Source organism: Phyllobates terribilis, unplaced genomic scaffold (genome assembly GCF_046119375.1).
Source record: "Phyllobates terribilis strain yellow unplaced genomic scaffold, ASM4611937v1 Scaffold_3__8_contigs__length_932513732, whole genome shotgun sequence".
Taxonomy (NCBI): domain Eukaryota; kingdom Metazoa; phylum Chordata; class Amphibia; order Anura; family Dendrobatidae; genus Phyllobates; species Phyllobates terribilis.
In genome coordinates this window covers 402,212,402-402,789,117 of record NW_027362763.1, presented here as the reverse complement: position 1 = coordinate 402,789,117, position 576,716 = coordinate 402,212,402, and the positions used below count along the sequence as shown (strand labels likewise).

General features: G+C 43.9%; 2 protein-coding genes and 1 long non-coding RNA gene across 3 annotated transcripts; 1 reads left to right on the top strand and 2 right to left on the bottom strand.

Moving 5' to 3' along the window:
- Positions 1–130,078: 130,078 nt before the first annotated feature.
- LOC141259484 (CD109 antigen-like) lies at positions 130,079–459,129 on the bottom strand. The gene is made up of 33 exons (XM_073675569.1): positions 458,922–459,129; positions 430,525–430,685; positions 408,299–408,327; positions 399,960–400,190; positions 395,159–395,284; positions 353,518–353,557; positions 353,339–353,423; positions 348,876–348,972; positions 348,178–348,313; positions 302,998–303,107; positions 293,971–294,198; positions 292,166–292,267; positions 291,805–291,867; positions 269,555–269,731; positions 268,909–269,061; positions 267,438–267,509; positions 261,305–261,365; positions 252,361–252,481; positions 252,122–252,239; positions 225,722–225,835; positions 224,970–225,182; positions 223,310–223,454; positions 221,917–222,090; positions 206,066–206,147; positions 204,057–204,285; positions 168,774–168,939; positions 167,104–167,294; positions 164,781–164,933; positions 164,543–164,608; positions 164,003–164,145; positions 162,779–162,935; positions 162,540–162,642; positions 130,079–131,093 (listed from the first exon to the last, which is right to left on the bottom strand). The coding sequence occupies exons 1-33, from the start codon at positions 458,987–458,989 to the stop codon at positions 130,927–130,929; spliced, it is 4,281 nt and encodes a 1,426-aa protein (XP_073531670.1). The 5' UTR covers positions 458,990–459,129; the 3' UTR covers positions 130,079–130,926.
- LOC141259485 (uncharacterized) lies at positions 380,779–400,571 on the top strand. Its single transcript, XR_012318426.1, has 3 exons — positions 380,779–381,074; positions 382,262–382,374; positions 398,636–400,571. It is a non-coding gene; the product is annotated as an uncharacterized lncRNA (long non-coding RNA).
- A 21,340-nt stretch (positions 459,130–480,469) lies between the features above and the next one.
- LOC141258554 (CD109 antigen-like) lies at positions 480,470–523,155 on the bottom strand. Its single transcript, XM_073673533.1, has 35 exons — positions 523,082–523,155; positions 521,755–521,915; positions 521,638–521,666; positions 520,083–520,313; positions 519,296–519,421; positions 517,015–517,054; positions 516,694–516,781; positions 516,052–516,148; positions 514,735–514,837; positions 511,387–511,496; positions 508,236–508,427; positions 508,033–508,128; positions 507,889–507,972; positions 507,533–507,595; positions 506,704–506,886; positions 504,107–504,259; positions 503,019–503,048; positions 501,556–501,601; positions 500,093–500,189; positions 499,299–499,416; positions 498,733–498,846; positions 497,487–497,708; positions 497,123–497,273; positions 494,360–494,536; positions 494,090–494,171; positions 492,773–493,004; positions 488,389–488,560; positions 487,354–487,544; positions 486,115–486,270; positions 484,854–484,919; positions 483,233–483,366; positions 482,960–483,110; positions 482,359–482,461; positions 480,634–480,755; positions 480,470–480,550 (listed from the first exon to the last, which is right to left on the bottom strand). The coding sequence occupies exons 1-35, from the start codon at positions 523,153–523,155 to the stop codon at positions 480,470–480,472; spliced, it is 4,275 nt and encodes a 1,424-aa protein (XP_073529634.1).
- Positions 523,156–576,716: the final 53,561 nt, after the last annotated feature.

Sequence of the window (576,716 nt, the reverse complement as noted above, 5' to 3'; positions counted from 1 at the left end):
GCCCCAGCCAAGCGGCAACAGGCTGTGCTGAAGCTAATATGATTAGGTGACAAACCGCACAATGCTGAAGAGTTGTAGACAGCTCTGAAAGAGAATGCAGATCTGTGGCTGACACCGCTGAACCTACAGCCAGGCATGGTCATGTGTGACAATGGCCAGAACATGGAGGCGGCTCTGAGGTGAGGCAAGCTCACACATGTACCATGCCTGGCCCATGTACTTAACCTCGTTGTTCAGTGGTTTCTCAAAACCTACCCGGAGCTGCCAGATCTGCTTGTCAAAGTACATTGCGTTTTTAGAAAATCAGCTACAGCTTCCACCGCCCTTGTCATACTTCAGCAGCGTTTGAGGCTTCCGGCTCACTGACTGGTGTGTGGTATCCTCACGCGTTGAAACTCTACACTGCAGATGTTGGGAAGGATTTGTGAGCAGAAGAGGGCAATTGTTGACGACCAGCATCAACAAGGCCATCAATATTCAGTTCAGACTCCACACATAAGACCTCAGGAGTGGACATGGACGTCAGATATACAGTACAGACCAAAAGTTTGGACACACCTTCTCATTTAAAGATTTTTCTGTATTTTCATGAATATGAAAATTGTACATTCACACTGAAGGCATCAAAACTATGAATTAACACATGTGGAATTATATACTTAAAAAAGTGTGAAACAACTGAAAATATGTCTTATATTCTAGGTTCTTCAAAGTAGCCACCTTTTGCTTTGATGGCTGCTTTGCACACTCTTGGCATTCTCTTGATGAGCTTCAAGAGGTAGTCACCGGAAATGGTTTTCACTTCACAGGTGTGCCCTGTCAGGTTTAATAAGTGGTATTTCTTGCCTTATAAATGGGGTTGGGACCATCAGTTGTGTTGTGCAGAAGTCAGGTAGATTCACAGCTGATAGTCCTACTGAATAGACGGTTAGAATTTGTATTATGGCAAGAAAAAAGCAGCTAAGTAAAGAAAAACGAGTAGCCATCATTACTTTAAGAAATGCCGGTCAGTCAGTCCGAAAAATAGGGCAAACTTTGAATGTGTCCCCAAGTGCAGTTGCAAAAACCATCAAGAACTACAAGAAACTGGCTCACATGAGGACCGCCCCAAGAAAGGATGACCAAGAGTCACCATTGCTTCTGAGGATAAGTTTATCCGAGTCACCAGCCTCAGAAATTGCAGGTTAACAGCAGCTCAGATTAGAGACCAGGTCAATGCCACACAGAGTTCTAGCAGCAGACACATCTCTACAACAACTGTTAAGAGGAGACTTTGTGCAGCAGGCCTTCATGGTAAAATAGCAGCTAGGAAACCACTGCTAAGGACAGGCAACAAGCAGAAGAGACTTGTTTGGGCTAAAGAACACAAGAAATGGACATTAGACCAGTGGATATCTGTGCTTTGGTCTGATGAGTCCAAATTTGAGATCTTTGGTTCCAACCACCGTGTCTTTGTGCGACGCAGAAAAGGTGAACGGATAGACTCTACATGCCTGGTTCCCACCGTGAAGCATGGAGCAGGAGGTGTGATGGTGTGGGGGTGCTTTGCTGGTGACACTGTTGGGGATTTATTCAAAATTGAAGGCATACTGAACCAGCATGGCTACCACAGCATCTTGCAGCGGCATGCTATTCCATCCGGTTTGCGTTTAGTTGAACCATCATTTATTTTTCAACAGGACAATGACCCCAAACACACCTCCAGGCTGTGTAAGGCTATTTGACCAAGAAGGAGAGTGATGGGGTGCTACGCCAGATGACCTGGCCTCCACAGTCACCAGACCTGAACCCAATCGAGATGGTTTGGGATGAGCTGGACCGCAGAGTGAAGGCAAAAGGGCCAACAAGTGCTAAGCATCTCTGGGAACTCCTTCAAGATTGTTGGAAGACCATTTCCGGTGAGTACCTCTTGAAGCTCATCAAGAGAATGTCAAGAGTTTGCAAATCAGTCATCAAAGCAAAAGGTGGCTACTTTGAGGAACCTAGAATATAAGACATATTTTCAGTTGTTTCACACTTTTTTGTTAAGTATATAATTCCACATGTGTTAATTCATAGTTTTGATGCCTTCGGTGTAAATGTACAATTTTCAAAGTCATGAAAATACAGAAAAATCTTTACATGAGAAAGCGTGTCCAAACTTTTCGTCTGTACTGTATGTACCATCCCACAAAATTTTGAGGACTCCACCAAGATGGTGAGCTGTGATGATGCCATAATTAGCATCACCATCCCGCTTTTCTGTCTTCTGAAACACTCTCTGCTCACAATCAAAGAGGATGCATTGCAGGCAGAGCATGGGGAGATGGAGCAAGAAACCATTCTGGGTGTTTACACACAGCCCAGCCTCATCCCATCCCAACGTGGATTGGGTGACAATGAGGAAGAGGAGGAGGATGAAGAGGTGTTAGTTTCATGCGCTATAGATGGTACTACCTGGACAACTGTCATACCATCTGTTCAGCGTGGATGGCCTGAGGACAGTGAGAAGAAAGAGGAGGAGGAGAGCATGGTCAGTCGTTCTCTTGGTCAGGACATGGAAGTCTTGCCTGTTAGCAGTCTGGCACGCATGGCTGAGTTTATGCTACACTGCCTTTTCGGTGACCCTCGCATTCTCAAAATTTTGGGTGACAGTCATTACTGGTTGGTGACACTTCTAGACCCACACAAGTAGAACTTTATATCTCTTATTTCTGGCACAGATAGGTCTACAAAAATGGGGCAGTACCAGAAGGTCCTGGTTGCGGAACTATTTAAAAAATTCCCATTTGAAAATGCTGGCGGCAGAGGTTACAGTTCACTGGACAACCAAGGAGTACAGGCGCGAGAGAGACAACTCTAGTTCAGCAGAGGCAGGGGAACACTGTCTAAGTTCTGGGAGAGTTTTCTCAGCCCCTCCCATTGCACAGGCCCTGAGGCGTGGGGTACTCTCACAATGAGTGCAAAGTTTGGGAAGATGCTGAGGGAGTATCTTGCTGACCATACCAACGCCATCTGTGATTCCTCTGTGCCTTATAATTATTGGGTATCCAAGCTGGACACGAGGAATGAACTGACTCTCTACGCCTTGGTGGTCCTGACCTGCCCTGCCGCTGGCGTTTTATCAGAGCGTTTTTTTAGTGCCGCTGGTGGAATTATAACTGATAAGCACATCTGCCTGTCAACTGAAAATGCTGACAGGCTGACTCTTATAAAAATGAACAAGGGCTGGATTGGGCCAGACTTCTCAACACCACCGAATTATAGCAGGGTAACATAAACTCAAATCCAGTGTCTTTTTTTGGGAGGTGTATTTACATGCACCTTTTCACACCCACACATGGGTATACGCTTCCTGATTTTGGCTATTTGCTCTTGTCCTCCTCCTTCTCCTCCTCCTCCACCACCATATCACCAGGGTGACCGTGGTCCATGATGCAACACCCACATAATTTTTTTAAAGGGTGTTTATGATGCCAGTAAAAAAAAAAAAAATTATACAGTATGTTCATGTACACCCCTCCCCCCCCAGGGGTAAATGTTTGTCAGCCCATACACTTAGTGCATGGGCATTACAAGTATAGGAGACCCGCTCCTTTTTAATGGGAACATTTTTTTAGGAGGCCGTCTGACTTCCACGTCTCTTCCAAGAGGCATTGGAGTGCCTCCAAATTTTTGGCAGCCCCTTGCATTTACTGCATAGGCCAACACTATGAGAGACCCACTTCTTAATAAATGGAACATTGTTTTCAGAAGGCCCTCTTCTAAGTCTCTTCAAAGGGGTATTGGGATTCGTCCACATTTTTTAAAGTGGTATTGAGATGCGTCCAAATTTTGGGCAGCCCTGCCACTCACTGCATACTCAATAATAGAATAGGAGACCCACTCTTTAATAATGGGAACAACAAAGCATAGCCGGCTGATGACTCTTCAAGAATAATGAGGGCCGACTGCTGGCCCTTTAAGAATAGTAAAGGCCGCCTGATGGCCCTATAGAAATACGCTTTGTTTCATAAATGAAACAGGATGTGTCTGATCATGTCTCACACACCACATGACCAGATAAGGTTGTAAAATGTTAAAATGACATTTCCCAGTGAATGCATTTGTCACGCTTGAAAGCAATGCAAAAGTGCAAAAACGCTTTGTGTGAACATAGCCTATGGTGTGGTTGAGTATTTCTGTTTTTGGTTATTTATTTTGCCTTATATACAAGTCATTACCCTGGAAAGGATGTTCCTTAACATATTTCCCAGGAAAATCCATTTTGGTTTTGTTTTTGTATGTTTTATTGTGAGTCTGTAAAAGTGGCGTAACACCACTGACAACATTGTTCACAGCAGTGACCTGTGAGTCAGAAATGCTTCCAGGGGTCTTCCCCATGCTGTTCTCATGTCAATTGAGCACTGTTCCCATCGATTTGGGCAATTTTTAGGCCCTCTGCAGACTGCCGGGGAAAGCCGCCTGAAAAATGCTCGAGTTTCTCATAGACTTACATTGGGCTCGTTGCTCGGGTCGAGCACCCGAATATTCCAGTGTGTTCAACCCGAGCAACGAGCACCCGAGCATTTCAGTACATATAGGGTATAAATAAAAAACAATAAATTCAAGGGTACTTTTTTTCTTATTAGCTATAGTAAAAATATATATTTTTAAACTAAATTTCTTATTAGTAGAGTAAATATATATTTTTATTTTATACCCCCCAATGGTAAATAAATCAATGACACACCTGTGACACACCGCATTCTGTTTCAACAAGTTGGTGTTATTTGTGCATGTAATCATTCTATGCACTACCAGTTAGACTCTTCCATCAGTAATACCTCTGTGTAGTGAATTTTGTAGCCTGGTAGTCTACTTAGTTCCTTTTCATCTATTAATTAATATTGATGGGTCAGCAAAGAGAACCTGTCTCTCTGCCAGCAGCTATAAAATTATCAGTTTGTCAAGAATGCCAGTGCCAGTGTATTTGTGCTAATAGTTTTTCATGGTGTACACAAACTATTCTTGCTAAATTTGTAATTGATAAGCCAAATAGCATTCCCCCCCCCTCCAACCCTTGTTGTGTGCCCAAACAGTAGTTTCTTACCACATATTGGATATTTACACATTCCAGATAAATAGTTTTTTTAAATTGTGGGGTCCATTTTCTCTTATTAGTCAAAAATTTGGTGCTAAAGCATCATTTTTGCAGAAAATAAAACTTGTTTTTTTTGTTTCCATATTTCATCATAATAAAATTCTGTGAAGCACCTGATGCTCAGTATTGTGCGTGGCCTCCACGTGCCTGTATGACCTCCCTACAACGCCTGGGCATGCTCCTGATGAGGTTGCGGATGGTCTCTTGTGGGATCTCCTCCCAGACCTGGACTAAAGGATCCGCCAACTCCTGGACAGTCTGTGATGCAACGTGACATTGGTGGATGGAGCGAAACATGATGTCCCAGATGTGCTCAGTCGGATTCAGGTCTGGGGAATGGGTGGGCCAGTCCATAGCTTCAATGCCTTCATCTTGCAGGAACTGCTGACACACTCCAGCCACATGAGGTCTGGCATTGTTCTGCATTAGGAGGAACCCAGGGCCAACCGCACCAGCATATGGTCTCACAAGGGGTCTAAGGATCTCATCTCGGTACCTAATGACAGTCAGGCTACCTCTTGCGAGCACATGGAGGGCTGTGCAGCCCTCCAAAGAAATGCCACCCCATACCATTACTGACCCACTGCCAAACCGGTCATGCTGAAGGATGTTGCAGGCAGCAGATCACTCTCCATAGCGTCTCCAGACTCTGTCACGTCTGTCACATGTGCTCAGTGTGAACCTGCTTTCATCTGTGTAGAGCACAGGGCGCCAGTGGTGACTTTGCCAATCCTGGTGTTCTGTGGCAAATGCCAAGCGTACTCCACGGCATTGGGCTGTGAGCATAATCCCCATCTGTGGACGTCGGGCCCTCATACCACCCTCATAGAGTCGGTTTCTAACCGTTTGTGCAGACACATGCACATTTGTGGCCTGCTGGAGGTCATTTTGCAGGGCTCTGGTAGTGCTCCTCCTGTTCCTCCTTGCACAAAGGCGGAGGTTGCGGTCCTGCTGCTGGGTTGTTGCCCTCCTACGGCCCCCTCCACGTCTCCTGGTGTACTGGCCTGTCTCCTGGTAGCACCTCCAGCCTCTGGACACTGTGCTGACAGACACAGCAAACCTTCTTGCCACAGCTCGCATTGATGTGCCATCCTGGATGACATACACTACCTGAGCAACTTCTTTGGGTTGTAGAGTCCGTCTCATGCTACTACGAGTGTGAAAGCACAACCAACATTCAAAAGTGACCAAAACATCAGCCAGAAAGCATTGCTACTGAGATGTGGTCTGTTGTCCCCACCTGCAGAACCACTCCTTTATTGAAGGTGTCTTGATAATTGCCAATAATTTCCATCTATTGTCTATTCCATTTGCACAACAGCATGTGAAATTGATTGTCAATCAGTGTTGCTTCCTAAGTGGACAGTTTGATTAAACAGAAGTTTGATTTACTCGGAGTTATATTCTGTTGTTTAAGTGTTCCTTTTATTTTTTTGAGCAGTGTAGTACACCTTCCTTTCCATCTCATGTGGCATGCTCAAACAGTAGATTCCATCCACACATGGAGTATTGTACAGTAGTAGAAATTGAGCAACAAAATTTGGGGTCTACTTTGTACTAATATTTCTTGAGGAAATTAAATAGTTCTGGATCAATCAACATTTTTGTGGAAAAAAACATAGTTTTTAAATTTAACATCCCAAATTATAAACCTTTGTGAAGAATATGTGGGTCTAAAATCATCACTACATGCCTAAATAAGTTGCTTAAGAGATGTGGTTTCCAAAATGTGGTCACTTGTCGGAAGATTCTGCTGTTTCAGTCATGCAAGGGCCCTTAAAATTTAACATGAAGTCTACAGTTTATTTCTTCCAAATTTGCTCTCAAAAACTCAAATAGCCCACGTTCCCCTCTGTATCATTCCATGTGTCCAAATAGTTTACTATAATCACATGTGGGGTATCACTGGGTTTAGGAGTAATTGTGGAACTAATTTTTGAGCTGACATTCTCTCTTTACCCCTTGTGAAAATGGAAACATTTGAGGCTATAACAACATTTAAGTTGGAAGAATGCAATTTTTCCAAATTTTCATTCCACTTTTTATTAAAGATGTTGTCCATTACTTTTTCATAGATCATCAATGTCTGATCGGCCGTCAGCCGGAAATTCTCACTTGGGGAGCTGACCATTTTCTGATAGTGGCCGTGGTCGAGTACTTCATGCCTACCTCCTATTGTTTTCAGTAGGAGGCGGATGTGCAGTAACCACCGGCAGCCACTGTCAGAAGATGTCCAGCTCCGTCATCACCAATAACGGCTGATGGGAAGGTGTGCCGGGTGTCGACGATCAGACATTGATGACCTATCTTCAAAGTCAATTCAAATCTGAATAGGTCTGTAAAAAAATAGATCATGTAAATTTTGTTTAAAAAATGAAAAATTGCATCAAAAATTGTAATTCCTTTAACCCCTTTATCTCTGAGGGTGGTTTGCACGTTAATGACCACGCCAATTTTTACAATTCTGACCACTGTCACTTTGAGGTAATAACTCTGAACGCTTCAACGCATCCCACTGATTCTGAGAATGTTTTTTCGTGACATATTGTACTTCATGATAGTGTGAAATTTCTTCGATATGTCTTGCGTTTATTTGTGAAAAAATTGGAAATTTTACGAAGATTTTGAAAATATTGCAATTTTTAAAACTTGAATTTTCATGCCCTTAAATCAGAGAGATATGTCACACACAATAGTTAGTAAATAACATTTCCCACATTTCTACTTTACATCAGCACAATTTTGTAACCAAATTTTTTTTTTGTTAGAAAGTTATAAGGGTTAAAATTGACCAGCGATTTCTTATTTTTCCAACAAAATTTACCAAACCATTTTTTAGGGATCACATCACATTTGAAGTGACTTTGAGGGGCCATTATGACAGAAAATACCCAAAAGTGACACCATTCTAAAAACTGCACCCCTCAAGGTGCTCAAAACCACATTCAAGAAGTTTATTAACCCTTCAGTTGCTTCACAGGAATTTTTAGAATGTGGAAGAAAAAAATTAACATTTAACTTTTTTCACAAAAATGTTACTTTAGACCCCAATTTTTTTTATTTTCACAAGGGTATCAGGAAAAAATGGACCCCAAAATCTGTTGTCAAATTCCTCCTGAGCACGTCAATACCCCATATGTGGGGAAAAACCACTGTTAGGGCACATGGCAGGGTTGGGAAGGGATGTTGCATTTGGGGAGCCCCTGATGTGCCTAAACAGTGGAAACCTCCCACAATTGACACCATTTTGGAAACTAGATCCCTCAGGGAACTTATCTAGATGTGTGGTGAGCACCTTGAACCCCCAGGTGCTTCACAGAAGTTTATAATATTGAGCTGTAAAAATAAGATTTTCACATTTTTACAACAAAAATATTTTTCAGCCTCCAATTTTGCATTTTCATAAGGGTAACTGTAGAAATTGCACCATGCAATTTATTGTGCAATTTTTCCTGAGTAAGCTGATATCCCATATGTGGGGGAAAACCACTGTTTGGGTGTACGGCAGGGTTCGGAAGGGAAGGAGCGCCATTTGTCCTTTTGAATGTAAAATTTGCTTGAATAATTAGTGGATGCCATGTTGCGCTTGGGGAGGCCCTGATGTGCCTAAACAGTGGAAACCTCCCACAAGTGACCCCATTTTGGAAACTACACCCCTAAAGGATTTTTTCAAGTGGTATAGTGAACATTTTGAACCCAGAGGTATGACACAGAATTTGATAACATTAGGTCATCATATTGAATAAGTTGACATTAGTCTTGAGCGCAAGTGCTCGCTACTTTAGCGTGCATCGGGTACTTGGGTATGCACCAAATATCGCGGGTGCTCGAGTGACATGCTCAAGTCCTCTCCCCGCATGTTTCACGGTTATTAGACACCCAACAAAAACATGTGGGGATCGCTCGTGCATGGCAGGCAATCCACGCAAAGTTTTTTTGCCTGTATAACAGCTGCAAAATATATGGGGCATGTCACTTGAGCACCCGTGATACTCGGTGCATACCCGAGCACCCGATGCAAACTCAAGTAGCGAGCACTTGTGCTCAACACTAGTCGCCATATTGTTATTATTTTTTTTTCTTTACTTTTGAAAAATTCCCAACCCTAACACAACCTCAACTCTAGCACAACCCTAACATTAGCACAATCCTAACCCTAGCACAACCCTAACACTGACACAACCCTAACCCTGACACAATCCTAACCCTAACACAACTCTAATCCTAACACAACTAACCTAACCATAACTAACCTAACCCTACCGCTAGCCCAACCCTAACCCTAGCCCACCCCTAACCCAACCCTAACCCTAACCCTAGCACAACCCTAACCCTAGCACAACCCTAACCCTTGAGTTTATTTTTTGCTTCTTTCCTTTTGCGGTATGAGTCATTAGATGACTTTATTCTTTGGGTTGGTGCAATACCAGATTCATATCAGGTTTTATGATTGACAGCTGTCACACACTTAAAAAATATTTTTTTTGCAAAGACTATTTTTTACATTGCCATATTTTGAGAGCTATAATTTTTCCATATTTCGGCTTACAGAGTCATGTGACAGCTTGTTTTTTGCGGGACAAGTTGATGTTTTTATTGGTACCATTTTCGGGCTCGTGACATTTTTGGATCACTTTCTATTCCGAATTTTGGGAAGCAGAATAAAGAAAAACCAGCAATTCCGGAATTGTTTTTTCTTTTTCTTTTTTTTCCGCTTGTGGTAAAATTGATAAGACAACTTTATTCTTTGGGTCAGTATATTTACAGCGGTACCACATTTATATTTTTTTTATGTTTTGGCGCTTTTACACAATAAAAACTATTTTATAGAAAAAATATTTTTTTTGTATAGCTTTATTCTGAGAGCTATAACTTTTTTCTTTTTCAGCTGATGGAGCTGTATGGTGGCTTGTTTTTTGTGGGACAAGATGATGTTTTCAGCGGTACCATTTTTATTTAAGTTCGTCATTTTGATCAAGTTTTATTCCATTTTTTGCTTGGCGGTATGATGTTTAAGCATTGTTTTTTTGCTTTGTTTTTTATTTATTTTTTTTACCGTGTTCACTAAAGAAGTTAACCAGTGGACAGTTTTATTGGTCAGGTCGTTCTGGACGCTGCAATACCAAATATATATACTTTTATTGCTTTGTTGTTTTTTTTTCATAATAATATTTATTTATGGGTATAGTATATTTTTATCTTTTTGGATTATTTTTTCTTTTTATTTTAATATTTTAACTTTTTTTTTCACTTCCTGAATCTTTTTTTTACTTTTAGGGTATGTGCACACGATGCAGAAATGAAGCAGAAAATTTCTGCATCATTTTTGCATCTCCCTGGCAGAAAAAACGCATGCAGATTGTGCATGCATTTTTCCTGCAGAATACATGCGGATCCACATGCGGATTCACATGCGTTTCCGCATGCAGATTGACAAGCGCTTTCCAGGCGATTTGAGCATCACCTGGAAAGTGCTTGACAACTAGGTCACACTATATAAATCCATGCAAACAGCATGGATTTATATAGTGTGACCCGAGAGTGTATATACTTACCTCCGATGGCCCGCGCTGTCCTGCTTTACACTCTGTTCTCCCGGCTGCCGGCAACTTTGAATTGAAAGACCTGCCAACGTCAGCGTCACGTGACCCGTCACATGACTCTGACGTCAGCGCAGGTCCTTCAACTCACTGCAAGTGCCAGGAACCAAGCAGGAGCGGAGCGCGGGCCGACAGATGGTAAGTATATATATATTTTTTATTTTATTCTTGTTTTACAGCTTTTTTAATGGTACCTGGGTGTGGATGAGACTCTCCTCTCCTCCACACCCGGGTACCATCCGCACATTAGAACGCGCCAATAACGCAAGTACAGATGCAGTTTTGCGGAATTGGCGCGTTCTAATGCAAGTCAATGGCGGCGAAAATGCCGCGTTTACGCAAAATTAATTGACATGCTGCGGATTTTTGAGCGCGTTTACGCTGCGGAAAAATCCGCATCATGGGCACAGCACATGCGAATTTCAATTGGGGAACATTGCTGCCCTTCTACCATGCGTTTTTCATGCGTTTCCGCGGCGTTTACGCAACTGCAAAAACGCAGCGGAAACGCATTAAATACGCATCGTGTGAACTCAGCCTTACACTTTGTCCCACTATGGGACTTTAATTTTTTTCTCCTAGATCGCTTGCATAGCATAGAGATGCTGCAGCAGCATCTCTATGCTATACAGGTTGCAGCCCTGCACACACAAGTTAGTTAGACCGTGCACTGAGCATTATCTACCTAACTTCCTGCTGTCTGGTGACCCAGATGTTGTCATGACGACATCGGGTCACCATGACAACCACCGGGACCTCGCACAGACAGTGCAGGATGCCGGAGAAAAGGTAAGTATGCAGCGCTTACCTCCCCTTACCACCGGAATGCTGCGATCGAGTTTGATAGCAGCATTTCGTGGGTTAATGTGCTGGGAGCTGTGCAGGACCGCTCCTGGCACATAGTACTGGGTGTCAGCTGTGTGCGGGCGCGATCACATTCTGAGTAATAGTACCTCCCTGGCCCAATAGGCCCAGGGCACAAGGATGTATTATTACCACAAATGTCAGAAAGGGGTTAATATCCATTCTGTTTGGAAATTTTATTTATTAACTATTTTGTTTCTTATGACTAGTTGTTATAATAAGGGCATAAAAATACATTTTTTAGAACATTTTGCCAATTTCGGACATTTTTACAAATCTTGCAAAATTATAAATATCAGATTTGAAAAATGCCGTACTATTAGGAAGTTAAAAACTAGCTTTGGCTGTAAGGGGTTAAATTGATAAAATTGTAATTTAATAATATATTTTCTCTAATAAAAATTGCTTTCCAATGCTGGGTCCTGGGTTCAAACCCCACCAAGAACAACATCTGCAAGGAGTTTGTATGTTCTCCTCGTGTTTGTGTGTGTTTCCTCCGGGTCCTCCGGTTTCCTCCCACACTCCAAAGAGATACTGATAGGGAATGTAGATTGTGAGTCCCAATGGGAACAGTGATAATAATGATTGTAAAGCACTGCGGAATATGATGGCGCTATAAAAGCATAGTATAATAATAATAAAAATATTATTAATAATAATAGTAACAACAACAATAATAATAATGATATAAATAATAATAATAATAAAAAAGTAGCTAGTAGAAAATACAATTACTAGACATGGGAGGATCTGTGCATTTGGCAAATTAAGGAGACTTTACAGAGAAATTAGATTTACAGGGAAGTTGTTTATTGCAAATTGAAAGTTATACTTAGTTGTTATGTTCTGGGGTGTGTCCAGATCCCAAAGCATAATAAATGTAGGAAAAAAAATTAATACTCTCCTCGGCAATGACCTGTTCCCACCTCTCACCTGTCCCGCTGTACCCGCATCCCACCGTCCAGTTCTCTGTGCATCTTCTGTTTCCCTTCCTGTGTCCTGCTCATTGTTTTGGCTGCTTCACTCCAGGCCCTGGTTTCTGGTGTGTTTTGGCTTGCAGACATCACTGCGTGACATATCATCACTCGGGCATTGTGCATCATAATGTCATTGCGTCGCGACGTGCAGTATGATGACACAACATGCTGGGACGTCAGGGGACTAGTTATGTTGGATGTCCTGATCTGGACTGAAGAGACCAAAGAGGATGCGTGCAACAGGGGAGGGGAAAAGAGAGAGCACTTAGGACTGGTCGGTGGGCTACAGGGGCAGTCGGACATTTGAATAGAGTATTTTTTTTTTTTTTTTTTTATCGTTTTGCCCTGCTATATTTGCTTCATAAAAAAGCAGCTGTAGTTGGCCTCCATTTTGTTCAATTAGCAAATTACAAATATTCTGCCGAATATACCTGTACTTTATTGTAAAATTCGAGGAGAATTCAATTCCACATGAATAAATTTGTGCACCTCTAGCAGTTTTACCTATTGTCTCCCTCCAAACCCTGTTTTTTCCTACCGCATGTACTACGTATATTCCATAGCCATGTGGTCTAGTGTAGAGTTTGCTATTAGTTCCATTAGGTAATGTGGAAATTACTTTTCTACACAAAGAGATTTCAAAGGTCACTTAAAACAGTTCTGAGGAAACTTTGTGGGTTTGACATGACACAGAGAAAAGGTTCGGATTTAGTCATTTCATTAATGGGAACCTTCTACATAATGCTTTTTCACAAACACATCAATTAATTAATTCAGTAATACTAACACATTCTTTCAACAAGAAAAAAAAATACTTTGCTGGATTTCACACAATGTTGGAGAGAGTTTACATACTGTTTGTATTAATTTGAATGTCAAATGAAACACAAAGACAGATGGACTAAACCTTTTCTGAAGTCTCATCTGGATTGTGTAAGATTCGACAGGATGACTCACAGTATAACAAAAACATAGTGTAAAGTCAAATGTATCGTCGTACTAATATATATGTATATATACATACAGTATATATATATATTGATATTGATATATATATATATATACACGTATATTTATATTAAATATGGGATATTTTATATTGGGGAAAATGGTTCTTTTTTACTCTGTGTATAAAGAATGTGGTAGCAACATGAGAGAAGATATCTTTAAAAAGACATGTACAAATATCTTAGACTGCCAAGAGATTCGTATCCCAAATACAAAGGAAAGAAAGCGTTAACCTGCCTGCTAGGTGATGAGATCACTGTTGCAAACTTCTCAACAGTGTAGTATTATTGATTTTACTATCAATTAGAATACCAGAATGTTAGAATGTTAGGCTATGTGCACACGTTGAGTATTTGGATGCAGAAATTTACGCACCATTTCTGCATCTCTTGGCAGGAAAAACGCAGCAGCAAAACATGTGTTTTTGCCACGTTTTTGCTGCAGTTTTCATCTGCATTTTTCTAGTGTTTTTGGACAGCAATGAATGCTATACAGATAAATAATAGAGATAGATAATAGATATGATATAGACCGACATATAGACAAAAAGACATATAGACAGACAAACAAATAGACATATAATTTCACACACCCCCAACATATTATAAAATTGCATAATAAGTTCACTAAAAATGAGAAAGCTGAGACCAAAAGAAGTTTGGAAAAATGAAAGCCCAACAATTTCTTTTAATAACAACTTTTGCCCTTGCGCCCATCTGGTAAAACCACGTGCAGCGTTCTATGGTAAATTTCACCTGACTCCCAAAAAATTAATAAATATTTAAGCAAGAATTGAGATTTTTGTTTCAAGAAAATTGCACAAGTGGAATGCCACTATTTTTATTTGCCGAATTAGTTTTTGTCTTTATTGCCTATCACCCTTAGTGCCCAATCCTGTGCAGTCACTCAGTTCCGTGCAGCGTTCTATTGAGCAACTTCTCCCGACCCAAAAAAAGCATTAAAAATTGAGTACCACTGCCGCTGCTGCTCTCTTGTATGGTGGCCTACATTTTTTACATACTCCCAGAACTGAGAACTGACCAGGTGGAGGTGTTTGTCTGTTCCTTTCAATAAAATGTTCCTTTCAGGTTATTCCACCAGTATCCTCACTTATCTTCTCTTCTTTTGAGGTCCACACTGTCTTTTTTGGCCCTTCTCCCTCCAAGTGGTGGCTGTGTATCACCCTTTGGGCCTCTCCTGTCAGTTTCTGGATCATTTTGCCACCTGGTTTCCTCACTCTCTCTCCTGTGACACTTGAAGATGGGAATACACTGGACTTGATCTTCTTCCAGCTCTGCTCAGTGCTCAACTTTCCTCTCCCACTCTCTGGCCACAACACTCGCATGACTCTTGTCCTACTTTTCAGGAAGAACATCAGAGCGATTTTATTTACCCTTATGAGTGAGGGCCCTAAGGAGGGAAATTGTGACTTGCGCTTGGTAATACTACTTCCAGGACGGTTTGTGCCAGCTGTGCCAGTAATGCTGCTTCTGTTATTGGCTCAAAAAATTTGAAACTTTTTTAAACACTCACAGTGAGGTAGACCATTGCATTTACATTTCTGAAATGTTGGGAATTTCTTTTGATTTAAAAAAAAAATTCTCTTCACAAAATGAAATGCAAAAATATGTTGCTTATGGCTTGTTTGTCAAAAATCCAGGAAGCACAGTTTCTCAGAGAAACTTTGGCTGCAGTATTTTTCTTTAGTAGGAAAATTCGAGCTGAGGGGACTTTAACTGCCCTTATTATTTGTAGTGCGTCTAGAATAATAAAAATGGTGTCAAGGTGCTGTGCTGCAATTTATTACAGATCACTTAATTCACAGTCACACAGACTCTGCGGGTCTTGTGCCTCCTTATCACTTTAATTGGTGTATTACTGTGCACAGACTGAAACTTCCACTCCAATTTACTATGTTTTTCAGTGCTGCAGTAGTACCCCACACTCTGATTTAAGCATTTCAATCCCTAATTGTAATAATGACCTGTGTGCCCTGACATGCTATTGACGCGCCCCCTGGGCCGTGGGGATACCCGGAGCCGGGCCTAGTAGATGCTGGGGGTTGTAGTCACCGTGGCGGTGACCCGGTCCGTGACCCAGGGCGGTCAAACCAGGGTAGTTTATGTGAATCTGTTTGTATAGTCCGACTACGCCATCTGTGGAATACGGTTATTGGGAACCGCCGCTGCGGGGCAGTCCGCTGAAGCTGGTGGTATGTGCAGCAAGGTGATGTAACTCCCCACAGGTAGAGTGCAGCTTCAGGGAAGCATGGATGGATGATGGTGGTGATGGTGCAATGTGTCGCGGTGCAAGAATGATCACAGAGTCCAGATGCAGCTGTCCCAGATCCTTTACTCACGGTTTAAACAGTTCCACTTACAGGGCCAGTGTAAGAGCCCACGGCGTCCTGTGCTCACGCAGTAAGGGGCTCGGTCGACCCTCAGGTAACTCCATCTGTGTGTCCTCTCTGGCCTCTCTCCTTGTACCTCACACCTAGCGGCACCTCTGCCAGTGTCCTCGGGCCTTGGGGGGCGACGTGTGTTCCGTCCCCTGGCCCTATGCGGCTACTTTCCTAGTGGCTGGTGTGGACGGCCTGCTGTACTTGAAGTGCCACAGCCTCCGGTTCCCAGTTGAGTCCTGTAGTCTTTGCTGGCTGGGGGACCTGGTTCCCCTTCTTGGCCTGACTCCCCTACCTCCTGGCAGCGGCGGGTATAAGGGTGGATTGCTGCACGGCCCATACCCCTAGTGTCCCTTCGGTTCCTGTCCTGGAGCCTTCCTGCTCCCTCTTTCCCCTCTTCTCTCCTTTCAGGCTCAGGCCTCTTGACTAGGCCTGCCTGTGAAGCAGAGCTCGTACAGAGCCCCTGCTCCTGACACTGACTCCTCTGACTGACAACACTAAACTAAGATGGTTCCCATACTTATACTCCTACTCCAGTGCTCCCAGGATCTACGTCCTCCACCCATCCACTACTTAGTTCCCCCTCTCTAGGTGGTTCCTCCCCACTCCAGCCATGGATCAGGGACTGTGCAATCTTGCCCTGTCCCCCGGAAATGTGGTGCAGTGGATGTAGTGTTAGGGTCCTGAGCCATACTCCTTCCTTACCTGAGAGTGAGATACCACACCTCTGGATGAGATGCAATAACTCTGTGGCGACCGAACCCTCAGGGGCGCCGCACACCCCCCTGGTAAAACACAGCATGTCCGCGGGCTGGAACAGGGCAAAAGACAGATTTTTAAAGACATGCAAAAACTTTTAGGATGCATCCACATATAAGATTGTAAACAACACATCTTCCCTTTATGGGAGGCATACTTCTTTTAACGTTACTGGTTACGTTTCATTTACCAAAACATTATAAAAACTTTCTCCACATGTTATAAAACATTTCTTCACATATATAAGACATTATAAACATTTCTTTTGCGTATAAAACATTTCCGTCATAAACATTCTTCATATTTTGGCAATTTGTCATATCAAAAACAATTTTCACATAAACTTTTCAAGTAAACTTTTGGTCAACCGGTCACAGCGATGTCTGCAAGCAGGTGTCCACCTTTTTCAATAAAGTGAAAACTTTGCAAACACAAATATGAGGGACCCGTCCCAAACCCTCAACGGAGGCCCTGGGGTGGCTGCAGGGCTTAGATGATCCAGATGCTGGACCTCGTCTTTGGCCACCTTCAATGGGTTTTTGTTCTGAGGTACTCATTGTAGTTCTTATAAAACCAATAAGGGGCACCTTAAGAGGTGCAACTATTTACAAGAATCGCTACTCCCAGTACTCAGCCGGTTAGTCTTTGGACCCGTTCCGGGTAACTAATGAACACTCACAAGTTTTCAATGTAGAACTGCATCCTTTCGGGCAACCTGGTAAACAACAAACTTTTTGCAGTGTTCCTGCATACCCTGACAGGTAACTTATTTACATCCTAAATGCTCAGTTCCTCTTACAGTACTTAGTAAGGGTGCTCCCTGCGGGGAGGCCCTGGTCCATCACGGGCTGACCCAGCTGGGTCTTCAGCATGGTGGAACTCTGTCTCCACCCGGTGGACATGTAGGGCATACCAGCTCCTGACTGGTGTAGGACATGGTGTCCCCGGGATACAGGTCCCGATCTGGGTGTCCCTCTGGCAGGCGGGATTCCACATCTCTCCTATTTACAAAGAGATCCGTGTCTGTCGGCGGGTCCCAGATGAACCCCCATCCCGCGTCCAGGTCGAACTTCACCACAGTCCCGGTAATTCTGGGACCACGAGCCGCTCGCTTGTCATGGTGGGTCCGGGCCTTTTCCTTCATATTCCTGGCCTCGAGTTGCTCCCACCGCTCACGCCGCTGTTTCCGCTCTTTCTCGAACTTGATCAGCTGTTGGTAGCAGAACTCCTTGTGGCATGCTGCGGCTGCCCTAGTCTCCTGGGAGAACCCCATTAAGTCCTCCCCGAGTGATCTCACTCAAGTTGGGCCTCATCCTCCGGTACCTGTGAAGCGGCGGCCTGTGGAGAGGGCAGGAGTGAAGGCCGCTGGTCTTCCACCTCCGCGGACCAGTCCCTGGGGAAGCGCCCATACACCCATTCGGGTGTCGGAGGGGGTGGCTCCTGCAGGGGGCCTAGGAGCTGGCTGGCATCGTTGGCGTCTGGAGCTGGTTCCAGGGTCTGGAGGGCACTTGGAACTGGCGCGCCCTGGTATAGGCATGGGAGGCACGTTGCGGTCTCACCCTGGTTTAAAGGGCCTGGCTCTGGTGTCGGGAATGGGGCAGCTTTGATGACGCCCGGGATCTGCGACTCCACCAGGGGGCCCAGGGGCAGGTCGACGCTTACAGCGTTCGGCACAGGAGAACTTCTCCTACCTGCTCCTGCGGCCGCTCCTGCGTCAGACACGGTCTCCTGATCTCGATTCCGGTCCTCGGAGGCTGGGGCGCTGCCGGTGCGGGGCAGCATTGCTGGTTGCCGGGCCGCCATCCTTCGCTCCATCTCCCTTTTCCAGTCCGCGATGGCGTCTCGCTGTGCCCTGGCCAACCTCCGGCCTAGATCTTCCAAGCCGGCGCGGAGGAACTCGGTATCCTCCCGGGGGAGCTTGGCCACCAGCTCCTCCAGGGTATATGGCGCTTCAGCCAGCAGCATGTCGCTGGCAGGGTCTCCGGAGCTGCCACGGTCCATCTCCTTTCCCGGGTGCGGCCTGCCTGGACTGGTCCAGACCACACCCTGTCTCTCAGTTTTCTTGCCTCCCCTCCCCTTTCAGGGGCGGTTCCAGGGCAGTCTGCTTTTGGTCACCTCCATGGGCAGCTCCCCCACGTCGATGGACACATCCACATACATGATCACTGCTGGTTGGGGCGGGCTCCACTTTTGGCGCCATTCTGGAACCTTGCCCACGATGGGAGGTGGTTTCTTGTTGCCTTTTGACTCACACATAATGGCGTCCGTTCTTCAGGGGTGGACGCCACATTCAGTACAGTGAAACCGTCTTTAGGCACACATTACCAGATGATAACGGGCAGGTCACGTATACTGCTGACTACGCCAAAGCTGGCATGCCCCCTGGGCCGCGGGGATACCCGGAGCCGGGCCTAGTAGATGCTGGGGGTTGTAGTCACCGTGGCGGTGACCCGGTCCGTGACCCAGGGCGGTCAAACCAGGGTAGTTTATGTGAATCTGTTTGTATAGTCCATCTACGCCACCTGTGGAATGCGGTTTTTGGGAACCGCCGCTGCGGGGCAGTCCGCTGAAGCTGGTGGTATGTGCAGCAAGGTGACGTAACTCCCCACAGGTAGAGTGTAGCTTCAGGGCAGCATGGATGGATGATGGTGGTGATGGTGCAATGTGTCGCGGTGCAAGAATGATCACAGAGTCCAGATGATGGACTCCCAGATCCTTTACTCACGGTTTAAACAATTCCACTTACAGGGCCAGTGTAAGAGCCCATGGCATCCTGTGCTCACACAGTAAGGGGCTCGGTCGACCCTCAGATAACTCTGGAGTATTTTTCAGGACCCCCTTCTGTGTCCTCTCTGGCCTCTCTCCTTGTACCTCACACCTAGCAGCACCTCTGTCCAGTGTCCTCGGGCCTTGGCGGGCGACGTGTATTCCGTCCCCTGGCCCTATGCGGCTACTTTCCTAGTGGCTGGTGTGGACAGCCTGCTGTACTTGAAGTGCGCAGCCTCCGGTTCCCAGTTGAGTCCTGTAGTCTCTGCTGGCTGGGGGACCCGGTTCCCCTTCTTGGCCTGACCCCCCTACCTCCTGGCAGCGGCGGGCGTACAGGTGGCTTGCTGCACGAACCGTACCCCTAGGGTCCCTTCGGTTCCTGTCCTGGTGCCTTCCTGCTCCCTCTATCCCCTCTTCTCTCCTTTCAGGCTCAGGCCTCTTGACTAGGCCTGCCTCTGGAGCAGAGCTCGTACAGAGCCCCTGCTCCTGACACTGACTCCTCTGACTGACCACACTAAACTAAGATGGTTCCCATACTTATACTCCTACTGCAGTGCTCCCAGGATCTACATCCTCCACCCATCCACTACTTAGTTCCCCCTCTGTAGGTGGTTCCTCCCCACTCCAGCCAAGGATCAGGGACTGTGCTCTCCCGTAGGAGCAATCTCGCCCTGTCCCCCGGAAATGTGGTGCAGTGGATGTAGTGTTAGGGTCCGGAGCCATACTCCTTCCTTACCTGAGAGTGAGATACCACACCTCTGGATGAGATGCAATAACTCTGTGGCAACCGAACCCTCAGGGGCGCCACACTATACCTTTGCTTTCCCTGATCTCATCACTTATAGTGCCTGTGTTACTCCGACATGTGATGTGATAGGTGTAAGGCATTATGTGGAAGCACAGGACTGACATCAAGGAGATCCACTCGAATCAAATCACAAATGGTCACAATTTGGTAGGACCTGCAAATTTTATGAAATTTAATTTGAGTTTGATTCACCAATAGATTGAATCGATCATCTCTAAACTACATGCAAACTGCATACTGAGAAAAAGGAGCTTCCATCTGAAGCACAGAAAAACATTATTCAGACGGGACCACCAATGGAGTCAATGAGTGTAATGACACTATACTATTGTGTTGAATATGAAAAAAAGGACACTGATTACACTCAATGGCTCCATTGGGGCTTCATCTGAATCCTATTTTGTTGATCTTCAGACTGAAGCACCTAACTGAGAAAAATAGAATCAGAAAAATGATGTGAAAGTAGCCTCAATCAACTTCAGTATTCTAAATAACTGAAAAAGGGTGTGTTGACACATATCAAAAATGGACATTATTTTGTCGTCCTGGTGATTGGGGCCTTGTGGTTTGTGAGTGCAGGGGGCATACAGAAAAGTCAACCTTACAATAATCCAATGTGATAGCAGTTCTGGCTAAACAAGAACATAAAACATATTTTTACATGTACTTTTGATATGTTATTTTTTTTTTTTTTCAGAAACGCTGTGACTGTGCTGAATTGATACCATTCTGCATGGAAATATCCTTAGCTTTTAGGATATTCGCAGGTACACCAATAATGACATAAGTGTGTAACCAATTACACACTTAATCAATAACACGTGGTTGCCTTGGAAGACATCCTCTGTGAAGGGAAAAAAAATTGATCCCACAATGGTAGTCACTTTGTACCACTATGATAAAAAGGAAAAAATATTTTTTATGAAACTACATGTTATCAATTATCAATTCAACATCAAAACGCGCTATTTAGAGGTATTTAATATCGTCAAACAAATGTTTATACAATTCCTATCAAATCTAACCAACGTATTCAACACTAATGTAAATATGACAAATAATTGACACATTAATATGAACAAATCAGTACTTGTTTGTGAAAAGCAGTTAATGAATATAAGATGTGGCACAAAATAGAATAGTATCCATCTACAATTATATTATATAGAAAACATCTGAATCAAATCACAGTATTCATTTATTAAGGTTGCTATAATTTAAATTGAAATGTAGGCCACCCAACCTCCCCAAATAAATAATTTGATAAATGAGTTGTCATATTAAGAACACATTTCATGCAGGTTTCTGCAAAAAATGTTGTTTAAAATTTATAAGGCTAAGTTTACATCACATTGAAGAGATACATTCTCTCAAAAATATTTTGGATTCCGATGACGAATGGATCACCAATCGGGAATATTGATAATTTTTCCCCTATTCCTTGAGCCCCGATCTAGCCTTACTATTGATCTGAAGAGATCAGAGAACCACTGTTACTATGTTACAGATGCTGGACCTCGTCTTTGGCCACCTTCAATGGGTTTTTGTTCTGAGGTACTCATTGTAGTTCTTATAAAACCAATAAGGGGCACCTTAAGAGGTGCAACTATTTACAAGAATCGCTACTCCCAGTACTCAGCCGGTTAGTCTTTGGACCCGTTCCGGGTAACTAATGAACACTCACAAGTTTTCAATGTAGAACTGCATCCTTTCGGGCAACCTGGTAAACAACAAACTTTTTGCAGTGTTCCTGCATACCCTGACAGGTAACTTATTTACATCCTAAATGCTCAGTTCCTCTTACAGTACTTAGTAAGGGTGCTCCCTGCGGGGAGGCCCTGGTCCATCACGGGCTGACCCAGCTGGGTCTTCAGCATGGTGGAACTCTGTCTCCACCCGGTGGACATGTAGGGCATACCAGCTCCTGACTGGTGTAGGACATGGTGTCCCCGGGATACAGGTCCCGATCTGGGTGTCCCTCTGGCAGGCGGGATTCCACATCTCTCCTATTTACAAAGAGATCCGTGTCTGTCGGCGGGTCCCAGATGAACCCCCATCCCGCGTCCAGGTCGAACTTCACCACAGTCCCGGTAATTCTGGGACCACGAGCCGCTCGCTTGTCATGGTGGGTCCGGGCCTTTTCCTTCATATTCCTGGCCTCGAGTTGCTCCCACCGCTCACGCCGCTGTTTCCGCTCTTTCTCGAACTTGATCAGCTGTTGGTAGCAGAACTCCTTGTGGCATGCTGCGGCTGCCCTAGTCTCCTGGGAGAACCCCATTAAGTCCTCCCCAAGTGATCTCACTCAAGTTGGGCCTCATCCTCCGGTACCTGTGAAGCGGCGGCCTGTGGAGAGGGCAGGAGTGAAGGCCGCTGGTCTTCCACCTCCGCGGACCAGTCCCTGGGGAAGCGCCCATACACCCATTCGGGTGTCGGAGGGGGTGGCTCCTGCAGGGGGCCTAGGAGCTGGCTGGCATCGTTGGCGTCTGGAGCTGGTTCCAGGGTCTGGAGGGCACTTGGAACTGGCGCGCCCTGGTATAGGCATGGGAGGCACGTTGCGGTCTCACCCTGGTTTAAAGGGCCTGGCTCTGGTGTCGGGAATGGGGCAGCTTTGATGACGCCCGGGATCTGCGACTCCACCAGGGGGCCCAGGGGCAGGTCGACGCTTACAGCGTTCGGCACAGGAGAACTTCTCCTACCTGCTCCTGCGGCCGCTCCTGCGTCAGACACGGTCTCCTGATCTCGATTCCGGTCCTCGGAGGCTGGGGCGCTGCCGGTGCGGGGCAGCATTGCTGGTTGCCGGGCCGCCATCCTTCGCTCCATCTCCCTTTTCCAGTCCGCGATGGCGTCTCGCTGTGCCCTGGCCAACCTCCGGCCTAGATCTTCCAAGCCGGCGCGGAGGAACTCGGTATCCTCCCGGGGGAGCTTGGCCACCAGCTCCTCCAGGGTATATGGCGCTTCAGCCAGCAGCATGTCGCTGGCAGGGTCTCCGGAGCTGCCACGGTCCATCTCCTTTCCCGGGTGCGGCCTGCCTGGACTGGTCCAGACCACACCCTGTCTCTCAGTTTTCTTGCCTCCCCTCCCCTTTCAGGGGCGGTTCCAGGGCAGTCTGCTGTTGGTCACCTCCATGGGCAGCTCCCCCACGTCGATGGACACATCCACATACATGATCACTGCTGGTTGGGGCGGGCTCCACTTTTGGCGCCATTCTGGAACCTTGCCCACGATGGGAGGTGGTTTCTTGTTGCCTTTTGACTCACACATAATGGCGTCCGTTCTTCAGGGGTGGACGCCACATTCAGTACAGTGAAACCGTCTTTAGGCACACATTACCAGATGATAACGGGCAGGTCACGTATACTGCTGACTACGCCAAAGCTGGCATGCCCCCTGGGCCGCGGGGATACCCGGAGCCGGGCCTAGTAGATGCTGGGGGTTGTAGTCACCGTGGCGGTGACCCGGTCCGTGACCCAGGGCGGTCAAACCAGGGTAGTTTATGTGAATCTGTTTGTATAGTCCATCTACGCCACCTGTGGAATGCGGTTTTTGGGAACCGCCGCTGCGGGGCAGTCCGCTGAAGCTGGTGGTATGTGCAGCAAGGTGACGTAACTCCCCACAGGTAGAGTGTAGCTTCAGGGCAGCATGGATGGATGATGGTGGTGATGGTGCAATGTGTCGCGGTGCAAGAATGATCACAGAGTCCAGATGATGGACTCCCAGATCCTTTACTCACGGTTTAAACAATTCCACTTACAGGGCCAGTGTAAGAGCCCATGGCATCCTGTGCTCACACAGTAAGGGGCTCGGTCGACCCTCAGATAACTCTGGAGTATTTTTCAGGACCCCCTTCTGTGTCCTCTCTGGCCTCTCTCCTTGTACCTCACACCTAGCAGCACCTCTGTCCAGTGTCCTCGGGCCTTGGCGGGCGACGTGTATTCCGTCCCCTGGCCCTATGCGGCTACTTTCCTAGTGGCTGGTGTGGACAGCCTGCTGTACTTGAAGTGCGCAGCCTCCGGTTCCCAGTTGAGTCCTGTAGTCTCTGCTGGCTGGGGGACCCGGTTCCCCTTCTTGGCCTGACCCCCCTACCTCCTGGCAGCGGCGGGCGTACAGGTGGCTTGCTGCACGAACCGTACCCCTAGGGTCCCTTCGGTTCCTGTCCTGGTGCCTTCCTGCTCCCTCTATCCCCTCTTCTCTCCTTTCAGGCTCAGGCCTCTTGACTAGGCCTGCCTCTGGAGCAGAGCTCGTACAGAGCCCCTGCTCCTGACACTGACTCCTCTGACTGACCACACTAAACTAAGATGGTTCCCATACTTATACTCCTACTGCAGTGCTCCCAGGATCTACATCCTCCACCCATCCACTACTTAGTTCCCCCTCTGTAGGTGGTTCCTCCCCACTCCAGCCAAGGATCAGGGACTGTGCTCTCCCGTAGGAGCAATCTCGCCCTGTCCCCCGGAAATGTGGTGCAGTGGATGTAGTGTTAGGGTCCGGAGCCATACTCCTTCCTTACCTGAGAGTGAGATACCACACCTCTGGATGAGATGCAATAACTCTGTGGCAACCGAACCCTCAGGGGCGCCACACTATACCTTTGCTTTCCCTGATCTCATCACTTATAGTGCCTGTGTTACTCCGACATGTGATGTGATAGGTGTAAGGCATTATGTGGAAGCACAGGACTGACATCAAGGAGATCCACTCGAATCAAATCACAAATGGTCACAATTTGGTAGGACCTGCAAATTTTATGAAATTTAATTTGAGTTTGATTCACCAATAGATTGAATCGATCATCTCTAAACTACATGCAAACTGCATACTGAGAAAAAGGAGCTTCCATCTGAAGCACAGAAAAACATTATTCAGACGGGACCACCAATGGAGTCAATGAGTGTAATGACACTATACTATTGTGTTGAATATGAAAAAAAGGACACTGATTACACTCAATGGCTCCATTGGGGCTTCATCTGAATCCTATTTTGTTGATCTTCAGACTGAAGCACCTAACTGAGAAAAATAGAATCAGAAAAATGATGTGAAAGTAGCCTCAATCAACTTCAGTATTCTAAATAACTGAAAAAGGGTGTGTTGACACATATCAAAAATGGACATTATTTTGTCGTCCTGGTGATTGGGGCCTTGTGGTTTGTGAGTGCAGGGGGCATACAGAAAAGTCAACCTTACAATAATCCAATGTGATAGCAGTTCTGGCTAAACAAGAACATAAAACATATTTTTACATGTACTTTTGATATGTTATTTTTTTTTTTTTTCAGAAACGCTGTGACTGTGCTGAATTGATACCATTCTGCATGGAAATATCCTTAGCTTTTAGGATATTCGCAGGTACACCAATAATGACATAAGTGTGTAACCAATTACACACTTAATCAATAACACGTGGTTGCCTTGGAAGACATCCTCTGTGAAGGGAAAAAAAATTGATCCCACAATGGTAGTCACTTTGTACCACTATGATAAAAAGGAAAAAATATTTTTTATGAAACTACATGTTATCAATTATCAATTCAACATCAAAACGCGCTATTTAGAGGTATTTAATATCGTCAAACAAATGTTTATACAATTCCTATCAAATCTAACCAACGTATTCAACACTAATGTAAATATGACAAATAATTGACACATTAATATGAACAAATCAGTACTTGTTTGTGAAAAGCAGTTAATGAATATAAGATGTGGCACAAAATAGAATAGTATCCATCTACAATTATATTATATAGAAAACATCTGAATCAAATCACAGTATTCATTTATTAAGGTTGCTATAATTTAAATTGAAATGTAGGCCACCCAACCTCCCCAAATAAATAATTTGATAAATGAGTTGTCATATTAAGAACACATTTCATGCAGGTTTCTGCAAAAAATGTTGTTTAAAATTTATAAGGCTAAGTTTACATCACATTGAAGAGATACATTCTCTCAAAAATATTTTGGATTCCGATGACGAATGGATCACCAATCGGGAATATTGATAATTTTTCCCCTATTCCTTGAGCCCCGATCTAGCCTTACTATTGATCTGAAGAGATCAGAGAACCACTGTTACTATGTTAGGCCCTGAAATTGGTGCAAGATGGGAATACTAAGGAATTGGAGTAAAATAAAATTTACAAACCTCTGTATAATAATAATAATAATGTTTTTATTTATATAGCGCCAATATATTCTGCAGTGCTTTACAATTCAGACAATTTACAGACATTATCATCACTGTCCCCATTGGCGCTCACAATCTACATCCTCTATCAGTATGTCTTTGGAGTGTGGGAGGAAACCGGAGAACCAAGAGGAAACCCACACAAACATGGGGAGAACATACAAACTCCTAATAGGCTTAATTACAGTAGGGTCCCACTGATTCTCTTTATGAGGAATATGGCTCTTTACAAAATTGAGTATATAAATATAGTATTATTCTCGTATACATTGAATATTGGTACATTTAAAATTTTACTCAAGAAGGCGAGCTACAAATGATCATATCAGAAGGTTTTTATCAATTTTGAATCAGAGGTGAAAAAGTCACAGCCAATGGCAAGTGGATAGGAGAAAGAAATAATAATAAAAGTATCAAACCTGATAAAGATACAGAACACAGATTTAATTTTCTTAAAGAGGACCTGTCAAAAGTAGCCAGTTTTTGCACTTATTTTGTTCCCACTTCTTCCCTGTGTTACAACTTTTTTTTTTTAAAAACTCCATCATACGGTTCCAGAGATATAGTATAGGCCTTTTTGTTTAGTGCTTTTTTTAATGGTTTTTATAAGAAGCCGGTGCTTATAGGGTAATTATTCAGAGCAGCCTAAAGACATTCCACCCAAGAATCTTGTGAGCAACACATCCTTGGTAAAGACCATATAAAGAAAAAGACCACATCTCTGGAACCTAGGGGCATACCATCCATAGCACCAGACCATCTGGCAGATATGGGGCCCTAGAGTAAGGGCAGGCAGGTACCAAACAGCCCAATGCACCCTCCCACTAGATCACTCAATGATATCCGTGTTCAGAGAATGCAGATACAGTTAAATATAATGGTGGAGTAGAGAGCCTGCTCATCTAAGGCTTGACGCAGCAGGCACAATGATGTCACTAGATCATGCCTGCTATGCAAAGCCCAAGGCCATATATTGCACAGGGAGGAGTAACACATCAGGGGAGTGTGGCTAGGTGAGTAGTTCTTTTTTTAATATTTTGTCAGACAGTACTTGGGTAGATTGTGGGGGCCTCTTAATGTATATACAGTGCATTGTGAAAGTATTTGGCCCCCTTGAACTTTTCTACCTTTTGCCACATTTCTGGCTCCAAACATAAAGATATAAAATTCTAATTTTTGGGGGAAGAATCAACAACAAGTGGGACATAATCGTGACGTGGAACGAAATGTATTGGATATTTTAAACTTTTTTACCAAATTAAAAACTGAAAAGTGGGGCATGCAATATTATTCGGCCCCTTTACTTTCAGTGCAGCAAACTCACTCCCGAAGTTCAGTGAGGATCTCTGAATGATTCAATGTTGTACTAAATGACTGGTAATGATAAATAGAATCCACCTGTGTGTAATCAAGTCTCCGTATAAATGCACCTGCTCCGTGATAGTCTCATGGTTCTATTTCAAGTGCAGAGAGCATCATAAAGACCAAGGAACACACCAGGCAGGTCCAAGATACTGTTGTGGCGAAGTTTAAAGCCGGATTTGGATACAAAAAGATTTCCCAAGTTTTAAACATCTCAAGGAGCACTGTGCAAGTGATCATATTGAAATGGAAGGAGTATCAGACCACTGCAAATCTACCAAGACCCGGCCTTCCCTCTAAACTTTCATCTCGAAGAAGGAGAAGACTGATCAGAGATGCAGCCAAAAGGCCCATGATCACTCTGGATGAACTGCAGAGATCTACAGCTGAGGTGGGAGAGTCTGTCCATAGGACAACAATCAGTCGTACACTCCACAAATCTGGCCTTTATGGAAGAGTGGCAAGAAGAAAGCCATTTCTCAAAGATATCCATAAAAAGTCTTGTTTGAAGCTTGCCACAAGCCACCTGGGAGACACACCAAACATGTGGAATAAGGTGCTCTGGTCAGATGAAACCAAAATTGAACTTTTTGGCCACAATGCAAAACTATATGTTTCGCGTAAAAGCAACACAGCTCATCACCCTCAAAACACCATCCCCACTGTCAAACATGGTGGTGGCAGCATCATGGTTTGGGCCTGCTTTTCTTCAGCAGGGACAGGGAAGATGGTTAAAATTGAAGGGAAGATGGACGGAGCCAAATACAGGACCATTCTGGAAGAAAACCTGTTGGAGTCTGCAAAAGACCTGAGACTGGGACGGAGATTTATCTTCAAACATAAAGCAAAATCTACAATGGAATGGTTCAAAAATAAACTTATCCAGGTGTTAGAATGGCCATGTCAAAGTCCAGACCTGAATCCAATCGAGAATCTATGGAAAGAGCTGAAAACTGCTGTTCACAAACGCCCTCCATCCAACCTCAATGCGCTCGAGCTGTTTTGCAAGGAAGAATGGGCAAGAATTTCAGCCTCTCGATGTGCAAAACTGATAGAGACATACCCCAAGCGACTTGCAGCTGTAATCGCAGCAAAAGGTGGCGCTACAAAGTATTATCTCAAGGGGGCCGAATAATATTGCACTCCCCACTTTTCAGTTTTTAATTTGTTAAAAAAGTTTAAAATATCCAATAAATTTTGTTCTACTTCACGATTGTGTCCCACTTGTTGTTGATTCTTCCCCCCAAAAATTTAATTTTCTATCTTTATGTTTGAAGCCAGAAATGTGGCAAAAGGTAGAAAAGTTCCAGGGGGTCAAATACTTTCACAATGCACTGTAGAGGGTCTGGGAATCTGTCATACTGTGTAGAGGGTGGTTATGGTGTCATAATACTGTGTATAGGAAGGGGGGCTGTGGGACCATTATTTTGTATGTAGAGTGGTTGTGGAGACTTACTATTGTGTATAGGGTTTGCTGTGGGGCCAAAATACTGTGCAGGTGTGGATACTGAGTCCAAAGGACCCTATGGGAGAATGATGTGTTAGCCTCCTCTTAAAAAGTGGTTTTCCATTTTAACTTTTTTATGCATATAAGCTTGCACTAAGTAAAATAAATAGAATTGGAGCTGCTCATCTTCCAAAGTCAAGCAATCCCTCTCTGATACTGCTCCAGTTTATATTTTCAGGATGCAGGGGTAATGTCAGAACTACAACACATAGCCGCTGCAGCCTGTAAATAAGACCAGACCTGAAAGGCATGTAAATGTGGCACCCCAGAGGGTATTGTTGCCACAGTGGTAGTAATACCATGTCTGGGAGCAAAACAGGGGTTTCCTGGTCAGGGACACACAACATGCAACACCTCCTGCTCCAGACCAGAAAGGGGAGGATCCTGCCCTTTATAACTTGGTCTGGAGGCGGGGTTAGTGAGTCAAGTCAAGTCTGAGTCTAGTTAGTGTCAGGAGTCAAGCAGGACACAAAGGAGCAAGGAGCTGAGGACTGGAGCTGGCAGAGCTCGTCCTAGCCAGAGCACACACCGAGAACCGGACACCGGAGTCCGAGGATGTGGGACCCTTCAAGCCCAGCAGCAGAAACCGCACGGCAGGAGATTATAGGTCTCCTGGCCAACAGAAGCCCGGAGGCTCAGCCACACGAAAGGACCAGTACCGCCACAGAGGAGCGAGGAATACACGGGATCCGAGTCGCCAGCCATACGAGTGAGCAACATGTTACACTCAGGGACGTGGGCTACAACACGACTATAAGCGGGATAGCCAAAAGAGTAGTCAGAACGGCAGGCCTACAACTCCACCTGGCCAGGGGAATTCTAGGATTGCTCCCAGACTGACCAGGCCCTCATCCCTAGCAAGTACTCCCGTTGGGCCTATATAATTACCACCAGTAAAGACCCTAGGACTGCACTGCAAAGACTCCGTGTTATTATTACTGATCCAGGCACCATCACCCCCATCATCCATACACGCTGCCCTGAATCTCCACTCTTCCTGTGGGGAGTCACCTCACCTTGCTGCACATACCACCAGCTTCAGCGGACTGCTCCGCAGCGGCGGTTCCCAATAACCGCATTCCACAGGTGGCGTAGTCGGACTATACAAACAGATTCACATAAACTACCCTGGTTTGACCGCCCTGGGTCATGGACCGGGTCACCGCCACGGTGACTACAACCCCCAGCATCTACAAGGCCCGGCTCTGGGTATCCCCATGGCCCAGGGGGCACGTCATAAACAAAGACCAAACATCAGACACATCATGCAAACCCAGCTTACAGCAGAAATATCACACAAGTACTGCGTACACATCACACAAACACAGAACACACATCAAACACATCACACTAGTATAGCAAATACATCAGACATGCTACAAAATTACAGCTCATAAATCAAGACCCACTGAATGTATACATCAGACAAGAACAATCACACACTGTAGCATTGACGTCTCTGCCCCCTGCCAGGCAGAGACGCTGTTCCCCTTACCGCCGCGGTCCTGCTCCAGCATCTTCCGGCCTCCCTGCAGCTGCTGCTGGTGCACGCAGCTTCCCTGGCTCTGTGCTTAGGGCACGCGCGCGCTCTCTTCCTCTTAAAAAGGCCGCGCGCACCGTCCTAAAAAGTCCCCAGCCAATCACCGGAGGGCTTTCCTTATAGGAGGCGCCTCCTCCAATATGGAGGTGCCCGTGCAAGGTTGTTGCTTTCTGATTCTCACTTTGCTTCAGCCCCCAGTTGCTCTGCAAGTCAGTCCTGTTCGCCAGTCTGATCTTCTGCTCAGTCCACTAGCCTGACTTCTCTTCTGCCCGACAGTTTGTCTACAGTCCAGTCAGCCAGTCTGTCTATGGACTCTGCCCGCCTGCTTACCTGGAAGCACCTGCCTGTTATCTGCCGTACCTGCCAACCCGCTTACCTGGAAGCACCTGCCTGTTACCTGCCGTGCCTGCCCGCTTACCTGGAAGCACCCGCCTGTTACCTGCCGTGCTTGCCAGCCCGCTTACCTGGAAGCAACAGCCAGCTACCTGTTGTGCCGCCAGCTTGCCTACCTGGAACACTTGCCTGACTATCTGCCTAATCAGCCTGATTGTCTAGCTGGACCACCCGTCAGCCTGCCAGCGGAAGCTCATCCGCTGTACTGGTCAGTTCCTGCCTTCTGACCCGTGGGAGTCACCTGCTCTCATACAAGGTCGGTCCCAGAGTGGCACCTGGTCCCTCTGCTCGGTTCCTCCCTGGTTCACGGAGTCGACTGAGCCGCCGTGCGATCTTGGTCGGACCGAGTTGATACTTAGTCACACCCGTCTGGCCCCTCCTTGCACCGCAGCACAGAGGTTCCACCACCCGGATCCGTAACACACACTGCTTAAGCACAATTATTACAGCACAAATCATATCATAAACCAGTTAGCCACACATGCTTTACATTTCTATGGCTTATCTCCTACAGGCTCAATTAAGGAGTTACAAAGCTTCGGCTGACAGTTACACTTCTCCCAGTGGTGGTGCTAAGTCATGCCCACCAGCGCCCCTAAACCTCAAGCTTCTGTTTGCTTTCCAGGGCCATAAACATATACGTTATGTGGTACACAGTTCAGGGCTTTCTTCAATGTATGAAGGGGCCCCACTCCCCACTGTGCTTCTATACAGTACCAACTGCACAGGTTATATGTACACCCCTGATACTGTGTATAGGCAGAGTGGAATCATTGTAATGCATATAGTGGGGCTATCATGCTGTGTATAGGGAAGCTGTGGTGGCATTATACTGTGAGAGGCAGGTGGTTGTGGGAGTGTCATACTGAGCATACTGTTGAGGGGGCTGTAGGAGACATATAACTGAGTAGGGGATTGTGTAGAATATCCTATTGTGTATAGGGATGACTAGGGACATCATTCTGTGGGGGGCTCACTGTGAGAACATCTTACTGTGGGGGTGAAATGTGGGGACATAATACTGTGTTGGGTCTTCATTATTTGCTGCGGTTACTCTGGGGCCATCATATTTTGCTAGTGGGGGGTACTGTGGGGGATATTGTGTGGGGGACTTAGTGTGGGGAGATAATACTGTACATTTTGGGAGACATCATACTCTCTCCTTGACAGGTGTGTGGGATGGATGAACACACTAAGGGGCACAATTACTGTATACCTGCAACAATAAACGTCCATTTCCCTCTCTGTAAAGGTAAAGGAGGCATACTATTTTGTGACTCTGCCTACTCCACTAAATAGTTTTGATTTTTAACAGCGGGAGTTCCAATTATGACTTTTTCAATGGGCCTCCATGCTTTTTATGTACACTTCTTCTGGTATCATATTTAGGATTTACAAAAAAAAATGACATACTCAAGACAGTAGCGGGGATAAAATAAGAGCAGAAACTGACCAATTTTAACCTTGTAACATTTCCTCTTTAGATGTGGACTATGCGACAAATCACCATTTTCTCCTTTTTATTTTGTGATTTCACGAATGAGGAGATTGACAACACTCCAACAATATGAATACAAGCAATAGATGTTTATTTATATTTTGTATCTAGAGGCTGAAATGTAACACAAGGGAATATTATCAGCTTTTACTCCAGTATTGGTGTCTATGTTATTGTGCTTTTTGTTTTGTTTTTTTTTAAAAACTATCAGATAAATACATTTTGTACACTTTATTTAATTTTTGTTACATTTACATTATGTTTAACTATTATTTTATATAAAAAATATTACCTTTTGTGAAAACTTTGCTATGCACATAACTTACAAAGAGTCTGTCACTATCAGAAATGGCTGTACACAGCTTTAAAGTGAGGCTATATATTCATTACTATATACATTAGTATTTATAATTTACTTTAACTCCCCTGCAGTAAGCTTTTAGTGCTTCTGTAATCTTGTAATGCATCTCCCAGACTCCTGAGCTCAGATAACGTTCATCATACTCCTAGATGCCTTATTAGCAGAAGGAGAATGGACCCATAAAGGATTTTTCTTATTGCGATGCTTGAGTAACTTACAACTCCCCTGCCTCCTGCTTGACGGGCATCAGTGTGCTCCTGCTTGATTGACAATTCAGACTGATGGCCGGAACTGTGCACTCTTTGATGCCACAAGCTGAGGCAGCAATGATTCTGCAGCATCATTGTAGTGCAGTGGCACTGAAGCTGTCTAGATCTTGTGATCCGGCCAGCTTCAAAGCAGCACTTACAAGTGCTATTAGAAAGAGCTTGCAAACACTGCTTCCTTGCCTAGAAGACCATGAACTAGTCAACAAACAGTACACAATTAAATAAAAAAATCCTTACATTCTTGAGAACAGATAAGATTTTTAATAAAAAGTAAATTGTAAAGCTGATTAGTTGCATATTTTTAAAAACCCTTTTCCATTTGCCTTTAGTGAAAGCAGACAGGCAGTCTACGACCTGATGACGAACAGAACTGTAACATATTTTCTTCTATACAAGAGTGTATACATGCTGAAGTCACTGTTAGGTCAGGTGCATTCCACCGTATTTTTCAATCAAGTGTGATCTGGCAAAACAGTTGATCTCACTCGGCCCAATATTACTCTATTCTAGTAGTCACATATTCGATTTTTTCCTCAGACTGGGACAGTCCCAGGCAAAAATTACAGCAAGTCCAAGTTTGATCCAATTATCGGATCGCCGACAGTCATGCGCTCAGATGACATCTGAGTGCAGTCCGATATTCTTGCACTGACTCAATGAAGATGATGGAGGAATTTTGTTCTCCATCTTCTCGCAGTGTGCTCAGATTCTCTCATCCGAGAGAATCGGTTCACACTATGCTGATACTTGGATCAAACTCTGATCAAAGTTTGATCAAAGTGTCATTTGCATAATCAACCTGATTCTCTTAGATGAAAGAATCACCGGCCATCTGACCCTAGCCTTTAGTGCCATTTACAAAGAGACTGCACACACTATGAAGTGTTGGGAGATCCCTACTACAAATATGGAGTATGGATTTATGTTCTTGTTAAAACACACTTTAGTACTTATTATCTGCATGAAGACAGCCAAATAGGGTAATTAATAGAGATCATCAAATCTTTTTACACTTGAATCAGGTATGGTGAAGTTTTGCAAAAAATTAGCTGTACCTGATGTCCTGGCAGCCTTCTATGGCTGATACAATCTTCTGCAATGTGTAAAAAGGTGGGCAGCATTTTTTAACAATTTGCACAAATGGAATTCCAAATTGTTCAAATTCACAAGGATTCACAAATTTAATAAAATTCAACTCAAATTTAGTTCGCATCAAATTAATCCGATCATCTCTATTATGTATCCCTATTACAAAAAGTATCCAAAACACATTTCTAGTTTAAAAATGGAAAAAATAAAAAGCTTAGTTGCTCTTTAATAAATGCCAGCAAGTCTGATGGAAGATTAAATGAGCCTCACCATTCGTATTTCTTTTATGATAATCGTCTGCCAGAATTGAATTGATTGTATGATGTCATTCTGTTTAATTATTGCTGGATTGTAATACACGTATGAGACCAGGCTTGAATACACAAAAGAAAGGCTTGTAAATGAAAGACAAATGTGCCTGGAATGAGTGTTCCCTATTTACAACACATGTACAGATGGTGACGTCTGGAATCAGAACTAGTCATTTTCTTTCTTTCCTTTCACACTATTCAATGGAAATGTTCATATACAGCTTTTGGAATACTTTGACAAAAGTGAATAAAATGCACAGTGGTGCCTGATATTTAATAGTCAGTGGAATTTTTGTCTGATTTATTAATGCTGTTGTTCTTCCTGTCCCAATTTCTAGGAAAGAACGTCAGAAAAATGCAAACATAATGCTTGATATGATTATGCTTGCTCCAAATTGGCTTTTCTTATCTCTACTAATTATGATTGTGTTCGTGGCTCGGTTTCTTTGCATTTTAATGTGATAATCTCATCTAGTGTGTACTGTTTTCTTTTCTTGCCTTTTTAAGCATCTGTTTTTGATGATGACAACGTATATTTCCAGTAGCTGAATTGTGACATGGAGTTACAAATTATATTTGCTTTAATGCACGCAGCTGGAGATGAGCAGATCGATTTGTGTAAGCCTTTATGGTCAGCAGGGTCTTCTCTTCCACCTGTAGAGTATAAGCGCTTATGGTCAGCAGGGTTCGCTCTTTGTCCTGTAGAGTATAAGCGCTTATGGTCAGCAGGGTTCGCTCTTTCTCCTGTAGAGTATAAGCGCTTATAGTCAGCAGGGTTCGCTCTTTCTCCTGTAGAGTATAAGCGCTTATGGTCAGCAGGGTTCGCTCTTTCTCCTGTAGAGTATAAGCGCTTATGGTCAGCAGGGTTCGCTCTTTCTCCTGTAGAGTATAAGCGCTTATGGTCATCAGGGTTCGCTCTTTCTCCTGTAGAGTATAAGTGCTTATGGTCAGCAGGGTTCGCTCTTTCTCCTGTAGAGTATAAGCACTTTTGGTCAGCAGGGTTCTCTCTTCCACCTGTAGAGTATAAGCCCTTATCGTCAGCAAGGTTCTCTCTTCCACCTGTAGAATATAAGCGCTTATGGTCAGCAAGGTTCTCTCTTCCACCTGTAGAGTATAAGCGCTTATGGTCAGCAGGGTACTCTCTTCCACCTGTAGAGTATAAGCGCTTATGATCAGCAGGGTTCTCTCTTCCACCTGTAGAGTATAAGTGCTTATGGTCAGCAGGGTCCCCTCTTTCTCCTGTAGAGTATAAGCTCATATCGTCAGTGGGGTTATCTCTCTCTACTCTTGCCTATGTGTATCTTACGAGCAATTACAAGCTATTCAGTATTAAAATTTGCCGCAAAATCGAATTTTTTGGAAAAATTTGACAAAGTCAGTGAATTTGAATTTCAAAAGATCCGCTCATATCTACACTTAGCCATATACTATAACAGCTCAGTTTTCTGTGGTGTGTAAGGGTGTTATATGCCTCTCCCTCTTCAAAAATAGTGTTTAAGCAAAATAATTCTGATATGTGATTTCATTACATTTTCGTGACTGTATTAATATGTGGAACGGCATAGAGTTCCAAAAGCACTAATATGTGCGGTTAATATATAGTACTGTGATTAATGTATAATGTAATTTATGTGTAGCATAGGGAAAATACAGGGTAAAGTATAGGACATAGGAATAGCATAGGATTTTGGGATTAAGGTAGGAATTGAAAGGTTCAATTGTGGGCACATTAGATACAGGAAATGGGATTACTGGTTAATACACAGTTAAAATGACTGGGACTATCCCAGCAAGGGAGGGGCAGGGTCATATAAAAAGCAGAGCACTTCCTGGTTAGAGAGAGTTGGAGATTAGATCTGAGATAGATCAAGTGTTAGCTGGAATTCAAGGCCAGAGGGCTGGAGGGTACGAGAGGTACGGACTGTTTGGCAGTATGAGGACATCAGGAATTGTCTTCAGCGGACATTCCTGTAATGCCTGGAGCCTACGGCCCGAACTAGGCACTGAACAGCGGGCTTTAATCTCTTTCCACAAGGAAAATCTTGATGGGGAAACACGTGAGGGAGACAGGACGGGTCTTATGGAAACTGCAAAGCCGGATGAAGTATCCCTGGAGCCATCAAGCGGAGGGATAGCTCAGGTTGCACAAGCAGAGAACGTGGAAAATTACTGTGCTGTAACATCAATGGAACTCAAGATGCTAAGTAAAGTTAAACTGTTTGTTAAGAAGCGAGTGTCCCCTGATTTGTGTGCGGATGTTCCTGGATCTGGAATTGTGGAGACGGAGGAGGCCTGTGGCCGAAACGTGAGTGTTCTGCACCACACACACAGCACAGGGGAATGGGGAAACTGTTTATTTGTAGGGTGCCAGGGTGTGGGAACACAGCAGCCCCTCGTCCATGACTACTGCCCTATTCACCTTACAGGTGTGCATGCAGAAAGACATAGCATTTTAAAGATCAATCAGCCCATAACTCTCTTAAAGGAAATTTGACACCCCAAAGCTGGATTTAAACTGATAGTATATTCCTAAAGGGGACTTACCCCTATAAAAATCACACCTGCAGTATACATTTAATTTCTTTCATTTTTTAGAAAAACATTATATTTCATATTCAAATTGAAGGCTTTTCTGTGCACTTTTGACGTGACCAAGGGCTCAGTGCATTGTTCCACCCCTTCAATTAGTATGCTGCGTACCTCTGCTTATGATGACAGCACTCGCATGCCCAGAGTGAGCGCTACTTGAATCGAATGACCAGCCCTGCACGTCCACACTGACAAAGCAGGAGCCCAACGAGTGCATGCACACAGTGTCAGTTCAGATACCCTTTCATCCCTCTTTACTGTGCCCACTCACTGCACACAGGAGTGCACAGCCACTTGCTATTTTGTGATCCTGTGTTCAGCAAATAAGGCCATGTTCACATGTTCAGTGTTTCAGTGGCTTACAAATACTGTTGTAAAATACTGATCAAATAATGAATGTGTGAATGTGGTTTAAGCCTCTCAGACAGGAGAGAGGTGTGTGAGCAGAGTCACTGAACTCCTGTAGTGTCAGTGCACACTTGCAGGGCCAGCGGTTCTATTCATGCAGCTCTCGCTCTGGACAAGTAAGCACTGTCAATCAAGGTATGCGGAGGTACATAATATGCTGATTGATTCTATCAGTGATGGACAGCTATCTCTGTATACACTCATACAAAAAAAGCTATCAGTCACTGATAAGACTGCCCACTGGATTTAAAATCCCAGGTTAATATAATTAAAAACACAGATTATACTGAATCTTTTCTCACAGAACTATTTATCAATCTACTCAGCTCTCCCTGTTCTATAACATGATGCCTGCAGATTGAACTGCATTTTCATGGTGACAAATTCACAGGGGGCATTATTACTGCATGGGAGCACAAAAGGGGCAATATTACTGCTTTGGGGAACTGAAAAGATAAAATAGATTGTCAGATAGATAGGGGCACTATCTGACCGACACTCTTGTTTTCAGGGGCATTAACTGTCTGGCACTTTTTTTGGGGGTGGAAGGGGGAACAACTTTTCAAGTATTGTGATCAATTTGCTGTAGAGTAAATGCATAGATGTTAGCAAATGGAGTCACCAAAAGCAGGATGAGGAGTTTCTGTGGTTTGGGAAAAGGTAAAGAGGATATGTGAGAAATTAAATGTGCTTTGATCTACACATACCAGTCATGGCTGAAAGGTCTTTATGGTGGTCAGGGCCAGATGGAAAAGTGAACCACTCCAGTCAGAAGAATGTCATATGGAAGTCACCGAATTTCACTGTAAGTGTAAACTTTTATATAGTCTGAAAAATCGTCATTCACCACTTTATGGTCACTTTATAGTGTTTTTTTGTACTTAGTTTGGCAGTAGTTCAGCTACTATGTAGTGGTAGGTGTTATTGGTAATACTAGCCTTTGTACAATGTGTTTAATTCAGAAGAAATATTGTAACATTACTTATTCACTATGCAGTGATAATAGTAGTAATCATGGTGTGGCCTTCACCTACACCATTGATAATAATGCTCTTTGCATTGTGTGTTTTGTTTGCAACAGTATGAAAGTAATATATAGTCCTCGTATAGCAACAACAGTTTTATCTGATTTGAGATATATATATTTATGACAGGGATGGCATACGCTGAGACATATCCCTTCAAAGAAACCTGTCATGTCCCCAAAAGCTATTTATCTTCAGATATGGGACTAGGGACTAATCTGCAGGTTAATAGTGTTTTACAAAGCTGTCCGGCCACTGCACTGAAAGCCCGGATATTGGGAGAAAACAAAATGTATTCCTTTCAGGCCCTGCTGGCTTTTATTCATGGATGTGTGCCCAGAGGAGCTTTAGTCATTGCTCAGTACACAGTGGGTGGCAGCAATAAGCACACCCCGGCACTATGATTGACAAGTTGCTCTACAGCACAACCTGTAAAAGTGTTGGGTCGAGCTTATAGCTGCCACTTTCTCCGGGTAGCCTCACAGCTTTGTAAGGCTATTAACCTGAAGATTAACCCTATATCTGACAGGTTCCCTCTAAGGCTTGTGCCCCAAATATTTAAAACACCCCTGGCAGCATTAATGCCTATTTATAGCGCCATCATATTCCATCACACTTTACAGACATTATTATCCCTGTGGTGCTCACATTTTGGAGTGTGGGAGGAAACCCATACAAACACTTGGGGAATTTACAAACTCCTTGCAGATGTTGTCCTTGGTGGAACTTTAAATCGTGAAGGGCTGCAAAAGCAACGGTGCTAACCACTGAGCCACCAAGCTAAGGGTTTCATCACACAGCATGGTTTTGCACTAAGCATGTCCACCATGGATTTTGCTATCTATTGGCAAGCAGATCCCTGTCAGTTAGCTGTATAGTAATTTATTGTATTCAATTCATGGCTGTTTAGAGTGGGAACTGCAGACATAATGAATATCCATATCTATCTCATGACAGAATCCACAACATGTGAACATGAGCTAAAAGTGGATGAGTAGTTAACAAATACATCTGGGAAGGATTAAAACATCTCACCGATATTTGAAAGCTTCATTCAATAGCAATAGAGTAATAGTAATTGTAGTTAAAGTGTAAGTGCTGCAGCCCAGGATGAATATCTGCCAAGACCAAGAGCTTCTCAGTAGTCTTGTGACTTTTTTTAAGGAATCCCTTGTGTCTAAGATTTTCCAATATGATACATGTTTCTCTCTTGACAGCTATATATTAGAACTGTGTCCTCAATGGAACAAAGATGACATATATACAGTACAACCTCTATAACAGGATTAGTGTGCAGAGATCCTTATGAGGCTTAGGTACATAAAGTTAAAGTTTATTCTGACATTTGTCAACTGATCAAATGTCTTTAAAAATGCACCAACATTTTAGGAATCGCCATTAATGCAGTCACAATTTGGTTCTCAAAGTGGCCATGGCACTTAATATAGAGTAAGGTGTAGGTCAAAGGAAATAATGTGTAAAATCAATGCTAGAAAGGTTGTGTCTACACATCCAGTTTTAGAATAACAATAGTTGTAGTTACACTATGTAGGAATACAGTTTATACGGGAGGAAGGACAGTTTTGCAACAGATCTTGATAGATCCTATTGATATAGCGGATCTAACAATGGCGATAAATAGCTTGTCGTGACTGTACTATGGCAATGAAGGGAATCTAAGACATTAAACCAACAATTTCACAATCCCAACCAACACCATAATACCTGATAATGTGTTTCCTTCTGAAATTACTATATACTATCATAAACTGTGTCTATATTCTGTTGACTAGGAGTACAATTGTTACTGTTCATAAAATAGGATTTTTTTTATTACATACATACAGAGAGAAACCCTTAGCTTGGTGGCTCAGTGGTTAGCACCGTTGCTTTTGCAGCCCTTCACGATTTCAAGTTCCACCAAGGACAACATCTGCAAGGAGTTTGTAGAGAGATCTGCTAAACCAAGAACTGCATAGTATATAAGTATATTTCCCCCAATGCTTTAAAGAATGCTTATTGTAACAAAACAAAAATCAACCCGAGGCCCTGCCAGTCAGGGATGTGGGTGGGTATACACATTTAAGGCCACATTCTCACGTTCAGAATTTGGTGAGTTTCTTACCTCAGTATTTGTAAGCCAAAACCAGGAGTGGGTGATAAATACAGAAGTGGTGACGTGTTTCTATTATACTTTCCTCTGATTGTTCCTCTCCTGGTTTTGGCTTAAAAATACTGAGGTAAAATACTGACCAAATACTGAACATGTGAATGTGGCTAAGGCTATGTGCCCACGATGCAGAAATGCTCCGGATTTTTCATGAGCGTTTCTGCATCTCCCTGGCAGAAAAAAATGCATGCGGATTGTACATGCGGATTGTACATGCGGATTGTACATGCAGATTGTACATGCGGATTGTACATGCGGATTGTACATGTGGATTGTACATGCGTTTTTCCTTCCAGGGACATGCGGATGTGAAGCGTTCTTCACTTGCATTTCCGCATGCGGGTGTCAAGCGCTTTCCAAGCGATTTTAGCATCACTTGGAAAGTGCTTGTCAACTTGGTCACACTATATAAATCCATGCAAACGGCATGGATTTATATAGTGTGACCCGATAGAATGTCAAAAAATAAAAAAATAAATATATACTTACCCTCCGATGGCCCCCGCAGTTTTGCTTCACCGTCCCGGCTGCCGGCAGCAGTACACTGAAGGACCTGCTGACGTCAGCGTCGCGTGACCCGTCACATGACTCTGACGTCAGCGCAGGTCCTTTATTCCATCGCAAACTGCCAGCAAGCAAGGAGGAGCGTACTGCGGGTCGCCAGAAGGTAAGTATATATTTATTTTTTAGTTTATTCTTTTTTTACAGTTTTCTATGGTACCCAGGTCCGGAGGAGAGTCTCCTCTTCTCTAGACCTGGGTACCATCCGCACATTAAAACGCATGGAATGCGCATCTACATATGCAGTGATGCATAATCCATGCGTTCTAATGCAAGTCAATGGCGGCAAAAACGCAGCACTTCCGCAAAATAATTGGTAGAGATGCGTTTTTTTCCGCAATGATAATCCGCAGCGGAAATTTCCGCAGCATGTGGATTATCATTGGGGAACATGGCAGGCCTTCTACCATGCGTTTTTTAAGCGTTTCTGCAGCGGAATTGCCGCTGCGGAAACGCTTAAAAAACGCATCGAGAGCACACAGCCTAAGTGTTACATCCCTGGAATCAGGCTTTCTTACCCTATGCTACTATCAGATTGTTTATCAAAAACCAGCTGACAGATTCCTTTTAACCTCTTAACGACATATGGTGTACAGGGTATGTCTTCCTGACTCTGATGCAAGCCGAGCCCACATCTCTGCTGATAGATGTTGGCTGATTGACTCTAATCTGCCTCTAACAGTCACAAACATAGTGGAGCTTTGCCTATGGCTGTTAACCTATCAAATACCACTGTTAATCTGTGATTCAGAACATGCATTAAGAATGCGCCTGCAGGGAGGAGCACTGATCTATGTGTCCATCGGCGTGCCTGTGATCTGTCTCAGGGCGTCGATGGGTTGTAATGGTTGCCGGGGGTCTACTGAAGAACCATGTGCCTGTCATGATGGTTTTTCTATGAAAACCAGCTCGTGGCTGGCGTTCATAGTAAACTGTGATTTTTATTATATACAGCAATGCTGTGGCATTGCTGTATATAGCACAGGCAATCAGACAATCACAGGTTCAAGTCCCCTAAGGCGACTAATAAATACAGTGACAAGAAAAAACAAAAAAAACATTAAGTACAAATCACTTTTTTCCCCATTAAAATTAACAAATAAAAGAAATAAAGAAAATACACTTATTTGGTATCTCTGCATTTGTAAAAGCCAAATATATTAAAATATAAAATAAATAAATCCAATTGGTAAATGGCGTAATGAGAAACAAAATGAAAATCCCAGAATTGCATTTTTTTGGGCACTGCAACAACACAAAAACAATACAAAAAAATTGAATAAGAGACTATCAAAAGATTGTATCCACCCAAAAATGATATCAATAAAAACATTGACTGGGGGCGCATATAACAAGTCCTCACACAGGTCCCTATCCCAAAAATGTGAAACGATACAGCTCTTGGAAAATGGCGTCACATGACATTTTTTTTTTACAAATTTCTGAATTTTTTTCACCATTTAAATAAAGAAAAAAATATGCATGTTTGGTAACTCTTTACCGTAAAATAAACACTGTAAATAAAAAAAAAACAAGAAACAATTGCGGAATTGTGCTTTTTTTCTGCTATTTCACCACACTTGTAATTTTTTTTCCTTCTTTCCAGTAATTTATATGATAAAATGGATGTTGTCATTCAAAAGCACAACTCGCCCTGCAAAAAGCAATCCTTTGCTATGTCGACAAAAAAATAAATAATGATGGCTCTTGGAATAAGGGGAGAAAAAGCAAAAGAGCAAAAATGAAAATTCGTCCGGTCCTTAAGGGGTTAAGCTTCAGTACATGTGTGCTAAATTAAATATAATGAGAAATGCATATAACCTGCAGATGCTAAAGAAAGGAAACTGTAACATGGCCTGTTTCTTCCCCATGCCTGACAATTGCTATTTTATATTAGATTTTTGGGGAATGACTAATAACATTTTCAGAGAGATTATAACCACGTAAAGATGAACTACGGTCTGCAGGACGGCACGATAGATGACACATGTGCCACAATAAAGTCTACTAGTAGGTTTTACAATATCACATGTACTACTTATCTATAAAAAGTGCTGACAATAATAATGAAAGAAACACCATGGGTGAAACATAAAAACTTTTCTCATAATGTAGGCACCAGCTTTACCCAGTGGCAGTATCGTAGCCAAGGATATTAACCCAAGGCCCAATATTGCTGATTGAATGCTAAATATGTCCATACCTTTGACTACTGTACAATTATGTATGCAACGTCCACTAAATACTAAGTTGAAAAAGTTATGTTAGAATAAATTATAACAAATGAAGAAGCAGACATTTCCATGTATCAGAAGAGATTATTCCATTAGTAAGGTAAAAAGGACTGCAGTGGAAAAAATACAGCAACACATCATATAATATATAGATTAAATGTTCCAGTCCAAGTTATGACCTACTTTAAAAAGGTTTGCACAATATCATCTAAAGTGTCTTCATTTTTTGTGAAAAGAGGTTAGTCTAAGGTTAAATATGGTAGTGGAAAAATTAGTGTGTTGCAATAGCTGTAGACTTGGAAAGTTGAAGGAGAGGAATTTGACAAAAAGTAGGGAGTTTGTTGGCAGTGTTAGTGACTGAAGACAGCTCACAGGAAATATCCTTTTCTTAAAAGTAACCCAAGGCTCTCCTGCAACGGTTTCACACTGACATCTACTGGATAAATGTTATGTTGTCTTAAGCAACTTAAAGTTTTATTTCAATTATAAAGTGTGTCAAAGTTTCAATATATAATAATATGCAAATTGCCTCTTCAGAGAAAAAGAGGACATGTAATCTATAGCGCCACCTAGAGTACAAGTCCTCTTTTTCTCTGAAGAGGCAATTTGCATATTAAATTTCCCAGAGGAGCATTGCATGGCGAACAAGCCTCCTTACCTTGACATGCCAGAGCTGGTGTGTCACTCTCCATAAGGAGAAACGTTACCCCTTAGACCTCAGTCCAGAGCCTCTCACCAAGCCAAATCAGTTCTCATACTCTGCACTGATCAGGGCCAACAGCCCGAAACACTGTGTCTGTAAATTGAGATTCTGATTTGGCTTTTATCCTAAGTCATATTGCACAACTCGTTAAAGGGTTGATTGTGACTTGTAGGATTGCTGCTTCCAATAGGTGGCGCTATAGAGTACAAGTCCTCTTTTTCTCTGAAGAGGCAATTTGCATATTAAATTTCCCAGAGGAGCATTGCTTGGTGAATAAGCCTCCTTACCTTGACGTGCCAAAGCTGATGTGTCACTCTCCATAAGGAGAAATGTTACCCCTTAGACCTCAATACATAATAAAACACTTAACAAGAAAATGTTGAAAATCATTTTAGACAAATTTATTATGGCAATACACCCAAAATAATGGTATTTGTGCCTTTCTCAGTTTTTCAACCTATAATATGTGCATGACAATCAGCAGTGTATTTTTGCAACACACTTACATAAGGATTAGGGCTCGCTTACACTGGCGTATAATGGGGAGGGAGGCAATGCAAGAAAATCTTGCATTGCAGTCAGACCAGTGTTATTCAATGAGGCAGAGCAGATCTGCGATTTTTTTTTTCATGCCGTTTATGCATGAGAAAAAAATTACAGCATGCTGCAACTGGCAGCGTATCTTGCATGGCGCGCACCCATTCAAGTCAATGGGTGCATGCAAAACATCAGACTGCACTCGGATGTCATCTGAGTGCAGTCCTAAATACGTCAAGACAGGCAATGAAAAAGATGGAGAGATTAATCTATCAAGATCTATCTAGAACTGTTGCAAAACGGTCCTTCTTCCCTTCATGAACTGAACATAGCCACAATTATTGGTATTCCAAAACTTCTTCTCCGCACCTGTGATCTGATTCTCACATGCAAGAGGATCGGATCACTGCAAAATGACTCTCGCATCGGTTGCTATACACTAATGTGACCCCTGCATTAGTCTTTTTTTTTTGGTGCAAATTTGTGTGACAAAATATACCAACTTGAAGTTGGACTAAATTGAACAAACAGCTAAAAGTGCTTTTGAGCATCTTTTGTTAAATTAATTATTCTATTAAATCAAGTTTGCTTATGAATAATTGTATATTTCACTAATATTAAAATGTTCATTTGAATTGTTTTTGCATAAATCAATAGTATAAGGAAATTTAAGAAATGTAATATATTAGAGAAATATGCTTCTTTCTCTTCCTATGAGCTACTTCTCCCCTTCCTGCCCTATTTGTGTTGTAGCACAGTAAGAAAACAGGCTGGAGGTTTTGCAAATATTTTCTGTCACTTATGTGATGGAATCTCAGGTACACAGCACATGCTGTATAATGTCTTCTATACTGCTGTTGTGTTTAAACATGTGATAAACAGAAAAAGAAGAGCAGGGCTTTGTGTCTCTGTTGACTTTTATGGGATCGGAGATAGTGGGTAATCTGCGTTGCTGGTGTAGAACCAAACAAGGAGTCAGAATCAAACAAAGATATTTGTCAGTGCGGTTTATTCTCAACGCGTTTCAAAGTATTTCAACTTCTTCAGGAGAACCACAAAGATCTTTGCTGTTTTCCTGATGAAAAAGCTGTAATACTTCGAAACCTGCTGAGAATAAATTGCATATATGATGCAAAACTCGTCACTCAAGGTAAATTTTCAAAAATGTAATTAGCCAGTGAATTAAGAGTGTTTTAACAGCAACGTTTAAGTCATATAGACCTTCATCAGTACACTCTACAATAATAAAATCAAAAGAAAACAAATAAATAAAAATATAAAAAATTACATTACAGTCATGCAAATTTTTTTGATACAGCAAAAAATTATATTTAAGAGGTTGAAATACATAGAATAAACATAAGTTAGATTCTTGGAGGTCAAAGTAACAAAGCTGTAGTTAGCTCCCATATTAATACTTTTCATGGCAAAAGAAAGGAGAAGAAGGAGGGACAAAAAGAAAAAAGGAGATACAGGAGATATAGGAGTAGGAGGATCATACCTGTATGGCTGCGTGGTGAGAGGGATAGATGTGTGACTCAGTGCCTCACAAAAAAGAAGTAATTCTGCAAGATAAGGTGATTTGAGGTAAGTATCCACGGTGTTATAGACAGCCCCATTAGATATTAGATTATTAGATATCCGGCGTCCTAAAGCGGTATCCACCGCTTGTTAGCCTGTGGCGCCATCAGTGAGGAGCACCCGGAAGTCCTAAAAGCAGGTCAAAGAGTGGGCATGCGCTGATCGCGGCAATCGTGAAATTGGAGCCCGCGGCGGAAGTGACACAGTTAGTTGCTGGGTGAATTGATTTCCGGTCAGGTGATCGCTGTGCTGCGTTCCACGCATGCCGAAGTCTGCGCTCCAAGTCTGTATGCGTACCACCGATGTAAGAGCCTGCATTCCAAGGTGGATTCCAGTGTTTTTGCAGTATTTTTCACCCATTCAAATGATCAAAAAAAAGGCATAAAAAATGCATGCAACAAAAGGTTTGTGCTCAATATTTTTTCTTGCTAGAGAAACATTTTTGGAGCAGAAATATCTGTGAAAAATACTTAACCTGTACACACACCGTTAGCCTCCACCTACTAAGTCAGACACAATTGAGAATTAGATAGCATGAAGAGGGTAAAACTTGTGACTCATGCAGCATACAAGTGAAATAATGGCCAGAAATAGTGTTATTCTTCATGTATAAAGAGGAGCGAACCTTTAAATGGTGGGTCCATCCCAGCTTGGTGAACTTACTAAAGTCGTCGAATGGTTTGACGAACCCCATTGGATTCAATGGGAGGCAAAACCAAACGCATGCACAACACCTTCAAACGGTCCCAAAATTTGCCGAAACAGCTCAAATTAGGGGTAGACAGAGACAACAGGAAAAGTGGCATCAATTGACCCACAGTACAAATTTTATAATGGCACAGCAGCAGTCAGCCATGGACCATTCATGAGGTGTCAGGGTCTGGACCAGAATTTACAGCTTTGAATTGAATTTCAAATTAAGACGAGGTGGGAGAGGGATCGGTGTAGGCCTGCTGTGCTGGGAGCCGTGATACCACATGCAACAGCTTAAGCTGCTTTTATGCTCAGCCACACTCAGATGGCAGAAAAATCAGTTTCATAGAGTAGTATTGGTACAAAAATATAAGGATAGTAACACGGGCAGTTGACTGAATGTAAGTGGAGGCCTGCCGACTTTGGAGGCCTACTCCTACAGGCAACACACATGAAGGAGACCCAATCAGGAGTCTCCTCATTTCCCAAAATTAGGGGCTGACACTACCAAAGTGGCATCAATTTCACCAGAGCAGAAATAGTATAATAAGGACCGACACCTCTTCCACTACAGACAACCCAGCAGATGGAGACCCAACCAGGAATCTTCACATTTCCAAAAATTAGGGTCAGACACCATCAATGTGGCATCAATTTCAGTAGCGTAGAACTAGTATAATGGGAACGGACACCTTTTCCACTACAGCCAAGCCAGCAGATGGAGACCCAATCAGGAGTCTTCAAATTTAAAAAAAATAGTGGCAGACATCTGACAGACAATCATTCTGGATCTGGCTGTAGAAGACCACTGCGCTTGGCCTTGGAGACACCTTCTTGATCCTTTCACCATCCTTCCCTCTTTAGGACCCAGCGGTGAGCTCCACTTTCTGCGGCTAATTAACACACCCTTGCTGAACCTTTAAATAACACCCGTTCTCTCCAGAGAATCGCTGGTGGTAGAATTATATTCCTCTGTTCAGGCTTGGAGTTCTAGCAGTTGGCTAGTTTCTTCTTGGAGTACCTTTGCAATCATTGGAGTACCTTTGCAATCATTGCTCTGGTGCCTTCTCAAAGTTAAGTGTATCCCCTTGTCTGTTTACCTTGTTTGTCTTTAGTTGCAGTGGGGCTTACTAGTGCTCACCCTTCACCCTCCCTACCTAAGGCCTAGCTCCAGGGTCAGCCAGGGCTAAGGTATCCTGCTCGGTGATAGGTGAGGAACCTGTTTAGGAACGATAGGGGAGCCAGGGTGTTGTAAGATCTACCTAGGGGTCTCCACTCTCCCTTTCTCTAGTTGCTGGGCTTCCCCTCCTTTTCCCCTTGTCATATGCTGGGTCCTTCCCATACCTAGCATGACATTATCACCAACAGTATAAAAAAAACAACTGACATTTGTTTTTTTTTTGTGTGTTTATTTTGTGTTGTTGTTTCTGGGTTTATGGATCCCGTTTCGGTGCTGGCAGAGCAGCTTCAGAGGTTGTCTCTAGAAGTGACTGACCTTCGATTAGAGGATCAGCAGCAACGGCAGCGGCCGCAGACTCCTAATGTTGGGGACTATGCGGGTTTTTTGTCTTTAAAGAAGCTTGTAAGTTATATTTTAAACTTCGACCTTACTCCTCTGGAGATGAGCAGCAGTGAGTTGGGATTATGATCTCACTGTTGCAAGGAAATCCTCAATCCTGGCCGTTCTCTTTGCCACAGGGTCCTGTCTGTCTCTAGTTGGTTAAGGGATTTTTCGGGGCTCTGGCCCTCATCTATGATGATCAAAACGAATCTCCTTGGCTGAATTTACGCTGCGTCGCCTTCAGCAGGGGAATCGGTCAGTGGAGACTTATAGTTCTGAATTACGTAGATGGACAACCGATACCAAATGGAATGATCCGGCTCTTAGAAGCCAATTTTGTCAGGGCCTTTCAGAAAGGTTGAAGGATGCCTTGGCAGTTTACAAAACCCCGGGGTCCTTGGAGACTGCCATGTCATTGGCTATACACGTGGATAGATGCCTTCGGTATAGGTGGGTGGGACCACCTTCTTCTGAGCCCTCTTTTCAGGGCAACGACCCTTTGCCAGAAGGGCGGTCTAGGGGTGAACCTGTGTCTAGGGAGTTGGAGAAAACCATGCAGTTAGGGGGAGCTACTGCGTCGCATATTTCCCCTGAAATCCGCAAGAGAAAGGGAGTGTATTTTGTTGTGGTAACGAGGGACATTTTATTGGAGTCTGCCCCTCGATTCCTAAGCAAAAAGAAACTTGATTAACCCTTGGTAGTGTGAAGTTGGATAAACAGGGTGTGTTTGTCTTCAATATGCAGTTCTCAGCTTGTTCTGATGGCAGAGGTTGTGCTATAGAGCAGGACTGAGAAAATTTCTGTGTTTGTAGACAGTGGAGCTGGAGTCAGCATGGTTGATGCTGGGTTTGAGAGAACTCATGGACTTGCTAGCTTTACATTAACTAAACCCATTCCTATTTATGCCATTGACTCAGCGCCATTTGCACAGAGAGCTCTGACTCAGATTATACATAATATAAGACTGAGGGTGGGGTCTTTTCATTAGGAGGTAATACCTTGTTATGTTCTGGAGGGACTTCCCACTCCGATTATACTTGGTCTACCCTGGTTGGTGAAATATAATCCGATAGTGAATTAGCAATCCAGGGAAAATGTTAAATGGGGAGATTACTGTCATGAGAACTGCTTAAACATTTCCCTTTCTGCACTCTCTACGGAGACCTTGCCTTCATTTCTGTCTGATTTTGAGGACATATTTTCTGAGAAGGGGTGTCAGGATTTGCCTCCTCATCATGCATATGACTGTCCTATTAACCTGACTCACGAAGCTAAGCTACCCAAGTCCAGACTGTATAATCTTTCTGGCCCTGAGAGATGAGCCATGAAGGATTTCATGGCTGAGAGGCTGGAGAAGGAACATATCAGACCCTCATCTTCGCCTGTGGCAGCAGGGTTCTTCTTCGTTAAGAAGAAAGATGGGGGTCTCCGTTCCTGTTTAGATTTCCGGGAATTTAATTAAATTACCATCCGAGATCCATACCCTCTTCCTTTGATTGCAGATTTATTCAACCAGGTTGAGGGAGCTAAGATGCCATTCAGGATGTGCAGTTTTTGGGGTACCTGTTGTCATCATTGGATTTTTGGAAGGATCCGGAGAAGATCCTTGCTGTACTTGATTGGAACAGTCCCAAGAACCTGACGGTTATTCATTAGATTGTGAATCTTCACGGGGTTCCTTCCGATGTGGTGTCAGATCGGGGAACCCAATTTGTTTCTAAATTCTGGAAAGCTTTCTGCACTCGACTGGGGGTGCAGTTGTATTTTTCTTCTGCCTTCCATCCTCAGTTGAATGATTAGACCGAGTACATTAATCAGAATTTGGAGACTTACCTCAGGTGTTTTGTCTCCGAAAACCAGGAGGATTGGGCATTTTAGTTACCGTTGGCCGAATTTGCAGTTAATAATCATCGCCAAGAGTCTACTGGCAGGTCACTTTTCTTTGGTGCATACGGTTTTCATCCACAGTTTGGCACCTCTAGTGGGGGAGGGACTTCGGGAGTTCCTGAGGAGGAATGTTTTGCTTTGTCACTCTCTTCTGTGTGGCCCCCCGTTCAGAGTAATTTGAAGATCATGGGAGACAGATACAAATGCATGGCTGACAGGAAACACTTGCCAGGTCTGGACCTAAGTGTGAATGACATTGTGTGGTTGTCTACCAGGAATATCCTGGAAGTTGGGACCTAGATTTATTGGCCCCTATAAAATAACCGCCATCATTAACCCAGCAGCGTTTCGTCTTGAGTAGTGATGAGCGAGCCTGCTCGCCACTACTCGGTACTTGCCCGAGCATCACTGTGCTCGACATGCTCGGCAATCGGCGAGTATTTCCAGGTTGCTCGGGCAGGAGATTGGGTCCCCATCCTGCATGTTTAGCGCTCTTTAGAGAGCCAATGAACATGCAGAGATTATCTGCCACGTACTGTAATGTTGTAGCCATGTTGGTTGTGGCATTACAGTGTTTGACTGGCCGCATAGCATCATTGGGTCTATATAAGACCTGGTGCCCCTATGCTCGTCACAGTCTAACCCGGAAACAAGCAGAGTAGGGAGAGCTGCTGCTGAGTCAGGGAGAGATGACTAATCCAGCTGCATATATTCAGTGGTGATAGCAGGAATTAGGCAGGCAGGCAAGGTTTGTGGCAGTGTATACAGCACAAGAGGGTCCATTGCGTGTTCTGTCTGCTGCTGCTGTTACAGATATCCATAGACATAGCCCCAGATATCAGGGACTAGGGCTATTTTTTTTTTTAGCTTAATCCTGATTATTTGCTTAAAAAGTAATCCAGAGTACACCATTTTAGTGCTCCATTTGGTTGTTAGCATTGGAGAATACAGCCAGATATTTTCCATTATCAGAGGTGATCCCATATAACTGCGGTTCAAATCCAAACATTTGTAGTGAACGTGGAAAATATTGTCCTCCATTTAGAGTTTTGCATCAGTGTGTCAGTGAAGCTATTCACAAGTGATCGCTATGAAGAATAATAAACTACAGGGCCGTTATTTAAAACCGTGGGTGTCCGTCAAACGTTTAACATATAACTGGCATTTATAATGAACATGGAAAATATTGTCCTCCATTTAAAATGGGCAAGGCGCATGGCAAGGGACGGGGAAGTGGATGTGATGGTGATGATGCATGCAGAGGCCGAGGCCGTGGGCAAGCTGAAATTGTGCCACAACAAACACCCACATCTTGTCGCTCGACCTTCCTGTCCCAATTGCTAGGGGACCGCAGCACACCACTATTGAACCCAGAGCAATGTCAAAAGGTTGGATAGAAGATAATGCTTCCAGTCACCACCACCCTGTCTTCCACACGGTCAAGTCTCAGGAGCCGTGAGACTGGACCGCATATTCCTCACCCTGATCCTTCTTCCTCCCACCATGCTGAGTGCCCAGAGACAACTGATCCCACATTTGGACACTCCGAAGAGCTGTTGACTTTTCATTTTATAAATTCGGGCCTCTTGCCTAGCCAGCTTCAAGCGAGTCAAGAGGAGAACACGTGTAGCGATGCCCAAATATATGAGTAGCCACGGTCACATGAAGGCAAGGGTGGGAAAGTGCAATTACTGTAGCAAGAGGTGGATGATGATGAGACACAATTGCCAGAAAGTCAGGACTAGGACCAGGGAGCGGAAGTGGAAGATGAGGTGGTGGACGATATAGTCACTGACCCAACCTTGCAAGGGGAACATGAAGAGCAAGGACGGCAGCACACAGGGGGAGGGAGGCATAGCACCACAACAGGCAGGAAGAAGCAGTGTGGTGGCCACAGAGACAAGGCGGACAACCGTGGAACACCAACACTACGGAAGTTGTAAACCCAAAAAGGCCATTTGCACCATCTGCCAGGCTAGCATCAGCAGTGGTAGCAAAACTAGCAGCCTGACCACCACCAGCATGATCAGGCATATGACAGCAAAGCACCCGACTAGGTGGGCCGAAAGCCAGGGTCCAGAAACAGTGTCTGCGGGTGACACCACTGCTTCTTCCACTGTTGTGCATGCACGCCAATCCCCTGTCCATGGCGCATGCGAAGATGCCTCCCGCCCTGTACCTGTCATTGCACACTCTTAACTAGCACCATCAGCAACCACGTCCACATCCTTGTCCCAGTGCAATGTTCAGTTGACCCTACCCCAGTCCTTGAAACGCAAGCGCAAATACGCAGCCAACGCCCCACAGTCCATTCTACTAAATTCACACATTTCGCAAATGCTTGTGCTCAAAATGTTGCCTTTTAGGCTCGTGGAGACAGAAGCTTTCCGCAACCTGATGGCGGTGGCTGTCCCTCGGGACTCAGTTCCAGCCACCACTATTTCTCCCGGTGTGCCGTCCCTGCATTACACAAGCACGTGTCCCACAACATTAGCCATGACCTCAACAATGCAGTTACTTGGAAAGTACACCTAACCACGGACATGTGGACAAGTGCTTGTGGGCAAGGATGGTACATCTCGCTGACAGCACACTGCGTTAAAATAGTGGAAACCGGGAGCCAGTCGGACCTTAGGACGGAACACGTCCTCCTCCTGACGCCGAGGATTGTGGGCCCTAAATCAATCAGGGTTGTCCCCACAATCTACAGCTCCTGTACCTCCTCCTCTTCCTCTTCAACCTCCATCTCCAAAATGACCACATCAGTCAGAAACTGGAAGCACTGCAGCACTGCCTTGGCCATGCGGCAACAGGCTGTGCTGAAGCTAATATGCTTAGGTGATAAACCGCACATCGCTGAAGAGTTGTGGATAGCTCTGAAAGAACCTACAGCCAGGAATGGTCATGTGCAACAATGGCTGAAACCTGGTGGCGGCTCTGAAATGAGGCCAGCTCACACAGGTACCATGCCTGGCCCATGTGCTTAACCTCGTGGTTCAGCGGTTTCTCAAAACCTATCCAGATCTGCTGGATCTGCTTGTCAAAGTATGCCGCGTTTGTGGCCATTTTAGAAAGTCAGCTACAGCTTCCCTTGCCTTGCTTCAGCAGCATTTGCAGCTTCCAGCTCACTGACTGGTGTGTGATGTGCCCACGTGTTGGAACTCTATGTTGCAGATGTTGGGAAGGATTTTTGAACAGCAGAGGGAAGTTGGTGACTACCAGCATCAACACGGCTGTCGGTATTCAGGTCAGACTCCACACATAAGAGCTAAGGAGTGGGCATGGATGTCAGACATCTGTGCCATCCTCCAAAACTTTGAGGACTCGACCAAGATGGTGAGAGTCAATGACGGCATAGCGTCACCATCCCGCTTCTCTGTCTTCTGAAACACTCGCTGCTCACAATTAAAGAAGAGGCATTGCAGGTGGAGCAAGGAACCATACAGAGTGATTCCATACAGCACAGCCTCATCTCATCCCAATGTGGATTGGGTGACAATGAGGAAGAGGAGGAAGAACAGGAGCTTGACGGCATTACCCGCACAACTGTCATACTGTCTTTTCAGCATGGATGGCCTGAGGAGAGGGAGGAGGAGAAGGAGAGCATGGTCAGTCGTCCTCATGGTGAGGACACGGAAGTCTTGCCTCTTTGCAGTCTGGCACACATGGCTGAGTTTGTTACGCTGCCTTTCGCGTGACCCTCGCATTCTCCAAATTTTGAGTGACAGTCATTACTGGTTGGTGACACTTCTAGACCCATGCTACAAGGAGAACTTTTTATCTCTTATTCCCGAGGCGGACAGGCCTAATAAATTGGGGCAGTACCAGAAGGCTCTTGTTGTGGAATTGTTAAAAAAAATCCCATCTGAAAACACTGGCGGCAGAGGTCACAGTTCGTTGGACAATCAAGGAGTACAGGCGAGAGATACACAAATGCAATCCAGCAGAGGCAGGGGAACACTGTCAAAGTTCTGGGACAGTTTTCTCAGACCCTCCCATCGAACAGGCCCTGATGCGCGGGGTACTCTAACAAGGAGGGAAAAGCTTGGGAAGATGCTGAGGGAGTACCTTGCTGACCGTACCAATGTCCTCCATGATTCCTCTGTGCCTTATAATTATTGGGTATCCAAGCTGGACACGTGGCATGAATTGGCTCTCTACGCCTTGAAGATCCTGGCCTGCCTAGCCGCTAGCGTTTTGTCAGAGTGGGTTTTTAGTGCCACCGGGGGGATAGGCACATCTGCCTGTCAACTGAAAATGTTGACAGGCTGACTCTTATAAAAATGAACAAGGGCTGGATTGGGCCTGACTTCTCAACACCACCGAATGATAGCAGCGTAACATAAACTCAACTACAGTGTCTTTTTTTTGGGAGGTCTAACTCTATTCCCATGCACCTCTGACTTCACACCCAGACATGGGTATACACTTCCTGATTTTGTCTATTTGCTCTTGTCATCCTCCTTCCATTCACTGCATAGGCAATAACAGTATGGGAGACCCACTTCCTAATAATGGGAACAATTTTTTCATAAGGCCTCCCTCTACATCTCTTCCAAGGGGCATTGGAGTGCGTCCAAATTTTTGGCAGCCGTTGCAGTCACTGCATACGCTATAAGTGTATAGCGGAACCGTTCCTTTCTAATGGGAACATGTCATTACTGAGGCCCACCTCTATGTGTGTTTAAATTGGTATTGGGGTTTTTCCCAAATTTTGGCAGCCATTGTACTCACTGCATACCCTATAACTGTATAGCAGAACCGCTCCTTTCTAATGGGAACATTATGTTAATGAGGCTCACCTTTATGTGTCTTTAAATTGGTATTGGGGTTTTTCTCTATAAAAGTCCATAAAAGTGGCATAATACTCTGACAACATTGTTGACAGCAGTGACCTGGAAGACAGAGATGTTTCCAAGGGTCTTCCCCATGCTAATCCCATGTAATTTGAGCACTGTTCCCATCAATTTCAGCAATTTTTATGCCCTCTGCAGACCTCCAGGGGGGGCCGCCGGAAAAATTTTTGAGATTCCCATAGACTTACAATGGGCTCGTCGCTCGGATCGAACACTCGAGCATTTCAATTTCCTCGACTTGAACGATTACCCGAGCATTTTAGTGCTCGCTCATCACTAGTCTTGAGTTACCTCAGGCTCTTAAGATCCACAATGTGTTTCACAGGTCTCTGTTTAAGAAGTATGTGGTACCTTTGGATCCGCCTCCCAGCAGCCGCCCCCAATGGTTGATGGAAATTTGGAGTTCCAAATTTCAAAGATTGTGGATTGTCATCTTGAGCGTCGTTCCCTTCAGTACTTTGTGCACTGGAGGGGTTATTGTTCAGAGGAAAAGATGTGGGTTTCAGCATCTGAGGTGAATGCCCTTAGGTTGGTTCGTTCTTTCCATGCTTCTCATCCGAAGAGACCTTGTCCTAACTGTACAGAGGCCACTCGTAGAAGGGAGGGTTCTATCATTGGTGTGTCGGGTGTGACAGACAGTCATTCTGGATCCGGCTGTAGAAGTTCACTGAGCTTGGCCTTGGAGACACCTTCTTGATCCTTTCACCATCCTTCCCTCTTGAGGACCCAGCAGTGAGCTCCACTTTCTGCTGATAATTAACACACCCTTGCTGGACCTTTAAATAACACCCATTCTCTCCAGAGAATCGCTGGTGATAGTAGTATATTCCTCTGTTCAGGCCTGGAGTTCTAGCAGTCGGCTAGTTTCGTCTTGGAGTTCCTTTGTGATCGTTGTTGTGATCGCTCTGGTTTATTCTCAAACCTAAGTGTATCACCTTGTTTGTTTACCTCGTTTGTCTTTAGTTGCAATGGGGCTGACTAGTGCTCACCCCTCCCTCTCCCTACCTAGGGACTAGCTCCAGGGTCAGCCAGAGCTAAGGTTTCCTTCTTGGCGATAGGTGAGAAACCTATTTAGGCATGATAGGGGAGCCAGGGTGTTTTAAGATCTACTTAGGGGTCTCCACTCTCCCTCTCCCTAGTTGCTGGGCTTCCCCTCCTTTTCTCCTCATCTTACGCTGGTCCTTCCCATACCTAGCATGATAACACAATCAAAGTGGCATCAATTCCACTAAAGTAGAAATATTATAATGGGGACCGACATCTCTTCCACTACAGCCAACCCAGCAGATGGAGACCCAATCAGGAGTCTTCAAATTTAAAAAAATTAGGGGCAGACACTACCGAAGTGTCATCAATTTCAATAGAGTAGAAATAGTATAAGGGGGACTGACACCTCTTCCACTACAAAAAAACTTAGCGGAATCCAGCACTCTTTTTAGTAATATTGTGGCCAGATTGTGACCTCATCTGGCCACAATAGTAAACTGAAAAAAGAAGAATATAGGAATTGAAAGGAGACAATGTATTGTATTGTGTGTGTTTTTTTATGATTGCATCTTATATGCTCTCTTTCCTCTGAACAGACTGGTTTTGAATTATAAAAAACCAAAGACAAGCAAAATACCCAAGTAACTGGAAGCAAATGGGTAAATCACACAGTGCAAAAATAATAAATAATGAAGGGTATTTAGTTAACATAATTTTGATCAAAATAATGTAAAAGCTATCCCACCACGTCACAGCAACCCTTATGGGACAGTCCTAACTCTAATATTAAAACCTTACCATTTGTCAAGTGACGTACACATGAATAAGGGCAGAGAGACTGACCCCCTAGTAGAAGCATAGACCTGAGGCAGAATGAACATTTCAGATCAGACAAAGGGCAGCCACACCCTTATATGTACTAAAGCACACTGAACTACGAAGAAAAAACCTAGAAGTCTGAACTGAAACATAAATTGATGTGCATGCAAAATGTAAATGCATGTTCACGCAAGGCCACTAGACAATGAAAAACCAAAGACAAGCAAAATACCCAAGTAACTGGAAGTAAATGGGTAAATTGCACAATGCAAAATTAATAATAAATAATGAAGGGTATTTAGTTCTTTGTAGTTCAGTATGCTTTAGTACATATAAGGGTGTGGCTGCCCTTTGTCTGAGCTGAAATGTTCATTCTGCCTCAGGTCTATGCTTCTACTAGGGGGTCAGTCTCTCTGCCCTTATCCATGTGTACGTCACTTGACAAATGGTAAGGTTTTAATATTAGAGTTAGGACTGTCCCATAAGGGTTGCCGTGACGTGGCGGGATAGCTTTTACATTATTTTGATCAAAATTATGTTAACTAAATACCCTTCATTATTTATTATTTTTGCACTGTGTGATTTACCCATTTACTTCCAGTTACTTGAGTATTTTGCTTATCTTTGGTTTTTCTTTGTCTAGTGGCCTTGTGTGAACATGCATTTACATTTTGTATGCACATCAATTTATGTTTAAGTTCAGACTTCTAGGTTTTTTGTTTTTGAGTTATCTTGATCAGCCGAAACCTTAGTTCTGCATCTATATGTGTGTATATATTAACCAGCATTTATGAAATTTTGAGAAAGCTGACCTTTTTGTTGTTGTCTATTGTGGCTTTACTAAGTTTATGCTGTATACTGTTAATTTTCTGTTTTGTTAGTCACTTTATATTGTTCATAGTGTGTGAACTTGAACATTTGTCTTTATTTTTTCAGTGTATATTCTGAGGAAGGTCATAAAGACCGAAACGTCAATATTTTATAAACTACTATATACTCACCTTCATTAAAATCTCTAAAAAGAGTGCCAGATTCCGCTATGTTTTTTGCATTATAAGGATTAGGTCCCTGTCCGTGCACCTTATACTCTAAAAAGGAGTGCCGTTCTTCCTTTTGTATATTGAACCTTTTCCACTACAGCCAACCCAGCAGATGGAAACCCAATCAGGAGTCTTAAAATTTAAAATAATTAGTGGCAGACACCACCAAAGTGGCATCAATTTCATTAGAGTAGAAATAGTATAATGGGGACCGACACATCTTGCACTACAGCCAATCCAGCAGATGGAGACCCAATCAGGAGTCTCCATATTTTCAAAAATTAGGGGCTGACACCACCAAAGTGGCATCAATTTCACCAGAGTAGAAATATTATAATGGGGACTGACATATTTCCAAAAATTATTGTTAACATCTGCAGCAGCAGCAACAGCAGGCACAGAAGCCACGACAAAGATATCACAGACTGCAATTACATGAGATCAATGCAGCACACTAAAAAAATACAACATCATCTAGTCTGCACAGTCTGTGATTGGGGTGCAAAAGTCCTTGGAGATCCATGACTTGTTCATCTTGATTAAAAAGTTAGGTGATCTACACTTTCAGGGGACAGCCAGCAGTGCTTATCCGTCAGGACACCACCAACAGCGCTGAAGACACATTTTGAGAGAATGCTGGCTGCCGGGCATGATAAAACCTCCAAGGTGTGACAGGCGAGCTCAGGCCACTTTTCCATTTTTGAAGACCAAAATGTAAAAGGTTCCAAACCCTTCATGATGGTATTGATATTGAACTCAAGATACTCCTGCACCATCCTCTCCAGTAGCTCACCACGTGTCAGACTTGTACTCTGCTGTGCTGGTGCACAAGCTAGTCTAAAAAATGTGTGAAAGGACTCACAGAAATTGCTTCCGCCACATACACTGCTGCTGCTAATGTTTTGGCATTGACTAATTGAGGTTGAAAGTCTAGAGATGCGATGCACACTGTGTGCCTCACTGCTGTCTTGGGGAAAACCTCAGGGCGGGAAGCAAAATTTACTCTTATAATGTGGATCTAACATAGTGGCATGCCTGTAGTCAGCACTATTTCGAATCCTAACTATGCGAGGATCATGTTGCAGATAGAGCATATGTTGGACTCTTTCATGAGGTTCAAGCACATGGTGCTTTGGTGACTGGGTAACACTGATGCTTGTTTCCTCCATCCCCTCCCGCCAACCACGAGCAACAGAGAGGGGATGATTATCCTCTTCATCTCCTGACTGTTGCTCGCACATCACCTGTTTCTCCTCCATTTGTTCCACGGCTCCTGCACCTTCACAAACTCAACTGTGCTGCCCCTCCCCCCACAGTGAAATTATCTAAATAGTGTTTGTAATTTGTTATTCTGACTCCATAACTAGACTGTGAGTGTGGGGCTATGGAGACAGTATAAAAATTCCTCGACAGAGGAAAATGCTGGGGAATCCTCGAGCAAACAAAATGCCCAGGCCTGTGGATCCCCACGAAATAAAGACAAAATAATGCCCACTCGTTGACTCTCACACCCAGAGGAGACAAGATGAAAGTATAATTTGCATGAGGAAGAAAAATTGAGAACTTCTATTCCCATCTAAACAATATGGTAATTTTACCTTAGGTTCCAACGTGATATGCAGAAGACCTCGGTCACTAGAAGTGCTGAACATGCATGCTGCTGTTGGTCCCTAAACTCTGCGACCTCCAGTGACAAGGCCTATAGTTGTGCCGCCAATGTGCTAACCAGATCCAAATGGATGCCCCAGAACACACTAAATAGGCTGGCTATAATATAATGACTGAGCCCTAACACTCACACAAGGATGAACAAACCAGGGGAGATGTTACGCCTGTACACCACAGGTTCCTATACAGACTAGGCAGTCAGTAACCTGAGCCTGATTTTTCCCTGTCTGACTGCAGAGGTTGACATCCCAAAATTACACAATGGTGCCCCCACTCAATGTATAAAGATATGGGCTGTGAGTTCTACTATGCAGAGCTTCCATGTCTGTGCTGTATCTCTATAAAAGCTGTAAACTGGCTTTACAGATGTGTTTGGCAGATGCCTTTTTACTATTTTGACTCCATAGCTAGGCTGCGAGTGTGGGGCTCTTGAGACAGCGTTTCTATGGATGTATGTATTGAACCAATACTCACAAGAAGTGATTTAATCAAATAGCTTTAACTCGACTGCAGAGGCACTTATGAAGATTCCAGAAGAAGTTTTATTCTCAGGTTGAATTCTTGTGTTATGCAAAATTGCAGTAGCTACAACAACTGCAACAGCTGCAGTAGCTAAAAAGACAGGTCTGAACCAGAGATTTATAGAGATCAACCTAACATGAATATGGCTGACAAACACTGAACTGGAGGAAGATGGGAGGGGTTACTTACATCAGAGCTGGGCTACAGGGAGAGAGGGAAGACAAACTACTAAAAGGTAAACCTGATTGCAAAGCAATGTAATAGCAACAATACAATGACAATACAATACGGTATGATACCCAAGTTGTGGGACATGACATTTGTGCTTTCTAATCATGCAGAGGTTGGACCAGGAGATCAAAGCTGTATCATTACATCTCACACACTGGGGAACCTACTCTAAGCTATTGTGTGGTGTGTTATTTTTCTCCTGTGTGCTGCTGCCCCAGGGAAAACTGTCTGATACCCACTTGGGCTTAATAAAAGTTAACTCATTAGGTGCCAAATTCTTTAATTGCTAAATTAATACCTCTGCAACAAAGAGGCGAAATAAAAAAAAAATTGTATTTAGTTCTGCAGAAACTATTATGCAGTGTGTCCACTCCAGCATAAAAAAAATGGTGAAAGGTCTCCTTTAAGTATGAGAGATCCATTGTGAACCAGGATTCCATTGTGATACACAGCACCAAAACTCCTATCTTTCTTCATATAAGCATGGCAATAAATGTGGCCAGCAGCTGCATAAAAAGGGAGATCAAAGCCTACATCTTTAAACAATATTTTTATAAAACTGTATTCTGCAGACTTCATCTACTTCCTAGTTTATGTCAGTGAGAGCACCCCTATTTGGGGAGGATCCCTGACAATTCAACAGGTAAGATACCAAGTAAATATAAAGTTTCATTATCTACATGTTTACCACAAAAACTGTAGAAGATCATAGTCTTGCTGCTCTCATTCCATACAAGTCAAAACTCCAATTCCAGAAATAGCCCTTCCTCATGCTCTGCAACTTGCCATCCACTGCTTGAATGCAGTTTGACAGACAGGAAAACAGGAGCAGAGAGATAAAGACCTGCTTCCACTTCCTTTAAGCTTTCTCAGTGTCTCCGCTGCTAAAACCAAAACAGATTACACTCTGCAACAGGTAGTGGGCAGCACATTCCACAAAAGGGAGCCACCTAGTAGCTGGCAATTTGGAGTCATTTTTCATAAGTAAGACAACAAAATTTTTAAATAATTTGTAGATTGCTCATTCGGCACATGAAATACCAAATGAGATCAAGTTGTCTGATGACACAGTGACCATATAAATAAATGGAATTGTAAAATATTTATATATGGCAACCCTAAAAGAAGTTTAAGGGGTCTGGTTATTAATATGAAAAAATATTACCTTTATTTACTGTGTGTAAAAAGGTTTGATGTCCAAATTTTTTTCAAGAACCAGTAACATGAAATAATTACTGTACATAGAAATGTATAATTCTATTTAATACCTTACATTTTATTTATGTATTTGTTACATAGTTTACTATACAAAGAAATGACTGATTAAACCATGGTGGAAAAACACAGATTTCTGTATAATATATGACATGACTGAATTCCAGTCAGGATGCATCACAATATGACCTGTACACTTTATGAGTCATGTTTGGCATAAGCGTTGTGTAATTTTTATGTGGCTGAAGTGAATGACTTGGAAAATATGTATAATAGATTCCATGGTTAAAGCTTCCCTCTGTGTTTTCGTTGTTTCAGAAATACAATGTAAGCACACATTTTTGTGAGGTACACTGTTCGGTCTACATGTGCTTTTGCTTTTTGTATTTTGTGATTAACGTAAGCAAATCCATCACTTCATGGCAAACTCTGAAACTCAGCACATGCACTGTTTTATTAAGGATTAGTGATGAGCGAGCACTAAAATGCTTGGGTGCTCGTTGCTCAGGTTGAGCAAATTGGAATACTCGGGTGCTTGACCCGAGCAACGAGCCCAATGTAAGTCTATGGGAAACTCGAGCATTTTTCAGACTGCTCCCCCTGGCGGTCTGCAGAGGGCCTAAAAATTGCCCAAATCGATGGGAACAGTGCTCAAATGACATGGGAACAGCATGTGGTAGACCCCTGGAAGCATTTCTGACTCCCAGGTCACTGCTGTTAACAACGTTGTCAGAGGTATTACGCCACTTTTACGGACTGACAATAAAACATGCAAAAACGAAACCAAAATGGATTTTCCTGGGAAATATATTAAGGAACATCCTTTCCAGGGTAATGACTTGTATATAAGGCAAAATAAATAACCAAAACCAAAAATACTCCTCCACACTTTGGCTATGTTCACACGTAGCGTTTCTGATGCGTTTTTGCACTTTTGCATTGCTTTCAACAAAGACAAATGCATTCACTGGGAAATGTCATTTTAACATTTTACAACCTTATCTGGCCATGTGGTGTGTGACACATCATCAGACACATGCATACAGTGCTGAAAAGACATGGGAACAGCATGGGAAAGACCTCTGGAAGCATTTCTTACTCCCAGGTCACTGCCTAAAAGTGTGCCCATCATAAGTGATCCTTGGTGCATGCAAAGATGCCTCCCGCCATGCACCTATCGTTGCAGACTTGAAACAATGACTGTCCACTTCCTTGTCCCAGTGCAGCGTTCAGTTGTCCCTTCCCCATTCTTTGGAATGCAAGTGCAAGTATGCAGCCAGCCAAAAGGCCATATCTACCCAGCTGTCATTTCTCCCAGGAAGTCCTCTAAAGCTGCTTTCACTTGAAATGTGGCCTTTTAGGCTCGTGGAGGCGGAAGCTTTTCATAACCTCATGTAACGGGGGGCAGGGTGGCAGTCGTTGGCGAGTGGCACATCAGTTTCAGTGATTAAATCCTCACCCTGGCCCGATGCACACAGTCCTTCAATTATCCCTATCAGGGTTCAGTCCCGTAATACAGCAGGGGAATGCGCAAACGTGTGCAACAGAACTTGGAGAGGGGGAAACACACAAACATAAAGTTATCTTCTGGCCGTCCAGCCAGCACCATTGCTTCCTGCTGCTATGAGGGCTACTTTCCCTTTAAGAGATGCAGAACAGTCTCTATTGGTGACCACATCCTTGGCCACCTCCGGTCGTCACCTGGCTGAACAGGGGCTTCTGCCCCTAGGAACGTGAAACAGTACCTTTTGCTTGTTTCACAGTGCAACTAGCACAACTTGGGTAGCGGTTCACACAACTTGGGTGGCGGTTCACACACCGCCCGTTTAGTCAGCCACTTCCGCATAGTGGCTGTAGTTAACCACCCCATTGTCCTTGAAGATTAGGACCATCTGTCCCGACGATCCTGTAGAAGACGAGCAGCCTCCAATCTCTCTCCTGGTCCTCCCTCGTACGGATGGGCTAGGTGTTGGACCAGGCAGTCCAACAGGGGCACTTGACACAGGGGCGGCAGCGGCTCTGGGTCTCACCCCCTGGTCTTGGGCCACTGCCACCTGTACCGCGTCCATCACAGTTGGCCGCACAGGCCTTTGCATTTCTCTTTCCTGCCACTGCATCTACTGGCGCCAGTCCCATTCCATCCGCCCGTGGCCTCCATGGTGAGACATGTTGCTGTGCTGCTGCAGCTTTACTGTGTCTTCCAGTAATGGCGCCGCACTGCTTGATACGAGGGATCCTCCTTCCAGGCTCCGCCCGTCCGTCGCAGGCGGGCATCGATCACAGGGGGCCGCAGTATCAGCCCGGCCCGGCGTCCATGCCATACAGTTTTTCACGCCGTTTTGCGCTCAGGACGCCCATGATGGGCGGAGCTATCACCAGCCTCCGCACCATCGTCCGCCATCCTGGGACTCACGTTGCCGACTGCCATATTGAGATCGCCATTTTCATCCACCCTCTTGGTTTGCACGTTTTTCAATTCTTTCCGTTTTATCTGTTTATATTCAGGAGCCTCATCTGCGCCAGGGGCATTTTTCTTACGGTTCTTATCCGGCACCTTCTATCTCTTGCCACAGGACCTGTTCACCCCGCTGTTTGGATGCGAGGACTTCGCATCCTGCCGACTACGCCAAATGTAACGGGGGGGGGCAGGGTGGCAGTCATTGGCGAGTGGCACGTCAGTTTCAGTGATTAAATCCTCACCCTGGCCCGCTACTGAAAAAGGGGACTCGGAGAATCCCTGGGTGTGTGTGTGTTGTGGTGCTTCCGTGGAGGAGACCTCCATACTCACTTCTGACCCGCCGTCCCGGGTGTTGAGTCTTTTAACCTTCAGAAGCAGAAAACCAGACCAGCTTAAACACGTAAAAACGTCTTTAGCTGCAGCCACAGTCACATACAGGGAGTAACAAGTGATACAGTCTCTTTGTGATCTATTCACATACAGCGGCACTTTACCAGCGATGAAAGACACGGACACCGATTTGGACATGAAGACCAACGCTGAGTGCCCCAGCTCTGTGAGTAACTCCATTCTCTGTCCCACTGCCTGACCTGCTTGGATCCACCTCCCTGATGAGGCTGTCCTGTCTTGGCACGTAAGGTGAAGTTCCCACATTGACCTCTCCATGTACATCTGTTCCTGTTGTCCCCGCTGTCTAGACTGTTCGGATTCACATTCCAGATAAGGTTGTCCAAAAACTCCCAGACTGAGACACACACACCTTTCTCCTGTACTTTCTCCTGTGTCCTCCTGACACATCTTCACTAGTCACTGTCCCTCACTGACTCACTCAACTAGAACTGTCTGCAATCAGGAAGTGTCTCAGTTCTTCACTTAACCTGCTCCTCCCACACTGAAGCAGCTCCTAAACCTCTTAACTCTTTCCCAACCTAACTGCATACTCTGTGTGCTATAGTGCCCACCTCTGCACTACTTCTTCTATCAATCTAAAAGTCTACCCGCACCAACCTATATTGAACCTATAAGTAACCCATCAGACATTAGATCATATGAATGCTCATATAAAAACATAGAACACAGCATTATGTGCATTAAGAGGGAAGAGGCGCATGACTGTCCCGGTCACCCTCTTACATACTTCCCTCCTAAAACATGGTCGTCCCGACCATGACAACACCTGTAAAAAGAAACACCAATGCACAATTAAAACATTCAACACATATGTTTATATTAAAATGCACAATAGATTAATTCACTTTAATCACTTCTTCTTGCTGGTCAACCTTGACCTCAGTCCCACTCGGTTGGGACCCTGGAACACAGAGTTCAAGTTCCTTTGAATATGGGTCCGTCTGACCCCTGTCCCCTTGCTCCTGGGACCCACAAAAAAAATGTCCATAACAGGCCTGATGGCCAACAAATCCTGCTCTGACTGTCCTGGAGCAGTGACCTGGCACGAACCTCGGGTCGCCCTGACAGTTTCTCCCCCTCCCTCCTTTTTGCTGAGTACGGTCCCTTTAAGAACCATGTACTGCTCACTAGTTCCCATACAAGAGCACAGTCCATGGAACAGATGCACACAGTCCTTCAATTAACCCTATCAGTATTCAGTCCCGTAATACATCAGGGGAATGCGCAAACGTGCGCAACAGAACTTGGAGAGGGGGAAACACACAAACATAAAGTTATCTTCTGGCCGTCCAGCCAGCACCATTGCTTCCTGGTGCTATCAGGGCTACTTTCCCTTTAAGAGACGCAGAACAGTTCTCTATTGGTGACCACATCCTTGGCCACCTCCGGTCGTCACCGGGCTGAACAGGGGCTTCTGCCCCTAGGAACGCGAGCAGTTCCTTTTGCTTGTTTCACAGTGCAACTAGCACAACTAGGGTGGCGGTTCGCACAACTTGGGTGGCGGTTCACACTCCGCCCGTTTAGTCAGCCACTTCCGCATAGTGGCTGTAGTTAACCACCCCATTGTCCTTGAAGATTAGGACCACTTGTCCCGACGCTGCCATTTGCTTGTTGGCACTGCAGAATACAGACAGGTCCTTTCCATATTACAGCGCTAGAAATCCAGCTATTTAAAACTCTGTTTTCTCCGTCAAACGGATCACATATATGTTGTCAGAAAATACTACCATTTCTGCCCTCCATTAAAAATTTCCTTTTGTGTGTCAGTGAAGCAATTCACAGCAGTTTGCTGTTCAAACTACTTACCTTCAGGCCAGGTATTTCTCCATCACACGGATCACATATAAGTTCGCTCCAAACTCAGTCATTTGTAGTGAGCGTGGAAGATACTATCCTCCACTTAAAATGGGCAAGGCACGTGACAAGGGACGGGGAACTGGACGTGATGGTAATGGTGCATGCAGAGGCTGAGGACAAGGCTGTGGGCAAGCCAAAATTGTGCCACAACAAACACCCACATCTTCTCGCCTGACCTTCCTGTCCCAACATCTAGGGGACCGCAGCACACCACTATTGAACCCAGAGCAGTATCAAAAGGTTGTTGCTTGGATAGCGGATAATGCTTCCAGTCACTTAGCCACCATCACCACCACCACCCTGTCTTCCACATGGTCAAATCTCAGTAGCCGTGAGTCTGGACCGCATATTCCTCACCCTGATCATCCTTCCTCCCACCATGCCGAGTACCCAGAGACAACTGATCCCACACTTGGACACTCTTAAGAGCTGTTCACTTTTTCATTTATAGATTCGGACCTCTAGCCCGGTCCACTTGAAGTGGGGCAAGAGCAGATTGCGTGTAGCGATGCCCAAATATTTGAGCAGCCACGGTCACACGAAGACGAAGGTGGGAAAGTGTCACAAGAGGTGAACGATGATAAGACACAATTGCCAGAAAGTCAGGAGGAGGACCAGGGTGCGGAAGTGGAAGACGAGGTGTTGGATGATATAGTAACTGACCCAACCTGGCAGGAGGACATGCAGAGCGAGGACAGCAGCACACAGAGGGAGGGAGGCAAAGCACACCAAAAGGCAGAAAGAATCAGTGTGGTGGCCGCAGACAGAAGGCAGGCAACCGTTCCCCGTAACACCAACTCAAAGGAAGTTGCCAGTACAACTGTTAGGTCTTCCCAAGTCTGGTTGTTTTTTAAAGACTCTGCCGATAACCCCAAAAAGGCCATTTGCACCACCTGCCAGGCCAGCATCAGCAGGGGTAGCAAAACGACCAGCCTCACCACCACCAGCATGATCAGGCACATGGCAGCAAAGCACCGGATTTTGTGGGCCGAGCCCCAGGGTCCAGGAACAGCGTCTGTGGGTGGCACCATTGCTTCTTCCGCTGTTGTGCATGCAAGCAAATTCCCTGTCCATGGTGCGTGCGAATATGCCTCCTGCCCTGCACCTGTCGTTGCATACTCTCAAGTAGCAGCATCAGGAAGCACATCCACGTCCTTGTCCCAGTGCAGCGTTCAGTTGTCCATACCCCAGTCCTTGGAAGGCAAGCGCAAATATGCAGTCAACGCCCCACAGGCCACACTACTAAAATTCTCACATTTCACGACTGCTTGCACTCAAAATGTTGCCTTTTAGGCTCGTGGAGACTGAATCATTCTGCAACCTGATGGCCATCCCACGGTACTGGGTCCCCAGCCACCACTATTTCTCCCGGTGTGCCGTCCCAGCATTACACAAGCACGTGTCCCAAAACATTAGTCGTGCCCTCAACAACGCAGTTACCGGTAAAGTCCACCTAACCACGGACACGTGGACAAGTGCTTGTGGGCAGGGACGGTACATATCGCTGATGGCACACTGGTTTAACATAGTGGAAGCCGTGACCCAGTCGGACCTTGGGACGGAACACGTCCTCCCGATGCCCAGGTTTGTGGGCCCTAGGTCAATCAGGGTTGCCCCCACGGTCTACAGCTCCTGCGCCTCATCCTCCTCAGCCTCCTCCTCCTCTTCAGCCTCCATCTCCAAAATGACCACATCAGTCACAAGCTGGAAGCACTGCAGCACTGCCTCGGCCAAGCGGCAACAGGCTGTGCTGAAGCTAATATGCTTAGGTGACAAACCACACAATGCTGAAGAGTTGTGGACAGCTATGAAAGAGCAGGCAGATCTGTGGCTCACACCGCTGAACCTACAGCCAGGCATTGTCGTGTGTGACAATGGTCGGAACCTGGTGGCGGCTCTGAGGCGAGGCGACCTCACACACGTACAATGCCTGGCCCATGTGCTTAACCTCATGGTACAGCGGTTTCTCAAATCCTACCCGGAGCTGCCGGATCTCCTTGTTAATGTGTGCCCATTTTAGAAAGTCAGCTACAGCTTCAACCAAGGAGTACAGGCGAAAGAGACAAAACTTCAATCCAGCAGAGGCAGGGGAACACTGTCAAAGTTCTGGAAGAGTTTTCTCAGACCCTCCCATCGCACAGGCCCTGAGGCGTGGGGTACTCTCACAAGGAGTGCAAAGTTTGGGAAGATGCTGAGGGAGTACCTTGCTGACTGTACCAACGTCCTCCGTGATTCCTCTGCGCCTTAAAATTATTGGGTATCCAAGCTGGATACTTGGAATGAACTGGCTCTCTATGCCTTGGAGGTCCTGGCCTGCCCTGCCGCCAGCGTTTTATCAGAGCAGGTTTTTAGTGCCGCTGGTGGAATTATAACTGATAAGCGCATCCGCCTGTCAACTGAAAATGCTGATTGGCTGACTTATAAAAATGAACAAGGGCTGGATTGGGCCAGACTTCTCAACACCACCGAATGATAGCAACGTAACATAAACTCAAATCCAGTGTCTTTTCTTGGGAGGTGTATTCCCATGCACGTTTTCACACCCAGACATGGGTATACGCTTCCTGATTTAGGCTATTTGCTCTTGGCCTCCATCTCCTCATCCTCCACCACCATATCATCAGGGTGACCGTGGTCCGTGATGCAACACCCACATAATTTTTTTAAAGGGTGCTTATGATGCCTGTAAAAAAAATTTTTTATACAGTATTATCATGTATTCCCCCCAGGGGTAAATGTTTGTCAGCCCATACACTTAGTGCATGGGAATTACAAGTATAGGAGGCCAGCTCCTTTCTAATGGGAACATTTTTTTATGAGGCCCTCCTCCAGGCCTCTTCCAAATTTTTGGCAGCCCTTGCATTCACTGCATAGGCCAACATTATGGGAGACTGTCTCCTTTCTAATGGGAATTTGTCGTTACTGTGGCCCTGCTCTATATATCTTTAAATTCTTAGTGGGGTTTCCCTAAAATTGGTCAGCTGTTGGACTCACTGCATACCCTATAACTGTATAGCAGACTCTTTCCTTTCTAATGGGAATTTGTCGTTACTGTGGCCCTGCTCTATATATCTTTAAATTCTTAGTGGGGTTTTCCCAAAATTGGTCAGCTGTTGGACTCACTGCATACCCTATAACTGTATAGCAGACTCTTTCCTTTCTAATGGGAATTTGTCATTACTGTGGCCCTGCTCTATGTGTCTTTAAATTCTTAGTGGGATTTTTCCTAAAATTGGTCAGCCTTTGGACTCACTGCATACCATATAACTGTATAGCAAACTCTATCTTTTCTTATGGGATTTTGTCGTTACTGTGGCCCTGCTCTATGTGTCTTTAAATTCTTAGTGGGGTTTTTCCTAAAATTGGTCAGCCGTTGGACTCACTGCATACCCTATAACTGTATAGCAGACTCTCTCCTTTATAATGGGAACATGTTGTACTTGTTACTGTGACCCTGCTCTATGTGTCTTTAAATTCTTAGTGGGGTTTTTCCTAAAATTGGTCAGCCGTTGGACTCACTGCATACCCTATAACTGTATAGCAGACTCTCTCCTTTCTAATGGAAACATGTCGTACTTGTTAATGTGGCCCTGCTCTGTGTGTCTTTAAATTGTTAGTGGGGTTTTTCCTAAAATTGGTCAGCCGTTGGACTCACTGCATACCCTATAACTGTATAGCAGACTCTCTACTTTCTTATGGGAATTTGGCGTTACTTTGGCCCTGCTCTATGTGTCTTTAAATTCTTAGTGGGGTTTTTCCTAAAAGTGGTCAGCCGTTGGACTCACTGCATACCCTATAACTGTATAGCAGACTCTCTCCTTTTTAATGGGAATTTGTCGTTACTGTGGCCCTGCTCTATGTGTCTTTAAATTGTTAGTGGGGTATTTCACAAGTTTTGGCAGCCCTTGCAGTCACAGAATGGGCATTACCACTATAGGAGACCCGCTCCTTTATAATGGGAACATTTTTTTTACTAATACCCTCCTCTATGTCTCTTCAAAGGGGTATTGGGTTGCGTCCAAATTTTTGGCAGCCCTTGCAGTCACTGGATACGCAATAACAGTATAGGAGACCCACTTGTTAATAATGGGAACAACAAAGCATAGCCAGCTGATGGCTCTCTAACAATAGCGAGGGCCGACTGCTGGCCTTTTAAGAATAGTAAGGGCCGTCTGATGGCCCTATAAAAATAGGCTTTATGATTTTCAGAGTCCCTCCATCATAAATAAAACAGGATGTGTCTGATGATGTGTCACACACCACATTGCCAGATAAGGTTGTAAAATGTTAAAATGACATTTCCCGGTGAATGGATTTGTCTTAAAAAATAACGTAAAAAAGACAAAACAATAGGATGTTTCGTTAGTATAAAAAACAGGGTCACCAATTTAACCTCAATGTAATCACATTGTTCAGCTCATGCACCTCCTCCTCCATCTCCGAAATGACCACATCAGTCACAAGCTGACAGCACTGCAGCACTGCCTTGGCCAAGCGGCAACAGGCTGTGCTGAATATAACATGCTTAATGCTTAATTGACAAACCGCCCAGCACTGCAGAGTTGTTGAAAGCTGTAACACAGCAGCCTGATCTGTGGCTCTCACCGCTAAACATACAGCCAAGCATGGTCATGTGTGTCAATGGGCGGAACCTGGTGACGGAGAAATGACAGCCGGAGTAGGTACGGTTTCCCTCTATGCCAGTACTTTCACCGAGCTAAATACAACTCTAAGCAAACAAAGTTGTGGACTGGCTCCGTACCGTCCCTGGCCACATTCACCTGTCCACGTGTTTGTAAGTGCACTGGGGAGGGCACGGGTAATGTTGTGGGACCCATGCTTGTGGAAGACGGAGACGATACCGAGAGAAACAGTGGCGGCTGGGGACCGAGTATGGACACCCGGCCGCCGCCAGCATGAGGTTGTGAAAAGCTTCTGCCTTCACGAGCTTAAAAGGCCATATTTCAAGTGCAAGCAGCTGCCCAGAAATTTGGCAGTTTAGTGTTGCGGACTGTGGGTGGGTGGCTGGCTGGCTGCATACTTGCACTTGCATTCTAAGTAATAGAAAACTAAGCAGATGGTGGCCTCTATCATTATCATGGCCTCACCTCGGCACTATGAACTCTCCTGAAGGAGAAGCCAGGGCCCGCCGGGGGAGTCACCGGTTCTCTGGTGGGCCCGTCCAACCCTGCCGAGAAGCAGCCCTGGCTAAGAAAAGTGTGGCGGAAGGTTCCCGGACACTCTATGGCTGCTTTTTTAATGTGGATCGGCCATGCTTATGCATGTTATTTCTTAAACCGCATTACAGACCAGGCCATTGTCCAACTCTGTATTCAAGAAATTAAATGCGCAAAGAAAGATGTGTGTGTGTCATAGCACCACCGACAAGTGCGAGTTGATGTTGGATGGGCTGCCATTGCTTCTGCAACAAGCTGCATTACAGGACTTCCTGGGAGAAATGACACGCAGGGTAGATACGGTTTCCCTCTATGCCAGTCCTTTCACCGAGCTAAATACAACTCTCAGCAAAAAAAGTTGTGGACTGGCTCCGTACCGTCTCTGGGCACATTCATCTGTCCACGTGTTTGTGGTAAGGCGGCCCTTCCCAGTGAGTGCACTGGGGAGGGCACGGGTAATGTTGTGGGACACGTGCTTGTGGAAGGCGGAGGCAACACCGGGAGAAACAGTGGTGGCTGGGGACCGAGTATGGACACCCAGCCGCCGCCGGCATGAGGTTATGAAAAGCTTCCGCCTCCACGAGCCTAAAAGGCCACATTTCAAGTGCAAGCAGCTGTCAAAAATTTGGCAGTATAGTATAGCAGCCTGTGGGTGGGTGGGTGGGTGGGTGGCTGGCTGCATACTTGCGCTTGCATTCCAAGGAATGTGGTAGGGACAACTGAATGCTGCACTGGGACAAGGAAGTGAACGGTGATTGTTGCAAGTCTGCAATGACAGGTGCATGGCGGGAGGCATCTTCGCATGCGCCAAGGATCACTTATGATGGGCACACTTTTAGGCAATGACCTGGGAGTCAACAATGCTTCCAGAGGTCTTCCCCATGCTGTTCCATGTCTTTTCAGCACTGTATGCATGCGTCTGATGATGTGTCACACACTACATGGCCAGATAAAGTTGTAAAATGTTAAAATGACATTTCCCAGTGAATACATTTGACTTTGTTGAAAGCAATGCAAAAGTGCAAAAACGCATAACAAACGCTACGTGTGAACATAGCCCAAAGTGTGGAGGAGTATTTTTGTTTTTGGTTATTTATTTTGCTTTATATACATTGTACATGTCATGGAAAGGATGTTCCTTAACATATTTCCCAGGAAAATCCATTTTGGTTTCGTTTCGCCATGATTTATTGTGAGTCCGTAAAAGTGGCGTAATACCTCTGAAAATGTTGTTGACAGCAGTGACCTGGGAGTCAGAAATGCTTCCAGGGATCTTCCCCATGCTGTTCCCATGTCATTTGAGCACTGTTCCCATCGATTTGGGCAATTTTCAGGCCCTCTGCATACCGCCAGGGGGTGCCGCCTGAAAAATGCTCGAGTTTCCCATAGACTTACATTGGGCTCGTTGCTCGGGTCGAGCACCTGAGTATTCCAGTTTGCTCGACCTGAGCACCCGAGCATTTTAGTGCTCGCTCATCACTATTAGAGAGCCATCAGCCGGCTATGCTTTGTTGTTCCCATTATTAACAAGTGGGTCTCCTATACTGTTATTGCGTATCCAGTGACTGCAAGGGCTGCCAAAAATTTGGAAGCAACCCAAGTGTCCTTATTGCGCTTGAAAACAATTGACTCACATGGAGCAGTATATGTAGTTTGCTCCTCGTCTTTATGCTCTTCCACTGTTTTTAATTGTGTGTTCCTGAGCGATCCTCATTGTTCCTATTCAATTTATTCTCAATAAAGATTTTGTACTTTCACAATTTGGGACGTTTTTTCGAAGTTTTCTTGTGCTCTTTGTTCTTCATTTCTATGTCACTTTGGTTGTCCCTACTATGTGGATTAATAAGTAGTATTATGGGGTGCTACTAATTCTTGTTAAAACTACTATTTACCCCATCCTTCCATGTTGTGTACCATATACAGTTATAGGGTATGCAGTGAGTCCAACGGCTGATCAATTTTAGGAAAAACCTCACTAAGAATTTAAAGACACATAGAGCAGGGCCACAGTAATGACAAATTCCCATTAGAAAGGAGAGAGTCTCCCATAGTGTTGGGCTATGCAGTGAATGCAAGGGCTGCCAAAAATTTGGAGGCACTTCAATGCCCCTTGGGAGGGACGTGGAGGAGGGCCTCATAAAAAAATGTTCCCATTAGAAAGGAGTGGGCCTCCTATACTTGTAATGCCCATGCACAAGTGTATAGGCTGACAAACATTTACCCCTGGGGGGTATACATGAACATGTAGTATAAAAAATTTTTTTTACGGGCATCATAAACACCTTTAAAAAAATTATGTGGGTGTTGCATCATGGACCACGGTCACCCTGGTGATATGGTGGTGGAGTATGAGGAGAAGGAGGAGGACAAGAGCAAATAGCCTAAATCAGGAAGAGTATACCCATGAGTGGGTGTGAAAAGGTGCATGGGAATACACCTCCCAAGAAAAGACACTGGATTTGAGTTTATGTTACGCTGCTATCATTCGGTGGTGTTGAGAAGTCTGGCCCAATCCAGTCCTTGTTCATTTTTATAAGAGTCAGCCTGTCAGCATTTTCAGTTGACATTCGGATATGCTTATCAGTTATAATTCCACCAGTGGCACTAAAAACCCGCTCTGATAAAACGCTGGCGGCAGGGCAGGCCAGGACCTCCAAGGCATAGAGAGCCAGTTCATTCCACATATTCAGCTTGGATACCCAATAATTATAAGGCACATTGGAATCACGGAGGACATTGGTACGGTCGGGAAGGTACTCCCTCAGCATCTTCCAAAACTTTGCACTCCTTGTGAGAGTACCCTGCGCCTCAGGGCCTGTGCGATGGGAGGGTCTGAGAAAACTCTCCCAGAACATTGACAATGTTCCCCTGCCTCTGCTGGATTGAAGTTGTATCTTTCTTGCCTGTACTCCTTGGTTGTCCAGCGAAGTGTGCCCTCTGCCGCCAGCGGTTTCAGATGGGAATTTTTTTAATAGTTCCACAACATGAACCTTCTGGTACAGCCCCATTCTTGTAGACCTGTCCGCCTCAGGAATAAGAGATATAAAGTTCTCCTTGGGTCTAGAAGTGTCACCAACCAGTAATGACTGTCACCCAAAATTTTGAGAATGCGAGGGTCATGGGAAAGGCAGCGTAACATAAACTCAGCCATGCGTGCCAGACTACGAACAGGCAAGACTTCCGTGTCCTCACCAAGAGGATGACTGACCATGCTCTCCTCCTCCTCCTCTCTGTCCTATGGCCATCCATGCTGAACAGGCGGTATGACAGCGGTGCAGGTAGTACCGTCTCTAGTGCATGAAACTAGCTCCTGTCCTTCCTCCTCTTCCTGTTCCTCATTGTCACCCAATCCACGTTCGGATGAGATGAGACTTGGCTGTTTGTTATCACCCTGTATGGTTCCTTGTTCCATCTCATCATGCTCCGCCTGCAATGCATCCTCTTTGATTGTGAGCAGAGAGCTTTTCAGAAGACAGAGAAGCTTGATGGTGATGCTAATTATGGTGTCATTGCCGCTCACCATCTTGGTGGAGTCCTCAAAGTTTTGGAGGATGGTACATATGTCTGACATCCATGTCCACTTCTGAGGTCTTATGTGTGGAGTCTGAACTGAATAACGACAGCATTGTTGATGCTGGTACTCAACAACTGCCCTCATCTGCTCACAAATCCTTCCCAACAAATGCAGTGTAGAGTTCCAACGTGTGGGGACATCACACACCAGTCTGTGGGCCGGAAGCTGCAAACGTTGCTGAAACACGGCAAGGGCTGTGGAAGCTGTAGCTGACTTTCTAAAATGGGCACACAGGCGGCGTACTTTAACAAGCAGATCCGGCAGCTCTGGGAAGGATTTGAGAAACCGCTGTACCATGAGGTTAAGCACATGGGCCAGGCATGGTACGTGTGTGAGCTCGCCTCAGAGCCGCCACCAGTTACCGGCCATTGTCACACACGACCATGCCTGGCTGTAGGTTCAGCGGTGTGAGCCACAGATCTGCCTGCTCTTTCAGAGCTGTCCACAGCTCTTCAGCATTGTGCGGTTTGTCACCTAAGCATATTAGCTTCAGCACAGCCTGTTGCCGCTTGGCCGAGGCAGTGCTGCAGTTCTTCCAGCTTGTGACTGATGTGGTCATTTCGGAGATGGAGGCTGAAGAGGAGGAGGAGGCTAAGGAGGATGAGGTGCAGGAGCTGTAGACCGTGGGGTCAACCCTGATTGACCTAGGGCCCGCAATCCTTGGCGTTGGGAGGACGTGTTCCGTCCCAAGGTCCGACGGGTTCACGGCTTCCTCTATGTTAACCCAGTGTGCCGTCAGCGAGATGTACTGTCCCTGCCCACAAGCACTTGTCCACGTGTCCGTGGTTAGGTGGACTTTCCCGGTAACTGTGGTGTTGAGGACACGGCTAATGTTTTGGGACACGAGCTTGTGTAATGCGGGGATGGCACACCGGCAGAAATAGTGGTGGCGGGGGACCGAGTACCGAGGGACTGCCGCCGCCATCAGGTTGCGGAATGTTTCAGTCTCCACGAGCCTAAAAGGCAACATTTCGAGTGCAAGCAGTCCTGAAATGTGATAATTTAGTAGTGTGGCCTGTGGGGCGTTGGCTGCATATTTGCGCTTGCGTTCCAAGGACTGTGGTATGGACAACTGAACGCTGCACTGGGACAAGGACTTGGACGTGCTTCCTGATGCTGCTACTTGAGAGTGTATAACGACAGGTGCAGGGCAGGAGGCATCTTCGCATGCACCATGGACAGGGGATTGGCTTGCATGCACAACAGCGGAAGAAGTAATGGTGCCACCTGCAGACACTGTTCCTGGACCCTGGGGTTCGGCCCACAAAGTCCGGTGCTTTGCTGCCATGTGCCTGATCATGCTGGTGGTGGTCAGTCTGGTCGTTTTGCCTCCCCTGCTGATGCTGGCCTTGCAGGTGGTGCAAATGGTCTTTTTGGGGTTATCGGCAGAGTCTTTAAAAAACAACAAGACTCGGGAAGACCTAACAGTAGTACTGGTAACTTACTTCGTATTGGTGTTACGGGGAATGGTTGCCTGCCTTCTGTCTGCGGCCACCACACTGATTCTTCCTGCCTGTTGGGATGCTCTGCCTCCCTCCCCCTGTGTGCTGCTGTCCTCGCTCTGCATGTCCTCCTGCCAGGTTGGGTCAGTTACTATATCATCCACCACCTTGTCTTCCACTTCCGCACTCTGGTCATCTTCCTGACTTTCTGGCAATTGTGTCTCATCATCGTCCCCCTCTTGTGACACTTTCCCACCGTCTCCTTCATGTGACCGTGGCTGCTCAAATATTTGGGCATCGCTACACACAATCCCCTCTTGCCCCGCTTCAAGTGGACTGGGCGAGAAGCCCGAATCTATAAATGGAAAAGTGAACAGCTCTTCAGAGTATCAAAGTGTGGGATCAGTTGTCTCTGGGTACTCGGCATGGTGGGAGGAAGGAGGATCAGGGTGAGGAATATGCGGTCCAGACTCACGGCTACTGAGACTTGACCGTGTGGAAGACAGGGTGGTGGTGGTGATGGTGGCTAAGTGACTGGAAGCATTATTTACTATCCAACCAATAACCTTTTGACACTACTCTGGGTTCAATAGTGGTGTGCTGTGGTCCCCTAGAAATTGGCACAGGAAGGTCAGGCGAGAAGATGTGGGTGTTTGTTGTGGCACAATTTCAGCTTGACCACGGCCTTGTCCTCGGCCTCTGCATGCACCAATACCATCACGTCCAGTTCCCCGTCCCTTGCCACGTGCCTTGCCCATTTTAAATGGAGGACAGTATCTTCCACGCTCACTACAATTGACTGAGATTGGAGCGAACTTATATGTGATCCATGTGACGGAGAAAACAGAGTTTCAAATAGCTGGCCTATAGGTTAGTAGTTTGAACAGCAAACTGCTGTGAATTGCTTCACTGACACACTGAAAGAAATTTTTAATGGAAGCCAGAATTGGCAGTATTTTCTGACAATGTATATGTGATCCGTGTGACGGAGAAAACAGAGTTTTAAATACCTGGCCTGTAGGTAAGTAGTTTGAACAGCAAACTGCTGTGAATTGCTTCACTGACACACTGAAAGAAATTTTTAATGGAGGCCAGAAATGGCAGTATTTTCTGACAACGTATATGTGATCCGTGTGATGGAGAAAATAGAGTTTTAAATACCTGGCCTGTAGGTAAGTAGTTTGAACAGCAAACTGCTATGAATTGCTTCACTGACACACTAAAGGAAATTTTTAATGGAGGTCAGAAATGGCTGTATTTTCTGACAAGGTATATGTGATCCGTTTGACGGAGAAAACAGAGTTTTAAATAGCTGGATTTCTAGCGCTGTAATATGGAAAGGACTTGGCTGTATTCTGCAGTGCCATCAAGCAAATGGCGCAGAAAAACGGTGTTCTCTGAATTGCTTTTTAAGCAAATAATGAGGATTAATATCCAAAGAAAAGTATTCCTGGCCCCTGAGACCTGGGCCTTTGTATAGAAATATCTAACAGCAGCAGAAGGCTGAATTGGAATGGAGCCTCTTGTGCTATATGCACTGCAGTCTGCTACATACCCTGCCTGCCTGCCTATACACTGCCTGCCTGATATCTCTGCAGATGGATTACTTAGTCCTCAAAAGGACTGTTTGTTAAGATGGATATGTGTAATGTTTGGTTTTTCTCCCTACACTACCTAATACACAAGCAAATCTGTCCCTGACTCAGCAGCACCTCTCCCTACACTGTCTGATTCCGGAGTGACTTTGTCGAGCATGGCGGTGCCAGGTCTGATATAGACCCGATGACGCTTTGCGGCCAGCCAATCACTGTAATGCCACAACCAACATGGCTACAGCATTATAGTGAGTGGCAGGCAATCCCTGCATGTTCATTGGCTCTGTGAAAAGAGCCAAACATGCAGGGAGGAGACCCGAGCTCCTGCCGAGCAACCCCGGAAATGCTCGGCGAGAGCCGAGCATCTAGAGCAGTGAGATGCTCGAACGAGTATCAAGCAGTGGCGAGCATGCTTGCTCATCACTATTAAGGATATGTTTCAGGTGACTTCAGAATAAGCTATCATGTGAGTACATTAGGAATAACGTTATTTCTGTCCATTAATGACTTATATCTTTCATTTTCAGCAGTTTTTTCCCTTTGCCCTAGAAGCCATAGCAGTTTCTCCTCATTCCTTTCTAGTTTTGCTTTTCATTAGATGTCCCCCTTTTCCCTCTCCATAGAGTGTTGTAGTAACAAGTGTAATTTGATCGCACATTGCAGACAGATCTGTAAACAAATATGAGCAGCTGAGCAGTGAATGATCAGTGCAGGAGACAAAAAACTGAGTAATAAGTCGGGGGGGGCGAGAGGCATTTTCTCTAATAAAATACTGTATATTACAGTTTTTTTTAACTTTACTTATACTGTTGATTTATGAAAAAAGTGTCATTTTTTTAAGGCTCAATAATCATATACTGAAATAAATAAAAATTTTACATTTTCTTAACTTTCTTATTTTTATTAATAAACAAAATCTAGGATAAAAGCAAAATGAGCAGATACCCTGCAGTAAATAAATAAATAATAGTAACACAGGTAAATAACATAAGGTACTTAGCTGACACTATTTTGATCAAAAGAGCGTAAAAGCCATCCCACTTCAACAAGGTGTACCCCAATCAGGATGGACTGATGTAGGTCACTTTGCTATGTATTAGCAGATCTCAAAATAGACGAGGGCAGAGCAGTACCTTGACCTGACTGTGTTGCACCTGCCCGTGAAAAGCTATATAAACAAGTTGCACAGTCTAAAAAGGGGGAGCCATGCCCCCGTATGTATCAAGTATTTGGTTTTGCTTTGGTTTATTTTTGTGCTTTGCACATACCGGGTGTTTTGGGCTGTGCATCTTGTTTATGTAGCTTTCCACTGGCAGGTTATTAATGACACAACAGAGTAGCTTAAAATGGTTGACATGAACAGCTATAGACTGCCACATAGACTGCATTTATGTATAAATGTATAGATAACATCTATATAGCAGTCGTGCAATTTAGAATTCATAAATGAAATGCTTGCATATAGGTTATCATTAGTGATGAGCGAACGTGCTTGCCACTGCTTGGTACTCGCCCGAGCATCACGGAGCTCGACAAGCTCGGCGAGTATTTCCGGGTTGCTTGGGCGGGAACTCGGGTCCCCAGCCAGCATGTTTGACACTCTTTAGAGAGCCAATGAACATGCAGGGATTGCTTGCCACGCACTGTAATGCCGTAGTCATGTTGGTTGTGGGTTGAGGGTTGGTTAAATTACAGGCCTGCTATTTAAAACCATGGTTCTCTGTCAGACGTATCACATATAACAGCATTCCAAAATCAGCCATTTCTATCTTCCATTTCATTGCAGTGTGTCGGTCAAGCTATTCACACTAGATCTCTGTGAAGAATTGTATTAGTAAATTACAGGCCTGCTATTTAAAACCGTGGTTTTCTGTCAGTCGTATCACATATAACTACGTTCCAAAATCAGCCATTTCTAGTGAATGTGGAAAATATTGTCCTCCATTTAAAATGGGCAAGGTGTCTGGCAAGGGACGGGGTTGTGGACGTGATGGTGATGGTGCATGCAGAGGTCGAGGCCGTGGGCAAGCTGAAATTGTGCCATAACAAATACCCACATCTTGTCACCTGACCTTCCTGTCCCAATTGCTAGGGGATCGCAGCACACCACTATTGAACCCAGAGCAATGTCTAAAGGTTTTTGGTTGGATAGCAGATAATGCTTCCAGTCACTTTGCCACCACCACTACCACTCTGTTTTCCACACGGTCAAGTCTCAGTAGCCGTGAGTCTGGATCCCATATTCCTCACTCTGATCCTCCTTCCTCCCACCATGCCGAGTGCCCAGAGAAAACTGATCCCACACTTGGACACTCAGAAGAGCTGTCTACTTTTCCATTTGTAGATTCGGGCCTCTCGCCCAGCCAGCTTCAAGTGAGTCAAGAGGAGAACGTATGCAGCGATGCCCAAATATTTGAGCAGCCACGGTCACACAAAGGCAATGGTGGGAAAGTGCAATTACTGTCGCAAGAGGTGGATGATGATGTTGATGAGACAATTGCCAGAAAGTCAGGAGGAGGACCAGGGAGCGAAAGTGGAAGATGAGGTGGTGGATCATATAGTAACTGACCCAACCTGGGGACATGCAGAGTGAGGACAACAGCACACAGGGGGAAGGAGGCGTAGCATCACAACAGGCAGGAAAAAGCCGTCTGGTGGCCACAGACACAATGTGGGAAAGCGTTCCCCGTAACACCAACACAACGGAAGTTGCCAGTACAACTGTTAAGTCTTCCCGAGTCTGGTTGCACAACCTGCCAGGCCAGCATCAGCATTGGTAGCAAAACTAGCATCCTGACCACCACCAGCATGATCAGGCATATGGCAGCAAGGCACCCGACTGAGTGGGCCGAACCCCAGGGTCCAGGAACAGTGTCTGTGGGTGACACCACTACTTCTTCCGCTGTTGTGTGTGCAAGCCAATCCCCTGTCCATGGTGCATGCAAAGATGCCTCCCGCCCTGCACGTGTCGTTGCACACACTCAACTAGCACCATCAGGAAGCATGTCCACGTCCTTGTCTCAGCACAGCATTCAGTTGTCCCTACCCCAGTCCTTGGAATGCTAGTGCAAATACGCAGCCAGCGCCCCACAGGCCACACTACTAAATTCACACATTTTGTGACTGCTTGCGCTCGAAATGTTGCCTTTTAGGCTCATGGAGACTCGGACTGAGCACTTGAGCATTCCAATTTACTCGACCCGAGCAACGAGTACCCGAGCATTTTAGTGCTCGCTCATCACTAGTTATCATGCTTACAGTGCTGTAACAAATGTTTGTTGTATGCTATATTATCAGTCTGAGAGAGTCAAGAAGCCCTTATTCAGATTAGACAGTCAGTGTCAGTTGGTCCATTGATATATTTGGTCAACTAAAATTTAAAATGGGAGCCTTAAGACTCAGTAAAATGCACAGTAGAGGCTTCAGAATGGTTATATAGGGGTGTGCAAACTCAAGTCTCCAATAGGGGAGGCCAGAATAGGTAGAAGTTAATTAGTATAAGCCTAAAATAATCAGGTTAAAGGAAGCAGCTGAAAGATTTATTGACTAAAGGGTTGACCTGAACAATTGCGTACTATATGCAACCTTTGACTATTTTTATCTGGTTCACCAACTGGGACAGCCAAAGGACTGAGGGTGGAGTCTCGAACCACATGGCCTTCATTGCCCAACGCCTCAGTTTCACCGGTATTTACATCCTACATAGATATACAGTGGGTACGGAAGGTATTCAGACCCCTTTACATTTTTCACTCTTTGTTTCATTGCAGCCATTTGGTAAATTCTAAAAAGTAAATTTTTTTCTCTCATTAAAGTAAATTCTGCACCCCATCTTGACTGAAAAAAACAGAAATGTTGAAAATTGTTGCAAATTTAAAAAAAAAGAAAAACTGAAATATCACATGGTCATAAGTATTCAGACCCTTTGCGCAGACACTCATATTTAAGTCACATGCTGTCCATTTCCTTGTGATCCTACTTGTGGTTCTACTCCTTCATTGGAGTCCAGCTGTGTTTAATTAAACTGATAGGACTTGATTTGGAAAGGCACACAGCTGTCTATATAAGACCTCACAGCTCACACTGCATGTCCGACCAAATGAGAATCATGAGCTCAAAGGAACTGCCCAAGGAGCTCAGAGACAGAATTGTGGCAAGGCGCAGATCTGGCCAAGGTTACAAAAGAATTTCTGCATTACTCAAGGTTCCTAAGAGCACAGTGGCCTCCATAATCCTTAAATGGAAGAAGTTTGGGACCACCAGAAGTTTTCCTAGACCTGGCCGTCCAGCCAAACTGAGCAATCGAGAGGTAGAGAAGAACCCCAAGATCACTGTGGCTGAGCTCCAGAGATGCAGTAGGGAGATAGGAGAAAGTTACACAAAGTCAACTATCACTGCAGCCATCCACCAGTCGGACCTTTATGGCAGAGTGGCCTGATGGAAGCCTCTCCTCAGTGCAAGACATATGAAAGCCTGCATAGAATTTGCTCAAAAATACATGAAGGACTCCCAGACTATGAAAAATAAGATCACCAGTGACACATTCTATGGGGGTGTTTTTCAGCTGCAGGGACAGGACGGCTTGTTGCAATTGAAAACATGATTGCAGCCAAGTACAGAGATATCCTGGATGAAAACCTCTTCCAGAGCGCTCTGAACCTCAGACTTGGCCGAAAGTTCACCTTCCAACAAAACAATGACCCTAAGCACACAGCCACACAGTGGCTTCAGAACAACTCTGTGACCTTTCTTGACTGGCCCAGCCAGAGCCCTGACCTAAAACCAATTGAGCATCTCTGGAGAGACCTGAAAATGGCTGTCCACCAACGTTCACTATCCAACCTGACGGAACTGGAGAGAATCTGCAAGGAAGATTGGCAGAGGATCCCCAAATCCAGGTGTGAAAAACTTGTTGCATCATTCCCAAGAAGACTCATGGCTGTACTAGCTCAAAAGGGTGCTTCTACTCAATATTGAGCAAAGGGTCTGAATACTTATGACCATGTGATATTTCAGTTTTTCTTTCTTAATAAATTTGCAAAAATTTCTACATTTCTGTTTTTTTTCAGTCAAGATGGGGTGCAGAGTGTACTTTACTGAGAAAAAAAATGAACTTTTTAGAATTTACCAAATGGCTGCAATGAAACAAAGAGTGAAAAATTTAATGGGGTCTGAATACTTTTCGCACCCACTGTATACACAGTATATATGTATCAATCTCAATATACTTTATAAATTAATTTAATTTAAAATATACTCTTTATTATATATTAACACCTTGCTTCCACAGCCAATTTTCAAACCCCTAAAGCTCTATGGAATCTGTCCAATTCGATACATTCAGTGGAGGCCCTTTCCAAAACGAAAGTTGAATAGAACAGTCACCATAGACTTTAGACTTTTTTTCGCAGGTTGCTTTCAGCAGACATCTTAGACAGGCTCCTATTCTCGTAACCCTCTAGATATGACAGTCCATATAATAAATTCATGGGCATCCTGCTTCACTGCAGTTTCATTAATCTGGGCGTACATTGAATCATGGGATGATTCGATAGCTTATCATATTTCCCAGTTTCCCTATCACACACTATATTTCTTCCATGCTGTTGTGATGGAGGGCTTCCATTCTGGACATTGCACCTGAGGAAGAGCTTGCTTTGATGCGAGACAGTATCTTTCTGGTCCGACATTTTGGGGCTGGAAGTGATATGTTGATTCTGTTACTCGAAAGGAAGGGAAGGAGCTGCTGTAATAATGCCCAATGAAGGGCAGGCATTTTCATATTCTGTTGCATGATGGATGGTTTGAGAGACCTGGAGCATTGTGATGCCTGGACCAAAGGCCGTTTTGGAGTGCAACTGTGACTGATAGCGTTGCACTCCAATGTTGTTCAAAACATTTAGTTGCAGAGTTGGAAATGTAATAAAAACAGACCTTTTTGTAGAAAATCAATGTTTGACCTAATTCAGACATTTATGACACACAGTCCTTGTATGGACAGTAATGTATGGACTAGGCTTGCGTCCACCAATTCAAATAGCCATATATATGCCTATGATGCTCATGAGTTTGGACTGGGAGATCGTACACAGAGTTCAAAATCAGACAACAAAAAAGGAGAACTAAGTGCCACCTCAGTTCTATTAGAGTGATGACACACTTCCCATAATATGATAAAATGTCATTTTTATTTAGAATATTAAAATACATGAAAATTCAAGCAACATAATATAAGTAAGGTAAATAATAAAAAATGTAAGACAGGTACACTATCAAATTTAATCCTTGAAATGTAAATATCCAGTGGTAAATAAGTCTGTATAATAACAAACAATAATACAGACTATATGTATGTCAGTATGTCAGTCAATATGTCTATGATGGAGTCTGATTAAGAATATATACAATGGCTATGTGTACAAGAAATATACAATTCATTCTAATAAAAAAGTTCTGGGAATAGAAGTTCAATCTGATAAATGACAAAAGTACAAATTACTGCCTATCAGAAAGTATAGACCCAGTCATTAAACTTCTGATGGATAGCTGACATACTTAGCTCAATGTCCCCATGTAAACCCATCAAACAGTGACCCAACCTACGTTTCATCCATCTTCATCAGGAGGCGTGGTAATAATGATAAGGGGGACTATCCATATAAATATACATATACAACATACCAATTAAACGAGGGCGTATATGCAAACAATCTGTAAGTGTTACATACCATGTGCTGACGGCGCATGTGGCATTGTATCCTCCTCAAGTGGGGAGCTTCTGGTTTCCGGTCCATGGTTAATTGGTATGTTATACAAATATACAATATAAAAGAACTAGTACTAAGTGTGCTCAATGTTTACCCCTTTTTGCCAATATAAAGCAAAGCATTGTGGGCCAGAGTAGTCTATCTTCGGAGATGTACGCACCTCACTCTAGGCTTCACGGTAGTGGAGTGTGCATACCACTGATGTTCTGCAATCCACCGCTTTGTGTCCTATTAGCAGCCTGAAAAGAGGGAGTAGTGTATAAGTAAGGGGTGACAGTTTATGCAGAGATTGCCACTCATGACTTGGCTCTTGGCAACATTTTCACTTTTGGCTGGAGGGAGAAGGCACCTAAGAGATGAGCAGAAAGATTCTTAGCAATCCGATCCAGCATCCACCCCAGTACTCCTTGGCAACTCGACCAGGGCAGTCTGGGCAAATCTTGTGATTAGATGACATTGCTGGTGCCGCCAATGATGATGGCATTCAAGTACCAGAAAAAAAAAAGTACAGACTGTGCTGGTCCAGCTGCCACATAGAAACCGGATTGAAGACATTGTTACATGGAGACATTTAATGGCTGGGTCTGTAAGTTCTGATTGGTAGTAATTTGTATTTCTGGCATAAATTCATCAGATTGACTTCTATTCTTATAACTTTTTCATTAGATTGAATTGTATGGTATATTTCTTGTACACATAGCCATTGTATATGTACTTGATCAGACTCGATCATAGACATACTGACTGACATACAGTGCTGGCCAAAAGTATTGGCACCCCTGCAATTCTGTCAGATAATACTCAGTTTCTTCCTGAAAATGATTGCAATCACAAATTCTTTGGTATTATTCTCTTCATTTAATTTGCTTGCAAGGAAAAAACACAAAAGAGAATGAAGCAAAAATCAAATCATTGATCATTTCACACAAAACTCCAAAAAAGGGCCGGATAAAAGTATTGGCACCCTCAGCCTAATACTTGGTTGTACAACCTTTAGCCAAAATAACTGCGAACAACCGCTTCCGGTAACCATCAATGAGTTTATTACAATGCTCTGCTGGAATTGTAGACCATTCTTCTTTGGCAAACTGCTCCAGGTCCCTGATATTTGAAGGGTGCCTTCTCCAAACTGCCATTTTGAGATCTCTCCACAGGTGTTCTATGGGATTCAGGTCTGGACTCATTGCTGGCCACCTTAGAAGTCTCCAGTGCTTTCTCTCAAACCATTTTATAGTGCTTTTTGAAGTGTGTTTTGGGTCATTGTCCTGCTGGAAGACCCATGACCTCTGAGGGAGACCCAGCTTTCTCACACTGGGCCCTACATTATGCTGCAAAATTTGTTGGTAGTCTTTAGACTTCATAATGCCAAGCACACGGTCAAGCAGTCCAGTGCCAGAGGCAGCAAAGCAACCCCAAAACATCAGGGAACCTCCGCCATGTTTGACTGTAGGGACCGTGTTCTTTTCTTTGAATGCCTTTTTTTTTTTCCTTTACACTCTATGTTGATGTTTTTTCCCAAAAAGCTCTACTTTTGTCTCATCTGACCAGAGAACATTCTTCCAAAACGTTTTAGGCTTTCTCAGGTAAGTTTTGGCAAACTCCAGCCTGGCTTTTTTATGTCTCGGGGTAAGAAGTGGGGTCTTCCTGGGTATCCTACCATACAGTCCCTTTTCATTCAGACGCCGACGGATAGTGCGGGTTGACACTGTCGTACCCTCGGACTGCAGGGCAGCTTGAACTTGTTTGGATGTTAGTCGAGGTTCTTTATCCACCATCCGCACAATCTTGTGTTGAAATCTCTCGTCAATTTTTCTTTTCCGTCCACATCTAGGGAGGTTAGCCACAGTGCCATGGGCTTTAAACTTCTTGATTACACTGCGCACGGAAGACACAGGAACATTCAGGTCTTTGGAGATGGACTTGTAGCCTTGAGATTGCTCATGCTTCCTCACAATTTGGTTTCTCAAGTCCTCAGACAGTTCTTTGGCCTTCTTTCTTTTCTCCATGCTCAATGTGGTACACACAAGGACACAGGACAGAGGTTGAGTCAACTTTAATCCATGTTAACTGGCTGCAAGTGTGATTTAGTTATTGCCAACACCTGTTAGGTGCCACAGGTAAGTTACAGGTGCTGTTAATTACACGAATTAGAGAAGCATCACATGATTTTTCAAAGGGTGCCAATACTTTTGTCCACCCCCTTTTTTAGGTTTGGTGTTGAATTATATCCAATTTGGCTTTAGGACAATTCTTTTTGTGTTTTTTTCATTGAAGACAAATTAAATGAAGAGAATAATACCAAAGAATTTGTGATGGCAATCATTTTCAGGAAGAAACTGAGTATTATCTGACAGAATTGCAGGAGTGCCAATACTTTTGGCCAGCACTGTACATATAGTCTGTATTATTGTTTGTTATTATACAGACTTATTTATCACTGAGTATTTACATTTTCATTACGCTTTTTATGATTTACCTTGCTTATAGTGTGTTGTTTGGATTTTCACGTATTTTATTATACTAAATAAAAATGACATTTTATCATATTATGGGAAGTGTTTCATCACTCTAATAGAACTGAGGTGGCTCTTAGTTCTCCTCTTTGTTGTCTTGTATTTCATAAGAATGTTTTTCCCATCCCATTACTTTGATGGATCTGTATTAGGCTTTCGCTGTGTCTTACAGAGTTCTAAATCCGTGAATTTTTTATTTCAAATTTGCAGGAAATTTTTTATTAGAAATAAAAAGTGTTTTTTAGAGGTGAGATTCATATTTTAATTATGTATGTATATTTATATTATTTAAAAGTAAAATTATTGCACATAATCTCCACTATTACAAAATAATAATTCTTCTTTTAATTATTGAAGTAAAACTATCTTGTTAAGAGAGGAGGAACCAACATAAAATATACTCTAAATTAGCTGTAATATTTCTTTTTAATCTAACATTGTAAGTAGCAAGGAAGGTGTCAACTACTGTATATACTCCATCTACCCAGTTGCAGGAATATTATAAATGCTACATGTGTTTTCACATTAAGTGCTCATCTCTAACTGATAGAGATGAGTTAATATACCTCATATTGATATGTCCAGTAGACCACTTAAATTTACTGTTTTTGCTTTTGTTCAGAAAATACAACAATATACTGTCAGCTATACTTCACATGAAGATATAATTAGTACCATAAAGAACCCATCCTCCAGTCTATTGCACCTCTTTTCTATGGTATTTCTGAAACTTAGAACACACTCCGCTAATACTTCGATTGTGCAATCATCATTACTTCTCTGCCACTTGCTAACTCATTCTTGAACCCACAAAAAATATCTGTGAAAATGGCATTAGTATTGTTAAAATGGTAATTTAGAGATATATCCAATGTGAAGTAGGGGTTAGCGAAAATTTTATGAAAAACGAAAACAAAACACATCTTCATGCAAAAAAACAGAGCTAAAACAAAATTGCAGTAATGACACTTGGATAAATAATCAAAGTCTGGGATTTGTGATCATCTTCTTTAATTTTTCATCTTTATTGGTTTGTGATGATATGTCTAATATCAATATTTTAGGTGAAATATTTTGTGTGTGGAATAAATCCAGAGGTAAGGAGTGGAATAAAAAGTCTTACTTCTTGGTTCTGTGTGTATTTAAGAGAGTGGTGGAGTCAGGAAGCTGCAGGAGAGATTAGGAAGAACGATACCAAACTGTGACCCTAATAGGGATGATGTCATTATTCCAGCACAGCTCAGCTGCTCTAAAGGAAAGCCTGCTGGGCTGTCGGTGTTGTGATTGACAGCTCAGCTGCTCAATCTGGCCTGGCCTACAGGGTCTTCCAGGTGTCACCCTTTCTGGGTGATTACCTGGCTTTTTAGCTGGCTGGCTATTATAAGACCTTGCTGGTTGCAACTTTTAGCTCAGCGGTGTGTTGCTCTGTGCTCTGTATTCTGATATTCCGATAGTTGTTGCCAGACCTTGGATTTGACTTTTTGACTACCCGTTTGTACTACCCCTTTTGCCTTGACCTACTTTGAGCTTGTTTTCTTGAACCAAGACTTTGCCTTTGACTATCTGCTTGTATTGTCCGTTTGTCTATGACGTATCCTCCTGACATTTGACCTCGGATTCCTTTACGTCCCCGCCTCATGGCTTGCCCGTGAAAAGTTACTCAGCATCACATTACAACTAGCCGTTACATTTTTTCTTTTTCACCAGTATGCATCCAGTTCACATCCTTTATGATCAGGAGGTGAATCTGACACAAATAATACAGGATCTGACAAAAGAATTCCAGAATCTTGAATCATCGCTAACGCAGTTGCAGGGTCAGGTATGTAGTTTTATGAAGCTCCCTATAGCTCTCCATTGCCGATTGAATCTGCGATGTCTGTACTCTCTGCAGTTGGTTTCTCCCGAACCTGCGAGTGGGCCCTCAGACCTGGGTGTTATCATTATCCCCCCCACCCCCCAAGCCGCAAATGTTTTTTTGTTAACACTTTCGTTGATGCCTTAGGTATAATTTATAATGGACCTGATGGAATCCAAGTCGCAGTGGCTAAGATCATGAATTTGACACAGGGGAGCTGCACCACTGAGGACTATAGTACCTAATCCAATGGTCTACTGAGCTTCTGTGGAACTATGGAGCCCCCAGGTGCCAATTCCATGGGGGCCTTTCTGAAGCTCTGAAGGACTCTCTGGCTTTTCATGCTCCCTCTTGATGTTTGGTGGAGGCCATAACCTAGGCCATACAAATGGACCGCAGAATCTGTGAGCGAAGTGATGAGCAGCAGGGCGACTCTTATATTTAGTGTTGAGCCACCCCCGTAGTGTTCGAGTTCGGTTCGGTTCATCGAACACCCGTATGTTCGCTGAACTGTTCGTCGAACTGTTCGTCAAACACCTTCGAACACCATTAAAACCAATGGCAGGCAAACAAAAACACATAGAAACATATAGAAAATACCTTCAAAGGTGTCCAAAAGCTGACAAACTGCTCAGAAGACACAACTAACACATGGAAAAGTGACAAGTACATATAGTCATGCGAAAAGAAAAGAGGTGGAGGAGTAAAATGAGGGGGAGGCACAGATATAGGCATGTCATGCCCTTCTAAAACCAAAAAAGTGCGAAGCCGACACGGCCAGTCCGTTCCTGCCCGTGCGACCTCCGTGTCGCCGGGTTTGTGCCAGAGCCGCGGTGGACCCTGACGGCCAGCCCCCCTCTCCCAATACTGGTGCCTGTCCGCTGGTGGGTCAAGCGAGCCCCCCTGCGGTGGAGGCAGGTCTAATCTTTTTAATTTCAATTGTCTCTCTAATTTGAATGAGTACACTTTAAATAATTTTACAAGGATCTATTGGAGGGCAAGTCTCATGCCAGCAGCCGCGTAATTCCAGCTCCAGTAGCGTCCACTAAAGCTGCTGCAGTTAAAAAGCTTTTATAAGGATCAAGCTCTGCGGTCCACCGCAAGGCGTCCTACCGCCTGTCCCAGCCAATATACCTTGGGGTGCCTCCCCGATGCTCTTCACTGAGTGTCCCAGGGGCCCGAACCATTTCCTTTGAAAAAATTAAGTGTCCAAACTACAGGTGGTGTAGCTTGCTTAACAGCTGGGATAATCCGCTGACTAGCAGACACTGCTACTAGGCATAAAGTATTTCCTGCGCTAGATGCAGTTAAAAATTTGTAATTAGATACTCTCGTTGGATGCTGAGAAAGCATTCCATATAGTCTCCTGGCACGCCATATATTATTCTCTTAAAAAGCTTGGGGTAGGGGTCTAGGGGACCCTTTTATAGCCAAAATCACGGCCCTGTATCGCAATACGTCACCTAGGCTGAAGATAAATGGAACATTTTCATCACCTTTCATAATCACCAATGGGACAAGGCAGGGATGTCCTCTGTCCCCTCTCTTATACATCCTAGTGACGGAGCACCTGCACTCATCAATTCGCCATAACCCCAATATTAGGTGGATTGAGGTGGGAGGCATGAGTACAAGTGCTCTGCATTTGCTGATGATGTCCTAGTATATATCACTCAATCACATATATCCATCCCTGCTGTTATGGCTGAAATAGATCACTTTGTTACATGGTCAAATTTTAAAAGCAATGCAGCGAAGTCTGAGGCCCCCGATGTCTCCCTCCCCAAATCCATACAGGATTCCATCCAGTCCAACTTTCCCTTTGCCTGGCCCTCACAGGGTATCAAATACTTAGGAATTCATATTCATAGAGACCTCTCCCATCTATGTTATCTTAATTTTGGGCCCTTTATTGAACAACTCCATACTACGTGAACCACTGGTGTTTTGTGGAAAAGCACATGTACACTGTGTTCCAAATTATTATGCAAAAAGTGTTTAGGAGTGATAAGGTAAGAATTTTTTTGTTTGTCAGTTAAACTCATTGATGGTGATGTGTGTCAGGACTCTTTATATCACTGTAAGCAATTGCAGACACCTGTGCTAATTAGTTTGGCAGGTGTGTCCAATGAAAGGCAAGACTACTTAAGAAGGCTGTCCCACATTATTAAGCAGCCTACATTTTCTGCCAAAATGGGAAAGAAAAAGGATGTGTCGGCTGCTGAGAAGCAACAAATTGTGGAATGTTTAGGTCAAGGCATGACTACAATCAACATTGCAAAGACACTTCATCCTGATCATCGCACAATCAAGAAGTATGTAACTGATTCACAGTACACACGTGTGCGTGCTGATAAGGGAAAATTGAGAACTCTTTCCTACAGGCAATTAAGTCAGGTTAAAAGAGCAGCGGCAAAAAAGCATTGTCATAGCAGCCGACAAGTTTTTGAAGCTGCTGGTGCCTCCAACGTCCCCCGAACAACAAGATGCAGGGTCCTTCAGAGGTTTGCAGCTGTGCGTAAGCCATCCTGTGGACCTCCTCTATCCACTGCACACAAGCAGAAACGGCTCCAGTGGGCCAAACAATACATGAAGACTGACTTCAAAACTGTTTTGCTCACCGATGAGTGCCGTGCAACGCTCGATGGTCCAGATGGATGGAGTGGAGGATGGCTGGTTGATGGACACCCCATGCAAACACGGCTACAGCGCCAACAAGGAGGAGGTGGAGTAATGTTTTGGGCTGGAATCATGGGGAGAGAGATTGTCGGCCCCTTTAGGATTCCTGAAGGGGTAAAGATGAACTCCATAATGTATGTGGAGTTTCTCAAACAGCACTTTCTGCCATGGTTCAAGAAGAAGAACCGTGTATACCGCAGCAAGATCATTTTCATACATGATAATGCCCCGTCTCATGCTGCACATAACACATCTGCATCTCTGGCTGATATGGGCATAAAAGGGGACAAACTTATGGTGTGACCCTCATGCTCCCCTGACCTCTACCCCATTCAGAACCTCTGGAGCATCATCAAAAGGAGTGTCTATGATGGCGGGAGGCAGTTCACATCTAAGCAACAGCTCTGGGAGGGTATTCTGTCCTCATGCAAAACAATTGAAACAGAAACCATCCAAAACCTGACAAATTCAATGGACGAGAGAGTTCAGAAGCTCCTTTCGAACAAGGGGTCCTATGTGCAAATGTAGCATCACCTAGAATAAAGTTTTGAGTTGAAAACTGTTTGATTTCAGTTTCTAATAACCTGCTAATGCTTATAATTTCAAAAATGACCATTTTTTTGTTTTTATTAAAATGAAAAGGTTGATCGAAGAGTGTGGGGGATCTAAGAGTGTGGCAACCCAGTAGTCAGGATTATTTTGAATTCTGACAATCTGAGGGCCATGTTGCAGGTAGTGCAGCAAGAAGGCACTCATGTGTCTTGCGCATCTAGGGGCCCCAAAATTATTTTCCGGGCTAGATGCAGCTAAAAATTATTATTGATTTGAAAGCTGGTGGAGCTTAGTATAGATGGCCTAATAGAATCAGTACTGCAAACTGCTACAAAGCCCAAATTATTTTCCAGCCAAGATACAGATAAACATGATTAGTAATTTTAAATCTGGTGGCGTTTAGTAAAGATGGCCTAATAGAATCATTACTGCACACTGCTACGAGGCCCAAATTATTTTCCAGCGAAGATACAGATAAACATGATTAGTAATTTTAAATCTGGTGGAGTTTAGTATAGATGGCCTAATAGAATCAGTACTGCACACTGCTACAAGGCCCTAATTATTTTCCAGCCAAGATACAGATAAACATGATTAGTAATTTTAAATCTGGTGAAGTTTAGTATAGATGGCCTAATATAATCAGTACTGCACACTGCTACAAGGCCCTAATTATTTTCCAGCCAAGATACAGATAAACATGATTAGTAATTTTAAATCTGGTGAAGTTTAGTATAGATGGCCTAATAGAATCAGTACTGCACACTGCTACAAGGCCCAAATTATTTTCCAGCCAAGATACAGATAAACATGATTAGTAATTTGAAAGCTTAAAACGGTTGGTGAGGTGATTTTAACAAATCATCAAGCTTTTACTCTCCCCAGGATGACACAGGGTTAGAAAAGTCCTTTCGGATCCATGATTTGTTCATCTTTATGAACTTGAGTCTGTCTACATTATCAGTGGTGAGCCGCGTGCGCTTATCTGTCAGCACACCACCAGCAGCGCTGAACACACATTCAGACAGAACGCTGGCTGCGGGGCATGACAAGATCTCCAAGGCGTAAGTGGCGAGCTCCGGCCATTTATCCAGATTGGAAGCCCAAAAAGAGCAAGGGTCCAGTGACACAGTCATGGCTTCAATGTTTACTTGGAGATACTCCTGTACCATCGTCTCTAGGCGTTGACTATGTGTCAGACTTCTTGTCTCCTGTGGCCTTGCAAAGGATGGGCTAAAAAAGTGGTGAAATGATTCCGCAAAATTGATGTTACCAGCAGATACTGTGTTTCTGTTACGTTTTGAGTGCTGAACACTCGACGGTCCACGGTTGGCAAGTTGGAACTGTGAGATTCACTATGTGCACCACTAGTGTTTTGGGGAAAAGCACATGTAAGATTCTGCAACAGTCTCTGCTGATACTCCTGCATGCGTGCATCTCTTTCTATGGCAGGAATAATTTCTGCAAATTTACTTTTGTACCGGGGATCTCACAATTCGAGGGTCATGTTGCAGGTAGTGCAGCAAGAAGGCACTCATCCAGGAGCACCAAGTCCCTGTTGTGTTGGTGGCGAGGTAACAATCATGCTTCCTTCCTCTGCCCTCTCCCCCCAACCTCGCACAACAGAAATGTGATCAAGGTCTCCCTCATCTGATGAGTCTTCCATCAGTTCGTCCTCCACTTATTCCTGGGCTCCTGCACCTTCCTCACTAGTTTGGCTGCTACCATGCGCCCTGGTAAAACCATCTCCCCCACCCTCACATGCCTGCCGCCTTGGTGCTGCCGACCGTCTGGACCTTGTAGATGTTAGCCCTTCCGCATACAACTCCTCCTCCTCTACTTCCTCCACCTCCTCTTGTGCCACCACCTGACTCCGAATTCTGTTTAACATGTGCTCCAGCATGTATATCACTGGAATAGTCATGCTGACAATGGTATCGTCAGCACTAAACATCTTCGTCGCAATTTCAAAACTGTGCAGAAGGGTGCATAGGTCCCTGATCTGAGACCACTCCTCCAGCGTGATTTGCCCCACCTCTGGATCTCGTTGGCCCAGGCTATATGTCACAACGTATTGCACCAGGGCTTGCCGGTGCTGCCACAGTCGCTGCAACATGTGCAGAGTTGAATTCCACCGGGTAGGCACATCGCATTTTAGCCGGTGAAGTGGCAGTCCCAACGACTTCTGTAGAGATGTAAGTCGCTGAGCTGCGGAATGAGAACGGCGGAAGTGAGCACACAGCGACCGTGCCCTCTGCAGAAGGCCATCTAGTCCGGGATAGTGGGCTAAAAATTGCTGGACAACCAGGTTCAACACGTGAGCCATACAAGGCACGTGTGTGACATTGCCCCGGCGTAGGGCCGCACCCAGGTTTGCAGCATTGTCGCACACGGCCTTCCCTGGTTTCAGGTCCAGTGGAGACAACCATTCATGAAACTGGTTCTCCAGAGCTGACCACAACTCCTCAGCTGTGTGACTCACATTTCCCAGACATTTCAAAGTAAAAACCGCCTGATGACGTTGAGTCCTGCTGCCAGCATGGTAAGGAGGTGTGCAGGATCCCTTCTGCGCAGTTAGAAAGCTTGTGGCATGACCAGACAGGCTTTGGGTGCAGGTGGAGGACCGAGAGGAGGTTGAGGAGGCAGAAGCAGTGGAGGAACTTTGAGATAAAGAGGATTGACGCACAACTCGTGGGGACGGCAAGACTTGGACAGCAGCCCCTTGTTCTTCTGTCACCATAGTTACCCAGTGCCCAGTCAGCGACATGTAACACCCCTGTCCATGCCTACTCGTCCAAGTGTCTGTGGTGAAATGCACCCTGTCACACACAGAGTTTCTCAAAGAAGCGGTGATGTTGTGTGCGACATGCTGGTGGAGCGCAGGCACACCTTTCTTTGAGAAGTAGTGCCGACTGGGCATCTGGTACTGGGGCACTGCGACGGACATAAGGTCTCGAAAATCCTCTGTGTCCACTAGGCGGAAAGGAAGCATTTCTGTAGCCAAGAGCTTGCAGATGGTGAAATTCAACCTCTTAGCTTTCTCATGGCTAGGAGGAAATGGTCTTTTACTTGTCCACATCTGAGGGACCGAGGGCTGGCTGCTGTGCTTAGACGGGGTTGAGAAGGGTGTCCCCGGCAAACTGCCGGTCTGTGAGGAAGATGCAGGCGGACATGTTAGGTTGCCTTGATCCAAAGGTGGTGCTATCGATGTCGGACAGCGCTCAACACCAGCTGGTGTTTCCACCTCCAAAGAAAATGATGACCTGACAATCACGCTGGCTGTTGCGGGTAAAGAGGTGGCAGGTCTGCGTCCCAAAACAGGTTTGACTGCTGTCCCCCCAGTCACAGAGGATGAAGAGGCCGCGGGTGCACAAGATGTGGCAGACGGTGGTTGGCCCGGCCGGCTAGGCCGCATTGTAGCACAGTGAGCTTCCCACTGCAACTTATGCTTCATATCCATGTGACGTTTCATGCATGAAGTACTCGAACTATGGATTTTTTTGGCCTCTACTTAGCTTTTGCTGACAAATGTTACAGATTACACGAGTTGGGTCATCTTTATCGATCTGAAAAAATGCCCAGGCTATGCAAGGCTTAGCACCCATGCGACCTGAAGAGCCACCACGACTTGTGGTCAGAGGCAGAGTTGTGTTTGAGGATGCAGTTGTTGACATGCTTCCAGTACTACGTCTCTGTCCAGGAAGGCGCAACCTGACCTCGTCGTCATTAGCATCCTCCTCCACCTCCTCTGCTGACCTCATCTCTTGGCTGACTGTGGGTTGACAGTAAGTGGGATCTCCAACCTCGTCATAATCACCCTGTGTGTTATCACACCCGTCGTCCTCAGAGCCAACCTCTTCCTGCCCTGACAAAAAACTAAAGTTATCGCTCCAGTCACGTATTTGAGCCTCATCATCATCTTCCTCATTGTCTCCACCAACAGGAGTTACAGTTTGGGAACGAGGGTCTACATTATGGTCAGAACCTTCTTCGTCTGGTCCTGGATCCGACTCATAAAGATTCTGGGCATCAGTGCAGATCATTTCCTCGTCTGGATTCACAGAAGCTCTGGAGCCGACCTCTGTTTCCCAGGCTATAGTATGAGTAAACAGCTCTGCAGACTCAACCATCTGTTCTACCCCATACTCAGATGGGCAGCTGGAGACTTGGGAGCTGTGAGGAAGCAAGTGCGATTGGGGTGACACCTCTGAGGACTGGAGTATTTGTGATGTTGAAGTTGAGGTGGAGGAGAGCCCACTTAAAGGAGCACTTGATATCCGTTGAAGCACCTGCTGTTTTTGTGCCTCATCTGGAATGTGTAGCGATTGGCGTGGCCATAAGAAAGGGATCTTATCACATTGTCCGCTAAAAGAAGTAGACATCTTAGTTTGGCTGGAAGATGGTCTTTCTTCTGCAGATGTTACTGTTGCTTTAACACCTACCCCACGGACACAACCTTTTTTCGCCTTCCCAACACGCCTATTCCCCTTTCCACCAGCAGCAGGCCTTTTTCCTCTCATTTTGGTGGTTAACTAATTCACAACTCTGGAGTTGTTTGCACAAAAAACAATGGATGGGAACCGAGCAGAGCTGAGTGGCCAAACTGTGGTATTAGCCCAAAAGTATTGGCTGGGTTAGATGCAGATAAAAATTATATTGAATTTACAACCTGGTGGAGGTTAGTATAGATGGACTAATAGAACAAGTCCCACAAACTGCTACAAGCCGAAATATTTTTTCAGAGCTAGATGCAGAAAAAAATTAGATTGAATTTGCAACCTGGTGGAGGTTAGTATAGATGGATTAATAGAACAAGTCCCACACACTGCTACAAGCCGAAATATTTTTTCAGAGCTAGATGCAGAAAAACATTAGATTGAATTTGCAACCTGGTGGAGGTTAGTATAGATGGACTAATAGAACAAGTCTCACACACTGCTACAAGCCGAAATATTTTTTCAGAGCTAGATGCAGAAAAAAATTAGATTGAATTTGCAACCTGGTGGAGGTTAGTATAGATGGACTAATAGGACAAGTCCCACACACTGCTACAAGCCGAAATATTTATTCAGAGCTAGATGCAGAAAAAAATTATATTGAATTTGCAACCTGGTGGAGGTTAGTATAGATGGACTAATATAACAAGTCCCACACACTGCTACAAGCCGAAATATTTTTTCAGAGCTAGATGCAGAAAAAAATTATATTGAATTTGCAACCTGGTGGAGGTTAGTATAAATGGACTAATAGAACAAGTCCCACACACTGCTACAAGCCGAAATATTTTTTCAGAGCTAGATGCAGAATAAAATTAGATTGAATTAGCAACCTGGTGGAGGTTAGTATAGATGGACTAATAGAACAAGTCCCACACACTGCTACAAGCCGAAATATTTTTTCAGAGCTAGATGCAGAAAAAAATTTGATTGAATTTGCAACCTGGTGGAGGATCGTATAGCTGGACTAATAGAATGATGCTATGCCCAAAAGGATTTACTTCACTAGGTGCAGTAAAAAAAATTGTATTCTATACATAGGTGGTGTAGCTTGCAACACAGATAGGCTTCTCCACTGACTAACACACACTGCAAGAGGACAAAAAGGATTTGCTTTTCTAGATATAGCCAAATGCTGTGAAAAAAAACTTGCACAGCACTGGCACAGACCTGCCTGGCAAAAAGTGATAGGAACTGATGTAATCTAGCCCTGAAAAGAACTGCAATTACAATTAGTCTTTACTCCCAACCTATCTATTTAAGAGCACAGACCTGCCTGATAAAAGTGATAGGAACTGATGGAACCTAGCCCTGAAAAGGACTGCAATTACAATTAGTCTTTACTCCCAACCTATTTAAGAGCACTGACCTGCCTGATAAAAGTCGGAGGAAATTATGTAACCTAGTCCTTAAAAGGACTGCAATCACAACTATTCCCTACTCCCAAGATATCTGTAGATTTGTGCGAAAATTGGCTTGAAATTAACAAAGTATAGCGCACACAGCAACAGCGGTGCCGTCTAACACGCAGCTGCAGCAGTGAGAAAATGGTGGCGACGGGGAAAATGGCTGGGTCTTATAGGGCAAGGACATGTGACATACACTGCCAATGACACATGCCCTTGCTTGTGTGAAAAAAAGCAGTTCGCTCCGTGTGTGCGCTGCTGATAGGCTGACAGACTGCACCTCCCCACTGTAAATGCGTGAAAGAGAAAAAAATGGAGATCTTCATTATTTCTGCAGAGATCCATCCCCTGCCCATCCCCCCGCCCCGCTGTACACTCAAACTGTGTATTAACATTAATTTTCAGCATTACTGAGAAAAAATCCAGTTATGATTTTGGTGCACGAACAGTTATCGAACATAACCTCGAACAGCCGAATTTTTTTCAAATCGTTCGGGTTCGCCGAACGGCTCGAACACCGCCCAAAACAACTCGAATTTGAGATTGGCGAACAGTTTGAGTCGAACACCGCTCATCTCTACTTATATTCCCCTAAAACATGTCCGTCTACCTGAGGTGGAACTGATGGAGGTTGGAGCCACCAGTTCTCGTACTGTGGAATGGAGATGCCGGCAACATCTAGGTCTTTACTGTGGTTGTGCTGGACATTTTATAAAGAACTGCCCAAACTGTCCTCAAGCCAGCAAGTCATTGGGAAATGCCTAGGTCTGTGTGATTGTCAGGGAGGTCACCCAGACTTCCAGGTACCTTTTTTCTTCTCTAATAAAGTATTGCTTAATATGGTGCTATCCTTCAATAATCAAGTGTTACCAACTTTGGCTTTAAATGAGTGTGGGTCTGCAGATAACTTTATTGGTTCGGGTCAAGTTTTGAAATTAAGAGAAGGGACAGTTAGGTTGGAAAGACCCATTCAAAATTTTGCCATTGACAAAACTCTTACTCCAAAATTGGGTCAAATAGGTAATGGTGGAATTCACGCCTCAAGAGGAAGCATTCCACTTTGAATCTATCTCCTGTTTGTTTTGGATAATTTGCCTGCTTGGTTGGTACTGGGACTTCCATGGCTGCTTATTTACAATCCTGTTAGTGAGTAGTGTCAGAAGGAGATTGTGAAGTGGAGCCCTTATTGTCATAAGAAATGTCTAAATTCGGTACAAATATGCTGTGCTAGTCTGGAGGGTCTGCCGGGGTACCTGAAAGATTTCACATATGTGTTTTGGAAAAAGAGGCAGAAATACTACCTCTCCATCGTCCCCATGATTGCACTATTAATCTTGTCCCCAATGCTAAGTTTCCTAAAGCTTGCCTTTACAATTTGTCTGGAAGTTTACGGAAGGGTCATATCTGTCCTTTCTCCTCCCCTGTAGCTGCGTTGTTTTTCTTTGTTAAAAAGAAAGATGTGGGTCCCCATCTTTGCCTCGATTTCTGAGAACTGAGCAAAATCACGGTTAAGATCCATACCCACTTTCACTCATCCCGGACTTATATCATCAGTTTACTGGGGCTAAGTTGTTTACTAAACTTGATCTTAGAGAGTCTTACAATTTGATATGCATCCGGAAGGGTGATGAGTGAAAAACTATGTTTTTAATGTGTGAAGGTGTAACGGGTCTGGGAGGCGGAACCTCTGAGCAACTATACAAGGGGGCGATCCTTGTAAGGAAGCGGGTGGTGACCAGGGAAGATGGGCAGGTAGTCCCAGCAGGTGACCGGGACAGTCTCTGGGTAAACGGGCAGGAGGTCACGGCAAGTGACCGGGACAGTCTCTGGGTAAACGGGCAGGAGGTCACAGCAAGTGACCGGGGCAGTCTCTGGGTGAACGGGCAGGAGGTCACAGCAAGTGACCGGGACAGTCTCTGGGTATAGGGTTGGTACGACCTGTGACGGCTGAGCCTCCAGGTAGGCTAGCAGGCGGATGGCAGGTGTGTGCTCCCAGGTGAGCAGGCGAGAGTCTCTGGATAAGCAGGTGGTCACAGCATGTGACGGCGGAGCCTCCAGGCAGGCTAACTGGCAGGTAGCAGATGAGCGCTCCCAGGTGAGCAGGCAAGAGTCTCTGGACTGGCAGATGGTCACAGCACGTGACGGCGGAGCCTCCAGGTAGGCTAACAGACAGGTAGCAGGTGAGCGCTCCCAGGTGAGCGGGCAAGCTGGTCCATAGACAGACTGACAGGTGTCGGAAGGCAGACCGTCGGACCTCAGGCTAGCAAGCAGGAAAGCGGATGACAAGCAGGAGTCAGGCAGCAAACTGGCAGGAAACTGGCAGGTAACTGGCAGGTAACTGGCAGGAAACAGGCAACGGGACCTGAGGGCTGAAGCAGAGTAGTGAACAGTGCAACAACATTGCTCGGGCACCTCCATTTTGGAGGAGGTGCCTTATATATGGTGAAGTCCTCCGGCCATTGGCCGGGGACTCCTTAGGATGGCGCGCGTGGCCCCTTTAAGAGGGGGGAGCGCGCGCGCGCCCTAAGCACAGTGGCCGGGAAGGAGCGCGCGCTGCCAGCAGAGCGGGAGGAGGACGCCGGGCTCGGAGCGGAGAGGTGAGGGGAACAGCGTCCCTGCCTAGCAGGGGGCAGGGACGCCGATGCTACAGTACCCCCCCCTTTAGGCCCCCCCTTTTTTAGGCCAGACAGAAATTTAGCAAGGATGAGAGGAGCATGGATGTTCTCCCGGGGCTCCCACGTTCTCTCCTCAGGACCAAACCCCTTCCAATCTACTAGAAAAAAGGTCTTTCCTCTTACCCTTTTGGTGGCCAGAATGTTCTCTACCTCAAACTCGTCTTCAGCAGAAACCGGAGCAGGAGACGTACCTGTAGACTTGGAAAAAGAGTTAAGTACCACGGGTTTGAGGAGAGATACATGGAAGGAGTTAGGGATCCGTAGGTTGGCCGGGAGTTTCAATTTATAGCCACCGGGTTGATCTGACTGATAACCTCCAGAGGACCGATGAACCGAGGCCCTAACTTATAGGATGGAATCTTGAGCCGGACATACTTGGACGAGAGCCAGACTTTATCCCCAGGACGGAATTGTGGAGGATCCAGACGTTTTTTGTCAGCGTGTCTTTTCATCCGCTCGGACGACTGAAGGAGTGCGGATCGGGTACTCTCCCAAATGGAGGAAAATTTGTTAACGAGAGATTCCACAGCCGGATTATCCACCGATGTGGAGACGGGAAATGGGATCCGAGGATGCTGACCGAAGACTACAAAAAACGGGGATTTGGAGGAAGATTCGCTCTCGTGGTTATTGTACGAGAATTCAGCCCATGGCAGGAGATCCACCCAGTCAGAATGGTGGGCATTAACGAAGTGCCGGAGGTAACTGGTCAGGTTCTGATTGATCCGCTCCACTTGACTATTAGACTGTGGGTGGTAAGCGGAGGAGAAGTCCAGGGTGACGTCTAGCAGTTTACAAGTGGCTCTCCAGAAGCGTGAGGTGAACTGTACCCCACGATCCGACACGATGTGGAGGGGCAGGCCATGAAGAAGAAAGATGTGGCGGATAAAATCTTTAGCCAGCTCGGGTTCAGACGGGAGGCCTGGCAGAGGAACGAAATGAGCCATCTTGGAAAAGCGGTCAGCGACCACCCAAATGACCATACAACCAGCAGAGATGGGGAGATCAGTTATGAAGTCCATAGCTATATGCTGCCAGGGGGCAGCAGGTACAGGAAGCGGAAGGAGGCGACCGGCTGGCAGATGTCTCGGAACCTTGTTGCGGGCGCAGGACACACAGGCAGAAACAAAGTCAATTATGTCCTTGTGCAGGGTAGGCCACCAGTAGTGCCGGGTAATAAGCTGGAGGGTCTTTTTCTGACCGGCGTGGCCAGCTAGTTTAGACGAGAGACCCCAGTGTAGGATCTTCTCCCGATCAGGTACTGATACGAACGTCTTACCGGGAGGGAGACAATTTAGACTCACGGGAGCCACCTGCATTACTCTGGCGGGATCGATGATGTGTTTAGGTTCCTCCTCGAGATCAGACACCAGAAAGGATCGAGACAAGGCGTCCGCCTTGATGTTTTTGTCAGCCGGGCGAAAATGAAGAACAAAATCAAAGCGAGCAAAAAACAAGGACCACCGGGCTTGGCGCGGGTTAAGTCTCTGGGCATGCTGGAGGTAAGCCAAGTTCTTGTGGTCAGTGTAAATTATTACCGGGTGAAGAGCCCCTTCGAGCAGGTAACGCCACTCCTCCAATGCCAGCTTGATGGCCAATAACTCTCGATCTCCTATGGAATAGTTGCGCTCCGAAGGGGAGAAGAGTTTGGAGAAGAAGCCACAAGTTACCATTCTCCCGGAAGACGATTTTTGGGTAAGTACCGCTCCGGCTCCAGAGGAGGAGGCGTCAACTTCCAGGAAGAACTGCTTGTTGCCATCTGGGCGATGCAGCACCGGGACAGAAGAGAAGGCCTGTTTTAAGGAAAGAAAGGCCTCCTCTGCTTCGGGCGGCCACTCTTTGGGATTAGTGCCCTTACGGGTGAGCGCAGAAATTGGGGCAGTCCGGGAAGAGAAGTGCGGTATGAAGAGGCGGTAGTAGTTGGCGAAGCCCAGGAACCGCTGAATGGCCTTCAACCCCTCCGGTCGAGGCCACTTCTCGATGGCAGACAGTTTCTCAGGATCCATTCGTAGGCCGGTCTGAGAAATTATGTAGCCCAAAAACGGAAGCGAGGTCTGCTCAAAAAGGCACTTCTCATATTTAGCGAAGAGGTGGTTCTGCTTGAGCCTGAGCAGGACCTGACGAACATCCCTCCGGTGAGTCTGGAGATCGGGAGAGAAGACCAAGATGTCGTCCAGGTACACCACCACCCAGGAGTAGAGAAGGTCCCGGAAGATGTCATTGACCAACTCTTGAAAGACGGCGGGAGCATTACAGAGACCGAAGGGCATTACCAGATATTCATAGTGGCCGTCCCGGGTGTTGAATGCCGTCTTCCATTCATCCCCCTGACGGATACGGACCAGGTTGTACGCCCCACGAAGGTCCAGTTTGGTGAAGATTCTAGCCCCCCTCAGACGATCAAATAATTCCGGAATGAGCGAAAGGGGGTACTTATTCTTCACCGTGATCTGGTTAAGGCCTCTATAGTCTATGCAGGGACGGAGAGAGCCGTCCTTCTTTTTAACGAAGAAGAAGCCTGCTCCCGCCGGGGAGGTAGATTTCCGGATAAATCCCCGGGCCAGGTTCTCCTCAATATATTCGGACATAGACCGGGTCTCAGCAGCGGACAAAGGGTAAATACGCCCACGGGGAGGAGTAGTACCGGGTAACAGGTCGATAGGGCAGTCGTATGGTCTATGAGGGGGTAGTGTCTCTGCCTCCTTTTTATTAAAGACATCAGCATATGACCAATAAGGAATCGGAAGTCCAGGTAGATTAGCTGGGGTAGGAGAAGGACGGACGGGATGGACGGGAACCAAACAAGTCTTATGGCAGTCCTGTCCCCAGCGAAGGACTTCTCCGGTCTGCCAGTCAAGCACGGGTGCATGTCTCTGGAGTCAAGGTAGGCCTAGCAAGAGGGCATGAGAGAGTCCAGGCAGAACATGAAAGGAGATACTCTCAGAATGCAGCATTCCCACCTGCAGAGTAATGGATTCGGTGATGAGTTGGATGGGACGTGGTAAGAGGCCCCCATCCACGGCAGCGACAGATAAGGGTACAGCCAGAGGTTTAGTGGGGATGCGGTATTTCTCTACCAGGGACTGTGAAATAAGATTCCCGGCTGCTCCAGAGTCAAGTTGGGCTAGAAATAACGGTTCTCCCTGCAGACGATTGAGACTGACAACAGCAGAGATGGAGAGGATTTATTCTTGTCTAGGACGACCTCTCTGAGCGATCCTAGACACAGGTGTTTCCCGACCTCTCCGGGCAGGTACGGATCCGTTGCTCCTTACTGCCACAGTAGAAGCAGCTCCCCTCGGCACGGCGTAAGTCTTGACGGGTTTTGACCATCTTGGTCTGGTCGACCTGCATAGGCTCAGGAGAGTGTGCCTGGGGAGAAACGGAGGGAATAACGGGTTTCTGGAAGATGGGAGCTAGACGTGGAAACCTTCTCTCACGAGAGACCTCTTTGGCGCGCTCCTGGAACCGTAGGTCTATCCGGGTGGCAAGAGTTATTAAGTCGTCGAGAGTGGTAGGAATGTCCCGACCGGTGAGTTCATCTTTAATACGGCCGGACAGACCCTCCCAGAAGACAGACACCAGAGCGTCGTTATCCCAGGCCAGCTCCGAGGCAAGGGAACGGAACCGTATGGCATATTGGGGTATTGTGGTTTCTGTGGTATCCTCGGAGTTGGAAGGGGAGATCCGTAAAGTCCAGTCATCTGCTCCTTCCAACACTCCAGTGTCCAAATTATTTGTACAAGTGTACTGGAGATTGCGTCTCTTGCAGGAGTTTCATGGTTCCATCTTAAGTGGTCATCCTGGGGTCACAGCAGCGTGGAAAGCTATTGCTAGACTCTTTTTGTGGCCATCCATATATAATGATATTAAAGCGTTTGTATCTGCTTGTGAAGATTAAGCATACACCGGTTGGCCGTGGAATTGGCTCCATTGCCAATTCCAGAAAGATTGTGGACTCATCTGTCCATGAATTTAATTACAGATTTGCCGCTGTCTAGTGGGAAATCTGTTATTTGGGTGGTGGTTGACAGATTCAGCAAACAGACTCAATTTGTTGTTCTGTCGGGGGTTACATAATGCCGAGACACTCTCCAGGTTGTTCATTAGTAATTTTGTGAGATTGCATCAAATTCCTCTTAACATTGTGTCAGATAGGGGGTGCAATTTTCCTCCAAATTCTGAAGAGCTGGGGATTAACTTGTCCTTTTCCTTTGCCTACCACCCTGAAAACAACAGTCAGACAGGAAGGATAAATCAGTCTTTGGAACAAATTTTAAGTTGTTTTGTGGTGGCTCAACAGGAGGACAGGTGTTCATTTTTACTGATTCAGAGTTCATCTTTAACAGTCAAGCCAATAGGTTCACTGGAACCTCACCGTTTTTTTGCAATTATGGTTTTCATCCCCATTTTGTTGCATTTTCTAGTATAACTTCTGAATGTCCTGGGGTGGAGGTCACCATACAGTAACGTGGGGATGTCTGGAGGTAAGTACAAAAGAATATTGGGGCTGCTCAGATTTGCCAAAAACGGAAGGCGGATAGAAAACTTTTGACGGGTCCTGTTTTTAAAGTACTGTAGGAGATAATGTTTTGCTGCCATCCGAAAGCATGAACCTTAAAGTACCGTCGGCGAAGTTGGGTCGTAAGTTCATTGGTCCTCATGAGATTCTGGAAGTGGTCAACCCGGTGGCTTTTAGGTTCAAGCTTCCTCTATCTCTTTGCTTCTCTAATGTCTTCCAGAGATAACTATTAAAGGAGTTTGTCCCTTCAATTTTATCTCTCTCACCCCCACCTCCTCTGTTTTCGGTCAACGGCAGTTCAGAGTACAAGGTACAGAGAGTTGTGGATTCTTGGATGGTCTGAAATTCCTTCCAGTATACCATCCATTGGAAGGGATACAGCCAAGAAGAGAGATAATGGGCTCCAGCCCAATCTGTGAAGGCCAATTGTCTGGTCATGGCCTTTCATTCTAGGTGTCACACCCTCTGACCTTGACTATCCTTTTGTATTATCTCTTTGTCTATGATGTACCTGTTAAGCGTCAGGCATTTGCTGAATTTGAAATGGGTTCAGAGCCATCAGGGGATTCTGTGGTCTCCCATTCTGGTCCAGCTGGGGCTGATGCTGCTCAGCATTTTCATCAGTCCCAATGCCTAGCTGGTGCAGGAGATGGACGAGTTGTTTCCCAGGTCTTTATCCCTAGCAACATGAAGTGTAGGTTGCGGAGGGAAAAAGGGCTGCTACAGCCTAAGCCCAGGATTCTCTGCACTGAGCATGCCAGTGACATGGCGGACCGTGATTGGTGGTTTGGGAGTCAGCTGATCCGGTGACCTGGCACCGCCTGATTGGTCGCGGGTGACGTCACCAATGATGCGATGGTGGGCAGGGTTTAATCTTTAAAAAACCCGCCCACAAACATGGCGGCGCGCTCTGATCATTCAGCAGTGATGGTGTTGTGTGGACGCTTGGTCGTTTGAGCTCCACGGGTGCTTTAGTGGAAATAGGCAGGTTTAGTGGAAATAGGCAGGTTAGTGGAAATAGGCAGGTAGCTTCGTCTGACAGTCTGGCTCCGACTAAGGGGTCGCCATACACCCCGAGCAGTCTGCAGACGCCGTATTCCCGGCCGCCTGTAAGCCACGCGGAGTGATTCTCCTCAGTCCGGTAGCATGCCGGCTGAGAGCACTTACACGCCGGCGTGAGTCACACACGCATCCTAGCGCCAACTGTGTAGTCCCTGTGCTGCAACAGGACTACAGATACTGTATTTATCACACATCTCTCATGCAGTTAATGGAGATAGTGCGAATTCCTATTCCCGCTCCGGTGTGCTGTAACACAGAGGGGATTGTTATTTAAGTTGGTTGTTTTACCTTCTCACCCGGAAGGTGTTCGGCCGCAGTCCACCAGGCTGCATCGCAGTCCCTGGGGTCGGTTGCGTTCCATTATAATAAAGTTGTTTGCAACCGTCCCCTTAACAGTATCAGAGCGCCAGAGTCTTGCCGAACATGGCTGACAACCAGCAACTGCAGCGCTATATACAGCAGCTTGAGGCCAGACTTAGGACTCTGGAACAAGCTGACCCGGTAGTTGATATCACTGAAGTAGCTACCCAGGCGGCTTCTCAAGCAGCCAATCTGGTTAACTCGGCTGCGATAAATGCTGTGGCAGCTGCAATTGCTCCATTACCCCGCTTTGCTCTCCCGGAAAAATTTTCTGGTGACAGCAGATTTTGCAGAGGTTTCATTAACTTATGCTCCATTCAATTGGAGATGATGGAGGCACGGTTCCCCTCCGAAAGGGCCAAAGTGGGTTATGTCATCTCGCTACTCTCCCACAGGGCTCTGGAGTGGGCTACTCCTCTGTGGGAGCGCAATGACCTGGTAGTGGCTAATGCGGGTCTCTTTCTTAATGCCCTAAAGAGTGTTTTCCTTGGTCCTCAGGTCACGCATGATACAGCTCTTAAGCTTCTTCGTTGGTCCAGGGTTCGATCACCGCCAGCCACTATGCCATCCAGTTCAGAACCTTAGCGGCTGAATTGGATTGGTCTGAGCGGTCTTTAATCCCGGTGTTCTGGAAGGGTCTGGCTGGGCACATTAAAAATGCTCTATCTACCAGAGAGATTCCAACCTCCCTGGAGGAGTTAATCTCTCTCGCTAACCGAATAGATTTGCGTCATTCAGAACACAAGTTAGAGCTGGAGGTCGCCAGACCTCAGTGTCGGTTGGCACCATCTTTCTCTAGACCCATTTCCAAACCCGCGACTCCCGACCCGCAGCCTGAGGCTATGGATATATCCCGAACTGAGTCTAGCTCTTCTCGTTCCCGACCTGCCCATCTCCTGGAGTCCCCCGTTAATAAGGGTTCCAAGCAGTCGGGAAAACGAGTGTGTCTAACCACCGTTGGAGGAGGTGTGTTAGATTCTGGGGCTTCTTCCTCCAAATTATTGTATAAGGTGACATTGTCCATCGGAGCATCCGCGGTTACTGCCAAGGCGTGGGTGGATTCTGGCGCCGATGGCAATTTTTTGTCATCTACGTTTGCCCAGAGGCATGCCATCCCTATAGCGTTACTGCCAAGACCAATGAAAATTAGGGTAGTCAATGGTTCACTCCTGGACACGCCAATCACCCACCAGTCGATTCCCCTCACCATGTCATTTCCTCAGGGTCACCGGGAGGTTATCTCCTTTCTTCTTATTCCCAGTGGTTTAGATGAGGTGTTATTGGGTCTTCCATGGTTATGTTTTCACACTCCACACAGTGACTGGAATATGGGGAGAATTTCTTCCTGGAGTGAGAATTGCGTGTCTCAGTGTATGGTGACAGTCACCCGAAGGGTAGTCTCTGACCCTTCTACCAATGTGGCCCCCGGCACAGACCCTCTGTCTGTCCCCAAGACCCAGGTCTTGTCAGATTATGTCAAAATGAACCCTCGGGTAGACCTCTTGTCCCGGCTCATGGATACGGCTGAGGGCAATGACGAGCCCAGGCTCATTCTTCCTCCTGGGAGGACGTTCATACCTCCTAGTCTACAAAACGAGGTGCTCTCCTGGGCACATGCCCCTAAGTCCGGAGGTCATTTTGGGGTCAAACGTACCGCTAAGTTCCTTCAACGATCGTATTGGTGGCCCCAGTGACGCCAGGACGTTAAGGAATATGTTCTAGCGTGTGTCTCCTGAGCGAGAGATAAATCATCCTGTCAAAGTCCGGCTGGTCTTCTCCATCCGTTACCCGTGGCGGATTCCAAGAATCGAATGAGTGAGTCGGCTGACACTCTTTGTCGTCCTGCTCCCGTATTCTATCCGGGCGACAGAGTGTGGCTCACGGCTCACAACACTAAAGTATGCGGGGAATCTGCTAAGTTTGCCCCCCCTTTATTGGTCCTTTCAAAATTTTGGCCCAAGTAAACCCAATAATGTACCATTTACAATTACCACGACACCTGAGGAGTCATGACACTTTTCATGTGTCGCTCCTCAAGCCCGTTCGCCTGACAAAACTCGCTGAACCCCAACCTGCTACACACATCAGGGGTGATAATCTCGAGGCTCAGGCTATTATGAGGTCTAAAATGGTTTGTGGAAAAAAAGGCTACCCAGTACACTGGAGGGGCCATGGATCTGAGGATCATTCCTGGGAACTGATGGGCTACATTCATGCCCCCCTGCTCGTTGAGGAGTATGAGTGTCAAGTGGAGGGGGATGTTAGAAGGTTAGAATGGTAGGCATTTGCTGGATTTGAAATGGATTCAGAACCATCAGGGGATCCTTTGGTCTCCCATTCTGGTCCAGACAGGGCTGATGCTGCTCAGCATTTTCATCAGTCCCAACACCTAGCTGGTGCACGAGATGGACGAGTTGTTTCCTGGGTCTTTATCCCTAGCAACATGAAGCGTAGGTTGTGAAGGGAAACAGGGCTGCTACAACCTAAGTCGTGGATTCTCTGCACTGAGCATGCCCGTGACATGGCGGACCGTGATTGGTGGTTTGGGAGTCAGCTGATCCGGTGACCTGGCACCGCCTGATTGGTCGCGGGTGACGTCACCAATGGTGCGACGGTGGGCAGGGCTAAATCTTTACTAAGCCTGCCACAAACATGGCAGCGCACTCTGATCATTGAGCAGTGATGGTGTTGTGTGGAAGCTTGGTCGTTTGAGCTCCACGGGTGCTTTAGTGGAAATAGGCAGGTTTAGTGGAAATAGGCAGGTTAGTGGAAATAGGCAGGTAGCTTCGTCTGACAGTCTGGCTCCGACTAAGGAGTTGCCATACACCCCAAGCAGTCTGCAGACGCCATATTCCCGGTACCGCCTGTAAGCCACGTGGAGTGATTCTCCTCAGTCCAGTAGCACGCCGGCTGAGAGCACTTACACGCCGGCGTGAGTCACACACGCATCCTAGCGCCAACTATGTAGTCCCTGTGCTGCAACAGGACTACAGATACTTTATTTATCACACATCTCTCGGGCAGTTAACAGAGATAGTGCGAATTCCTATTCCCGCTCCGGTGTGCTGTAACACGGAGGGGATTGTTAATTAAGTTGGTTGTTTTACCTTCTCACCCGGAAGGTGTTCGGCCGCAGTCCACCAGGCTGCATCGCGGACCCGGGGGTCGGTTGCATTCCATTATAATAAAGTTGTTTGCAACCGTCCCCTTAACAGTACCCTCCTGGCATTTAACCTTCCCAGCCTCACCCTTCACAGCTAATTAGGGAGGGATTATAGAAAATTTTTGGGATGAAAAATGGATGTAGACATAGAGAAAAGTTGTGTGCATGAATTTTGCACATACAGAACTTTTATTTCTAGGAGGTGTTTATATTGCAGCTTGAGTGAAGCAATAGAAGCATGAATGTTTGTTTAATTTTTTTTTTACAAGAGATTGTAAGTGTTTTAAGGAAATCTGTCAGTAGTATACTGTCTATATGGGCATGTAGGTCTTAAGAAGATGAATAAAATGATACCTTGATATCTGCGATTCGATATCTTATTTCAGATACATCCATGTTATTCTTATCTGTAAATGAGCTGTTCCAGGCTATAGGCCAGTCACTGATCTGCATGAGAATCTGCCTCCAGAGCTTATATTAAATAAAAGGGACATTACCAGTGTAATGTGTAATGGTTGCTCTCTGGTCTCCCAATCTCACTGCAGAGCTGTGTGTGATTATAATTGACATATCGGCAGGTTCCTCTCAGGAATTCAGCTTCCATCTCACAGGCAGACAGTGCTGCAATATTGTTGCAATACAGCAGAGCTATGAGAGCAGCAGCTGGTAACGTGTTGGTTAGGAGACAAAGTTCAGTTCTACTGTTCTGTGTTAGCTACACGTCTAACACTGGTAATGCAAGAAAATAGAAGTGCATGCGGAGGCACACTGCAGGGATAAAATCTTCTTTTAGTCACATAAGAGTAAAAGCATGGGTGCGGATGAGCTGGTCTCCAGTTGGACTACGGCCGTTTCGCGTGGCAAGCACTCTTCTACGGGTCAAGCACCCATGCTTTTACTCTTATGTGAATAAAAGAATATTTTATCCCTGCAGTGTGCCACCCCGTGCACTTCTATTTTCTTGCTATGCTATGAACTTTACCTGAGGAGGTGTTGCACCTGCTAATGAGGGGGCTGTCCCAGCTGTTTCTGTCTCCGGAGCTCCATTTGGAAGGTATGAGCAGCGTGAGTAGTGCCGGTTACTGAACTGTTGCATTTTACACTGGTAATGCCCCCTTTCATTTAAAACAAGTTCTGGAGGCAGATTCTCATACAGATCAGTGTCCGGCCCATAATCTTTAACAGCTCTTTTATATATAAGAAAAATGTGGATTTTTCTGGAATAATACATCTGAGCACAGACATCAAGGTATGTTGTTCAGCTTCCTGGGACCTGCATGCCCATATAGACAAATTTGGAGGGCGGAACCTACTGACAGATTCCCTTTAAAGCTAAGCTGCATGAAAGTGCCCTTACTTATGTGGTGCTTGTGCTAGTTGTCTATTGTCTGTAAATTTTTCGGTATTGGGTAGAGTTGGGTGGATCATTTAAAATGTGAATTCACCAGATTTGCCGAATTTTCCCCATAAATTGGATACTGAAAAGCCAGTAATTGCACAGAATGGAGAAATAGAGAGACCCCAAAATTAAACAATTTTGATTTCATATGGTATGAAGTATAATGCACAATACAGCTTACTGAAATTACTTTGTCATCTGGGTGAATCTGGATTTGGAATTCAAATCTACTGTGCAAATTTCTCCTCTGGAACCCGTTGATCTTTGATCCTAGTAATGATAAAGAAGCAGGGGAAGCTAAGTCACTGGGAGCTTCTAACTGATGTCCAGAGGTGGGATGTGGAGAGGAGCAAAGTGACAGAGCACAGTGAAGGCTATCTTATTCTTTCAGTAAGGACTGTAATGAGTACTGTCCCCAGCTGTACAAGGTCTGGATAGTGTGGCATGGACCTTGTAATGTCATAGCTGTGGTCAAGACTGCGTAAAATGTCATTTCACACTCTGTTGCTTCAGAGTGTGAAATGGTGCTGGGCAAGTTTTTTTGTGATCCTTACGAATTGAATCACAAAGTGTTGGAATTTGCATGGAACCACTAATTTCAGGAAATTCGATTCACAGTCGATCCTCAACAAATTTATCCTCTCTTCTCTAGTATTAAGATATAATATAAATATTTTTTTTTTTTTGCTCAAATTTTGCATTTCTCAGATGGGTAACGTTTTCCTGGCAGTAAAAGAATTAAATTGTTGTAGGTTATACTGTTCTTTTTTATGCGAACAAAAAGATGGGTTTAATCTACAGTTTAGTTAGTTTCTTAATATGCAATTTTAATATTTCTAAACATTGCATAGTAGCACTTTCAAGACTTGGATGTGCCAATGTGATGACACAGCTTTTCTTCTTAATTATGCCAGACAAATTCAGTAAGCCAGGAGCTATATGCTTTTATCTTCATGTTGACTTTTGCATATTGTTTGAATAATCCTGAATGTTAACACTTGAGTTGAGAAGTACATTAATATATTGTCTGCAAAACTTGCAAGATAGAGACATGGAGCAATACTATGATAATATGCTGATTACATATTAAAACAAACCATGCAAGTTGATTAAATGCTCAAACAATGAGTAATGAGCCCTTTCCACCTTTCCACCTTGATCCCTGACCCTTTACCTGTGAATGATGGCTGCAAGGACAACTGTGATCTATAAAAAAGGGGCCTCTGCCTATTCTGTGTCATTCTACGGCATGTCAGGTTAGGGGACTTCAACCCCAGCTGGAGGAATACAGATCGGCTCCATTGACCATTGCTGAACCCTCAGAGACGTCTTGAAGAATACAGGTTGGGACAATCAGGTCATCTGGTCCCAGACTTCACTGCTTTCGGCTAGTTTCCGAAGCTTGTCGTTACCTTCTCTCCTTGGGGGCCCGCCAAAAGCGGGATGCCACTGGTGGGGGTATTCGGCCCTGGAAACTCCGAAATCGCAGCTACTCTATTCTTGGCGGGCCAACGGAAGGGTAAGGACTGTGTAATGTTGCACCATCTTGGGTACTTGCTGGGACTGTTCTATTTGTTTATTGTCCACTTTGCGGTTCAATAAAGTACTGCCACGCTGTTTTACCTGCACCCTGTGTTGTCTGAGTAGTGTTACGCCCACGGAAGACCCCGTGTCTTCACAGCCTATACAACTGCCTCCCTACTAACCAAATTTATATCTGATTGACAACTGCTTCTCAAACCCACTTATAGATAAAGGGAACACCAATTGGATTACAACCCCTGGCAAAAATTATGGAATCACCGGGCTCGTAGGATGTTCATTCAGTTGTAAACAACTGTTGTTGAAAAAAAGCAGATCACAGACATGGCACAAAACTAAAGTCATTTCAAATGGCAACTTTAGGGCTTTAAGATACTCTAAAAGAAATCAAGATAAAAATGTGGTACTCAGTAAGGGTCATTTTTTTCAGACCAAGCAGAGGGAAAAAATTATGGAATCACTCAATTATGAGGAAAAAATTATGGAATCACTCTGTAAATTTTCATTTCCAAAACTAACACCAGCATCAAATTAGATCTGCTCGTTAGTCTGCATCTAAAAAGGAGTGCTGTTGGAGAGCTGTTGCACAAAGTGGACTGACATGAATCATGGCTCCAACACGAGAGATGTCAATTGAAACAAAGGAGAAGATTATCAAACTCTTAAAAGAAGGTAAATCATCACGCTATGTTGCAAAAGATGTTGGTTGTTCACAGTCAGCTGTGTCTAAAATCTGGACCAAATACAAACAACATGGGAAGGTTGTTAAAGGCAAACATACTGGTAGACCAAGGAAGACATCACAGCGTCAAGACCGGAAACTTAAAGCAATATGTCTCCAAAACAGGAAATGTACAACAAAACAAATGAGGAACGAATGGGAGGAAACTGGAGTCAATGTCTGTGACCGAACTGTAAGAAACCGCCTAAAGGAAATGGGATTTACATACAGAAAAGCTAAACAAAAGCCATCATTAACACCTAAACAGAACAAAACAAGGTTACAATGGGCTAAGGAAAAGCAATCGTGGACTGTGGATGACTGGATGAAAGTCATATTCAGTGATGAATCGCGAATCTGCATTGGGCAAGGTGATGATGCTGGAACGTTTGTTTGGTGTCGTTCCAATGAGATTTATAAAGATGACGGCATGAAAAGAACATGCAAATTTGCACAGTCATTAATGATATGGGGCTGAATGTCAGGTAAAGGCACTGGGGAGATGGCTGTCATTACATCTTCAATAAATGCCCATGTTTACATTGATATTTTGGACAGCTTTCTTATCCCATCAATTGAAAGGATGTTTGGGGATGATGACATCATTTTTCAAGATGATAATGCATCCTGCCATAGAGCAAAAACTGTGAAAACATTCCTTGAATGAAGACAAAAAGGTCAATGTCATGGCCTGCATGTAGTCCGGATCTCAATTCAAGTGAAAATCTTTGGTGGAAGTTGAAGAAAATGGTCCATGACAAGGCTCCAACCTGCAAAGCTGATCTGGCAACAGCAATCAAAGAAAGTTGGAGCCAGATTGATGAAGAGTACTGTTTGTCACTCATTAAGTCCATGCCTCAGATACTGCAAGCTGTTATTAAAGCCAGAGGTGGTGCAACAAAATACTAGTGATGTATTAGAGTGTTCTTTTGTGTGTTTGTTTTTCATGATTCCATAATTTTTTCCTCAGATTTGAGTGATTGCATAATTTTTTCCCTCTGCTTGGTCTGAAAAAAATGACCGTTACTGAGTACCACATTTTTATCTTGATTTCTTTTAGTGTTTCTTAAAGCCCTAAAGTTGCCATTTGAAATGACATTAGTTTTGTGCCATGTCTGTGATCTGTTTTTTTTCAACAACATTAAACAACTGAAGGAACATCCTCTGAGACCGGTGATTCCATAATTTTCGCCAGGGGGTGTATATGTTGCACATTCGGGACACATCTGAATGAATTTGATGCCTTTCACAACTGCAGTGAGCCTCCACTAGAAATGTTTCTCTAGCCGTGGGCTGGAGTATATGTCTAGCATGATTTACACCACTTTTGTTAGCCTTGCCCCCTGCTCCACCCACTGTGACAGAGCTCACTGCAACTGGTGTAAATATGCCAATAGCAGGGGTGGATTAAGAGTAGCAAGGGCCCAGGGCAGTTTAGAAGGCGCGGACCCCGCCCCCCCACACACACACACCTGATGTATCAAGTGACATGTCACATGAACCCCTGTGATAGATCATGTGATAGTTCGCGTGAAATTAATTTGGCACAATATTAATATATTAATTATAATAGTTTTTTTACATTAATTGTATGACTTAATATTAAGCACAATTAAGTATGCTGACATCCCCTATATACAGTATGAGACCCTACACACAATATAAGCTGCCACAATCCTCCTATACACAGCAGGAAGCCGCACGTAGCCATCTATACACAGAGGGAGGCTACATGTAGCCATCTATACACAGCGGGAAGCCACACGGTGCCATCTATACACAGCGGGAGGCCGCACGGTGCCATCTATACACAGCGGGAGGCCGCACGTAGCCATCTATACACAGCAGGAGGCCACATGTAGCCATCTAAACACAGCAGGAGACCACACATAGCCATCTATGCACAGCGGGAGGCCGCACGTAGCCATCTATACACAGCAGGAGGCCGCACGTAGCCATCTATACACAGCGGGAGGCCGCATGGCGCCATCTATACACAGCGGGAGGCCGCATGGCGCCCCCCAGATACAGCGGGAGGCCACACGGCGCCCACCCAGGGACAGCGGGAGGCCACACTGTGCCCCCCAGACACAACGGGAAGCCGCACGCAGTCACGCACGCACACAAATACAGTGCTGGCCAAAAGTATTGGCACCCCTGCAATTCTGTCAGATAATATTCAGTTTCTTCCTGAAAATGATTGCAATCACAAATTCTTTGGTATTATTCTCTTCATTTAATTTGTCTTCAATGAAAAAACACAAAAAGAATTGTCCTAAAGACAAATTGGATATAATTCCACACCAAACCTAAAAAAGGGGGTGGACAACAGTATTGGCACTGTTTGAAAAATCATGTGATGCTTCTCTAATTCGTGTAATTAACAGCACCTGTAACTTCCCTGTGGCACCTAACAGGTGTTGGCAATAACTAAATCACACTTGCAGCCAGTTAACATGGATTAAAGTTGACTCAACCTCTGTCCTGTGTCCTTGTGTGTACCACATTGAGCATGGAGAAAAGAAAGAAGAACAAAGAACTGTCTGAGGACTTGAGAAACCAAATTGTGAGGAAGCATGAGCAATCTCAAGGCTACAGGTCCATCTCCAAAGACCTGAATGATCCTGTGTCTTCCGTGCGCAGTGTCATCAAGAAGTTTAAAGCCCATGGCACTGTGGTTAACCTCCCTAGATGTGGACGGAAAAGAAAAATTGACGAGAGATTTCAACGCAAGATTGTGTGGATGGTGGATAAAGAACCTCGACTAACATCCAAACAAGTTCAAGCTGCCCTGCAGTCCGAGGGTACAACAGTGTCAACCCGTACTATCCGTCGGCGTCTGAATGAAAAGGGACTGTATGGTAGGATATCCAGGAAGACCCCACTTCTTACCCCAAGACATAAAAAAGCCAGGCTGGAGTTTGCCAAAACTTACCTGAGAAAGCCTAAAACGTTTTGGAAGAATGTTCTCTGGTCAGATGAGACAAAAGTAGAGCTTTTTGTGAAAAACCATCAACATAGAGTGTACAGGAAAAAAAAGAGGCATTCAAAGAAAAGAACACGGTCCCTACAGTCAAACATGGCGGAGGTTCCCTGATGTTTTGGGGTTGCTTTGATGCCTCTGGCACTGGACTGCTTGACCGTGTGCATGGCATTATGAAGTCTGAAGACTACCAACAAATTTTGCAGCATAATGTAGGGCCCAGTGTGAGAAAGCTGGGTCTCCCTCAGAGGTCATGGGTCTTCCAGCAGGACAATGACCCAAAGCACACTTCCAAAAGCACTATAAAATGGTTTTAGAGAAAGCACTGGAGACTTCTAAGGTGGCCAGCTATGAGTCCAGACCTGAACCCATAGAACACCTGTGGAGAGATCTCAAAATGGCAGTTTGGAGAAGGCACCCTTCAAATATCAGGGACCTGGAGCAGTTTGCCAAAGAAGAATGGTCTACAATTCCAGCAGAGCATTGTAAGAAATTCATTGATGGTTACCGGAAGCGGTTGTTCGCAGTTATTTTGGCTAAAGGTTGTGCAACCAAGTATTAGGCTGAGAGTGCCAATACTTTTGTCCGGCCCTTTTTTGGAGTTTTGTGTGAAATGATCAATGATTTGATTTTTGCTTCATTCTCTTTTGTGTTTTTTCCTTGCAAGCAAATTAAATGAAGAGAATAATACCAAAGAATTTGTGATTGCAATCATTTTCAGGAAGAAACTGAGTATTATCTGACAGAATTGCAGGGGTGCCAATACTTTTGGCCAGCACTGTATATACAGACATATACATACACATTTAAACACATTTGAAACACAAAAATACATATAAACAGACATCGCACAATGATATCTGCCTGCACACACTCACTCACTCACACACTTACACACTCACTCACACTCACTCACTCACACACTCACACTCACCATCTCCCGGCTCGGCTCCAGTCATCCAGCTCCTCTCCGGTGCAGCAGTGCAGGCCGGGCGCACAGGGAGGTGTCTCCTAGCTGTGACGCGGCCGGGCCAACACACAGGGAAGTTAACAGGTGCAGTGCTGGCCCGGCCAAAGAAGAAGCAGCGGCCCTGCGCAGCTGACGGGGGCCCCCCACCTCTGCCCGCCGGTAAGTGCCGCATTGGCACCGGCGCCGCACATATTATAATGAGGGCAATCTGGCCATGGGCCCCCCGGAGCCCTGGGCCCCGGGCGGTAGCCGAGATTGCCCTCATTATAATCCGCCTATGGCTAATAGTCACAAAACATTTGCTAAATTTTGAATGGCACCCAAAAAATTGCAACATTCCAAGGAGTTTTACAGCAGGATTCTGGCAAAAATCCTTGGTGAATCAGAATAAAAGTATAATGTAAAGTTTGTTTTTTTAAAGGCTCTGCTCTTCTAAAAATGTAACATATTTCTAGTATTTCTTCAGATTGAATTTACTTGTTTTCAGTTTTCCACTTTATTCCCAAATTTCCATCAGATCAGATACTTTCCAGATTAGGTTTTATCTGTTGTTGAATGCAAATTTTAATTCATAGCAGTGTACCAGATGCCATACCACAGGAGTCTGAGCTAGATGGAATGCAATAAAAACATTTCTCTCCTCTTCCCAAAATAACCAATTTACTGCAACTTATTTTAATAGTGAAAATGTTGATTTGATCTACATTTCTACAAGACATCCCAAACTAGAAACACTGTATTTTTTCATAGATTCACAGACTGATGCTGTCATGATCTTAAAGTTGTCACTCAACTAACATTCTAACACATTAATATTTAAAACTATTATTTAAAATTTGTGATATCATGAATGTTGCTCAGCTCAGTATTTTAAATAGTAAAATATTTTTTTAACTTAGGAGAAACTCGTAGCTGAATTAAAAAGTAGGAGTTAAAAAAATCTCGAACATCCAAAAATGTGATGTAGTTAGAAGTCCTCTTGCCTGCAACATGAAAATAGTGATGGCTGTTTAATGAATGTATAAATTTGAAGCTATATACAATAATTTAATGAAGCAAGTAAATCAAATTAATTCAATGTGACTTGGATTAGTGGGGATTTTTCAGTAATGTGCTGAATCGGGCATAATTTAAACAATTTGTGATTCGCTATGCACGAGTCACCTAAAATGGTTGCCACCATTTTCCACACTGCATCATATTGCATCAACCTGAGAAAGATCACATGACCTTGGGTTAGGCACTATAATGCCTCACAGCTATCACATCACAGCCAATCAGGAGGGTTTATCATAGCTTGTATCACCTATAATCTATTTGCTTTATGAGTAGATTTTCAGCTTTTTCCATTATACTTGAAGATTATAAGAAACTGCTTTCAGTATTTTATTATTTTTTCCTTCTCACATTATTTTCACACATAGGATACGTTCATACATCTATATTTTCCATCCGAGTGCTGTCCATGGAACAAACATTACTGTTCAATAGAGCTGCTCATTTTTTTACACGGATTGAATGTCTGCTTGAGAAAAATCTAAGCTTTCACTATTTTCTCCTGTATTTCAGATAAGACTTTGTGGTTGCACGAAAAAAATCGGATCCCATATGGATCAGCCATATAGCATCAGATTTTTATGGACATGGACTGTATTTGGTCTTGTAAATTTCAATAACTGTTGATACAGTTGAAACCAGAAGTTTACATACACTATATAAAAAGACACATATGCATTTGTTTCTTAATATCTGACATGAAATCAGAATAAACCTTTTACCATTTTAGGTCACTTAGGATTACCATAATTTTTAATATTTGCCAAATGCCAGAATATGAGAGAGAGAGAATGTTTTAAAGTATTTTTATTATTTACTGCAAAGTCAAAAGTTTACATACACTAAGATTACTATGCCTTTAAACAATTCTGGACTGCCCATGTGATGATGTCATGTGTTTGGAGACACACCTGAGGACGTATTTAATGCAAACCTGAAACACACTGTTTCTTTGTGTAGCATCATGGAAAAATCTAAAGAAATCAGCCAAGATATCAAGAAGAGAATTGTGGACTTGTACAAGTCTGGCTCATCCTTGGTTATAAATTAAAGATACCTGAAGGTGCCTCGTTCATCTTTACAAACAATTATACGCAAGTACAAACAAGATGGGAATGTCCAGCTATCATACTGCTCAGGAAGAAGATGGGTTCTGTGTCCCAGAGATGAACATGCTTTGGTCTGACATGTGCATATCAACCCAAGGACAAAAGCAAAAGACCTTGTGAAGATGATGGCGGAAGCTGATAAGATTGTGTCAATATCCTCAATGAAATGAGTACTGCATCAACATGGGCTGAAAGGCCACTCTGCCAGGAAGAAGCCATTACTCCAAAATAAACATAAAAAAGCCAGATTAATGTTTGCAAATGCACACAGAAACAAAGACCTTAATTTTTGGAGACATGTCCTGTGCTTTGTTGAAACTAAAATTGAACTTTTTGGGCATATTGACTATCATTATGTTAGGAGGAAAATGGGAGAAGCTTGGAAGCCTAAGAACACCATCCCAACTGTGAAACACGGGGGTGGCAGCATCATGATGTGGGGTTGTTTTGCTGCAGGAGGGACTGGTGCTCTTCACAAAATAGTTGGCATCCTGAGAAAAGAAGATTATGTGGCAATAGTGAAGCAACAATCTCAAGACATCAGCCAGGAAGTTAAAGCTTTGGCGGAAATGGGTCCTCCAAATGGACAATGACCCAAAGCATACTGCCAAAATGGTAACAAAGTGGCTTAAGGATAACAAAGTCAATGTTTTGGAGTGGCCATCACAAAGGCCTGATCTTAATCCTATTGAAAATTTATGGGCAAAGCTGAAAAGGCAGGTGCGAGCAAGGCGACCTACAACCTGGATTAGTTACACCAGTTTTGTCAGGAGAAATGGGCCCAAATTCCGACCAACTATTGTAAGAGGCTTGTGGAAGGATATCCCAAATGTTTGACCCAAGTCATTTTTATAAAGTGTATGTAAACTTCTGATTTCAACTGTATTTAAAGATGGATGCGAATGCCATACTGACTGCATACAGATGGATACAATGACAAAACAGATGAAAGTTGTCAGTGTTTTTTCTGGATGAAATTCAGATGATTTTGTTATACTCTTGTGTGAACATTGCCATAGAGTGTCTACATTTCCGTTTGCCTTATATATATTATCACTTAGGATAGGTTTTAATGAAGATTTTATATTTTTAATTCTAATTCCTCCATATTATTGATGAGGCTTCTGGCACTAGTATACGTGTACTTTATGTATTTCACTGAATATCTCTTCTTGTAATAACTGTTCTAACCCATCCACCTATTCCACCCCCACAATTATTACTTACGTCCAGGTCATCATCTACCCTATCGTCCGATCTTGCATCTCGTACCTAGTTTAACCAGTCCTCCAACTTTCTAGCCATTCTTTCCTCCAGCACAGCGGCACCCTTGACATTAAAGAGCAGACAATTCCTTCTATAGAGCCTGTATCTGACAAAGAAATCTGCCAGTTCTCCGGGAACCTGAAACCCTCCTTCCTAAATCAATTTCTGAGCCACTAATTCACCACTCTATACTCCCGCTGCCTTTCTGGTATGGCACATGGTACAGGTAGTATTTCAGAAAATAGTACCTTTGATATACTTGTCTTAAGACCTAGATCCCTGAAATCTTTTTTAAGGACCTTCCACTTACCTCTAACATTGTCATTGGTGCCAATGTGCAGCAGGACTGCCAGTTCCTTATGAGCCACTCCAATTAATTTATCATCCTGATCTGCAACATGTCAAACTTGAGCGCCAGAAGGACAACACATTGTTCAATGATCCCAGTCTTTGTGACAGATTACCTAATTTGTTCCCCTAGTAATTGAGTCCCCCACTACCAGCACCAGTTAATCTGCCCTGCACTCCTATTTCCCTACTTACTGGAGCTGACATTCCCTTAGCTTTCAGAGGACTTCCTGCAGCAGTGCTACTCCTGTACTGACACCCACCTCATCTGCCAATTTAGCAAACTTGTTGGGGTGTGCCAATTTAGGACTAGCCTTCCTGACACTCTTCCCTCTACCATACCTTTTAAGCAACTTCATGCTACAATCCCCCCTCCATCCCCACATTTACGTTAGTAAGTGCCTGCTAAGTGAGCAGCAAACTTCTTTCCATATAGTCAATTAATCCCAGTGTTACAAGCTGCACATTTAGATCCAGAACTGGGGCTTCCAAATGTACAATGTGTACATGTCTAGCACAGCAGTATGTACCCTCAAAAGACTGTTCAAGGATTGCATACAATCGAGAAGATTTACACTGGATGGCTGGATGATTTTACTTCAGAGTCCTGCACTATGATCATTTTCATGTGAAATGGAATGTCCACTTTAAGGCAAAACACACTTTAGACAAAGCACTTGCAAGCTCACTCACTTGCATTTTCAGTTACTTTTAAAGATACTTTCTTCTCTTAAGCTGCAATGTAGCCTTGAGCTTACTGCAATGTTAAACCATTGAACTGAAATATTCAGTGAATGTCACAGCATTTCCAAATAAATTAAATAATGAAAAAATGAAAACACATTCTAAAGTGACAACAAATCAATATTTTAATGTGAATGCAAAATAACAGTGCCTGTAGAGGTACAAAAAAGAAATAACCTCATAGTCGTCTACAACAGTACCGTCAAAGCTAAATGTTCGGTGTAAAGCATGTGCCATGAAAAATTACCACAACAAACATAGTTAAATATGGATTTGAATAAAGATAGACACACAGATATCCATTTTTATTCTAAAATATTAATCCTTATCTGCACATTTTGTTTTTAATCCAAATTGTATCTTAATAGTTTCACTTGTTTTGGTATGTTTACTTTTATATACATTTTATGGCAATAATTAATGCAGACTATTAATGTAGAAATCAGTCAACCCAATAGAAAGATATTGTATACATCTATTTGGGGTGGTTCCCTACAAGCTCTTTTCTCTGGCAAGTAATATATCCTTATTCTTGGACTTCCTTTATACACTCTATATATATTTGTATTTCTATATGTGCAACATTTATTTTTTTATGTATGAGCATTCTCTATATGCATTAGCATCTTACACTTACCAAGTATGAATATCCTTTATATGCACTAGCACTTTATATTATTAAGGATTTATTACCAATACTATTTTTCAGTATTTATGCCCTTGTTGGGTATGAATATCCTCTAGTTGCACTAGCATTCTATATATTTAAGGATCCATTATTAATGTGATTTTGAACCTATGTATTCGCATTTCCTATGATTGCTATTTGTAAGGAGATATACTCCTACCTAAACATCGGACTCATTATTAGCATTAATTGGTTCAGTGAGCTATTGTGTAGGGAACTCAAGGGTTCCTGCTTTTTTTAACATTTTTTTATTGTTTGTCTACTTTTCATATGTATACCTCAATAAAATTATATTTTTAATTATGAGTTTTATGCTTTCCGGTTATAGCTGCACTTATTTGCGGCAGTTTTTGTGTCTTTAGGGTATCATTGGGAAAGTATATCGGGACCGTTGTGGTTTATACTATCTATTTGTGTGTAGTACATTTTATCAGGTGAAAAGGCCAAAAAGCACTATGATTGGAGGCTGACATTAACCCAATCGAAAAGTGAACTGAATGATTTAGCAGTATACAAGTTCCCAGAATTTAAATGGATAGAATTTAAAGGGATTGTCCCACTTCAGTTTCAGGCCTCCCAGCTCCAGATTTATTGACAGTTAGGGTCAGCAGCATTGTTGTCATGCTTGCCCAAACTATGAGCTTATAATGCTGTTATATGTGGCATTGGAAGCGCAATGGGACAAAAAGTGGCCAGGCTAAAGAGCTAACAGTGCACTTAAATCTGTCAGTAAGATCAACCTCCCTATGCCTTCTATACAGGCATACAGGTCATAAGAAGCCATATAAAATTATACCTTGGAATCTGTAATAAGAATTCTTATTCCAGAAAAATCTACATTTTTTTAATATGCAAATGAGCTGTTAAGATCTGTGGCATGGACACTGATCCACCAGAGAATCTGCATGCAGAGCTTGCTTTACATGAAAGGGGAGTTACCAGTGTGAGACATGTAACTAACACAGAACAGTAGAACTGAACTTTTCTCCTTAACCGGTTCCCGACCGCCCACTGTAGATAAACGTCGGCGCTTGCTGGGCTCTGTGCAGCGCCGACGTTTAAAAACGGTGGGTGGTCTCGCAGTGCTCAGGACCCCCAGGGTCCTGCAAGCACTGCGATTCCGGTGCAGAGCGTTAGCTCTGACAGGGTACATCATCGGGACCTGATTAGATCAGGTCCCAGTGATGTTAACCCTTTGCTGTCTTCTATATGCTGTGATCTATAGTGATCGCGGCATATAGGAGACAGCAGGAAGAGAGGGGGTCGTCTTACTTACCTCCGAAGACCTCCGTTTCGTTTGAGGACCTGGGGTTGCTATGGCAGCTGGAGGTCACATGACCGCCTCCAGCTCTGCCATATATGGTGTCCTTCCTGTTTGGCTTCAGCCTGTATGTAGCTGATACCAGACAGGAGACTCTGACTGAAACAGTCAGGGAAGATCTCATGTAATGTAATATATGTCTATTACATTACATGAGATCAGTGATCAGAAAAATAAAAATTAATGTCCCATACAGGGACTAAGTAAAAATGTAAAAAAAAGTAAAAAAAAAGTTTTTAAACTATTAAAAAAAAAAATCACAATATAAATAAAAATAAATAAATAAAATATTAAACCAATAAATCCGTAAATTATTACAAAACCAAAAAAAGTACACATATTTGGTATCGCCGCGTCCGAAACAACCCGAGCTATAAAACTGTCACACTAATTAACTCTTTCTGTGCACACCGTAATAAAAATAAATAAAAAACGGAGCAAAAAAATATGCTTTTTCATCATATCGCCAAACAAAAAGTGGAAAAAAATGCGATCAAAAAGCAGAATAGAAATAAAAATGGTACCGCTGAAAACGTCATCTTGTTCTGCAAAAAAAAAGCCACCAAAAAGCTCCATAAGCCGAAAAATAAAAAAGTTATAGCGCTCAGAATAAAGCAATGAAAAAAAAATATTTTTTTTTCTATAAAATTGTTTTATTGTGTAAAAGCGCCAAAGCATAAAAAAATACAGTAAGTGTAGTATCGCTGTAAACGTACTGACCCGAAGAATAACGCTGCCTGATAACTTTTACCACACGCAGAACGGCATAAAAAAAAACTCAAAAAACAATTCCTGAAGTGTTTGTTTTTGTTAACTTTACCTCCCAAAAAACGGAATAGAATGCGATCAAAAAATGTCACATGCCCAAAAATGGTTCCAATAAAATTGTCAACTCGTCCCGCAAAAAACAAGCCGTCACATGACTCTATCGGCCGAAATATGGAAAAATTATAGCTCTCAAAATATGGTGATGCAAAAACTAGATTTTGCAAAAAAAGCGTATTTTAGTGTGTGACAGCTGTCAGTCATAAAAACCCGATATAAATCTGGTATCTCTGTAATCGCACCGACCCGAAGAATAAAGTAATCTAATCAGTTATATCACACGAGGAACGGCATAAAAAATAAATAAAACAAATATTATTCACCTGCTACTGATTTGTTTATTATGTCTCCCAAAGATCCCAGTAAGGCTCTGCTCACATTTATCCTGTGCTCTGCGCTGAGCACTTACACCAGAGTTTCCGTGTAAATCTCTGAAATACGTGATTCAGCCAGAACCCATGATGGAAGATTCCCTGTAATGAGGCAGATATAGGCCACTGTGGATGCCGTCTAGCCTGGGATCCCACGGTGTCATTTGTTTTAGGCATGCATAAAAGTGCGGTTGGCCACAGTTTTGTGCACTTCTGAAAAAAAGGACACCACTAAACAGAGGCCAGACGGAGTCCAGAGTAACTCTGCTGCCTCATTACAGTGAATGGATCCCGCAGGGGTTTCATCTGAATTACATCACTTGGAAAATTAGATGGAAACCCCGATGTAAGTGCTCAGCCTAGAGCGCCGGATAAATGTTACGTAAAATGTTCCCAATAAAAGCTTCAACTCAGTCCTCAAAAAAAGCTAGTCCCCACTCAGGTCCATCATCTGTTAAAAATATAAGGGACTTCCAAGTTACTGGTAGCAGAAAGGCTCTGGAAAAGCAAAATGGTCCTTGCCCCCCAAAAGAAATTCAGAAAATTTTGTGCTCCCAAATCCAAATGTCTATTCTACAATAATTTGTTCTCCAATTGTCAAATAGCGCTCCTTCCCCCTCAAATCTCACCGTATGGCTAAGTGGTACGATACAGCCACATATGGGGTATTGCCACTTTTAGAAGAAATTGTGTGACACATTTCGGCACCATTTTTACCCATTGCCCTGTGTGAAAATGTAAAATCTGAGGGTAAAACATTTTTTTGTGGTAAAAATATAATTATGCTTTTTTCACTGCCCAATGGTATAAATTTAAAAATTAAAAAATGCTCACTACTTCCCTAGATGAATTCCTTGAGAGGTGTAGTTTACAAAATGGGGTCACTTGTGGGGGTTTCTGCTGTTTTAGCATGTCAGGGGCTCTTAAATGTGACATGGTGTCTGCTGCCTATCCCAGCCAACATAGCGCTTCTTTCTCTTCCGAACCCTGCCGTACACCAAAGCAGTGGTTTTCCCCCACATATGGGGTATCAGCGTACTCAGGAGAAATTGTACAACAAATTTCATGGTGCAATTTATCCTGTTACCCTTATGATAATGCAAAATTAGGGAATGAAAAACATTTTTTATGGGAAAAATGTGAAAATTTTATTTTTACGGCTCAATATTATAAACTTCTGTGAAGCAGCTGGGGGTGCAAGGTGCTCACCACACATCTAGATAAGTTCCCTAAGGGGTCTAGTTTCCAAAATGGTGGCACTTGTGGGGGGTTTCTGCTGTTTAGGCACATTAGGGGCTCCCCAAATGTGACATGGCGTCCGCTAATTATTCAAACAAATTTTACATTCAAAAAGTCAAATGGCGCTCCTTCCCTTTCAAACCTTGCCATGTGCCCAAACAGTAATTTGCCTCCACATATTGGGTATCGGCGTGTTCAGGAGAAATTGCACAACAAATTTCGTGGTGCAATTTATCCTGTTACCCTTATGATAATACAAAATTAGGGAATGAAAAACATTTTTTGAGGGAAAAATGTGAAAATTTTATTTTTACGGCTCAATATTATAAACTTCTGTGAAGCAGCTGGGGGTGCAAGGTGCTCACCACACATCTAGATAAGTTCCCTAAGGGGTCTAGTTTCCAAAATGGTGGCACTTGTGGGGGGTTTCCACTGTTTAGGCACATTAGGGGCTCCCCAAATGTGACATGGCGTCCGCTAATTATTCAAACAAATTTTACATTCAAAAAGTCAAATGGCGCTCCTTCCCTTTCAAACCCTGCCATGTGCCCAAACAGTAATTTGCCTCCACATATGGGATATCAGCGTGTTCAGGAGAAATTGCATAACAAATTTCATGGTGCAATTTATCCTATTACCCTTATGATAATGCAAAATTAAGGGATGAAAAACGGTTTTGTGGGAAAAATGTGAAAATTTAATTTTTACAGCTCAATATTATAAACTTCTGTGAAGCACCTTGGGGTTCAAGGTGCTCACCACACATCTAGATAAGTTCCCTAAGGGGTCTAGTTTCCAAAATGGTGTCACTTGTGGGGGGTTTCCACTGTTTAGGCACATCAGGAGCTCTCCAAACGCAACATGGCGTCCGCTAATTATTCAGACAAATTTTACATTCAAAAAGTCAAATGGCGCTCCTTCCCTTCCGAACCCTGCCGTGCGCCCAAACAGTGGTTTTCCCTCACATATGGGGTATCAGCACGCTCAAGAGAAATTGCACAAAAAAATTTGGGGTCCATTTTTTCATGTTACCCCTGTGAAAATAAAAAAATTGAGTCTAAAGTAACATTTTTGTGAAAAAAGTTAAATGTTAATTTTTTTCTTCCACATTCCAAAAATTCCTGTGAAGCACCTGAAGGGTTAATAAAGTTCTTGAATGTGGTTTTGAGCACCTTGAGGGGTGCAGTTTTTAGAATGGTGTCACTTTTGGGTATTTTCTGTCATAAAGACCCCTCAAAGTGACTTCAAATATGATGTGGTCCCTTAAAAAATGTTTTTGTAAATTTTGTTGGAAAAATGAGAAATCGCTGGTCAACTTTTAACCCTTATAGCTCCCTAACAAAAAAAAAATTTGGGTTCCAAAATTGTGCTGATGTAAAGTAGACATGTGGGAAATGTTATTTATTAACTATTTTGTGTGACATATCTCTCTGATTTAAGGGCATGAAAATTCAAAGTTTGAAAATTGCAAAATTTTCACCAAATTTCCAATTTTTTCACAAATAAACGCAAGTGATATCGAAGAAATTTTACCACTATCATGAAGTACAATATGTCACAAAAAAACAATCTCAGAATCAGGGGAATATTTTGAAGCGTTCCAGGGTAATTACTTCATAAACTGGCAGTGGTCAGAATTGAAAAAATTGTCCCGGTCACGAAGGCAAAAACAGGCTCTGGCACGAAGTGGTTAAAAACACATTTGCTGCAGTTCTCACAGCTCTGCTGTATTACAACACTGGCTGCCTGTGAGATGGAAGCTGGAGCTGAGAGGAACCTACAGATGTTTCAGGTATAATCACATACAGCTCTGCAGTGAGATCAGGAGAGCAGAAAGCGGCCATCACGCATCACATTGGTAACGCCCCTTTCATTTAAAATAATCTCTGGAAGCAGATTTTCAGAGAGATCTGTGTCCAGCCCATAGTCTTTAACAGCTCATTTATATATAAGAAAAAAGTGGATTTCTATGTAGATATCAAGGTATTATTTAATTCAACTTTCTTCCACCTGCATTCCCACATAGATGGTTTAGGAGGGTTGATCCTACTGAGACATGCCCTTTAAATTTATGGTTTGTCATAGGCTAATATTTGATTTCAGTTCAAAATTGCATTTGCTTTATAATGTCTAAAATTATAACTGCTTCAACTGCTGCTGCTAATACTCATATATTGTATATGTATATGTTTTGCTTTTTGTTGCCTAAAACTGAGTAAAAAACTGCATAGTTATAGTTCTAACAGAGACAACAATATAGAAAACCAAAATAAATACTCAGCTAAAATACAAAAGATTACTGCTATTCAACAATGCTGATGTTGTAATGAAATGTAAATCCATATTTTTCTTATTTAAAGAGTAGCCATTGTTTTAACTTTTACTTTATAATATCAATAATACACATGAAAATAACCAACTTTGTAATATATTTTATCAGAGAAATATGCTTCTTTCTCCATGAGGATTAATCATTAATTTTCAAAATTCTCAAATGCATGGTAAAATCTGTATTCAGTGAGACTGATTCTTACATTACCAAGAAAGGAGAGGATAACTACTGATAAGATTCTATATAGAGGGGAGGGTGCAGGAGGTGTGAGGAGCTAGAAGCAGAGTCCCTCCATCCTCCTCCCCTTCTCATCCACATAGAATCTTATCAGTACCAACTGCCATCTCCTATCTCACTAATAAACACATCGACCAACATACATAACATCATGGATAAGAGATATAGAAAAAATACGACTTATACTCCATAACCATGATAAATTGCCTACTCAAAGATAAATGCAAGAACTGGAGAGAACTGAGTACACGGCATACATAGGAAAAAGCTTTATTGAAAGTAGAAAAGTCATATTAAAAAGTACAAATTTCAGATACATGTGAGTTGCAGAGCAAGTAAAAAAATGGAAACAACAGCCATAGTCACACTGCAGCAAGGGAGAAAACAAGTACCCATAAAGATAAATAGTCAGGAAAGAGTCCTGATGCAGACTATATATAAATAGGTTCTCCCAAGGCGCAGGACTGACAGGACCTACATGAATAGTGAAACACTAGGATTGGGAGCAAAAGGATGTATTACTCTAGGAGTCAATGGACATCTGGATATACGACATATACATATATCGACAATTTTGGAACATCAAACATTGAAAAGATATCTAGAAAATATATTCCAAAAAATGTAAATGACTCACCAATGTGAACACCAACAATTGTACCAAAGAAGGGGGGAGGAGGAGATGAAGGGGTGGACTGACAGGGCAGGAGCGAACAAGTGTAGGGCCTGCAAGCCTCGACGCGCGTTTCACGTAATTAGCTTTCTCACTAATGTATAAATCTGTTCTAGCTGAAAACTAATTTTAACCTGCAATTGAAAGTTTTGAAAAGTAATGACCAGTTCTGACGGTGAAAGAAGCAGATTTCTCAGATAAGATATATTACAAAGTTGATTATTTTCCTGAGTACTATTGATTTATGAAACAAAAATTTAAACGACGGTTACTCTTTATAGTGGTGATGATCATTCATTCTTCGTATACATTTACACATATTTGTATCGTACAAAAAAGAAATGTTATTTGGAATTGTTGCTAAGAATAGTATAAACATTGAACACAACTGTATAAAAAGTGACATTGCTATTACTGTAAAAGTTCTCTTTACAGACATATAACAAATACTATAAATAACAATAAGGACAAACATTGGGCAGTTGATGGTCGGGAAGCATGGTTGTCCAAACATATAGTACATTCATCCTTACAGAATGAACAAGGAGACAATGTCTTCATAACCTCTGAATTGTAGTTTTTTATCGTCCTTCTCCCTGTTACAAAATAAATAAATAAATATTGTAAAGCTTACTTGTACTCAACAATAAAACATATCTTCCTTGTGAGCTGCACATTCCCAATGCCCTCTCTACTATTAGCATTAGGAAATGATCGGAGACCAGTTATTTTATCCCCTTAGCAACTGGTTATATAAAGAGTTTGATAGAGGGAGGAGGATATTCTTTCTCAGTTCATCAACCCCCCTACAACATGATCATCATTGCCTAATGGATTGCGTATTATTGTATGACAGACAAACAATAATGCTTTGAAATACCATTATTTTTACCACATGTAAAGGGATAAAAAAACACAAAAAATGCAGATTTACTATTTTACTTACATTTACCTCTCCAAAAATTTTTAACAAATAAAAAACTATTAATTTAATTATGTAGCCCACAAAGACTATGTGGGGCCATTATACTGTATGGAGGACTATGTAGGGCCCTTTATATTGTATGGAGGACTATGTAGGGCCATTAAACTGTATTGAGGACTATGTGGGGCCCATTATGCTGTGTAGAGGACTGTGTGGGGCCAAATATACTATATAGAGGACAATGTGAGGACATTATACTGTATGGAGGACTATGTGGGGCACATTATTCTGTATGGTGGATTATGTAGGGCCATTATACTGTGTGGAGGACTATGTGGGGCCCATTAAACTGTATGGAGAAATATGTTGGGCCTATTAGAGTGTGTTGAGGGCTGTGTTGGGATCATAGTTGGGCCATTATACTGCGTTGGGGTCACCATACTTTGCTGGGGGAGGGTACAGTAAGGTCATTATACCATGTGTGTGGAGGGTACTGTAGAGGAATTCACTTTGGGGGTATCATACTGTGCTTAGGGGGCACTTTTGTTGACATCATACTTTATCATCTGTATTATTTATTAATTCAAGATTTTTTATCCTTTATTACATATTTAAATTAGGCCATTGGGCTATACACTTTTTTCTTCTTTTACATATCATATTATATAATTCCAGTATGTCCCATTTGGGTTTATTTTATTCTAACATCTATTAACTAACGTACTTTGCTCATGGGACAACCCCTTTCAGTGTGTTTCCATCAGAAAAGGTTCATCATTATATTTGACAAGGAAAAACAAAAAAATAAATAAATAAATATCAAGGTTGGACAGCGACTTTGTTCAAGTCTTTGGCCCTTTGTATATTTGAGTTTGACATCCCTGGTGTAGGGTAACCTTTATTACTACAGCCAATGAGACTGCTTACCTCTTAATAACACTTACCATTGGAACTTACATATAAAGAAGGCTTACTATCTACAGTGCTCAAAAAAATAAAGGGAACCCTTAAACAACACTTAAACAACACAATGAACCTCCAAGTTAATCACACCTCTGTAAAATTAACCTGTCAAGTTATGAAGCAACACTGATTATGAATCAATTTCTCCTGCTGTTGTGCAAATGGAACAGACAACAGATAGATATGATAGGCAATTAGCAAGACTATAAAGGAGTGGTTCTGTAGGTGAACCTTCAAAGGTTTGATTCGTTTCAGATGGGCGAACTTCCCGGTGTACGCCAAACAATTTGTCGAATAGTACATATCCAAATCCCATCAGATTCAATGGGAGGCAGAACCAAATGCATACACTACACCTTCAAAGAGGCCCAAAAGCTGCCAAAACAGCTCAAATTAGGGACAGACACCATGAAAAGTGGCATCAATTGACCCACTGTATACATTTTATAATGACACAGCAACAGTCAGTCATGGGCCATGCATGAGATATCAAGGTCTGGGCCAGCATTTACTGCTTTGAATTTAACTTCAAATTAAGACAAGGGGGGTGAGGGATCGGTGTAGGCCTGCTGTGCTGGGAGCCCTTATACCACATGCAACAGCTCAAGCTGCTTTTCTGCTCAGCCACATTAAGGAGGCTCAAACTTCATTTTCATAGAGTACTATTGGAAGTCTAGAGCTGCGATGCACACTGTGTGCCTCACTGCTGTCTTGGGGAAATCCTATCTTTGGGTTGTCTAAAAGCATGTTTCGATACTCTAGCACGCGTGCATCCCTTTCCAGGGCAGGAAGCATCTGGCAAAATGTACTCTTGTACTGTAGATCTAACAGAGTGGCCACCCAGTAGTCAGCACTATTTTGAATCCTAACAATATAAGGATTATGTTGCAGATAGTGCAGCAAGAAGGCACTCATGTGTCGGGCTCTTCCATGAGGTCCAAGCCCATGGTGTGTTGGTGGCTGGGTAACACTGATGCTTGTTTCCTCCGTCCCTTCCCGCCAACCACAGACAACAAAGAGGGGATCATTATCCTCTTCATCTCCTGACTGTTGCTCGCCCATCACCTCTTCCTCCTCATCCTTCTCCATTTGTTCTTTGGCTCCTGCAACTTCACTAACAGTTTGACTGGTAACACGAGCCCCCCTTGATCGCTGTAATACACCATGCCTTGGCACCCGCCTGTGTGACAACAGTGTGGAACTTAGAGACATTGTTATCCCTTCTGCATCCTCCTCTGCTTCCTCCTCTTCCTCTGGGACCACCACCTCCTCCCGCAGACAATTCAGTGTGCTCCAGCATGTAGTAGACCGAAATAGTGATGCTGATTACGGCATCGTCAGCGCTAACTATCTTAGTAGTCATTTCAAAACTGTGCAGAAGGGTGCAGAAGTCCTTAATCTATGCCCACTCTGCAAACAAGATTTTCACCACGTCCATACTATGGTGGCCCAGGCTATTCGACATGAAATACTGTGTCAGGGCGCAGTCTCTGCAACATGTGCAGAGTGGAATTCCACCATGTCAGCACATCGCATATCAACCAGTTAACCGGTATGGCCAAAGACCTCTGAATCTATGCAAGTTCGCAGTGTGCGAATGTCGGAAGTGAACACACAGCGACCGTGTTTTCTGCAGCAGCGCATCCAGACCGGGATAGTGGCGGACAAATTGCTGTACCATCAGGTTAAGGATGTAAGCCATGCAAGGCATGTGTGTGAGCTTGCCTCGGTGTAGGGCCATCACCAAGTTCACACCGTTATCACACACGGCCTTTCCTAGCTCCAGGTTCATTGGAGACAGCCATTGCTCAAACTCAGCCAGAATAGCTGTCCACAACTCTTGACCTGTGTGACTGTGATCCACAAGACATATTAATTTTAACACTGCCTGATTGCGTTGAGCCCTGGCTGTGCAATACGGAGGTGGTGGGGATTCGCTCTGCACTGTTGTAACGCGTGTCTCATTAAGTCAGAGGTTGCGGACGCAGATGGGGGCCCTAGAGAAGGTGGAGGAGGCAGAAGCAGTGGAGTAAGTGTTAGATACAGAGGAATTCCAAGACTTGTGGAGCAGCCCCTTTCCCGCCTGCCCCCACAGCCACCAGAGCCACCGATGTGCCCAGTCAACTAGATGTAACGTCCCTGGCTATGCTTAGTCCAGGTGTCTGTGGTGAAATGCACCCTGTCACACAAAGATTTAGTCAAGGAATGCTGCGACATGCTGGTGTGGCGTAGGCACAGCTTTCTTGGAGCAGTAATGGCAACTGGGCATCAGGTACAGGGGACTGAGATGGCCATCAGCTTTCGGAAACCATCTGTATCCAACAGACGGAGATGCAGCATTGTCGTGACCAACAGATTGGACATGGTGGAGTTCAACCTCTTAGCTTTGGAATGTGCAGGGTGAAACCATCTTTTTATGTGACCACAACTGCAGAACCAAGGGCAGTGCTGAGAGAGGGTGGAGTAGGGTGAACACGACAAACTGCTGGACGGTGAGTGAGATGTTACGGTGGATTGAGAAAGATGTGGTGTGCTCGGTGAACTAAAAACAGCAGGCATGTCCACTTCTGTTACAGCTGATTGGCTCTCACTCAGCCTGACTGGAGCAAGTAAACAAGTTGAGGTTTTGCAGCCAGAGACGTGTGTGACAACACTTGGCAGAGTGATGGAGGCGGAAGAAGCAGCAGATGCGGTTGATGGAGCGGCCGATGGTTGGTGAAGCCCGCTGGTCCGCATTTTATCGCAGCGAGATTTCCAGACTAACGCATGTTGATCACCCGTGTGACGGTTCATACATGTAGTAGTCAAATTATTGCAATTTTTCCCTCTACTGAGTCACTTTTTGCAAAGTTGGCAGATAGCATGAGTTGGCTCATCTTTTGCAGTCTCAAAAAAAGCCCAGGCTAGGCAACACATGTCGCCCCTGTGAGCTGCAGATCAGTGACCACTGCTGGTCGCAGCCACAGTTGTGGCTAAAGATGCAGTGCTCGTTGTGGTTGCATCACTCTGTGTCTGTGTGGCAGGCCGCAACGTAACTGCCTCATCTTCTTCCACCTCCCTAGATGAGCTACTCAGCTGCATGCCTCTGGGTTCATACCAAGTGGGATCTACAACCTCATCATCATCCTCTCTGTTCTCCCATTCCTCGCCCTGAAAGTCACCCTCCTCCTCTTCTTCCTGACCTGACAGCACAGTACAGTTCGCATGCCCCACAGGTATCTAAGTCTCATCAGCATCAACTCCACCCCCAGGGGGTTAATGTCTGGTGATGAAGGTCAGGATTTTGCTCGGAACCTACTTCACCCTGCCCCGGATCCAACAGAAAAAAATTTAGTGCATCGGTGCAGATGCTTTCCTCTTCTTTAGTTTGTGAATCTTTGGAGCAGACCTCTGATGCCTATGGCATAGAATGTGTGAACAGCTCTGCATACTCGCCCATCTGTGGTTCCCTAGGCGGTTGGAGAGTTATGACGCAGGGGGAAACCAGGGTAATTGGGGTGCCACCTCTGAGGATTGTACTGTGTGTGATTTTTATGTGGAGGAGAGGCCATTTGATGCAGCACTTGCCATCCACTTGAGCACATGCTCTTTCTGGCCCTCATCCACCAGGCGTACCGCTGTGTGGCTGCCAAAGAAAGGGAGTGGAGTAGCCCATCCAGTAACAGAAGTTGTCAGTTGTCTTTGGATAGGACGTGTTGGCTCGGTAGAGCTTTCACTAACATTACCACCTGCCCCATATAAACCTTGAACACCAAGCGTATTCCCCCTTCCAACACGACCTCGCCTTTTCCCACTCATGTTGGATGTACCCTTCCCCTCTTTTAACCAGCTGTTTAACAAACCTATGTCCAGATCTGTGAGTCACCTGTCAGTAAATTACCAATCAGTATTTATTTGCTCAGATAGTGTTCCTGGAGCACACTATTAGCAACCAGAAATTAGATTTTCTACTGTGGAGACATGTATAAAGCAGAATCTCAGCGCAAAAGAATTAGCAATTGAGATGTAACCTGCTTTATTTATCATGGTATTAACAGAAGAAATTCGTTTTTTTTACTGTGGACGAGGCCTGGATACAGCAAAATCTCTGTGCAAAAAATTACAAGCTCAGATGTGACCTGCTGCATGTATCACGGTAGTAACAGAAGAAATTCAATTTTTTACTGTGGATGAGCCCTGTATACAGCTGAATCTCAGCGCCAAAAAGTTACAAGCTAGATGTGACCTGCTGTATGTATCACGGTAGTAACAGAAGAAATTTGATTTTTTTAATGTGGACGAGCCCTGTATACAGCTGAATCTCAGCGCCAAAAAGTTACAAGCTAGATGTGACCTGCTGTATGTATCACGGTAGTAACAGAAGAAATTTGATATTTTTACTGTGGACGAGCCCAGTATACAGCTGAATCTCAAAGTAAATAAATTACAAGCTGAGATGTGGCCTGCTGTATGTATCACAGTCATAACAGAAAAGATTCGTTTTTTTTACTTTGGAGCCCTGTATACAGCTGTTCAGCCAGAGACAGCATAGGGGCAATTTAACTCTTTAACATATTGCCTGTTGGCAAATAGAACCCCCAACTAAAGCTCTATAAAACTTAACTTTTAATAATTAAATCCTTATTACAGTAGTAATTTATATTCAAATTCCAATATAGGCGCAGGTAGTGAGGACTATCAGGATTATTCAATTGGCATAACTGTGTATCCAATAGTTATCCTATCTATTTCCATTATCTTATGCTTGTGGCCGCGGACCACTTATTGCACTATTCCCTACCAGTCCTATTGTAAACTAAAATTATAGCCTCCCCGACATGTTTCGCACAAACAATACTAACCAGCCTTGATGTAGAGGCTTTATGCAGTAATATTTCTCATGAATTAGGTGTCACAGCTGTATCTTACTTTTTATCCACTAAATCTAAGCACTTTAAAGCACATAATGAATTTTTGCTGTCACTTTTATTATTTACTTTAACACATAACTTTTTTACCTTTGACGGTGCCTTCTATCAACAGATAAGGGGCACCGCCATGGGTACATCATGTGCACCAAGTTTTGCAAATCTTTTTCTAGGGTGGTGGGAGGACACCTTAGTTTTTAATGAAGATTTGAGTTTTTTCACTAGTCACATTTTATTTTGAGGGAGATACATAGACGATGTATTGATTCTGTGGGAAGGAGACATCAAAATATTTGAAGATTTTGTAGCCATCCCGAACAAAAATAAGATTGGAATGCTTTTCACCTATGAGGTAGGGTTGAACAGAATCAATTTTTTGGATTTGACTATTTCTATAGACAGAGAAGGTAACCTCCTTACAGATATATATAGAAAGCCCACGGCCACCAATAATCTCCTTCATTGGAAAAGTTGGCATCCACCGTCCTTAAAGGCCGGTATTCCAGTTGGCCAATACCTGAGGGCTAGGCGTAACTGCTCCAGTGACGAAGCATTCTTTAGGGAGAGCAGAAATCTTTTTGAGAAATTTACATCTAGAGGATACCCTAAAAAATCCTCTATAGAGCCTTCAATAGAGCCAAGAAGAGTGATAGAGACATGTTACTAATGTCCCCCCAAAAAAATTCCAGTCCTAAAATGATTAGGCTAATAGGAATGTATGATGAACATACCTCGGATATTTATAATATCATGTGGAAATTCTGGCCATTACTAAGAGCAGACCCAGATATTAGAGATGTGATTAGTAAACATCCAAGTATCACATATAAACGAAGTAAAAACTTGGGAGAATATCTCACTCATAGTCATTTCCAGAACAAAGAAGATCCCCTTAGGAATATCAACACTACAGGAGTCTCTAAGCCTTGTGGTACATGCAGTTTTTTGCAGATACCTACCAAATACTAGTGAATTCAGTAATCCATCTGATCAGAGGATATAGAAAATTAGGGATAATATAAATTGTAAGACCAAAGGGATCATATATATAGCATGTTGCTCTTGCCCTATGATATACGTAGGGAAAACAATACAAGAATTTAGGAGACATATTTCTAAACATCTGAGCAGTATAAACACTAATCTGGATACCCCCCTCTCTCTCCACATGAGAATAGTTCACTCTGAGAATCCATTAAAATTAAAATTTATTGGAATTAGACAGATGAAGTTGGGGTCCAGAAAAGGCAATCTTGATAGAATTTTACAGCAAGAAGAAGCTAAATGGATTTTCAGACTGAACGCTCTTGGGGAGGAGGGTTTAAATGAGGGATTTACCTATACATCCTTCTTATAATTAATTGATGTGAAGCCTGCGAATATAATATAAAACAAAATACTCTATTGAATATTGTTATTATGGTATAGTAATTTTAATGCACCCTGATTGAAACGCCCATATACCCAAAATCTAGTTACCTTTTTTGCAGTCATATTTTACTCTTAATTATGATCAATAATGAATAGGATATCATTACTATTATCACTATATAGGTTATACAATAATTATTTATATGTTTATTAACCATAGTGGAATGGAATATTGATATAAATGAAAGTGTTTATCCCCTTATAGCTATCTGTGATATATTGACAATCAGAAATCTCTGTTGTATGCGCAGTGAAGTCTAATTACTCCAAGAAATTAAATTAGAGCGTAAATAAATCAAGTAAATAGACATGCACATTGTGTAAAAGGAATGATATAAAAGGACGTTGCCTACGTGGTACCACGTGATTAGAACATGTAAAGGTCCTGATATGCATGATCTTTAATGATCTTAGTAACCTGTGCAATTATAGAAAGAAATATGAAAAAGACCTTGGCTACCGAGTACCACATGTTTAAAATATATAAAGGTCCTGACACATATGGTTTTTATTTGTTTTGGTTACCTTAGTAACCGCAGAAATGAATATGCTAAGGGAAATAACTTTGCCTATGTGGCATAATCTGATTGGAGTAAGCAAAGGTCCTTCTATTGATTTGGACCAATGGTGCAGACTTAATAACTGATGTGCATAAAGAAAAGGACCTTGCCTATGTGGCATAATTTGATTGGAGCAAGTAAAGGTCCTGCTATACATGCCCTCTATGGATTTGGATAAATAGTGTAGATGCAGTAATTGATGTGCATAAAGAAAAGGACCTTGCCTATGTGGCCTAATCTGATTGGAGTAAGCAAAGGTCCTGTAATGCATCTCCTCTATTGATTTGGACAAATTGTGCAGACGTAGTAAATGATACATATCAAGAAAAGGACCTTGCTTATGTGGCGTGCTTCGATTGGAACATGTGAGGGTCATGACATGAATCCCTCCTATTTTGAGTCAGCTGATCACGCAAGTGCAGCAATAGTTTAACACTACTTTCCACTTGTGGATTGGATGTAGGTAAGTTAATGCAGATTGGTTCCTGAAACTGAGGCATTCAGGCTATTATGAGAATGCTGATATATCGCTTCAATCTCTACCAATGTGGTTCCTTCTGGCCTGAATGACAGCTTTATCCTCCAATCATTTAAATGGTAGGTAACATTATAATGATATGATCTTCATGATTGGAAATAGGGGAGTCTATTCTATTGGCACATGGCTACAACAATACATATTGGTTTAGAGCCCAAACAGAGGTGATAAAAGCTACCTGGCGGCCATTTTGGGTGTCATTTAGCCTCTATCCCCTGATGACGCTGGTTAGGCGAAACATGTCGGGGAGGCTATAATTTTAGTTTACAATAGGACTGGTAGGGAATAGTGCAATAAGTGGTCTGCGGCCACAAGCATAAGATAATGGAAATAGATAGGATAACTATTGGATACACAGTTATGCCAATTGAATAATCCTGATAGTCCTCACTACCTGCGCCTATATTGGAATTTTAATATAAATTACTACTATAATAAGGATTTAATTATTAAAAGTTAAGTTTTATAGAGCTTTAGTTGGGGGTTCTATTTGCCAACAGGCAATATGTTAATGAGCTGTATACAGCTGAATCTCAGTGCAAAACAATTACAAGCTCAAATGTGCCCTGCTTTATGTAGCACAGTAGGAAAAGAAAAAAATGGAGTTTCAAAGGTGTACTCCTGCATGGGGCACAATATCAGCACAACAGAGTTCTATGCTGAAATATGGCCTGGTGTCTTTGTCTGGACCAAACTAATAGCAAAAACGATTGATCTGCTGGACGGTTGATTTCACAGCCACACAGAATCCTTTCTATCTAAACTATCTGACTTACAAGCAAGAGCCTAGCTAACTGTCTCAATCTCTCAGTATACAGTAACAGCAGCAGGAGCAGCCTCCTTGCGCTGTTACACTGATAAAATGGTTCTAAAACAACATGTTCGCTCTTTATATGAGAGGGATATCTGACTTCAGCAGCCAATGACAGAAGCCTTTGTGTCTGTACGTTGTGGATAGTTCCTGCACCCTGATTGGCTTGCCAGAATCTCCACACATTACGTTAAGAAAAAAAAAAATTAAGAGTAACAGTCCACCACTACTCTGCCCTCTCCCCACCCAATCTCCTCATCAAACACGTCCCCCCGCTCATCATACAGCACCACTATCCTAGCCAAAGTCCTAAAAAATACAGTATTGGGAACGTGATCATTTACCTCACTTTTACTAAATTGGGCCGATTTTTAGTAAAAACTCTAAGGTGTCCGATCACGAATCTGAATGTGCAATGTTCGTGCTGAAATTTAAAAAAAAAGAAAGTTTTCCAAACATGTTCTCTCATCTCTAATGGTGACCATAGACTATTTCTCTGTTCTCATCCTTTTTGGCTGTTGTTTTGGTCACTTTTGCATTTTGTCATTGCTCTTGTGTCACCCTGGCCTGGATGCCACTAATATAATAAAGCTGTGTCTGAGAGCAAGGGGGAAGTTCTCTAGTCAAGGACCATTAGCATGCAGCACCTCCTGTCCCAGACCAGTAGGGGGAGCAGGCTGCCCCTATAAAAGCTGGAGCTGGGGCCAGGGTTAGGGAGAACTGGACAACCTGTCTCTGGATTGAGAGGTGTCCAAGAGCAGGGGGTGTTGAGCTCACAACCCAACACCGTACAGGGTGATTGGCATTTTCCAGAGAACACCAAGATTGGCAGATTCGACATTGGTGCCCTGTGCTTTTCACAGATGAGAGCAGGATCATACTGAGCACAATGTGGCTCTCCTGACATCCTCTGTGCTGCTATGGCTGGCTCTCCTGACGTCCTCTGTGCTGCTGTGGCTGGCTCTCCTGACATCCTCTGTGCTGCTGTGGCTCGCTCTCATGACATCCTATGTGCTGCTGTGGCTGGGTCTCTGGAGGGGGCTGTGTATGTACAGTGCCTACAAGTAGTATTCAACCCCCTGCAGATTTAGCTGGTTTGATAAGATGCAAATAAGTTAGAGCCTTCAAACTGCAAACGAGAGTAGGTTTTATGAACAGAAGCATAAATCTTACAAACCAAAAAGTTATGTTGCTCAGTTGAATTTTATTAAATTTTAAACATAAAAGTGTGGGTCAATTATTATACAACCCCTATGTTTAATATTTTGTGGAATAACCCTTGTTTGCAATTACAGCTAATAATCGTCTTTTATAAGACCTGATCAGGCCGGCACAGGTCTGTGGAGTTATCTTGGCCCACTCCTCCATGCAGATCTTCTCCAAGTTATCTAGGTTCTTTGGGTGTCTCATGTGGACTTTATTCTTGAGCTCCTTCCACAAGTTTTCAATTGGGTTAAGGTCAGGAGACTGACTAGGCCACTCCAACACCTTGACTTTTTCCCTCTTGAACCAGGCCTTGGTTTTCTTGGCTGTGTGCTTTGGGTCGTTGTCTTGTTGGAAGATGAAATTACGACCCATCTTAAGATCCTTGATGGAGGAGCGGAGGTTCTTGGCCAAAATCTCCAGGTAGGCCGTGCTATCCATCTTCCCATGGATGCGGACCAGATGGCCAGGCCCCTTGGCTGAGAAACAGCCCCACAGCATGATGCTGCCACCACCATGCTTGACTGTAGGGATGGTATTCTTGGGGTCGTATGCAGTGCCATCCAGTCTCCAAAGATCTCGATCTTGGTCTCATCAGACCATAGAACCTTGAACCAGTCTGTCTCAGAGTCCTCCAAGTGATCATGAGCAAACTGTAGACGAGTCTTGACATGACACTTTGATAGTAAAGGTACCTTACGGGCTCGTCTGGAACGGAGACCATTGCAGTGGAGTACGTTACTTATGGTATTGACTGAAACCAATGTCCCCACTGCCATGAGATCTTCCCGGAGCTCCTTCCTTGTTGTCCTTGGGTTAGCCTTGACTCTTCGGACAAGCCTGGCCTCGGCACGGGAGGACACTTTCAAAGGCTGTCCAGGCCATGGAAGGCTAACAGTAGTTCCATAAGCCTTCCACTTACGGATGATGCTCCCAACAGTGGAGACAGGTAGGCCCAACTCCTTGGAAAGGGTTTTGTACCCCTTGCCAGCCTTGTGACCCTCCACGATCTTGTCTCTGATGGCCTTGGAATGCTCCTTTGTCTTTCCCATGTTGACCATGTCTGAGTGCTGTTCACAAGTTTGGGGAGGGTCTTAAATAGTCAGAAAAGGCTGGCAAAAGAGATCTTTAATCCACACATGTGAAGCTCATTATTCTTGGTGCCTGAACTACTTCTTAATACTTTAGGGGGACCAAACAGAATTCTTGAGGTTTGAGGGGTTGAATAATAAATGACACTCTGAATTAACTTTTAATGTTTTAAAAAAAAAAAAAAAAAATTTGCTGCAGTGCATTTCCCACTACCAGGCTGATCTACAGTACAAATGTCACAATGCCAAGTTAATTCCGCATGTGTCAACCAGCTAAATCTGCAGGGGGTTGAATACTACTTGTAGGCACTGTATGTAGATGAGAGAGAGAGAAAGAGCTCACAAAGAGTCCCGCTGACAGAGCAGTCACTGCACTCCCAGCAGGAGAATTACCGGATTCAGAGAGGCACTGCTCAGATTCAAATGAGCTTATTACAGGAACTGGATCATCTCTCTCTCTCCTACTCAGCTGTCGAGTGCAGGTCTCCCGGAAAATGCTTGACTCCTTCATTGACTTACATTATGCTCGGTACCCGAGTCGAGCAACCAAGCAGTCCAACGTGCTCGATTTGAGTACCGAGCATCTGAGCAGTTTACTGCTCGCTCATCACTAGTCAGAATCCATCAGTTGTTATGAACAAATGGAATCTTGGTGCTCTTTTTCTTGTTATGCTGTAGGGACTTTTTACTTATAGAACTCCTGGGTAGCTGCACAGGCTGCTTCTATGGTATGTTTATATATGACGCTATGTTTTTGCTATTTCCATATACTTTATCAAGTAGCGATACTATAGCATAAAGAATCATAGGTTTTATTAGGCCCAAGAGTCATCTCTTAAAGTGGAAATTCCAGTGACAACAGCTCTTGCAGTAGTGTAATAATAGCACCGTGGCATAAGATTTCATATAGTCTATATTACTATATTTAGTTACATAAGTTATATGCACAACATACCCCCGGCAGTATGAAGTCTAACTCCACTAATTTACGGAGTTCATATCAGCACAAATTTTATATATATATATATATATACAGTTATATGAAAAAGTTTGGGCACCCCTATTAATCTTAAGCTTATTGTTTTATAAAAATGGTTGTTTTTGCAACAGCGATTTCAGTTTGATATATGTAATAACTGTTGGACACAGTAATGTTTCTGCCTTGAAATGATGTTTATTGTACTAACAGAAAATGTGCAATCTGCATTCAAACAAAATTTGACAGGTGCATAAGTATGGGCACCCTTATCATTTTCTTGTTTTAAATACTCCTAACTACTTTTTACTGACTTACTAAAGCATTTTTTTTGGTTTTGTAACCTCATTGAGCTTTGAACTTCAGAGCCAGGTGTATGCAATCATGAGAAAAGCTACTTAAAATGGCCACTTGCAAGTTGTTCTCCTGTTTGAATCTTCTCTGAAGAGTGGCATCATGGGCTACTCAAAACAACTGTCAAATGATCTGAAAACAAAGATTATTCAACATAGTTGTTCAGGGGAAGGATACAAAAAGCTGTCTCAGAGATTTAACCTGTCAGTTTCCACTGTGAGGAACATAGTAAGGAAATGGAAGAACACAGGGACAGTTCTTGTTAAGGCTAGAAGTGGCAGGCCAAGAAAAAACATCAGAAAGGCAGAGAAGAAGAATGGTGAGATCAGTCAAGGACAATCCTCAGACCACCTCCAGAGAGCTGCAGCATCAACTTGCTGCAAATGGTGTCACTGTGCATCGGTCAACTATACTACGCACTTTGCACAAGGAGAAGCTATATGGGAGAGTGATGCAAAAGAAGCCGTTTCTGCAAGCACGCCACAAACAGAGTCGGCTGAGGTATGCAAAAGCACATTTGGAGAAGCCAATTTCTTTTTGGAAGAAGGTCCTGTGGACTGATGAAACCAAGATTGAGTTGTTTGGTCATACAAAAAGGCGTTATGCATGGCGGCAAAAAAACACAGCATTCCAAGAAAAACAATTGCTACCCACAGTAAAATTTGGTGGAGGTTCCATCATGCTTTGGGACTGTGTGGCCAATGCCGGCACCGGGAATCTTGTTAAAGTTGAGGGACGCATGGATTCCACTCAGTATCAGCAGATTCTTGACAATAATGTTCAAGAATCAGTGATAAATTTGAAGTTACGCAGGGGATGGATCTTTCAGCAGGACAATGATCCAAAACACCGCTCCAAATCTACTCAGGCATTCATGCAGAGGAGCAATTACAATGTTCTTGAATGGCCATCCCAGTCCCCAGACCTGAATATCATTGAACATCTATGGAATCATTTGAAGAGGGCTGTCCATGCTCGGCGACCATCAAACTTAACTGAACTGGAATTGTTTTGTAAAGAGGAAAGGTCAAAAATACCTTCAGCCAGGATCCAGGAACTCATTAAAAGCTACAGGAAGTGACTAGAGGCTGTTATTTTTGCAAAGGAAGGATCTACTAAATATTAATGTCACTTTTCTGGTGAGGTGCCCATACTTATGCACCTGTCAAATTTTGTTTGGCTGCAGATTGCACATTTTCTGTTAGTACAATAAACCTCATTTCAAGGCAGAAACATTACTGTGTCCAACAGTTATTACATATATCAAACTGAAATAGCTGTTGCAAAAACACCAATTTTTATAAAACGATAAGCTTAAGATTAATAGGGGTGCCCAAACTTTTTCATATAACTGTATATATATACATATATATATATATATATATATATATATATATATATATATATATATATTGTACACTGTGTGAATAATTATTATAATTATTAGGTAAGTGAGTATTTTGACCATGTCAACATTTTAACGCAAATTTTACAACTCCAAGCTGTATAAACTAACTTGAATGCATATTGGATGAAGCATATCATATGATGTGTATTTGTGTAATGTGGAAGGGTGTAGCCTAAGGATATCAACACCCAACAGTGGGTGTAGCCTAAAAAATATCAACATCAAAAACTGTGCATTATTATTTGGCAGCTTGTTTTTCCTAGGCAAAATAAGCCAAAAAAAGATTTAACTGACTGAAAAAAAAATGTTTAAAGTCTGACAGAAGGATGCAGCACTCTTGAAATTCCTAAAATACCGGGGAGCACAGGATCATCAACCGTTTTGTTGTGAACAGGTTTGCAAGAAAACATTCTGAGAAAAAGATGAACAATAAATGCCAAAGATTTGAGAAGAATCAAACGTGAAGCGACCTAGAATCCATTATCCTCCAGTGCTGTCATATTCCAGAACGGCAACCTTCCTGGGAAGCCCAGAGGTACAAGGTGTTCAGTGCTCAGTGACATGGCCAAGGTAAGGAAGACTGAAACCGAGCCACCACTGAACAACACACATAAATTGAAACGTCAAAACTGGACCAAGGAATATCTGAAGACAGATTTTTCCAAAGTTTCATGGACTGATGAAATAAAATTGGTAATGGGCACAGACCTCCACTTCAACTCAAATGGCAGCAAGCACTGGTATGGGCTGGTGTTTTAACCCCTTTACGTATATATACGTCATAGGACGCCTCCAACTTTTTGGTGAGGGCTCCGGTGATCAGCCCGCACCTTTTCAGGCACATGACAGCCGATTTCATCAGCTGACACCAGCGGCTGTTAACATGTTAAATGTCGCTGTTAATTACTGACAACGTCATTTAACATGATTGCGCCGAAAGCGCGTCATTAGCTCCGCACATCGGTGCCCCTGTCACATGATCTCAGGCGCCAATGGGTTGGCATGACAACCCAGGGTCTGCAGGAGACCCCTGTAGTTGTCATTGCCAAACTGCTGTGAGCGCCACCAGGTGGCGCTCATAGCAGATGAGCATTTTTGTTACATATAGCAGGGCTGCAGTCCTGCTATGTGTAACACAGGTGATCAGATGATCGCAGCTTCTAGTCTCTCATGGAGACCATTGAAGCATGTAAAAAGTAAAAAAAAAAAGATTTTAAAAATAGAAACTTTTTTTAAAAATATAAAAGTTCAAATCACCCACCCCCCTTTCACCCCATTCAAAATAAAGCAATAGAAAAAAATGCACATATTTGGAATTTCCCCATTCAGAAACGCCTGATCTATCAATATATGAAAAGAATTAATCCAATCGGTAAACGGAAAAAAAAAATCAAAACGCCCATTGCATCTATCAATAAAAATGTCAGCTTGGCGCGCAAAAAAAAAGCCCTCACTCAGCCCCAGACCCCGAAAAATGGAGACGCTATGGGTCTTGGAAAATGGCGTCATTTATTTATTTTTTTTTTACAAACTTTGGATTTTTTTTTCACCGCATAAATAAAAAATAACCTATACATGTTTGGTATCTACGAACTTGTAATGACAAGGTCATAATGGCAGGTCAGTTTTAGCATTTAGTGAACATGGTAAAAAAAAAAAAAACACAATTGTGGAATTGCACTTTTTTAGGATTTTTTTTACCGCTTTCCAGTACAATATATGGTAAAATCAATGGTGTTGTTCAAAAGCACATCTCCTCCGGAAAAAAACAAGCCCTTACAAGGCCATATTGACCCAAAAATAAAAAAGTTATGGCTCTGGGAAGAAGGGGAACAAAAAGCGAAAACACAAATACCGGAAAACCCAAAGTGGTGAAGGGGTTAAAGATAAACTAGTTGGGCCTTTTCTGGTTGAAGGACTCAAAATCATCTCCCAAACCTACTCACATTTTTAGATGACCCTTTGTTTAAGAAGTGGTGCAGGAAAAAGTCTGCATCTTTCAAGAAATCCATGTTTTTTTTATGCAGGACAATGCTCAATCTCATCGATCGAAGATTCCACTGCTTGGCTAAACAGTAAAGACCTTAAGGATGAATGAATAATGACCTGGCCCCTTCCTCACCTGACCAAAATCTTATTGAGGACTTGTGAGATCTTCTTAAACAGGAGATTTACAATCAAGGAAAATAGTACACCTCTCTGAACAGTGTCTGGGGGGCTGTGGTTGGTATGAATTAATAAAAACAAATCTGACCTATTATCCCAGAATTACATAACAAAGAAAAAAAAAATATGGTGGAAAGTATTGTTCAATCAGATCATGTTGAAGTCAGCATAGTTAAAGTTAGTACAAAGTGTTCTGGAGGGAGTGCTGAGAAAACGTGCTGCACTGACTATTGACTGGTTCAGTTTTGCTTGCATACAATGATGACATCACTCATTTCCTATTGCTTGCCTTTATGCCTCTATTACATGACCCATTACTTCAGTAAGAAATAGGCTGATGACTTTTGCCTGAAGTCCAGCAAATCACACTTTCAATCTGGCATACGGATTGGTTACCCAGTTTATTATTCATTACGTTATTACTTGGAAGCAATGTCCTAAAATAGGCTCATTTCCCACTGTTCATGCTGATCTGAAAATGCATTACAGAAAAGTGATCTGACCAGACGCTCACTTCATATTTGACACCTCAAAGGTAACACCACAATAATAAAGTTAATGGCAGATAACACAGGATGACATTATCCATAATAGATAACCGGGACAGCTCATATTCCCCTCCCTGTAAAGTGATTTCTGCACTTGTCACTAGTGTTGAGCCACCCCCGTAGTGTTCGGGTTCGGTTCGGTTCGTCGAACACCGGGATGTTCGAGGAACTGCTCGGCGAACACCTTAGAATACCATCAAACACCGTTAAAACCAATGGCAGGCAAACAAAAACACATAGAAACACATAGAAAACACCTTCAAAGGTGTCCAAAAGCTGACAAACTGCTCAGAAGACACTCTCTTTAAAAAAGCCGGCCGGCAATTCAGCAGCGGCATACACCGGTACCCGACAATTTAGACAAGAAGGAATAGAGCATCACACATAGATTAGATAGATAGAAACATGTCAGTCACATATATAAGAAGTACAGTGATAGTGTTGATTACTGTACTTGTCATTTAGTGTTAAAATAAAGAATTTATTAAAAAAAAAATTGGCGTGGGGTTCCCCGTAATTTTAGTCTATAGCGGAGGTTAAGCAGACGGCTGGGGCAGATGTTTGAAGCCTGGGAAGGGGGTAATACCCACGGAGCTTCCCAGGCTACTAATATCAAACCCCAGCTGAATACCTAGCCTTTACTAGCTATTAAAATGGGGGACCCCAAAAAAAATGACGTAGGGTCCCCCCTATTTTAATAGCTAGCAAAGGCTAGGCAGACAGCTGGGGGCTGATATTAATAGCCCAGGAAGGGTGCCATGAATATTGGCCCCCTCCCAGGCTAGAAACACCAGCCGTCAGCCACCCCAGAAATGGCGCATACATAGGATGCGCCAATTCTGGCACTTAGCCTCGCTCTTCCCACTGCCCTGTAGTGGTGGCAGTGGGGTAATAGGGTTGGGGTTGATGTCAGCTTATAATGCCAGCTGACATCAAGCCCAGGTTAGTAATGGAGAGGCGTCTATAAGACACCCCCATTACTAACCCCATAGTCAAAGTTACAAAAAAACACAAACACCCAGAATAAAGTCCTTTAATTGAAATAAAGACACCATTTTTTATTGTTCTAAATTAAACCATACTTACCATCACGCCCATTCCAGCTGAAGCCAACGATCTCCTGCAATAAAAGTAAAATAATAAAGCAACATAATCCTTACCTTTCCATGGTTCCCACGACAGCTTCAGCTCTGCTACATTCACATGACAGGCTGAACCGCAGCAGACCTCTGCCATCCAGCTTGCCATGCGGCAGACACTGAGAAGCGCATGTATTACCCCCTTCCCAGGCTTCAAACATCTGCCCCAGCCGTCTGCTTAACCTCCGCTAGAGACTAAAATTACGGGGAACCCCACGCCAATTTTTTTTTTAATAAATCCTTTATTTTAACACTAAATGACAAGTACAGTAATCAACGCTATCACTGTACTTCTTATATATGTGACTGACATGTTTCTATCTATCTAATCTATGTGTGATGCTCTATTCTTTCTGTTATAAATTGTCGGGTACCGATGCTGAATTGCCGGCCGGCTTTTTTAAAGAGACGGTGCTTGAAAACACTAATATTTTTTTAAATAAATCCTTTACACTAAATGACAAGTACAGTAAGCAACTCTGTCACTATACTTCATATATATGTGACTGACATGTTTCTATCTATCTAATCTATGTGTGATGCACTATTCTTTTGGTTCTAAATTGTCGGGTACCAGTGTATGCCGCTGCTGAATTGCCGGCTTTTCATGTTTCACTGTGAGCACTGTTCCCATTGATTTGGGCAACCACTGTAATGCCACAACCACCATGGCTGTGGCATTACAGTGAGTGACAAACAACCCCTGCATGATTGGTGCTCTAAATAGTGCCAGACATGCAGAACACGCTTTTGGTGCACGAACAGTTATCGAACATAACCTCGAACAGCCGAATTTTTTGCAAATCGTTCGTGTTCGTTGAACGACTCGAACACCGCCCAAAACAGCTTGAATTTGAGATTGGCGAACAGTTCTAGTCGAACACCGCTCATCTCTACTTGTCACAAAACATGCCCCCAACTCTCCTGTAGAAGTCAATAAGTCCTTTTTTTGACTCATAATTCGTATGTCCAGCTGCTGTAGAATACAGCTCTGAACTGCAGCAGCTCAGGATGGTATATTTCATAATCATGTGAACAAAAGGTAATAAAAAATATGCAACCAGAAAATAAAACAGAATAGAAAAAGTTTTCCAGATATAAGAAAAATTATAATTTGCAACCACATTACTTAAAGTAGACTTAACGGGGCTTTCAATCTTTAGGGCAATTGCAGCCTCTATTGCTGACTGCAGAATGACATAACAGGGTCAGAAACATGATCTTTATTTTATCAGTTGTGCTGGGGACATAATTTTTTGGCACTTACTACAACCCCTGGCAAAAATTATGGAATCACCGGGCTCGGAGGATGTTCATTCAGTTGTTTAATGTTGTTGAAAAAAAGCAGATCACAGACATGGCACAAAACTAAAGTCATTTCAAATGGCAACTTTAGGGCTTTAAGAAACACTAAAAGAAATCAAGATTAAAAATGTAGTACTGTTTGTCACTCATTAAGTCCATGCCTCAGACTACTGCAAGCTGTTATTAAAGCCAGAGGTGGTGCAACAAAATACTAGTGATGTATTGGAGTGTTCTTTTGTGTGTTTGTTTTTCATGATTCCATAATTTTTTCCTCAGAATTGAATGATTCCATAATTTTTTCCCTCTGCTTCGTCTGGAAAAAATTACTCTTACTGAGTACCACATTTTTAATCTTGATTTCTTTTTGTGTTTCTTAAAGCCCTAAAGTTGCCATTTGAATTGACTTGTATAGTTTTGTGCCATGTCTGTGTTCTGCTTTTTTTCAACAACATTAAATAACTGAATGAATATCCTCCAAGCCCGGTGATTCCATAATTTTTGCCAGGGGTTGTATTACACAGGTATGACAGGTTCTCCTCCTGCTCTTGTTAGTGAAGCTTTCCAAACAGACTGCACAGCTCTCCAGTCCATAAAATGGCTGCTGATGGAGGAACATGTGACCGGACCTGTCCATCAGTCTCCTCCAATAGAAAAGCAGTATTCTCTTTCACATGCTCCTCCATCAGTAGCCATTGTATGGACTAGAGAGCTGTGCAGTCTGCAAAGAAAGCGGCACTAACAAGAGCAGGAGGAGAACCTGTCATACCAGTATAATATGATTGATAAGGGCCACATAATCATGTCCCCTACAAAACTGATAAATAAACATAATGTGGCCAACCCCTTTATCTCATTCTGCAGCCAGTAATACACAGTGTAAGGCCACGGCCCCACTATCAGTATTTGGTCAGTATTCGGTCAGTATTTTTTCTCAGGAGTGGGAGACAAAACCAGGTGAGGAACAATCAGAGAAAAGGTATAATAGAGACAAGTGCAGCAATTCTGCATTTATCACCCACTCCTGGTTTTGGCTTCCACTCCTGAGAAAAAATACTGACCTAATACTGACCAAATACTGATAGTGGGCCAATGGCATAATACAGCGGCTGTAGGAGGAAAACGGTGCAACAATTTTATGAAACCCAATTACACAAATCATTTTAGCATGTATTTAAGTTAGAAAAATTGTTCCCAAATGTGGATAATCCCTTTAAATGCATTTAAGAATTGTTTTATAAAATTCATCTAAGGCCATAAACAGACTCCCGATGTATGTACTGAACCAAATGTAGATAATTAAAGTAATTTCTAGTGATCTGACTTCAGTTTATTAAAACTGAAGGGGTCATGTCTCATTTCGGTAATACAGATATTAAAACGCAGCCATATTATTGCCGTCTAAAAGGTGATTTAGGTGAGTTTAATATTATCCAACATAAAATATTTTCAACTGATGAAAGGGATTTTCTATGGTTACAACCACTAACAACTAACTAACTGTCTGACAGTAAAAAAGCATTTTTATAATGATCTCAATGTCCCTTGGGAATTGTATAAGGAGGAAGATAATTGTGAAACCTTTGCACAATTGATGTTTGATGAACAATGTGTACGGCTTACTTTGGAGGATTTAAAAGGTGAATCAGGTGAAGTTGATCTAATAAATGTTGATGCAAAGGATTTTCATATTTTGAATCCATCTTTCTATCCAAAAGATTCTAAGGTTAAATGCATTTCAACTTTTCAATATTTAATTGAAAGAGATTTGATAGAACTTTCTCAAAAAATTAAACAGAGTGAATCAAATAAAAAAATAATCTAACTATAGATGAGAAAAAAGCAATCACCAGCTAATCCAAAAGAGATGACCTGGTGATTAAGAAATCCGACAAAGCAGGCTGCATTGTTCTTATGGATAAGAAACTCTATGAAAAATGTGTTTATGATATCCTGGATGATAATGAGACATATGAAAGGATACAATTTAATCCTACAGAATCATGCAGAAAAATCTTGAGTAAATTGGTTGAAGACGGAGAAAGAATGGGGGTGTTTACTGAAAAAATGAGTTATAATATTATACCTGATAATCCGATAACACCAATTTTTCATGGGCTCTGTAACGGGTCTGGGAGGCGGAACCTCTGAGCTACTATACAAGGGGGCGGTCCTTGTAAGGGAGCGGGTGGCGACCAGGCAGGCAGTCACAGCAGGTGACCGGGACAGTCTCTGGAAGAACGGGCAGGAGATCACGGCAAGTGACTGGGGCAGTCTCTGCGTGAACGGACAGATGGTCACGGCAAGTGACCGGGACAGTCTCTGGAAGAACGGGCAGGAGATCACGGCAAGTGACTGGGACAGTCTCTGGGTGAACGGGCAGATGGTCACGGCAAGTGACCGGGACAGTCTCTGGAAGAACGGGCAGATGGTCACGGCAAGTGACCGGGGCAGTCTCTGGGTAAAGGATTGGTACGACCTGTGGCGGCTGATGGTAGACTTGAGCTCCCAGGTGAGCAGGCGAGAGTCTCTGGATAAACGGGTGGTCACAGCATGTGACGGCGGAGCCTCCAGGAAGACCAACAGATAGGCGGCAGATGAGCGCTCCCAGGTGAGCGGGCGAGAGTCTCTGGATAAGCGGGTGGTCACAGCACGTGACGGCAGAGCCTCCAGGTAGGCCAGCGGACAGGCAGCAGATGAGCGCTCCCAGGTGAGCGGACAGGAGTCACTGGACAGGCAGGTGGTCACAGCACGTGACGGCGGAGCCTCCAGGTAGGCTAGCAGACAGGTAGCAGATGTGCGCTCCCAGGTGAGCGGGAAAGCTGGTCCATAGACAGACTGACAGGAGTTGGAAGGCAGACCGTCGGACCTCAGGCAAGCAGGCAGGTAGCTGAAGTGTGCTCCCAGGTGAGCGGGCAAGCTGGTCCTTAGACAGACTGACAGGAGTTGTAAGGCAGACCGTCGGACCTAAGGCTAGCAGGCAGGTAGCGGAATATCAGGCAGGAATAAGACAGCAAGCTGGCAGGAATCTGGCAGGTATCTGGCAGGTAACTGGCAACGGGACCTGAGGGCTGAAGCAGAGTAGTGAACAGTGCAACAACATTGCTCGGGCACCTCCATTTTGGAGGAGGTGCCTTATATATGGTGAAGTCCTCCGGCCATTGGCCGGGGACTCCTTAGGACGGCACGCGCGGCCCCTTTAAGAGGGAGGGAGAGCGCGCGCGCCCTAAGCACAGTGGCCGGGAAGGAGCGCGCGCTGCCAACAGAGCGGGAGGAGGACGCCGGGCACGGAGCAGGGAGGTGAGGGGAACAGCGTCCCTGCCTAGCAGAGGGCAGGGACGCTGGCGCTACAGTACCCCCCCCCTTTAGGCCCCCCCTTTTTTAGGCCAGACAGAAATTTAGCAAGGATAAGAGGGGCATGGATGTTCTCCTGGGGCTCCCACGTTCTCTCCTCAGGACCAAACCCCTTCCAATCTACTAGAAAAAAGGTCTTTCCTCTTACCCTTTTGGTGGCAAGAATGTTCTCTACCTCAAACTCGTCCTCAGCAGAAACCGGAGCAGGAGGCGTACCTGTAGACTTGGAAAAAGAGTTAAGTACCACAGATTTGAGGAGAGATACATGGAAGGAGTTAGGGATCCGTAAGTTGGCCGGAAGTTTCAATTTATAGGCCACCGGGTTGATCTGACTGATGACCTCCAGGGGGCCGATGAAGGTATCTTGAGTCAGACATATTTAGATGAGAGCCAGACTTTATCTCCGGGACGAAATTGTGGAGGATCCAGGCGTTTTTTGTCAGTGTGTCTTTTCATCCGTTCGGACGACTGAAGGAGTGCGGATCGGGTACTCTCCCAAATGGAGGAAAAATGGAGGAAAATTTGCTAACGAGAGATTCCGCAGCCGGGTTGTCCACAGAGGTGGAGACAGGAAAAGGAATCCGAGGATGCTGACCGAAGACTACAAAAAACGGGGATTTGGAGGAGGATTCACTCTCGTGATTGTTATAAGAGAACTCGGCCCATGGTAGGAGATCCACCCAGTCTGAATGATGGGCATTAACGAAGTGCCGGAGGTAACTGGTCAGGTTCTGATTGATCCGCTCCACTTGACCATTGGACTGTGGGTGGTAAGCGGAAGAGAAGTCCAGGGTGACGTCTAGCAGTTTACAAGTGGCTCTCCAGAAGCGTGAGGTGAACTGTACCCCACGATCCGACACGATGTGGAGGGGCAGGCCATGAAGACGGAAGATGTGACGAATAAAGTCTTTAGCTAGCTCGGGTGCAGACGGGAGGCCTGGCAGGGGAACGAAATGAGCCATCTTGGAGAAGCGGTCAGCGACCACCCAAATGACCGTACAACCGGCAGAGACTGGGAGGTCTGTTATAAAGTCCATTGCTATATGCTGCCAGGGGGCAGCAGGTACTGGGAGCGGAAGGAGGCGACCGGCTGGCAGATGTCTCGGAACCTTGTTGCGGGCGCAGGACACACAGGCAGAAACAAAGTCTATTACGTCCTTGTGCAGGGTAGGCCACCAGTAGTGCCGGGTAATAAGCTGGAGGGTCTTTTTCTGACCGGCATGGCCAGCCAGTTTAGACGAGTGACCCCAGTGAAGGATCTTCTCCCGATCAGGTACTGATACGAACGTCTTTCCGGGAGGGAGACGATTTAGACTCACGGGAGCCACCTGCATTACTCTGGCGGGATCGATGATGTGTTTCGGATCTTCCTCGAGATCAGACACCAGAAAGGATCGAGACAAGGCGTCCGCCTTGACGTTTTTGTCAGCCGGGCGAAAATGAAGAACAAAATCAAAGCGAGCAAAAAACAAGGACCACCGGGCTTGGCACAGGTTAAGTCTCTGGGCATGCTGGAGGTAAGCCAAGTTCTTGTGGTCAGTGTAAATTATTACCGGGTGAAGAGCCCCCTCGAGCAGGTAACGCCACTCCTCCAATGCCAGTTTGATGGCCAATAACTCTCGGTCTCCTATGGAATAATTGCGCTCTGAGGAGGAGAAGAGTTTAGAGAAGAAGCCGCAAGTTACCATCCTCCCAGAAGATGATTTTTGAGTAAGTACCGCTCCGGCTCCAGAGGAGGAGGCGTCAACTTCCAGGAAGAACTGCTTGTTGCCGTCCGGGCGATGCAGCACCGGGGCGGAAGAGAAGGCCTGTTTTAAGGAAAGAAAGGCCTCCTCAGCTTCGGGCGGCCACTCTTTGGGATTAGTACCCTTACGGGTGAGCGCGGAAATTGGGGCAGTCCGGGAAGAGAAGTGTGGTATGAAGAGGCGGTAGTAGTTGGTGAAGCCCAGGAACCGCTGAATGGCCTTCAACCCCTCCGGTCGAGGCCATTTCTCGATGGCAGACAGTTTCTCTGGATCCATTCGTAGGCCGGTCTGAGAAATTATGTAGCCCAAAAACGGAAGCGAGGTCTGCTCAAAGAGGCACTTCTCGTATTTAGCGAAGAGGTGATTCTGCCTGAGCCTGAGCAGGACCTGACGAACGTCCCTCCGGTGAGTCTGGAGATCCGGAGAGAAGACCAAGATGTCGTCCAGGTACACCACTACGCAGGAGTAGAGAAGGTCCCGGAAGATGTCATTGACCAACTCTTGAAAGACGGCAGGAGCGTTACAGAGGCCAAAGGGCATTACCAGATATTCATAGTGGCCGTCCCGGGTGTTGAATGCCGTCTTCCATTCATCCCCCTGACGGATACGGACCAGGTTGTACGCCCCACGGAGGTCCAGTTTGGTGAAGATTCTAGCCCCTCTCAGACGATCAAATAACTCCGGAATGAGCGGAAGGGGGTACTTATTCTTCACCGTGATCTGGTTAAGGCCTCTATAGTCTATACAGGGACGGAGAGAGCCGTCCTTCTTTTTTACGAAGAAGAAGCCTGCTCCCGCCGGGGAGGTAGATTTCCGGATGAATCCCCTGGCCAGATTCTCCTCAATATATTCGGACATCGACCGGGTCTCAGCAGCGGTTAATGGATAAATACGCCCACGGGGAGGAGTAGTACCGGGTAACAAGTCGATAGGGCAGTCGTATGGTCTATGAGGGGGTAGTGTCTCTGCTTCCTTTTTATTAAAGACATCAGCATAAGACCAATAAGGAATCGGAAGTCCAGGTAGATTAGCTGGGGTAGGAGAAGGACGGACGGGATGGACGGGAACCAGACAGGTCTTATGGCAGTCCTGTCCCCAGCGAAGGACTTCTCCGGTCTGCCAGTCAAGCACGGGTGCATGTCTCTGGAGCCAAGGTAGACCTAACAAGAGGGCGTGAGAGAGTCCAGGCAGAACATGAAAGGAGATACTCTCAGAATGCAGCATTCCCACCTGCAGAGTAATGGATTCGGTGATGAGTTGGATGGGGCGTGGTAAGAGACCCCCATCCACGGCAGCAACAGACAAGGGTACAGCCAGAGGTTTGGTGGGGATGCGGTATTTCTCTACCAGGGACTGTGAAATAAGATTCCCGGCTGCTCCAGAGTCCAGTTGGGCTAGTTCGAAATAACGGTTCTCCCCGCAGACGATTGAAACTGACAGCAGCAGAGATGGAGAGGATTTATTCTTGTCTAGGTCGACCTTTCTGAGCGAACCTAGACACAGGCGTTTCCCGACCTCTCTGGGCAGGCACGGATCCGGTGCTCCTTACTGCCACAGTAGAAGCAGCTCCCCTCGGCACGGCGTAAGTCCTGACGGGTTTTGACCATCTTGGTCTGGTCGACCTGCATAGGCTCAGGAGATTGTACCTGGGGAGAGACGGAAGGAGTGACGGGTTTCTGAAAAGTAGGAGCTAGACGTGGAAACCTCCTCTCACGGGTGACCTCTTTGGCACGCTCCTGGAACCGTAGGTCAATCCGGGTGGCAAGAGTTATTAGGCCATCGAGAGTGGTAGGAATGTCCCGACCGGCAAGTTCATCTTTAATACGGCCGGACAGACCCTCCCAGAAGACGGATACCAGAGCGTCGTTATCCCAGGCCAGCTCCGAGGCAAGGGTACGGAACCGTATGGCATATTGGCCCACGGTGAGACCTCCCTGACGGAGGCGTAGCAGAGATGATGCGGATGAGGTCTTCCGTCCGGGTTCGTCGAAGACTTTCCGGAAAGCCGTGAGGAAGGCAGGCAAGTCGGACACCAGGGGGTCTCCTCTCTCCCATAGAGGATTTAGCCAGGTCAGGGCCTCCCCGGTGAGATGGGACATGATGAAGGCAATTTTGGCCCGGTCGGAGTTAAACTGGTGGGACAATAGTTCAAAGTGCAGGGTGCACTGATTTATGAAGCCCCGAGCCTGGGCGGAGTCGCCTCCGAAGCGAGGAGGTGCAGAAAGCCGGGGTCCGGGGTAGGATACTATGGTATTGGTGGGCAGCGGAGCTGCCGGGTTGCGAGTCATGGCACTGGCGGTGGTTGCTGGTGGAGCAGTCAGAGTGTCCAGGCGATAATTGACATTCCGCAGGTGACCCAGGATGGACTCCTGTTGGGACCTCTGATGGGACAGTTCATGACAGAGGTCCGAGAGCGAGGGAGCTTGGGTGCCACCGGGTTCCATGGCCCGAGCAAACTGTAACGGGTCTGGGAGGCGGAACCTCTGAGCTACTATACAAGGGGGCGGTCCTTGTAAGGGAGCGGGTGGCGACCAGGCAGGCAGTCACAGCAGGTGACCGGGACAGTCTCTGGAAGAACGGGCAGGAGATCACGGCAAGTGACTGGGGCAGTCTCTGGGTGAACGGGCAGATGGTCACGGCAAGTGACCGGGACAGTCTCTGGAAGAACGGGCAGGAGATCACGGCAAGTGACTGGGACAGTCTCTGGGTGAACGGGCAGATGGTCACGGCAAGTGACCGGGACAGTCTCTGGAAGAATGGGCAGATGGTCACGGCAAGTGACCGGGGCAGTCTCTGGGTAAAGGATTGGTACGACCTGTGGCAGCTGATGGTAGACTTGAGCTCCCAGGTGAGCAGGCGAGAGTCTCTGGATAAACGGGTGGTCACAGCATGTGACGGCGGAGCCTCCAGGAAGACCAACAGACAGGCGGCAGATGAGCGCTCCCAGGTGAGCGGGCGAGAGTCTCTGGATAAGCGGGTGGTCACAGCACGTGACGGCAGAGCCTCCAGGTAGGCCAGCGGACAGGCAGCAGATGAGCGCTCCCAGGTGAGCGGACAGGAGTCACTGGACAGGCAGGTGGTCACAGCACGTGACGGCGGAGCCTCCAGGTAGGCTAGCAGACAGGTAGCAGATGTGCGCTCCCAGGTGAGCAGGCAAGCTGGTCCATAGACAGACTGACAGGAGTTGGAAGGCAGACCGTCGGACCTCAGGCAAGCAGGCAGGTAGCTGAAGTGCGCTCCCAGGTGAGCGGGCAAGCTGGTCCTTAGACAGACTGACAGGAGTTGTAAGGCAGACCGTCGGACCTAAGGCTAGCAGGCAGGTAGCAGAATATCAGGCAGGAATAAGACAGCAAGCTGGCAGGAATCTGGCAGGTATCTGGCAGGTAACTGGCAACGGGACCTGAGGGCTGAAGCAGAGTAGTGAACAGTGCAACAACATTGCTCGGGCACCTCCATTTTGGAGGAGGTGCCTTATATATGGTGAAGTCCTCCGGCCATTGGCCGGGGACTCCTTAGGACGGCGCGCGCGGCCCCTTTAAGAGGGAGGGAGAGCGCGCGCGCGCGCCCTAAGCACAGTGGCCGGGAAGGAGCACGCGCTGCCAGCAGAGCGGGAGGAGGACGCCGGGCACGGAGCAGGGAGGTGAGGGGAACAGCGTCCCTGCCTAGCAGAGGGCAGGGACGCCGGCGCTACAGGCTCCCTAAAACCCACAAACCAGAATTTCCTACACCTTTACGCCCCATTATATCGAGTATTTCTTCTTTGAATGAAAATTTAAATCGATGGGTAGATTTTTATCTACAGCCATTAATTCCCAGAACACCAGGTTACTTAAAAGACACGTCATCAGTAATTGATTATATGGAAAATGTAAAATGGTCTGAAAAATCTAAAGTTCTGTCATGTGATGTGGTAAATCTGTTTTCATCTATTCCACATAATCTAGCATTAACTGCTGTGTTCCACCATTTACAAAAATATAGCGACTATACGGACGAAACAAAGGAAATTATTATCCGTGGTATTGAATATCTTCTTGAGCATCATTTTTTATCATCAATGAAGAATATTATTTCCAAATTAAAGGTTGCCCAATGGGCTCATGTTTCTCCCCATCTTTAGCTGTACTTTTTGTATCATGGTGGGAAGAAAGTACTATTTTCACAGACAAAAATCCTTTTAAAAATGACATTGAACTACATGTTAGATATTTGGACGATGTTTTATTAATATGGGTAGTAGACGTGGAAAAAATCCCATACTTTTTTATCCTATATCAATGCTAATGATGTAAATTTAAAATTTACTTATACTGAACCGCAGGATAAAATCAGCTTTTTGGATTTGTATCTCATGGGGGATGTAAAACAACAAAAGGTTAGATATCGCAACTATAGAAAACCTATTAGTGGGAACACTACACTTAGAGCTGCCACCCCGTCCATACTGTGAATTCAATCCCCTATTGTGAATTAAGTAGAATTTATAGGAATAGCTCTGATATCACACTATTCAATAAACAAGCAAAGGAAGCAACATCTAGATTAATAGAAAGGGGGTATAAGAAAAAACATATTGATTCAGCATTAAAAAAAGTTCTTGTAAGAAATACTCATTTAAACAACAGAGATGATGGTATTAATAACAACAAGAAACCAATAACAATAAAATTGAATAATATGGACCAAAAAAAACATCTTCAGTACCCAAAATAGTTGCCAATTTCAGGAAATAAAAAATATAATAAACAGATATGTCCCTGTATTACTCCAAGATCGGGACTTAAATAAAATCCTGAAAAATGGATTAGTATGTGTGCCGAGAAAAGGGAGATTAATAGGTGCTACTCTTTCCCCAAGTCTATACATGCCACAAAAAAAGTGTTAAAAAAACCTGGCTAAGTTGTAAAGGTTTTTTAAAATCTGCATGTTCCAAATGTACGATGTGCCAGTATACATTGCAAACTCAAAAAATTGATGCAGCCAATGATATTAAAAGATTTATTAATTGCAATACAAATTATGTTGTGTATTGCATATTTTGCAAAGAATGTAAAATAAAACACATTGGCTGCACAATACGTAAATTAAAGAAAAGGATGGTAGAACATGTTACCAACATCAAAAATAAAAACGCATCCTATTCAGGAGCATGCAAGCATTTTGTAGAGAGACATAAAGGGGAATTAAATAATTTTTCATTCTATGGGCTAAAAGAAGTGGATATTCCTATTAGAGGAGGGGATTGAAGGAAAAAACTCCTTCTAAGAGAATTATTTTGGATCATTAAACTTGATACAAAATACCCCAACGGTATGAACCATTTGAATGATACTCTTTACCTATATTAAATTTTAGGGATTTGAATGCAGGTGTTTTTTTTTTGTTTGTTTTTTTTCTCCTTCTGGTTTTCCTTGTGATTTAGCCTTGTGATTATGCTAATTATTCTCTAATGTGATTAATTGTTAACATATGTGTTTATTGATCAACAGTTGGTTACCATTTGTTTTTATACCATGTATCATAAGGAATCTGTATCTCAGTGAATAAGGGCTTTTTGCCAGAAACGCGTTGAGATATATTCCAAACTGGTATGATCTTTTAAATTATTTTGTAATAAATTGAGGATTTTAATTATTTTTGGGACTCACCAAAATTATTTTCTGAAAGGGATATTCTATGGTTACAACCACTAACAACTAACTAACTAACTGTCTGTCAGGATTCAAATCCAGCAGCTCTTGTACACCAGGAAGCAGCTCTTCCCTCTGAGCTATTCTGCTTGCTGGACAGTTCATGGCTAACTAGATTCTAGTACCTGTGTTGTTCCTGAGCGGCTCCACTCTGTGTTTCTCCTGATTGGCTTAATCCTGTTCCTGATTGCACACCCTATTAAAACCTGGCCTGGCACCTCCTCCTTGTGAGATTATTGAGCTCCTAACCTCTAGTCAAGCTTTCCCTTCTCCTACTGCTTCATATAAATATTATACTGCTTACCTGTGTACTGATTTCTGGCTTCTTCTGACTACGCTACCTGCCGGTGCTGCCCCTAGTAGTGGCAATACCACTACTCCAACCAGGACAGTTCCTAATACTGTCACTATATGAGTATTTGTAATCCTAGATACCTAAGCTACTGCAATGCCCTGCACATGGGGTAAGTGATATAACGAATGAGAAGAATTACACTACATTTTTTAAATGGAGATACTTGCTAATATTAATGTTATTACACCTACACCCTATTGGGATAGGATCATGTAGATAGGAATACCCCTTTAATGTAAAATTGGATAGGTTATCTTTAGGACACCCAGCACACCTATTGATCAGTATATATCTGGTAGCTTTGCTGCTGGAAGTAAAAATTCCCTTCAATAGTAACTGAGTTGCAGACCTTGGGAAATGAGGTTACACAGTATGCTGGGCTGCGGTGTCCTAGCGCTGTATACTATGTACTTCTAGCCATGACACCAGGTATCAGCTGATCATGGAGGTGCTAGGTATCAGCCCCCCACTGATATGAAATTGATGAGTTTTCCTAGGGACATCAATATCTCAATTCCAGATAACCCTTTTAGGTGATGATATTTTAAAAGACGTAAGTAAAACGATTGCACTTACCTGGTTCATAGTAGTCAATAACTGATACAAAAGCATCTTTGGTGTAACCAACATTTGAACTTCGAACGGATGGAATATCTAAGCAAAACTTAGTTTGGTTGAGCTGTAAAAGGTAAACGTTCCTGAGTTAAATAAGTCCAAGATTTGTAACAATAAATGTTAGTAATAAATGTTAGTAAATAGTTACTTAATAAACACATGACTTGTTACATAAATAGACATACTAGCAATTCACTTACAGAATCAAGATATATATTGACTTTGTCATCAACTGGTTCCACCTTTTTAATTGGATACTTGAGTAAAATACCATCTGGAGCCAAACTGAAGCCACTGAGTAAATCCACTTGCATAATAGCCATGCCAGTGTGGGCAGATGATTCTCCTCCTGAGTATCTAACACAGTGGATATGATGGAAAACATACTGAAACATGATAATCATATATTAATGAATCTATGTATTTTATATTTTATATTAATAAATAAAAATCACACCAAAAGTGCTCAATGGTGCCTCTAAAACCCCATTTGAAATTTTATTAAAACAATTTTATTTTTGCCATTTTGTATATAATATTAAAAGTAGAGATGCAGATGCTCCTCATAGATGGAGGATGATCCTTCAGATGACCCAAGAAACTTTAGTCTGACACTGCATACATAATCAAAACTAAGATTATAAAACTATAATGTGGCTCACTAATTTTAGCTATACAGCAGAAATGTAAATAAATATTTTAATATACAATATATTTAAATAATGAAAAGTACTCATTTATATAAAGTGCTTAAAAATGAAAACTTTAATAAACAGTCAAGCTCTTTTCACTCAGACATTTTTGTGAAAACAGAATGTAACTTCTGCGTTTACTTGGCTCTGATATGAGAGATAATAGAAACCATATGTTATAACGTGAACCAGGGAAGAATGAGAAAAAATAGGGAACTCGATACACTGATCAGTTCTTGCCACTTAGTGATACAAAATTAAATTCTCAGATGACAATGAACAAGATCTGAAATGTGGTTTTAAGAACAATATCTACAGTATCTATACAAAATTTGCCTACAGAGGTATTACTTATTTTAGCATAGTTTCGAGAGTTCTGGTGCATAAAAGAAAAAGTCAAAGGGGTTTTCCATAAACTCCTGCAGTTACTTTATATCACTGCAGATTGCAAAATCCTGACTGTGTGCTATAGGCACACTGTCAGGATTCTGATTTTTTGCTGACTTGACTGGTAACCACTGATCGAACAACTACAATAGGAAATTTTGCAATTTGCTGAAGTTTTTGGCCATAGCGCCTATACTTGGTTTGAACAGTCATTTTGTGCAGTGAGACTACCTTTGTTATTTCTTGTGGCCGAGAAAACTATTGTCAGATTTTACTATTGTCTATATTGACAAATATTTACATTCCGTAACATGAACTGTCATAACTTCTTGAAACTTTACATACCTTGTACATATATTTAAAGTGAGCACATTTACATTTTCCATAGTATCTCGTACTGTAACATCTAAATCAAAATAGTCTTTTCTTTCAGCAGATCTGCGTGTTCTTTCGGAGCTTTCACTTTTCAAATTATACATAATGTGAAGCTAAAAAGGAAAATGATAATGTCATAGCTTGATCAGAGGAATGTTCAAAGAGTTATACAATTAGGGATCATTTATAATTAGGAAGTAGGGACAAGCATGAAACAGGGCATTGTATTGTACACAGGCATGGTAAGTTTCCTATACCATTTTTCCCTTCATATTTTTCCCCCTTATGTGCATGGCACTAAGGTTCTCAGTCCACTAACCTCAGATGCCTCTCATGTACAGCCAGTGCCAGCCACAAATTTCCTATTACAGACTGCTCTATCCACAAATGACCTGTCACAGCGTGCAGCAATCACAAGTTCCTTGTAGCAGAATGTATTATACCAAATGCAAAAGGAAAAAATACAATAATATTGATGATGGAAAGATTATATACATGAGAAAGGTTTACCTGAAATATGGCAAATCCATGTCCCCCAGCGTGTACTGTAATATTAATACTTGGACCAATATTGATCTAAAATGAAAAAAAACAACAACTTTTGTTGTCAGTCTGGATTGGCAATGGAAGGTATATCACTATTGTAAACAAACAATATGATCTACTTTGCAATAAAAGAGCTATTAACCAATTAAAGCATTTAAATCTGATTTATAAGTCTTATGAACAGCCAAAATGCTTGCATTACCTTTCTACCTATAAGCATCATGGAGTTCCAAGAATCGATGTGGAAACTTTGAGAATCCACTGTGCTCCATTCCACTGAAATGTCCAGAGCAGGTTTGCTGATTGAGTACTTAGATGCAAAGGATGACATTGCTTGAAGAGCTACTATAGTGTCCTGTTAAAGAAAATAACACAGTTTGATTGATTAACTAATTTCAAATGGTCCAGCTTCTCTAACCAGTGATAATGAGCTGTTATCGCAATGGGAAGGTGCAATATTTAATCACATAGAATATGGTAGGATCCAAAACTCTTTCTGAGTGGATTAACTCATTGTTGGAGTGGGCCATTCTATTATATCAAAATGTCCTAATAAGGCATATGTAAATGAGACAATTCCTTTATAAGGAGTCTGTCACCCCAAATTTAAACTTCAAACTAACATAGCCTTGTAGGAGATGTAGCAACTATAAAAAAAATCCTTCTTTTTGTATTTAAATCTGTTCCTCTGTTTTCCCTAAAAACAACTTTATTATATTATGCAAATGAGAGTGCAGGGAAAACCAGCACGATCGGCATAGAAGGATTGGCCATAATCTAAATAAGTGTGTGGAATGGTTTACTGAGACATTTAGCCATGCCAAAGCTGCATTGAGCACCCTAACTCAGGAACAATAGATATATTGACAGTTTAAGACGTGTAGCACAGAAATGGTTAACAGCAGAAATGTATGCATTCAGGAACTTGAAGAAGATAGATAGTTAATGGCAGAAATGTATACAGTAGAGATGAATGCAGTCAAGAAGTTGCAGCAGGCAAACTGTTATCTGCAGAACAGCAGTGATGAATAGGTAAACTGGTTACTTGCTTGCAGTGATGTCACAAAACATAGGAATAATAGAGACAAATAAATCAGGTACCTAGCTTACAAACACATTTTTTTAATAGTACGAGTATTCTGAGATAGGTCAAGTCTTAGGCACCTGTCGCAGCAGAGTTGAGAGTGGAAAAGCAGGATTCATAGGACTGTGCTATAAAGGAATTGCAGATTGTTTGGGTAGCAGGCAGATGATTAGACAGCTGAGCAAAGTTGGTTTTGAGGCAAACTCCTGTAATACACTGGGTAGCTAACAGCTATGCTTTCTGAATACTCAGATAGTACATGGCTGCCTGAGCTAGCCTAAAAGGCCTTGGATGATGATGTCAGAGGTTTTTTTCTGTGATGCCACAGTAACACAGCATGGACTAGCATAGAACAAACCAGCCATAGTGGAAGGCAACAAGGGAATGGCACTTGAGCTGGGACAAGTGAGTAACACACATTTGTTAAATTGAAAATAAAAATTGTAAAGAATGTGATTGCAATAGTACCTTAAAACATGATACACTCATGCAGTTTTTCTTCCAATAAATTCAGTTGGGGATCCAAGAAGAAAGAAAATCTTAAAGGCAACACTGATCCCTTTCTTCTTTTTTTTTGCATACATTCCTGAGTTTGGCTCTAAAAACTGCAGCTAGAACTTCATTGAAAACTGCGTGTGTGAATCTATACTTAAAATTTATAAATCACCCCTGAAAGTCACTCTAAGTAGAGTAAAGGGGTTTTCCACTTTCACAAAAGTGGTGCCTAAATTATTGGATAGTGGTAAAACAACAAAACAGATAGTACTCTCCCTCTCAAGGTCCATTGCTGGTTTTCCTCCTCTGCTTCAGTCTGTGTTTCTGCTGTAGTGGTGACGTCACATCTACAATGCACATCACCACTACAGGCTATCTCTGAGCTCAGCAGCTCAGTCGATGTAGACGGTACAAGCAACTCAGCTCAGTAGTATGCTGCAGCAGAGATGTGTGCTGTAGTCGTGACATCACCAGGGCAGCCAAAACACAAAGACTGGAGCAGCAAAGGACCAGTGCTGGACCCCGGGAAGGTGACTACTATATGTGTTTGCTATTTTACATCTGGGCAATCATTTGGGTACCAGTTTTGTTAGGCTGTGCGCCCACGATGTGTTTTTTAAGCGTTTCTGCAGCGGCAAAAACGATGCAGAAACGCTTAAAAAACGCATGGTAGAAGGCCTGCCATGTTCCCCAATGATAATCCGCATGTGCTGTGCACATGTTGCGGAAATTTCCGCTGCGGATTATCATTGCGTAAAAAGACGCAGCACTACTAATTATTTTGCGGAAGTGCTGCGTTTTCGCCGCCATTGACTTGCATTAGAACGCGTGCATTCCGCTTCACTAGATAAGGACATGTGGAATGCACGCGTTAAAGTGCAAAACTCTTTTAATATCAATAAGGCACATGACATTTTCACAGAACAACTTTGCTAACATAACTAACCTGGGTAGAAGAATATCCTCCACGGTAGTTTCTTTGTTGAGTTAACCACTTCATCACTGCTACTCCATCAGAAACACGATTTTGTAATACATGTGACAATAGAACGTAGGATGCCACTTCTATATCAACAGAACCGGGTTGCCACCAGCCAGGGGCACTTTGAATGTTAGACCTCCAGAATCTTAAATCTCCTGTAATTGAAAAATATCTACCATCAAAATGCTGGTTTGCATGTTTTTCCAAAATTATTTTAGAATATATATAATATATAATATGTAAATAGAATGATATAAGTGCACAAGGCACTAAGAACGGCTCCACACAGAGTCCCATGACTTTCTACCATACTTCATTATATAAATGCTGGGAAGGATAAAATAGGGTCTTGTCTTTTCTGCACTCTGCAATAAGGACTTCATATCCCCTCATCTCTACTCCTGAGTGATGGCTGTAGTATCTAACCATGAGCCTGATACAGTCGTAATGCTAGAGCAGAAGGAAAGTATGTTTAGGAGTCCTTAATGCAGAGATTCATGCCAACCCACACTTCAGGACACATTGACATATTTTGTCCTAAAGCACCTATTTGTCATCCTTTTGGGGTTTTTTTCTGAGCAGTTTTTGCAACATGTTGATGGCTTTTGTTTTTAACTTGTATAAACTAGTGAGTGTTTTAAAGAAACTAAGAAAAAACGAAAGCCTGAACATATCAACATATCAAGTCGTTTTTACATCTAAATACATATGTTCACTTATTTGAGCATTTATTTACACTTTTTCAGGCAGAAAAAGACATGGTGTACATATACCCTTAGGAACTGCATTCGGAGTACTTACTGAGTGTAGTGTTGAGAAAAAAATTCTCATTAATACTACTGCTAAAACCGTACAGTAAGGTATGTTAAACAACTCTATGCCTTTTCTATCTAATTCTATTGGCAGTTTTGCAAGGAAAACTCCCTTAAACCTCTTCCTGCTGCTGCCAATTTTTGTTTTTGCACTTTTGTTTTCTCCTCCCCTTTTCCACGAGTTAGATCTTTTTTTTTTTCATCAACATAGCAATATACAGTAAGAGCTTGCTTCTTGCGAGCAAAGTTGTAATTTTGAATTACACCTTTCATTTTACCATACAATATACTAAATGTTTTATTGATACCATTTTGATGTACAAACAGTGTTTTGATTGCTTGTTATTAATAGTTAGGCTTCATAGGAGTACCAAAATGTCATAAGGACCTTCAATAGGTCCTCGCCACCCATGGAAATCCATCGGCACCTTGAGTTCACCACAAAACAATGTCCTTTGGAATTAGATGCTTTAAATGCTGCTGTCAGATTAACTGCGGAATGTATGGCGTTAACAGCAGCAATCAGGAGCTTAGCTTCAATTGCTGCTGTTACAGAAAGAAGCTGGCTATGTAATACAGCAGGCGTCTCCTCCTGAGCTCACTTCATATGCTCATTTCTGGCGTGTGATGTACATGTAAGTCACACATTAGGAAGAGGGTTAAGCTGGTGTTAACAAGACACACAGTATGACTGTAATTTACTCGATGACGCTATGGCTGTAATTCCACAGTTAAGCTGCTATCAGTTAGAATTATTCTTTTTCACAACTAACTTTTTTTTTACATACAGTATGTCTATCCGCAATATTAAAAAATAGTTACCACTGTGCTCTGCCCGGCTGTTTAGAAGGTCCAGACCCTCTTTAGCTTTACTTCTTCCAACCAATGATAATGCATAGGTCACAAGACTGAGGGTGTAGTTATCTGCGATGACTTCATTCATTTGAGACTCCAAGTAATTTGTAGCAGCTGTTATTTGAGAAGAATTCTAAAGGAGTGAAAAACATTTGTTTTAAATCAAAAGTAGAAAAGAAATCCCACTTCACTGGAAATAGCTTTCATTTACTTGTTTTACAATAGTAGTGGTTAAATGAAATTCTCCTCTCCATGGGATCAGTGTTCTTTGATGTACAGCCAACAATGGCATATAAAATGCATCATTTACAGTGCACAAAACGTACAATGGCATGGGGTTTTCTTCTACCTATCAATGCAAACTAAGTCATTGTGGAGACAGATGTAGAAAAGTTGAGGAATATTTGCCCACTTGATACAGTCATGACTCACAATATTCAATAAATTGATTATTCAAAATAAATACGTATATGGTTTCACATATAACACAGGGGCCATATTGTTTCATCTTCCTGCCACCTGAAGCTCTTGCTGGCCTCCTTTACATGTTAGGGAAGAGTATATTATTTGCTTTTACTTAAAGTAAACCTGTCACTTCCAGTGATAATCTGCAAGTAAATAGCATTTATATCATTATTGGAAGAGCGGCTGAAAGGAGAAAATTAAGTTATATTCTCCGTGCTTCACTCACTTCAAGTCATTGGAAATGGTGGGGGTGCAGAGAGCTGTAAGTGACCGCTCACTACACATCACACAATCAGTTGATGTGCCTATGAGTTGCCTTTGTAATGCTCTAATCATTCACTGGTATATTGATTGACAGCTTGCTCTACAGAGATTGTCTACACTTTTAAAGTGTTGTTCCAATATTCCCTATTGAAAAGCGCATCGCTCCTATGCAACCCGATTTCCTGCTTTGCTGGTACAGTGCACTCCTAGAGATCATTAATCCTGATCAGCGGCATGGTTGCACCACTGATACAAACCGAGTGTTCTTCCAGGCTTCTAGCAGAGACAACTTTACTTTCTTATTTTTACAAGTTCTTTGCAATTTTACCTATTTAAAGGTAACTTGTCATGTCCTCAAATGCTATTAATCTGCAGATATAAGGTTAATCTACAGGTTAATAGAATTCCAATTTTGTCCGGCTCCCTTAATGAAAGCGTGGCTACCGTGACTTTCCAGAGATGTGCATGGAGCTGCTACTATCATTGTTCAGTAGATAGTGAGCAGGAGCTATAAGCATGCCTTGGAACTTTGACAGCTCGCTCTTTACAGATAAGCACTGCACCACTAGCTGCCAATCAAAGTGCTGGGGCTCTGTACTAAGCAGTGACTGATGCCGCCCCAGCATGCATCTCTAACAGAAAACTGGTGGCTCCCGGGAGGAATTAAATTCATTTTTAGTAGGTTGGCAGGACAACATTGGAACACTATTGACTTGCAGATTAACAATATTTACACAGGTAAATTAAGAAATTGAGAACCTCTTTAAGAGAATACATCAACAAAATTTTGCAAAAAGGTAATAAATATGAAAGATGACCTTTGTGTGAAAGATGATACCAACACTTGAAGGCTTGGGAGGCAGATGTAGAGGACATCCTTCTGAAGCATGAAGTTGGACTCCTTACAAAAAAATGCTTCTCTACTGACCTATAAAAGCTGATTTCTCATTAACGTCAAGGGAAAAGTTGCTGCAATTGGGGCTGTTATTGAAAGATCAGTTGAGAACGAGCCCATGATCCATAAAACTGATGTTTTTAAGACCATGATAAAGAATCTTGGCTGCCATGACTACATTAATGTTTAGCAAAGTCTGGAAAGCAATGTTAATCACAAAAAGATTTTCTTTCATCACAGGCTAAGGACAACATATTTCCATTACTTTCACTGAAGGTTGATAAATTGAAAAGTAGGTTCTTAGTGGTATTTGGATTGAACAAACTGTTACTTATAACATGGTCTAGTCACAATAAATGTTACTAGGTAATATTAGAAGGTTGAATCACACAGAACGTTCATGACGTTGTAATAGTAACATTTTACGGTTATTTTCCAGCACTACAATCAGTTGATGTGCCTATGAGTTGCCTTTGTAATGCCTCCAGAATACCTGATTACTTTGGAGCAGCAAAGATCTATTATCAACACAATTCAGACAAGTCATTACCATGTGAGCTGTTTTTTCCCCAAGTCACCATTTTTATAAGCAGTGTTTTCAATTTAAATGTCATTTTTGTGTTGAAGCTATTATAAAATTGCATCATCGGAGAAAATCACTCATAAATTGTCCTATTATGATATACCCATCATGGTATGAAGCAGATTGCTTCTCAGTATTTAGAAGGTCCTAATGGAGGAATCCCCTCATTCTTCACAAGGAATTATTTGAACCATGACCTAAGAGTTATGATATGATTTTCATCTTGTTAATAAATATATGGGCAGATGTATCAAATTTACCAAATTGGCGACAAGTCCAGTTTTCTGGCATATTTGCATCAATTGGTATGGCATTCATGGTTTGATAGGTTTTGTGAGCTGTGCTACGTCTATACTTTGCTAATGAATATGGAGCATGCTACATAGACTTTCCACAATAGCGTACTGGTATGTATGCCCCAACTCTCAAAAATATATACAGTTTGGTCCAGAAATATTTGGACAGTGACACAAGCTTTGGCATTTTAACTGTTTACCAAAACATATTCAAGATACAGTTATATATCAATATGTGCTTAAAGTGTACATTCTCAGCTTTAATTCACAGGGTATTCACATCCTAATTGGAGCAAGGGTTTAGGATTTACAGATCTTTAATATATAGGTACTTCTTTTTAAAGGGACCAAAAGTAATTGGACAATTATCTTAAAAGATCTTTAATGGGCTGCATGGGCTATTCCCTCAGCAATCCATCATCAATTAACCCTTTCACCCCGAAGACTGTTTTCATCTTCCTGACCAAGCCAATTTTTTTAATTCTGACCAGTGTCGCTTTATGAGGTAGTAACTCTGGAACGCTTCAATGGATTCCACTGATTCTGAGTGTTTTTTCGTAACAAATTGTACTTCATGATAGTGGTAAAATTTATTTTATATGACTATTTGTGAAAAAATCAAAAATTTGGCAAATTGTGAAAGTTTTGAAATTTTCAAACTTTTAAATTTTATGCCCTTAATTCTGAGAGTTATGTGACACAAAATAGTTAATAAATAACATTTCCCACTTGTCTGATTTACATCAGCACATTTTTGGAAACATAATTTTTTTTTGTTAGGAAGTTATAAGGGTTAAAATTTGACCAGCAATTTCTCATTTTTACAACAAAATTTACAAAACCATTTTTTTTAGGGACCACATCACATTTGACTTTGAGGGGTCTTCATCACAGAAAATACCTAAAAATGACACCGTTCTAAAAACTGCACTCCTCAAGGTGCTCAAAATCACTTTCAAGAACTTTATTAACCCTTCAGGTGTTTCACAAGAATTTTTGCAATGTGGAAGGAAAAAATTACCATTAGAGATGAGCGTTGTTCTACTCGAACTGTTCGCCAATCTCAAATTCGAGCTGTTTTGGGCGGTGTTCGAGCCGTTCGGCGAACACGAACAATTTGAGAAAAATTCGGCTGTTCAAGGTTATGTTCGATAACTGTTCGTGCACCAAAATCATAACTGGATTTTTTCTCAGTAATGATGAAAATTAATGTTAATACGCAGTTTGAGTGTACAGCGGGGTGGGGGGAGGGGCAGGGGATGGATCTCTGCAGGAACAATGAAGATCTCCATTTTTTTTTCTCTTTCCCGCATTTGCAGTGGGGAGGTGCAATCTGTCAGCCTATCAGCAGCGCACACACGGAGCGAAGTGCTTTTTTTCACACAAGCAAGGGCATGTGTCATTGGCAGTGTATGTCACATGTCCTTGCCCTATAAGACCAAGCCATTTTCCCCGTCGCCACCATTTTCTCACTGCTGCAGCTGCGTGTTAGACGGCACCGCTGTTGCTGTGTGCGCTATACCTTGTTAATTTCAAGCCAATTTTCGCACAAATATACAGATTGCTTGGGAGTAGGGAATAGTTGTGATTGCAGTCCTTTTAAGGACTAGGTTACAGCATTTCCTACGACTTTTATCAGGGAGGTCTGTGCTCTTAAATAGATAGGTTGTGGGAGTAAAGACTAATTGTAATTGGAGTCCTTTTCAGGACTAGGTTACATCAGTTCCTATCAGTTTTTGCCAGGCAGGTCTGTGCCAGTGCTGTGCAAGTTTTTTTCACAGCATTTGGCTGAATCTAGCAAAGCTAATCCTTTTTGGCCTATTGCAGAGTGTGTTAGTCAGTGGAGTAGCCTATCTGTGCTGCAAGATATACCACCTGTGTATAGAATACCAATTTTTTTACTGCACCTAGTGAAGTAAAATCTTTTGGGCATAGCATCATTCTATTAGTCCATCTATACTGACCTCCATCAGGTTGCAAACTGAATATATTTTTTTCTGCATCTACCTCTGAAAAAATATTTGGGCTTCTAGCTGTGTGTGGGACTTGTTGTATTAGTCCATCTATACTGACCTCCATCAGGTTGCAAACTGAATATATTTTTTTCTGCATCTACCTCTGAAAAAATATTTGGGCTTCTAGCTGTGTGTGGGACTTGTTGTATTAGTCCATCTATACTGACCTCCATCAGGTTGCAAATTAAAAATAATTTGTATCTGCATCTACAGTACCTCTGAAAAAATATTTGGGCTTCTAGCTGTGTGTGGGACTTGTTGTATTAGTCCATCTATACTGAACTCCATCAGGTTGCAAATTAAAAATAATTTTTATCTGAATCTACAGTACCTCTGAAAAAATATTTGGGCTTCTAGCTGTGTGTGGGACTTGTTCTATTAATCCATCTATACTGACCTCCATCAGGTTGCAAACTGAATATATTTTTTTCTGCATCTACCTCTGAAAAAATATTGGGCTTCTAGCTGTGTGTGGGTCTTGTTCTATTAATCCATCTATACTGACCTCCATCAGGTTGCAAACTGAATATAATTTTTTTCTGCATCTAGCTCTGAAAAAATATTTGGCCTTCTAGCAGTGTGTCGGACTTTCTCTATTAGTCCATCTATACTGACCTCCATCAGGTTGCAAATTAAAAATATTTTTTTTCTGCATCTACAGTACCTCTGAAAAAATATTTGGGCTTCTAGCTGTGTGTGGGACTTGTTGTATTAGTCCATCTATACTGACCTCCATCAGGTTGCAAATTAAAAATAATTTTTATCTGCATCTACAGTACCTCTGAAAAAATATTTGGGCTTCTAGCTGTGTGTGGGACTTGTTGTATTAGTCCATCTATACTGACCTCCACCAGGTTGCAAACTGAATATATTTTTTTCTGCATCTACCTCTGAAAAAATATTTGGGCTTCTAGCTGTGTGTGGGACTTGTTGTATTAGTCCATCTATACTGACCTCCATCAGGTTGCAAATTAAAAATAATTTGTATCTGCATCTATAGTACCTCTGAAAAAATATTTGGGCTTCTAGCTGTGTGTGGGACTTGTTGTATTAGTCCATCTATACTGACCTCCATCAGGTTGCAAATTAAAAATAATTTTTATCTGCATCTACAGTACCTCTGAAAAAATATTTGGGCTTCTAGCTGTGTGTGGGACTTGTTGTATTAGTCCATCTATACTGACCTCCATCAGGTTGCAAACTGAATATATTTTTTTCTGCATCTACCTCTGAAAAAATATTGGGCTTCTAGCTGTGTGTGGGTCTTGTTCTATTAATCCATCTATACTGACCTCCATCAGGTTGCAAACTGAATATAATTTTTTTCTGCATCTAGCTCTGAAAAAATATTTGGCCTTCTAGCAGTGTGTCGGACTTTCTCTATTAGTCCATCTATACTGACCTCCATCAGGTTGCAAATTAAAAATAATTTTTATCTGCAACTACAGTACCTCTGAAAAAATATTTGGGCTTCTAGCTGTGTGTGGGACTTGTTGTATTAGTCCATCTATACTGACCTCCATCAGGTTGCAAATTAAAACTAATTTTTATCTGCATCTACAGTACCTCTGAAAAAATATTTGTGCTTCTAGCTGTGTGTGGGACTTGTTGTATTAGTCCATCTATACTGACCTCCATCAGGTTGGAAACTGAATATATTTTTTTCTGCATCTACCTCTGAAAAAATATTGGGCTTCTAGCTGTGTGTGGGACTTGTTGTATTAGTCCATCTATACTGACCTCCATCAGGTTGCAAACTGAATATATTTTTTTCTGCATCTACCTCTGAAAAAATATTGGGCTTCTAGCTGTGTGTGGGTCTTGTTCTATTAATCCATCTATACAGACCTCCATCAGGTTGCAAACTGAATATAATTTTTTTCTGTATCTACCTCTGAAAAAATATTTGGCCTTGTAGCAGTGTGTCGGACTTTCTCTATTAGTCCATCTATACTGACCTCCATCAGGTTGCAAACTGAATATATTTTTTTCTGCATCTAACCAAGCCAATAGTTTTGGCCTAATACCGCAGTTTGGCCACTCAGCTCTGCTCGGTTACCATCCATTGTTTTTTTGTGCAAACAACTCCAGAGTTGTGAATTAGTTAACCACCAAAATGAGTGGAAAAAGGCCTGCTGCTGGTGGAAAGGGGAATAGGCGTGTTGGGAAGGGGAAAAAAGGTTGTGTCCGTGGGGTAGGTGTTAAAGCAACAGTAACATCTGCAGAAGAAAGACCATCTTCCAGCCAAACTAAAATGTCTACTTCTTTTAGCGGACAATGTGATAAGATCCCTTTCTTACGGCCACGCCAATCGCTACAAATTCCAGATGAGGCACAAAAACAGCAGGTGCTTCAACGGATATCAAGTGCTCCTTTAAGTGGGCTCTCCTCCACATCAACTTCAACATCACAAATACTCCAGTCCTCAAAGGTGTCACCCAAATCGCACTTGCTTCCTCACAGCTCCAAAATCTCCAGCTGCCCGTCTGAGTATGAGGTAGAACAGATGGTTGAGTCTGCAGAGCTGTTTACTCATACTATAGCCTGGGAATCAGAGGTCGACTCCAGCGCTTCTGTGAATCCAGACGAGGAAATGATCTGCACTGATGCCCAGAATCTTTATGAGTCGGATCCAGGACCAGACGCAGAAGGTTCTGACCATAATGTAGACCCTCATTCCCAAACTGTAACTCCTGTTGGTGGAGACAATGAGGAAGACGATGATAAGACTCAAATACCTGATTGGAGCGACAACTTTAGTTTTTTGTCAGGGCAGGAACAGGTTGGCTCTGAGGACGACGGGTGTGATAACACACAGGGTGATGATGATGAGGTTGGAGATCCCACTTACTGTCAACCCACAGTCAGCCAAGAGATGAGGTCAGCAGAGGAGGTGGAGGAAGATGCTAGTGACGACGAGGTCAGGTTGCGCCTTCCTGGACAGAGACGTAGTACTGGAAGCACGTCAACAACTGCATCCTCAAACACAACTCTGCCTCTCACCACAAGTTGTGGTGGCTCTTCAGGTCGCATGGGTGCTAAGCCTTGCATAGACTGGGCATTTTTTAAGATCGATAAAGATGACCCAACTCGTGTTATCTGTAACATTTGTCAGCAAAAGCTAAGTAGAGGCCAAAAAATACATAGTTTGAGTACTTCATGCATGAACCGGCACATGGACATGAAGCATAAGTTGCAGTGGGAAGCTCAGTGTGCTACAATGCGGCCTAGCCGGCCGGGCCAACCACCGTCTGCCATATCTTGTGCATCCGCGGCCTCTTCATCCTCTGTGACTGGGGGGACAGCAGTCACACCTGTTTTGGGGCGCAGACCTGCCACCTCTTTACCCGCAACAGCCAGCGTGATTGGCAGGTCATCATTTTCTTTGGAGGTGGTAACAGCAGCTGGTGTTGAGCGCTGTCCGACATCGATAGCACCACCTTTGGATCAAGGCAACCTAACATGTCCGCCTGCATCTTCCTCACAGACCGGCAGTTTGCCGGGGACACCCTTATCAACCCCGTCTAAGCACAATAGCCAGCCCTCGGTCCCTCAGATGTGGACAAGTAAAAGACCATTTCCTCCTAGCCATGAGAAAGCTAAGAGGTTGAATTTCACCATCTGCAAGCTCTTGGCTACAGAAATGCTGCCTTTCCGCCTGGTGGACACAGAGGATTTTCGAGACCTTATGTCCGTCGCAGTGCCCCAGTACCAGATGCCCAGTCGGCACTACTTCTCAAAGAAAGGTGTGCCTGCGCTCCACCAGCATGTCGCACACAACATCACCGCTTCTTTGAGAAACTCTGTGTGTGACAGGGTGCATTTCACCACAGACACTTGGACGAGTAGGCATGGACAGGGGCGTTACATGTCGCTGACTGGGCACTGGGTAACTATGGTGACAGCAGGACAAGGGGCTGCTGTCCAAGTCTTGCCGTCCCCACGAGTTGTGCGTCAATCCTCTTTATGTCAAAGTTCCTCCACTGCTTCTGCCTCCTCAACCTCCTCTCGGTCTTCCACCTGCACCCAAAGCCTGTCTGGTCATGCCACAAGCTTTCTAACTGCGCAGAAGGGATCCTGCACACCTCCTTACTATGCTGGCAGTAGGGCTCAACGTCATCAGGCGGTTTTTACATTGAAATGTCTGGGAAATGTGAGTCACACAGCTGAGGAGTTGTGGTCAGCTCTGGAGAACCAATTTCATGAATGGTTGTCTCCACTGGACCTGAAACCAGGGAAGGCCGTGTGCGACAATGCTGCAAACCTGGGTGCGGCCCTTCGCCGGGGCAATGTCACACACGTGCCTTGTATGGCTCACGTGTTGAACCTGGTTGTCCAGCAATTTTTAGCCCACTATCCCAGACTAGATGGCCTTCTGCAGAGGGCACGGTCGCTGTGTGCTCACTTCCGCCGTTCGCATCCCGCAGCTCAGCGACTCACATCTCTGCAGAAGTCGTTGGGCCTGCCACTTCACCGGCTAAAATGCGATGTGCCTACCCGGTGGAATTCAACTCTGCACATGTTGCAGCGACTGTGGCAGCACCGACAAGCCCTGGTGCAATACGTTCTGACGTATAGCCTGGGCCAACGAGATTCAGAGGTGGGGCAAATCACGCTGGAGGAGTGGTCTCAGATCAGGGACCTATGCACCCTTCTGCACAGTTTTGAAATGGCGACGAAGATGTTTAGTGCTGACGATGCCATTATCAGCATGACTATTCCGGTGATTTACATGCTGGAGCACATGTTAAACAGAATTCGGAGTCAGGTGGTGGCACAAGAGGAGGTGGAGGAAGTAGAGGAGGAGGAGTTGTATGCGGAAGGGCTAACATCTGCAAGGTCCAGACGGTCGGCAGCACCAAGGCGGCAGGCATGTGAGGGTGGGGGAGATGGTTTTACCAGGGCGCATGGTAGCAGATAAACTAGTGAAGAAGGTGCAGGAGCCCAGGAAGAAGTGGAGGACGAACTGATGGAAGACTCATCAGATGAGGGAGACCTTGATCACATTTCTGTTGTGCGAGGTTGGGGGGAGAGGACAGAGGAAGGAAGCATGATTGTTACCTCGCCACCAACACAACAGGGACTTGGTGCTCCTGGATGCGCAACACACATGAGTGCCTTCTTGCTGCACTACCTGCAACATGACCCTCGAATTGTGAGAATTAGAAATAATCCTGACTACTGGGTTGCCACACTGTTAGATCCCCGGTACAAAAGTAAATTTGCAGAAATTATTCCTGCCATAGAAAGGGATGCACGCATGCAGGAGTATCAGCAGAGACTGTTGCAGAATCTTACATGTGCTTTTCCACAAAATACCAGTGGTGCACGTAGTGAATCTCACAGTTCCAACTTGCCAACCGTGGGACCGTCAAGTGTTCAGCACTCAAACTGTAACAGAACCACAGTATCTGGTGGTAACATCAATTTTGCGAAATCATTTCACCACTTTTTTAGCCCATCCTTTGCAAGGCCACAGGAGACAAGAAGTCTGACACATAGTCAACGCCTAGAGACGATGGTACAGGAGTATCTCCAAGTAAACATTGAAGCCACGACTGTGTCACTGGACCCTTGCTCTTTTTGGGCTTCCAATCTGGATAAATGGCCGGAGCTAGCCACTTACGCCTTGGAGATCTTGTCATGCCCCGCAGCCAGCGTTCTGTCTGAACGTGTGTTCAGCGCTGCTGGTGGTGTGCTGACAGATAAGCGCACGCGGCTCTCCACTGATAATGTAGACAGACTCACGTTCATAAAGATGAACAAATCATGGATCCAAAACGACTTTTCTACCCCTGTGTCATCCTGGGGAGAGTAAAAGCTTGATGATTGGTTAAAATCACCCTACCAACCGTTTTAAGCTTTCAAATTACTAATCATGTTTATCTGTATCTTGACTGGAAAATAATTTGGGCTTTGTAGCAGTGTGCAGCACTGATCCTATTAGGCCATCTATAATAAGCTCCACCAGATTTAAAATTAAAAATAATTTTTAGCTGCATCTAGCCCGGAAAATAATTTTGGGGCTCCGAGATGCGCAAGACACATAAGTGCCTTCTTGCTGCACTACCTGCAGCATGACCCTCATATTGTCAGAATTCGAAGTAATCATGACTACTGGGTTGCCACACTCTTAGATCCCCCAAACTTTTCGATCAACCTTTTCATTTAAATAAAGACCAAAAAAATGGTCATTTTTGAAATTATAAGCATTAGCAGGTTGTTAGAAACTGAAATCAAACAGTTTTCAACTCAAAACTTTATTCTAGGTGATGTTACATTTTCACATAGGACCCCTTGTTCGAAAGGAGCTTCTGAACTCTCTCGTCCATTGAATTTGTCAGGTTTTGGATGGTTTCTGCTTCAATTGTTTTGCATGAGGACAGAATACTCTCCCAGAGCTGTTGCTTAGATGTGAACTGCCTCCCGCCATCATAGACACTCCTTTTAATGATGCTCCAAAGGTTCTGAATGGGGTAGAGGTCAGGGGAGCATGGGGGTCACACCATAAGTTTGTCCCCTTTTATGCCCATATCAGCCAGAGATGCAGATGTTTTATGTGCAGCATGAGATGGTGCATTATCATGCAGAAAAATGATCTTGCTGTGAAATACACGGTTCTTCTTCTTGAACCATGGCAGGAAGTGCTGTTTGAGAAAATCCACATACATTATGGAGTTCATCTTTAGCGCCTTCAGGGATCCTAAAGGGGCCGACAATCTCTCTCCCCATGATTCCAGCCCAAAACATTACTCCACCTCCTCCTTGTTGGCGCTGTAGCCGTGTTTGCGTGGGGTGTCCATCAACCAGCCATCCTCCACTCCATCCATCTGGACCATCGAGCGCTGCACGGCACTCATTCGTGAACAAAACAGTTTTGAAATCAGTCTTCATGTAATGTTTGGCCCACTGGAACCGTTTCTGCTTGTGTGAAGTGGATAGAGGAGGTCGACAGGATGGCGTATGCACAGCTGCAAACCTCTGAAGGACCCTGCATCTTGTTGTTCGGGGGACGTTGGAGGCACAAGCAGCTTCAAAAACTTGTCTGCTGCTATGACAAGGCTTTTTTGCCGCTGCTCTTTCAACCTGACGTAATTGCCTGTAGGAAAGAGTCCTCAATTTGCCCTTATCAGCACGCACACGTGTGTACTGTGAATCAGCTACATACTTCTTGATTGCCAAGACACTTCATCCTGATCATCGCACAATGTTGATTGTAGTCATGCCTTGACCTAAACACTCCACAATTTGTTGCTTCTCAGCAGCCGACACATCCTTTTTCTTTCCCATTTTGGCAGAAAATGTAGGCTGCTGAATAATGTGAGAGAGCCTTCTTAAGTAGTCTTGCCTTTCATTGGACACACCTGACAAACTAATTAGCACTGGTGTCTGCAATTGCTTACAGTGATATAAAGAGCCCTGACACACATCACCATCAATGAGTTTAACTGACAAACAAACAAATTCTTCCCTTATCACTCCTAAACACTTTTTGCATAATAATTTGGAACACAGTGTACATGTGCTTTTCCACAAAACACCAGTGGTTCACGTAGTGAATCTTACAGTTCTAACTTGCCAACCGTGGTCTGTATGGAGTTGTTCAATAAAGGGCCCAAAATTAAGATAACATAGATGGGAGAGGTCTCTATGAATAGGAATTCCTAAGTATTTGATACCCTGTGAGGGCCAGGCAAAGGGAAAGTTGGACTGGATGGAATCCTATATGGATTTGGGGAGGGAGACATCGAGGGCCTCAGACTTCGCTGCATTTATTTTAAAATTTGACTATGTAACAAAGTGATCTATTTCAGCCATAACAGCATGGATGGATATATGTGATTGAGTGATATATACTAGGACATCATCAGCAAATAGAGAGCACTTGTACTCGGTGCCTCCCACCTCAATCCACCTAATATTGGGGTTATGGCGAATTGATGAGAGCAGGTGCTCCGTCACTAGGATGTATAAGAGAGGGGACAGAGAACATCCCTGCCTTGTCCCATTGGTGATTGTGAAAGGTGATGAAAATGTTCTGACGCGCCCCCTGGGCCTTGGGACACCCGGAGCCGGACCCTTTTTGGTGGATGCTGGTGGTTGTAGTCTCCGTGGCGGCAACCCGGTTCCGTGGCTCAGGGCGGTCAAACCAGTGGCGGAACTATTTATGTGGTTTTGATGTTTAAATGTCCGACTACGCCACCCGTGGATTGCGGTCAGAGTGAACCGCCGCTCCAGGGCAGACCGCTGAGGCTGGTGTTGTGGGTGCAGCAGAGCATAGCATAACTCCCCACGGGAGGAGTATAGCCTCAGGGCAGTGTATGCGGAGGATGGGGGTGATGGTGCAGGGCAGCAGCAGTAATGACACGGAGTCAGTGATGCAGTCCAGGGCCTTTACTCACAGTTCTTATTATCCAGACCACGTCTGCAGGTAACGGCTGCCCACGTCGTACTGTGCTCACCAGGTGAGGGGCTCAGACAACTCCCAGATAACTTTGGAGCGCTTCACAGGACCCCCTTTGTGTGTCCTTTGTCTGGCCTTTCTTACCAACCCTTCTGTCCGGCTGCCTCGGGCCTCCTCTTGGTAAACTTGGCGCCAGTTTCCCTGACCCTATGTGGTGCCTTCCTAGCGGGTGTAGCGAGGGGCTGCGCCACACAAAATGTCACAGCCTCCTGTTTCTAGCTGAGGGTCGTTTCCTGCCTCCACTAGTTTCGGGGACCGGTCTCCCCCTTTGGCCTGACCCCTCCACGCAGGTGGATTCTGGCGTGCGGTGGCGACTCGCCCGTCCGCACCCCTGAGATCCCTTCGTTCCTCGTTCCTGGAGCCTTCTCCGCTCCTCTTCCTTCCTTCTCCCTCTTCCAGGCCTGGGCCTCTGTTACTAGGCCCGCCTCCGGAGCAGAGCTCATGCAGAGCCCCTGCTCCCTGCCACTTCTGCTCAGACTTCTCTGCACTGAACTAAGATGGTGCCCACCTTTTATACTCCCTTCTCAATGCACCCAGAAACTGCTTCCTCCCTGCTCCTGCACTACAGGGTTCCCCTTCATCAGTGTTCCCTCCCCCCACTCCAGCCAGGGACAGGGACTGTCGTGCCCATCTCAGGGGCATATTGGTCGCCCTGCCCCACACTACATCCTTACCTGAGAGTGAGATATCACACCTCTGGGTGAGGTGCAATACCTCTGTAGGAACCGAGCCCTCAGGGTGCTACAGTTCCATTTATCTTCAGCCTAGGTGACGTATTGCGATACAGGGCCGTGATTTTGGCTATAAAAGGGTCCCCTAGACCCCTACCCCAAGCTTTTTAAGAGAATCATATATGGCGTGCCAGGAGACTCTATGGAATGCTTTCTCAGCATCCAACGAGAGTATCTGATTACAAATTTTTAACTGCATCTAGCCCAGGAAATACTTTGTGCCTAGTAGCAGGGTCTGCTAGTCAGCGGATTATCCCGGCTGTTAAGCAAGCTACACCACCTGTAGTTTGGACACTTCATTTTTTCAAAGGAAATGCTTCGGGACCACGGGATACTCAGTGAAGAGCATCAGGAGGCACCCCAAGGCATAGGGGCTGGGACTGGCAGTAGGATGCCTTGCGGTGGACAGCCGAGCTCGATCCTTATAAAAGCTTTTTAACTGCAGCAGCTTTAGTGGACGCTACTGGAGCTGGAATTACGCGGCTGCTGGCATGAGACTTGCCCTCCAATAGATCCTTGTAAATGGATTTAAAGTGTATTCATTCAAATTAGAGAGACAATTTAAATTAAAAAGCTTAGAGCTGCCTCCACCACAGGGGGGCTCGCTCGACCCACCAGCGGACAGGCACCAGTATTGGGAGAGGGGGGCTGGCCGTCAGGGTCCACCGCGGCTCTGGCACAAACCCGGCGACACGGAGGTGGCACGGGCAGGAACGGACTGGCCGTGTCGGCTTCTCACTTTTTGGATTTTAGAAGGGCATGACATGCCTATATCTGTGTCTCCCCCTCCTTTTACTCCTCCACCTCTTTTCTTTTCGCATGACTATATGTACTTGTCACTTTTCCATGTGTTAGTTATGTCTTCTGAGCAGTTTGTCAGCTTCTGGACACCTTTGAAGGTGTTTTCTATGTGTTTCTATGTGTTTTTGTTTGCCTGCCATTGGTTTTAACGGTGTTCGAAGGTGTTCGACGAACAGTTCGACGAACAGTTCGGCGAACACACGGGTGTTCGACGAACCGAACCGAACTCGAACACTATGGGGGTGGCTCAACACTAATTACCATTTGATTTTTTTTCACCAAAATTTTACTTTAGACCCAGTTGTTTTTTATTTCACAAGGGTAATGGGAGAAAATGAACCCCAAAATTTGTTGTTCAATTTCTCCTGAGCACACAGATACCCAATATGTGGGGGAAAACCACTTTTTGGATGCACTGCAGAGCTCAGAATGGAAGAGCTATTTGACTTTTTGAATGTAAAATTTGCTGGCATAATTAGCGAACGCCATGTTGCTTTTGGAGAGCCCCTGATGTGTCTAAAGACTGGAAACCCCCCCCACAAGTGACATCATTTTGGAAACTATACCCCTCAGAGATCTTGCACAGATGTGTAGAGAGCTCATTCAACCCTAAGGTGCTTCACAGAAGTTTATAATGTTGAGCCATGAAAATAAAAAAAATCATATTTTTCTCACACAAATGTTTTTTAGTCCCATATTTTGCATTTTCACAAGGCTAATAGGAGAAAATAGACCGCAACATTTGCTGTGTAATTTCTCCTGAGTACGCATATACCCCATATATGGTCAACATAACTTTTGAGGGATAGTGCAAAGCTCAGAAGAGAAGAAGCGCCATTTCGGAGTCCAGATTTTGCTGGACTGGTTTGAGGGTGCCATGTCACATCGGTAGAGCCCCTGAGGTGCCAGATCAGCCAAACTCCCCATAAGTGACCCCATTTTACATGCTACACCTCTCAATTGATTCATCTAGGGGTGCAGTAATGACATTGACACTATGAGTCCCACAATTTCTGCTCAATGTAGAAATACCCCATATGTGGCTGTGCAGTACTGCTTAGCCATACGGCAAGACTCGGGAGGGACAAAGCGCTTTTTACCTCCAGGAGCTCAGATTTTCCTAGAATAGTTTGCGGACTCCATGTACGGAGACCCTAAGTGCAAGAAGAATCTCCCCTCAAGTGACCCCATTTTCGAAATTATACCCCTTTGTGAATTTATCTACAGATGTAATAACGATTTTGACTCTATGGGTCTTTTACACAAACAAGCAGCAGTGGATGTTGCTAAGTGAAGGCTGCAAACTGCCATTGTAGTGACCAGTACAATATGCCCAGTTCGTGCTTCTGGAGACATGCACCCGTAAATTAGGTGGGCACTCATCGCTACAGGAATGCCAAACATGTGGTTGCTAACTGCAGTTTAGGCACACTGGAGCTCAGAAGGGAGGGGGACATTTGGATTTGAGAGCGCAGAATTCGCTGGATTTGTTTTGGAGGGCGAGGAGCCATAGCGATTTTCCATAGCATTTGTGCTACCAGTAACATGGATAGTGCCCCATCTGCCTCATTACATCTAATCTTCTGTTGGGGGTTCCATCTGAATCACGCATTTCAAAGATTTACATGGAAACCCCGATGTAAGCGCTCAGCACAGAGCGCAGGATAAATGTGCGCCGAGCCTTACTGGGATCTTTGGGAGGCAGCATGAACAAATCGACAGCAGGTGAAGAATTGGTTTTATTCATTTTTTACATCATTCCTCGTGCGGTATAATTGATTAGGCAACTTTATTCTGATTACAGCGATACCAGATTTATATTGTTTATGTATATCTGGCTGCTGTCACACAATAAAAGATGCTTTTTATTGTAAAAACAAGTTTTTGCATCGCCATATTTTGATGGCTATCATTTTCCATATTTCTGCCAACAGTGTCATGTGATGGCTTGATTTTTGTGGAACGAGTTGACGTTTTTATTAGTACCATTTTAAGGCACATGACATCTTTTGATCACTTTCTATTCCAATTTTTTAGGAGGGAGAATGAACAAAAACCAGCAATTCAGTAATTGTTTTGGGGGATTTTTCTCATGCTGTTCCACATGTGGTAAAATTGATAATGCAGCCTTATTCGCCAGGGCAGTACGATTACAGCGATATCACATTTATATTGTTTTTTTTATGTTTTGGTGCTTTTACACAATAAAAACTATTTTATAGAAAAAATAATTAATGTTGCATTGCACTATTCTGAGAGCTGTAACTTTTTTTTATTTTTCAACTGATGGAGCTGTGTGGTGGCTTGTTTTTTGCGGGACAATATGAAGTTTTCAGTGGTACCATTTTTATTTACATGGGTCTTTTTTATCACGTTTTATTCCACTTTTTGTTCAGCGGTATGATGATAAACATCATTTTTTGCCTTGTTTTTATTTTAATTTTTTTACGGTGTTCACTGAAGGGGTTAAGTAGTGGGACAGTTTTATAGGTCGGGTTGTTCCGGACACGGCGATACCAAATATGTGTTCTTTTTTTGTTTTTTTTTACATTTTACTCAGATAAATGTATTTATTGGATTAATATTTTTCTCTTTTTTGTTCTTTATTTTGTGATTTTTTTAAAAATATTTTTATAATTTTTTTAACTGTTTTTTAACTTTTGTACATTGTCCTACTATGGGACATCAACTTTCCCTGCCCTGATCGCTGATCTAATACAGATGCAGAGCATCAGATCAGCGTCTGACAGGCAGGAAGGAGGCGTCTCAGCTCCTGGTCTCTGAGCAGGAGCTGACACAGCCACCTTCTTGAAGGCCCCTGAAGGACCCCACAGCCATATTGGGACCAGAGGTAAGTATGCAGACCATCAGCACAACACAATAGCAAAGCGTTGTGCCGGTGGAAGCAGAGAGGGAGCCCACTCCTTCAGAAATGCCCTGCGATGTCGCTGTCACTATTGACTGCGCCATCACAGGGGTTAAATGCCCATGATCGGTGCTAACACCGATCGTGGGCATTGCTGTGGGGTTTCATCTCTCACATACAGCTGACACCTGCCTGTGATCCCGGCGGCGCTCAGCTGTACATATACTGCTCTTTGCAGGAATGCAGCTCCCGCAGAGCAGTATATGTATGAGAAGAGGTTAAGTAGGTAATAGGTTTTGAGCTGATTCCAGGTGTGGCAATTGAATTTGAAAGCTGTTCCTGTGAACCCACAACATGTGGTCAAGGAGCTCTCAGTGGAAGAGAAATAGACAATCATTAGGCTGAAAAAAAGAAGAAATCCATCCTAAAGATAGCAGAAATGTTAGGAGTGGCGAAATCAACAGATCAAATCAAAAGAGCGCACTCGTGAGCTTGCGAACTCAAAAAAGCCTGGACATCCATGGAAGACAACAGTGGTGAATGATTGCAAAATCCTTTCCATGGTGAAGGAAAACCTCTTAACAACATCCACTCAAGTGAAGAACACTCTCCAGGAGGTAGGTGTTTCAGTATCTAAGTCTACCATAAAGAGAAGACTTCATGAGAGTAAATACAGAGGGTTCATCACAAGGTGCAAACCATTAATCAGCCTTAAAAATAGAAGGGCCAGAATAGACTTTGCCAAAAAAAAAAAACATCAAAAGAACCCAGCCCAGTTCTGGAAGCGCATTCTTTTGGAAAGATTAAATTAAGATCAACTTGCACCAGAATGATGGGAAGAAGAAATTATGGAGAAAGCTTGGAGTATACAAGGCTATACTTTCTGCTCAGATTCAACCAAATGCTGCAAGGTTGACTGGACAGCGCATCACAGTACAGATAGACAATGACTCAAAACACACAGGGAAAGTTACCTAGGAGTTTTTTTAGGCAAAGAAGTGCTATACTCTGCAAAAGCCGAGTCAATCACCAGATCTTAACCCTATTGAGCATGCATTTCACATGCTTAAAGGGGTTAACACAAACAAAGTTAATTTTAAAGTTGATTTTAACCAATACATCTTGAAATAATAATAATTTCTACAATTGGATGTATTTAAAAAAATGTTCCTGTGCTGAGATAATCTTATAAGGGTATGTGCCCACGCTATGGAAATGAAGCAGAAATTTTCTGCTTCATTTCTGCATGTCCTCTCCCGGATAAACGCATGCGGAATTCCGCACGCGTTTATCGTGCGTTTATCGCACGATTTACACATGCGGAATTGCCTTGCGTTTTTTACTGCACTGCAAAGGCAATTCCGCTTGCGGAAACGCAAAATTAATGAACATGCTGCGGATTTTTCCCCGCAGCAAAAAAGCAGCGGAAAAATCCGCAGCATGGGCATTGAACTTGCGTAATCACATTGGGGACCATGGGGGGCGGATAACATAGCGTTTCACAAGCGTTTACGCTGCGGAAATTCCACGGCATATCCGCTTGAAAAACGCTACGTGGGCACATACCCTAAATGTGCCCCTGCTATGTCTTCGTTTAAGACAACCAAAGGCAGAAAGACCCACAAACAAGAGAAAACTGAAGTCAGCTGAAGGCCTGGCAAAGCATCACAAAGGAGGAAACTCAGTGTTTGGTGATGTTCATGGCTTTTAGGCTTCAGGCAGTCATTGCCTGCAAAGAATTCTCTACAAAGTATTAACAATGAATATTTTATTTATGGTTAAGTTAATTTGTTCAATTACTTTTGAGCCCCTGAAATAAGGAGGCTTTGAAGAAAAATGGTTGCAATTCTTAGGAATTTCACAGGATATATTGTTCAACCCCTTTCATTGAACGTAAAAGTCTACAATTCAATAACATCTTAGTTATTTTGTTTTAATTAAAAAATTGTGACATGCAGAGCTGAAATCACAAAGATTCGGTCACTGTCTAAATATTTCTGGACCTAACTGTATGATTATATACATACAATAAATACATAAAAATACACATAACACATATAAATAATAATGGCAACTAATAGTATTAATTGATATACAGTATATTGGGATATTGGGATATATTGAAGACTGAAATGCTACACTGCTAAGTAGGAATGAGTCTTCACTAGAGATGAGCGTTGTTCGACTCGAACTGTTCGCCAATCTCAAATTCGAGCTGTTTTGGGCGGTGTTCGAGCCGTTCGGCGAACACGAACGATTTGAAAAAAATTCGGCTGTTCGAGGTTATGTTCGATAACTGTTCGTGCACCAAAATCATAACTGGATTTTTTGTCAGTAATGATGAAAATTAATGTTAATACGCAGTTTGAGTGTACAGCTGGGCGGGGGGAGGGGCAGGGGATGGATCTCTGCAGGAATAATGAAGATCTCCATTTTTTTTTCTCTTTCCCGCATTTACAGTGGGGAGGTGCAATCTGTCAGCCTATCAGCAGCGCACACACGGAGCGAAGTGCTTTTTTTCACACAAGCAAGGGCATGTGTCATTGGCAGTGTATGTCACATGTCCTTGCCCTATAAGACCCAGCCATTTTCCCAGTCGCCACCATTTTCTCACAGCTACAGCTGCGTGTTAGACGGCACCGCTGTTGCTGTGTGCGCTATACCTTGTTAATTTCAAGCCAATTTTAGCACAAATCTACAGATAGCTTGGGAGTAGGGAAGAGTTGTGATTGCAGTCCTTTTAAGGACTAGGTTACAGCATTTCCTACTACTTTTATCAGGCAGGTCTGTGCTCTTAGATAGGTTGGGAGTAAAGACTAATTGTAATTGCAGTCCTTTTCAGGACTAAGTTACATCAGTTCCTATCAGTTTTTGCCAGGCAGGTCTGTGCCAGTGCTGTGCAAGTTTTTTTCACAGCATTTGGCTAAATCTAGCAAAGCTAATCCTTTTTGGCCTATTGCAGAGTGTGTTAGTCAGTGGAGTAGCCTATCTGTGTTGCAAGCTAGACCACCTGTGTATAGAATACCAATTTTTTTACTGCACCTAGTGAAGTAAAACCTTTTGAGCATAGCATCATTCTATTAGCCCATCTATACGATCCTCCACCAGGTTGCAAATTCAATCTAATGTTTTTCTGCATCTAGCTCTGAAAAAATATTTCGGCTTGTAGCAGTGTGTGGGACTTGTTCTATTAGTCCATCTATACTGACCTCCATCAGGTTGCAAAAATGAATATAATTTTTTTCTGCATCTAGCTCTGAAAAAATATTTGGGCTTCTAGCAGTGTGTGGGACTTGTTCTATTAGTCCATCTATACTGACCTCCACCAGGTTGCAAATTGAATATAATTTTTTTCTGCATCTAGCTCTGAAAAAATATATGGGCTTCCAGCAGTGTGTGGGACTTGGTCTATTAGTCCATCTATACTGACCTCCATCAGGTTGCAAATTAAAAATAATTTTTATCTGCATCTAGCTCTGAAAAAATATTTGGGCTTCTAGCAGTGTGTGGGACTTGGTCTATTAGTCCATCTATACTGACCTCCATCAGGTTGCAAATTGAATATAATTTTTTTCTGCATCTAACCAAGCCAATAGTTTTGGCCTAATACCACAGTTTGGCCACTCAGCTCTGCTCGGTTACCATCCATTGTTTTTTTGTGCAAACAACTCCAGAGTTGTGAATTAGTTAACCACCAAAATGAGTGGAAAAAGGCCTGCTGCTGGTGGAAAGGGGAATAGGCGTGTTGGAAAGGGGAAAAAAGGTTGTGTCCGTGGGGTAGGTGTTAAAGCAACAGTAACATCTGCAGAAGAAAGACCATCATCCAGCCAAACTAAAATGTCTACTTCTTTTAGCGGACAATGTGTAAGATCCCTTTCTTATGGCCACGCCAATCGCTACAAATTCCAGATGAGGCACAAAAACAGCAGGTGCTTCAACGGATATCAAGTGCTCCTTTAAGTGGGCTCTCCTCCACATCAACTTCAACATCACAAATACTCCAGTCCTCAGAGGTGTCACCCCAATCGCACTTGCTTCCTCACAGCTCCCAAATCTCCAGCTGCCCATCTGAGTATGAGGTAGAACAGATGGTTGAGTCTGCAGAGCTGTTTACTCATACTATAGCCTGGGAATCAGAGGTCGGCTCCAGCGCTTCTGTGAATCCAGAAATGATCTGCACTGATGCCCAGAATCTTTATGAGTCAGATCCAGGACCAGACAGAGAAGGTTCTGACCATAATGTAGACCCTCATTCCCAAACTGTAACTCCTGTTGGTGGAGACAATGAGGAAGACGATGATGAGACTCAAATACCTGATTGGAGCGACAACTTTAGTTTTTTGTCAGGGCAGGAACAGGTTGGCTCTGAGGACGACGGGTGTGATAACACACAGGGTGATGATGATGAGGTTGGAGATCCCACTTACTGTCAACCCACAGTCAGCCAAGAGATGAGGTCAGCAGAGGAGGTGGAGGAGAATGCTAGTGATGACGAGGTCAGGTTGCACCTTCCTGGACAGAGACGTAGTACTGGAAGCACGTCAACAACTGCATCCTCAAACACAACTCCGCCTCTCACCACAAGTCGTGGTGGCTCTTCAGGTCGCATGGGTGCTAAGCCTTGCATAGCCTGGGCATTTTTTCAGATCGATAAAGATGACCCAACTCGTGTTATCTGTAACATTTGTCAGCAAAAGCTAAGTAGAGGCCAAAAAATACATAGTTTGAGTACTTCATGCATGAACCGGCACATGGACATGAAGCATAAGTTGCAGTGGGAAGCTCACTGTGTTACAATGCGGCCTAGCCGGCCGGGCCAACCACCATATGCCACATCTTGTGCATCCACGGCCTCTTCATCCTCTGTGACTGGGGGGACAGCAGTCACACCTGTTTTGGGACGCAGACCTGCCACCTCTTTACCCGCAACAGCCAGCGTGATTGGCAGGCCATCATTTTCTTTGGAGGTGGTAACACCAGCTTTTGTTGAGCGCTGTCCGACATCGATAGCACCACCTTTGGATCAAGGCAACCTAACATGCCCACCTGCATCTTCCTCACAGACCAGAAGTTTGCCGGGGACACCCTTATCAACCCCGTCTAAGCACAACAGCCAGCCCTCGGTCCCTCAGATGTGGACAAGTAAAAGACCATTTCCTCCTAGCCATGAGAAAGCTAAGAGGTTGAATTTCACCATCTGCAAGCTCTTGGCTACAGAAATGCTGCCTTTCCGCCTGGTGGACACAGAGGATTTTCGAGACCTTATGTCCGTCGCAGTGCCCCAGTACCAGATGCCCAGTCGGCACTACTTCTTAAAGAAAGGTGTGCCTGCGCTCCACCAGCATGTCGCACACAACATCACCGCTTCTTTGAGAAACTCTGTGTGTGACAGGGTGCATTTCACCACAGACACTTGGACGAGTAGGCATGGACAGGGGCGTTACATGTTGCTGACTGGGCACTGGGTAACTATGGTGACAGCAGGACAAGGGGCTGCTGTCCAAGTCTTGCCGTCCCCACGAGTTGTGCGTCAATCCTCTTTATCTCAAAGTTCCTCCACTGCTTCTGCCTCCTCAACCTCCTCTCGGTCCTCCACCTGCACCCAAAGCCTGTCTGGTCATGCCACAAGCTTTCTAACTGCGCAGAAGGGATCCTGCACACCTCCTTACTATGCTGGCAGTAGGGCTCAACGTCATCAGGCGGTTTTTACTTTGAAATGTCTGGGAAATGTGAATCACACAGCTGAGGAGTTGTGGTCAGCTGTGGAGAACCAATTTCATGAATGGTTGTCTCCACTGGACCTGAAACCAGGAAGGCCGTGTGCGACAATGCTGCAAACCTGGGTGCAGCCCTTCGCCGGGGCAATGTCACACACGTGCCTTGTATGGCTCACGTGTTGAACCTGGTTGTCCAGCAATTTTTAGCTCACTATCCTGGACTAGATGGCCTTCTGCAGAGGGCATGGTCGCTGTGTGCTCACTTCCGCCGTTCGCATCCTGCAGCTCAGCGACTTACATCTCTACAGAAGTCGTTGGGCCTGCCACTTCACCGGCTAAAATGCGATGTGCCTACCCGGTGGAATTCAACTCTGCACATGTTGCAGCGACTGTGGCAGCACCGACAAGCCCTGGTGCAATACGTTCTGACGTATAGCCTGGGCCAACGAGATTCAAAGGTGAGGCAAATCACGCTGGAGGAGTGGTCTCAGATCAGGGACCTATGCACCCTTCTGCACAGTTTTGAAATGGCGACGAAGATGTTTAGTGCTGACGATGCCATTATCAGCATGACTATTCCGGTGATTTACATGCTGGAGCACATGTTAAACAGAATTCGGAGTCAGGTGGTGGCACAAGAGGAGGTGGAGGAAGTAGAGGAGGAGGAGTTGTATGCGGAAGGGCTAACATCTGCAAGGTCCAGATGGTCGGCAGCATCAAGGCGGCAGGCATGTGAGGGTGGGGGAGATGCTTTTACCAGGGCACATGGTAGCAGCCAAACTAGTGAGGAAGGTGCAGGAGCCCAGGAAGAAGTGGAGGATGAACTGATGGAAGACTCATCAGATGAGGGAGATCTTGATCACATTTCTGTTGTGCGAGGTTGGAGGGAGAGGACAGAGGAAGGAAGCATGATTGTTACCTCGCCACCAACACAACAGGGACTTGGTGCTCCTGGATGCGCAACACACATGAGTGCCTTACCTGCACTACCTGCAACATGACCCTCGAATTGTGAGAATTAGAAATAATCCTGACTACTGGGTTGCCACACTGTTAGATCCCCGGTACAAAAGTAAATTTGCAGAAATTATTCCTGCCATAGAAAGGGATGCACGCATGCAGGAGTATCAGCAGAGACTGTTGCAGAATCTTACATGTGCTTTTCCACAAAACACCAGTGGTGCACGTAGTGAATCTCACAGTTCCAACTTGCCAACCGTGGGACCGTCGAGTGTTCAGCACTCAAACCGTAACAGAAACACAGTATCTGCTGGTAACATCAATTTTGTGGAATCATTTCACCACTTTTTTAGCCCATCCTTTGCAAGGCCACAGGAGACAAGAAGTCTGACACATAGTCAACGCCTAGAGACGATGGTACAGGAGTATTTCCAAGTAAACATTGAAGCCATGACTGTGTCACTGGACCCTTGCTCTTTTTGGGCTTCCAATCTGGATAAATGGCCGGAGCTAGCCACTTACGCCTTCGAGATCTTGTCATGCCCCGCAGCCAGCGTTCTGTCTGAACGTGTGTTCAGCACTGCTGGTGGTGTGCTGACAGATAAGCGCACGCGGCTCTCCACTGATAATGTAGACAGCTCACGTTCATAAAGATGAACAAATCATGGATCCGAAACGACTTTTCTACCCCTGTGTCATCCTGGGGAGAGAAAAAGCTTGATGATTGGTTAAAATCGCCTCACCAACTGTTTTAAGCTTTCAAATTACTAATCATGTTTTTCTGTATCTTGGCTGGAAAATAATTTGGGCTTTGAAGTAGTGTGCAGTACTGATTCTATTAGGCCATCTATACTAAGCTCCACCAGATTTAAAATGACTAATCATGTTTATCTGTATCTTGGCTGGAAAATAATTTGGGCTTTGTAGCTGTGTGCAGTACTGATTCTATTAGGCCATCTATACTAAGCTCCACCAGATTTAAAATTACTAATCATGTTTATCTGTATCTTGGCTGGAAAATAATTTGGGCTTTGTAGCAGTGTGCAGTACTGATTCTATTAGGCCATCTATACTAAGCTCCACCAGATTTAAAATTAATAATAATTTTTAGCTGCATCTAGCCCAGAAAATAATTTTGGGGCTCCGAGATGCGCAAGACACATAAGTGCCTTCTTGCTGCACTACCTGCAACATGACCCTCAGATTGTCAGAATTCGAAGTAATCCTGACTACTGGGTTGCCACACTCTTAGATCCCCCACACCCTTCGATCAACCTTTTCTTTTTAATAAAGACCAAAAAAATGGTCATTTTTGAAATTATAAGCATTAGCAGGTTATTAGAAACTGAAATCAAACAGTTTTAAACTCAAAACTTTATTCTAGGTGATGTTACATTTGCACATAGGACCCCTTGTTCGAAAGGAGCTTCTGAACTCTCTCGTCCATTGAATTTGTCAGGTTTTGGATGGTTTCTGCTTCAATTGTTTTGCATGAGGACAGAATACCCTCCCAGAGCTGTTGCTTAGATGTGAACTGCCTCCTGCCATCATAGACACACCTTTTGATGATGCTCCAGAGGTTCTGAATGGGGTAGAGGTCAGGGGAGCATGGGGGTCACACCATAAGTTTGTCCCCTTTTAAGCCCATATCAGCCAGAGATGCAGATGTGTTATGTGCAGCATGAGACGGTGCACTATCATGCATGAAAATGATCTTGCTGTGGAATACACGGTTCTTCTTCTTGAACCATGGCAGGAAGTGCTGTTTGAGAAACTCCACATACATTATGGAGTTCATCTTTACCCCTTCAGGGATCCTAAAGGGGCCGACAATCTCTCTTCCCATGATTCCAGCCCAAAACATTACTCCACCTCCTCCTTGTTGGCGCTGTAGCCGTGTTTGCGTGGGGTGTGCATCAACCAGCCATCCTCCACTCCATCCATCCTGACCATCGAGCTTTGCACGGCACTCATCCGTGAGCAAAACAGTTTTGAAATCAGTCTTCATGTATTGTTTGGCCCACTGGAGCCATTTCTGCTTGTGTGCAGTGGATAGAGGAGGTCAACAGGATGGCTTACGCACAGCTGCAAACCTCTGAAGGACCCTGCATCTTGTTGTTTGGGGGATGTTGGAGGCACCAGCAGCTTCAAAAACTTGTTTGCTGCTATGACAAGGCTTTTTTTCCGCTGCTCTTTTAACCTGACGTAATTGCCTGTAGGAAAGAGTCCTCAATTTGCCCTTATCAGCATGCACACATGTGTACTGTGAATCAGCTACATACTTCTTGATTTCCAAGACACTTCATCCTGATCATCGCACAATGTTGATTGCAGTCATGCCTTGACCTAAACACTCCAGAATTTGTTGCTTCTCAGCAGCCGACACATCCTTTTTCTTTCCCATTTTGGCAGAAAATGTAGGCTGCTTAATAATGTGGGACAGCCTTCTTAAGTAGTCTTGCCTTTCATTGGACACACCTGCCAAACTAATTAGCACAGGTGTCTGCAATTGCTTACAGTGATATAAAGAGCCCTGACACACATCACCATCAATGAGTTTAACTGACAAACAAACAAATTCTTCCCTTATCACTCCTAAACACTTTTTGCATAATAATTTGGAACACAGTGTACATGTGCTTTTCCACAAAACACCAGTGGTTCACGTAGTGAATCTTACAGTTCTAACTTGCCAACCGTGGTCTGTATGGAGTTGTTCAATAAAGGGCCCAAAATTAAGATAACATAGATGGGAGAGGTCTCTATGAATAGGAATTCCTAAGTATTTGATACCCTGTGAGGGCCAGGCAAAGGGAAAGTTGGACTGGATGGAATCCTGTATGGATTTGGGGAGGGAGACATAGAGGGCCTCAGACTTCGCTGCATTGATTTTAAAATTTGACCATGTAACAAAGTGATCTATTTCAGCCATAACAGCAGGGATGGATATATGTGATTGAGTGATATATACTAGGACATCATCAGCAAATAGAGAGCACTTGTACTCGGTGCCTCCCACCTCAATCCACCTAATATTGAGGTTATGGCGAATTGATGAGAGCAGGTGCTCCGTGACTAGGATGTATAAGAGCGGGGACAGAGGACATCCCTGCCTTGTCCCATTGGTGATTATGAAAGGTGATGAAAATGTTCTGACGCGCCCCCTGGGCCTTGGGACACCCGGAGCCAGACCCTTTTTGGTGGATGCTGGTGGTTGTAGTCTCCGTGGTGGCAACCCGGTTCCGTGGCTCAGGGCGGTCAAACCAGTGGCGGAACTATTTATGTGGTTTTGATGTTTAAACGTCCGACTACGCCACCCGTGGATTGCGGTCAGAGTGAACCGCCGCTGCACGGCAGACCGCTGAGGCTGGTGTTGTGGGTGCAGCAGAGCGTAACATAACTCCCCAGGAGTATAGACTCAGGGCAGTGTATGCGGAGGATGGGGGTGATGGTGCAGGGCAGCAGCAGTAACGACACGGAGTCAGTGATGCAGTCCAGGGCCTTTACTCACAGTTCTTATTATCCAGACCACTTCTGCTGGTAACGGCTGCCCACGTCGTACTGTGCTCACCAGGTGAGGGGCTCAGACAACTCCGAGATAACTTTGGAGTGCTTCACAGGACCCCCTTTGTGTGTCCTTTGTCTGGCCTTTCTTACCAACCCTTCTGTCCGGCTGCCTCGGGCCTCCTCTTGGTAAACTTGGCGCCAGTTTCCCTGACCCTATGTGGTGCCTTCCTAGCGGGTGTAGCGAGGGGCTGCGCCACATAAAATGTCACAGCCTCCAGTTTCTAGCTGAGGGTCATTTCCCACCTCCACTAGTTTCTGGGACCGGTCTCACCCTTTGGCCTGACCCCTCCACGCAGGTGGATTCGGGCATGCGGTGGCGACTCGCCCGTCCGCACCCCTGGGATCCCTTCGTTCCTCGTTCCTGGAGCCTTCTCCGCTCCTCTTCCTTCCTTCTCCCTCTTCTAGGCCAGGGCCTCTGTTACTAGGCCCGCCTCCGGAGCAGAGCTCATGCAGAGCCCCTGCTCCCTGTCACTTCTGGTCAGACTTCTCTGCACTGAACTAAGATGGTGCCCACCTTTTATACTCCCTTTTCAATGCACCCAGGAACTGCTTCCTCCCTGCTCCTGCACTACAGGGTTCCCCTTCCTCAGTGTTCCCTCCCCCCACTCCAGCCAGGGACAGGGACTGTCGTGCCCATCTCAGGGGCATATTGGTCGCCCTGCCCCACGGCAATGTGGTGTAATGCATGCAGGTGTCGGGTCCTGATCCACACTCCATCCTTACCTGAGAGTGAGATATCACACCTTTGGGTGAGGTGCAATACCTCTGTAGCAACCGAGCCCTCAGGGTGCTACAGTTCCATTTATCTTCAGCGTAGGTGACGTATTGCGATACAGGGCCGTGATTTGGGCTATAAAAGGGTCCCCTAGACCCCTACCCCAAGCTTTTTAAGAGAATAATATATGGCGTGCCAGGAGACTCTATGGAATGCTTTCTCAGCATCCAACGAGAGTATCTAATTACAAATTTTTAACTGCATCTAGCCCAGGAAATACTTTGTGCCTAGTAGCAGTGTCTGCTAGTCAGCGGATTATCCCGGCTGTTAAGCAAGCTACACCACCTGTAGTTTGGACCCTTAATTTTTTCAAAGGAAATGCTTCGGGACCACAGGATACTCAGTGAAGAGCATCAGGAGGCACCCCAAGGCATAGGGGCTGGGACTGGTGGTAGGATGCCTTGCGGTGGACAGCCGAGCTCGATCCTTATAAAAGCTTTTTAACTGCAGCAGCTTTAGTGGACGCTGCTGGAGCTGGAATTACGCGGCTGCTGGCATGAGACTTGCCCTCCAATAGATCCTTGTATAAGGATTTAAAGTGTATTCATTCAAATTAGAGAGACAATTAAAATTAAAAAGCTTAGAGCTGCCTCCACCACAGGGGGGCTTGCTCGACCCACCAGCAGACAGGTACCAGTATTGGGAGAGGGGGGCTGGCCGTCAGGGTCCACCGCGGCTCTGGCACAAACCCGGCGACACGGAGGTGGCACGGGCAGGAACGGACTGGCCGGTTCGGCTTCTCACTTTTTGGATTTTAGAAGGGCATGACATGCCTATATCTGTGTCTCCCCCTCCTTTTACTCCTCCACCTCTTTTCTTTTCGCATGACTATATGTACTTGTCACTTTTCCATGTGTTAGTTGTGTCTTCTGAGCAGTTTGTCAGCTTTTGGACACCTTTGAAGGTGTTTTCTATGTGTTTCTATGTGTTTTTGTTTGCTTGCCATTGGTTTTAATGGTGTTCGAAGGTGTTGGACGAACAGTTCGACGAACAGTTCGGCGAACACACGGGTGTTCGACGAACCGAACCGAACTCGAACACTACGGGGGTGGCTCAACACTAGTCTTCACATGAGGATGCAGTGTAGATTAAAAGTTTATTGTTCAGCCTGTTTCAGGGCTGCACCAGTCCCTTTTTCAAGAAAAAAAACTACATGTAATTTTTTTTTTTGAAAAAGGGGCTGGCACAGCCCTGAAACACATTGAATAATAAACTACAATTAATCTACACTGCACTTTCGAGTGAAGACTCCTTTCTACACAGCAGTGCAACAATTCAGCTGTGAATATCCCAGTATATATATATTAATTCTTATTGCCAAAGAACTCCTATCCTTCAGCACACGATGCTGCAGCTGCTGATATCTATGTGCCTTCAGTGAAGTTGTACCCTGCACAACCTTAAAATATGAGCCCCATTTCGCGCCCCATCATCCTAATACCAGACTAAACTTCCATTTGTGTGCATTGTCCCATTCAAAGCACACACCAAACTAATAGTATTAGACACTCGAAACCTTAGTAAAAATATCATTTTTCACAGTCAATGCAATCATATCATCCATGTGAAATATAACGTCTTCTCACATTGAGTCACCAATTACATTACAAACTGTCCATGAGAACACAAAGTTATAATCAAAGGAAATTGCCAATTCTTCATTGGCCTTAAAGGGTTTTTCCGTGTTTCTGATCAACTCTAGCAGCAGATGTAAACAATGAACAGAGCTGAACAGCACAGCTTTAGTTCACTGGGTAATTCCTGTTACCAAAAACTGCGGCTGATTGGTAGGAGTTCTGGGTGTCGGACCTCCATATGATCTGATATTGAGGACCTATCCCAAGGAGAGTTAATCAGTATTGAAAGACTGGAAAACGGCTTAAATTGAACCTCACTAAAAGCTGTTATCTTTGATTAAGAGAATACTTAGAATAGTATACTTCGAATACTTAGAATAGTGTAGAAAACATTCAGGTTTGCATAGAAAAGATCCAAGAAACCCAAACATCTAGGAGGAACATCCAAAGAACTGGAGAGCTCAATTTCTAGCCTAAAATATGATCAGTCTTCTGGACTGTAGAAGATAGAGATGTAGATAGAGGACATCTAGAAAAATAGGGTTCATGGGAGAGTAACAAGGCTGAAACCACTGTTTTCCAAAAATTAAGTCAATATTAATCTCATGCTTGAAAAGAAAAACACCTGGATGATAATTGGCAAAACTGTGTTATAATAAGATAAGTAAAAAGTGGAATTCTTTCTAAAAGAAACCCAATTATGATTTTTATCTAAAGCAAATACAGCATATATATACTATTTTCCAAATAACTCTTTCAAATAGAACTTGTGCTCACAGGCGTTTTCAAAATATGCAACTATATTCTCTGGACCCCGCAATCATGAAAAAATGATATTCCCATTTAAGAAAAATATTTTTTTCAATATAGTTTCTCCATTTGTGCTTAACAGTTTTACAGATCTCTGCTTGCAGTCATCACTCTGCAGCATCTTTTTGTGTATAGTGTTGCAATTAAAAAATATATAATTATGGAGATACCAAATATGTTTATGTTCCTTATGATTATTTAACCAGTTCAGGAGCGGGCCATTTTTTCTGGCACATTTTTGGGTTTTATTGTACATACACTTTTAACGGCTCTAAAAACATTATCATTCACATATTCAAAGAATTTTTGCCTCTTTTTTTCGCGATACATAGGACTTCATTTTTGTTACATTTTTATATTCCTTTTTTCCCCTGTAATATGGAGAGAATGTAAAGAAAAATAGTAAATATGTGTTTATTTTTTATATTTTAGATTGTGTTACCCTTTCAATATAAATTGTTTTTAGAAATGTGACAAATTTTTCCATAGGGGATGGGCTAGAAACAGCAATTCAGACATGCAATATCTGTTATTTTTTTTGTTGTTTTATTTATTTATGGTTCATTTTCTATTTTAATTAAAAATTTTTATGAACATTTATTTGATACACTGAGCCCCACCCTTCCCCCATGAGATCTTAACTCCTTCATGACATATGACGTATTTATACATCTGATCACCTGTCATGTGCCCTAATCGCGATCCACCCGTGGCTGTTAACATGTTAAATGCCGCTGTCAATCTCTGACAGCGGCATTTAACATGTCATTGCCGGGAGCAAGTCATAAGACCCGCCCACTGACACCCCTATCACATGTTTGCTGGGTGCCGATTGGTTGGCATGACAACCGGGGGTCTGCAGGAGATTGTTTTGGTTGTCATTGCCGATCTGCTATGAGTGACGCTATGTGGCCAGAACTCATAGCAGATGATCAATTCTGCTACACATAGCAGGGTTGAAGCCTTTTTATGTGTAGCACAAGCAATCAGATGATTGCAGCTTCAAGTTTCCTAAGGAGACTATTGAACCATGTAAAATATATATATATATATATATATATATATATACCATAAAAGTTCACATTACCCCCCTTTTGCCCCATTCAAAATAAAACAATGGAAAAAAAAATCGAAAATACACATATTTGGTATCGCCGAGTTCAGAAACACCCAATCTATCAAAATATAAAAAGAATTAATCAGATCAGTAAATGTTGATAACGAGAAAGAGAATTAAAATGCCAGAATTACCTTTTTTGGTTGCCGCAACATTGTAATCAAATGCAATAACGGGCGATCAAAAAATCATATCTACCCCAAAATGGTAACAATAAAAACGTCAGCTTGGCGTGCACAAAATAAGCTCTTATGCAGCCCCAGATGCCAAAAAATAGAGATGCAACGGGTCTCGGAAAACTGCAACATTTTTTTTTTTTTTACAAAGTTTGGATTTTTTTTTCACCACTTAAATTAAAAAAGAACCTATACATGTTTAGTATCTGCAAATCCGTAATGACCTGGAGAATTATAATGGTAGGTCAGATTTAACATTTAGAGAACATGGTAAATAAAGAACCCCAAAACACAATTGTTGAATTGCACTTTTTTTGCAATGTCACCGGTCTTTGAATTTTTATTTTTTTTCCTGTTTTCCATTACATTATATGGTAAAAATCAATGGCGTCGTTCAAAAGTACAACTCGTCTCTCAAAAAAACAAGCCATCACATGGCCATATTGACTGAAAAATAAAAAAGATATGGCTCTGGGAAGAAGGGGAGCAAAAAACGAAAATGCAAAAATGGAAAATGACCCGGGGGGGGGGGGTTAAAAGACATCTGAGGGGCATTTTAACAGATTAACATATTTGTTTTATTATTTTACTGCTGATCTTCCCTGTAGGGGTGGCTTGTATATTATACCCAGTTACAGGTGAATTTTAGAACCCTGCCTACATGGCAGAGCTGATTGAGTCTCCTAACACCCAGCAGCTCCTGGTCCCTCTCTACAACTAGCAATTATATGACAGCTGGGTCCGAAGGAAGAAGCACCCTCAGTACTTCCTATACACACAAGTGCTGGTTTAACACTGTGTATATAGCAATGAGAAGGTAAATATCCTAATAAACCCAGCTTGCCTTCTCAGTTTCCCCACCCCACAGCTGTATGATTTCATGCAAACTTTTTATTATTAAGTGAGGTTTTAGAACATCAGTGTACAGTAAAGTGTGGCCTGCCTGGACATTTGGGCAGTCCAAAAGTACAGTAGTTAATACATGCTATCCCATAATGTACTGATAAACTGTATCTGTGTAAACAGTATGTGACATAAAGCTATATACGTGTATATATACACTGCTCAAAAAAATAAAGGGAACACTCAAATAACACATCCTAGATCTGAATGAATGAAATATTCTCATTGAATACTTTGTTCTGTACAAAGTTGAATGTGCTGACAACAAAATCACGCAAAAATCATCAATGGAAATCAAATTTATTAACCAATGGAGGCTTGGATTTGGAGTCACCCCCAAAATTAAAGTGGAAAAACACACTACAGGCTGATCCAACTTTGATGTAATGTCCTTAAAACAAGTCAAAATGAGGCTCAGTATTGTGTGTGGCTTCCACGTGCCTGTATGACCTCCCTACAACTCCTGGGCATGCTCCTGATGAGATTGCGGATGGTCTCCTATGGGATCTCCTCCCAGACCTGGATTAAAGCATCTGCCAACTCCTGGACAGTCTGTGGTGCAACGTGACATTGGTGGATGGAGCGAGACATGATGTCCCAGATGTGCTCAATCGGATTCAGGTCTGGGGAATGGGCGGGCCAGTCCATAGCTTCAATGCCTTCATCTTGCAGGAACTGCTGACACACTCCAGCCACATGAGGTCTGGCATTGTCCTGCATTAGGAGGAACCCAGGGCCAACCGCACCAGCATATGGTCTCACAAGGGGTCTGAGGATCTCATCTCGGTACCTAATGGCAGTCAGGCTACCTCTGGCGAGCACATGGAGGTCTCTGCGGCCCTCCAAAGAAATGCCACCCCACACCATTACTGACCCACTGCCAAACCAGTCATGCTGAAGGATGTTGAAGGCCGCAGATTGCTTTCCACAGCATTTCCAGACTCTGTCACGTCTGTCACATGTGCTCAGTGTGAACCTGCTTTCATCTGTGAAGAGCACAGGGCGTCAGTGGTGACTTTGCCAATCCTGGTGCTCTGTGGTAAATGCAAAGCGTCCTGCACGGTGTGGGACTGTGATCACAACCCCCATCTGTGGATGTCGGGCCCTCATACCACACTCATGGAGTCGGTTTCTAACCGTTTGTGCAGACACTTGCCCAATTGTGGCCTGCTGGAGGTCATTTTGCAGGGCTCAGGCAGTGCTCCTCCTGTTCCTCCAGGTAGCGGTCCTGCTGCTGGGTTATTGCCCTCCTACGGCCCCCTCCATGTCTCCTGGTGTACTGGCCTGTCTCCTGGTAGCACCTCCAGCCTCTGGACACTGTGCTGACAGACACAGCAAACCTTCTTGCCACAGCTTACATTGATGTGCCATCCTGGATGAGCTGCACTACCTGAGCAACTTCTGTGGGTTGTAAAGTCCGTCTCATGCTACCACGGAGTGTGAAAGCACAACCAACATTCAAAAGCGACCAAAACATCAGCCAGAAAGCATTGGTACTGAGATGTGGTCTGTGGTCCCACCTGCAGAACCACTCCTTTATTGCGTGTGTCTTGATAATTGCCAATAATTTCCATCTATTGTCTATTCCATTCGCACAACAGCATGTGAAATTGATTGTCAATCAGTGTTGCTTCCTAAGTGGACAGTTTGATTTCACAGAAGTTTGATTTGCTTGGAGTTATATGCTGTTGTTTAAGTGTTCCCTTTATTTTTTTGAGCAGTATATATAAATATAATGTTTGGTATTGCTGTAATCACACTGACCTGAAGAATCATATTGCCAGGTAATTTTTTACTGAATTATATAAAAATGAAAGCCAAAAAACAATGGCAGGATGGTGAGTTTTTTAACATTTCACACGACTTCTTTTTTTCCAATTATTAAGTACATTATATGGTAAAGTGAATGGTATTATTCGAAATACAATTTGCCCAGCAAAAAAAAAGCCCTAGGCTAAGTTAGTGTAGAAAATAAAAAAGTTAAAAATGAAAATTGGCTACTACAGGAAGGGGTTAATGAAGGATCTGGCCACCACCTTTTTTGCAAAGCGAAACATGGTACTTTTAGGGAAACCAGCCTTAAAAACATCATAAAGTTATTTTATTAAAATTTAAGACAATTCCAGATTACTGTTTTCTATATGTTATCACAAAAATATGATTTAAGGTGGTAATATCTAAAATGCAAAACACTATATATTAACATTTAGCCATCAGTATTCATTTAATTTTATATATTTTATTGTATTTTAATTGTTATGAACTTACCAAAAGACCAGGATATTCAATAAGAGCCGACATTATATAGGCAGTCAGTGTAACTGGACTATAGGTACCACCTTGAAGTTGAGTGTTTATTATTCTGCCTGGTTCCCAAAATTCTCCATTTTTCTTCTGATGTATTAATAGCCATGTAAGAGTATCATGTAGAACTACAGGGTCCACTAATATAAATGGTCTGGCTTTTAAAAAACAGCGCAAGACAAAGGCAGACAACCTAAGAAATAAGAGAATATATTCATGTGTTAGGTGCCGCAAATAGATAATTTTCCACTGCAATAAATGTTACAGCTATTAACACATATTTTCTACTATTTAGCTGATATTGGTACTGCATTTAACATTTTTCTAACCAGGAACTGAGTCAGTCACTCAAAAAGTTCATATTCTGAACCACTACTGGCTAATATAGAGATTTTACTTTTTTGGGACATAAAGGTCCCAATTCATCAAGACAGGCATTTTTCATGCTCCTGATTCATTAAGACATGCACCCCAATAAGGTGCAAATGAAAAGTGGCGTGTGCCTCCTTGTTTGCCTCAAAACAAATTTTACTCCAAACTTTGACAGAAGTAAGATTTGTTGGGTAAGGACAGCTGCCGTTGCAAAATTTTAGCACAGCTTTGTGTTGCAAAAAATGTTTGCAACTTTCCAAAACATTTTTCACCAGAATTCTGGTACTAATAAACTAGTGTGGGAAATTTGAGGCAAATTAATAGAATTCATTACATTTTATTGGCAGTTAAACTGAATAAAATGACGTGAATCTTCAATAATGGAGAAAATGCCATCACCTTTTTATAAGCCATCAGTGGAACCAGCTGATATTATTTTTCACTAAGTGGCAGGATTGCTTTCTAATTACTGATAGATTTCAGCTGGTGTCATGACTTTTCATGGCTTTTTGCACCTTTCTTTCTTCATGTGTTCAATCCTTTTTCCCTGTGCCAGTTCTCATTATTAAACATAACTTAAAGTGGAGCTGTCTTGTAAAAAAACGCTACTATCCTGCAGTGGCGGCGGTAACCTTGCGCTTACAGCCATCGCTCACTCTACATAGAGCGGTGACTGAACCTGTGTCGACTATGCCCCGTGACTGAAACTGGAAAGCTACTGGGAGGAATAAAGTTAATTTCCTCTCAGTAATGGGGCTCTAAGTGCAGGCACGGGCAGGTTCAAAATGCTATTAACCAGCAGATTAAACCCATGCTAGCAGGTTAATTGTGTTTTTTTTAACGCAACAGGTTCCCTATAATTTATGGATATCTATGGTTTGATTTCTTTGCCTGTGTGGATTGGATGGGTTGTTACCAACATCTGCTGACAATTTCATGTCAATAGCACCTTTAGAAATAGATTTGCTTAGAAAATTGGTGATGTGTTCAATACTTATTTCTCCCACTGTATTTAGCAGTAATGTATTAAATTACTGGCTGCATATTGTTACACAATTATATGTACAATGACCCAGTGTACTGAATTGCCTAGTTAGAGAATACATCAAACTTCCTTAGGTCAGGGTGTGATAACATGTGCCTGTACACTACATATTGGCAACATTTCTTGATTTATTATGTATTGGACCATTTGATGTTTTCAAGACCACACTAGTCTGTAGCAGTTACGTTTGGTATACAGTCAGTAAACCACAAGTCCAGCAGGTATTCACATCAGGAAGATGGTACTAATACGTTTTTCATCAGCAATAATTGTCAATTAAAAAATAATAATTTTCTAAGGAGTTTGTGGTTAAGAGGAGAAACCTAAAGCGTCTCCTAAGTCTTGATTTATAGGGAAACCTGGGATGTTACTGATGAGTCTAAATTTTTGTGTGAAAATGTATGTAGATGACACATAAAATTAATAATTTTAAAGAATAGTATATTTTGCGCTTTTATTGCCCTACTTCATTAATCCATGACAGGAGTATTAGGAGAAAAGTGATTGATTTTTCATTATGTTAAGTTATCGGAGGTTTAGACAATTACTAATGTACCAGGTACTTCCCGACGGATCATCATTTCCAAAGGCACTAAAAGACCCATCTTCTCTTTGATAAGTAAGTTCTCTTTGGTATCCTAGGCAACAAAACAATATGTGTTATTAATAGAAAAAATGATAAGACTAAAAAATATTTTAAAGAGTATTCTAAGATGACATTTATAGCATATAACACCTCTGGGATCCCTCAGTGTAGTCTATGAAGGTATGGAAACATTCAAGTGTTCTTAGATGTTTCTGTAACTACTATCAATCAAAAGAGAGATTATGGAAACAAAATATACTGTATCTGTAAAGCTTGCCCCAGAATGAATAAAAAATATTTCAAAATTTTAATCTAGTTCAAAATTAAAATTTCCAGATGGCAATACAATTTTATTTTGTACATTAGTCATTTTAATGTGCAAATTAGCTCCCCTTGAGAAGGTCTAAAGCAATCTCAGAGTCCAGAGATTAGCACAAATTTACAAACAGCTTTTTTCGGGTTCTCACCCTTATTCAACGCAGTGTAGGTTATTGATTGGAAAAATATGAGATATCTCAGTGTGAACCTAAAAGAGCTGAAGAAGAAGAGACAGAGTGGTAAGCCACTATACTGAGTGTACAGTGGGGAAAATAAGGATTTGATACACTGACAATTTTGCAAGTTTTCCCACCTACAAAGAATGGAGAGGTATGTAATTTTTAACGTAGGTACACATCAAGTGTGAGAGACAGAATCTAAAATGAAAAAACAGAAATTCACATTGTATGATTTTTACATACTGTACTTATTTTATACAATAAAATGCAAATGAATTATTTGATACAATTGAAAAACAGAACTTAATATTTGGTACAGAAACCTTTGTTTGCAATTACAGAGGTCAGAAGTTTCCTGTAGTTCTTGACCAAGTTTGCATATACTGTAGCAGAGATTTTGGCCCACTCCTCCATACAGATCTTCTCCAGATCTTTCAGGTTTCAGGGCTGTCGCTGGGCAATATTGAGTTTCAGCTCACTCCAAAGATTTTCTATTGGGTTCAGGTCTGAAGACTGGCTACGCCACTCCAGGACCTTGAAATGCTTCTTAAGGAGACACTCCTTAGTTGCCCTGGCTGTGTGTTTCGGGTCATTGTTATGCTGGAAGATTCAGCCATGACCTATCTTCAATGCTCTTAATGAGGGAATGAGGTTGTTTGCCAAAATCTTGCAAAGCATGACCCCATCCATCTTCTCTTCAATACGGTGCAGTCGTCCTGTCCCTTTTGCAGAAAAGCACCCTCAAAGTATGATGTTTACCCCACCATGCTTCACAGTTGGAACAATGTTTTTGGGGTTGTACTCATTGTTCTTACACCAAACATGGTGAGTGGAGTTGATACTAAAAAGTTCTATTTTGGTCTCATCTGACCACATGACCTTCTCCCATGCCTCATCTGAATCATCCAGAAGGTCTTTGGTGAGCAGGGGGACCTTGTGTTCCCTGCAGGATTTTAATCCATGATGGTGTGGTGTGTTGCTAATGGTAATGTTTATGACTGTGGTCCCAGCTCTCTTCAGGTCATTGACCAGGTTCTCCAGTGTAGTTCAGGGCTGATTCCTGACCTTTCTCAGAATCATCCTTACCCCACTAGGCGAGATCTTGCATGGAGCCCCAGACCGAGGAAGATTGACAGTCATTTTGTGTTTCTGGAATCTTCTAATAATTGTGCCATCAGTTGTTGCCTTCCCACCCATCTGCTTGCCTATTGTTCTGCAGCCCATCCCAGCCTTGTGTAGGTCTACAATTGTGTCTTTGGTGTCCTTAGACAGCTATTTGGTCTTGGCACTTTGGAGTGTGTGGACAGGTGTCTTTTATACAGGTAACAATTCAAACAGGTGCAATTAATACAGGTAATGAGTGCAGAGTAGGAGGGCATCTTAAAGAAAAACTAACAGGTCTGTAAGAGGCTGAATTCTTACTGGTTGGTAGGTGATCAAATACTTACAGTATTTCATGCACAGTATATGTGCTATGTGTATATACATGTGTGTTTTTGTGCTATGTGTATATACATGGGTGTATATATATTTGTGTTTGTTGTACACTGTTGTACAGGTGCTTCTAACAAAATTAGAATATCATCAAAAAGTTAATTTATTTCAGTTCTTCAATTCAAAAAGTGAAACTCATATATTAAATAGAGTCATTACAGAGTGATCTATTCCAAGTGTTTATTTCTGTTAATGTTGATGATTATGGCTTACAGCCAATGAAAACACAAAAGTCATTATCTCAGTAAATTAGAATAATTAACAAAAAACACCTGCAAAGGCTTCCGAAGCATTTAAAAAGGTCCTTTAGTCTGTTTCAGTAGGCTCCACAATTATGGGGAAGACTGCTGATTTGACAGATGTCCAGAAGGCAGTCATTCCATGGACACATTCCACAAGGAGGGTAAGTCACAAAAGATTATTGCTAAAGAAGCTGGCTGTTCACATAGTGCTGTATCCAATCATATTAATGGAAAGTTGAGTGGAAAGAAAAGGTGTGGTAGAAAAAGGTGCACAAGTAACCGGGATAACCGGAGCCCTGAAAGGATAGTTAAGAAAAGGCCATTCAAAAATTTGGGTGAGATTCACAAGGAATGGACTGCAGCTGGAGTCATTGCTTCAAGAGCCACCACACAGAGATGTATCCAGGACATGGGCTACAAGTGTCGCATTCCTTGTGTCAAGTCACTCATGACCAATAGACAATGCCAGAAGCATCTTACCTGGGCCAAGGACAAAAAGACCTGGACTGTTGCGTAGTGGTCCAAGGTGTTGTTTTCAGATGAAAGTACATTTTGCATTTCATTTGGAAATTAAGGTCCCAGAGTCTTGAGGAAGAGTGGAGAGCCACACAATCCAAGCTGCTTGAGGTCTAGTGTGATGTTTCCACAATCAGTGGTGGTTTGGGGAGCCATGTCATCTGCTGGTGTTGGTCCACTGTGTTTTATCAAGACCAAAGTTAGCGCAGCCATCTACCAGGAAATTTTAGAGCACTTTACGCTTCCCTCTGCCGACAAGCTTTTTGGAGATGGAAATTTAATTCTCCAACAGGACTTAGCACCTGTCCACACTGCCAAAAGTACCAATACCTGGTTTAAAAACAAACAGTATCACTGTGCTTGATCGGCTAGCAAATTCTCCTGACCTTAACCCCATAGAGAATCTATCTATGGGGTATTTTCAAGAGGAAGATGAGAGACACCAGACCCAACAATGCAGACGAGCTGAAGGCTGCAATCAAAGCAACCTGGGCTTCCATAACACCTCAGCAGTGCCACAGGCTGATCGCCTCCATGCCATGCCGCATTGATGCAGTAATTGATGCAAAAGGAGCCCTGACCAAGTATTGAGTGTGTTTACTGAACATATATTTCAGTAGGCCAACATTTCGGATTTTAAAAACATTTTTTCAAGCTGTTGTTATAAAGTATTTCTAATTTACTGAGATATTTACTTTTGTGTTTTTATTGGCTGTAAGCCATAATCATCAACACTAACAAAAATAAACACTTGAAATAGATCACTCTGTTTGTAATGACTCTATATAATATATGAGTTTCACTTTTTGTACTGAAGAACTGAAATAAATTAAAATTTTGATGATATTCTAATTTTGTGAGAAGGACCTGTATGTGTCTTATACACTGATGATTGCGTGTCATTTTCTGATATGTGTGTGTATGTGTGTTGTGTATATGTGTGTAACATGCCGTGTATGTTATAGAGTGATGGTGTAACATACAGTGTTTGTGCCACATGCAGTGTGTGTGTGTGATTTCCATTTTTATAAATACCAACAGCACAGATAAGAGTTCATAGGTTTAATCACCTAACAAACGAGCAGATGTTCATTCATCGAGTAATTTAATTATTTATGTCAGAATAAAACTCATTGTTCTCTGCAGCACATCGCCCTGTGTAAAACAGGAGATGTGCTGCTGATATGATATGTATGAGGACAGAATGATCTATTAGTAATCTATCTGCCCTCATCATTCTTTGTCAGCGTGTGTAAAGACGCCGGTAAACAAGCACTGAACGACTTTAGTATAGTCGATCGCGCTCGTTTAACAGTGTGAAATCAGATGGTTCTGATTGCTGTATTTATGTACTGATGGTAGTTTTAGTGCTGTATTCATATACTGATGGTCGTTTTGGTGAAGTATTCATGATCTGACAGTGGTTTTGTTAATGTATTAATGTACTGAGGGTGGCTCTCAATTTTTTGCTGCCCTTGGAGTTAGTTCAATATGACAGTGTGGCCCCTGGGCGAAAAAATGTAGTGCACCCCTGCTATGTGCTTACATTTGATGGTTTGACTTCACACATACGGTATATATGCATGTAGTGGGTAACCAAATGTCACCATGGAGTCCCAGCACTAAAATTCTGATATTTCATACCTGCCTATATTTGGTAATCCATCTGCATCAAATTGTTACTGAGTATGAATTACACATAATTTTGGTTTCATACTTGACTTAATACAAAACATAATTTGTTTCTGAAGATTGCATGATCGAACGTGCTTTTGTGGTAATAATAAGAAACATAAGTACATGATTCTTAAGAAAACATATTTATTGCATTAAGTTAGTCAACAAACTGAAATGTATCCTTTCCTATTTGTTCAGGTCAAGTGAAATCTAGTTGGAAGTTGCAAATTATATGGTATGACAGCAAAGCAGAAGTTCAAAGTAGATCAAATCTAGCATATTTTATACCACAAAATATTACGCTAAATATATTTTATGACGTAAAGCCTTAGAATTTATAAATTTATAGCCTCTATGTATTTGTTCAGCAATTTATACTTTGCATATTTTATAATTTAACATTAAATTTTTGTGACTTTTTAAATACATTGCATTACTTATTTTGCACTGACTTTCAGCAGAAGCGTTATATAGCAAAGAACTAATTACATTATCAACCCTTGCAGGCTGCAGAGCGTAAATCTCAGAAAAATCTTTACTGGCTCAAGGGCTTAACATAGTTTGCTCTGGTAATTTTCATTGCTAAAAGTGACATATTTTAGACTAGACACTGCACAGTAATCTGATATAAGAAAAATTAACTGCCATGTCATGTTGTCAAGATGCTCATTAGTACATTCAACCATGGACATCAGCATCATCTGTTTCTAAAGTTAATATGGGGAAGCCTTTCTTATAAAATAAAATAAAAAAAAGCTATACTTATTTTCCGAATCTGCCTCCAGCACTGCCACTTTGAAAGGTGCCTCTCTACCTGCGTTCATCCAGTGCGATCCGGCCTTACACCTAGTTCTAACCACACAAACAGTCAAGTGGAGACTCAATGGGAGAACTCACCTAGGAGAGGAACACACACACCAGAGGGGTCTCGACAGGTGCTCCTGATCTATCTGGAAAGTGCTGGACCCCTTTCCTGGTGGCCGCAGCACGCCGTGAGGAGCAGAGGGAAGCTTTGCGGCTGAAACTTCATCAAGTGATTAAAATACCCTGGATGACTTCACACCCTGCTTCAGCCTGTCATTTCCTGTGCGGCACTGCACCCACCATCCTTTCTCACACTGCCCTGAGGTCCGCTCCACCTGCGGGGAGCCGTGCCATCTTAGCTGCCTGTAACACCGGCCTCAGTGGACTGAAGCAGCGCTGGTGTCTATCACCGGAAACCGTAGGTGGCGTAGTCGGAAAAATACCACTCAACCCTGAAAGCCCATTAAATCTTTTTATGAGACCGCCCTGGGCACGGACCGGGTCCGGGCCACGACTGCAACCCCGAGACACCTACACTGAACCGGCTCCGAGTAACCCCATTTCCCAGGGAGGGCTGAGAGCGTCACATATGTTACACACATTAGTTAATAAATAACATTTCCCACATGTCTACTTTACATCAGCACAATTTTGGAAGTAGAATTTTTTTTGTTAGGAAGTTAGGGTTAAAAGTTGACCAGCGATTTCTCATTTGTCCAACAAAATTTACTAAACCATTTTTTTAGGGATCACATCACATTTGACGTGACCTTGAGGGGCCTTTATGACAGAAAAAACTCAAAAGTGACACCATTCTAAAAAATGTACCCCTCAAGGTGCTCAAAACCACATTCAAGAAGTTTATTAACCCTTCAGGTGCTTCATAGGAATTTCTGGAATGTGGAGGAAAAAAACATTTAACTTTTTTTCACAAAAATGTTACTTTAGACCCAAATTTTTTTATGTTTGCAAGGGTAACTGAAAAAAATGGACCACAAAATTTGTTGCGCAATTTTTCCTGAGCATGTTGATACCACATATGTGGGGGAAAACTACTGTCTGGGAGCATGGCAGGGCTCAGAAGGGAAGAAGCGCCATTTGACTTTTTGAATGTAAAATTTACTTGAATAATTAGCGGACGCCGTATCGAATTTCGAAACCCCCACAGTTTAAACCCCCACAAGTGACCCCATTTTGGAAACTGGACCCCTCAAGGAACTTATCTAGATGTGTGGTGAGCACTTTGAACCCCCAAGTGTTTCACAAAAGTTTATAACGTAGAGCCATGAAAATAAAAAAATTACTTTTTTTCCACAAAAATGATCTTTTAGCCCCAATTTTTAAGGTTTACAAGGGTAACAGGAGAGATTGGAGCACAAAAGTTGTTGTCCAATTTCTTCAAATATCAAGGACCTGGAGCAGTTTGCCAAAGAAGAATGGTCTACAATTCCAGCAGAGCATTGTAAGAAACTCATTGATGGTTACCGGAAGCGGTTGTTCACAGTTATTTTGGCTAAAGGTTGTGCAACCAAGTATTAGGCTGAGGATGCCAATACTTTTGTCTGGCCCATTTTTGGAGTTTTGTGTGAAATGATCAATGATTTGATTTTTGCTTCATTCTCTTTTGTATTAATAATATAATAATACCAAAGAATTTGTGATTGCAATCATTTTCAGGAAGAAACTGAGTATTATCTGACAGAATTGCAGGGGTGCCAATACTTTTGGCCACCACTGTAGGTCAAGTCGTTCCGGACGTGGTGATACCAAATAGGTGTACTTTGATTGTTTTTTTTTCATAGTAATATTTATCTATGGGTAGATATTAGTGTTGAGCGAGCATGCTCGACACTGCTCGGTACTCGCCCGAGCATCTCACTACTCGGGATGTTCGGCGAGCACCGAGCATTTCCGGGTTACTCGGGCGGGAGCTCGGGTCTCCGCCCTGCATGTTTGGCGCTCTTTACAGAGCCAATGAACATGCAGGGATTGCCAGAGAGTCACTGTAATGCCGCAGCCATGTTGGTTGTGGGCATTACAGTGATTGGCTGGCCGCACAGCGTCACCTCGAGTATTTAAAACCGGGTGCCGCCATCTTGGACACAGTCACTCTGGATCAGACAGTGTAGGGAGAGTGGTGCTGAGCTAGGGAGAGATTTATACTGCGAAATAGGTAGTGTAGGGTCTCTAACGCCTGCAAAATCAAACAAACAGTTCTTCTTAGGACTAATATCCATCCCAGATATCAGGCAGGCAGGCTGTATAGGAGACACAGTGGTTATACCAACAAACACTGCATTACAGTCCTGTGTGCTACCGCTGCTCAAATTGCTAGACTTAGCCCCAGGTCTTAGGGGCCAGGAAAAATCCTTTTTTTTCATCTAAATCCTCTTTTTTTTTTTTTTCCTCAGTCAGACTGTACAAATGCCTGTCTTATTAACCTTTTGGTATACCCCCCCCCCCAAAAAAAAAATTGAATGTGTCTGTGAGTGTTCAGACACAAATATATCTCTTTAAAAGAGTCTGGTTTCGGCCAGATAACTAGAACTGTGGTTTTGCAGTTCCACGGTTCAAATCTCTGTATTATCCACTTTTTTGCCTTTTTTCCATTAAAAAAAACTGTTTGAGTGTCTCGCTGACTGTTCAGACACAAATATATCTATTTAAAAAAGTCTGGTATACGCCAGGAAATTAGAACTGTGGTTTTCCTCATCCACAGTTCAAATCAGGGTGTAATTCACCTTTTTGCATAAAAAAAAAACGTTTCAGTGTCTCGCTGACTGTTCAGACTCGAATATATCTGTTTAAAAGATCCTGGTGTATGCCTGAGAACTAGAACTATGGTTTTCCTCTTCCACGGTTCAAATCTAGGTGTAATCCACCTTTTTGCCTTTTTTACATAAAAAAAAAACATTTCAGTGTCTCGCTGACTGTTCAGACACAAATATATCTGTTTAAAAGATTCTGGTGTAGGCCAGAGAAATAGAACTGTGGTTTTCCTCTTCCACGGTTCAAATCTGGTTGTAATCCACCTTTTTGACATAAAAAAAAAATTTCAGTGTCTCGCTGACTGCTCAGACACAAATATATCTGTTTAAAAGATTTTGGTGTAGGCCAGAGAACTAAAACTGTGGTTTTCCTCTTCCACGGTTCAAATCTGGGTGTAATCCACCATTTTGCATAAAAAAAACAGTTTGAGTGTCTCGCTGACTGTTCAGACACAAATATATCTGTTTAAAAGATTCTGGTGTAGGCCAGAGAACTAGAACTGTGGTTTTCCTCTTCCATGGTTCAAATCTGGGTGTAATCCACCTTTTTGACATAAAAAAAAAAAACGTTTCAGTGTCTCGCTGACTGTTCAGACACAAATATATCTGTTTAAAAGATTTTGGTGTAGGCCAGAGTACTAAAACTGTGGTTTTCCTCTTCCACGGTTCAAATCTGGGTGTAATCCACCTTTTTGCATAAAAAAAAACATTTCAGTGTCTCGCTGACTGTTCAGACACAAATATATCTGTTTAAAAGATTTTGGTGTAGGCCAGAGAACTAAAACTGTGGTTTTACTCTTTCTCAGTTCAAATCTGGGTGTAATCCACCTTTTTGCATAAAAAAAAAACATTTCAGTGTCTCGCTGACTGTTCAGACACAAATACATCTGTTTAAAAGATTGTAGTGTAGGCCAGAGAACTAGAACTGTGGTTTTACTCTTTCTCAGTTCAAATCTGGGTGTAATCCACCTTTTTGCCTTTTTTACATAAAAAAAAACATTTCAGTCTCTCGCTGACTGTTCAGACACAAATATATCTGTTTAAAAGATTCTGGTGTAGGCCAGAGAAATAGAACTGTGGTTTTCCTCTTCCATGGTTCTAATCTCCTTTTTATTACCCTTTTGCCATTGATAGTGCAAGTGTAAGCAATTTTACTTAATTTACAATGGGCAAGGCGCGAGGCAAGGGACGTGGAACTGGACTTTCTGGTGATCGTGTGTGCAGAGGATGGGGCCGTGGCCAAGGTGAAAATGTGCCACAACCAACAGTCACATCTTCTCACTCCCAGTTCTTGACCGAATCACTATGGAAGCACACAACAACACCACTATTGCGAACTGATCAGTGTGAACAGGTTATTAATTGGATAGCAGATAATACTTCCAGTCACCTGGGCACCACCACCTCTGGTCTGTCTTCCACACGGTCAAGTGTTAGTAGCCGTGAGTCTCAACCGCATACTTCTCCTCACCGTGATGCTCCTTCCTCCCACCAGGCCGAGTGTCGTCAGACAGCAACTGATCCCACAGTTGGACACTCTGAAGTGCTGTTCACTGGTCCATTTCCATATTTGGGCCCCTCACCTGCTCCGCTTGAAGTGGTGAAAGAGGAGATTCCATGTAGCGATGGCCAAATATTTGAACAGTCACGGGAAGGCGAAGCTGGCAATTTGTCACAAGAGGTGGATGATGACGAGACACAATTGAAAGAGGAGGAGGACCGTGGTGCGGAAGTGGAAGAGGAGGAGGTGGTGGATGATCTAGTTACTGACCCAACGTGGCAGGAGGACATGCAGAGCGAGGCCAGCAGCACACAGGGGGAGGGAGGCAGAGTACCCCAACAGGCAGGAAGAAGCAGTGTGGTGGCCGCAGACAGAAGGCGGGCAACCGTTCCCCGTAACACCAACACGAGGGACATTGCCAGTACAACCGGTAGGTCTTCCAGAGTCTGGAATTTTTTTAAAGACTCTGCTGATAACCCCAAAAAGGCCATTTGTACCACCTGCCAGGCCAGCATCAGCAGGGGTGACAAAACTACCAGTCTGACCACCACCAGCATGATCAGGCACATGTCAGCAAAGCACCCGACTTTGTGGGGCGAACCCCAGGGTCCACGACCAGTGTCAGAGGGTGTCACCACTGCTTCTTCCACTGTTGTACATGTAAGAGAACCCCCTGTTGTGCGTGCAAGGCAATCCCTTGTCCATATTGGATGCAAAGATGCCCCCTCCTCTCAGTCTTCACTTGTTATGGCAGTTTCTAAAGAAACAGCATCAACGTCCACGTCCACGTCCCACCGCAGTGTTCAATTGTCCATATCCCAGACCTTTGAACTAAAGTGCAAATTCGCAGCCAACGCCCCACAGGCCACAGTCCTAAATTTGCACATTTCACGACTGCTTGCGTTGGAAATGCTGCCTTTTAGGCTGGTGGAGACGGAATCCTTCTCCAACCTTATGGCGGTGGCAGTCCCTCAGTACTCGGTCCCCAGCTGACACTATTTTGCCCAGTGTGCCATCCCGACACTACACAAGCACGTGTCCCAAAACATCTGCCGTGCCCTCAACAACGCAGTTACTGGGAGAGTCCACCTGACAACGGACACGTGGACAAGTGCTTGTGGCCAGGGACGGTACATCTCCCTGACGGCACACTGGGTAAACATAGTGGAAGCCGGGACCAAGTCGGACCTTGGGACAGAACACATCCTCCCCACACCGAGGATTGCGGGCCCTATGTCAGTCAGAGTTGCCCCCACAGTGTACAGCTCCTGCGAATCATCCTCCTCCTCCTCATGTTCAGCCTCCATCTCAGATATCACCACATCAGTTACAAGCTGGAAGCACCGCAGTACTGCCTCAGCCGAGCGGCAACAGGCTGTGCTGAAACTCATAAGCTTAGGTGATAAACCTCACACTGCTTGTGAGTTGTGGACAGCTGTGAAAGAGCAGGCAGATCTGTGGTTGAGACCGCTGAACCTACATCCAGGCATGGTCGTGTGTGACAATGGCCGTAACCTGGGGGCGGCTCTGAGGTGAGGCGAGATCACACACGTACCATGCCTGGCTCATGTGCTTAACCTCGTGGTTCAGCGGTTTCTTAAATCGTACCCCGAGTTGCCAGATCTGCTCGTCAAAGTACGCCGCCTGTCAGCTCATTTTCGGAAGTCGGCTACAGCTTCCGCCGCCCTTGCTGTTTTGCAGCAGCGTTTGGAGCTTCCGGCACACCGACTAGAGGAACTCTACCCTCCACATGTTGCAAAGGATTTGTGAGCAGAAGAGAGCTATGTGAGACCCACTCCCCAATAACGGGAATGTTTTTAATATGCTGTACAGCATGGCTCTTGTAAGGGGTATTGCAAGTTCCTCCGTCCTAATTTTTGGCAGCTTTTGCTTGGAAGGCATAGGCAAAGACTATGGGAGACCCACTCCCCAATAACGGGAATAATGTTTTTAATATGCTGTACTGCATGGCTCTTGTAAAGGGTATTGAAAGTTCCTCCGTCCTAATTTTTGCCAGCTTTTGCTTGGAAGGCATAGGCAAAGACTATGGGAGACCCACTCCCCAATAATGGGAATAATGTTTTTAATATGCTGCACTGCATGGCTCTTGTAAGGGGCATTGCAAGTTGCTCTGTTCTAATTTTTGGCAGGTTTTGCTTGGAAGGCATAGGCAAAGACTATGGGAGATCCACTCCCCAATAATGGGAATAATGTTTTTAATATGCTGTACTGCATGGCTCTTGTAAGGGGCATTGCAAGTTCCTCCATCCTAATTTTTGACAGCTTTTGCTTGGAAGGCATAGGCAAAGACTATGGGAGACCCACTCCCCAATAATGGGAATAATGTTTTTAATATGCTGTACTGAATGGCTCTTGTAAGGGGCATTGCAAGATCCTCTGTCCGAATTTTTGGCAGCTTTTGCTTGGAAGGCATAGGCAAAGACTATGGGAGACCCACTCCCCAATAATGGGAATAATGTTTTTAATATGCTGTACTGAATGGCTCTTGTAAGGGGCATTGCAAGATCCTCTGTCCGAATTTTTGGCAGCTTTTGCTTGGAAGGCATAGGCAAAGACTATGGGAGACCCACTCCCCAATAATGGGAAACATGTTTTTAATATGCTGTACTGCATGGCTCTTGTAAGGGGCATTAAAATCATCTTGTTAAGCTACTGTGACCTCCACGTCTCTTCCAAGAGTCATTGATATTGTCTTTTTATTCCACTGTAACCTCCACCACACTTCTAAGGGGCATTGATATTGTCCTTTTATTCCACTGCGACCTCCACCACTCTTCCAAGGGGCATTTATATTGTCTTTTTATTCCACTGGGACCTCCACCACTCTTCCAAGGGGCATTGATATTGTCTTTTTATTCCACTGGAACCTCCACGTCTCTTCCAAGGGGCATTAAAACCGTCTTGTTAAACCACTCTGAACTCCACGTCTCTTCCAAGGGGCATTAAAACGGTCTTGTTAAGCTACTGTGACTCAACGTCTCTTCCAAGGCGCATGAAAACCGTCTTGTTAAACCACTCTGAACTCCACGTCTCTTCCAAGGGGCATTAAAATCGTCTTGTTAAGCTACTGTGACCTCCACGTCTCTTCCATGGGTCATTGTTATTGTCTTTTTATTCCACTGGGACCTCCACCACTCTTCCAAGGGGCATTGATTTTGCCATTTTATTCCACTGGGACCTCCACATCTCTTCCAAGTGGCATTAAAACTGTTTTGTTAAACCACTCTGAACTCCACGTCTCTTCCAAGGGGCATTAAAACCGTCTTGTTAAGCTACTGTGACCTCCACGTCTCTTCCAAGGGGCATTAAAACTGTCTTGTTAAGCTACTGTGACCTCCACGTCTTTTCCAAGGGGCATTAAAACCGTCTTGTTAAACCACTCTGAACTCCACAGCTCTTCCAATGGGCATTGAAATGTAGTTTTGAATTACCTCTAACCTCCACGACTCTTCCAATGGGCATTGCATTTCCTCCTAATTTTAGTCAGCTCTTGCTTTTCAATGCATAGGCGAACACTAAGGGAGACCCACTCCCCAATAATGGGTAGAAGGTTTTTAGTACGCTGTAATCCACGTCTGTTTCAAGGGGCATTGCAGTTCCTCATAATTTTTGGGTAGCCTTCCATTCACTGCTTAGGCCAACAGTGTACAGGAGACCCAGTTGCTATAAATGGAAAAAACGGTTTAGTTAAGGCCCTCTGACCTCCATGTCACTTCCAAGGGGCATTGGAGTGCCTCAAAATATTTGGTAGGCATTGCACTCACTGTATGCCCAATAACTGTGTAGCCGAACTGCTCCTTTTAGTACAGAAACATATCCTACAAGACATGTGCGGTTGACTGGCCTGATATTGATGTGAATGGTCCCTGTTCCTCCTGCTCTTCCTCCTTTGCCACCACCTCATCCATCATTCATCACCTGAAGCTTTGTTTTAACGGGAGTCATAGAACTGGAATAGTAGCAGGAAAACATCCAGCAATCCTCGGAGGAGGTAGGATATGCGCCAAAACGCTGACCACCTCAGGCCTAGCCGCTACTACATACATGCGCTTGCATTCCAAGGAACAGAAAGCTAAGGAGATGGATGGCCTCATGATCATGAATAATTTACTCGTTGTGTAGGAGGCCGACCACTGCTGCTGTCTACCTTCTGAACTTTGTGTTGAAGCCTGATTGACCCAGGACCTGCAATCCTCTTTGTCTGGAGGACGTGTTGCATCCCAGTGTCCAACTGTGTCCCGGTTTCCACAATATTAACCCAGTGTGAAGGCGTCAGTGAGATGGACCACCCCTGGCCACATTCACTTGTCCACGTGTTTGTGGTTAGGCTGTCCTTCCCACTAAATGCACTGGGGAGGGCAAAGGTAATGTTTTGGTATGCACGCTTGTGTATAAGGCGCACCGGGACAAATAGGGGCGGCTGGGGACCATTTATGGACACCCAGCCGCCCCCCAGGTGGCTGGGGACCGTGTGTGGGCACCCGGCCACAGGACGGCTGGGGACCGAGTATGGACACCCGGCCACCCCCTGGCGGCTGGGGACCAAGCGTGGACACCCAGCCGCCGGGCGGCTGGGGACTGAGTATGGATACCAGGCCGCTGATGCAGCCATTACGTGGTGGCCAGATTCCGCCTCCACATGCCTAAAAGGCCCAATTTCAAGTGCAAGCAAGCAGTATTGTATTGCAGCCTGCGGGTCAGTGGGTGGCAGGCTGCATACTTGCGCTTGCATTGCAAGGAATGGGGTAGGTACAACTGAACATTGCCTTGGGACAAGGACTTGCACGGGGATAGTTGCAAGTCTGCATCTTCTGATGCGGCAAGGATCACTTCTGATGGGCACACTTTTAGGCAGTGACCTGGGTGTCAGAGATGCTTCCAGGGGTCTTCCCCATGCTGTTCCCATGTCTTTGCAGCACTGTATGCATGTGTCACACAGCACATGGACAGATATGGTTGTAAAATGTTAAAATGACATTTCCCGGTGAATGCATTTGTCACGGTTTAAAGCAATACAAAAGTGCAAAAACGCATAAAAAATGCTACTTGTGAACATAGCCCAAGGTGTGGAGGAGTATTTTTGTTTTTTGTTAATTATTTTACTTTATACACAAGTCTTTACCCTGGAAAGGATGTTCCTTAACATATTTCACAGGAAACCAGTTTCAGTTTAGTTTTTGAACGTTTTATTGTGAGCCCGTAAAAGTGGCTTTATACCTCTGACCACGTTGTTGACAGCAGTGACCTGGGGGTCAGAAATGCTTCCTGGGGCAATCCCCATGTCATTTTAGCACTGTGACTATCGTTTTAGGCACTTTTTAGGCTTTCTACAGACTGCCGGGGGTGCCGCTGCAAAAATGCTCCGGTCTCCCATAAACTAACATTGGGCTCGTTGCTCGGGTCGAGCACCCGAGTATCATGGTGAGCTCGGCCCGAGCTTCGAGCACCCAAGCATTTTAGTGCTCGCTCAACACTAGTAGATATATTTTTTTAATTATTTTTACATTTTTTAAAAAAATATTTTTACAACTTTTTTTTTTTTTACATTTTTTTTTCACTTTTTTACTTAGCCCCACTATGGGACTTTCACTTTCTGCAGTCTGATCGCAGTTATAAGGTATAGCAGTGCAGGATCACTGCTATGCCTCATAACTGTCAGTGCTGCAGACACAAGAGCAGAGGGACTTTAGTCCCTCTGCTCGCTCACTAAATGCTGGGATCGCAGCAATCGTAGCATTTAGGGGGTTAAAGTGTTGGGTGCGGTGCGGGCATCGCTCCTGGCAATGAGTGTCGGGCGTCAGGTGTCAGAATCAGCTGACACCCCGGCGGCGATCACAGCTTCTGTATGGGCGCAATCGCTGTGCCGTAATAATACGTACTTGGTCCATAAGGATCAGGGAACAGGGACTTATTATTATGAACAATGTCAGAAAGGCATTTAAAGAACTACAGTGCAGGTGTCTTGTTAACACACTTTCTCCAGGAAGTTAGATGTTATGATTGTGACCCTAAACCTTATACTAACCTGTTGCTATTAAGTGTTCAGTTTTGTATCACAGATAATAAAATGGAAGAAGAATTGGATTAGTAGCTTGAATCCAATGTGTCTATGGTAACACTCAACTGCTGTAGATATTAAAGTAGTTGCTGGTAGCCATATTATGAATGCTCTTTACTGAGGCCATTGATCAAAGGTGACTGGTGTAATTAATTGATATGAATAAATACAAATATTTTTTGTATATGTGCATTCATTATCACATATGATTAGAGACAAGAACAGAACTGAAACATACGTTACCTTCTTTCATGTATGAAATCAGTTTAGGTGTAAGATCATTTTGCTGTCTGGTATTAGTTAGGTATTCCATTATAAACACTACTGGGGCAAATCTGACCATATTTTGTTCACCACAATCATGGGGCAACAGTACTAACGATTGCAAGTTGGCAGCAGATGGTCCCAAAATATCACCTTTAAAAGAAAATGAAAATAATATTTACATTCTCAGCTCAACAACACATTTCAAAGCCTGAGGAAGTTTAATAACTAACCATTCCTTTAACATAAGATATACATAGAAACATAAGAAATAGATAGCAGATATTGTGATGGCGCCTTGACATAGTCCATGACATGATTTCTATATATTAATTAATGCTGTATATACCCTATTGGGATATATGGAAATCATACAGAGGGGAATCATTGATTTCAGCTGCTACCTATTTGCTTTGTGAGGTCTATAAGGTGGGTCTATAGCATGCGCAGTAGCAAAAAACTGGTTTTGTAGACTTGCTAATTAGGCTGCCATGTATCGCAGCATCGGAAGCACACAGGTTGGGGCAGTGGCACGACAATCTAACCAAAGCGCTGCTGGTCTGAATTATTAACTTGCCAAAACATCAACCAGGGAGTCAGCATGCGAGAAAATAAAATGTAAGAGAAAATTCAATTTTGGAATAATTCTTTAGTTATAATGAAAAACTATTATTACTTGTAGCAGTAAGAGTTGTAGTGACAGCAGTAACAGCAATTCTTACATACTAGTTTAGTTGCAGAGAGGATTTTTTTGCCACAAATCATAACTACTCTTGCACACTATGTGAGCATTTACAAAAGGCAACGTAAGGCTAGGTAAACATATATACAGTGCTTTGTGCTGAGGACTATGTCAAGGTTTTTGTCGGAGTCTCCAAAGAACACTTCTGAAAAAGATGAATATTGCAGGGAAGTTGGCCAGATCGATTCTGTTGGCCTCAAAATAGTAATTGGCTCTGTCGGGATTTCTGTAAGATCTTGATTTTCTATGATTCCCACAGAAACTTCTACACAGTGTTCAGTGGAGAGCACTATAGTTTTTTTTGGACTCATCCACACAAATCGAATCACAAGTAGTTTGTATTCACAGTGATCTGCGAATTTCAGAAAATTTAATTTGAATTTGATTCTCTGTGGATCGATTCGATCATCTACTAAAGTACGCATCTGTTCTGCAGAAAGCATGTCTGGAGATATGGTTGTAATGATAAGTTTATTACTTTGTTTTGTCTTAGGTTTAGGTAGCTAAGTTAATTTCCTCACGTGGAATTTCTGTTATTCTTTTTTAGGTCTTAAGAAAAAAAAGAAAGTGATGTGTGTTGCTTCTGATTCAATGCTCAATTTTTTAAGAGCGTAACAGGATTATCCTTACCAGTAACAGTGATATGTGCCTTTTCACTACCACTTACTACATCAGGAGGGAATGTAAAGTTCAAAGACTTTGAAATCATTTGTGGTTTATTGTTGATCAGTTCCAAGAGCAAAGTTTGTGAATAAGAATGTTTTATTCCTTCAGCCTGTCAAAGAAAAGCAATATGATATAATTATCTACAAAGCCACTACATTAACTTAAACTAAAATACATGCTAACTTTCCACATTTCCAACACTAGCTATTAAGACATCATAAAACTATGCTATATGAAGTGGTGGCCATTCATATACTCAAGTACCAACATAAACTGACATTTTCTAATAAATACATAGCATTACATTAGAATATTTTATTATGTTATTTGTGGAAGTTAATAATTCTTTACCCTGTAATATCTGAGTATGCATATTTGACAACAGTCCCAAATTTGGCATGACAGTCCCAATAACTAGAGCACAAATTGAACAGGGTTTATGCAAGCCATGCCCAAAAGTAAACATGCCGTGATGTTTTGGAAAGGCACCTGATTATGGACCTGTTTGAGAGTTGGTAAGTATGGGTTATGGAAACAATGTACATCTAAAATGATACAAATAAGCTTTTAGACAAATGCAATAATAGAAAAATGAGCAGTACTGGGAAGAGTGTCTGGACTTCATTAATTTATGGGTTTCTCAAGAAGATAACCTAACCTAGAGTCAACAATTCATAGGGTCATTTCTAGTACAAAAAAAAGTAGTTTTACACCTCACAAGTCATATCATCTACGTAATGGATGTGAGTTGCACATATGTGGCCTCCACACTGCCAACCTATTGAGACCTTATTTATCTGCAATTATAGCACTAAGTGTGGTTACTTATGTTACTATTGCTGTTACATTGCTGTTACAAGCTGAGCAGTCCTTAAATAGACAGTACTCCTCTATAACAAGCACTTGGGCTGAGACCTTGGCCTTGGACCACACTTATTTTGCACAGAGAGTTGAATGACTTGCATGATACATGATTACAGCCACCTGTGGTCAAACAACATGTAAAAGGTAGTGCTGCAGTGTCCACAAGAACCCCAAAAGGTATACAGCAACATCTATACATAGTGGATTGTGTTATCCTGTGTAAAAAAACCTAGCCAGGAAAGTTTGTAGTAGGGACATGCTACCCACAGACCCACACTGGCACAGGAGAAAGCTTGAGGTCACTCTGGACACAATCTGGCCAAACTTGTGGTTTTTAAGGTTTACATTAAAATAATTGTACTTTACTATTCTTAAAAAAAAGCATAAATGGAGAAGATAATATGATACATAGTAACTTGATTACATCGCTCATTTATCTATATGCATACAATCTTAGGCTTACTTCATAGAATATATCTTTAGGTCGTATCTTCCAATGTTCCCTAGGGAAAACCTCCAGAATAATTTGCTTGCTACTCTAGGCATTAATGAATAAAAGATTACCGTAACTTGCCACCCGATCTGGATGTTAGTGAGTACATCTAATGCATACTTATTTTTTTTGAGTTTATAGGCTTTATATAACCACCATAAATTACTAGTACACTGTACAAGTATTGTAGGCTGCTTATAAGGGGAGAAGAAAATACACAATTTTATGACTGTATGTTGTCATGAAAAATGGCCATGTTAAAATTACCTTCACTGTGAGTTGACGAGTTACAGCATCTGAAGCAAGAGAGGATGTGGCCTTCACTGTTACTGGAATTTCGCCCAACTGAATAGGTTTGATTGTAAAGGAAACTATTTTTCCCTCTTGACTTGGAACCATGACAGTCATTTGGCTCTCGGCTGCACTTATAAACGATAAGTGTATTTCAAACGCATCACTTTGATCAAGGGTTACAGAAACCTATGAAGGGAAAACACAGGACAAGTGTTTAAGCCAAAGTTATGTGTAATGCATTGGTTTCATGTTTTTAATTAAAATGTCTAGTAAAAAATATCTTTATGTAAATGAATTTAGCACAATAAATTACAAAATACAAAAATGGGAGCAATACTTTACATTTCTGCTTGCGCTAAAGTAATTGGAAATATTTTTTGATTGACAGAGTAAAAGTTGGATTCTAGGCTACAAATGGAGAACATTTTTACAATTTTACCTCCTACTTTATTAATATAAACTTTAATACAATCTTGCCTATACCTAACAATCATGAGGTCTAAGGTGCAAAGTTTCTCCTTGTTAAGCATGCCAAATTGGCATAGGTATCTGCAAAAAGTACAAGTACATGAGCATTTCATATTCTTTTTTTTATGTTACATCATGTATTCGTGCTGCCAACTGTTTTCCAAATGGTGTTACTCGACAATGTAATATCTGGCCACTAATAACTATGCTTTCATAAGTATACTTGTGTATGAGACTGAACACTTTTAAGTTTTCACCTCAGTATCTTCTTCCAAATAATTGAAGACAACAACTTCCAAGACAAATTGTTCTCCTCTGGTAACATAACTAGGGAGATTCAGGGAAATGAAGAATGGCTGAAATGATTCCAACTGAAAAAAACAACAACACAGTTTTGATGTAAAACAAATGTAAATTGTCATCTTATGAATTAATAGAGTAACGTCAAAATTAGTTGTAATAAAATTTAAAATAGTGAAAATTGTTAATTGGCATTTTATTCAGACAAGTTTAATTTTCTGAAAATTGTTTTTTTGGCTCTGTCTCATTTGGAAGCAACGAATTATGGAAACACTGGATGGATGAAAGTAATGCAAAAAACAGGATCTGCACTGAGCTTTGTCTAAACATTGTTTGATATTATGTCATCTATGTATACAGCTAATAAATCTCAAATTGTTCAATGCACTGTCATGTGTTTATATTACCATAATACAATGTTAGACTGGAAAATACACAAATGAAGTACAAACTAACTGCGGTATGCTACATCTAAAATGTAGCACATTGTTAAATGTAACAGTAAATAAGAATTCCCTGGAATTTTTTTTGGTGCGTGAAAGTCAGTTGTCATGAAAATTGGAGCGTAGTAGTGGTTAAGTTTAGAAATTATATTCATATGAACTACTGAAGGTTCATACTTCAAGACTTTTACTGTTTTGTTAAACAGTTTTATTCTGTGCCTTATAAACATGAGCGAATCGCTTCTATGCAGATCGAAATTGTGTTACATTTTTAGGAGTTAGTTGAACTTATTTTGAATTTACAACGATCTGGTTAATGCGAATGGCCATTGCCATTTTCCACATTGAAGAAGATTGCATCAGACAGAAAAAGAAAACATAATTCAGGCGGAAGTGGGTTTGCTTCCCAATAATGCACTGCAGCCATTACATCACAAGTACAGCACAGCCAATCAGGAAGCACTATCAGAGCCTATACATTGCATTCTAAATTATTATGAAAACGTTCTGGAGTCCTGTACATTTGGCCTCCTGATGAACCCACAGGAAGGGGAAACGCGTTGGGGTGAATTCCAGAATATGAGATAAGTCTGCCATCGTGTTGCATTCTCTTTATCGATTAGTATAGTATGGAAATTGTATTAGAGCAGGCAGTCACTCATTACCTGTTTAACCCACATTATCAGGGTATAGCAGGGAAAGTGAGGGACAGCCACCTTTGAATGGGGGCGCCAAACTCGTATATTAGGGTGCCAACCTCCATGACAGGCAGTATCAGTTGAGGCTTTTTGAGATAGGGCAGTTTTAAGTCTATATTGTATATATTTATCATGTCTAAGACTTTACTGACCCATTTGTGGTCATCTACTTCCATTTTTTTGATTCAATGCTAAATAGTCCTTAAAGGATATTGGATGGTTCTTGATATAACCATGGAGCTTCTTACTCGTGTATCACAAGGGTTTTTTGGTGTGTTTTAAGAAAAATTTGAATAAAATATTTTTTTAGAGGTTTTTTCATGTATACACACATTCTAGTTACCTCTATTTCAATAGAGTCTTTGTACGTTCATGATGTCAGAATAGTCTCCCATGGCTGCAGTTTTGATCTGAACTTCCTCCCTAGCTCCCTCATAGATCTTTTTCTTGATGATATGCCAAAATCTCTTAATAGGGTTGAGGTCAGAGGAAGATGGTGGTCACATCATGAGTTTCCCTCCTTTTATGCCCATAGCAGCTAATTACTCAGAGGTATTCTTTGCAATGCAAAATCGTGGATTGTCATGCAAGATGATTTTGCTATCAATCGCACGGTTCTTCCTTTTGTAACATTGAAGAAAGTGGTCAGTCAGAAACTCTATATACTTTGTCATTTTCACACTTTCAGGGACCCTAAAGGTGCCTATGAGCTATCTTCCCCATGATTTCAGCCAAAACATGACTCCTCTATCTCCTTGTTGACTTCAGTTTTTTTGGGACATCTTTTTGGCCATCCACCAACCATCCACTACTCCATCCATCTGGACAATCCGTAGTGGCACGGTATTAATCAGTAAACAAGACTGTTTTAAAATCAATCTTCATGTATGTCTGGGGCCACTACAACTGTTTATGTTTCTGAGCTCTGTTTAGTGGTAGCCGAATAGTAAGTTTATGCACAACAGCATGCCCCTAGAGGATCCTGCATCTTGACTTGAGGTTTGCAGAACTCTACAGGCATCAGCACCTTTAAATACCTGTTTGTTGCTTTGTAATTGTATTTTACCGGCTGCTCTCTTAATCCCTTCATGTCATGACCATTTTCCATTTTTTTTTTTTTTTCCTCCCTGTCACGATTATGTTGTCAGATTACCCAAGGCCAGGGGCTCCTCCCCTCTCCTTAACACTAGGGATGCCCCTAGCTGTCCCTGCTTCCAAGATTACTTCTGATGGTGAAGATGCTGGGGCCACGAACCTTGCTGAACTACTGAATCAGCCCTATATCTTTCCCCCTCCCCCATCCAGGGACATGGGGAGGAATAGTGTATGTATATACACAAACCAGACAAACAAGGAAGGACATACAGGAATAAATGAAAATACCAATCATACAAATATGCACTCACAGACAACAGAGAGGATCACCGGGAAGAAAAGTAAGGGAAACTAAATAGGAGAGGATGAGGATTTGCACACAGACGAAACACCAGTCAAAGATAAACACTACAAACTTCTCTACCAACAGCCAACTCCTCCACTCCTAACCAGGCAGTACAAGACTTAACACTGGCAATCCAGATTGCCATAGGCGAGTATATATAAGAAAGGGGAGTGACTAATACTACTACTGAGATTATCCAAGCTGGCAAACTTCAGAGACTCCAACATAAACAGATTAGCCCCTGCACTGTTAACAGAAACCTACACCGTTTAGTATGAAGGAGAAGTGCTTTTGATCAGTGCAGTAGTACGTGAAAACAGACGCTGGGGTCTTCTAGCCCCTCTCTATCAAGATAAACCCGTGACACTCCCCTTATTCCAAGAGTCATAACTTTTACATACAGTATTTCCATCAATATAGCCGTATGAGGTCTTGTTATTTTGTGTGATTAGTTGTACTTTTTAAAGGCACCATTGATTTTACCATATAGTGTACTGGAAAACAGGAACAAAATTTCAAATGCAGTGAAATTGAAAAAAAAAGTGCAATTCCACAATTGTGTTTTTTTTTATTTACAATGTTCACTATATGGTACAAATAACTTGACAATAGGATTCCATAGGTCAGTATCAGTACACAGATACCAAATATATATAGTTTATTTTTTATTTAAGTGGTAAAAAAAAAATCAGAAACTTGTGTGATGGCTTATTTTTTGCACTCTAAGCTGATGTTTTTATTGATACTATTTTGGGGTAGATAATATGTTTTGATTGCCTCTTATTGCATTTTATTGCAATGCTGTGGCAGCCAAAAAAATGTAATTCTGTTTAATTTTTTTTCTAGCTACATTGTTTACCGATATGATTAATTTACTTTATATTTTGATAGATTGGACATTTCTGTATGCATCAATACCAAATATGTGTATTTTGTTTAAATAGTTTTATTTGCAATGGGGCAAGAGAGGGGTGATTTGAGCTTTTGTGGGTTTTTTTTAATATTTTTAAAACTTTTTTTTTCACTTTTTACTTTATTTAATAGTTTCCTTAGGAGACTTAAATCTGTGATCGTCCGATTGCCAGTGCTCCAGCACTGCTATGTATAACAGAAATCACGATCTCCTATGAACGCCAGTTATGAGCCGGCGTTCACAGAAGTATCATAATGACAGGCACAGGGGTCTTCTGTGGACCCCCAGCTATCATGGAAACCCTTCGGCACCCCACAATCACATGACAGGGCACAGCCAGTATTCACATTAGTATCGTAATGACAGGCATGCGGGTCTTCTGCAGACCCCCAGCTGTCATGGAAACCCATTGGTGCCCCGCGATCACACAACAGTGGCGCCTATGGGCAGCTGGAATGACAATCATCTGACCTACGGCGGAATCAGAGATTGACAGCGGGATTTAACAGCTGTGGGTGGAGCTCTGATCTGAACTGTTAAAGTCTCATGTCAGCTGACTAAATTAGCTGTCATGTGCGGGGAGAGATGTGGGCTCAGCGCCGGAGCCCACATCAAAGTCAGGGACATGACGTATGACGTAAATATACGTCATATGTTATGAAGGGGTTAATCTAATCATTTTGCTGCTTTTTGGCAGCAGAGAGATCCTTTTTGTTCCCATATTGCTTAAAACCTGTGACCTGCTTAATAATGTGGCCTTCTTAAGTAGTTTTCCATTAATTGGGCTCACATGGCAAACTAATTATCAGAGGTTTTTGAGGTTCACATGAGTGATTCCAAGAGCCATGAAACACAATACCATCTATGAGTTTATTTGACAAGCCAAAAATTACGTATTTATGACACTTAAATCAAATTTGCATAATAATTTGAAACACGGTGAATAAAAGCTGAAGCAAAGAATGCAGCATCCATTTTGTCATAAATCCGGATGGGTATTTGAGCTCATAGCTTAGCAATAGAGATAATATGAGAAAGCCATGAAACAAATAATAAACTCTACAGGTAATTTGTGACACCACAGCATTATCGAACAGTTACCATATGTTTACCTGTAGTCATATGTGTTGATGTCACTTTGACATTTCTAAGGCTATGGTTGTGTTAAAGAGCTTGAGAGGGTTTGGATACACTCCTATGAGTCCTCAGAGTATTACACACATCTTTTCAGAGTAATTGAAGATTTTGCAGTACTTTTGATTCTCGATTTGTCAAGAATTACATTTTTAGAAAAAGCTAGCAAATTCAGATGTCACATATATAATACCTTATAGTACAATAGTTTAATAATAAATGGAACAGAACATGTCACTATGTCAGCTCTAATAATGTAAAGCACAGGTATATCCATTAAACATCCCTGTAATGCTTCAAAAGTAAAGAATGAAATATATAGCTATGTAGCAATTCTATACAGGATAATGGGACATACACTTTTTGACGCATTAACAACAGGAGTTTCAGGCTGCCTTATACAGCATTATCTTTTAAAGAACTTATGAATGGCTGTGAAAGATCATATGATGTATCTGTTCCTTGCTTGCCCCCTCTATATCTGGATTTAATTGTTCCCACAGATATAACTGTTTGTTGTATCATACTAATATTCTTGTATGAATAGGTCTTACATAGAGAGATATTTCTCATAGACATACAGTACAGACCAAAAGTTTGGACACACCTTCTAATTTAAAGATTTTTCTGTATTTTCATGGCTATGAAAATTGTACATTCACACTGAAGGCATCAAAACTATGAATTAACACATGTGGAATTATATACTTAACAAAAAAGTGTGAAACAACTGAAAATATGACTTATATTCTAGGTTCTTCAAAGTAGCCACCTTTTGCTTTGATGATTGCTTTGCACACTCTTGCCATTCTCTTGATGAGCTTCAAGAGGTAGTCACTGGAAATGGTCTTCCAACAATCTTGAAGGAGTTCCCAGAGATGCTTAGCACTTGTTGGCCCTTTTGCCTTCACTCTGTGGTCCAGCTCACCCCAAACCATCTCGATTGGGTTCAGGTCTGGTGACTGTGGAGGCCAGGTCATCTGGCGTAGCACCCCATCACTCTCCATCTTGGTCAAATAGCCCTTACACAGCCTTGTCCTGTTGAAAAATAAATGATGGTCCAACTAAACGCAAACCGGATGGAATAGCATGCCGCTGCAACATGCTGTGGTAGCCATGCTGGTTCAGTACGCCTTCAATTTTGAATAAATCCCCAACAGTGTCACCAGCAAAGCACCCCCACACCATCACACCTCCTCCTCCATGCTTCACGGTGGGAACCAGGCATGTAGAGTCCATCCGTTCACCTTTTATGCGTCGCACAAAGACACGGTGGTTGGAACCAAAGATTTCAAATTTGCCCTCATCAGACCAAAGCACAGATTTCCACTGGTCTAATGTCCATTCCTTGTGTTCTTTAGCCCAAACAAGTCTCTTCTGCTTGTTGCCTGTCCTTAGAAGTGGTTTCCTAGCAGCTATTTTACCATGAAGGCCTGCTGCACAAAGTCTCCTCTTAACAGTTGTTGTAGAGATGTGTCTGCTGCTAGAACTCTGGGTGGCATTGACCTGGTCTCTAATATGAGCTGCTGTTAACCTGCGATTTCTTAGGCTGGTGACTCGGATAAACTTATCCTCAGAAGCAGAGGTGACTCTTGGTCTTCCTTTCCTGGGGCGGTCCTCATGTGAGCCAGTTTCTTTGTAGCGCTTGATGGTTTTTGCAACTGCACTTGGGGACACTTTCAAAGTTTGCCCAATTTTTCGGACTGACTCACCTTCATTTCTTAAAGTAATGATGGCCACTCGTTTTTCTTTACTTAGGTGCTTTTTTCTTGCCATAATACAAATTCTAACAGTCTATTCAGTAGGACTATCAGCGGTGTATCCACCTGACTTCTGCACAACACAACTGATGGTCCCAACCCCATTTATAAGGCAAGAAATCCCACTTATTAAACCTGACAGGGCACACCTGTGAAGTGAAAACCATTTCCGGTGACTACCTCTTGAAGCTCATCAAGAGAATGCCAAGAGTGTGCAAAGCAGTCATCAAAGCAAAAGGTGGCTACTTTGAAGAACCTAGAACATAAGATATATTTTCAGTTGTTTCACACTTTTTTGTTGAGTATATAATTCCACATGTGTTAATTCATAGTTTTGATGCCTTCAGTGTGAATGTACAATTTTCAAAGTAATGAAAATACAGAAAAATCTTTAAATGAGAAGGTGTGTCCAAACTTTTGGTCTGTACTGTACATCCTCTATAAAGGGAATCTGTCAGAAGTTTTGACATCTCAAAATGGCTGACAGTATAGAAAGGACAGTGAGAGCAGTGTAAACATAGAGCCCAAGCCTCTCTGCACTGAATACTCCCATTCTCTTCCCTTCTGCTCTGAACTGTCATACACTGTCATTTTCCCTTGTAGGAATACAGAAATGTAAAACGTAAATATGCTGTACAGAAAAAAAAAATCTGTAAGTAATAAAAAATTAACTTTTTTTTCACATACACAATGCTATACATAAAAATAATAAAACAAACAAATAACACATAATTGGTTTTGCCTCATCTATATCTTTGGCCTGGGACCACTCATAAAGTCCCATGGTTTCCATTACCACTTATACGCTGAATGTTACGCTGGCACCTGGACTGACTGGCGTGAGCGTGATTAGTGATCCCACTGTACCATGAACCGAGGAGTGCCTGGAGGGGCGTAACTAAGTATCAACCCGATCTGACAAAGGTCACACAGCGGATCAGTCGACTCCGTGAACCAAGGAGGAATCGAGCAGAGGGACCAGGTGCTACTCCAGGTCAGACCCCGGTCACAGCTGTTGACCCACACCGGGGAATGCAGGAACAAGCAGGTTAGGCTGGCATACAGACAGGTGAGTATTGGTAGGCACGGCTGGTATGCAGACAGGTGGGTACTGGTAAGCACGGCTGGTGTGCAGACAGGTGGGTACTGGCAAGCACGGCTGGTATGCAGACAGGTGGGAACTGGCAAGCACGGCTGGTATGCAGACAGGTGGGTACTAGCAAGCACGGCTGGTATGCAGACAGGGAGATACTGGCAAGCACGGCTGGAGTGCAGACAGGGAGGTACTAGCAGGTTGGAACGCAGGCTGGATAGGGTCCAGTACAGACTTGGAGACAGGAACAGAGCCGCAGATGCAGTAGACAAGCAGAGTAAAACAAAACCGTCGGAGCGGAGGACAAGGCAGAGCAGAGAGGAACCGCTGGTGCGGTGAGCAAGCAGAGCGAAGCAACACCGCAGGTGCGGTGGACAAGGCAGAGCAGAGCGAAACCACCAGAGTGGTGGACAAGGCAGAGCAGAGCGAAACCGCAGGTGCGGTGAGCAAGGCAGAGCAGAGCGAAACCGCAGGTGCGGTGAGCAAGCAGAGCAGAGCGAAACCGCAGGTGCGGTGGACAAGGCAGAGCAGAGTGAAACCGCCGAAGCAGTGGACAAGGCAGAGCAGAGAGAAACCGCCGGAGCAGTGGACAAGGCAGAGCAGAGAGGAACCGCAAGTGCAGTGAGCAAGCAGGGCAGAACAGGGCTGCAGGTGCAGGCAGAGAGGACAGGGCTCTGTTCACATGGAACAGACTGGAAAATACAGGAAGATGGTTAGAACACAGAAGGTAGATACGGAGGAAGGGAAAAGGGACAAACAGAACTAGATACACACAAGGTACTTACAATGAAGTAGCAAGTGGGCACAAAACTCACAAACAGAAGTACAGAGACGAGTTGGAGTTAGGTGCAGGTTCAGACACTGCAGGAAAAGGGAGGGTACGGACATAGAGATAAACAGGTAACAGGCTAGGAGACAGTTCAGACAGGAACTGACACTGCAACGAGATACAGGAACGAGCCTGGGTATACAGCTCCCAGGGTGGCAGAAATGGACTAGAAGTCACAGATAACAGGCCTGGGTATACAGCCCCCAGGGTGGCGGAAACAGACTAGAAGTCAGAGATAACAGGCCTGGGTATGCAGCCCCCAGGGTGGCAGAAACAGACTAGAAGTCAGAGATAACAGGCCTGGGTATGCAGCCCCCAGAGTGGCAGAAACAGACAAGATACAGGACAAGACCTGGCAACTCAGAGGAAGAGAGCACACTAATAGTTAGTGTTGCTCATGCACCTCCTTCTGGGTGGAGGGGGTTTAGATATCCAGTGACTCACAGCAATAGGGTGGGGATGCATTAGGAGTGCGCCCATTGCAGCTATAAGAATCAGGAAGTAACCGGGCCGCCGCCCTAAGCAATCAGACAAGAGACATGCACACAGCATGAACTGGAGCAAGGTTTGCAGACTGGACAGATGGGTAAGATTGCGGTCTTGCATGGTGGGAGGTGGTGCACTATGCTAGCATGCCGCCAGGGATGTTACAGTACCCCCCCCCCTTTATGCCCCCTCTTCTTCAAGCCTGCAAGGGTCTTCTGCAGAGAATTTGGAGGCCAATCATTCTCTTCAAGAGGATTACCTCTTCTGTGCACTAGAGGAAATGAAACTGGTCTCATCATCTTGGTGACTAGGATGCTTCCTCCTATCAAGCCATCCTCAGCAACAGATGAAGTGGGTGAAGTACCATGAACAGCACACAGGAAAGTCTCTCTCCATTTGTTATCAGGTAGCACCCTGGTGGATTCAGGAGACAACTGGAGGTCCTCCGTCTGGTAGGAGGGGTGCAGAGACTCGGGGGTAACCACCGCCTTGACGTACACTTTGCCAAGCTTACTGGATGAAGTGGGCGGCGTACCAGGTACCGGGTGTAGGAAAGTCTCTCTCCATTTATCAGGTAGCACCCCAGGGAATTCAGGAGACAACTGGAGATCCTCCCCCTGGTTGGAGGGGTGCAGAGACTTGGGGGTAATCACTGGCTTCGGAGTACACTTTGCCAAGGTTACTGGATGAAGAGGGCGGCGTACCAGGTACCGGGTGTAGGAAAGTCTCTCTCCATTTGTTATCAGGTAGCACCCCGGAGGATTCAGGAGACAACTGGAGGTCCAACGCCTGGTTGGAGGGGTGCAGAGACTCGTGGGTAAACACCGCCTTGATGGACGTAAGACCAGACTTATTAGAGACGGAGGGTCCTTGCTTTGGGACCATCTTCAATCGGGTTTCAGAGATGACATGTCTGTAAGGCGGGACGGTACCTGAAGCCAGATCAATCGTCGAGACTGTGTGGGGACATCGCCTCTGCTTCTCTTCCTTCGGTGTAAGGATCTGAATCATGTATCTGATCTGTCCGGTTTCTGCCCTTATCCAAGATAGAGCTGCATGTACCTGTTCTGTTTGATTCTGCCCTTATCCAAAATGGAGTTGACAGCCTCGGAGGCCATTTTGTTTCCTGTCTGATATCTCCTGTTTGCTGTTTGCTATATATATAAAGAGACTCTGGCCAACTATACTTTGCTTGTGTATCTTGTATCTTACCTGCTGCCAAGCTTGAAGGACTTGCATCGTGCCTGTTGCTTCTCTACATTGGGATTCCCCACCTGTTACCTGCCTGCCGTTTATCCGGACTTTCATCTGTGTGCAAAGACCCGCTCTGCATCCACCTGCAGTTCAGCTTACTCTCTGCAAGGAGCCTGGTCCGGGCTCAGGATTTCGTGGACTGTGCGTTTCTGGACCTGGGACATCTATCGGTTTGTACTGACATCACAACCGTTTCCAGAGACTGTGTACTGATCGCTTATTGTCTATACCTACCTGCTATAATATATGCTTGCCTGCTTCAATATATCCTGTTAATACCATATATCATGTTTGTCTTCACTCCGACCCACGCTATCGATCTCCATAAGTATAAAGTATACAGTTGACAGAATACACAAGCCTCAAAAGAATAGAGTTCGCTGGGTCAGATACTGTGGAGGTGCGTCTAAAGAAAATATGCACATATATCACAGAACTTCATGGGGACCTGCAGGCTACTCAAACAAAACTAGCGGCATTAGAGACTCAAATCCATCATAATGCTAATGTGGCCGACTCGTCCATTCACGCATTAGCAAATTGCCTGTCAACTCAAGAGACTGCAGCCGCAGCTCCGGTTCCAGTATCAATGCCAACTTAGGCTCTGGCTTTTCCTAAACTCCCGCCATTCATGTTTGGTGGAGAAAGAGAAAAATTCCGTGGGTTTTTAAATCAGTGTCAACTGTATTTTTCTACACAGGCAGCTCACTTCACAACTGAACGAGCGAAAGTATTAACCATGATAATGCTGTTAACTAACAAAGCTCTTGCCTGGGCAAATCCTCTGATTGAAACCGATGATATGTGTTTAAATTTGCTGAAAGACTTTATTTCTGCAATGGGTCAAATGTTTGGTGACTCCAATCGGAGTGCCACAGCAGGAGCCGCACTATTGACACTCCAACAGGGAAAGCTTTCTGTCATAGAATATGCAATGGAGTTTCGGAGGTGGGTGCTGGACACTACGTGGTGCGATTCGGCAAGACATGCAGTGTTTAGGAGGGGTTTATCCGCTGCAATTAAGGATGAGCTGGCACGAGGGGAGTCACCTGTTGCCCTGGGAGACTTTATCAACCATTGTGTTCGGATAGATGTTCGCCTCACAGAACGTCGGCAAGAGAAATGGGCAGATACTAATCGTAACAACTTGCTATCTTTTTCTCCTCCCTCCAGAGAAACTCAGAATAAGTCCTCTCTTCAGGTGGAGTCGGAACCTATGCAGGTGGATGCAATTCAAAGAACTCGCCCTGACGCACGCAAGGAACATCGTTTCAGAGAAAATTTATGCTTCTATTGCGGAAAATCTGGTCACTATATTTCAAATTGTCCCAGTAAAATTCGCAGGACTACGGCTGCAGTGATCGAATACGACGTCTCAGACGAAGTCTCAGTAATTTCTCATCAAATTCCTCCTCGGAATAAAGAAACCAACCAGGATTACGATTTCTCCGACTGTGCTTCAGAAACATCTTCACCCGTGAATGCAGTCGTTCTTTCAGTAGGCTCCACAACTTCGGACTCGGAGAACTCAAAGAAAAATTCACACTGCTACATTCCTCTCAAGATAAAGATTCAGTCCGGCTGGGTTACTAGTTCTGCTATGGTTGACTCTGGAGCCAGTGGTAATTTCATTGACATCGCATTCGCTAAAAAACACGGTATACGTCCACAGAGGAGAATTGCACCGGTATTAATGGAGACCGTGGATGGGTCCCCGTTAGCATCCGGGCCTGTTGACCTTGAAACAGCAGCATTGAAGGTTCGCATGGGGGCGGACCATGCAGAAAGACTTTCGTTTTTGCTGGTCTCTTCTCCCCACTTTCCGGTAATCTTAGGCTTACCGTGGCTACAATTACAAAACCCTACTATCAACTGGGCAACAAAGGAATTGCAGTTTCCAGAACGGCAGATGTCTTCCAGGGAATCAGCTTTAATCGGGTCAGCATGTGTAAGTGATCTAAAACTACCAATAGAATATCAAGATTTTGCAGATGTACAGTATGTTATAAAAAGAACGCGGACAAGCTACAACCACACCGGCAGTATGATTGCCCCATAGAACTCTTACCTGGCGCCGCGATTCCGTTCGGTAGCATTTATCCTTTGGCCGGACCTGAACTAAAAGCTCGCAAAGAGTATATCGATGAGAATTTAACTAAGGGGTTTATACGACCATCTTCCTCTCCAGCCGGTGCCCCAATCTTGTTCGTGAAAAAGAAGGACGGCTCACTTCGACCATGTATTGATTATCGTGAGCTCAACAAAATTACGGTCAGAAATTCTTATCCACTTCCACTAATTCCTGAATTATTTGAGAGGATACGACATGCCAAAATCTTCACAAAATTGGACCTTCGTGGAGCATACAATTTAGTACGGATTCACCCTGGTGACGAATGGAAAACAGCTTTACGGTCACATTACGGACATTTTCAGTATCTTGTTATGCCTTTCGGACTTCATAACGCACCGGCTACTTTTCAACACTTGGCAAATGATATATTTAGAGACATACTCAATATTTTTGTTGTGGTTTATTTGGATGACATTTTAATTTTTTCCAGCAACTTCGAGGATCATCAGCGGCATGTGAGGATGGTGTTGGATCGTCTACGGCAAAATCAGTTGTACATCAAGTTGGAGAAATGCGAGTTTCACAAGTTGGAAATTCAATTTTTGGGGTATGTTATTTCTCCCCAGGGTCTCAGCATGGATACAAGCAAGACTCAAGCCATTAAGGAGTGGCCAATTCCCAACACACTAAAGGAGGTGCAACAATTTATTGGATTCGCCAATTTCTACAGACGGTTCATTAAAAATTTCTCGGAGATTATCTCACCCATTACCCAACTGACACGGAAAAAGACGCCGTTGGTCTGGTCGCCACAAGTGCAGACAGCATTTGACAGGTTGAAGTCTAAATTCACGTCAGCTCCCATTCTCATACATCCGGACCCGGATCGGGCCTTCATAGTGGAAGTGGATGCCTCGGACTGTGCTATAGGGGCTATACTTTCGCAGAGAACAGGTGAGAAAGATCTTTTGCATCCCTGTGCTTTTCTTTCACAGAAGTTATCACCTGCAGAAAGGAACTACGACGTTGGAAACAAAGAATTGTTGGCCATTATAACGGCATTCAAAGAATGGAGACACTTGCTACAGGGGGCATCCCAACAAATTGTCGTACTTACTTACCATCGTAAACTTGAATTCATGAGGTCGGCAAGGTGTCTAAAACCCAGACAGGCTCGGTGGAATCTTTTTCTTAATCAGTTTGATTTTGTTATCTCCTATACGCCGGGTTCTCGTAATGGGAAAGCAGATGCATTATCCAGAATTCATTCGGTTGATATAAACCCGGCTGCACCTCCAAAGACCATACTCTCGGAAGACAACTTTATAGGTCTGTTACACAATCAAGATCTATTAACGGCTATCAGGGAGGTGTGCGCTGCAGACCCGTTCCTGATTCAACCGTCCAGCCAGGTAAATCTAACCTTGAAAAATAGACTTTGGTTCCAGGGACGCCTGTATATTCCGGAAATGGTTACATTAAGGGTGCTAAAATTAATGCATGACTCTAAGATTGCTGGTCATAGAGGAGTTCAAAAGACTCAGGAATTCTTGTCTCGCTTCTTCTGGTGGCCAACTTATCGGAAAGATGTTCAGCATTACGTCTCATCGTGTGAGGTATGTGCAAGATCAAAGGTTCCTCGCTCCTCACCTACCAGACTGTTGCAACCCCTTTCTATTCCATCCCATCCCTGGGGGTCTATTTCAATGGATTTTATTGTAGAGTTGCCTATGTCAAAAGGAAAGAACACTATCCTAGTAGTAGTTTAACGCTTAACCAAGGCTGCACATTTCATTCCCTGTACCGGCTTACCAACAGCAAAACAGACAGCGGATCTTATTGTACAAGAGGTTTTTCGCCTACATGGAGTACCTGATGAAGTGATATCAGATCGAGGGGTCCAATTTACTTCAAGATTTTGGCGAAGCTTTTGTGCTGCTCTGGACATTAAGGTAAATCTGTCATCTGCTTTTCATCCGCAGTCTAACGGCCAAACGGAACAGACAAACAAGACTTTGGAGCAGTATCTGCGTTGTTACGTGTGTCATTTGCAGGATGATTGGGTAAATTTACTTCCGTTGGCCGAATTCACATATAATAATTCACAGAGTGCGTCCACCAAACAGTCTCCATTCTTTGCTAACAAGGGGTATCATCCCAGCATTCTTCCACGGTTTCCAATAGATACATCCGTACCCGCAGTAGCCGATCGGATTACGCTTCTTCAACAGAACCTAGAGGTCTTAAAAGAAACGCTGGCCACAGCTCAAGAAAGATATAAGAAGGCGGCAGATAGGTTCCGCAAGCCAGCACCAATGTACAAGGTAGGAGACATGGTTTGGCTTTCAACAAAGAACTTAAAACTAAGAACTCCAGCGTCTAAATTGGGGCAGAAGTATGTTGGGCCATACAAAATCGGCAAATTGGTAAGCCCTGTAGCCTGCCAACTCAAGTTGCCAAAATCCTTGAAAGTACACCCTGTTTTTCATGTCTCTCTGCTCAAACCGGTAGTACCAAATCTTTTTCCCGGACGCATATCTGCTCCATCCGATCCAGTTCTTATTGACGGGCAAGAGGAATTCATCATGGAGGGGATCATCGATTCTCTGATTCATAGAGGACGGCTCCAGTACCTGGTGAAATGGCAAGGCTATCCATCGGAGGAGAATTCTTGGGAACCTCGGGAGAACATCCACGCTACTCATTTGATTGAACTGTTCCACAGCAGATACCCCAACAAACCGGCTCCAAGGTTGTCCGAAGGACACCCTTTAAGGGGGGAGTAATGTAAGGATCTGAATCATGTATCTGATCTGTCCGGTTTCTGCCCTTATCCAAGATGGAGCTGCATGTACCTGTTCTGTTTGATTCTGCCCTTATCCAAAATGGAGTTGACAGCCTCGGGGGCCATCTTGTTTCCTGTCTGATATCTCTTGTTTCTTGTTTGCTATATATATAAAGAGACTCTGGCCAACTATACTTTACTTGTGTATCTTGTATCTTACCTGCTGCCAAGCTTGAAGGACTTGCATCGTGCCTGTTGCTTCTCTACATTGGGATTCCCCACCTGTTACCTGCCTGCCGTTTATCCAGACTTTCATCTGTGTGCAAAGACCCGCTCTGCATCCACCTGCAGTTCAGCTTACTCTCTGCAAGGAGCCTGGTCCGGGCTCAGGATCTCGTGGACTGTGCGTTTCTGGACCTGGGACATCTATCGGTTTGTACTGACATCACAACCGTTTCCAGAGACTGTGTACTGATCGCTTATTGTCTATACCTGCCTGCTATAATATATGCTTGCCTGCTTCAATATATCCTGTTAATACGATATATCGTGTTTGTCTTCACTCCGACCCATGCTATCGATCTCCATAAGTATAAAGTATACAGTTGACATTCGGAGACTTCAGCGCACAGCGAGTCAGCGACTAGCAGATCTGGTGAAGAAGAAGATGAAACTGCTAACTGTCCTGAAGATATGGGGACTGGACACCCCTTGAACCTTAGAAGTCCCCCAGGATACGCCATGCAGGATCTCCAGACCTGAGCGGGCACTAGATCTCTCGGCTCTGGACGACCTGTGGGTAAGCCAGTCAGCACCTGGAATGTGAACTTCTTCATGTGTAATGCTCCAATCTGGAGCTTAATTTGTACAGACATATTTTGACTGTTTCTGAGTAGGGCTCGTCCTTCTGCTGACAATGCCCAAACCGGCTTCTGGAGTTGTCGGACGGGAATCAGACCCCGACTGTTCAAGGCTTTAAGCCCGAAACTTCCGATTAATCCGAGGCCTTCACTTGCCACGGAGACAGTCATGGTCATCTGTGGAGAGGAAACACTAACGCCAAGGGCAGCCTCTCCTACAGGCCTAATGTCTTGGAATTCTCCAACCTTCGCTGGACAAAGACCGTTAGGAGGTCCCAAACCACCGCAGCGGGACCGCAATCCGATTTTGTGACTGAGTTCTGGCCTCTGCTTTGCCTGACGAACATAGTCATCCTTCATGGATTCTGTACGGAAAGCTGCCTCTACTGGCTGGGGAAGAGGAGGTCTTTGGGAGGACAGAACCTGGCGTGACGATTTACCTCTACGCCTTGCACGTTTGGACTGCCTCTTGAGGTTGGGAAGAGAAGTATACTGTGGAGCATAGTCATCCTGTGTGGATTCTGGGTGGGCAGCAGTCTCTTTGGGCTGGAGTACTACCTACACACATTACCCATCGGGGCTGCTCCGGGATATCGGAAAGGGAAGCTTTAGCAGAGGCTTCAGGATTAGGGTCATCGAAGACCATTAGAAAGGCCACCAGGAAGGCCTGCAGGTCAAAGACGATAGGATCCCATGCTTCCCATAGGGGGTGATCCATTTCAAGGCGTCACCCGCTAGGTAGGACATCATAAATGCCACTTTAACCCGATCGGTAGGAAAATAGTGAGCAAAGAACTTGAAATGCAGCATGCATTGCTCCACAAATGCACTGCTTCGTTTTGGATCCCCATAGTACCGTGGTGGATCCACAGGAACGAGTGCTGATAGATCCATTTGGGCTGGTGCGTAAATCGCCTGGGCACCAGCTTGAGAAAAAATTTTTCTTGGTGCACATATTCGCCAGACAAGGATTCAAAATGTCTCTGAGAGCGAGGGGCCGTAGGGCTCAACAGGAACTATGGCCTGAGCAAACTGTTACGCTCACGCCTGGACTGACTGGCGTGAGCGTGATTAGTGTTCCCACTGTGCCATGAACCGAGGAGTGCCTGGAGGGGCGTAACTAAGTATCAACCCGATCCGACCAAGGTCGCACGGTGGCTCAGTCGACTCCGTGAACCAAGGAGGAACCGAGCAGAGGGACCAGGTGCTACTCCAGGTCAGACCGCGGGCACAGCTGTTGACCCACACCGGGGTATGCAGGAACAGGCAGGTTAGGCTGGCATACAGACAGGTGGGTATTGGCAGGCACGGCTGGTATGCAGACAGGTGGGTGCTGGTAAGCACGGCTGGTATGCAGACAGGTGGGTACTGGCAAGCACGGCTGGTATGCAGACAGGTGGGTACTGGCAAGCACGGCTGGTATCAGACAGGTGGGTACTGGCAAGCACGGCTGGTATGCAGACAGGGAGATACTGGCAAGCACGGCTGGAGTGCAGACAGGGAGGTACTAGCAGGTTGGAGCGCAGGCTGGATAGCGTCCAGTACAGACTGGGAGACAGGAACAGAGCCGCAGATGCGGTAGACAAGCAGAGTAAAGCGAAACCGCCGGAGCGGAGGACAAGGCAGAGCAGAGCGGAACTGCCGGAGCGGTGGACAAGGCAGAGCAGAGCGAATCCGCCGGAGCGGTGATTAAACAGAGCAGAGCGAAACCGCAGGTGCGGTGGACAAGGCAGAGCAGAGCGAAACCGCCGGAGCGATGGACAAGGCAGAGCAGAGAGGAACTGACGGAGCAGAGGACAAGGCAGAGCAGAGAGGAACCGCTGGTGCGGTGAGCAAGCAGAGCGGAGCAAAACCGCAGGTGCGGTGGACAAGGCAGAGCAGAGCGAAACCGCCGGAGCGGTGGACAAGGCAGAGCAGAGCGAAACCGCAGGTGCAGTGAGCAAGCAGAGCAGAGCGAAACCGCAGGTGCGGTGGACAAGTCAGAGCAGAGTGAAACCGCCGGAGCGGTGGACAAGGCAGGGCAGAGTTGAACCGCCGGAGCGGTGGACAAGGCAGAGCAGAGAGAAACCGCAAGTGTGGTGAGCAAGCAGGGCAGAACAGGGCTGCAGGTGCAGGCAGAGAGGACAGGGCTCTGTTCACATGGAACAGACTGGAAAATACAGGAAGATGGTTAGAACACAGAAGGTAGATACGGAGTAAGGGAAAAGTGACAAAGAGAACTAGATACACACAAGGTACTTACAATGAAGTAGCAAGTGGGCACAAAACTCACAAACAGAAGTACAGAGACGAGTTGGAGTTAGGTGCAGGTTCAGACACTGCAGGAAAAGGGAGGGCACGGACATAGAGATAAACAGGTAACAGGCTAGGAGACAGTTCAGACAGGAACTGACACTGCAACGAGATACAGGAACGAGCCTGGGTATACAGCTCCCAGGGTGGCAGAAATGGACTAGAAGTCACAGATAACAGGCCTGGGTATACAGCCCCCAGGGTGGCGGAAACAGACTAGAAGTCAGAGATAACAGGCCTGGGTATGCAGCCCCCAGGGTGGCAGAAACAGACTAGAAGTCAGAGATAACAGGCCTGGGTATGCAGCCCCCAGGGTGGCAGAAATAGACAAGATACAGGACAAGACCTGGCAACTCAGAGGCAGAGAGCACACTGATAGTGTTGCTCAGGCACCTCCTTCTGGGTGGAGGGGGTTTAAATATCCAGTGACTCACAGCAATAGGCTGGGGACGCATTAGGAGTGCGCTCACTGCAGCTATAAGAATCAGTAAGTAACCGGGCCGCCGCCCTAAGCAATCAGACAAGAGACATGCTCACAGCATGAACTGGAACAAGGTTTGCAGACTGGACTGATGGGTAAGATTGCGGTCTTGCATGGTGGGAGGTGGTGCACTATGCAAGTACGCCACCAGGGATGTTACACTGAAGACACTCAGTTCTACCTCTCTGGCACAGATGTCACTTCTCTGCTGTCCAGAATGCCAGAGTGTCTATCATCCATATCCTCCTTCTTCTCTTCTCGTGTCCTTTAACTTAATGTGGACAAAACTGAGCTCATTATCTTTCCTCGATCTCACCTAACCCCCATAAACGATCAACCTATCAGAATTAATGACACCTGCTTTCCGCTGCCTTGGAGTAACCCTCGACTGTGACCTGTCCTTCAAACCATACATCCAAGCTCTTGCCACTTCCTTCCACCTCCAACTCGAATATATTTCCAGAATCCATCCTTTCCTCAACCCTAAAATGTTTGGGCTTGCCCTCATGTCCAGTTTTGAATACTGCAACATCCTCCTTTGTCGCCTCCCGGCTAACACTCTTGCAACTCTCCAGTCCGTCCTTAACTCTGCTTCCCGACTAATCCACCTCTCTCCATGCTACTCCTCTGCTTCTTCCCTACACAAATCTCTTCATTGGCTCCCAATTCCCCAACGTATCCAGTTCACACTACTAATGTTGACCTACAAAGCCGTCCATAAGTCTCCTCCTTATATCTCCTAACTAATATCCCGATACCTTCCAACACGCAACCTCCGGTCCTCCCAAGACCTCCATCTCTCCTCCACACTCATACGTTCATTACCCAATAGCCTCCAAGTCTTCTTCCAAGTATATCCCATCCTCTAGAATTCTGTGCTGCTACACAACCAATTAAGAGTCACACTTGGAACTTTAAGACAGAACTTGAAATGCCACTTCTTTAAGAAAGCTTACGACATGCAATGACCCCCTTCCACCTCACCACAACCAAAGCTGCCACAAACCTCTAACCTACGGTCTCCTTTCCCATTATCCTGTAGACTGCAAGCCCACAAGGGCAGGGTCCACTCCTTTCTGTACCAGTCTGCCATTGTTAATTTGTTCACCATATTTTATATATTTGTATCTTGCATATAACCCCATCTCACGTATAGCACCATGGAAACAATGGTGCTCTAAAAATAAATAAAAATAATAATAAGTCTCTAACAACACTTAGTATTAAAAAATTTCTAAATTTATATATGACTGTAAATATACTAGCTATTGAACCCGTTCTACGCCCCGGTGGCGAGCATTTTTATTCTGGTATGAATGGCTCCCTCATCTTCCCAATCCTGGTATGCATGGCACCCCTCATCCCTATCCTGGTATGTATGCACCCCTCATCCCGAATCCTGGTATGCATGGCACCCCTAATCCCAATTCTGGTATGCATGGCACCCCATCCCTCATCCTGATATGTATGGCACCCCTCATACCCAATCCTGGTATGCATGGCACCCCTCATCCCCAATCCTGGTATGCATGGCACCCCTCATCCCCAATCCTGTTATGCATGGCACTCCTTATCCCAATCCTGGTAGGCATGGCATCCTCATCCCCAATCCTGGTATGCATGGCACCCCTCATCCCAAATCTGGTATGCACCCCTCATCCCCCAAATCCTGGTATGTATGGCACCCCTCATCCCCAATCCTGGTATGTATGGAACCCTCATCCCTATCCTGATATGTATGGCACCCCTCATCCCCAATCCTGGTATGCATGGCACCCCTCATCCCCAATCCTGGTATGCATGGCACCCCTCATCCCCAATCCTGGTATGCATGGCACCCCTTATCCAAATCCTGGTATGCATGGCACCCTCATCCCCAATCCTGGAATGTATGGCCCCCTCACCCCCATCCTGGTAAGCATGGCACTCCTCACCCCCATCCTGGTATGCATGGCACTCCTCATCCCCCAATCCTGGTATGCATGGCACCCCATCCCTCATTCTGGTATGCATGGCTCCATCATCCCTCATCCTGGAATACATGGCACCCCATCCCTCTTTCTGGTATGCATGGCTCCCTCATCCCTCATCCTGGTATGCATGGTACCCCTCATCCTGGTATGCATGGTACCCTTATCCCTATCTTGGTATGTATGCTACCCCCTCATCCCTCATCCTGGTATGCATGGTACCCCCTCATCCCTATCCTGGTATGCATGGTACCCCCTCATCCCTATCCTGGTATGCATGGCCCCTCATCCCTATCCTGGTATGCATGGCCCATCATCCCTATCATGGTATGCATGGTACCCCTTCATCCCTATCCTGGTATGCATGATACCCCCTCATCCCTATCCTGGTATGCACAGTACCCCCTCTTCCCTATCCTGGTATGCATGGTACCCCTCATCCCCAATCCTGGTATGTATGGTACTCCTCATCCCCAATCCGGGTATGTATGGCACCCCTCATATCAATCCTGGTATGTATGGTACCCCTCAACCCCAATCCTGGTATGCATGGCACCCCTCATCCCCAATCCTGGTATGCATGCCACCCCTTATCCCAATCCTGGCATTCATGGCACCCCATCCCTCATCCTGGTATACATGGCCCCCTCATCCCCAATCCTGGTATGCATGGCACCCCTCATCCCAATTCTGGTATGCATGGCACCCCATCCCTCATCCTGGTATGCATGGCTCCCTCATCCCCAATCCTGGTATGGATGGCCCCCTCAGCCATATCCTGGTATGCATGGGCCCCTCACCCCCATCCTTGTATGCATGGCACTCCTCATCCCCCAATCCTGGTATGCAGAGCACCCCATCCCTCATTCTGGTATGCATGGCTCTCATCCCTATCTTGGTATTTATGGTACCCCTCATCCTGGTATGCATGGTACCCTCATCCCTATCCTGGTATGCATGGTACCCCCTCATCCCTATCCTGGTATGCATGGTACCCCCTCATCCCTATCCTGGTATGCATGGAACCCCCTCATTCCCAATCCTGGTATGTATGGCACCCCTCATCTCCAATCCTGGTATGTATGGCACCACTCATATCAATCCTGGTATGTATGGTACCCCTCATCCCTATCCTGGTATGCATGGTACCCCTCATCCCCAATCCTGGTATGTATGGTACCCCTCATCCCTATTCTGGTATGTATGGTACCCCTCATCCCCAATCCTGATATGCATGGTACCCCTCATCCCCAATCCTGGTATGCTTGGCACCCCTCATCCCCAATCCTGGTATGCATGGCACCCCTCATCCCCAATCCTTCTATGTATGGTACCCCTCATCCCTATCCTGGAATGCATGACACCCCTCCTCCCAATCCTGGTATGGATGGCACCTCTCATTCCCAATCCTGGCATGCATGGTACCCCATCCCTCATCCTGGTATGTATGGCACCCCTCATCCCCAATAATGGTATGTATGGTACCCCTTATCCCAATCCTGGTATATATGGTACCCCTCATCACTATCCTGGTATGCATGGCACCCCTCATCCCTATCCTGGTATGCATAGTACCCCCCCATCCATATCCTGGTATGCATGGTACCCCCTCATCCCAATCCTGGTATGCATTGTACCCCCCTCATAAGTATCCCGGTATGCATAGCTCCTGATCCCTATCCTGGTATGCATGGTACCCCCTCATCCGTATCCTGGTATGCAGGGCACCCCTTATCCCAATCCTGGTATGCATGGTACCCCTCATCCCTATCTTGGTATGTATGCTACCCCTCATCCCTATCCTGGTATGCATGGCACCCCTCATCCCCAATCCTGGTATGCATAGTACCCCTTCATCCATATCCTGGTTTGCATGGTACCCCCTCATCCCAATCCTGGTATGCATGCCACCCCTCATCCCTATCCTGGTATGCATGGTACCCCCCTCATAAGTATCCCGGTATGCATAGCCCCTCATCCGTATCCTGGTATGCATGGCACCCCTCATCCCTATCCTGGTATGCATGGTACCCTTCATCCTTATCCTGGTATGCATGGTACCCGTCATCCCTAACCTGGTATGCATGGTACCCTTCATCTTTATCCTGGTATGCATGGTACCCCCTCATCCGTATCCTGGTATGCATGGCACACTTTATCCCAATCCTGGTATGCATGGTAGCCCTCATCCCTATCTTGGTATGTATGGTACCCCTCATCCCTATCCTGGTATGCATGGCACCCCTCATCCCCAATCCTGGTATGCATGGCACCCCTCATCCCCAATCCTGGTATGTATGGTACCCCTCATCCGTATCTTGGTATGCATGCCACCCCTCATCCCTTTCCTTGTATGCATGGCACCCCTCATCCCAATCCTGGTATGCATGGCACCCCTCATCCCTATCCTGGTATGCATAGTACCCCCTCATCCGTATCCTGGTATGCATGGTACCCCCTCATCCCAATCCTGGTATGCATGCCACCCCTCATCCCTATCCTGGTATGCATGGTACCCCCCTCATAAGTATCCCGGTATGCATAGCCCCTCATCCGTATCCTGGTATGCATGGCACCCCTCATCCCTATCCTGGTATGCATGGTACCCTTCATCCTTATCCTGGTATGCATGGTACCCCCTCATCTGTATCCTGGTATGCATGGTACCCCATCATCCCCAATCCTGCCATGCATGGTACCCCATCCTTTATCCTGGTATGCATAGTACCCCCTAATCCATATCCTGGTATGCATGCCACCCCTCATCCCTATCCTGGTATGCATGGTACCCCCCTCATAAGTATCCCGGTATGCATAGCCCCTCATCCGTATCCTGGTAGGCATGGCACCCCTCATCCCTATCCTGGTATGCATGGTACCCTTCATCCTTATCCTGGTATGCATTGTACCCCCTTATCTGTATCCTGGTATGCATGGCACCCCTTATCCCAATCCTGGTATGCATGGCACCCCTTATCCCTATCCTGGTATGTATGGTACCCCTCATCCTTATCCTGGTATGCATGGCACCCTTCATCTCCAATCCTGGTATGCATGGCACCCCTCATCCCCAATCCAGGTATGTATGGTACCCCTCATCCCTATCTTGGTATGCATGCCACCCCTCATCCCTTTCCTTGTATGCATGGCACCCCTCATCCCTATCCTGGTATGCAAGGTACCCTTCATCCTTATCATGGTATGCATGGTACCCCCTCATCCGTATCCTGGTGTGCATGGTACCCCATCATCCCCAATCCTGCCATACATGGTACCCCATCCTTTATCCTGGTATGCATAGTACCCCCTCATCCGTATCCTGGTATGAAAGGTACCCCCTCATCCCAATCCTGGTATGCATGCCACCCCTCATCCCTATCCTGGTATGCATGGTACCCCCCTCATAAGTATTCCAGTATGCTTAGCACCTCACCCGTATCCTGGTATGCATGGCACCCCTCATCCCTATCCTGGTATGCATAGTACCCTTCATCCTTATCCTGGTATGCATGGTACCCCCTCATCCGTATCCTGGTATGCATGGCACCCCTTATCCCAATCCTGAGATGCATGGTACCCCTCATCCATATCTTGGTATGTATGGTACCCCTCATCCCTATCCTGGTATGCATGGCACCCCTCATCCCCAATCCTGGTATGCATGGCACCCCTCATCCCCAATCCAGGTATGTATGGTAACCCTCATCCCTATCTTGGTATGCATGCCACCCCTCATCCCTTTCCTTATATGCATGGCACCCCTCATCCCAATCCTGGTATGCATGCCACCCCTCATCCCTATCCTGGTATGCATGGTACCCCCCTCATAAGTATCCCGGTATGCATAGCCCCTCATCCGTATCCTTGTATGCATGGCACCCCTCATCCCTATCCTGGTATGCATGGTACCCTTCATCCTTATCCTGGTATGCATGGTACCCTCTCATCTGTATCCTGGTATGCATGGCACCCCTTATCCCAATCCTGGTATGCATGGCACCCCTCATCCCTATCCTGGTATGTATGGTACCCCTCATCCCCAATCCTGGTATGCATGGCACCCCTCATCCCCAATCCTGGTATGTATAGTACCCCTCATCCCTATTTTGATATGCATGCCACCCCTCTTCCCTTTCCTTGTATGCATGGCACCCCTTCATCCGTATCCTGGTATGCATGGTACCCCCTCATCCCAATCCTGGTATGCATGCCACCCCTCATCCCTATCCTGGTTTGCATGGTACCCCCCTCATGAGTATCTCGGTATGCATAGCACCTCATCCGTATCCTGGTATGCATGGCACCCCTCATCCCTATCCTGGTATGCATGGTACCCTTCATCCTTATCCTAGTATGCATGGTACCCCCTCATCCATATCCTGGTATGCATGGTACCCCATCCTTTATCCTGGAATGCATGGTACCCCCTCACCCCAATCCTGGCATGCATGGCACCTCTCATCCCTATCCTGGTGTGCATGGCACCCCCTCATCCATATCCTGGTGTGCGTGGTACCCCCTCATCCATATCCTGGTATGCATGGCACCCCTCATCCCAATCCTGGTATGCATGGCACCCCTCATCACAATCCTGGTATGCATGGCACCCCTCATCCCTATCCTGGTATGCATGGTACCCACTCATCCATATCCTGGTATGCATGGTACCCCCTCATCCCCAATCTTGGTATGCATGGCACCCCTTATCCCTATCCAGGTATGCATGGTACCCCCTCATCCATATCCTGGTATGCATGGCCCCTCATCCGTATCCTGGTATGCATGGCACCCCTCATGCCTATCTTGGTATGCATGACACCCCTTATCCCTATCCTGGTATGCATGGTACCCCTTCATCCGTATCCTGGTATGCATGGTACCCCATCATCCCCAATCCTGCTATGCTTGGAACCCCATCCTTTATCCTGGTATGCATGGTACCCCCTCAGCCCAATTCTTGTATGCATGGCACACCTCATCCCTATCCTGGTGTGCATGGTACCCCCTCATCCCTATCCTGGTATATATGGCCCCTAATCCATATTCTGGTATACATGGTACCCCCTCATCCCTTTCCTGGTACGCATGGCACCTGTCATCCCTATCTTGGTATGCATGGTACCCCATCCCTCATCCTGGTATGCATGGCCCTTCTTCCGTATTCTGGTATGTATGGTACCCCTCATCTCTATCCTGGTATGCATGGTACCCCATCCCTCAACTTGGTATGCATGCTACCCCCTTATCCTTATTCTGGTATGCATGGTGGCCCCTCATCCCTATCCTGGTATGCATGGTACCCCATCCCTCATCCCTATTATGCTGCACATACACAAAAAAATAAACATTTATACTCACATTTCTTCCCTGTGTTCAAGCGATGCATCCCATTCTGCCGGAGGCCGGGGGAGGAGTGTGGTGCCGGAGTACGAGCATGCCCATACCGCGCTGTCCGGCGCCATTTTGCTGAACACACACTGCAAATGTGTCTTTAGTAAAATGGCGCCAGATAGCGCTATGCGCATGCGCCAATTCCGACGCTGCACTCCTCCCCTGGCCTCCGGACCAAACAGAGGCGCCGCGACAACACTCCTCCCGGTCAGGTAAGTATGTAAGTATGGTGCCAGAGATCACAGTATGCGTTCAGTGGCTATGTATACCGCGATCTCCGGCGCAATACAATCCTCTTACCTGTAACGGATCGATGCGTTCTTCTGTCTGGAGCCAGACTGCACAGGTGTGTCGCGCTTGCGCAGTCTATAAAGGCTTCAGACAGAGGGACATATTATAGATTACAGAATATACACAAAGATTAACCCATGATCTCTTTGCAATTAGAATTACCTCTACAGGGGATTCCAAGATTCCAAATCCTAAATTTTCAGAAATTACAAATGCTTTTGTGATCCAAGTAGTGATGGTATCTGGAACAACAGTGTCTATTTGTATGAAAGAGTCTTGACTAAAAATAAAAAAAATAAAAAATAATCTGTTATTTACATTATGGGTCATAACATACAGTTATAATATATAACTGTCTGAGAATAAACAGTAGATGCATGCAATGCACTGTTACATTTTACCCTGTATTAATATTCTCCCACAGCCATGTTTCTGGAAAGTAAGATCTTTTACGGGATCCACCAAAATTGATAGGATGCCAGGTTGGCAAGTCCATTCTAGTGTCATAATGTGTTTTCAGTACTGCAAAAGAAATTGAGATTTTCTGAAATTATATGAAATTCATATTTTATATATATATGAAATTTATATGAAATTCATAATAATCAGAAAACACATGTATTTATTCACTGATCTAAGATTTGCATTTGTTAGGAATAGAAATGTTCCCTGTACACATAGAATTGAAAGTCAAATATTCAAATTCTAGATAACATTTTTAGAACAAAATTGGTCATACACAATGACTATGAAATCTGAAATATTTTCCATAAATGTAAGTAGTGGTATTAGTGTTTTGTGAAAACTATATCTAATTTACTATGTAAAATAAACCATTATGTCCAAGGTAAGTATCCATTACCCAGAACATCAGTTTAAGCATATACTAAAATTGTTAAGATACATTTTATGCTCTAAACACATAAGCGACACTATTCCAAAACGTTTTTTTTCTTTTAGTCAAATCTATTTTATTTGCAAAGATCCATATATTTTCCATTTTCAGGAGCAAAATCATGCATGGTATAGGAAAAACAAACAAACAGTATTTTAACCCCTTAGTGACGGTGCCAATTTTGACCTTAAAGCTAAATTTTACAATTCTGACCAGTGTCACTTTATATCGTAATAACTATGGAACGGATCACACTGATTCTGAAATAGTTTTTTTTTTAAGACATATTGTACTTCATGATAGTAGTAAAATTTGTACGATACGACTTACGATTATTTGTGAAAAAATCAGAAATTTGACGAAAATTTTGAACATTTCCCAATTTTCAAACTAATTTTTATGCCCTTAAACCAGAGAGTTATGTTGCATAAAATAGTTTATAAATATTATTTCCCACATGCCTACTTTACATCAGCATAATTTTTGGAACATAATTTTTTTTGTATGGAAGTTAGAATGGTTAAAAGTTGACGAGCAATTTCTAATTTTTCCAACAAAATTTACAAAACCATTGTTTTAGGGACCACATGACATTTGAAGTGACTGTGAGGGGCCTATATGACAGAAAATACCCCAAAGCGCCACCATTCAAAAAATGGCACCCTTCAAGGTGCTCAAAACCACATTCAAGAAGTTTATTATCCCTTCAGGTGCTTTACAGGAAATGAAGCAATGAGGAAGGAAAAATTAATCTTTAACTTTTTTTCACAAATATTTTACTTTAAACCCAATTTTTTTTATTTTCACAAGGATAAAAAGAGAAAATTGACCCGAAAATTTGTTGTGTAATTTCTCCTGAGAATGCTGATACTGCATATGTGGGGGAAAACTACTGTTTGGGTGCACGGCAGGGCTTGGAAGGGAAGGAGCACTGTTTGACTGTTTGAACGCAAAATTGGCTGGAATTGAGAGCGGATGCCATGTCACATTTGGAGAGCCCCTGTTGTGCCTAAACACTGGAAAACCCCCACACGTGAACCCATTTTGGAAACTATGACCCTCAAGGATTTTATCCAGGGGTATAGTGAGCATTATGAAACCACAGGTACAACACAGAATTGTTAATAATTTTGGTTCTGTGCTCCCACCTGGGAATGGATCAGGTCTGGTGCTATGCTACTCTGGTCGCAGGTTCCGCCATTGTCGTTACCCTGGAGGTGGAGCTACTATGCATGCAGGAAACCATCCCAATCTTATTGAGCATTGCATTCTGGTGTTGTAGGATGTGTGGGGACACGGGACGCTGTGTCTCTCACTGGTTTCTCTGCCCAGGGAACATGGGATGCTGTGTTCCCTGGTTGCCAGGCAAAGCAGGATGCTGCTGTGTCTGGAACTAGGCAGTGGTGGGATTGTGTCCATTCTTTTGTGCAAGCTAGCAGGGAGTAGTTGTGTGGGGATGATTGGGAGGTATTAAACACTTGATATTAGGTGGGCTATTTAACCCTGTTCCCTGCTCAGTCCTTTGCTGTTTATTGCAGTTCCTATGTCCTGTGGTGGTGAGTGGTGCTAGCAGTAGTGTTGCTATCTTTCCAGGGGTTTTCTCATTTTATCTTCCGGCTACACTTCCTGAGGTTCTTGCAAAGGTACTCATCTGGTTCTTGACTAGTTATCAACCAAGTCACCAGATGCCAGCTGTCTGGCGACAGTGGGCCTGGGAAGAGATCTGCCACTGCCAAAGTCCCCCTTCCATTTACTGGGAGCTGGATGAAGAGTTTTCCCAGCCCTAGAGTGCTTGCCTAACAGGGCAGCTTGTGCCAAGTGCATCTGTGGCAGAGCCTTTGCTGGTTTGGGGCCAGTCTTGTTGGGTCTCTCTATGTTAGCGCATAACATAATATACAGCCATATACATATAAATTTAAAAAAATGGATCCGGTCAAGCAGCTTACTGACCAGATGCTGAGTCTTCTGGGAATGTTCCAGGATTTGGCAGGCACTGAGAAGCAGCACAGCCAGACCTTGGCTAAGGGGGTTCCCCCACACAGGCAAGTTCTAACCCCAGTCCTGCTGCGGAGGGTAATTCCCATAGAACCTAAGGTGCCGCTGCCTGATTTCTTGGGGGGAGATCGGAAACAATTTAATAATTTTAAGGAGGGGTGCAAATTATATTTCTAACTTTGCCCTGTTTTCTCTGGGAATGAAGGTACTTAGGTGGGTCTTGTTATTTCTCTTCTTAGAGTGGATCCCCAGTCTTGGGCATTTTCATTACCCTCAGGTTCACCCATACTCTCGTCAATGGATGAATTTTTTAAGGCTATGGGGCAGATTCATGATGAACCGGACCAGGTGGCCTTAGCTGAATCCCAGCTTAAGGCATTGTGTCAGCGAGACCTCACTGCAGAGGACTATTGCTTCCAGTTTCATAGGTGGGACATAGAGAATGGGTGGAACAATACCACTCTTCATAGTACCTTCCTTTAGCTGTGCTACTTGATCAAAGAAGATGGGAGAGATGTCGGGAGAAAGTTTCCCTTGGGCGGAGTTCATCCATACCCTCCGCTGGTCCTGAGGCTGAGGGAGAATGCATACAGCTTGGTGGAGTTGGTACCTCTTGGGAGTCAAGGCAGCAAGGATGGCGTTGGCGACAGTGTCTTCTATGCAATTCTTTGCGCCATCTAGTTCATGAATGTCCACGTCTGGAGCTGGGACGAAATGACCAAGCCTAGTCGGGTATGGGGATCCCTAGTTAGGTGCTCAGGTACCCCTAGCAGAAAATTACTGTTACCTATTGTAATCACGTTTAGCGGTAAGAGTGTGGAGGGTTATGCTTTTGTTGAGTACGTGGCTGAGATGTTTTTTAATTCTGCTGTGGCCAAGCAATTAGAGCTTCCTCTTTAGTGATGAGCGTGCACTAAAATGCTCGGGTGCTCGAAGCTCGGGTCGAGCACATTCGAATACTCGGGTGCTCGACCCGAGCAACGAGTGCAATGTAAGTCTATGGGAAACTCTAGCATTTTTCTGGCGGTCCCCCCCGGCGGTCTGCAGAAGGTCAAAAATTGTCCAAATCGATGGGCACAGTGCTCAATTAAACATCAGGCAGGCAGAATATATAGGCAGACAGGCAGGCAGGGTATTTAGGAGGGTGCATGAAAAACATAGCAGAGCACTCAGAACACACTAGTGCCCTCCGATTTTCATGCACCCGTCTCTTTAAAAAAGCCGGCCGGCAATTCATCAGCGGCATCCAACAGTACCCGACAATTTAGAACAGAAAGAATAGAGCATCACACATAGATTAGATAGATAGAAACATGTCAGTCACATATATAATAAGTACAGTGACAGTGTTGGTTACTGTACTTATTATTTAGTGTTAAAATAAAGGATTTATTAAAAAAAATATATAGTGTTTTTGTCTCTTTAAAAAAGTTGACCGGCAATTCATCAGTGGCATACATCGGTACCCGACAATTTAGAACAGAAAGAATAGAGCATCACACATAGATTAGATAGATAGAAACATGTCAGTCACATATATAATAAGTACAGTGACAGTGTTGGTTACTATACTTGTCATTTAGTGTTAAAATAAAGGATTTATTTAAAAAAAAATTGGCGTGGGGTTCCCCGTAATTTTAGTCTCTAGCGGAGGTTAAGCAGACGGCTGGGGCAGATGTTTGGAGCTTCCCAAGCTACTAATATCAGCCCCCAGCTGAATACCTAGCTTTTACTAGCTATTAAAAAGGGGGACCCCAAAAAAATATGACGTGGGGTACCTCCTATTTTAATAGCTAGCAAAGGCTAGGCAGACAGCTGGGGGCTGATATTAATAGCCCAGGAAGGGTGCCATGAATATTGGCCCCCTCCCAGGCTAGATATACCAGCGGTCAGCCGCCCCAGAAATGGCGCATCCATAGGATGCGCCAATTCTGGCACTTAGCCTCGCTCTTCCCACTGCCCTGTAGCGGTGGCAGTGGGGTAATAGGGCTAGGGTTGATGTCAGCTTATAATGCCAGCTGACATCAAGCCCAGGTTAGTAATGGAGAGGCGTCTATAAGACGCCCCCATTACTAACCCCATAGTGAAAGTTAAAAAAAACACAAACACCCAGAATCAAGTCCTTTAATTGAAATAAAGACACAATTCTTTAATGTGCTAAATTAAACTCTACTTACCGTCACGCCCATTCCAGCTGAAGCCAACGATCTCCTGCAATAAAAGTAAAATAATAAATCAACCTCATCCTTACCTTTCCATGGTTCCCAGGATGGCTTCAGCTCTGCTACATTGACATGACAGGCTGGATCGTAGCAGAACGCTGCCATCCAGCTTGCCATGCCGCAGACACTGAGAAGCTCCTCAGTGAAGCTCCTCAGTGTCTGGCTGTGACGACATCCAGATGAGCCGAGTTCATGTCCAATGAACTCAGCTCACCTCATGCACGTCACTGACAGTGTGGGAGAATTCTCCTGTGCATGTGGTGCCGGCAAATGACATCACCGCTTGAGCAGGAGAATTCTCCCACGCTGGGACGGCATTGAGATGGCAGGCTGGATGGTAGCAGAACGCTGCCATCCAGCTTGTCATCCTTCAGAGACATTGCCTGCGCTCCGCAGCCTGTCATGTCAATGTAGCAGAGCTGAAGCCGTCCTGGGAACCATGGAAAGGTAAGGATAAGGTTGGTTAATTATTTTACTTTTATTGCAGGAGATCGTTGGCTTCAGCTGGAATTGGCGTGACGGTAAGTAGAGTTTAATTTAAACATTAAAGCATTGTGTCTTTATTTCAATTAAAGGACTTGATTCTGGGTATTTGTGCTTTTTTTTTAACTTTCACTATGGGGTTAGTAATGGGGGTGTCTTATAGACGCCTCTCCATTACTAACCTGGGCTTGATGTCAGCTGGCATTATAAGCTGACATCAACCCCAGCCCTATTACCCCACTGCCACTGCTACAGGGCAGTGGGAAGAGCGAGGCTAAGGGCCAGAATTGGCGCATCCTATGGATGCGCCATTTCTGGGGCGGCTGACGGCTGGTGTTTCTAGACTGAGAGGGGGCCAATATTCATGGCACCCTTCCTGGGCTATTAATATCAGCCCTCAGCTGTCTGCCTAGCCTTTGCTAGCTATTAAAATAGGGGGGACCCCACGTCATTTTTTTTTGGGTCCCCATTTTAATAGCTAGTAAAGGCTAGGTATTCAGCTGGGGGCTGATATTAGTAGCCTAGGAAGCTTCGTAGGTATTACCCCCTTCCCAGGATTCAAACATCTGCCCCAGCCGTCTGCTTAACCTCCGCTAGAGATTAAAATTACGGGGAACCCCATGCCAATTTTTTTTTTAACAAATCCTTTATTTTAACACTAAATGACAAGTACAGTAACCAACACTGTCACTGTAATTATTATATATGTGACTGACATGTTTCTATCTATCTAATCTATGTGTGATGCTCTATTCTTTCTGTTCTAAATTGTCGGGTACCGATGTATGCCGCTGATGAATTGCCGGCCGGCTTTTTTAAAGAGACAGGTGCATGAAAACACTATTATTTTTTTTTTAATAAATCCTTTATTTTAACACTAAATAACAAGTACAGTAACCAACACTGTCACTGTACTTATTATATATGTGACTGACATGTTTCTATCTATCTAATCTATGTGTGATGCTCTATTCTTTCTGTTCTAAATTGTCGGGTACCGGTGTATGCCGCTGATGAATTACCGGCTTTTCATGTTTCACTGTTAGCACTGTTCCCATCGATTTCGGCAATCACTGTAATGCCACAACCACTATGGCTGTGACATTACAGTGAGTGGCAGACAATCCCTGCATGATTGGTGCTCTAAATAGCGCCAAACATACAGGGAGGGGACCCGAGCTCCCGGCCGAGCATCTCGAAAGTACTCGGCGAGCTCCGAGCATCTCGAGTACTGAGATGCTCGAGCGAGTACCGAGCAGTGGTAAGCATGCTCGCTCATCACTATTCCTCTTATCTCCTTGGATGCTTCCATACCATTATCTTCTCTTGATAATCCTCCCATTGACCAGAGTATTGGTTATCGCTCCGCTGAACCAGTATCTATCTCCACAGGTTGTCTGCATAAGGAAGAGGCACACTTATTTACAGGATCTTCCTACCACTATGGTTTTAGGTCTCCCTTGGCTTCGCACTCATAACCCTATTATTGACTGGCAAAGGGAGAATAACCATTGTTATTGTTAAATGGTCCTCCAACTGCCAATCCCTTTATCAAGCCTTCAAAGGTAGTAGTTTCTGTGAGATGGGAATGTTTTTACATTGTTGCAGTGTCGGATTCCGGCCACAAGAGGTCTCTGTTGCTTCTGAAAGGGACTCTATGGTGGACTTGATGGTGTTTTAGTCAGTGGAAGCAGGAAGTAGACAGAGCAGGTGAATTGTGTGGGATCCTGAAGCTCTGTGTGTGCAGTGTGCTGAGAGCTGAGCAGAAACTTTGAGGAAAGGTATAATTTTGCCTGTGACACCTGCCAGAGAAGAAGAATTACTTTAGGGGGATGACTATGGTTGGATGCAGAGTTGGATTCCCCCCAAGGCATCTGCTATGACGTGAATGGCCTTCTGCTAGACTGTCAGGCTAAAACTGTGCTCCTGTGACAAGCTCAGGATCCACTCCTCAGTCTCCCAGCTAAACGGACAATCAGGCAGCCTTTTCAGTGATCAGTTAACAGCCGGTAAGTCCTGAGCTCAGGCCCCATCACAGGGATCCCGGTGGGAGAATGCACGCAGACTTTAGAGAGAGTTTGGCGCCAAATATAGATTCTCAGTTAGAAACATTGTTTGCTAATAGGGCTCTGTGAACCTTAGCTAAATACTCCCCTCAATGAATGAGCTTGTGTATAGAGAGCATAACAAAATAGTAATCTTAGAAAATTGTTGAGTTTGTGAATCTCTGAGCTGCACCACTGCAGGGTCTGTCTCTTGCACCCATCTGATTACATCCTTGCTCTGGGTAACTCATGGCTACCGCATTATAGTTTATCTTATAGTACATCCTGGGCCTGTCGGTTGTGCAGTGCAGGGATACTAGCAGTCCTGGGCTAGGTGTGTGTGAAATTTATCTGTGTTTCTTTCTTGCATTGCCGGGGTAACCCAATTTCTATTCCTAGTAAAAAGTGGTTCCCTAACAAATTGTCTGGTAGTATCCTTTGTTCTCAGCCCACTGTATTCTGAGAGACACCGCCCCGGTACACGGTCTACAGCTTGGCATAGTCGGCAGGATACAGCGATTGCCTTGGATGGGGACATGGAGGGAGACAACCCCTTCTCGGCAGTGGCCCGGGCTCAGGTACTGAACACGCCTGATACTGCTTCAGTTTCGGCGGGATACCTTAAGGCTGGGGTGCTATTACAGCATTTGCCAAAATATGATGGTAAAAACATGTTGTTGCAAGATTGTACAGAAAGGGTGCAGTGTGATTAAAATGTGCAATTTGATCCTGGAGTGCGAGCAGAGGTAGCATTGAATGCACTAGAGGGTGACGCCAGACGGACATTAATGGTATGGCCTGATCCTGAATGAGACACCTTAGATGAAATACTTACACTGCTGGAAGGAACCCATGGGGGGGTGTCAAACCTTTTCATAATTTGTGCATAGCATTACATTTTGTACATTTTTTTCAGATATGTTATTTGACAGTTGGAGCCAGCAACTTTCTCACTTGAAACAAAGTGTAGGAAATATTAACAGATGCAGAAAATCAAATGCATCTACAAGGAGATCAAGCATGCATATTCTTAGATCTGCTTGAGGAGTCATTTTATAGACTTTGTATATACTGTAGGTGCTAACCACTTTAATGCAGCAGGCTTGGTGATTAATACACTCTTTGTATGAGAAACAACTGAGATAGTTTTAGCTTCATGGAGAGAAACTTTTGAATTAAGTTCCATTGTTCCTTGGATAGAAGACCAATTTCTCCTCCCATTTCCCCTTATCAATATTAGAAAATTAGTGAGAAGTGCTGACAATAAATGTTAGCTTACGTCAAAAAAAGATTTGTAATACAGAAAATAGTTTGTTTTAATTGATGCTTGGGTGCTGAATCCTTACTATCGACAAGAAGATTTCAGAGAGATTTCTCTGTACCCTTCTACAGATTGGTTGTCTCATGGTGAGGCAATCAATCTGTAGTCAACATATGGCCAGAGAACCATTTTACCATTTTGTCCTTTATACTAGCATTAAACTATTTAAAGGGTTTATTTCAATCAATGGCATTAAAGGTACAGCTATAGGAAACTAAATGCAATAAATATCATAGTAGTAGGCATTTCACCACTACGATTCCACCAATTTTAAGGACAGAAGTCCTGGATTAACCATCACTCCTCTAAACCTCGGGCAAAGAATGAGTAGAGTATCACTTATTCTTTCAGAGTAAAAACTGACAAACTAATTTTAACACTTACATAAGTCATAATCTTCTTCTTTCTCAAGTATGGCATCAGTAAGCACTCCAATATTACATCTCTATGAAAAAAATGCACTTATTAGAATGACCATAAATGGAAATATTATTCCTATCGAAATGTATGATAGAGCTACAAAGATTAATTAATATATGATTACAGATTTGATAAAAATTAGATCTATAAAATACATAAACGCCCGGATACACCAGTCACTTATAATCAGAATTTGCCCATTTGTAGTGATGGTCACAATAATTGGCCAGTGCGAATATTGGAATACATCACCAATAAAACCATTATTTTATCAATGATCCTCATTGTTTTCTTTGTCGTAAACATTTATGGAAATGCTGCTCATACCAATATTCACAGTAAGCTTTGCTGCCAGCACATGGCTCTCATTGGGTAACAATACTATATTGGACAGCAACAAAGGTCCACGAGAAATCTTATTCCTGCCAACAGCGTAGATTATTCTGATCACTTTCTTCATTCAGACATTGCAACCCAAAGATCATTCATTGGTTGATTGAGAAGTTATATGTAAAGACACCTTATATATGTCACCATGAAATGCTCATTTTACCCTCTACTGGTTTTAAATCAATTGATCCTGTTTCCTAATTCACAAATGCCTTTCACCATAATTATAGCACTACTTTCTGCATTTGCTATAATGTATAGGATAATTCAGTAGCATAACTATCGAATGGTCAGGGGGGCAGCTAACCCAGACTCTACTAAATCAGCAGCCTCTCCTTGCTGATTCACAGGTCATTTGCTTTAGTTCAGTGATCACTGACCTGTTAGGCTATGTGCACACGTAGCGTTTTTCATGTGGTTTCGCAGCGGTTTTCCCAAAACTGCAGCGGCTCTGGATCATGGCCACGTACCCAAACTCACCCACAGCATGTCAATTTCTGTAGCGGACATGTTAGTCTCCGCTGCAGATTTTGACTGATTGAAGTGTCATTATATGCGGTGGATTCACATGTACTGACAACAAATGTGCGGCATTAGAACACTGCGTTTTGGACGCAACAAAAATACGTTGTGTCCAAAGCATTGCTGAGTGCTAATCAGGGGGATGTAGGGGCTAACAAACCAGCTGTGAGCTAGTAATATTGGTCAGGGACCATGTTTGCCTAATGGCACCTTACCAGGCTAAGAATAGCAGCTCACAGCTGATGCATAAATTCCGTGATTAGAAATGCTAATAAAGAGTGGGTGAATGGGACAAGCTGACACCTAGCTCTTTTGTTTGGTTATGTCAAGGTGTCAATCAGACCTTTTCATGACCAAACTTAATTTAAGTAAAGTAAAGAGTTAAATAAACACACAGACACAGTGTAAACCCATTATTTGAAATACAACAGACACATTCTTTAATCATTTAAATGAACCAATATACTCACTCCAATTCTTATGGTAATCCAAGGGTTTAAGCAATATCCCAAATAACTTTATTTAGCTCCAAAAAGCATTCATTGAACACTTCAAAAAACGCATGTAAAAAGCGCATCAAAAACGCATGTAAAATCTGCATGCATTTTTCCTGCCAAGGAGATGCAGAAACGCTCAGGAAATTTTGGCTTCAAATATGCATCGTGCGTACATAGCCTCTATCAGCAAGTTAGGAAACAAAGCAGAAACTGAGAAAGTACATCACTCCACAATGTACTTCCAGACTAAATTTCAATACACAATTTCTGGTTGCTATAGCAGATTTTTGGGGTCATAAAGGGATCAACTTGATTATCTTTTACAGGGCTATTCAGTCATATAAATGGTTTTGGGGAGAGGGAAGTTGTTGAGAACCTTAACTTGGAGGCACATTATCTATTACTCAACTTGACTAAGTGTGATTCTGCATAGTAACTGACGTACTGTAACAATGAGCAACGTGAGCTAAGTGAAATCAGTCAAATCTGAATGATGTTTTTTATTACATTAATCACATATTTCTGACACTTATGTATCCAATTAGTTTTACTAAGAAATAGAGTCATCATTCTTCATATGTAGCCAATATTTTATAATATTTATTTAAACCAACTTGGATACTTCAAATCATTGTATTTCAAAGAAACTGTGAACTTGATCTAGGGGCTCCTTGTACTTTTCAAATTACACAACAATTACTGCTTAGCATTATTGCTCAAAAACGACTGATTTTAGGCTAGCTTCTCAACACATTTGTGGCCTTTAAAAATGTAATGTATACTATTAAAATGTATGTAATTGTATTTCTATTTGATGGATTCTTTAACAAGTACACAGTTGCATACACCTAGCATTTATTTGACTAAGGGTCTTTTCATTGTTACATTTACACTCTTTAAGCTCCGGATGCATACGCTGAAAATAAGAATAATGTTCAATTAACCAGATATCTGCCAGAATAGTGTATTTTTTAAATACATCTATTAAAAGAGCTAAATGCCCCAATAGAGACTTTACATTTGTCTAACAGGCCACAAAACTTAAATGAAATCTGTCAGCATGACTTCAGCAAACCCCCCCAAAAAAATGTTTAGCTATCTGTTCCTCCATTACCGAGAATTCTGCATTTCAATCAATGTGCAAATGTGGCTGAATGAAGTGCTAGCACCATGAAAGCACTTTTAAGCCATTTTCACTCCAGCTCTATTCCCCACCCAATGCTGCCTTCTACTACATGAATGACAGCTCAGTTGCTGTATAACTTCAAGCAAAAGAACTGTCAGTCAAGCAAGAGAATCTTTGCTGGGCGGGGAAATAGGGCTGAATTGGTGAAGGCTTGAGAAAGGACTTTCTGTCTAAAGGTATGGCTGAACTTGTCTGCACAAGCGCTACATGTGCATATACATAGTTTTGGAGTGTGAAATCTTGCTAACAAATTCCCTAGCAGAACATATATCTATATATATCACCAGTCTGGGGCTGCCTTTTTTATTTAATGAAAATGTGGGCATCCTGAGACTGGTGATTTTATCAAATATCACCTATTAACAGAGGGTCATAAGAGTCCTTATTGGCGCTCTAAAGGACCCGACTTTCTATTAAAGGTCAGATCTGAACTTCCAGATTGTGGGATCTGGCAAAGCAAAATGGACTTGATGGTTGTGAGAAAAAGCACTAACCCAGTAATGCTGCATACATTACTAAGCAATTACCGAACTGCAACATTATTAGAGGAGTTACCATTTGGTAACAGATTAGTAAAGTATCCAAAAGCACTGTGTCAGTGCAAAGAAATGAAAAAACTGACCGGCACATCCAAAACAGAAAACTGGTGTGTATAGGTGCTTACTAAGAGTAGCCATCTCCATACATAACTAACAAATGAAGCAGCACTCTATAATGCTAAGTTTTCAAAAATGAAATATATGAACTCTGAATAGCAATACTGCTCAAGAAAATAGAAATAATTGAGCAATCTTAGCACATAAATTGGCCAATTCATGTGTACCTGGTAGCCACAATAAGGTGTTTATCGTTACCAGGACACTACCAATGTGTATCCTCTCTTAGAGACTAAAGTCGGCATGTGTATGGGAAGGGAAGATCCTGCTGTAATTAAAACCACCTGTGGCTTATAGGCGGAGTGTTCAGCCAGAAGGCCTATGCATATAAACAAAAAAAAACTATTTCTACTTTCTTGAGCAGTATTGCTTTCAAATTTCATACATTTCATGTTTGCATACTTAGCGTTACAGAGTGCTAGTTTATTTGTTCGTTATATATGGAGATGGCTACTCTTAGAAAGCACCTGTACACACAGGTTTTCTGTTTTGGATATGCCGGTCAGTTTTTTTCATTTATATGCATAGGCCTTCTGACTGTAAACCACATTTAAAAAAAACACAGTATATTTTCACAATTTGCTTATTGATACTTAAAGGGGTATTCCCACCTTCAAGATCCTATCTCAATATGTAGTAGGTGTAATAAAAATAATGGCAAATATCTCCAATTAGAAATGTACTATAGTATTTTTGATTCCCTATGCCACTTACCTCATGTGCAGGCATCGCAGGACCTTAGGTATCCATGGTTATGACCACTAGCAACTAGCTAACTAACTGTGAATTTATCAGTGGACATAACCGTGGATACCTAAGGTCATGCGATGCCTGCACATGAGGTAAGTGGCATAGGGAATCAAAAATACTATATTACATTTCTAATTGGAGATATTTGCTAATATTACACCTACTACATAATGGGATAGGATCTTGGAGATGGGAATACCCCTTTAAGGAATTGTCCAGGCTTATTGTTTAGGCTTGCAGATGTTGTAGTTATGATGTCACCGCTGCAGACTATCAAAAATGATCTAAGCAGCATCAAATTGGCGCTGTACCTGGGAAGGCTGGGTATTGCTATGGTTGTTATAGTTGCAAACTTATACATCAAGAAAAATTAATCCCGGAGAAACACTTTGTTGAAAAGAGATTTACAAAATATTTATTGAGCAACTTCGGATATACACTGCTCAAAAAAATAAAGGGAACACTCAAATAACACATCCTAGATCTGAATGAATGAAATATTCTCATTGAATACTTTGTTCTGTACAAAGTTGAATGTGCTGACAACAAAATCACACAAAAATCATCAATGGAAATCAAATTTATTAACCAATGGAGGCCGGGATTTGGAGTCACCCCCAAAATTAAAGTGGAAAAACACACCACAGGCTGATCCAACTTTGATGTAATGTCCTTAAAACAAGTCAAAATGAGGCTCAGTATTGTGTGTGGCCTCCACGTGCCTGTATGACCTCCCTACAATGCCTGGGCATGCTCCTGATGAGGTTGCGAATGGTCTCCTATGGGATCTCCTCTCAGACCTGGACTAAAGCATCCGCCAACTACTGGACAGTCTGTGGTGCAACGTGATGTTGGTGGATGGAGCGAGACATGATGTCCCAGATGTGCTCAATCGGATTCAGGTCTGGGGAATGGGTCGGCCGGTCCATAGCTTCAATGCCTTCATCTTGCAGGAACTGCTGACACACTCCAGCCACATGAGGTCTGGCATTGTCCTGCATTAGGAGGAACCCAGGGCCAACCGCACCAGCATATGGTCTCACAAGGGGTCTGAGGATCTCATCTCGGTACCTAATGGCAGTCAGGCTACCTCTTGTGAGCACATGGAGGGCTGTGCGGCCCTCCAAAGAAATGCCACCCCACACAATTACTGATCCACTGCCAAACCGGTCATGCTGAAGGATGTTGCAGGCAGCAGATTGCTCTCCACGTCGTCTCCAGACTCTGTCATGTCTGTCACATGTGCTCAGTGTGAACCTGCTTTCATCTGTGAAGAGCACAGGGCACCAGTGGTGACTTTGCCAATCCTGGTGTTCTGTGGCAAATGCCAAGCGTCCTGCACGGTGTTGGGATGTGAGCACAACCCCCATCTGTGGACGTCGGGCCCTCATACCACCCTCATGGAGTCAGTTTCTAACCATTTGTGCAGACACATGCACATTTGTGGCCTTTTGAAGGTCATTTTGAAGGGTTCTGGCAGTGCTCCTCCTGTTTCTTCTTGCACAAAGGCAGAGGTAGCGGTCCTGCTGCTGGGTTGTTGCCCTCCTACGGCCCCCTCAACGTCTCCTGGTGTATTGGCCTGTCTCCTGGTAGCGCCTCCAGCCTCTGGACACTATGCTGACAGACACAGCAAACCTTCTTGCCACAGTTCGCATTGATGTGCCATCCTGGATGAGCTGCACTACCTGAGCAACTTCTGTGGTTGTAGAGTCCGTCTTATGCTACCACAAGTGTGAAAGCACAACCAACATTCAAATGTGACCAAAACATCAGCCAGAAAGCATTGGTACTGGGATGTGGTCTGTGGTCCCCACCTGCAGAACCACTCCTTTATTGACGGTGTCTTGATAATTGCCAATAATTTCCATCTATTGTCTATTCCATTTGCACAACAGCATGTGAAATTGATTGTCAATCAGTGTTGCTTCCTAAGTGCACAGTTTGATTTCACAGAAGTTTGTTTTACTTGGAGTTTTATTCTGTTGTTTAAGTGTTCCCTTTATTGTTATGAGCAGTGTATTATTTCAGGCAGCATTATCAACTCTCAAATGATATTTTTGTAGAATAACTGTTAATATAACAAAAAATTATATTACCTCAAAAACTTGATGTGGACTAGTGACTTGTGTTGGATTTATTGCATTGTAGTCTCTCAGCTCATCAGATACCTAGAGCAAAAGCAGCGTATTGATTTACAAAAGAAAATGTAAAAAAGTAAATAAATATTTACAAAAAACACTCCCTGTTGTAATTCTGTCTGCATGTAACTTTATGTTATAAGGCATTTTATGATTCTGATTTTGTATTCATTAGTTATGTATTAAAGGGGTGGTTCAATACCTATAAAACCCTTTATATATATCTATCTTTAATCCCTAACCACTTTGTAGTTGTCTTTATTATTAAATTCCTAACACTTCTCCCTATCCTGCTAACTGCTATATTTGTCTTCTTTCCTTAAAGGAGTTTTCCCACGAACAAAAGTTAATTTTAAAAATTGTCTGTGTCTGACCGTGTATGGAATAAACCACATCTCCTGGCAGGGGAGGAAGCAAAAGACAATACAGACATTACAGCAGGGGATCGCAGAGGATTCATTTTGGGAGGTAAAATATTGTTTAAAAACGGGCTGTGAAATGTTTTACCTCACAAAATGAATCCTCTGCGATCCTCTGCTGTAATGTCTGTATTGTCTTGTGCTTCCTCCCCTGCCCAGGAGATGTGGTATGTTCCGTACACGGTCAGACACAGACAATTTTTAAAATTAACTTTTGTTTGTGGGAAAATCCCTTTAACTTCTCAAACGTGAGCTCACAGGAGAATGGGGCTCCACTCACTTTTCTGTAGCATTTATCACTCTTTCTGAAACAGGACTTTTTCAGAGGCCGGCACACTGAGCACTTACCACAGCTTCTGTCACTGATGTCCCCTGATGACATCCTGGTTCAGTAGAAGTGATCAAGAAGTGATCACATCTTCAGTCACCACCGCCATCACAGTGTAACATTGTAGTCTCTTTCCAAGAAATTAATCATCAGAGGTGGTGGTGATAGACGCAGGGTGAGTGACAGCAGAAACGCTCACACACGAAACATCATCACAGAGCAGAATCACTCGTATTGTTTCTATGACCGCCCCCCTGATGATGATTCTTTTCAGGGAAAAAGTGACTGTGATGGCAGCAGCGACTGAAGATGTGGCTACTTCTCGATCACCTCTACTGTCATCATAGGATAGCGGTGACAGTGGCTGTGGTAAGTACCCACAGCTCCATCCCCAGATGGCATCCAGTTGCAGGAGGGGTGAATGACTCCGCAGAGAAGTGAGTGCAGCCCCACCCTCTTGTGATGAACCATTTGAGACTCATCTTAAGCAAAACATTGCATAAAATAAAGTAAAAAAAAATACATATAGGAAATAGCAGGACTTAAAGATAAGGTATTTATAAAGGACTTTTAGCTTAAAGAACAACCCTTTTATCTACTACAATTATTAAAATTGTGATTTTGTTCATAGACAAAGTCTGAATTACAATATTAGTACTTCCAGAAAATAAATTGTTCTTACCCTTTTTGTGGTAATTTCTTGTCTATCCCCAAGTAACTTTACACTTTTATCCAAAACTGAAAGTCCAACAAATGAATTTGGCTCAGTCACATTGATCATCAGAGAGACTCTATCAAATGGATTGGCTTGTAATTTATTCCACGACACAAAAATCTAAAATGGACAAACCTATTTAAGATGTTTGATTCGCAGTCAGACTTTTTCATTTTTTTTGTATTACATGTCAATAGTAGATAACAGGAATACATTACAACATAGTTCATGACAAAGTTTAATGACTTTTTATGACAATTCTTCCAACTGAAGCCCATGATTGGCTGCAATAGCCAATGGACCACTTTCTAATTGATGCAGATAACAGACCTCCGCCGTCAGATGACTGAAGCACGAGACATAATCGCTTCATGTCCTGGTGAAAACTACCACATTGGCAGCACTGGATCTCCAGGGTTTAGAGCAGGTGAACATGCCTTAGTTTATTATGTTCTAACATTATTAAAATTTGAAAAATAAAAGATGAAGGGAGATGTCTTATAAAAGGTTGTTCTTGATGCTTGGTTCTACAAATCATATTTGAATGGACCATTCCACTTGTATATGCAAAAAGCATTTAACACATTATAGTTAATAGCATAGTAATTTTCACCTTGTTGTCGAAGTTAGGATGGACAGATATGGTGGTAACATCATTCAGAACTGTTCCATCTTTCATTACGTGGTACACAATCAGGAATGCTTCTGGAGTCCATGAGCTTTCAGGGATTAGGGTTAGTAAAGTAGAGTTCTCGTGTCCTAAATAAACAATCTCTCCCCGAGAAATTATCTAAAGCAAAACCAGAAAAGGAAAAATTGAATACAATTAATTATCTTATTACTACTTTATAATAAAGTTATTTTATTACAAGAATTGAGCAAATTATAGCGGGATTTACAATATCTAATTTCTAACCCGATCACAGGGATGATCAAATATAATAGAATTGAACTGAGTTCATAAACTTCGCAGAATCTCAAATAGTTTTCAGTAACTTGTTTTTTTCAATACTTGCCTTATGGTTTTAACTACAAGATTGTCAATTCTACCAGCGTTCCTGGTTAAAGGGGTTATTGTCTTATCTTGTTAAATAGGTAAAATTGTGAAATGCTAATAAAAACTAATAACATTGAAATTTACTTCTGCTAAAAAATCCACTCCACTCACAAGATGGAGCGATGTTTAATTCTTTGTTTACTGCATGTTGCCCAGATTACCACCACTGCGGCAGTCTATCAGAGGTGGATGGACCCCGTGCAAGGAGCACACATTTACAAGTTCTTTGCTTTAGAGCTTGAAAGCATTGCTCTGAAGCTTGCTGGACTGCTGGATCTAGAAATCTTCAGTGTCACTGCACTCCTTTGATGCTGCCGAGTCCAGAGTAAAATCTGCTTCTGCCTTCAGCATGGAAGTGCCACTAGTTTGGGTCGGCGGCATGTCAATCTCAAAAATCACAGCTCCCCATGCAAACAGGAAGTTGGGAGGCAGGGAGCAGTGCCATTTAAATTTTGAGAATCTGTTAATAAATAGTAAATGATGTAATATTTTGAAAAATATAATAATGCATGGTTTGTGGCTAAAAGACAAATTGTAGATACATGGAACAGTTGTGTCCCCCTAAACTTTTCTTGAATTGCAATGTTATACAATTTGTCATTATATCAATTTAATACAATATTCCTGATATACTCTTTTTCACATAGGAACCTGTGGGAAATGGATTTTGTTTGACATCCCTCTATGGATATGATGGCTATAAAAGGGAGGACAGAAATACAATGAATCACAAATGCTCTTTGTAGCATTTGACATGACAATGGACTCGTGTTGACGTTGCTCAATATTTATGAATCTGCATTTTGTTGGTGAATATTTGATGAGTTTATTGTACATTTCTTTGCTATTTACTATTGACATTTTATGATATGGCTCTTAATTGAGTCTAATAATTAAATTGTTGGAAACTACTATCCCATTTTTTGTTGTTTTTGGATTACATAGTCATAGTCGATCTCTCTGGTGTTGATTCCATTAATTCCATTAATTTTGTTGTTCTGCTCTATTATGACTAATTAGAATTAAAATCATTAAAACAACAAGCTGTAAAGGGCATATATGTAAATTTAAACTTTTAGACAGTTGACATTCTTCATTGTTTAGTTGGGGTATGTTCATTATCTAAAATCATAATGTACTCAGCTGCCATTATGTAAATCATCCACACTGTTCTTTACTGCCACAACTGAAGCCTATTAACTGTTCTAGTACTCTATATGCTGCATTCCAAGTGGCTTATGTAAGCACTGCTTAACCCCTTCACGACCTTTGACATGTACTTGTACATCAAAGATCGTGAAGGGGTTAAGCAGCGCTTATGTGGCGCCCCTGCGGGTTCAGTCACCACAGAGGTACTGCATCTCACCCAGAGGTGTGGTATCCCACCCTCAGGTAAGGATGGAGTACTGCCCAGGACCCAAACACCAGCATTCAACACTACACTACTCCAAACCAGCAGGAGGGGCAAGATGCACTGCTGCGCTGCTGAGCCCTGTCCCTGGCTGGAGTGGGGGGAACCAAGAGAGGGGGAACCATTTAGTGGGTGTGGGTGGAGGAAGTAGTTTAGGGGAGAACTTGAGAAGGAGGATATAAAAAGGGGAAGCCATCTTGGGTGTGTTCAGTTCAGTCAGAGGAGGACAGTGAAAGGAGCAGGAGCTCTGCAGGAGCTCTGCTCAGGAGGAGCGGGCCTGAGTGAGAGAGGCCCAGGAAGAGAGACTGAAGGGAAGAGAGGAGCAGGGAGAAAGGCTCCAGAAGGAAAAAGTGGATCCTAGGGGTACGGGAAGTGCTGGAGGCCACTCGTACGCCCGAATCTACCAGGAGTGGAAGGATCAGGCCTCAGAGGGGACCGGCCCCTAACTAGTGAGAATTGCAATATTCAGCTAGAAACCGGAGGCCTCTACATTTCCAGGGTGTAGTTGCCACAGCCGCAATTAATCGCCAAAAAGGTAGCCATAAAGGATCCAGGGAACTCCAGGTTGCCCGCCAAGATCTGAGGTTACCGGCTTGGGACACTGTTTGCGAGGCGCAGGGCAGGAGGGTGAGAGCCAGCGCAGGAAGATGACTGAGAAAGGCACACAGAAAGGGGTCCCGTTAAGTGCTCTTGAATTACCTGCGGGATTGCTGAACCCCTCCCGTGGTGAACGCAGGACGACGTGGGTGGTTATAATCTGTAGTTGTAAACAGGAGCAACGTGATAATCGTGAGTAAACCCTGAAGACTGCCCCCCACTGTCTCTGTGAATTATTGCTGCACCATCATCCCCTGCACCACACTGCACAACAACATCTACCTCATCTATAATCACCACAGCAACGCCCTGGAGCTTAGCTTCACCTGTGGAGAGCTGAACCAACTCTGCTGCATTACCAACAGCTCCAGAGGACCTGCTCCGCAGCGGCGGCTCCATATAGCCGCATACTACAGGTGGCGTCATGAACATTAAACATAAAAACTATAATCCTTTTCTTTAAAACCCCTTTTATTGACCGCCCTGGGTCACGGACCGGGTCACCGCCACTGTGACATCTCTCCTAGCAATGACAGGCCCGGCTACCGAGTACCCCACGGCCCAGGGGGCGCGTCACTTGCATGAGCCACTTGGTAGGCAGCATATAAAGTACTAGAACAGTTAACTAGCCTTCAATTGTGGGCTTTCCTCCAGCACAAACTTGCGATTACACAGGACTGTCTTTTGAAGCTTTATGTCCCACATGCCCTGATAACTGCAATCTGTTCAGATGACGGTCTATTGCATGACTGAAATGTCACACAGTGATCAGTGGATTGCATAATTTAATTATAATAAATTTTTCAATATTTGCATCTTTGAGTGCCGGGTTCTTTATAATTACTATGTGGAATGGACTCCTACCTGTGCACCAACCCCACGGAGTGCCATGCATCTATCTACTGTAATTTTATGATTTAACCAGCCATCATGTGCTTTTAACAGCTGCAGGTGGAGCGAAGCTCGCCCATTTCTGTTAAATGGTTAAATGCCGCTGTCAATTTGTTACAGTAGCATTTAATACATGCCGGCTGGGAGGTATGTCATTTCACTCAAACATCGGCGCGCCTGTGACGTCATTGCAGGGAACCTATGGGTTGCCATGACAGCCAGGGGACTGCTGATGCCCCCCATGTCTGTCTGTAAAATACTCCTGTGAAAGCCAGCGTTTAGCCGGCAATCATAGGAGATTGTGAATTTAGCTGTGCATAGCAATGTATAGCAGAAATGACTATTAAATAAAGTCGAAAGTAAAAAAAAGTTTTGAAAAAAAAAAAAGTTCAATCACCCCCAAAAAAATAAAAAATACTCATATTTGGTATCGCTGCAAATCTATCAAGATATAAAATAAATGCATTTGATTGGTAAACGCTGTAATGAGAAAAAAAAAAATACCAGAAATAAATTTTCAAATTATCGTATCTACCCCAAAATGGTATTAGTAAAAATGTCAGCTCCGAGTGCAAAAAATAAACCCTCACACAGTCCCATATCCAAAAAATGTAAAAGCATTACAGGTCTCAGAAAATGGCGACACAAGCAAACTTTCTTTTTTACAAATTTCCAATTTTTTTCCCCCACTTAAAAAAAAACTAAACATGTTTGGTATCTGTGTAATCATACTGACCTGGAGAATCATACTTGTAAGTCAGTTTTACCGTATAGTGAACATGGTAAATAAAAAACCCAAATTGTGAAATTGCACTTTTTTTTGCAATTCCAACATACTTTTTTCCTGCTTTCTAGTGCATTACATGATAAAATGAATGGTGACGTTAAAAAGTACAACTCATCCTGCAAAAACAAGCTCTCACTCAGCTATGTGTATGGAAAAATAAAAAAAATAAAAAAGTTATGGCTCTTGGAAGAAGGGGAGAAAAAAATGGAAAATCTCTAGGTTGTGGAGGGGTTAATTGTCATGGCCAACAGAGCCTGCAGCTAAATCATTGACAGAAAATTGCAAATTATTCCGGAGGCTGTCTGTGCACCGCAAACAGTGTTCTTTAACATTATTGTCTCAAATTGAATACAGCTATTTCAGACTTAGCCCTCATACTGTATGTGGCAAATATACAAACGTATATGTTATATAGTAACTAGAGATGAGTGAATCTATTCTAAATGAATCTAAGCACTTTAGAATTTACCAAAATTTGTGGATTCATGTGAATCTGACATGTAAGTGTTACTCTTTAAGTGAACCCATCAAAATGGTGGCTGGAATGGAGTAAAAAAAAAATAAATAAATGCTTCTAAACATCTTTCCTCTGCCCTCCCAATACCAATATGTCTGTCTCAGCTCTCTTCCCCGTCCTCTGCATAGCTCTATCTAGCCTCTTATTTGATTCAATATCTGATGTCTGACATCTTCATATCGCACCAGGGTTCCAGTGCAGAGTAGATTTGTAACATCACAATTCCCCTCGTAACGTCATCCATCATGATGTGCGTTGCTTGAGGAACTGACTATACCTGGGGTGATGCATAACGTGTCGTCAGAGCCCTACTCAGCGCTGGAAGTCCCAATGAAGAATGAAGATGCCAAATGTTGCATGCCAAAGGAAGAATAGGTCAGACGGAGCTTTACGTAGGACCATACAGAGGGACTACAGTAGTAGTGGATGAGCAGTGGGGTGAGTATTTTTTCCCACTCTAAATTTATTATGCTCTGTTGTCTGGATTTGATTTACATCTAATAACTTTGTGTAACGGGGCCGGGTGGTGGAACCTCTGTGCCTTGGAACAAGGAGGGACCCCGAGGGGCAGGTGTTATTCTGGGGACGACCTTGTAATAGAGCAGGTGGCTCCCACGGGTCAGGTAGCTGGGACTGACCGGAGTAGCGGGTGGACACAACAAGTAGGTAGCAGTCTCTGGGTGAGTAGGCGGGTGGTCACGGGAAGTGACGGAAGAGGAGGTAAGAGTCTCTTGGCTGGCAGGCAGGTGGTCATGGCAAGTGACGGCTGAGCGGGTAAGAGTCTCTTGGCTGGCAGGCAGATGGTCATGGGAAGTGACGGCAGAACGGGTAAGAGTCTCTTGGCAGGCAGGCAGGTGGTCACGGGAAGTGACGGCAGAGCAGGTAAGAGTCTCTTGGCTGGCAGGCAGGTGGTCACGGCAAGTGACGGCGGAGCCTCCAGGTAGGCTAGCAGGTGGGTAGCAGGTGAGCGCTCCCAGGTGAGCGGGCTAGCAGGTACGGCAGGTTGCAGGCAGGTAACTGGCAGGTGCTTCCTGGTCCGCAGGTGGACTTGCCCATAGACAGACTGGCGGATGCAGGAGACAGACTGTCGGGCTGAAGAGAAGACAAGCAGGCAGACAGGACTGGTAGTCAGGCTGGCAACGGAACCTGAGGGCTGAAGCAGAGGTGAGTATGCTTTGCAACAACTTTGCTCGGGCACCTCCATTTTGGAGGAGGTTCCTTATATATGGGAAGTCCTCCGGCTATTGGCCGGGGACTCCTTAGGACGGCGCGCGCGGTCCCTTTAAGAGAGGGGGGTGTGCGTGCGCCCTAAGCACAGTGCCCGGAAAGGAGCGCGCGCCGGCAGCAGCGAGGGAAGGAGCGCTGGAGGATGCCATGAGCTGAACAGGAAGGTGAGAGGGATGGCGTCTCTGCCTAGCAAGAGGCAGAGATGCCGATGCTACACTACCCCCCCTTTAGGCCCCCCCTTTTATAGGCCAGAGAGAAAATTCTCAAGGAGAAGCGGAGCGTTGATGTTCTCCCTGGGTTCCCAAGTTCTTTCCTCAGGACCAAACCCCTTCCAATCCACCAGAAAAAAAGGTTCTCCTTCTTACCCTCTTGGTGGCCAGGATACTCTCCACTTCAAAGACGTTCTCAGCAGAAACCAGAGTAGGAGGAGTACCTGAATTGTCGGAAAAAGTGTTAAGGACAACGGGTTTGAGGAGGGATACGTGGAAGGAGTTGGGAATGCGTAGGGTGGCCGGGAGTTTTAATTTGTAGGCCACTGGGTTAATTTGCCTGAGGACTTCGAAGGGTCCAATGAATCGAGGACCCAACTTGTAGGAGGGTACTTTGAGCCGCACATGTTTGGAAGAGAGCCAAACCTTGTCTCCTGGACGGAATTGAGGCGGATCCAGACGTCTCTTATCAGCATATCTCTTCATCCGCTCGGAGGACAGAAGAAGAGCGGATCTGGTACTCTCCCAAATAGTAGAAAATTCGCTGACAAGAGACTGCGCGGCAGGGTTGGCCACAGAAGCGGAGACAGGAACTGGAATCCGGGGATGTTGGCCACCGACTATAAAGAACGGGGACTTGGAAGAGGATTCGCTCTCATGGTTATTATAAGAGAATTCGGCCCATGGTAGGAGATCCACCCAATCCGAATGGTGGGCATTAACGAAGTGCTGGAGGTAGCTGGTCAGGATCTGATTGATCCGCTCCACTTGACCATTGGACTGTCGGTGGTAAGTGGAGGAGAAATCCAGGGTGACGTCTAGCAGCTTACATGTGGCTCTCCAGAAGCGTGAGGTGAACTGAACCCCACGATCCGACACGATGTGGAGGGGTAGGCCATGGAGACAGAAGATGTGGCGGATAAAGTCTTTAGCCAGCTCGGGTGCAGATGGGAGACCAGGCAGGGGAATGAAGTGGGCCATTTTAGAAAAGCGGTCAGCAACCACCCAAATGACTGTACAACCGGCCGAAACAGGAAGATCGGTGAAAAAGTCCATTGCAATGTGCTGCCATGGAGCAGCAGGTACTGGAAGGGGCAGGAGATGGCCAGCTGGTAGATGTCTGGGAACTTTGTTACGGGCACAGGATGAACAGGCCGCGACAAAGTCTACAACGTCCTTACGCAGGGTAGGCCACCAGTAATGCCGGGTAATGAGCTGGAAGGTCTTCTTTTGGCCAGCATGGCCAGCTAGTTTAGAAGAATGTCCCCAGTGAAGCACCCTCTCCCGATCTGGTACTGCTACAAACGTCTTACAGGGTGGAAGACGAGTCAGATCCAAGGGGGCCACATTCATCACCTTGGAGGGGTCAATGATGTGCGTAGGCTCCTCCTCTTGATCGGAGGACAGGAAGGACTGGGACAAGGCATGAGCTTTGACATTCTTGTCCGCCGGGCGGAAATGAAGTATGAAGTCGAAGCCGTCAAAAAACAACGACCACCGGGCCCGGCGAGGATTAATTCTCTGGGCATTTTGGAGATCTGCCAGGTTTTTGTGATTCGTGTAGATGATCACCGGGTAAAGAGCCCCTTCAAACAGATAGCGCCACTCCCCCAGTGCCAATTTGACGGCTAGCAATTCACGGTCTCCTATGGAGTAGTTGCGCTCAGACGAGGAGAAGATTTTGGAGAAGAAGCCGCAGGTTACCATTCTCCCGGTAGAAGATTTTTGGGTGAATACCGCTCCGGAGGAGGAGGAGGCATCAACCTCCAGGTAGAATTGTTTATTGCAGTCCGGACGGTGCAGGATGTGGGCAGAGGCGAAGGCTCTCTTTAAGGAAAGGAAGGCCTCCTCGGCTTCAGGCGACCATACCTTGGGATTTGCCCCCTTACGGGTAAGCGCAGATATGGGAGCAGTCCGGGACGAGAAGTGTGGGATGAAAAGACGATAGTAATTGGCGAAGCCCAGGAATCGCTGTATCGCCTTCAATCCCTCTGGACGGGGCCATTTTAGGACAGTAGAGAGCTTCTCGGGATCCATTTGCAGACCTGTCTGGGAGATAACATAGCCCAAGAATGGAAGGGAGGTCTGGTCGAAGAGGCACTTCTCGTATTTGGCATAGAGGTGGTTCTGCCGAAGCCTAAGCAGGACCTGACGAACATCCCTCCGGTGTGTGGGGAGATCCGGAGAGAAGACCAAGATATCGTCCAGGTATACCACTACGCAGGAGTACAGGAGGTCACGGAAGATGTCGTTGATAGTGTTGAGCCACCCCCGTAGTGTTCGAGTTCGGTTCGGTTCGTCGAACACCCGTGTGTTCGCCGAACTGTTCGTCGAACTGTTCATCGAACACCTTCGAACACCGTTAAAACCAATGGCAGGCAAACAAAAACACATAGAAACACATAGAAAACACCTTCAAAGGTGTCCAAAAGCTGACAAACTGCTCAGAAGACATAACTAACACATGGAAAAGTGACAAGTACATATAGTCATGCGAAAATAAAAGAGGTGGAGGAGTAAAAGGAGGGGGAGACACAGATATAGGCATGTCATGCCCTTCTAAAATCCAAAAAGTGAGAAGCCGACAAGGCCAGTCCGCTCCTGCCCGTGCCACCTCCGTGTCGCTGGGTTTGTGCCAGAGCCGCGGTGAACCCTGACGGCCAGCCCCCCTCTCCCAATACTGGTGCCTGTCCGCTGGTGGGTCGAGCGAGCCCCCCTGTGGTGGAGGCAGCTCTAAGCTTTTTAATTTAAATTGTCTCTCTAATTTGAATGAATACACTTTAAATCCATTTACAAGGATCTATTGCAGGGCAAGTCTCATGCCAGCAGCCGCGGTAATTCCAGCTCCAGTAGCGTCCACTAAAGCTGCTGCAGTTAAAAAGCTTTTATAAGGATCGAGCTCGGCTGTCCACCGCAAGGCATCCTACTGCCAGTCCCAGCCCCTATGCCTTGGGGTGCCTCCTGATGCTCTTCACTAAGTATCCCATGGTCCCGAAGCATTTCCTTTGAAAAAATTAAGTGTCTAAACTACAGGTGGTGCAGCTTGCTTAACAGCCGGGATAATCCGCTGACTAGCAGACACTGCTACTAGGCACAAAGTATTTCCTGGGCTAGATGCAGTTAAAAATTTGTAATTAGATACTCTCGTTGGATGCTGAGAAAGCATTCCATAGAGTCTCCTGGCACGCCATATATGATTCTCTTAAAAAGCTTGGGGTAGGGGTCTAGGGGACCCTTTTATAGCCAAAATCACGGCCCTGTATCGCAATACGTCACCTAGGCTGAAGATAAATGGAACTGTAGCACCCTGAGGGCTCGGTTGCTACAGACGTATTGCACCTCACCCAGAGGTGTGATATCTCACTCTCAGGTAAGGATGGAGTGTGGATCAGGACCCGACACCTGCATGCATTACACCACATTGCCGTGGGGCAGGGCGACCAATATGCCCCTGAGATGGGCACGACAGTCCCTGTCCCTGGCTGGTGTGGGGGGAGGGAACACTGAGGAAGGGAAACCCTGTAGTGCAGGAGCAGGGAGGAAGCAGTTCCTGGGTGCATTGAGAAGGGAGTATAAAAGGTGGGCACCATCTTAGTTCAGTGCAGAGAAGTCTGAGCAGAAGTGGCAGGGAGCAGGGGCTCTGCATGAGCTCTGCTCCGGAGGCGGGCCTAGTAACAGAGGCCAAGGCCTGGAAGAGGGAGAAGGAAGGAAGAGGAGCAGAGAAGGCTCCAGGAACGAGGAATGAAGGGATCCCAGGGGTGCGGACGGGCGAGTCGCCACCGCACGCCCGAATCCACCTGCGTGGAGGCATCAGGCCAAAGGGGGAGACCGGTCCCCGAACTAGTGGAGGCAGGAAACGACCCTCAGCTAGAAACCGGAGGCTCTGACATTTTATGTGGCGCGGCCCCTCGCTACACCCGCTAGGAAGGCACCACATAGGGTCAGGGAAACTGGCGCCAAGTTTACCAAGAGGAGGCCCGAGGCAGCCGGACAGAAGTGTTGGCAAGAAAGGCCAGACAAAGGACACACAAAGGGGGTCCTGTGAAGTGCTCCAAAGTTATCTGGGAGTTGTCTGAGCCCCTCACCTGGTGAGCACAGTACGACGTGGGCAGCCGTTACCTGCAGACGTGGTCTGGATAATAAGAACTGTGAGTAAAGGCCCTGAACTGCATCACTGACTCCGTGTCGTTACTGCTGCTGCCCTGCACCATCACCCCCATCCTCCGCATACACTGCCCTGAGGCTATACTCCTCCCGTGGGGAGTTATGCTACACTCTGCTGCACCCACAACACCAGCCTCAGCGGTCTGCCCTGTAGCGGCGGTTCACTCTGACCGCAATCCACGGGTGGCGTAGTCGGACATTTAAACATCAAAACCACATAAATAGTTCCGCCACTGGTTTGACCGCCCTGAGCCACGGAACCGGGTCGCCGCCACGAAGACTACAACCACCAGCATCCACCAAAAAGGGTCCGGCTCCGGGTGTCCCAAGGCCCAGGGGGTGCGTCAGAACATTTTCATCACCTTTCACAATCACCAATGGGACAAGGCAGTGATGTCCTCTGTCCCCTCTCTTATACATCCTAGTGACGGAGCACCTGCTCTCATCAATTCGCCATAACCCCAATATTAGGTGGATTGAGGTGGGAGGCACCGAGTACAAGTGCTCTCTATTTGCTGATGATGTCCTAGTATATATCACTCAATCACATATATCCATCCATGCTGTTATGGCTGAAATAGATCACTTTGTTACATGGTAAAATTTTAAAATCAATGCAGCGAAGTCTGAGGCCCTCGATGTCTCCCTCCCCAAATCCATATAGGATTCCATCCAGTCCAACTTTCCCTTTGCCTGGCCCTCACAGGGTATCAAATACTTAGGAATTCCTATTCATAGAGACCTCTCCCATCTATGTTATCTTAATTTTGGGCCCTTTATTGAACAACTCCATACAGACCACGGTTGGCAAGTTAGAACTGTAAGATTCACTACGTGAACCACTGGTGTTTTGTGGAAAAGCACATGTACACTGCGTTCCAAATTATTATGCAAAAAGTGTTTAGGAGTGATAAGGGAAGAATTTGTTTGTTTGTCAGTTAAACTCATTGATGGTGATGTGTGTCAGGGCTCTTTCTATCACTGTAAGCAATTGCAGACACCAGTGCTAATTAGTTTGGCAGGTGTGTCCAATGAAAGGCAAGACTACTTAAGAAGGCTCTCTCACATTATTAAGCAGCCTACATTTTCTGCCAAAATGGGAAAGAAAAAGGATGTGTCGGCTGCTGAGAAGCAACAAATTGTGGAGTGTTTAGGTCAAGGCATGACTACAATCAACATTGTGCGATGATCAGGATGAAGTGTCTTGGCAATCAAGAAGTATGTAGCTGATTCACAGTACACACGTGTGCGTGCTGATAAGGGCAAATTGAGGACTCTTTCCTACAGGCAATTACGTCAGGTTGAAAGAGCAGCGGCAAAAAAGCCTTGTCATAGCAGCAGACAAGTTTTTAAAGCTGCTTGTGCCTCCAACGTCCCCCGAACAACAAGATGCAGGGTCCTTCAGAGGTTTGCAGCTGTGCATGCGCCATCCTGTCGACCTCCTCTATTCACTTCACACAAGCAGAAACGGCTCCAGTGGGCCAAACATTACATGAAGACTGATTTCAAAACTGTTTTGTTCACGGATGAGTGCCGTGCAGCGCTCGATGGTCCAGATGGATGGAGTGGAGGATGGCTGGTTGATGGACACCCCACGCAAACACGGCTACAGCGCCAACAAGGAGGAGGTGGAGTAATGTTTTGGGCTGGAATCATGGGGAGAGAGATTGTCGGCCCCTTTAGGATCCCTGAAGGCGCTAAAGATGAACTCCATAATGTATGTGGATTTTCTCAAACAGCACTTCCTGCCATGGTTCAAGAAGAAGAACCGTGTATTTCACAGCAAGATCATTTTTCTGCATGATAATGCACCATCTCATGCTGCACATAAAACATCTGCATCTCTGGCTGATATGGGCATAAAAGGGGACAAACTTATGGTGTGACCCCCATGCTCCCCTGACCTCTACCCCATTCAGAACCTTTGGAGCATCATTAAAAGGAGTGTCTATGATGGCGGGAGGCAGTTCACATCTAAGCAACAGCTCTGGGAGGGTATTCTGTCCTCATGCAAAACAATTGAAGCAGAAACCATCCAAAACCTGACAAATTCAATGGACGAGAGAGTTCAGAAGCTCCTTTCGAACAAGGGGTCCTATGTGAAAATGTAACATCACCTAGAATAAAGTTTTGAGTTGAAAACTGTTTGATTTCAGTTTCTAACAACCTGCTAATGCTTATAATTTCAAAAATGACCATTTTTTTGGTCTTTATTAAAATGAAAAGGTTGATCGAAAAGTTTGGGGGATCTAAGAGTGTGGCAACCCAGTAGTCATGATTACTTCGAATTCTGACAATATGAGGGTCATGCTGCAGGTAGTGCAGCAAGAAGGCACTTATGTGTCTTGCGCATCTCGGAGCCCCAAAATTATTTTCCGGGCTAGATGCAGCTAAAAATTATTTTAAATTTTAAATCTGGTGAAGCTTTAGTATAGATGGCCTAATAGGATCAGTGCTGCACACTGCTACAAAGCCCAAATTATTTTCCAGTCAAGATACAGATAAACATGATTAGTAATTTGAAAGCTTAAAACGGTTGGTAGGGTGATTTTAACCAATCATCAAGCTTTTACTCTCCCCAGGATGACACAGGGGTAGAAAAGTCGTTTCGGATCCATGATTTGTTCATCTTTATGAACGTGAGTCTGTCTACATTATCAGTGGAGAGCCGCGTGCGCTTATCTGTCAGCACACCACCAGCAGCGCTGAACACACGTTCAGACAGAACGCTGGCTGCGGGCCATGACAAGATCTCCAAGGCGTAAGTGGCTAGCTCCGGCCATTTATCCAGATTGGAAGCCCAAAAAGAGCAAGGGTCCAGTGACACAGTCGTGGCTTCAATGTTTACTTGGAGATACTCCTGTACCATCGTCTCTAGGCGTTGACTATGTGTCAGACTTCTTGTCTCCTGTGGCCTTGCAAAGGATGGGCTAAAAAAGTGGTGAAATGATTCCGCAAAATTGATGTTACCAGCAGATACTGTGGTTCTGTTACGGTTTGAGTGCTGAACACTTGACGGTCCCACGGTTGGCAAGTTGGAACTGTGAGATTCACTACGTGCACCACTGGTATTTTGTGGAAAAGCACATGTAAGATTCTGCAACAGTCTCTTCTGATACTCCTGCATGCGTGCATCCCTTTCTATGGCAGGAATAATTTCTGCAAATTTACTTTTGTACCGGGGATCTAACAGTGTGGCAACCCAGTAGTCAGGATTATTTCTAATTCTCACAATTCGAGGGTCATGTTGCAGGTAGTGCAGCAAGAAGGCACTCATGTGTGTTGCGCATCCAGGAGCACCAAGTCCCTGTTGTGTTGGTGGCGAGGTAACAATCATGCTTCCTTCCTCTGTCCTCTCCCCCCAACCTCGCACAACAGAAATGTGATCAAGGTCTCCCTCATCTGATGAGTCTTCCATCAGTTCGTCCTCCACTTCTTCCTGGGCTCCTGCACCTTCCTCACTAGTTTGGCTGCTACCATGCGCCCTGGTAAAACCATCTCCCCCACCCTCACATGCCTGCCGCCTTGGTGCTGCCGACCGTCGGGACCTTGCAGATGTTAGCCCTTCCGCATACAACTCCTCCTCCTCTACTTCCTCCACCTCCTCTTGTGCCACCACCTGACTCCGAATTCTGTTTAACATGTGCTCCAGCATGTAAATCACCGGAATAGTCATGCTGATAATGGCATCGTCAGCACTAAACATCTTCGTCGCCATTTCAAAACTGTGCAGAAGGGTGCATAGGTCCCTGATCTGAGACCACTCCTCCAGCGTGATTTGCCCCACCTCTGAATCTCGTTGGCCCAGGCTATACGTCAGAACGTATTGCACCAGGGCTTGTCGGTGCTGCCACAGTCGCTGCAACATGTGCAGAGTTGAATTCCACCGGGTAGGCACATCGCATTTTAGCCGGTGAAGTGGCAGGCCCAACGACTTCTGTAGAGATGTAAGTCGCTGAGCTGCGGGATGCGAACGGCGGAAGTGAGCACACAGCGACCGTGCCCTCTGCAGAAGGCCATCTAGTCTGGGATAGTGGGCTAAAAATTGCTGGACAACCAGGTTCAACACGTGAGCCATACAAGGCACGTGTGTGACATTGCCCCGGCGAAGGGCCGCACCCAGGTTTGCAGCATTGTCGCACACAGCCTTCCCTGGTTTCAGGTCCAGTGGAGACAACCATTCATGAAATTGGTTCTCCAGAGCTGACCACAACTCCTCAGCTGTGTGACTCACATTTCCCAGACATTTCAATGTAAAAACCGCCTGATGACGTTGAGCCCTACTGCCAGCATAGTAAGAAGGTGTGCAGGATCCCTTCTGCGCAGTTAGAAAGCTTGTGGCATGACCAGACAGGCTTTGGGTGCAGGTGGAAGACCGAGAGGAGGTTGAGGAGGCAGAAGCAGTGGAGGAACTTTGACATAAAGAGGATTGACGCACAACTCGTGGGGAAGGCAAGACTTGGACAGCAGCCCCTTGTCCTGCTGTCACCATAGTTACCCAGTGCCCAGTCAGCGACATGTAACGCCCCTGTCCATGCCTACTCGTCCAAGTGTCTGTGGTGAAATGCACCCTGTCACACACAGAGTTTCTCAAAGAAGCGGTGATGTTATGTGCGACATGCTGGTGGAGCGCAGGCACACCTTTCTTTGAGAAGTAGTGCCGACTGGGCATCTGGTACTGGGGCACTGCGACGGACATAAGGTCTCGAAAATCCTCTGTGTCCACCAGGCGGAAAGGCAGCATTTCTGTAGCCAAGAGCTTGCAGATGGTGAAATTCAACCTCTTAGCTTTCTCATGGCTAGGAGGAAATGGTCTTTTACTTGTCCACATCTGAGGGACCGAGGGCTGGCTATTGTGCTTAGACGGGGTTGATAAGGGTGTCCCCGGCAAACTGCCGGTCTGTGAGGAAGATGCAGGCGGACAGGTTAGGTTGCCTTGATCCAAAGGTGGTGCTATCGATGTCGGACAGCGCTCAACACCAGCTGGTGTTACCACCTCCAAAGAAAATGATGACCTGCCAATCACGCTGGCTGTTGCGGGTAAAGAGGTGGCAGGTCTGCGCCCCAAAACAGGTGTGACTGCTGTCCCCCCAGTCACAGAGGATGAAGAGGCCGCGGATGCACAAGATATGGCAGACGGTGGTTGGCCCGGCCGGCTAGGTCGCATTGTAGCACACAGAGCTTCCCACTGCAACTTATGCTTCATGTCCATGTGCCGGTTCATGCATGAAGTACTCAAACTATGTATTTTTTGGCCTCTACTTAGCTTTTGCTGACAAATGTTACAGATAACACGAGTTGGGTCATCTTTATCGATCTGAAAAAATGCCCAGGCTATGCAAGGCTTAGCACCCATGCGACCTGAAGAGCCACCACGACTTGTGGTGAGAGGCAGAGTTGTGTTTGAGGATGCAGTTGTTGACGTGCTTCCAGTACTACGTCTCTGTCCAGGAAGGCGCAACCTGACCTCGTCATCACTAGCATCTTCCTCCACCTCCTCTGCTGACCTCATCTCTTGGCTGACTGTGGGTTGACAGTAAGTGGGATCTCCGACCTCATCATCATCACCCTGTGCGTTATCACACCCGTCGTCCTCAGAGCCAACCTGTTCCTGCCCTGACAAAAAACTAAAGTTGTCGCTCCAATCAGGTATTTGAGTCTTATCATCGTCTTCCTCATTGTCTCCACCAACAGGAGTTACAGTTTGGGAATGAGGGTCTACATTATGGTCAGAACCTTCTGCGTCTGGTCCTGGATCCGACTCATAAAGATTCTGGGCATCAGTGCAGATTATTTCCTCGTCTGGATTCACAGAAGCGCTGGAGTCGACCTCTGATTCCCAGGCTATAGTATGAGTAAACAGCTCTGCAGACTCAACCATCTGTTCTACCTCATACTCAGACGGGCAGCTGGAGATTTGGGAGCTGTGAGGAAGCAAGTGCGATTTGGGTGACACCTTTGAGGACTGGAGTATTTGTGATGTTGAAGTTGATGTGGAGGAGAGCCCACTTAAAGGAGCACTTGATATCCGTTGAAGCACCTGCTGTTTTTGTGCCTCATCTGGAATTTGTAGCGATTGGCGTGGCCGTAAGAAAGGGATCTTATCACATTGTCCGCTAAAAGAAGTAGACATTTTAGTTTGGCTGGAAGATGGTCTTTCTTCTGCAGATGTTACTGTTGCTTTAACACCTACCCCACGGACACAACCTTTTTTCCCCTTCCCAACACGCCTATTCCCCTTTCCACCAGCAGCAGGCCTTTTTCCACTCATTTTGGTGGTTAACTAATTCACAACTCTGGAGTTGTTTGCACAAAAAAACAATGGATGGTAACCGAGCAGAGCTGAGTGGCCAAACTGTGGTATTAGGCCAAAACTATTGGCTGGGTTAGATGCAGAAAAAAATTATTTTGAATTTGCAACCTGATGGAGGTCAGTATAGATGGATTAATAGAACAAGACCCACACACAGCTAGAAGCCCAATATTTTTTCAGAGGTAGATGCAGGAAAAAAATATATTCAGTTTGCAACCTGATGGAGGTCAGTATAGATGGACTAATACAACAAGTCCCACACACAGCTAGAAGCCCAAATATTTTTTCAGAGGTACTATAGATGCAGATAAAAATTAGTTTTAATTTGCAACCTGATGGAGGTCAGTATAGATGGACTAATAGAGAAAGTCCGACACACTACTAGAAGGCCAAATATTTTTTCAGAGGTAGATGCAGGAAAAAATATATTCAGTTTGCAACCTGATGGAGGTCAGTATAGATGGACTAATAGAGAAAGTCCGACACACTACTAGAAGGCCAAATATTTTTTCAGAGCTAGATGCAGAAAAAAATTATATTCAGTTTGCAACCTGATGGAGGTCAGTATAGATGGATTAATAGAACAAGACCCACACACAGCTAGAAGCCCAATATTTTTTCAGAGGTAGATGCAGAAAAAAATATATTCAGTTTGCAACCTGATGGAGGTCAGTATAGATGGACTAATACAACAAGTCCCACACACAGCTAGAAGCCCAATATTTTTTCAGAGGTAGATGCAGAAAAAAATATATTCAGTTTGCAACCTGATGGAGGTCAGTATAGATGGACTAATACAACAAGTCCCACACACAGCTAGAAGCCCAAATATTTTTTCAGAGGTACTGTAGATGCAGATAAAAATTAGTTTTAATTTGCAACCTGATGGAGGTCAGTATAGATGGACTAATAGAGAAAGTCCGACACACTGCTAGAAGGCCAAATATTTTTTCAGAGCTAGATGCAGAAAAAAATTATATTCAGTTTGCAACCTGATGGAGGTCAGTATAGATGGATTAATAGAACAAGACCCACACACAGCTAGAAGCCCAATATTTTTTCAGAGGTAGATGCAGGAAAAAAATATATTCAGTTTGCAACCTGATGGAGGTCAGTATAGATGGACTAATACAACAAGTCCCACACACAGCTAGAAGCCCAAATATTTTTTCAGAGGTACACCGCCCAAAACAGCTCGAATTTGAGATTGGCGAACAGTTCGAGTAGAACAACGCTCATCTCTAGTCGTTGACCAGCTCTTGAAAGACAGTGGGGGCATTACAGAGACCGAAGGGCATCACAAGGTACTCAGTGACTGTCCCGGGTATTGAATGCTGTCTTCCACTCGTCTCCTTGACGGATACAGACCAGGTTATATGCTCCTCGTAGATCCAGCTTGGAGAAGATCCTGGCGCCCTTGAGACGGTCAAACAACTCGGAGATGAGCGGCAGGGGGTATTTGTTTTTTACAGTGATTAGATTGAGTCCTCTGTAGTCAATACAAGGACGTAGCGAGCCGTCTTTCTTTTTGACAAAGAAGAATCCGGCTCCAGCCGGGTAGGTAGATTTTCGGATAAATCCCCTAGCCAGATTTACTTCAATGTATTCAGACATGGCCCGGGTTTCGGCCGCAGACAACGGGTAGATACGCCCACGGGGAGTAGTGGCGCCAGGTACCAGGTCGATCGGGCAGTCATATGGCCTATGGGGTGGCAACGTCTCTGCTTCCTTTCTACCGAAGACGTCCGCATAGGGCCAGTATGGAGCCGGGAGACTGGGTAGATTAGCTGGAGTAGGCGGAGGGCGAGCTGGGTGGACCGGAACCAGGCAGGTCTTATGGCAGTCTGGACCCCACCGGAGTACTTCACAACATACTTAAACAACATGTATGTAAGTACATGGATAAAAATGAAGTGATTAAACAGAGTCAGCATGGGTTTGTAACTAACAAGTCATGTCAGACTAACTTAATTTCCTTCTATGACAGAATCACTGACTGGGCGGATCAGGGAAATGCTGTAGATATAGTATATCTTGACTTCAGCAAAGCATTTGACAGAGTATCTCACACCATCCTTATTGAAAAAATGACCAAGTATGCAATGGACCAGGCAACTGTTAGGTGGATTCATAACTGGCTTAGTGATCGGACTCAAAGGGTGGTTGTAAATGGCTTCACATCCAGCTGGATGAATGTCTCAAGTGGGGTACCACAGGGCTCTGTCCTGGGACCTGTATTGTTCAACATCTTTATCAATGATTTAGATGAAGGAATTGAGGGTAAACTGATTAAATTTGCTGATGACACAAAGCTAGGAGGGATAGCTAATACTAGAGTAGAGAGAGAGAGGATTCAAAAAGACCTAAATAAACTGGAGCAGTGGGCAGCAACCAACAGAATGGTTTTTAACAGGGAAAATGCAAAGTACTACATCTGGGCAATAAAAATGAAAAAAGCATATACAGAATGGGAGGAATAGAGCTAAGCAACAGTACATGTGAAAAAGACTTAGGTATACTAATAGATCATAGACTGAACATGAGTCAACAGTGTGATGCAGCAGCAAAAAAGGCAAATACAATTCTGGGATGTATTAACAGAAGCATACAGTCTAGATCATGTGAAGTCATTATCGGTCTTTACTCCTCTTTGGTCAGACCTCATCTGGAATACTGTGTACAGTTTTGGGCACCACATTTTAAAAAAGACATAGACAAACTGGAGCAAGTTCAGAGAAGAGCGACCAGAATGGTGACTGGTCTGCAATCCATGTCCTATGAGGAACGGTTGCAGGATTTGGAAATGTTTAGCTTGTAAAAAAGAAGACTGAGAGGAGACTTAATAGCTGTCTACAAATATGTCAAGGGCTGTCACATTGTAGAAGGATCATCTTTATTCTCATTTGCACAAGGAAAGACTAGAAGCAATAGGATGAAACTAAATGGGAGGAGACACAGATTAGATATTAGAAAAAACTTTTTGACAGTTAGGGTGATTAATGAGTGGAACAGGCTGCCACGAGAGGTGGTGAGTTCCCCTTCAATGGACGTCTTCAAACAGAGGCTGGACAGACATCTGTCTGAGATGATTTAGTGAATCCTGCTTTGAGCAGGGGGTTGGATCAGATGACCCAGGAGGTCCCTTCCAACTCTACCATTCTATGATTCTATGATTCTATGATCGCCAGTTCAATACGGGTTCATGTGTCTGGAGCCAAGGTAGACCTAGCAACAGGGAGTGAGAGAGTCCGGATAGCACATGGAAGGAGATCTTCTCTGAGTGCAGCATTCCCACCTGCAGAGTTAAGGGTTCAGTGACGAGCAGGAGGGGCACTGGAAGGAGTCTACCATCCACGGAGGCAACTGACAAAGGTTCAGTGAGAGGCTTGGTGGGAATACGGTATCTCTCTACCAAGGACTGGGAGATGAGGCTCCCAGCAGCTCCAGAGTCCAGGTGGGCGATCTCAAAGTGCCGATCCTCTCCCCAGGAGAAAGAGACAGACAAAGTCAGGGAGGGAGAAGACTTACTTTTGTCTAGGACGACCTCTCCGAGCGAACCTAGACACTGGCGTTTCCCGGCCTCTCCGGGCAGGAACGGATCAGGTGCTCCTTGCTGCCACAATAGAAACAGCTCCCCTCGACCTGGCGTGACTCCTGGCGGGATTTAACCAACTTGGTCTGGTCAACCTGCATGGGCTCGGGTGAGTGCGCCCGGGGAGTGACTGAAGAAGAGACAGGTCTCTGGAAGTTAGGAGCCAGGCGGTGAAACCTTCTCTCACGGGTGGTTTCCTTGGTACGTTCCTGGAACCGGATGTCAATCCGGGTAGCAAGTGACACCAGGTCGTCCAGGGTGGTAGGGATGTCCCGACCGGCAAGTTCATCTTTAATCCGACCGGAAAGACCCTCCCAGAAGATGGACAGCAGGGCCTCGTTATCCCAGGCAAGCTCAGAAGCGAGGGTAGGGAACCGTATGGCATATTGGCCTACGGTGAGACTCCCTTGGCGGAGACGTAGCAGAGAGGAGGCTGATGAGGTCTTTCGTCCCGGTTAATCGAAGACTTTCCGGAAAGCAGTGAGGAAAGCTGACAAGTTGGATACCAGGGGATCCCCTCTCCGACAGGGGATTTAGCCAAGCCAGTGCTTCCCCAGTGAGATGGGACATGATGAAGGCCACTTTGGCCCGGTCGGTGGTAAAGTGATGTGACAAGAGTTCAAAGTGCAGGGTGCACTGGTTAATGAAGCCTCGAGTCAAGGCGAGATCTCCACCAAAACGAGGCGGTGCAGAGAGCCGGGGACCCGGACCGGGTACCATGGCATTGATGGGTAGCAGAGCTGCTGGGGCGTAAGTCGTACGACTGGAGGCAGGTCCAGGTGGAGCAGTCAGTGTGTCCAGGCGGGAGTTGACATTACGCAGGTGGTTCAGGATGGATTCCTGTTGGGATCTCTGACGGGAGACTTCGTGGAACCGGTCAGAGAGCAAGGGGGCTTGGGTGCCACCGGGTTCCATGGCCCGAGTAAACTGTAACGGGGCCGGGTGGTGGAACCTCTGTGCCTTGGAACAAGGAGGGACCCCGAGGGGCAGGTGTTATTCTGGGGACGACCTTGTAATAGAGCAGGTGGCTCCCACGGGTCAGGTAGCTGGGACTGACCGGAGTAGCGGGTGGACACAACAGGTAGGTAGCAGTCTCTGGGTGAGTGGCGGGTGGTCACGGGAAGTGACGGAAGAGCAAGTAAGAGTCTCTTGGCTGGCAGGCAGGTGGTCACGGCAAGTGACGGCTGAGCGGGTAAGAGTCTCTTGGATGGCAGGCAGGCGGTCACGGCAAGTGACGGCTGAGCGGGTAAGAGTCTCTTGGCTAGCAGGCAGATGGTCACGGGAAGTGACGGCAGAGCATGTAAGAGTCTCTTGGCTGGCAGGCAGGTGGTCACGGCAAGTGACGGCTGAGCGGGTAAGAGTCTCTTGGCTGGCAGGCAGGTGGTCACGGCAAGTGACGGCGGAGCCTCCAGGTAGGCTAGCAGGCGGGTAGCAGGTGAGCGCTCCCAGGTGAGTGGGCTAGCAGGTACGGCAGGTAGCAGGCAGGTAACTGGCAGGTGCTTCCTGGTCCGCAGGTGGACTTGCCCATAGACAGACTGGCGGATGCAGGAGACAGACTGTCGGGCTGAAGAGAAGACAAGCAGGCAGACAGGACTGGTAGTCAGGCTGGCAACGGGACCTGAGGGCTGAAGCAGAGGTGAGTATGCTTTGCAGCAACTTTGCTCGGGCACCTCCATTTTGGAGGAGGTGCCTTATATATGGGAAGTCCTCCGGCTATTGGCCGGGGACTCCTTAGGACGGCGCGCGGTCCCTTTAAGAGAGGAGGAGCGCGCGCGCCCTAAGCACAGTGCCCGGGAAGGAGCGCGCGCCGGCAGCAGCGAGGGAAGGAGCGCTGGAGGACGCCGTGCGCTGAACAGGAAGGTGAGAGGGACGGCGTCTCTGCCTGGCAGGAGGCAGAGACTCTGATATTACACTTTGGTGCATATCAAATTAATTGACCAAATGCAATGTGAATTTCCAGATTCAAATTTCAGCAAATGTGATAATCACTAATAGTAGAATCAAAGGAGTTTATTCTGTGAGGTGAAGGAAATAAAATACCCTGTAAGTCTAGATATTTATAAAGTTTAGCAATTTGATTAAATAGATAAGAAATTACCAAATATTTTAATGAATCTAGTTGTGTGTTGCTCTTTACTTCAATAGTAAATGGAACTCCAACCTGCAAAACACCCAAAAATGTGTCATTAGATAAAAGCCTTCATCCAGTATGGTCAATTCAGTGTTTATGTCAACAATATTTTTTTGTAAATGAATATGTAATAAATAGCAAAAAGATGATACATTAATTAGGTACATTACTGTGTTCTATTATATAAATAAGTGACAAAAACTATAAAGCTAATAAATCAGTAATTAGAATAATACTACTTTAGCAATATATTACATTAATTATCCTGTAATGAAATTTGTACATACTGTACATTGTATACTTTGGTGAAACAAAATGTACACTTTACCTTTACATTATGGTTTGTATTTTGCATGTGAAGATACATTTTGTTTGGTGAGTTATATACATCATCAACATCTAAAGAATTCCCACTATCCTGAAACTCTGCCTGCAAAACAGAATTGAAAGTAAAGAACTGAATAAAACTAGAAAAAAATATGAATTGCATAAAACTCTAAATGAGAAATATGTAAAAAACACTTAGCAATGAATACACGTTTTAAGGCTATTGTTTTATTATCTAAGTCAATGACTTTTCGCACATGAACTTTTTTGGTTTTCCTGTAAATAGGGTACCTAATATCAGCTGCTAATTGGCATCAATAATGTCAATACATTTTTGAAACTGGGAACCAGGCAGTTGCCACTAGAACCAAATCAGTTGACATAATCATATTATCATATTATTTTAAGGAGTTGTTCATTACTTGATAACAACTTCTGAATTCCAAGTGCATCATAAAAAATGCTATACTTACCTCCCTGACTGGAGTCTCTCTGCTGATCTCAGCATTGTGTCCCCTACCGGTAACATTGTAACGTTCACAGTTCTGCTAGGCGGAAGAAACACTCTTCTTCCATTTGTACCAAACAATGAAGGCTGCAGCTGATTGCAGGCAATAAAGATGAGGGAATCTTTTGAAGTTCAAATGTATCATCTTCTCAGAATTTTTCCATGGAGCTCAATTTGTGTCAAATCCATTTGCTGCAAATCAATACCCAAACCCTTCAATTCCCCTTAATAGACTTGCACAACACTCAGATCTCCTAAGACTGTATTCAACTCCTTTCGAGCTTTCAAGGGACTCTGTCAGCACAGAAGGACTTTTCAAACCTAGTGCAGGTGTTCAGTGCATCATGGTGTGGCCAGTCATTTATATGCATCTTCCCGCCTGCTTGTTTTTCCATCTATCTCCGCTCTTCTTTGGCTTTATGAAGCCAGAGCTGGGACAGAAGAGGGAGACTAACGGAAAACAAGCAGGTGGGAAGGTGTAGTTAAATGTTTGGCCCTGCCCTGATGCAAAGAGCGCCTGTACTTGGTTTGAACAGTCTTTCTGTGTTCAGTCTATCTCTATGGCTAAGCTGTGAGATGGGACATCCTCTTTCTATCCAGATTAATCACAAAATGACTTTTGGTCTTATACAAGCTATGACAGTATATCCTCATTAGCTGTGCTATACCATGTGATATCTGCAAGACATCATGGGGAAGCCCACCAGGCAGAACTCAAAGTCATATGATCCTTCTCTGACTGATGTAATATTCTTCTGCAAAGGGCAAAAAAGCAGCTTCCATTTAAGGTGATTTGTGCAAATTGACTCTCAAATTGTTCAAATTTACAGGCAATGGATTCATAATAATTCAGCACAAACTTGATTTGTATCAAATTGATTTGCTTATCGTTAGTGGACAGTAATTGGCGGCAGTATCGTTTATGTCAGGTGACACGGCTCTGTGATCAGAGGAGCGATGCCAGTCTGGAAGAGAACTATTGCACTTTTTTGATTTTATGATGCACTTTAGGGTGAATCAGAAGGCGATTGTCAGTAATGGACAACCTCTTGAATCTAAACACCGAAGCAGCAGAAAAAAAAACTGTGGCAGCAATTCCTTCCTTTACCCTCTCATTTTCTTTGATCATAAGGGGGCAATAATTCCTGCTGAAAATAAATTAACCAGCGGACTGTTCACATAAAACGGTGCATGTAAAAGATAATCCTCATATATTCATGAAACTCTCACCACCCTTTAGTTGAATAATTTACTTATTTTCCAATATACATTACATAATTATGAGAAAGGATACCCACCTTGATCTTTAAATGTACAGTGTCAGAATACAAAGGTATTTCAATTTTAATGTCATTATTTTCAGGAATGAAATAAGTTAAAAATTGCTGTAATTCTATATTCTCTTCCTCTGATCCTTTAATCACTGCATCTGTTAAAAACATTTTAGATTGGGTAACTGTCACAGAAACTTCATTCCTCCTTTCTTCAGTAGTCAGATTTCTTCCATCATATCTTCGAATCTTAAGCTAAAATAACCAGTTAAGAGTAATATAAAAACACGGATTAGTAAAATAAAGATTATTTTAAATCTTGGAACACTTTTTACAAGCTAAAAAAATATTGTTAAATGCTGCGTTAGAGAAAACGTGAGCTTTTATATTTTCAGTACAGTTTAGAAAAAAAAACTGGTCTATGTCCATCGACCAAAAATGTCCCACGTGATTGTTAGAGCTTAAGACATGATGGGTTCATTAGTTAACCAATGCATTGTTTGACCTCATGCAGTAATATACAGTTGTGGCCAAAAGTTTAGATTGACACAAATTTGTTTTTTTACCCAGTTTGCTCCTTAAGTGTTTTCAGATCTTTAATCAGATGTTTCTATGGTTACTGAAATACAATTCTAAGCATTTCTTAAGCTTTTAAACTTTCATTGACAAAAACATCATATTTATGCAAAGTTTCAATCTTTACAGTGTTGATCCTTATTTTTTTAAGACTTCTACAATTTGTCCTTGCACCAAGTACTGACTGATGGCAACCCATTCCTACCTAATCCGTGCTCAGAGTTTATTACAATTTTTATACTTTTTGTTTGTCCATCTGGTTTTTGAGATTTAAACCACAGATTCTCATTGAGTTTACTGGCCATGGACCCAACCTTTCTGTGTTTTGTTCACGAAGAAGCTTAGTTATCACTTTTGCCTTGTGACATAGTGCGGAGACATGCTGTAAAAAGAATTGTACATCACTAAACTGCTCCTGATCTTTGAGAGAAGTTGCATCTTGAAGGATGTCTACATACCATTCTTTATTCATGGCAGCATTCTTAGGAAAAATTGAAATTGAGCCCACTCTGCTGGATGAAAGTCAACCCCACACATGAATAGTTTCAGGATACTTTGTGGTTGGCATGACACAGGACTCATGGTAGTGCTCCGATTTTCTGCTCTGAACAATCATACTTCCAGATGTCCCAAACAGTCTGAAGGGGCTTAATCAGAAAAAATAACTTTACAGTCATCAGCAGTGCAAACCCTGCAGTATGTCAATTTCTCTTTGATGTTTTTCTCGGAGAGAAGAAGGTTTTTTGCTGCCCTTCTTGACACCAGACCGGCCTCCAAAAGCCTTCACCTCATTGTATCTGCAAATGAACTGACACTTGCCTGCTGCCATTCCTAAGCAAGCTCTGCATTGAAATTGAACTGATCTTGTAGTTGAAAAGGCCTACTGTACTTTCTGGGGCACCCTGAGGCCTTCTTCAAAGCAGGGCTAAAATTCAGTAAAAACATTTTTTTTTTGAGGATTAAGTTCATTTTCATGGCTTTTCACGGCAAGAAATGACTTGGCATTTCTTTGCAAATCATCTGATCACTCTTCATAACAAGCTAGCATTAATGTAAATTTATATTACCACTATAAAAACTGAAGCAGCAAACTTTGTCAAAAAATAAAACTTGTTTCGATCTCAAAACTTTTGCCCATGACTATGTGGCGCCCCGAGGGTTCGGTTGCTACAGGGGTATTGCACCTCAACCAGAGGTGTGATATTCCACTCCCAGGTAAGGATGGAGGATGGACCAGGGCTCAGTTAGCTGCATACACCACACACACCCCATTTCCGGGGGACAGCTCGACGGTGCTCCCATGTATATATATGCAGGCACGACTGACCATGTCCCTGGCTGGAGTGGGGAGGGGGGAGAGAACCCTGTGATGTAGGAGCAGAAGGGGATGGTTTCTGGAGCATAGGAAGGAGCTCATTGGTTGCAGGTCACCTGAGCTCAGACACAGTGAAGCAGATAAAAAGGTGGGGGCCATCTTAGGAGGGAGTTCAGTTCAGTGTTCTGTGAGAGGAGAAGGCAGGGAGCAGAGCTGCTGCATGGGCTCTGCTCCCTGGGCAGGCCTAGCACAGAGGCCGGAGCCAGAAGGGAGAAGAGGAGAAGGAAAAGGAGAAGGAAGAAAGGTGGAGAGAAAGAGGAGTAGAAAGGCTCCAGAAACAAGAAGGCAGAAGGGACCCTAAGAACCCACGAGATAACGGGTGAAGGGTCGGGCAGAATAAGGGTACTGGATTCCCAAGTTGGTGGAGGTAAATCATCCCTCAGCCAAAGACCGGAGGTCGTGATCATCTATTGGTGCGACCCCCTGCTACACCCACTAGGAAGGCATCACATAGGGTCAGGGAAACCGGCGACAGGTTTCACCAAGAGAAGGCTCGAGGCAGCTGGACAGAAGTGTGGTCACTGGTGGGGCATGAGAGGCAAGAGAAAGGACAGAAGGGGGTCCTGTGCCATACTCCTGAATTGCCTGGGGGTTGACCGAGCTCCTCACCTGGTGGACGCAGCACGGCTTGGGCAGTCATTCCCTGCAGAAGTGACTCGGATAACAACTGTGAGTAAAAGACCCTGGACTGCATCACTGACTCTGTGTGATTTATGCTGCGCCTGCACCATCACCCCCAGCATCCTACTACCCTGCCCTGAGGCTACACTCTTCCCGTGGGGAGTTATACTATCTCAGCTGCACACACCATCAGCCTCAGCGGTCTGCCCTGCAGCGGCGGTTCACTCTGACCGCAATCCACGGGTGGCGTAGTCGAACATTGCAAAACAAATTGAATACTGCCACTGGTCCGACCACCCTGAGCCACGGGATCGGGTTGCCACTACTACTCCCAGCAATTGCCCTGAAGCCCGGTTCCGAGTGCCCCACGGCTCAGGGGGCGAGTCAACTATGTAATAGGTTAGGCTTACTGTGATGTGTGTAATATCTATAGAAATTACAGCACTGTCAGTAAGGCTGGCAGGCATCATTGTAATGGTAAATACCTGCAGATTAACCATATATCTGCAAGTAAAAAGTAGTTTCTGCTATGACAGGTTTCCTTTAAATCAGGCTGTGTTTTTTCTTTATATTTTTTCATCACACTATCCAATGCAATAAAAATCAAATGTTTGTACCCCACAATGGTGACAATAAAACCATCAAATCAGGACACAAAAAATAAGCCCTCACACAGCTCCATCCATGGAAAAACAAAAATGTTATGAGTCTAGAAAAATGGTAACACAAACCTAAATTTTCTTTTAAACAAACTTCTGATTATTTTTTAATCACTTAAATAAAAAAAAAATATGTTCAAGTATGGAATTCCCATAAGTTTACTGACCTAGAGAAACATGGTAGGCAGTGCCATGTCGATTTTAAAGCATAATGAGCATCATAAAAACAAACCCCTCAAAAATGGAGAATTACGTTTTTTTTGCAATTTCTCTGTATTTAGATTTATTTTCCAGGGGTTTTTTTAGTACATAGTTTGGTAAAATGAATAAAACAATATAACCACAAAGATTTTATTGGAGACGCATGTTTTTTTTTATATTGGATTTATTTGCCCCGGCCAAAGGGCTTCCTGGATCTCCGAAACCTATGTGATGGTTTCGGATGGTTTTCAGCTATTGAAAAAATTACTCATCCTGCAAAAAAAAAAAAAAAAACAAGCCCTCATACAGCTATGTCCACAGGAAAAAAAGGAAAAATTAAAATCCAAAAATGAAATTGGTTGCGTCATTAAGAAGTTAATTGAATTTCTCACTTCTGAAGATTTCCTAGATTCAAATGGAACTACTGTATCTTCCCTTCATTTTCCTTGGGAGAGTACCCGCAATTATGTTCATATTAGCAAAATACTTACTCCTTCTCAAAATGTTGCAAGTGGAAACACAGCATCCAGCTCTTAGGAAGCTTTATTCCTTTGTCTTTAAGGGGGTTGTCCAGTCCAAGTCGATAAATCTACAGTCACTCTGTGTCACTGCAGACTTGTATGGAAGCGAGGCCATGCCCACTGGCCGGGAGTATGTATAACACATACTCAGCCTTCCGCTCCAGGCCTGAAACCAGCGAATCCCCGCAGCACACAGTGCACACGCTGAGTGGATTCATAAGTCTGCAGTCACACAGAGTGACTGCAGACTTATTGATTTGGACTGGACAACCCCTTTAAAGAGAACCTGCTAAAAAAGTGAGTTAAAACCATTGTGGAAACTCCTGAGCTCATCTGACTTTGATGTTCTTTTTCGTTTTGTGCTGCGGCACTCCATTGCAGAGGTATTCACATTTTTTTGCTTTTGAAGTGTAGCTGGGCTGAACTTGCCATCTGGCAATTTTGGAAAATTCCAGATAGGCTGGTCCGGCAATGGGTTGCATAGATCCCTGCATACAGGCTCCGCATTCTCAGGAAGCAGATACTGTTAACAGTTATAGCTGAACAGTGAGACCTTATCTCCCTGCTGCCCCACTTAAACAGGCATGCTTTGGGATGCCATATGCGCCAGCCCAGAGACTGCAGTAGAGGAGAGTGCACCACCACTCAGTGTGGGAGCGGTTTGAGATGAGTTTTTTTTTTCTGCAAAGCACAGAGAGAATTTTTACTACTCTATGGAGGCACAATGGTGGGGGGCATTAAAAGGTGATACAATGGAGGAGGCATTAAATGGAGCTTATTATTACAAGGAGGCACAATGGGGGTTACTACAATAGGGAGCCACAATAGAGGGCTTTATTAAAAGGTATAATGGGGGCATTATACAATAAAGAGGCACAAGGGAACATTATTATAATCAAGCACAGGATGACATTATCATTATAAAACAGCACATGTTGGCACAATTATAAGAGGATACAAAGGGCACTGGACATTATTATAAGGGGCACAGGGATGTTATTATTATAAGGAGGTACAGAGGGAACATTATTACTGTCTAAGGCACTAGCTCTATAAAATTTGTCTACAGGTCGGATAAGGAGGGTGCTGAAAAAGTAATCAGCCAAAGATGTCCCGATTTACATTTTGAAAAGATGAGTCACTGATAGAAGACACGGTCATTGCTGTCTATGACTATGATTATGATCAGCTAAACAGTTAGTCATTTGATTTATCTGTAGACTATACACATACAGTATATATAGTAGTCTGCTGAGCACTGGTATAGAACTGAAATCTACCATTATATGATCACTGTGGTAATATCAGTGTTATTACAGTTGTTTTAGTTAATGATCAATATGATGGTATTATCACTACTGTATTTGCTGGGTAACATGTAGTCATGGTCTGATGGCATTATTTGTCTATTACAGTTAAGCATTGAAGTTAATATTAGCCTTGGTACAGTTATATTTGTTAAAAGGTATGTCCACCACTGAGTAAACATCCAGTTTGTTTGCAAGCAGAGATTTCACATAGTTCGCTCCAGAAGAAATAAATGTGAATATCCCTGGAATGGAGAGATGCAGTAAAAAAAAAAAGTAAAAGAGCAGAAGATTCAGGAGAGCTCAAGGGTTTTTACATGGTATGTAACTCAACTTTTTTGAGCAAGTGGCAGGTCTTCTTTAAGCTCATGTGGCCAATAAGGGTATGTGCAGACGATCAGTAAACGCTGCAGATTGGACGCAGCACACTTGCGCTGTTTTGCAATCCACAGCGGCCAGATGTTACAGCATAGTGGATGGGATTTGTACAAATCCCATGCCCACTATGCGTTCCCGTACTCCTGCGGTTTACCTGCGGAGACGGACATGCAGCGCGTCTTCACAGACTGAAGCATGTCTATTTCTCTTGCGGAGAGGCTTGTCTCCAATGAACACATGCGGCTTCACCTACGTGAAGCACTTTGAACGCAGAATCAAGTATGCTGTGTTCAAAGCGCTACCATTCCTGACGGTGTGCACACTCACTAAGAAAACATTGCATACGGAAATTGAGTTTTCTAGATAAAACTTCACAAAGTGAACTTGTTTATGAGTTTCACTAATACCAGGAAGTTCATCTGAAAAATTGTCACAATTTTGTTGTTCTGGTCATTGATGCCTAATAGTGTTGAGCCACCCCCGTAGTGTTCGGGTATGGTTCGGTTCGGTTCGGGTATGGTTCGGTTACTAACCCCATAGTCAAAGTTACAAAAAAACACAAACACCCAGAATAAAGTCATTTAATTGAAATAAAGACACAATTCTTTATTGTTCTAAATTAAACCATACTTACCATCACGCCCATTACAGCTGAAGCCAACGATCTCCTGCAATAAAAGTAAAATAATAAAGCAACATCATCCTTACCTTTCCATGGTTCCATGGGTTCCTGGGCTATTAATATCAGCCCCCAGCTGTCTGCCTAGCCTTTGCTAGCTATTAAAATAGGGGGGACCCCACGTCATTTTTTTTGGGGTCCCCCATTTTAATAGCTAGTAAAGGCTAGGTATTCAGCTGGGGGCTGATATTAATAGCCTGGGAAGCTCCATGGGTATTACCCCCTTCCCAGGCTTCAAACATCTGCCCCAGCTGTCTGCTTAACCTCCGCTAGAGACTAAAATTACGGGGAACCCCACGCCAATTTTTTTTTTAATAAATCCTTTATTTTAACACTAAATGACAAGTACAGTAATCAACACTATCACTGTACTTCTTATATATGTGACAGACATGTTTCTATCTATCTAATCTATGTGTGATGCTCTATTCTTTCTGTTATAAATTGTCGGGTACCGATGCTGAATTGCCGGCCGGCTTTTTTAAAGAGAAGGTGCATGAAAACACTAATATTTTTTTAATAAATCCTTTACACTAAATAACAAGTACAGTAACCAACACTGTCACTGTACTTCTTATATATGCGACTGACATGTTTATGTCTATCTAATCTATGTGTGATACTCTATTCTTTCATTCTAAACTGTTAGGTACCGGTGTATGCCGCTGCTGAATTGCCGGCTTTTCATGTTTCACTGTGAGCACTGTTCCCATCGATTTGGGCAACCACTGTAATGCCACAACCACCATGGCTGTGGCATTACAGTGAGTGGCAGACAATCCCTGCATGATTGGTGCTCTAAATAGCGCCAGACATGCAGGACACGCTTTTGGTGCACGAACAGTTATCGAACATAACCTCGAACAGCCGAATTTTTTGCAAATCGTTCGCGTTCGTCGAACAACTCGAACACCGCCTAAAACAGCTCGAATTTGAGATTGGCGAACAGTTCTAGTTGAACACTGCTCATCTCTAATGCCTAACTGTTGACTTGTTTTCGAGGTTATACGCAGCCAATGTTCTTTCTTGTGCTTTCATTTATTCCGTCTCTTCTTCCAAGAGACTTTTTTTTTTTGTTGACATAGTTGTATTGTTAATTGTAAGGCAAGTTCCCATTATGAAAGACAGGATTCACTTTACCATTTAATGTACTGAAAAATTGGGAAAAAATTCTGAGATAAAATGGGGGAAAAAAACACAATTCTGCCAATTTGGGGGGTTCAGTTTTTATACTGGGTTTATTGTGTGATAAAAATGGCATGGTAACATTATTCTGCATACCAACATGTACATATTTTTTATTGTTCTGGTGGCTCAAACATATTCTGAATTAGGCAAAAAAAAAAGAATTTGGTTTATGCCGCCATTTTCTGAGGACCAAAACATTTTTTATTTTTCTGTCAATGGTCCTTTATGAGGGTTTGTTTTTATCATGCCAAGCTGTAATTCTTAATGGAACAATTTATGGATAGATATGGCATTTTGAAGGGGTTGGCATAGTGACCAAAAAATGGCAATTTTGGCATTTCGATTTCATTTTCTTTACCACATGGTATAAATCATTTTACATTTTGATAGATCAGACTTTTACGAACAGTATCAAATATTCTTATTTTCCTTTTTTAATTTCTTTATTTTTAACTAGGCAAAATGGGGGTGATTCGAATTTTAGTTTTTTTTCTTATTCTTTTATATTTTTAAGACTTTTTTTCATTTACATTTCTTTTTTAGTACTTAAAGGTGACTGAAACTGGCAATTGTTTGATTCCATTTACTATATGCTTCATTACTTTAGACTTGTAGTAGACAGTAAAAATCAAGGTCAACAATGAAACACGGACTAGAATTCACAAGAATACCAAGAAGTCAGCAAACAGTTTCTTCAGCAGTAACCCAACGGCTATGACAACAAATAAGCTTGCCATAATCATATCACCGTTGTTGGCGTGGGTTTTCTCTGGGTACTCTGATAGAGAATTTAGATTGTGAGCCCCAATGTGGACAGTGATAATAATGTCTGTAAAGAGCTGTGGAATATGATGGAGCTATATAAGCATAATAAATAATGTCTCATTTTGGTTGCATTGAAGCAGTAACTAATTGGTTGAGAAGGTGGCAATAGCATTTAAATGGAATCTGCCAGCACGATCAACCCTCCTAAGCCATCAAAAGGCACATGTAGACCATAGGAAGTTACATTAAATGATATCTTGACATTTGTGATCTGATGTCTTATTCCAGAGAAATTCACATTTTTTTATATGTAAATGCGCTGTTAAAATCTAAGAGCCGGACATAAATCTCCCTAAGATCTACCTCTGTAGCTTATTTAAATGAAAAGAGGCATTACTAGTGGGACACATGTAATGAATGACAGCCTGTTCTCCATATCTACATATCTCACACTGATAACGCCTTCTTGAGAAGATCTGTGTCCAGCACCTAGATCTTAACATAATTTACATTAAAAAAATATAGCTTTCTTTAAAATAAGACATCGGATTGCAGATATCAAGGTATCATTTTATTCAGCTTCCTATTACCTACATGTCCTTATAGACGGCTTAGGAGGGATGATTCTACTGACAGATTCCCATTTTCTAAGTTGTATGTGCTGGCATCAACAATATTTCTATAATTCACTATGTTTGGGTTACTGATTTTATGAAAATTGAGTTCATGACAAATGTAACAATGTCTGAATGAAATCAGATGTAAACATAAAAAAACAACTCACATATGTAGTGAAGTTCAGTGTAGGTTTCAACACTGTAGGATAATTATGAAATTCACTGTAGTACTCTTTGTTGATAACATATACGCTAGATGTTTCATTCAACGATATACCTGGTAAAAGAAATTATATTACTTCAAATCCCAATATCAGAATGTAATGCAGAGGTAAAATTATGTAAATGTTTATAATGTTTTTGGACGGCCCTCCCCCAACATGTTCTCATGCCTTATTGTGTGAAAAAAAAATACATTGAATTGCATTTCTTTACCATTAGATTTTAATACAGATAAACAAAAAATGTATTATATATTCAAGGAAAAGAGAAAGTGCTGGCACAACCATCCAGTAAAATCAAAAAGCTTTACTCAAAAATCCATAAAAACAGGTGGAACCCCATAGCAACTAAAAACCTGACACGTTTCTGGCACGACAAATGCCTTTAATCATAGGATAGAGAAAGAGGCGAAGGAAAATTTATTTAAATGAATGAAAGAAAACCAATCATCAATGTGAAAACATGTATCAATGAGGAAACACTACACCTAACATAGTAATGAGCTAATCAAATGAAAACAAAATAATCAAAGCAATTTTCATTAAATGCAGGAACAACTAATAAATGTAAAAGAAATCATTTTTGTAATTCGAGTTTCTTTCTCCTCCTCGGAATATAACTCTACTGATTTCAGCTCTGATGCAACTTACCACAGCACTGGCTGGAGGAAAGACAAAATTCAAACGGTGCCAAAAAAAGGAAAAGGAGGAGGGGGATAAAAGAGACAGAAGAAAAGGTTCATAGATGATATCCCATGAGGGACAAGAAAGGACACATATCTGAACAGTGTCCTAATACTCCAACTATTTTATCTTCTGCACAGATCGAGGTACTGGTTAGGGGTCTTAATTTTGTATAAAAACATTCTTTCCGAATATGTAGATGAGAGAGTAACTTTGGGTTTGATAAATATTAAGGCTAAAAAGTGCCATGGGGACTCTACACTGGACCAGGGAATTATGAAAAAAGCACAGCTTGTTTATTTTTATAAACTGCAGTTGGGAGAGAGGGGTTTTCCAAAACCAGAAAACCCCTTTAGTGTTTCTTAGTCTGATGCATAAATTCTAAGAGTAAATATATGTTCTATTTAGCAAATGATCTGCATTGTCATTGTTCTCGAATATATTTATACATAGATCATTTAGATCATAAGATGTCTTTTTAAAAGAAGCACTCCCATCAAAGTTTTTACTGTCATGCGCCCTCAGACGCCGAGGTAAGCTGCGGGGATATTCACTCCTCTCCACGCCAGGACTATGGAAGTGGAGAGGAGTGAATCTTCATGTTCTTTAATAGCGGGTGCACAGTGTCAGCAGCACCGCAGCTCCTGCTGTTGCTCAGCGATCCTGTGTGCTCGCTACTAAAGAGAATGAATATTCACCCTTCTCCACACCAATGGGAGTGGAGAAGGGTGAATATTCATACTCTCTAATAGCAAGCATAGAGGATCGCTAAACCACTGTGGCGCTGCTGACACTGTGCGCCCGCTATTAAAGAAATGAATATTCACTCCTCTCCACTCCCGTGGGTGTGGAGAAAGGTGACTATTAATTTTCCTTTAGCAGCGGGTACAATTGGTAGCTGCAGCAGCGGCTACTGTGTGTGCCCCGCTACTCCGCTGCCGCAACCCCCCCATCACTATCTATCACCGGAATGTATATACTATATAAAGCATATACCCGAGTATAAGCCGAGGATGGCTTTTTCAGCCTAAAAAATGTGCTGAAAAAGTAGGCTTATACTCAAGTAAATATGGTACTCTCAGCCTTTTAACACGATAAACAACAAAGTTGTCATAATTAATAAATTAGTAAATGGCATTACAGAAAAAAAAAATTAGAAGATTAGAGAGACGTTCGCCAATTCAAAAAGAGGATTGCCCAGGGCACATCATGTGGAAATCTCTTTACGTATGCTGCCCATCTGGCCTACTGAAGTAATTGCAGCTGATGTTTTTCTTGGACTCACCTCAACATTAATCTCTTTATGCAGTAAGATCTTTGCATGCATCCTAAAGTTATATTTGCTTCTGAAGCTCGTTTGTGTAGCTTACTGTTAACTACACTGTGTTCCGAATTATTAGGCAAATGAGTATTTTGATCACATGATACTTTTAATACATGTTGTCCTACTCCAAGCTGCATAGGCTTGAGAGCCAACTACCAATTAAGTAAATCTGATGATGTGCATTTCTGTAATGAGGAGGGGTGTTGATTAATGACATCAAAATAAGGTGTGCTTAATTATTAGGCAACTTCCTTTCTTTTGGCAAAATGGGTCAGAAGAGAGCTTTGACGGGCTCTGAAAAGTCCAAAATTGTGAGATGTCTTGCAGAGGGATGCAGCAGTCTTGAAATTTAAAAACTTTTGAAGCGCGATCACTGAACAATCAAGCGTTTCATGGAAAATAGCCAACAAGGTCGCAAGAAGCGTGTTGGCCAAAAAAGGCACAAAAGAACTGCCCATGAATTGAGGAAAATCAAGAGTGAAGCTGCCAAGATGCCATTTGCCACCAGTTTTGCCAAATTTTAGAGCTGCAGCGTTACTGGAGTATCAAAATGCACAAGGTGTGCAATACTCAGAGACATGGCCAAGGTAAGGAAGGCTGAAAAACGACCACCTTTGAACAAGAAACATAAGATAAAACTTCAAGAATGGTTCAAGAAATACAGTGCCTACAAGTAGTATTCAACCCCCTGCAGATTTAGCTGGTTGACACATGCGGAATTAACTTGGCATTGTGACATTTGTACGGTAGATCAGCCTGGAAGTGGGAAATGCACTGCAGCAAATATTGTTTTTGTTTTTTTTTTGTTTTTTTTTTTTAAACGTTAAACGTTAATTCAGAGTGTCATTTATTATTCAACCCCTCAAACCACAAGAATTCTGCTTGGTCCCCCTAAAGTATTAAGAAGTAGTTCAGGCACCAAGAATAATGAGCTTCACATGTGTGGATTAAAGATCTCTTTTGCCAGCCTTTTCTGACTATTTAAGACCCTCCCCAAACTTGTGAACAGCACTCAGACATGGTCAACATGGGAAAGACAAAGGAGCATTCCAAGGCCATCAGAGACAAGATCGTGGAGGGTCACAAGGATGGCAAGGGGTACAAAACCCTTTCCAAGGAGTTGGGCCTACCTGTCTCCACTGTTGGGAGCATCATCCGTAAGTGGAAGGCTTATGGAACTACTGTTAGCCTTCCACGGCCTGGACAGCCTTTGAAAGTGTCCTCCCGTGCCGAGGCCAGGCTTGTCCGAAGAGTCATGGCTAACCCAAGGACAACAAGGAAGGAGCTCCGGGAAGATCTCATGGCAGTGGGGACATTGGTTTCAGTCAATACCATAAGTAACGTACTCCACCGCAATGGTCTCTGTTCCAGACGAGCCCGTAAGGTACCTTTACTTTCAAAGCGTCATGTCAAGGCTCGTCTACAGTTTGCTCATGATCACTTGGAGGACTCTGAGACAGACTGGTTCAAGGTTCTATGGTCTGATGAGACCAAGATCGAGATCTTTGGTGCCAACCACACACGTGACGTTTGGAGACTGGATGGCACTGCATGCGACCCCAAGAATACCATCCCTACAGTCAAGCATGGTGGTGGCAGCATCATGCTGTGGGGCTGTTTCTCAGCCAAGGGGCCTGGCCATCTGGTCCGCATCCATGGGAAGATGGATAGCACGGCCTACCTGGAGATTTTGGCCAAGAACCTCCGCTCCTCCATCAAGGATCTTAAGATGGGTCGTAATTTCATCTTCCAACAAGACAACGACCCAAAGCACACAGCCAAGAAAACCAAGGCCTGGTTCAAGAGGGAAAAAGTCAAGGTGTTGGAGTGGCCTAGTCAGTCTCCTGACCTTAACCCAATTGAAAACTTGTGGAAGGAGCTCAAGAATAAAGTCCACATGAGACACCCAAAGAACCTAGATAACTTGGAGAAGATCTACATGGAGGAGTGGGCCAAGATAACTCCACAGACCTGTGCCGGCCTGATCAGGTCTTATAAATGACGATTATTAGCTGTAATTGCAAACAAGGGTTATTCCACAAAATATTAAACATAGGGGTTGAATAATAATTGACCCACACTTTTATGTTTAAAATTTAATAAAATTCAACTGTGCAACATAACTTTTTGGTTTGTAAGATTTATGCCTCTGTTCATAAATTCTACTCTCGTTTGCAGTTTGAAGGCTCTAACTTATTTGCATCTTATCAAACCAGCTAAATCTGCAGGGGGTTGAATACTACTTGTAGGCACTGTATCTTAAGACTGATTTCTCAAAGGTTTTATGGACTGATAAAATGAGAGTGACTCGTGATGGGCCAGAGGCAGGATCAGTAAAGGGCAGAGAGCTCCACTCCGACTCAGAAGCCAGCAAGGTGGAGGTGGGGTACTGGTATGAGCCGGTATCATCAAAGATGAACTTGTGGGACCTTTTCGGGTTGAGGATGGAGTGAAGCTCAACTCCCAGACCTACTGCCAGTTTCTGGAAAACAACTTCTTCAAACAGGAAGAAGTCAGTATCGTTCAAGAAAAACATGATTTTCATGCAGGACAATGCGCCATCACATGCATCCAACTACTCTACAGCGTGGCTGGCCAGTAAAGGTCTAAAAGACGAAAAAATAATGACATGGGCCCCTTGTTCACCTGATATGAACCCCATAGAGAACCTATGGTCCATCATAAAATGTGAGATCTACAGGGAGGGAAAACAGTACACCTCTCGGAACAGTGTCTGGGAGGCTGTGGTGGCTGCTGCATGCAATGTTGATCGAAAACAGATCAAGCAACTGACAGAATCTATGGATGGAAGGCTGTTGAGTGTCATCATAAAGAAAGGTGGCTATATTGATCACTAATTATTTTGGTTTTTGTTTTTGCATGTCAGAAATGTTTATTTCTAAATTTTGTGCACTGATATTGGTTTACCTGGTGAAAATAAACAAGTGAGATGGGGTTATATTTGTTTTTTATTAAGTTGCCTAATAATTTGGGACAGTAATAGTTACCTGCACAAACAGATATCCTCCTAAGATAGCCAAATCTAAAAAAAAAACACTCCAACTTCCAAAAATATTAAGCTTGGATATTTATGAGTCTTTTGGGTTGATTGAGAACATAGTTGTTGATCAATAATAAAAATAATCCTCTAAAATACAACTTGCCTAATAATTCAGAACACAGTGTAGTATACTGAGGTCCTTCTCTTTCTCTGTTATTCCGGGTTAAATTCTATTTCATGTACACAAAGGAATAATATCAGTTGAATTATAGCTATGAAAACAATGCGATAAGCGGTTACTGTAAATGAAATGACCAGACCACTCCAGGGCAGTATTACATGGAGGCCATTAAAATGAAATAACTGGCTTTCCACTCTTGCTTATAGCAGAGGAACCCCCACCCCTCCTCTATTATGATCGTATGCCTTTTCAAATCCAAAATTCGCTCAGACTGTTCTTTGGATTATTATTAGCCTTTATTTCAATTAGACGTGCTCCAGACACTGCAATTAATTAATCTCTGGCAGTGGAATTGGAATGGAATGTGTACTACTGCTCATGCTTACCAGTTCCCATCGGCACCCTACGATCACGTGACAGGCTACTATAGCAAGGCCCGAGTAGATGCCATTTTACTACTCCTCTGAAGCTCAGCCATATGCTAAGCTTCAAAGGAGACCAAGATTTATACTAACTTCTGCAATACTGTTGTATTACAGTATATGGCATAGGCGACCAGATGATCGCAGGTTCAAGTCCCCAAAGGGGACTGAAAAATAAAGTTAAAAATATTTTTTTAAATATTAAAAAAATTAACAAAATATTAAAGTTCAAATTAACCCCGTTTTTCCACATTGAAAAAAAAAAGAAAAGAAAAATGTACGTATATAAATAAATATATTTGGCACCATCACATTCATTAAAGTCTGATCTATCAAAATATAGAATTAATTAACTTACTTGGTAAACACCATAGCAAGGAAAGAAAAAAATGTCAGAAATATATTATGGTCACTACTCCTCCCTAAAAAATGCAATAAAACAGACCAAAATGTGTACATACCCAAAGACGGTATCAATAAAACCATCAGCTCATCATACAAAAAACAAGCCCTCACCCCACTCAATCAATGCAATAACAAACATTTTATGAGGCTTGGAATATGGCGAAAAATTCAACAACAATTTTTTATACAAATTGCTAAAAAAAAATTCTCCAGTGAAATAAAACAAAAAATTCTACAACTTTGAAATCACGTAATCATACTGACCTGGAGAATCATGATTTAGAATAACTTTTACTGCAGATATACGCAGTAAAAACAAAACACAAAATAGAATGGCACAATTGCACTTTTTCTCAATTTCACCACACTTGAAATTTCTTTTCCCTTTTTTTCAGTACATTGAATGTTAAAATACAAATGTAAAAGGTGTCTTTCAAAATTACAACTTGTGCCACAAAAAACAAACCATCATAAAGCGGTATGTGGAAAAATGAAAAAAGTTATAACTCTTAGAAAAAGGGGAGAAAAAAAAGAGCAAAAAAAATTGGTTGCTAAGGGAAAGGGTTAAAGAGGACCAGTCACAAGGTACAAATTGTTCAGTTTTGCTCCTATGTTATTACAGCTGCTCCAATGATTTTCCTGTTTTGTTTTGTTTTTTGTTTACTCTGCCATATTGTTCCAGAGGTACAGGCTTTTTTATTCATGTTTTTTTTTTTTACCAAGGAGGCATTGCTTACAGGAAATAATGCAGAACAGCCTAAAGAAACCCCCCCCAGAAAATCCTATGAGCCACGGCCCACGTGGTAAAGACCATAAAAAGTAGAGCTAAATAAAAATGCCTTTATCTCTGACACCATATTGGTGGGTTTAAAAAATAATAACAAGCAGATTACCCATGGGAGCAGAAGGAATAAAATTAGAGCAAAAACTGGTAATTGGTTTTGTCCTGGTAACTGAGCTTCTTTAAGCTAGTGACCCCTAGACATTATCATCAAGATATTTTATTATATGTAATCAAGTCTATTCAACTGCAGAGAGAGGGAGTATGAAGGCAATACTGAAGGATAAATATAATCAAGTTTATATCACATTCTAAATCAGTGGCCTCAAACATGTGGCCCTGGGCCACATGCAGCTCCTGAGGCTTTAATTTGTGGCCCACAGGGCCACAGAGCTCCCAAGATGCAGTTATGGCCAAAAGTGTTGTCACCCTTTAAATTGTTACAGAAAGTTTAAGTATTTCTCCCAGAAAACTATTCCAATTACACATGTTTTCTTATACACATGTTTTCTTATACACGTTTTCTTATACACATGTTTATTTCCTTTGTGTGTATTGGAGCAACAAAAAAAAACAGAGAAAAAAAGGCAAATTGATATAAAATTTCACATAAAACCCCAATTATGGGCTGTACAAAATTGTTGGCACACTCAACTTAATATTTGGTTGCACACCCATTTTAATAAATAACTGTAATCAATAGCTTCCTATAACCATCAACAAGCTTCTTACACCTCTCAACTGAAATTTTAGACCACTCTTCTTTTGCAAACTGCTCCAGGTCTCTCATATTTGAAGGCTGCCTTCTCCCAACAGCAATTTTAAGATCTCTTAAAAATGTTCAATGGGATTTAGATCCAGATTCATTGCTGGCTCTTCAGAACTCTCCAGTGCTTTGTTTATATCCATTTCTCAGTGCTTCTTGAAGTCTGTTTGGGGTCATTGTCCTGTTGGAAGATCCATGGCCTAGGACGCAAACCCAGCTTTTTTACACTGGGCGCTACATTGCGACCTAAAAACCTTTGGTAATCTTCAGATTTCATGATGCCTTGCACACAGTTAAGGTACCCAGTGCCAGAGGCAGCAAAACAACTCCAAAGCATCTTTGAACCTCCACCATATTTGACTTTAGGTACTGTGTTCTTGTCTTTGTAGGCTTCATTCCATTTTTGGTAAACAATAAAATGATGTTCTTTACCAAACAGCTCTATCTTGGACTCATCTATCCACAAGACACTTTCCATAAGGATTTTGGCTTACTCACATACATTTTGGCAACTGCAATCTAGCTTTTTTATGTCTCTGTGTCAGCAGTCGGGTCCTCTTGAGTCTCCTGACATAATGTTTCACTTCATTCAAATGTCGACAGATAGTTTATGCTGACATTGAGCCTGAGCCTGCAGGACAGCTTGAATTTCTTTGGAACTTGATTGGGGCTGCTTATACACCATCCAGACTATCCTGCGTCGCAACATTTCATAAATTTTTCTCTGTAGTCCACATCCAAGGAGATTAGCTACAGTGCCATGTGTTGTAAACTTCTTGATTATGTTGCACACCATGGACAAAAGAACATCAAAATCTCTGGAGATGGACTTGAGAACTAAAATTGTTGAACAATATCAACAATCTCAAGGTTACAAGTCCTTCTACAGCTCTCTTCTCTTATTGTTCTCCATTGTTAGTGTGGCACACACAGACACACAATGCAAAGACTGAGTCAACTTCTCCCCTTTTTATCAGGTTTCAGATGTGATATTCATATTGCCCACACCTGTTACTTGCCACAGGTGAGTTTGAATGAGCATTACATGCTTGAAACAAAGTTGTTTACCCACAATTTTGGAAAAGTGTCAACAATTTTGTCGAGCACATCTTTGGGGGTTTGTTTGAAATTATGTCCAATTTGTCTTTTTTTCTCCGTTTTTTTGTGTTGTGTTGCTCCAATACACACAAAGGAAATAAACATCTGTATAACAAAACATGTGTAATTGCAATCATTTTCTGGGAGAAATACTTCATTTTCTGGAACAATTTCAAGGGTGCCAAAACTTTTAGCCATAACTGTATCCTCAGGACAGCAGAGAGCAGGTTGAAGGAGAAGTGTGCTGTTACCCGTTAATGACATCACACCAGAGCACAGTGTGTCAGAGAGGAGGCATCCCTTTCCTATGTTTCTGGATCACTGGTGGTTGGTGAATATGGAGAGGAGGATTTTTTTAAACCCCCTTCCCATCTGGCGTACTTGTACAGCATCGTGGGAGGTGATATCCCGCAAACCAACATACATGTACTATGTGATAATGGCGCCGTCTTACAAGCACAGCTGGCACCATCATTAGTTGGTGTCTGCTGTATGTCACAGCTGACACCCTGCTGTAATGGCAACTATCAATATTAAACCTAGTGGTAGGTGAATATGAAGAGGATTTTTTTAACATCTTTCTGACAACTGCCGTACATGCACGGCGTAGTGGGAGGTGATATCCTGAAAACCACCATACGTGTAGTGTGCAATGATGGCACCGGCTCACTTACACACTTAGCACCGTGTGGGTGTCAGCTGTATGTCAGGACAATGACTACAATTTATATTAAAACCAATCGTGGACATTTAACACCTTAAATATCGCTGTCAATAGTGACAGTGATATATAGTTGATTATTTGAGAGAGGGGTTCCCTTTTTAAGCTTATCAGCATCCTGTAATCGTGGGGTGCCAGTAGTTGAATGGCAACCCTTGGTCAATTAATAGCCTTCTGGATAGCTAGAGCTGGTGGCCTGTAATACCTTGCAATAACCAGGATCTAACAGGTGAAGTGTCAGAGTAAATCTGACAGATCTAATATCCAGCAGTACAGAAGTAGTTTAGGATGTTAGATCAGTCCCATATAGGGACTAAGGAAAAAGGAAAAAAATTGCATAAGCATAGTATGAAAAAATAACGTAAAAATATTTTGCCATGTAGCTTTTTCATTATACCTGACACACATAAAAAGTGTTCATAAGTTATATAGAAAAAAAAATTGTATCACTGAAAACATCATCTCGTTCGGCAAGGAAAATGGCCCCTCAATTTTAAATTTTTCTATGTGCGACCGATTTACCTGGCTGAGTTTGAGACCCCTGTTTTAGATCATGTTAACTGATATTCTATGACTAAACGTAACAGCATGGGTTAAGTTAGTTGTGGAAATAACCACATGAAATAAGATATTATCATTGTGCCAGATGAAAGTTGTCCAGTAAACTATTTTGCAGGGTCCATCTACTTTTTTTCCGAATGTAGGCTGCGAGCCCAGCATAATTATGAGATTTCTACACCAGAAAGGATACGTTTCTTGTGAACTGCCTCTGTACTTTGGAAAAGAAAACCTGATGAAAAAGGAAGCTAGGAAGCTGATTTGACAGTGTTTTAGTATAAATATACAACCTTATACAGAAAAGCTAATACAATTTAAGGTTTTAAGATTTAAACCTTCTAAATTGTTATTAGCACATTACATTACCATAGCTATCATAACAGGGATAAAACTTGGTAAGAGTTGAGATTAAATCAGACTTCCCCTACTATTTAAATGAAATAGAAATTTATATGTGACTACAAAAGCTGGAACGTGTGAGGAAAATCCATTTTTCACAGATTTCTGTGGTTAGTAATAACATTTTATACCGGTCTGCACTGTTTTGAAATGACTTACAAAATAATTCAGCACCACTATGTTACAGAGGCTAAATATGACTCATTCAAGTAAACTTTCCAAAGGAATGCATTTCTTTTTTATTGTAGGGGATATATGTAGGGAAATAAAAGGTCACAACTAAATATTTGGAAGTGGACTCTTCGCCACTTGATACTTAAAAGGTTTTAGAGTGAAATTTTTCATAAATGTATAACTAACTATATATAGTAGTACTGTGCAAAAAAAAAAAAGCTTAACACAAGTTTCGAGCACAGGTCCCAAGTAAGGCCAATTGTTTAACAAAAGAGCAATGAACAGTCCTTCTTTCCATCCCCGCTAAAATCTATTAACCAGTTGCACTTGCCAAAGGCTCAAACAGCTCGAGGCTGAGCGCCTGCTGCCAAATTATTTACTACTTTTCTACTTTTTATCACATAGGTTTTAACGGGGTAATAATATGCACTACTGTTTTTCTTAAGTAGCCACAAGACTCATGAGCCTGTACAAAGAATATTCGGCTAAGATTCCTCTGTGCAGTAAAATAAAAGTATAGAAAATGTCCATGATTTATAAGCAGTGAGGGTACAGGTAGTAAAGTGCAAAAGCAGGAACCAAAATTCTCACTTTCAATAAAATCGATTAATAGTAACTAGTGTTGAGCGAGCATGCTCGACACTGCTCGTTACTCGCCCGAGCATCACGCTACTCGGGATGTTCGGCGAGCACTGAGCATTTCTGGGTTACTCAGGCAGGAGCTCGGGTCTCTGCCCTGCACGTTTGGCGCTCTTTACAGAGCCAATGAACATGCAGTGATTTCCAGCCAGTCACTGTAATGCCGCAGCCATGATGTTTGTGGGCATTACAGTGATTGGCTGGCCGCACAGCGTCACCTCGAGTATTTAAAACAGGGCGCCGCCATCTTGGACACAGTTGCTCCGGATCAGCCAGTGTAGGGTCAGTGCTGCTGAGTTAGGGAGAGATATATAGTGCGAAATAGGTAGTGTAGGGTCTCTAAAGCCTGCCAAATCAAACAAACAGTCCTTCTCAGGACTAATATCCATCCCAGATATCAGGCAGGCAGGCTGTATAGGAGACGAAGTGGTTATACCAGCAAACGATGCATTACAGTCCTGTGTGCACCTGTTGGTCAAATTGCTAGACTTATCACCCCGGTCTCAGGGGAAAGGAAAATGTATTTATTTTTTCATCTAAATCCTGTATTTTTTTTTTTCCTCAGTCAGAATGTCCAAATACGCGTCTTATTAACCTTTTGGTATTTACCTCCCCCCCCACAAAATAAAATTGAGTGTGTCTGTGACTGTTCAGACACCAATATATCTGTTTAAAAGAGTCTGGTGTAGGCCAGAAAAATATAACTGTGGTTTTGCAGTTCCACGGGTCAAATCTCTGTATTATCCTGTTTTGGGCATTTTTTCCATAAAAAAAAACTGTAATAGTGTCTCCCTGACTGATCAGACACCAATATATCTGTTTAAAAGATTCTGGTGTACGCCACATAACTATAACTGTGGTTTTGCAGTTCCACGGGTCAAATCTCTATATTATCCTGCTTTTTGCATTTTTTGCCATAAAAAAAACAGTAATAGTGTCTCACTGACTGTTCAGACACCAATATATCTGTTTAAAAGAGTCTGGAGTAGGCCAGAAAAATAGAACTGTGGTTTTGCAGTTCCACGGGTCAAATCTCTACATTATCCTGTTTTTGGTATTTTTTGCCGTAAAAAAAACTGTAATAGTGTCTCCCTGACTGGTCAGACACCAATATATATGTTTAAAAGAGTCTGGTGTACGCCACATAACTATAACTGTGGTTTTGCAGTTCCACGGGTCAAATCTCTGTATTATCCTGTTTTTGCCATTTTTTGCCTAAAAAAAAACTGTAATAGTGTCTTCATGACTGGTCAGACACCAATATATCTGTTTAAAAGATTCTGGTGTACGCCACATGACTATAACTGTGGTTTTGCAGTTCCACGGGTCAAATCTCTGTATTACCTTGCTTTTGCCATTTTTTTGCCGTAAAAAAAAACTATAATTGTGTCTCCCTGACAGGTCAGACATCAATATATATGTTTAAAAGAGTCTGGTGTACGCCACATAACTATAACTGTGGTTTTGCAGTTCCACGGGTCAAATCTCTGTATCATCCTGTTTTTGCCATTTTTTGCCGTAAAAAAACTGTAATAGTGTCTCCCTGACTGGTCAGACACCAATATATCTGTTTAAAAGAGTCTGGTGTAGGCCAGAAAAATAGAACTGTGGTTTTGCAGTTCCACGGGTCAAATCTCTGTATTATCCTGTTTTTGGTATTTTTTGCCGCAAAAAAAACTGTAATAGTGTCTCCCTGACTGGTCAGACACCATTATATCTGTTTAAAAAAGTCTGGTGTACGCCACATAACTATAACTGTGGTTTTGCAGTTCCACGGGTCAAATCTCTGTATTATCCTGTTTTTGGCATTTTTTGCCATAAAAAAACTGTAATAGTGTCTCCCTGACTGTCATGGGTGTGTCGTCGCGAAGATCGTCGCGACTACACAGCCTGACATCTCGCAGCTGAGTTTTTGGTGCTTTGTGTTTTTTGGTTGTGAGGGAGTTAATTCTCTCTCTCTGTGCTTGATGAGGCTCAGCCTCGCCCAGCTGCAGTTAATGCTGCAGTATTGGGATTCCTTCAAATACCTGCTGGTCTGATAGGGAAGTTGTCGGTGAAAGCACTTCAGAGTGGATCGTTGTTTGGTGGAGTTCTGAGCGAGAAGTATGCGGTGTGGTTTGTTCCTTTCCCCCCTTTATCATTTATCTCCTAACCTGTTGTTGTTCCCTCAGTAATTGTGGTGTTAGTTTTTGTATGCAAGGTGGTTTTTTGGTTTTCCCCTTGTACTGTCTCGTTTGTCTAGTACTGTGTTTTGGGCATTTTCTATCCTGTTCCCCATTGTTGTGATCGGGGTTCTTCTCAGGACTAGATTACTTAGGTTCAGGGATATTCAGGAGTTTAGGGTTACGCTGGCGGCCTGGACCTCTGTACCATTAACAGTACCTCCAGGTTGAGGGATTAGTCAGGGTCCCCGTCTAGGGTCAGCTCAGGCCCCTGACCCCCCTGTACGCTGAGACAGCGTGACATTTTCACCGACCGACAAAAAAAAAATAAAAAAATAAAAAAAAATTTTTCCAACCACCATGGATCCAGTAGCCAGTCTAGCTCGGCAGTTGCAGAGTTTGTCCATGGAGTTGGCGGACATTAGGTCCAAGGTTTTGTGTCCTCTGGAGCAAGCTGGACCAGAACCTAAAGTAGCTCTCCCTGACAGGTTCACTGGGGGGCGGGACAAGTTTTTTGTTTTCAGGGAGGCATGCAAGTTGTACTTTCAGCTGCGGCCTCGGTCATCGGGGAGTGAGAAGCAAAGGGTGGGAATTGTCACCTCGCTCCTACAAGGTGACCCACAATCTTGGGCGTTCTCTCTTCCCAAGGGCTCCCCAGCTCTCCAGTCAGTGGATAGGTTTTTCGCTGCTCTGGGACGCATATATGATGATCCAGATCGGATCTCCCTTGCTGAATCTAAGTTACGTAGGATCCACCAGGGAGATCGTCCGGCGGAGGAATTCTGTTCGGAGTTCCGTAGGTGGGCCACGGACACCCAGTGGAATGACCCGGCTCTTAGGAGCCAGTTTTGTCAAGGGTTATCTGACAAATTAAAGGATGTGTTGGCACAGTATGACCCTCCCGCCTCACTGGAAGCCGCTATGGCCCTTGCTATTCGCACTGACAGACGGCTTCGGGAGAGGTGCGGGATAACTCCGCCCCCGGGGATGACTCCACCTCCTACAAGGTCCCCTCATATGGAGGTTCCCCTGGTCAGTCCAGAGGAGCCTATGCAGTTAGGAGGGACATCTTTCCGGGGGAGGGGACCGGCGGTGCACCACAAGACTGGAAGGTGCTTCTTCTGCGGGAGAAAGGGACATTTTGTTGGGGGGTGTCCATCCCGTCCTTTGCAGAGTAAAGAGTCATCGGAAAACTATTGATCCCAGGTTGTGTGGTGGACGGCAATATGGGAGTAGGTATTTTGTCCCTAGGTTCGTTTCAGTTTCTCGTACCGGTGGAGGTGGTGGTGGGTACGAGAACTGAGAGGATATCTGTTCTTCTAGATAGTGGGGCCGGGGCTAATCTGGTGGATGCTCAGTTTGCCCGGGTTCAAGGTAAGCTATTGAATATGTTGGCTAAACCCATCCCCATATTTTCGATCGACGCCAGGCCTCTCGGTCAGGGAAGTTTTTTGCAAGTGGTGCATAACGTAAATCTTCAAGTGGGGGCGTTACATAAACAACTGTTGTCTTGTTACGTGTTGGAGGGTCTTCCCACTCCTATTGTGTTGGGCCTTCCTTGGTTAACTAAGCATAATCCGGTTGTTAATTGGCAATCCAGGGAGTTAAGCCAATGGAGTGAATTCTGTAATAAAAACTGCATGAATACGGTCATCGGTGCTGTCACTCCTAGGGTCTTACCTCCATTTCTGGTGGACTTTGAGGATGTATTCTCGGAGAAAGGGTGTCAGGAACTACCTCCTCATCGCGTGTATGACTGTTCTGTAAAATTGCTCCCTGGGGCCAAGTTACCTAAATCTAGGTTGTATAACCTATCTGGTCCGGAGAGGCAGGCCATGAAGGATTATATTTCTGAGAGTCTGGCTAAGGGGCATATTAGACCTTCATCTTCCCCGGTGGCCGCGGGGTTCTTCTTTGTGAAGAAGAAAGATGGAGGCCTACGCCCTTGCCTGGATTTCCGTGAACTTAATTGGATTAAGGTCCGAGATCCGTATCCACTCCCACTTATCCCCGATCTCTTTAATCAGATCGTGGGCGCCAAATGGTTCTCTAAGTTGGATCTCAGGGGGGCGTACAATCTGATTAGGATAAAGGAGGGGGATGAGTGGAAGACGGCGTTTAACACTCCGGAGGGGCATTATGAGAACCTTCTCATGCCATTCGGTCTGACTAATGCCCCGGCGGTGTTCCAACACTTTGTTAATGACATTTTTCGCCGCCTGGTGGGTCAGTTTGTGGTCATATATCTGGATGACATCTTAATTTACTCGCCTGATCTTGTGTCTCATCAGGAGCATGTTAGGCTGGTGTTATAGATCTTGCGGGATAATAAACTGTACGCCAAATGGGAGAAGTGTGTGTTCGCCGTACAGGAACTCCAGTTTTTAGGTTTCCTGGTGTCAGCGTCCGGTTTTCGTATGGACCCAGGGAAAGTGCGGGTAGTTCTTGAGTGGGATCTGCCAGAGAATCTTAAGGCACTACAACGTTTCCTGGGGTTTGCTAATTATTACCGGAAATTCATTCGTAATTTCTCATCCATGGTTAAACCTCTCACAGACATGACAAAAAAGGGGACGGATTTTTCTAGGTGGTCTGACAAGGCTTGTCAAGCATTCTCCTCCTTGAAAATATGTTTTGCCTCAGCACCCATACTCATTCAACCTGATGCATCACAGCCGTTCATTGCAGAGGTAGACGCTTCTGAGGTGGGGTGGGAGCAGTTTTGTCACAAGGTTCGTCCCCTGGTAAGTGGCGTCCGTGCGCTTTTTTCTCCAAAAAATTGTCGTATGCTGAGAGGAATTACGATGTCGGCAATAGGGAACTCTTGGCTATTAAGTTAGCTTTTGAGGAGTGGTGCCATTTTTTGGAGGGGGCAGTCCATCCGGTCACCGTCATCACCGATCACAAGAATCTGCTTTATCTGGAGTCCGCAAAACGTCTGAATCCCAGACAAACCAGGTGGTCGTTGTTTTTTACCAGGTTTAATTTTGTCGTTACATATCGTCCTGGGTCAAAAAATGTGAAGGCGGATGCCTTATCTCGTAGTTTCCCTGGGGCCGGGAATACGGATGATCCGGTTCCTATCCTTCAAGAGGGGGTGGTGGTGTCGGCAGTATGCTCTGAGCTTGAGGAGGAGGTATTGGAGGCTCAGGGGGATGCCCCTGTTGGACCTCCAGGGAGACTGTTTGTTCCAGATCAGCTACGACAAAAGGTGATCGAGGCACACCATAACTCAGCTTTGGCAGGACACCCAGGGAGTAAAGCAACTGTGGATCTCCTCTCGCGTCGGTTTTGGTGGCCTAACTTACATAAGGAGGTGGTAACTTTTGTTGCGTCCTGTGGGGTTTGTGCGCGCTCTAAGACCCCACATACCCGTCCGTCTGGGGCCCTCTTACCTTTGAAGATCCCGGAGCATCCTTGGACTCATCTGTCTATGGACTTTATTACGGATCTCCCGCCGTCCTCGGGTAAAACGGTCATACTCGTTGTAGTAGACAGGTTCAGCAAGATGGCACATTTTATCGCTCTTCCTGCTCTTCCTAATGCTAAAACTCTTGCGCAGGTGTTCATTGGAGAGATTGTGAGGCTTCACGGGGTACCCTCCGATGTGGTGTCGGATCGGGGGTCTCAGTTTATGTCCAAATTCTGGAAGGCTTTTTGTACTCGGCGAGGGATGCATTTCTCGTTCTCATCGGCTTTTCATCCTCAGACCAATGGTCAGACGGAACTTCTGAACCAGAGTTTGGAGACATATCTCCGGTGTTTTGTGTCAGAGAACCAGGAGGACTGGGCTTCTTTCTTACCTCTGGCGGAGTTTGCTCTTAATAATAGGCGGAGCAAATCCACTGATAAGTCCCCGTTTTTTGAGGCATATGGTTTTCACCCCCAGTTTTGTACTTTCAGTAGAGGGGGCTCTTCGGGGGTTCCTGAGTAGAGATGAGCGTTGTTCTACTCGAACTGTTCGCCAATCTCAAATTCGAGCTGTTTTGGGCGGTGTTCGAGCCGTTCGGCGAACACGAACAATTTGAGAAAAATTCGGCTGTTCGAGGTTATGTTCGATAACTGTTCGTGCACCAAAATCATAACTGGATTTTTTCTCAGTAATGATGAAAATTAATGTTAATACGCAGTTTGAGTGTACAGCGGGGTGGGGGGAGGGGCAGGGGATGGATCTCTGCAGGAACAATGAAGATCTCCATTTTTTTTTCTCTTTCCCGCATTTGCAGTGGGGAGGTGCAATCTGTCAGCCTATCAGCAGCGCACACACGGAGCGAAGTGCTTTTTTTCACACAAGCAAGGGCATGTGTCATTGGCAGTGTATGTCACATGTCCTTGCCCTATAAGACCAAGCCATTTTCCCCGTCGCCACCATTTTCTCACTGCTGCAGCTGCGTGTTAGACGGCACCGCTGTTGCTGTGTGCGCTATACCTTGTTAATTTCAAGCCAATTTTCGCACAAATCTACAGATAGCTTGGGAGTAGGGAATAGTTGTGATTGCAGTCCTTTTAAGGACTAGGTTACAGCATTTCCTACAACTTTTATCAGGCAGGTCTGTGCTCTTAAATAGATAGATTGTGGGAGTAAAGACTAATTGTAATTGGAGTCCTTTTCAGGACTAGGTTACATCAGTTCCTATCAGTTTTTGCCAGGCAGGTCTGTGCCAGTGCTGTGCAAGTTTTTTTCACAGCATTTGGCTGAATCTAGCAAAGCTAATCCTTTTTGGCCTATTGCAGAGTGTGTTAGTCAGTGGAGTAGCCTATCTGTGTTGCAAGATATACCACCTGTGTATAGAATACCAATTTTTTTACTGCACCTAGTGAAGTAAAATCTTTTGGGCATAGCATCATTCTATTAGTCCATCTATACTGACCTCCATCAGGTTGCAAATTGAATATAATTTTTTTCTGCATCTAGCTCTGAAAAAATATTGGGCTTCTAGCTGTGTGTGGGACTTGTTCTATTAATCCATCTATACAGACCTCCATCAGGTTGCAAACTGAATATATTTTTTTCTGCATCTACCTCTGAAAAAATATTGGGCTTCTAGCTGTGTGTGGGACTTGTTCTATTAATCCATCTATACAGACCTCCATCAGGTTGCAAACTGAATATATTTTTTCTGCATCTACCTCTGAAAAAATATTGGGCTTCTAGCTGTGTGTGGGACTTGTTGTATTAGTCCATCTATACTGACCTCCATCAGGTTGCAAACTGAATATATTTTTTTCTGCATCTACCTCTGAAAAAATATTGGGCTTCTAACTGTGTGTGGGACTTGTTGTATTAGTCCATCTATACTGACCTCCATCAGGTTGCAAACTGAATATATTTTTTTCTGCATCTACCTCTGAAAAAATATTGGGCTTCTAGCTGTGTGTGGGACTTGTTCTATTAATCCATCTATACAGACCTCCATCAGGTTGCAAACTGAATATATTTTTTTCTGCATCTAGCTCTGAAAAAATATTGGGCTTCTAGCTGTGTGTGGGACTTGTTCTATTAATCCATCTATACAGACCTCCATCAGGTTGCAAACTGAATATATTTTTTTCTGCATCTACCTCTGAAAAAATATTGGGCTTCTAGCTGTGTGTGGGACTTGTTCTATTAATCCATCTATACAGACCTCCATCAGGTTGCAAACTGAATATATTTTTTTCTGCATCTAGCTCTGAAAAAATATTGGGCTTCTAGCTTTGTGTGGGACTTGTTCTATTAATCCATCTATACAGACCTCCATCAGGTTGCAAACTGAATATATTTTTTTCTGCATCTACCTCTGAAAAAATATTGGGCTTCTAGCTGTGTGTGGGACTTGTTGTATTAGTCCATCTATACTGACCTCCATCAGGTTGCAAACTGAATATATTTTTTTCTGCATCTACCTCTGAAAAAATATTGGGCTTCTAGCTGTGTGTGGGACTTGTTGTATTAGTCCATCTATACTGACCTCCATCAGGTTGCAAACTGAATATATTTTTTTCTGCATCTACCTCTGAAAAAATATTGGGCTTCTAGCTGTGTGTGGGACTTGTTCTATTAATCCATCTATACAGACCTCCATCAGGTTGCAAACTGAATATATTTTTTTCTGCATCTAGCTCTGAAAAAATATTGGGCTTCTAGCTGTGTGTGGGACTTGTTCTATTAATCCATCTATACAGACCTCCATCAGGTTGCAAACTGAATATATTTTTTTCTGCATCTACCTCTGAAAAAATATTGGGCTTCTAGCTGTGTGTGGGACTTGTTCTATTAATCCATCTATACAGACCTCCATCAGGTTGCAAACTGAATATATTTTTTTCTGCATCTAGCTCTGAAAAAATATTGGGCTTCTAGCTTTGTGTGGGACTTGTTCTATTAATCCATCTATACAGACCTCCATCAGGTTGCAAACTGAATATATTTTTTTCTGCATCTACCTCTAAAAGAATATTGGGCTTCTAGCTGTGTGTGGGTCTTGTTGTATTAGTCCATCTATACTGACCTCCATCAGGTTGCAAACTGAATATATTTTTTTCTGCATCTACCTCTGAAAAAATATTGGGCTTCTAGCTGTGTGTGGGACTTGTTCTATTAATCCATCTATACAGACCTCCATCAGGTTGCAAACTGAATATATTTTTTTCTGCATCTACCTCTGAAAAAATATTGGGCTTCTAGCTGTGTGTGGGACTTGTTCTATTAATCCATCTATACAGACCTCCATCAGGTTGCAAACTGAATATATTTTTTTCTGCATCTACCTCTGAAAAAATATTGGGCTTCTAGCTGTGTGTGGGACTTGTTCTATTAATCCATCTATACAGACCTCCATCAGGTTGCAAACTGAATATATTTTTTTCTGCATCTACCTCTGAAAAAATATTGGGCTTCTAGCTGTGTGTGGGACTTGTTCTATTAATCCATCTATACAGACCTCCATCAGGTTGCAAACTGAATATATTTTTTTCTGCATCTACCTCTGAAAAAATATTGGGCTTCTAGCTGTGTGTGGGACTTGTTCTATTAATCCATCTATACAGACCTCCATCAGGTTGCAAACTGAATATATTTTTTTCTGCATCTACCTCTGAAAAAATATTGGGCTTCTAGCTGTGTGTGGGACTTGTTCTATTAATCCATCTATACAGACCTCCATCAGGTTGCAAACTGAATATAATTTTTTTCTGCATCTAACCCAGCCAATAGTTTTGGCCTAATACCACAGTTTGGCCACTCAGCTCTGCTCGGTTCCCATCCATTGTTTTTTTGTGCAAACAACTCCAGAGTTGTGAATTAGTTAACCACCAAAATGAGTGGAAAAAGGCCTGCTGCTGGTGGAAAGGGGAATAGGCGTGTTGGGAAGGGGAAAAAAGGTTGTGTCCGTGGGGTAGGTGTTAAAGCAACAGTAACATCTGCAGAAGAAAGACCATCTTCCAGCCAAACTAAAATGTCTACTTCTTTTAGCGGACAATGTGATAAGATCCCTTTCTTACGGCCACGCCAATCGCTACAAATTCCAGATGAGGCACAAAAACAGCAGGTGCTTCAACGGATATCAAGTGCTCCTTTAAGTGGGCTCTCCTCCACATCAACTTCAACATCACAAATACTCCAGTCCTCAAAGGTGTCACCCCAATCGCACTTGCTTCCTCACAGCTCCCAAATCTCCAGCTGCCCGTCTGAGTATGAGGTAGAACAGATGGTTGAGTCTGCAGAGCTGTTTACTCATACTATAGCCTGGGAATCAGAGGTCGACTCCAGCGCTTCTGTGAATCCAGACGAGGAAATGATCTGCACTGATGCCCAGAATCTTTATGAGTCGGATCCAGGACCAGACGCAGAAGGTTCTGACCATAATGTAGACCCTCATTCCCAAACTGTAACTCCTGTTGGTGGAGACAATGAGGAAGACGATGATAAGACTCAAATACCTGATTGGAGCGACAACTTTAGTTTTTTCTCAGGGCAGGAACAGGTTGGCTCTGAGGACGACGGGTGTGATAACGCACAGGGTGATGATGATGAGGTTGGAGATCCCACTTACTGTCAACCCACAGTCAGCCAAGAGATGAGGTCAGCAGAGGAGGTGGAGGAAGATGCTAGTGACGACGAGGTCAGGTTGCGCCTTCCTGGACAGAGACGTAGTACTGGAAGCACGTCAACAACTGCATCCTCAAACACAACTCTGCCTCTCACCACAAGTCGTGGTGGCTCTTCAGGTCGCATGGGTGCTAAGCCTTGCATAGCCTGGGCATTTTTTCAGATCGATAAAGATGACCCAACTCGTGTTATCTGTAACATTTGTCAGCAAAAGCTAAGTAGAGGCCAAAAAATACATAGTTTGAGTACTTCATGCATGAACCGGCACATGGACATGAAGCATAAGTTGCAGTGGGAAGCTCAGTGTGCTACAATGCGGCCTAGCCGGCCGGGCCAACCACCGTCTGCCATATCTTGTGCATCCGCGGCCTCTTCATCCTCTGTGACTGGGGGGACAGCAGTCACACCTGTTTTGGGGCGCAGACCTGCCACCTCTTTACCCGCAACAGCCAGCGTGATTGGCAGGTCATCATTTTCTTTGGAGGTGGTAACAGCAGCTGGTCTTGAGCGCTGTCCGACATCGATAGCACCACCTTTGGATCAAGGCAACCTAACATGTCCGCCTGCATCTTCCTCACAGACCGGCAGTTTGCCGGGGACACCCTTATCAACCCCGTCTAAGCACAATAGCCAGCCCTCGGTCCCTCAGATGTGGACAAGTAAAAGACCATTTCCTCCTAGCCATGAGAAAGCTAAGAGGTTGAATTTCACCATCTGCAAGCTCTTGGCTACAGAAATGCTGCCTTTCCGCCTGGTGGACACAGAGGATTTTCGAGACCTTATGTCCGTCGCAGTGCCCCAGTACCAGATGCCCAGTCGGCACTACTTCTCAAAGAAACGTGTGCCTGCGCTCCACCAGCATGTCGCACACAACATCACCACTTCTTTGAGAAACTCTGTGTGTGACAGGGTGCATTTCACCACAGACACTTGGACGAGTAGGCATGGACAGGGGCGTTACATGTCGCTGACTGGGCACTGGGTAACTATGGTGACAGCAGGACAAGGGGCTGCTGTCCAAGTCTTGCCGTCCCCACGAGTTGTGCGTCAATCCTCTTTATGTCAAAGTTCCTCCACTGCTTCTGCCTTCTCAACCTCCTCTCGGTCTTCCACCTGCACCCAAAGCCTGTCTGGTCATGCCACAAGCTTTCTAACTGCGCAAAAGGGATCCTACACACCTCCTTACTATGCTGGCAGTAGGGCTCAACGTCATCAGGCGGTTTTTACATTGAAATGTCTGGGAAATGTGAGTCACACAGCTGAGGAGTTGTGGTCAGCTCTGGAGAACCAATTTCATGAATGGTTGTCTCCACTGGACCTGAAACCAGGGAAGGCCGTGTGCGACAATGCTGCAAACCTGGGTGCGGCCCTTCGCCGGGGCAATGTCACACACGTGCCTTGTATGGCTCACGTGTTGAACCTGGTTGTCCAGCAATTTTTAGCCCACTATCCCAGACTAGATGGCCTTCTGCAGAGGGCACGGTCGCTGTGTGCTCACTTCCGCCGTTCGCATCCCGCAGCTCAGCGACTTACATCTCTACAGAAGTCGTTGGGCCTGCCACTTCACCGGCTAAAATGCGATGTGCCTACCCGGTGGAATTCAACTCTGCACATGTTGCAGCGACTGTGGCAGCACCGACAAGCCCTGGTGCAATACGTTCTGACGTATAGCCTGGGCCAACGAGATTCAGAGGTGGGGCAAATCACGCTGGAGGAGTGGTCTCAGATCAGGGACCTATGCACCCTTCTGCACAGTTTTGAAATGGCGACGAAGATGTTTAGTGCTGACGATGCCATTATCAGCATGACTATTCCGGTGATTTACATGCTGGAGCACATGTTAAACAGAATTCGGAGTCAGGTGGTGGCACAAGAAGAGGTGGAGGAAGTAGAGGAGGAGGAGTTGTATGCGGAAGGGCTAACATCTGCAAGGTCCAGACGGTCGGCAGCACCAAGGCTGCAGGCATGTGAGGGTGGGGGAGATGGTTTTACCAGGGCACATGGTAGCAGCCAAACTAGTGAGGAAGGTGCAGGAGCCCAGGAAGAAGTGGAGGACGAACTGATGGAAGACTCATCAGATGAGGGAGACCTTGATCACATTTCTGTTGTGCGAGGTTGGGGGGAGAGGACAGAGGAAGGAAGCATGATTGTTACCTCGCCACCAACACAACAGGGACTTGGTGCTCCTGGATGCGCAACACACATGAGTGCCTTCTTGCTGCACTACCTGCAACATGACCCTCGAATTGTGAGAATTAGAAATAATCCTGGCTACTGGGTTGCCACACTGTTAGATCCCCGGTACAAAAGTAAATTTGCAGAAATTATTCCTGCCATAGAAAGGGATGCACGCATGCAGGAGTATCAGCAGAGACTGTTGCAGAATCTTACATGTGCTTTTCCACAAAATACCAGTGGTGCACGTAGTGAATCTCACAGTTCCAACTTGCCAACCGTGGGACCGTCAAGTGTTCAGCACTCAAACCGTAACAGAACCACAGTATCTGCTGGTAACATCAATTTTGCGGAATCATTTCACCACTTTTTTAGCCCATCCTTTGCAAGGCCACAGGAGACAAGAAGTCTGACACATAGTCAACGCCTAGAGACGATGGTACAGGAGTATCTCCAAGTAAACATTGAAGCCACGACTGTGTCACTGGACCCTTGCTCTTTTTGGGCTTCCAATCTGGATAAATGGCCGGAGCTAGCCACTTACGCCTTGGAGATCTTGTCATGCCCCGCAGCCAGCGTTCTGTCTGAACGTGTGTTCAGCGCTGCTGGTGGTGTGCTGACAGATAAGCGCACGCGGCTCTCCACTGATAATGTAGACAGACTCACGTTCATAAAGATGAACAAATCATGGATCCGAAACGACTTTTCTACCCCTGTGTCATCCTGGGGAGAGTAAAAGCTTGATGATTGGTTAAAATCACCCTACCAACCGTTTTAAGCTTTCAAATTACTAATCATGCTTATCTGTATCTTGGCTGGAAAATAATTTGGGCTTTGTAGCAGTGTGCAGCACTGATCCTATTAGGCCATCTATACTAAAGCTTCACCAGATTTAAAATTTAAAATAATTTTTAGCTGCATCTAGCCCGGAAAATAATTTTGGGGCTCCGAGATGCGCAAGACACATAAGTGCCTTCTTGCTGCACTACCTGCAGCATGACCCTCATATTGTCAGAATTCGAAGTAATCATGACTACTGGGTTGCCACACTCTTAGATCCCCCAAACTTTTCGATCAACCTTTTCATTTTAATAAAGACCAAAAAAATGGTCATTTTTGAAATTATAAGCATTAGCAGGTTGTTAGAAACTGAAATCAAACAGTTTTCAACTCAAAACTTTATTCTAGGTGATGTTACATTTTCACATAGGACCCCTTGTTCGAAAGGAGCTTCTGAACTCTCTCGTCCATTGAATTTGTCAGGTTTTGGATGGTTTCTGCTTCAATTGTTTTGCATGAGGACAGAATACCCTCCCAGAGCTGTTGCTTAGATGTGAACTGCCTTCCGCCATCATAGACACTCCTTTTAATGATGCTCCAAAGGTTCTGAATGGGGTACAGGTCAGGGGAGCATGGGGGTCACACCATAAGTTTGTCCCCTTTTATGCCCATATCAGCCAGAGATGCAGATGTTTTATGTGCAGCATGAGATGGTGCATTATCATGCAGAAAAATGATCTTGCTGTGAAATACACGGTTCTTCTTCTTGAACCATGGCAGGAAGTGCTGTTTGAGAAAATCCACATACATTATGGAGTTCATCTTTAGCGCCTTCAGGGATCCTAAAGGGGCCGACAATCTCTCTCCCCATGATTCCAGCCCAAAACATTACTCCACCTCCTCCTTGTTGGCGCTGTAGCCGTGTTTGCGTGGGGTGTCCATCAACCAGCCATCCTCCACTCCATCCATCTGGACCATCGAGCGCTGCACGGCACTCATCCGTGAACAAAACAGTTTTGAAATCAGTCTTCATGTAATGTTTGGCCCACTGGAGCCGTTTCTGCTTGTGTGAAGTGGATAGAGGAGGTCGACAGGATGGCGTATGCACAGCTGCAAACCTCTGAAGGACCCTGCATCTTGTTGTTCGGGGGATGTTGGGGGCACAAGCAGCTTCAAAAACTTGTCTGCTGCTATGACAAGGCTTTTTTGCCGCTGCTCTTTCAACCTGACGTAATTGCCTGTAGGAAAGAGTCCTCAATTTGCCCTTATCAGCACGCACACGTGTGTACTGTGAATCAGCTACATACTTCTTGATTGCCAAGACACTTCATCCTGATCATCGCACAATGTTGATTGTAGTCATGCCTTGACCTAAACACTCCACAATTTGTTGCTTCTCAGCAGCCGACACATCCTTTTTCTTTCCCATTTTGGCAGAAAATGTAGGCTGCTTAATAATGTGAGACAGCCTTCTTAAGTAGTCTTGCCTTTCATTGGACACACCTGCCAAACTAATTAGCACAGGTGTCTGCAATTGCTTACAGTGATATAAAGAGCCCTGACACACATCACCATCAATGAGTTTAACTGACAAACAAACAAATTCTTCCCTTATCACTCCTAAACACTTTTTGCATAATAATTTGGAACGCAGTGTACATGTGCTTTTCCACAAAACACCAGTGGTTCACGTAGTGAATCTTACAGTTCTAACTTGCCAACCGTGGTCTGTATGGAGTTGTTCAATAAAGGGCCCAAAATTAAGATAACATAGATGGGAGAGGTCTCTATGAATAGGAATTCCTAAGTATTTGATACCCTGTGAGGGCCAGGCAAAGGGAAAGCTGGACTGGATGGAATCCCATATGGATTTGGGGAGGGAGACATCGAGGGCTTCAGACTTCGCTGCATTGATTTTAAAATTTGACCATGTAACAAAGTGATCTATTTCAGCCATAACAGCATGGATGGATATATGTGATTGAGTGATATATACTAGGACATCATCAGCAAATAGAGAGCACTTGTACTCGGTGCCTCCCACCTCAATCCACCTAATATTGGGGTTATGGCGAATTGATGAGAGCAGGTGCTCCGTCACTAGGATGTATAAGAGAGGGGACAGAGGACATCCCTGCCTTGTCCCATTGGTGATTGTGAAAGGTGATGAAAATGTTCTGATGCACCCCCTGGGCCTTGGGACACCCGAAGCCGGACCCTTTTTGGTGGATGCTGGTGGTTGTAGTCTTCGTGGCGGCGACCCGGTTCCGTGGCTCAGGGTGGTCAAACCAGTGGCGGAACTATTTATGTGGTTTTGATGTTTAAATGTCCGACTACACCACCCGTGGATTGCGGTCAGCGTGAACCGCCGCTGCAGGGCAGACCGCTGAGGCTGGTGTTGTGGGTGCAGCAGAGCGCAGCATAACTCCCCACAGGAGGAGTATAGCCTCAGGGCAGTGTATGCGGAGGATTGGGGTGATGGTGCAGGGCAGCAGCAGTAACGACACGGAGTCAGTGATGCAGTCCAGGGCCTTTACTCACAGTTCTTATTATCCAGACCACGTCTGCAGGTAACGGCTGCCCACGTCGTACTGTACTCACCAGGTGAGGGGCTCAGACAACTCCCAGATAACTTTGGAGCGCTTCACAGGACCCCCTTTGTGTGTCCTTTGTCTGGCCTTTCTTACCAACCCTTCTGTCCGGCTGCCTCGGGCCTCCTCTTGGTAAACTTGGCACCAGTTTCCCTGACCCTATGTGGTGCCTTCCTAGCGGGTGTAGCGAGGGGCTGCGCCACATAAAATGTCACAGCCTCCGGTTTCTAGCTGAGGGTCGTTTCCTGCCTCCAATAGTTTCGGGGACCGGTCTCCCCCTTTGGCCTGACCCCTCCACGCAGGTGGATTCGGGCGTGTGGTGGCGTCTCGCCCGTCCGCACCCCTAGGATCCCTTCATTCCTCGTTCCTGGAGCCTTCTCCGCTCCTCTTCCTTCCTTCTCCCTCTTCCAGGCCTGGGCCTCTGTTACTAGGCCCGCCTCCGGAGCAGAGCTCATGCAGAGCCCCTGCTCCCTGCCACTTCTGCTCAAACTTCTCTGCACTGAACTAAGATGGTGCCCACCTTTTATACTCCCTTCTCAATGCACCCAGGAACTGCTTCCTCCCTGCTCCTGCACTACAGGGTTCCCCTTCCTCAGTGTTCCCTCCCCCCACTCCAGCCAGGGACAGGGACTGTCGTGCCCATCTCAGAGGCATATTGGTCGCCCTGCCCCACGGCAATGTGGTGTAATGCATGCAGGTGTCGGGTCCTGATCCACACTCCATCCTTACCTGAGAGTGAGATATCACACCTCTGGGTGAGGTGCTATACCTCTGTAGCAACCGAGCCCTCAGGGTGCTACAGTTCCATTTATCTTCAGCCTAGGTGACGTATTGTGATACAGGGCCGTGATTTTGGCTATAAAAGGGTCCCCTAGACCCCTACCCCAAGCTTTTTAAGAGAATCATATATGGCGTGCCAGGAGACTCTATGGAATGCTTTCTCAGCATCCAACGAGAGTATCTAATTACAAATTTTTAACTGCATCTAGCCCAGGAAATACTTTGTGCCTAGTAGCAGTGTCTGCTAGTCAGCGGATTATCCCGGCTGTTAAGCAAGCTACACCACCTGTAGTTTAGACACTTAATTTTTTCAAAGGAAATGCTTCGGGACCATGGGATACTTAGTGAAGAGCATCAGGAGGCACCCCAAGGCATAGGGGCTGGGACTGGCAGTAGGATGCCTTGCGGTGGACAGCCGAGCTCGATCCTTATAAAAGCTTTTTAACTGCAGCAGCTTTAGTGGACGCTACTGGAGCTGGAATTACGCGGCTGCTGGCATGAGACTTGCCCTCCAATAGATCCTTGTAAATGGATTTAAAGTGTATTCATTCAAATTAGAGAGACAATTTAAATTAAAAAGCTTAGAGCTGCCTCCACCACAGGGGGGCTCGCTCGACCCACCAGCGGACAGGCACCAGTATTGGGAGAGGGGGGCTGGCCATCAGGGTTCACCGCGGCTCTGGCACAAACCCGGCGACACGGAGGTGGCACGGGCAGGAGCGGACTGGCCGTGTCGGCTTCTCACTTTTTGGATTTTAGAAGGGCATGACATGCCTATATCTGTGTCTCCCCCTCCTTTTACTCCTCCACCTCTTTTATTTTCGCATGACTATATGTTCTTGTCACTTTTCCATGTGTTAGTTATGTCTTCTGAGCAGTTTGTCAGCTTTTGGACACCTTTGAAGGTGTTTTCTATGTGTTTCTATGTGTTTTTGTTTGCCTGCCATTGGTTTTAACGGTGTTCGAAGGTATTCGACGAACAGTTCGACGAACAGTACGGCGAACACACGGGTGTTCGACGAACCGAACCGAACTCGAACACTACGGGGGTGGCTCAACACTATTCCTGAGGAGGAACGATTTTCGTCATCACTCGCTTCAGTATGGAGAGGGGTACTGAATAATCTGAGTACTATGGGGAACCGATACAAATGTATGGCTGATAGGAGGAGAGTGTCTGGTCCGGACCTAAGTGTGAATGATCGGGTATGGTTGTCTACCAAGAATATAAAACTCAAGGTTCCCTCCTGGAAACTGGGTCCCAGGTTCATCGGGCCGTACAGGATCAGTTCTATAGTTAATCCGGTGGCATTCTGTCTTGACCTCCCCCCTACGTTTAAAATTCATAACGTGTTCCACAGATCTTTGCTTAAGAGGTATGTGGCGCCAATGATACCGTCACCTTTACCTCCTCCCCCAGTGGTGATCAATGGAAATTTGGAGTTTCAGGTATCGAAAGTCATCGATTCACGTTTTAGTCGCCGGTCCCTTCAGTACCTGGTTCATTGGAAAGGGTATGGTCCTGAGGAGAGAATGTGGGTTCCTGCGTCAGATATTAACGCAGACCGGTTAATTCGGGCCTTCCACACGACTCACCCGGATAAACGTGGCCCTGAGGGTCCGGAGGCCCCTCGTAGAGGGGGGGGTACTGTCATGGGTGTGTCATCGCGAAGATCGTCGCGACTACACAGCCTGACTTCTCGCAGCTGAGTTTTTGGTGCTTTGTGTTTTTTGTTTGTGAGGGAGTTAATTCTCTCTCTCTGTGCTTGACGAGGCTCAGCCTCGCCCAGCTGCAGTTAATGCTGCAGTATTGGGATTCCTTCAAATACCTGCTGGTCTGATAGGGAAGTTGTCGGTGAAAGCATTTCTTGCAGACCTTCAGAGTGGATTGTTGTTTGGTGGAGTTCGGAGCGAGGAGTATGCGGTGTGGTTTGTTCCCTTCCTCCCTTTATCATTTATCTCCTAACCTGTTGTTGTTCCCTCTGTAATTGTGGTGTTAGTTTTTGTATGCAAGGTGGTTTTTTGGTTTTCCCCTTGTACTGTCTCGTTTGTCTAGTACTGTGTTTTGGGCATTTTCTATCCTGTTCCCCATTGTTGTGATCGGGGTCCTTCTCAGGACTAGATTACTTAGGTTCAGGGATATTCAGGAGTTTAGGGTTATGCTGGCGGCCTGGACCTCTGTACCATTAACAGTACCTCCAGGTTGAGGGATTAGTCAGGGCCCCCGTCTAGGGTCAGCTCAAGCCCCTGACCCCACTGTACGCTGAGACAGCGTGACACTGACTGGTCAGACACCAATATATCTGTTAAAAAGATTCTGGTGTACGCCACATGACTATAACTGTGGTTTTGCAGTTCCACGGGTCAAATCTCTGTATTACCTTGCTTTTGCCATTTTTTGCCGTAAAAAAAAACTATAATGGTGTCTCCCTGACAGGTCAGACATCAATATATATGTTTAAAAGAGTCTGGTGAACGCCACATAACTATAACTGTGGTTATGCAGTTCCACGGGTCAAATCTCTGTATTATCCTGCTTTTTGCATTTTTTGCCGTAAAAAAAAAACAGTAATAGTGTCTCCCTGCCTGTTCAGACACAAATATATCTGTTTAAAAGATTCTGGTGTACGCCACATAACTACAAGGCTGTGTGCCCACGATGCGTTTTTCATGCGATTCCGCTGCGGAATTTCCGCAGCGGAAACGCATGAAAAACGCTTGGTAATCCGCACTCCATGGTCCCCAATGGCATTCCGCAATGTCAATGCACATGCTGCGGATTTTTCTGCAGCATTTCTGCAGCGCTCATAAATCTGCAGCATGTTCATTAATTTTGCGGAAGCGCAGCGGAATTGCCGCCATTGACTTGCATTGAGATGCATATAATCCGTGTCTGTATATTTGTACACGCGGATTATATGCGTTTCAATGTGCGGATGGTACCCAGTTCTGGAGGAGAGAAGACTCTCATCCAGACCTGGGTACCATTGTACCTGTAAAAAAAAGAATAAAATAATAAATAAAGTTTATATTCACCTGTCCGGCGGCTTCTCTCTGCTTGCGGGCAGCGATTATCTTCCAGGACCTGAGATGACGTCGCGGTCATGTGACCGCAGGATGTCTCGCGAGAGCCCGGCAACCAGGAAGAAGCCAGGACGAGCGCGACAGCACATGCGGCGGGGCATCGGAGGTAAGTATAGCTTTATTTTTTTATTTTTACGGTCACACTATATAAATCCATGCCGTTTGCATGAATTTATACAGTGTGACCTAGCTGTCAAGCACTTTCCAAGTGATGAGATCGCCTGGAAAGTGCTTGTCAGTCCGCATACGGAAACACATGCATTAACCCATGTGGATACGCATGTGAATCCGCAGGTATTCCGCATGTATTCTGCAGGAAAAACGCATGCACAATCTGCATGCGATTTTTCTGCCAGGGAGAAGCAGAAATGATGCAGAAATTTTCTGCTTCATTTCTGCATCGTGGGCACATAGCCTAAACGTGGTTTTGCAGTTCCACGGGTCAAATCTCTGTATTATCCTGCTTTTTGCATTTTTTGCTATAAAATAACAGTAATAGTGTCTCCCTGACTGTTCAGACACCAATATATCGGTTTAAAAGAGTCTGGTGTAGGCCAGAAAAAGAGAACTGTGGTTTTGCAGTTCCACAGGTCAAATCTCGGTATTATCCTGTTTTTGGCATTTTTTGCTGTAAAAAAAAACTGTAATAGTGTCTCCCTGAATGGTCAGACACCAATATATCTGTTTAAAAGAGTCTGGTGTACGCCACATAACTATAACTGTGGTTTTGATGTTCCACGGGTCAAATCTCTGTATTATCCTGCTTTTTGCATTTTTTTGCCGTAAAAAAACAGTAATAGTGTCTCCCTGACTATTCAGACACCAATATATCTGTTTAAAAGAGTCTGGTGTACGCCACATAACTATAACTGTGGTTTTGCAGTTCCACGGGTCAAATCTCTGTATTATCCTGCTTTTTGCATTTTTTGCCATAAAAAAAACAGTAATAGTGTCTCCCTGACTGTTCAGACACCAATATATCGGTTTAAAAGAGTCTGGTGTAGGCCAGAAAAAGAGAACTGTGGTTTTGCAGTTCCACGGGTCAAATCTCTGTATTATCCTGTTTTTGGCATTTTTTGCTGTAAAAAAAAACTGTAATAGTGTCTCCCTGACTGGTCAGACACCAATATATCTGTTTAAAAGAGTCTGGTGTACGCCACATAACTATAACTGTCGTTTTGCAGTTCCACGGGTCAAATCTCTGTATTATCCTGTTTTTGGCATTTTTTTCTGTAAAAAAAACAGTAATAGTGTCTCCCTGACTGCTCAGACACCAATATATCTGTTTAAAAGAGTCTGTTGTAGGCCAGAGAAATAGAACTGTGGTTTTGCAGTTCCATGGGTCAAATCTCGGCATTATCCTGCTTTTGGCATTTTTTGCCGTAAAAAAACAGTAATAGTGTCTCCCTGACTGTTCAGACACCAATATATCTGTTTGAAAGAGTCTGGTGTACGCCACATAACTATAACAGTGGTTTTGCTGTTCCACGGGTCAAATCTCTGTATTATCCTGCTTTTTGCATTTTTGCCATAAAAAAAACAGTAATAGTGTCTCCCTGACTGTTCAGACACCAATATATCTGTTTAAAAGTGTCTGGTGTACGCCACATAACTATAACTGTGGTTTTGCAGTTCCACGGGTCAAATCTCTGTATTATCCTGCTTTTTGCATTTTTTGCCGTAAAAAAAACAGTAATACTGTCTCCCTGACTGTTCAGACACCAATATATGGGTTTAAAAGAGTCTGGTGTAGGGCAGAAAATTAGAACTGTTGTTTTGCAGTTCCACGGGTCAAATCACGGTATTATCCTGTTTATGGCATTTTTTGCTGTAAAAAAAAACTGTAATAGTGTCTCCCTGACTGTTCAGACACCAATATATCTGTTTAAAAAAGTTTGGTGTGCGCCACATAACTATAACTGTGGTTTTGCAGTTCCACGGGTCAAATCTCTGTATTATCCTGTTTTTGGCATTTTTTGCTCTAAAAAAAAACTGTAATAGTGTCTCCCTGACTGGTCAGACAACAATATATCTGTTTAAAAGATTCTGGTGTACACCACATAACTATAACTGTGGTTTTGCAGTCCCAGAGGTCAAATCTCTGTATTATCCTGCTTTTGGCATTTTTGCCATAAAAAAAACAGTAATAGTGTCTCCCTAACTGTTCAGACACCAATATATCGGTTTAAAAGAGTCTGGTGTATGCCACATAACTATAACTGTGGTTTTGCAGTTCCACGGGTCAAATCTCGGTATTATCCTGTTTTTGGCATTTTTTGCCGTAAAAAAAAACCTGTAATAGTGTGTCCCTGACTGTTCAGACACCAATATATCGGTTTAAAAGAGTCTGGTGTAGCCCAGAAAAATAGAACTGTGGTTTTGCAGTTCCATGGGTCATATCTCTGTATTATCCTGTTTTTGGCATATTTTGCTGTAAAAAAAACTGTAATAGTGTCTCCCTGACTGGTCAGACACCAATATATCTGTTTAAAAGAGTCTGGTGTACGCCACATAACTATAACTGTGGTTTTGCAGTTCCAAGGGTCAAATCTCTGTATTATCCTGCATTTTGCCATTTTTTGCCTTAAAAAAAACAGTAATAGTGTCTCCCTGACTTGTCAGACACCAATATATCTGTTTAAAAGAGTCTGGTGTAGGCCAGAAAAATAGAACTGTGGTTCTGCAGTTCCATGGGTCAAATCTCTGTATTATTCTGCTTTTGGAATTTTTTGCCGTAAAAAAAAAATGTAATAGTGTCTCCCTGACTGTTCAGACACCAATATATCGGTTTAAAAGAATCTGGTGTAGGCCAGAAAAATAGAACTGTGGTTTTGCAGTTCCACGGTTCAAATCTCTGTATTATCCAGCTTTTGGCCTGTTTTACGTAAAAGAAACAGTAATAGTGTCTCCCTGTCTGTTCAGTCTCAAATATACAGTACAGACCAAAAGTTTGGACACACCTTCTCATTTAAAGATTTTTCTGTATTTTCATGACTATGAAAATTGTACATTCACACTGAAGGCATCAAAACTATGAATTAACACATGTGGAATTATATACTTAACAAAAAAGTGTTAAACTGAAAATATGTCTGATATTCTAGGTTCTTCAAAGTAGCCACCTTTTGCTTTGATGACTGCTTTGCACACTCTTGGAATTCTCTTGATGAGCTTCAAGAGGTAGTCACTGGAAATGGTTTTCACTTCACAGGTGTGCCCTATCAGGTTTAGTAAGAGGGATTTCTTGCCTTATAAATGGGGTTGGGACCATCAGTTGTGTTGTGCAGAAGTCTGGTGGATACACAGCTGATAGTTCTACTGAATAGACTGTTAGAATTTGTATTATGGCAAGAAAAAATCAGCTAAGTAAAGAAAAACGAGTGGCCATCATTACTTTAAGAAATGAAGGTCAGTCAGTCCGAAAAATTGGGAAAACTTTGAAAGTGTCCCCAAGTACAGTTGCAAAAACCATCAAGTGCTACAAAGAAACTGGCTCACATGAGGACCGCCCCAGTAAAGGAAGGCCAAGAGTCACCTCTGCTTCTGAGGATAAATTTATCCGAATCACCAGCCTCAGAAATCGAAGGTTAACAGCAGCTCAGATTAGAGACCAGGTCAATGCCACACAGAGTTCTAGTAGCAGACACATCTCAACAACAACTGTTAAGAGGAGACTTTGTGCAGCAGGCCTTCATGGTAAAATAGCTGCTAGGAAACCACTGCTAAGGACAGGCAACAAGCAGAAGAGACTTGTTTGGGCTAAAGAACACAAGGAATGTCCATTAGACCAGTGGAAATCTGTGCTTTGGTCTGATGAGTGCAAATTTCAGATCTTTGGTTCCAACCACCGTGTCTTTGTGCGACGCAGAAAAGGTGAACGGATGGACTCTACATGCCTGGTTCCCACCGTAAAGCATGGAGGAGAAGGTGTGATGGTGTGGGGGTGCTTTGCTGGTGACACTGTTCGGGATTAATTCCAAATTGAAGGCATACAGAACCAGCATGGCTACCACAGCATCTTGCAGCGGCATGCTATTCCATCCGGTTTGCGTTTAGTTGGACCATCATTTATTTTTCAACAGGACAATGACCCCAAGCACACCTCCAGGCTGTGTAAGGGCTATTTTACCAAGAAGGAGAGTGATGGGGTGCTATGCCATATGACCTGGCCTCCACAGTCACCAGACCTGAACCCTATCGAAATTTGTTTGGGGTGAGCTTGGCCGCAGAGTGAAGGCAAAAGGGCCAACAAGTGCTAAGCATCTCTGGGAACTCCTTAAAGATTGTTGGAAGACCATTTCCGGTGACTACCTCTTGAAGCTCATCAAGAGAATGCCAAGAGTGTGCAAAGTAGTCATCAAAGCAAAAGGTGGCTACTTTGAAGAACCTAGAATATAAGACATATTTTCAGTTGTTTCACACTTTTTTGTTAAGTATACAATTCCACATTTGTTAATTCATAGTTTTGATGCCTTTAGTGTGAATGTACAATTTTCATAGTTAAGATAATACAGAAAAATCTTTAAATGAGAAAGTGTGTCCAAACTTTTGGTCTGTACTGTATCTGTTTAAAAGATTCTGGTGTAGGCCTGAGAAATAGAACTGTGGTTTTCCTCTTCCAAGGTTCTAATCTACTTTTTATTACCCTTTTTCCATTGATAGTGCGAATGTAAGCTATTTTAATTCATTTACAATGGGCAAGGCGCGTGGCAAGGGACATGGAACTGGACGTTCTGGTGATGATGCGTGTAGAGGACGGGGCCGTGGCCAAGGTGAAAATATGCCACAACCAACAGCCACATCTTCTCGCTCTCACTTCTAGACCGAATTACTAGGGAAGCACACTACAACACCAGTTTTGCAAACTGATCAGTGTGAACAGGTTATTAATTGAATAGTAGATAATACTTCCAGTTACCTGGGTACCACCACCTCTGGTCTGTCTTCCACACGGTCAAGTTTTAGTAGCCTTGAGTCTCGACAGCATACTCCTCCTCACCCTGATGCTCCTTCCTCCCACCATGCCGAGTGTCGTCAGACAGCAACTGATCCCACACTTGGACACTCTGAAGAGCTCTTCACTTGCCAATTCCATATTTGTGCCCCTCGCCTGCTCCGCTTGAAGTGGTGGAAGAGGAGATCCCATGTAGCGATGCCCAAATATTTGAACAGCCACGGCCACAGGAAGTCGACGCTGGCAATTTGTCACAAGAGGTGGACGATGACGAGACACAATTGCCACGAAGTGAGGAGGAGGATCGTGGTGCGCAAGTGGAAGAGGAGGAGGATGATCTAGTAACTGACCCAACGTGGCAGGAGGACACGCAGAGCGAGGCCAGCAGCACACAGGGGGAGGGAGGCAGAGTACCGCAACAGGCAGGAAGAAGCAGTGTGGTGGCCGCACACAGAAGGCGGGCAACAATTCCCCGTAACACCAACACGAGGGACGTTGCCAGTACAACCGGTAGGTCTTCCAGAGTCTGGAATTTTTTTAAAGACTCTGCTGATAACCCCAAATAGACCATTTGTACCACCTGCCAGGCCAGCATCAGCAGGGGTGACAAAACTACCAGCCTGACCACCACCAGCATGATCAGGCACATGTCAGCAAAGCACCTGACTTTGTGGGGCGGAGCCCAGGGTCCATGACCAGTGTCAGCGGGTGTCACCACTGCTTCTTCCGCTGTTGTGCGTGTGATAGAACCCCCTGTTGTGCATGCAAGGCAATCCCCTGTCCATACTGCATGCAAAGATGCGCCCTCCTCTCATTCTTCACTTGTTATGGCAGTTTCTCAAGAAACAGCATCAACGTCCACGTCCCACCGCAGGGTTCAATTGTCCATATCCCAGAGCTTTGAATGAAAGTGCAAATTCTCAGCCAACGCCCCACAGGCCACAGTCCTAAATTCGCACATTTCACGACTGCTTGCGTTGGAAATGCTGCCTTTTAGGCTGGTGCAGACGGAATCCTTCCGCAACCTTATGGCAGTGGCCGTCCCTCGGTACTCGGTCCCCAGCCGACACTATTTTGCCCGGTGTGCCATCCCCGCACTACATAAGCACGTGTCTCAAAAAATCTGCCGTGCCCTCAACAACGCAGTTACTGGGGGAGTCCACCTGACAACGGACACGTGGACAAGTGCTTGTGGCCAGGGACGGTACATCTACCTGACGGCACACTAGGTAAACATAGTGGAAGCCGGGACCGAGTCGGACCTTGGGACGGAACACATCCTCCCCACACCGAGGATTGTGGGCCCTATGTCAGTCAGAGTTGCCCCCACAGTGTACAGCTCCTGCGCATCATCCTCCTCCTCCTCCTCATGTTCAGCCTTCATCTCAGATATCACCACATCAGTTACAAGCTGGAAGCACTGCAGTACTGCCTCAGCCAAGCGGCAACAGGCTGTGCTGAAACTCATAAGCTTAGGTGATAAACCTCACACTGCTTGTGAGTTGTGGACAGCTGTGAAAGAGCAGGCAGATCTGTGGCTGAGACTGCTGAACCTACATCCAGGCATGGTCGTGTGTGATAATGGCCGTAACCTGGTGGCGGCTCTGAGGCGAGGCGAGATCACACACGTACCATGCCTGGCTCATGTGCTTAACCTCGTGGTTCAGCGGTTTCTTAAATCGCTCCCCCTAGTTGCCTGATCTGCTCGTCAAAGTACGCTGCCTGTCAGCTCATTTTTGGAAGTCGGCTACAGCTTCCGCCGCCCTTGCTGTGTTGCAGCAGTGTTTTCAGCTTCTGGCACACCGACAGGTGTGTGATGCCCCACACGTTGGAACTCTACCCTCCACATGTTGCAAAGGATTTGTGAGCAGAAGAGAGCAGTTGTGGAGTACCAGCTACAACAAGGCCGTCGATAGTCAGGTCAGACTCCACACATAAGACCTCAGGAGTGGACCTGGATGTCTGACATATGCACCATCCTGACAAACTTTGAGGATTCCACCAAGATGGTGAGTGGCGATGACGCTATCATTAGCGTCAGCATCCCACTTGTCTGTCTTTTGCAACGCTCTCTGCAGAGAATTAAAGAGGAGGTATTGCAGCCAGAGTATGATGAGATGGATCAAGAAGCTGTAGCGGGCGATTACACACAGCCCAGCCTCATCTCATCCTAACGTGCATTGGGGGACAATGAGGGAGAGGAGGAGGAGGAGGAAGAACAGGAGCTGGTATCATGCGCTGTAGATAGTAGTACCTGTACAACTGTCATACCGTCGGTTCAGCGTGGGTGGCCTGAGGACACGGGGGAGGAGGAGGAGGAGAGCATGGTTAGTCGTCAACTTGGTGAGGACACAGAAGTCTTGCCCGTTACCAGTCTGGCATGCATGGCTGACTTTATGTTACACTGCCTTAACCGTGACCCTCGCATTGTGAAAATGTTGGGTGACAGTCATTACTGGTTGGTGACACTTTTAGAACCCCGCAACAAGGAGAACTTTTACTCTCTTATTCCTGAGGTGGAGAGGTCTACAAAAATGGGGCAGTACCAGAAGGCCCTTGCTGCAGAACTGTTAAAAAAATTCCCATCTGTTCACGCTAGCGGCAGAGGTCACAGTTCGTTGCCCAACCAAGGCGCACAGGCAAGAGAGACGCAATTCCAATCCAGCCGAGGCAGGGGAACACTGTCAACGTTCTGAGACAGTTTTCTGAGACCCCCCCAGCTTACAGGCCCTGAGGCGCGGGGTACTCTCACAAGGAGTGGAAAGTTTCAAAAGATGGTGAGGGAGTACCTTGCCGACCATAAGAGCGTCCTCCGTGATTCCTCTGTGCCTTTTAATTTTTGGGTATCCAAGCTGGACACTTGGAATGAACTCGCTCTGTACGCCTTGGAGGTCCTGGCCTGCCCTGCCGCTGGCGTGTTATCGGAGCGTGTTTTTAGTGCCGCTGGGGGAATTATAACAGATAAGCGCACTCGCCTGTCAACTGACAATGCTGACAAGCTGACCCTTATCAAAATGAACAAGGGCTGGATTGGGCCCGACTTCTCATCACCAGCAAATGACAGCAGAGTAACATAAAGTCAAATCCACTGTGTTATTTCGGGAGGTGTATTCCCATGCACCGCTTCACACCCACACATGGGTATACGCTTACTCATTTCGGCTGTATTTTGCTCTTCTCCTTATCCTCAGCCTCCACCACCACTATACCTCCAGGGTGACCTTGGTCCATATTGCCAGCATTGCAAGTTCCTCCGTCCTAATTTTTGGCAGCTTTTGCTTGGAAGGCATAGGCAAAGACTATGGGAGACCCACTCTCCAATAATGGGAATAATGTTTTTAAGATGCTGTACTTCATGGCTCTTCCAAGGCATTTAAACCGTCTTGTTAATCTACTGCTACCTCCACGTCTCTTCCAAGGGGCATTAAAACCGTCTTGTTAAGCTACTGCAACCTCCACGTCTCTTCAAAGGGGAATTAAAACCGTCTTGTTAATCTACTGCAACCTCCACGTCTCTTCCAAGGCAAGGGGCATTAAAACCGTCTTGTTAAGCTACTGCGACCTCCACGTCTCTTCCAAGGGGCATTAAAACCGTCTTGTTAAGCTACTGCGACCTCCACCACTTTCCTCAGGGGCATTAAAACCGTCTTGTTAAGCTACTGCTAGATCCACCATTCTTCCAAGGGGCATTAAAACCATCTTGTTAAGCTACTGCAACCTCCACGTCACTTCCAAGGGGCATTAAAACTGTCTTGTTAAGCTACTGCGACCTCCACCACTTTTCCCAGGGGCATTGATATTGTCTTTTTATTCCACTGCTACCTCCACCATTCTTCCAAGGGGCATTAAAACTATCTTGTTAAGCTACTGCAACCTCCACATCTCTTACAAGGGGAATTAAAACTGTCTTGTTAAGCTACTGCAACCTCAATGTCTCTTCCAAGGGGCATTAAAACCGTCTTGTTAAGCTACTGCGACCTCCACGTGTCTTCCAAGGGGCATTAAAACCGTCTTGTTAAGCTACTGCGACCTCCACCATTCTTTCAAGGGGCATTAAAACCATCTTGTTAAGCTATTGCAACCTCAACGTCTCTTCCAAGGGGGATTAAAACCGTCTTGTTAAGCTACTGCGACCTCCATGTCTCTTCCAAGGGGCATTAAAACCATCTTGCTAAGCTACTGCGACCTCCACCAATTTTCCAAGGGGCATTGATATTGTCTTTTTATTCCACTGCGACCTCCACCATTCTTCCAACGGGCATTGCATTTCCTCCTAATTTTAGTCAGCTTTTGCTTTTTAATTCATAGGCGAACACTAAGGGAGACCCACTCCCCAATAATGGGTAAAAGGTTTTTAGTATGTTGTAATCCACGTCAGTTTCAAGGGGCATTGCAGTTCCTCATAATTTTTGGAAGGCCTTCCATTCACTGCTTAGGCCAACAGTGCACAGGAGACCCAGCTGCTATAAATGTAAAAAACGGTTTAGTTAAGGCCCTCTGACCTCCATGTCACTTCCAAGGGGTATTGGAGTGCCTCGAAATTTTTGTTAGGCATTGCACTCACTGCATGCCCTATAACTGTGTAGCCGAACCGCTCCTTTTGGTACAGAAACATATCCTACAAGACATGTGTGGTTGACTGGCCTGATATTGATGTGAATGGTCCTTGTTCCTCCTGCTATTTCTCATTTGCCACCACCTCATCCATCATTCATCACCTGAAGCTTTGTTTTAACGGGAGTCATAGAACTGGGATTGTAGCAGGAAAACATCCAGCAATCCTCAGAGGAGGTAGGATATGCGCCAAAACGCTGACCACCTCAGGCCTAGCCGCTACTACATACATGAGCTTGCATTCCAAGAAAACAAAGTAGACGCTAACTTCTATCATCATCATCATGCTCCTCACCTTGGCACTCTCAACTCCCCTGATGGAGAAGCCAGGGCCCACCAGAGGAGTCTGGTTCTCTGGTGGACTCGTTCAATGCTGCCCTAAAGCAGGCCAGGCTAAGAAAAGTGTGGGGGAAGTTTCAAGGAGAAATAGGGGCAGCTGGGGACCGTTTATGGACACCCGGCCGCCCCCAGGTGGCTGGGGACCATGTGTGGACACCCGGCCGCGGGGCGGCTGGGGACCGAGTATGGATACCTCGCTGCCAAAGCAACTATGAGGTAGTGGCCAGCTTCGGCCTCCTCCAAACTAAAAGGCCCCATTTCAAGTGCAAGCTAGCAGTATGGTATTGCAGCCTTGGGGTGGGTGGGTGGCAGGTTGCACAATTACGCTTGCATTCCAAGAAAACAAAGCAGATGCTAACTTCTATCATCATCATCATGCTCCTCAGCTTGGCACTCTCAACTCCCCTGATGGAGAAGCCAGGGCCCACCGGAGGAGACTGGTTCTCTGGTGGGCTCGTCCAATGCTGCCCTAAAGCAGGCCAGGCTAAGAAAAGTGTGGGGGAAGTTTCAAGGAGAAATAGGGGCTTCGGCCTCCTCCAAACTAAAAGGCCCAATTTCAAGTGGAAGCAAGCTAACAGTATGTTATTGCAGCCTGGGGGTGGGTGGGTGGCAGGCTGCATACTTGCGCTTGCATTGCAAGGAATGGGGGAGGTACAATTGAACACTGCTCTGGGACAAGGACTTGCACGGGAATAGCTGCAAGTCTGCATCTTCTGATGCGGAAAGGATCACTTCTGATGGGCACACTTTTAAGCAGTGACCTGGGTGTCAGAGATGCTTCCAGGAGTCTTCCCCATGCTGTTCCCATGTCTTTTCAGCACTGTATGCATGTGTCACACAGCACATGGCCAGATAAGATTATAAAATGTTAAAATTACATTTCCCGGTGAATGCATTTGTCACGGTTGAAAGCAATACAAAAGTGCAAAAACGCATAAAAAATGCTACTTGTGAACATAGCCCAAGGTGTGGAGGAGTATTTTTGTTTTTGGTTATTTATTTTACCTTATACACAAGTCTTTACCCTGGAAAGGAAATTCCTTAACATATTTCACAGGAAAACCGTTTCAGTTTCGTTTTTGAACGTTTTATTGTGAGCCCGTTAATGTGGCTTAATACCTCTGACCACGTTGTTGACAGCAGTGACCTGGGGGGCAGAAATGCTTCCTGGGGCGATGCCCATGCTGTCTCCATGTCTTTTGAGCACTGTCACTATCGTTTTGGGCACTTTTTAGGCTTTCTACAGACTGCGGGGGGGGGCCGCCGTAAAAATGCTCGGGTCTCCCATAGACTAACATTGGGCACATTGCTCGGGTCGAGCACCCGAGTATCACGGCGAGCTCGGCCCGAGCTTCGAGCATCCGAGCATTTTAGTGCTCGCTCAACACTAATAGTAACAATAACTTGAATATATGGTGACACAGAATGACACCGGAGGGAGTCACGTAGATCCCACTGCTGCCACCAGTTTGTGAAGGGACGCAGCTCCGCTGCCTACAATCGTCAGGGCAATTATGCAACTGACTGAAGATTGATTGACAAGGCCACAGCTGCTTCCGCTTCTAGGCCGGTTATTCGGAAACCCACAGTGAGCATATGGTATATACACCTCAGATTACAACGCATGGAAAATATATATATCCCAATAAGATGACCGCCAACTTCACAATAACAAAAGGAACTGCTAGTTGCCACCACCAATCGTTTATACAGGCCAATTGAACACCCGCTACAGGTAGCGTATGGCTTCAGGGGTGCAGTTTACAGAGGAAGAGGAACAGAGCTATTACATTTTATATATTTAATCCAGAAAGGTATGCAGTATTTATAAAAAAATATGCAAAATGTTATAAAATGGGAACAAAACAATATGGTTTATACAAATACATAGAATAAAAAGGTATAACAAAAGAAATGTACTAATCTGATGCTGCTTATCTTTATGGAGGAAAGCACTTCGATTAGGAAAATGGAACACTCTCACAGTGAACTATGTCTTCCAGAAATGAACAATGACAAAAACCCAAGTTCTGGTTTTTATTAGGTGGCGGTTATACCCACATACCTCCCCTTGGTGACCTTATATGGGGGCAGGTTGTGGGATGTGCTAAGTCTTTTAGAAGTTTATGAGATCCCCAACTTTCAGGATATCTTTGCTGTTAGAATCTATGTTGTTTTACTATCGGCCATCTTGTTGTGGTTTGCTGGCTTCTTGTCTTTTCCACTGGTGCTGGGTTTCTTGGTCACGTGATCTCTCAACCCTTTATTACTCAGCACCTTGGTCTCTTTCCCCGCTGGACATCAGTGTTGTAACGCTGTTATCCTTGGACTTCTTGTTCCAGCAGTTTTGTTTCCTTTAATTTTCGTTTCTGCAACTAACTTTTCTGTTAGGAGGTCCTACTGTTCCTCCTGTTGATGAGGACGGCGAATTTGAGATTTTTCGCATTTTGGATTCCAGGTGGCATAGAGGAAGATTACAGTATCTTGTGTCCTGGAGAGGTTTCAGCCCCGAGGATAATTCCTGGGTGAAGGCCAAGGATGTCTCGGCCTCAAGGATAATTAAGGCTTTTCACAGGAGATTTCCTGGTAAGGCTCAGCCTAGAGGATCCTCGTAAAACGGGAGGTACTGCTAGAATCTATGTTGTTTTACTATTGGTCATCTTGTTGTGGTTTCCTGGCTTCTAGTCTTTTCCTCTGGGGCTGGGTTTCTTGGTCAAGTGATCTCTGCACCCTTTATTACTCAGCACCTTGCTCTCATTCCCCGCTGGACATCAGTGTTGTAACGCTCGTGCTCTGGCTAAGTAGCCTTGTTTAGTTCTTCTTGCTTTGGACTATTGTTATCCTGGGACTTCTTGTTCCACCAGTTTTGTTTCCTTCAATTTTCGATTCTGCAACTAACTTTTCTGTTAGGAGGTCTCCTGCTTTTGCTCCCAGTCCTTAGATCTTTTAGGGACCCCTTTCCCCTTCCTACAGGTCTTCGTTTGAGTTCAGTGCAGGAGTTTCGGTGGGGCTATTCATAAGGAATAGGGCACCCACCCCAGCGTAGGGCAAAGCTGAGTCTCAGTGCAGGGACAGCTTTTCCCGCCTATTCCTTAGTTCTAAGTTGCAGAACATAACATTTTCCCCTGGAGGTCCCAGGCAGAAAATATTGTTGTCATGTTTCCTATCACAATTTTACCTTTCTATAGAGATGAAACATGGCATGGATAGCTTCATCCATCAGATGTTGGAGGGGTTAGAATGGCCTTAGGGTGATGTGAGTGAATATGTTATGTTTGTCCCTTCGCTACGACGCCGAATACATATCTCCCATAAATATCAGATAGATGCAATCCCCAATATTCATCATTTACCACTGACTGGCTCCAAAAAGTCTGCAATTAGTGTTTTGAACAGAGGAAGCTCTTGCCTTGCAAGTGTACTTCTCTATCTCTGAGTAAACGAATCAGTTTCTTGGTGGGTGGTTCTCAGAGCAGATCGTCTGTTATAATTACTTGGTCGCTGCAGGAGGTCCCTACTTCAAATGAGTTTAAAGTGTCAGCTCTTTATAATTTTCCTAATTAATTGCATATGTTCAATGTGAGGATGATATGTCCCCTCTCCAAAAGATGTCTTTATGGATTTTAATTTTTCTCTATGACAGGAATCAAAATTCTCACTTTCAATAATATCGATTAATTGTAACAATAACTTAAATATATGGCACCTATAGGTTATGACTTTTATCTTGCCAGTATCAGTTTTATCAATTAAAGAAAAACTGTAAAACAATCTGAAAAAAACCTCTAAAACGCTCCTGCATTATAACACCTTGTGAGATTTCCAATGTTCAAAATGTACTGTCTATACTTCCAGTGTTTTATTATTATTGTCACCCAAGGTCTATCGCAATAGTGACTTTTCCCCCTGAAAGTGATGTTCTGTACAGCCATTCCAAAAATGTACTTAAAAAATCTTGCACCTTGTACAAGTACAATTTGTGTCCGTTATATGATCCCTTCTCTCCAGTATGGAACAAGACAATTTTAATATGGTAGTACCTTCTGTCCCAAGGTCACCAAGATATAAAATGATATCCAACAGCCTAAGAATTACAAAAGAAATTACAATTTGCAGATCATTGTGGATGAAGAAATAGAGCTCTTAAACCTAGATGCTATGCAGTTATATCTGCCAGCTTATGTGAGGAAGCGGCAGGTATCATGAACCTTTCTAATGTTAGGATAGGTGCTCTATTACTGCCGCTTGTTCATGCAAGCTGGCAAATATATATGAGACATCAATGGCCCAGACTCAACTCTTGATATGGAAGTGAGTGGAGACAGATTATGCCTTTAGATAAGCATTGACATATCCAACTTTTACAAATTTTATACATGACCCCCAGATTTTAACATTAATTTACCTGTAAGATCCTCATTAACAACTGCGACAACGTCGACCGGACCACCAAATATCAAAGTGTCAGAACGTGTGTCTTCATATCTCATAAGTTTTTTCAGATCTAAATCAGTAAAGCTGAACTTTGAAAAACCATTTATCTGTAAGAATGAAATAAAAATCAGGACATAAATAGTTAAAAAAAATTGAATTTAATTGAATTCTACCCAAAAATAAAAATAAACTAGACACAACATGTTTAAAAAGTCAATAACAGGCTGAGTAAGGTCAAGGTAGAAAAAACTGCACCGAGGCATATTTCCTCAACGTAGTATGCAAAAGAGCTTCTATATTGGTTATGGTAGTGCCAAGCTTGAAATGGCACTATAATTTAGGAACTAGATGGGATCCTGTTGCTGTACTATCTGAAAAAAATTAAGATGTCTTCAACCCATTGCTCTAAATTGATGGACATCAGGAACAGTGGTACCTAACCGCTGGACACTTGAGATATTAAATCTTGGAAACCACTAAACTTTGTAACAAAAAATAATACCCCTAAATTTTATCTTGTTAATAAGTGCATTTATTTACTGTACCAAAGACTAGACAGAAATGTCCTGCAACAAATTACTCTAAACTCGTTATTGAGACGACAACCCAATGAAGGAATGAGAACTAATATTATATTGACTATAGCCTATAGTCCAGAAGTATACTTACCTCAAAATGTTTGGTAATATTGTTTTTCTTTCGATCAAATGAATGATAATGTAAGGTAACAGTCAGCTTTCCTTTTACTGGCATTCCATAGGTATACCTAAGATGCATGATATATATATCACAATAAAGAAAGCAATACAAAGTTACATTGTATCATACAACTCTAAACGTACAAAAAAACAAGTTGAAGTTTTGTGTGAATTTAATTCGATTTATGGGGATGACAGAGAATAGAGACTAAATATGAATGACATGATAAATTATAATAACGTGTATTAGAACATGTATGTTGTTTCAGTTTCTTATGGATTCTGTAAAGAGGAGAGATCCAATCAGGGAAACATTTGTAAGGACATTTTTAAGAATCTCCTATTTTTACATCTGCAAGCAGTTTAAGTTGAAAAATAAATCATGACAATTTGAACAGAAAAAACTATTTTAGGACAAGAACATTGCACAGTCCAAGGAAGTGAAATGCATACATTTGTGTGAAGGCGTGCAATACCATCTGATTATTTCCATTAGTTAAGGAAAGATTGGAAATTTCCAAATTCTTATCCTTACTATCCTGGTAACTAAAATGATATGATGAATGAAAATTCTGTAATATTTAGTGATTGATGAAATATTGAGAGAGTAAGAGCCAAAGCAGAATCTGTGTAGTTTAATGTGTGAAAGATTGAGTTCATAAACACATTGGGCCTGATCCATCATTGCATTTTCATCAGTTTTTTGGCATGAATTCCTCTCAATTAGTGACTTTTTGATTTGCAGCAAATTCACCAATTTGTGACTATTTTCAAGTTGTCTTTTGAGGTTTAGTTTTCTTATTTTTTTATGTGAATGTGGCATTTCCAGATGTTTTAGACAGATTCATAAATTGTGACTTTTTGTCTGAACTCCACTCCAAGTTCACCCTGAAGTGATTTTATGAACGTCAGTTATTTTGGCGCATTTTTTGCTGATATTGCAAAAAGTGCAACTATTCCCTCTAAAAAGTCACAAAACCAGTTAAAGAAGGAAAAAAAATAAATACAATTTGGGGCTTTCTGAAGTCACTTTTCTTGTTTTATCTTGAGGCGAAAAAAAAAGTTGCATGCTTTTCAAAATGTCACACAAAATAGCGCAGAAATTCCTGGTGTAGATTACTGGAGTAAATCTGTGATAAATTTTGCAACTTTTTAAAAGTCGCAAATGTTGAAATAGGCGAGAACATCTGGAAGCCCTAAACTCTACCAACAGGGGTGAACTAAAAAAAAACAAAAAACAGGCAAACACAAATAAAATTGACTTAAAAAAAGGCGCAACTGGAAAGATTAATTTAGTGCAAACAAAAAAAACACCAAAAACTAGACAAAATCCAGGTGCAAATCCAATAATGAACTGGGCCTAAAGTGTATTGCCAAAATGAATGAGCGGTAGGACATGAACACCATGTTTGAAAATAAATGTCTTTCTGCTCACCGCCATATTCAGGAGGCAGATACAAATGCATTTATTTTAGAAATTTTGGATGGGATAAGACACCATCATAAAATTATTTTTGGTTGGTTTCCCAATGACAAATGTCTCTTTATTTTTTTACCCAAAATGGAGCTCTGTGTCAATCAGTGTAAACTGAGCATTAAGGTATTCCTTCTATTTTACCATTTGTAGTGCTTTTTCTCAAAGAATAAATAAAAAAACAGTCATTTTAGAAATAAGAGATTCTTGATTTTAAAAGTTGAGACATTGACTAGAAGATGAAAGGCAGATTTAGGAAATATGATGGTGATCTTTTTTTCAGAAATGATATGACTAAGGGCTTGTGCAGACGACAAAACATCGAATCGTACTGGGACCAATGTTATTTTATGGGGCTGTGCACATGTCTGATTTTTTCCTTGGATCTAGAAAAAAATCACAGCATGCACAAATTGCATCCGTTAATCAGATTGCACTCGGATGCCATGCAAGTTAGTAGGTACATCAAAAAATCAGAATGCACTCGGATGACATCTGAGTGCAGTCCGATTTTCACAGACTGACAGAATAGGGAAGATAGAAAAAACAATTTCCATCTTTCTTACATCCGAAAATCGGATCACACTGTGATTAAACTCTGTTCTGAGTGTGATCATGGTGTGATTAGCATGAATGGACAATTGGACCAATTTTCTAGGATGAGAGAAAAATCGATTGTGTGAGCCTAGCCTAATTGTTAAAAACTTAAAACGTAAAAATATGTATTTTTTAAATACTATAACATTACAGAAGAAAATCAAATTAAGTCAAATTTGAAAAGAAATTGTAAAAGTAGGGAAGAGATTGGAACTCTATCTAGATCAGGGGTCTCAAGCTCGGCTGAGTATATGGGCCGCACACGAAAAAAATTAATTTGGGGGGCCGCATTCTTTGCAGGACAAAGTGACATTTTTAGTGATACTATTTTTCTTTCTATACACCTTTTGAACATTTTTGCTGTTTTATTTTTTATAGCTTGGGTCGTTATGGATGTGGCGATAATAAAACATGCACTTTTTTTGTTTACTTTAGTTTAGATATAAAGCAGCATTTTTAGTGGCAAAATATTTTTTCATGCTTTATTTTGAAGTTTTTCTACCAAAATCTTGTAGTAATGCGCCCCACCCTGGTCTGCATCTTGTAATGTCCCCCATCTTTGTCCCCATCTTGTCATAATATTCCATACTGGTCCCCATCTTGTTGTAATGTCTCCCATCCTGGGCCCCATATTGTCGTAATGTCACATACCAGTCCCCATATTGTAGATATGTCCTCATCTTGTATTAATGCCCCATCCTGATCCCCATCTTGTTGTAATGTCCCCATCTTCTAGGAATGTCCCCATCCTGGTCCCCATGTTTTTGGACTGTCCCCAGCCTGGTTCCCATGTTTTAGGACTGTCCCCAGCCTGGTCCCCATGTTTTAGGACTGTACCCAGCCTGGTCCCCATGTTTTAGGACTGTCCCCAGCCTGGTCCCCATCTTGGAGGACTGTCCCCAGCCTGGTCCCCATCTTTTAGGACTGACCCCAGCCTTGTCCCCATCTTGGAGGACTGTCCCTTGTGCCGTACTACACATACAAGAGAAAAGAAAAGATTCTTCTCACCTGTCCTCCATTCCCTCGGCGTCCTTTCTGCACCTGTGGCCCGCAGGCACCATAGACCCCAATCGCGGCCCGGTCCAGGAGCTGCCGGCAGCTGTGCTTCAGTTCAGTGTATTGCCGTGCAGAGACCGTATCTCTTCACAGCAATACCAGTGCCAGCCGCCGGCCTATCAGAGGCCAGCAGCTGACTTGTGCGCGTGTCAGTGACGTCATACGCTGCTGCGCTTGGATGCAGATGTCAGCTGCTGGCCTCTGATATGCCGGCGGCTGACACTGGTATTTCTGTGCAGGGAGCCGGTCTCTGCGCGGCAATACACTGAACTGAAGCGCAGCTCCCGGCAGCTCCTGGACAGGGCCGTGATCGGGGTCTATGGTGCCTGCGGGCCGCATGAAGCAGCCTGAAGAGCCCAATACGGCCCATGGGCCGTGTGTTTGAGACCAATGATCTAGATCTTGCTGTTACTGCGGCCTTGGTACTATTGACTTTAGGGAAAAGTTGCTTATATTTTCTTGAAAAGGCTTTGGTAATGAGATCCCACAAGAGTCTTCCACAGAAAATAGCAGATCTTTTGAAATTTTAATTTGCTGAATTTGCCAACATTTTCAAAACAATACAATTTGCTGCAAATAAATCTCAATACTGGAAAGCTTGTAATTGCACGGAAAATACACATAGGTGAGATGAGAAACAGAGAGGACCCTGCTGACCATAAGAGCTTACACACTATATAAGAGAGAGAGAAAAATGACACGGCTGGCCATAAGAGCTTACACCCAATAGTAGAGAGAGAAAAAGGACCCCGCGGATCATAAGAGTTTACACACTATAGAACAAAGAGAGAGGACCCCACTGACTATAATAATGTACACTTTACAGAAGAGACACATATCTAGTGACTCTTGGAATGGAAAGAATTCTGCAGTACAAACTGTGATCGACTGGAAACCAATGAAGCCATGCAGCCGCTCGCTTCCAGGCATAAGGGTGGTGCAGGGAGAATGTAACTTCACTTTCTCCTTGTAGCTGCTGCTCCAGTAAGCCAGCTACACAGAGTTTAAACACTTTTAATTTCCATATTACCAATATATATGCAAGTAAGTAGAGTTTCTCGAGGTTACAAGTTTCCATTGAAACCGGTTTTAGGCTCAATTTAATAATAAAAGTTAAGTCTTATATGCTGATATAGAAACTAAAATTGTTGGTGTATGGGAAAGGAGTATTTCTTTGTCTTAGGTAAAAATTGGAAAAATGGGGTAGAATTATTAACCGCCACACACTGAGGTCTTTTTCATTGATATAGCTAAGTGATATGAGTACACATGACAGGCTTGACAGTGTTCCAAAAAGTTAAGCCTACCTTGCAGTGACTGAACCTTCTAACAAACCCGTTTTCGTTGAATGATGCGCTGGCGTCGACAGAATGACTTCAAATTTTGGTAAAACTGTAAAGCAAATAAAATAGGATATGGCAACAAATCAATAGAATTGTTATGTTTATATTATATTTAATTAATATTTATATTTAAGTATACATACCATAATCGTTCACAGTAAAGGTTTGATAATGAAGTTGTTGCTGCAAAACATAAATTAAAATGTATTACATTACAAATAGTTATGAGCTAGGATGTTCGCTACTGCTAGGTGCTCACCCGAGCATCTCACTGCTTGAGATGCTCGGCACTCACTGAGTATTTCTGGGCTTGCTCGGCGGGAGCTTGGGTCTCCTCCCTGCATGTTTGCCGCTCTTTAGAGCGCCAATGAACATATAGGGATTGCCTGCCACTCACTGTAATGCCATAGCCATGTTGGTTGTGGCATTACAGTTATTTGCTGGCCGCACAGCGTCATCAGGTCTATATCAGACCTGGCGCCGCCATGCTCGTCACAGTCACTCCGGACTCAGACAGTGTAGGGAGAGGTGCTGCTGCTGAGCTAGGGAGAGATTTGCTTGTTTCTAGTTAGTGTAGGTGTACCAAACTATATTAGAGACACATATCCATCTCAACACACAGTCCTTCGGAGGACTAATCCATCTGCAGAGATATCAGGCAGGCAGTGTATATAGGCAGGCAGGGTATATAGCAGACTGCAGTGCATATAGCACAAGAGGCTCCATTCCAGTTCTGTCTGCTGCTGCTGTTAGATATTTCTACAAATAGGCCAAGGTCTCAGGGGCCAGGAATAATTTTTTTGGATCTTAATCCTCATTATTTGCTTAAAAAGCAATCCAGAGAACACAGTTTTTCTGCGCCATTTGCTTGTTGGCACTGCAGAATACAGCCAGGTCCTTTCCATATTACAGCGCTAAAAATCCAGCTATTCAAAACTGCGTTTTCTCCATCACACGGATCACATGTACGTTTTCAGAAAATACTGACATTTCTGGCCTCCATAAAAAAAAATTTCAGTGTATCAGTGAAGCAATTGACACCAGTTTGCTTTTCAAAATAGAAAATATTGCCATTTCTGACCTCCATTAAAAATTTGTTGCAGTGTGTCAGTGAAGCAATTGACACCAGATTGCTGTTCAAAATAGTGACCTACAGGCCAGGTATTTAAAACTGTGTTTTCTCCGTCACATGGATCACATATACATTTTCAGAAAATGCTGCCATTTCTGGCCTCCATTAAAAATTTGTTTCAGGGTGTCAGTGAAGCACTTGACACCAGTTTGCTGTTCAAAATAGTTGCCTACAGGCAAGGTATTTAAAACTGTGGTTTGTCCGTCACATGGATCACATATAAGTTCGCTCCAAATTCAGTCATTTGTTGTGAGCGTGGAAGATATAGTCCTCCATTTAAAATGGGCAAGGCACGTGGCAAGGGACAGGGAACTGGATGTGATGGTGATAATGGTGCATGAGAGGCCGAGGCCGTGGGCAAAATGAAATTGTGCCACAACAAACACCCACATCTTCTCGCTTGACCTTCCTGTCCAAATTAATAGGGGACCGCAGAACACCAGTATTGAACACAGAGCAGTGTGAAAAGGTTATTGGTTGGATAGCAGATAATGCTTCCAGTCACTAAGCCACCACCACCACCTTGTCTTCCACACGGTCAAGTCTCAGTAGCTGTGAGGCTGGACCGCATATTCCTCACCCTGAACCTCCTTCCTCCCACCATGCCGAGTGCACAGAGACAACTGATCCCATACTTGGACACTCCCAAGAGCTGTTCACTTTCCCATTTATAGATTCGGGCCTCTCGCCCGGTCCACTTGAAGCGGGGCAAGAGGAGATCGCATGTAGCAATGCCCAAATATTTGAGCAGCCACGGTCACACGAAGGCGACGGTGGGAAAGTGTCACAAAAGGTGGATGATGATGAGACACAATTACCAGAAAGTCAGGAGGAGGACCAGAGTGCGGAAGTGGAAGACGAGGTGGTGGATGATATAGTAACTGACCCAACCTGGCAGGAGGACATGCAGAGCAAGGACAGCAGCAGACAGGGGGAGGGAGGCAGAGCACCCCAACAGGCAGGAAGAAGCAGTGTGGTGGCCACAGAAAGAAGGCAGGCAACCGTTCCCCGTAACATCAACACGAAGGAAGTTGCCAGTACAACTGTTAGGTCTTCCCGAGTCTGGTTGTTTTTTAAAGACTTTGCCGATAACCCCAAAAAGGCCATTTGCACCACCTGCCAGGCCAGCATCAGCAAGGGTGGCAAAACAACCAGCCTGACCACCACCAGCATGATCAGGCACATGGCAGCAAAGCACCCGACTTTGTGGGCCGAACCCCAGGGTCCCAGAACAGTGTCTGCGGATGGCACCATTGCTTCTTCCGCTGTTGTGCATGCAAGTCAATCCCCTGTCCATGGTGCATGCGAAGATGCCTCCTGCCCTGTACCTGTTGTTGCACACTCTCAATTAGCCTCATCAGGAAGCACGTCCACGTCCTTGTCCCAGCACAGCGTTCAGTTGTCCATACCCCAGTCTTTGGAATACAAGCGAAAATACGCAGCCAATGCCCCACAAGCCACAGTACTAAATTCCCACATTTCACGACTGCTTGCGCTAGAAATGTTGCCTTTTAGGCTCGAGGAGATGGAAGCATTCTGCAACTTGATGGCGGCCGTCCCTCGGTACTTGGTCCCCGGCCACCACTATTTCTCCCGGTGTGCCGTCCCCACATTACACAAGCACTTGTCCCAAAACATTAGCCGTGCCCTCAACAATGCAGTTACCGGGAAAGTCCACCGAACCACGGACACGTGGAAAAGTGCTTGTGGGCAGGGATGGTACATCTCGCTGACGGCACATTGGGTTAACATAGTGGAAGCCGGGACACAGTCGGACCTTGGGACGGAACACGTCCTCCCGACACCAAGGATTGCAGGCCCTAGGTCAATAAGGGTTGCACCCACAGTCTATAGCTCCTGCACCTCATCCTCTTCAAGTTCCTCCTCCTCTTAAGCCTCCATCTCCAAAATGACCACATCAGTCACAAGCTGGAAGCACTGCAGCACTGCCTCGGCCAAGCAGCAACAGGCTGTGCTGAAGCTAATATGCTTAGGTGACAAACTGCACAATGCTGAAGAGTTGTGGACAGCTCTGAAACAGCAGGCAGATCTGTGGCTCACCCCGCTGAACCTACAGCCAGGCATGGCCCATTTTATAATGTCACCTAAACCTTCCGTCGCCCTTGCCATGTTTCAGCAGCATTTGCAGCTTCTGGCTCACAGACTGGTATGTGATGTTTCCACGTGTTGTAACTCTACACTGCAGATGTTGGGAAGTATTTGTGAGCAGAAGAGGGCAGTTGTTAAGTACTAGCATCAACAAGGCCGTCGGTATTCAGTTCAGACTCCACACATAAGAACTCATGAGTGGACATGGGTTTCAGACTTATGTACCATCCTCCAAAACTTTGAGGACTCCACCAAGGTGGTGAGCGGCGATGATGCCATAATTAGCGTCACCATCCCGCTTCTCTGTCTTCTGAAACTCTCTCTGCTCACAATCAAAGAGGATGCATTGTAGGCAGAGCACGATGAGATGGAGCAAGGAACCATGCAGGGTGATTACACACAGACCAGCCTCATCTCATCCTAACATGGATTGGGTGACAATGAGGAAGAGGAGGAGGAGGAAGAACAGGAGCTAGTTTCATGCGCTATAGACGGTACTACCTGCACAACTGTCATACCGTCTGTTCAGCATGGAAGGCCAGAGGACAGAGGGGAGGAGGAGAGCATGGTCAGTCATCCTCTTGGTGAGGACATGGAAGTCTTGCCTGTTAGCAGTCTGGCACGCATGGCTGAGTTTATGTTACGCTCACTTTCCCATGACCCTCGTGTTCTCAAAATTTTGAGTGACAGTCATTACTGGTTGGTAGAGATAGATGCTGGGAAAGGAAGTTGTTTCTGCGCTCTCTGGAGTAATGACAAACCATTAGTATGAATAAAAATGTAGGTTTATTGCCTACGCGTTTCAAAGTCCACCGACTCCTTCCTCAGGACAACCATACATAGCAACGGGGTAATCAACATACATGGTATAAATACAAGGGGGAAAAAGAACAGAAACAACTTACTTTCCCAGCATTTATCTCTAACATATCCATAGGAAGCTGCAGCATTTGGAGTGCAGGCTTTATAGGTGTTGTGTCCCACACAACCCTACTAAGTGAGCAGTTTTTAATACTTTTATGTAACATTTATTAATTGGATAAGACCCTATTGTGCTCTTGCATTTTTCCATTACTGGTTGGTGACACTTATAGACCCACGCTACAAGGAGAACTTTATATCTCTTATTCCTGAGGCGGACAGGTCTGCAAAAATGGGGCAGAGTACCAGAGGCCCTTGTTGCGGAACTATTAAAAAAATTCCCATCAGAAAACACTGGCGTCAGAGGTCACAGTTCATTTGACAACCAAGGAGTACAGGCGAGAGAGACACAAATGCAATCCAGCAGAGGCAGGGGAACACTGTCAAAGTTCTGGGACAGTTTTCTCAGACCCACACATCGCACAGGCCCTGAAGTGCGGGGTACTCTCACAAGGAGTGCAAAGTTGGGAAGATGCTGAGAGAGTACCTTGCCGACTGTACCAACATCCTCCGTGATTCCTTTGTGCCTTTTAATTATTGGGTATCCAAGCTGGATACGTGGAATGAACTGGCTCCCTTGGCCTTGGAGGTCCTGGCTTGCCCTGCCACTAGCGTTTTATCAGAGCAGGTTTTTAGTGCCACTGGTGGAATTATAACTGATAAGCGCATCCGCCAGTCAACTGAAAATGCTGACAGACTGACTCTTATACAAATGAACAAGGGCTGGATTGGGCCAGACTTCTTTTTTTGGGAGATGTATTCCCATGCACTTCCTCACACCCACACATGGGTATACGCTTCCTGATTTTGGCTATTTGCTCTTTGTCTCCTCCTTTTCCTCGTCCTCCACCACCATAACACCAGGGTGACCGTGATTCCTGATGCAACACCCACATAATTTTTTTAAAGGGTATTTATGATGCCCGTAAGAAAAATAATTAAACAGTATGTTCATGTTTTACCCCCCAAGGGTAAATGTTTGTCAGCCCATACACTTAGTGCATGGGCATTACAAATATAGGAGACCTGCTCCTTTCTAATGGGAACATTTTTTTATGAGGCCCTCTAAGTCTCTTCCAAGGGACATTGGGGTGTCTCCCAATTTTTGGCAGCCCTTGCATTCAATGCATAGGCCAGCACTATGGGAGACCCTCTCCTTTCTAATGGGAATTTGTCGTTACTGTGGCCCTGCTCTATGTGTCTTTAAATTCTTAGTGGGGTTTTTCCTAAATTTGGTCAGCCGTTGGACTCACTGCATACCCTATAACTGTATAGAAGATTCTCTCCTTTCTAATGGGAATTTGTCGTTACTGTGGCCCTGCTCTATGTGTCTTTAAATTCTTAGTGGGGTTTTTCCTAAAATTGATCAGCCGTTGGACTCACTGCATACCCTATAACTGTATAGCAGACTCTCTCCTTTCTAATGGGACTTTGTCATTACTGTGGCCCTGCTCTATGTGTCTTTAAATAGTTAGTGGGGGTTTTCCTAAATTTGGTCAGCCGTTGAACTCACTGCATACCCTATAACTGTATAGCAGACTTTCTCCTTTCTAATGGGAATTTGTCGCTACTGTGGCCCTGCTCTAGGTGTCTTTAAATTCTTAGTGGGGTTTTTCCTAAATTTGGTCAGCCGTTGAACTCACTGCATACCCTATAACTGTATAGCAGACTTTCTCCTTTCTAATGGGAATTTGTCGCTACTGTGGCCCTGCTCTAGGTGTCTTTAAATTCTTAGTGGGGTTTTTCCTAAATTTGGTCAGCCGTTGGACTCACTGCATACCCTATAACTATATAGCAGACTCTCTCCTTTCTAATGGGAATATGTCGTTACTGTGGCCCTACTCTATGTGTTCTTAAATTCTTAGTGGGGTTTTTCCCAAATTTTGGCAGCTCTTGCAGTCACAGCATGGGCATTACCACTATAGGAGACCCGCTCCTTTATAACGGGAACATTTTTTTTACTGAGACCCTCCTCTATGTCTCTTCAAAGCGGTATTGGGTTGCGTACAAATTTTTGGCAGCCCTTGCAGTCACTGGATACGCAATAACAGTATAGGAGACCCACTTGTTAATAATGGGAACAACAAAGCATAGCCGGCTGATGGCTCTCTAACAATAGCGAGGGCCGACTGTTGGCCTTTTAAGAATAATAAGGGCCATCTGATGGCCCTATAAAAATAGGCTTTATGACATTCAGAGTCCCTCCATCATAAATGAAACAGGATGTGTCTGATGATGTGTCACACACCACATTGCCAGATAAGCTTGTAAAATGTTAAAATGACATTTCCTGGTAAATGCATTTGTCTTAAAAGATAACAAAATAATAGGATCTTTCTTTAGTATAAAAAACAGAGTCGCCAATTTAACCTCAATGTAATTACATTGTTCAGCTCCTGCACCTCCTCCTCCTTCTCTGAAATTACCACATCAGTCACAAGCTGACAGCACTGCAGCACTGCCTCGGCCAAGAGGCAACAGGCTGTGCTGAAGATAACATGCTTAATGCTTAGGTGACAAACCACCCAGCTCTGCAGAGTTGTTGAAAGCTGTAACACTGCAGCCTGATCTCTTGCTGTCACCGCTGAACATATAGCCAGGCATGGTCGTGTGTGACAATGGGCGGAACCTGGTGACGGAGAAATGACAGCCGGAGTAGATACGGTTTTCCTCTATGCCAGTCCTTTCACCGAGCTAAAGAATATGGCTGGGGTGAAATACAACTCCCACTGAGAAGCTGTTTCAGATTGAAAAACATTGTGCCCACCAGAGGATTTGATTCTGAGGGCTCACCTTTCTCCCCTGCTCAAGAGCCCCATAGCAGCTGCAAAGTTAGCGCTATCATGAATTCTCCTGAGGTAGAAGCGAGGGCACACCAGAGGATTCTCTGGTGGGACCATCCAACCCTGCCGAGACGCAGTCCTGACTAAGAAATGCGTGGGGGAAGCCGAACACTCTATGGCTGCTTTTTTTCCTCAGTAGGAAACACACGTAAACACGGGCAGAACATACAAAGTCCTTGCAGATGTTGTCCTTGCTGGGATTTGAACCCAGGATCCCAGCGCTGCAAGGCTTCAGTGCTAACCACTGATCCAATGTGCTGCCGTTCACCCTCTAATATCTAACAGGCTGGAGAAACTTGCACCTACTGCCACTCTATCTTCAGCTCCTTTGTGAAAAACGAATGTATTTGGGCAGCCGCTCAGTCTACCAAATAAAATTCCTGAGAAGGAAATTGGGGATGGCTTCGCTACTGGTACTCGGGGCAGTGCTAATACCATGGCGTCGTACCATAGTTTACTGGAAATATTCCAGGCTGGTAGGAGGCAAGCAAATTCCCACAGAAAAGTACCAAGCAGTCATGTTCAGGGACCCATGCTTGTAGAAGGCGGTGACAACATCGGGAGAAATAGTGACGGCTGTTGACCGAGTATGGACACGAGGCATGAGGTTGTGAAAAGCTTCCGCCTCCACGAGCCTAAAAGGCCACATTTTAAGTGCAAGCAGCTTCCCAGAAATTTGGCCGGTGGGTGGGTGGCTGGCTGGCTGCATACTTGCGCTTGCATTCCATGTAACAGAAAACTAAGCAGATGGTGGTCTCTATCATCATCATGGCCTCACCTTGGCACTAAGAACTCTCCTGAAGGAGAAGCCAGGGCACACCGGAGGAGTCTTCGGTTTCCTGGTATGTCCGTCCATCCCTGCCGAGAATCAGCCCTGGCTAAGAAAAGTGTGGGGGTAGGTTCCTGGACATTCTATGGCTGCTTTTTTAATGTGGATCAGACGTGCTTATGCATGTTATTTCTCAAACCGCATTGCAGATCAGGCCATTGCCCAACTCTGTAGTCATGAAATTAAATGCGCAAAGAAAGATGCTTGTGTGTCAAAGCACCACCGACAAGTGTGAGTTGATGTTGGACGGGCTGCCATTGCTTCTGCAACAATCTGCATTAGAGGACTCCCTGAGAGAAATGACACCCAGAGTAAATACAGTTTCCTTCTATGCCAGTCCTTTCACCGAGCTAAATACAACTCTCAGCTGTGGACTGGCTCCGTACTGTCCCTGGCCACATTCACCTGTCCACGTGTTTGTGGCTAGGCGGTCCTTCCCAGTAAGTGGGGAGGGCACGGGTAATGTTGTGAGACCCGTGCTTGTGGTAGGTGGAGACGATACCAGGATAAATAGTGGCTGCTGGGGACCGGGCCGCCGCCGGCATGAGGTTATGAAAAGCTTCCGCCTCCACGAGCCTAAAAGGCCACATTTCAAGTGCAAGCAGCTGTCAAAAATTTGGAAGTATAGTATAGCAGCCTGTGGGTGGTTGGCTTGCATTCCAAGGAATGGGGTAGGGACAACTGAACGCTGCACTGGGACAAGGACATGGACGGTGATTGTTGCAAGTCTGCAATGACAGGTTCATGCCGGGAGGCATCTTCGCATGTGCCAAGGATCACTTATGATGGGCACACTATTAGGCAGTGACCTGGGAGTCATAACTGCTTCCAGAGGTCTTCCCCATGCTGTTACCATGTCTTTTCAGCACTGTATGCATGTGTCTGATGATGTGTCACACACCACATGGTCAGATAAGATTGAAAAATGGGAAAATTACATTTCCCAGTGAATGCATTTGTCTTGGTTGAAAACAATGCAAAAGTGCAAAAATGCATCAATAACACCAAGTGTGAACATAGCCCAAGGTGTGGAGGAGTATTTTTGGTTTTGGTTATTTATTTTGCCTTATATACAAGTCATTACCCTGGAAAGGATGTTCCTTGACATATTTCCAAGGAAAATCCATTTTGTTTTTGTATGTTTTATTGTGAGTCCGTAAAAGTGGCGTAATACTCTGACAACGTTGTTGACAGCAGTGACCTGGGAGTTAGAAATGCTCCCAGGGGTCTTCCCCATGCTGTCCCATGTCATTTGAGCACTGTTCCCATCGATTTGGGCAATTTTTAGGCCCTCTGCAGACAGCCGAGGGGAGCTGCCTGAAAAATACTCAAGTTTCCCATAGACTTACATAGGGCTCGTTGCTCGGGTCGAGCACCTGAGTATTTTAGTGCTTGCTCATTATTAATTACAAAGTTATATATTTTGGTTTTCATTTATATACTGTACATTCAGCTATTTTCAGCTATTTTCAAGAGCCTTTATTGCATTCATCTGTCCATTGTATATTTTGCTGAGCATCTGACACATACATGATTTATTAATAAAAAGCAGCAGAATACAATACACACAGTATAATGGATTAATATATAATGAAACCTATTTATCAATACAGTCTAATTTTAAGACAATGCAGACTTAGAATAAACAGTCTTAAAGGGAACCTGTCACCAGAAAAAATGCTATTAACCTGCGGAAATGGGGTTAATTTGCAGGTTTATAGCATTGCTAACATGCTCGGCACCTGCACTCACCGAATGCTGTGGGAAGAAAATGAACTTTACCCCACCCCCGCAGCATTTGGCGTTCAGTCACGGGGGCGGGGCCGGCGCAGATTCAGTCACACTCTGAGTATACAGAGCGGTGGCTCTAACCGCACTCCTGGCCTTGACTGACAGCCAGCCCTAATGCAGAGACAGTGTCAGTCAGGGCCGGGGGTGTAGTTATAGCCACCGTTCTGTATACTCAGAGCGGTGACTGAACCAGCACCGGCGCTGCCCATATGACTGAACTTCGAACACTATTGGGTAATAAAGTTCATTTTCTTCCAGTAGCGTTTGAGTAACAGCAGGCGCTGGTCAGGTTAGTAACGCTATTAATTTGCAGAATAACCCCATATCTGCAGGTTAATGGTGTTTTTTCTGGTGGCAGGTTGTTTTAGCCTGGTTCATCATTTGCAACTTTTTAAAAAGTTGTCAAATTTGACACAACTCCACATAAGTCTCCCCCTGGTGTAGTATGACAGCATTTCGGCACATTTTTTTAACTCTTGGTGTCAAAAGTCGCAAAAGCAATTTGAGACAGGAAAAAAGCCTATTTTTGACTTTGCACCAAATTCATTATAAATTTGGTGCCAAAAATAGTAACTAATACCAAAAGACAAATGGTATGAAAATGATGAAAAATGGAAATAGCAGAAATACACACACTTATGTTAGAGAATTTACAACGAAAGATGAGAGTCCCAGCAGTGAGCACCATTTGGGATAAGAGACTGCCAGCTACTAGTGATGAGCGAGTATGTTCTGTTAACCCTTTCGGCGAGCATGCTCAGGTGTTTTTCGAGTATCTTCAGCGTGCTTGGCCATTATGTTTTAGTCACTCCATGCACATGATTTGCGACTGTTTGACAGCTTTAATACATGTGAGGAATGCCTAAGATACAGGCATTCCTCACATGTATTAAAGCTGTCAAACAGTCGCAAATCATGCGCATGGCATGACTCAAACATAACACCAGAGCACACTGAAGATACTCAGAAAACAGGCGAGCATGCTCGGAAATTTCGATTAACGAGCATGTTCGCTCATCACTACCAGCTACTGCTTAGACAGAACCCTGCAGAATGAGAAGAAAAAGGAAGTGTTGCAGGGAGGAGAGATCCAAAGAGGGCACCGGATCAGGTGACCTTGATGAAGTAGTTCCTCTGTAAAAAAAAAAATATTTCCTATATTCACACCCGGAGAATAAATAGTTAAATTGGTTACTTCCGCCTAGTCCTTTTCTGCGTGCTGCATTCCAGTCAGCTACTTATACTTATATGCATGTGATCACTAAGGTTATTAATAGTTGTCTGAGCAATCTACTGCTATGCTGAATGTACTTAAGTACATAAATCATCAAGATCTGCTTCTGGCAGCTCCCTTTGTACTTGCTTACCAATTACATCCCAGATGTGCTCTATGGGTGACAAGTCTGGAGAATTTGTGGGCCATGGCAGCACATTTAAGCCACTTACGATAGCGCAATCAACATGCGGAATGGATTGTCGTGTTGTAAAAACACTCCTGAGACAGTTTGATGAAAAAGCTGTACTTCTTGTTCTACAACCAAATCACTGTAACAGCAAGCTGTTAATGTACCTGGAATGAAGACTAGAGGTGTTCAGCTATCAAACATTATGCCACACAACATCATAATCTGGTGTAATGTTCTCTCATAAAGGCCTCTTCGCTGCGTTGCCCATGTGGCCTCCAGACCAATCTCAGGCTGTCATTGCATTCAAGACAAAATCTGAATTAATCACTAAAGAGGATAGACTTCCATTCCAGTTTCATTGTCATGTTGCTTTACACCACGATAGCCTTTGAGAGCAGTGGCATGTGGTCAATGGAATAGCTGGACGTCTGGCTTGTAACCCAATGATGTATATTTTTTACACATTTTGATAAAATCACTGTTTTATCAACAGGACAGTAAACCTGCTGCTATTTAGCACTCCATATTCATGGCCTCTCCATAATGCGGCCCCCACCACTGATTTTCAGGTTTCTGTAGTGTACACAAAAAGCTGTGGTTTGAGCAGGGATATACAGAGCTCTGAATTCAGAGAACTGGTAGATTTGCAGCAGATAAAACAGTGATTTTTTTCAAAACTGCAGCAAACATACCAGTAAATGATATATCCTGTTAATACAGCGGGTGAAATAAGTATTGAACACTTCACCAATTTATATAAGTAAATATATTTCAAAAGGTGCAATTGACATCCAATTCTCAACAGATGACATGTAACAACCCATCCAATCCACACAGGAAAAGAAATCAAACCATTGTTGTCCATAACTTAAGTTATGCATAATAATGAAAGATGACAGAGGCAAAAAGTATTGAACATGCTTTCTGAAATGTAATTAATACTTTGTAGAAAAGCCTTTGCTGATGACAGCTTCCAGATGTCTCCTGTATGGAGAAACTAGTTGCATGCATTGCTCAGGTGTGATTTTGGCCCATTCTTCCACACAAACACTCTTCAAATTCTGAAGGGTCCGTGGGCTCTTTCTCTTAACTCTGAGCTTTAGTTCCTTCCATAAATTTTCTATTGGATTCAGGTCAGGTGGCTGGGCCATTCTAGCTGCTTTATTTTCTTTCTTTGAAACCAATTGAGAGTTTCCTTGGCTGTGTGTATGGGATCATTGTCTTGCTGAAATGTCCACCCTCATTTCATCTTCATCATCCTAGTAGATGGCAGAAGATTTTTTTCAAGAATGTCCATTCCTCCTTTTTTCAATTACAAGCATATGAAATTTGCTAGTGCTGTATACTGAAAAACAGCCCCACACCATGATGTTTCCACCTCCAATCTTCATTGCTGGTATGGTGTTTTTGGGGTGAAATGCAGAGCCTTTTGGCCTCCAAACATGGTGTGTATTGTGATTTCCAAAGAGTTAAATTTTGTTCTCATATGAGCAGACCATATACTCCCAGTATTTCACAGGCTTGTCTAAATGTAAACAATACATGCTTTTTGTTCAGCAATGGAGTCTTGCATGGTGAGCGTTCATACAGGCCACAGAGGTTGAGTTTATTACTAATTCATTTCTCTGAAACAATTGCACCTGCTGAATCCAGGTCTTTCTGTAGCTCTCCACAGGTGGTTATTGCCTCTTGGACAATGGTTTATGGTGAAATTATGTTCTTTCCGCTTCCAAATTATGGCACCAACAATGCTCATTGGAACCTTCTCTGGTTTAGAAATTTTTCTGCAACCAATGCCATCAGTATGTTTTGCAACATTGGTTTTACCCATTCTGAGATGTTTCTTGTGTGGCGCCTTGGTAACGAGACACCTTTTTATAGACCATCAGTTGAACCAGCTGATATTATTTTTCACTAAGTGGCAGGATTGCTTTCTAATTACTGATAGATTTCAGCTGGTGTCATCACTTTCCAAGGGTTTTTGCACACCTCTTTCATCCTGTATTCAATATATTTTCCCTGTGTCATTCTCATTACTACACATAACTTAATTTATGGACATCTATGCTTTGATTTCTCTGCCTGTGTGGATTGGATGGGTTGTTACTGTCATCTGGTGAGAATTTCATGTCAATAGCACCTTTAGAAATATATTTATTTAGAAAATTGGTGACATGTTCAATACTTATTTCACCCGCTGTAGATTCCATTTAAAAACCCAATTGTTAGCATGCCAAGGCGTGTAGGTGTGTATAATTCTGTGGGTTGTGCTCATACATAATAATAAATAAATCGAGAGGTTGTGAAATTTTGCTGCTATGTTTTCACTATTTGCATGTCAATAACATTTCTATCAATCCTGTAATTTTCAGAATTCCACAACTTTTCCTTCTTGGTGCTGCAATTTCAGTGTTGAGAAGTGTGTTAGACCAGACCACTTTTCAACGAATTCAAGCCCTCTTGTCGAACAAGGTGCAGAAAGTGTCTAAAATGTAAAACTATTTGGTCATGAAAGTCATTTTTATTGGTGCATATTGCTCCAGAATTTTTGCACATCAGGGTTGATAAATTGATACATTTTCTTGTTTAGTTTAAACCATGTTTCACAGATTTGTCTCTGTTTTCTTAGTTTTTTTTTTTGTTGCTTTGGTTTATTGCCCTTTATCTCTTTATCTTAAAGTGCACCTGTCAACAGGATTGTGCTCAGTAAACTACATACACTGTCAGGCTGGCGCCATTACATTGATTAAAATGATACCTTGGTTGATGAAATCCGTGCTGTGGTTCTTTTGTAATCTTTACTTTCAGTTTGGAGATAATGATATGCTTTTTCTCCGGGGCGGCCTGTGGGGGGCGCTCTATCTGGTGCTCTGCTTACATATTCATCTGTATGCTCTTATGACAGCTCATTGTACCTTCACTGACCTGCCTCCTATTTTACATAATGCATCTAGTAGGGTGGGGTTAGGTTAAATAGGAGAAATAATGGCAGAAATAATAAATTCCTCCATAGCAGTCTTAGACAAGTGTCCAGTGAAGTGTCTTCAAAATGTTTCCAGCTACAATTCTACATAAAATTGCTTGTCAGTGCATCATCAACATAACCAAAATTGTCAGCCATTAATCATCCCCCAAAAAACTTGGCATGATGAAACAAACCATTTTATTGATGGTACTGAACTGGACATTTTTTATTGCACGTACTGAACTAGATGTACCTGCAAGACCCCATGCATAGAGTAGATTCACACATGGTACACTGGAAGATAGAGTCTTTACTACCTATTTCGGGTGATAGGACCTCTGTTATGTTGCCTCCTTAGAATTTTTACAACAAAGGAAGGTACAGTTTGGGCCTATGTAGCAAAAACTTGTTAGCAAAACCTGTAAGCTGCAATTTACAACACAACCGTTGGGTCGCCACACATAGACGCATAGCATAAACATCCTTTGTCTGGGTATTACAAAATCTGAATTTTTAACCCCTTTACGACCTATGTCTTATGGGTACATCATAGGTTGCCTCCCCCTTTTTGGTGCACGCACCTTTTTGGGCACATGACTGCTGATTTCATAAGCTGACATGGACCCCTAACAGCCGCCGGTGTAATCGCGATCCACCTGCGGCTATTAACAAGCCGGAACAGCGTCATTATCTTCGCTCATTGGCACACCAGTCACATGATCTCGGGCTGCCGATCGGTTAGCATGGCAACTCAGGGTCAGCAGGAGACTCCTGTGGTTGTCATTGCCGAACTGCTGTGAGTGCCGCCCAGCAGTCGGTGCTCATACCAGATGAGCATTTTTGTAACACAAGCAATGGGATGATCGCAGTTTCAAGTCTCCCATGGACACTTTTGAAACAAACAAAAAATAGAAAGTTTTTAAAAATATAAAAAAAATAAAAAGAATGTAAAAGTTCACATAACCCCCCTTTTGCCCCATTGAAAATAAAATTATAAAAAAAAATCAAAAATACACATATTCGGTATCACCGCGTTCAGAATCTCCCAAACTATCAATATATGAAAAGAATCCGATCAGTAAACGGCATAACGAGAAAAAAGAATCAAAATGCCAGAATTATGTGGTTTTGGTCGCAGCAACATTGCAATAAAATGCAATAACGGCCAATCAAAACATCGTATGTACACCAAAATGGTATCAATAAAAATGTCAGCTCAGCTCGCAAAATATAAGTCCTTACCCGGCCCCAGATCCCAAAAAATGGAGATGCTACGGGTCTCAGAAAATGGCACCATTTTTTTTTTTTTAAATTTGGATTTTCTTTCACCACATAAATAAAAATAAAGCTATACATGTTTAGTATCTGCAAACTCATAATGACCTATAGAATCATAATGGTAGGTCAGTTTTAGTGAACACGGTAAAAAAAAAAAATTGAGGAATTGCACTTTTTTTGCAATTTCTCTGGGCTTGGAATTATTTTTATCCTGTTTTCCAGTACACTATATGGTAAAATCAATGGTGTCGTTCAAAAGTACAACTCATCTCGCTAAAAAAAGCTCTCACATGGCCATATTGACGGAAAAATATAAAAGTTATGGCTCTGGGAAGAAGGGGAGCAAAAAATGAAAACGCAAAAATTAAAAAACCCAAGATGGTAAAGGGGTTAAAGTAGATAATCTCATGCCGCACATCTCAGAATAGGTTGTGCCAAAAGGAAAGGTACAGAATAGTAGAAAAAAAACATTACATGAGATATATGTTATATGCCACATACATAGTCATTTTGCAAATAAAATGTGGTGATGATAAAATGAATTGCAAATTTAATAAAAAAAAATCTTATTTAACAAGTTCAAGCTGTCTATCCAGTCACTTCTCAGAGTCTCACATCTGCTACCAATTGTTAACATTTTCGAAAAGGTGTGTGCCATCACATTTTCCATCTAGTTGTGACTTTTGCCAATTATTTTAACCTAACTTTAACCTTATGCATAAAACAAAGTCAGCTGGCGTCTGTTAATTGTTTTGCTCTAGTATCGTTTGATGTACACTATCAACCATAACAAAAGAAATATTTCAAACTGTTCTAAAATAATCTGTTTTACTCCAGCTTTTGTCTGCCTTACAACCAAATAAATCTTTACTTAACTGACCAGTAACAATTATTCTTGAATGCAGCTCCTCACCATTGAACTTGAACAATAATAAAAGAAGAATAACTAATAGTAACAATATATGGAAAATATAAAAAAGGGTCAAAATTGTAAAGGTTTGAAAAGGTTATTCCACAGATTGAAAAGAAAATGACATATTTGTCACAGATGATCACATTATTATACAGAAATGGTATTCCCAAGTTTATAATATCAGATACAAATACATTATTATATACTCTTCTTGTCTTGAACAAAGCATTTTTTTTAATTATATTATATAAAGGGGATGTTCACCTATGGGGACAATTTTTTTTGTTACTTAAATGCATGCAATTGGGGCTAAAATTAATTTTTGCAATTGGGTATCATTAAATATTTTTGCAACCTATAGCTGCTGTATTACATTGTGTATTGCTGGCTGCAGGATGAGATAACAGGGTCGGACAGTTGTGCAGGGGACATGATTTTGTGGCACTTACTATTATACAGGTATGACAGGTTCTCCACCTGCTACTGTTAGTGAAGCTTTCCTCACAGACTGCACCATTCTCTAGTCCATACAATGACTGCTGGTGGAGGAGCATGTGACTGGATTTGTCCATCAGTTTCCTCCAATAGTAAGGCAATTTTATCATGTGAGGTTTTCAATTGGGCAAGGCTGATGGACAGGTCCGGTCACAAGCTCCTCCATCAGCAGCCATTTCCGTCCAGTACAGAAAGACATATGACACAGTACAGAGAACATGAACGTAAATTCTAATCTTTTCAACCCTATTTTATATCAGTGTTTTTATGACAGATATCTGGCGTAAAAGACTTTGAAAAGTCACACAATTTTTGCACAAGGATGTTGCTCAAAAATTGGTGACTTTTGATATTTTCATGACAGGTTTAGTGGTGACACCCACTCATCTAATTCATGACGTATTGTAATGCACCTTAAACCATAAATCTTACTCCACTCTCTGGAGCCACAAGGTGCACACCACTTTTAAGATGTGCTTCATAGAGAGTTGTAGTTGCTCATCACTAAAGCTATCCATCAGTGAACAACCAGTGTTCTGAGCCAATAACGACACTACATTATGACAGTGGTGCTCTACTATTCTTTCAGGTTTGCCTCTACTGCCAACTGGTGCTAAAAAAACAACAACAAAGCAATGTAAACGGGTTTAAAGGGTTGGTCCAGGACATAAAATGTCCTTTCTAAATATCTATCCTTACACCCTAAGAACTTTTCTAATTAGGTTTATTATACAAACCTAATTACAAAATTAAGATACACCTTTCCCTGTTGTCACTCACTGCTTCTATCACCGCCCCCTGATGGTGTCTTGTTTCACAGAAGCTGCAGGGGTGGAGAGAGAAGCAGAGTGCAGGGACTGCGCTCACCTATCACCCAGATTCTATTAGCACCAGCGAAGCAGACATTTGCAGAGGGTGGTGATGCAAAAATCTGTAGTAAGTAATTGCAGCACTGCACCGAAGACATCCTGTTCAAGGAGGGGGCTCACGCACTGCGGGAAAGTGACTTCTGCCTCAGCCTCCTGTGACATCCCATATGAGACTCCTCTCAAACAAAACATTACAGGAAGGGAAGTAAAAAAAAAAAACACAATAAAAATTGGCTAGATAGGGAGAAGAGTAGTGTATTTTATAATAAAGCTAATTGCAAAAGTGATTAGGGTGTAAAGATAGATATTTACAAAAGGACATTTCAGGTACCGGACAAACCCTTTAATGTTAGCATAATTTCTACATTATTATTATGATTATTATCATTTTACCATCGTATACTGCATCAGATAGGTAATTCTAATTTTAAGAACAAAATGAAAGAATGAAAGCAGAACTAATTACTGGGTTCATTTCATAAAACTTATTATCTATAGAATAATAATTATTATTATTTTGTTATCATGCAAACAGGGGTGTGAAAATATGTTGAGTGGGATGACTAGTCTGGGGAAAACAATACCCCATCGACTAGTCAAATGGTTAATTTGCAAATTAAAAACGGACTTTAGAAATATATATATATATTTTTTTACAGATCTGTTAATATGTCAAACACTATAAAGGGCTTGTTAGGCAGGTGGTTATAAAGGAATAGAGAAATGCTGGTGGTTTGAAGGGCATGGGGGAACTGTTAGGTTCCCTATAAGTTTTTGTAAACATGAGGAGAAGAAGGGGAATACAGCTGACAGGTATTCTGTAAGTCCGAATACCAGAGAGACAATGTATGAGCCAGAGTAAATATGAATGTCATCGGGTGTAAAACTGAAAAATATGTGAATCTATCAGCTGTCCCAGACCAAAGGTATAGAGGTAGAAGAGCAGGGGTTCTGGGACAGACCCATAAGCAACCCCTACAGAGAAAGGGGATGAGACAAAGAGGTGGCCTGTGAATTGGAGACATTCAGGATTCATCATAGAATCATAGAATCATCATCATTTCAGCTGTTTTAAGTAATTTTTCTGTTTTCATCTAGTGGTATTTGGTGACATTTTCATTAAAATGGCATACACAAATGATACATTTTGCACAAAGTAAAAAATAGTCTTTTTTTCTGTCTTTAGCCATTTTTTTCCTGGGGACTGTAAGTAAAACATTTCTCTGATGTTGATGATCTTGTGTTTGAAATATGTGGCAAAGTCGTCAGATGGAAGGTGTAGTGAGCGAAAAGTATTAAATTATGGTTTAGAGCTGTGAAACAGGTAACATTTGAGTGAAAAGTTACTTTTGTTTAGAAGTTAATTCAGACTTTAAAGCCATTGTCCAGGACTGAACAATCAGGTCACTGATATGACATCGGTGAGGGACCACCACTGGGTACATGCACAGATCAGCTGAAATCCTGCTCCGAAAGCCATTGGAGCAGAATCAACCATCCTCCAGAGTGTGGAATGTTCTTTCTGGTTGCTCTTCATTCTGGTTAATAGAAGAAGATGACTGCTCCTACATCCATCTATAAGCTCTGAACTACTTAATATTTGAAAATGAGTATTTTTTTTACACTATAAATACAAACAATTGAAAGGTGTTTATTTCATTTTCCTTTATAGCCCCTGATATCAGTATGCTTTAACAAAGAGCAAGGAAATTAGATTACCTAAAAGTAAAAGGATACATCAAGAGTTAACTGTACATAGCTGTTGGCATAGAATTAGTTACCACATTAATATACTGAATATTGATTAACAATGTAATTTATGCAGGATCAAGAAAAAGCCAATTGCTATTTATTCACAATCAAAAAGAGCAAAATCAAGAACAAGCCAGTAAAATAGACTATGTAATGTTATAATGACGCCATTATTCATTGATTTTACCTTTGCCTTTACTGCCATCTGGTGATCATAAAAAGAACAACATTTAAAGTATGGCATACATGACATATTGTTATTATTGCTTTATAACAGATACAAAATTGCTTAACAGCTAATTGTCATTATTTTTATATTGAGTATATAAGGGGTAATAAAACAATGTGAAATATAACAACGAATTGTCATAACATCAAAGGGGTTGTCCAGTTCCCATCAAAGAAAATAGAAGCTTAGCTGCAGTAGTCGTCAGCGGCCACTAAACAGTGTACTGATCTATGGTGTTTCACTTTATTCCCTGCTTACACCAGGCTGCTGCCGAAGGTATTACACCTGATCTGTGAGGGTGCCGCCAGGGTTGCCAACAGTCCAGTAATTTCAGTCCATAAAAATAGGGCACTATTTTGCCTTTTCAAAAAAGTTTAAGCCATCCATAATTTTTTGACGCTAAAGAAATGTGTACAGATTATTCTGACGGTAATTATCATCATTTTACAGTTCACAGTGAATAGAAATGATTGCTTCATATCAGAATTATGGGCTGTAGACATGTGTCACTCACGATCATAATGATTAATTTTATGTCTGTGATTTTTTGATTAGCTGTCCAGAAAAAATAAAAGGTCGAGTTGGCAACCTTGGGTGCTGGGTGTCGGACTCATGTTCTAATATTGATGGTCTATCTTATACACAGGTCATCAATCTTAAAGTAATGGACAACCCTTTTATTTTTTCCTTTTTTTCGTTAAATAATATGCACAATATTTAGTTACATTATTGGTATTTATTGGCTAATGTTTATTATTGCAAAAGATGTTTGCTGAATGGCCAAATAATTGTTGAGTGATGAGTGATGCGAGTGCATAGTGATGTTGGAGCAAACAAATATATGGTAGATACTTATGTTCAAATAATCTTTAGGTAGTATGCCACTGAGTGTCAGTGGTGAGAATTAAGGTTGGAATTGGAAGCTAGGGCTGTGACATGCCCTTTAATTGGTAGTATTTTAAGTTGCCAGTGACATAGCTGGATCAGGAGTGGTCTGATGTGAGCAACAAGTAAGGCCAAACCCATGTAGGTATTCCAGAGAGCAAAAAAGGGTTCCTATTTCCCTCCAGTATAAGTCAGACACACGCAGCCATCACAGAAAGGCAGAAGGAGAAGAACTGTGCAGCAGCAGAGAAATCAGGGTAGGCTCCAGGTTTTTGTGGGCCCTGAGCGAAAGAGTCTCAGTGGGCCCCTTTAACACATACCACGATTCATGATGCACAGATACCGCAGAGAAATATATATATATAGTACAGTGTAAGATTTCACTTCTTACATTACATGAGTGATATCTACTGTAAATTCCACAATAGCTCAGAAACCGACGAATCGCTCCACACAGTATACTGGCCCCCATATAACGCTCCATACAGGATACTGGCCCCCACATAATGCCCCACGCAGGCTGTTCCCCCCACATAATGCCCCACGCAGGCTGTTTCCCCCACATAATGCCCCACGCAGGCTGTTCCCCCCACATAATGCCCCACGCAGGTGGTTCCCCCCACATAATGCCCCATGTAGGATGTCACCCCCCCTTATAATGCCCCATGTAGGATGTCACACACCCCTCCCTTATAATGCCCCAGCAGGATGTCACACCCCCCCTACCTTATAATGCCCCATGCAGGATGTCGCACCCCCTCCCCTTATAATGCCCCATGCAGGATGTCACACCCTCCCCTTATAATGCCCCATGCAGGATGTCACACCCCCCCTCTTTTATAATGTGACATGCAGGATGTCACAAACCCCCCTTATAATGCCCCATGCAGGATGTCACACCCCCCCTCCATTATAATGCCCCATGCAGGATGTCACACACCCCTCCCATATAATGCCCCATGCAGGATGACACCCCCCTCGCTTATAATGTCCTATGCAAGATGTCACACCCCCCCTCCCTTATAATGCTCCATGCAGTATGACACCCCCCCGCTTATAATGCCTCATGCAGGATGTGACGCCCCCACCTCCCTTATAATGCCCCCTGCAGGATGTCACCCCCCTCCCTTATAATGCCCCACGCAGGATGTCAACCCCCCCTCCCTTATAATGCCCCATGCAGGATGTCACATCCCCCCCCTCCCTTATAATGCCCCATGCAGGATGTCACACCACCCCTCCCCCATACAATAAAAAAGAAAAATCAAATACTCACCTCGCTTCTCACCTGCTGCCACTGCTCCGGACTCCTCACGTGCACCGGCGTCTTACCTCTCTGCGCTGTGATGGCTCAGGAGAGAGCGCGGTGGAAAGACGTCACCGCACCCTCTGACCTGAGACATCACTGTGCAGCAGCAGCGGAAGAGACAGGAGCTGATGCGGAGGCATGGGGAGAGGTAAGTATTGCGCCCGGGCCCTGAGCAAGTGGGGGGAGTGGGCACTGGCAACGCTATCCTCTGCTCACGGGTCCCATAGCGTGGCAGGGTGCCCGACGGTGAGTGGGCCCCCCCGCCTACTCAGGGCCCCGGCTCTTGTCTGGGTGCGCCGGGTGCTGACGCCGGCCTTGATAGAAATGCCAGTGCCACAGCTGGCTAACACGTGGGGAGTGCACAGTGACCTGAATTGCCTGCTCTGTAGTTTATCCTGGGTGGCTGAGACCAATCCACAGGTACAAGATCCCCTATTAGAGAGAAAGCAATGATTAAGATTGTCACTGCAAAGGGGAGCAAAGGTTTATTCCTGTGAGTGAAGAGTGCATCCTCTAGTAAGGAGAAAATAATTAGCACTCACAAAGTGCCAGGAGATGGTCATACCAGAGGCAGCCTGTATGCTGATGACTAACTATGAAGAAAAATGCCATGTCAGAGATGGAGATAGCCATAACAGATGGAGTTTGTATGTGGATTCCTAATTATGAAGAAGAATGCTATGTCAGAGTGTAGCGCAATGGCCGGCAGCCCTGCATGGTGTCCTCTTTTCCCTCCATGCAGGGATTCTGGCTTACTCACCACCCTTGCCCCACGGTGTGGTCCCCAGCGCATTCCCTGCTTCCTACTTTCTGCTCTAGTAAGAGTCCCGGCGACGCGCCTAGGGCGCGCGCATGTTCCGTTGCTCTTAAAGGGGCAGTGCGCGCATATAGTGAAATGCCCTCAGCTTGTTGCTGAGAGGCATTTAGAAAACGAGTTTACCTGCTGGATGGCTTTCAGCCTATTACTGAGAGTCATCCTGTATAAAAGACTCCCTATTCCTTAGGAGAACATCTTTCATTAGTATGTAGTCTCCCCTACTACTGAGTTACTAGGTCCTCTGGTCCCAGTATGGCCAGTGTCCTGAACCTGAATCCCTGGTTCCGGTGTGGCCAGGTCCTGAACCCGAATCCTTGGTCCAGGGCCTGAACATTGTCACCTGGTCCTGGTGCGGCCAGTCATGTTCCTGAGGTTCCCTGGTTCCGGTGCGGCCAGTTCCTGAACATTGTCCCCTGGTCCTGGCATGGCCAGCCCTGTTCTCAAAGTGTCCTGTTCCCGGTGCGGTCAGTGTCTGAACATTGTCCCCTGGTCCTGGTGTGGCAGGCCAGTCCCTGAAGTCCTCTGGCCCAGGTGTGGTCAGTGCCTGAACATTGTCCCCTAATCCTCGTGTAGCCAGTTCTGCTCCCGAAGTCCCATGGTCTCAGTGCGGCCAGTGTCTGAACGTTTCCCTATCTGAATCTCCATATCAGCAACAGTTCTCCAGTGATCCTCAACTGAACCTATTAATTTGAATGGAGTCCTAGTCTGTGTAAGCCAACCTGACCCCTGGAGTCAGCTGCTGCAGTACTGGTACCTGCCTAGGAGTGGTACCTGGCAACTACCTGCAGCTCAGTCTGTCTCCACCATCAGGAACTCCAGTGAACACCAGGTAACCACTTAGCTACGCTCCTATCTAGGCAGACCCAGCCCTGTGACACAGTGGGTCTACAAATCCACATGCGCCACCGTTGGGTGTAACACAGATATGGTGAAGAGACAAATACCTATCTGTAGTGGTGCTGCTGCACAAACATATAGACACTTTGGATAAGATTTTGACTACGATCGAGATAATATTTGGTTACTAAGTAATTGTTGCTGAATTAAGGATGTAGTTTCATGCCTGACACCGGAGGATGGAGGAAATTGTGCAAAAAAAATTTCTTGGGAGCGTAGCAGATATGAAAGTAACTGAGTAGGAAAGATCTGGGAGTCTGTGTAGCAGTCCCTGTGCTAGATCAAATGCTGAGAGACAAATTCATCTCTGCATCGACAACAAAGGCCAGTGGCTATACCTGGGAATGTCCCAATGTCAGTCTGCAAGATAACGTTAAGCACCAATTAGCAAACCAAGACCAGAGGGTGTGTATAGGTGCACTACACGTGGAGCTATGGAGTGACGAAGGAACTGAGGACCACAGTATGAAAGACTTTATGCACGGAAATGACTGTGTCTGCACAGAAGATACAAAAGAGGTAGCTATGCTGAAGGCTGCCGCATGGAGAGGTAGTTTTCCTGCAGCAGCATTTCTGTAGACAGCAGCATTTTTTGATCTTTAGTGAGCCAAGCCAGCTGACCAGAGACAGTCCTGCTAAAGCAGTTGGGAAATAAGTCTTCACCTTTAAACTAAATAAATTCATGGCTGCAGCCCTAATGACATGCAAAGCTATTAACCGTCCTGGATTCAGTGGACTGTCCCGATTTGAGGGCTAAGTCTCACTGTCTAATACTCATCTCTCTCTGACATCTTCATCACTCCATTGCACCTCCTCTTATTAAGGGGGTAGGGCTGCATGCTCTCTGCATAAATTATAATATTCAACCTTTTCCTGTGATCCCCAGGGCTCAAACTCACATATCCATGTATGTAGGCTGCAGCTCTATCTATGAGCCACAGCCCACAATGTTGAACATAAGAGAATTTTGTAATCTTGACCTGTATTGCAGGCAGTGAACCCAAAAGCAGATTGTACATGTCCATACAGATACATTGTATATAACAAACTAGAAAAAGAAAAAGTCAGATTTTTTTGTTCCTATAAACCTACTAAAAATAATAAAAAGCAATAAAATAATAAAAAGCAATTACAGAAATGTAATTTTTTTCTTTTTTGTGAGTCTCCTCGGTATTTGAACCCACAACCTTCAACAGTACAGGAAGGAGCTAAAGTTACTGAGCCACAGGCTCTGGTGATATCACCTGGAGAATTTTGTGAACTTGACCTATATTGCAGGCTCTGACTCCACAGAGAGATTGTACTGATAAATTGTACAGAGTAGTGTATTTCTATGTATTTATATTCTAATGGAAGAATATAACGGATCTTTCATCCTATAAAATTACTATAATGAAAAAATCTTGATAATGAAAAAAATTATGTAATTTTTAATGCATTTTTTTTTAAATAATAAACATCAGAAATCAACAAATAACAGACATATTTGGTGTCCCTGTAATTGTAATGGCCCGCACAATACAGCGATGAGATTATTTACGGGGATCGGTAAATGACGTAAAAAATGGTGTGATTGATATTTTTTCTCTATTAAACCCATAAAAAATGTAATAAAAATGTAATGCTGAGGCCATGTTCACTGTATCGTAAATGCTGTGTTCTTTCTACTGATTTTTTTCTGCAGGTGTCCTTACCACACAACGCAATAATAACCTTCTCTGATTATTGCTTGTTTGCTGTGTTTCTTTTATACATGTTCCGCCTTATTTAATTCGATTTTGGTGCATATATCAAGCCGAGTTTTTAAAGCTTTTTTTTAATAGTACAGAAAAGCTTTGATTCTGCGCTTAAAAATGCAATTGTGTTTTTCGTTTCAAGCGTTTTTTTTCAGAAGCAGCGTGTTTAGACACTGAGAGCGCGAAGACTTCATACAGTCACATCCACTTTGCTTGGAAATTTAGACCATGTTCACATGTAGCGTAAACACTGTGTATTTTCTGCTGTTTTTCTGCGCATAAATTATGCGGTGTTTAACTGTCCAAAGCAAAGAAGATGTGATTTCTTGAAAACTGCGCCCCCTGTGGTCTAAAGATGCTGCTGAACTGTGCAGTTTTGGTGCTTTTTTTTCTCTCTTGTCTTCTATGTGGAGCCTAAAAAAATGCATGTAAAAAGCTGCAGATACTTTTTAAGTGCAGAATCAAAACTTTTCTGTACTATAAAAAACTTCACATCTGCGCTAAAAACGCATCAAATAAGGGGGGAAAAATGCAGCAAATTAGAGAAGATTGCTATTGTGTATCTTGGTGCGGCCATCTGCAAAAAACAAAAAACACAGTATTTATACTATGTGTGAACACTGCCTTACAGATACAAAAAAGCCAGATGTTGTATAGTGAAGCTACATAAAGATGATAAAGTTCTGGCGGCAACGACTGTGAATGTTAAAACAAAAAATAAATCCATAGGTCTCAACTAGAGAGAAGCAAAGCAGTCAGCAATCATGCCGATGTATTGTCAGACATTCAACGTGAGTAACATTGTATCAAATTTTATAGTTTAAACTGCCAGCCCCTGATGATTCATGGCAGAAATTAAACTAGTGAAGAAACGCATATGGCAGAGTCTCCAGCAACTATAAGGGCTCATACTTGCGAGAAAAACGGACGAGTGCAATCCGATACAAAATCGGATTGCACTTGGACCAATGTTAATCAATGAGTGACATCTCATCTGCGATTTTTTTCTCAGCTGAAATCGGGCTGAGAAAAAAATCGCAGCATGCTGCGATTTGCCACGTATCTCGAACGAGACTCGCCAATGCAAGTCAATGGGTGCGTGAAAAAAATCGCACAACACTCGGACCATGCGAATGCCCTCCAATTTTCACGCACCCGTCTCTTTAAAAGCCAGCAATTCATCAACCACGTACAGTTACAATACATCGATATCCGATAATTTAGAATAGAAAGAATAGAACAACACATATAGAATAGATAGAAAGATGTCAGTCACATAATTAGTACAGTGTCAGTGTTGGTTACTGTACTTGTCATGTATTGTTGAAATAAAGAAATTATTTAAAAAATATTGGCGAGGGGTCCCCCGTATTTTTATAGTCTAGCAGAGGTTAAGCAGATGGCTGAAGCAGATGTTTGAAGCCTGGGAAGGGGGTAATACCCACAGAGCTTCCCAGGCTGCTAGTATCAGCCCCCAGCTGAATACTTAGCCTTTACTGGCTATTAAAATGGGGGACCCCCCCCCAAAAAAATGACGTGGGGTCCCCCTATTTTAACAGGTAACAAAGGCTATGCAGACAGCTGGGGGCTACGCAGACAGCTGGGGGCTGTGAACAGCTTTTTTAGCTGTTTCAATAGGCAAAGACACTATTCTGCACATACAGCACTTTAGTTAGGGTAATACATATCTACTATCTACTTCTAATTAATTGCTGGGGAATATAAGATATTTTAATTCACTTTAATTTTTCTATGTTAAGTTTAGAACTATTTGGGACTTTTAATTCAATAATAATAGTATATTTTTAGATATTACTCCAATTGGATTAGTCAGTGAAGCAGGACGCATGGATGTTGTCGCGCCAGCCCTGGCTACTCAAGATCCGCACTTGGGATGTCGGAAGGTAAGAGACTCACAGCATCCCGTCCAGCTGCCATGTAGCACTGATGTGAGCGAGTGGTTGATGATTCCCACTCCACTCCCATCTAAAGCTGTTTTAGCAGATATGATTACCTGTGTAAACTATAAAAGATGTTATAAACATAAAAGGTGTTTAGCAGATATGTATTATATGTATAAACATAAGAGATGTTATTTGGGTTTTGGCCATTAGATGGCAGCGGTTTGCACAATCATATTACTGTCACCTGTGTGTCAGTTGGCACACAGGAAAATAACTGGTTTAAGCCTCCCTAAGCGACAGTTGAAAACTGAAGGATTTCTGAGGGTTGAAGGCAGCCATCTTAGAGAGCAGTTGTAAGAGACAGTGAATAGAGACAGACGTGAGAGGGTTCCTGTCAGAGACAGACTGTTCCTGTAATTCCTGTCAGAGAAGAAGAAACACGTTGGGGGGACGACTACGGTTGGATGCAGAGTTGGATTCCTCCCAAAAGCATCGGCTGTGACGTGAATGGTCATCTAGCCTGTCAGACTAAAACTGCGCTTCAGGTGACAAGCCCAGGATCTAAGCTAAATGGCCAGTCGGACGATCAGACAGCCTTTTCAGTGATCAGTTAGCGGCCGGTAAGTCCTGAGCTCAGGCCCCACCACATGGATCCTAGTGGGCATATGCATGCAGTCTATAGAGAGAGTTTGGCGCCAAACATAAATTCTCAGAGACATTTTTTGCCAATAGGGCTGTGTGAACATTAGCTAGATACTCCCCTCAGTGGGTGAGCTTGGGTATAGAGAGCATAACTGAATTGTAATTTTAGAGAATTGTTAAGTTTGTGAATCTCTGCACTGCACCACTGCAGGGGCTGCTTCTTGCACTCGTGAAATTACACCCATGCTCTGGGAAACTCCCAGTTACCGCATTAGGCATAATCACAGGTCAGGAAAATTATAGTGTATCTGATAGAACAAACTGAGCCTATCTGTTGTGCAGCGCAGGGGTCTTAGATGACCTGGGCTAGGTGTATTTGATATTTATCTGTGTTTCTTTCTTACGTTTCCGGGGTAACACTGTTTTTGTTGTTAGTAAAAATTAGTTTCTTAACAAATTGCTTGGTCGTGTTCTTTGTCCTCGGCACACTGTATTTTGAGAGAGACCACCCCGGTACACGGTCTACAGACGGTGATCCAGATCCCGTAATATGTTCATTCGCCCCTTTGGGGGGTGATCCACCAGCACCACTCCTTTTGTGCCGATGTCTTGACCACATAGCTTCACTCGCATCCACACAATTCCCTTTACGAGCGGCTGGCCATTGTTTGCTGCTGTAAGACGAATAATGCTCCCATCTTCGATTTCCATCATATAACCGAAAAAACTCTCGAAGATCTCTAGGGGCATAATAGTGCATTCAGACCCAGTGTCCACCAAACACCTCACTTTCTGTCCTTCAAAATCAGCCTCTAGCACCGGACTGCATGAATACAAATCGTGTTCTCCCCATTGTGGGCTTAGTAAATCAGAGGCCGCTGCAGGACGCCCAGCTACTGCAGTGGTTGCTAGTTTAAAGCTGGTGCCGTCATCTTGAGGCCAGTCCCAACACTGCAGTCCCTGGCAAGGTGGCCAAATTGTCGACAATTTCTGCAGAAGGGCCTCCTGAGTCTCTGAGCCCCAGACGTGTTTCCTGCGTTTGGCCTCTGCAACCGAGCTGGGACAGATGGAGGAGCTCGGGGAGCTGGAGGTGTATCCAGAAGTTGGGCCGACATCATTTGCATTTGGGACACTTCTAGTTGAAGATCTTTATTTCTGCCCGCAGAGCCTGAACCACATCCTTCAGAGTCTCAGAGTCTTCAGAGCTCGTCCAGCAGCGCTTCTCACTACTCTCTCGACCACAGGCGCGGACTCCTCCTCCCTCTCTATTGCAGCAAGGTAAATATTGTAAAACGTCTGATTGGCCGTTATCCGGGTCATCTCTTGCAACTTGTCCCTTAGGAATTTATTGGCTAACCCATCAATGAACTGATCCAACAACAGCCTATAAACCTCCTGGAAAGCTCCCATAGACTTGAGATCCCGCCGCTGTACTTCATTCAACATTTCTTGCAAGGCATTGGAGTATTGCATTAGAGTCTCGCCTTCCTGCTGCGGCTGATTAAAAAAGAAACTTCACAGTTGAGTCACTTTGGCACGCCCCCTGTGGGTTCCTTCCAGCAGCGCAAGTATTTTGTCTAAGGTGTCTCTTTCGGAGTCGAGCCGCACCATTACTGTGCGTCTGGCATCACCTTCTAAGGCAGGGTTCCCCAACTCCAGTCCTCAAGGCCCACCAACAGGTCATGTTTTCAGGATTTCCTTAGTATTACACAGGTGATAATTGCATCACCTGCACAGGCAATAATTCCATCACCTGTGCAATACTAAGGAAATCCTGAAAACATGACCTGTTGGTGGGCCTTGAGGACTGGAGTTGGGGAACCCTGTTCTAAGGCATTCAGTGCTATTTCTGCTTGAGACTCTGGGATCAAGTTAGTTATAAGTCCCTTGTAAATTATAAAAGAACAGGCTCTAATTGACTTATTGCTTCTCCTCTTCTGTTTTTTTCTTGCTTGGCATCTTCTTTCTCTTGAACCTTGCTTTCCTCCTTTACAGAGAGTTCTTTCTCAGCCACTTTATCTGCACTATCATTTTTGGTCACATCTTTAGTTTTCTCCTTAACTTCATTTCTACATTCTTCGAATTTTGCCTTGAACTTCTGGGCATTCTCTGCATTTAAAAACCGAATGGCCAGTAATTCAGATTTTGGTGCTTCATCGGCGTAATCTGAATAAATATTCCAGACCCAGGCTCTGTCACTACCAGCGTTGGGTTTCAGTTCCATTGATGGGGTCAAATAATGATTAGCAAAGATTTTCAGTGTTTTATCTCTCCTCATTAGCACAGATTTTCAGTGTATTATCTCTCCTCATCAAAAGGCAGATTGTTCCCTTCTCCTTGTGTCTAAGTAGTTTAACATCACCAGTGCCTCCAGTACCAGCACCAGTACCAGTGTAATAATACTCAGCACCCTTTCTGTCCAGTCCTGCAATGTCAGGTTTTTACCATCATATTTTGGCAAATGCTGCAATAGTGTCCCGGCTGAAAGGTACCCCACTGGAACCAATGCTGTGGCCGGTGGGTTCAGCACCTGAGCAGGGGGCACTAGCAATAAGGGATTGTCTCCCTCCATGTTCCTGTCCACAGCGATCACTGTTTCCTGCCGACTACGCCAAGTTGTAGACCGTGTACCGGGGTGGTCTCTCTCAGAATACAGCGGGCCGAGGACAAAGAACACGACCAGACAATTTGTAAAAAAACAAATTTTTACTAACAACAAAAACAGTGTTACCCCAGAAAAGTAAGAAAGAAACACAGATAAATATCAAATACACCTAGCCCAGATCATCTAAGACCCCTGCGCTGCACAACAGATAGGCTCAGTTTGTTCTATCAGATACACTATAATTTTCCTGACCTGTGATTATGCCTAATGCGGTAACTGGGAGTTTCCCAGAGCATGGGTGTAATTTCACGAGTGCAAGAAGCAGCCCCTGCAGTGGTGCAGTGCAGAGATTCACAAACTTAACAATTCTCTAAAATTACAATTCAGTTATGCTCTCTATACCCAAGCTCACCCACTGAGGGGAGTATCTAGCTAATGTTCACACAGCCCTATTGGCAAAAAATGTCTCTGAGAATTTATGTTTGGCGCCAAACTCTCTCTATAGACTGCATGCATATGCCCACTAGGATCCATGTGGTGGGGCCTGAGCTCAGGACTTACCGGCCGCTAACTGATCACTGAAAAGGCTGTCTGATCGTCCGACTGGCCATTTAGCTTAGATCCTGGGCTTGTCACCTGAAGCGCAGTTTTAGTCTGACAGGCTAGATGACCATTCACGTCACAGCCGATGCTTTTGGGAGGAATCCAACTCTGCATCCAACCGTAGTCGTCCCCCCAACGTGTTTCTTCTTCTCTGACAGGAATTACAGGAACAGTCTGTCTCTGACAGGAACCCTCTCACGTCTGTCTCTATTCACTGTCTCTTACAACTGCTCTCTAAGATGGCTGCCTTCAACCCTCAGAAATCCTTCAGTTTTCAACTGTCGCTTAGGGAGGCTTAAACCAGTTATTTTCCTGTGTGACAGTAATATGATTGTGCAAACCGCTGCCATCTAATGGCCAAAACCCAAATAACATCTCTTATGTTTATACATATAAAACATATCTGCTAAACACCTTTTATGTTTATAACATCTTTTATAGTTTACACAGGTAACCATATCTGCTAAAACAGCTTTAGATGGGAGTGGAGTGGGAATCTTCAACCACCCCCTCACACTGACCTGTACTTTGGAACAGAGACCCATAAATTGATTCAATCATCTCCAGTCTCAACTGTTCTGGATACAGTGGACAGTCACGGATTTGCGTATATGCCCTGCAGTCTTGGGCATCTGTTGAATGACCCTCATTGCCACTGCCCCTCTGACATCTCCTCCTGCCAAAGTAGAAAGAAATGGTAAATGGGCATGGATTGGAGAGTGGCCAGGCGCGTGGCCAAAATTTGCCACGGAGCACTATGCGCTTTGCATAATTTGTCCCTCTCTCTGTTCTTCAAAAGTTGAGAGGTATGGATATGGGTGAAAATGTTGCAGAGGTCTGAAAGGGCAGCTGGAGGTGCCCAGCATCTTGGGCCAGAGTAAATGGAGTGTGCAATGCCTCCGCTAGTAAGGCACAGTCTACTGTCCACACGATGAGAAGATAAACATGCAAGAGGGAGTCTGTATGCTGATGCATAATTGTAAAGAAGAGTGCCACATCAGAAATAGCAAAGATATTGGTGCCTGTTTGTGAGGGACTGATACATTGTAACTGTGAGAGAAGGCCTCAAAAATGTGCAAGTTGCCAGACAAAATACAGTAATGTATTTCTGCCCAGAGAGGTGACCAACAGGGGGCTGTGACAAACACTATGAGTGTGAGCTGAACTGCATCAAGAGTGACATATAGCCTGTACTAGAGTAAAGGAAGAAAAGTGTAAGTGATTGTCAGCAGCATATATAAAGTTTTGCAAATGTCTGCCCATCATTTTTTTTTAAATATGTACCTTTGCTAATGAGAAAGGAGAAAAAATGCCAGCAACTGCAAAAATAAGTAAATTAAAACATCACATCGTCAAGACTAAGGTTAAGTGCCCACTTAGTGTTTTGTAGCGTTTTTGCGACTGCGAAAAAGCCGCGAAAACGCTTGTAAAACTGTCTGCCATGCAAAGCAATGTAAATTCGGATGTGCTGTGCACATGATGCGCTAATTTGCGCGCTGAATTCGCATTGCGTTGCAAAACGCAGCATGACCATTTCTACCGCGATTACGCTGCAAATTCGCGGCCATTGAGGAACATTGAAACGCAGCAAACCCGCAGGTATATGTGGATTTGCTGCATTTCAATTAAATTCAATGGCCGTGAATTTTCAGCGTAATCGCGGTGCGTGTGGTACCCGCGATGAAGAGGAGACTACAACTCCTCTTCATCCCGGCTACCACACGGTGAAAAAAAGAAAAAAAAAAGTTAAAAATAAACAAAACCTGTATATTCACCTCTCCAGCGGCCCCGGTCTGCTCCCGGCCACGTCCTCTCTGCTTGGCGTCCCGCGGTGTACTGTCAGGACCTGCGGTGACGTCATTTAGTCACCTGATGGTCACGCCACCGCTGACGTCGGCGGTCAGGTGAGGGTCGCGTGACCATCAGCTGACTAAATGACGTCACCACAGGTCCTGACAGTACACTGCGGGACGCCGAGGAGAGTGGACGCCACCGGGAGCAGACTGGAGGAGACCGGAGAGGTGAGTATACAGGGTTTTTTTTATTTTTAAAGTTTTAATTCTCTTTTTTTTACTCTAGATGCAGCATTCAAAGCATCAGTTGTTCACACATTATAAATCCATGCCGGTTGCATGGATTTATATTGTGTGACCAACTTGTCAAGCACTTTTCCAAGTGATGCTCAAAATCACTTGGAAAATTGCTTGAAAAAACACATGCGAAAACGCATGTAAACACTGAAAAAACGCTTCTCTCTGGCAGAAAAAACGCATGTAAATCTGTATGCGTTTTTTTCTGCCAGAGAGAGGCAAAAACGCTCTGCATCAAATCTGCTACGTGGGCACATAGCCTAAGAGAGAATCATTTTGTAAAGCGTAGACCCAGTGTTTCACCTTTTGTACGTATTTTTAATCTCCCCTTTGGATTTTTACATACTATAATAAATGGGTTGTTTTAATTTACTTAATTTTGCAGTTGCTGGTACTTTTTCTCCTTTCTCGTGCTTCATGCACTCAGAAACCGGAATGATGAGCTGATGTTTCTATTTTCCTTTTGTACCTTGGTTCATACCAAGCTGTTGCTTCTTGCTACATCACTAAAACCATCAATACCCTCTTGTAAGTCTCTTTAATCAAGCTGTCCACTGTGTATGCCTGCGTTCCTTCTGCTATTCGATTGGGGAACCCCTCTACCATTAAGGTTCACTGCATCCCATAATTATATTTAAAGAAGCACAGCAACACAAAACCAGCCCTTACATGATAACCCCATTTACTCCAAATATTGTCTTCCCATCTCTGTCTATCTAGTAAATGGCATCACTTTTTGCCTCAGTAACTAATAGTCTAATCACCTCATAAATAGTGTTGAGCGAGCATGCTCAACAGTGCTCGGTACTCACCTGAGCATCTCACTACTCGGGATGTTCGGCGAGCACCGAACATTTTTGGGTTACTCGGGCGGGAGCTCGGGTCTCCGCCCTGCATGTTTGGCGCTCTTTACAGAGCCAATGAACATGCAGGGATTGCCAGCCAGTCACTGTAATGCCACAGCCATGTTGGTTGTGGGCATTACAGTGAATGGCTGGCCGCACAGCGTCACCTCGAGTATTTAAAACCGGGCGCCGCCATCTTGGACACAGACGCTCCAGATCAGACAGTGTAGGGAGAGTGCTGCTGAGCTAGGGAGAGATTTATACTGCGAAATAGGTAGTGTAGGGTCTCTAAAGCCTGCCAAATCAAACAAATAGTCCTTCTGAGGACTAATATCCATCCCAGATATCAGGCAGGCAGGCTGTATAGGAAACGCAGTGGTTATACCAACAAACACAGCATTACAGTCCTGTGTGCTGCTGCTGCTCAAATTGCTAGACTTAGCCCCAGGTCTCAGGGGCCAGGAAAAATCCTTTTTTTTTCATCTAAATCCTCTTTTTTTTTTTTCCCTCAGTCAGACTGTACAAATACCCGTCTTATTAACCTTTTGGTATTTTTCCCCCCCCAAAAAAAAAATGAGTGTGTCTGTGAGTGTTCAGACACAAATATATCTGTTTAAAAGAGTCTGGTTTCGGCCAGATAACTAGAACTGTAGTTTTGCAGTTCCACGGTTCAAATCTCTGAATTATCCACTTTTTTGCCTTTTTTCCATAAAAAAAAACAGTTTGAGTGTCTCGCTGACTGTTCATACACAAATATATCTATTTAAAAAAGTCTGGTATACGCCAGGAAATTAGAACTGTGGTTTTCCTCTTCCACTGTTCAAATCTGGGTGTTATCCACCTTTTTGCATTTTTTCCATAAAAAAAACAATTTGAGTGTCTCACTGACTATTCAGACACAAATATATCTGTTTAAAAGATTCTGGTGTAGGCCAGAGAACTAGAACTATGGTTTTCCTCTTCCACGGTTCAAATCTGGGTGTAATCCACCTTTTTGCCTTTTTTACATAAAAAAAAAAACGGTTTGAGTGTCTCGCTGACTGTTCAGACACAAATATATCTGTTTAAAAGATTCTGGTGTAGGCCAGAGAACTAGAACTGTGGTTTTCTTCTTCCACGGTTCAAATCTGGGTGTAATCCACCTTTTTGCCTTTTTTACATAAAAAACAGTTTGAGTGTCTCACTGACTGTTCAGACACAAATATAACTGTTTAAAAGATTCGGGTGTAGGCCAGAGAAATAGAACTGTGGTTTTCCTCTTCCACAGTTCTATTATCCTTTTATTACCCTTTTGCCATTGATAGTGCGAGTGTAAGCTATTTTACTTCATTTACAATGGGCAAGGCGTGTGGCAAGAAACGTGGAACTGGACGTTCTGGTGATGGTGCGTGCAAAGGACGGGGCCGTGGCCAAGGTGAAAATGTGCCACAACGAACAGCTACATCTTCTCACTTCCAGTTCTTGACCGAATTACTAGGGAAGCACACAACGCCACTATTGCCAACTGATCAGTGTGAACAGTTTATTAATTGGATAGCAGATAATACTTCCAGTCACCTGGGCACCACCACCTCTGGTCTGTCTTCCACACGGTCAAGTCTGAGTAGCCGTGAGTCTCGACCGCATACTCCTCCTCACCCTGATGCTCCTTCCTCCCACCATGCCGAGTGTCGTCAGACAGCAACTGATCCCACAGTTGGACACTCTGAAGAGCTGTTCACTGGTCCATTTCCATATCTGGGCCCCTCACCTGCTCCGCTTGAAGTGGTGGAAGAGGAGATCCCATGTAGCGATGGCCAAATATTTGAAAAGCCACGGCCACAAGAAGGCGACGCTGGCAATTTGTCACAAGAGGTGGACGATGACGAGACACAATTGCCACGAAGTGATGAGGAGTACTGTGGTGCGGAAGTGGAAGAGGATGAGGTGGTGGATGATCTAGTAACTGACCCAACGTGGCAGGAGGACACGCAGAGCGAGGCCAGCAGCACACAGGGAGAGGGAGGCAGAGTACCCCGACAGGCAGGAAGAAGCAGTGTGGTGGCCGCAGAGAGAAGGCGGGCAACCGTTCCCCGTAACACCAACACGAGGGACGTTGCCAGTACAACCGGTAGGTCTTCCAGAGTCTGGAATTTTTTTAAAGACTCCGCTGATAACCCCAAAAAGGCCATTTGTACCACCTGCCAGGCCAGCATCAGCAGGGGTGACAAACCTACCAGCCTGACCACCACCAGCATGATCAGGCACATGTCAGCAAAGCACCCGACTTTGTGGGGCGAACCCGAGGGTCTACGATCAGTGTCAGCGGGTATCACCACTGCTTCTTCCGCTGTTGTGCGTGTAAGAGAACCCCCTGTTGTGCGTGCAAGGCAATCCCCTGTCCATACTGCATGTAAAGATGCCCCCTCCTCTCAGTCTTCACTTGTTATGGAAGTTTCTCAAGAAACAGCATCAACATCCACGTCCACGTCCCATCGCAGCGTTCAATTGTCCATATCCCAGACTTTTGAACGAAAGTGCAAATTCGCAGCCAACGCCCCACAGGCCACAGTCCTAAATTCGCACATTTCACGACTGCTTGCATTGGAAATGCTGCCTTTTAGGCTGGTTGAGACGGAATCCTTCCGCAACCTTATGGCGGTAGCCGTCCCTCGGTACTCGGTCCCCAGCCGACACTATTTTGCCCGGTGTGCCATCCCCGCACTACACAAGCACGTGTCCCAAAACATTTGCCGTGCCCTCAACAATGCAGTTACTGGGAGTGTCCACCTGACAATAGACAAGTGGCCAAGTGCTTGAGGCCAGGGACGGTACATCTCCCTGACGGCACACTGGGTAAACATAGTGGAAGCCAGGACTCAGTCGGACCTTGGGACGGAACACATCCTCCCCACACCGAGGATTGTGGGCCCTATGTCAGTCAGAGTTGCCCCCACAGTGTACAGCTCCTGCGCATCATCCTCCTCCTCCTCATGTTCAGCCTCCATCTCAGATATCAGCACATCAGTTACAAGCTGGAAGCACAGCAGTACTGCCTCAGCCAAGAAGCAGCAGGCTGTGCTGAAACTCATAAGCTTAGGTGATAAACCTCACACTGCTTGTGAGTTGTGGACAGCTGTGAAAGAGCAGGCAGATCTGTGGCTGAGACCGCTGAACCTACATCCAGGCATGGTCGTGTGTGACAATGGCCGTAAACTGGTGGCGGCTCTGAGGCGAGGTGAGATCACACACGTACCATGCCTGGCTCATGTGCTTAACCTCGTGGTTCAGCGGTTTCTTAAATCGTACCCCAAGTTGCCAGATCTGCTCGTTCCTCATTTCGGCTGTTTTTTGCTCTTCTCCTTATACTCAGCCTCCATCACCAGGGTGACCATGGTCCGTGTTGCCAGCATTGCAAGTTCCTCTGTCCTAATTTTTGGCAGCTTTTGCATGGAAGGCATAGGCAAAGACTATGAGAGACCCACTCCCCAATAATGGGAATAATGTTTTTAATATGCTGTACTGCATGGCTCTTGTAAGGGGCATTGCAAGTTCCTCCGTCCTAATTTTTGGCAGCTTTTGCTTGGAAGGCATAGGCAAAGACTATGGGAGACCCACTCTCCAATAATGGGAATAATGTTTTTAATATGTTGTACTGCATGGCTCTTGTAAGGGGCATTGCAAGTTCCTCCATCCTAATTTTTGGCAGCTTTTGCTTGGAAGTCATAGGCAAAGACTATGGGAGACCCACTCCCCAATAATGGGAATAATATTTTTAATATGCTGTACTGCATGGCTCTGGTAAGGGGCATTAAAATCATCTTGTTAAGCTACTGTGACCTCCATGTCTCTTCCAAGGGTCATTGGTATTGTCTTTTTATTCCACTGGGACCTCCACGTCTCTTCCAAGGGGCATTGATATTGTCTTTTTATTCCACTGTGACCTCCACATCTCTGCCAAGGGGCATGAAAACCATCTTGTTAAGCTACTGTGACCTCCACGTCTCTTCCAAAGGGCATTGATATTGTCTTTTTATTCCACTAGGACCTCCACCACTCTTCCAAGGGGCATTGATATTGTCTTTTTATTCCACTGTAACCTCCACCACTCTTCCAAGGGGCATTGATATTGTCTTTTTATTCCACTGGGACCTCCACCACTCCTCCAAGGGGCATTGATATTGTCTTTTTATTCCACTGGGACCTCCACCACTCTTCCAAGGGGCATTGATATTGTCTTTTTATTCCACTGGGACCTCCACCACTCCTCCAAGGGGCATTGATATTGTCTTTTTATTCCACTGGGACCTCCACCACTCTTCCAAGGGGCATTGATATTGTCTTTTTATTCCATTGGGACCTCTACGTCTCTTCCAAGGGGCAATAAAACCGTCTTGTTAAACCACTCTGAACTCCACGTCTCTTCCAAGGGGAATTAAAACCGTCTTGTTAAGCTACTGTGATCTCCACTTCTCTTCCAAGGGGCATTGATATTGTCTTTTTATTCCACTGTAACCTCCACCACTCTTCCAAGGGGCATTGATATTGTCTTTTTATTCCACTGCGACCTCCACCACTCTTCCAAGGGGCATTGATATTGTCTTTTTATTCCACTGGGACCTCCACCACTCTTCCAAGGGGCATTGATATTGTCTTTTTATTCCATTGGGACCTCCACGTCTCTTCCAAGGGGCATTAAAACCGTCTTGTTAAACCACTCTAAACTCCACGTCTCTTCCAAGGCGCATTAAAACCGTCTTGTTAAGCTACTGTGACCTCAACGTCTCTTCCAAGGGGCATTAAAACCATCTTATTAAGCTACTGTGACCTCCACGTCTCTTCCAAGGGTCATTGATATTGTCTTTTTATTCCACTGGGACCTCCACCACTCTTCCAAGGGGCATTAATATTGTCTTTTTATTCCACTGTAACCTCCACCACTCTTCCAAGGGGCATTGACATTGTCTTTTTATTCCACTGGGACCTCCACCACTCTTCCAAGGGGCATTGATATTGTCTTTTTATTCCACTGGGACCTCCTCGTCTCTTCCAAGGGGCGTTAAAACCATCTTGCTAAACCACTCTGAACTCCACGTCTCTTCCAAGGGGCATTAAAACTGTCTTGTTAAGCTACTGTGGGGCATTAAAACCGTCTTGTTAAACCACTCTGAACTCCACAGCTCTTCCAAGGGGCATTGAAATGTTGTTTTTAATTACCTCTAACCTCTACGACTCTTACAACGGGCATTGCATTTCCTCCTAATTTTAGTCAGCTTTTGCTTTCAATGCATAGGTGAACACTAAGGGAGACCCACTCCCCAATAATGGGTAGAAGGTTTTTAGTACGCTGTAATCCACGTCTGTTTCAAGGGGCATTGCAGTTCCTCATAATTTTTGGAAAGCCTTCCATTCACTGCTTAGGCCAACAGTGTACAGGAGACCCAGTTGCTATTAAATGGAAAAAACGGTTTAGTTAAGGTCACTTCCAAGGGGCATTGGAGTGCCTCGAAATTTTTGGCAGGCATTGCACTCACTGTATGCCCTATAACTGTGTAGCCGAACCGCTCCTTTTGGTACAGAAACATATCCTACAAGACATGTGTGGTTGACTGGCCTGATATTGATGTGAATGGTCCCTATTCCTCCTGGTCTTTCTCCTTTGCCACCACCTCATCCATCATTCATCACCTGAAGCTTTGTTTTAACGGGAGTCATAGAACTGGGATAGTAGCAGGATAATATCCAGCAATCCTCGGAGGAGGTAGGATATGCGCCAAAACGCTGACCACCTCAGGCCTAGCCGCTACTACATACATGCGCTTGCATTCCAAGGAACAGAAAGCTAAGGAGATGGATGGCCTCATGATCATGAATAATTTACTTGTTGTGTAGGAGGCCGACCACTGCTGCTGTCTACCTTCTGAACTTTGTGTTGAAGCCTGATTGACCCAGGACCCGCAATCCTCTTTGTCTGGAGGACGCGTTGCATCCCAGTGTCCAACTGTGTCCCGGCTTCCACAATATTAATCCAGTGTGAAGGCGTCAGTGAGATTGACCATCCCTGGCCACATTCACTTGTCCACGTGTTTGTGGTTAGGCTGTCCTTCCCAATAAATGCACTGGGGAGGGCACAGGTAATGTTTTGGTATGCGCGCTTGTGTATAAGGCACACCGGGACAAATAGGGGCGGCTGGGGACCGAGTATGGACACCCGGCCGCCCCCTTGCGGCTGGGGACCGAGTGTGGACACCCGACCACCGGGCGGCTGGGGACTGAGTATGGATACCAGGCCGCCGATGCAGCCATGACATGGTGGCCGGCGTCTGCCTCCACAAGCCTAAAAGGCCTCATTTCAAGTGCAAGCAAGCTAGCAGTATGGTGTTGCAGCCGGGGGTAAGTGGGTGGCAGGCTGCACACTTACGCTTGCATTCCAAGAAAACAAAGCAGATGCTAACTTCTATCATCATCATCATGCTCCTCACCTTGGCACTCTCAACTCCCCTGATGGAGAAGCCAGGTCCTACCGGGGGAGTCTGGTTCTCTGGTGGGCTTGTCCAATGCTGCCCTAAAGCAGGCCAGGCTAATAAAAGTGTGGGGAAGGTTCCCGGGACAAATAGTGGCGGCTGGGGACTGAGTATGGAGACCTCGCCGCCGACGCAGCCATGAGGTAGTGGCCAGCTTCGGCCTCCTCCAAACTAAATGGCCCCATTTCAAGTGCAAGCTGGCAGTATAGTATTGCAGCCTGCGGGTGGGTGGTTGGCTGCATATTTGCGCTTGCATTGCAAGGAATGGGAGAGGTACAATTGAACACTGCCTTGGGACAAGGACTTGCACGGGGATAGTTGCAAGTCTGCATCTTCTGATGCGGCAAGGATCACTTCTGATGGGCACACTTTTAGGCAGTGACCTGGGTGTCAGAGATGCTTCCAGGGGTCTTCCCCATGCTGTTCCCATGTCTTTTCAGCACTGTATGCTTGTGTCACACACCACATGGCCAGATAAGGTTGTAAAATGTTAAAATGACATTTCCCAGTGAATGCATTTGTCACGGTTGAAAGCTATACAAAAGTGCAAAAACGCATAAAAAATGCTACTTGTGAACATAGCCCAAGATGTGGAGGAGTATTTTTGTTTTTGGTTATTTATTTTACCTGATACATAAGTCTTTACCCTGGAAATGATGTTCCTTAACATATTTCACAGGAAAACAGTTTCAGTTTCGTTGTTGAACGTTTTATTGTGAGCCCGTAAAAGTGGCTTTATACCTCTGACCACGTTGTTGACAGCAGTGACCTCGGGGTTAGAAATGCTTCCTGGGGCGATCCCTATGCTGTCCCCATGTCATTTGAGCGCTGTCACTATCGTTTTGGGCACTTTTTAGGCTTTCTACAGACTGCCGGGGGTGCCACCGCAAAAATGCTCGGGTCTCCCATAGACTAACATTGGGCTCGTTGCTCGGGTCGAGCACCCAAGTATCACGGTGAGCTCGGCCCGAGCTTCGAGCACCCGAGCATTTTAGTGCTCGCTCAGCACTACTCATAAACCTAAGTGTCCTGGTTACAGATAAAACTTAGAAAACTGCAATTAATTTCAATGAAGCATTCTGCACAATGCTGTGTCAGAAATCAGTAACAGAAATCTCTGTGCATAGCCAAAATATATTTAGTCTCTTCACTGACCCTCACAAGTCTAGAAATCAGTATTTTGTTTACAATCAAAGATCTCATGAATTTGATTTTTACACTTGTACATATGACATATCAGAAGGTACCGAAGTGTTGAGTGGATTCCCCCATTACCAATACAGCAAATAAAATAATGTGAATGGGAAAAAAAACAGTACAATAGTCTATCTAATATCTTACAACTGGCAAACATTTTTATCATGGTGACAAAATTGGTAACACTGGAACATTTCACTGGTGAAACAGTATACTCACATGCAATTTTACTTTTATTGACCAATCTCCAAGTGGTGGATTATCACTTAGTTGGAAAATATTTGACACAACTCCTAACTCAGCGATTTCTTCAAGCCATTGCTCAATTAGATTTCCACGTGGATCCTTGAAAAAAATATATTATAGAGATAAATATTACTAACAATGAGTGGTTACTATAGGCTAGGCTAGGTCACAACATATCTCTGGATTACATTCAGCACTATTGCTTGAAATAGTTAATTTAACAAATGCCCCAGAAATTAGCATCTGTATGCCTATGTCTTTAGCCATGACTGAGAGCCATATAGTAATATTGGTTCGAAATGCATATACCCCTTTCATTCTCTTTAACACAGTTTTAGCATTTAGGCTAAGTGCGCATGATGCAGAAATGCTCTGGATTTTTCCTGAGCATTTCTGCATCTCCCTGGCAGAAAAAATGCATGCGGATTTTACATGCGTTTTTCCTGCCAGGGACAAGCGTAATTGAAGCGTTTTGATCATGCGATTTCGCATGCGGGTGTCAAGCGCTTTCTAAGCGATTTTAGCATCACTTGGAAAAGTGCTCGACAACTTGGTCACACTATATAAATCCATGCAAACGGCATGGATTTTATATAGTGTGACCAAGTTAGTTAAAAAAAAGAATAAAAATGGTAAAGAATAAAAAAAACATTATACTCACCTTCTGATGGCCCCCGGTCTCCTTATCCGATGCGTCCGGTCTTCCCGGTGTCTCGCGGTTGTGTAAAAGGACCTGCCATGACGTCATTTAGTCATGTGACCCGTCACATGACTAAATGACGTCATAGCAGGTCCTTTTAGACCATCGCGAGCTGCCGGGAAGCCAGGACGCACCGGAGAGAAGATCGCGGGCCATCAGAAGGTAATCATAATGTATATTTTTTATCTTAATTCTTTTTTTTACAGGTACTATGGTACCCGGGTCTGGAGGAGAGTCTCCTCTTCTCCAGACCCGGGTACCATCCGCACACTGAATCGCTTAATATCCGCATGTGCACATGTAGTCATGCGGATATTAAGCGATTCAATGAAAGTCAATAGCGGTGAAAACGTCGCGATTGTGCAAAATAATTGGTAGTGTTGCAGATTTTTTTCACAATGATAATCCGCAGCGGAAATTTCAGCAGCATGTGCACAGCAAATGCGGATTATCATTGAGGAACATTGCAGACCTTCTACCAAGCGTTTTTTAAGCGTTTCTGCAGCGGAATTGCCGCTGCGGAATCGCTTAAAAAACGCATAGTGAGCACACAGCCATAGTGTTGACTACATAGGTAATAATAATATCTGTACTGCATGTATTCATGTGCATACCATTATATATACAGTATGTGTATGTACTGTATATTTCGGTACTTTCCGATATAAGCAGTAGAATCCCACTGTGTCTGGCTTAATAATTTGTGGTTAACAATCCACCAGCTTTGATCCATACTGGGCATTTTTGGGAGAACCAACATTCTGGGAAATTTACAGTCTCTTAATCCTGCCTTTCTTTTAACAGACCCCCTTTAACATATATACACGTATTTATATATACATATATATATATATACTGTATATACATATATATACTCTCTATATTGATATTTCTGAATAAAGAATTTATTATATTATAACTACTTCGCCCCCTCTTTTGTCTTTCTCTAGTGGAATTTATTTTTTATGTTATTCTAATTTATACCATCATTACGAGTTAGACATTTTGGTTTGGTTATACAGTTTTAGTAAAGTTTGGATTTGAACTGTGGTATCCCAGTAGTAACAAGCAGCTGATTTAATAACACTGAAAGACTTTTCATTTTTTTTTAATTAAAAAGAATCCCAAAATTATCCCTCTCAGTTATTTGTGATCGCAGAGATTGATCTTTGGAGAACAATGACTCAACCTGATGATGTCGCTGTCAGAGGTAACATCATCCTGCTGTGACTGAGATGAGTGTTATGCCATATTTTACATAATGCCCACCACTTCTATCACACTGATAGGCTTGCTGAAGGCAAAGGAGGCCAATTGTGGCCTGCTGTGACATCCATGTCTGAACACGCTCCTGTCATCTCTGTCCCTGCCGCTATATAGTGTAGCACTAACCCCGCTGTTGCCGTACTGATAGGACTTGTGTGCCTCTAGACAATTTTATTTGCTTCTTTCAGTGAGTTTATCAGTTAAATGTAATTAGTTCGCTGCTAGAGTCAGGGGTGGGGCTTTTCCCTATTTAGAACCTCAGCAGTTAGTCCTTTGCTGCCAGTTATAGTTTTGCTACTCTGGTTCTCATAAATATCCGCTTCTGAACTGCTTGTTGATCTCTTGTTATTGATTGTGGCCTGATTTTTGACTACCTACCTGCCTGAGGTTTTTTCTTCTGTTCTGTACATCTTGATTTGACCTGGTTCCCTGACTACTCTTTGCCAGACAGCTCTACTGACTAGCTGTCACCAACTGTGCCCCATCATACATGCATTCGGTAGTACTACTGTCCAGATGGCAAGTGCCAATGGTGGCAATACATTTTGTACAACAATATAACAAACTTTTAACAGCTTCTAAATGCTAGATAGCTAGGTACATGTACAGAAAGCAAAATGTGGCAGAAGTTTACTCTTGTCAGATTGGACTAATAGAAAAGGGGTACAAAAACAGATGTACACAGTTAAATCTCTAGATTTTTCAGCATGTTTTTTCTATCTGTTAACAAAATTCAACCCACTTTCCAAAAATCTTGTGATAAAAAAATGTTAGTAAAGTATGTGTTACAAAAAGCAGCACCTGCAACAGGGTGCTGTTTTGGTGTGGTGTGTACAGATGTAAAATTTGACTAGTGAAACAAATGTATATAAAAATAGCTTGTTATACGCACACTTTATGAGCTAAACAATCAAAGGTAAATGTTTTGTACTTTTAAAAAAGAACATTTTCCCCCTTCATAAATTGCATACAAAATGCAAAAACTCAATACAGTTACTTATCTATTGATTTCAAAGTTTTAAATTTTCAGTAAAAAATATTGTGTTGGTTTGTTGCTGTTTTCCAGTGCATTAAGAATAAATAAAAAATGTGTAAGTGTAATTCAAATGCAGCAGGACAGATTCCAGCTATACCAATCAATGATAAATTATACTGAGTCTGGCACTGTTGCTGCTAGCATCTCTCTGCTCTCACTCTCTGCCAATCAATTTAATCTCTGTACTATTTGCAGACTATTACACTCATCTTCATCAGTGCTGCAGGTGTACAACATTACTCTCTGTTGTATTGGGCAAATGATTTTCTCCTCCTATCTCTATTGCTGAACTGTGAGCTCTGACGTTTTCTCACTATCCTAACTCACCCTAAAATGGCTGCTTTTATACGTTAAAATCAAAGGAATTCCTAGCACTCACAGCTTCAATGCAACTTCTTTTTTATTTCATCATGTGATCTTATGCTGAAATAAAATCCTATCTCTACAGGTTCTGATTAGATCAGCTGGCTAATCCTGCATATAACCAGGCTAGCTGCTCTCCTGAGTCAGTCATCTCAGCGAAGCTGACCAGAGTGGATGTGTGTTGGACCTGAAGAGAGAGACAGGCCTGAATTTCTCTCTGAAAAGAATCTTTACAGGCCGTGTGCAGAGAACCGCAAGTATCAGTGGTTGCTATGGACAATAGCTGTCTTGTTTGAGTGAACTGGGGCTAGCTCAGCCGTGTATGAGTAACCAGGGTTTGTTCTGTTTAGTTAGTGCCTGGACAAGGATAGGGATTTATGTTTATGAGCTTGTTTTTGTGCTGTGCAACCTGTGGAAAGCAATAAAAACTGCACCTGTATTAAAGTACAGCAGGTTGGGGTTACCAGTGTGCCCACTAAACTGTGTAAAGGAGAAATCTAAAGCAACAACAACTAATGAGGATCTACAAGCCTAATTAAAACTCACTCAAATTTTTAAAGGGTTTGGAATTCTTCAAAAGGTAATTCTGCATTGAGCAGAGCCCAGTGATAGGTGATTGATATCCTGCTGGTGGTAACTTCCAGATAGAAAGCATTTGTAGACATAACATCACTAGCCCCACTCATAACCTGTTGTGGAAGTGAGCGAAGCAGGATTACCCATTTAACTTTATTCATTCTCAGAGCCAACAATCTAGAAGGAATAAACATACATGGGACTGAAAATCAAAATTCAGAATCAAAGATCACTTTGTTCATGGCAGTGTATTAAAGCTATTAAAGATTTTCACCTTGAATTAAAAATTTCAAATCAGTATAATGTATTAAAGGGGTTATCCTGTCTTATTCAGCAAAGTCTGCAGTCACTGTATGTGATTGCAGACTTGTGAATCATCAGATCGTGCGCACTGAGTGTTGTGAAGATTCTCCGGTGCCGGCACTGGGAGCAGTGGGAGTGTGGCCCCAAGTATGTGATTTGCATACATGTGATTACTAGCCAACTAGATGGGCACAGCCTCTCTCATTGCAAGTATGTTGAGCAAGGCTGTAGAAGTCTAGTCGCAATATGGATGGAAATATGCAAATCGCATACTTGTGGGAACATGACTGCCTGCTCATGGCGCCAGCACCAGAGAATCCTCATAGTGGGCAGTGTGCACGATGTGAAGATTCGCAAGTCTGCAGTCACATAGAGTAACTACAGACTTGTAGCCAAAGGCCAGACAACCCCATTAAATAATAAAAAAAAAATTCTTTTATGGTGGTCATAAACTGTTTTTTTTTTTTGACGTTGAGATGAACTATAAATCTCCAAATTTGTCTTAATACATTGTACAAAATGTTACTTACCATAATGAGTATATCAATTGTAGAAGTGTAAGGTTTCAAATCTGATGAAAAGGTCAATATCCTAATCTTCACTTCTTGGCCAGGCTTGTAAAAGATGCTGTTGGTCTCGATGAAAACTGAAAAACTCTTGGATTTAAACTCAAGTGATGTTGTATTGGCAAATATCAGCTTATTCTCAGAAAAGCCTTTCACCCGAAGTTCATAATTCCCATAAAAGCTATTTGGGGGAAGCTGAAAATATATAAAGTTTCAGTCAAATATATAATGTTTTAGTCATCTTTTAACTTGGATTATTTTTTTTCTACATACAATTTGTAAAGTAATGTGATACAAAAGGAGATTTTTATTAAGTGCTATTTTTTATGATCTTAACAACGCCCCCTTGTAAAGAAAAAAATCTCACATCTCTGGAACCGTATGGTGGATTTTTTTTTAAATCAAAAATAGAATACTAAGGGGAGCAATTGAAGTAAAATAAGAGCAAAAACTAGTCAATTTTGACCTGGTGACAGGTACTCTTTAAATCTTTGCATAACATGGCTGTGTATATCATAAAACATATTTTCAAATCAGTAAAATATGAAGCTCAACTATGATGGCTCCTTGAAATTATTGTGCAGAACAATTAAATGTAAACTTAAAATAATTGTATGCTAAACCATTTTTATTACTCTGAAATATAAAAAATAAAACAAGCTTGCAAATAGTCTTTAATTGTCTTTTGTGCCTACAGCTTCCATATACAGTGTGTGCAGAATTATTAGGTAAACCTCCACTTCGTCTCAGATGCCAGCAAGGGGGAGGTGGGGTACTGCTATGGGCTGGTATTAAAAATCAACTTCCAAACCTACTGCCAGTTTTTTAGAAGATACCTTCTTCAAGTATTGTTACAGGTGAAAGTCTGCATCTTTCAAGAAAACCATAATTTTTTGCAGGACAATGCTCTATCGCATGCATTGAACTACCCCATTGCTTGGCTGCCAGTAATGGCCTTATAGATAAAAGAATAATGACACGGCCCCTTCTTCACCTTACTTAAACCCTAGTGAGAACTTGTGGGGCCTTCTTAAGTGGGAGATTTACTATGAAGGAAAACAGTACACCTCTCTGAACAGTGTCTGGGAGGCTGTGGCTGATGCTGCCCAAAGAGTTAACAAATTAAGAAACAGACTCCATGGATGGAAGGCTTATGACTGTGATTGAAAAGATGGGTGGCTATATTGGTTATTGATTTTTTTTTTTAAACTTCAGAAATGTATTTTTGTACATTTTCAGTTGACTGGTTATTTATCTCATTTTAACAAATGAAAATAAACAATTGAGATGCGACAATTTACGTTTTCATTTAGTTGCATAATAATCCTGCACACTAATTGTTGCCCAATAATTCTGCAGACAAACATATTCTCCAAAGAAACACAAAACCTCACTTTTACTTTATTAAATATTGCCTAATAGTTATACACACTGTACAGATCTATATGGATACTTACGAGTAACAAAGTATATTAAAACCCTCTATGTATTCTTATAACACAGTCAGGCCAGCCTTTAATTGTGCCTTGTTTTCAATGCCTTGTACAGCATGGGTGAGCAATCTGCGGCACTGCAGTTGTTGTGAAACTTAACTCCCTTAAAAAGGATCCTCGAAGGCTGTGTCTGTGAGGGGAGGATTGGAGTTGTAGTTTCACAACAGCTGAAGAACTACTGGTTATTAATCAAGTGTCCAAATAACATTCACAAACAGTTTTATTAAAGGGAAGTTTTCATCTGAAAATTGCTCACTTTTAAATCAGGTTTTCGTGTAAAATGTATTTTTTTCTTTTTTGCAATGTTTTTTTTCATATTACAATTGGTATTAAAAATAAAAAGTACAGCAATTTTCATACTGACCACTGGGGCTTTTTTTTTTTACTTTAACTTCCTGGTGTCTCAGGAAACAAGACATGTACATTAGCAGTAATGTACAATCTATGTCAATACCTTTTGTACTACAGAATCTAATATAGAATGGTCATTGTGAAGAGAGGAGACAATACTTATTGTGATTGGTGGATCTTGTGTTATCAGCTGTGTATAGAGGTGTTACCTGTCATTATAATTCTGCCTCAGATGATAATGAGCCTGCTGAAAACTTTACCTGAAAGATCAGGAAGTACAAGTCTAAAAAAGCCCAAATGGCAGGTGTGAAAATTGCAAGATTACTCATTTTTTGCCTATTTAAGATAGTGATAAGAAAAAAAAAAATTGCCGAATCTGAAAACAAAACATGGACATAAAACCCTGATTTAAACAATGGGTCATATTATGATGCTTCCCTTTAAAACACACTGTTGAATCAACAAAGTAGGAAATTTAACTGCATTCTTTGCTACTGACTTTCCTTAAGTTTGGGGATCAAGTGTAGAATATGTTAGGATATTTCCCGATGCTCAGGCCATAAGGCCAGTGATGCCTCCTTTAGTAGTGACATATGGTGCTCCATATGTGGCTCAACAGGTTACATACCACAACCCTGCATGCAGTCGTCTGTTACTCCCTTTTCTGACAAGAAACTTAGTGCCAGACAAAATCATACACAAAAAAAATATTTTTAAATTCATCCATCAATATCAAAACAGTTCAAAGACTGAAAAATGTGTGGGTGAGCAGGACAAACGTCATAACTAACAAGTAACAAAAAACACTACATCCAAGCAGCTAGAATTATTGTGTCAGAAAACAAATAAAATCCATGATTTTTTCACGGGTCTCTACGCTTGATGTGTATTTCAACTGTAACCTATTTACAGAGATTTCTTCAGGGGGGGGGTCATTTGCTAACCTATAGTCGGCAGAAAATGGCTTAACTGTAGACTATACTTATGACTTAAAGCCCTAAAGGAAAATCTGTAACAAGTGTACTTAGATACAACACACATCTGCATTGTTACAATATGATAATGAAAACTCTGGAAACTGTAGAAGGATAATGTATATCAAAAAAGCAATAGATGACTCTGGTCTTAGAGAGTCCCTTCATTTATGTGTGCACCTGCATCTTATGCCAGAAACAGAGAAGTGACTGTGAGGGATATAGCAGGGAAAGCCAGTGTTTGATTAAACAGAACAATTCTTGAAGCCTTTAAGCTTAACAAAGGGAATAAACCACAGGTAAACCTCCAGTACCCCTTACAAGTAAGGTTGATTAAGTATGGTATGTCTTTAAAAATGTTTCTTAATGCCAGGTTGCATTGTGTCATACCATGCAACTATATTGTACCCCACAAAGTCCAGAAATCTTCCTTATTTGTATAGTAACAGATGGTGAACCTTTACATCAGAGATGTTGCCATCCCTTATTTAGTTTGATGACAGAAACAGTGTTACCAAATTGCACTTTACAATAGGAGGTGGTGTCAGTCAGGTGTGGCTTGTGCTGAGAGCCTTGCATTGTAAAAATTGTGGGTGGCATTTGAGCATGTCCATATAGGTGTGTGTTTGCCATTCATCATATGAGTAAGTATGCAGTGAGGTTCATGGCAAGTGACGAGACTTATTGTGAAGGAGTAAAGAGGTCTGGGCTTGAGCCAGCCACAAGGAGTGTGTTAGTGGACTGGTTAAGTATCAAAAAGACTGAAGAAAGCTTTTAACTGGCAAGGTCCAGTAAACCATTTCTAGGAAGTCCATTGTATGCTTTTATTGAGACCTAAAGATCTAGGGAGACTGTGAATCATACTTTAACTCAGGGGCATACCACCCAAAGGAGCAGAACACTCTGCCGTTATGGGGCCTGTGAGTCAGGGGCCTTGGTGCCCCCACCAGTCATTACAATTTCATCGGTATCTGTACCATCAGGATGCAGATATTGTTGAATACAATATTGCAGCAGGAAGCCATCGGCGCCTACTTCCACCATTCAGAGGCTCCATTAACACGCTGCACAGACCAGAGCAGTACGTTGGGGGATTGTGACTAGATGAGTAGTAGTATTATTTTTTTTTAATTGTCAGTACTTGTGGGGAGCTGTGTGGACTATGATACTGTATCATGAGGGTGTCATCATACTGAATGGGAGACTGTGGGGACCATCATACTGCATGGAGCTACTATACTTAACATAAGCACCTGTAGGGAAATCAAAGTGAGTGGGGGGCTGTAGAGGTCATCATACTGAGTGGCAGGCTTTGGGGTCCATCATACTAAGTAAGGGGCTGTGGGGTTAGCATACTGTGTGTTGGGAGGCTGTGGGGTTCATCATACTGTTTGGACAGCTGTGGAGCCCATCATACTGTGTGGGGTGCATCATATTATGTGGGGTGCATCATATTGTGTGTAGGGGGCTGTGGGGTCCATCATCCTGTGTATATGTGGACTGTGTGAGCCCACCAAACTGTGAACCAGAATTATGTAGGGCAATAATACTGTGGATAGTCTATGTTGGGGCCATCATACTATGTGGGGCCTTCATTTTGTGTATGGGGTTGTGGGATCTGTCACACTGTGTCGGGGGCTGTGTCATCCATCATACTGTGTGTGGGGACTGTGGAGTCCATCATACTGTGTAGGTTCATCATACAGTGTGGGTATGCTATGGGGTCCCTCATATTGTGTGGGGAGCTGAGAGTTCCATCATACGGTGTATAAGGGGACTGTGTGGGGCTCATACTGTGAGGGGACACTATGTGGAGCCATCATACTGTGTGGAGTCATCTTACTGAGTGGGGGATTGTGGGTTACACCATATTGTGTGTATATTATGTGTGGGAAGCTGTGGGGACGTACGATACTGTGTGGTAGAGAACTATAAGGACATCACACTGTGTGGTGGTACTTTAGGGACATCATGCTGTGGAAAGCATTATGCTGTGTTGGAGATATACTTTTTACTTTGCCAGAGACACTGTAGAATCATCCTTCTGTGTATTTGAGATTTACTGGGGGGGATAACTATGTAGGGACATTATATTGTGTGGGGCCATCATACTGTGTGTTGAGGAATGTGTAGGGTCCCTCATACTGTGTGTGGGGGTCTGTGGGGTCCATCATACAATGAGTGTTGGGGCTATATAGTCCATCACAATGTGTGTGGGTTAGTGACAGGCAATCATACTATGTAGAGGGAGTCATCATATTGTGTGTGAACGGCTGTAGGGTCCATCATATTGTATGTGGGGGGGCTGTCTTGTTTATCAAACTGTGAGGAAGAACTGTTTGAGGCCAGCCCATCATACAGTGTGGGGGAACTAAGTTGGAGCCATCATGCTGTGTGGAACCATCATACTGTGTATGGGGGATTTGGGGTTTATAACACTATATGGGGAGCTGTGGGGGCCATCATAGTGTGTGAGGGGCCATAATATTGTAAGAGGGGACTTTATGGGGCCATCTTACTGTGTGGAAGACTGTATGGAGAAATAATAGTATGTGGGTTCCATGATACTGTTTGTGTGGGACTGTGGAGGCCATAATACTGTGTTGGGGACTGTTGGGGCCGTGATACTGTGTGAGTATGTGGGGGACTATGGGAATATCATACTGTGTAAGGACCATTATGTTGTGGAAGGCATTGTACTATATTAGGGATACTGTGGCAGCATCATACTTTTATAGGATGCATTGCGGGGGTCATCACACTGTGCATCAAAGGTGGGGGTACTATGGGGGAAAATTGTGTGGGAGAATTCACTGTGGAGATATCATAACGTAAGTGGGTGGCATTTCCAGGGGCTTCATACTGTATGAGAGCCAGGAAAGGGGTATTGTAGTGGGTGAGCACAGTGGGTGTACATGCCGAAATACAGGTCCATCTCTCTGTTTTTAAACATAAGTTGGGAGGTATGACCCTGGCTATTAAGCTGCATATTTTTGTGTGGGTTTGGATGGGGGCCATTTAGGACTTTTGCTATGGGGCCCTGTGAGTTCAATGTATGCCCTTTGCATGCTTTAAAATGAGCCAAATATTTTTCCTTCTAAAAGTTTACTTGCTCATGTAGACAAATAGGATAATCTAATTTGATGACAATATTGTAGATCTAGACCTTCATTCTTTATCGGATTGCACTCGTCCGTTTTTTTCACAAATGAGTATGAGCCCTTACAATATAAGTATATGGAGCGTTAGAATGAGGCTACCATGGAAGATGGCTGTCGGTGAGTATATGTGTTTAGGGAATAAAAAAACATTGCTTCTTTAAGGAAGTAGGCGAATAATGTACAGTACATGAGAGATGGTGGAAAACCTATTTCAAGTTAATGTACAATACATTATATATCATGACCTACATACCTAAACAAGAAATCTTCATGACAAAATGTAATCCCCCCACCCCCTTCACCAACTTTTCGCATTGCATGTGATCTTGCCAGCACACCTATTACTTCTGGATCTATATCTTACGTTACTTTAAAGTAAATCTGTCACCAGAGATACTTACCTAAAGAATTCATGTCAAGAAAGAGTAAGAGCTCATATGTCCAATTGTATTCAGTCACCACCCACACAGCCTAACTGACAGCTGCAGCTAGTATTGAGACCCCAGCAGCAGCAGGGAAGAGGGATACAGAGGAGCTGTCAATCTGGCTAAGTGGGCAGAGATTGAGTGTAAATTTTCAAACAGGATTATACGTCCTATGGAATAAATAAATACACCAATCTCATCATGTATAAGATATCTTTTTAATAATGTCTATAATCTATGTAGAGAAATCTGTTGGCAGATCCACTTAAGCCAACTTTCCCAAAGAATGTATTTGCTGCAGACCTCCGGTAGCGGAGATCCCACAGTGATACCCAAATCTGTATTTAATGTTGCAGATATTATTGCAAAAAGAAGGCGCAGGGAAGTTGCACATTTCACCATTGCATAGCAAGGAGAAAAACTAGCACCTATATCCGAAGCATAAATTGACTTGCTTTGGCTCTCAAACCCGCAGCTGTTGTCATTGTACTCTGCGGAAATATAAAAATATATTCCGTAGGATTGTAGCCTAAGATGTTTTTTGGCCCCTGAAGCTACAAGTACTTCTTTGCAGCCAAGCAGTACATGGATCAATGGGTGGCCAGCTTAGAAGAAAAATAATTATCTCAATAGTTTATATGACATTACTACTGAAAACTAAACCCCATGAGACATAAGAAGGCAGCAAACAAATTTTTTATAAACGGTACTTTTTTCTTTCCATACATCTTTTCCAGAAATATATAATTGACCTTTTTTCTCATTTTAAATACACAAGGCTTGATATTCTGTAATTGTAGCCTACAGTATATTTATTTACTTTACTCACTTATATAGTGCCAATAATTACACAGTGCTTTACAGACACTCATGGGAACTGTCCCTATTCAGGCTCACAATCTACATTCCCTATCAGTATGTCTTTGGAGTGTGGGAGGAAACCCACACAAACACAGGAGAACATACAAACTACTTGCAGATGTTGTCCTTGGTGGGATTTGAACCCAAGACCTCAGCGCTGCAAAGCCACCATGCTGCCCGTGCTGTATATCCTATACCTATGATGCCTTTGATTGCATGTATAGAGTTGTCTCATTTGTTGTTTTGGAATTTTATCTCTGGAGCCAAAAAAATGTAGCTGCTCATGAAATATTGGATTGAACACTGCATATACTAAGATGTTGTATATTCTATTTTCTTTCGATAGCCAAGTAAAAATGTTTTTTTTTTATCTTAAGTGTTTTCTTTGGTGTAGATACTTTGTTGATCCCGCTAATACAGTGTACAATTGTATACAGGGGCATAACTTTAATAGGTGAAGGGGTTGCAATTGCACCCGGGCCCTGGAGCTTAAGGGGCCTTAAAAGTCTCTTTAGCCTATATGAAAAGATCAATACTATTAAAGACTTGCAACAATTGGGAGCCCTGTTAGAGCTTTTGTATTGGGGCCCATGAGCTTCAAGTTACGCCAATTGTATGCACCGAACATTCTCTAAAAGCGGGGTAGTACAGAACTGGATACATGTCGGCCTTTTTTATTCAAATAGTCACTATCTCTGTTTCTTATGGGTGAATGATTGAATCAATTAATTTTTTTCTTATTTAGGTCCAAAGGCAGACCAAAGAATAATAGTACAGTACAATATAATATTTTACAGTCTACAATCCTCTAGGCGCTAAATATATCAGCAGCACAAATCTTTCTACTATAATGTTAATTTTATACAATTAGTGCAGCTAAAATTTATCAGTCTGGAGTCCACAAAATACTGTAAATTACAATAGTACATAAAGTTTCTTTCTTTACACAGTGATTCAGTTTTACTTATGGATATCTGAAATGCAGAATTATAAACTCTTATGCCATAGAAAATAATGAGCTAATAAACACTCACATACCTGAGGGAGAACCAGTTTTCCAACAGTTCCTATAAAAAAAAAAAATCATGTTAGAAACGCAGTAGACCACAAAATAATATTCAAGGAATCAGCGTTGGGTATCAATTCTACTATTTACACATTGCCAAAAGCAAAAAAATCCCTAACTAAAGATTCCTAAATCTAACAATTAACATGTGATTGCAGGCTTAAAGCTCATTTAAGTGATAATTGTTCATTTTTATCAACTATGTAGTCATAAAAATAATCTGTGGCAAGATCAGTAAATATATATCTTGCAGCGAGATTAACACAAGACATTGCAACCTATTGCAAGAGCCACTGGTGGACAACAGCATCACTTCATTTCCTGCACTGTTCTTGTTCATCTCCAGTAGCTCCATAGAAAAGGAATAAAGTGCAGATGCACAAGCTCAACAGCTGCTATACTCAGAGCACTGCAGAGCGCCATTTTCAGTCCTATTTGATCCCAGTGATCACTAAAGTAATAAATAATATCACTCTATCTTGATTATTAATTATTGCATCAAACAATAACTAGATATTAACACTATACTATTGCTAAATAACAATCAATAAATGCCTTATACCATGCTATTAACTGGACAAACTGCTAATTAATCACAAATAAGAAAAACACAATTAAATATCACTTATAGCTCAAATATTTTCTTATTTTACTCATACTCGCCAATATAAAAAAAAAGAGAAATGTTTTTCCTGTACTCGCCTGTGTCCTCCTCACTATATATTGTCATGCACATAAATGCCCACTCTTTAATGTCTTTTTTTTTTACTTTGCGCCATGTTTGGAGTGATATAGTTTACTACGTTATTCCATATTCTATTCTCAGTGGTATACCAGCCAGATGGTGGCCTAACAGGCAATCTTTTCTTTTGGCTTTTGCTTAAGTCCTCATTCAGGCATCTGTTTTTTTGTCTGGTACTGTATATGAAAAAAATAGGATGATTTCCATTAGTGTGCTGGGTCAGATTTTCATCAGTGTTTTGTCAGTGTCTCAGTTTTTAGTGATTTTCTCATGAGCAGAAAAAAAATTGCAAAACTCAGCACATCTGTAACAGACATGTTGCAGATTTAAAAAATGCACAGGAGGTCAGTAACTTTACCTTAGGGTGCATTTACACTGTCGATCGTGTACAAGCAAGCCGATTAGTGAACTTTTAATAACCGGTTTAGACAGGCCGTTCATTCAGTGCCAGGAGGAGCACTCTAGGAAATATCTGCCAATCTGACTTCTTACCACACAGGCAGCAAGGTGGCTCAGTGGGTAGCACTGTTAGTTTACAGCACTGGAGTCCTGGGTTCAAATCTCACCAAAGACAACATCTGCAAGGACTTTGTATATTCGCCCTATACTTGTGTAGCACCCTGAGGATTCGGCTGCTACAGGGGTATTGCACCTCAACCCAGAGGTGTGATATTCCACTCCCGGGTAAGGAAGGAGTGTGGAACTGAGCTCGGTAGGCTGCATGCACTACACACATCCCATTTCCGAGGAGCAGACCGACGGTACTCCCACTTAGAAATGTGCAGGTACGACCGAGTCTGTTCCTGGCTGGAGTGGGAGGGGGGTGGTACATCCCAAGTAGTGTAGGGGCAGATAGGGGGAGCAGCCTGGGTAAAGTTAGGAGCTCATTGGGTGCTGGTCACCTGAGCTCACACATAGAGGGTGTATATAAGGTGGGCACCAACTAAGAACAGAGTCAGTTGCAGAGAGAAAGTCAGCGAGCGGAGGAGAAGAGAGACCCAGAGTGAGAGAGGAGAGAGAGAGACCCAGAGGGGGAAACAGAAGAAAGGACTCTAAGACCCCAAATTAAATCCCCGGGTGAAGAGTCGGCACAGGGTACCGGAACCCAAGCTGGTGGGGGCAAAAACACACCCCAGCCAGAGACCGGAGGCCGTGGGCAGCGTCTGCCACGGCCACCCACCACATCCACCACGAAGGCATACCACGTGGAGGGTCAGGGAACCCAAGGCCAAGGGTCTCCCAACAGAAGGCCCGAGGGAGCTGGACCTGGGTGGATCTCTAGTGGGGACGGCCAGAGGAAAGGACAGAAGGAGAGCTCAGGGTCACGCTCCGGACTTATTTGGGGGTTGGCTGGATCCAGAACCTGGTGGACGCAGCACGGCTCGGGAGGTCACTCGAAGCTGGAGTGACCGGAACATCAGCAGTGAGTAAACATCCTAAACTGCATAACCCGACTCTGTCTCTGATTGCCGTCTACACTGCATCACCACAACTCCCATCCTCTGCACCTGATCCCCCTGAGGCTATACCCCTCCCGTTGGGGGTTATCCTATCAAGCTGCACCAACACCACCAGCCTCAGCGGGCCCTGCTGCAGCGGCGGCCACAGTGACCGCAACACAACGGGTGGCGTAGTCGACATTAAGAACTTAATAACATCTGTAGGACTGCCACATACAACTGAGTTTGACACCCTGGGCACGGACCGGGTCACAGCCACTCGGAAGACTACAACCCCCATCTGATCCGGCTCCGGGTATTCCCCTGAAAGAAAGGAATATGTCCCAGGGGGTGCGTCACTTGCATGGGTTTACTCCCTCTCTCCAAAGACATACTGAGAGAGAGTTTAGATTGTGAGCCCCAATGAGGGCAGTGATGATAATGTTTTTAAAGTACTGCAGAATATGATAGCGCTATATAAGTAATGCATAAAAAATAATTATTATCACTGTCCTGAATTCCCTCCCCTTAGCCTGTTTTCACCTTCCTGACCAGCACAAATTTTACAATTCTGACCACTGTCACTTTATGTTGTAATAACTCTGGCACACTTCAACATATCCCAGTGATTCCGAGATTGTTTTTTTGGACATGTTGTACTTTAGTGGTAAAATTAGGTTGATATTTTTTGCGTTTATTAGTGAATATATATGAATTTTGGTGAAAACTATTGGTTTTTATGCCCTTAAACCAGATAGTTATATCACACAAAATAGTTAATAAATATAATTTCCCATATGTCTACTTTACAAAAGCAACAATTTTGACATTTTTTTTTGTTAGGAAGTTAGAAGGGTTAAAATTTGATCAGCGATTTCTCAATTTTCAAAACAAAACAAAATTTACAAAACCAACTTTTTTTGGGACCACATCACACTTGAAGTGACACGATTTTTAAAACAGCACCCCTCAAAGTGTTCAAAAGCACATTCAATACGTTTATTAACCCTTCAGGTGCTTCACAGGAATTAAAGCAAGGAAGGAAAAAATGAAACTTTAAGGGAATCTGTCATGTCCTATCTACCATCTACACTGCCACAATAGCATTGTTAGTGATGCAATGTGCATCACTAAAAAGCTTTTTTCATTAAAATTGGTGGTATTATAATGATTCTATAACATTTTATATACTTATATCCTACCTGCTCGTTGTCAGTCATGGGGGTGTGATCCTCATGTTCAGTCAGGGCAGCACCACATCCAGTCACTGCTGGCGTCGCCCACGTATTTGAAATTTGCTCCTGGCCAGCACTGATAATACCACCAATTTTAATGAAAAAAGCTTGTTAGTGATGCACATTGCATCACTAACAAAGCAATGAAGGCAGTGTAGATAGTAGATAGGACATGACAGGTTCCCTTTAACTTTTTCCCACAAATATGTTGATTTAGTCCCAATTTTTTCATTTTTACAAGAGCAAAAGGAGAAAATGGACCATACAAGTTGTGAAATTTCTTAGTACACTGATATCCCATATGTGGTGGAAAACTACTGTTTGGGCGCACGGCAAGGCTGAGAAGGGAAGGAGCATCATTTGACTTTTGGAGTGCAAAATTGGCTGGAATAGATAGAGGACGCCATATCTCGTTTGCAGAGCCCCTGATGTGCCTAAGCAGTGGAAACCCTCTCACAAGTGACCCCATTTTGTAAGCTACACCCCTCAAGGAATTTATCTAAAGGTGTAGTGAACATGTTGAACTCACAGGTGCTTCACAAAATTTTAAAACATTGGACTGTGAAAATTAAAAATGACTTTCTTTCCAAAAAAATTTAGTTTTAGCCCCAAATTTTTAATTTTTACAAAGGTATTAGGAGAAAATGGACCACTCAATTTGTTGTGCAAGTTCTCCTGAGTTCAGGGATACCCCATATGTGGTCATAAACTCTTGTTTGGGCACATAGCATTTGATTTTTGAAGAGCAAAATTGTCTGGAATAAATTGCTGACGCCATGTCACATTTGAAGAGCTGCCAAGGTTCCAAAACAGAAGAAACTCCCCACAAGGGCCCCATTTTGGAAACTACACCTCTTCAAGAATTCCTATAGGGGTGTAGTGAGCATTTTAAACCCACAGGTATTTCACAGAATTGTATAACATTGCACTGTGAAAATAAAAAGCTACATTTTTCCACTAAAATGTTGTTTTAGCCCCAAGTTTTTAATTTTCAAAAGGGCTAAAGGAAGAGAATGGACCACAAAATTTGTTATGCAGTGTCTCTTGAATATGGCCGTACCCTATATGTGGTCAAAAACTACTTTTTAGGCACAGTGCAAAGTTCAGTAGGGCAGAAGAGAAGGAGCGTCATATTGGAGTGCAAATTTGTCTGGAATGGTTTGCGGATGCCGTGTCACATTGGCAGAGCTTCTGAGGTGTAAGGACAGCAGGATCCCACAAAAGTGACACCATTTTACAAACTACACCACTTAATGAGTTTATCTAGGAGTTCAGTGAGCATATTGACACCATATGTGTTTCACAAAATTTTATTACATTGAGCAGTGAAAAAAATATACATTTTTAACATTATAATGTTGTTTTAGCCCCAGATTTTACATTTTCACAAAGGTAAATAGGTAAAAACGACTGCATAATTTGTTCCACAATTTCTCATGAATGTGGCAAGACCCCATATATGGCTGTACAGTACTGTTTGGTCACACTTCGAGACTCGAGAGGGAAGGAGCGCTATTTGACCCTTGGAGAGCAAATTTTTGTGGAATAGTTTGCGAACTCCTTGTACAGAGCTGCTAAATGCCAAAAGGGTAGAACCCTGCCTTAATTGACCCCAATTTGGAAATTACACCCCTCTGGGAATTTATCTACAGGTGTATTGATAATTTTGATTCTATGGGTTTTTTACAGAAACGAGCACCAATGGATGTTGCAGAGTGAAAATGCAAATATGCCATTGTAGTGCCCGTATATTGTAGTGCCTGTACATTGTAGTGCCCGTACATTGTGCCCAGCTTGTATTTCTGGAGATATGCACCCTTTAAATTAAATGCGCTCTTCTCACTACGTTAATGCCAAGCATGTGGATGCTAACTGCAGTTTAGGCACAGTGTGGGTCTCACGAGCAGGAAGCATTTGGATGTGGGAGTGTAGATTTTGCTGAATTTCTTTCGATGAGAGCCACGTCACTTTTCCAGAGCCTCTGTGCTACGAGCAATGTGGACCCCACCTATATTTCTGTTAACAGACAACGGATCTGAGTAAGGACTTGTATTTTGTGGATTAAATAGGAGCTTTTATTGGTTGCATTTTGGGTACAGAAGAGTTTGAATCAGTTCACATTTATCCTGTGCTCTATGCTGAGCACTTACATTGGGGTTTCCATATAAATCTACAAAATATATGATTGGGTTGAAACACCCAAGGGGTCAATTCAGTAATGAGGCAACAGGGTTACTTTGGACTCTGTCTGACTTATGTTCGGCAGTATCCGGCTTTTTTAGAGGTACACAAAACTGTGGTTGACCGCACATTTATGTATGCTTAAAAAGACGGGCACCGCCAGATTATAGGCCAAACGGCGTCCACCATGTCTCCATGTACCTCATAATAGGGAATCTTCCACAGGAGGTTCCATCTGAATCACATATTTCAGAGACTTACACGAAAACCCCAGTGTAAGCGCTCAACGTAAAGCACAAGATAAATGTGAGCTGAGCCTCACTGCGATCTTTGGGAGGCAGAATAAAAAAAATCAACAGCACATCAACAGCCCATCAAGACTTTATTCTTCGGCACAGTGCGATTACAGTGATACCAGATTTATATCGGATTTTTAGGTTTTGCTATCATCGCACACTAAAAAAAGTATTTTTTTTACAAAAACAAGTTTTTGCATTGCCATATTTTGAGAACTATAATTTTTCTATATTTCTGCTGACAGAGTCATGTGAGAGCTTGTTTTTTGTGGGACATGTTGACATTTTTATAGGTACCTGTGGCGCCCCTGAGGATTTAGTCGCCACAGGGGTACTGCACCTCAGTTCGAGGTGTGGTGTCTCCTCTTCCAGGTAAGGATGGAGCATCTCTCAAGACACCAGTTTACCACTCAACACTACACCATTCCTGTCCTGAAGGGGGCCTAAATGCACCAGGGTGCTGCCCTGGCCCGGGATAGAGGAGATGGGGGGGAACCAAAAGATAGGGGGAACCATGTAGTGGGTGAGGGTGGAGAACACACTTTTAGGAAACACATATAGTTTCATATTTAATCTACGGCCATCTTAGGTTCAAGGTCTTTGATTGCGATCTTCGTCAGTGATCGTGGTCTTCGTCTCTGATTGTGGTCATCTGCCAGAGTCCAGCATAAGGCCTCAGCCGACTGAAGATACACGGTCCTCGTACTCTGGCCTTGAGACGAGGAGCGGGTCAGAGTTAACCACTGTCTCTACCCGGTCAAGGTCCTGACCTAAGAAGGCCTGGAGGGGAGCAGAGGAGATAGGCTCCACAGGCAAAAGGATCCCAGGGGGATACGGACGGAGCGGCCTACGCCACCTGTATTCTTTACTCTGGCCTAGTCAGAGGGATTCCTGCTGCAAGAGGGGTGACCAGCCCCCGATATCTGACTTTGTCACTTCACGTCTCAGTCAGAAAAGCCCGGAGGCTTAGTGGATCCCAGGGGGATATGGACGGAGTGGCCTATGCAACCTGTATCTCTTACACTGCGTTTATCCAGTGGGACCCGGCCTTACTACACGTACGTACCACACACAGTGAGGAGAAGACTTAGTGGGAGAACAACCTACCAAGGAGAGGAACACACACCAGCGGGGTCTCGACAGGTGCTCCTGATCTACCTGGAAAGCGTTGAACCCCCTTCCCGGTGGCCGCAGTATACCGCGAGTAGCAGAGAGAAGCTTTGCGGCTAAAGTTCATCTGAATGTGAGTAAAAACCCTGGATGACTTCACACACCGCCTCAGCCTGTTATTTCCTGCGCGGCACTGCACCCACCACCCTTCCTCACACTGCCCTGAGGCCTGCTCCGCCTGTGGGGAGCCGACCCATCTTAGCTGCCCGTAACACCGGCCTCAGTGGACTGAAGAAGCGCCGGTGCCCATAACCGGACACCGCAGGTGGCGTAGTCGAACAATACCACTCTTAATTGAAAGCCCATTACATCTTTTTATGTGACTGCCCTGGGCACGGAACGGGTCCAGGCCACGACTGCATCCCCCGTAACACCTACATAGACCCGGCTCCGAGTAACCCCATTTCCCAGGGAGGGCTATCGGGTGTCATATACCATTTTCGGACACAACATTTTTTCATCGCTTTCTATTCCAAGGCAGAATTGTTTTTTGATTTTTTTTTTTACGCCGTTTACCATGTGGTTAAAGTGATAAGACCACTTTATTCTTTGGGTCAATACAATTACAGCAATACCACATTTATGTCTTTTTTATGTTTTGCCGCTTCTACACAATAAAAAAAATTTCATGGAAAAAATATTCTTTTTGCATCGTTGCATTCTGAGAGCTATAGCGTTTTTATTTTTCCACTGATGGAGCTATATGGCAGCTTGTTTTTTCAGGACAAGATTATGTTTTAAACTATTCTATTTTTATTTATTTTTGTCTATTTGATTGCATTCTATTACACTCTTTTCCCAGAGCTATGATGAAAAAGCATAGTGTTTTTTTTTTTTTTTTTAATGTCATTTACTGTAGGGGTTAACAAGTTTGACTATTTTATAGATTGGGTTGTTAAGGACGCGGCGATACCAAATATGTGTAGTTTTTTTGTTTATTTTTGTTTTTACATAAATATGTGTATTTTTTTGTGTAGTATTTTTTGTTCTTTATTACGTGTGGGTTTTTGATTTTTTTATTTTTTTTTCAATCTTCTTCTTAACTTTTTTTTTTACTTTTTTGCTTAGTCCCTCTATGGTACTTTTATTACTTTGATCTCTGGTCTCATGCATCGTAATGCCCCAGCACTGCAATGCATGAGACCTGTCTACATAGGCAGATGGCCTGTTAGACACTGCCTAAGGCTGCGTCTCACATGCCACCATATTTGGTACACCAGGAAGTCATAGTTTGACCTCTGGGACCCATGACAACAATCGGCTCCCCATAATTTTGTTATGGTGGTGCCGATGGGGGTGAGAGAGGGAGCCCACTGCCTCTCACAACCTTCTACAACCCCTGACAAAAATTATGGAATCGCCGGGCGCGGAGGATGTTCATTCAGTTGTTTAATGTTGTTGAAAAAAAGCAGATCACAGACATGGCACAAAACTAAAGTCTTTTCAAATGGCAACTTTATGGCTTTAAGAAACACTAAAAGAAATCAAGATTAAAAATGTGGTACTCAGTAAGGTCAATTTTTTTCAGACCAAACAGAGGGAAAAAATTATGGAATCACTCAATTCTGAGGAAAAAAATTATGGAATCATGAAAAACAAAAACACAAAAGAACACTCCAATACATCGCTAGTATTTTGTTGCACCACCTCTGGCTTTAATAACAACTTGCAGTCTATAAGGCATGGACTTTGCTTTACAGGTTGGAGCCTTGTCATGGACCATTGTCTTCAACTTCCACCAAAGATTTTCAATTGCATTGAGATCCAGACTATTTGCAGGCCATGACATTGACCTTATGTGTCTTCTTTCAAGGAATGTTTTCACAGTTTTTGCTCTATGGCAGGATGCATTATCATCTTAAATTGATGTCATCATCCCCAAACATCCTTTCAATTGAAGGGATAAGAAAACTGTCCAAAATAGCAATGTAAACTTGAACATTTATTGAAGATGTAATGACAGCCATCTCCCCAGTGCCTTTACCTGACATGCAGCCCCATATCATCAATGACTGTGGAAATTTGCATGTTCTCTTCATGCAGTCATCTTTATAAATCTCATTGGAATGGCACCAAACAAAAGTTCCAGCATCATCACCTTGCCCAATGCAAATTCACGATTCATCACTGAATATAACTTTCATCCAGTCATCCACAGTCCACGATTGCTTTTCCTTAGCCCATTGTAACCTTGTTTTTTCTGTTTAGGTGTTAATGATGGCTTATGTTTAGCTTTTCTGTATGTAAATCCCATTTCCTTTAGGCGTTTTTTTACAGTTCGGTCACAGACATTGACTCTAGTTTCCTCCCATTCGTTCCTCATTTGTTTTGTTGTGCATTTCCTGTTTTGGAGACATATTGCCTTAAGTTTCAGCTCTTGACGCTTTGATGTCTTCCTTGGTCTACATGTATGTTTGCCTTTAACAACCTTCCCATGTTGTTTGTATTTGGTCCAGATTTTAGACACAGCTGACTGTGAACAACGAACATCTTTTGCAACATTGCGTGATGATTTACCTTCTTTTAACAGTTTGATAATCTTCTCCTTTGTTTCAATTGACATCTCTTGTGTTGGAGCCATGATTCATGTCAGTCCACTTGGTGCAACAGCTCTCCAAGGTGTGATCACTCCTTTTTAGATGCAGACTAACGAGCAGATCTAATTTGATGCTGGTGTTAGTTTTGGAAATGAAAATTTACAGGGTGATTCCATAATTTTTTCCTCAGAATTCAGAGATTTGATAATTTTTTTCCCTCTGCTTGGTCTGAAAAAAATTGCCCTTACTGAGTACCACATTTTTAATCTTGATTTCTTTTAGTGTTTCTTAAAGCCCTAACGTTGCCATTTGAAAAGACTTTAGTTTTGTTCCATGTCTGTGATCTGCTTTTTTCCAACAACATTAAACAACTGAATGAACATCCTCCGAGCCCGGTGATTCCATAATTTTTGCCAGGGGTTGTAAATGCTGCGATCGCTATTGCTATTATGGCATGGTTGCAGTCTTATATTTTTAGGCGGGGAAGAGCCCAATAAGCAGGGACCTTCCCAGCCTGATAATATAAGCCCAAAGCTGTCTGCTTTACCTTTTGCTGGTTATCAAAAATCGGGGGGACCCCACATCAGTTTTTTAAATTATTTATTTATTAGGTTAAATAAGACTCAACACCCTTTTGTGCCACATGAAAGGCACTAAAGGATGCAAGTTTATTATATGTAGGGGGCTTGTGACATTATATATCTACAGGACATCTAGCTATTTTATCTATCTATATCTTTATATAAGATCGCTTTACACTCCCTGACAGAAGTCATGTCGCTTATCCATGTTATGTAAATAAAAGCTTATAACCTGACGTTAAATTCATCCATTGGTTTTATAAATTACTCTTGAATGCTGAAACCTTCCCAAATTTGGTTTAGGTTAAGAAAATAAATTGGCATCAATGCTAAAATATTGATCATTTAATGAACACAGAATGGTCAGATTTTGGCAAGACAAAAGTTTTGTCGCCCACAGAAAGTAATGTGATATTCAAACAAATAGTTATCTTAAAATACAAATATATGTTGCATAACATTGGTGAATGAAGTTGTGATGCTATTAGAGTCATATTTAATATTTTGTGTGACTTCCATGAGCTTGAAGGACTGCATCCATGGGGTTCAACAATGATTCATACAATTTACTAATGAAGTCATCAGGAATAGCAAAGAATGCAGTCTTACATGCCTCCCAGAGTTCATCTAGATTCTTTGGTTTTGTCTTCCAAGCTTCCTCTTTCATTCTACCCCAAACATGCTCAATGATGTTCATGTCTGGTGACTGGGCTGGCCAGTCCTTGAGCACCTTGATCTTTTTTGCCTGGAGGAACTTTGTTGTAGAGATGGATGTATGAGATGGAGCACCATCCTGCTGCAGAATTTGACCCCTTTTATGATTTGGAATGTAAGAGGTAGCTAATACTTCTTGATATTTTAGGTTATTGATATTGCCTTCCATCTTGCAAATGTTTCGCACACCCCCATGCTGAATGTAACCCCAGACCATGATTTTTGCACCACCAAATTTAACTGTTTTATGGGTGTATTTTGGATCCATACGGGCTCCAGTAGGTCTCCTGTAGTATTTGTGGCGGCTGTGGTGTAATTCTTCTGAAGATTCATCAAAGAAATCCACCTTCTGCCACTTTTCCAGCGTCCATCTGTTTAGCAGGCTGTAGGAATTTGCAAATGCCACACGGTTTTTTATTTGCCTTTTGTTTAGTACTGGCTTCTGGGCACTGATTCGACCATGTGTAACACAGGTACTTTAGATGCAGTGACACAGAAACACAGAGCAGCCAGTACAGAGTTAATAAACAAGGGGGATTTACTGTAACAGGGTCAATCTCCATGCAGGGAGTAACAGGGAACATATGGGGACAGCAAGGGAAGTAGCAGGTAATATGCTATAACTGACAATCCACAGTTGGGCTAGATGTAGCAGAGTCGACACGATTGTAATCGGCAGTTTTTTCACTTAGCTGACTCTTGTTCCCCACAAGGCAGATGCCGGCTTGTGCCGGTGTTGCTTTCTTCAGGCTTCCCTGCCTGAACAATGCTCCATCTTCTGGCGGCAGCGGGCAGTCTCCGGCTTGACCCGCTGAGCCCCTAGTCCATAACAGTGCACCTCACTTTCTCCGCTTCAGGGATCCTGCGTCTCTTCTCCCTCTAGTCGGGCTTGATTCCCACTGTCCACTGCCGCTTTTCCCACGCAAAAACTCCTTTTCCACCCTCTTCCTAGACACGAGCTCAGCTCCCCAGTCACCTGTAAGGTATAAGGATTGAACCCCGTCATACTATTCACTCAGTTGTTGTAGACCCACACCAGCTCGGCTACAAACTCAGGCCATCGCACCTTCCGATCTTCCTCCAATGTGCGGAGCATTTGGATCAGTGTCAGATTAAAGCGTTCACAGGCCCCATTTCCTTGAGGGTGATAAGGAGTAGTCCGTGACTTCTCAATCCTGTACAACCGGTGCAGCTCTTCCATCACCCGGCCCTGGAAGCAGGCGCCTTGATCGGAATGGATCCTCTTTGGGCAGCCATACACCCGAATGAAGTCTCGGCAGATGGCCTGCACAGCTGATTCGGTGGTCTGATCCCTGGTCGGGGTCACCACCGCAAACGTTGTGAAGTGGTCTGTCATTACCAGGCAATGTTCATACCCGAGATGCGCCGGTCCAACAGTCAAATAGTCGATCATCAGCACCTCCAAGGGGGCAGAAGTCAAAATGGTTTGTATGGGGACCCGCTGCTCCGGTGCCTTAACCAGCTCACAGCTCCGGCATCTTCGACAAGTGTCTTCTATTGTTGCTCGCAGTCGGGGGTGATACACCAGCCTCTGCAACCATTGAAATGTCTTCTCTGGTCCGAAGTGAGCCCCTCATTCATGAGCCTCCTTAGCCACTACTCCGACGAACTTCTCTGGGATCACCACTTGTCAGGTGGTCCTGAACTCTCGCAGTAGCTGTACCGGTCGGTACAGCAGCCCATCTTGCAAACACAGTCTCTCCCATTGTCCCAGCATTTTCAGCGCTCCCAGGGACAGGGTACTCCTCTCCTCTCGACTGGGCACCTGCCTCAAAGCCACCCATTGACGTAATTGAGCAACTTCTCTGTCAGTCTGTTGAAGTCAGACCCAGTCATCTCTTGGCCACCCTAGCACTTGTTCTTCCGACGTCTCTCCGATCTGTCCCTGCGCCGCGACCAGCGGTCCCATGAAACTTCGGAAGCTAGGGATCTCATCTGCCTCCAAATCTTCATCACGGTCATGATCAGGCCGTTCATATGTCACTCTGGAGAGGGCGTCAGCGTGAGTATTCTCTGCCTTAGACCAGTAGGCGATTTTATACTGGTACCGGGCCATGCGGACCATCCATCGCTGCTCCAGGGCCCCCAACTTCGCATTCTCCAGGTGAGCCAACGGGTTGTTATCTGTTCTCACCAGTACTTCGGACCCCGACAAATACTCTGCAAACTTCTCTGTCATTGTCCAAACCAGAGCCAGCAGCTCTAATTTGAAAGAGCTATAATTATCTGGGTTCCTCTCGGAGTCGTGAAGGGAGAGACTGGCGTACGCAATCACGCGCTCTTTATCCTCCTGTACTTGGGATAACACGGCTCCCAGACCATGTAGGCTTCTATCAGTGTGGAGTATGAATGGTTGGGAGAAATCTGCATATTCAAATATTGGGGCCTCGGTCAGGGCCATTTTTAGGGCACGGAAGGCCTCTTCCTGGCTGCTTTCCCACAGAATCGCCTGATTCGTGGAGCTCGCCGACACGCCCTTAAGTAGCTCCAGCAATGGGTTGGCTATGCGGGTGAAGTTCTTCACGAATCCTCGGTAGTACCCGGCAAGTCCCAGGAAGGCCGGAACGTCCTTCACTGTCTCCGGGGTAGGCCACTCCTGTACGGCGGCCACCTTTTCCCGGGTGGGCCTGACTCCTTCACCGGACACAGTATGACCAAGAAATTAGATCTGTTTGCGGAACAGGTGGCACTTCTGGGGCTTCACCTTTAGACCATGACTCTGTAGGCAGCTCAGTACTTCCTCCAGTTGCTGGAGGTGCTCCTCGAAGGTGGCGGCATAGACAATTATGTCGTCAAGATAAATCAGTGTTGCCTCGAAGTTCAAATCGCCCAGGCACCTCTCCATCAGACGCTGGAACATCACAAGGGCATTAGTCAGGCTGAAGGGCATCTGATTGAACTCGAACAGTCCCATGGGTAATATGAACGCTGTCTTTGCATGGTCATGTTCGGCCACGGGCACCTGCCAGTACCCGCTGGCCAGATCCAAGGAGGTGAAGTATCTTGCCTTCCCTAAGACCGACAGAGACTCTTCGATTCGGGGTAGTGGGTAAGAATCTTGTACTGTACAGGCATTCAGTCATCTATAGTCCACACAGAACCACAGGGTCCCATCTTTCTTCCATACCAGGACAATCGGGGCTGCCCACGGATTCTGACTCTCCCATATCACACCATTTTGTAACATATGGGATAGCATCTCCTTAACCTCCTTATACATCTGGGGAGGTATCTGCCGGTATCTCTCCCGCACTGGGGCAGCGCTCTCCGTGGGAATCTCGTGGGTAATTACTTCGGTGCAACCAAAATCATCCTCACTGCGAGCAAAGACTTCCTGGTACCCCTCCAGTACCTCCTCAACCTGCTGCACCTGTCAAGGTGAAAGTCACGTCAATTCAGCCAACATTTGTTCTAGGATTCTTCGCCCCCCCCCCTTCGCACTAGCACGGTGGGATTCCGGCGGCACGGTGACCGCCAGACTCCAGGGGCTCCTCATACAGCGGACAGTTGTACCGCATCAGGTCGCACTAACTTCTCTGGCATTCCCAGAATCTGGGCTATTTCCGCCCTGGGAGGGAGTGTGAGATCACCTTCGCCCAGATTAACGCACCGCACTATAACATTGCCACCCTGGACGGTGGCCAGTGTCTGAGCCACCAGGAGTCCGGGGGATATTTTGTCCATCGATGTTGGTTCTATCTGTACTTCGACCCCCTCAAGAGGTGTGCAGGCCCGTATGGGTAACGTGAGTACAGTTTGTCCTGGCGGTAAGGTGAGCGCCATAGCTGCTGGTACTATTACTTTCCCCAGGACCTTCCCTTCACTCGACGTCTCCTGAGCCTGGGCAGCTCGGATTAATTGCTGAAAAACCCTCCTTTGGGGGGTTCATGCGTCCCACCGGTCTAGAGGAATCTCCTTTGGCTCACTAATCAGGATTTGCCCGATCTCTTTCAGCACATTCATTCCGAGGGTCACCGGGCGTCCACTTCCGGTTTCCCCTGCGACCAAGACGACCCCTTTTTCTCCCACATCTTTTCCACACACTCGGATCTTCATCCACACCACCCCTGCGACCGGGATGGGTAATTGATTAGCTGCCGTAAGTCTAATTACTGGTCCCCATTCAGGCCGCGCTATCTCTGGAAATCGCTGTTGAAAGTAGGCTTCTGTCATCGTAGTCAAACCGACATATAATCTATTTTGGGAGAGAGAGATTAGCTATAAGGGGAGAACCTCCCCTGGTGGTAAGTTATATCTCGATCCGCTTATTGGTAGACCCAAAATAACATAAAAGGGATTTTGTATCATAAAATGTAAATTTTATTAAATATTGTTTTAAGTTACACAAAGGCAATAAATAAAAGAAAGGGAGGGTAAAGCAGGGAGAGGACAGCTATAGAGGCAGGATAAGGTGGAAAAAATCCGGCAAGGAGACTAGCATCCCCAAACCAGCATAAGTTAAATGACAGATATAGGTATAAACTGCCAGCCAGGTAATATGATGATAAGAAATTCCAAGCCTAGATCATATCAAATAATACCTTTGCATGAAGGACATCGTTATCAGTAAGTAAGTATAGTATTTAGCATTCAAGGCAATATCCTTATAAGGTAAATCGGTGACAGTGAAGGGTATAACATGCAGCATGAAAAAAAGCCATAATAGACTATAGATTCAGAAGTTACACTGTAAGAATATCCCTATTGGCAAGTCTAGAGCGGCAGTTCTAAGAGATTTCCGTTACCTTGTGCCATGTCAGTGTGATCTAAGGCAGCGTGCACTGAGATGCTGGGGGGTGTGTGATCGTAGTCACCTGGGATCCCGTGTCAATCAGGCAGTAAACAGCCCGACCGCTCATTTCGGCCCAGACAGTCGGGCTGGTGGAAACTAGGTCCTTGGGTCTTCCTCTTTTTCTTTCCCCTTCCTTAGGCTCCAGGCTGTGTCCCCCCAACACGGAGCCCGCTAGTTTAATGGCTGCCGCGACAGGGGCCACCCTCGGCTAGCACAGCCCCTGGCGTAATGTCCTGCGCCTCCACACTTCCAGCAGGTCATGTCTCTGTCTGTGTAGGGCTGCCTCACTTCTCTACGGAACTCTCCTGAGGGGCGGGGCCTGAATTCAATTCTTTCCCTAACTGGGGCAATCGATCCGGGTATCTCTGGTGTCAGTGCAGGGGTCTTCTTGAGCCTGGACCATTCACCCCGCATCTCCTGTATCTCCTTTCGCATCTCTCGAGCCCATTCTGGTTCAGCTGCAGTCGGGGTGGGTACCTCATTACTCTGGACCATCCCTGCCAGGGCCGTCACCCCCATCTCCTACTCTCTCCCACGTGCCTTCTCCCTCACTTCTAGAAAAGTCATACGTGGGTTAGCGCGCAGGCGCTCACGCAAGGCCTGCTTCAGCTGTACATCCCTGAGGCCTGCCACAAATTGATCCCTTAAGATCACGTCAGTGGGGCCCATTCCCAAATTCCCCATGTCGTCTTTTCTAGTGATATAGGCATGCACCCTCTTTAATGCATTAACATACCACATCACAGTCTCCCCCTCCAGCTGCACTTGGTGAAACAGCTGTATCCTCAACTCTCCTACATTGGTGGGATCCCCATGCATCTCTTCCAATATCCGCACCACTTTTTCTACAGTATCCCGGTCATGGGGAGGGCGGTACATCACGGATTGTCAGGCCTCACTGTCCAGGGCCAGTAAGGCTATTTCGGCTTGCATAGCTGGGGTCATCGGATGCATACGTAAAATACTCCTAACTCTCTCAACCCAGTCCCACAGTATCATATTGTCTCGGTGAACTTTGGGAGATTGCTGAGCATGGCCCCCAGCGGCAAGCTAGATTTAGGGGCTCCCAGGATGGACTGAGCTGCAGTGTCTGTGTCTAAAGACTGCATCCTGCCGACTACGCCAAATGTAACACAGGTACTTTAGATGCAGTGACACAGAAACACAGAGCAGCCAGTACAGGGCTAATAAACAAGGGGGATTTACTGTAACAGGGTCAATCTCCACGCAGGGAGTAACAGGGAATATATGAGGACAACAAGGGAAGTAGCAGGTAATATGCTATAATTGACAATCCACAGTTGGGCTAGATGTAGCAGAGTCGACACGGTTGTAATCGGCAGTTTTTTCACTTAGCTGACTCTTGTTTCCCACAAGGCAGATGCTGGCTGGTGCCGGTGTTGCTTTCTTCCGGCTTCCCTGCCTAAACAATGCTCCGTCTTCTTGCGGCAGCGGGCAGTCTCCGGTTTGACCCGCTGAGCCCCTAGTCCATAACAGTGCACCTCACTTGCTCGGCTCCAGGGATCCTGCGTCTCTTCTCCCTCTAGTCGGGCTTGACTCCCACTGTCCACTGCCGCTTTTCCCGCGCAAAAACTCCTTTTCCACCCTCTTCCTAGACACGAGCTCAGCTCCCCGGTCACCTGACTCCTCAGCTCTCTCTCTGGACACACCCCCAGCTTCCCGGTCACCTGACTCCTGTCTCGCAGCCGGTCTTCCCCCTGCAACAAGAGGCACGGCCCCGGCAGTTCCGGATCCCTTGTTTTGAAAGTACTTCCACCCCGGTCTTTCCCCTTACACATGGAGGCCATTTAGAGACAGAATCCTACAAACTGTTCTAGTTGACACAGGGACTTGAGGTGACCAGGCCTGTTGGAGCTCTGCAGCAGTGGAAGAGGGGCTTCCTTTGGATTTTCTAATCAACAAACGTTCCACCTGAGCAGTTGTCTTGTGGGGTCTGCCGGACCTGCGCTTGTCAAACACATCTCCAATCTCTTCAAATCTTTTTTTAATTCTTTGTACTTGACGCTGAGACACATTAAAGGTGCTAGCCACCTTTGCAGTGTATCTGGTCTTCAGCCTCTTGATAATCTAGGCTTTGGTCACAGGGTGGCTTTTTGGCATGTTGTCAGAGCTCAAGTTGCAGTTCAAGTGAAGGTCTGGGGTGCTGGGTTTCTTTTTATACACACCCACTAATTAACCGATCATTTACTGAGCATTGGTGAGGATGTAAACTAGGATTGGGTGCATTATATGACCAGGCGACAAAACTTTTGTCTTGCCAAAATCTGACCATTCTGTGTTCATTGAATGATCAATATTTCAGCATTGATGCCAATTTATTTTCTTAACCTAAACCACATTTGGGAAGGTTTCAGCTTTCAAAAGAGTAATTTATAAAAGCAATGGATGAATTTAACGTCAGGTTATAAGCTTTTATTTACATAACATGGATAAGCGACATAACCTCTGTCAGGGAGTGTATTTGTTTTGTAAACTAGCTTTAAATGACATAGATTATTTACAGTATGTAAAAGATGTTGTTAAAAAACGCTTTGCATATGGATTGCATTTGCATATCACACGGATCTCATATGGATGCTAGGTGAGAAAAAAATTGCACACTCGCATTGCACTTGTATGGCATAAGTTCAACCATGAGGATTCCACTTGTCCAACTTTTCAGGAGCAACATTTGACAGAATTTTTATACGCTAATGTTGCGCCCCGAGGGTTTGGCCGCTACAGGGGTATTGCACCTCAACCAGAGGTGTGGTATTCCACTCCCGGGTAAGGATGGAGTATGGACCAGGGCTCCTCTGACCCCGGGCGCGACCAGAAGACAACCACCGCAGGCCTGGTTGCAAGGCCTAGTGCCCCCGGGCGCTGCTGCTCCACCAGCGCCCCCTGCCTCCGTTGTGCCACCCCCGGGTGCGACCAGAAGACGACCACCGCAGGCCTGGTCGCAAGGCCTAGTGCCCCCGGGCGCTGCTGCCCCGCCAGCGCCCCCTGCCTCTGCAGTACCACCCCTGGGCGCGGATCTGTTCGCCCAGCACACCGGTCCGGATGGGCTCCCTTTCAACTGGCCCCCCGGATATGTTAACCCCCGCCTCCAGAGAAGCCTGTCCGCGGAGGCCGGAGCCCCACCTGAACCCCTGATACCTGCTCCGGAGCCCATGGAAGTCTCCCAGCCCCCGCTCGAGGACGCCCAGTTTGAGTGGGACCCGACCGGAGAAAATCTAATGGGGTTCACCCAGGAGACACGGGCGGACGCAGCCCGCCGACGGGAGTCCTGCTGCCAGCAGTTGGCGCTATTCGAGAGGGAACAGCAAGAGCGGCGCGTAAAGCAGGAGAAATTACAAGTCCAAAAGTGCGGAGCAGAAAATGAGAACCCGGCGAGACCCCCGAGCTGCCCGCGGTCCCCGAGCCACCGGGACTGTTGTGAAATTTGAAATGGAGCACGGCTGGGGTTTCATCAGAGACCCGAACACCATCAGCGACGTGTTCGTGACACGGAGGGATGTTGAGAGTCACCTGCCGGAGGGTCATCGAGGGCGAGACCTGTATCCTGGGGACGTGGTGACTTACACCTGACATCAAGGCGTAAAGGGGTGGTACGCCCTACACGTCCACAGAGTGGTAGAAGAGGAGGAACAGCGCCACTCTGCCCTAGGATATCAAGAGGGCCCGGACGGGCCTGAAGATTACCAGGAGCAAGGCGCATATGGAGGTCAGCGTTCACAGTAAAGTGGAGAAGCGCCAGTGTACATAGTTACCCGTCAGGGTACAGAAACTGTTTTGGAACGGTTTACGCTTAGAGCGTGGTACCCGTTGGGACCGATATGGAACTGTTAACCGTGCAAAGTTGCCCCTTTCCTTATCTGGCTGAGGACTGAGAGCAGCCACTCCCCTCTCCTAATCTGGCTGGGGACTGAGAACAGCCATCCCCTTCCCTACCTGGCCGAGGACTGAGAGCGGCCGTCCCTGTAAATAGTTGCGCTTCCTAAAGCGCCCCCTATTGGTTTTATAAAAGAACTGCAACGTCTACCTCAAGACAAGTTTGCTAGAGTGTTGCACCTTTCAGAAGAATGAACACCTGTTCGCAAGTTGCACCGCGGCCAGTACCCAAGAATATGTTTTACTTAAAAATGTTTTATATGAAGAGTTTTATATGCTGCTAGGTAATAATGCAAATGTTTTATATGATGTTTTATATGACAAAAGAGTTCCGGTAGTATTAACAATGTCTTATAAAGGAAAGTGTTGAAAAAGAGAAAAGTGTTTCCCATAAAGGGAATTGAACAATGTCGTCCGTTTTCTAATGTGAAAAGTTTTGAAAAAGTTGTGCATGTCTTGTAATCAAATGTCTTTACTCTTTTCCAGCCCGAGGACGTGCTGTGGTTTACCAGGGGGGAATGTAGCGCCCCGAGGGTTCGGCCGCTACAGGGGTATTGCACCTCAGCCAGAGGTGTGGTATTCCACTCCCGGGTAAGGATGGAGTATGGACCAGGGCTCAGTTAGCTGCACACATATACACTCCTCATTTCCGGGGGACAGCCCTACGGTGCTCCCATTAGTATGCAGGCAAGACTGACTATATCCCTGGCTGGAGTGGGGAGGGGGGGAACCCTAGTGATGTGGGAGCAGATAGGGGCTGGTTTCTGGGCACAGGAAGGAGCTCATTGGATGCAGGTCACCTGAGCTCAGACACGGAGGAGGAGGTATAAAAAGTGGGCACCATCTTAGAACAGTGTTCAGCCTGTGAGAAGAAAGTGAGAGTGGAGGAGAAGGGGAGCAGAGGCTCCGCTGGAGTTCTGCCCCGGAGCCAGGCCTAGGGACACGGGCAGGGCGAGAGGGAGAGAAGGAAAAGGAACGGAACAGAGAAGGAAAAGGAACAGAACAGAAAGAGAAAGGAACAGAACAGAAAGGCCCAGGAACACGAAGGTAGAAAGGACCCTAAGGACCCAGGAGATTATGGGTGATGGGTCAGGCAAGGAAAGGGTACCGGATCCCAAGTTGGTGGAGGCAAATAATCCTCAGCCAAGAATCGGAGGTCGTGATCATTTATTGGTGCGACCCCTCGCTAAACCTACTAGGAAGGCACCACATAGGGCCAGGAAAGCTGGCGCCAAGTTCTCCCAGAGAAGGCCCGAGGCAGCCGGACAGAAGTTTGGTCACTGGTGGGGCACGGCCAGAGGAAGGATAGAAGGGAGTTCTGTGCCATACTCCTGAATTGCCTGGGGGTTGACCGAGCCCCTCACCTGGTGGACGCAGCATGGCTTGGGTAGTCACTACCTGTACAGAAGTGGCTTGGAGTATGCGAACTGTGAGTAAAAGACCCAGGACTGCAACACGTTGTCGTTGTGTTTCTTACCACGCTAGCACTAACGGTACTGGGACGCCCTGCACTACGACCCCCACCATCTACGCTCACTACCCTGAGGCTACACTCCTCCCATGGGGAGTTGTACTATTCCTTGCTGCACCCATAACACCAGCCTCAGCGGTCTGCTCTGCAGCGGCGGTTCACTCTGACCGCAATCCACGGGTGGCGTAGTCGGACATTGCAAACCACATAAATACACTGCCACTGGTCTGACCACCCTGAGCCACGGGATCGGGTTGCCACTACTACTCCCAGCATTGCCCTAAAGGCCCGCTTCCGAGTACCCCACGGCCCAGGGGGCGAGTCACTAATATGAACAAGCCCTTACTGTGATCCGATTCTCTTGCAGTCGTATCACAGGTGTGAAGAAGAGGGGGAACTTAATTTCTCCATCACCTCTGTTCTCTGCGTAAATCAGACTGCACTCGGGTGACATCCGAGTGCAAATCCGATGTTTTCATGCACCCATAGACTTATATGGGTGTGCGTAATCCGATTTGAGGAGCCAGTCGCAGCATGCTCCAATTTTTTTCTCATGCCAAATTGGCATGAGAAAAAAATATCAGATCTGCACTGCCACATAGTATAACATTGGTCTGAGTGCTATCCGATAAAACATTGCAGAGCACTTATCTGAGTTATTTGCTCGTGTGAACAAGCCCTTAGAGTGATGCTAGTAATGTGAGTTCCCTGACCCTAGTACTATGCTCACCAGCCACTGTCTTCAGCTCTTCCCCCGTAACACTCTGGTCCCGATCCACCATTTTTTGACCGCAACTTCTTACAAACCGGGAGTCAGAGTTAATGGTCACAAGCTCTCAGTGTAAGTCTATGACAGCATCTTTCCGGCCTCTTTCTGGCCGTCATAGACCTACATTGAGTTGTGACTTCCGGGCTCTCCTGGCAAACACTGTAGTGATCCGCCAGGTCACAACCTGTAGAAGATGACCAGAGCAGCGCCGATAACAGATGAAGACAAAGGCTGGTAAGTATGAGACTAGGTGCAGGGAACTTATATTAGTGGTGCTTTAAATAATCATATAGGAAAATCCAGAACACCTGGCAATATATCAGTACTCTAATTTATCACCTTTGCTCTTTTGTTACCTTTTTGGAACAATCCTTCTCCTTGAAGCAGTGTAACATTGTCCATTAAGATTTCAGCTTCAATCTTTACTACAGGCGGACTCGATGGTAGTAGATCAATTCCTATAATAACATTTTTTCCTGGACGAATATCTAAAGGGGTGGTCAGCAGAAATGTTGGCCTAATACAAAAACAGATACCATACAACAGAGTATTAATATTTATAAAAAACATGAAACATCAATTTAAGCAATATAAATATATTAGCAATTGAGCATTAGTGAGCAAAAAATTTTCAAGCAGAGGTAAAACTGATTGTTCTGATTACAAATTAGGTCACGGACCTAGTATCAGTATTTGGTCAGTATTCGGTCAGTATTTTTTCTCAGCAGTGGGAGCCAAAACCAGGTGAGGAACAATCAGAGAAAAGCTATAATAGAAACAAGTCACCAATTCTGCATTTATCACCCACTCCTGGTTTTGTCTCCCACTCCTGAGAAAAAATACTGACCAAATACTGATAGTGGGGCAATGGCCTTAAAGTGATTAACAGGGACCCCCATCTACTAAATGGCATTTATATTACTGGGGTCTTATTCTGATGTCTGCTACATCTGCACCACCGCCCCCATAGTTTATGCCCCTGTGGTGATTTTTGCATTCTGGGATTGCAGGATTGTGTTCAGTTAGTTTATTATCAATGGAGAAGGTCACTTATCCTGCCCTGTATTTAGACAGTACAGACTAGGGAGTCAGAAAATGCACCAAACAGTGGCTCATTGCAATTGATAGGTTTGGTGTATCTTTAGATCCTTTTGTCAAAATCAACACAGCTTGGTTGATTTTTGTTGAGCCACTTTTTGCATCAAAATTTTGGCATATTTTGGGGCACAATATTGCTTTGCATATCAGGTCTCTTTCTGATTTAGCCATGCTCCCATGAAGCCATGTGACCATGTGGCCCTCAAGTGAATGATGGGCACTCATCGATTTATTTTATTTATTATGCATTGCTTATACAGCTTATATTCCGCACCACATTACAGATATTGTCAGGGTCAGACTGGCGTGTCTGGGGCCCACAATGGGAATTGACCCAAAGCTATATGCAAATACCTGTTAGCCATTATCCCTGTTATAGTGGAGCATCGACTGTAAAACACAGGAGGCTCCTGTACATCTACTGTGCGCCACCATATCTGGGATGTACAATTACGGTAGTTTGCATTAAACGTTATTTGATGAAAACAAGTCATCACTGATCCACAGGTTAGGTAGGTGATAAGTGAGAACTTATTGATCGGTGGAATCCGAGCATAGGAAGCCGCACCGATCGGAAGAACGGGGAACTTTTATCCCTGACAGGACACTTTTATCTACAATTTAAAATAGAGCAGCAGGTGGGATGTCTGACCACAGCTCTATTCATCCTCTTTGGGGCTTCCAGAAAAATCCAAGTGCAGCCACTGAGGGAATGAATGGAACAGTGGTCTAGTCATACGTGCTGCTCCATACTAATGGGGATAAAAGCTCCACATTCTGCAGATCGGTGCAGGTCCCCACCAATCAATAAGTTATACTTATCACTTATCCTTTGGCCACGTTCACACGTTCAGTATTTGGTCAGTATTTTACCTCAGTATCTGTAAGCCAAAACCAGGAGTAGAACAATCAGAGGAAAAGTATAATAGAAACACGTCACCACTTCTGTATTATCACCCACTCCTGGTTTTCGCTTTCACATGCTGATGTGAAATACTGACCACCTGTAAGTGCATATTTGCTACTGTGTAATTGTCACAGGATAGGGAGGGGTTAAACATCCAAGTATTTAATCTCTATTGGAAATCAAGAATCTTTCCCTTATTGATATCAGAGAGAACAAATGACCACCATACACAACACGATCCACTATACCAAGACCAATACCACCACATACAAGGGAGAAATACCGCCACACCATGACAAGACCACATATTACCACCACAGTGAGACCAAATAATACAATACTGATCATTAATAAAAAAAAACACAATACTAATAACACTAATATTACGACTGGTGATTAGAGATGAGCGGTGTTCGACTCGAACTGTTCGCCAATCTCAAATTCGAGCTGTTTTGGGCGGTGTTCGAGACGTTCGGCGAACACGAACAATTTTAGAATAATTCGGCTGTTCGAGGTTATGTTCGATAACTGTTCGTGCACCAAAATCATAACTGGATTTTTTCACAGTAATGCTGATAATCAATGTTAATACACAGTTTGAGTGTACAGTGGGGCGGGGGGAGGGGCAGGGGATGGATCTCTGCAGGAATAATGAAGATCTCCATTTTTTTTTCTCTTTCCCGCATTTACAGTGTGGAGGTGCAATCTGTCAGCCTATCAGCAGCGCACACACGGAGCAAACTGCTTTTTTTCACACAAGCAAGGGCATGTGTAATTGGCTGTGTATGTCACATGTCCTTGCCCTATAAGACGCAGCCATTTTCCCTGTCGCCACCATTTTCTCACTGCTGCAGCTGCGTGTTAGACGGCACCGCTGTTGCTGTGTGCGCTAAACTTTCAGTGTTAATTTCAAGCTAATTTTCTCTGAAATATACAGATAGCTTGGGAGTAGGGAATAGTTGAGATTGCAGTCCTTTTGAGGACTAGGTTACAGCATTTCCTACGACTTTTATCAGGCAGGTCTGTGCTCTTAAATAGATAGGTTGGGAGTAGGGACTAATTGTAATTGCAGTCCTTTTGAGGACTATTTTACAGCATTTCCTAGGATTTTTTGCCAGGCAGGTCTGTGCCAGTGCTGTGCAAGTGTTTTTCACAGCATTTGGCTAAATCTAGCTAAGCAAATCCTTTTTGTCCTCTTGCAGTGTGTGTTAGTCAGTGGAGTAGCGTATCTGTGTTGCAAGCTACACCACCTGTGTATAGAATACAATTTTTTTTACTGCACCTAGCCAAGTAAAACCTTTTGGGCATAGCATCATTCTATTAGGCCATCTATACTAAGCTCCACCAGCTTGCAAATTAGTAATAATTGTTATCTGCATCTAGCTCAGAAAATAATTTTGGGCTTGTAGCAGTGTGTGGAACTTATTCTTAGTCCATCTATACTAAGCTCCTCCAGCTTGTAAATTACAAATAATTTTTATCTGCATCTGACGCGCCCCCTGGGCCTGTGTTGTGCAGGGGAACCCGGAACCGGGCCTGTTGTAGAATGCTGGGTGTTGTAGTCTCCGTGTGGCGGTGACCCGGTCCGTGCCCAGGGTGGTCAAACCAGTGGCAGTCTATTTGTATTGGAATAAGTGTCCGACTACGCCACCCGTGGATTGCGGTCAGTGGAGACCGCCGCTGCGCTGCAGACCGCTGAGGCTGATCTTGTTTGCGCAGCCGAGTATGGGATGACTCCCCACGGGAGAAGTATTGCCTCAGGGCAGCTAAGGTGGAAGATGATGGGAGTGATGGTGTGAGGGTCCCAGTGCTAATGGTGCTGGTGCGGCAAGGAATCACAGAGACATGTTGTGCAGTTCAGGGTCTTTACTGATGGTACAAGGCAGACCCTCCCGGGAGTACTGGCTAGTATAAGGGGCCTGGTCAGTCTGCGAGCAAGCAGGAGTTCCCCTGGCCAGGTGGAGTTGTAGGCCTCCCCGTTTATCTGCACTCTTCCTGGCTACCTTGCTGTCAGCGGTTACAAGTAGCCCACGTCCCTGAGTATACCGTGTGGTTCTCACCCGTATGGCTGGTGACTTGGGGCCTTCTGTTAGCCTCCGCTCCTGGATGGCGGCGCTGGTCCCTTCTTTGTGACTGAGCCTCCGGGCTTCTATGGCCAGAGGACCTGGAATCCCCTGCCGGCTGGTTTCTGCTGCTGGGTGTATATCAGTCCCCACAGCCTCGGACTCCTGTGTCCGGCTTTAGTATCTTCGTCCAGGGCGAACTCTGCTCAGCTCCAGCCCCTGGACTTCTGCTACTGCTCCTACAGAGCTCCTGTTCTTGCTTTCCCTCTGTCTGGAACTGAACTCTCTAATCCCGCCCCAGACCCAGTTTATAAGGGCAGATTCCTCCCCTCCCAGGTCTGGGTGGGCCGTGTTGCATGTTTAGGGATCCTGACCAGAGAAACCTCCCACTTGCTCTCAGACATAATATCTCTATTACTGTGGCAACCAGACCCCTGGGGTGTCACATTCCCCCCTAGTAAATTTTAGTACTCCGGGACTAAACACATTTTTTAAAGCAACATAAATACAAGGTATAACAATAATAAGACAACATATTTACAAGAAGCTTTAGTCTGTAGAGGTCACGGCGTTTCCGTGACCGGGTGTCCATATCACCCAAGGTGAAGTTTATGAAACAAAGGGGGTGTCCATGTCACCCAACAAGGCGAAGTCTTGGCACAGAATAGGGGACCTGTCCAAAGCAAACCCCTTGCGTTGTCCTTGGGCGTGGCTGCAAGGGTAGACTAACTACTTTGGGCCGCAAGGAGGCCACGCCAGACAGGTTTTCTCTTCCGCGGCCGTCTTCGCAAGAGGCACCAAGGTGCAACTATCTACAAAACTGTTCCGGTTATCCAGTGTCCATAACCTGTTAGTCCAAATAAATCTGCAGGGTAACTGAGAAACATAATTAGTAACAGGCAACAAACATAAACCATAAACATTTTTCAATAAACAGTCAACTTTACAGTGCATTGGTTTAGATTCTCCAGCGAGCGGGCATCTGACCTCTAGTGACTCTAGTGGACCTACGGAGCTCACTAACTGGTTCTGCACTACAGGGTGTAGGAGGTGTTATGGGCAAGCTGGGCAGCTTTCTGCGCACTCTTTGGCTCACTAGGGGCACGGCAGGCTCACTACTAGCAGAGGGTTGATCCTCCTGTACTGCTGGTGTGGACTCTTCTGCCTCTTGGGCCGGCTCCTCTTCCAGCTCTACCGGTTCCTCTGTAGGCACTTGCGGGGCTGGCTGGAGAAAGGTGAGGACGGGTACCACGACAGCGCCGTTTACTTGTGTCCAAGACCGGGGGAAGTCTCCGAGTACGGTACTGATCATTTCTTCCCTTTCCTCTGCGGGTTGAGGGTTTTCTTGATCTTCTTCAGGGCTTTGCAGCTGCTCGGGACACTTCTTCAGGTGGTCTCTGGAGACAATGGCTGTGGTTTCTCCTCCATCCTTACTGATTACGCAGATTTTTGGGTTCTCATGGCTTGATGGCAGTACGGTGTACGGGTCCTTCTCCCACTGGTCGTCCAACTTGTGGAGCCGCTTCTTCCTCTTCAAGACCTGCTCTCCAGGTACCAGGGGAACAGCGGGAGCATACTGGTTATAAGCCTTCTCTTGCCTTTCTCTAGCTTGAGACAGACTTCGCTCGACACTCTCCTGTACTTTCGGATACTGCTGCTGCCGTTCTGTATCCCAGTCTGCCTCTGGCGAGGTGTCCTCAGGCGTCAGGACTCCCATATCCAGGTCAATAGGCAGCTTACCAGGTCTTGCTCTCATTAGGTAAGCCGGGGTACAGTTGGTGGAACCTACAGGGATGTGGTTATACAGGTCCACCAGATCGGGCAGTTTCTCAGGCCACAGACTGCGTTCTTCCAGGGGCAATGTTTTTAGCAGATCTATCACCACCTGGTTCATCTTCTCGCAGAGTCCATTGGTTTGAGGGTGATAGGGCGTTGTTCTTATCTTCTTGCAGCCATACAGGTTGCAGAACTCCTGGAAGACCTCCGCTTCGAAGGCTGGTCCTTGGTCTGTCAGCACTTGGTCCGGGTACCCGTGTGGACGGCAGAAGTGCTGCTGGAAGGCTCTAGCTGCTGTTTGAGCCGTTAAGTCCTTGACCGGGACCACCACTAGGAACCGGGAGTAATGATCTACGATTGTGAGGGCGTAGACATACCCAGATCTGCTTGGAGCCAGTTTCACATGGTCCAGGGCTACCAGTTCCAGTGGCTGTCTGGTGATGATGGGCTGCAGGGGAGTCTTCTGGCTGGCACGGTCTTTTCTTCTCAGGTGGCACGGGCCATAGTCTCTGCACCACCTCTCCATGGCTCCTCTCATGCCTACCCAGTAGAACCGTTCACGCAACAAGAACTCCAGCTTCTTCCATCCGAAGTGTCCTGCTTCGTTGTGGTATGCCTCCAGAATCATAGCCGCGTCTCGTCTTGGGACCACTACCTGCCAGGTCAACTCATGTGTTCGAGAGTTAACCATTCTCCGGCACAGCTTCTCCCTGTAGAGGAACAGCTTACTTTTCTCCTTCCACAGTTGCTTGGTCTCCTCCGGAGCGTCTGGGTCAAGACAGGCATCGGCTTGGGTCAGCATTTCCTTCACCAAATGGACTGCGGGATCACTGTCTTGCGTCTCCGCCCAGTTGTAGTGGGGCAAGGGATTGAATGTCACGGAGCGCCTGTCCTTCACACGGTGGGAATACAGGGTAATCCCATGACGGTGGAACGCAGGGAGCTCAACTTCTTCCAGATCTTCTGGATCTTCCCCTACATCCGGTAAGTTCGGCATTCTAGACAGGGCATCCGCGTTGGCATTTGAGCGTCCTGCCCGGTATTTGATGGTGAATTCAAAGTTGGACAGGCGGGCCATCCATCTCTGTTCCAGGGCACCGAGCCTTGCAGTGTCCAGGTGTGTCAACGGGTTGTTATCCGTGTACACGGTAAATTTGGAGGAGGCAAGGTAATGCTTGAAACGTTCGGTCACTGCCCACACTACTGCCAGGAACTCCAGCTTGAATGAGCTATAATTCTCAGGATTCCTCTCCGTGGGCCGTAGCTTTCGGCTGGCGTAAGCGATTACCCGTTCTTTCCCCTGCTGGATCTGGGACAGTACGGCTCCTAGCCCGATGTTGCTTGCGTCCGTGTGGAGGATAAAGGGCTGGCTGTAGTCTGGATATGCCAGGATTTCATCCCCCGTGAGGGCCATCTTCAGCTGGCAAAAGGACTCCTCTTCCAGCTTTTCCCACCTGAAGGGCGGCTTCTGGTTTTTGGCTTTCCGAGATTGACCTATCAGGAGGTCCTGCATAGGGGCTGCCATTTTGGTGAAACCAGGAATGAATCTTCGGTAGTAGCCTACCAACCCGAGGAACTGCCGCACTTCCTTTATGCTGGAGGGTCTTGGCCAGTCCTTAATCACGGTGATCTTATCAGGGTCAGGAGCCACTCCGTCAGCACTCACCACGTGTCCCAGGTATTGCACCTTTGGTTTCAGGAGGTGACACTTAGAGGGTTTCACCTTTAGGCCGTAGTTTGCCAGAGCTTCGAACACTTCTGCCAGGTGTTTCAGGTGGTCCTCGTAGGTCTTGGAATAGACGATGACATCGTCCAGGTATAACAGGACCGTCTCGAAGTTCCGGTGTCCCAGACAGCATTCCATCAACCGTTGGAAGGTTCCTGGTGCGTTGCAGAGCCCGAACGGCATGCAGTTAAATTCACTGAGACCCATCGGGGTGGTGAATGCGGTCTTCTCCCGGTCCGCCTCTGCTACAGGAACCTGCCAGTAACCGCTAGTGAGATCCAAAGTAGAGAAGAAGTTAGCAGATTTTAATGCAGCTAAGGACTCTTCTATCCTTGGTAACGGGTATGCATCTTTGTGTGTGATACGGTTGACCTTCCTGTAGTCTACACACATTCTCATGGTGTTGTCTTTCTTTTTCACTAAGACTAGTGGAGCTGCCCAGGGGCTACAGCTGTCCCTAATTACCCCAGCCTCCTTCATGTCTCTAAGCATCCCCTTGGCGTGTTGGTAGTGTGCCGGGGGTACGGGTCGGTATCTCTCCTTTATGGGAGGATGGTCTCCCGTGGGGATGTGGTGTTCTACCCCCTTTACTCGCCCGAAGTCTAGCGGGTGTTTACTAAACACTCTCTCGTACTCTCGAACCACCCGATAGACTCCCTGTTTCTGGTGTGAGGGAGTGGAGTCAGTACCCAAATGCAGTTGCTGACACCAGTCCTCCATTGGTTTCTTAGAGCCGTTACCTTCCTCTGGTTGAGATGGAGGCAAGGGTTCCACGGCCTGTACAGAATTCTGGTTTATGGTGAACAATTTGGCTAGCGTGGCATACCGGGGCAGGTGTACTTCTCTCTCCCCGATATTTATGATGCGAACGGGCACCCTCCCATGGCGTACATCGACCACCCCCCGTGCTGTCAAAATGGTGGGCCTACTGTCTGAGTAGACGGGTTCTACCATTGCTTGGTAGTCTCTACCTCTTAGACCAATAGCTGCCCGGCACCAAATCATCATTTCACTTTTTGGGGGCATGGCAATAGGGAACGGGTCACACATTCTCACGCTACCTATCTCACCACCAGATAGTTCCACCTGTTGCCGCTTCATCAGTGCCCGGATCTCTTTTTGGAGCACACGCTGCTGGCCGGAACTGGCGTTCTTGGCAACCTGCTGTAAAATGAGAATCACCCCTGCAAGACAATTTTCAATCACATTAGTTCCCAAGGTTATTCTAGGGTGACTCTCATGACGGTCTATGTCCACTATAATCAGTCCTTGTGCCGCCAGTTCGACTTTACCGATCTTAATGGTCACCTCTTTGAATCCCACCTGCAGCACAGGCTGACCGTTGCTGGCGATGATACTCAGGTCGTCATCTGGGTAGCGGGTTATGTCCGAGTCATTCCAGTATTGTTTAAAGAGCACGTACGGGATGGTGGTTACCTGTGACCCAGTGTCTAGTAGGGCACTCATAGGAATGCCATCCAGTACCACAGGCAAGATTGGACGTCCCCCTACGTATTTATCACGCCAGTTTGATGGGCCTGATGATCTTATGCCTGGGGGTTGGCCCTCTACCCCAGGTTGTGCCCGTTTAAATGACAGTACCTTGCCACATGTCCGGGTTGATTGCAGCGGCGGCAGATGGGTCGTCCGTCCTCGTTGTATCTGTCGCTGGGTCTTCCTCCGGCCGGTGGGGTCCTCCTCAGTCGGCGCCATGGGACGTCCTCCGGTCCGGATGCCAGCTGGATCTTTCCTGGAGAAGAGACCTGTAAAGACTGCACAGTTCTGGTTAGTGCGGCAACGCTCTTAGTCAGCTCTTGGACCTGATGGTGCAGGTCTGTAGCCGGGTCACTGTTTAAAGCCTGCGCATCAGCTCCCACAGGCCCTGCAGACAAGGGCGCCGTCTCCTGGTGGTAAGTGATAGCAGGGCGCCTGTGGGTCACAGCGCCACCTGGTGCCGGTTCTCGGAGCACCCGGATGGCTCTGTCCTTGAACTGTGCAAAGTCCAGGTCAGGGTCCTGTAAGGCCATTGCCCGCAACTGGGTTCGATGGGCATTGCACAGTAGACCCTCAATAAATTGTTCAGTCAACAGCTTATCTTCATTTCCCACGCTGTCAGGGTCTGCCTGCTTAATGGCTCTCAGGGCCTCTTGTAGGTTTAGAGCATAGTCTCATGTGCCCGCTGTTTACACCCGTAAAATCTGAGCTTTATTTCGGCTGAGGTGCGGGTATCAAATGTGTCTTTCAGCCGGGCTAGTATTTCTCTGACAGTCCTCTTCCTCCCAGGTGGCCAGGACTTTACCTCCCTTTGGGCTGCCCCGATTAATTGGGCCATCAGGATGCTCACTTTTTGCTCTTCTGTGAGGGGGTACACCTGGAAGAGGCTATCCAGTCTTTCTCTAAAGTCATTTAGAGTATGTGACTCCCCTGAGTACTAGGGTAGCCAGGTTGCCCCCGGGATATAGGGCATGGTGAATGGCATGACTGTTGCAGCAGTTGCGCTGGCGGTGGCTGTGGCAGTGGAGCTCCCCTCGGTGTCCGGCATCCTCCTCCCCCCTAGTGGACCGTGGCCTACCTTGCGATGCTCTTCTTCCGTAGGCCGTGGCTCCGCAGTCGATCGTCGGGGTTGAGGACCTGGCATCGCGCTCCGATGACGTCAGCGTCGCTCTTCCTCCCTTCCAGGACCTTGCGCAGTGTCAGAGCGTGGGGCGGAGCGTGGGGTGGAGCTTCGGATCTCGCGCGCTTTCGGCGTCCACGCCCCTCTTCTTCCCGTGCGGCGTCCCGAAGATGGCGTCCGAAGGCGGGAAGCAGCTGCGGATGGCGGGAAGAAGGCAGAAGACGGCGGGAAACGGTCCAAGATGGCGTCTGATGGCGGGAATCGGCTCCGGATGGCGGGAAACGACTCCGGACGGCGGGAAACTTCACCACAGGTAAGTATAAAAGTCTCTTTTTCAGGCACGCAGTACCCGGTGGTTGCGGGCACGAAATCCTGCCGACTACGCCAAAGTTGACGCGCCCCCTGGGCCTGTGTTGTGCAGGGGAACCCGGAACCGGGCCTGTTGTAGAATGCTGGGGGTTGTAGTCTCCATGTGGCGGTGACCCGGTCCGTGCCCAGGGTGGTCAAACCAGTGGCAGTCTATTTGTATTGGAATAAGTGTCCGACTACGCCACCCGTGGATTGCGGTCAGTGGGGACCGCCGCTGCGCTGCAGACCGCTGAGGCTGATCTTGTTTGCGCAGCCGAGTATGGGATGACTCCCCACGGGAGAAGTATTGCCTCAGGGCAGCTAAGGTGGAAGATGATGGGAGTGATGGTGTGAGGGTCCCAGTGCTAATGGTGCTGGTGCGGCAAGGAATCACAGAGACGTGTGGTGCAGTTCAGGGTCTTTACTGATGGTACAAGGCAGACCCTCCCGGGAGTACTGGCTAGTATAAGGGGCCTGGTCAGTCTGCGAGCAAGCAGGAGTTCCCCTGGCCAGGTGGAGTTGTAGGCCTCCCCGTTTATCTGCACTCTTCCTGGCTACCTTGCTGTCAGCGGTTACAAGTAGCCCACGTCCCTGAGTATACCGTGTGGTTCTCACCCGTATGGCTGGTGACTTGGGGCCTTCTGTTAGCCTCCGCTCCTGGATGGCGGCGCTGGTCCCTTCTTTGTGACTGAGCCTCCGGGCTTCTATGGCCAGAGGACCTGGAATCCCCTGCCGGCTGGTTTCTGCTGCTGGGTGTATATCAGTCCCCACAGCCTCGGACTCCTGTGTCCGGCTTTAGTATCTTCGTCCAGGGCGAACTCTGCTCAGCTCCAGCCCCTGGACTTCTGCTACTGCTCCTACAGAGCTCCTGTTCTTGCTTTCCCTGTGTCTGGAACTGAACTCTCTAATCCCACCCCAGACCCAGTTTATAAGGGCAGATTCCTCCCCTCCCAGGTCTGGGTGGGCCGTGTTGCATTTTTAGGGATCCTGACCAGAGAAACCTCCCACTTGCTCTCAGACATAATATCTCTATTACTGTGGCAACCAGACCCCTGGGGTGTCACACATCTAGCTCGTAAAATAATTTTGGGCTTGTAGCAGTGTGTGGGACTTATTCTTAGTCCATCTATACTAAGCTCCTCCAGCTTGCAAATTACTAATAATTTTTATCTGCATCTAGCTCGGAAAATAATTTTGGGCTTGTAGCAGTGTGTGGGACTTATTCTTAGTCCATCTATACTAAGCTCCACCAGCTTGCAAATTACTAATAATTTTTAGCTGCATCTTGTCTGGAAAATAATTTTGGGCATAGTAGCAGTGTGTGGTACTCATTCTAACCAACCGTTTCAAGCAACTCTGGGGCAATTGATGCCACTTAAGTGGTGTCTGTGCCACAAATCTTTGGGAAAAATGGAGACTCTTTTTGGAGTCCCCTTGCTTTGTTTTACGTGACGTTGCCATCATCAATTAGAGGTGGGTTGGGTCTCCCCCCCCCCCCTTTTAACCGTAAGAAAATACATACACTATGGCTTGGGGTAACACAGATGGTTGAGTCTGAAGAGCTGTTTACTCAGAGGTCTGCTCCAAAGCTTCAGTGTCTGCTAGTTAGCGTAGTAACCCAGCTGTGAAGCAAGCTGCACTGCCTGTGTATCTAATAATGATTTTTAAATGCAACTAGCCTAGGCAGACTGTGGGGACCCCTAACCAAACCCAGATGCTCAGCCCCCTAACGCCCCCCTTTCATTGACAATACAATCATGTAACTCTTACAACTGGATGGGTGAGGATCGGTCACAGCTTTATTAACTGTTTATACTCATTCCATTAGAAATGCATTTTATTTCTAAAATAATTCAGCTTGTTGCAGCATGCCCTGTGTCTCCAGTCTCCACAACGGCAAGTTGGCCAACAAGTATAACTCCCCAACATGTCCTTTCTATTTCCAGGCCACGGAGGATCCTGCTTACTCGTATGCAGGACTCCGACCCCCATCCATCACTCTTAACACTTGTTCCACTCCGTCCTGGAGTCCTGACAGGAATATGTCCAGTCCAATATCCATTAAGTGAACACCGTCGGGCCGTATGAGGCCTGCTTTATCTCCTTCCAGTTGTCGGTGTCGTATCACTACACAGTCTCTGTCTCTTATAAATTTTGCCATCCGAATATTTATTACCTGCCTTGTCCGTTCGATGGCCGTGATGTCTCACGCACCTTGCCATACCGTTCTTGGCACAATCTCTGACCATACTATAGTTAGTTTTGTGAAAAATTCTCTGAAGCGCTCAGTGTCTAGTTTCATTATTGCCATTAGTTATGCGCTATTGTGATAAGCTATGTCTTTCCCTCGGCCTGTATAACTAAGATGATCGGACCTCTTGCCTCTCTCCCTACCTTGATTACCTCCATTAGTACCTTTGGCCATTGCAGGCCTCTAATACCTCTCCAGTTCAAATATGTGTTATGAAACTCCAATTTCCTCCCGCCTGGGTGGACTTTCACCCTTCTTTCTGCACAATATATATATGAGTTCTTATTCATTGCATAGCAAAAAAACAGCAAGGAAGTGATATTTATATGTCATGTCCTGCTATGCACCTGTTCAAGGCTGAGTTAATCAGAAATTTAAACACACTTACCATGTTAAAATCGTATAGCATAGAAACAATGCATATAAATGTAAATAATCAAAAAGAAAAGAAGAAAAAAGGAACATATATATAATAATAATCTATAAATGATCACTCATAATGATACATCAAATCATGTCTGATGTTTAAACCCGCTGGTACACCTGTATTTAAAGTATAAATCCACCAACTTTCTCTATTAAGGAGCTTTCTCCTATAATCATCCACCAAATCTCCACCAATCGCCAAGGCCCACGGAGGGGCCACCACAGTCAGTGAATCCTTCCTTATTTAGTATAGAATCTACCAATACTTTGGGCGTATTAGCCCAGCTGCGAAGCAAGCTGCACCGCCTGTGTATCTAATGAGAAGTTTTAACTGCATCTAGCCTAGGCAGACTGTGGGGATCCCCAACCAAACCCAGACGCTCTGCATCTAACCCAGCCAATCATTTGATAGTATTGCTAGTAGCAGAGTCGCATGGGCTCTAAACCTTGCATAGCCTGTGCATTTTTTCAGATCGCTAAGGATGACCCAACTTGTGTTATCTGTAACATTTGTCACCAAAAGCTAAGTAGAGGCCAACAAATCCATAGTTTGAGCACTTCATGCATGAACCGTCACATGGATATGAAGCATAAGTTGCAGTGCTAAGCTCACTGTGCTACAATGCGGCCTAGCGGGCCGGGACAACCACCATCTGCCCCACCTGTGTCATCCTGGGGAGACTAAAAGCTACTGCGTAGTCTTTTCCAAAAATTTGAGGGTATTACCACGGGAATGGTTTGGAAGAGGTATAAGAGTTTAGGTAGGACGTTCATTTTTAGTATACTTATTCTGCCGAACCAGGAAAAATCCTTCACCGTCCAAGAAGTAAGATCTTTACGGAGTTGTTCAATAAAGGGCCCAAAATGAAGATAAAATAGACGGGAGAGGTCTCTATGAATACAAATTCCTAAGTATTTATACCCTGTGAGGGCCAGGCAAAGGGAAAGTTGGATTGGATGGAATCCTGTATGGATTTGGGGAGGGAGACATCGAGGGCCTCAGACTTCGCTGCATTGATTTTAAAATTTGACCATGTAACAAAGTAATCTATTTCAGCCATAACAGCAGGGATGGATATATGTGACTGAGTGATATATACTAGGGCATCATCAGCAAATGCAGAGCACTTGTACTCGGTGCCTCCCACCTCAATCCACCTAATATTGGGGTTATCGCGAATTGATGAGAGCAGGAGCTCCATCACTAGGATGTATAAGAGAGGGGACAGAGGACATCCCTGCCTTGTCCCATTGGTGATTATGAAAGGTGATGAAAATGTTCCATTTATCTTCAGCCTAGCTGACGGATTGCAATACAGGGCCATGATTTTGGCTATAAAAGGGTCCCCTAGACCCCTACCCCAAGCTTTTTAAGAGAATAATATATGGCGTGCCAGGAGACTCTATGGAATGCTTTCTCAGCATCCAACGAGAGTATCTAATTACAATTTTTTAACTGCATCTAGCCCAGGAAATACTTTGGACCTAGTAGCAGTGTCTGCTAGTCAGCAGATTATCCCACCTGTTAAGCAAGCTACACCACCTGTAGTTTGGACACTTAATTTTTTCAAAGGAAATGCTTCGGGCCCCCGGAACACTCAGTGAAGAGCATCGGGGAGGCACCCAAAGGCACAGGGGCTGGGACTGGCGGTAGGATGCCTTGCGGTGGACCGCCAAGCTCGATCCTTATAAAAGCTTTTTAACTGCAGCAGCTTTAGTGGACGCTACTGGAGCTGGAATTCCCGCGGCTGCTGGCATCAGACTTGCCCTCCAATAGATCCTTGTAAAAGGATTTAAAGTGTGCTCATTCAAATTACAGAGACAATTTAAATTAAAAAGCTTAGACCTGCCTCCACCGCAGGGGGGCTCGCTCGACCCACCAGCGGACAGGCACCAGTATTGGGAGAGGGGGGCTGGCCGTCAGGGTCCACCGCAGCTCTGGCACAAACCCGGCGACACGGAGGTCGCACGGGCAGGAACGGACTGGCCGTGTCAGCTTCGCACTTTTTTGGTTTTAGAAGGGCATGACATGCCTATATCTGTGTCTCCCCCTCCTTTTACTCCTCCACCTCTTTTCTTTTCGCATGACTATATGTACTTGTCACTTTTCCATGTGTTAGTTGTGTCTTCTGAGCAGTTTGTCAGCTTTTGGACACCTTTGAAGGTGTTTTCTATGTGTTTCTATGTGTTTTTGTTTGCCTGCCATTGGTTTTAACGGTGTTCGACAGTGTTCGACAAAAAGTTCGACGAACAGTTCGACGAACATACTGGTGTTCGACGAACCGAACCGAACTCGAACACTACGGGGGTGGCTGAACTCTACTGGTGATATTATACACAGGAACTCTGTATATAATTTAAGTGTACAGGTAATACAGTGATCACCAGTGACATTATAGCAGATACAGAGTATCTGTATATGCTGTAATCTGTAATATAATCGTACAAGCGTCCCTCTGTCTGACGCCTCTATAGACTGCGCAAGCGCGACGCGCCTGTGCAGTCTGGTCCCCACAGAGGAACGCAACCACATCCTAAACGAGGAGTTTAGGATGAGGGTTGTGGCCCCGGAGATCGTGGTATGCGTAAGCACTGAACGCATACCGCGATCTCCAGCCTCCTAACAACTCAACTATCCGGGAGACCGCGCTGTGTCTTCGAGCCGGTAGCCGGGAGATGAATGCGCCGTTGGAATTGGCACATATGCATAGCGCTATCCGGCGCCATTTTACTGATGACACATTTGCAGTGTGTCTTTAGCAAAATGGCGCCGTACAGCAAAGTATGGGCACATGCATACTCCGGCGCCACACTCCTCCCCCGACCTCTGGCAGAACAGGACACTGCAGTGCTAGAGCACAGGGAAGAAAGATGAGTATAAGTGGGTTTTTTTTTATGTGTGCAGCGTGAAAGGAATAAGGGGGGCCACACATACCAGGATTGGGGGGTGAGGGGGCTACACATACCAGTATTTGGGGGTGAGGGGGCCACACATACCAGTATTTGGGGGTGAGGGGGCCACACATACCAGGATTGGGGGATGAGGGGGCCACACATACAAGGATTGGGGGATGAGGGGGCCACACATACCAGGATTGGGGGATGAGGGGGCCACACATACCTGGATTGGGGGATGAGGGGGACACACATACCAGGATTGGGGGATGAGGGGGCCACGCATACCTGGATTGGGGGATGAGGGGTACCATGCATAACAGGATTGGGGGATGAGGGGTACCATACATACCAGGATTGAGGGGTGAGGGGTACCATGCATACCATGATTGGGAGATGAGGGGTACCATGCATACCAGGAGGGGTATGAGGGGACCATGCATACCAGGATTGGGGGGTGAGAGGACCATGCAAACCAGGACTGGGGATGAGGGGTGCCACGCATACCAGGATTGGGGATGAGTGGTGCCACGCATACCAGGATTGGGAGGTGAAGGGGGCCACACATACCAGGATTGTGGGGTGAGTAGGCTACACATACCAGGATTGGGGGATGAGGGGGCCACACATACCAGGACTGGGGGGTGAGGAGGCCACACGTACCTGGATTGGGGGTTGAGGGGGTCACACATACCAGAAATGGGGGGTGAGGGGGCCACACATACCAGGATTGGGGGATGAGGGGGCCATACATACCAGGATTGGGGGATTAGGTGGCCACACATACCAGGATTGGGGGATGAGGGGGCCACACGTACCAGGATTGGGGGATGAGGGGTACCATACATCCCAGGATTAAGGGGTGAGGGGTACCAAGCATACCAGGATTGGGGGATGAGGGGTACCATGCATACCAGGATTGGGGGGTAAGGGGACCATGCAAACCAGGATTGGGGATGAGGGGTGCCATGCATACCAGGATTGGGGGATGAGGGGTGCCATGCATACCAGGATTGGGGATGAGGGGTGCCATGCATACCAGGATAGGGATCTGTGGGGGCCATACATACCAGGATTCGGATGAGGGGCCATGCATACCAAGATAGGGATAACCGGTACCATGTATACCAGGATAGGGATGAGGGGTACCATGCATACCAGGATGAGGGATGGGGTGCCATGCATACCAGGATAGGGATGAGGGGTACCATGCATACCAGGATGAGGGGTACCATACATACCAGGATAGGGATGAGGGATGGGGTACCATGCATACCAGGATTGGGTATGAGGGAACCATACATACCAGGATAAGGGGTGCCATGCATACCAGGATTGGGGGTGAGGGGTGCCATGCATACCAGGATTGGGGGTGAGGGGTGCCATGCATACCAGGATAGGGATGAGGCATGCCATGCATACCAGGATAGGGATGAGGGGTGCCATGCATTGCATACCAGGGCAGGGATGAGGGGTGCCATGCATTGCATACCAGGGCAGGGATGAGGGGTGCCATGCATACCAGGACAAGGATGAGGGGTGCCATGCATTGCATACCAGGGCAGGGATGAGGGGTGCCATGCATACCAGGATAGGGATGAGGGGTTCCATGCATACCAGGATAGGGATTAGGAGGACCATGCATACCAGGATAGGGATGAGGCGTGCCATGCATACCAGGATAGGGATGAGGGGTGTCATGCATACCAGGATTAGTGGTGAGGGGTGCCATGCATACCAGGATTGGGGGTGAGGGGTGCCATGCATACCAGGATTGAGGGTGAGAGGTGCCATGAATACCAGGATGGGGGTGATGGGTGCCATGCATACCAGGATAGGGATGAGGGAACAGGATTGGGGAGCACAAATACCAGAATGGGGGCAGCACAAATACCAGGATGGGGGCAGCACAAATACCAGGATGAGGGCAGCACATACCAGCATGGGAGACAATATACCAATAAAAATGCTCGCCACTCGGGCGTAGAACGGGCTCAATAGCTAGTACAGGTATATACAGGTAATAAAGTGACCACAGAATTATGGGCCATACAGAATTATTGGCCCCACATGGTCCCCCATACAGTATTATGGGCCCCACATGGTCCTCTATACAGAATTATGGGCCCCACATGGTCCTCCATAATGAATTACGGGCCCCACATGGTCCTCCATACAGAATTATGTGCCCCACATGGTTTTCCATACAGAATTATGGGCCCCATGTAAAGCTGCAGACGATGTATAATGGGCCCCATATAATGCTGCAGACTGTATATAATGGGTCCCATGTAATGCTGCAGAAGATGTATAATGGGCCCCATAAAATGCTGCATACAGTGTATAATGAGCCCCATGTATTGCTGCAGACGGTGTATAATGGGCCCCATGTAATGCTGCAGACGGTGTATAATGGGCCCCATGGAATGCCGCAGACGGTGTATAATGGGCCCCATGCAATGCTGCATATGGTATTTGGCCCCATGGAATGCTGCATACATTAAAAAAAACTCAAATACTCACCTCTCCCGTTCCCTGCAGGTCCGGTGTACTCAGCGTGTCTTCTGACTCAGCAGTGCTCAGAGCAGAAGGTGGTAGTGATGTCACCTTGCCCTCTGCCCTGAGACGTCAGAATCAGAAGACGCTGACATCATGGGAACTGCGGGGAATGAGGAGAGAACCCAGAGAAAACCCACACAAACATAGGGAGAACATACAAATTCCTTGGAGATGTTGTCCTTGGTGGGATTTCAACCCAGGACCCCAGCGCTGCAAGGCTACAGTGCCTAACCACTGAGCCTCCATCCTGCCCTGCACACTCACATTAGTAAATCTTTCCCAATGATTGAATGTGATGCGATCTAGAAAGCATTTAACTTCTGACAACTGATCAGATTGTACAGGCAATACAGTGCCTACAAGTAGTATTCAACCCCCTGCAGATTTAGCTGGTTTGATAAGATGCAAATAAGTTAGAGCCTTCAAACTGCAAACGAGAGTAGGTTTTATGAACAGAAGCATAAATCTTACAAACCAAAAAGTTATGTTGCTCAGTTGAATTTTATTAAATTTTAAACATAAAAGTGTGGGTCAATTATTATTCAACCCCTATGTTTAATATTTTGTGGAATAACCCTTGTTTGCAATTACAGCTAATAATCGTCTTTTATAAGACCTGATCAGGCCGGCACAGGTCTGTGGAGTTATTATTGCCCACTCCTCCATGTAGATCTTCTCCAAGTTATCTAGGTTCTTTGGGTGTCTCATGTGGACTTTATTCTTGAGCTCCTTCCACAAGTTTTCAATTGGGTTAAGGTCAGGAGACTGACTAGGCCACTCCAACACCTTGACTTTTTCCCTCTTGAACCAGGCCTTGGTTTTCTTGGCTGTGTGCTTTGGGTCGTTGTCTTGTTGGAAGATGAAATTACGACCCATCTTAAGATCCTTGATGGAGGAACGGAGGTTCTTGGCCAAAATCTCCAGGTAGGCCGTGCTATCCATCTTCCCATGGATGCGGACCAGATGGCCAGGCCCCTTGGCTGAGGAACAGCCCCACAGCATGATGCTGCCACCACCATGCTTGACTGTAGGGATGGTATTCTTGGGGTCGTATGCAGTGCCATCCAGTCTCCAAACGTCACGTGTGTGGTTGGCACCAAAGATCTCGATCTTGGTCTCATCAGACCATAGAACCTTGAACCAGTCTGTCTCAGAGTCCTCCAAGTGATCATGAGCAAACTGTAGACGAGCCTTGACATGACGCTTTGAAAGTAAAGGTACCTTACGGGCTCGTCTGGAACGGAGACCATTGCGGTGGAGTACGTTACTTATGGTATTGACTGAAACCAATGTCCCCACTGCCATGAGATCTTCCTGGAGCTCCTTCCTTGTTGTCCTTGGGTTAGCCTTGACTCTTCAGACAAGCCTGGCCTCGGCACGGGAGGACACTTTCAAAGGCTGTCCAGGCCGTGGAAGGCTAACAGTAGTTCCATAAGCCTTCCACTTATGGATGATGCTCCCAACAGTGGAGACAGGTAGGCCCAACTCCTTGGAAAGGGTTTTGTACCCCTTGCCAGCCTTGTGACCCTCCACGATCTTGTATCTGATGGCCTTGGAATGCTCCTTTGTCTTTCCCATGTTGACCATGTCTGAGTGCTGTTCACAAGTTTGGGGAGGGTCTTAAATAGTCAGAAAAGGCTGGCAAAAGAGATATTTAATCCACACATGTGAAGCTCATTATTCTTGGTGCCTGGACTACTTCTTAATACTTTAGGGGGACCAAACAGAATTCTTGTGGTTTGAGGGGTTGAATAATAAATGACACTCTGAATTAACTTTTAACGTTTTTAAAAAAAAAAAAAAAAAATTTGCTGCAGTGCATTTCCCACTTCCAGACTGATCTACAGTACAAATGTCACAATGCCAAGTTAATTCCGCATGTGTCAACCAGCTAAATCTGCAGGGGTTTGAATACTACTTGTAGGCACTGTATGTACACTGTGAAATCACGGCACAATGATATATAACTGTCCGTGAGCCACACAGCTTGTCGGACATCACTTGTAGTACATTTACCATGCAGTGAAAACACGCACAGTGATTATATTGATTATTCTAACATATTGCAAGCAAGGAAAAATCCTAATATGGTTTGCTACACCAGGAATTGTGCCCAGATCCCAGACACAGGGTAAGCTGTGCATTCATAAGATCATACCTGCATTGTGACACTGCAGCTAGACTCGATTACAAGAGTAGCCAGCAGGGGGAGGTATACGTATATGAAGCAGGCAAACGAAAATACTAGCAGATGCAGGAAATCTGCATCATCAGCAAGGATTTTTTTGTGACAAAGATTGTCTCTTCAATATGCTGTCTGATCTTTTTCAGCTGATCTGGCTTGTCTGACATCCTGTAATCAGATGTTATTGTCGGGGAAGTGTTGGCTACTAATTGTAGCATTACACCACAGCCATTAAAATAAGTGGCTGTACATGCAATGCATGGGGTCCTCTGAGGACAGGAGGCACTTTTAGAAATCATTTCACCATCATAGAAGATAAATTCCTAACTGTTACCTCCCTCTATGATGTCCATATGCCCTATATTGACAGGATTTATTTTTATGACAGAAACCCTTTAAATAGATGTCTAATTTCTGCTGATTTTGGAAACAGTAGTGCTCTACTGAAGAAATTAGAGACAATAATGGGGCTTTGTGGCTGTAGCTTGTACTATTCTGGATGCACTCTGGCAACACTTATATGAGGGCATTGTTATGGGGACCATATGGCTAGAAGGAACATTGTGCTTGTGTTGTAGCATATTTCAATCTCCACTAATGCTGAGTAAACTATATGCTACATACCTGGAGACAAATTTATTATTGGCATGTTTCATTTATGTTGCAGATAAGAGTTGGTTTAAAGAGGTATTCCCTACTTTAAAAATTGTTATTAATGTGCCCAGGGTGGGGTCATAAAACATAGTCTGTACTCATGTCCTGGATTGGTGTTAATCCACTGCACACATTTCTGTGTCCCTAGTCAGTCCCTGGGTCCATTGACAATGACTTTCAGTAGGAAAAAAACCCTCTAAAGGGAATCTGTCAGTAAGAACTCCCCCCACCACCATAACTCCTTCATGTTGCACATATGGACATGAAGGTCTTTGAAATGTAAATCCCTCAACACCTGTATAGCATCTATCTATTGCTGTATTCCAAAGAAATTTGCATTTTAATTCATATGCAAATGAGGTGTTCAAGAAGAACTCCCATCAAACTTTTTATCCTCTTAATATATTGTAATCATATTATACAACATGGTGTACTTACAATTACTCATTTTGCCTTTCTACACAGTTAATTATTTTCTTTTCTCTGCTCTATGTAGAAACAGGAATTCTCTTTTCCCTGCATGAGTCATCCCCCTCTTCAACTCCTAACCCAGCTGCTCTGCTCCTCCCCCATGCCATGGACTTTTGCATTGATGACTTATGCATGGAAAAGAGACTTCCTGTTTCTACATAGAGCTTAGAAGGATTCAGCTAGTCAGTTTTTAATCACATGATGTCATAGACCTAAAAGAGAAAAGAGAAGAATTAACTGGGTAGGAGGGCAAAATGAGCTATTGTAAATACACAGTGCTATATAATATGATAACTGCAATATATTAGGAGACTAAAACGTTTGATAGGAGTGCTCCTTTAAGTGATATATGCCTGACAGAGCAATTAATGAATTAGTGCCTCCCAAGGTTGTTTCCCACCCACCTCCATCCTCTTTATGTATTATTATTATTATTATTATTTTTAGATCACCATTGATTTCATGGATAATTGGACATGCACAGAATTCCAGAGAACGGGAGATACTTGAGAGAAGTCTTGGAAGCAACTGGTTGAGGAACGCGTGGAGGAGCGGAGAAGGTCTCATATTAATTTGGAGATATATGGAGGAGACAGATTATGAATGGTTTTGCAGGTCAATGTTAGTAATTTGTTCTAGATATGTTGAGGAATTGGAGGCCAATGAAGGGATTTGCAGAGTGGAGAAGTGGAGGAGTAGGGAGGAGAGAGGTGGGTTAGTCGGGAAGCAAGAGTTAAAGGGATTGTCCACCACTAGGACAACCCCTTCTTGAACTAAATATTTGGCCCTGATAAAATAAAAATACCTATACTCACCTCCCATGCTGGCTCCGTTCCAGCAGTGTCAGCATTCGCGGTCAGGGACTGTGATGCGGTGGAATGACTCGTGATGCCTGGCGCCCAATCAGCACTGGCATCACTGTCTCTGCCTCCTGTTGAAATGAACATGAAGAGGAAGTCCGAGTTCAGCTGTAGCCAGGATTTCCTCTTCATGTTCAGTTTGTACGAAGGCGGGGATAGTGATGCCAGCTCTGATTGGGCATCACGCATCATTCAACCATATTTCAGCCCCGGGACCGCGAGTGGTGACACCGCTGTAATTGAGCCAGCACCAGAAGTGAGTGTAGGTTTTTTTATTTTATCGGGGCCGAACATTTAGTTCAAGAAGGCGTTGTCCTAGTAGTGGACAACCCCTTTAAGGACTGACTGAAGAGATGTGAAAATGTTAGCTAGGAGGCCACAGAGGAGGATATTGCAGTAGTCGAGACAGGAGATGATGGAGGCATGCATTAGCATTTTAACAGATTCAGGGCTGAGGAAAGGACGGATTCTGGAGATTTTTTTGAGTTGTAAGCGGCAGATGGTGGTACAAGATTAGACGTGCAGTTTGAAGGACAGTGCAGTGTCAAGGGATACTCCAAGGCAGCAGACCTCCATTACAGGGGAAAGCATTGTGTCATTTATTGTGATAGAGAGATCGGGTAGGGGAGTTAGGTGAGATGGAGGTAAGATGATGACTTCAGTTTTGTCCACATTGAGCTTTAGTACATGAAAGGAAAAAAAGAGGATATGGCTGATATGCAGTCTTATATTCTGGACAGCAGAGGTGATGTCTGGGAAAGCAGGGGCGGACAAACCGCCTGTACAGCCAATGCAGCTGCATTGGGGCCCAAAGGTGGAAGGGGGCCCTTGCAGGGCAGCTAATACTGAGGGCAATCTGGCCTGCTTCTCATCATGTGCCATCATCAAACTGTCCTCATCATGTGCAGCGAGCAGGGAGTGATCCCTGCAACTCCACTGCCGGAGAAAATGGCAGCAGAGGAGATGACAATGATAGATGTGGGGGAAAATAATGATGGAGGTTGGGGAGAACAATAATGAGGAGAAGAATGATTGAGGTGGGGGAGAACAATGATGGATGTGGGGGAGATGACAATGATGGAGGTGGGAGAGAACAATGATGGGGATGGTGGAGAACAATGATGGGGATGGTGGAGAGGATAATGATGGAGGTGTGGGAGAACAATGATGGAGGTAGGGGAGAGGAAAATGATGGAGGTGGAGGAGATGATATTGATGGAGGTGGGGGAGAGGACAATGATGAAGGTGGAGGAGATAACATTGATGGAAGTGGGGGAGAGGACAATGATGGAGGTGGGGGAGAACAATAATGAAGGTGGGGGAAAGGACAATGATTAATATATTTTGTGTGGCTAATGTTATATTAATGGTGGGGTACATATTTGTATTCAGGGGCGCAGTACGAGGGAGAAACATGTATGTATACAATATATGTGACCTTGTTATTTTTAGGGTTGTGGTGATCCTCGTGACAAGATGAGTCATGGCTGGGAGATGTTGACATGCAGGTCTGGCCAGATGGAGAAGAAACAGCAGAAAAAGACTCTAATCAGATGAGACGTCAGCGGTAAGTACCTATATGTAAATATTATTCTGTATCGGCACTGTGTGACTTGGAACAATAATGTCTGTAAAATCCCTTGTGCTACATTCTCACATTTGTGCGAAATGTCCGGGTGCTGCCAAATTCTTTTATTGGACAGCACACAGACTCGTAGAGTTTTCTGGTTTCATTCACACATCCATGAAAATCACAGATCTGACAATGAGATCTGTGAGGGTGAGAGAATGTCCTGTTCTGATCCGATTTTGAGGATCAGAATAGGATTTGCTCAATGCATCTGTAAAAGCAGGCAGCACACCGACACTGCACTCGGATACAAAAATGTAGCCTTATTATGTATACTACAGTCTCTTAGTATACAGTATAGTGTACTCATCTATTATGTATAGTGCCGTCCTTAGTTACGTAGTTTCCTCTTTTATTATGTGTAACACCGTCCCTTATTACGTACCAGCCTCTCTAGTTATATATGGAGCCGTCTCTTGTTATACAGCTTCCTCTGCTGTTACTGTATGTACAGTATTGTCCCTTACATAGCGTATTCTTGTTATTTTTGTCAGTCACAGCACCCTCTTTTATTACATAGTTGTCTCTTGTTAGATATAAAATGACTGCTGATGAGGCAGCATCTGACCAGAAGACCAGTCCATCAGCTCCTCCATCAGAAAAGAAGCTTTCCCATGCTCCACCAGCCGTCATTGCATTATATATCTAACAAGAGAAGACGGTATGTGATAAAGAACAGGGTGAGATAGATTACCCGATATGTAAGGGACAGAGCTGTACATAACCAGAGAGGGCACTGCGTAATAAGGGACGGCAACATACTGTACATAATAAAGAGGAATTATATATAATCTGTAGCTTTGTCGCCATAAAAGGAGGGAGGCCCAGAAACATTTTTTGCACAGGGGCCCCAAGCTGTCAGTGTCCGCCCCTGTGGAAAAGATATAGTTGAAACCAGAAGTTTACATGCACTATATAAAAAAGACATATGCATGTTTTTCTCAATATCTGAAATGAAATCAGAATAAACCTTTCCTGTGTTAGGTCAATTAGAATTACCATAATTTTTTTAATATTTTATTATTATTATTTATTTATATAGCACCATTGATTCCATTTGCCAAATGGCAGAATAATGAGAGAGAGAGAGAGAATGTTTAAGGCATTTTATTACTTACTGCAAAGTCAAAAGTTTACATACAGTAAGATTACTATGCCTTTTTAACAATTCTGGACTGCCCATATGATGATGTCATGTGTTTGGAAGCTTCTGATAGCTTTTTTGGCAACATTTGAGTTAGAGACACACCTGTGGATGTAATTTAATGTGCACCTAAAACACACTGCCTCTTTGTGTAGCATCATGGGAAAGTCTAAAGAAATCAGCCAAGATATCAGGAAGAGAATTGTGGACTTGCAGAAGACAAGCTCATCCTTGGATACAATTTCAAGATACCTGAAGGTGCCTCATTCATCTGTACAAACAATTATACGCAAGTACAAACAAGATGGGAATGTCCAGCCATCAAACCGCTCAGGAAGTAGATGGGTACTGTGTCCCAGAGATGAATGTGCTTTGGTCCGACATGTGCATATTAGCTCAAGGACAAAAGCAAAAGACCTTGTGAAGATGATGGCAAAGCTGGTAATGAAACGAGTACTGTATCAACATGGGCTGAAAGGCCACTCTGCCAGGAAGAAGCCATTACTCCAAAAGAAACATAAAAAAGCCAGATTAATGTTTGCAAATGCACACAGGAACAAAGACCTTAATTTTTGGAGACATGTCCTGTGGTCTGATGAAACTAAAATTGAGATTTTTGGGCATAATGACCATCGTTACCTTTGGAGAAAAAAGGGAGAAGCTTAGAAGCCTAAGAACACCATCCCAACTGTGAAACACAGGGGTGGCAGCATCATGTTGTTGGGTTGTTTTGCTGCAGGAAGGACTGGTGCACTTCACAAAATAGATGGCACCATGAGAAAAGAAGATTATGTGGCAATACTGAAGCAACATCTCAAGACATCAGCCAGGAAATTAAAGCTTGGGCGGAAATGGGTCTTCCAAATGGACATTGACCCGAAACATACTGCCAAAATGGTAACAAAGTGGCTTAAGGATAACAAAGTCAATGTTTTGGAGTGGCCATCACAAAGCCCTGATCTCAATCCTATTGAACATTTATGAGCAAAGCTGAAAAGGCAGGTGTGAGCAAGGCGACCTACAAACATGGATCAGTTACACCAGTTTTGTCAGGAGGAATGGGCCCAAATTCCAACCAACTATTGTAAGAAGGATATCCAAAATGTTTGACTCAAGTCATTCAGTTTAAGGGCAATGGTACCAAATACTAATGAAATGTATGTAAACTTTTGACTTTGCAGTAAGTAATATAAAAGCCTTAAAACATTCTCTCTCATTATTTTGGCATTTGGCAAATATTAAAAATTATGGTAATCCTAATTGACCTGAAACGGGAAAGGTTTATTTCATGTCAGATGTTGAGAAAAACATGCATATGTGTCTTTTTATATAGTGTATGCAAACTTCTGGTTTCAACTGTAGATCTGAGTGTCATCAGCATACAGGTAGTTCTGGAAGCCATGGGACTATATAATAATAATCTTTTTATTTATATAGCGCCAACATATTCTGCAGCACTTTACAATTCAGTCAATTTGCAGACATTATGGGCACTGTCCCCAATGGGACTCACAATCTAGATTCTCTATCAGTATGTCTTTGGAGTGTGGGAGAACACTGGAGAACCTGGAGGAAACCCAGGCAAACACAGGGAGAACATTCAAACTCCTTGCAGAAGTTGTCCTTGGTGAGATTTGAACCCAGGACCCCAGCACTGCAAGTTCTAACCACTGAGCCACCGTGCCACCTATATGAGTTGTCCCAGAAGAAAGGGATAGATGGAGAAGAGTAGAAGTCCGAGGACAAAGCCTTAGGGGACATCAACAGAGAAAGGGTGGGATGAGGAGGTCATATTGGAATGGGAGATGCTAAATGTGTGGTTAGTGAAGTATGAGGAGATACAGGAGAAAGCAAAGTTAGCTTGAATGATAGCTGCATGTCTGATTTTCATGCCTGGTGCCTGATGTCACTGAGACAGTGAGCTATCAATAAGGCTGTGTGCCCACGTAGCATTTTTCAAGCATATATGCTGCGGAATTTCCGCAGCGTAAACGCTTGAAAAACGCATGTATATCCGCACCCCATGGTCCCCAATGGGATTCCGCAAGTTCTATGCACATGCTGCGGATTTTTCCGCAGCGTTTATGCCGCGTTCAAAAATCCGCAGCATGTCATTTAATTTTGCGTTTCCGCAAGCGGAATTGCCTTTGCCCAATGCATAAAAAACGCAAGGCAATTCCGCATGTGGAAAACGCGTGATAAACGCGCGAAAAATGCGCGATAAACGCGTGCGGAATTCCGCATGCGTTTTTCCGGGAGAGGACTTGCATTTATGCAGCAGAAATTTTCTGCTTCATAAATGCAACGTGGGCACATAGCCTAAAGCTAAAGAGTCTAGTGCTGGGCGGGGGAAACAACCCCAGGAGACAGAGGCCCGAGAAGTGCTTTGTCACGCCCAGAGCACTTCATGCCTCATTTGCATATGAATTAAAATTCTGATTTTTCAGGAATGCAGCAACAGATAAAAGATATAAAAGTGTAAATTGATTTACAAGACCTACATGCTGATATAAATATTGAGTTTAGGGAGGTTGTTCTTACTGATAGATTCAAGTTGATGTACGTAAGACAATAACGAATCAAATACTTTGCATCTATGTAATAATAACATTTATGTATTAATTAATACAATTTATACAAATGTACATTAGTCACATCAATAAAATTACGTGGTTCACTTCTGATTCTCATGTTTTAGAACATTTTATTACCCATACACAAAATTAAACACCTCATAGCAAGTTGTGCTTAAAACGTAGACATGCACCTAGCAATTCTAATTATGATTATGTAACTAATTACAACATGTATACATGGCTGAAATGTGCACATGACCACTTCTGGCTTTATATGATTAAACATTTTTAATGTAAAGATAACTTCTCTTCTCGCGTGTGATTAGTACAATGGGAAAATTCTTCTCCTCAAAGAATAAATGTCTGTATTTTTTACACTTCGATTCTCGGTGAAGCTAGTTAACATTTCAGGGTTTATGGAGTGCACTAAACATATAACACATGCATAGCTGCCTTGCTCCAGCACACAGCTGACAGCGAGGCCTGTTATATTTCCAGATGACATCTAATAATTACATCATTTAATCTATGTAACACTTCCCCCATTGAGACAAATGTAATGATTCCTACCCTGACGCAGCGTATGATGTCAAGAAGCAAAGAATATAAGGGAAAATGAGCAGGCCCTTCTGCAGCATCTTGTTCGGTCAGTTTCAAGTTCTCCACGGGCTGTTCTACTTTCCTACTGTTCCCACAGGATTTCATTTTTTATTTATTTTTTTTTCATCTTTAGGACGATCTTATTGGAGCAAAGAAATAAATGATGGTAAAATTTGCAGCAGTCAGTGATTCATACAGTCAGCCTAGGAACACACCCGCCCTTCTCTCCTTCCCTCCAACTGCTAGGACTGTACATGTCAGTCGCAGGCTGCTTTTGGCAGCTTCTTCCTTCTGCTGGAGCTTGTTTTACTCTTTATGTCGCTGATGAATACAATACATACCTGTGCTCAAAGGAAAAGATGAGAGCAGAAAGCATGTATAGGATGAGTCTGTTAAGTGTAAAGTGTGTACCGCACCCTAACTGATGAGTTTAGACGTGAAGGAAGCTAATGATAATATGGAAAATATGCCCTAGCCACAAGTGAGTCAGAAGGAGACAGGGGGACACGTCTAAGATTACTTCCACAAGCCGTCAGAAACCCCTTAGCCTGCAGATTTTCTATGAATTATATTAAAGCTGTCTATGAAGTAACTGGCCTCAGCTCATAGAATACTATTTATATTATTGTGTGCGGGTGGCGATAATGAATTTCACATGACTTAGGATGAAATGTACAATAGGACATGTTCCAGAAATACTCACACTGCAAGCAAGAAGAGGATAGTAGATTCATGTGTATTTATTTATGCTAATAAGTACATCAGTATTACTCAGTAGACCAATGTGAGAAAGAAATAATTACTGCCCTATAAATATGCAGAAGTTTTCTTTCCATTTATTATCTGTTCTGAATAGGAAGAGGGGAGAAAGTAACTGGCAGGTATCTTTGGTAGCTTAAGACAGAAACAAAATGAACATATGTTGCGCCCCTGAGGGTTCAGTCGCCACAGGGGTACTGCACCTCAGAATGAGGTGTGGTACCTCCTCTCTCAGGTAAGGATGGAGTACTTCACATGACCCCAACCACACACTCAACACTACACCACTCCAGTTCTGAAGGGGGCCTAAAGCACCATAATGCTGCCATGAGCCTGAATGGAGGAGTTGGGGGGAACCAAAGTTAGGGGGAACCACGTAGTGAGTGAGGGTGGAGGAAGCATTTGCTTAAGCACTTAAATGGAATTCTATTTAACTGGAGGCTATCTTAATAATAAGGTCTTTGGTCGTGGGTCTTTGGGACGGCAAGTCAGCACAAAGCTGCTGCCAGCTGAGGGTCCACGGTTCCCTGTCTCAGGCCTCGAGGCGGGGGGTCGGGGCAGAGTTATAACCAGCTCTGTCCCCGGTCAGGGTCCAACCAAGAAGGTCCAGGAGGGGAGCAGAGGAGATAGGCTCCACAGGCGAAAGGATCTCAGGGGGTGCGGACTGAGCGGAGTCGCCACCTGCATACCTTATTCTGGCCCTGCCAGAGAGACCCTGCCGCAAGAGGGGGTACCGGTCCCCGATTATCTGACTTTGTACTTCACGTCTCTGTCGGAAAAGTCCGGAGGCTTATGTGGATCCCAGGGGGATACGGACCGAGCGGAGTCGCCACCAGTATGCCCTAATCTGAGTTTATCCAGAGGGACCCAGCCTTATGCCACGTTCTCACCACAAGTCACCAAAAAGGGCACCCAGTCGGTCCGGGAACTACACGTTACCCACAAGGGACATTGCAGTACCCGTACGGGAATCAGTGGGGGACACAAGGCGGGAGAAGTTCAACAAGAGAGGAACACACTAGAGCGGGGGTCCTGTCAAGTGCTCCTGAACTATCTGGAGTGTGCTGAACCCCTCCCTGGCGGCCGCAGCTCGCCGTGTGACAGCAGAGAGAAGCTCTGAGCTGAGAAAACACCACAGTGAGTAAAGACTTGGATGACTTCAACTACTGCCTCTGTCTGTTCTTTCCTCCGCGGCTCTGCACCCGCCAACGCTCTATTCTACACCCTCTCTACACTGCCCTGAGGCCCTGCTCCACCTGTGGGGAGCCGCACCAACTAAGCTGCCTGAACACCGGCAGGACTGTCGCAGCGCTGGTGATCCTCACCAGACACCATGGGTGGCGTCACGAACATTCCCCTATCCCATACAACTTTCCCACTTTCTTTTAAGAGTGACCCCAGGGTACGGGCCCGGGAGCCGGCCACCGCGACATCCCCCAAGATCAGGCAACCACAAGGCCCCGGCGCCGAGTCGTTTGTCCCCATCCCCTGGGCGCGTCACATATACCCTGCTGTAAGTAAATAAGTAAAAGCAATAGTGCATATAAATAAATAGGGTACTTTGTGAACACCATTTTGATCACTCTGAGAATCCTTTTGTCATTTTTGGGCATAAAAGTATTTACATCGATCAAAATAGAGTAAAAGCCATCCCACCAGCGTCAAAGTGTACCCAAATTTGGGATGGTCCTAACCTCTAGTATTAAAACCTTATCCTGCGTCATAGTAACGTCAGTGTGAATAAGGACTGAGCAAGACCGGGTCCCAAACATGGATACACAGCAAATGGGAAGCTATATAAATATATTATCCAGCTCAAAGGAAGGGAGGCCACAACCTTACCTGCACTAAATGCAGAAACCTGAATCTAAACCAGAAAAAAATTTACTTGATTATAAGTTACAAAACCTACAAAAGACAAAAAATATATCACATACCCTACCATCATTATATATAAATGTATATCAAAGTTGCATATGAAATATAGGGTACTTAGTGAACTATTTTTGATAAAAAAAAGTATACAAGCCATCCCACCAGCGACAAGGTGACCCTAATTGGGACGGTCCTACACTGTCTATATTAAAAACCTTACTGTATATCAAAGTTGAAGTAATGCATATAAACGGGTAGACAAATAGAACCGGGTCCCAAAATCAGACCACCTAAGCCCGTGGTAAGATACATATATACTGACCAGCTCAACAAGGGGGATGCCACACCCCTAATTTGCACAGAATGCAAACAAGACAAAATACCAAGCAATTTGAACTGAGGTCTAAGATGGTACACATGCAAGAAATAAGAGCATGTTCACACTAGCAAAAAGATACAAAACCTACAAAAGACAGAAAATATATCACATACCCTACATCATTATATATAAATGTAAAGCAAAGTTGCATATGAAATATAGGGTTCTTAGTGAACTATTTTTGATCAAAAAAAGTATACAAGCCGTCCCACCAGCGACAAGGTGACCCTAATTGGGACGGTCCTACACTCTTTATATTAAAAACCTTACTGTATATCAAAGTTGAAGTAATGCATATAAAAGGGTAGACAAATAGAACGGGGTCCCAAAATCAGACCACCTAAGCCCGTGGTAAGCTACATATATACTGACCAGCTCAACAAGGGGGATGCCACACCCCTAATTTGCACAGAATGCAAACAAGACAAAAAACCAAGCAATGTGAACTGAGGTCTAAGATGGTACACATGCAAGAAATAAGAGCATGTTCACACTAGCAAAAAGATACAAAACCTACAAAAGACAAAAAATATATCACATACCCTACCATCATTATATATAAATGTAAAGCAAAGTTGCATATGAAATATAGGGTACTTTGTATACTTTTTTTGATCAATAATAGTTCACTAAGTACCCTATATTTCATATGCAACTCCAGGTCAGACCCCGGTCACAGCTGTTGACCCATACCGGGGAATGCAGGAACAGGCAGGTTAGCTGGTATGCAGACAGGTGGGTACTGGCTGGCACGGCTGGTATGACGGCAGGTGGGTACTTAGCAGGCACGGCTGGTATGAAGGCAAGTGGGTACTGGCAAGCACGGCTGGTATGCAGACAGGCGGGTGCTGACAGGCATGGCTGGAAAGCAGACAGGCAGATACTGGCAGGTATGAACGCAGGCTGGATAGGGACCAGTACAGACTGGGATACAGGAACAGAGCCCCAGGTGCAGTGGACTAGCAGAGCAAAACCGCAGGAGCGGTGAACAAGCAGAGCGGAGCAAAACCGCAGGTGCGGTGAACAAGCAGAGCGGAGCAAAACCGCAGGAGCAGTGAACAAGCAGAGCGGAGCAAAACCGCAGTAGCGGTGAGCAAGCAGAGCCGAGCAAAACCGCAGGTGCGGTGAGCAAGCAGAGCGGAGCAAAACCGCAGGTGCGGTGAACAAGCAGAGCAGAGCAAAACCGCAGGTGCGGTGAACAAGCAGAACGGAGCAAAACCGCAGGTGCGGTGAACAAGCAAAGCGGAACAAAACCGCAGGTGCGGTGAACAAGCATAGCAAAACCGCAGGTGCAGTAAACAAGTGGAACAGAGCGGAACCGCTGGAGCGGTGAACAAGCAGAGCAGAACAGAACCGCTGGTGCGGTAAACAAGCGGAGCAGAGCGGAACCGCCGGAGGGGTGAACAAGCAGAGCAGAACAGAGCAGAAGATGAAGGCAGACAGGACAGGGCTCTGTTCACATGGAACAGACTGGAAAATACTGGAAGATGGTTAGAACACAGGAGGTAGATACGGAGGCAGGGAAAGGGGACAAGCAAAACCAGATACACACAAGGTACTTACAATGAAGTAGCGAGTGGACACAAAACTCACAAACAGAAGTACAGAGACAATGAGTTGGAGCTAGGTGCAGGTTCAGACACTGCAGGAAAAGGTAAAGCACGGACATAGAGAGAAACAAGTAACGGGCTAGGACACTGTTCAGACAGGAACTGAACCTGGAACAAGGTACAGGAACGAGCCTGAGAACTCAGCCCCCAGGGTGGCGGAAACAGACTAGAAGTCAGAGATACAGGTAGCGGCCCTGGGTACTCAGCCCCCAGGGTGGTGGAAACAGACTAGAAGTCAGAGACTAGATACAGGACAGGACCTGGCAACTCAGTTGCAAAAGACAAACTGAGCGAAAGTGTTGCTCAGGCACCTCCTACTGGGTGGAGGGGGTTTAAGTATCCAGTGACTCACAGCAATAGGCTGGGGACACATTAGGACTATAAGAAACAAGCAGAAAGCCGGGCCGGCGCCCTAAGCAATCAGACAAGAGACATGGACACAGCAGGCACTGGAGCAAAGAGTGCAGCATGGACTGACAGGTAAGATTGAGGTCTCGCATGGTGGGAGGTGGTGCACCATGCAAGCACGCCGCCAGGGATGTTACACTGTTCACTGTTTTGTATGGGTTGTTAAGATTGCAAGGGTACCAAATATGTCCATGTTATTTACTGATTCGTGATGCTTTTTTCAGAGCATTAAAAATGTCATTACTGTAATTGTTTCTCATTATTTTTAGTTATGTCATAAGAAGAAGAAAAATAAGAATTTTATTTTACCTCTAGAATACAGCTAAATAGAGATATAATGGTATATATAGATGTTTCTCTATGTACCAGTAGAATTTGCCTATAATTTAGGAGAATACAGTGCATATTCAAATAGTCAGTGCAGCATGTGCCTCATAACTATTACTACTGCCTCCAATGATACAGGTTGTGTTTTCAAAGCCCGGTGAGACCAGATGTCAAGAGAAAAAATAGTCATTGTGAATGTAAGTATGTGGAGAGCAGAGAAATGCTGGCCTTGCTCCTCAGAGTCGGAGGAGAATTATTAGAAAATATGGAATCGTGAAGATCATCTAGGAGTAACATCTCACATAGTTAGTGGAAATCGGGACATTGCACTGACCTCGTGGGACAGCAAGATAACCCCCCAAAATGGGATTGTCAAGCAGGATGTTTGGCAGCTATGGCTAATAGTTAGCCGGGCCCTGTAGCTAGGAGGGATTTTCAGGAAACAAAAGGGTAAGTTGCTAGTTTGTCAGAGCTAAGTATGCAGTTTGTCAGAGAGAGAGGAGAGGATACTCCAGAGAAAGTGACATTGCCCGATAGTTGGATGTGTGTGTATTAAGTTGGAGATCCGAATGCTGTTGTGTAGGCCAGACTTGGAAGCATTAGTGAAGAGATATTGGGCTTGCCAAAATATGTGTATTGGTATGGCACAGTACTAACAACTGTGTGCCCATATAGAGTGTCAGACTGGAGAACACAGGGCCCACCAGAGAGCATCATTCTTGGGGCCCACCATCTAGCAATATAGAAACATGACAGGACAAAGTCTGCAACAAAAAGCAGGACAACGCTCTGTACATTAAAGGGGTTGTACATCTTTGGGGACAATTTTTTTCTCTCTTACATGCATGCAATTGGGGCCAAAAATCATTTTTGCAATTTGGTTTCATTAAAAATGTTGCACTGCTTGTCTCCTATAGCCACTATATTACATTGTCTATTGCTGACTGCAGAATGAGGAAACAGGGTCGGCCACATTATCTTTATTTTAACAGATGTATTGGGGACATGATTTTGTGGCACTTACTATTACACAGGTATGACAGGTTTTCCTCCTGCTCTTGTTACAGGTTTTCCTCCTGCTCCTGTTACTGCAGCTTTCCTCACAGACTGCACGGTTCTCCAGTCCATAAAATGGCTGCTGTTGGAGGAGCATGTGACCAGACCTATCCATCAGGCTCCTCCAATAAAAGAACAGTTTTCTCATGTGTGTTTTTCAATAGGACAGAGCTGACTGGTCTGGTCACATGCTGCTCTTCCATTGGCCATTGTATGGACCAGAGAGCTATGCAGTCTGTGAGGAAAGCTGCAGTACCAAGAGCAGGAGGCGCAACTGTCATACCTATATTATTATTATTTATTTTTAGAGCCCCATTGATTCCATGGTGCTATGCATGAGAAGGGGTTACATCCAAAATATAAATATAAATTACAGAGGCCAAACTAACAATGACAGATTGGTACAGAAAGGAGAGAGCCCTGCCATTGCGGGCTTACATTCTACAGGATAATGGGGAAGGAGACAGTAGATTGGGGGGTTTGCAGCAGTTCCGTGGTGGTTAAGTGGCAGCGGGGTCAGTGCAGGTAGTAAGCTGCCTTGAAAAGATGGATTTTCAAGTTCCGTTTGAAAGTTCCGAATGTGGCAGACATGTTGAGTCATAGAATTCCAGAGGATGGGGGATACTCCAGAGAAGTCTTGGAGGCGATTGGGTGAGGAGCGTATAAGTGTGGAGGAGAGAAGGAGGTCTTTAGAGGATAGGTTACGTCAGGAGATTGGTTCAAAGATATACAGAGGAGGGCTGCTTTGTAGGTCAATGTTAGTAGTTTGAACTGGATACGTTGAGGAATTGAGAGTTAATGAAGGGATTTGCAGAGGGGTGAAAGAGAGTAGTAGCGAGGAGAAAGATGGACCAGTTGGGCAGCAACTAATTACTTGGACAACTCCTTCTTATATCCCACACTTGGTCCCGATAAAATAAAAAAGCTTATACTCACCTGCCGTTCTAGCAGTGTTGGCACCCTCGTTCCCGGGGCTCTGGGGCAGATGACACGTGAGCCTGGTGCCCAATCAGTGCTGGCGTCACTGGCCCCGCCTTCAGACAATTCAAACATCAAGAGGAAGTCAGGGCTGCGGCTGCTCACTCACTTTCTTTTGATGTTCAATTTGTCCGAAGGTTGCGCCAAACATTTAGATCAAGAAGTGGTTGTCCTAGTAGTGGGCAACCCCTTTAAGGATGGACTGGAGAGGTGCGAGAGTGTTAGCTGGGAGGCCACAGAGGAGGATATTGCAGTAGTCGAGGTGGGAGTTGATTAGGGCATGCACTAACGTTTTAGTAGATTACGGGGGGAGGTAAGAATGCATTCTGGAGATATTTTTGAGTTGGAGGCGGCAGGAGGTGGTGAGAGCTTGGATGCATGGTTTGAAGGACAGGGCAGAGTCGAGGGTTATTCCGAGGCAGCGGACTCCCAGTACAGTGTAAAGTGTGATATCATTTATTGTGATAGATAGATCATTTAGGAGAGTTAGGTGAAATGGAGGAAAGATGATAAGTTCAGTTTTGTCCACATTGAGCTTTAGGAAGTGTGATGAGAAGAAGGAAGATACAGCTGATAGACACTCTGGGATTCTGGACAGCAGACTGGTGACAATTGGGCAGGAGAGGTAGATCTGAGTGTCATCAGCATATAATAGAAGCCATATATAATAGAAGCCATGGGATTTTATGAGTTGTGCCAGGCCAAAGGTATAGATTGAGAAGAGTAAGGGTACCAAGACAAAGCCTTGAGGGACACCAACAGAGAGAGGGCAGGATGAGGAGGTAGTGTGGGAGTGGGAGGCGATAAATGTACAGTTGGAGAGTTATGAGGAGATCCAGGAGAGAGCAAGGTCTTTAATGCCAAGGGAAGAGAGGATTTGTAGTAGGAGGGAGTGCTGGACTGTGTCAAAGGCAGAGGACAGGTCTAAAAGGAGTATAGAGAATTGTTTATTAGCTTTAGCAGTAATTGAGCCATTTGTAATTTTGGTCAGGGCAGTTTCAGTGGAATGGTAGGGACGAAAGTTGGATTGTAGGTCATCAAAGAGTGAGTTAGATGAGAGATGGAAGGAAAGTTTAGCATGAACATACTGTTCGAGTAGTTTGGAGGTGAATGGAAGCAGCAATGTGAGTCGATAGCTGGACGCAGTGGGGAAGGTACCAGAAATTAGCGATAGATTGAAGAGGTGGGTTAGGGCCAGGATAAGCGTTGTGGTGAGGTTGACGAGGAGTTGGGATGGGTTCGAGTGCCCAAGTGGTGAGGTGCTCTTTTGAGAGGAGATGAGTAAGCTCTCCTTCAATGATGGTGGGGAATAAGGTTATGGGGGAGGGGCAGTGGCCTGTTATACATAGTGGTTGTGGTGGATGGACAGTAAAGATTTGCCTTGTTTGGTCGCTCTTATTTTTGAAATGTGCCACAATTTTTTTTGCTGAGATATAAAGGGTAGGAGGGGGCAGTAGAGGGCAGAGGATGGAGTTAAAGGTGTTAAATAGCTGTTTGGGGTTGTGGGGCAAAGAAGATGGGCAGCACGGTGGCTCAGTGGTTAGCATGGCAGCCTTGCAGCACTGGGTTCAAATCCCACCAAGGACAACATCTGCAAGGAGTTTGTATGTTCTCGTGTTTGCGTGGGCTTCCTCCGGGTTCTCCGGTTTCCTCCCACACTCCAAAGACATACTGATAGAGAACTTAGATAGTGAGCTCCAATGGGGACAGTGGCCATAATGTCTGTAAAGCACTGTGGAATTAATGGTACTATATAAGTGAATAAAATAATTAAATAATACAAGGGAGGGGAAGTAGTGAGGGCTGACTTGAATGTGAAGGTTGCTTGTTTGAATGTGTTGAAGTTTTCCTGCGTGTTATGGATCCGGGTGGTGTAAACTCTGTGCTGTGGTGCAAGGAGGGACCAGAGGGGCGTAACTAGGTATCAACTCAGACTGACCAAGGTTGCACGGCGGTTCAATCGACTCCGTGAACCAGGGAAGGACCGAGCAGAGGGACCAGGTGCTACTCTGGACCTGTCCTTGTATGAGAGCAGGTGACTCCCACGGGTAACTGGCAGGAGCCTCCAGGTAGGCTGACTGATAGGCACGGCAGGTAACTGGTAGGAGCCTCCAGGTAGGCTGACTGATAGGCACGGCAGGTAACTGGTACATTCTCCGGGTAGGCAGGCAAGCCAGGCCCATAGACAGACTGGCGGGTTTGGATCGTAGGCAGACCGTTGGGCAGGAGAGTACACTTGGCTGGCGGAGACAGGTAGTCAGGCTGGCGGACTGGACTGGTAGTCAGGCTGGCGGACAGGACTGGTAGTCAGTTCTGGCGGACTGGACTGGTAGTCAGGCTGGCGGACTGGACTGGTAGTCAGGCTGGCGGACTGGACTTGTAGTCAGGCTGGTGGACTGGACTGGTAGTCAGGCTGGCGGACTGGACTGGTAGTCAGGCTAGCAGCGGGACCTGAAGGCTGAAGCTGAGTTTAGGACACAAAGCTACAACCTTGCACGGGCACCTACATTTTGGAGGAGGTGCCTTTTATATGAGAGGTCCTCCGGCCATTGGCCGGGGACTCCTTAGGACGGCGCACGCGGCCCCTTTAAGAGGGGGGGGGCCCTCGCGTGTGCCCTAAGCCCAGTGACCGGGAAGCTGCGTGCACCGGCAGCAGCAGCAGGAGAGCCGGAAGACGCCGGGCCGGTAGCACGGCGGTAAGAGGAACAGCGTCTCTGCCTGTCAGGGGGCAGAGACGCCGATACTACTCTGCGAGTGCATTTTCTTCCAGCACTACTCCACAACCCTGGACGCTTGCAGAAGCTTTTTTGTGAGATTTTTGTGCCAGTGATGTCTATTGATTCGTCACACTCTGCCATGTATGAGAGGGGCGACCGAATCAATAACTGATGCGAGTGTGGCGTTGTAGAAAACGGTGGCATTGTCTGTGTCATGCAGTGAACATATGGAAGATAGTGGTAGAATAGAATCAGAGAGCGTGTGGATGTCTGGGTGTGCGAGGTTTCTATGAGGGTGTGCTAGTTGCTGGACATGGGGGGGAGGTCAGAAGGACAGGCATGCGAAAGTGAGTAAATGGTGGTCAGATATGGGGAGAGGTGAAGTTTTGAGGTTAGATAAGGAGCAGAAGCGTGCAAAGATAAGGTCTAGTGTATGTCAGTCCATGTGGGTGGCTGCGGAGGACCACTGAATAAGACCAAAGGATGACGCCAGGGATACGAGTTTGGAGGTTGCAGACTGGAAGGTGTCAATGGGAATGTTGAAGTCACCCATGATGATGAGAATGTCAGCAGAGAGGAAGTGTATAAGTCATATGGAGAAGTACTCAATAAAGGCAGTGGCCGGGCCCGGGGGTCGGTATATAATGGCCACTGGGAGGTTGAAGGGAGAGTAGCTATGGACAGAATACACTTCAAAGGAAGGGAACACAAGAAAGGATAGAGGTGGGATTGGGTTCAAGGTGCAGTTGTTAGAAAGGAGAAGACTCACTCTTCTACCTTGTCTATTGCCAAGGCAAGGAATGTGGGTGAAGTGATGGCCACCATAACACAGAGCAGCAGGAGCGGCCATGTCGGAGGGTGTCAGCCATGTTTTGGTGAGGCCCAGGAAGGATGAATTGCGAGCGGTAAAGAGGTCATGGGTGACATGGAGCTTAGTGCCACAATTCATGTCCCAATACATCTGATAAAATAATGATAATGTGGCCAACAACGGTAAGTTCAGTCCGCAATAGACAGCAAAATACAGAGGCTACATGAGGCAAACGGTGGAACATTTTTAATGAAACCAAATTGCAAAAATTATTTTTGGCCCCAATTACAAGCATTTAAGTAAGAAAAAATATTGTATCCATAGATGGACAAACTGGACAACCTTTTGAGATAAGGCATGTAAAACTAAATATCAGAGATTTCTTTCATTTTTCTTATCACTATTTGGACTACGTTGGAATTAATGGACTATGTTGGCCAACATGGCATCTAGTTACCATAGTTAATAAAAATTTATTATACTTTGATGATACTTTCTCTATTTATCTGTCCATATGCATATGTGATGAGGCAACTTACATGGTGATTTAGTGTTTACTATCATACAATTTCTCTGCCCCATTTGCACCTGGACTATCATCTATAATGCCTATTATAAAACAGAAATAAATGGCCACAGTGTAGTGGATACTGACTGTTTGATTCTGCATAAATGAAGAGTTAGAAAACAAAAATAACATGGGCTCCTCTCATTCTACATGACCAAGAGAGGTAAAAATGACAGCAGCAAATTGATTGGAAAGTCTGCTTTATTGGTCACTTCACATCCTAAAAACACCAGCCAGCAGTCACAGCAGGTGGTGGTCTATCATATTGCATAGTCCAATTCTGAGGGTAACCCGTTTTTTCTCAATATCCCTGTGTTGGTTAGTTAAATAATAGTGTGGAGGGAGGGGGTCTGAACAGCCCTTGATTGACAAAAAACAATAAAAAATAACACTGTTTGATACCAAGTCCCAGTGACAGTAGTGGAAAGATGTCTTTCAGATACATTACTAATGCTGCAATAAAGTGTTAAAAAATTCAAATTTATTTATTTAAAAAAAACGTCCTTGGCAGACTCCTCTGTGAACATTTTATTAAAGACATGGATCCCATGCCGGTCAAATGTCATCCATCTAATCCAATATAGATCAAATTTGAAGCCTCTGAAAAGTAAAAGCACGAAAACACGACAATATGAAGAAGGAAAGAAATCTCTTATATTTACTGTCACATGCTTTGTCCTAACATGGAAACTGCACCACAAAAGGTTTTGAGTGCGAAGTCATCAATGAAGGTGCTGAAAGTGAACTCCACTCCTCAGAATAGAACCACATATACCAAACAAGAAATATAGGGGATCATTAACAATTGCAATCTCCAGAAAATCTTTCCAAAATGTATTTGTACACACCAGAAAAAGACAATGCACAAGTAAACCCCAAAGGTGCCATCCTAATAGAACAGGCCCACAATCCCCTACTGTCATGGGTATGTCAGAAGTGACAGACAGTCGCACTCCAGTTGGTTGCTGGAGATCTCTAAGTTTGGCATTACAGACATCATCTTAGAGGCTTTCTCTAGGACACAGTGGCTACCTTCCTCTGGCTAATTAACACCCTGCCTGGGTGTATAAATACCTGCTGTGTTTCAGAGGGAGGTGCCGGCGATATTCATTACTACATGTGAAGGCTTTAGCAAGAGAAGTGCTTCATCCACTCTGGAGCTTGGGGACGTGTGCGCATTTGTCTGGAGTCATCTAAAGCTAAGCAATTTTCCCCTGTTTGTGTATCCTTGTTGTCTATAGTGTTTAGTGGAGATCGACTAGTGCTCATCTCCTCCCTTCCCTAGCCTTAGCCATACGCCAGGGAAAGACAGGGCGAGGCACGCATGCAGCGATTGGTGAAGAGCCAAGACAGGTGCGTTAGGGGAGACAGGGTGACACTAGATCAACCTAGGACGTCTCCACTTCCTCCCTTTCCCTAGAGTCTGGGCTCCTTTTCCTTCTTACCTTTGTGCTGCACTAAGTCTTCCCCACACCTTGCGTGACACCTACTGACCCAATAATGCAACAGAGCTCCTGGTATAATAATAAAATACCAGGTCAATATACAGATAAGTACAACAGCAATAAATAGACTTGTATGGAGGATTTTGGTCTGTTACTGGGATCAAAAATTGATGTATATATGTAATTAGTTTCAGTGCACACACACAGTCTGCAAAAAAATTCAGTGGTGTGAACAGCCCCATAGAATATAATGGCTACATGTTCTATCTGTGAAAAATATGGCTACATGCATAATGTGAAAATGGATGTCTGAATGAGGTCTTAGTTGGGGGACCACAGATCCCTCCGTGTATCACCATCCATGTTTCCTCAGGAGTGGTGTGTCTACTGAAGGTTTGGCCTTAAATAATGAATATGAACATGATAATAATTTACACAATTATTACATCCAGTAAATAATAACCCGCTGTGATTCTCACATAGTACAGGGCGGTCTCATGGTGAACTGCACTGTAATTAGCGTTCACAAGCAGGTACATCACAAGCCCTAGATTTCCATCGCATACAGCGTTTCTATACAGGGCAATGTGGAAATTCCACTTCATGTCAATTCTTTGTGATGATTTTCACTGTGGATTCATTCAACCTTTGGCATTGCATAAAATCACATAATATTGCAGCAAAATCATCAAGTAATAAGTGCGGTTATTGGCAGGCTACATAGATCAAAGTAGGAAATGTCTCAGGGCTTTTTTCGGCAAAAATGTAGGGATTTTTGAACAAAGGTTCATTGGTGTTTTTTTCTAGCTATTAATGTACTGAAGAAAAAAAAGACCAATAAAGCAATTAGATGCGTACAGTGGTATAAGCACTCAGGAACATTTTATTTATTAATTGATTTATTGATTTATTCATTCATTATTTTTTATTTTCAAACTGGAAAATCGATTTCTGTAATGCATATTCAGATAAATGAGACAATGACAGATCCAATACAGTGAAAAGAAAAACTAAGTACATCCTCTTTCAATTCTTTGGTTTTATGTATCAGGCCACAATTTAAAAGAAATAAAACATCTGAGCCTTAAAATGGTTTAAGATGAGTCAAATTCAGACTTCACATGATAAATCACACTGTATCATTATTCATTTACCAAATACTATGCCAAAATTCAGAAGCAGAGTGTTAAAAATTAAGTACACCCTTATTACTTCAGTAGAAATTAAAAGGATAAGTAGTGGCCAGTAACTGTTAATCAAATGCCCTTGTTTAATTGTTCATCAGCAAGTGTGAGCACCTGTATACGGGTTCAATCAGAATTATGTTATTCATGTACTTGCTCGATCTGTGATTTTCTCAGATAGAAAACATACTCATTATATAGTCATTATATAGTCTATGCGACTATTAACAAGTCTGCATTTTTTTGTGGACCGAAGTGATCTGAGTCATGGATCAAAATTACAAACACGGATAAAACTCAGAACCAAAACACTGAAATTACTGTTTAATGTTTTTACACACCAGAATCCCGGATTTCTGAATGCGGCTTAAAAGCATAAGATTTGACAGTTTTCTGGTGTCGATCTGTTAGGCATGTTTTAACACAATGCACAATGTTTTAACACAATGTCAAGGAAAAATTTTTTACAGATGGTCAGTCTGGGAAAGGTTACAATGTCATCTCCAAACAATTTGGAGTCCTTCATTCTACAGTGAGAAAGATTCACAAGTAGAAAATATTCGAAAGGGTTGACAATTTTCCCAGGAGTGGATAGCCGATGAAATTCATCAAGAGGTCAGACTATGCAATGCTCAGAAAAATTGCAAAAAGAAAAGCAAGAGCTACTGCTCACATTATAAAAGCCTCAATTAGAATATTAAATATTAATATTTTTATTAGAAAAATAGTGAACAAGCAGTGGCATTACTAATAGCTACTGACCACATGGCTCTTAAACTAACAAAGATATCAAGCTGACCATGCCATACCTTTTACCCCAGCAAAGGTGATCCCACACATATGTCACAGCACATATAGTTTGTGTGGATCAACCAACACAATAGAAGTGAAAGATTGAACAATTTGTTGGAAAAAAAAAATAGCTGCAGCCAAACGCAATCTTCCCCAACATCATTGGGTGGCATACTGACTCAGAAGGGTTCATCCTACATTCACCTAGAGGCAGAAGACCATACTACAAGCATCCCGCCCTTCAGAAGACAATTAATTTTCCTTATTGGTAGTCCATTGTATATGACTACTAGTGATAAGTGAGCACTAAAATGTTCGGGTGCTCGTTACTGAAATCAAACAAGTCGGACTACTCAGGTGCTTGACTCGAGTAAACGAGCATAATGGAAGTCAATGGGAAACTCGAGCATTTTTCCGGCAGACCCTCCCAGGAGATCCAGGGGGCAGTAAAATCGCTGAAATGGATGGAAAACGTGCTCAAATGGAATAGGAAAAGCAGTGGGAAGATGTCTGGACACATATTTGATTCACAGGTCGCTGCAGGGAACAATGTTGTCAGAGTATTACACCGCTTTTACGCACTGACTATAAAACATACAAAACCAAAGATAAAATGGATTTTATTGGAAAAAAAGTTAGGAAACATTCTTTCCAGTATAATGACTTGTATATAAGGCAAATTAAAAAGAGGAAAAAAAGCCTCCTCCACCCCATAGGCTATGTTCACACATAGCATTTTTGCTGTGTTTTTGCACTTTCTCATTGCTTTCAATGGCGAAAAAATGCTGCAAAAACACTGAAAGAATTGACATGCTCCTTCTTTCAAAAATGCAGCTTTCCATTTCAGTAAGGAAAACAAAAAGGAATCATGTTCATGAATGAGATTTCTGAAATGTTTTCCCATTTGTAAGAAGTTGGACCCCTAGACTGGTGAAGCCTATGCACTAAGTGCAAGGCCTATTAAAAATTGAAAGGAGGGATTGAAATAAACCCTGGAATACATGTAGAGGATGGCCTCAGAAAACATTTACATTTAGAAGGAGTGGGACTTCTGTGGCCTACAACAAGGAGTCCTGGATTTGAGGCCACTACTCAGGGTACAACTGGCATAACAAGGACCTTCAGGCATCCTTCTCCAATTTTTCTCCAGCTAAGGTGGGCAGCAGTAGCAGGCAGAGTGAAGATAGTGGCACTTCCAGCAAGTAAATAAGAACAATATCTTTATTCTTCAAGCCATAAAAATGACAGACAAGGATAAAAAACTGACGCGTTTCTGGTGTCTTACATGTCCTTAATCATAGTATATCAGTGTAACAACAGTCTCGTTTTAAGTTAAACAGAGCCAATCACAGGAGACCTGGGAGCGATGTATGTGAGTGACATATATACTATTAATGAAAACGTGCATGCAACATATCTTTGATGAATATAAAATGTAACCATTCGAAAATTATAAAAAAGGTCACTTTTATAATTCATACCCTGCCTTGGATACTTGATGTCTAATTTTAAGGCGGGCGACAGTTTCTCCTCTGCCTGCTCATGGCATGAAGCACCCCCGAGGCTTCAAATAGATTGAAGCAGGGGTTTCAAAACTTTCTTTTATCTCCTTGCAGATCTTCGCCAATCAAATTCATGAACCATGTGGAAGAAACTTTTTCAACCCATCCTGGGGAAAGTGCTCCACAAGTCCTTTGTCCATTAATTCACACAAGATTTGCATTTGGGCCTTTCTCCTATTGTATAAATGCATCTTTATTTTTTACACAGAGCTGAGGCAAATCTGAGGCTCGCAGGCTACAGTCACTGATCATGCTTAAGTTGATTTTGTGGGGTTTTAGTAGGGCATAATAACTAATAGGCGCATGTCAACTGAAAATGCTGACAGGATGACTGTTCTGAAAATGAACAAGGCCTGGATAGACCAAGACTTCTCAACCCCACCGAATGACAGCATTGGAACATAGCAGCAATTTAAGTTTTCTTTTCTGGTGTATTACCATGCGCCCTTTCCCACCACAAAAAGGGTATACGGTTCATGGTTTAGTATTTCTCTTTTCCTTCTCCTCCTACACCATATCAACAGGGTTATCATGCGGCCCTCGCTCCAAATATTTTGAGGGCCATCTGGCGGCCCTCAGTCACACATTTTGGAGGGCCATCAGTGATACATTTTGGAGGGCCATCAGTCATACATTTTGGAGGGCCATCAGGCGACCCTCACTCATAAATTTTGGAGAGCCAACAGGCAGCCCTCAGTCATACATTTTGCAGGGCCATTAGGCAGCCCTCAGTCATAAATTTTAGAGGGCCATCAGGTGACCCTCACTCATACATTTTGGATGGGCATCAGGCGTCCCTCACGCAAAAAATTTGGAGGGATAGCAGGTGGCCCTCATGCTAAATTAATTTCTAGACTGCTTGCCCTTGAAATGTTGCTATTTAGGCTTGTGGACACTGAGGCTTTCCGCAACCTCATGGCAGCAGCCGTCCCCCAGTACTCAGTCCCCAGCTGACACTTTTTTCCCAGTGTGCTATCCCCTCCTTACACCAGCACGTGTCCCATAACATCACCCATGCCCTGACCAACGCAGTTACTGGGAAGGTCCAATTAAGGACCGACATGTGGACAAGTGCTTGTGGCCAGGGACGCTACATTTCCTTGATGGCACACTGTGTGAACCAGCACCAAGTTGGACCCTGGGACGGCTCACGTGCCATCGATGCCGAGGATTGCAAGCGCTAGTTCCATCAGGGTTTCCACCACTTCTTACACCAGTTTCTGCACCCCCCCCTCCTCATCCTCTATTTCTGAATTGACATCTCGGAGCATGTAGTCCATATCAGTCGCAAGCTGGAAGAACTGCAGCACTGTCTTGGTGAAGCAGCAACAGGCTCTGCGAAACTAATTTGTTTAGGTGACAAACAGTAAACCATCGTACAGTTATGGAAAGGTATAAAAGACCAGACAGATCTGTGGCTCTTGCTGCTGAACCTACAACCAGGCATGGTCGTGTGTGATAATAGCTGTAACCTGGTGGTGGCGCTGAAGCTTGGTAACCTCAAACACGTACCATGCCTGGTCCACATGTTCATCTTAGTGATTCAGTGGTTTCTGAAAACCTACCCAGTTTTGCATGAGCTACTTTTGAATGTACGCCGTGTGTGCATCCATTTCCACAAGTCAGCCACAGCTGCCACCGGTCTGGATCTGCTGTATCAGTGCTTGAACTCCACATTACACATGTTGGCAAGCATTTGTGAGCAGCAAAGGGTAGTTGAATACCAGCTACAAAATGCCCGTCGCTATTCCAGTCCGCCTCCGCGCATAACAACCAATGAGTTGGCATGGATATCTGACATTTGTGAGGATCACAAAACTTTGCACAATCAACCAAGATGGTGAGTGGCGATGATGCCAAAATCAGCGTAATCATCCCACTTCTGTGTCTATTTAAACTCTCGCTGTTCACAATTAAAGAGGAAGCTTTGCATGTGGACCAGTTGGAGATGGAAGAAGAAAGTACACAGAGTGATACTACCCAGCTCAGCCTCATCTCATCTTCTCAGCTTGGATTGAATGATAATGAGAAGGAGGAGGAACAGGAGATAGTTGCTTGCGCTACAGAGGGTACTATCCACATCAGCTTCATCCCGTCTGTTCAGCGTGGATGGCTGAAGAGGAGGATGAGATGGAGAGTCGTCCTCCTGGTGGGGACAGGGAAGTCTTTCCTGTTGGGAGTCTGGCACACCTGGCTGACTTTATGTCCCACTGCCTTTCCTGTGTCCCTCACGTTATACGCATTTTGTTGAACAATGATTACTGGTTGTTCACTCTTATAAACCCACACTACAAAGAAAACTTTCGATCTCTCCTTCTTTTGGTGGAGAGGGCTAGAAAAATTGTGCAATACCAGAGGGCCCTAGTCAAACAATTAGTACAAAAATTCCTATCTTACAATGCTGGCGCCACAAGTCTTAGATCCTTGAGTAACCAAGGAGGATAGATGAGGGAGACACACACCAGGTCCAACAGATGCAAGGGAACACTATCAAAGGTCTGGAACACTTTCATTAGACCCTTCCAGCACCCAGGCCCTGATGCTCAGGGTAGTCTGACAAGGAGGGAAAAGTTTTTGAAGATAGTGAAGGAGTACCAAGCCGACCATACCAGTATTCTTCGTGATTCCTCTGTGCCGTACAAGTATTGGGTATTCAAGCTGGACACATGGTATAAACTATCCCTCTATGCCTTGGAGGTGTTGGCCTGCCCTGCCACTAGCATTAAATAGGAGCGGGCTTTTAGTGCCGCTGTAGGCATAATAACTGGTAGGCACATCTGCTTGTTAACTGAAAATGCTGACAGACTTACTTATTTTAAAATGAACAAGGCCTGTTGGTTTTAGGCTGCGAATCAAATTTATTTAAATTGGCCCTGAAAGGACATTTGGCTGTATCTGGCAGCACCAAGGGCTGTATTGCAATGAACCCTGCCTAAATGCCTCTAATACACTATCCCTACTCCGCTAGCTAACCCTACACAAATTTCAGCTAAGATCGGTATTATTAGAGAATAAAATCTATTTGAACTAGCCCTGAAAAGGACTCTTGGTTTAACGTAGCAGCACTAAGGACTGTAACGCAACGAACCCTGCCTAAATGCCTCTAATACACTATCCCTACTCCAGCAGATAATCCTACACTAATTTCAGCTAAGAGCGGTATTACAGAATAGAATCTATTTGAATTAGCCCTGAAAAGGACTGTTGGTTTAATGTTGCACCAGCAGGTACTATAATGCTATATAACACACTGTCCCTTCTGCAGCAGAAACTCTTCTTACACTATTTCCAGGTATAATGCGCCGAACATGGCGTCACCAGGTCTTATATAGACCCGATGACGCTATGCAGCCGACCAATCATAGTAATGCCTGCAGCTAGCATGGCTATGGCATTACCGTGATTGGTAGGCAATCCCTGCATGTTTAGTTGCTGAAAATCAGCCGTGAAACAAGCGAGGCAGGGAATCAAGCATTGTGCCCAAGTACCCGGATACTCAATCGAGTACCGAGTGTCTCGAGTACCAGGATGCTCAATCGAGTACCGAGCACGCTCACCCATCGCTATTGACTACCCAACTTGAAATTTGTTCTATTGTTCTCTGGGTTCATATTCATGCTTTGACTCTAGTGGTATCACTAGAACATGATGTCACCATTGTGTAATTTGGCATACCTAAGAATACATTTCTATATTAGACTGGTCACTGAATTTTGGATTGACCTTCAGAAGTATGAAAGGCTTTAAGCTAAATACTAAAAATTGTGCCCAATAAACTATAAAATATTACATTTAGGCAAATAAAATTATCAACTAACACCTTTACAAGAATATTCCTGTAAAAGGCTCTCTGCTTTTCTTATTATACATAGTGTTTATATTATAGAATGATGAAAGGTTTGTACTTGAAGTGAAATATGCAGGAGCCTTAAGAAGAATAATGTTTATTCATTGGTAATCATGTGCTCTGATCTATTTCCAGACAAATGCTAAAGTTTAAGAATAAACTGGCTTGTTTGAGTAATGTAAAACCTCTTCTGAAACTCACATAGATGTTACAGTAATGAGAAAGCCATCAGGAAAGTTAATATGGTAATATGGCATCTGTATGTCTCTACACTTGTCTTTATCCCCCAACCGTCTTAGATACTACAGTGTTTCTCCAACTTTAAACATTTCTATAAAGAGTTTTCTTGTAGACTTACATAACACGAAAAAAAAAACGGGCAACGTGCACAATACAATCAAGTATAAGAACTAAGCTGCAGCCAAAGAGGTTTCTTCTACTACAATGTTTCTGTTAAATAATAACCAAATGTAAAACACTTTGAACAAGATCCTATATGTTTCCTCTTATTTTTTTGCATATTGATAAAGATCTCACTCTCTCCTAAATATGATATATACAAGGTTTCACACTTCACCTTTGCTACTGATTTATAGAAAAACATTGTAACTATAGATAAGCTTCCATAAAAATTGCTTCTGATTAGCAGGGTATTTTTCAAGTATTTCATTCATTTAATTCAATTTGTGATAAGACATTTATTTACAGGACATTTACTAGACAAGAAATGTACATCAATATAAATACAAAAAAGAAAAATCTATAGAAAAAAATGTAAATATGCAATTTTGTCTCAACATCAACACCCTGCATACAATGATAGTGGCAGGTGAAGAATTCTATGATACATGAAGTCTGCCAGTCAATAGAAAAGGATTAGAGTGTACCTGTCACCATGAAAACAAAGTCCAATCTGCAGGGCACATGTTTTAGAGCAGGGGGAGCCGAGCACATCGATATATAGTTTTGTGGGAAAAGATTCAGTATAACCTGAATTTTACTAATTTATTCCTCTGCCCTTTTTGGGATCTTTGGTCCAGTGGGTGGTCCTATCAGTGATTGACAGCTATCTCTGTATGCACACTTATAGAAAGAAAGCTGTCAGTCATGGATAGGACCACCCACTGGACCTAAAATCCCAGAAAGAGCACAGGATTAAAAGATTAAAACACAGGTTATACTTAATCTTATCTCACAAACCTATATTTCAATCTGCTCAGCTCCCCCTGATCTTTGACATGGGGACTTCAGATAAGACTGCAATTTCATGGTGACAGGTTCCTTTTAGGACAAGTAAGCATTTATATAAAATAACATAAAATAATTATGCAGAACCATAAAAGGTTGCATGTTGGCACAGTCGCCCGGCTGCTCAAAGGCAACATTAGTACATTTGATACACACTTTGTGCAGTCGGGTCCACAGTAATCACAAGTAGATATCCGTTTCATTGTGAAAGAATTATATGTTCTGGTAGCAGACATTTCTGTAAAAAAAAGGAGAATGTTAAACCTTTGCAAGAAATAAACACTATAGATCAAAAGTAATTAATGTCTATAATACAAACACATTTTGTATGGCCTTATAGTAATATGCTAATTTGCAGCCTGCACTAGTTTGTCCCATTTTATGGATAAGAATAGTGCATGCATTATAAAGACAGCTTTGCTCCTCCTCTACAATGTGGAAGAGAACACAGAGCCAGTCACATCCGCAATTTACATAAGGGACTGACCTGTTTTTCCATACCACAGTCTGTGTGGAGAAGGTTGTCAATTAAAGTGATGGGGAGTGATTACAGCTGCACTGACCATATAGTGTACTGTGACTGTAACCAATCCCTGCAGAACCTCTATGAAGGGTAGAGAGTGGCTGCAGGGAGAATAAAACTTCAAAACCTACAATAAATGGCTATACTGGTTAAAAATGTATATTTTATTATTACACAAAAAAATATGCTAAAATGTAACAAAGACAGATAATACGAGGTGATATCATCATGTAAAAATCCAAAGAATATTACGCCAGGTTAGGTATTTCAGTTAATACTTTATACTCTTGCTCTCATTATGAGTTTATCTATTGCTTCCTACGTACTGCTATTTTCCCATATGTTCTTCTTCATGATTACTATAACTACATGGAGACACATAGTGCACAGTGATTCTTACCAAGACGCATTTATTTTGATTGTCATGTTATTATATCATCTTTTGCATCAATGTCACTAGTTCCTGTACCTTCTTTGGATTTTTACATGATGGTATCACCTATTATTTTCTGTTTTTATCATGTTTTTTGATGTAATAAAATATATATTTCTTAACCAGTATAGCCATTGATTTTAGGTTTTGTCTTTATATGCTGTTCTGTTGGCTGTACTTTCCTTATTTCCATATTTCTATTTACACCTGGCTTACACTGGCCCTTTGGTTAGCTGCCAAATTTTTTAGGTTTTCTCGAGAATAAAACTTCATTCTCTCCCTGTAACGGCTGCTCGTGCAAGACCGCCAGACGTATTATAAATGCTAGTTACCACCATATTAACCTTATATCTGCAGGTAAATCATAGAGATTAGTATATCGAATTGCGGAACTCCAGGCCAACGTCCAGGTCAGTGGCTAGATGGGAGGTCCATAAATCTCTTACTTTCCGGTGTCCCCATCGGGGCATTTGCTTTCTCAGCCCTGGTACGATGTCATCTCTGCGGCATGAGGCACAAATGACGTCTCTCCAGCTCTAACTAATCAAAAGCTGCATTGAGGATGCCGGAAGGTAAAAGATTTGTGGGCCTCCCGTCTAGCCACCTGGTACCATTAGCCTGGACGCTGGTCTGGACACTTCTAGTAAATAGCATTTTTGGATGTGAGATGTTAAACATATTACAGCTCATATGCCCATGCCAAAATCTGTTCTATTATGTTAGTAAGTTTTCATTGTTTCTATGTCTACCTCCTCATTTCTGTGAGCACGGATACATACAGTAGTTTTGTAAAGTTATTTAATCCTGAGTTGCCATTTTTTTATCTCTACTCTATACTTTTATTTTGTGTAAGAGAAGGCAATATGAGACATTTGTGGTCCTTACCTGGATTGTAGTAATCATAGACTTTAACAACAGCATCTTGAGAATTTGCAACTTTTGCAGAACGAACCATTGGAATAGATATACATAGCTCCTCTTTGGTCACCTAATAAAATAAGATAGAAAATATAAAGCTGTGTTCACACATTACAAAACCACAATTCAACTGCTTTGTGGGAATACAGTCTCAATAGTAGTTAGTAAATAGTAGAGGATTGGCATGCACTCGGTCGTTCTTCGAGATGCTGGTAGAATAGGGTACGTGACCCTATGACCAAGGCAATAGAGATTCACCGCACACTCTTAATTTGGGTGTTGCATGATTTTATTATTCGTGAAAATAGGCATATAAACAAGTTGCTGTAAAATGTGCGACAAAGTTGTGACGTTTCGTCCCATCCAGTCTGAGACAGGCCCTATACATTACTAACATATTCTAATGTTAACCACAATATACACTATATTTATTTGCTTACATACAGTAAATAAGCTTATTAGTCAAGATAGTTTTTATAACCTACCAACATGTAATATTAATGACATCGAGTTAATATGAAAATATTAATAGATCAAACATTTCTTGTAACAAAACTTTTCGACTTACAGAATCAAAGTAAAGATAAACTTTTCCTTCTTTTGGCTCAACCAGTTTTAGAGATCCAAGCCTAATAATTCCTCCAGTGCTCAAAGTGAATCCACTGAGGTAGCCAACATCTAACAATGCCATGCCACTCTCATTCCCCTTACCCTGGAAGCTGAGAAAAACAACACAGCATTCGTGAGATGAAAACATTTTAATCAATAAAAAAAAAATCCCAAATCACAAACAATAAACTCTTATAAGAGGACATGGGATTCGAACTATGGTCTTACTTACCGCATACATACATCCACAGAGAGTCTATGAATGTTATTTGTTTCTTCCTTCACTGTCACATCTAATCGGAAAGCTTCAGGCACAGTGCTTATTCTTCGTCTTGATGGGGACTTCCGATTGTATATTACATTAAGCTATAAAGGAAAAAAATATTACTTCTTAGTAATTAAAGTATATTCTGATATAATATGCTGCATTTTCCATTCAATTTAAAATCTGTACATAATGTGACATTTCATGTCCTTTTTTTATATCCTGCAGTGAATTTTATTTTTGCTGATGGGAAATACGTCATTAATTAAAATTCCAATAAGCAGTTTCCCAAAATTGCCTATTTTTTTAAAAAAAGATAAAATGCAAAGAAGCATAATATAAAAGTTATAGGCCTTAAGGCAACATTTCTAATTATGCTTTTAAGGTGCTGTCCAGTACATTTATATTGATGGCCTATCCTTACTATAGGTTATCAATATCAGATCACTGAGTGTGCGACAGCTGGCACCCACAACAATCAGCTGATCTTGGTGCTGGTGGCAACCAGATGTGATCAGTTGTGGAGTTGCACAGCACAGCTCATTTAACTGTATAGTGGCCATAGCCAGGTACTTTACATCTGCCCCTATTATAATAAATAGAGTTGCTCCTACAGCACCCCACTGCGGCCTTAATAAAGTTGATGGATCTTTGCTTTACATCTCCATAACTGATCACATCCAGCCACCACTGGCACGAGAAACAGCTGATCAGTGGGAGTATGCCGGTGTCTAGGACTATCCTAAAGAAAGGCCATCAATATAAAAGTATTAAACCACCCCTTTAAACCCTTCACAATCTATGATGTATAGATATGTCATAGCTCATGTCTCTCCCTTTGATGTGGGCATATTATTTAATCAGCTGTGCCCATAACAGCCACGAGTGAAATCATGATCTACCCACGGGTGTTAACATGTTAAATGTCGCTGTCACTCACTGACAGCGACATTTAACTCGCGTGTGCTGGAAGTGCGTCATAGAACCCACGCATTGGGGCCCCTGTCACATGATCGCACGGTGCGGATGAGTTGGCCGGCGTTCATAGGAGATGATGATTTCTGATACACATAGCAGGGCTTAAGCCTTGCTATGTGTAGCACAAGCACAAAACAAACTGAAATGCATTGCAATGGGTATATGTGGATGCCTAAATTATATTATAAATCAAAAATGTATTAAACAACTATTGAAAACCAATTCCCTTAGTTTTCTTTCTGTTAAATGTCACTAGAAAATAAAGGTAATTTCTAAACAGTAAACATACGAAAATTTCTTGAACAATCTGTCCGTAACGTTTTTAGCCACCAGTCAGACCACTACTTTCAGTTTCTAGTCTGCATTGGAAAAAACTGATTGGTTTCTTTGGGAAACAGCTCCAATTTATCTTGGCACTAGTATTATATAGTAGATCTAGCATCTACCAAAACATTTGAGCTGGACAGATTTAGAAAATAGAACAGCATTAAAATCTCATCTAATAACCTGTCATCATTGTGTTATTTTAGAAATGATTACGGTTATTACCTGTAAAATATACAGAGACATCAAGAATAAGAACAAAAACTCTTAAACTCTTGGTTTTTACCTGGAGAATGGCCAACCCTCTTCCAACTGCAGTAGCATTGACTAGCAAAGGCTGAAAGACCTTAATCTGATAATAAAACAGAAATATAAATCAGGTATTATTTACAGACTAACATCAATGCTAAATTAATTGTTGGGATCATTATACTAAAGCCCCCACCCATATACTTTATATAATGTTCAGAAAGCAGTTATCTCACCAGATACTCCCATACACAGGAGCACTCACTCGGTGATGCGCTCCTTTGTTCTCTATGAGAGAACCACTATCAGACACTTCTGGTGGCGCCTTATCTCTTAAAGAACAAAAGGATTGACAGTCTGAAATTGGACAGGACATACCAGATCCTTAACTACTCCAATATCATCTGTTGAGGGCCCCCATACACAATGGACTGTCAGCCACACTAGTCGATACTGTTAAGGCTATATTCACATGTCCAGTCATGATCCATAAGAATGGATCCAGCAGAAATCCGTTAGGAAAAAATTTGTGCTGACCCAACTGTTTAGTCCGTTATTCACTATCTGACCTCTGCAAGGTTTTTTCTTGCTGGATCTGTTAGAAATAGATGACAATGGATGCCGCATTAACGTATTCTTTGCCAATTGACTCCAATATTAAAAAAACGGATCCAGCAGAGATAAGTTAGTGAATAACAGACTAAAAAGTTGTGTCAGCACAACTTTTTTCCCAAAGGACTTCTGCTGGATCCGTTCTTACGGATCATTACTGGACATGTGAGCATAGCCTACCTCTGTGTGAAGGAGTTTTTCTTAACTGGACTGAAGACTACATAGCTCCTTCCCTTTGCTATCTCATCTGTGAAAAGTTGCTCAGACATTCAAATGCTGCATCGCCAGACATCGGCCCATCAAAATGCACCTCAGACAATCATGGACTGGCCGACTGGGATGAATCAGGATTGTATTGAATAACAGTCGCAAGAGACTTATTTTGAAAATCCTGTGACCTGAGTAGTCCTTCCTTGCACCCCACATCACTGGGCCTTTCACAATTTGCAAGAATCTCTAGTTTAGTAACATAATTGCCACCTTTTTAGGTTCACGGTAATGTTCTCCTGGAATAAGGAGACAACTGAAAGATAAATCTGGCTGAACTTTTAACTTTGATATGGACTTGGCCCAGGCATCACTAGACTTCTGTCTGTTAAGGCCCCAACAAAAAATGTTGGAAAACCCCTGGTATTATATCTGTATTATATAAGATCAAATTAATTTATAAAGTATATTTACAGTACCTGTTGACTTTGTAAGACTAGAAGGTTTTCACTGTTGACATTGAAAACTTTAGACAAACTTGACTCTGGTCCAGTAACAGACAAGGTAAGAGATGTTTCATGAGATGGAGCCAAGAGCAAAAACTTGGACAGGGCTTGTAGAGCTATTATTGTATCCTGGTAAAAAAAATAATAGGATCATATTTTAATACTAACTCAACTGAAATACTGATGCAGCCTGCTTCAATGTATATTTTACATAAAATATACATCATGTTGATAAGCCCACAGGTCCTCCACAATCACAATACAAAACATCCATGATGTGGTGGTGAATATCAGCCAAACAGATGAACTGCTGCATGTATGAAAGCATGGTACTGCTGCAGATATTAACACATTTGTACTCATGGTTACTAACAGCTGAAATGTATTGAATAATGGTGTTGTCTGCCTAGTACAGTTCTTTTTTTTGTTCTAAGAGTGCTAAGAAAATACGTATAAAATAAATCACAGTATATCCTATTCCAAAGGTCTTAAATGGTTTGTATCAAGTTGGTGGGATACTACCTATTGATACTGTGGTGATGTCCCCCAATCCCAAGATAGGGGGTAGAGCCTCATCTGAATGGAATGTTTGACGAGAATTGACACTACCATCCCGTTTATTTTCTATGGGACTTCCAAAGGCAGCCTAGCAGTTACATGGACAATGAATTTAATGTTGATGTATATACTTGACCTCCATTCCATTCAGATGGGGCTCTGAATAGCCTTACTCTGGGGATCAATGGGCATCCAAGCAGTGGCAGCCCCAGTCATCAATAATTTATCACCTATCCTATAAACTGGTATCACATTATCGACCAGGTACAAACGTTTTAGACCTTTTAAACGATCATCAAAAATCTGTGGGACAACCTGGCAACAAGTGTAATTTCTATGCAGCGGTTCTACAGGGAAAATGAAGCATTACATAGTTGAGCTGCGTGAAGTATAGACATGCCAAAGGGGGACATATACTCTGGATAACAGATGAAGATCTTGAATGGGAAACTCTCAACTTTTTACCTAAAATTCTCTAATTGGGTATTTGAAAATCAATAGACTGTATAATGCACAGAAATGTCAAAGTGGAATTCTCTTATTAGCTGCTCTCCAATCTGGTTATTTGATGAGATTCCTGAATGGGAAACATTCTACTATTAATAGGGTATTTCACAATGGGTTTTCTGAACAACACAGTTTTCTCTGTTTCACCTGAGTGGACGAATATCCTCCAAGATGGTTCCTTTGCTGACTCAGCCATTTCATAACAGGTATACCATCCTCAATTCTGCCCAGCTGGTAGTGGGAAAGCAGAGCATATGCTGCAGTTTCAATTTCTACTGTTCTTGGCTGCCGGTAATAGTTTGACACTTCAGATGGAGAAGACCAAAACTTGGTTCCATCTTATGGAAAAAATAATGATACCAGAATAATATTAATGTATTTATAGTTTAGAAATATACATATATACTCTAGTTATTTGTCTATATTAAAGCAATACATCCATGGTGTTGGTTAGATCGCAATGTCACGCAGCTACATTGTGACTAATGATAGGACATGTGGTTGTGTTGTGACCAAACAAGTTACCGTGACTGTGGTGCAATAGTCATCAGAAACCAAACCTGTAGAATTCTCCACAACCAGATTTACTATCATAGCTTGAGAGTGCGGCAACATGTGATCGAGTAACCCTGTTCTTAATCTGATAAATGTATACAGGTTGTACGACCTTTCTCTATAACTTAAAGGGGTTTTCCAGAACTATTTTAATTTTATTTTTTTACTATGGGTCTGTGAACTAATAGACAGATAGTTACCTGCCTGTTCTACCCAGCACCAGCTCAGAGCAGTCACGGACTGCTCCTGCTGGCGATTCTGCAGCTTCATGTCAACAGGATAGCTCTTCCTCTTTTGAGCTGCTCTGTTGGCGGAGCGTGATGGCCGGCATGATGCTGATTGACAGGTGGCTCAATGAAATTAGGCAGCAGGGAGCTAACTATCAAACAGCATGATATCAGCATTCAAGCCCAGTAAACAGAATGGATCAAAAGAAAAGCAGCTACATTGTCGATATGAAGTCATCAGAAGCCGCAGAATCGCCAAATGGAGTAGTTAGCAACTACCTGTGTGTAAGTTCTTAGGCCCATAGTAAAAAAACTAAAAGAGTCCTGGATAACCCCTTTAACTAATACTGAAGTTCTGATATTTTACTCCATATAATTGGAGGCTCAGGTATATACTAACCTCTAGTGTCTGCCCTTGAATTGAGCAGGGTAAGAGCATCATGTGCTTTGGAGCTATTGGCCAATGACATAGCATATGCCACTATTGAAAGGGTATAATTACTATCAATTCCTTCATCAAATTTCCTTTCAAGATATTGCACTGCTTTCTGAACTCTGGATGCGTAGAAGTTCTAAAATTAAAAAGAAAATATTAATTTCCTATACAGAATGTGCTATTATTCAGAACATTACAAAACATTCAGCTTACATTACATTTTTTTGATACACTGCGTCATCAACTGTTTGAAAATGCATGTCAATTAAGCCAATTGTATGTAAAGCGTAATTTGCTAGTTCCTTTGTTATCATCATGTTTCAGCTGTTCTTTTTTAGGTCTTAGCTTCCCTTTAAACAGTAGTTTGTGTTTACATGTATTATTAAAAAAAACTGGCAATGTTTATATATACAGTATATATACAGTTATATGAAAAAGTTTGGGCACCCCTATTAATCTTAAGCTTAATGTTTTATAAAAAATTGGTGTTTTTGCAACAGCTATTTCAGTTTGATATATGTAATAACTGTTGGACACAGTAATGTTTCTGCCTTGAAATGAGGTTTATTGTGCTAACAGAAAATGTGCAATCTGCATTCAAACAAAATTTGACAGGTGCATAAGTATGGGCACCTCACCAGAAAAGTGACATTAATAATTAGTAGATCCTCCTTTTGCAAAAATAACAGCCTCTAGTCACTTCCTGTAGCTTTTAATGATTTCCTGGATCCTGGATGAAGGTATTTTTGACCATTCCTCTTTACAAAACAATTCCAGTTCAGTTAAGTTTGATGGTCGCCGAGCATGGACAGCCCTCTTCAAATGATCCCACAGATGTTCAATGATATTCAGGTCGGGGGACTGGGATGGCCATTCCAGAACATTGTAATTGTTCCTCTGCATGAATGCCTGAGTAGATTTGGAGCGGTGTTTTGGATCATTGTCTTGCTGAAAGATCCATCCCCTGCGTAACTTCAACTTTGTCACTGATTCTTGAATATTATTGTCAAGAATCTGCTGATACTGAGTGGAATCCATGCGTCCCTCAACTTTAGCAAGATTCCCGGTGCCGGCATTGGCCACACAGCCCCAAAGCATGATGGAACCTCCACCAAATTTTACTGTGGGTAGCAAGTGTTTTTCTTGGAATGCTGTGTTCTTTTGCCGCCATGCATAACGCCTTTTTGTATGACCAAACAACTCAATCTTGGTTTCATCAGTCCACAGGACCTTCTTCCAAAAAGAAATTGGCTTCTCCAAATGTGCTTTTGCATACCTCAGCCGACTCTGTTTGTGGCGTGCTTGCAGAAACGGCTTCTTTCGCATCACTCTCCCATACAGCTTCTCCTTGTGCAAAGTGCGTTGTATAGTTGACCGATGCAAAGTGACACCATCTGCAGCAAGTTGATGCTGCAGCTCTCTGGAGGTGGTCTGAGGATTGTCCTTGACTGATCTCACCATTCTTCTTCTCTGCCTTTCTGATGTTTTTCTTGGCCTGCCACTTCTGGCCTTAACAAGAATTGTCCCTGTGTTCTTCCATTTCCTTACTATGTTCCTCACAGTGGAAACTGACAGGTTAAATCTCTGAGACAGCTTTTTCTATCCTTCCCCTGAACAACTATGTTGAATAATCTTTGTTTTCAGATCATTTGACAGTTGTTTTGAGGAGCCCATGATGCCACTCTTCAGAGGAGATTCAAACAGGAGAACAACTTGCAAGTGGCCACTTTAAGTAGCTTTTCTCATGATTGCATACACCTGGCTATGAAGTTCAAAGCTCAATGAGGTTACAAAACCAAAAAAAGGGCTTTAGTAAGTCAGTAAAAAGTAGGTAGGAGTATTTAAAACAAGAAAATGATAAGGGTGCCCATACTTATGCACCTGTCAAATTTTGTTTGAATGCAGATTGCACACTTTCTGTTAGTACAATAAGCCTCATTTCAAGGCAGAAACATTACTGTGTCCAACAGTTATTACATATATCAAACTGAAATAGCTGTTGCAAAAACACCAATTTTTATAAAACATTAAGCTTAAGATTAATAGGGGTGCCCAAACTTTTTCAAATAACTGTATATATATATATATATATATATATATATATATATACAGTACAGACCAAAAGTTTGGACACACCTTCTCATTTAAAGATTTTTCTGTATTTTCATGACTATGAAAATTGTACATTCACACTGAAGGCATCAAAACTATGAATTAACACATGTGGAATTATATACATAACAAAAAAGTGTGAAACAACTGAAAATATGTCTTATATTCTATGTTCTTCAAAGTAGCCACCTTTTGCTTTGATGACTGCTTTGCACACTCTTGGCATTCTCTTGATGAGCATCAAGAGGTAGTCACCGGAAATGGTTTTCACTTCACAGGTGTGCCCTGTCAGGTTTAATAAGTGGGATTTCTTGCCTTATAAATGAGGTTGGGACCATCAGTTGTGTTGTGCAGAAGTCTGGTTGATACACAGCTGATAGTCCTACTGAATAGACTGATAGAATTTGTATTATGGCAAGAAAAAAGCAGCTAAGTAAAGAAAAAAGAGTGGCCATCATTACTTTAAGAAATGAAGGTCAGTCAGTTCGAAAAATTGGGAAAACTTTGAAAGTGTCCCCAAGTGCAGTTGCAAAAACCATCAAGCGCTACAAAGAAACTGGCTCACATGAGGACCGCCCCAGGAAAGGAAGACCAAGAGTCACCTCTGCTTCTGAGGATAAGTTTATCCGAATCATCTGCCTCAGAAATCGCAGGTTAACAGCAGCTCAGATTAGAGACCAGGTAAATGCCACACAGAGTTCTAGCAGCAGACACATCTCTACAACAACTGTTAAGAGGAGACTTTGTGCAGCAGGCCTTCATGGTAAAATAGCTGCTAGGAAACCACTGCTAAGGACCGGCAACAAGCAGAAGAGACTTGTTTGGGCTAAAGAACACAAGGAATGGACATTAGATCAGTGGAAATTTGTGCTTTGGTCTCATGAGTCCAAATTTGAGATCTTTGGTTCCAACCACCGTGTCTTTGTGCGACGCAGAGAAGGTGAACGGATGGACTCTACATGCCTGGTTCCCACCGTGAAGCATGGAGGAGGAGGTGTGATGGTGTGGGGGTGCTTTGCTGGTGACACTGTTGGGGATTTATTCAAAATTGAAGGCATACTGAACCAGCATGGCTACCACAGTATCTTGCAGCGGCATGCTATTCCATCCGGTTTGCGTTTAGTTGGACCATCATTTATTTTTCAACAGGACAATGACCCCAAACACACCTCCAGGCTGTGTAAGGGCTATTTGACCAAGAAGGAGAGTGATGGGGTGCTACGCCAGATGACCTGGCCTCCACAGTCACCAGACCTGAACCCAATCGAGATGGTTTGGGGTGAGCTGGACCGCAGAGTGAAGGCAAAAGGGCCAACAAGTGCTAAGCATCTCTGGGAACTCTTTCAAGATTGTTGGAAGACCATTTCCGGTGACTACCTCTTGAAGCTCATCAAGAGAATGCCAAGAGTGTGCAAAGCAGTCATCAAAGCAAAAGGTGGCTACTTTGAAGAACCTAGAATATAAGACATATTTTCAGTTGTTTCACACTTTTTTGTTAAGTATATAATTCCACATGTGTTAATTCATAGTTTTGATGCCTTCAGTGTGAATGTACAATTTTCATAGTTATGAAAATACAGAAAAATATTTAAATGAGAAGGTGTGTCCAAACTTTTGGTATGTACTGTATATATATATATATATTGTACTTTAGTGTATCGTATACATCGTACTTCAGCAAGGTCTTTATTAAGACTGCTGTGTGCAACGCCAGTCTTAATAAATCGGCCTCACAGCACTTGTCCTTTCTGGAAGAGTTTTCAGCAAGGCTTATCATCAGAGGCAGGATTACAATGACAGGTAACAGCTTTACATACAGCTGGTAACACAGGATCTACTAATCAAAATAGGTGATGTCAGAGACGACCTTGACCATTAGATACCCGGAAACAAACAATGAGGCTGGGGTCTGAAAATGTGCTGTTTCCTGAAACAACAGGAAATTAGAGTCTACAAAAGGTCCTATTGGCCAGTGTGAAAATTATAAGATTTCTTTTTTTTTAACTTTAATACAGATTGTGATTTGTAGAAAATAGAACATGGCCAAAAAATGTAAAAAATTATATTTAACACAAAAAAACCTGATTTAAACAATAGGTCATTTTATCATGATAGCTTTTCTTTAAAAATTAGATATTCAATTGAAGTTGCTAACAGCCTAATTCACATTTCTATAAGCAGTATTCAAGTCAGAATGATTTTTTAGTAAAACTCTTATACACTGTACCATACTTACCCTGTAGTACTGATCTTCTAGTAGCGCAGTTAGTATATAGGCAGTGAGGGTGATGGGACCATTCTGCCCTCCCTGAATTTCCATATGGATAACACGCCCCGGCTCAGAGAATATACCAGTGTTTAGGTCTTGGTACTGCACCAGCCATTCTGTTGTTTTATTTAGGATGGTTGGATCTATGTATATAAATCGGCGAGCTTGGAGAAAGCATCTGAAAACAAATGCTGACAACCTGAAGGACAATTAGATTTATTATATTTTAAGAGTTTCATTATTTTTAGACATTACAGAATTTTTACTAAATCTAAATTTTGGGGTTTTCATTTGTAGAGTTGAAGGGCAACAGTTGACTCCTGTATTCCACTCTTCTGCCAGAACTTTTAGTGGGACATAATGGTCACAAATGGCAGAGTGGGTAGTACAGTTATCAGGGCAACTCCATCATACCTAAATACTCTCCTGCATAGAAACCAGAGAGGTTTCAAGCATAGCACAATTGTCTTGGTAAAAGGACTATCTGAACTTCTGGCAGGAGAGAAAAAATACAAGCAATATTTTAGGTATCCTTTACCAGTATAAGGAGAGAAAAATGAATAATATGGTAGAAAAGAAATGGCTATAAGTATTTCATATGGACCTCTTCTTATAGCAAGACATGCATTGCTCTAATCTACCATAAATAATATCATACAGTCATATAGTTCTATACATCACTCTGTCAGAGTAGTGATGCCTAAGTAGTGATCCAGTCCATGAATATATACAGAGAAAAACTCAGCACTCAGGATTTGAGCAGTAAAATTATGACAGTTTAATTAAGCAATCCAATTGCAATATATATTTAACGTTTTGGTCCTAAACTCCGGACCTTCATCAGAATACAACAGATTGCCATGGCTGTGGTAGTTCATTATGTGGAGCGCAAAAGTGATTCTCTCTATCCTCTTGACGGCGCCTCTGCACATGCGACTACAGTCACGTTTCCTTTTGCGCTCCACATACCGAACTAGCACAGACACGGCATTCCATTGCATTCTGATGAAGGTCTGGAATTTAGGACCGAAACGTCAAAAAAATATATACTGCAATTGGGTTGCTTAAATAAAACTGTCATAATTCTACTGCTCAAACACTGAGTGCCAAGTTTTTCTCTGTTTAATATCATACTGTCGTCATCTTGCCCATTCTCATGACAAGTCATATCCTTATCTTGGACATTGTAAATCCTTTGACTTGGCATGACTTTATGGAATTGATGACTGTCAAAATTATTTGACAGTTTAACTAATGAGCTAATAACATAAAGAATTTGCTTACCAGGTACTTCCAGAGGAATCTGCATTTCCAAATGCACTAAAAGATCCATCATACCGCTTATAGGTTAGCTCCTTCTGATAGCCTAAATGTAAAAAATACTTTATGATTATAACTACATTATATATGTCACTTCTAGTCACTGGTCGTTATTCCGATCATCAGTGTTTTATTGTTTTTTTGTTAAATATATTTGTCTAGTAAATTCTTACATAGGTAATTGGTAATTTGCCTGTAAGTATGTATGATGCAGATCCATAAGTCAAAAATTACCTTGTTCCATGAAGTTTATGGCCCTTTCTTTGATATCACTTTTTATCTGATTAGTCACTATTAGATATTGCAGAATATAAATGTTCGGTGCAAAGTTGATCATGTTTTGCTCTCCGCATCCATATGGCATCTCGATAAGTGATTCAAGACTATTTATTGAAGGCCCAAGGAAATCTCCTGTTAAAATATTCATAGAGACATAAGTTATGTAAACAGTTTTAGATTTTGTTCTTAATGAGAAAGTATATAAACTGTTTATTCACATGTTAATTGCTAATAATTGCATTTACTAATTGATAAATTTTTATATTCTAGATATAATTTGAACATTCTTGAGAACATTCTTGTTTATACCCAGATCTCTAAAAGGCCTAAAGCTAAAGATTACATATTTCCTTTGTATTTTAGGAAAAAAAAAATATTGTCATTTTAAAAATTACAAAAAGAAAAATGATCCAATGCAAAAGTTTTGGCTCCCTTGGAGATTTGTGTACTCAGATAACTTTGACCAAGGTTTCAGACCTTAATTAGCCTGTTAGGATTATGGCTTGTTCACTAACATCTTTAGGAAAGGCCAGGTGATGCAAATTTCCCACCTTTATAAAAACCCGTCCTCCTCTAACCTTATGCCCAAATACAGCAGCCATGGGTTCTTCTATGCAGCTGCCTAGCACTCTGAAAATAAAAATGGTGAAGGCCCACAAAGCAGGAGAAGGTTATAAGAAGATAGCAAAGCGTTTTCAAGTGGCACTTTTCTCAGTTTGAGATGTAATTAAGAAATGGCAGTTAACCGAAACAGTGGAGGTCAAGATAAGGTCTGGAAGACAATGCAAACTTTCAGTGAGAGCTGCTAGTAGGATTGCTAGAGAGGTAAGTCAGAACCCCCCACTTGACTGCAAAAGACCTTCAGAAAGATTTGGCACATGCTGGTGGTACATTGTTCTCCTGTTCAGAGACGCCTGTACAAATATGGCCTTCAAGGAGGAGTCATCAGAAGAAAACCTCTCCTGCATCCTCACCAATAAATTCAGCATCAGAAGTATGAAAAAGAACATCTAAACAAACCTGATGCATTTTGGAAACCATGGACTGATGAGGTTAAAATAGAACTCTTTAGCCACAATGATCAAAGGTATGTGTGGAGAAAAGAAGGAAAAGATCATCTCGCCAACCATTAAGCATGGGGGTGGATCAATCATGCTTTGGGGTTGTGTTGCAGCCAATGACACAGGGAACATTTCACGTGTAGAGGGAAAAATGGATTCAATGAAATTTCAACAAATTCTTGATACAAACATAACACCATCAGTAAAAAAAAGTTGAAGCTAAAAAGAGGATGGCTTTTACAAATGGATAATGATCCTAAACACATGTCATAATCATCAATAGACTACCTCAAAAGGCGCAAGCTGAAGGTTTTACAATGGCCCTCACAGTCCCCTTATCTGAATACCATTGAAAATCTGTGGCTAGAGCTCAAAATAGCAGTGCATGCAAGACGACCCAATAATCTCACAGAACTGGAAGAATTTTCCAAGGAAGAATGGATGAAAGTCCCTCAAACAAGAACTTAAAGACTCTTGGCTGGCTACAAAAAGCGTTTACAAGCTGTGATACTTTCAAAAGGGGATGCTACTAGGTACTAACCATGCAGGGTACCCAAACTTTTACATCTGCAATTTTTTTTGCCTATAATAAAAGGGAAATGTGTCATCTTTAACTTTAGGCCTTTTAGAGATCATTTCATCTTCAACTTGCTTAACTGTTTACAATAATAGTAATTTTGACCAGGGGTGCCCAAACTTTTACATGTTACTGTATACTCAGCACCAATCCGGCGGTGTCAGCACAGGTTCTCCTGGGGATCCCGTGACATAACACTGCGGCCAATTTACTGGGTGGAAACAAAGGGATTAAGAAGCGGTTGTCTGAGTAGTGGACAACTCTTTTAACGGAAATGTCTGTTCAGACAATCCCTTTTAAAATGTACTTTATGGCATATTTGCTTTTATAATCATACCTACAGCTACTGATTATAGGTCATTAATATTACATTTGGTTTGAAAGGGGCTCACTGCCTCCTCCTCACTACTGTTCGTAATGGTTGTGCCAGGTATTACAGCTATGTTTTATTCAACAGAATGAGAAAAAGATGCTGTGAATTGTAGCAAACAATGCACTACAGAGTTATCCCATTTAGGAGAATGAGACTGATCTGTAAGACCAGTCACAGCCATTACTAAAAGTATGTGCTGTACCAACAGTATAAATAAGTGACTCAATGCTTGATGGACAGTCACAGTCCTTCAAACTGCTGATCAGCATAGGGTACAGACAGAGCTCCATTAATTTTATCTTGATGGGTGGCCTAATTATAGATCATCAATTTTAAAGAATTGAAAAACCCCTTTTAGGATGCATAAATTAGCTATATCCAAAAGACTAAAATGGGTAGGCATTAACCATCCATACTTTCCCAGAAATGGACAATGAAACATATAGTCCTTGTTCCTGATACTGAGAGTTTTAAATCTTACAGGGTTTCTTCACTTTGGCCACTTTCATTCATATTACCTGGGTAAAACACTCATGAATACTCTATGTCCTTCTCAGTTATAAACATTTTTTTCATAGGGAATTTAAAGACACTTGCATATGTTCTCAATATTCATTATGCTGATACAAATGGATCTGTGCTAGAGTACTTTAGGCCACCGACAACCAACGTATGATAGCCCATAATTATAAAAAAAATGTTCTTACCAGTAAGAGTGATATACACGTCTTCACTGCCAGGTACCACATCATTAGGGAAAGTAAATGAAATGTTGTTTGATACAGTTTTCGATGTATTTCCTTCACCAATGAGCTCAAACACAGTAGTCTGTGAATATGTGTACTTCACTCCTTCAGCCTGTAGGGAAAACAACTGTATCTGTAAGTTTTACCATTTTTGCATTGTTAGTAAATGGGATAGAAAAAAAATTCTTCCCACAGATCTCCAGCTTTGAGAACATTCAGCAACGAATGCATACTTCTGTGTACTTAAAGATAAACACAGTTTATTTTTATAAGTTGTTATTTTTAGTTTTAATGTCCCTATAACTTTATAGTACATATCACTCACCTTTACTAGTACTGTTTTCATTACAACATCAGTAACCACATTTGACATTGCTTTCACAGTGATTGGGATGCTGCCCAGTTTCTTTGGTCTTATTGGGAATAAGACTCTCGTTCCTCCCTGATTGGGAACAGTTACACTATGTTGGCTTGCCACGCTGCCCTTATAGATTCTTCTTGGTACAAATATTTCAAATGAGTCATGAAGGTCCAAAGAAACCAAAACCTGAAACCCAAAATTGATGCATTGAAAAAATGTTCTCTATTCTTCAAAATGATTTCCTGTGACTCTATTAAAGCTGAGTGTGCCATTAATCTGTCCCATTCTAATGTAATTTTAATATTATCTTGCTGTTAGAAGAAGGGATGGCATACTGTATATCCACTATGCCTAAAGTCATGCTGATAAACAGTCCCTCAGCAGCTATGGCTTCTAAACTCAGATCTTCAACATAGATCACGTATGAGTGTGCCATATACCTTATAATTAGGGATGAGCGAATAAATTAGACTGGAATTGAATAACTTATTTTTTGCTCAAATTTTACAAAAATCGACATTCGGAAAAATTCTTTGGCTGCCATTTTTCTGAACGGTAAAAGGCCATCAAAATGTTACAAAATTATATTAACAACAAATTATACTCACCTTACCGTTCAACTTTCTGGCCCCTCTGTGTGACCCATCCAGTCCTTACCTCATCTTTAAATTGCCACTGTTCATGATGAATTTAGGATTTCCAGCTTTAATAAGGCCTGAGAGGCGAGAAAGGTCACAGTCTCATGATTTTACTGTGCCATGACCTTGTGTGTGCATGTACAGAACTCTCTTAGACCTCATCAAAGCCAGAAGTCCCAGGGATTTCATTGTGAGCGGCAGTGATCTAAAGATATGGCGAGGACCAAACAAGTGAAGGTGAGGAGCGAAGGGGCCAGAGAAGTAATTGGTAAGGTGAGTATTATTATTATTTTTTTTTTTTACACATTACATTTATTGTGTCATGCAGTCTGCAAAGAGCTCAGAGCATAATAATGGACATTGAATTTCCCAGAAAATCTGCGCTAACAGGCGAATTAAAATTTTGCTGATCTGCTCATCTCTACTTATAATGTGTTATTTCACTCTTATTGATAGTAAATTAGGCATGTAAAGCAATAACAGATTAAGACAAAATCCTGTAGAAATAGTACAGTTTTAAATTGATTGTTAATATGTTCTCCTACTATAATAGATTAATAACCAAAACATACCTCTAGGTTCTTCGATAAGGAACTGGACAGGATGACTTCCAAAATAAACTGTTCGCCTCTGGTAACCGAATATGGCAGGTTTAGTGACACTACGAAAGGTTTAACTACTGAAATCTAGAAAAAAAACATTTAGATAACACATTCTGAGATTTACAAATATTCAGATGTATTCACAAGAAATGATAAATATAGATACATTGTATACATGATTGTGTTGCTTAGCACTATAGATGAGCGAATCCGAATTTAAAAGTTCGGGTTTCATTCCAGACAGTTAGTGTCCAGTGCTAAACACCATACATGGACTTCTCCCTGAAGTCCATTGCAATGTTCGAAGTTCCAACGGAATTCCGTGAAAGAGAGGTTTGGGTCCTCATTGTTTTCAATGGTGTTCGGATTGTGGTTTGGAATAAAGTTTGGGTAGGGCACCAGAAAGCTAACTTCCACGGGTCCGCTCATCACTACTTAGCACTTGTCACAAAATAAAGCAAAATAATATTGAATGCATTTATTATTATAATTTCGTTATTTTTTATAAAAATAGAAAGATGCCAAACAAATATTACCTCCACAGGTTCTTCCACTACTCCAAGACCAAGTCGCTCAGAAATAACAAACGCTGTGGCCACCCATGATGTGTTCTTGTCAGGTACGTTTACATCAAGATTTTCTGTTAAACTTGAGCTGTGAATGAATTTTAGTACGTGTGTTACTTGGATTATTCATGAAGTGATTTGGCAAGTTATAGGTGTCCAGGGTTTGCACCCCTCGTGTGGCGGAGGTGGTAAATCTGAGCTAAGGTGTCTCCTGACTTTGATCTTATAACAGCTGCTCTGGATGCATTTCTAGTAAATATGACGTTTCCCTTTCACTTTTCTACTTACTTAGGACACACTGCAAATACAATTCATTTGTTAATCTCTTTCTTTTATTTCTAATAAACATAATAGGTAAATAATCTCATGGTCATTGCAGAAATGGCTATTGTAGACATCAACAAGTAGAATGTATCAACCTGTATCAAAATATATACAATATGTACTTGTGTGTTCACTATTATATAAGTGTTATATAATGGCAAATACCCTATAAAAAACAATCATTGACAGGCATAGAGCATAACACTGAGATACAGGAGCTGGTTGTAACTTGGAAAGCTTTTAATATGAATATTTCATCAATACTTGCTATACATTTAGTGACAGCCAGAGACGCACAGGCACATGCACCATTTCCTATTCTACATCATTTCCAATTATTTTCTAGATTTCGTATCCAATATACCGTAAGTATATGACAATAAATGTAAACTGCTATCCGAAGAATATTTAATTTGCATTAATTAACATTTTTAACGCACCTCATATTAGTATCGTGCCAGATCCAGACCTCTGGTAAAGGAATTTGGGCATGTCTTAAAGGCAACACAGAGCCTTGTCTAGTACCAGGAATGTATTCTACGAGAAATGTAAAAAAAAATGATAAAGCAGTCACATTGCTGAGATCTGTATTATTTGGTCATGTAGTAAAATATAATTACTGTTAATATTTAACGGAACAAAAATAAATACATTAGTAGTATTAGGTAAGTATATAAGTAATCATGACATTGTGAAAAATAAACATTAGAAACATTACATTTGTGTTTGATATATTAGGGGCTCGTGCAGATGCAGAAATAAAGCTCTGGTGTTAGACAAAGCATAGAATTATATAGACTCTGCGGGTCTATTTTGTATTCTTTTTTTTTTTTTTGAGATCCTGGGCACTATCAAGGTCATTGGCCATTTCTCTCCACAATAAAGTTTAGTGTTTTGTTCTTTTTTTTTACTTTTTCATTTTTATGGTTCATTTCTTTGGTGTAAGAAAAGTCAACATTCAGTCTTAGTATCCTGTTTTCAGTAAAGAACTCTGACTCATTTACATCCCTTCAGTAGTCAGGTGCAGATGAGCGTATGAAAAATCATGTTTTTCATCTAGAAAAAACAGACCATTTTTCATTCATAATGTCACCCATATGCAATCCGTATGGCTGTTTTTTACATCTTTATGTTCTTTATTTACATCCGCATGGCATATGTTTTTTACATTTGCGTGTCTGTTTTTACATCCCAATGGCATCCGTTTGTTGCTTGAATAATTTAATAAATAATAAAGGTCAAATACAGTTTCCTTTCTTAGTAATTGTAACGAATCCATAAAAAACGGATGACATACGGATGGTAAGTGGTAACCCATACGGGATCTATTTTATTCCCATTCATTGACTTATAATGGGTGAGTCTGATCCAAAATACGCATCTAACTAGTAGATACTGCAATTTTTTTACATGCAGACCATCAGTCCTTGTGTAAAAGCGGTCATGTGAACTGGGTTCTGTCTACATGCTATCTGTTTTGTATATGAGAAAAAATACTGACCAAATACTGATAGTGGGGCCGTGGCCTAAGAAATAAAATTCTGACTGTCTGCAGCTACCAATAGAGTGTACTTTGTACTGCATTTAGATTAATACATTGAACACTGAATTTGTAAATTTGCATGCAGTAAATTACCGTTTTATCATTGTTTGCATGACGGGAAGCTGGGGAAGTCCACTTTTACTTACAGTTAAATCAGGTAAGTCATTTTATTAAACCTGAGACAGAATATTTAATAAAATGACAGGTCCTGGATGTAATAATTTTACTGTATGATATTATAAAGTAATATATTAATTCGGAATTTCTAATTTTTGTCAACATGTGCAAGCATTCTACTGGAGAATCAAAGTCAAATTGTTGACATCCCAGATGTCCTTTAGCAAATGCACTCAGACGTACCGTATTTATTTTGGATCACAGCATCAGTCATGCTTGCTGGAGGGCCCTGATTAGAAAAATGAAAACCGCATTTTGCTGAATGATTTTAATAAAATAAAATTCATTGATGTTGTAAAAAATATGTGTTTACATACAGTATATGTTTACAGAATCAAAGCATGTCGTGCACTCAAAAATATGACGTGTCGAAAGAATACAGATGATTTAAACCGCACATTGTAAAATGCTGACTTATTAATAATGTAGCAGGATTTGATTTCTCTCCTCCAAAGATGATGTGGCAGAAAAGAAGAATCAGGCACACGAACGTAACAATAATAGATGCAGGGGTTGCAGCCTCACTCAGGCCTTTGAGCCTAAGGGCCCCAAATGTCTCTCTGGCCAATATTAGAAAACTGATACTATTACAAAGCAACGATAGTTAGGAGCCTTGTTGGAGAATTTGCATTGAGATCCGCAACCTTCAAGTTTTGCCACTAATCAGTCATATTAAGTTTCAATGGTCGCTAGTCTCCTAAGTATAGTAACCCAAAATAATGGGTGCGGCAATCATACTTCCTATATTGATATTTAATTTTTTATTATATTATTGAAATTCGTTAACATACAAAACAGTATATAAAAAGCAAAGTTACTCCAGGAAAGGGACAGAGGTTAATCCACACAAATACAAAACTAATTCACTAGGGCCTCCTGAGGAAGCACAGCGAAACATGCATTTGGGGCGCACTGACACCGAATCCAGACAAAGACTAAGTATATTAAATATGCTAAGTATGCTATTTCTTGCTAATACTGGGGTTACATTTTTTATATTCTCTGTTCTTCTCACTAGTGAAATAACTCCACTCTGAGCACTAGGCCACTACTATGGGATATTCCATTAAAATACATCATTATTTTTAGCTTGTTCAGAACTACACCCATGCAATATGTAATATGTATGTGTTTTACTACTAATACTGATGGCTGCATACTTATATCTATACTATGTATTTCAACATTACATGACTAAATAAATTAGTTTTTTATTTGTTTGGATTATCCTCTGTCTCTTTCCTGGAGTAACTTTGGTTTTTCAAATATTGTCCTTTATTGTAAGGAATTTCAATAAACTTGTAAACACATTTTAAATATCAATACAGGGTGGTTGGTTGTCCCACCCATTTCTCCTGGGTTGCTATACTTTGGAGACTGGCATACAATGTAATTCTCAGGTGTCATCCCTGTTACCTCTAAGTCGATTAGCATTAAGGATTTGCTTTCTCATATACGTTAAATTTCAATTCCTGATCCCTTTGTCTTGGCAAGGGCTTATTCTCCTTTCCCCCAATGCAAACACATGTGCACTCTGACAAAGGCAGTTGATGTATAGCTCACATACATGCTCTCCACAGGCCTGACCCTCTTGTGTATTTGTGTGCTTTTCAAAAATATCCAATAATAACAAGTACTTTAGATACCTGATAGTAAGACATCAGTTCTCCATAAATCTAAAAATGTAAGGAAATGTTACATTAGAGAGAGCTAAAGAAAACATTAAGACAACTTATGGTAAATATCAGAGTTAATAAGTGTTCTATGGACAATACTTTCATATTTCGAAAAAAAAGATAGAGTCACAGTATCAAAATAATGCACGACAAATTATCATAAGTACCCATCGACACTCTGTATGCTGCCATGTGCTACCTCTGGGTATTTAATGGGAATCTGTCAGCATGTTTTTGCTGAGAGCAGCCTGAGGTAGGTATAGAGAAGCTGAATCCAATGATGTATCACTTAGATCAGGGTTCCCCAACTCCAGTCCTCAAGGCCCACCAACAGGTCATGTTTTCAGGATTTCCTTAGTATTGCACAGGTGATAATTCCATCATCAGCACAGGCAATAGTTACATCACCTGTGCAATACTAAGGAAATCCTGAAAACATGACCTGTTGGTGGGCCTTGAGGACTGGAGTTGGGGAACCCTGACTTAGATTACTGGGTGCAGCTTTTCTGACACAATCAGAGCCTTTAGATTTCGCAGTGAAGCAGAGCTGAGAAATCTAACCCCGTGGACACCAGGCTCTGTATGTACAAAGTGCATAGACAGTGAGGTGCCCATCAAAGAAGGGGGCAGAGTAAGACCAGGAGGCACATGCTTCTGTGTCAGAGCAATGATAAGTTACTGGTGCTAAAACAGTCATTGCAATAAAACAACAGAACAGAGCTTGATAAGAGAGGCATCCCTGAAATCTGTGTTTTAACCCCTACAGCATGTTGTCTTCAGCTTACATAGCGAAAAAACCTGCTGACAGATTCCCTTTAAAGGAAATAGAGGGTAAAGGTTATAACTTCATTACATAATTTTGACCAATCTACAGTCTATTGATATTTGACTTCCAAGTGCATAAATTTTGTAAAATAAAATCACTAACAAAAGAACATACTGTAAAATGGCAACATGTAATAACATTGTAGGTGCAGTGGAAAGAAACATTTGATAAAATATAAATTCCTGCATCACTGGCTAACATTCTCCAATATTTATTCGCCATCTATACTCACTTTGTTTGTCGTCAGATCACTTCCATCTTCCAGAAGCAATGAACTTTTATCAATGACTCGCAGACCAATCAAGGAATGGGGTTCATTCACATTAACAGATAAGCGCATGTGCTCTAATGGATGTGCTGTACTTTTACTCCATGATAGATAAACCTATAAGATTAAGATATGAACTGTCACCATGGCTGTATTTGGTTTATCATAGCAAGTAATCAGGAATTAATAATGAAATGCTAATGCGGAAAACGTGTACAGCATTTTTCGATTTATAAGACGCACTTTTTTCCCCCCTGGATTTGCGGGGAAAACAGGGTTGCGTCTTACAAAGTGAAATCACCTTACCGGCTGTGGTGGAGCAGTGTCCCAGGGTTGCTGCTGGCGAGGCAGGAGATGTTGCGGAGGCCGGACGGGGTGTTTGGAGGCAGGAGTCGGCTGTAAGCCCTATGCTGTCTGCCACATTCTGCTCTAGGTGTTCGGCAGTGCGTAGGCTCCACTGACATTTTGTGGAAGCCAGAGCCCTGCACCTTCCATTCTCTCCTATGCAGAACGTGGCAGACAGCATGGGGCCCGCAGCCGACTCTTGCCTCCGAACACCCTGTCCGGCCTCCGCAGCATCTCCTGCCTCGCCAGCATCTCCTGTCTCAGCCAGCACCAACCCTGGGACCCCACTCTACCAACGCCACCCCCTCCCCCCAGGTAAGCTGATTATAACACGCAACAGTTTATTAACAAACATTTTTTTCCTATTTTCCTCCACAAAATTTGGGGTGCACCTTATAATCCACAAAATACGGTAATTCTCTACTGCTAAAAAGATAAAATAATATGGCCATTTTCTTGCAGGTCTTGATGAGGGGGGGTGTTGAAATCAGCCACTCCTGCTTCATGAAGAGGTGCACCCATCTTCATGAAACAGGAGTGTCTGACAAGCGGAGTGGGCCTCTGTGTGCCACATCAGAAATCTTACCCAGTCCCAAACTGAAATAAGATTTCTAGTGTATGTAACGTCACAGCTCATCAAGAATTAGATGAGCCGCGGAGTCACGCCCCATCATGCCAAGTTGTGCCAAAATTTTGCAACTTTTCAAAGCAATTTGTGCCTGAATTTTGGCGAAATTGCTTTGATGAATTGGGGCCTATATGTCTTTTGTGGGTCTGATCTAATAGTGCTAAAGGTTGTATGCTGCATAATGTAAATCCATGCCTGCATGCATATAATAACATAGCTCAGCTCAAACAATAAAGATTAAAATGAACAATAGGATATAATAGATAATAATATATGTGCTATATATGTACTTTGTCAAAGTACCTACAAACTCTATATGCAGGTCAATATACATTCCTCAACATTGAATTTGCAACATCAAGAAGGAAAAGTCATTGGTATTATTTCAATCACAGGATCGATAGACATATTAATGATATGCAAATGATGAAAAAATGGAAACTAAATTTTAAAAACACATCAATTTATTCCAGTATTGAGTATGAGCGTTGTGTATATTTATGCGTGTGACACGCATAATTATATGCATGGCCTAATGGTTGTCTGAAGAATATTCTGCCACTCAAGTTGAAGCCACAAAGGCTGCTCAAAGTAGCGATAGCAACACGCAGCCTGATTTGTTGTGTTGAAAAACAGCTCCTGCGACACTTAGCAGAAAAACCTCTAACACTGTTTCCATGACTAAATGAATGCAACACCGAGCTATTAGTGCACCGGGAATGAAAGCTAGAGAGGTCCAGCTACCATACACTATGTTATCGCACACCATAATCCCGGGAGTAGGACCACTGTGATTTACCCTTATGAAGCCCTCACGCCACCGCTGTCAAAGGGTATCATAGTGCATAGCAGGATGGCAATGGAGGCTGGAATGGAGGTCTATCCTCTTCAGCGATGAATCCAGCTTTTGATAGCCTGAGATTGTTCTGGAAACCACATAGGCAATGCCATGAAGAGGCCTTTATGAAGGAACATCACATCAGTGCTTCTCCCAGGATTATAGTGCAAGATAGCATAAGGTCCAAGTCCCTCTAGTCTTCATTCCAGGTACACTAACAGTTCAGCATTATATTGATTTAGTCATGAAATCAGTAGTACGACCATTTCTCCAAAGTGTCACAGGACCTGTTTTTCAACATGACAAAGCTAGCCTGCATGTTACTCGCGTTACTCTGAGCAGCCTGCGAGCCCTAAACATGCTACCATAGCTTGCAGCATCTCTGGATTTGTCTACCATTGAGCACTTTTGGGACATCATTGGTCAACAATTGCAAAGGGAGCTGCCAGCAGCGGATCTTGGTGATTTGCATGACCAAGTGCATTTTATATGGCAGTAGTTCCTCAATCATTAATAACCTCATGAATAACAAGCCAAGGCCTGTAATTGTGTGTATTTCTGCATGTGGCACTCATACTCAATACAGAATGAATCGAGATGTTTTGAAAATTTTGCTACCATTTTTTATTATTTACATATCATGTCTATCGATCCTGTGATTTCCATAATTCAAAAACTTTTCCCTCTAGGTGTTGTAATTTCAATGTTAAGGAGTGTATAAGAGCAATTTGTTTTTATTAGAAACATTACCTTGTTGTTCAATGTTCCTTTGATAGATAATGTTTTAGATATTTGCATGATATCACCAAAATTGCTACTGTTATTAAGCCAATAAACAGTTAGTTGAGCTGATGGCGCCCAAGAAGCTTCTGGAATAAGGCTAAAGTTTGTACTGTTCCTCCCAGTGAACACAACCAAGCCTTTGGAAATCACCTACAAAGAAATAAAATCTAGTACATCATGCATTCTTACAGAATTATATAAGTACTGATATGGTGTTTTATAAGTTTATAGATATTTGTGCCGGTTACATTAACTGTACAGTAGAATTAAAGTTCTGTATAAACTATAGACCATGCAGGGGCGTAACTATAGTGGGTGTAGGAATTGTGGTCTCACCTGGGCCCTGGAGCCTAAAAGAGATATGAGAAGACCAATACTATTAAAGATGATAGTTGGGGGCCCTGTCTGAGATTTTGCATTGGGGCTCAAAAACTTTAAGTTATGCCTCTGAGACCATTCTTATTAAGATTCACTTGTTCAATCACAACAGATCAAAATTAACACATTTAGGAAAGGTATTGGATCACCTTCACATCATATTGAGAAAATTATTTTAGATCATTTACTTCCTACTACAAATTATTGAGAAAATGAAGAGTTCCTCAGAATTTTGTGACCTGTATAAATACACCAGACCAGCAGTTTTATATATTCTTGGTATTCATCAGGGAGTGTAAATGCTCTAGTAATTTACAGTAGGGTGGACATTATTCCTTATATAAACACACTATTTAGTATAAACATGCTAGGAGGTACATTATACAGTGTAAAGACAGTTATTGTAGTCGCTACATACCACATAGTAAATTTCCATGATTTTCAAGTGGGTTGTAACCTGTATGTTAAATTCTTCTCCAACCTGCATTTAAACATACGCATACATATATACTTTAAGAGCAGTATAACATTTAGTATCATATTCATGATAAAGTGTTTTAGAAGTGCTATTTGTTATTTCAATTGCTTTCATGAGACAATCTATCCTCTTCAAGCTCCCTAATAAATACTCTCTGCAAGCTCAGAGCACTCTCTTTTCTCAGCATTTTTGAAAAGTAGTCAAAATTTCTGCTAAAATTTGCAGTTTTTTAAGCCATACAAGTGGCATACATCCTTTGATAAATTCAAACCCTGTCCCACCACCACCATCATTACATGGCTAGCATGTCCCCTTGTACTGGGAGGGAGCGTGTTAGCATCAGCTTCTAGTGAGGCGACAGGTACAGTGAAGTATGCAATCTTTAACAGACAACAAAATAAATGTAATGGCATAAATTAATTGTGTCATATTTCTATTACCTTCAATGGTGAATTTGGGATCTGGATGTCAATAAAAGGATTATTTGTATATACTAAATCAGAGCTGAAAATTTCACTGACATTTTGATATTCAACCTAAACAAAGAATGAGAGAATGAGCGTGTTGTAGTAACAATTATAATATAAAAAGTCATAAATACATTATACTGTAAGATGAAATTCACTAATTGATTTCTACTCACATTAATTGTCATCCAGCGAATGGACTGTAAAACAGGAAAATCCACATCAATGATGCCAGATTCCAAAATGGTATATTGTCGCACGGTGGTGGAGCTGTCCGACGAGTCCCTCCACTGAGTAATCGTAACAGTGACTTTTTCATCTCTCTCCTCTTTCTGTAAGGGTTTTTTATCAACTCTTTGCACCTGAACCTGCAAGTATACACATGTACTTATTATACATTTATATACATATATGGGCAGCACGGTGGCTCAGTGGTTAGCACTGCAGCCTTGCAGCGGTGGGGACCTGTGTTCAAATCCCACAAAGGACAACATCTGCAAGGAGTTTGTATGTTCTCCCTGTGTTTGTGTGGGTTTCCTCCGGGTTCTCTGATTTCCTCCCACACTCCAAAGACATACTGATAGGTCATTTAGATTGTGAGCCCCTATGGGGACAGTGCCAATATTGCCTGCAAAGCACTATAGAATTAATGGTGCTATATAAGTGAGTGTAATAAATAAATAAATATATTGTGCTGTTAGTCTCAACCTTCTACATGTATCGAATTGTATTCATATACTAACAGTCTATTAAAATGTAAGCTTATACCTCAAAGACTCTTCTTAGTCAGAGCAGGACTCAATATCCAATAATATCCAATAAAATATAACCAGACTAATGTTGAGCGAGTATGTTCTGTTAACCCTTTCGCCAAGTATGCTCGGGCCGAGCTCTGAGTATTTATAGCTGCTCGGTGATAAGGTTAAATCGCTCCCGTGTGCATGATTTGCAACTGTTTGACAGTTTTATTACATGGGAGGAATGTCTATTTCTTACACATTCCTCACATGTAATAAAGCTGTCAAACAGTTGCAAATCATGCACAAGGGAGCGATCTAACCTTATCACCGAGCAGCTATAAATACTCGGAGCTCGGCCCGAGCATACTCGGACAGAACATACTCGCTCAACACTACTCATCACCCTGATGCTGGCAGCAGAATACAGACATATTTATAGTACTACAAATATACTCCTCCGATGCTGGCAGCAGAAAACAGACATATATATAGACTGCTAAAAGATACTCCGATGCTGGCAGCAGAATACAGACATATATATAGTACTATAAAGATACTCCTCCGATGCTGGCAGCAGAAAACAGACATACAGTACAGACCAAAAGTTTGGACACACCTTCTCATCTAAAGATTTTTCTGTATTTTCATGACTTTGAAAATTGTACATTCACACTGAAGGCATCAAAACTATGAATTAACACATGTGGAATTATATACGTAACAAAAAAGTGTGAAACAACTGAAAATATGTCTTATATTCTTGGTTCTTCAAAGTAGCCATCTTTTGCTTTGATGACTGCTTTGCACACTCTTGGCATTCTCTTGATGAGCTTCAAGAGGTAGTCAACGGAAATGGTTCTCACTTCACAGGTGTGCCCTGTCAGGTTTAATAAGTGGGATTTCTTGCCTTATAAATGGGGTTGGGACCATCAGTTGTGTTGTGCAGAAGTCAGGTGGATACACAGCTGATAGTCCTACTGAATAGACTGTTAGAATTTGTATTATGGCAAGAAAAAAGCAGCTAAGTAAAGAAAAACGAGTGGCCATCATTACTTTAAGAAATGAAGGTCAGTCAGTCCGAAAAATTGGGCAAACTTTGAAAGTGTCCCCAAGTGCAGTTGCAAAAACCATCAAGGCTACAAAGAAACTGGCTCACATGAGGACTGCCCCAGGAAAGGAAGACCGAGAGTCACCTCTGCTTCTGAGGATAAGTTTATCCGAGTCACCAGACTCAGAAATCGCAGGTTAACAGCAGCTCAGATTAGAGACCAGGTCAATGCCACACAGAGTTCTAGCAGCAGACACATCTCTACAACAACTGTTAAGAGGAGACTTTGTGCAGCAGGCCTTCATGGTAAAATAGCTATTAGGAAACCACTGCTAAGGACAGGCAACAAACAGAAGAGACTTGTTTGGGCTAAAGAACACAAGGAATGGACATTTGACTAGTGGACATCTGTGCTTTGGTCTGATGAGTCCAAATTTGAGATCTTCGGTTCCAACCACCGTGTCTTTGTGCGACGTAGAAAAGATGAACAGATGGACTCTACATGCCTGGTTCCCACCATGAAGCATGGAGGAGGAGGTGTGATGGTGTGGGGGTGCTTTGCTGATGACACTATTGGGGATTTATTCAAAATTGAAGGCATACTGAACCAGCATGGCTACCACAGCATCTTGCAGCGGCATGCTATTCCATCCGGTTTGCGTTTAGTTGGACCATCATTTATTTTTCAACAGGACAATGACCCCAAACACACCTCCAGGCTGTGTAAGGGCTATTTGACCAAGAAGGAGAGTGATGGGGTGCTACGCCAGATGACCTGGCCTCCACAGTCACCAGACCTGAACCCAATCGAGATGGTTTGGGGTGAGCTGGACCGCAGAGTGAAGGCAAAAGGGCCAACAAGTGCTAAGCATCTCTGCAAAATCCTTCAAGATTGTTTGAAGACCATTTCCGGTGACTACCTCTTGAAGCTCATCAAGAGAATGCCAAGAGTGTGCAAAGCAGTCATCAAAGCAAAAGGTGGCTACTTTGAAGAACCTAGAATATAAGACATATTTTCAGTTGTTTCACACTTTTTTGTTAAGTATATAATTCCACATGTGTTAATTCATAGTTTTGATGCCTTCAGTGTGAATGTACAATTTTCATAGTCATGAAAATACAGAAAAATCTTTAAATGAGAAGGTGTGTCCAAACTTTTGGTCTGTACTGTATATATAGTACTATAAAGATACTCCTCTGATGGTGGCAGCAGGAAACAGACATAGATATATAGACTGCTAAAAGATACTCTGATGCTGGTAGCAGAATACAGACATATATATAGTACTACAAAGATACTCCTCCAATGCTGGCTGCAGAATAGACATAGATATGTACAGTACTACAAAGATACTCCTATGCTGACAGCAGAACACAGGCATAGATGTATAAAGTACTAAAAAGATACTCCATCCTTTCCTCGGTTTGAAAGATGATAATGAACACATAAATCATGTTTTATTTAAGTTACTAGACCTATAGTGAGTGATCCATGCAATCTACTACTGTTAAAGACTCTGTGTTATAACGGTAGCTTACCTTAGCTGTGACACTGAGTCCAGGACCAAAAACTGGTTGCTGACTGAGGAGGTCTAGTTTGTACTCAGAACTTTCATTTAATATGTATGATTCTGCCTTTACTTCAATACCTATAGGATAATATTAGATAATATCAGCAATCGTTTAGAATAATTAAGACGTATTTACACTTCAAAATAATGAGGCTTGGACTGGCCCACAGGGGAACCGGTGAATCCCCCGCTGGGCCCTTGTGCAGGAGTAAGCCATGTCTCACTAACATTGGCAGTAGTTGAAATACAGGTGCATCTCACTAAATTAGAATATCATCAAAAAGTTAATTAATTTCAGTTCTTCAATACAAAAAGTGAAACTCATATATTATATAGAGTTATTACGAACAGAGTGATCTATTTCAAGTGTTTTTTTCTGTTAATGTTGATGATTATGGCTTACAGCCAATGAAAACACAAAACTCGTTATCTCAGTAAATGAAAATAATTAACAAAAAACACCTGCAAAGGCTTCCTAACCATTTAAAAAGGTCCCTTTGTCGGTTTCAGTAGGCTCCACAATCATGGGGAACACTGCTGACTTGACAGATGTCCAGAAGGCAGTCACTTACACACTGCACAAGGTCTCAGAGTTCCAATTTTCATTTGGAAATCAAGGTCCCAGAGTCTGGAGGAAGAGTGGAGAGGCACACAATCCAAGCTGCTTGGGGTCTGATGTGAAGTTTCCACAATCAGTGATGGTTTGGGGAGCCATGTCATCTGGTATAGATCCACTGTGTTTTATCAAGACCAAAGTTAGCGCAGCCGTCTACCAGGAAATTTTAGAGCACTTCATGCTTCCCTCTGCCGACAAGCTTTTTGGAGATGGAAATTTCATTCTCCAGCAGGACTTGGCACCTGACCACACTGCCAAAATTACCAATACCTGGTTTAAAAACAACAGAATCACTGTGCTTGATTGGCCAGAAAACTCGCCTGACCTTAACCCCATGGAGCGTCTATGGGGTATTGTCAAGAGGAAGATGAGAGACACCAGACCCAACAATGCAGATGAGCTGAAGGCTGCTATAAAAGCAACCTGGGCTTCCATAACACCTCAGCAGTGCCACAGGCTGATCGTCTCCATGCCACACCGCATTGATGCTGTTATTGATGCAAAAGGAGCCCCGACCAAGTATTGAGTGCATTTACTGAACATACATTTCAGGGGGGATCTGAGGGGGATGAGGAGGAGAAGAAGTCCAAGGCAGAGGAGAAGGAGTAGGAGGTGGAGACCAAGGGGGGAGGAGGAAAAGGAGAAGGAGAGGGAGATTAAGAGAGATTTTTGCAGCTCCAAAGTTTGGGTCCCCATTGATTTCAGTGGGGTCCGGGTTCCATTTCAAGTTCGGGTAAAGTTCTGGTACCCGATACCGAACTTTGAACGTCCTCAGGTCCGCTCATCCCTACTTACCATACATTCGAAAAACTACTTAGTTTATTATTATATATAACAAAAGTAAATTTGCAAGTGAAGTCAATCTAATATTTGCATATAAGCTCAACACAGGGCCACCAGAGTCATTGTTACAGGTGGGCCTTTGCCATCCCAGTCTGAGGCTTAGTGCCCACGGTGCAGAAATGAAGCAGAAATTTTCCTGAGCATTTCTGCATCTCCTTGGCAGAAAAACGCATTTAGTTTTTCCACGCGTTTTTGTATGCGTATTTGCCATGCGTTTTTCCAATGCATTGTATAGGCAAATATGCATGCAGAAACGCACAAGAATTGGTCATGTCTTTATTTTTTCTGCGAGTAAAATCTGCGCAGAAAAAATCCTGACCATGTGCACAGAACTTGCAGAATGTCATAGGAAGTCATGGGATAAGGTATGCAATGCGTTTCTGGAGCGTTTACGCGCTGCAAATATGCACCAAAAAACGCACCAAAAACGCATCGTGGGCACACAGCCTGACACTGAAGAAAATCATGAACAAGCATTCCTAGGTAAGCTCATTTCAAGATAATCGTAAAATCTCAATAGCCTGCTGATCAACCGACAAACAGGCAAAGCGCTCGTTCATCAGGTGAAATTATCTTTTGGTTTGCTTTGCAGAAAAGGCCATTGTAATAGGCAACATATCATCCTGTGTAAACAAGGACTTGCTCTGCTGAGAACAATGGCAGGCCGCACTGAAAAATCTATTATTTATCGTTCAGTGCGCAACTGAAGAGCGGTCAGCCAATATAAGGAGGTTATTAAACCACCGATGATCAGCAGTCATTTATTGCTACAGATTGGTCCCTCCCTGTGAATGAAGCTTTACACATATTATCTATATATTGTATGCTCTTAAAGTATTGTGAAATCTAGTAAGGGATCCTCATCATAAGCAAGTGATTGATAGAATGTGGGATTCGTGTCCGGTAATCTGCCCGATTGTCCCCTGGACACAATCTGCAAGGGGTTAAATAGAGCAGCTGGTCACGCTCGCAACCTCTACGTCTATGGCACTGATGTGGATAGCCAAGCTCTACTTAGTTTGAAGGGAGATTAGGTATTAAATGACTTTACAATGAACCATAGAGTAGAATACTCATCCAATTCAGAGCATAGATTCTGTAGCATGTGCATGACTAGGTTCACTTTGCCCGTAGGATGGTTGATAGTCTAATCTTTTATTCATAATTAGGCTACGGCTGCAGGGGAACGTGTGTCACGTGACATCAGTCCTCTGACAAGTCACATGGCTAAAATCACTTGTGAAACCTGACTTCAATGTGCTATAGCACGACATTTTTAATATACTCTGATTGGGCTACAGTGACATGCGTCCCACGCCAGCAATTCTCAGACAAGCTGTGCAACCGAAAACATCTGTGCAACTTGTCCACAATGGTGATTTTGCTGTAAAAAAATATTGGCCAAACCGCAGATAAGTCGCATGGAAGTCGCAGCTTCAGATGAATTGCATTGAAGTCTATGGCAAGTGAGTCACAAGTCGCAGTCGCAGGTTGCAGTGTGATATAATAGGAAATCATCAGATGAGATGTTGCAAGGCGACATCGGGAGTGTTGCACTAGAAGTTGCAACTTGCATTGAAGTCTATGGCAAGTCTATCATGTGCAACATGCAACCGGCAACAGAAAATCAAACACATTTGGAAACATATGTAACTCTTTTTTGCAGTTACATTATGTCACCATAGGAATTATTACATCTAATGTTGTGCGACACTGAAATCGCAACACGTCGCTGTGTAGCCCTAGTCTTAGTTTGGAGTCCATTTCAAGGCTATGCTATTTTACTTTACTCTTCTCAGTATGTGTGTACTACTTTATATCTCTTGCATTCTTTAATTAAAGGGATATTAACTTTACCTGTGAGTTCTTCAGTTACAGAAACCGTTACATTCATTCCTTCTCGGTTTACCACCTTTTGTAGTTCTGTTCGTGTGAAACTGAAGTTCATGGATCCTGAGAGCTACAAAATAAGTTATCAGCATGTAGCACTAATATATATTCATCGTTATTAGCACATTTTACTACATCATGGTACAGGGAATGCACTTAACCAATCCTTGAAGCCATGGGACTCTCAATCCACAGATTCAGGTCTTAAAATAACTGGTATTATGAAGCTTTCTTTTTTAAAGAAGTACTCCCATCAAAGTTTATATACTCTTAATATATTCCAATCATATTATATAGCATTGTGCACTTACAATTGCTCATTTTGCCTTTCTACCCAGTTAATTCTTCTCTTTTCTCTGCTCTATGTATAAACAGGAAGTCTCTTTTCCTGCATTCCTCATTCCCCTCCTCAACTTTGACCCAACCGCTCCGCTCCTCCCCCCTGCCAGGGACTTATGACTCATACAAGGAAAATTGTCCTACTGCTTCTACATAGAGCTTACAAGGATTCAGCTAGTCAGTTTTTAATGACGTGATTTCATAGACTCAATGGAAAAGTGAAGAATTAGCTATTGTAAATACACAGTGCTGTATAATAAGATGATTGCAATATACTAAGAGAATAAACATTTTGATCGGAGTGCTTCTTTAAGTCTTGTAACCCTAGTTATAAGGGTATGTGCAGCAACGTCTTTTACAGGCAGATTCCATCTGGAAAATGCCTGAAAAAACACTCAATAAATGTTACAGGGAACCTGACAGGTCACTCATGCCCTCCAATAGACCAGCTTGTGTGTATTTGTTTTTAAATACCTTGCCAAAATAGCCCTTAATAATGATTATCACCATAATACATGTTTAAAAAAAGTTTTTATAAAGTTTGCTTTTCCTATGCTAATTAGCGCTTTAACTAGTCAATGGATCTTTGTTTTCCCCAGACTAGTGGTACCTCACAGCTTGTTATCACATTAAAAAGAAACAATGCTCAGTGGTGTGAGGATCATGTGTTTACTTCCCCCTACCATTACCAAAGTTGAGTCAGCCAAATGGGCATATAATTCCTATGGAATCAATAAAAATAATAATAACATTTATTGTGTTCTTTATTTGAAGGGAGACCATAGGATCTAATAAGGTGAAATTCAATTAGTCAGATTCCTGTTTAGTGCGATGCCACACATGTTGTACGTCAATTCATATAGACAGGAAAATCATTAAATGGGATAGTTTGCCAAAAATCACAAAACTAAATAATTGATAAAAGACAGAACATATGGTACATACCTCATATGTTTTAGTGACGTAATTTGAATTTTCCAAAATATTCAATGGTTTCACTAATATTGTTACATTTCCTTTGACTGGTGTATCTGAGGTGTACCTAGAATTTAAAATAATATTAAAGGGAATCTCTCAGCAGGTTTTGCTATGTAATCTGAGAGCATCATGAGGTAGGGACAGAGACCCTGATTCCAGCGTTTTATCACTTAGTTTACTGGGTGCAGCAGTTATGATAGAGTCACAGTTTTCTCTGCTGCAGAGATCTAGGAGAGCTCAGTTGCTCAGCTGTGTATAACCCGTCCACACCACAGCTTTCTGTCTCCTATGTATAGTGTCAGAGAGCTGCTAATCAATGCTGGGAGCAGGGTTGGACTAGGATGCACTAGGCCAATTGTCCTGTAGTGATAATCTCCTGCTGATAAAACATTGGTTGTAGTGAAACAGCAATACACAACCTAATAAGTGACACATCTCAGTAATCAGGGTCTCTGCTCCTACATTATGCTGCTATTGGATTACATATGAAAAAATGCTGTCAGATTTCAGATATATAGATGGATGGATGGATGGATGGATGGATGGATAGATAGACAGATAGATTTTGACAAATTGTATATATGCTATTTATATATGAGATAGACGTACTTGGCGGTGACTGTACCACTGAGGATGAGGAACTTTGAGTCAATGTAGAAGGTTGGAATATCTAGGATTACATCAAACTTTGGAGATTCTGCAAAAACATTAAACACATAAAAGTTTATGTGATATTTCTAATCACAAATAGGAATATTTAATTAGGTCTTTGATCTGATAAGTAACAAGGCAGTGTTAGTGCAATTAACAATTAGCATATTCATCATCATTTCAATCTTAAAGTTTATACATGGCCAGATGTGTCTATTGAAATGGTTTCCCTGAAAGTTTCTATTATTCCATTCAATAAATACAAATCTTAAAACATACCATATTCAGCTACAGAAAAGTTAGCAGACTGTTGATGACCCTGCGGAGCACAAAAGCAAAAATAACTAATGAAAGTAACAAACATTTCATGTAATATATCAAACATACCCCGTCCTCTGAATAAACAACCAATGTGATTTTCGTTTTCCTAAAGTGCCCACGCCATTTATCCTATTTTCCAATTATAATTCTAGCCTATCACTTTATGAAGAACGTGGAGATCAATAACTATCAAAATGTTATGTTGTGTTGACGCGTTGGAGAGACAACACATTTTTTGTGGAAATTTTTGTTGTGGAAAATCTGCCCATTTGAATAGTTTGATTTTCTTCAGCATGTAGCAAATTTGCAACATGTGAGTATACCGTAATTTCATCAATGCAAATATGAAACATTTCACACATTATATATGAAAGAAACATAAATAAACCAGTCGACAAAAACTAGTTTGTTTAACCCCTTAAGGACCCTGGGATTTTCCGTTTTTGCATTTTCGTTTTTTGCTCCCCTTGTTCCCAGAGCCATAGCGTTTTTATTTTTTGATCAATATGGCCGTGTGAGGGCTTATTTTTTGCGGGACGAGTTGTACTTTTGAGCGACATTACTGGTTTTACCATATCATGTACGGGAAAACAGGAAGAAAATTCCAAGTGTTGTGAAATTGCAAAAAAGTGCAATACCACAGATGTTTTTTTTTACTACGTTCACTGAATGCTAAAACTGACCTGCTATTCTTATTCTCCATGTCATTATGAGTTCGTAGACACCAAACATGTATAGGTTATTTTTTATTTAAGTGGTGAAAAAAAAATCCAAAGTTTGCTAAAAAAAAAAAAAAAATGGCACCATTTTCCAAGACCCGTAGAGTCTCAATTTTTCAGGATCTGGGGCCAGGTAAGGGCTTATTTTTTGCGCGCCGAGCTGAAGTTTTTATTGATACCATTTTTGGGGTAGATCCAATGTTTTGATCGCCCGTTATTGCATTTTATTGCAATGTTGCGGCAACCAAAAAAAGGTAATTCTTGCGTTTATAATTTTTTTCTCGTTACGCCGTTTACCAATCGGATTAATTCTTTTTTTATATTGATCGATCGGGCGATTCTGAATGCGGCGATACCAAATATGTGTATGTGGTTTTTTTTATTATTATTTTATTTTGAATGGGGCGAAAGAGGGGTGATTTAAACTTTTATATTTTTTAAATTTTTTAAATATTTTTAAAAACATTTTTTTTTACACTTTTTGCATGCTTCTATAGTCTCCATAGGAGACTAGAAGCAGCAACTGTCCGATCGCCTCTGCTACATAGAGGTGATGAGCAGATCACCTCTATGTAGCAGAAATGCTCCTGTGCTATGAGCGCCGACCACTAGGTGGCGCTCATAGGGATCAGTACATGACAACTACTGGGGTCTGCTGCAGACCCAGGGTTGTCATGCCCACCCATCAGTGATCCGCGATCACGTGACGGGGTCACCGATGGGCGGGGTAAGCAACGCGCTTCCGGCGCGGCGCTGTTAAATGCCGCTGTCAGAGATTGACAGCGGTATTTAACATGTTAACAGCCACGGGTGGATCGCGATTCCACCCGTGGCTGTTGCGGGCACATGTCAGCTGTATAAATCAACTGACATGTGCCCGGTTCAGTGTGGGCTCAGCGCCGGCGCCCGTGCTGAACAGGGCGTGACAGCCTGGTGCATACTATTACGCCCCAGGCTGTAAAAGGGTTAAAGGGGTTCTTCCCTTTCAGAACTATTTTTCCTGTAAGCTCCATTAGATGTAAAAAAAATCTTGGCTTTACTCACCCTCCTAGGGTCTTTGATGTTTTTTAAAGAGGTTGTCCCCTTTCAAAAAAGTATTTTTTATAAGTTCTATTAGTTGTTAAAAAAAAAACAGACAAATTGGGCTTTATTCACCCTCCTTGGGTCCAGAGCTGAGTCTCTGCTTCTGTTATGACGGCAGCGTTGAAGTCACGATGACAGTCGCAGGCAATAAGTAACTGAAGTAGACGGCATGGGCTGATCAGGGCTGCTGAGCTGACTGATTGGCTGTCGCTCTTTTGACATGTCATCAGTATTGGAGATGACAACAGACAATGGGAGCAATGGCAGAGACTCAGTGCTGGGCTGGGGAGGGGGAGTAAAGACCAGTTTATTTTCTTACTAACGGAGCTTATGCAAAAAAAAATCCGAAAGGGAACAACCCCTTTAAGAACTAGTTTACACAACATTTTAAATTACTCATCTAAAGCATGACTGGGGTAATTCATCTTCTTACTTACATTTGATGCTGTTTGTATCTTCCAGTCACCTAGCAAAACATTGTCCGAAAGCGAGAACACTTTTGAAATAATTCCCAAGACTGTCTTCATTTGTAGCCACTGCTGGACAATATTACTTTGTGGATCCTTCAATAAAGATATAATAAATGCATTTCAAAATAAAAAAATTAAGATAACATAATGCAAATACTGTATAGTAAACAACATAAAGCAAACAAAAAAAAACCTTGAGAATTGTCATTTTTAGTCTCTGCTCCTCCACAAAAATTGCAACAAAAAAGAGATAAAAAAACATATGTATGCCAAAGTGGTAGCAATAAAAACTCACCACGTAAAAAATGAGCATCAAACAGCTCTATCGATCGGAAAACAAAAATGTTATGGGTGTCAGTAAATGGTAACACAAACCAATGTTTTTTCACAAATTAATGAATTTTGTTATCACTACTAAAATAAAAAAATTACAAGATTATTATCGCTGTAATTGCACCTGGAGAATCATATTGCCAGGCCACACAATAAACATACTCTTTTCTCCATTTCACTGCACTTGGGTATTTTTTACTTTTTCCAGTACATTGTATAGTAAAATGAATGTTGGAATTCAAAACTACAACTCGTCCAATAAAAATCAAACCCTCATACGTCTATGTGGACAGAAAAATAAAAAAGTCATGGCTTCACTTATGAAGAGGTTAAATCTTCCTCTAAAAACAACGGAAACATTCACTGCTGATTCTGAAAAACTTCCACAATTAGCCTACGCTTTCTGCTTCTTTAATCATACCTTGATGATAATGTCCACGTCTCCTTTATGTGGTCTCAGGTCATGATCTACAGAGATGACTCGGATTCTGACGCTTTCTCCAGGTTTGTACCTCGCTTTGTCAGTTTGTATGAATATCGATGTATTCTTCATCTGCATCTTCACTTGTATCCGCTGAGAAAATGCTAATGTATTATCGCCGCAGCCAATCACAGCCAGTGTATAAGAAGTGGTCAAAGGGTCCGCTGGTATCTGCCCAAAACATAATATTGTGTTTCATATGTCATGACATTGTACTCACTACTAATAGCTTTAAGATACAGTAGGTTCCAATTTCCATCCTAATTCTTTCTCACCTCTTTAAGATTGAAAGGAAATGTCAGGGCATTTTTGATGATGCAAGTAATTTATTCCTGAAATAGGGCTTGGTGAGCTTTTTCTGTAAATGTACTTTTTATTGTTGCACTTACCCACTTTTGTCCGCTATAAGCTTGTGAAAGCTAGTGCGAGCCACATCTCTAAATATTCCATCTATTATATATTGTGTGTCTCCTAGTCCTCCATATGCTAATGAATTGCTAAGATGCATGCCCATCCACACCCATACTTAGTTCTTCAAACGCACCCTGCCACCCTCGTCAGTATGACTAGGTTTCCAAAATCCTACACATGCGTGCTTCGAGCGCCTGCATACTATACTCCCAATTTGTAGACGCCATAAGCTCAGTCTTCAGATGTACCTACAGATTAGCACCATAGTACACAGGTACTATGCCAGGACATAGTGTGGGCACACTGTGGGGAAAATCACACAGCGCATGCTCCACACTCTCTGTAACCTTACCAAAGGTCATCAATACCGGATCGATGAGAGTCCGACGCACAGCCTACATTGGGACCATGACAGTGTAATATTTGACTCCTTAGCATATAGTCCCAATAGTGTGGACTACTCGACAGCTCAACACATAGAAAGTGCAAATAATGTGCAGTTATATTTTACCATATCAGACCATGGTTTGGCAGTAACAGGCATTGAGATAGAAAAGAGATGTTTTATGAATACTATATCCATATATAGTCAATATTAACTCCATTAATACCTCTATTCAGTCTGTCTTGGTTAGAAGGAATCCCAAATTAGGCCAAAATGATGACAGTGATCGAACAATAAGGCCACGTGCACATGTTGAGTATTATTATTATTATTATTAGTGAGTTTTTTACTTCAGTATTTGTAAGCCAAGACCAGGAGAGGAACAATCAGAGGAAAATTACAAGACCACATGCACACGTTGAGTATTTGGTCAGTATTTTACCTCAGTATTTGTAAGCCAAAACCAGGAGTGGGTGATAAATACAGAAGTGGTGACGTGTTTCTATTATACTTTTCCTCTGATTGTTCCACTCCTGGATTTGACTTACAAATACTGAGATAAAAAGCTCACCAAATACTCAACATGTGCACATGGCCTAAAGTAAGCTCAGTCTTTGGTCTATCTTTTTTATAATATGGACAATACTCTCTCTATATATATAATTACTTACAAATGCAAATTGCATGTCATGTACTTACTGCGGGTATACTGAGTGTCCCAATATCATCTGAAAAAGATCAAAAATATCCAAGTCAGCCACACAGCATATAACAATTATATACATTATGTGTAATAAAAATCTGTTTTACACTCACCATTGTGGAATTCTTTGCTTACATTCACCAAAATAGTAGTAGTTGTCATAATTCCTGCAGACACTATCATTTCAGAATACTTCCCCCCAAACCAGTGGACCGCCAATGTTGTGTTCTCACCGGGGATAATGTAATTTGGTGCTGTAATGTAATACGATGGTCTGTAAGGCAAAATGAAAATTGGTCTAATTGATCATGAAGTTCAATTATCACCAGATACATAGATAATCACAACCTCACAGTTATCCTATTTGAAATGAGCTTTGTACTGACTACTTTCAATTATCCAAAATATTTGTTACTGTGGACCCCATTCTAGGATTTACTGGTAAGAGGTACGAGCTAGCATATGAGTAACTGGTCTAAGCACACGAGTGACCTGGAGTACCTATATGTGGCCCCCCTTCCCCTCTGTGTCAAAGAAAATAGTAGGGGTAGGTTGGTTGAATGGTGAAATCTGGGTGCTGGTTTTTGGGGAGGATTGCCCTTAAGGTCGATTGATATGCAGTGATTGATGTCATTATTCTTCTGTTTCTGAGTGATCATAACAATAACTGGTCAGTGTAAGAAAAGCACAGCAACACAAACAATAATAAATCTATTGTATATTATTAATTCTACGTTAGAATTCATATAGAAAAATCAGTATTTTTAAGAAAATATTACATGGAAATGTTCATCTCTATAGAATGTGAAAATCAATTCTTCAAACAATCGATTGATTGGCAATGAATTGATCAATTGTTACAAGTAAATGTGGCTCTAATAACAGTTACACTGTGCTACAGTATGTTCACAAATGTACAGTAATCTGCTATAAAGCAATAGATGGTTGCTTTTAGTTTAAAAGTGTATGTGTGGGGATGGATGGAAGTGCAGATGATACATAGATGCATTACTGATATGGATAAATAGATAGATAGATAGATAATAGATAGATAAATACAAAGAATTACTGCTATATAGAGTATACTTATAAAATGAAGGTACTTAGTGCACAAATAGGCCAATTCAAGGGAGCCCATCAGCCACAACAAGGCGTTCCTTCCTCTGATGGGACCTTAAATCTAATATTCATTAAATTTCCTCTTCTGGCCTCCTTTTTTATCTCTTACAGCAATATATTATATATATATATATATATATATATATTTATATATATACACACTCACATATTTATATATACTAAAGGAGAGGGAGAGATGGATGGAGAGACTGATAGACAGACATATAGGTTGTTCCAAATAAATAACTGTTAGCAGTCACAAAATAGCTAAAAAGACAATAATGCTGAAAAATACAATTGTAGAATATTCTGCACACCTACCTGCCATCACAGATAACCAAAAACATGGACAGAAGGACAGAAAGTCTCAGCGTGGGAGACTGTAACAGATTCATCCTGACTTTTACTGCACAATGCCAAGTACACTATGTCCCCTTAATCCCAAAATGTTTAAGTGAAGCATCTTCAAATTTGCTGCCTTTTAAACCCGATGCGGTGTGAAGTCCAGCCCTGTGAGAGCTGAAACTGGTACTGAACACCTTACAGATAGTACAATGGCACACAAAGGATCAGGCAGAAGCTTCTTTTGTCCACCACCAGTCACTATTGTCTTCATGCTTCCTGCAGTGAAACCATGTATTCTAGCATTCTATGTGGTACTTAATGCAAATATAACTGGAGTTCAATGTAGTCATTAGCCATGGGGATATATAAACTAATATCTATTAATAGATGTATAACGTAATAAATTATACTAATGCTTGTATATTCAACACTGGGACAAGGTATTTGGAAACCCCTGGGTCTGCTCCCTACTTTTGGAAGGGAGAATAGCTGAGGAAAAAGCTGGAGGTAATTGAATATGAACATTCAATTCAATATGTTTGGCATTATTGTAGGGGGGAGAGAGCACTTAACAATTTACAGGATGCATGTCTCCAGAAGCACAAGCTGGGCTCAATGTAGGGGGGTGCTACAATATATGGGGGTACAATGTATGGGCACTAAACTGGCATATTTGCAATTCTCCAGAATAAAGCCAGGCGTGAATGTTACAAAATAGGCACTGCAGCCGTAGATTAATTCATTGAGAGGTGTAACCTCTACAATGGGGTCACTTTTGGGGTTTTTCTGCTGTTCTGGCACCTTTGGGGCTCCGCAAATGTCGCCCACAAACTATTCTACCAAAATCTTTGCTCCAAAAGTCAAATAACGCTCCTTCCTTCCCAGCCCTGACGCGTGGTCTAACAGTAATTTCTGATGACACATGGGACATCACTGCATTCGGGAGAAAATATGCAATAAATTATGAGGTCCAATTTAACCTACTAACCCTTGTGTAACTGAAAAATTTGCAGCAAATACAAAAATTACATTTTTACCACAAAAATGTCATATTTCCACATCCCAATGCTATAAAATTCTGTGAGGTACCTATGAGCTCAAAATACTCACTACCATCCCTAGATGAATTCCTTAGGCAGTGAAGTTTCCAATATGGGGTCATCTGTGTTCTAAAAGCCAAGTAGCGCTCCTTCCCATCCGATCCCTGATGTGTACTCAAACAGTAGGGTTCAACCACATATGGGGTATCACTGTGTTTGGTAAAAATTGAATAACAAATTTTGGGGTCTGTTTTCTCCTATTGTAAATTATACATTTGGTGCTAAACAGTACTTTGGTGGAAAAAATTAAATTTTTTGTTCTCACATTTGGAAGTTATAAAGTTTTGTGAATCACCTGTAGGTTAAAAATGCTCAGTACACCCCTAAATGAATTCGTTGAGGGGACTAGTTTCCAAAATGGGGTCACTTGTGGGGGGTTTCTGCTATTTTCGCATGTCAGGGGCTCTCCAAATGCGACATGGTATTCACAATCTATTCCAGACAAATAGCGCTCGTTTCTTTCCTAGCCCTGTCATGTGCCCAAACAGAAGTTTTTGACCACATATGGGGCATCATCGTGTTTCGGAGAAATTTCATAACAAATTATGGGGACTGTTTGTTCCTATTATCTATTGTGAAAATTACATATTTGGGGCTAAAACTAAACTTGCATGAAAAAAAATGAAAATTTTCAATATGACGACCTAATGTTATCAAATTCTGTGTCGTACCTGTGGGTTCAAAATGCTCACTATACCCCTGGATAAAATACTTGAGGGGTGTAGTTTCCAAAATTGGGTAATTTTGGGGGCGGTTTCCACTGTTTAGGCACATCAAGGGCTCTCCAAACGTGACATGATGCCCACAGACAATTCCATCAAAGTCTGCATTCCAAAACGTCACTGCTTCCTTTCCAAGCCCTGCTGTGCGCCCAAACAATAGTTTTTCCCTACATATGGGATATCAGCGTACTCAGGAGCAATTGCACAACAAATTGGAGTTAAAAGTACATTTTTGTGGGAAAAATTGGATTCTTTTATTTTCACGGCTCTATAAACTTCTGTGAAGCACCTGGGGGTTCAAAGTGTTCTACATACATTCCTTGAAGGGTCTAGTTTCCAAAATGGGGTCACTTGTGGGAGGTTTCCACTGTTTAGACACATCAGGGGCACACGAAATGCGACATGGCATTCGCTCATGATTGCAGCCATTTTTCCATTCAAAAAGTCAAACGGTGCTCGTTCCCTTCCACAAGTGACGTGCATGAGGTGAGCTGAGTTCATTGGACATAACCTCACCTCATTCACATCACTGACAGAGTGGGAAAATTCTCACGCTGAAGCGCTGAGTGCAGGAGAATTTTCCCACGCTGTCAGTGACATGCATGAGGTGAGCCGAGTTCATTGGACATTAACTCGGCTCATCTGGATGCCGTCACAGAGAGACACTGAGGAGCGCAAGCATGCCTGCGCTTCTCAGTGTCTGCGGGATGACAGGCTGGATGGCAGGTTTCTGCTGCGGTCCAGCCTGTCATCTCGATGTAGCAGAGCTGAAGCTGTCGTGGGAGCCATGGACAGATAAGGATGATGTTGCTTTATTATTTTTCTTTTATTGCAGGAGATCGTTGGCTTCAGCTGGAATGGGCGTGATTGTAAGTATGGTTTAATTTAGAACAATAAAGAATTGTGTCTTTATTTCAATTAAAGGACTTTATTCTGGGTGTTTGTGTTTTTTTTTAACTTTGACTATGGGGTTAGTAATGGGGGTGTCTTATAGACGCCTCTCCATTACTAACCTGGGCTTGGTGTCAGCTGGCATTATAAGCTGACATCAACCCCAGCCCTATTACCCCACTGCCACCGCTACAGGGCAGTGGGAAGAGCGAGGCTAAGTGCCAGAATTGGCGCATCCTATGGATGCGCCATTTCTGGGGCGGCTGACGGCTGGTGTTTCTAGCCTGGGAGGGGGCCAATATTCATGGCACCCTTCCTGGGCTATTAATATCAGCCCCCAGCTGTCTACCTAGCCTTTGCTAGCTATTAAAATAGGGGGGACCCCACGTCAATTTTTTTGGGGTCCCCCATTTTAATAGCTAGTAAAGGCTAGGCATTCAGCTGGGGGCTGATATTAGTAGCCTGGGAAGCTCCGTGGGTATTACCCCTTCCCAGGCTTCAAACATCTGCCCCAGCTGTCTGCTTAACCTCCACTAGAGCCTAAAATTATGGGGAACCCCACGCCAATTTTTTTTTAAATAAATCCTTTATTTTAACACTAAATGACAAGTACAGTAATCAACACTCTCACTGTGCTTCATATATATGTGACTGACATGTTTCTATCTATCTAATCTATGTGTGATACTCTATTCCTTCTATTCTAAAATGGCGGGTACCGCTGCTGAATTGCCGGCCGGCTTTTTTAAAGAGACGGTGCATGAAAACACTAATATTTTTTTTAATAAATCCTTTACACTAAATGACAAGTACAGTAATCAACACTGTCACTGTACTTCTTATATATGTGACTGACATGTTTCTATCTATCTAATCTATGTGTGATTCTCTATTCCTTCTATTCTAAATTGTCGGGTACCGCTGCTGAATTGCCGGCTGGCTTTTTTAAAGAGACGGTGCATGAAAACACTAATATTTTTTTTAATAAATCCTTTACACTAAATGACAAGTACAGTAATCAACACTGTCACTGTACTTCTTATATATGTGACTGACATGTTTCTATCTATCTAATCTATGTGTGAAGCTCTATTCTTTCGGTTCTAAATTGTCGGGTACCGGTGTATGCCGCTGCTGAATTGCCGGCTTTTCATGTTTCACTGTGAGCACTGTTCCCATCGATTTGGGCAATCACTGTAATGCCACAACCACCATGGCTGTGGCATTACAGTGAGTGGCAGACAATCCCTGCATGTTTGGTGCTCTAAATAGCGCCAGACATGCAGGACACGCTTTTGGTGCACGAACAGTTATCGAAAATAACCTCGAACAGCCAAATTTTTTGCAAATCGTTCGGGTTCGTCGAACAACTCGAACACCGCCCAAAACAGCTCGAGTTTGAGATTGGCGAACAGTTCTAGTCGAACACCGCTCATCTCTACTGGGGAACACAAAGTGGTAGGAACCAGTTAGTGGGTGAGGGTGGAGGACTTACAAGTTAGTTAAACTTTAGATTTCATATTTAATAGAAAGCCATCTTTGATCTTGGTCTCTGGCAGTCTGTCTGTCAAGCGGTCCGTTGCTGGTCCTTCTGCTAATTCTCTCCAGCGATTAGTTGGTCGAGCTGTGCTGTCATGTACTGTGTGTTAATGTGACTTCCCTCCGGGAGCACAGATGCTGTGTGGGCCTGCACCGGTAAGGGACACAGCCCTCGTACCCTGGCCTTGGGACGAGAGGTAGGTTGTAGACAAGGAATGTCTCAACCCGGCCAAGGACCAGGATCAAGAAGGCCTGGGAGCTTTAGAGTGTGGCTCCCCAGCAAATGGGTCCCGGGGAGGATGCAGACGGAGCTGAACACGCCACCTGTCCTCGCCTACCTGATCTATTCAGAGGGATTCCGGCTGCAAGAGAGCTACCGGCCCCCGACACCCGACCTTGTACTCTATGTCCTGGACGGGAAAGCCCAGTTAGGCCCTAAGGATCCTACCGGGCATCGGATGGAGAGGAATTGCCACCCGTGCCCTAGTCCTGAGAGGAGCTCAGAGGGAGACCTGGCCTATCTACACACGCACAGACGGGAAAGGGTGAAGTCTGTAGTGCAGGAACACTCTGGTGTAGGGTCGCTACCGAACACTGGACTTCCTCGGAGGTAGTCGAACCCCCGTCCCTCGTGGCCGCAAGACTCCGTGGGGAGCAGGAAGTCACCTTCCCGCTGTCATCTCTAAGTGAGTAAAGCCTTGGAAGTACACCCCTATGGCCTCCGGACTGTTCATTAAGCGTCATACCATGCGACGCGGTGCCCGTACTCCCCGCGCTACTAACCCCCCTCCATCCTGTTTGCCTGCCCTGAGGCCCTGCTCCGCCTGTGGGGAGCAGTGAGAACTTTGGCCGCCATGACACCGGGCCTCAGCGGAGTGTAGCGGCGCTGGTGACCCTTCACCAGGCACCACAGGTGGCGTAGTCGTTAAAATAAGCCACTCAACCCGGACGAGCCCACATCTTCCTTTTCATGTGACAGCCCTGAGCACGGGTCGGGCTCGGGCCACGGCTGCATCCCACCTCTCCATCACAGGGCCCGACACCAAGTCCCCCAACACCCAGGGTAAACTCAAAACTAAAAGGGCTCCTTCGAGAATTGAGGCGTCACAACCTGGCGTAGTCAGCAGGATCGCGTGCCCGCAGCAAAGGAAGAAGTGCCCATTGCTATCAGGTGCTGTGTGCCTTACACCTTGAACTGTTGTTTTACACTTAAAATGGCGCCCGCCCAAGAAGAACAGGCGCCATAATGCTGTGAAAAGACTGTCTTTGAACGCCTCCCATCGTGGGCTGGGCTCCCGCTTGGCACCAAAAATGTGGACTGCCCCTTCCATCAGAGACTGTCCGCGGGGTAATGCCTGTCAAATTGGATGGGCTGAACGAAGGCAGGCCTGTCAGCATTCCGCCCAGGAACTGCCCCGAAAGAGGAGGAAGAAGCAAAGCAACAAGGTGCGGCCATTGCAGTCGGAGTTTGGTAGTCAACAGAGGCAGACATGGATGCCTCTGGGGAGCAAGACCACGCGTCTACTGAACCCGGTTCAGGCCCTTCACCCGGCAGAGAGCAAGGCGGCAGCGTGTTGACCCTGGGAGATATTACATTTCTCCATCAGGAAGCTCCAGAACTCCTAAGAAGGCAGAGAGAGGCCCAGGAAGCGGCGACGGCTGCGTGGCGGGAGGAGATGCTGCTGCGTATCTGGGACGGCCGCCAAGGAGTAGAGGTCCCAGGACAAGTCGACTCGGTGACAGAGGTCGAGAGCGGCCCAGCGGCGGGTGAATGTGCAACCCCTGCCCCGGCTGCAGAGCCTACCGTGACTATCCTGGACCTCATGGCGGAGTACCTAATTCCCCACGCGGTCACCTGGGAGCAGGCGTTGGCTCCAGAGCTGCAATCGGCTGCTGTGGGTGGGGACCTGCGATGCCGCCCAAACCCTGAAACGGAGGTGCCTGAAGCTGCGGAGGAATCTACCGGCTCCAACCCGGACTGGTCCGTGTCTACAGAGGACTCGCAGCAACCCGTTCTAACCCCGCTACCCGCACCAGCAGTAACCTGGCCCGAGGCTGAGGAGTGGGCCTGGGAAAACCAGGGGGGCGACCTAATGGGCTTCCCCCGGGATACCCGGGCTGAAGCGCGGAGGAGCTTCAGTGGTGCAGCGACCAGATATTCCAGCTCGCATGGGAGCAGCGTCGGCGGGAGCAGCGCTGTGAACGTCTCGAGGTCAGGACCAAAGCTGCTAAAACTCAGGCGCGTCAGGAGGAGGCCACCTGTCCCAGTCCCCGGTACGAAGGCCAAGTCGTCCGTTTTCATCATGAGGCGGGGAGGGGGTTCATCCGGTGTCCCCAGTTCCAGGACGATGTGTTCGTCAGCCGGCAAGATGTTGAGCCGCGCCTCATGAAGGGACACCCCGGTCGGAACCTCTTCCCGGGCGACACAGTGACTTTCTCTCGCCACCAGGGGGAGCGTGGGTGGTACGCCCTGGACGAACACAAAGTGGCCGGGAGCGACGCCACCCCGCGCTCAGCCTCAGGGGACCGGCTAGCCTCCGTCGGGAGGAATGAGCCCTTTCCAACAAGACAGCCCGAGGTTTAAAGCAGCCCCCGGCTATTTCTGTTCTTGTTTACAAGTTTGAAAAGTTGACTTTTTTTTCTATTATGCCTAATTTCCTACCCGGTTTCTAGAGACACGTGTCCCTGCGGACTAGCAGACAGACTCTTTCCTCATGTATATAGTTTGCATCTTTTTAGGTGCTCCATATTGGTTTTATACAAAACCGCGGATATTTTCTACCTTAAAACCTCAGAAGAAAAAAAAAAATCTGAGGGTGGCTCTCCGGGAGGTCCAACTCGGGATCTTCATGCCCTGGAGCCACCCCAGGGCCAACGTTGGGGGTTTAGGACAGGTCCCTCGCACTTCTGAACTGACTCTGCGTCTTTGCACCTTAACCTGTCTGTTTGCACTAATGTCTCTGGAAAAATGCTAGCACTTTAATAATTTTATCATTTTATACTTTTGTATTTTTATACCTGTTATGCAACGTTTAAGAAATGTGCCTCCCATAAAGGGAAGATAGTTTTGTTATTATAAAAAGAAAATTTCCTGGGTGTTACTTCTTTTGCAGCCCGTGGACGTGCTGTGTTTTACCAGGGGGGAATGTGGCACCCCTGAGGGTTCGACCGCCACAGGAATGCTGCACTTCTTTAATGGAGTGTGGTGTTCTTCCTCTGATGTAAGGCCAGTGTGATAGTCGTGACCCAGCCTTGCATCCAACACCACACTTCTCCACCAGAGGGAGCTCGTATGCACTAAGTGCTGCTCCCCTGGTTACAGGGAGACTGGGGAACACAAAGTGGTAGGAACCAGTTAGTGGGTGAGGGTGGAGCACTTACAAGTTAGTTACACTTTAGATTTCATATTTAATAGAAAGCCATCTTTGATCTTGGTCTCTGGCAGTCTGTCTGTCAAGCGGTCCATTGCTGGTCCTTCTGCTAATTCTCTCCAGCGATTAGTTGGGCGAGCTGTGCGGTCATGTACTGTGTGTTAATGTGACTTCCCTCCGGGAGCACAGATCCTGTATGGGCCTGCACCAGTAAGGGACACAGCCCTCGTACCCTGGCCTTGGGACGAAGGTAGGTTGTAGACAAGGAATGTCTCAACCCAGCCAAGGACCAGGATCAAGAAGGCCCGGGAGCTTTAGAGTGTGGCTTCCCAGCAAATGGGTCCCGGGGAGGATGCAGACGGAGCGGAACACGCCACCTGTCCTCACCTACCTGATCTATTCGGAGGGATTCCGGCTGCAAGAGGGGTACCGGCCCCCGACCTTGTGCTCTATGTCCTGGACGGGAAAGCCCGGTTAGGCCCTGAGGATCCCACCGGGCATCGGATGGAGAGGAATTGCCACCCGTGCCCTAGTCCTGAGAGGAGCTCAGAGGGAGACCTGGCCTATCTACACACGCACAGACGGGAAAGGGTGAAGTCTGTAGTGCAGGAACACTCTGGTGTAGGGTCGCTACCGAACACTGGACTTCCTCGGAGGTAGTCGGACCCCCGTCCCTGGTGGCCGCAAGACTCCGTGGGGAGCAGGGAGTCGTCTTCCCGCTGTCATCTCTAAGTGAGTAAAGCCTTGGAAGTACACCCCTATGGCCTCCGGACTGTTCATTATGCGCCATACCATGTGACGCGGTGCCTGTACTCCCCGCGCTACTAACCCCCCTCCATCCTGTTTGCCTGCCCTGAGGCCCTTCTCTGCCTGTGGGGAGCAGTGAGAACTTTGGCCGCCATGACACCGGGCCTCAGCAGACTGTAGCGGCGCTGGTGACCCTTCACCAGGCACCACAGTTGGCGTAGTCGTTAAAATAAGCCACTCAACCCGGACGAGCCCACAACATCTTCCTTTTCATGTGACAGCCCTGAGCACGGGTCGGGCCCGGGCCACGGCTGCATCCCACCTCTCCATCACAGGGCCCGACACCGAGTCCCCCAACACCCAGGGTAAACTCAAAACTAAAAGGGCTTCTTCGAGAATTGTGGCGTCACATTATACATTCAACATGTACTGAATGCATCTATTCTAAATGAAAAATGTGCTTCATGTTCTGATCCAATTTATTTATGTGGCTATGTGTGCATCCTTGTATGTAAATGCTTTTTTTCACTCTCACAGTACCTCTTCTATGCTTTCTTGTGACAATACTTTCTGGTTTCACAAGAACACCTGAGGGCCTTGATGCCATTGGTATGTAGAGAGGAAGGGAAGTGAAGCTGCTAGTCTTTTTGTCTTATACCATACAGATCACATATAGTTCACTTCCTTGCCTCAAGCCAATGTATGTCCATATTATGCAGTTTCCATTGTGCAGTACAATAGCCTTGTTAGAGTGGAAATGTATGCCATCTGATGGTCAGATCTAGTACTACAGTGTAGTTTTTGCTCCATGTGATTTTCCTAAGACTACATCCACATCCCATTTGCCCTTTATGTTTATCAAAGATGGATACTTTTACATGTGGCTAAACACAATTGATGAATGTGAGGTAAACCTAATGTGTATTGGGGGATCTCCTGATTGCACTGGAAATAAGTGTTCTGTGCGTTCTGTGTTGCCAAAAGGCAGAGTAAAGTAAAAATAAAAACAATAAGATTTTTATCTGATTTCTTTCTTTCATGTAGTAGCCCTTTAAATAAATATATTCATCATTTTTATTTGTACTTGGGGCTAGGAAGGACTCTATGCGACTTAATGTATTTTAGCTATAATCTAAGCAAATATATTTTAAGAATTTAAATAAATAAATAAATAAATAGATTTTAATCCTTTCACTGTGCACGTTTTTCATCTTTGCTATTCTGCAGAGCTCTTTCCCTTTGCACCTTTTCTGTTCCTATGGTGCTTCAGTGGTTTCCCCTCCCCTATGCACTCCTATCTGGCACTACATGACAGTTCTAATTAGCAAGGCTTTTACACCTGCTATACCTGGGTGGGCACACCCTGAAGAAGAAGGACTGCGCTTCCTTCGAAACTCGTCGGTTTGTGGTCGCACTGAGGTCCTGTAGCCCTTTGGCAGTGATGTCACATTTCACACACCCCTCGCTCGTGCCGCAGCGTGCTACCGTCTCAACATCCCCTAACAGGCAAAGGAGAGGGGCATACACGGGAGGAAGCTCCTGCAACGGATTTACCTCGAACAGCACCTTGCCTCACGCACAATGCCGGAGTGGGAGCTGTGGGACTAAGTACCCCACTTACATCAGCCACTGGAACTAACTATGCTGTACTTACTCAGGGAGATTGTACTCAAGCATTCTCCCTGCGGCTAACCACGGGATATCCTCTGGCTATTGATCCCTTGAACTGTATTTGTTATTGGGCTCACGTTACCCTTTGTCTGCTGTAATTTGCAGCCATTTGCATCGGTGCAGTTATTTGCAGCCACAGTTGAAGTATACCAGCTTACACATTTCTGGTATATGTACACACAGTAACCCTGTGTCCTATTTCATTTTACCAGTTTGTCCTTTCTAACCATATATGTTTTCACTACATATATAGTGGCATGTAAAAGTTTGGGCACACATGGTCAAAATTACTGTTATTGTGAATAGTTAAGCAAGTAGAAAATAGCAAAAAGGCAATGGTAGTTACCAGCCAAGATGTTCAAGTAAAATGCACGGTGCTACATGAGTGTGAATTGCGCCCTATTGCAAGTTTCATCTGTGTGTAGTTTTAGTCCTAGACAATCACCCCCTCCATGGAGTAAAAGGTTGAGAGTGGTTGTTCATCAGCATTCTGCACCTGTGTTACCTCCTTCTTACAAAAGGGGGCTTGCTGCATTCTGTTGTGCATTTTCCTAGAACATCTTGGCTGGTAACTACCATTGCCTTTTTGCTATTTTCTATTTGAATTTTGGAATTTTTTTAAAAAGATTCCGTCTATTGCTTTTGCTGTTCTGTTTGTTGAACAGTAAATCAAGTTGAAGATGAAATTATCTGTAAAAAGCCTAAAGTTAAAGATGACACACATCCTTTGTATTTTAGGAAAAAATTTTTTTATATATATATTAGTCATTTTATTTTTAACATTTTAATTACAAAAGGGGAAATAGGCCAATGCCAAAGTTTGGGCACCCTTGGAGATTTGTGTGCTCGGATAACTTTGACCGAGGTTTCAGACCTTAATTAGCCTGTTAGGGTTATGGCTGGTTCACTATCATCATTAGGAAAGGCCAGGTGATGCAAATTTCCCAGTTCTATAAAGACTCAGCCTCCTCTAACCTTGTGCCAAAAAACAGCAGCCAGGGGTTCTTCTAAGCTGCCTTGCACTTTGAAAATGAAAAAGGTGGGATACATATTACTGGACATTAAAGTCAAAAGTACCAGTCATAAGGTAAACGGAAAAACCAATGGAAGCACAGAAACACAAATAAACAATATATAATCTAATGTAGACAGCTGTATATAAAAGGGAAATAGATATATCCAGCTGTGTGCACAAGGACAGAGAACGGTAAGTGCATGATATAAATGGCTATGTAACCTATTAATATCAATGTGCAAACCACAAAGTATACATAAAGATGTTATATATGTCAGAGGTTTAGACAAGTAAGATATTGATTGAAATGGCAAAAAGGTATAGGTAAATGGATGTCATAGAGCTGCGGGAATACATGCAGAATAATAGGAGAGTCCCTTGCTTGAATGGCATCCACCCCTGACAGAGGTATCTGTCAAAACCCATATCAGGGTGGATTCCATTAAATAGGCTAATCTCATCCAATTTAAAATTCAACATTTTTATTATTATCTTATTTAAAAGAAAACAAAAAATGTTCCCAGTCACAAAAATAACATATAACAATGGCATCCACTGAAGAGACAAACTACTCAATTCAGTTAAAATGCTACATACCCAGGTTTTTGCAGCTTCAGACACTCCTCACACTCTCCACTTGATTTATACATTGTTAGATTATGGACTCCATTCAAGCAAATGAGTCATTATTCTGTGGATCACATGTTTACTTACCATTATATGTCCTTATCCCCTTTGCACATTAAATTTGTATTGCTTTTATAATTATTATGCTTGGATGTGCGCCCCTTTTTGTCTGTATATCCATCTCCCTTATCTTATTTTCTATACACATGTGTTTCATGGACCATATGGTCAGGTTTTTTCTGTGCTCCCATTGGTTTTGCTACAGTGCACTTGGTACATTGGTCCTGATTCATTAAGACTGCCTTTTTCTGCACCAGTCTTGATGAACAATGTTCTGGAGTGAGATGCACCAACTGAATTAAGAGGTATATGCCTCTGAATGAATTTGGTGCATCATTCAGCTGCCATGCATCAGAAACAGAGGTACATTTTGATGCATTTATCAGGCATACTTAGTCACGCCCAGTCTTGCCTGAGCTCTGCCCATTTTTCAAAAAGTTAGCAAAGCTGGTTGGAGCTGATGTAAAAACGCCAACAATCTCAATATTTTTGGGCACCTTTTGATTTGCTCAAAAATTTTGTTACATTTCAAGCATTTTGCTCTAAGGCAGGGATGTAAAACTAAAACACACAGAGGGCCAAAATGAAAAACTTGGATAAAGTCGCGGGCCAACCAGTATACAGTATAATGGACCCCACATAGTCCTCCATACAGAATAATGGGCCCCACATAGTCCTCCATACAGTATAATGGCCCCACATAGTCCTCCATACAGTATAATGGGGCCCACATAGGGGTGGTGGTTCTGGTGCCGCGGGCCAAATATAATCACCTTGTGGGCCAGAGTTTGACATGTGTGCTTTAAGGGCTATTAAATTATTAATCTATTTAATCTAGCATTTTGCGTTTAAGATTTATCTGAAATCTACTAGGGGTATACAGAATATATGTGTGTCTATATATACTTTGTCAAATACATATGTGCTATTTTACCTGATCAGTTTGGCATAAACACTCTTTAATATTGAAATTGCAGCACCAAGAAGGCAAAGCTGTGAAATTATGGAAATCACAGGATTGATAAACATGTTAATATGTAAATGATGAAAAAATGTAATCAACATTTTCAAAGCATCCCCAATTATTCAGTATCAGGTATGAGCACCAAGTTGCTTGTGCTACTGTGAGTGGCCTGTGTGTCCTAAATGTGCTACCATTGCCTCCAGACTTGTCTTCCATCATGCGCACCAGAAACCTCATTGGTCGTCAATTGCAAAGGGAGTTGCCAGCAGTGGATCTTGATGATTTGTGTGCCCAAGGGCATTCAAAGTGGCAGAATATTCTTCAGACAACCATTAATAACCTCATTGATAATATGTTAAGGTGTATAAGTGCGTTGGTCTCTGCGCATGGCACTCAAACTCTATACAGAATAAATCAAGATGCTTTAAAAAATTTCTAATTTTTCATAATTTGAATTGTGATTTCTATAATTCCACAACTTTTCCTTCTTGGTGCTCCAATTACAATGCTGAGGGATATATATTACTCTTTAATCAGAGATCTGTGATGTTATACTGTTTCTCTATGCGTGGATTCACTTTTTAACATGTTTTTTTATTACCTCTAAACTTATATTTATGGATTTCAATCACTTTGGTGATGCTCATGCTTTTATTTTGTGGGTAAAGGGGTTTCTCTTGAGGAAAAGAACCCATTTTTATTAGAAATCCAGCTTCTCTAATCCGGCTGACTCAATTGATATCACAGGGAGAGGCGGTGGACGGCTACACATTTCCACTACAGCAGTAGAATATGGGACCTTTAATGAAGGCCGTGTTAGTTACTATCAAGCTCTCAGAAACCGTTATAATTGAGAAGAAGCATTTTTTAGATTGTATTTCTTGTATGTCTTTGTCTTTAGTGTCTTCCATGATTCCTTTATTGACACTTCTGAGTCATGTAAAATGTACATAACAATTGTGGGTAAAGGAAATGGAATACAAGTCTTGCAGTGGATTTGGTTTCACCTGTTTTTTGTTGGTGTCTGAAATAAAATCACACTTCACATTGCACAACAATAAAAGACTGTGACAGTTCCTTACACACATCTACTTCTCAAGTGACATTCACAAAAATTCACAATAGTAAAGGAAGTCTACTGGGCAAAAAGGGACTCGGGTGCTTACTTTATCTTAGTTCTCAAGGGGCAATCCCTTTTTGTTAGGCTGCATTCACACATTCCTATGACACAGCCATGCGCTGTGTTTTTTTTTTTACTCGGACAGCAGTCTGACCCATAGTTTCATTGATCCATGCACACATTAATTTTAAAACCTGGTCAGTGTGTCTGGTCCATGAGACTCAGAGCAAGTCCTATTCACATGCATATTACGGATTAGACTCAGTCATTAAAGTTTATGGGGATCCATATAAAACAGATGACACACTGACAATGGACTTTGTGCTTCAGCAATCTTTCTGTGTTTTATCCATTTTTAACTGATTCATTGCTAAGGCTACATTCACACACGTCCAAGAGCTGTCCGATTTTTTTTCTAAGATACTATTTGGACCCATAGAGTAGAATGGATGTATTCACACATCCGTTAAACTCACTGATCCGAATGTGTGACTTAGAACATGTCTGATCTGATTTGCAGATCACACCAGAGCATTCAAGTCTAAGGGGATCCATGAAACGTAAGTATGTGTGTATATATAGATATAGATATACACTGCTCAAAAAAATAAAGGGAACACTCAAATAACACATCCTAGATCTGAATGAATGACATTTTCTCATTGAATACTTTGTTCTATACAAAGTTGAATGTGCTGACAACAAAATCACACAAAAATCATCAATGGAAATCAAATTTATTAACCAATGGAGGTCTGGATTTGGCGTCGCCCCCAAAATTAAAGTGGAAAAACACACTACAGGCTGATCCAACTTTGATGTAATGGCCTTTAAAACAAGTCAAAATGAGGCTCCGTATTGTGTGTGTGGCCTCCATGTGCCTGTATGACCTCCCTACAATGCCTGGGCATGCTCCTGATGAGGTTGCGGATGGTCTCCTGTGGGATCTCCTCCCAGACAGAACTAGAGCATCCGCCAACTCCTGGACAGTTTGTGGTGCAACGGGACGTTGGTGGATGGAGTGAGACATGATGTCCCAGATGTGCTCAATCGGATTCAGGTCTGGGGAATGCGCGGGCCAGTCCATAGCTTCAATGCCTTCATCTTGCAGGAACTGCTGACACACTCCAGCCACATGAGGTCTGGTATTGTCCTGCATTAGGAGGAACCCAGGGCCAACCGCACCAGCATATGGTCTCACAAGGGGTCTCAGGATCTCATCTCTGTACCTAATGGCAGTCAGGCTACCTCTGGCGAGCACATGGAGGGCTGTGCAGCCCTCCAGAGAAATGCCACCCCACACCATTACTGATCCACTGCCAAACCGGTCATGCTGAAGGATGTTGCAGGCAGCAGATCACTCTCCGGCATCTCCAGACTCTGTCACGTCTGTCACATGTGCTCAGTGTGAACCTGCTTTCATCTGTGAAGAGTACAGGGCATCAGTGGCGACTTTGCCAATCCTGGTGTTCTGTGGCAAATGCAAAGCATCCTGCACGGTGTTGGGCTGTGAGCACAACCCCCATCTGTGGACGTCGGGCCCTCATACCACCCTCATGGAGTCGGTTTCTAACCGTTTGTGCAGACACGTGCACAATTGTGGCCTGCTGGAGGTCATTTTGAAGGGCTCTGGCAGTGCTCCTCCTGTTCCTCCTTGCACAAAGGCGGAGGTCCTGTTGCTGGGTTGTTGCCCTCCTACGGCCCCCTCCACATCTCCTGGTGTACTGGCCTGTCTCCTGGTAGCACCTCTAGACACTTTGCTGACAGACACAGCAAACCTTCTTGCCGCAGCTCGCATTGATATGCCATCCTGGATGAGCTGCACTACCTGAGCAACTTCTGTGGGTTGTAGAATCCGTCTCATGCTACCACGAGTGTGTAAGCACAATCAACATTCAAAAGTGACCAAAACATCAGCCAGAAAGCATTGGTACCGAGATGTGGTTTGTGGTTCCCACCTGCAGAACCACTCCTTTATTGAGGGTGTCTTGATAATTGCCAATAATTTCCATCTATTGTCTATTCCATTTACACAACAGCATGTGAAATTGATTGTCAATCAGTGTTGGTTCCTAAGTGGACAGTTTGATTTCACAGAAGTTTGATTTACTTGGACTTATATTCTGATGTTTAAGTGTTCCCTTTATTTTTTTGAGCAGTGTATATATTATATGCAAAGCTTCCAATTTGTATCCATTTTGTGTCCATGTGTCACAGAGCTATTGCTTAGCTTAGAAATAAGCTTGAATAAAAACATGTGACTGTCAAGGGATTTTTTTATTGTCTTGGAAGCAGGTACACATGTTCAGTCAAAGAAAAAAAAAAACAGGCGAGAAAAAAATGCAAACACTTAGGATACAACTAGGATGACGCAAATTTTCTTTAAAATCGGAAAAGTTCAACGAATTTGCGCAGGACCGCGAATACAGGGCAAGCACAGCGTTTTGAACAGTTTTGTTAGCATAGTGCAAGTGTATGATGAGCGGTGACATGTGCCAGGTGAGTGTGGGGGCTGTGGAGAGCTTAGAACAGGTCGGATCAGCGACGCACTGGTTTTTTTTTGTTTGTTTGTTTTCCTGTGGGCGGTAACTTTGAGGAAAGCGCGGCCAGCCAATCATAGCGCAGGAAGCATCTCCACTGTCCAGACATAAGGGCTTCTATAATTGGCTGCAGATATCACATGTCCTCTCAATATAAAGAGCGGCCATGTTCCCTCAGCGCCATTATATCCATGTCACTGCTGGAGACAGACGCAGCTCAGTGTTCTCCTGTGTAATGAGAGATATTAGCTAGATAGATGGGCGCTTGTGTGGTAGTCAGATAGTGTAGATAATTCCTGGCCTGTGTACCTCTGCAACCGCTGGTGCAGCACATTTTTGGTGTTCTTGTGCAAGTACTGAGATTCTGACAGAAACAGAGGGCCCATGCCATACAATAGTGCTGTGCACCGCTGGTATAGAGCTCCATGTCTCAGTATACCTTCTCTTTTTTGATCTTGCTAATGTGATCAAGCAAGCGCAGTGCACCTTTTCATTTAGTGGGGTTGAAATTGTGCTCTGCACAATCTGCTGAACTTCTTATTGCAGAGCACAAAATCTGTTTTGTTTTGTTTTCTCTGTTGCTATTGTGATATTGAAAGCTGTGTGCACTAAAGTTTTTTTTGTGTCAGATACTATTTTAGTGAAATTGAACTTCAGGTGGTTTCAGAGTAAAAAAATACATTTTTTTCTCTTGCTACGCCCAGTCAAAAAAATATTTTTTCCTGTGCCAAAAGTCATACAGTGCTATAAGCCAGCTACTACGTCAGTGGCGGTCAAATTCAGCTTGTACGCACAGTCAAACCTACCGTATATATAGTTTTGGTTGGCAGGCAGAGTCCACCAAAGGTTTTTTACTGTGGCAAAGTTGATCCAGTCTACTAAAAGGCAGATCCTATTTTAGTGAACTTGTCCTGCTTTCACAGTAAAAAAACAAAACTTTTCTTGCTAGGCCCACTCCAAAAAATATTTTTTCCTGTGCCAAAAGTCATACAGTGCTATAAGCCAGCTACTAAGTCAGTGGAGGTCAGTCAGCTAGACGCAGAACTTATGCAGAGTAACCCAAAAATATTTTTTGCTCTGAGTAAAGTGATACAGCTGGCTAGATCTGAGTTTGAAACATTTTGGAGCATATATTCTATGTCATACTGGCCTCATCCACATTCAAAAAAAAAAATTCTTCTGTTCCTAAAGTAATACAGCAGGGTACATCTCAGTTTGAAATTATTTGGAGAATATCTCGTAGGTTTTATCGGCCTCATGCACACTAACAAATTTCTTTTGTCTGTTAGTAAGGTTAGACGGCAGGCCATATCTTACCTTGTCATTTAGTGTCGCTGAAATTCAGGTGTGTGCTGAGCTATTGGACAGGAAAAAAACGTATTTTTCTTTTGTTAATTGTGTGCTCCTACCACTGTATTAGACCAACATGAGTGGGAAAAGGAGAGGGGGTGGTGGAAGGAGGAATAGGCTTGGTGTTCAAGGTGTACGTGGGGTACCTGGTAATGTTAGTGAAAGCACTAGTGAACCAACACAAACAGGTCCTATCCAAAGACAACTGACAGCTTATGTTAGTGGACGGCCTACTGCACTCCCTTCCTTTGGCAGCCGCACAGCGATACGCCTTGTTGATAAGGCCCAGAAAGAGCAGGTGCTCCAGTGGATGGCAAGCTCTGCTTCCAGTGCCCTCTCCTCTTCTTCCTCCACCTCAACATCACACGCAGTACAGTCCACAGAGGTGGCAGCCCAATTACCCATGCTTCCCCCCCCCCCCGCATCTCAACTGGCTAACTGCCCAACTGACTGTAGCGAACCACAGATGGGCGAGTCTGTAGAACTCTTCACCCATTCTACATCATGGGCATCAGAAGTGTACTCCAAACTGTCACAGAGTCTAGGGGAGGAAAGCATCTGCACCGATGCCCAAATTTTTTTTAGCTTGGATTCGGGGCTGGACGAAGTAGGATCCAAGCAGGTTCACCAGACGTTAACCGCAGGGGAGGGAGGTGATCCCAATGAGACTCAGAATCCTGAGGCTCAATGCGGACTGTACTGTGCTGTCAGGGCAACAAGAGGAGAGGGGTCACTCTGAGGGCGAGGAATGGGATAACACATTGGATGATGACGAGGTTGAAGATCATACTTGGTGTGAACCCAGAGTCATGCAGCCAAGTAACTCATCTGAGGAGGGGGAGGAGGAAGACGAGGAGGTTACATTTTGCCTTACGGCGCAGACACGGAGTGATGCAAACATAAGGAGCACTGCATCCTTAGCCACAACCGTGGCTGTGGTCAGCTGAGGCCATGGGTCTGCAGCTCGCAGGGACAGCAAGGGTTGCCTATCATGGGCCTTTTTTGTGACTGCAAAGGATGAGCCAACTCTCGTTATCTGCAAACTTTGCGATAAAAAACTCAGTAGAGGGAAAAACTGCAATAATTTGACTACTACATGGATGAACGTTTACATGCTCAAACAACATTCTTTACGCTGGAAATCTTACAGAGCTGAAATGCGGACCAGCGCACTTCAACAACCATCAGCTGCCCCATCAAATGCATCCGCTGCTTCTTCTTCCTCCTCTGTTACCGTGCCAAGTTGTGTCACGCAGGTGTCCGACAGAACCAGCTGTATACCCGCTGAGTGACAGCCTGTCAGCTGTAAGTGAAGCAGACATGCCTGCTGTGTTTGTCTCTCTGAGCACACCACACGTTTCTCAATCCACTGTAACATCTCTGCCTGCACCTCACTCACGGTCTATCGGTTTGTCCGTTTTACCATACTTTGCCCTCTCTCAGCACTGCAGCCAGCTCTCAGTCCCGCTGTTGTGGTCATGTAAAAGATTGTTTCATCCTACAGATGACAAAGCTAAGAGATTGAACTCCACCATCTCCAATCTGTTGGCCACGGAAATGGTGGTCTTAGACTATGTTTTTTTAAATGTAAACACTTCTACAGATTGAGTCTGTATCTCCTGGGCTGGCTCTAGTGGAACAGGTATGGGTCTGCGTTAAACTACTTGTAGTCTGATCACCTTGATGCCCATTCGGTGGTGTTAGGCCCTCATTTAGGGCAATGTGAACACTCCTGGTTAGGTCTCCATCTCCTGGGTTGGCTGTACTGGAAGAGGTGTGGGTCTTATTTCCACTATTTCTACAGTAGTGAAATTGATGCCACTTTGCTGGTGCAGCGGCCCTTAAGGCCTAGGGTACTCGGTAGCTGGGCCGGCAGTCTTCCAGGGAGGTCACGGTGGCAGTGGCCCAGCTCCGTGGCCCTGGCCGAGCAGATGAAGGGAGTATTTACAGGGGATTCGTAGTCTTTATGTGAAGCCACCTGTGGTGCCTGGTCAGGTATGACCAGCACTGCTGTGTGGACCCTGGGGGACAGATGGTATTGCAGCTGGGATGACACACTTCCCACGGGTAAAGCGGGCTTGAGGAAGCTTATATGAAGGATGGCGGTGGGGGAAAAAGGGTGCAGAGAGCAGGGCGGTGGTAGGACAGCTGCGGGTAGGCGCAGAAGAAGTAGACAGACACGATGAATGCAGTCCGGTTACCTTTACTGCCGAGAAAGCTGTGGAATACGGGGCACTGGTCACTAGGTCCAGGAGGGTCTGGTCAGCCTGGAAGCATTCGGAGTCCACCCCGTCAGGTGGGTTTGGAGGCCTGCCTGCTGCGCTTCTCTGTTGCGCGCCCCGCTGCCTGTGAGCTATCATGCGGTCCCTTTTCTTCACTCCTGCCCTAAGCTCCGTACTAGCAGGCTATGCGAACCTATAATGGGTACTGCGATCTTGGGTGCAGCTCCGGGCTCTAGTTATACTGCTGTGCTGCTGGGCCTCTACTTGTGGCCAGGAAACTTGCAGTCTCCTGTCCCCCAAATTCGGTTGCCGGGACGTGCAATGCCCGTACAACCCAGGACTCTGGCGTCCTCTACTCCGCTGCCTGGGGTGAGCTCTTCACTTGCTCTGCTCCCCAGAACTTTCTCCTTCTCCCTCTGCTGCTTTCTCCCCCTCTCCCTTCCGTCTCACACTAACTGACTAACTCCTCCCCCCAGCCGGAAAAGGCATCTCCCCAAAAAAGGGTGTACAGCTCCCCCTTCAGGTCAGGGATCAGAACCTGTGTGTGCATGTGGGGTTTACCTGACGTGGGGAGCTCCTCCTGCTTCCAAGCGTAATATCACCTCCGGTGAAGGAGGCAACACTACTGTGGGAACCGGCCCATGGGGCGCCACACTGGCGTCTGCCACAAATTTTTTTAAATGTGGGGAATTCTGATTGGGTCTCAATCTATTGGGTTGGCTGTAGTGGAACCTTCCTGTTCTGCAGTCTAAGTTGTGTAAGGTTGCGTACCAGTCCTTGCTGCACTCCTGATACAGACTCTGCCTGCTGCACTCCTGATACAGACTCTGCCTGCTGCACTCCTGATACAGACTCTGCCTGCTGCACTCCTGATACAGACTCTGCCTGCTGCACTCCTGATACAGACTCTGCCTGCTGCACTCCTGATACAGACTCTGCCTGCTGCACTCCTGATACAGACTCTGCCTGCTGCATCATCTAGTCTGTCCTACTGGGTCCAACTGCTGCGCGTCCGTTGGTCTGTCCTGGAGTGGCACCTGGCATTCATCGGGAGCCAAGTCTAACCTCACCATCAGAGGCTCTAGTGAACAGTCCAGTGCTCGCTTAGTCACACCCCTCCAGGCTCTCCGGGGTCCGTGGCACAGTGGATCCACAAACCACGTCCACGACAGTGCGCTCTTGCAGGGAGAGTCCTCTCTCCTGTTGTACCAATCGGTGTCCCCTTTTGACATGTAAAGTGCAACTGAATAAATGTCGCTGTCACAGTAATAATAATTATAGTACTTGTACTCTGGGTCAATTGATGGCTCTTCGCTGGTGTCTACACCTAATTTGATGTGTTTTGGCAGCTTTTGGTCCCGTTTCTAGGTGTTGTATATGCATTTTTCTGGTCCCCCCATTGACTCCTATGGGATTCGGAAGTGTTTGATGAACATTCGACGAATATCAATTTGTTCGGCGAACTTTTCCGAACGGAACATTGAAATGTTCGCTCATGCCTAATGGTAACATCACACGATTGTGTGAATCTAGCCAAAGATTCAATCGATAAAAATATCAGGTAGTCTACTAGCTTCCTATCCTAATCGACAGGTCACAAATGAAAATGATGAAAGTGACTCGCCCCCTGGGCCTGTGTTGTGCGTGCACGTGTGTGCGGGGAATACCCGGTGCCGGATCGCTGGGAGTTGTAGTCTCCGTGGCGATGACCCGGTCCGTGCCCAGGGTGGTCAAATCATGTGGCAGTCTTAGTAGTATTATAATTGTCCGACTACGCCACCCGTGGATTGCGGTCAGTGGGGACCGCCGCTGCAAGGCAGACCGCTGAGGCCGGTGTTGTGCGTGCAGCTAAGAATGGGATGACTCCCCACGGGAGAAGTATAGCCTCAGGGCAGTTAGTGTGGATGATGGGAGTGATGGTGCACGAGCGCAGCAGGAATAACTCAGAGTCCGTGCAGTGCAGTTCAGGGTCTTTACTGGTGTTATAAAGCAGACCCTCCCGGGAGTACAGGTTAGCAGTAGAGGCCTGGTCAGTCTGTGAGCAAGCAGGATCTCCCCTGGCCAGGTGGAGTTGTAGGCCTCCCCGTCTATCTGCACTCTTCCTGGCTACCTTGCTGTATGCGGGTAGAAGTAGCCCATGTCCCTGAGTATACCGTGTGGTGCTCACCCGTATGGCCGGTGACTTGGGGCCTTCTGTTAACCTCCGCTCCACGATGGCAGTGCTGGTCCCTTGCTTGTGACCGTGCCTCCGGGCTTCTATGGCCAGAGGACCTGGAATCCCCTGCCAGTTGGATTCTGCTGCTGAACCTGGATGTCCCCACAGCCTCGGACACCGTGTCCGGTCTTAGTGTCTTCAGCCAGGGCGAGCTATCTGGCTTCCAGCCCCTGGCACTCGCTCCTGCTCCTACAAAGCTCCTGCTGTAACTTTCCCTCTCCAGGCTCTGACTCCCCTAATCCCGCCCCAGACCCAGTTTATAAGGGCAGATTCCTCCCCTCCCAGGTCTGGGCGGGCAGTGTTGCATGCTTAGGGCTCCTGACCAGAGAAACCTCCCACTTGCTCTCAGACGTAATATTCCTATTACTGTGGCAACCAGACCCCTGGGGTGCCACATTCCCCCCTAGTAAATTTTAGTACTCCGGAACTAAACACATCTTTAAAGAAACATAAATGCAGGGTATAACAATAACAAGACAACATGAAAAAGTACATTTTATGGTCACGGCGTAACCGTGTCCATATCACCCAAGGTGAAGTTTTAAGCGAGGTAGGGGACCTGTCCAAAGAAAACCCCTTGCGTTGGCCTTGGGCGTGGCTGCAAGGCTGAAGCTAGCTACTTTGGGCCGCAAGGAGGCCACGCCAGACAGGTTTTCTCTTCCGTGGCCGTCTTCGCAAGAGGCACAATGTGCAACTATCTACAAAATTGTTCCGGTTATCCAGCGTCCATAACCAGTTAGTCCCAAGAACCCTGCAGGGTAACTGAGAAACATAATTAATAACAGGCAACAACAAAAACCATAAACATTTTCAGGAAACAGGTAAATTTACAGTGCATTACTTTATATTCTCCAGCGAGCGGGCATCTGACCTCTAGTGACTCTAATGGACCTACGGAGCTCACTAACTGGTTCTGCACTACAGGGTGTAGGAGGTGTTATGGGTAAGCTGGGCAGCTGTCTGCATACTCTTTGGCTTCAGTAGATGACACTTTGAGGGTTTTACCTTTAGGCCATAGTTTGCTAGGGCTTCAAACACTTCTGCCAGGGGTTCCAGATGGTCCTCATAGGTCTTGGAATAGACGATGACATCATCCAGGTATAATAGGACCGTCTCGAAGTTCCGGTGTCCCAGACAGCATTCCATCAACCGTTGGAAGGTTCCTGGTGCGTTGCAGAGCCCGAACGGCATACAGTTAAATTCGCTGAGTCCCATCGGGGTGGTGAATGCGGTCTTCTCCCGGTCCGCCTCTGCTACAGGAACCTGCCAGTACCCGCTAGTGAGATCCAAAGTAGAGAAGAAGTTAGCAGATTTTAATGCAGCTAAGGACTCTTCTATCCTTGGTAACGGGTACGCATCTTTGTGTGTGATACGGTTGACCTTCCTGTAGTCTACACACATTCTCATGGTGTTGTATTTCTTTTTCACTAGGACTAGTGGAGCTGCCCAGGGGCTACAGCTGTCCCTAATTACCCCAGCCTCCTTCATGTCTTTTAACATCCCCTTGGCGTGCTGATAGTGTGCAGGGGGTACTGGTCGGTATCTCTCCTTTATGGGAGGATGGTCTCCCGTGGGGATGTGATGTTCTACCCCCTTTACTCGCCCAAAGTCTAGCGGGTGTTTGCTAAACACTCTCTCGTACTCCTGAACCACCCGGTAGACTCCATGTTTTTGGTGTGAGGGAGTGGAGTCAGTACCCAAATGCAGTTGCTGGCACCAGTCCCCCATTTGTTTCTTAGAGCCGTTACCTTCCTCTGGTTGAGATGGAGGCAAGGGTTCCACGGCCTGTACAGAGTTCTGGTTTATGGTGAACAATTTGGCTAGCGTGGCATACCGGGGCAGGTGTACTTCTCTCTCCCCGATGTTTATGATGCGGACTGGTACCCTCCCATGGCGTACATCGACCACCCCCCGCACTGTCAAAATGGTGGGCCTACTGTCTGAGTAGATGGGTTCCACCATTGCTTGGTAGTGTCTACCTCTCAGACCAATAGCTGCCCGGCACCAAATCATCATCTCACTCTTCGGGGCATGGCAATAGGGAACGGGTCACACATTCTCACGCTACCTATCTCACCACCAGATAATTCCACTTGTTGCCGCTTCATCAGTGCCCGGATCTCCTTTTGGAGCACACGCTGCTGGCTGGAACTGGCGTTCTTGGCAACCTGTTGCAAAATAAGAATCACCTCTGCAAGACAGTTTTCAATTACGTTAGTACCTAGGGTTATTTTTGAGTGACTCTCGCGACGGTCAATGTCCACAATAATCAGTCCTTGTGCCGGCAGTTCAACTTTACCGACCTTGATGGTCACCTCTTTAAATCCTATCTGTGGCACGGGCTGACCATTGCTGGCTATACTGCCCAGGTCATCATCTGGGTAGCGGGTTATGTCCGAGTCATTCCAGTACCGCTTGAAGAGCACGCACGGGATGGTAGTCACCTGTGACCCAGTGTCTAGTAGGGCACTCATAGGAATGCCATCCAGTACCACAGGCAAGACCGGACATCCCACTATGTATTTGTCGCGCCAGTTCGATGGGCCTGATGATCTTCGGCCTGGGGGTTGGCCCTCTACCCCAGGTTGTGCCCGTTTAAATGACAGTACCTTGCCATGTGTCCGGGTTGATTGCAGAGGCGGCAGATGGGTCGTCCGTCCTCATTGTATCTGTCGCTGGGTCTTCCTCTGGCCGGTGGGGGTCTTCCTCTGTCAGTGCCACGGGACGTCCTCCGGTCCAGATGCCAGCTGGATCTTTCCTGCAGAAGAGACCTGTAAAGACTGCACAATTCTGGTTAGCGAGGCTACGCTTTTGGTTAGCTCTTGGACCTGATGGTGCAGGTCAGTAGCCGGATTGGTAGCCAAAGCTTGCGCACCAGCGCCCACAGCCTCCGTAGACAAGGGCACCGCCTCCTGAGGATAGGTAATAGCATGGCGCCGGTGGGTTACAGCGCTACCCGCTGTTGGTTCTCGGAGCACCCGGATGGCTCTGTCCTTGAACTTCGCAGAGTCTAGGTCAGGGTTCTGCAGGGCCATTGCACGTATCTGGGTTCGGTGGGCGTTGGACAGCAGACCCTCTATGAATTGCTCAGTCAACAGTTCGTCCTCATTCCTCACGCTGTCAGGGTCTGCCTGTTTAATGGCTCTCAGGGCCTCTTGTAAGTTTAGAGCATAGTCCCTTATACTTTCATGTGCCCGCTGTTTGCACCCGTAAAATCTGAGTTTTATTTCAGCTGAGGTGCGGGTGTCAAATGTGTCTTTCAGACGGGCTAGTATCTCTCTGACAGTCCTCTTCTTCCCAGATGGCCAGGACTTTACCTCCCTTTGGGCTGCCCCAATTAACTGGGCCACCAAGATGCTTACTTTTTGCTCTTCCGTGAGGGGGTATACCTGGAAGAGGCTGTCCAGTCTTTCCCTAAAGTCACTTAGGGTATGTGACTCCCCTGAGTACTGGGGTAGCCAGGTTGCCCCCGGGATATAGGGCATGGTGAATGGCATGACCGCAGCAGCGGTTGCGCTGGCGGTGGCTGTGGCGGTGGAGCTTCCCTCTGTATCCGACATCCTCCTTCCCCCCTAGTGGACCGTGGCCTACCTTGCGATGATCTTTTTCCATTGGCCGCGGGTCCGCAATCTATCGTCGGGGTTGAGGACCTTGCGTCGCGCTCCTGTGACGTCAGCGTCGCTCCCTCTCCCTTCCAGGACCTTACGCAGCGTCAGTGCGTGGGGCGGAGCTTCGGATCTCACGCGCTTTCGGCGTCCACGTCCCTCTTCTTCCCGCGCGGCGTCCCGAAGATGGCGTCTGATGGCGAGAAGCGGCTGCGGATGGCGGGAGGATGGCAGAAGATGGCGGGAAACGACCCAAGATGGCGTCCGATGGCGGGAAACTTCACCACAGTAAGTATCTCAGTCTCTGAAGGCGCGCAGTACCCGGTGGTAGAGGGCTGGTTTGAATCCTGGCGACTACGCCAAAGTTGACTCGCCCCCTGGGCCTGTGTTGTGCGTGCACGTGTGTGCGGGGAATACCCGGAGCCGGATCGCTGGGGGTTGTAGTCTCCGTGGCGATGACCCGGTCCGTGCCCAGGGTGGTCAAATCATGTGGCAGCCTTAGTAGTATTATAATTGTCCGACTACGCCACCCGTGGATTGCGGTCAGTGGGGACCGCCGCTGCAAGGCAGACCGCTGAGGCCGGTGTTGTGCGTGCAGCTAAGAATGGGATGACTCCCCACGGGAGAAGTATAGCCTCAGGGCAGTTAGTGTGGATGATGGGAGTGATGGTGCACGAGCGCAGCAGGAATAACTCAGAGTCCGTGCAGTGCAGTTCAGGGTCTTTACTGGTGTTATAAAGCAGACCCTCCCGGGAGTACTGGTTAGCAGTAGAGGCCTGGTCAGTCTGTGAGCAAGCAGGATCTCCCCTGGCCAGGTGGAGTTGTAGGCCTCCCCGTCTATCTGCACTCTTCCTGGCTACCTTGCTGTATGCGGGTAGAAGTAGCCCACGTCCCTGAGTATACCGTGTGGTGCTCACCTGTATGGCCGGTGACTTGGGGCCTTCTGTTAGCCTCCGCTCCACGATGGCAGTGCTGGTCCCTTGCTTGTGACCGTGCCTCCGGGCTTCTATGGCCAGAGGACCTGGAATCCCCTGCCGGTTGGATTCTGCTGCTGGACCTGGATGTCCCCACAGCCTCGGACTCTGTGTCCAGTCTTAGTGTCTTCAGCCAGGGTGAGCTATCTGGCTTCCAGCCCCTGGCACTCGCTCCTGCTCCTACAGAGCTCTTGCTGTAACTTTCCCTCTCCAGGCTCTGACTCCCCTAATCCCGCCCCAGACCCAGTTTATAAGGGCAGATTCCTCCCCTCCCAGGTCTGGGCGGGCAGTGTTGCATGCTTAGGGCTCCTGACCAGAGAAACCTCCCACTTGCTCTCAGACGTAATATTCCTATTACTGTGGCAACCAGACCCCTGGGGTGCCACAAAAAACCATAGCTATCATTGGTTGAAAACAATCTGACCTTGTCCTGCTTATGCAGCTAATGGATTTCTTGCCCTTCAATAGATTTTGTATCTCCTGTCCTGATCTACATGCTGAAAATTACACTGGTAAATTGTAAGAAACTTTCAGCTGTGAAAGTCGATTGAAAATATTTTGGTCTAAAAAATGTACTATGTTGCCCATGCATAAAGCGCACATCTGTGATATTTTAAATCACTTCGAAAAAATGAAAATGGTGAACCATAAAAAAATCCCAGAACATACAAGATGGCAATACATTGTAAGAAAATGGAGCCCCGTGTTGTCACCTCATGATTACAGATATGGATAGGTTTGGTGACTCACTTTGGGGTTCTTGTCTTCATCATACTTGTCTTCATGGTACACTCTGTATCCCTCCTCCTTGGAGCCCCGGAAGCCGCTCAGGATGTTCTCCCGGGTGGAGAGATAGGGGCTGCAGTACTAGATACAGTTATAGATGTTTCCCTGCAGGCGCTCCTGCACCTTGCCTGTTAATCACGTACCTGCAATGTCCCACTCTTGAGAAAAATTGGCATTTGTGTGTGGTATGATTTCTCCACCTCCTCCTTGACGGATCATGCTCAAGATCTAGGCAAAACTGGTGAACATGCGCAACTCTTGTTGGCGGTCCAGCTGCAGCCTCCGCTCTTCAAGACGTAGCCTCTGTTCCTCGGCCTCTTGCTCCTGCTCCATCCTCTGTTCTTCCATCTGGAGGAAGCAATCTTCTGATGCTTGCTGAGCCACCAGCATCTGCGAGATCAGCTCATTTAGCGGTTTGCGGTCTTTCCTTTTTCTCTAGAACCTCGGGTGGCTGCTCTGTCCTGATGACCCGGCCATGTCGGATTCACTAAAGCCTGCAAGGCACAAACACATGAACATCCTGGAGGGACAATCCATATGGCTGACATTAATTAAATCTCACATTCAGGTTTCCTGTGGTCCTGATCAGGTATATGTCCCTGCATAACGAGATAGGTCTGACCTTCAGCTGCCTGGGAAGTCTAAAAGCCCTTTAAGAGCAATCTCTTATGTGCTTACCTGTCTGATCAGTTCTAAAATAAGTAATCTGCTAACGCATTTTAGAAATACGATTCCAAATTTCCTTATTCGCTCCCTCTAAGTGGGTGCAGACTGCCCCCTAAATGATAGCTCTGTCCTCTATTGGATTCTCAGGATGCTATTTTCCCATCCCCTGATGACACCGCATCTGTAGTGAAACATGTTGGGGGGGACGTGTGCTTTAAAACTGTATATCCTGTTTTGCCAAATAGGGATGACATCATCCGTCAGCTCAGACAATTGCCTATATGTATTATAGTAGAGGCAGATTAGGGACAGTATTTTTACCTTTATCCGATATATTTTAAACATTAATAATAGATACATTTTATGGCTTGCTAGAGAGTGATTTAATTATGGGGTTCTCCCTTTTGATTATGAATGTTTAAGCAGAAGACAACAGTGCTCTGTCTGCCAGCCGACCGTGTGTCTAATCTGCTAAGCATATTGTGAGCTTCTTAGGACTGGAGTGGAGTAAGATGGCAGCACCTTGCACAGTGAAATTATTCATTGCTGGAAATGCAGTTTTACCTCTTATTGTCCGCAGTAGTAGAGATAGCAAAAAGCCATATTGGATGAAGGCCTGGCACTACGGTGCATTTCAGCGTCTCTTGTTATGGTCCACGCTGTGCCCTGCTTTATGTCTGGACTGTGCCAGCCATGTCGATAACTTGCTAGAATAATTTTTTTCAATGTTTTTATCAACTCAGATATATAAAAGTTTTATGGCACCATTTTGGGGTCTAGAATAGTGTACAAAAAACATTTTTTTAACAAGCTTCACACTACAGAAATAGTACGTACAGTTGTTCAAGTTATTACGGACATGGCAAAACCAATTATGTTTCTTTTTCTTCTTATTATTTTTTTTAATTTTAGCCATAATAATGTTTGTTTTTATTGTTTTTTGTGAGATTTGTTTTTCTTTTATAGCCCCACTTGATATTGGGGTGACTGCAGCCCCTTTGTCAATCATGCTCTGCTCCTTGTTCTCCTGGTTGGCCTAAGAGTCCTGAATATAGGTCATGGAGGGCAGCTCAGGGGTCAAACATTATTTGTCAGCTTGCACCTCCTTAAATTTGATCTACATCAGCTTCGGGTGTTGGGCGTGACTGTATGGGGGAAAGTGATCATGGAACCCCTTAGAGTGCGGACTCGCCTTTGCCCCGTAGGTGATGGTTGGACAATGGGTCAGCACCCTGTCAAACTTTTAATTGGTGATTTAAAATCTAAAAAAGATTTCAAGAACCTCAACCAAGCAATGGGACAAATAAACACATAATGTAATGCATAGGCACCTCCCTTATAAAGGAAAATGAGAAATAGGTGCTCTATCAGATACCAAATACCACTTATCAAGTGGAACAGTCTCACCGGACTCACGTACGAATGTCCTGGTATATTACTCAAAGAGTCCTTTTGTCTTGAATTCCGGAAGGATGAGGGTAAAACCACCTCCTAGCTGTCACATTCCAGATACCCAAGGCCTGTTATTCCTCCCCAGCGAGTAATATACCTGGATATCCGTACATGAGTCCGGTGAAATCGTTCCTTTTATTTATCTCCATCTTGCATACCATGTTATCTGTCTATCAAACATATTAGGTATAACCTCTGATCTTTCATGGTAACTCAAAACCCATAAAATAATTGCCAGGCCCTTCTATCAACAACATAAATAACACAAATCAATTAAAAATAGGCAAACGGCATGGACTTATATAGTGTGACCAAGTTAGTTAAAAAAAAAAATAAGAATGGTAAAAAAAAAAAAAAAAGATTATACTTACCTTCTGATGTCCTCCCGGTGTTTTCTCTGCTGCGTCCGGTGTCTTTTGCGGCTCGCGGTGGTGTGAAGGACCTGCGGTGATGTCATTGAGTCATGTGACAGGTCACATGACTCAATGACGTCATGGCAGGTCCTTCACATCAACGCGACCCATATAGCAGACCAGACGGAGGGGAGAAAACACCGAGAGGACATCGGAAGGTAAGTATAATCTTCTTTTTTTTTTCAATTCTTTTTTTTACAGTTTCTATGGTACCCGGGTCTGGATGAGAGTCTCCTCTCCTCCAGACCTGGGTACCATCCGCACATTGAACCGTGTGATATCCGCTTGTGCAGATGCAGTGATGCGGATGTCACGCGGTCGTCCAATGCAAGTCAATGGCGGCAATTACGCTGCGTGTCCGCAAAATTAATGAACATGCTGCGTATTTTTCCGCAATGATAATCCGCAGCGGAAATTTCCACAGCATGTGCACAGCACATGCGGATTATCATTGGGGACCATGGAGCACGTATTACCAAGCGTTTTTTAAGCATTTTCGCTGCGGAAATTCCACGGCAAAAACGCTTGAAAAACGCATAGTGGGCATGCAGCCTTAGGCGGATATCACACGGTTCAATGTACGGATGGTACCCAGGTCTGGAGGAGAGGAGACTCTCATCCAGACCTGGGTACCATAGAAACTGTAAAAAAAAGAATTCAGAAAAAAAAAAAGATTATACTTACCTTCCGATGTCCTCCCGGTGTTTTCTTCCCTCCGTTTGGTCGGCTGTATGGGTCGCGTTGTTGTGAAGGACCTGCCATGACGTCATTGAGTCATGTGACCTGTCACATGACTCAATGACGTCACCGCAGGTCCTTCACACCACCGCGAGCCGCCCAAGACACCGGACGCAGCAGAGAAAACACCGGGAGGACATCGGAAGGTAAGTATAATCTTTTTATTTTTATTTTTTACCATTCTTATTCTTTTTTTTTTTTTAACTAACTTGGTCACACTACTATAAATCCATGCTGGTTGCATGGATTTATATAGTGTGAACAAGTTGTCAAGCACTTTTCCAAGTGATGCTAAAATCGCTTGGAAAAGCGCTTGATAACCCGCATGCAGAAATGCATGCAAAAACACTTGACAAACGCTTCTACCTGGCGGGAAAAACGTATGTAAAAACCGCATGCGTTTTTCCTGCCAGGAAGAAGCGGAAAAAATATGCAGCATTTCTGCATCGTGGGCACATAGCCTAAGAGTAACCAGTAAATTTAATAAATAACCATAAAAACCAGAAATGTGAAACCAACAAAATTTACCATAGCCAAAAAATGACCGAATCCACCCAGCCAAGGCTGGGTGATTAATCCCACTAATAAACATCACGACATAGATTATGGGGAAGGATGGGGGGCTTCACTCTTTTGCTCAGCTGTAACTGCCAACTGATCCACGGACCCAGTTTTTTAATACTGTTTTCTCTTATCTCTTCTTACAGATTAAGCAATCACCTTCCAGGAAAAGAACCGCCAAAACATCCTGTTTGAACTGGATTGAACCTGCTTGTGTCGCCACAGCTGACTAAAGTGACCTTTGACCTGGTAAGTATACTGAATAAGTAAATGCATTAACCACTGTAACCAATGAACAGGGGTTAATAAGAACCAAATGCATGGTCTGTGTCACCATGAGACCCCTATTTTATTTGGCATCCATGGAGGGGTTTCGATGGTAACACTGTTACCTGGGAATAGAGCAGGTACGGTGCTATGCTACTCCAGTCGCAGGCGCCGCCATTGTCCTGACCCTGGAGGTGGATCTACTACGTGTGCATGGAGACTGTCCCAATAATATGGAACATAGCGTTGTGGTGGTGTAGGATGTGTGAGGACGTGGGATGCCGTGTCTCCCACTGATTTCTCTGGTTGTCAGGCAATGCAGGACGCTGCTGTGTCTGGCACTATGCAATGGTGGGATGTTGTCCATTCTGCTGTTCAAACTAGCAGGGAGTGGCTGTCAGGGGATGATTGGGAGGTATTCAACACATAATCGTTAGGCGGGCTATTTAATCCTGCTCCCTGCTCAGTCCTTTTCTGTTTATTGCAGTTCTTATATGCTTGGTGGTGAGTGGTGCTAGCATTAGTGATGATATCTTTCAGGAGTTTTCTCATTTTCTCTTCTGGTTTCACTTCCTGGGGTTCTTGCAGACTTACTCACCTGGTTCTTGACTAGGCACCAGCCGTGTCACCAGATGCCAGCTGTCCAGCGACAGTGGGCCTTGGAAGGGCTCTACCAAAGTCCCCCTTCCATTTACTGGGTGAAGAGTATTCCTGCCACTCAAGGGCTCGCTTAGCTGGGCAGCTTGTGCCGAATGAGTCTGTGGCTGAGCCTTTGCTGGTTTGGTGTCAGTCTTGCTGGGTCCCTCTTAACAGTGCATAACAAACACAAAACCTATAAAATAATTGCCAGTGCCCTCCTATTAACAACAAAATTAGTACAAAACACTATGAATGTGTTAAAAGTAGGCTGTGATGCTTATTAAGAATAACCAGTAAATGTAATAAATAACCATAAAAAACAGAAATGTGAGAACAACTAAATTTACCATAACCAAAAATGATCGAATCCACCCAGTGAACGCTGAGCTATTATCCCACAAGCCATGTCTCAACGAGACGTGGCCCCCCCAAAACACCACAGCCATTTTTCAATTATACTTTGCATATCTAGATTAAAGATATCCAGCCAAATTTTGTATGAATGGACCCAGTCCCTTCTGTAAGTACCTGGGGTGAAACCTTCAAGATCTGTATGTCTGTAAGAGAAACCATCCAATAGACCTGTGAATTTCTCCATAGCCTTGTTGATTCTTTTTCTTATCTATAAATAATAACCCTGATTTTTACCATACTAATCTTGGAATGATTTCTGAGAAGATGAAACATGAATGCAGAAAACGACATTTTAGTAAGGCCAGATCCCTCTTCATTACCCCCAAATGAATTATCACCAGGTCTGGAGTGGGCCAAAGAGATGCTAATTTCTCCATTTCGCTACAGAAGTTTCCCCATCTCATCTCTCTCATACTATATCACCAGAGCTGCAAGGTAGATGAGTCGAACGAGAGGTTTTCGGTGTAGTTCCTCTGAGCAGCCATCTTCTCAGCCCAGTGAATAAAAGAATGTCCCACTATCCAGACTACAATAGCACCTGAATAATGAAGTTGTTTGCATTATTTATAAGACAGTTCTCACCTTATATATAATCTGAATCTATTTGAGTCCCATCTACCAATTCACATAATTTTTTCGTCATTTAGGCCCAAGCGAGCTGCTTCTGTTGCCGTACCTATCCTAACTGTGGGATGAAATTTTTAGGTTGCCCATGCCCAAGCACTTTTTAGTATGGCACTAAGCTGAAATTTCATCGCAGGCTTAACTTCTAACCATTGTTTTAACATTTGCTATGGTACATTTAGCCTTATGGTACTGCTTCTACCTAACTGATCTGTTTTTGATTTATGAACAACACCACGTATGAATTGTGTAAAATAGCATTGTTTAAATACAAACCAGAAAGATTTGTTTTTCTGGATAACACTAGCTCACCCACTCTTAAAGCAGCAAAGAATGCCAACACAAATGCTGCCCTAAACAGAAAAGCTTCAAGTTTATCTGTGCATATTACTTCTAGGGCCAACTGTAGGTCTTGTGACAAATCCAGAGAGACTGGACGTCTCTTGTCGGGTTTCTACAAACACCTACTACAGTCTTTAAATAACAGCTTTATTGGGAATAAATTAGTCAGTGTTCTCTCCCACTACCTTCAAGAAGGAAATACTTGCTAGGAACTTTGCTAAGGCTGAATGTGATAAACCTCTCCTAAGTAATGATTCAACAAACTCCAATGCTGCTTCAACTTTACACATTTTGAGTAATCTAAGTTAGTCCTTTTTGCAAAAATTGGCCCATTGCCATCAGCTGAATAGTCAGCCCATGTTCTGGCAGAGATGGATCTTTCACTAAAAAATGGAATTACTCCCAAATTTCATCCCAAAGATGAGGCGGGCAAGCTGTTCCCTCTTGATCCCCATCTGGTGCCAACTGACGGAACTTTGATCACTTGCGGCGAGAAAGGGCATCGGCTATTCAATAATTTTTAACCTCAATAAAACATGCTTTTAACTAAATATTCTGTTTTAAGCAATAAAGAACTAAATGTCTTAGAATTTTAACTGCCATTTGCACTTAGATGACAATGTATTGATTGCAAAAAACACACCTTGATTATTCAAATAAAGTAGTAGTCTCCTATTTTTCAATATGAAACCCAAATTAGCCATAGCCACTAGAAAGGGGAATAATTCTAAGACTACTATATTTTTAACAATCTTGGCCTACACCTATGACGTGGGACAAGGCTCTGCTGACCAGTGTTCGTTGAAAAAGGCCCTGTAGCCCAGGGGAGACCAAAAGGCATAACCAGATTCTCGAAATGCCCCTCAGGGGTATTGAAAGCCGTTTTCCATTCACCCCCCTCTCTGATTCTAACCAGAATGTAAGCTCCCCTTAAATACAACTTGAAGAACACTTTAGCTCCCCCAATCTGGTTGAATAAATCTGGAATCAGAGGAAAAGCATACGGATCTCAGACTGTAATTTTATTAAATTCCTGGAAATCTAAACAGGGACAGAGAACCCCCTCTTTCTTCTTAACGAAGAAGAACCCTGCCGCCGCGGGCGAAGAGGAGGGTCTGATATGTCCGTTCTCCAGATTTTCAGCAATGAAATCCTTCATGGCTTGTCTCTCAGGACCAGAAAGCTTATACAGCCTGGACTTGGGTAGTTTAGCTCCCGGAATCAGGTTAATGGGACAATCATACGCATGATGGGGAGGCAAATCCTGACACCCCTTCTCAGAAAATATGTCCTCAAAACCAGACAGAAATGCAGGCAAGGTTTCTACAGAGACTGCAGAAAGAGAAGTGCTTAAGCAGTTTTCATGACAGTAATCTCCCCATTCCTCAATTTCTCTGTAATTGCCAATCCACTACCGGATTATGTTTCACCAAAAAGGGTAGACCCAGTTAAACAGGAGTGGGAAGGCCCTCCAGGACATAACAAGGAATTACCTCATAATGAAGGCACCCCATCCTCAGTCTTATATCATGTACAATCTATGTCAGACATCTCTGAGCAAGTGGCGCTGAGTAGATGGCATAAATGGGGATGGGCTTAGTTAACGTACTGCAAGTAAGCCCATGAGTTCTCACAAACCCAGTATCAACCATACTGACTTCATCTCAACTGTCTAAAAACACAGAAATTTTCTCAGTCCTGCTCTCTATCACCACCTCTGCCGTCATGACAAACCAAGAGCTGCATGTAGAAGACAAACAAAGCCCCTGATTATCCAACCCCACACTACCAAGGGTCAATTGAGTTCCAGATGTTCTTTTCTGCTTAGAAACCGAGGGACAGACCCCAATAAAATGTCCCTTTTTACCACAAACCCCCCACTCCTTTCTCTTGCGGATATCAGGGGAAATATGCAATGCAGTAGCTCCCTCTAACTGCATGGGCTCCTCCAAATCCATGAGTTCAGGTCCACCCCCAGACCGCCCCCCAGGCAATGGTGTGTTGCCCTGAAAAAGGTGCTCCGGAGAAGGTGGTTTCAATCTCCTATCCCGAAGGCGTCTATCTACACATATAGCCAACGACATGGCAGCTTCCAAGGACCCAGGGGTTTCATAAACTGCCAAGGCATCCTTCAACCTTTCTGAAAGACCCTGACAAAATTGGCTTCTAAGAGCCGGGTCATTCCACTTGGTATCGGTTTCTCATCTACGAAATTCAGAACTATAAGTCTCCGCTGACCGATCCCTCTCCTTAAGGCGACGCAACCCTGATTGAGCCAAAGAGATTTGGTCAGCATCATAGATGAGGGCCAAAGCCCCAAAAAATCTTTCAACCGATCGGAGGCAAGCACAGCCCTGTGGCAAAGAGAGAGCCCAGGATTGAGGATCTCCTTGTAACAGTGAGATCACAATACGCACTCGCTGTTCCTCATCTTCAAAAGAGTAGGGTAGAAGCTTAAAATATAATTTACAAGCTTCTTTAAACACAAAAAAACTTGTCTCTACCTCCTGAAAACCTGTCTAGAACAATTTTGGGCTCAAGCTGGACCGGCCTACCCGCAGAGTCCCCAACATTAGGAGTCTGCGACCGCTGCTGTTGCTGCTGAACAGCTTATCCAAGGTTAGCCGCCTCCAGTGACAAATCCCGAAGATGCTCAGCCAGCACTGAAACGGGATTTATAACAACACACATAAATAAATAAAAAATAAAAATGTCAGGTTTGTTTGTTTTTTCTTTTTAACGACTGGAGATAATGTCACTCTAGGTATGGGGAGAACCCAGTGTATAACAATGGGAAAAGGGGAGGGAGACCTACAACTAGGGAAAGGGAGAGTGGAGACCCCCAAACGTAGCTAACGACAAACCCTGACTCCCCTATAGACCCTAAATAGGCTCTGCACCTATCGCCAAGCAGGAAACCTGGCCCTAGCTGACCCTAAGGCTAGGCCTTAGGTAGGGAGCGGGAGGGGTGAGCACTAAGTCAACCCCACTACAGGCTAAAGTACACACAGGGGAAACAAACTGGGGAATACACTTAGCTCCAAGATGACACCGGAGAAAACATGGCAACAATCCACGAAGGAACGCCAAGGTAATTCTAGTCGACTACTAGAATCTCAGGTCTGAATAGGTATACACGCTATCACCAGCACTCTCTGAGGATCTGAGGGTATTTAGGGACACAGCAAGTGCTGATTAACAGCAGATAGGGTAGGATACCTCAGGGTCCTTAAGGGAAAGGTATAATCCCCAAGCAAGGTGAGGATTACTGCTGGGTCCTAAAGTGAGAGGAATCATAAAAGGATCAGGGAGATGTTTGGAAGGCCAAATGCAGCGACCTTCTACAGCCGGACACCGTATGATTGTCTGTGAACTCTGACACACCCGTGACAATCAGATATACAGGGTGGGCAGCCTCTTTTTACCTCCGCATTCCTGGTAGCTTCAGTATTAGATCTGATAGACATAATGGACAGCAGTATGGGCAACCATGTCTTACTTCAGCTTTCCTAATATATCCAATATTATGTGAGCAGCCCCTTCTTATATTAGTGTCCTGGTATCTGCGGTATTAGATCAGATAGAGAGGGTGAGCAAAAGTGTGAGCATTCTTTCCCTACCACAGCACTCCTGGTATATCCAGTATTAGATCAGATAGGCTGGGCAGCAGTGTGAGCAGCTTTTTCTTACCTCCGTAATCCTGGTATCTCCAGTATTAGATCAAATAGACAGGGTGGGTAGCAGTGTGAAAAGCATTTCTTAACTCAACACTGATGGTATCTCCAATATTAGATCTGATAGACATGGTGGATAGCAGTGTGCGCAGCCACTTCTATTCTTAGAACTCCTGGTATCTCCATATCTCTAGATCAGAAAGATATGGTGGACAGCATTGTGATTAGCCTCTTATTAACCCAGCAGCCATGGCATCTCCAGTATTACATCAGATTGACATGGTAGAAAGTAGTGTGAGCAGCCTCTTCTTACATCAGGACTAATGATAGTCATGATAAGCCAGCACTAAAATGCTCGGGTACTTGTTGTTCGAGTCGAGCAAATTGTAATGCTCAAGTGCTCAGACCGAGTAACGAGCCCAATGTAAGTCTATGGGAAGCTCGAACATTTTTCCAGGGGCTCCCCTGGCGGTCCGCAGAGGGCCTAAAAATTGCCCAAATCGATGGTAACAGTGCTCAAATTACATGGGAACAGCATGGGGAAGAACCCTGGAAACATTTCTGACTCTCAGGTCACTGCTGTCAACAACGTTGTCAGAGGTATTACGCCACTTTTATGGACTCACAATAAAACATACAAAAACGAAACCCAAATGGATTTTCCTGGGAAATATGTTAAGGAACATCCTTTCCAGGGTAATGACTTGTATATAAGGCAAAATAAATAACCAACAACAAAAATGTATAAAGAAAAAAAAATGGAAAATTTCAGCCTACCTTGCATATGCCATAAGGGTCCACTGGTGCACGGAAATCCTTGGTAGCAAATCCAGGGATGAGAAGCAGTCTGCCTTACATTAGGCACTTTTTTAATGGAACTAATAAAATGGACGTTTTAACTTTACATCTCTTGTGATGGATATGGAGAAGGTGATGGAGTTTTTCTAATCTACTTCCAAAAACAAAAATGCTCCTCCACACCTTGGGCTATGTTCACACATACCGTTTTTGATGCGTTTTTGCACATTTGCATTGCTTTCAACCAAGACAGATGCATTCACCTGGAAATGTCATTTTAACAATTTACAACCTTATCTGGCCATGTGGTGTGTGACACATCATCAGACACATCCTGTTTCATTTAAGATGGAGGGACTCTGAAAGTCACAAAGACTATTTTTATAGGGCCATCAGGAGGCCCTTAGTATTCTTAAAGGGCCAGCTGTCGGCTATGCTTTGTTGTTCCCATTATTAACGAGTGGGTCTCCTATACTGTTAATCCGTATGCAGTGACTGCAAGGGCTGCCAAAGATTTGGACGCAACCCAATACCCCTTTGAAGAGACATAGAGGAGGGTGTCAGTAAAAAAAAAAATTCCTATTATAAAACAGCTGGTCTCCTATAGTGGTAATGCCCATGCTGTGACTGCAAGGGCTGCCAAAATTTGGGAAAAACCCCAATAACAATTTAAATACACATACAGCTGGGCCACAGTAACCAGTACGGCATGTTCCCATTAGAAATGAGAGGGTCTGCTATTCAGTTATAGGGTATGCAGTGAAGCAACGGCTGCCAAAAATTTGGAGGAACTCCAATGCCCCTTGCAAGAGACGTAGAGGTCGGAGGGCCTCCTGCAAAAAATGCTCCCATTATTAGGAAGTGGGTCTCCCATACTGTTTGCTTATGCAGTGAAGCAATGGCTGCCAAAAATTTGGAGGAATTCCAATGCCCCTTGCAAGAGACGTAGATATGTTGATATGGTAAATATGGTGGTGATATGATGGTGGAGGGTGAGGATGCGGAGAAGGAGGAGGATAAGAGCAAATAGACAAAATCAGGAAGCGTATACCCATGTCTGGGTGTGAAGACAGAGGTGCATGGGAATAGACACTGGATTTGAGTTTGTTACGCTGCTATCATTCGGTGTTGTTGAGAAGTCTGGCCCAATCCAGCCCTTGTTTATTTTTATAAGAGTCAGCCTGTCAGCATTTTCAGTTGATGTGGCTATCGGTTATAATTCCACCGGCGGCACTAAAAACCCGCGCTGATAAAACGCTAAAGGCAGGGCAGGCCAGGACCTCCAAAGCGTGGATAACCAGTTCATGCCACGTGTCCAGCTTGGATACCCAATAATTATAAGGCACTGAGGAATCCCGGAGGAGGTTGGTATGGTCAGCAAGGTACTCCTCACCATCTTTCAAAGGATTTTCCTTCCATGGGAGAATACCCCGTGCCTCAGGGCTTGTGCGATGGGAGGGTCTGAGAAAAGTGTCCCAAAACTTTGACAGTGTTCCACTGCCTATGCTGGATTGCATTTGTGTCTCTCTTGCCTGTACTCCTTGGTTGTCCAACGAACTGTGACCTCTGCCGCCAGCGTTTTCAGATGGGAATTTTTTAAATCATTCCGAAACAAGGGCCTTCTCGTACTGCCCCATTTTATTGGGCCTGTCCTGTAAAGGAATAAGAGACAGAAAGTTCTCATTGTAGCGTGGGTTGAGAAGTGTCACCAACCAGTAATGACTGGTCACCCAAAATTTTGACAATGCGAGGGTCATGGGAAAGGCAGCGTAACATAAACTCAGCCATGTGTGCCAGACTACAAAGAGGCAAGACTTCCGTGTCCTCACCAAAAGGATGACTGACCATGCTCTCCTCCTCATCCTCCTCCGCTTCCTCCTCCTCCTCTTCCTCCTCCTCCCTGTCCTCAGGCCATCCACGCTGAACAGACGGTATGACAGTTGTGCAGGTAGTACCGTCTATAGCGCAGGAAACTAGCTCCTGTTCTTCCTCCTCCTCTTCCTCATTGTCATCCAATTTACGTTGGGATGAGATTAGGCTGGGCTGTGTGTAATCACCGTGTATGGTTCCCGCCTGCAATACATCCTCTTTAATTGTGAGCAGAGATCGTTTCACAAGACAGAAGCAGGATGGTAACACTAATTATGGCGTCATCACCGCTCACCATCTTAGTGGAGTCCTCAAAGTTTTGGAAGATGGTACATATGTCTGACATCCATGTCCACTCCAGAGGTCTTATGTGTGGAGTATGAACTGAATACCAATGGCCTTGTTGATGCTGGTACTCAACAACTGCCCTCTTCTGCTCACAAATCCTTCCCAACATCTGCAGTGTAGAGTTCCAATGCGTGGAGACATCGCAGATCAGTCGGTGAGCTGGAAGCTGCAAACGCTGCTGAAGCACGGCAAGGGCGGCGGAAGCTGTAGCTTACTTTCTAAACAGATCCGGGTAGGTTTTTAGAAACCGCTGAACCACAAGGTTAAGCACATGGGCCAGGCATGGTACTTGTGTGAGCTCGCCTCAGAGCCGCCACCAGGTTCCGGCCATTGTCACACACGACCGCGCCTGGCTGAAGGGTCAGCGGTGTGAGCCATAGATCTGCCTGCTCTTTCAGAGCTGTCCACAACACTTCAGCGTTGTGCGGTTTGTCACCTAAGCATATTAGCTTCGGCACAGCCTGTTGCCATTTGGCAGAGGCCGTGCTGCAGTGCTTCCAGCTTGTGACTGATGTGGTCATTTCGGAGATGGGAGGTTGGAGAGAAGGAGGAGGAGCTGTAGAATGGTCAGGGTCCGCAATCCTCGGCGTCGGGAGGACGTATTCCGTCCCAAGGTCTGACTGGGTCCCAGCTTCCACTATGTTAATCCAGTGTGCCGTCAGCAAGATGTACCGTCCCTGCCCACAAGCACTTGTCCAAGTGTGCGTGGTTAGATGGACTTTCTCAGTAACTGCGTTGTTGACGGCACATCTAATGTTGTGGGACACGTGCTTGTGTAATGCGGGGGTGGCACAGTGGGAAAAATAGTGGCACCTGGGGACCGAGTACTGAGGGGCAGCCGCCGCCATCAGGTTGTGGAAAGCTTCCATCTCCTAAAAGGCAACATTTCAAACGCTAGCATTCGCGAAATGTGTGAATTTAGTAGTGTGGCCTTGTGCCGTTGGCTGCGTATTTGCGCTTGCGTTCCAAGGACTGGGGTAGGGACAACTGAACACTGCGCTGGGACAAGAACGTTGACGTGCTTGCTGATGGTGCTAGTTGAGAGTGTGCAATGACAGGTGCAGCGAGGGAGGCATCTTGGCATGCGCCATGGACAGGGATTTGGCATGCACGCACAACAGTGGAACAAGCAGTGGTGTCACCCGCCGACACTGTTGCTGGACCCCTTTGGTTCGGCCCACTTAGTAGGGTGCTTTGCTTCCATGTGCCTGATCATGCTTCTGGTGGTTAGGCTGCTAATTTTGCTATCCTTGCTGATTCTGGCCTGGCAGGTGGCACAAATGGCCTTTTTGGGGTTATATGCAGAGTCTTTAAAAAACAACCAGACTCGTCAAGACCTAACAGTTGTACTGGCAACTTCCATCATGTTAGCGTTACGAGGAATGCTTTCCCGCTTTGTGTCCCTCCCCCTGTGTGCTGCTGTCCTCGCTCTGTCTCCCTGCCAGTTTGGGTCAGTTACTATATCATCCACCACCTCGTCTTCCACTTCCACACCCTGGTCTTCCTCCTGACTTGCTGGCAATTGTGTCTCATCATCATTATCATCATCATCCACCTCTTGCGACAGTAATTGCACTTTCCCACCATCGCCTTCGTGTGACCGTGGCTGCTCCATTATTTGGGCATCGCTACACGTGTTCTCCTCTTGACTCACTTGAAGCTGGCCGGGAATCACAAATGGAAAAGTGAACACCCTTCAGAGTGTCCAAGTCTGGGATCAGTTCTCTCCGGGCACTCGGCATGGTGGGAGGAAGAAAGATCAGGGTAAGGAATATGCGGTCCAGACTCACGGCTACTGAGACTTGACCGTGTGGAAGACAGGGTGGTGGTGGCTAAGTGACTGGAAACATTATCTGCTATCCAACCAATAACCTTTTGACACTGCTCTGTGTTCAATAGTGGTGTTGTTTGGTCCCCCAGTAATTGGGACAGGAAGGTTGAGCGACAAGATGTGGGTGTTCATTGTGGCACAATTTCAGCTTGCCCTAAACCACGTCCTCGGCCTCTGCATGCACCATCACCATCACATCCACTTCCCCGTCCCTTGCCACGCACCTTGCCCATTTTTAATGGAGGACAATATTTTCCACGTTCACGAGAAATGGCTGATTTTGGAACGCAGTTCTATGTGATATGTCTGACAGAGAACCACAATTTTAAATAGCAGGCCTGTAATTTACTAATATTATTCTACACAGAGACCTAGTGTGAATAGCTTGACCGACACACTGCAACAGAATGGAAATGGAAGAAATGGCTGATTTTGGAACATTCTTATAGGTGTTATGTCTGACAGAGAACCACGGTTTTAAATAGCAGGCCTGTAGTTTACTAATACTATTCTTCACAGACATCTAGTGTAAATAGCTTGACTGACACTGGAAAAGGAGGCCAATATTTTCCACTTTCAGTTTAAATTTCTGGATTTTTATCGCTGAAATATGGAACAGATCTGGCTTTATTCTGCAGTGAGAACAAGCAAATGGAGGAGAAAAATGGTGTACGCTGGATTACTTTTTAAGTAAATAACAGGGATTAAGATAAAAAAAAAATTTTTCCCTGGCTCCTGATATCCATGTCTACAAATATCTGTAAGAACAGCAGCAGCAGGAACATTTAATGGACCCTCTTGCTTTATATGCACTGCAGTCTGCCACATACGCTGCCTGCCTGCCTAATTCCTTCTATCACCACTGAATATATGCAGCTGGATTAGTCCTCAGAAGGACTGTTCAGCTGGAAATATATATATATATATGTTGTGGAATACCTATACTAGCAGGATGTTCAATGGAGCCTCTTGTGCTGTATCATGCACTGCAGTCTGCCATATACACTGCCTGCCTGCCTAATTTCTGCTATCACCACTGATTATATGCAGCTGCATTAGTCCTCAGAAGGACTGTTAGTTCAGTTGGAAATATATATATGTTGTGGAATACCTATACTAACTATGAAGAAGCAAATCTCTCCCTAACGCAGCAGCAGCTCTCCCTACTCTGCCTGGTTCCAGAATAGACTGTGACGAGCATGGAGGCGCCCGGTCTTATATACACCTGATGATGCTGTGCGGTCAGCCAATCACTGTAATGCCCACAACCAACATGGCTACGGCATTAGAGTGCATGGCAGGCAATCCCTGCATGTTCATTGGCTCTCTAAAGAGCACCAAACATGCAGGGAGGGGACTCAAGTTCCCGCCCGAGCAACGCTCCTCTATCCTGGTATATGCTCTCACATCCTGTTATGTGCACCTCCATCCTGGTCCCCCATCCTGGTATATGCTCCCTCATCCTGGTATTTGAGCCCCATCCTGGTCCTTCCTCCTGGTATTTGCACCCCCATACTGCTCCCCCGTCCTGGTATGTGTGACCCCCTTCCAGGTATTTACGCCCCCATCCTGGTATATGCTCCCCCATCCTGGTATATGCTCCCCCATCCTGGTATTTGAGCCCCCTTTCTGGTCCTTCCTCCTGGTATATGCTCCCCCCATCCTGGTATATGCTCACCCATCCTGGTGTTTAAGCCCCCATCCTGGTCCTTCTTCCTGTTATGTACTCCCATCCTGGTCTACCCATCCCTGTATATGCTCCTCCATCCTGGTATATGCTCCACATTTTGGCCCCCTATCCTGGTATATGCTTCCCCATCCTGGTATGTGCTCCCCTATCCTGTTATGTGCCCCTAAGGGGACTAAATAATAATGAGTATTGTGAAAACAAACCACAAAAAACAATGACTGAATTATTATGTTTGTTCACAGCAAGTTTGAATTGCATTTCAGGGAAGGGCTTAATTTAAATTTCCAGGACGTTCCTCCTGACAGCACCCTCAGGAGGACGTCCTTCATATCTCTGATAGGGACAGGAAACACAGAAGAGTTTAAAAGGCCCCCAATCCACCCATACCTCTAGTGTTTTTCCTGTCCCTATCGGAGACAGGACGCAGAAGATCTTACCTCCAGTGAGCAGGAGATCCTGAAGCCGGACGCAGGAGGATCGGGATGGGGTTCTCTTACTCCTCCCCTTCCTTTTGCCATGGTCCAGAGGCCGACACCCCACCTGACAAGGGGTCCCTCAGCCTGGCCGGTTGAGCAGGTGGCTCCCGAGGTGGACCGATTTCCCCCATAAAGGGGGCTCTGGGTCCATGCCACTGCAGCCCTGCGCGCGTTCCTATGTGCGCAGGGGAGAAGGAGTGAGCGGCATTTCCGGTTACAGGGTCAGTGGAGTGCCTGCCTCTAGTAACCGGCATGCGTTCCACGATGGAACGCACTTTCGGTTCTGGTCTACATTTGGAAAAAAGGGCGCCAACCTGAAATTAAAGGGGAAACGCCTACATTTTGACGAAGCAGATGGAAGACAGGTGAGACAGGCTATTAAACTGTGGGGCTGCATCTGAGGTATCACTGTGTCTGGACACCAGCCATGGAAGGATTAACCACTGGTCGCCCTGATATGCCAGTAGAAACCCCGGTACATGTGAGTTTATGGGAGTTTTCTTGGTCTAAGTTACCTGCTACTATCTGTAGGTTATTACTATATGATCCCTTGTTTTAGGACAAAGGAGGGCTCTAAAAAACCCACAACATCGTCAACCCCTAAGAAAAAAGGGGAAAAGATGCGCCATCTGTAACCTGAAGCTACCGGACACATATGGAAAGCTGTGGGAGGAGATCCGAAAAATTGATATTCCAATGCTAGAGTAGCAAAAAAGACATCGATCCCCTTTGAGGATTTGCCATGCTTAAAGGACCCTATGAACAGGAAGGCAGACAACCTCCTTAAGAAAAATTGGGAAACTGCAGCTGCGGTAATTAAAACAAACATCGCAGCAAACTCTGTAGCAAGATCCATGATCATTTGGTTGGAACAGTTGGAAGACCATCTGAGGAACAAAACTTCCAGAGAGGAGATCAGAGACTCCATATCTCTGCTAAGAATGGCAACAGAGTTTATGACCGACGCCTCAGCAGAATCAATTAGGTTTGCTGCAAGAAATGACGCATTGTCTACTGCAGCCAGGCGAGCAGTATGACTAAAAACCTGGTCTGGAGATAACCAGTCCAAAACAAATTGTGCTCCATCCCCTTTTCTGGCCTCCAAGTGTTCAGTCCAGTTCTAGATGATATGCTGGAAAAGGCCTCGGATGAAAAGAAGGGATTTCCAGAGGAAAGACCCAGGAAAATAACATCCTTTCGGAGACCACATCCCCAACGGAGATCAGAATACACTGGAAAGGGAAAATCTGGTAGATGGAACTGCCATAAAGGGGGTAAAAGCAGGAATATCTTTTCTAGTACGGGAAATAGCTCGCGTAGACAATGACGCCATGAGAATAGGAGGGAGACTCCAACATTTTCTGGGAGCATGGTCCGGGGTATCCAGCAATCCATGGATACTCCAGGTAATTGGAGATGGGTACAAGATAGTAAAGGTTACCCAAGAGAGGTTCCATCTAAGGACTGCTCAGTCTCCACTAGTCCAGCAGAGATTACGGACGGATGTCGGGAAGCTGTTACTTGCAGGCGTAGTAATACCGGTGCCAGTGGCCGAACAGTTTTCGGGGTACTATTCAAACCTGTTCTCAATAAAAAAAAGCCAGGAGGCAATTACCGCACAATTATAAATCTAAAGTCATTAAACAAATCAGTGGTGTGCAAAAAATTCAAAATGGAATCCATCATATCCATGATTCCCCTGATCAGAGAAAACATGGTGATGTGCACGTTAGACCTCAAAGAGGCTTACTATCATGTACCCATTCACCCTCACAGCCAGAAATATCTAAGATTCGCATTGAAGGATGGGCAGAACATACAGCATTATCAGTTCAGCTGCCTCCCGTTTGGTCTCTCCTCGGCCCCACGCATTTTCATCAAGCTTGTAGCCGAGATTATGGCGTTTCTAAGAGAACAAGGAATTCTAATTGTCCAATACCTGGATGATTTCCTACTAATCGCAGACTTTCCTCAGCAATTAAGAGCCAGTTTACCCTCAACCACCTTAGTTCTGAAGAATCTAGGTTGGATTATAAACTTAGAACGACAGATGTCTTTTCTTTCAGAACAAAAATGAACAGATCTCAGAGACAGAATCATCGCTTTCAGAAAGAAATCGAAGGTGACAATCAGAGAGTGCATGAAGATCCTGGGTCTGATGACAGCCTCCATACCTGCGGTTTGGTGGAGCCAATTTCATTCAAGGCCCCTTCAACATCAGATCCTAGGATCCTGGAACAGGAAGATGGAGAGTCTGGACAAGAAGATAACCTTGTCAGGAACAGCAAAGAAATCTCTGAAGTGGTGGACTTCAAGAACCAATCTGAAAAAGGGAGTTATGTGGAAGTTGATCCTTCTTCACCCTTACCACCGACGCAAGCGGCAGAGGCTGGGGAGCACATGTGGAAGATCAGTACCTGCAAGGTACCTGGCACGCACAATACCTTCCTGGATCATCGAACTTAAAAGAGCTCCTAGCAGTCTGGAAAACCTTGAAGACATGTCAGACAGATCTGAAACCTCAGCATGTCAGAGTACTGTCAGACAATATGACAACCGTGGCCTTCCTAAAACATCAGGGGGGGCCAAGACATCACCAACTGCAAGCCTTATCGAACAAGATTTTTCAGTGGACAGAAAAAACTGTACTTTCAATAACAGCGATACATCTGAAAGGGTCTCAAACTCGGTGGCCGACTTCCTCAGTCGAAAAACCTTACAACAAACAGAATGGGAGCTGAATTGGGAGGAGTTTCATCACATAGAACTCAGATGGGGTTCCCCTCAAGTCGATCTATTTGCCACCCGGAAAAACGCAAAAACAGAAAAAAATGTCTCCCTCAACCTAGGAGACAGACCAGCCGGAGTAGATGCTCTGTCCCAGAAGTGGGACATGGATCTGGCTTATGCGTTTCCTCCTCTACCCTTAATTCCACTAGTGTTAAGAAAGATACAGGAAGATCGGTCCAGGGTAATAATAATCTTACCTTTCTGGCCCAAGAGGAGCTGGTTTCCTTTACTGAAGAGGATGGCCCTTGAGGATCCAATTATTCTACCAGAAAGACAGGATCTACTCTTCCAAGGACCGTTATACCATCGCAAGGTAAAATTTCTACAACTTTCAGCCTGGATCCTGAAAGGAAGATCCTAAGGTCCAAAGGACTCTCAGACGCAGTAATCTCAACAATGAAAAATAGTAGAAAACTTGTAACATCAGCAATCTACACAAAATTATGGAAGAAGTTTTGTACACTATATGGGGAGTCTGCAATGGAAGATTCGAGTCCTAACATCCCAGAGGTATTAGAATTTCTGCAGGCTGGTTTAGACAAAGGTCTAAGACCTAGCACTCTAAAGGTGCAGATTGCAGCTTTAAGTACTTTCATGGACTTCCCCCTAGCACATCATCCTTGGATTGAGAGATTCATGAAAGCCACAATGAGAATGATACTGACAGTAAAAACTCATATCCCCCCTTGGGATTTGAATGCAGTCTTAAGTAATCTGTGCAAACATCCTTACGAACCCCTTGGAGAGGCAAGTGAAAACAATTTCTCCTTTAAAATTGTTTTTCTAGTGGCTATAACCACAGCAAGACGCATTGGGGAGATACAAGCATTCTCAATAAAAGTTCCTACCTAAGGATTCTGGACGACTATCATCCTCAGACTGGATCCAGCATTCTTGCCAAAAGTGGTAACACCTTTTCACATGAATCAAGAAATAGTTTAACCCTCGTTCTGTCAGGACTATAAAAATGAGCAAGAATTAGCCTTTCATTTCCTAGATGTCAGGAGGGTCGTTCTTCAGTATCTAGAAACAACAAAAGACTGGTGAATTGACTCTAACCTGTTTGTACAGTTCGCAGGTAAAAACAAAGGGAAAAGGCTTCAAAAATGACTCTGGTGATGCGCCCCCTGGGCCTGTGCTGTGCAGGGGATACCCGTAGCCGGATCGCTGGTGGGATGCTGGGGGTTGTAGTCTCCGAGTGGCGGCGACCCGGTCCGTGCCCAGGGCGGTCAAGCCAGTGGCAGTCTGAGTATAATAGCAAATGTCCGACTACGCCACCCGTGGATTGCGGTCAGTGGGGACCGCCGCTGCGCTGAAGACCGCTGAGGCTGATGTTGTATGCGCAGCCAAGTATGGGATTACTCCCCACGGGAGAAGTATTGCCTCAGGGCAGCTAGTATAGATGATGGAAGTGATGGTGCGCGAGTGTCCCAGCACCAGTAGTGCTGGTGCGGTGAAGAAGCACAGAGACGTGGGGTTGCAGTTTCCAATGCTTTACTCACAGTTGTTATTCGTGTCAATCCTGCAGGCGATGACTGCCCAAGCCGTGCTGCGTCCACCAGGTAAGGGGCTCGACAAACTCCCAGGCAATTCTAGAGCGTGGCACAGGGCTCCCTTCTCTTCCCTTCTCTGGCCGTCCTCACCAGTGACCCACCTTTGCCCAGCTCCCTCGGGCCTTCTCTTGGCGAAACCTATCTCCGGTTTCCCTGACCCTACGTGGTATGCTTTCCTGGTGGATGTAGTGAGGGGTCGCACCAAGATGTGGTCACAACCTCCGGTCTTTGGCTGAGGAATCTGTTGCCTCCACCAATTTGGGTTCCGGTGCCCTGCTCTGCCAACCCTTCACCCGCAATCTTCTGGGCCTATGGGGTTCCTTCTTCTCTTGTGTCTCTGGGCCTTTCTCTGTGTTCCTGTTCCTTGTTTCCTTTCTTACTTTCTTTTCTATTCCTTCTCTCTGGCTCTGGCCTTCACCCTAGGCCTGCCTCGTGGAGCTGGGCCCAGACTGAGCCACAGCTTCCTGTCAGCCCTCTCTGGCTGAACTCCTCTCTGAACTGACCACTGTCCTAAGATGGTGTCCACCTTATACACCTCCTTCTAACACCCGAGCCCAGGTGACTAGCAACCAATGGGCTCCTGCCTATGCCCAGAGACCCACCTCTATCTGCTCCTACACCACTGGGTTTTTCCTCCCCCTCCCCACTCCAGCCAGGGACAGAAGCTGTCGTGCCTGCACTTCTGTGGGAGCACCATTGAGCTGTCCCTCGGAAATGGGGTGTGTGTGGTGCATGCAGCCTACCGAGCCCTAGTCCACACACCATCCTTACCCGGGAGTGGAATATCACACCTCTGGTTTGAGGTGCAATACCCCTGTAGCAGCCGAGCCCTCAGGGTGCTACATTCCCCCCTGGTAAATCACAGCACGTCCTCGGGCTGGAAAAGAATAAAACAATTTAAAACATACAAATTTTAAAGTGCACTCACATATAAGACGTTAACCAAAAACTCATCCCTTTATGGGAGGTACTCTTTTTCCTTTTAACGTTACTGGTATCATTTTCAGAAAACATTATAAGACTTTCTTCATACACGGAAAATACTATAGGCTCTTTTAGCAGCAAATTAAACTTTCCAATATAAGACCTTTTCAAGTAAAACATTTTCTTCAAAAACACATTCTTGAATCCTGGCCGCAGTGCAACTTGTGACCAGGTAAAGGTGCAACAGTCCAGTTAATCTTGAGGTAGATGTTGCAGTTTTTGTATAAAACCAGTAGGGGGCGCTTTAAGAAGCGCAACTATGTACAGGATGGCCGCTCTCAGTCCTCGGCCAGTGGGGATAGGGGAATGGCTGCTCACAGTCCTCAGCCTGGTTAGGGATTAGGGGCACACAGATAACAGTCCACATTAGTCCCAACGGGGACCACACTCCACTCAGCAACAGTTCTTATACCCTGACGAGTAACTATTTACAGTTCCACTTTACCATTCCCTAGTAACGGTGTCCTCCTCGCTCTTCCAGGTAGTCTTCAGGTCCGTCCGGGCCCTCTTGGTTCTCGGGGTCCGAGTGGTACCGCTAAGGCAGGGGGCGCTGGTGGGGCAGCGGCGCCCGGGTGTACTAGGCCCTGCGTCGCGGCCTGTGACGTCTCCTGCTTTACGGCGCCCGAGTTCAGAGGGCACAGCGTGGGGCGTGGCGTGACGACGGTGCTTGCTGCCCAAGGCCTAGCTGGTGGCGGTGGAGGCGTAGTCTCAGGTACGGTCCCCGGGGCTTCGGGTCCCGCAGCGGAGGGTGGGGGCAGGCTAGCGGCCTCAGGGCTGGGGGTGGTGTTGTCCCCATTACCTGCCTTGGTCTTGACGGCCTCCTCCACGGCGTCGTCTGCCACCGCCGGTCCTTCTTCACCGCGCTCAGCGGCAGGCGCGCTGCTTGGTCCTTGCGGGGTCCTCCGCTGGCTGTTTTCGTGCTGCCGGGCCAACTCCTCCTTCCACCCGGCAAACACATCTCGCTGCGCCCGGACCATCCTCTGGTTTAGGTCCTCTAGCGCAGCTCGTGCGCAGTCCGGGTCTCTAGGCAGCTGGGCCAGCAACTCTATCAGGCTGCAAGGTGGCTCAGCTTGCAGCAGGCTGCGGGCCAGGGTGCTGGTGGGGTTCGCTGCTCCCTCCATCTCCGGGTGCAGCAGGTCCAGACTGATCCAGGCCGCGCCCGGCCCCACAGTTTTCTTTCCTATCCGCCCCCATGGGGGGTGGTCTTGGAGGCATCTGCTGACAATAACCTTTAGGGGCAGCCCCCCCACGTTGATGGACATTTCCACTGCTGCATTCACGGCTGGTGGGGGCGGGCTCCTTCTTTGGCACCATTCTGGGACTTGGCCCACGATGGGAGGTGGCTTCCTGCTGTCTTTTGGTGCGCACATAATGGCGTCCGCTCTGCCAGTGCGGAAAAAACAGATGAAGATGGCGGGAAACGGTCCAAGATGGCGTCTGATGGCGGGAATCGGCTCCGGATGGCGGGAAACGACTCCTTACGGCGGGAAACTTCGCCACAGGTAAGTACAAAAGTCTTTTTCAGGCACGCAGTACCCGGTGGTTGCGGGCACGAAATCCTGCCGTCTACGCCAAAGTTGACCCGCCCCCTGGGACTGTGCTGTGCAGGGGATACCCGGAGCCGGATCGCTGGTGGGATGCTGGGGGTTGTAGTCTCCGAGTGGCGGTGACCCGGTCCGTGCCCAGGGCGGTCAAACCAGTGGCAGTCTGAGTATAATAGCAAATGTCCGACTACGCCACCCGTGGATTGCGGTCAGTGGGGACCGCCGCTGCGCTGCAGACCGCTGAGGCTGATGTTTTATGCGCAGCCAAGTATGGGATAACTCCCCACGGGAGAAGTATTGCCTCAGGGCAGCTAGTATAGATGATGGAAGTGATGGTGCGCGAGTGTCCCAGCACCAGTAGTGCTGGTGCGGTGAAGAAGCACAGAGACGTGGGGTTGCAGATTCCAATGCTTTACTCACAGTTGTTATTTGTGTCAATCCTGCAGGTGATGACTGCCCAAGCCGTGCTGCGTCCACCAGGCAAGGGGCTCGACCAACTCACAGGCAATTCCAGAGCGTGGCACAGGGCTCCCTTCTCTTCCCTTCTCTGGCCGTCCTCACCAGTGACCCACCTTTGCCCAGCTCCCTCGGGCCTTCTCTTGGCGAAACCTATCTCCGGTTTCCCTGACCCTACGTGGTATGCTTTCCTGGTGGATGTAGTGAGGGGTCGCACCAAGATGTGGTCACAACCTCCGGTCTTTGGCTGAGGAATCTGTTGCCTCCACCAATTTGGGTTCCGGTACCCTGCTCTGCCAACCCTTCACCCGCAATCTTCTGGGCCTATGGGGTTCCTTCTTCTCTTGTGTCTCTGGGCCTTTCTCTGTGTTCCTGTTCCTTGTTTCCTTTCTTACTTTCTTTTCTGTTCCTTCTCTCTTGTTCTGGCCTTCACCCTAGGCCTGCCTCGTGGAGCTGGGCTCAGACTGAGCCACAGCTCCCTGTCAGCCCTCTCTGGCTGAACTCCTCTCTGAACTGACCACTGTCCTAAGATGGTGCCCACCTTATATACCTCCTTCTAACACCCGAGCCCAGGTGACTAGCAACCAATGGGCTCCTGCCTATGCCCAGAGACCCACCCCTATCTGTTCCTACACCACTGGGTTTTTCCTCCCCCTCCCCACTCCAGCCAGGGACAGAAGCTGTCGTGCCTGCACTTCTGTGGGAGCACCGTTGAGCTGTCCCTCGGAAATGGGGTGTGTGTGGTGCATGCAGCCTACCGAGCCCTAGTCCACACACCATCCTTACCCGGGAGTGGAATATCACACCTCTGGTTCGAGGTGCAATACCCCTGTAGCAGCCGAGCCCTCGGGGTGCTACACTGGCAAGGTGGGTCACATCTGTGATACATCTAGCCTATTCTTCAGAGGGGAAAACCCCTCCAGGTAATATCAGAGCCCATTCTACCCGTGCAATGGCCACATTATGGGCAGAACGAGCAGGTGCATCTATGGACCAAAAATGTAGAGCTGCAAGATGGACAAGTTTAAACACCTTTTGCAGACACTATAAGCTGGACATTCTGTCTAACCAGAAAATGGCTTTCGGAAGGAAGGTCCTCCAAGCTATAATCCCTCCCGGAATATATACTCTGGTAATCTCCTGAGGGTGCTGTCAGGAGGGACGTCCTGGAAAGTAGGCATTAGACCTACCGGTAATAGGGTTTCCAGAAGTCCCTCATGACAGCACCTATTATATTCCCCCCCTTATATTCCATTCTGCTGTGTGATGTTAACATAGATAGAAGGAAGCTAAATAAAATAGAGTTGCATCCATCCTGGTGTGGTACTTGGAAAATTACTGGAGGTATGGGTGGAAGGGACGGGGCCTTTTAAACTCTTCTGTGTTTCCTGTCCCTATCAGAGATATGAAGGACGTCCTCCTGAGGGTGCTGTCATGAGGGACACCTGGAAACCCTATTACCGGTAGGTCTAATGCCTACTTTTTGCCTTAGGCAGCAGAAAAGCTAGAATCATCCCTGGCATCTACAGTATTGGATCAGAAAGACAAGGTGACAGTAGTGTGAGCAGCCTCTTCTTATCTCGGCACCCTGGTATCTTCAGTATAAAATGAAGCAAAAGGGCAGAGCTCCTTACTGCACATGCCTGTCCTATTAACATTCTAGTATAGGTGCATTACAATGCATTACATGCATTACATACATTGCATTATGATGTATTACAGTGATTTCTTCCTTAGATAAAACAGAAATGATTTGTTAATTACAATTTTCTAATAATCTATTTATAATGACATTTTGTTTCTTAATTTATTTTTTTTTATATTCCTAGAGAACTGCTTTAAGTCTAGTACAAAATCCTTAGGTTTCATGTACACTGGTGCAAAATCTGCATGACACTGTATGCAGCTTGTGCGGCTCTATTACTTTTGACAAGTACGGCCTCCGTGCACTGATGTACAGACA

Excerpts from the sequence above, each read along its gene's own strand:
- LOC141259484 (XM_073675569.1), bottom strand. The coding sequence starts at position 458,989 with ATGCTGCAGAAGGGCCTGCTCATTTTCCCTTATATTCTTTGCTTCTTG. Across the intron at positions 292,268-293,970 it reads CTGTACATTTAAAGATCAAG|GCAGAGTTTCAGGATAGTGG; the intron begins GTGGGTATCCTT and ends TCTGTTTTGCAG. Across the intron at positions 164,146-164,542 it reads ATGGATTTGCCATATTTCAG|CTTCACATTATGTATAATTT; the intron begins GTAAACCTTTCT and ends TTTCCTTTTTAG.
- LOC141258554 (XM_073673533.1), bottom strand. The coding sequence starts at position 523,155 with ATGAATCTGTTACAGTCTCCCACGCTGAGACTTTCTGTCCTTCTGTCC. Across the intron at positions 520,314-521,637 it reads GGACACTCAGTATACCCGCA|ATACCAGCGGACCCTTTGAC; the intron begins GTAAGTACATGA and ends TGTTTTGGGCAG. Across the intron at positions 503,049-504,106 it reads GTGATCTGACGACAAACAAA|ATTTATGGAGAACTGATGTC; the intron begins GTGAGTATAGAT and ends TTACATTTTTAG.